This window comes from Rhea pennata, chromosome 2 (genome assembly GCF_028389875.1).
Source record: "Rhea pennata isolate bPtePen1 chromosome 2, bPtePen1.pri, whole genome shotgun sequence".
Lineage (NCBI taxonomy): Eukaryota > Metazoa > Chordata > Aves > Rheiformes > Rheidae > Rhea > Rhea pennata.
This window is the reverse complement of record NC_084664.1, coordinates 95,156,748-95,733,463: the sequence shown is the minus strand read 5'-3', so window position 1 is coordinate 95,733,463 and position 576,716 is coordinate 95,156,748. Positions and strand designations below refer to the sequence as shown.

Sequence of the window (576,716 nt, the reverse complement as noted above, 5' to 3'; positions counted from 1 at the left end):
ATGTCACTTGGTGCGAGGACACGTACAGGCAGGAAGAATTTTTTTTCATCTGATGATGGGCTTTATGCACCATGCAACATATGGCTGCCACCTTCCTCCCTAGTTTAAACAGAGTTTAGTATGTGGTGTGAATTTGGGAGGGAAAATGACCATTGGTGGGATTGGGAGGGGAAAGCATCTAGATGCATGCTACAATTAGCTGGAGCTCCCCTCAGCACTTTAAGAGGTCCAAAAGTGTAATATGAGATGGGCTTTTACATCCTTTGAGAAAACTCACTAATTAGAGGTGGGAGAAATGAGGAAAGTTGGTTTACCAGAAATCATGTTTCTGCCCAAGGACCCTGATAGCCTAAGTATCTGTAACGAGAATTAAATATATTGTAGGCTGGGTAGTGACAGATAAGAATAAGGTCACTTTCAAGAAGACTAAATTAGTAAGCTCTTGAATTTGCATGTTGTGTAACAAGTGCAGAAAAAAAGCTTTTCTCCTTGCATAAGAAGGGTAGGGGAGGACTGGACAGCCCTAGGAGAGAAGGAAGATGCAAGAGAGGCCATGAGTGAAGGTTATGCAACTTTCGCTTAATCGAGAATTGTGTTTCAAATCTGCAGAAAACAGCATGTTTCTCCCCTTGTTCCCTAGAAAGAAAGGCACAGTTTTACAATCTCCTTTTATTGTTTTGCTGATAAGCAGGCATTTCACATTTCTGACACTATACAAAATGTCCTTTAGAAAACTCTATCAGTGCCATGGCATTTTCCATCTGGAACATTAAAACCAGATCCTGGCTGAGCAGCTAAGTTTTCACCCCATAACACAGCATCTCAGCTGCGGCTGGCCAAGGTACTCAAGACAGAAAGGGGAAAAGCCTGCTAGAGAAGCAGTCACTTCTTCCCTTGCCCAAATGGGTAGCACTGCAAATCTGTCTACTTCCAGACCTTTAGGGCAAGCTCGCTTGGCATGAGCCAGAACAATCTGTTGAGTACATGACTTTGTATTACTGTACATGACTTTGTATTTCCAGTCTGCAAGCACTGAGTGCTGGCCAAAGTTTAGTCACATTCTACTTGTAAAAGACCCCTACTGTGACCCATATTGTAAACAGCTATAAAGTTAGTGGATCTTCCTTCTTTGGCAAATCTCCCAAAAGATATCTCTGTGTGACACAGACCTGCTCGGTATTCCCCAACCTCCAAGGCATGGAGAGAGGATTACCCACTTCCAGGAAAAATGCATCTCCTAGTCTGGTAGTCCTCGCGTCCTGAAATGACCCACTTGGGTTACCGGCAACTGAACACAAATCTGTCTTCGCATTACTCTAGCAAGCAACAGGACAGCTTGATTCCAGTTAGTCTCAAGACCTGAAAATAGAGCTATCAGAAATTGCTGAATCAGAGGATATGGATCTCTGACAACAATAATATTTAAAAATCCTTACCAAAAATTGCTGAAGATGTTTTTGTTTTTTCAAGAAAAAAAATGAATAGCACCTTCAGAAGCCTCCAAAATATCATGTTTGTGCTTTTTTACTCAGAGGAAACATGCTTCTCAGTCTGCATGCCACTAAATACTTTCTAACAAGGAATTTTGGCAAAGATGAAAATATCTGCACACTGATATGAGACATTTAGGCTTTATGCGTACATCTTGGAAAAAGGAATCTCAGGAAAAACATCGCTTTTTAAACATGTGCTTGTATGAAACAAAGCTTTGTTATAGGCCTAGAAAGGCTATTCACATTTGCATTCTATACAGTAGTGACAGCTATCTTTCATCCCCAGAAAGCTGCCTTGTGTTTTTCTTTTTAAAATACCCCCCCAAATAAAATAAAATAAAATCACTTAATTTCTCTCCCAACTTTTAGATGTTGGTAAAAATGAAGATTATTATTTTAGTAGGCTACTATTACTTTTTATATGTAGCTAGGTGACCTCTGCTGGTGGATTTTTACCATAACTGTAATAATTCACAAATACAGGTGCAGATACATTGATATTCTGTTAAGTGCTGCCCTACATACACAGAAGATATAATCCTTGCTCTGAAAAACAAACAACTCCCACACTGTGAAGCTGTAAAAAAGTTATATAAGCCAGCTTTCTCTCCTCACAGAAGTTTTAGAGACCTGTATGAACATCTCTGGATAGGGCCACTGGTGTTTATTCAACATATTTGTGGTCTAAATGGTACCTATTGCTCAGAAAGCCCCTAAACTTTATCCTGTGAGAAGCAGGGAGGTTATATTAAAGAAAGGATGAGTCTCCACTTGCATTCCTTTCTTGTACTCTTTCTCGTACCATTTGCTGCTAATAGCCACTGGGGGAGAAAGGACAGCAGCTGAATGGACCTCTAGTCTGACTCAGCATGGCCAGACACGCTCTGTCCACTACGACACAGTAGCACACTATGATACGATGCTTAAAAAGAAGTTGTCATTCACCTGAGGCATCACAATACAGCTTGCCATCAACAGCCTCGGTCTTTGTGATATCCAAGGTCATTTCTATTATTACAGCACAGTGCAAGGAAATACCACAAATACCGAGGGCGCCTTATCTCTTCATCATAGGTGAAGCTGGCACGCTCTGCAGCGCTGGGGCTCCACCTCTGATCGCAAGCATTGCAGCTCACTTCAGTTTCTAGTCTGTGGCAGGCTTTCTGAATTAGGAGGTCAGGAGATTTCAGACGTGTATACATTTACCATGATATTGCTCTGCTTTCTCAAATTTCCAGCATCTAGATTGACAGCAACTGTGTCTAAAGGCAAGGCAGCAAACACCAACCCACCAGAAAAGCCCAGTCCTGACCTCGCTGGAGCTAGCGGCAGAGCCAAGGTGAAGGCTCGCCACAGGTCCTCCCTCCCTCTAGCTGCACGCTTCTCCCGGATAACATGCTAGGTCCACTGCAGGTGGCCGGGACCTCAAAATACACGTTGCGGCAGAGCGCCCTGTGGACAAGGGGAGCCAAACGGGGCCTTGCTGGGCTCCCTGAACCATCGCATCGCATTGCTGCAGCCGAATCACCGGAGACACCACGGGGGCCTCCGGAGGCTGCAGCCCGCGGGGGGACGGGGCGCAGAGACGCAGCCGCTACCCGCCCTCCCCTCCCGCGGTGCCCGGCAACCCCTGCTTATTCCTAGTGCCCTGAGGGGGCCGCGGCGCGGCTGACGGGGGGGGGTCACACAGGGAGGCAAGAGCCGCCGGGGGACGGGGGGGGGGGATGGTGCGCGCGCCAACGGCGCCAACGGTCTCCCCAACGGCCGCCGCCGTGAGGCGAGGGGGGAGGGGCGCCCCCTGGCGGCGCGGCGCCGGCGGCCTCCTCCGCCCCCCGCGCCGCCGCCGCCGCCGCCGCCGCCGCCCCCTCCGCCCGCCGCCCTCCCCCCGGGCCGCCCGCCGCCGCCTGCCGCTCTGAAGTTTGCAGGCGATTTCCTTTCCAGCCCGGCCTTATCTCGGCGCGCACGTTGCCGCGCGGTGACTAATAACAGAATAACATTGTCTCGGGATAAAATAGCGCCGGGGCTGTTTACCCGCTCGATGGGGGTTCGCTATAAAAGGGCGCGGGGACCGCCGCGCCAGCCAGACGCGCCGGGGCGCACCGAGCCGCCGCGTCCCCCGCTGCCCGCCGCGCACTGCTCGCGCTGCCAGGGGAGTTTTTTACGCCTTTTTCTGCTAATTTACTTTTTCTTTTTTTTTTTTTTTGCATTTTCCTTTTTTTTTCCCCCCTCTTTTTTTTTTCTTTCTTGTTCCTCTCCTCGCTGCCTGCCGCCTCCTATCCCCGTCCCCTGCTATGGACTATTCGCACATGATCGTCTCGCTGCTCTTCGTGGTGTGCCCGGGACTGCTGCCGGCAGGTAGGTGCAGCGGCGAGGCGGGGGGAGGCACCTGGAGCAGCCCCGACGCTCCGTGCCGGGGAGGAGACGGGGGCTGCGCGGGGAGCGGAGCATCTCGTGCCGCTGCGCGGGGCTAACGCGCCCACCCGCTGCTGCCCGCAGCCCCCGGAGCCGCTGCCGCCGCCGCGCCGCCCCCCGCCGCCGCGCACCGCCGCGCCCGCCGCTGCTCCTGCTCCTCGCTGCTCGACGAGGAGTGCGTCTACTTCTGCCACCTCGACATCATCTGGATCAACACCCCCGAGTGAGTGGGCGCCCCGGCGCTCGCGGGGCCGTGCGCTTTGGTCGGAAAACTGGGCTGGGGGACGGAGGGGGCTTATAAACCACAGACTCCCGCGCAGAAGTTAGGAGGAGAGGAAGGATTTCTTTTTCCTTTCTTTTTTCTTCTTGCATCTGCGATAGCTCCTACTGTTTTCCCCATTCCTCTCCTGCTGAGTATAGACTGTTTTCCGGGAGAAAGCCGGCAGGATTTGACCAGCTAGGTTGAGCAGATAACTCCTAATACCCCTAGCACATCTGCATTCCTGAACTGCAGACAGGAGTCTTTCCTTTGCTTGCTGCTCTGCAAAGGCATACTTTTTTAAAGGATACTTTTTGCTACGAATCAGAAGCAAACAAAATGCCAAGAGCGTGATTTTGCCAGCCTGACTTTGCATAAGCATTTTTCCAACAACTCAGGAGGCTGAAGGTCTTTCTTTGGCGTGAGGTGGCTCCTTGCTACCTGTTGCTGCTGGCTGCTGCAAATTAACACGTCTCATATTTAAGCAGAGATGAGTACGGTGTCAGTGTCCATTTCTGCAGTCTCCTCGCCAAAAAGTGCAGTGGGACAGAGTCTCAACTGACACTGCCAATGCAGCCTTTGGTGATCTATTCTATTGCTGGATTTCCTCCAAGTGGAGGCGATCTATTCCTCACTTTTATTACTTTTTTTCAGTTACCAAAGTTCAAAGAGAGGAAGCTTTATGGCATTCTATTGCACATGGAGGCATAACAGGCTTTTGAAATCACAATTAAAAGGTCATTAGCCTTCTCAGTAGTCATGCTAATGAGTGTGTTGCAGGAGCATCAGAAGCATTTGCATGGAAATTATGACCCACAAGGCATTCCTGATCCCACAACCTTTACTCATGCAATCAACTCCATTGATAACGTTGCCCAAAATACCCTGCTGCTCTGAAGCCACAAGATTATTTGAATCATATTCATGTTGACTCTTTGATTGTAGGAAGACTGTTCCGTATGGACTTGGAGGCCCTTCTCGATCCAGAAGATCACTGAAGGACATGGTGCCTGAGATACTCACTGAACCTAGCAGCAGATGTCAATGTGCCAACCAGAAAGACAAGAAATGTCTGAGCTTCTGCCAGACAGGAAAAGAACTCTGGTGCGTTCATTGTTACTGCTCTTTAAAAGACAACGCCTGTGAAAGGGCCAAGTTGTGGTATGCTTACTCATTTTGGCACTTGCTGGGCAGATAATCTTCCTAAAGCCTTGCCTTCTACCTAGGTATTCATGCTATTGTGACACATACCACAGTTTGGCCTAGAAAGATTGCTTATTACATGCCTTGCAAAGTAGTAGATTAGATGAGTCTCCTGGTGGACTACAGGTTTTTTTGTTAACAGCAATGCTTTTTCACTTCTATAGGGCTCAGTCTACAATGGAGAAAAGCATGCAGCACCGGAACAAGGGTGGCAATTGCCTTGGACCCAGATGTGTGAATCAACAGTTTGTTGGCAGCAGGAAAATGAAGAGGTGAGTTTCTTCTCATCCTGCTGTCATTCCCCAGAGCAGCAATAGAAAGTACAGTTCTCCTCCCTTTGGGTCAGCATGAACTTAGCTGTGGATTCCAGCTCAAGTGTTTTGGAGGAATTGCTGAGAATTTTCCTTTTTAAAGTTGTTTGTTCATGTAATTAATTCTTTATTTGCAAGGACAAGGGTACTGAGCGCTGCCTAGCCTCATTCTTTTGCTTAGAGGAAATGGACTTAGTGTGAGGCCTAAAGGGCTACTGAGCTTAAGGGTACGAAATCATTAAATTCTGGGAGAATGGAATAGAGCCTGACATTTTAGTGTGTTCATGCATTATCTCAATTACTTAATATGTTTCAATTATTTTTCTACAACAAAATTGAGTCAGAATGCCCTTTTTAGGTACTTTACTGCATTTTTTTCTGGAAAGAAAAGTTACTGACCTATCCAGATTTTTAGATATGTGATTTCTTCTGGCTGGTTTAGCTGGCTTTTTGAATGCAGTAAGACAGATTTCTTACCTGCTTAATCCCTTACATTGCCAGATAAACCTATGTAAATAAGTACAGGAAGCAGTGGAAATAACTGCAAAAAGGTGGAGAAAAGTGAAAATGAAGATTAAATTTGAGGCTAATCTAATACTTGAGACTAAGAGTAAATTAATATCACAACTGCCATTGAGGATCTGTGTGTAATAAATTGAAAGGCTCTAGGCAGCAATATCACTTTTCAATGCTGTTCAGAGGTGTATGTGTTGGACTGAGTGCACCTAGAAACCCCCCGTGGTGAACTCTGCTTTGAAGCTAGGTGTTAGCATAACTGTCAGCTCCAGTTTCAGCTGAATGCCCATTACAAAATTTTGTACATATAAAAGTAGGCTCTTAAGTCCTACTTTCAAAAGCAAAACTGACTCTTTAGGACCAGGCAACCTGATGACTTCCAGTGAGATTTAGGCCCTGGAGGTCTTAAATAATTTTTTGAAAATGGGGCTTACTTTTTGAAAAACTACACCCATTCCTTGGGAGCAGGATGAGTTTTTACCTAAAACAAATGAAATAGCCAATGAGAGTAAGAACACAGAAGACCTCGTAGTTGGGTACTTGCCATTTAAGGAAAGCCAGAGCATCTGGTTTTGAATATTTTAACTAATTTTAAGGTTTAGTTCAGTTCAGGTTAGAGTGTGGTGCTAATAATGCCAAGGTTGTGGGTTCAGTCTCCATACAGGCCACTCGTTTGAGGGTTGGACTCGATGATCTCCAGAGGTCCCTTCCAACCTTACCGATTCTATGATTCTGTAGAAATTCTGGATTCAATATTTTGGTTGGCTTAACTAAGCATAATTCTGACTGCTGTATAGCAAAGAGCAGTTTCTGAGGCTCCTATAGCAGAAGTCTAGACTGTGAATAATTTAATCAAAGGGCTGAATGTCTGCATGCTTGAGACGCATCTTCATTATTGTAACAATAAGAGAGTATTTCTTATTTCTGCAGGCTGGAGGCCATTGGTAACAGTATCAAAGCTTCCTTCAGTATTGCAAAGCTGAAGGCTGAGCTCCAGAAGGGGAGGAAGCTGAAACATAACAGGGCGAATAAAAGACGAAGCACCTGGGAAAGCCTAAAAACATCCTAGTGGGAAGATCAACCAAATCATTCATCATCACACTTTTTGACAAAGTGTCACCAAAACTCTGTTTTGAATTTTAACATTCTACGATGGCAAAGCGCCTTTCTGTCCCAAGTGGTTGTGCAACAGAACACAACACGAAAGAAGTTCTGTATTTGGAGGTGTAAAAGCAGTACAACTCTAGGATTTCGTTCTTTTGGAATCCAGACGGATGGGTAGAGGGGGTGAAGGGAAATGCTCAGTAGCATATGTTAAACGCCCTCTTTCTGAAGAAACATTTGAATATTGTTTCTGGAATGTTACCGATCAATTCAGCAGCTTTCAGTGTCGACCTCAAAAGCATTTTGCAAGGAACACTTTACAGATGTGCTTAGAAAGGAGAGAAGGCAATATTTGAATGGACAGACTTCAAAACAAAGACTATTCTTTTGATGAAAATGCAAAATGAAAGCCACCATGCTACTTTAATCAGGACTTACTGCATATATACATGTCTACCTCGCATACTGTTTGTTGCACTTCTGCTAGAGTATTTTTACACCTTGTTATTGCCTTTACTAATCAGCTGCAACCCTTTGCCTTTTTTCAGCAGTCTAGTTTACTCTTACAACCAGAGTTATCTGAATGTGGGTTAGATGCTGTGCCTGTGCTTGTTTGGATAGTCAAAAGTTCTGAATACTAAAGGACTGTTCAACATAGAATAAAAGTTAGAGAACACAACTACACTTCACATAACAAAGAGATTTGGCTAACTGAGGTTCCAATAATAGAGGTTGTTATGTCTTGCACACCACCAGAAATGCACTGAAGCAGAGCTGCAGCAGATACTGTTGTGAGATTTATTCAGTGTCTTGTTTGGTGTAAATCTGCAGAGACAAAGGGTTGTTTTAATTTATGTCAAAAGGCTAATATTGGGTGAATGTTTATAGCAGCGAATTTGTTCACATTGTTGAATTTTCTGACAGGTTTAATTGAATTCAGTGTGCTTAATTTGTATGTGTTTTGTATTTATATTACACAAATTCTTCATTATATTTACCATGTTGAATACACATTGAAGTAGGCCATATTGGTCTATGCATGTTTTATGTATTTCTGTATGAAATTGGGAAATGCTTTATGCCTATCAAGGTAAATATCTTCAGAAATAAATATTTTTAATTACTGCATTGGCTTGATTTTTAATAAGTGCTGTTTTTATGTAGGTTGTGATTCCGTGATCATGTAGGTAGATTGCCCCATGTTCAAAGCTGACCTAGATGAGGTGTATGCACACAACTGCCTTTGTGTCAAATCAGCCAGATCACAACATACAAAGCTTATGCCAGGTCTGTGCCAGATGTGAGAGAACAGACAATACCTGTTCCAGCATAAAGCTTGCTCAGCAAAACTTCCTGAAGAAATTTGAATTGGCTAAATGAATATACACTGGAGTAGCGCTCTGTCATATAACTATTTTTGATCCAATATTAAAAATTCTAATGTTGGATTTGGCATACTGTTAAAATATGGCCAAAGATGACTAATGAGGGGCTGAATACATGTGAGAAGGTGCAGAAAATGCACACAGCAGATGCTCCATGGGCTGTATTAGACTAGGCACTGTTACGCTCTTTACTTACTGGAGATACCAGTAGAGCCTGGTGCAAACCGGAGAGAAAAACTAGAGCAAGAGTCTGCATGCTTCCAAATGGTTTGGCCTAATGTGGTTGTGGCTGGAAAGGTGCTTACAGCAAGTAAGCAGATATGCTCATCTGAGATCCTATAGGAAAAAAAAGACAAAAAAGTTAAAGAAGTTGGTCCATGCTTTTCAGTTTAAACTGAGTTTTTTTTTTTTTCCTTTTTTAAAACAAACTTTTCCAAACAGCTACAATACAAGGTGTGAGTCACTTAGAGAAACCAACTGCAGTCACAGTTAAAAATTTCTGAAGTTGTTTTCTATTTCTGTTCATGTGTCTGCAGCATTTTTCCTGCCTGAACACTGGAAGGCTAAAATATATATTGCATTTCCCTCCCACTGCTTTGTTACATTTTGGGGGTGGTAGTTCAGTCAAGAGATGGCAGTGTTGGCAGCCGAGGGCTGCGAGGAGACGCGGCCCTGCGCGGCGCGGAGGAGCGGCGGATCCTCGCGTTTTGGCGGAGGAGGATCGAGCCCCCGCTGGCGCTATCCTTTGATCTCTGCACCGTAAATACGGCAGTGCCATAACCGCTTTGGGCAGACGCGGCTTCGGTGACCTCTGTCAGGCGCGAGGAGACCTCCTCATTAAAGCTCCCTGGTTTTCTGTTTCTTCCTTCCCCGGTGATTGCCTTTAGCCGGCGGAATAAACAAACAAATACGCCTCTCCCCGAGCCGGAGTGACCGGGGAGCACGCGGCGTGCCTGGGAAAGGGGGGATGCGCATCCCATCCGCCTCTCCCGCCGCTCGGGCTTCGGCTTCCCGGGCGGCGGGAAGGACTCCGGGACCGGAGGAGCCTTGCAACAGCCGCTACGCCTTGATTGAGGCTGAACCACACAGGTGGCCGGGCTCAATGGTGTTACAGGCAGGCTTGAGCCCTTCTGCTCTTCCTCAGGCTCGGAGGAAGCATTAGTAGCCAACATTTGGGGCTATCTGATCAAAGAATTCCCGAAATAACCTCATAAAATAAACGTATTCCTTCTAGGGTTTTCTGTGCACACAGCTGGGCTCCAAAGCAGGCTTTCATCCTTCCTTCTCTTCCTCCTTCCTTCCTTCTCCTTCCCTTTCCCTCCCTCCCTCCCAAAGGAGCCCCTGCTCCTTGTACGAGACGCCCCTCTGTGCAACGAGCGGCGCTCGCTGCCCTTGCGGGGAGGCGCAGTTCCCCGCGCCCCCCGAGGTAAAATCGAGCGTGTCCCCCCCCAATCCCGGGCCACGCTGAGCCCACGCGGCGAGGCTCTGAGCGAGAAGGGGGCCAGGCTGCCGGCAGCGGGGGAGCCGGGGCGCTTTGACATGGGGGGGCCGAGGGGGGGGGTGGCGCTTGCCCCCGTTTGCATTAATGAGTTAGACTGAAAACCAGAATTTAGAAAGTCATTTTATCCAAATGAATAAGGAAAAGGGAACATACAATACTTTATCTTGTAGCTGGCTCGTGTACAAGTACCAGGTCTGTCCCGAAGGCTTGCTCCTTCTCGAAGCGCGCTCCCTGGCAGAAAGAGATTCAGTAACTCGGGCCAGGACTCCCGGCGAAAAAAAAAAGAGAGGCATGTTACGTGCTACGATTTATGGCACTGGATATAGAGCAGTATAAAAGTACATTCTTAATTGTAATAAATGACCTGAGCAAAAGAAAATTCTACCTGGAGCCAATGGAAACATTGCACGGACAGCGGAGGGAAAGGCTGCAAAGTCAAGGCTCTCATTCATTTAACCAGAACTGATCTCAGTTTCTCTCTTAAAAAGTAAACCTTTCACGGCGAGGATCTATTTTCTTTTTTTGGTGAGAAAGGCTTTTCTAATCCAGGACGAAAGGAGCAGGATGAAGGGGAGAAGAGGGCTGCCACTTTCCACTGTGGCTATGATCTGACAGTCCCAAAATACACCTGGCGCATGACGAAGAGCAAGGAGTTACCAAGCTGGCACCAAGCTGTATCTCCCTCCTCTGATTTTTCAGGGGTTCAGCATGATCATTTCTGAAACTGCAAACAGGTTCGCAGGAAAAGAAAACTATTTCTCTCCTCCCCAAATTAAACATGCTGTGTTTATTTTTATTCAATGTGATTTGTAATTCTTTCTTGCTCAGACAGTTCTTTTTCTATTTTCTCTGGAAAAAAGACTGTTTTGACTATATACCAAAACAAGGTATACAATAAAACAAAGCTTCAAAATGTGAGTCAGTTTTCAAGTCAGGAAAATAATACAATGCTGCTGAAATTCTTTCCATCTTATCTACATAATTCTGACCTATTTTTTTCCAGAAATGGCAACTCTAATCTGTACCATGTTATCATGAAACTGCCCCAAAATAATTCACACAGGATGTCCTAACGTTGCCTATAGAAATTACTCAGCCAAATACCAGTCTCTTTGTTCATATTTCCTTACATTAGGATAAATTTAGTCACTACAACACATTCCTATATTTACAAACAGCAAACGAGCGGGATAAGCCACTGTTTGAATGCTATTTGACGTTTGCTTTCTTCACACTCCACCGTTCGCCTCTGTGTATATAAAAACTGTATCAGTTTTGCCCGCAGCTGCATCATGGCACTATTATTAGGTTCCCTGTGTAGAAATCCAGCTTCCATTCTCAGCTTCTCAGCTGAGATATCTATCTTTAATTTACTGTTCTTCCTCCATGATCTAGGAAACAAAAGGACAAAAGTTTTGATTAATTAGATGAGAATGCTTGGAAACGGTGATGATAAGTTTAAGTATGTGAAGAGCTAGAACACCACAGATAAAGTACAAAGATACTGGCAGTATCATTTTTCCTGAGGTAAACATTGTGCGAACAGCATTTCAGAAACTTAACCAGAACCAGTGTTTTTTCTTTGTTTTATATCTCTGATCAGATCAGAGCTAGGTGAAAAATGATAGCGAAGCCTATTTTCCTATTTCTCAATATGGTTAAACAATCAGCTGCTATATGCCTTAGCAATGCGCCTGGGACAAGTTCCTCTATTCTGATTAGGTCAAGGAGACCTGAATTCTGTCTGAAGTCCACCGGGTCAGTCTGTCGGCCAACAATTCTTTCAGTTTTAGTGGCATCATCTATTCCAATGAAAACGAGAGCAGAATTTGACCCAGAAAGTCTTTGCTCTTCATCATGGTGATGGGGGCAAATCACTGATTTGCTGATGCTAGCACAGGACTCTGGTGTCTCTTGCTGTTGCCATCGTTCTGGGGTTTTTGCCTGCAAGTTGAATTTGATAAATATCACTTTGGTAAGCAGTGAGGCAGTTTGCCTTTGGCTCGCTAAAGCTGTGTTCGGAAAGGGACAAACCCCATGGAATTTGTGGTTTCGTTGACCTCTCCAACTATTTTGGGGTCTGTGGAACCGATCTGAGTTCACCAACTGGAATTCAGGCTTACATTGTTGTTGCTGTTTTTTCCCCCCCAAGGAAATAAAAAATACCCCTAAAAAGAACTTTTTTCTAGCTAAGGGGAAAACGTATGTTATGTACCAGTCATTAGAAAGAAATCCAACTTCTAGTCTGGCAAGAAGAAAACTGCACTCTATTTTGGTCATATATATTGGATTTACATTTTATTTTGCTGCACCTCCTCTCACAGACTCAGCCAAGCGCTTTGATAAGTATCTGTCATGTGAAGTTAGCCAACATCCTAAGGAGTTTATGCAGTTAAAGGTAGCCACATGCATTAAATGTTCTGGTGAACTAGGGATTCTCCTGGGGTCACCTTCCTCTTCTTCATTTCGGTCTTGTTGTTTCAAGACTTTTTTTTTTCTTTTCCCTCTTATTTTCATTCTCTTATTTCTAACAGGGATGTAAAGCAGTGAAATAAACAGAGAAGTAAAGTGGTCAGGAAAACTGGGCAAATGATGCCCTTCATATTCTTAGCAGAAATACAGAGACTTTAAGTTGTGTATTTGTACGTGGAGGAGAGTTTTCAGGGAGCAGACCGATTACAAGTGATTTTACCCACAACAAAGCTCAACCCTGCAAAGAGTTAAACTCGGTGACCACCAGCATCAGTGGTTCTAGTCAGTTAAAGGCAACACGCCCAGGCTGCCTGGGAGCTTGGTGGGATCCAAATCACTTGGTGCTTTGCAGGACCAAGCACCCTTCTTGAGGAAGCAGTGACTTCTTGTGCACTTTCTCATGCCCTGGACTTGCTTATCTGCTTCAGCAAGCATCACTGGAAAAGCATAAACAAGCATAAAAACAAGAACCACAGTATTACCCACAGGAGAGGCGCCTTGAGGGTGCCCTCTAGATCTTTCCCTGATGATGCTATGTCTCATCTGAACGCAGGGGAGACATCTCTTTCCTCACATGCGGGCTGCCCAATGCATCCATCAGACATCTGGCTTCACTGTGTGAGACCAAAGTGTCCGTGTGCAATTTTCACCAGGCTAGAAGGAGGGAGGCTGGCTGCACAGAGCCAACCACATGGGACCCCACTCCCTGTGCGCCCAGGGGACAAATGTGAGTGTGGGTTGCTGCAAGTCAAATCAACTGAAGGGCCCTGCTCAGCTCCCTGGCAGCATCAACCCCCTTGCTCATGCAGCCACGGGTTTGCCTTTCCTAATGCAATGGGTGTTGCTTTGCCATGGTGGTTGCAGCCTAAGTAGTCTGGAGCTACTGGAGAGAGTCCAGCGCAGGGCTATGAAGATGATCAGAGGGCTGGAGCATCTGCCCTGTGAGGAACGGCTGTAAGAGCTGGGTCTGTTTAGCCTGGGGAAGAGAAAACTGAGGGGGGATCTCATCAATGTGTGTAAGTACCTGAAGGGAGGGTGTCAAGGGGACAGGAACAAACTATTTTCAGTTGTCCCATGTGACAGGACAAGAGGCAATGGGCAGAAATTGAAGCACAGGAAGTTCCTCCTGAACGTGAGGGGGAATTTCTTCCCTGTGAGAGTGACGGAGCACTGGAACAGGTTTCCCAGAGAGGTTGTGGAGTCTCCTTCTCTGGAGATCTTCAAGGCCTGCCTGGATGCAACTCTGTCTAATATGCTCTAGGTGACCCTGCTGAGCAGGGAGGTTGGACTAGATGATTTCCAGAGGTCCCTTCCAACCTTACTGATTCTATGATTCTATGTTTCTAAATGTACAGGGGCTCAAAATGGCCACACAGATTTTATCAGTCTCTTAGAGCAGATTTTTCTGAGAAAGCTTCCCAGCTGAGGTGGGTTTGCTACAGCAGGACTAAACTGGCGTCACTTGAGTAACTTTGCAGGAGCTCTTGATCTCCACAAGCATGGAAGTTTTCCAGGGAAAGAGTCATGCAGATATAACAAATGACTCATAGCACTGTGAATCCCCCAGATACCTCTACAAGAGCTTCTTTGTCCATGTCTCCTTCATGTTCACAAGAAGAATCTTTTCTCTAAAAATTATGCTCCAATTTCTTTCTAAACTCTTACAGTTTTGGAGAGGACTTAGCCTGCTGATTTTTTCTCTGCACCTCTACTACCTGTTACGTTACACTCAGTACACATGCGGCGGGTCACTTTGCGGTTATATGCTTACCAGTGGTTTCCATACAACATGCATCAGTTTCACCATAAGCACAAGAATGTCTTGGCCCAAAGGTGAAGTGCCTGAAAGTGGTGTCCTTTGCCTTCAATTGGCAATGAATGGATTATGGCTCGCTGCTTCCGGAGCTGACCCTTTAGGCAAGTAAGAAAGTTGGCTGGCTGTTACTATCCTATAAAAATGTATTCTTTGAACTAACCACTTTCTGTTGAGGAATTATTCTTGTCCACAGACATTTCTAAAAATGTCTGTACATGCACAGGGGTCAACTTTCCAAGCAAACTACGACCTCTCCTTCCTCATCCCCATATTTTCTTCCTCTCAAGCCTTGCTGTGCTGTTGCTGTGATGAAATACAGCTTTCATGAGCTGCTTATGTTTGCATGAAGTTCTGATTGTAGCTGTTTCTCAATCTGTGATCTATGAACATCCGAAGAGCCAAGAAACATGATTAAGGGATGCAAATTGCTATGTGCTTTACAACAACATGCCCATGTGAAATTCCAGGAAGTGTTCACACTCCCAGTGTCCACACTGGAAAATTTTTAGTCATCCACATTAAAAATACATTAAACCTGTGTTATACACAGAAAGTCGGTTCGAAAGAAGGTTGCAAAACCAACCTATCAGTATAGAAAAGAGCAGAATTAAGTCCCCCCAGATAGCAGATGCTAAAGGTATCATTCTGATAAAAATGTGGTTATATAACTACATTATCAGGTATTGCGAAGTGTACGTACAGTAGGATGGGTAAATACACAGAGGGAAATTTGAAACCTTACTGGCTCTGCATGTATACATGTGAGAATCTGAGTGTGTGCACATGTAGCATAACAAATGTCTTTCTTGTACAACACATTTTGGATCTGCTTCCAGTTGTCAGAAAATTCCAGACTCAAAGGGCTCTCTGCCTTGATGTCTCTATTTTATCCCCATTTAACCTAGCAGTGGCTTGGTTGGTATTGCTAAATTATCTGGGTGCCTTCCCCAAGGATGTTTTGGCTGCCGTTTATAGCACAGTGCCCGGGCACCATTGCACAGATTAGTTGCTTTCACTGGACTTCTAATCTGCTCAAATAAGCTCATGTGTTTACATGGATTTTTTTACTATGAGGTCTACAAGGAGAGAGTATTTTTGCCCTTGATTTTCCCTCTCCGGATGGCACAGTTGCAGAACACTGAGTGGTTTACAGGCCAATTAAAATCAGAGCACAGGGTTTTTTTTTTCTTTTTGCTGCATTCCAGTGTGTGTAGCTGCTCTGTGGGGATCTGACAGGGGCATTGTTACAGCAATAAAGAACCTGTGGCTTGGGTGACATTAGCGTGCTAAGAAATGCTTCCTTTTCACATAGTAGCCTAAGAAAATTGGATCAAGTATCTAAAAAGCTGACAAAACATCTGAGGACTTGAAATGCACAGCAAAAGACTGACCCATACATCCTATCTGGCTCTAGCTACAGTAACAACTTTGGAGAGGAGCTGATGCAGAACTGCCCTTCTCTCTCCACCTGACAAGCTCAAACAGCTGATAAATTACCAGAACTAATTGCCGCCTTGACAGGCCTTTGATCCTTGGAAGAGTCAATTTATAAATGATGAGCCCCTTTTGCATGCCAGTGCTGATGGAGCTGTTGAAATAGTTATAAAATCAATAATCTCCACAGTCTGGGGACTCTATGCTTTTCTCCCATTTATTTAGGAGACAGTTCAAATTGACTGCACATGCTCGCTTCTGCCTCTTTGCAGGACACTCACCAGAGAAAGCATTGCCACAGGAGCGAGGTTTGATAAGCAGAGAGACCAAGCAACCCAAAAGCAAGCAAAATCCGCATGAACACAGAGTAGGAAGCAGGATGGTTTCCAGACCATACTCTCAGCCTCTTGGGATGGCCTTGCCAGGAAGAGAAAGCTGTTGAGAATAAGGAGAATAAGGACAGAAAGGCAAGAAGGGTACATTTTGAATGGCAAGCAGCAGCATAGGGAATACAACATCTTCAGAGCAGTTCTGAAGCAGAAATCCCATGCCCTCGTTGGCTAGTTCCCAGTTTCCAGCCTCTCCAAGGAGTTGAGCTAGTTGGCTACCCAAAACCATGCTGGTGCTCCTGGATGAAGAGCTCCCGGTTGCCTTCACCTCGGGGGAATAGTCAGGAGTATATCCTAACCATCTCATGAGGGGAAACCAAGTGAAACCCTTGGGCTATTTGAGCAGGCTGCTGTCTCTATTACAACAGATTCCTTTATGGAGCAATCAGGATACTGCAGAGGTTGTATTTCTCTTGCACAATCATTTGATGACTACCTTTTTTCCCTTTCTGGTGAAAAAATTTTACTTAAGAGATACTTAAATTAAAAAGAGATACAAGAAACCTGCATTTGCAGCTCTCACAGGTGAGCATAGCTTCAACGATCAGCATCTCCTGGGCCTCTAGGAAGAGCCAGTGTGGAAACAGAAGCAGTGCATTCATCCACAGGCCTCTCCTAGAGCAAGGGGCTCCTCAGTAGCAGGCAGGTAAGGGAAGGGCAATGGCTGTTCCCAGCAGTGGCAAGGCACAGAGAGATGCCATGCTTCATTTCAGCTGGAAAGAAAATTCATGTGAATTCTAGTGGACCTTCATGGCAACTCCTCTTGTTTTTAAACAGAAAATAGCAAGGGCAATGCTCCCTGCTCAGTATCTAGGATTACAAGCACTTGACTTTCACTAACCCAGCTCACAGAGAGCATTGGTTTCACCACTAAATGCAGTATTTGGCTTATGTTTGGCTATAAGAAGCAAAGGACAACTCAGAAGAACAGTGCAATAACAGCGCTTGGGACTGAGGGAAAATCCTTGGTCTGCTCTTGTCAGTGTTCATTTTCTATTTACGATAACAGGAGTACTCTGGCAGGGTCTGGCTTAAACAAGGGGACAAAGTTTGCAGGCCTGGACCCTGCACTGCTGCCACTCACAAATTTTTGAAAACGCAGCCTAGCAGCCATGAGTCTGCCTCGCATCTGGAAACTTTATTTGCACGCAATCCCATCTTTCAGTATTATCACTTCTCCTGTGCCTGATTATTTTGATGAGAGAGTGCTCATTAGAAAAATGGAATAATGCAACCCAAGCGCATTCAAGAGGTTGGACTGATGGGAGGTGCTGACTGATGCTTTGCTTTTCCTTCTCCTCTGAAATCTTATGTACGAATGTGAGGTTTTGTAATGTAGTTCATGAAGTTACTAGAAAGCCATCTGGGGCTTGGCCACCGAGGCTTGTCCTCACCACAGAAGAGTCTGACTCTCTCCAAGAGTGAAATTCCCTTCTTAGGCTGAGGAACACTTGGACTGAATCATGGCATCCATTATAGAAAGAAAAAACTGAGATGTGCTTAATACTTTGCCTTTTGCACACTGACTGCAGCATGCTCAGGAGTTACTTTCCCTATACAAGCTGGACTTTGTTGACTGTAAAAGCAAATAACCAGCCTAAATGAAGTTTCTGCAAACAAATAGGACATTGATAAAAATGAAGGAAATGGCACATGCACATACTCATACAGTGAAACCCTGCCTGACTCCAGTCTAGTTCTTCACTGTCTAAGCAATATTGGAAGTTTTCCAAACCATCAACCTGGGTAGTGTGCAGATGATCCCAAGGGAAATATTTTTTCAGGCCACAAGAAATTTTTATGACTGGGAAATGAACATGAAAAAGTACTTGAATTAATGCTGAATGGATTCATACACAATGTGCAGGCTTCCACTGGAGGGAGAACTGAAACTTTTTGTAATGAAAAAGGGTTTGGGGACTTTCCATTGCTAGATTGCGTGGCAAACTGACAGAAAGCTTGTGAAAATCTGCAACCCTAGCGGAGAAGGGATAACTGTGTCAAAAATGTAGTTTCTGAATCTGGGTCTCTAGAACGGCCTTAATTATTGCACCTTCTAGAAAATTATGGCTTGAAGAGGCAACAAGACAGAAGTGTCAATGAAGCAGGAGACAAACTACATGGAAAAGAGTCTGTGCAGTGTCTTGCTGCCTGTTACTTTCTTACCCTAAGAGTCCTAGGAAACTCCAGACAAAGACCACCTTATGAAACAGAATTAGAGCACCGAGAACTGCACCGAGCTGAGTAGATGATGCTGATGAACTGGAAGTCTCAAGTCTGGTATTATCTACTGGCAGCCCAGTACTGAATAATTTATTCTCGAGAAGCCATTCACCGTAAAGCACAAGTGTGCTTCCCAGCTGAATAAAGTTTTTACAGGCAGATGCATTTTCAAGTTAGTTAGCATCCACTAGGGAGGTGGTAAGTCAGGAGCAAAGGAGGGCTACAGCTGGCCTAACCTTAAGAGAAACGATTAAGCACAAAGAGTCTAGGGGATCTTCTCCAGGAAGATGACATTGGTCTTGACATGTGGTGCAAGGTGCATATGATAAGGGAGGAGCTTGTGTAGAGCAGGAGGGCAGGTTGATACGGAGACGCCAGAAAGTAGGACACTGGGGTTAATGTGGAGAAAGAGTTTACTCTCATCGTGGAAGAACAGCAGGAAAAAACATTGCAACTTAGTTTGATTCCACCCAATTTATGCAGCTGATTGAGGCACCTGAGCTGAGAGAAATGATCCTCTGGAGGCATCTGAATCTCTCCATTGACCACGTAAAGGAGCTAGGGAAACTACACGGCTAAATTAGATATTGCAGTCAGAGAGATGAACTTTGGACCACAGCCACCTTATCTTCATGAAGTAGTATTTCAAGGATGCAACTGTATTTAGCAGATGGAAATGCATTTGGGCCTACTGTATTCATTATCTAATTTGCCTATGGGAAATCTGAATTTCCCACAGAAGAATAGTAGTGTGGCTCTTCTCTTATTTTTGTCAATTGTTTTCCCATAGAAAAATAATTCTCTTCCAGTATCTTCCAAGATAAGCAAGCGCTAAGAGCAACATGCACTGTATTATGCCTATATAATAAACTGAAGGATGGTGAGGGAAATGGCATAAAGGAAACTCTTGGCAGGAGAAGCCCTCATCTTCTGAAGCTTCATTTCTAGAACAGCCTTGACTACTTCAAATTACCTCTAGGACATTACTTATTGAAGAGACCACAAGAGAGAGGGAAGAATGAAGCAAGAGTAATCTAGGCTGAGGAGAATTTGTACAGAGTTCTTGTTATTATCTACTTTTAAGATTCTTGTGAAACTTCAAATGGTACTAGCTTCTGCAGCCTAGCTTACCATCCTCACATAGCTGGACTGACTCAGATGGATGAAAAGACTAGTTTTGATCATCTTACTGAAAAAAAAATATAAGAAAATTTCTTCATGCTCTTCTCTGACTTAGTCAGCTATTTAGAGAGCCTGCCACACCCAGGGGCTGTTATTTTAAATTGTACACTTCCAGGACGATGTTTCATTGGGAAATCTTCCACCCTGAAAAATGGGGAAGGATGAAATAATGAAAGGAAGCAGTATAAAAATAAGATGATAGGAAAGTGATAAGTTCAGAGTGGTAAGGATGTAGAAACAGCATTGAAGCTATTGCTTTCGATAGTATCTGAGTGCATGCCAGGATCTCACTCAAGATCAGTTCTCACAGTTCTCACTCCCAGTTTCAAGAAACTTCATGGCATGAATTCATGCCACATGTGACTACAATCAGAAAGTCAGATCATTCAGATAGCACTGGCATTCCTTGCGAGAATCGACTGAAGCCCTATTTCTCAATGTGCATTTGACTGGTGAGAAAACTGAAGTCTGGATGGGTCAGTTGAAGTTTCCAGAGTGGTCTCAAACATGAGGCCCGAGGAGGTCAAGACCCACCGCACACTGCACTGAAATGTCTCGGTGATGTCAGTGAAACACTATGCTCACTTTGAGCCAGGTGAGCACTCAGTGAAACTTGATGAAGTGACTCTCTGTGCTGAAGGTAGAGAACAGGAGACAAAGATGTGAGATGGAGCCATCTTGATCTGAATTGATTTCTCATTGATGTTTGACAACACGGAGCACTGTCAACTGCTTCCAAAAACGCTGTTGTGGCAAAAACTCTTCTCCTCATGTCTCTGATATTCACAAACAATCATAGCTGGAATATCTGTCTATACTACTTTGGAGAAGATGAAATGCTCTTTTTTCTCTTCGCTGGATGAGACAGTTGAGATGCATAACTTCTCCTAAATAGATCTTGACCTTTCACTGCAGGTGAGAGCAAAGAAAGGGACAATAGTTTATTTATTGTGAGAGTGAGACTCGTATACACTAGTAAAGATGGATCAAACTTAGCTTATCTCCTGTTTGTTTATTAAGCAGTTTACTGGTAGAGATGCTGCTGTCTGGTTCACAAGGACCCATGCTTGAGTTTTAGAGTTGTGATGACATGAAGAGCTCTGCTGGGTTACGGGGAATTGTGCTGCTCGTTGCTGGTGGCTGTGATTGAAAAGATTAATGCAATGTCAACACACCTGAATGAAAAACAACAGTGCCACTTGTTAAAAGTGAATTTTCCAGTCAAGCATCATCTTCTAGCACCTCCTGGGTTAGTGATGGCAGGAACACTGAATGCACCAGAAGATTGACAGTGATTAAAAAAAATAGTCAGTCTTCATGTCTGACCTACCCAATTTCCTAAATGTTTACAACCACAGGAAAGAAGAGAAGTAGAAGGATAGACAGGGAGGGCCTGGGAGCGTTACATGCCGAGATACCGGAAGTGTTACAAGGAGTCCAAGGTGCTAGAGGTGTATGCTGGTTGTAGCTTGTGGGACCAGAGTCGCATTACACAGGAAAGATATCAGTCTGGAAATCTTGCGGGAACAGAATTTCTTTTGAGATTCTGAGTAACGCCTCATTCTAACCTGCTGGCAGACAATAAAAGAGTACCTGAAAGCCGTCAGGGCAAATTCTGCTAAGTCTTATGCAAACCCTTCAGTTCTTGTGCTCTTCAAGTCACACTCACTTCAGTGGGATTTCGGCATGTGCCAAGAAGCGTTAGATACGCAGAAGTCCTTCAAGAATTCATTGTGCTGGGGTGCAATAAAGTCATGAGGAGAGCTGGACATACACAGCCCCGCTGTTTCTCTCTCCTGGTGAAGTGCATGATCAGTAGTAATTTAAGCGACACTTAAAGCTGCTGATACCAACCTTTTGACACTTGTCTGAGTGATGGTGTCATTTCTTCAGTGTTGATACTTCTCTGTTTCCCACTTTACTCATTTCATTTACCTTTCAGGAGCTTAATTTTGCTAACGCATTCTTAATAGCTTGCCATTCAGTTCCAGATATTAATAATGACAGAAATGGTTAGTTAAATTGAAAGGGAGATTTTCCTCTGCAACCCCAGCAATTAAATACTTACAGTGACTCCTAAAATATATTCAATCATTTTTCTGGTAATGTTTCTACTAAAAACTCTGGTTTGGGCTAATTTTTACAGGAAATTTGGTTTGAACCTCTTTTTCTATTCCTCTAAGTTTTTATCAGGATTGCATCACAAAATCTTCATTTCATTTTATATATTTTATATAATTTTGAGTTCAAATACAGATGAAAACAAATGAAGTACATACACAAAGCTGAATGAACTGAAATGCTGCTGAGTTGCATCTCCAACACAAGATGCTATTATGAGAAACAGGAAAGTGTTGAGAAAGAGAAGCTATCATAAAAGGAAGATTTCAATACCAGAGCCCTCAATTCCCATCAAAGTAATGCTGACACAAGACTTAAAAACGTTTTCCATTGTGAATCAAGGGCCCTGGCCAAGTATGAAAGATCTGAATTCTTTTTCTCTTTGTATTTTGCACTGCAAAAATGTACTGTTATCAGGGCTCAACATAAAAATAGATGCATTTTATTTAATGTGTCAGCACCTACTTCTTTTTTATAGCTCTACAGTATTCTGAATGCATTTTTCTGTCTTGTTAACTAAGTTTCCAGTGCAAATGAGTTACAATGCAAGAACTTGGTATTCAAGGTTGCTAAATTTTTGCAATTTTGTGGTAACTGAATGCACCTTCTGTTCTTCCTAATAAATAGCTATTTTTAAATTATATTTTAACTAGGTTTCTGCTGCTCTTTAAGCAAGAGACTAGGACATATTTAGTAAAGTCTGACACCCTAGACAGAAATAAATTGAAAAGAACTTTGATGAATGTTTTTCTCCAAATACAGGAGTATTCAGTTGTGTGGAGTTATTCATAATGTATGTTGTCAAGCAGATGTATATTTGCAAGGTATTGGACTTATTTTCAGTAGGTCATTTAACAAAGCTGATTCATGATTTTCAGACAAAATCCTATTTATTAGGTACTGTATTTTTTTGGAAATAAAAAAAATGCCCCAAAGGTTGGTTTTCCAAACATTGAATGATTTTTTTGATGAAATGCAAGAAAGGGGGCTTTCAAAAAACCAAAGGAGTTTTCTGAGCCCTTCCCTTTTGTCCTTTTTCTCCTCTATATTCTTTTTTTTTCCCCATATTTTCCTGCCTTTTCAGTAACTAAACGGTTAAATGTAGGGAAAAGGAGGGGAAAGCTGAGTAAAAGTTTAAAACAGAGAGAGGAGAGAAGTTTCAGCCCTGGTTTGTTGTTAAAAATAGGCCAATCCGTTACAGAGATGCACTCCACTGTTGCAGTTAGTGGTATAGCAACAGAAAAGAAAGCTTTTAGGACACTGATAGGAAAAAGTCATTCTACTGCTACAGTGTCTCAAGAACCAGTTCCACTCCTATTTTAGGTCGTCTTGATAATTTTGCTTGAGTACACCAGAGAGACCTGGGAAGTTTAATTTGGAGCAGCTATGCAAAATTCAGCTTTCCACCCAATAGCAGAGACTCCATGCTTTTGTGAAACTGGGAAAAGTACAGTCTCAGTCTTGTCACCCCTTTTTGCAGCTGGCTGTGTATGTCTGTCTTGCAACTGCTACAGCCATTGAGACGGTAGCATCTCCACCTTGTTTAAGTCTTCATCTTGTGACTTGCCTACCAGTTTTGGAGAGAGGCAACTTGAATGCTGGTTACCATGGAATATACTCTGTCCCGAGGTGTTTGGGGATGCCCACATATGGCAGTAGCTCCAACCAGCATGCCACCCCAGCAGTGGGGTGTCCCTTTGCTCAGGGACAGCAAAGGACTGGGTGGTGTCGGGAGGAATAAATCAACAGAGCCCAGAGAACTGAGGAAGCGAGCCAGGGATGCCACGCACCCACCTGCAGAGTGAGCTGCAGCACTGGTGGGACCTGGAAAAGAGGCACACACAGAAATTAGGATATGGAGCATCTATCAGTCTTCAACTTGTCTGGAATATGCCATTTCTTACTTAGCCTCCTATTTTACAGCTTTGACTTTTTCATCATGTTCTTTTCAAAAGAAAACTGATCTGGCCCCTAATGAAGGTTTACCACAGGCCAGCTCTGAATGCCACCCTCTCGCTGGTCTTGCTCTCTTCCAGCTGTCCATCTCTTGCTTTTAATGAACTGAAGCCATAACAAAGTCTGGACAACACAGGCGCAATTCAGTACTGAATTTCTTTCAACAGTGCTAATTCCTCTGGCCTTTACAGGGGCATTGAACCAGAAACGCACCTCAAATGGATAGAGGGTAAAACAACGCAAACAAACAAGCAAAAGAAACAAACTGGAAGGTTAAAGAAAAGATAACCTGTGCCCGTTCTTGGGAAAGTAGAAGGTTTTCTTCCAGCTCAATTCACCTTGTGGCCAGGTAGGTCAGAACTGCCAGTACTGGGGAGCTCACCTATAAAAACAAACATTCCCCTACAGGATAAAGCGCCACATTGTTGGTATTTAATGCCTTTTTTTGCATTCTAAGGCTCTCCAGAACACGTTACATTCAGCCTGGCTAATTAGCACGTGCAAGCCTTTTTTCTGATTGTATTCGGTGTACAACATGCCTGTGTAAGAAATCAGGACCTCAGAGTGTATGCAAGAGCATGTAACGAAGAAGAAATGAATGTGTGAATGCACAGCAGACAAATGTGAATGTGTATGAGCAAGACAAAGAGAAATCAAGGAGCCTTTGTGTAGCATAAAAGTTAGACTACATTTCTTCTTCTTCTGGGAAGGAAGGAAGGATGGAAGGAAGGGAGGAAGGAGTCAAAACTTTTCAGCCTTGACTCAATAAGTGACTCAATAGTAAGAGAAACCTCTGTAATTTGTAGGAAATAAAGTGTGAGTTATTTTGCTGGCCTGGGATCATCAACACATTCTATGCTGTCTGACAACTAGATTTTGGCTAACAATTTTATTCTTTCTCAGTGCATTTTAGACCTGACCTAACAACCTCTGAGGAAAGTATTTCTGACTCCACAGACAGGTTTCCGTTATATTCCTTACTGCCAAAAGAGGACTCTTCTGGATCTACAAATATGGATTATTTTACAAAGATCTACTGCTTTTGGAAAACACCACAAATACTCACTGCTGATAAAAATAAGTGCACTCACCTACTAACTTTGTAGGTGGTTCATGAAATCTAGGGGGCCTGAGAGCCAGTCTACATGCAGAACTAGAGCAAAAACCAAAATCAGCTTATTGCTGTCAAGCCAACAGCTAAACAAGGACTATAGGACCACAGGCTAGAGGATTCACTTTTGTAACTTACTGCATTTCTGAAATACACCCATGGCCAAGATGAAAACCCATATAAAATAGGATGGAAGCTCTTATTCCAGAATGAAGTATACAACTTTGATATACCTGAATTTGTTATTAAAAAAGTCAAACTGAGTGTGGAGACTCACTGAGGCAAAATAATATCCATATAGATATTCAACAAAATAACCAAGATGTCATCTAGCAAGTGAGTGTATTTACATTGATAAAAACTTTAAAAAGGTGCATAGACAGGAACTGTGACTCCTGTCACATTCCAGTTTTGCACATTGCATGTTGACATATTCCTGAAAATCAACCTTTTTCACATCAGTCCCCTATGTTGCACATAGTTACCTCAGAGGTATGACACCACAAAATTGGTAAGAGCCACAGCAGTGGAGATTCAGACCAGTTCTCCTCGTTGTTTATGTCTCGAATGAGTTTGGATGGAAAATCTAAGACTGATAGCCTCACTGCTGGTTCATCTCTTGCTGTCTGAAGCAAATTACTTGGCATTCAAATTACTGAAATTACTTGGTCATACCAATCAGCTGAGCCAAGAGCCTGCTTACCATAAGGAGAGCCAAACACAGATAGGAGATCTGTCTGGAAGGCAATGCCTAATTCCTCCTATTGGAAGCCTCAAACTTGAAAATCTTCCTGCTAGGGGAAGTGAGCAGGAGTGGCTTTTGAAAGCCAATGCTGTCAGTAAGATGTGTAGAGTATGTGCTTAACCGCATACCATGCATAAATGTATTTTTATGTATTTAAGCATGCATACATGCATACATACATATATATATGTAAAAACTATTTGCATGGGAACTGACCATCAGTTCACTGAAGGAAAAAGTTCTACATTTTAAAATGTTACATGCATTTATTCTTTAGACTACACCTGGATCAAGGTTCAGGCACTTTCCCAGCTATCACATGAGCTTATCGGGGACCGGAAGGTTTTATAATATAGCTAGACAGAGGAGATGAAGCACAGATGACAGAAATATATTTAGGATCTGTATTATTAGCCTCATTTTCAAAAAGCAAATTAAGACTTCTTCATCAGAAACATTTTGCTTTCTTGCTCTTGTCAGTCAGCCCAAAAGTAATAAGGTTATATTACACTTTTCCAGTTTTGGGGTCTGCTGTTTGTCAAGGATTCAACCAGTCTCCCTGGCTTGCATATAGGAACAGTGAGGATTCACATGGGGCCTCTCAAGTGAACTGATTTCTGATTTTCTTAGCTTCTGCAGTCAGACAATATCACAAGCCACAGGTATTTATCAGGAACATTGGTTTATAGTCATTCCTCCTCTTGAAGTCCCTGCTCTATAGTCTGTCAGTCTTTAGCGAAAGTCATAATTAAATCAATGGAAGCTTTCCTGGAACAAGAAAGGAAGTAACCAAAAAAAGGGAAAAAAAGGGGGGGGGGGGAGAAAACAAAGAAAGAAGGAAAAAGGAAGGGATGGGGGGAGAATGCTACGGTTTATCTTTGCCCTGTAGGAAACTTGGCATAATTTGAGCATCAGCTAAACACATACCTAAGCCACACCATAAGAGGTTACTTGTGCCTTACAACTCAAGCATGTTATGAATGTTTATACCTTCTTCTGTTCCGAACTGGAGAAAAATAACTACATAGAAAAAATGATGGAAAGAAAAGGAGAGCTGAACTGGGTGCTAGCTGGGAGAACTGAGGTTTTATGTAGCTTATACCCTTCGTGGGCCTCCTGACTGCTTTCTTAGCTTGTTGCATTTTTTCCCAAAATTGTTGCTGTTTCAGCATGGACCCTATTAATGGCATTGTGCAATTTGGCTCTGCTTAAACTTCAAATTCTTCTTCTGAGGAATTTTGTTCACTTGCAGAAATGACAAAATGTTATCCCCGATCAAGCATACAAGTTTCAACAAATGCTGGCAGGAGTGTTATTCTGTGTGAAGGGCAAATCTGAGAACCTTGCTCACCTTTAACGTCTTGTCATTCTGCTCCACGCTGTTTCTTAGGAATCCTTTAACATTCAGTATTGAGCTCACGCACTTGGCTAGTCTCACCTACATGGCTGAAACAAATCCACTGATTTTTGCAATTTTGTCAGAAATTAAGACTTAATAACTGCTAACTTTCCTCCCAACAAACAGCAGAACAGTCTCCTTTCTGTGGATGCATGCAATCAGAGACCTAGTCAAGGCTTTCCAGTTCTCTGTTTGGTCCCCTGCCTAGAGGAAAATATCCTCGGAAATCAGACAATCCTCGGTTCTGTTCTAGATGATACCAGTTAGCAAAACACTGCTACTACGCTACTGTTTGAGCCTTCCTTCTACCACTTCCTTTTCCCATACATAAGACTCACCACACAGAAATTGCTTCCACTTTCTTTGTGGATTACCCCACTCCAGGGAGGCCCCCAAAAAACTACTTTCTTCAGCTGGTGATGCAAAAAAGCCTTGTGGGGCAAAAAGAGAGAAGCAGAGGTGGGACTCTGTGTTTCTGATTTTTGATGCAGGAAGTCATGATCAAATGACTCAGATTTCACTTTCCATAGTCTTCTTTTAGCTAACTTCTGCCTTACGGTAATTTTAAAAAAGCTCTTTGTCCAAAACACAGCAGCCTTCCACAAGAGTTGGCAATCTGGGAAATATTTGTGACTGTCGTGTATGACCTCAGCAAAAAGCCTTGGGGAAAGCTACCCAAAGTCACTGTGCCGAGGCTTGCACTGGTAAAGAAGCTGCTCTTCTGTCTGTGGGAGGTCTGAAACATGTTGGCTCACTGGCTGTGAAGCAACAGCCTCCAGAAGGCACAGAAAGCATCCTGATTGCCTGCACCTCCCCTTGCTTGCCTCCATCACATTCGACTGGGAGATCTGAATCCATCAAGGTATATACAGCAAGGTCCCTGAAGAGGAATAGGAAAAAAAAATCCTTATCTGGTAGGGCAGCATAAGTTTGAAAGGGTGTTAGCCTTTCAACATACAACCATCGTAACTGTCTGGTTCTCTGGCTTTTTCTGTGTTGCTTGTAAAATATTGCAAAATACGTGTGAACAGGGCTATTTGCCCCCTTTTGCAATTGATGCCTTATTCTGAACAGGACATGGTAACTAATCTGCTGCAGTAATCACTGTTTAGCAGAGAGACTTGCAAAGCACTTTCTCCAGTTGAAATTCTCTGGAGAAACTTGGTATATGTTGGTAAAAAGTGGTTGCTTAAGTTGAAATTTAGTTTAGATCCTAAAACTTCCAGATGGCACCCCTAAACCACTGTAGTACGGTTGACTCCATGCACACATCATCTTCAGCTCAGTTACTGAGGCACCAGCAGCAACAAGAGCCAGTCAGACTCCATCTGGGCTGTATTTTATTCGGCAATGGATATACATTATGAACATAAATTTGGTTTGTATGGTTAGTTCATCTAGTCATGTGGTCAGCAGCAGATATTCAGGGAGAGAGTATAAAACCAGTCAAGCATACAGCTATCTGCCCCATGGTAGCCTTCTACCTTCTATCAATTCACAGTTTATGGCGCAACAGCATGCGTCTTTGATGTTTCCTATCACTGAATGAATCATTCTTTGAAGTTTTTTTTTTTTAACTACTTGATAGTTTTGGCTATCACAAATTCTGGTTTGACAAGGAGCTCTACTGCTTCATTGTGTCTGTGGGAAAAAGTTTTTTCTTCTGCTTGCCCTAAAACTTCTGTGTGGTAAATTGATGTAATATTGGATAGTGTATCACATACAAGCTCACCAGGAATTCTCACTATGGTGATTTAAATATCATAGACAATTTTTACAAGTTCTACCAACCTGCAATCAAGTGAGTGCATGGCGGATGCTAGAAGTAAATTTGATTGATTGTCAGTGTGTACACGCACAACTGCGTTCTACTCTGACTCATAGGTGAAAGAACAAGCAAAACCCATTATAAACATGATGTAAACCAGAGGTGAACAATGGCCTGTCAGTTGTCCAGTGTCATTCCTTGCACGAAGCCCTGTGCAAAGATGCAGTGTCGTCATGCTTTGGAGCCTGGTTGTGATGGGATGACAAATGTTTTAGCAGGTCTGCAATAGCAGGATGTGCTGAAAGTCACATGTGAGAAGGCCAGCAAAGATCATTGATCTATTTTATCTATAAACCTCTTCTATGGCCATGGAAACCCCAAAATAATTACATATTTAAACCCGAATTTCAGCGGCAAGCTATTAAGGAAGAAGTTAGGCAGTATAAACTCGTTTTGGTGCTAAAATAGGCACACCTTGAACTATGTGAGCTTGTCAGCTTAATCACTTTGGCTTTTTAGCCACATCTCTCTGACAGCTCTTCTCAGAGCAAAAAACACTCTATTCCCTGCAGAAATCCCTTTAGCTAAGAACTGTCATAGACTCAGTTGGTTGCATTTGAAATGAGGCCTCTTGTGCTTTAGGATGTCTGTTATCCTACTTGTTGTGCAGCCCTCAAAGCCTCCCTAGCTGATAAATGCTGACTACTTAGATTTGGGCCTAAACAGGGCAAAGATGAAATCATATCTCATTTGCCTTGCCCTGCTCACTCCCATTTTTATGAGGGATAGCAACAGAATGAAAACACTGTCGTCCAGAGAAGCATCCCTGTAAGTATGTATGGAAATGAGTATTTCCCTCATAGTGCCGTTAAAACATCTTACATTCATTGCCCAGGGAGACTACTGTATCAGTTCAGAACAGACTTTTCTTCACCAGCTGGCTCAAGAGCCATCACGAACCTCACTAACTGAGAATGAGATGTACTCAAGTGCAGTGAGATATTAGGAACTGCTCTTGAAACCTCTCACTAAAGTGAGATGCCCAAACAACACTTTCTCACCAATTTCTAAGAACCAAATGTGAGCCACTGGATCACAGTGGAAAGCTCACTTTCAGACCCTCCTCCTCTGCTCCTGATTTTTTTTGCTGGATGGCCAAAAAATACCCGCCTGCAGAAGACTTTTAACAGATGGGCTCTCTGTAAACCTGCTCAGTTGGTTTCGCTGTTGTCGGGGAAGGGTACATCCATGCCTGGGACCTTCTGGAAATAAGGGCAAGCATAAGCTTGCTGACATGAGTGCTCTGCTCCATAAAAGAACTGCTTCTTGTCCATAAACATCACTTATTCCCAAACACGCTGGTAGATAACTTACCAAATACAGAAGGCATATACCTTGTTAAACATAGTTAACTACTGATCCATCTCCATTCATTGGCATGCACTGGTTATTTAGGAGTGGTAGGATGGGGAGCCCATAAAAGCCTAGGGCAACAGAAAATACCCAGGGCAGATTGAGGAGATTCTAGTGTACTTGCACAGTGTACTTGTAAAATGCCATGTTAAAAACAAATGCGGTGATGCTTGATGACTCATATACTGTCTGTCTCCACTTTGCTGCCAGTACCTCTTGTGTTTCAGCTAGGGGAGAGGGGAGACTGCTCATCTGTGTGTTCTCACCCTGCCAGAATATCCTATATTGGATTCCATCAAGCATTTCTAACTGGAGCACAAGTGCAAGATAGAAGTGCTTTGAAACACTGTGGTCTCATGGTAACCAGCTCCTCATTGCAAAGAAGGATTGATGACGATACGGCTAGTTTCCCAGTTGCTAAAATTTTGCATTCAAAGAGAGGACCAGTTAAGTCCATGCCATCAAAAACAAACCAAATAGTAAATGTTTAATCTCAGCAGGGCCCTAGAGCTTCAGTTCCATATGTCACTCATAAATAGAGCCCTCAAAATAGTTTCCTAACATCCTATGACAAATTAAGACCTGTGGTAAAGCCTGGGAGCCTGACTAAAGCATGTGGTAAGTAAAGGCAGAAGAAGGATGGCATAGGATGTCCATGTCTGGGAGGCAGTAGGAAAGTCATTACTTAAAACTCTGAAATCCTCTTGGGAAGCAGGTTGTGTCTCATGCACTGCAGAAGAAGACAACTTTCCTCTCCCTACAAGGAGAGGCCCCAAATCAAGTAATTGACTTAACCCTGTCAAGATACACTGCAAGATTTAATGTTATCAGCAATACACATTGCCATATCAGGATTGACCTCAAGACTTTATTAATTCTTTTCCAAATGCTTATTTTCAGCTCTTCTCTAGTACCATACTGACAGCTTTTATAATCTGAGATTGTGGACATACAGCTCTGCCTGGAAGGGCTCAGACTGCTTGGGCAACAGGTGAGCCAGCAACTTGGCCCTTGCACAGACACTTCTGTTAGCATTGCAAAGTCTTACCAGAACTAATTCAAACTTAAACAGAGAAATGTGTTTTCACAGCAGTGCTGGAGAACAGTATTTAGAGTCCAGTAGTGGTCTAGTGCACTCACAGGCAGATGTTCTCACTGCTGGAGAGCTCTCTTTGAAACCACTACCAGCTATTTGCCAGGTTTTTTATAATTTTCCTTGCACTCTTGGAGGTGACTTACAAAACATGTCCAGCAATAGCAAAAAAACCCCACACAGATGAATGACTTAGGTACGGGACATCATTATACATTTCCTGTCTGTCCCCCTCATCTCCTGGCTGCAAGGGCATTGCTCAGCCCTTGGAGCACAGAGCAGTGGACTGGCCAATGTATCTTGCACGTGGCTGTGGTGGGTAAATTTTTCTGTAGTGTATGATCAATACATAGTGCCTACAGAGCTGTGAAGGGGAAAACTGACAGATGCCCTATGAAGATACCCTCACCACAGGTAAGTCTGGGTGTTTCTACTCTGTTTCATCCCAGCTACCGAAAGGACTACTTCAGAAACTAAGCCTTGCAGTGTGTGTATCACAGGAAAACCTTGCAGCAAGACACTGAATCCTCAATAGCCTCCTCTCCACAGTCTGTTCTCATTGCCAACTGTATCTTCCTTGCAATCTGCAAATGTTATTGATCTTATTTTCCTTTCAGTGAATTCAGGTCTACCTAACATTACACCCAGGAAAAGCTAATACTGGGTCAGGTCTCTGTCTAACTCTGTCTCACCTGTTTTCAACACTTCTACCTTTTTTTTTTTTTTTTTTTTTTTTTTTTTTTTTTAGCATGAGAATGTGAGAATGAGGTGAATATGAGCAGAAAATCTGATGACATCTGGGAGAAGTTTGACAGCACTGTTGGATCCACATACCCTACTGGCTTGACTTCAATGAAGCCAGTATTTTCTCATGAGGCTGAAGCTAGAGCACCTATGCTTGCTTGCACTCATTGTAAAGTGGATTTATACACTGACAGTTTTTGAGCTGGCAGGTGGCTAACTTCACTGCAACTATAATTAAATCTGGAGGGAAGAATTTATTAGAATTCCAAATTATTTTGTAGATTTACTTAGGCAATTTCACTTATTTGCCTTTTAAGATAGGGGTTTTTTTTGCTGTCCATGTGTATAGTATCCTTATTTCTTCAGAGCAATATCCAAGACTCAATTTTAAGTGATTCTTAATGTGTGTGTCTGCGTGAGCAAAAGAAATAGCAAAATACCGTATTTTCACACATAATGTTCTTGGGGTTTTTTTCCATCACAGAATTTGCCCTCTAACTGTAGCATATAATCATTGTGTTGTAGTCTGCTGCTTGATGCTGGTCAGGATGTGGGGCCACTGAATTTGTCCAGTATGTTTGCATTATGCAAAACTATGCAGCATTTGAAGAGCGTAAGTTAACGGCAAACGCATTCCTGAGAAAGGCACTTAGTTACCATGACTGGAGATTTTCTGCTTAAGAAATTTCTCTCTTCAGACAGTGATCAAATGAATGACACTGAACACTTCAGCCTAGCATCTTCTGCAGTTATGGCCTCTTAGGAAGTCGACCCCTTCTTCAACTCAATCCATTTGCAGCATGCAAACCAGGAGATAGACCAGTGGGGGGTAACTCAGTTTATTTTGTGGTGAACTATGACTATTCTTGCTTTGTGCTGAACTGATAGAAGGATAGAGCAATTCACACACAGGGTCAGTAAAAGGAAAAGAGAGAGAAAATATGGCAGCATCAAAATTTTCTTTCATTTGCCTTATGTGGAACCAGTCTCAGCTGCAAAATGGTAACTGGAGACCTGCACACTGCTTGGCAGGAGATATTTCTCCATAAGGCCAATTCCAGCTTATAAAACAACTTTGTCTTGAGAGACATGGCCTACCAAGATGACTAGGAAGATCTAGCAAGGTGTAGCTGCTGCTAACGAGCTCTGTTGGCTGGCCCAATCAGAGGGAGTTGGACCTTTGTTCCAGCTGACCCTTGATTAGGGCGGATCAAGCACCTTGCTAGTCCATGCTAGGGAGAGGCCCATGTACATGCCAGGCCTTGAGTACAGCCAATAGATGCAGCAGCATGTGTAGCAGTTGATGCAGTTTAGGGGTCCTTGTCTCTGCTCACAGTAGCACACACTTCTTCAGCTATGGTTGTGACACACCACAGAATGTGTTTCCCAGTAGCCATTAGAATTGCTGTGTTGGAGGCTTCCACCCAGACAGACCTTCTGAGGATGGATACAACTCTGCAGGACACAGGCTGCAGGGATTGCCTGGGGCCTCTCTATGAGCCTGGGGCTGACAGTCAACTTTTCTGCAGAAGGTGTGCTGCTGCTGTTGAGTTGTGTTGCCAAGTCAAGGAGTTATGGGAGGAAGTTAGCAGGCTGTGTAGTATCTGAGATGATGAGCGAGAGATAGAGAGGGTATTCTCAGACACCCTTCAGCTTCAGGAGTCTCAACTGCTAACAGCAATAGAGATGCAGATAGAGTCTGTGCCTTGCGGGACAGTAAGTGACAGCTCTGAAGAAGGTGAAAGCTGGAAACTGGTCACTTCTCATATGAGAAAGGCTCCTTCTGAAGGACTCTTTTCAGTGGTGCTCAGTGATAGGCCAAGTGCCAATAGGCACAAACTAAAAGACAGGAAGGTCAGTCTGAATACAAGGAAAAACTTCTTTACTGGGAGGATAATAGAGTACTGGAATAGACTACCTGAAGAGGCTGAGGAACCTTCTTCCTTGGAGATGTTCAAAAATTGTCTAGATAGGCTGGATAGAGTCCTGGGCTACTTGCTTTAAGTGACCTTGCTTGATCGAGGGGTTAGACTAGATGATCTCCGGGGGTCCCTTCCAACCTCAACCATTCCTTGATGTTGTTTTTCTCCAGACAGTTTTAACTGTGCAAGGCTGCTGTGGAATAAGCAACACTTTCAGTATAGCATACATGGAAACCAAGGCACAGTGAAAATAGACATGTGACATTTCTTTTGATGGAAGACTGTCTGCCTATCAAAGTTATTGAAATGTAACTTAATTTGTCCAATGCTTGACCCTGACCTCTTTAAAATTCTTATTTATACTAGTCTGTCTCCATTCCTGATGCAGCTATTTCCTTTCTTATGGTCTGATGTCTGTTCTTAAGAGGGCCAGAATGATGTCTCCAGAAAAGAGGAACATATGTAATCACTGCTAATCCTATTCTTCCTTTGACTGCCACTTATTTCTTAACCTTGTTAACTTTGGCATCTACTTCCTAGAGTTTATTGTGCTTCCATGCATTGTCTTGCTTTACACTGCCTGTTGGACCTCTTGCCTACTCAGCAGCTCGCTCACTCGGGTCGCTCCTTCCATGATGGGGGACTGTCCTTCATGTATTCCTGTAGAAACTCTCTTCCCCTATTCTGCACTGAGTCACTCCCCTTACTCATCTTCTTTTAAATCCCCATCCGACTCACAGGAGAATAGGGGGAGAAAGGACTTGCACATTCTTTTCACTCTTAGGCTCTTTGTAGGAAACACGATAAACTTAATTCAACAGACCCTAGAGTGTTCAGCTAGAAGTGCAATGAACTGAACTGTTCCTAATCACAGGCTTTTTTTTTTTTTTTTTTCTCTCTCTCTCACAGAGCATCAGCCTGTTTGTTGGAGTTTTGTATACTGAGACACAGGAGAATTATTCTTCACACAGAAAGTACATAGACATTATTTAACAAACCCATTTATATAGTTACTTACCTGCTCATTGGAAATACAGTGCTGGATTTTCAAAGTATGCTGGAAACTAGAACTCACGTGGAAAAGCTGACTGCTCACAAGGCCTCAATGGGAGTAAAGCCTTCAAAAGACGCTTTTGTGTCTTTTAAGTGAACTTTGGAGTCAAAAGGATCTTCTGATTGGGACAATTTAGAGATCTTTCCTACTGCCGAGCGTCTTTGAAAGTCTGGCTCAAACCACTGGAGAAGTGACGTGCCTGTTTTAGCTGAAAAAACTATGCAGCTCTACAAACCACTGGATGCTGTAGAACAGCTCTTCACAGTGGATGGACTGAGATTAGGTATCCATTTGTTCCATACCCGTATGGGCATAAGGCTCTGTTAAATCTGCACTTTTTTTTTTTAAACCTCAATTCCTTATTCTTTCATATTTTTGTTAGCAATGATCTCCACTAAAAAAAGAAACCCACATTTACACAGAGTTGTAAATTTGTAGAATTACTAAATAAAATTACTTTGAATTACAAAATATGATCTCTAAAATTCTGAGTGTTTGATAAAATACTTTTACAGTGACTCTCTGTACTTTAACAATGACTAACGTATTTTGTAGTCCAAGTTCTCTCACATGACTTTACCAGTTCTTTTATCCTGACTTGTCATTTTTGGATAATGTACTGGTTCGTACCAACATCTTTCTTTCAGCTTCTAACATGCAGGTGAATTTCCTGGACAACAGCAAATCACTGTTGGGCCATTATATAGCTCCACATCGTGAAAGTAAATTACATGACACCACTAAGACTGCATTAGTGGTCCACAACCCATTAATACAAAGATCAATTTATTAGATTAATAGTAAAAAAAAGTACATAATAGTATTCACATAGAAAGTTTAGAAAGTGTTTTTTGCTACTTAATTTAAATCCCTTGTAGACTAAAGTGTCCGGATAAAGCCTACAGAAGATTAAATACACAGGAGGACCTGATTTTCTAACCCATTGCATTTTTTATCCCAGTGCAAATCCACTGAAATCTTTACCTCTTTGAAGTCGCTAGCAAATCTCTTGGTCTTTTCAATGGGACTTACAATTTCACTTCTGGTAATTACATCAGCCTGCCACTGTGGAACATCGCTCCTGGAAAATGTTAATAATATAAAGCTGGCCACAAGCAGGTCCTCTTTGTACCAAAGCCATTTTATTTAAATAGGTTTTTCTTTCCCTTGTTGAACACATAAGGATCAGTGAAGCCTGCATCACCAATGCACAAATCAGTTCAGAAAGGGACAGGCTGATCTTTTTAATGACCATTTGAATCCTTACAACTTGCTTTAGAGAGCATCGATAGGCACCGTCAGGTCTTCCAAGCTTTCAGTTCAGGGGTCTTCTTTCTCCAAAGCACAGCTTCCCTCCACCCAATCCTCCTGCTGCACATGCTTGCCATAAAAGCTTCTTCTGCAATTTCCTGCTATTAGCTGCATATCTCCCACCGCCTTCTCCTGAGCCTCGTGTTTCTGCCTGACCCAAAGGCCCTGGTGGCTCCCAGGACCCGCAGGTCCATGCCTTCCTGCTGCCCACCCATCTCCTTCTGCCACAGACTGGGGACATTCTTCCTGTGCCTCCTGATGGCTCAGCAAAAAAACAGATTGAAAGTATGTCTGGTTAAGTATGTAGGTCACCTTTTATCAGCAGCCTTGGCACACTGATAAGTCCTTCCTCTGGAGCCTCTCCAGGTTAATGTGCTGCTGCAGCACGTTGTGCTGGCTGAGGAACTGGTGTCTGTCCAGGGGCACTTCCCACTGCTCACTGCTCAGCAGCCGCATAATGAAAGGGTATCTTCTCACAGCAGCCCAAAGGGTGAGGAAAAGGAAACAAAAGATGCAAACTGAGGTGTGGGGAACCGAGGGAAACACTCTGTTGAGTCCCCTTGTTTTGTGGGTTAAACTGCCAGACAAAATGTTGCATTCAGCAGGAGGCTGGTGCTTTGGGGTATTTTTTGGTTTGTTCATTTTGCTATATTTCTCTACTGATTTAGATACAAACACAAATGAATGATGGAAAATCAAGCAAAATGAAACAAAATCTTTGACTAAAGTTCTGGGGTTTCTGGTGGATCAAGGGAAAGATCAACTGTAAATGCTGAGCTCAGCAACATCTGTATCACCAAACTGTTGTCTGAGGTGGAATTCACTGTAAACCTACTGCTGAACATTGCCCAGAGGCTCTCTTGTGCAGTAACAGTGCCTCTTTCCATGTAAAATTGCATGTTTTTATGGCCTGGCAGGTTGCTAAAGCAGAAAGCTTCTCCTGCGCTGCAGGCTGCTGTTAGTATTGCTGTTGCCATTTCTTCTTTCTACAGGGGAAGTGTTGACAGTGCAGATGATAAGTCAAAGCCTAGATGATGATCTGGGTGTTGACAGATAAGATCAATGGGTTTGTTGTCTCAACTCAGGCACTGTTTATCCAGTACAATGGTGGGCTAATTTCACTGGCACTCGTTCTATGCTAATGTTATTTCATAAAGGCAGACTAGCTTTATTGCAAATCCACCTGAAAGCTGCTGCTGCTCCTCCCTTTCCCCTTTGCCTCCCACCAGTCCTCCCCCGGCCCTACCAGGTAAATGTCAGCTGAAATACCAGATGAAGAGATTGCAAGCTCAATGTTTTGTTTTGACCCATGTGGATGTGCTTTGAGTATTAAAATGACGCAAATCTGCCATTATATCAGCTGCAGGTACTTCACATTGAATGAGAATCTCTGTTTATGAGATTTAATGCATATCATTCCCTAGGTATCAGGAAAAGCATACAGTGATAAGCTAGTATAATTTGAAGCTGAAATTGCTCTCAATTACATATTAAATCTTGTGTTATTCCAACACCTTTGGTGACATTACTGCAGATGTAGACTTGCGCTGTTGAAAGTAATATCTTGCCTGTTTTCTTCTGTCTAATCACAAAAACAATCTTTTGAGAGGAACAGCAAATCATTTGCATGTCTGCATGACAAAGAATTATTACATAGAAGAAAGATAATTAAAAGCATCACTTTGTAGTTCTCATTTGAGTCACTTAATTAGTTTTGTTTCCAGGTGACAAATGAGGGCTTTGCCAAGAGGGAAACAGTGTTTTCTCACTTGTCACCAGAAAGGATTTGCTGAATTCTGTCAAATCTCTTTTCCCTCTTTGCACTGTCTTTTCTTGCTAAGTACTTGTAACTTCTTTACTTTCCCGAAGATGTCTCCCTGAAATCACGTGTGAGATAAGGTCTGTCCCTCAAATGCTCTCTTCACACGTCTTGCATTCATCAAGTCACTATGAGGCTTATGCCCTTGGCAATAACCTCCAAAAGATGTTCACTTCTTAATCTCAGCGTTAGATATATGTCCAAAGTAACTTCCAGTCCCATCAGTGGTGACATTGATTAGGATATAGCTGCTGGAAAGTGATGAATATTTAGAGGTCTATTTTGTAATGATTGCAAATCATGATTAGAGCTGAATGGAAATTATAAATAGCTTGCTGAGAAGATAAATTTGCATTTTTTAATGAATTCCTTCTGATGGTATCTCTGCTTCTTTCTAATGTGTGTTGCACAAAAACATTTGAGCGATAAGAAGTTTTTTACCCACACAAGCCTAGGCTTGGCAAGCCAGACTCAGCATTGCTGTTCGAAGTGGCTGAAGGGAAAACAGGAAAAATATTTGTCTGTTGTTGAACAATCCAGCTGAAGGGGACTGAGCTTGCAGAGCAGAGACTTGCTGAGAGCACACCACGGTGGCAAGGGTCAGCCCCACAGAAGATATAGCAGCAAGTCCCATGTAATACAGCCATCCTTAGGGCCTCCTAAACTGCAGAGGAGGATTGCCTGGGTCATTGCCTTAGCAGCGGAGATGCATCTCTTCCCCATTAACTCCTGAGTTGGTTCTTGTGACCGTCACTCTTGGCAGAGCACGCTGATTTTTCAGTCAAAGGGGAGCACTGTCCTTTATCTTCTGCCATTGGGTTTTAGAGTCTGCAAGGTGTAATTGTTGCTTGTAAACTATTTTAAGCTCCTAGGAAAGAGCTGATGAATGCTTATTACTACATGTTTATCATTAATGTTTACTATTTTATTTATAGCATTATTTCACTGTAACTCCTGGTAAACCATTTCCCCTCCTTTTATGAAAAACACTGAGGCATGTCTGTCTATGCTAGACATTGTAATGGTCAGCTGTGTTGGTTTTTGTTAATAAACATTGCTAACTGGAAACTTAAACTTTTTTTTTTTTATCAGACTGAGTCAGAACTTTAAAGCAGAAACCAGCTTTGAAGATGAGGCTTGAAGTAAGAAAAAAAACAACAAAACCTTTAATGTTTTATCTACAGGTTTGCTGACCAAATCCATCTGCTTTATTTGACAACTGATAAAGACTGGCAGGTGCTCTAATGAGCCGGCTTTGGCTGCACTGGCAGCTCATCCTTTTGAAACTTGCAGTAATGCCATTCTCCAAATAGCCGAAAGACATGATTGACCCCAATGTCAGATGTCTCAGTAGACATGTGCATGACCGTTCTTGCAGGCATGGCTAAAACATCCTTCTGCACCCAAGTTGGTGCAGCTCTCTGACCCTGGCTTTTCCTTGCCCTGTACACACACATGCATAACTTGCCACTGTATTTTGTTTTCTCCTCTCCCACTTTGGCTCCTTCCTCAGGGCCGTCCTCAAAGCAGAGTCCAGTTCCCACCTATGGCCCCAGTTTGGTGTATGAAATTTGAACTCTCTAGCCTCCTCATGAGGCACAGAAAACTGTAAGTGTCCAAGGGATTTCTGCTTCTGATCAGACCAAACAATTTACAAAGAAAGATCAGAGACTTTTTGGCAGGAAAGAGAACAGGAACTCATTGGTAGTAGTCTATATTTCAAAGAAAACTAAAAAAAAAGGCCTGTGTCATATGCACACACATGCACGCACACACGCACATGCACAGGCTCATATTGTAAGGAGCTAGGCCAACAGCCTGGTCTCTGGATTCTGTACTTATTTAGGCAAAAAAGCATTACTATTAAAAAGGCAAGATTTATGGGAAGAGGTAACATAAAATTAGAGACCCCTGGAATAACTGAGGCTGCAAGGGACCCCTGTAAGTTACTTGGTCTGCCCTCCTGCTCAGAGCAGGCCTGTTTGCAAAATTAGATCCAACTTCAATGTCTTCAATACCAATATTTTCTTATGAAGCCAACTCACACATCTCCATCTCTCTGCTTGGCAGGTACCAGCTAGGAATATCTGTTCTCTCCCCTTATCTAATGGAGAGCATAAACAGGTTAAAATTAGAGCAATTGTTCCCAACTTCTATCTAGCTCTGAGAACTGCTTCTTTCTATTTTCGACTCAAAGAAGGACTTGTGTACCAGAGGCTTGTTTGCTTTTCCAGCTGTATCAGCTATTCTGATAAAAGATATTACCTCCTCCTGCAAACCTTGCTTGTATTCTTAGACTATCCCAGCAAGAACACTGTCTTCAGTGACAGTTTTGACTCAACAGTGACCAGGGAAATTTTTGTCCCTGAGATTACATGCATTTTATCTCAGACAAGCTACTGAAGCTGTTATTAGAATAAGCAGACTAATCCAGGATTCACTAACGTTATCTAAAGGTTCGAACAGGCCAAAAATTAAAAGAGAAATAGAAGTAAAATTACCACTGCTAAAACAATGATTCTTTGTTTTGAATTTAGTAGACATTTATTTATGCCAATTAACCAGCTCTTACTTGTTGATATAATGAAATTTCTTACCTTTTTGCTCCTAAAGTTGACAATGTTTGGTTTGCCATTCCAAGTGAAAAGAGAAAATATTAAGAGAGCAGACTAAAAGAAACAGGGTTGGACAAAGATCTCAGTGGTAAGATGTGTTATGCCCAAGTTCACTTATCTTAATTATGGTAAATGATTAAAGGATATCATTACTTCATTCTAATCCCTACACAGACATTTTCCTCCTAAAAGTAAAAGCTAAATAGCTGACACAAGAGTAATGCCATTATCTTTAAATTAGACTTCACAACGAATAATAAAAATAGGAAAACTTTGCTCATTTTCACTGGTAGTATTTATGGGAAGCTCAGAGGAGACATTTCTCTCTGTAGTCATGATGTTCTTGACATGACTAGTGACGCACACCAAATTTTTCACTGCAGTGTAATCTTACTGTCTTGAATCAAGTCAGAAACTTTAGAAAGCTCTAGTCCTATCTCCCTGACCCTCACAATTACATTTCCAAATGCTTGGGGAAAGGAAAAAAAAAAAGAAAAGAAAAAAAGAAAGAAAGAAAAGATGAGCTTTTCAGGCTGCCCTGAAAGGAATGCAGATTCCATCATTGTCCATTTACATCAGTCAGTGGAAATGACCCAAAAGGATGTTCTCTGATTTTAATTGCTAGAGCTTCGCTTGTTGGATTAACCATTCTTCTTTCTTGTGCCATGTTACACGTTAGTTATGATCTACAACAGCAAGTCCCTCCATAATGGGCACAGTCTGTCCTCCAAGGAGTCCATGTTCTAAACATCAGGCAAATAAAGGACAGAAAAGGGAGATTAATATTTTCAGCACAAGTTTGTGATTGATTTGAAAAGGTGCAGAATTAAATGGGCTTCTGTCACAAGCTCCTGAGCTCTGCTCTGCACCTCACATCATTGTGCATAACCAAAGGGTTATCCTTGCTTCTGGATAAAAGCTGGTATATTGGCCAGTATCACTTTTTTGCCACACGTCTTTGCTCTTTTTGAGGTAAAACTACAGACGTTTGTTACTGTCTGAGATATTCTAAAGCAGATAATTATATATATGAGTGAAAAGAGATTTGTTTTTTTAACTGAAGGGAGATGAGTTTGCAAGTGACATCTGGAAAAAGAAAACACCACACATACAGCACAATTGGTCTTGAAATATCCCATCATAAAAGCATTATCAGTAACGGGGAAAGCGGACTAGAGCCACAGCAGGTTTCCCACCCGTCATGTGCTGGGAAGCCTCTTGAGTACAGCGTTATTGCTTGTGCTGCTGGGTAGCCCCCTTGCTTTGCGGTGACTATTGCTTGTAGCCTCTCTTCCTTCCTCTTCTTTTTATGAGTAATGCTGACAGGGAGGCTGAGCCCTTCAAAATAGCAAAGGACTTGCTGCTTCCCTGAATAATGCTGGAGAACTTAGTGAGTTTCATCTTGGGCGTCAGAGTTCACAGTTTGAAATGCTGAGAAACGAGTAAGAGCAAGCAGGGAAATGGAATTTCTTCCCCTGTTTTTTCCTCTCAGATATTAAATGTGAGTGTGCCAAAAGTAAGAGTAGAAAACTGTAATGCAAGAGCAGCAAAATGTTAAAGGATGAAGCAAAACAAAACACGTTGCTGTTTCTGGAAAATTTACATCTGAAGGCTGGCCAGATAATCCTAATAACTTCCAATAAACCACATGAGCAGTCACACACAACGTCTAGCAAATTCACCAGCTGTAAAGAGAAGAGCAGTACTATCCAGGAAAAATAATCCATCTTCGGCAAACACAGCAAATAATGCATTAAATGTCTGGCTGAAATCTCACTGTAATGCTCGTGAGATTATAATGCCATGGCCATAAAATCTATGAATTTGGTCATATACATATTCACTCAGATAGTGGTTGTGTTCTTCTCTTCAGCTTTGGATTTAAAAATTCACTGCAGGCCATCACTGATTCCTGGTTGAAAGACTATAGCAACACCTTGCTTGTCGTGAGACAGGAGGCACAGGCGCGAGGTGCAGCCAGCACCCGTGTGCCGCACTTCGCTGAGCACAGCAGGCCCTGCGGCGCAGACCTCGCCGGCAGTCCTGAGCTAGGGGCAAAAAGAAGACGTTGTCTGTAATGGGTTGAGCGCTGCAGATTTCTCAACTGGACGCAGCGTACTGTAACAGGGGTTACTACCAGGAGTCACGCAAGGTTAGTGCAGCATGCGTATGTGGAAACAGCAATCTGCTCACGTCTAAAGTATTCTTCTGGAGGCATACTTCCTATAGGCTTACTCCTACAGATGCTTACTGATGCCTCAGACCGAGAGCATGTGGGATATCCCACTGAATTCAGAGGGATGGCTTATAATCCCCATTTGGTGGTAAGGCCAGAGACTATGCACACTGTGGAGACTGTTTGGTCTCTAAGCAAAATCTTCAGAAAAGGTGAATGAAATACAAGAGATACGAGTATACACAGTGAGAGTAGTTAAATCCTTTTGTAGATCACAGGCAAAAATCTCCTTCTACCCATACATTTTGGAATACACATACAATCTGCAAATGCAATGATGATATATTTCAATCTTAGATTGCAGGTGAGACCTGAAATACATCTGGATTTCCTCTTATAAACCTTTATGTCCTACCAGTTTTCCAATACTCAACGGTATATATTTCAGTAGTTTAGATATTTTGGGTTCTTGCCAACCCTGTCACAAATAGAACTTAGACTCTATAATTACTATATTACTATAATTGACAGAACTACTGAGATTGTTTTAACCTGAGGTCTCTGCTTTAGGTCTGCATTTCTCCTCTATCTGGTCCTTTACAATTCAGAGAGCAGCAGCTACCGCCCTAGAGCAATCATCTTGTATCATCTTGGTCTGAGTTTGGAAAACACAACTTGACATATAGAAACAATGCTAGAGCATAAAATGAAATATGGCAAAAGTCCTCCCAAAATCACTATGCTAATATTTGTCTTGGCTTTCTTGTTGGGTTGGTTTTGTTTTGTTTTGTTTTTTTTTTTTGAAGTTTGGGGTTGACAAGCATGCTCTATTGGAGAGCATACATAAAACAGAATACCTCCCTTAAATCTGCTAGCGGGGATTGAGATGGGTACCTAAGCACGTATTAATTTTAGGAAGCTCAGTTGCTGCAGATAGCAGAGTAGACCATATGCCACAGGGTTGTGGGCTCCTCAGGTGAAGGCAACAGCTCCTGCAAACTTCCCCAGCAGAGCAGCTGCAATAGAAAAGGAGTCCAAGTTTTCTAAGAGACAGATTTGCTTTGTCAAGTAAAAGTAATGTACCTCCACACACATACATCTCAGATCCCCTTCCCCTCTCTAAAAGTGACTGCTTTTTGAAAGGAAAACCTATAACTACCAATGGGAGGAAGGAATGCACATTCAATTATACGAGAGAGGTATAATTGAGTCCTGCAATGAGGTTAACAAATTAAAGGACGGGAGAAGGTAGAGGTTGGTGGGTGCAACATCTGGCACCAGCCCTCTCCTGTAGCTACAGCTCAGGGTCCTCTGCTGTCCTTAGGTCCCTTGCATGAGACACAGGGGTGATCTCCAGCCTTTGCCTGGATTTGTCTCCCAGCTGGGGCTTGTGCTGGGAGAGAGCCAGCAACGCTTGGCGCACAGCACATGAGTCTGCCCCTCCCTGCTCCAAGCTTCTCCATTAATGAAAAACAGGAGCAAAATGCCTACATTTATAATGGGGTACGTTGATAACTTTGGCACTAGTGGCAGCTGCACATAAGTATTTTCTTAGAAACACATATGCTTGGCTTCATGACCCTTCCTGTCCTATGTATATCAGGTGTGACAAATTGATATGGTAGTGGTAGGATCAGTGGAAGAAGCCAAACTTTTCAAACCTGAGTCTATTCACAAGCAAGAGGTTGCGGCCCCACAGCCTAACTGTCCAATAAACCAGCCTAGAAGATCCTATCACAGGCCTTACTGGAGATTTATTACATAGCTGAGCACTTTTATCCTGACAGTTAAAATGATCTTGAAGGAAGAAAACAATGACTAAGTGCAGACTTCCACAGGAAGAGATGCCCAGACCTCTGTGCAAAAGCTATGGCTCTATTTTCTTTTCTTTCTTAATAATATCTCCAAGTTAGAACAAGAAGGAAGGGCCACACACTGATGCAAACAAATACGCTCTTGGTGGTGACAGCATTGCCAGCACTGACCCCATTTAATAACGGGACTTAATGTGGCCCTCAATTAATTCTCTAGATCATGTCATGAAACTGCAGAACTCCATTACTGGCCTATTATTAGTTAGACTGAGCTTTTATTCGAAGCCAGTATTGTATGCCAAGTAGGTGAGATACTGGTACCATTTTGTTTTATGTTTATCTTCTATGCTTTAGTAGAATTAGGTGAAATTATCCAGGTGCAGCTCATGAACAAGAAAACAGTATACTATACAAACCTTTACTTGAACAAGTAGGTAGGCCAGATAAACCTACTTTTCTTTATTTGAGTAAGCAAATTGTATTAAGAACTTAGCAGTGGTAGTAGGGTAAAGGTAGCAGAAGGAAAGGTGCCTGCTAAGTAATATCTTGTCAACCAAACAAGGAGACCTGTGACTGACTGACCATTGCATGGTCAGCAACCCAGTGGAGCCTGAGTAAGTATCACATGTTAGCCGTGGACAGCCTGTCTTGATTTTTTTTAAGAATGGTACCAGTAAAGTAGAAGTTATAACTGCATACAAAATGTTTAATGACTGACAGTACAAAGACTGGATGTTACAAAGACATGTTTGCACACATGCATGGAGGAGTAATATGAAAGGTGGTGAGCGCCACTTACTTTGATGTCTGCTAGAACCTCGAGAAAAAAAGCAAAACAAACGAGAGATGCAAATCTGGACTTTTATGCTCCTAAGTAACCTGTTACTATAGTATTTGAGCCTCCTGTGGTCTAATTCTAGCTGTAATTATACAGGAACTACATTAGTGGTAGCGTCAGGACAAATAATACCTGCGTTAAGTCTTGAACAAACATGAACTGAGAAGTGTAGGTGTTCTTTCATTTAGCATGTCCACATAACGCCAGTTAATTGATTTTATTGGGTGATAGGGGCACCCAAAGGTTTTGGAAAATCGTGTTTTGGATGCCCTCTAGTGGCTATTGCCACTACACATTTCCTTCTTCAGCATCTCAATGAGCCCAGAGGTGTTTGGAGCGGGACTGTAAAAGCTGTGTAGGCTAGCAGTAGACCCTGTGAAGTTACTCATTTCACCAAAAGACTTCAGGGGGTCTCAGGCTCGATTTCATTTAAAGAAGCTGTCTACTCACTGATAATGATTTCTAATAATTTGTTTAATATTTGTAGTTGTTAAAAAGATTTTCTGAACATAATTGGTCGTAGGGGAGTATACACTCCCTAAGCATCTCCTGGAGCAAGGTGGGAGGGAGAGGAGGAACACGATATACTGTGTTTAGATACATCCAGCCACAGTATTTGCTCCTACACCCCCTTATGTCATTTGCCTTGGGGCACTTTTCTTTGGATTTTGTACAGCTCCAATTTAAAGCTTATGCCAGTAAATTAGCATTTTTGGTGCAAGAAGCATTCTCAGGGAAAATTGCTTCTCTCTGGGTTGCACTTGCATGCGAAGGCAGATACAGCCATGCTTTGTGCTTCAAGTTAGGCATCTTTGCTGCACAGGGAAACCAAACTCTGCATGGACAAACTACCTGGGGCATCTGCATTCAAAACAAGCTCAGTGCTTGAAATATTTCAGAGGTTGCTCTATCAACACCATTAGCAGCAGATGTAAAATTAGTATGTACATTTTAATAATTAACAACAGTGATAAAAGTTTACCAGGTATCTCTAAGTTAATATGCGACCTTGTCTGCTTAAATAAAGTTTGTAAAATATTCCTCTGTTTTTCCATCTGCTTTTTGATCTGAAGCCTATCTTAATAGAATAATCAGCTACGAGCAGAAGGGTGTGTTAGCATGTTCCATTTGTTAGCATTGCTACAGGCTAGAAAATACTTGAACTTCGAGAAAAGAAGCAAAACCAAAACAACACAGTAAGATCAAAGTGAAATCTCGGATAGTTTTTCTGTTACAGAGGGTTTTCTTCTTTTCCTCCTCATATTTTCAGAGATGTTTCTGCTCTTGGAGGTCATTCTCAGCTATTCTTTGGGGAAAGACAACATGGAAACATTGATACAAGCATTAAAGTTACCCCAAGAGGGAGTGAATTTAGGATCAGATCTGAGGACGAAATTTCTGCTTCAATCAAAATTAATGGTTGCACTGCACTTGTTTTATATATGGGAACTCCAGATGTGAAGCTAATGTAGATTCTGTGGCAAAATCAGCTCTGCAGATCAGGTAACTTCAATGGCACCGAAGAAGAGACTTTTACTGATGGTTTGACTTTCTTTCTTTCAGTTACCGTGTGGCGACACCAATGAACTAAAATTTAAAGGGAAGATCCTTTCTCAGCGATGCCTGTCACTGAGTAAAGTGGATTAATCCTGCAAAGCAACATTTTCCACCAAAACCAGTCATTTACATGCATCTGCACTAAGTGTGTTATCTTTCTGTACCTGAGTCCACCAGCAGAAGTGGTCAGCAACCCAGTGGAGCCTAAGTAAGTATCACATGTTAGCCGTGGACAGCCTGTCTTGATTTTTTTTTAAGAATGGTACCAGTAAAGTAGAAGTTATAACTGCATACAAAATGTTTAAGGTAGGAGTAACTAATCCTACTGTTAGCTGGGACACTGGATTGGAGGCAGGAAATTGGACTCCTTTTGGCTCTACTATCGACTCGATGCAATGTCAAGTCATCTAACTTCTTCTGTGCCTCAAAGAGGGATTCCTGTTCCTAAAACGCATATGAGGAAACTCTCTCCTTCTGGAAAGGGCATGGAAATCTGCTGAGGGGTAGTTAAATGCTAATGGATATTATGTTCATGCATTATGTTCAATGCAGGAGTTAGGCTGATGTCTTAGGAAACACTAACTATGCCATTGGTCCCAGGTTTCTGATTAGAATATTTTGATGATTAAATACCAAACACTTAAAACCAAATACTTTCCAACAAGCTACAGCCCAAGAAGTTATGAAGCAAGTAACTTCAATGAGATTATATGACAGTGCACCACTTATCCATGACAAATTAAAAAAAGAAATACCTTGCAGAATCCATCAATGTGGTCAAACCTTCATACAGGAGAGCAAGCTAAAATCAGTTAAATAGGCCATTAATTACCAGGTGCATGTTTAACTCCAGCTGCAAAATAATAACTACTGAGTAGCAAAGGTAGCCATATGTGCAGTTCACATCACAGGTGATTCACAGGTATGCTACATTATATGAGTAAGTGGTACCTGAGTGGTAAGGTTGCTAGATAGTCCCGGTCTCTGGTGGGAGATCAGTCAGCAGGGTTTGCAGAGAGCAGCATTGCTTGGAAATTTGGGACTGTTCAGCCCTGAGTGGGACTTTCTGGAAGCAATTTTTCCCTTCTATCTACCCTCAGCAATATCACAGTTTGAGCATTATATTTGGATATACAAAAGCTTTGCTGCCAGGATCCCTGCAGGATCAGAAAGGTTGGTCATGCATAGCTGATGGGTGTTAGCTGGCTTTGCCAGGGATGGATATAGGAGGCGGAGTTACTCTTCTTGGACTGTGAACGGAAAACTGAGGCTCAAGGGATGCGAGTGCAACCGAATGCAGTTGCAGAGGTGGGGATTACCCTGGTGCTCCCCTGGTGGAACTGGCTGTTGGGAGCTTTGCACTGATGTGTTGTGGGGCAGTCTGAGTGGTTTCACCAGCAAGTCTGCAGGCCTGTGCCTCCCTGCTGGAGCTGACGGCTGCAGTCAGCTCTGTTTTACAGAGATCTGAGACAGTTATTTGCCCCCTGCTAAGTTATAAATACTGATCTTTCCTGATTGAAGGTGCGAGTCCTGCGCGCTTTGCGGACAGCAAGAAACTCTTATGGATACAGGGACCATGTGGTTTAAACTTACATGTATCCCTGCTCTCTTCAGGCATTTCTTCCAGTTCTCTCATACTTAGCATAACACTTCTCTCTCTTTCTCAAAAAAAAAAAAAAAAAAAAAAAAAAAAAAAAAACTATCAATTCCAACTCTGATTCTTGTATATCTCAAGGCAAAGCCATTTCACTGAATTTAAGAATTATCTTTCCCTTCTTCTCTTTCCCCTCAGCTCCCAAAATACTCTATCACACAGTTCCTCTCAAAGTTGTTTCTAGAATCTCTCTGTCTCTGCTTACTGTGGAGAGATTTTGATTCCTTTATTATAATCTGTTCTGTTGTCAGCTGCCATTTGTCTTTTACCTTTAAAACTTCTTGTTCAGATATGCCTATTTCAGTGTTCATTTTAATTGCAGTCTGAGGTTACCCGACAGTCGTTGCTTGACTTGTCCTGGCATCTATACAAAGGCCCCACCTATGGCTGAGGTATGAGAGAAAATAAAGTATAACCTGATTCCACTGTGATGTGCTCATGTGAAAATGATACTGCTACCATTTTGCAAGCACTGGTAGAAGATGACCTACAAGAGGAGAAACGTTACGTGAGCTTTAAAATCGGGCCCTCTTGCTCTTTTTCAGGACAACACAGAGAAAGCTGAGAGACTTGGGGGATAAGGGAGGATCTGTTATACTACATTGCAGATCTTCCTCATCCGTCTTCCTACTGCGTATAGCACAAAGATGCCTATATTCTCACTCCTATCTTTGCATCCCTAAAGTCAGTTCAAAGTGAAACATTAACTGATAGATCAACCTGACTTCACAGAGCATTTTGATACAAGTATATTCTGTGACAGGTAGGCATTCTAGACTTTGGGGGCTTGGGTGTTTTTTTTTGTTTGTTTGTTTTTCCCCCTCCCATTAGCTGTAGTAAGAACTTCCTTTTTGGACTAGTGTTCCCCTGTCCAGGATCACGATAGCCCTGCTTATGTTACCTGCTGCTGCCCATCTGGTTTGCTCCAGGACTGCTCTTTTTATGAGGCTGCCTCTGTTTCTTGGAGCCTCAGTAAAGGATTCCCGATCTTCAAAACCTCTCATAGACTAAAACACATTAAAGAATAAATAGATGTGCTGTACTGAAAACGCTTGCTACAAATAGTGTTCAGGGGTTTGGGTTGTGTGGTTCCCCCTCAGTTTGAGGCATTTTATTTTTTAGTGTTTTGGGCTGTAAAACACCCCTTGGTAACATTTTCTTTTTTTCCTTTTTTTTTTTTTTTTTTTTTTTTTTTTTTTTGGGGGGGGGGTGCCTCAGTGTGAGGGCAAGATGCTCTTTTTGTGGTGTTTCAAAGTAGAATTAGCACTTTTAAAATATAACACTTGACTCCAAACTCCTCCCCCCCCCAAAAAAAAGTAAGTCCATAAACATTGTGCAATTTTGTAAAATTGTTACAGTCAGTGCTAATGATTAATGTTGTAAAGTCAAAATATCTCCAAGTGCATTTGGGTCAGATCTACCTACCACTAACCCATGGGTGATTTTCATGCTTTTTGCATTGTGTGCTGGGTAGAAGAAAGTAAGTTCAGAAAATATTATTGCTTCCTACAATATCTTAATACACATCTACCACCCTCTGTGCATATCTAATGCATTATCTACCACCTAGTAGAGCTTGATATTGCACCATAACAAAATTCAGCATTCATAAGTAGAAGAAAATAAATTCTCATCTCGTGAGTAGGCTTAGGTCTCCTTCCCCTCCTCCATCAAGCAAATTCACTGAAGTCAATAGGACCTGTCAGGTCCTAGATGTTCACTTTTTTGTTAATTATGCTTACTATTACTGGATTAAGATGTGCTGATGCTTTGTGTTCTTTGGAAAGCTAAGGCTTTGTTTTCCCCAAGCGGCTTCTCTTCCGTAGCTCTGCACTGATTCCGATAGAATAGCATCTTTGAAAAGATGCTGTACAACTGAAAAAAAAATGAAATTAGTCTGTGCAAGCTTACCTCCATGCTGTTTATGCATGTTACTGTTACTGTTTGTGCTTCAAGTTGCCATTATAAACCATAGGTGTCTGCTGTTCTAAAATTAAGCATAATACTTTGCTCCAGGTAAATTTGATGTAAAAGGCTTGGCAAGTGATTAGTAAATAATATCATCTAATCTGTTTGAGTAATTTAAATATTGTCAGCAGCTGAAAGAGTGAGGATGCTTAACCTCTTTGTAAAGTGCTTTTGAGATCTGCTGATGAAAATTATGTTAGTATTACTGTTGTTGTTGTGTCATAAAATCTGGGCGTATACTACAAAATATTTTCTGTGAATACTCATTTGAATTTGGATTTTAAACAAACTGCTGTAGCCAACTTGTATTCCTTTCAAGCTTGCCTTCACAAATTTTACTGTCTGGAAAGTTTACAGAATATGTTAAATTTGAATTCTGCAAACATTCTGTTTGTGAGTCTGATAGTGGAGATGACCGTTCACAACCAGAAAACAGCAATATTTCCATAGAAAGGATAACAGTGGAAGAAAACTGGTCTTATACCATGATGCAGTGGCTAGCAAATGGGTGTGGATAAATCCATGTGTGGTGTGTTCCAGACAGAAACAAACTCAAATTTGCCACTTGAATTAAAGGTGGATAAACTCTGCTTGTTGGCACTTCTGCAACATTGCACTGTTGATGGCCAAAGCTTGTTGCCCTTCCTGGAGCACAGCGGGGGCTCTTGTAAAATGCATCAGGTTCCCACCTCGCTGTGCTTTGCTTGACTGGGAGTGAGAATCTCTGCTCGTTCAGTGAGGGGTTTTGAGTCCTGCACATGCAAATAGGGCAAAACATTGTAATTAGTCACATATTTCAAGTCTTTTGCTCTTCATGCAACAAAGTCTGTGTAAAGAAACCACAAGGGCTTGGTCAGATCCAAATAGCTGTGTTTAAGATATACATGAACATCTACAAATGTAGGAGGCCTAGAAACCTGCACTGATGTTCTGACTGGTTTCTGCAACAGATGGAGAGGGCCCAACCAGTTGTTTAGAAGTAGAGTATATAAGTTATAATGTTATGTACAGGTCCTTTACTATGTTTTTGAAACCAATGACAGTAGAACACTAATATAGCTTAGTCCCACTTTGAAGTTTCTTTGTTTCCAGAATGATACAAATGAACCACCTTGTATGTGCCCAGAGAGTTTGACTTCTAGCTTTCACCAGAAATTGTTGCTCTGGTTATACACATGCCTGATGGTACAGATCTGCCACAGAAGACCCAGAGACTCAGTCTGCCTCTTAGACAAACTGTCTCCCTTCCCCTTATTTTCGTCATCCTGACCTGACAGCTCTGCATGGGCAAGCAACTCTGGGGACAAATAGGATACACTGTATATGCTGGTAGCCTGTATCCTGCCCTGAGAATTCCCACCTGCCTCCAGGGCTCTTCCGTTCTTTTTTCTTTTTCTTTTTTTTTCTTTTTCTTTTTTCTTTTTCTTTTTTTTTCTTTTTCTTTTTCTTTTTCTTTTTCTTTTTCTTTTTCTTTTTCTTTTTCTTTTTCTTTTTTTTCTTTTTCTTTTTCTTTTTCTTTTTCTTTTTCTTTTTCTTTTTCTTTTTCTTTTTCTTCTTCTTTTTCTTTTTCTTTTTCTTTTTCTTTTTCTTCTTCTTCTTCTTTTTCTTCTTCTTTTTCTTTTTCTTCTTCTTCTTCTTTTTCTTCTTTTTCTTCTTCTTTTTCTTCTTCTTTTTCTTCTTCTTTTTCTTCTTCTTTTCCCTTCTCCCCAACAGATGCTTCAGATGTTTTTAGAGTCTGCTGGCAATAAGAACTCAAAGTCTATCCAGTGGACACGAGAGGAACAACAAAGCGAAGACGATGCCTTCCGCTTGCTGCTCCCCCGTGGCTCCTCTGGGCTGCAGCTGACTGTGTCGAAGAGCCTCCATCATTCTAGGGAACCGAATGCTGTTTACATGAGGGGAAAGAAAAATGCATTCTGTAAAGGATTAAAGATTTCATAATTATAGAGGAAAAGATGCTCTGTAATGAAGTATCAACAGTAATTCACCAGTTTCTGCTGTTTTGACAATCCCCAGGTGTTCTGCAGTAGCATGATCTGCACCTGCCCGTGTTATTTCAGCAGCGCAGAGGCTCTCGACTCCCTACCAAGCTGTGTCTTGTGTCACAAATCTCCCGAAAAGACTGGGAGTAGTCAGTGTTTGATGTTGTCATGGATGTGGAAACCCTGCTGCGCAGATAGATGTCATATTTGCCTGTCTGGACAACACAGCAGTGGGAGCGCTCCTTGGCGGCTGCCTCCTGGGAAGTGGGACAGGGTGTTTGGAGCTGTCTGGGGGTGCATCCTGCAGCGGATCTGCGCAGGGGCATTGCAGAGGTGCCCGCGTAGCCCAAACTGCAGTCCTGAATGCACGGAGAGCTGGAGCGCATATGTGCCAGGCCTGAAGACCCGTGTGCACTGGCTGTACCTTGGCCTCGTGTAATCTTTCTCACAGGAAGCGGTGCGCTCCCTTCCAGGTTAGGGCTGGCACGCCTGCCAGGCTCACACTGGGAAGGGGAGTGCAGGAGGTCATGTGTTGGTCTCTTCAGCAGTGATATCTTGTAATAGCAGTGTAGTGTCCTGCTGTTTGTGCTATTGCCTGTATTTTAGGAGTGACCATAACTCAAGTTCAGGAGTCTGATTGTCTCTGAAAGTCCTTTACATTTTGGAAATGAGTTTTTAAATGGAAGAATCCTTTCATTCTGATTCTGACTTCTATCTACTGTGCCCTGAGCACTTCCACCACACACTTTCTATAGGGCTTTTACTACTCTATCCTTCCCTCTGCTTCTGTTCAGTATCACATCAGCTCTGTTTGTTCCAAGGTGCTGGTCACTGCTGGGACATGGATAAGAAAAAGGAGGACAGCAGCTCAGGCTGGATTTGGCTGTAAAAGTCCTGTCTTCTGGCAGATTTCATCACTTGATTTGCCTTTCTCCCTACCTAATTCTTTCTCACTTGAAGCCTTATGCTTTCCCCAAGCACAGTACCCCTCCTGAACTGCAGGATACCAACATCTAGACCTGCCACACTATCTACAGCTGGAAGATGAAATGGGAGACAGTAGCTGTCCTTCCTAATTTACAGCTCAAAGTCACTGCTCCTAGAAGCTGAGGGCGCAGTCAGCTGGCAAGGTGAGGCCAATCTCCTGCCCTGCTGATGGTATGTGGGGCTGACTTCCCCCCACATCTCCCTGCTCCCGGCAGTATAATCTCACTCTGTCCCTTGCACCAGCTCTGGAGCTGGTCTGTTTGCACAGACTTACTCAGCCCACTAAAACTGGGTTAGTTTCCAGCAAGATTACTGGCTTAAATTGGCCTGTCAGCCCACGGGATGTGCCCCAGCGCTGGCACGAGGGGAGCAGCGGCAGCGCGTGAGCAGGCGCCGGGAGGGGAGATGGGCCGGGGTGGGACCGTTCCCCTGCGGCGTCTGCGAGCCGCTGTATCGCGCTCGGCCCTATCGACTCACCCCACCCGCAGATATACAAGCGAAGGGCACTTCAGCTATTCCCAGGACAGATATCTAGGTAGATAAAAACAATAGACAATGCGGGTTGTGTACTGCACACGAGCATTTTTGGCAGACAACAGCAATTCGGATACTGGTGTCTGAAGAGCAGTGTGTGTTCTTACTGCAAACCCATTGACACAAAGTCACGCATATCTAACTGCTTTTTCTTTGCTTTCTGGCTCACTTTAACTTGCTTGATTGATAGAGATTTATCTGAATTATCCTATTTCTTATGAATTCCTTATGAATTATCCTGCATCCTATTATCATAATGGTGGCTACTTTTTAACTGCTAGTAATAACACTTCAGTAATATACTATTTAAAGATTGGTACATCTGTTAAAATCACTGCTCCTTCCATCATTGTATTTCAAAAAATGCTTGTATTGTATATATTTAAGTTTCTGGTTTTGAAATCAGACTTAGCTGCTGTGTTCTCCATCTTGGCATTAAATTCATAAAGATGCACATGAATTCAGAAATGTATGCTTAAGGAATAAGCCTTCTTATTGAATAAGTGGCCTGTTCTTTTCTCCCTTTCCTTTCTTTGGGTTGAGCTAGGCCAAATCTGGAATTTCAAAGGTGCAGGTCTAAGCAAATTTCACCTAAATTTCCATTAAATGACTGCAGAAATATTTGGGAATATGGTTATACCAGAAAATCTAAGTCTATATAGCTCTATAGAGACACTCCCACCTTGCACTGAAATTCTGGAGGAAGAACTTGAGAAGCAGAAGTCATCAGTTCCTATTGAAGACAGGTGAATTGCAGTGATTCTTTGAAAGCCCGTAAAAATCGGATCCTCTTTGATATTTACATTCACAAATTAAAGGCTTGATGTACTTTCTTGCTTAGTCCCTGGTTCAGGAAGCATTTAAACAGGCAATTCTGTTCCTATTCAGCAGGGCTTAATGTATGTAGCGAGTAGCTTAAGACCAGGTTTGATTCTCTAGTTTAATGTTAATAGTTAAAGCTAAGCTTTAAAACCAGAGATCTGCAGGATGTCCTCTCCTCATATTTTCACAGATAATTAGATGATCCAGTTTTCACAGGTGCTGAGTGTCTCTGCTCCTGGAAGAACAGAGTGGCACAGGCACCCTGCGGAAGAAGCAGAGAGGGGTTTATATCCTCCTGCTGGCAACCAGCTGCCAGCTTTTACACGCAGTCGGCCACCTCTAATACGGTGTTTCCAAAGGATTATAGGCTAACCTAATGAAACTTGTCACTCTAGGGCTAAAGTCATGTTCTGCTCTTTTTGAGAGCCTGATGGAATTGTCCATAATCTTCTGTTTATCAAATTTTGCTAAAGTTCATTTATTTATAACCATGACAAATAATCCTCATGTACATTCCTCCTGTGATTTATTGTGCAATTGTTTTGCATTCCTGAAATGTAAAATAAACCATCAAAGCAAGACACGACGCAAGACATTCATTTTTAAAGAACAAATGGAGGAGAATGATTCCTTGAAATGGACAATGCCAAATATAAATAAACCAGCTGCTCACACACTACTGATAAGGTTTGAACTAAAAAGTCACAGTTTTGATGAGGTTTCCACGAGATGTGCAAGCTGTTTTATTGTGGAATAGCTAATGATTATGGCACTTAATCACTACACCACCCTCCAGCAATTCATAGTCCAGCCTCAAAGACTGGGCTGTCGCTGGGCAGCCTTGCTCTAGAGCCTGCCTCCCTCATTGGGCTGTCAATGAAGGAAGTGGCTAGAGCAGTCTAATCCAGTTTCCATGGGCCAAAAAGAGGGCCACTTCAGGTGTTGTGTGTGTCATGTTGAAGGTTGTGCATATTTGATCTCAGTCTTGCAACAGCATGTGTACTAGGAAGAAAAGCTGCAGTTAAGGTCCCATAGGAAAGACATGTAGGTCTTGGGAGACATGTAAGATTTCTATTTACCCAGATACCAGCAGGCATCTGGTATACTCACAGGGGGATTCAGCAAAGGCAGGGTTGGGACCTTCTGCATAAATGATAGTTTTGAGAATCCGTAACACAACTCCCTCAGCCAGACCTATGTTATTTGACCAATAGGCCATAGCGACATATGTCAAATGCTGTATAAGCTGTGTTGTTACATGGCATATGGTCTCCTGGATAATCTGACCATCATGAAAAGTGCATGAGCTCAGGGTGCTGATTGCTTTACTGTTGATTTTACAGCAATTATACAGTTTGTTAAGCTCCAGCCCAAACCCATCCCTGAGCTGCAGCAGCTGCAGAGCACAGGCACACCAAGAAGCCTGCTGGGATCTGCCTATGAACTGCTCACAGGTTTGTGACTGCTCACAGTGAGCCACAAATAAAGCTCTTCTTGCTCTATCACATGCACTCTCTGGGGAATTCACTTGGCAGCTTTTTCCTGAAGTGGGCCTTTTTTGAGATCTCTCTCCTGTTTCACTGTCTGGTTTGCAGGACCTGAATTATCTTTGTAACCTATGCCCTCCTGCTAGGCTGCCTGAGACAGATCAGTTGGTTCAAGAACTAGTAGAAAAGGACACACCTATATCTCTGCAGAAAAAGAGGGATATGCCCCTGGGAAAATACAGGTGCACATGCACATTATGATCATACACACCTATTCTCCTGGAAGCCAGGTGAAACTAAGAAGCTTTTGGCCTGAGCACTGAGATCCCACTCTTGCTATTGAGAACAGTCAGTCTTGCAAGATCTGGTAAGTCTGTAGTGAAAGTAAGTTTCTCTTCATAAACCAAATTAAATGGCTGGCTAGCATTAACGTAATCAAGTTTCATCTCAGAGAGAGCTGGAACAATGTACAGAGCTCTAACATTACTGGAATTTGTGAAATAAGCATGCTGTTTCTTGGTTGTTTTGTTCTGTTTAATACCAATTGTTTAGAAAAGAAAACTTTTCTGAAAAAGGAAATCAAGAGCATTTCTCCATCCCTACCGTTGCTGCAATAACAGGAAACAAAATTCACATATACAGCGCTCAGCAGATAAGAGCTGAATTGTAGGGTTTTTTTTTTCATAGCTGGTGGCAAGTTGTCCAAGCGAAAATCATATTGCTTGTCCTTCTGATTCACAGTGAGCTCAGAACTGACTCCTGCCATGATCTTGGCAGGCGAGGAGCACCCGGGAGATGAGAGCTTTAGGAGACCTTTCTTCTAAGCCAGCAAAGCAAGAGCTGCAAGTCGACCTGTTTACAGCCACAGGTTGGCAGCAGTGTCATAGCACCATTAATGTAAGGTGATGGTGCCACTTACAGAGGGAAGCTAAGGGCAACTCTGAGCTGATTTCTCTAATTCAGGGTCTGTGTCTTTTTTGATAAAGTCACGTGATCAGACAAGGGAAATTTTTAGCTAATTGCATGCATGAAAAGTTGTAATCCATGTAGTCTGCTTGCTCCTTGTCTTGGCAGTATGGTCAGCTGGTGATCTTCTCTCCTCACATTGCAAAATTCAGCAGCATTTCAAAATCTAGACCTGGCAATGTACAAGGTGCCTTGTAAAACATCTCATCTGGGACCTGAAGGTTTTTGCTGCAGTGCAAAGAGTAGCTGAGGGCACTGCTACAGTTTTGGGTTTTGGGACAAGCCAAGCAGCAGAGTGATTCTACTAATGTTATCAGCAGTGAAACAATTAATTGACTTGACTGCTTAAATGTCTTTTTTGAGGGGTTTCAGAGTGGGTGGCCCTATTAGGAAAGCTCACATCTCTCAGATGATTCTAGGCTGTTTGCGGAGTTAAAACAAAGGTGCTCTTTTGATGTGTGCTCAGCTCACATTTTCCAGATTTTATTCATAATTCAAGACTGGAAAAATGAGGGTCTAAGATGGTAGAGCTGCATTTCAGTGGCACATCAAGGACGGTGCGCCACAGCTCTCTTTGTCAGGACCTATTCAATACTTGATATATCCCCTTTAGGCCTTTGTTGCTTCCCTTTAATCTCCTTCTAGTTTCTTATATTAGTATGGAATTTTTTGTCCCATGTTCATATTTGAAAATATCAGTGGATTTCTTTTAATCACCTATTTTCACCTAGCCTGAGAGCTAGTCCAGCTGTTCTGACAATGCATTATTGTCTATTAAAACTGGCACTGCTAAATCGTGCTTTCAGAGTTGGGGCTTGCTCTCTGGCCAGTACAATTTGAGGTATACGCATGACACTGTGTCAGTAGAAGAAATGCAAAATTACCTCTTTAGCAGTAAAATACATAGCTTTTTCAGACAACTGAAGTACACACTGACTGTTGTATCTTCTTTGAAGTGTCAGCCCAAGATGCAAGCATTTACTCATTTCCTGAGCTGTCATAGCAGGAGGAGGCCTTGATTAGGGCCAATAAAAATACAGACCCCTATGAACTCAGGATTCCTGCCAATTTACTATATAAGAAATAAAGTAGTTTTATAATCTATATGTCTCACCCAAAGGTCCAATCATACAAGTTGTTTTAGGGACCAAAATGAAGGTTAATGGGGTAGGCTTATTGAACTATTCCCATGTTGTTGCCCTTAGGCTAGGCTGCATTGCACATGTGTTTGCTGGCTCTTGCACTTTGAATCACTTTGCCTTTCTTGACATAACAGAATAAATCTGCTTTTTTTTTTTTTTTTTTTTTTTTAATGAAATACTTTGAATAACATTAGCAAGGCCAGGATTGTGCTGTTCCTTAAAATGCACACGTGTCTGGTTTTACTACTGGTTAACAGCAACTTGTCACTGGTGCTGACACTGATTTGCCCACTTGCTGAATGTATTCCAGTTTCATCCACATTTTTCCTCTCTCTGAATGTGTTTCCTACCTGGGATGCATCTTTTGCCTACTCTTCATTCCAAGCATGAGATAAAATACTTTTTTTTTCTCACTCATGAAATATAGAAACAAGGTCCACTACAACAGAGCAGAGAGTAGCTTTATTATTAATGTTATTGGTGTGGTAAATCTTTGGCCACTTGTGAAATGACGACTGATACTCTGCTTAATACCTAAGCCATTTGAATTTCAATCAGGTGAGGTGTAACTGTCAAATCTGCTTCTTACTGTGACACACAACTAAAAAATTCTCATCACATCTTATCAGGAAAATACCTATAGCCCAGCCATTTTATTGCTGTAATTTTTCAGCTTAACTGGAAATGTGTCATCTCTCACTAATCTTAGGAAGTAACTGAGTTGACAGAATCGTTTGTGGTAGGCAACCATTGAAAATATTTGGCCTCTCCAGTATCGGTGTTTATTGTTTGCATATGGATGGCGAAGCATAGCAGAGGATGACAGCAAATTGGACAACAATGATATGTATCCTAAATGGATCCTAGATGGTTTCTGAAAGCATATGGGTTTGTGAGGATTTTCATACTGTCCAATTTCCAAACATTTAAGGCAAACTCCTGAAATCAACGAGTCCAAACTTTCAGCTTAGCACATGACCTTGTGGCAATGCATCTCTACTAGTGAATAGTTCTTCTGGAATAACACATTCCTAGTCATTAGCAGGGACAATGCCTCCTCCCTGCTGTTTAGTGGCTAATTATAAGCTTGAAACAGCACCTTCACTGAGACTAGAGTACTTAATTTGTCTTCTGTGGATCTATGCAGCTAAAACTCATTGGAACTTCATCAGCACTTCTGTGGTGATGCACAAGATGGGCAAGATCCTTTGCCACTCACCACAGTGGTGAGAAACCTCAGCCAAAAAATCCAGGTGTTGACAAGGCTGGAGAACGCTTGCTGCAAGTAACAAGCAGCTCTGCAAAAACTATTCTTGATTAATAAATCATTGGAAGCTTTTGTAATGCTCTGCTTAATAGGACCTGAAGATGAGAGAGGATTAAGTGAATAACAGGAAGCATCCTGCAGGAATTTCCCCCAAAGCACTGAGGGTGAGCGAATAAAGCGAGAGGCAGAGCGCACATGTGTTTGCTGTTGGGGAATGCATGCCTCTGAGGGGTGGTGCACGCGCGCCCCGGCACAGCAAACCCGCTCCCCGTTTGTCTTGCACACAAACACTGCACTTGCCGGCCAGAGAGTGGGCAAATCCTGCCTTTACTTCTGATTTGTGAGTCACCTCCACGCGTTTGGTCTCGCACCACTCTGCTTCCCCGCCCCCCCCCCAACACACACACACTGAAGTCCTCCCCTGTAACTCCGAAAGCAATGCCACAGTTGCAAGGTAGCCACTGCAAAGGGCGTGATTTTCAGAGCCCTTGAAAGCAACAAAAGCCAGTAACAAATACATTTTATGATACGAAACACTGTCCTGATCTACTGGAAACCAGTTTAGTGACAGCATGGCTACCCAGAAAAAAAGGCTTCATCTTGCGTGAATTAGATTAGTGTTTTTATTTGAAGCATAAAACATTGATGACAAACAATAGCTGGAGACATAAAAGGTAGTTAACCAGAGAAAACAACAGTACTGTTTAAGTGGGGAAGATTGACAAAGAATAGGTTCTTAAAAGCACAATGATGTTTGAAAAATGCCGTGAAAACTGTATTGATTTTCTGCCCCGTAAGTGGAGGGATGATTCTCTTGAGCCACAGAATATAATCATGTGGAGTAAATCATTCCCTCCCTCCTTGCACAGGCACTTCTCACGGCCAAAAAGACAACCGTACTGTGCACAGGGGAAAAAAAAAATTGCTCTGTGAAACTCTGAATAGCACTTTGTCTCTAGATATCAACTTTAAACTGCTATATCAAAGAAGAGTCCCACTAATGTCTTCCTAATTAATGGCCGTTAATCTTGTTGCCCTGCTGCTGGTGCCAAAACAAACAAATAAGTGCATTTTTTTCATTCCCAATGAGAGAGTGTTGTTACAAGCGTGATGCAGCAGCTATGCAAAAGGTCCCAGAAGTACAGGAATGAACAGAATTGCCCTGTTAACTGCAGACTATAACTGGCATGTGAGTGGGAAAAGGAAGGGGGAAGTGTTTGGAATTCTCTTCCCAGCCTCAAAAATGCTCCAAAACAACGTTAATTCTCTGCCTAACATGATACGAATGCGGAGACAACTCAGCTTGCGAGCGCAGTATAGGCTCGTGGCCCCGTAAATGTGTTTGTATGCATTTGCCAAGCAGTAGCACGTTCCTGGTTTTTCTCTGTCCCTGGTACATCTGTAGCCCTTGTTGCCGAATTGAATTGAGCGTTTTGTGGGTTTTTTTAGTACTTATCCTTGAAATACCCCTTAAGATAAGAGACTGCTAGCCTCCGCAGTTAATGGAGAAAACAGAAAGTTTAGAGGACTCATCTGAGGTGAAGGAGAGGTTGTGACGGGGCACTGGTGAAGGAAAGGGGCTAATTCCTCAAACTTCCCCCCCCACCACCACCACTCCCACAAAGATTACTCTACCCACACACATTTTAATATCCACAAATTCATTCCTCACCAGTGAGTAAAACTGTTCTGAAGTTCACTGAAACATAAAAAGGAGCAAAATGTTTAGTGAAAAATCAAAACATCTGAGATCCCACAGTAGAAAAGCAAAATATCTCTGCACTGACATAATTCAGTGATGTGTGCTGTGAACCAAAGTGTGCATGTTTCACATTCCCAGTCTTTCTTAAGTGTCCCGTGATGTACACGGCACACTGCCTCAGCGGAAGCCATATGGCACCCTGGGGGGTGAACGACAACTGAAATTGTGAAAATTTTGGTATGGAGCAGAGCACTTCATAATCAAGATCCCTTTTTTCCAGGTGGGAAGAGAATGGGATAAAATATTTTGCTTTTCAACCAGAGCTCCTTTGACAGTTTTCAAGTGTACAGGTTTTCAATGGAAAAGAAAAATTTGCTATAGAAGATAGATGATTTTTGTGAAAAAAGTATCTTTCTGATAGAATCATTTTTTTTCTTTTTTGTTCAAAGAATGTGATCTCACTCAGCTGAAAGGGAACTTTCTGCGAGCAATACTCCAGCTCAAGGGCAAGTTGATATCGATGTGAGGTTTTGTTTATCCAGAGATGTCAGGATCAGGCTTTAAGTCTGTAGAGACAAGAGGCCCTATCACTGTTTTACTTGTAGATGTGCAGTCGATGGGTGTTCAGCCTCCAGGAGTTGAGATTATTGAGATAAGGTTTCAGATAAACATCCAAATGTTTAGATCTTTATCTAACCCAAAGCTCTGAACCTTTAAAGGATTACCCACCTCCAGGGATAATCCTGCAGTGATTTCAACACCTGTACTGAGTCAAAGCAAGTTCATATTCTCCTACCTACAAGGAGTCGTTCAAGCCCACCCTATCATTTGTTTTGGATGGCAAAAACAATTCGTGTCAGATCTGGACATGATTAGCTGGGCATTCCTATTTTAAATGACTCTATCACAAGATAACTCCTAATTGTCATCAGCAAGAACCTTTCTTACTAAGGAAAAACAACCTATGACATTATGCTTCTGTAGCCAACAGAGCAGATATGCCCAGGATGTTTGGATAGTGAATCATAATCTCTAAAAACCTCACAGTATTATAGATATTGGAGGGAGCTATTTTCTGACAGGATTTTGCTTTGGAAAGCATTTTGGAAGCTGCTGTCTTTTGTGCTTAAGTAAATGCGTTCCTGCCGGCATGGAGCAAAGCTCCACGGGAGGCTAGTGGAAAAATTACCATCCCCAGATACTTAGTAGGATAACTCATGAATGGCCATTTCTGTGTATCACTGCAAAAATATTAAACATATGAAGAGGGAACTTCTTTTTTTTTCCCTGTTTCAACATCAGCACAGTGCAGGACCACAGCAGGATAGCAGCTCTTCTTCTGAAGCAGCAGCTTTTGTCCATCATCAGAGACCCCCGAGATGCCATGAGAAGCAACTGAACATTGGGTTTCTGTTAGACTTGTCCTCCCAAGTGAAGCAGAATCATCTGAAAAAGTTACATCTCATCAGGGACACTACAGTTCCTCCAGTGTATCCAACAAATGATATAGTTAGTTTTGTTTTGAAATGCTACAGTTTAATGCTGCCTCAAAGGAAATTGGGAATTGGGAGGAAAAGAAAAGAGTTATGCTTAACACTTTATACACATCTATGCAAATGTATATGTACATGTATGTGTACATATATAATTTCTCCATGGATCTGGAAGTGCTTTGCATGTGTCAACTGATCATTCCACAAAAATCTCCTTTCCTTACAAAAAAAGAAAAATTCAATGGGTATTATTCTGACAACAAAATTGTAGACAGAACAAAATCTTCCCTGAGGCTTTTTGGCAAATCCTTTAGCCTTCTTTGGGCTGAGTCTCCTTTTAGTCCTAAAGGAAAGCAGAGGTTAATAGAAGGGTTGTGTGGTAGACTCAGCTGGGTTCTTCAACCTGAGCAGGAAAAAGAGGGTTTACTAGTCTTCATTTGAGAAGTCCATCTGCTGTAAACAAACATATCTCTAGAAGTAACTATCGGCTTTGATCACTCTCCTGAAGTACACCAGTATTTAAGGAAAAGCTGATCTTATTTTAATCACCGGTTCTACAGCTCACCTTTGTAATTAGAAGGAAAGTGTGCCTTAACAGTGCTCAGGTGGAATGCATGGGAAATGTGATTAAATGGTGATCTTAAGTTTAGCATTTCACCCCCAGAAAGTAACATAAGCATTGGGTACAAATTGTTTTTCATGAAGTCAAGAGATACTTGCAAGACCAAATTAATTACCAACAGCCTATGTAATACGACAAGGGATAAAATCATAGCCAATTAAGGTCAGCTGAGATCTTGCCATTGCAATCAATAGCACTAGACCTTCAACCTTCCATTTTAGCACTGGATCTCCTCTACTGATTTATTTTGGATTGATGGTGAGGTGTATTGCAGAGAACTGTATCAATAAGGGAGAGAAATGCATATTGGATTTGCTGTCTGATGCTCGCTGTATCTATGGGCCTGAACTGGAAGCTTCTCCCTGCCCTGTTGTGTGGTTTAACCATGCATCCTATTGCTTGGTAACCTCAGACAAATGTTTTTAACAGAGTTATGGTGATTAAGTTTTCCTTAATGTGTTGCAAATTGCTGGAAATGGAGGAGGATGTTTTCCTGGAGGGGACAAAATTGTTTTTCCTTTTAAATAAAACTATTCTCTAGTAACCATGTTGATATGCCTATGGCAAGTACACGTTAGCAATGTTTAGACTTAATTTTAGAAAAATGAAGGTATGTTGGAGCACAAGGTCAACATCTAACATACAAAGATGACAGGCTGGAGAATATTTTAACCCACATTATTGTAATAGGATGCCTACTGCTTGCATCCCTGATTCATTGTCTATTAGCAACCTGTTTTATCCCAGGATTTCATGACAAGTGAATGAAAATCCAACATGTATATTAATATATACCATTTGAAGAGTTCAAATGCACAGAGAACTTGATATAAAGCCATTCTCAGCTCTGTTTTGGGCAGAAATTGAAGTACAGGAAGTTCCGCCTGAACATGAGGGGGAATTTCTTCACTGTGAGAGTGACAGAGCACTGGAACAGGTTTCCCAGAGAGGTTGTGGAGTCTCCTTCTCTGGAGATCTTCAAGGCCTGCCTGGATGCAACCCTGTCTAGCATGCTCTAGGTGACCCTGCTGAGTGTGGAGGTTGGACTAGATGATCTCCAGAGGTCCCTTCCAACCTTACTGATTCTGTGATTCTATGATTCTATTTTCTGAAATGGTATTGAGGAAAAGTCTTACCTCACACTCAGAGAATCATTAGAAAAAGGCTATTTCTAGAATGGATTTTAGAGTCTATACTAGAAAACACACACAGGGTCAGAATAGGTTTTCTGGAATTTGGCAGATATTCAAGTCTGGAATATTTTATTTCCCTACTGAAAGGAATAAAATGTTAAGTTTCACTACTTACCTCTAGAAAATGATGGCTGGATCAGGATAATAGTCTCTAATAACAAACTACTGGTAGGAAATCAAATACTAGATTTTTTCCAACTCTTTTCAAAGCCAATTTAGAGTATAAAATGTTATTAACAGAAAATCTCCTAAATAATTATTTTAGACATTTGATGGATCACCAAATTTTCTAAAGAGAATTGAAGAATGTTTTAAAAGTTTCTTTAACTCAAACAGAAGTTTTGGACTGGATGCAGAAGCTACTTGATTTAGGTGGGGGAAGGGATATGTGAAAGATAGACTAGATGATCCCTTATGTTTAAACTCTCTCAGATTTAAGACTTGGCTGTGCATGACCAGCTCAGGATAGCTAAGATAGAGAAATTGAACTTGTCAGAACTCTTCTCTTGCTTGGTTGCTTGTTTTCAAAATTATATAGTGATGTGACAACTTCTTTTGAGGACAAGAATATTGATAAAGATCCACTTAATTCTATGTATTTCCATGTGCAGAAGAGCTAAGCATGGGACAAAAGGCCCCAGGAGCACCTGACACCTAGCAAAAGACAGCCAGCCTTTACTGAGCACAGCAATCATGAGATTAGAGTCTGGAAAATGCAAGGAAGAATGAAACTCCTGGGCCCACAGAAGAAGCAGAAACAACTTCACTCCTAACACTTCACTGAGTGGCAAGAAGAGATTTGTCAGTCCATTGCATTCATCCCTCCTCAACGTGACTCTCATGAAATCATCAGCCTAGTGCCATTGTAAAAGGACTAGAGATGCCTGCCCAGGTTTGCAAGGTAAGGTAGTGGGTATTTACCAGGAAATGTCATGAAACAACAGAGAGAGAGAGCACACATATCATAAATCTTATAAATCAAGCCTTGGGTTGCATAAGAAAATAGAGTAGCCTACAGTTGTTACATGGGTATTTTTCACCTGGTGAAGCCTATATACTTAATAATTATGGAAGAGAACTTATACAAAGCCTATCAATTTGCAGGGATCAACTACTTCTACCTTTCCTTTAGATAATATTGCTGCAACATGTTATTTATCTGACATTTCATTGTTTTACAATGAAGTGATAATGATTTCTCTTTCTGTGACACTCTGACCAATTACCGTGGTTGTTATGGCCTGCTGCAAACAGCAGGACTGACACAGTGTTTTAGACACTTCTACTCACCCAATAAGTGATAAAATGTACTCACTGTTGTGCATTAGTCGAGAAAATCTAAGCCTCCCAAAGCAGAAAATTAAGTTCCTTTGATGCCTGCAGTTCCCTGGCAAGCTGATTGAAATACTTGGATATATAGAACATGAAATTTTACAGATGAGTAAAAGGAGTCTCAGAGAGGCAGACTGTGGTAAAAGTCATGGTCTTGACTCCTCCTCGTCCAAACTCGAACAGTCAAAGTGAATACAAAATATCGCTTGTCAGACTAGGTGTGTTTGCAGAGGACTCACCTTGCTGACATGTCTCTTGGGCCATCTGTGTGTTAGATAACAGCTTACACTATCAGTCATACGTTTTAGGGGACATAGCAGGCACCAATAAACAAAGAAAACACTGAAAAGAGGGGAGCAACTGTAAGTCCCTCATATCTGACTAGCAGAGTCAGCAGTCCAGCCATCTCTGCACTATGACAATTTCCCGTCTTATAAATTCTCTTATTATGAATGGAGTCTAAAACGCTGACGCCTGTCAGGCAAGCAAGAAAGGAAGACAGGGAAATGGACAGGAATGCGAGGAAAAGAATAGTAACAATGTAGTATTTTGAAAAGGAGGCTTGACTGCAGCTTAACTACGAAAACGCCAAACTGCTTGATAGCTCTGCTGCTGGGAGTTATTCATAATGATATTGTGCATTGTGCTGCTGTGGCTCCTACCACTATGACTGAGCTGCACTGCTGAAGGCTCCGGGGAATTACCTTGGTATTTAATTTGTTGTTATGAAAACAGTGAGTTTGACTGCAGCAAGAATAATTTCTTCCCAAACAGTTACCAGAATCCTATTGTTGTTCTCCTTCTTGTTGACCTTTTTGCTGGTTCTGCGATTATAATAATGATTTTCCCGGCCTTGCTATCTTGAATTCATTTGATTTATATTGTGCCAGGAATTCAGAAGGGGAAAAAGCAGGCCATCTCAGGCTGTTGTCCTGCTAAATGAAGAATTTAACAAAGTAATTTTTTTTGAATGGAATTGTGATGAGGAGAACAAAATTTTCCTTCCTTTAAGCATATTAATTGTATGTGGCCATAATGTAGAAATAGAAGCCCCATTTTCAGCCCCAATATTGTGCTGCTACCACATGAGCTGTACATATGTTTTATTTTAAAGACAAATATTACCTCTTTTAGAGTGTAAACACTAAAAAAAGTCTCATAATGATATTTGCATCCATAGCTTTGCTGAGATCAGTGGTTTCTTGTTAGGTTTGTTCTTTTCTATGGTACGTAGTAGGTTTTCTATTCTAGCAATCCCTCATGTGAAGTTCTAAAATGAAGAGAAAAGCCCTGAAAGATCAGGTCACAAATCTGCTTTGGACAGCTATAAATATGCTGTACTCAGAATCCTGCTTGCAGCACCTCTGCATATGACTTCTCATTAACCTCACATGAAGGTAAGGGTCATGTAAGCCTGGTTTAATGCTTTACCAGCTAATGTCACATGGAACAACAACATGACAAGGTCTGCTCTCTTGTGTCTTCAAATACCCATGGTTAAATTTCTTAAGTTGCCCAAGATGTTATCACCTTTGGAAGGTATTGTGTTGACTGGTCTGAAGACTGAATCCTTGTAATTATCTGGCTGTGAAATATGGCACAAGAGCAATGGCAGAAGCTTCCCTTCCTCTCTGCTGATGGCCCATAACACTGGCACAAGGGAGTGGGTAATTATGCCTCCATCTCTGCTCAGCCCTTGTCACCATCAGTATTTTAACAGTTCTTGCATAATTTCCAATGTACAAACAGCAAAATGAACGATAGTGAAAGTAAGCTATCAGCTCAGACACAGACACATACACATAAACAACGTTTATGATGATATTTGGAAAGCCATTTATAGTAACTAAAGAATGTAAAATGTTTCTTACATTTCCTACCATAAGTGCTACTTATTGTAAGAGAGTTGACTACATTTTGAGGTAACATTTGCATAGAAAACTATGCGCCACTGTGATAAGATAACATAGTTATTAGCATGTTATCTGCTGTGTATATACAGTATGCTGATTCAGTTCCTGCATATTACTTTTAATTTACTACTTATTGCTGCATTAAAAAAAAAAACTAACAAACTTTGTGGAATTTATTTATGAAACTATTATCTGTGCTCTGCAAAGCTTACATTTCAATTGATATTTCTTATCCGCAATGACGAACTCATCTACAATAAAGACAATGTAACAGAAGCTATATATGAATGTCCTATTAGGACACAATTATTATAATCATTTTAGGTGTTAAGATCTGAGTATTGCTAAAATGTGCTAGCCGCCTAAGGAATACAAAGGAGACCTCTCAATCCTACACCTAGTTCTCTCAAGATATCCTGCAATCCAGAGAGACAAAACCAGCAGGGAGCAAGCGAAAGCATGCAGAAGCTGGGAGAACAATGTGGCTTTCGTGGACTTGCCACATTGTTAGTCTTGAATACATTTAGTTAGGACCTAGATGAATGAACTGTAAGACTATCCTTTCTACTATATGAATTTTGTTCTCCAAAGAGCAATATTGTAAGTGAAAACAAGCAAACATTAGGCACTGGTTTGTCATCACTATACCAGTACTTTTTTTCCACCAGTTTCTTGTATTTTGCACGTAGCAGTCATATATTCAGACAGTCCAAGAGCATTTAAGCATTGTGCCCACAGCCACAGACTACATGAAGATAGAATTTATGTGTTCCTCTACAGACTTTTTATTTTTTTATTACTCTATTGCCAAAGGTAGCAACCAGTTCACATTAGCTTTTTTTTTTTTTTTTCCTCGCGGGGCTACTTGCATTGATATTTGCAGTGGTAGATTTTAGCACAAGTGAGGAAAATGGTTCGAGAAGAACAAGGTGATACATCTTAATGAAAGAGTATAAGCTCTATGAAAATAGGCCATGCTAGTGTACTCCTCCTCATTTGTTATTTTTTTTCCATTTTTCTCAGCAACATCAGCTAATACTTGTCCTCACAGCACAGATGGAAATGACTCAACCAATCTCAACCTGGGCAATATCAAAACCTAGACAGAGTTGAAATATTGCTGAAACAGAGAGAAAGAGAGGGAGAGATTTAACATAAAATTCCAAAGCATGAAAATGAGTCCAGTTCTGGAACAGAGCTGGTATGTTGACTTCCTCCCTCTCCTTTGACCTCCCCTGAGCTGCCTTAAACCCACATGGAGCATGGGTGTTCACTTATTGCTAACTCTTGGAATTTAAGTTACTGTGTTGGAAAGTGAGAATTGGTTTATGGAGCCATGACTCATTCTAAGGCATAGAAAGAAATACTTTTACCAGCACTCTGGCCTAGCTCAAAGTGCATTTCTCAAGGGCAGTCTTGCAATCAACAGCTTTAGGAAAACACTTGGATCCCTGCTTCTGAACCCAGGTAGGTGTATACTGACCAAATCAAACCCCAAAAAGCTCAATTCTGCAAGACCACTGAGAGCTCAGATCTTGATATATGGCAAATGGTGAAACTAAACCAAGCAATACTCTTTGTTATGGCATTTTGGGTGCTGTGTTGCAGCAGCAAGAAAGGCCCCAAAATATTCTCAGAGCAAATGGCTCCTCTGTATTTGTTACCAAGCAAAATGTCAGCAGGACTCCAGCAGGATTTCTGGGAAAAGATTTTCTGTTCCACAGAAAGCTCTTAATACTTTGCAGAACAACTGTCAGGTGCGTGACTGCTTCATTTTCAGGTTTGTGTGTGTTTTCTTCGGATATGCTCCCTGGCACATAGAGAAAGCCATAGTCACTTGGACACATGATCTAGTTAAATATCAGCTGCTACTAGAGAAAAGAATCAGGAGATACAAAGTTCTTCCCGCTCCCCTTCATTGCTCTTCGGCTGGGATTTCAGCACAACAATGTCCGAGTTAAATGAGATGGAGAAAAGCTGCTTGTTTGAGACTGCACAGGTGGAGAAGGGAGGCAAGCTCCTAGCCCTTAGCCCAAACTCCAGCTGATGTTTTCCTCCTCATGTGCCAGCACTCAATTTAGCAGTGGCTTAGATCAGGGCAAGAGTTATCTTTTAATTCTGTGTTTGTACAGTACCTAACACAGTGAAGTCTTTCTCCTTGACTGAAGCTTGGAGACATTATCACAACACAAATAGTAAATAATAATCAAGTTAAAGATAGCATTGAATTAAACCAGAGCAATATGTCTATTGTAGGCCAAACAGCATATAGTGCCAGCTCAGGCAACTGGCTCTCAAAACTGAGGGAGAACATTCCTCTGCAGTAAAATAAACATTATTCATTTTCTCTCAAGCTAGATAAAGTGTTGTGTGTTTCTGATAAATCCATATGGTTTGCTTACTTGCAGAGGAAAGCATGAAGAACAACAATTACCCAGATTTCTTTTTCAGAAGTTGCATTATCAATAAATGCCTATGATATCAGTTGGGTTCTTTAGCCCACACATCCGGCTAGTATCTTAATTGCAATAACTTTGCGTCCCCAAAAGCCAATGCAGTGATATACAATGGACCTGATTCCAACCCCCAACCTCTCAGAGCCCGGAAGCCTTTCAGCATTCCTGCAAACTTACATAAGAGAGAAGGAGCAGATAACATTGTATGCTTGCAGTTAAAAATGCAGAATGTTTGTGCCCCCTTGCAGAAAGGAGTGAAAGAATGACCTTTTAGGAAGTGGTTCTGAATTAGAAAATGGTCTTACAGCTGAAGAATTTGGAGTGCAAAATCAAGGACCCCTGAGACCGCCCACTGTTTTTAATTCTGCGAAATGACTTCATTGCACTTTTTTCAACAGTCTATGACAACCCCAAACCTACTGAATAAACAGACAAAACTTGTATGTGACATTTATAGATACTGAAGTAGGCCTTACCAGCAGCATCGTATGACGTGGGCAGGGAGAAAACTCTGCTTATTCTTAAGTAAAGTATGAAAATTTTGTTTCTTAAGATATTTCCTGTAATTTAGTTTAACTTTGGAATTCACAGACTGCTGAGTAGGCTTCTGTCCCTGTGAAGGTGATAGAGCCTATGACAAGAAATAAGATCACTCTGTACACAGATAGAAGCAAACTCTTGGGAAAAAGTCAGCTTCTGGAAAGGGAACACCTTTTGTGGGTTTGTAGGAAGGTGCCAGTAGCATATGGATGAAAGGATCCCAATAGGCATAATGTATCTGAATTTTCAAAGTCTTTTACAATGTTCCACACTGAAGGATATTGAAGAAACTACCTGGTCATAGGATTGGAGTCAGTAGCAGAGAGACACCCAGGGACTGGTGTTGTGACCAGTTTTACTCAGCATCTTTATTGATGATGAAAATGATAGAAATGGGTGAATGGTAAAATCATAAAGTTTGCAGATAATACTAAGTAAATCTGCAAAGGCAAATGCTGTGTCAAATTCAAAAGGACCGCACAAGTGGACAAAAACGTGGCAGATGATCTCTGGTGTAGGTAAATGAAAGGCAATGCATCTTTGGAGAAGTAATCTAAAACATGCCTTCAAAATGCTGAACTTGGGCAGCTACAACTCAGGAAGGAGACATTAGTGTCATCAGTGACAGTTCTCTGTGATCATCAGCTCAACGTGCAGCAGTAGCCAAAATAGCCGGCAAAACACTGGGCATCAGTAGGAAGGTATTGATTACAAGAGAGAGAGTATCATTTTCCTGCTACAGAAAACCACTGCAATGCCCATAAGTTGAGTATTTTCTGCAGTTCTGCATCTCAAGAATGATATGGCAAAGCTAGATAAGATCCTGAGAAGGGCAACAAAAATGACTGAGAAGCTGCTGATTGACTGATAAGGTGGCTGTCTTATGAAGAGAGACTAAAAAGATTGATCTCTTCAATTTGTGGAGAAGAAAACTGAAGGAGGAGATGGTCAAGGTTTACGAAATCACAAAGCTGGTGAAGCAGGTAACAGCAGAATGGTTATTTAACAAATTCCACAATGCTGGAACTGGAGGACGCTTGCTGAAACTAGCAAGAAATCAGTTTAAAACAGATAAAAGAGCGTACTTTCGTTACATTGCTGGCAGTTATGTTCTGGAACGTGTCGCCACAGAAGGTTGCAGACAGACAGTATCTGCACATTCAAAACCAGATTAGACAGATTTAGGGACAACTTGTCCATGAGTAAATGTTAAAGAGAATAGGCAGCGAATGTCTCTGAACATCCCTAATAAATCAGTTGTGGATCTCAGTGGAGTATGAACAGAAGAGACCACAGGAAATGGCCAGGCCCATATGCAGACCTTAAATATTAAGACCTATTTCTTGGCACTGTCTGAGATGCAATATTGGTCTAGATGGACCACTGGTCTGATCCAGTATATCTCTTAAGTAGAGAAAAATGAGTAGTGATTTTCAAAGCTGTTGAGGATAAGTAGATAGACCTTTCATTCATCTTTTATCTACATTTCCTAGGCTGCTTTAAAAGCTCTGCTACAATCTACACACCTAGTAATTCTTCAGTACTGAATTAACTGGAAACAGCCAGTGCAATTTACTGCCAGGTGGGTATGGTTTGCTCCCCTCCTTCCTGTTCCTTCACTTCCACTCACTGGTTCGTTGGCAGTAAAAATATACAACACTATTTCTATGCTACCTTGCAGCAAATGTAGCTTTTTTGGATTACGTGTGTATGCAATGTTTCAAAATTTGACTCTTCATGTTTTCAGGTACAAGGGAAATAGAAAGATGTCAATCTGCTGGCAAGAAGCAACACTTTTGTATAAGGTATGGACTTGTATGAACAACTTTCTTTTAGGAGCAATGAGAAAGAATGCTGCCGTACCAAGCAGGCTTTCTTTCAGTTATGTTTTATTTCAAATTAGTGTTGCCTATATTGATGGCAGTGTATTTCACAGGTATGTAAAAGAACGAAGTGAGATGTCATTGTAATGAAGGTAACATGTATATAAACATTAAGGTACTTGTGTATATATAGAGGGTATAACAATGTATTTATGATAAGCTCTTTAGAAGAGGCTGCAGCAAGGGTGATTGCACAGGTTTGGTGAGCTATTGCTTCTAGAGTCTGAGGATCCTTAAATTTGGTAAAGGGGAACATTGTTTTCCTGATCCAAAATATTACCTTGGTCTTTTCTCTAGGGCCATAGCTTTGCTCTAATCTGTCACTCTCAAGATCCTTCTAACAAGGAAAAGGACTACCAGTAAAGGTGTTGCTCAGCTTCTGCTGTACTACTAGGATAGCTACCTTGATGCATGGGACAAGGTGATACCTTACAATGTAACTCCTCAGTGCTCGCACAGCCTTTGTGGAAGGGAACCAAGGGCAGAGCTATTAGAGGAACCTTGTCAAGGATGGAGGAAAATAAGTCATATTTAAATGTTATTTCAATGAAACAAAAAGTATGTGTCCACCTTTGTTCACCATTTACCCATTATGAGTAAATGAAAATACTGCTAGCTTTATAAGGCTGATCTAACCCACAAGGCAGGAACCGTGATTTGTTTTGTGAAATCTTGGTTAACAGGTGACAGCAATCCAATCAGATGGCATCTTAAAGTCAGAGTTTGTTACTCAATTTCTCCTTGGGAAAAAAATTCATATTTGATGTTTGGGCAAAACAGCTTTTATATTGAAAAAATGAACATCTGTTACAGCAGGAGAAAGCAAGCTCCTGAATTCAAGTACGCCAGAACTCTTGACTTAAGTTTAGTGTCAGAGGCTTCTCTCAAGCAGGTTGCAAGCACGTTAACAATCTCCCATTTATGTGACTTGTTACTGCTATTGTTATATGTTGAACCTTGAGTGCTATGCGCTCATTAAAAAAAAGAAAATCTTGCCCAAAATAGTTCAAAAGCATATGTGCAAGATACCTGAGCCATAGCTATGGTTATCAGGCAAACGGGAAGACTACACATGCCTGCTGCGTGACCAGTTCCAGGTGTTTTTAGGGAGTCCAGGAAAGGCAAATTTGTGGGTTGCATTAAATGTTTATTTTCTACATTTCTGAAAAATCTAAGCAATACTTTTAGTTGTTAGGAAGGAATTTGCTTCTTCCTGGCACCTATTCTGGTCTACCAGGTGTGTGTGGTCTCTTCCTTGTCTGAAGTTGCCCTTTTGTTCTGACTTCTTTAGCTAAAAACAACAAAGCAACTGGGCAGCTTTAGTCTGTTAAATAGTCCACATTACTTCCACGGCTACTCTCCTCACTGACCCTGAACAGTTTAGTAGCTATGAACTTTAAGAGGCTCAGTCCTAATCTTCTCTCTTCAAAGGAGCTGGAGAATGTGGCCTTTTGATTGTGGCTTTCCCTGAATTTTAGAAACCCACCTTTGTCAGCTGGTTGCTTCCATGCTTTTATCTAGATGTTGACAATAGTGAAGTTCTGTAAATTATATAGACTTGTCTGGCTTTCATTGCTTCTTGATACTTTGCTCTCCTTCTGGCTTGAACTATCTCTAATACTGTGTTAAATACCAAACTGTTACCTAATGGTCAAAATGTTAAGAATCCTGGAATATGAAGCCCAGGGAAAATATGCTGGCCAAAGAGCTCCCTGACTCAAGAGTACATTTTTTGTATTTTTGCTCTGAACTGAGAAATAGTGGCATGCAAGTGATGTGCTGAACTGATGACAAAACTATGTCTCAACACATAGTTTAAGGGACTGTCTGCCTGCTTGTCAAGACAGGATTCAAAGGAAGTGAGTTGGTTAGGGAAAATGGTGGTTTTCAGAAAGAAAGGAGCACTGGGGTGGTGCTCTTACCCAGTTCCCCCTTCCTCCCCCCTCCCCCCCAGCCCCTGCTAACAGAAGTGTTGCCCCTTGGTTTCACATAGGTACTATTTTCCACTTGTTATTCTCCTTGATTTCTTTGGAGCACTTTATTCTGGAAAGTATGCAAAGAGGATAACTGTGGATGTTCTAATGTACCTAGACTGATTCAAAGAGTGTGTGTGAGATTCATGTTTAAGGATTAAGAGTGAAACTGCTGTCTAAGTTGTGAATTTAAACATTTCCATATTCCTCTGATATACACATAGGTAGGTACCTCTACTGCATACAGAAATCTGTGCACCTGCTGTGTGCAAGAGCTCAGGAGTACTGAGAATAGTTTTTTCCATGGGGGAAGATGCATGCCAACTTCCTTCAAGTTTCCTTGTTCCTTCAAGTTCCGTTGAAGGACCTGTTGTTCTTTTCCCCTTCTGCTACAGACCCTGAAAGTCATCAGGCATAGGAAAAGCACAGGGATGTTTGTTCACATCACCTTCTGGGGCCAGTAGCTAAGATGTCTGTTTTGCATCTGCAGAATTCCCTCAACTTTTCTCCTTCATGACCCTTCAAGAAAGGAACTGCAAGTAGTTTCCTTGCTGTATCATTGCAAATAAAAATGTCAACCGAGGTGTTAACTTTTGGCAACAGGTATCACACTGGAGTTGCGCATGTGCACTGATGGTGCTCCAGCCCCTGCCGTATGTGGGCCTGCTGGCTTCCCCAGGCACACGCTTGCACCAACCCTGCTGCCATCGGAGAAGGCTTGCAGGATCAAGCTGTAAGGGTCTGCCTGGGGTTTCTGTACATTCGAAAGCTTTGACTTGGTTGTGTGACATTCCTTCATATCCTGTCCTCTCTTGCTGACCTTTCTTCCTTGTTTTCCATGTGACTGACAGGCTTTTAAAACACAAAGCAACAGGATGGTGTTGGATGGTGGGAGGAAACATTGTCATCGGTTTGGGATATCATTATTGAAACAGCTTCAAGTTATCAACAGCTTCTGGGGGGAAAATGCTGATATTTGTTTTTGCCTTGCACACTATTCCCCATTCATTAATCAGTTTCTTGATTCTCTGACCTACTTTCCTGTAATAATTGTTCTACGGAAAATCTAATATTTCTTATCCCAATGTCTGTATCCCTAGGCTGAAGATCTTTAATTCTCCTTGCTGGCAAATGATCCCAAGAGAAAGACATTACTAACTGTAACTAGACAAGACCTTTCCTTCCTACCAGTCTGGAAACTACATCCTAATCTTCCTTTTTCACCAGCTTTTCTTAGTTGTTTCTTCACAACTGCTGAAAAGGAATTACTGAGGAATGACTTGATTTTGCTGAAGTCTTAGGGACCCTAGGACCAAAATCTCTTCTCTCCAGAGCTGTCATACTAATTAACCTGGAAGAGCTTTGATCATAGTGATCGTAGTGTCCCAAAGCCTGCCATTTATCTGATAATCACAATTTTGCAAATATTAATTACATTCTCAGCAGACTGATCTCTGAGCCAACTGAGGACAAATTTTCACTGAAGAGGTGCTAGGAGTTGAGCTACTTAAAAAGCTGCCAAAATCACAGGAGATTAGAAGTACTTGGGAATAGTTTTTATGCTGAATGAAACTTAATTTAGAGGCATGGAGCAAAGAACCGCTCACCTGGGAGCAGGGGCCTTTCTGCGATAATCAATAAGAATGATAGGTCTAACTAGCATTTGTGGCTCTGAAATCCACTGGGCCACAGCAACGGCAGCAAGCTCAATGGTTAGGCAACTATAATGAGCAACGAGTTAAAAATAAGGCTTGAATTCTAATCGCTGATGGACAAACTTACATTGGGGTGGGGGGGGAAGTTATTTGCTAAGATGTGCTTTATATTTGAATATAAGAAATGGAAATAATACTGAAAAAAAAAGCCTTTTAAACAATAATCACTTTTGTATACTTTTTAACATGAAAACAATACCTCTCCAGGCCAAGGTAACATGAAGGAGTAGGAATGGGCAAAACTGGCTGACTAGGTACTAGCAGCTAATCACTCTTAAACCAGCTAGTGAAAAACAGAGCTAAGCTACAGTAGGAAATACTGAAAAGCTTGCGGTGCTTCCTGCAGTGGTGAATTTCAAGTGTGCTTTATATCAGATAACTTCCCATGAAGTCAACAAATGATCTGTTTACAAGAGGACAATTAAGTGTCTAAATCCTACCGAATCCAATGAAAACGTGATTTCTGTTTTTCTGTTACGCCACTGAAATATCCCTTCCTTCTCCATTCTGATTTTATCTTATCCTGTCTTTCTGTGCTTGAAAATCTGCCTAATGACTGTTTATCTCCTTCTGCCTATATTCTTGTACTATTACTAACTTTTTGGGGGTGTCTCTCCCCTATGCAAAGCCTCCTGCTGCTTGGACCCACCAGCATTTCCAGCTGCTGGATATGGCCTGGCCACATGGATCTCTGGGTGAAACCCCTGGGGCAGGGGCAGAGAGTTGCTTGTGGCTCCTGCAGGAGTTCAGTATTGTAATGGTAGAAAAGCAAATTAGGAAGCCTTGGAAAAGCTGCTGAGAAGAGCGAGTATGCTGGATGCAGAACAGAGTGTGTTTGCTGGGGGCATTTGGAAAAAATGAGGCTGGTGGGTGATGTCTTCACGCTAGCTTTATAAATAAGTGAAAGGAAATTGTATAAAAGAAAGGAAGAGGGTTATCTGAATTATCTAGAAAGTGGTTCAATGTAGTTTGGTCTAAATTAAAAATGGAAAAAGAGTCAGGCTAGACATTAGGAAAAAAATCCTTAACCTTGAGCATGATTAGGCTTGGAATATACTGTCCAACTGTAGCAGAAGCAGTGACACGGGTGGCTGAGAATAGATAGGGTAAGACAATAGCAAGAAATAAAGTAAGGAAATAATCTTTGTGATACGGGCAACTAGAGTGGGTGACCCAACCTGTGTTTTTTCCAGGCTTGACTGTCTATATATAGTTTAAGGGAAGCAGTAAGTAAAGCTTGTGCACTGTCAGTGATGGTTTGTTGGGATGGCACCCAGTGATAAGCTTCCTGTGTTTCATAGAGATGTGACCGTGAGGAAGGATCGCCAGCCTGATGGTTGAGAGGGGTTGTGCCACACAAAGCGCAATTAAATCAGAGATGAGCCTTCAGCCATAGCTATGACTCTCAAGTTTTCCAGGCTTTGAGACTTTTAAATTGCAACTAATACAATGTCCTTGGACGCTGAACTGTCCAAATTCCTGTTTTTCACAGGTTGCTCATCCTTGTTCTAACTTTATTTATATATCTGATGTCTCAAAAAAATTAATAAACTTCATTTTGCTTCATCTCTGGTGCAGTGGTACAGACTGTGCACCACCCAGATGATATTAACGGGAGCTACAAACTCCCTAGTATCAGTTTCACACGCACAAAAATCAGGTCTGCACTGATTCCTGTTTCTTTTATATTCCCTGAAGTGGAATAAGAAAGAATAATATGAAGAGTATGAGAGGCATGAATTTACCATGCAGTTTTTTGGCTTGCCCATGATGTCAGAGTTTGGGAATTATTTTTTTTTGCCAGAAATATGATAATACAATCTCAATGTACTTCAGAAGGACACTAAAGGAAAATGTCCATTTGAAGACCTCTGGGCCCTTTCTGTTTGTTTTATGTAGAAATTTGTGTTTAATTTTCTAGTGATAGGCCCATGCTAAGCTAAAACGAACCTTTAAAGGAAGCAACCCTGAACATACCCATGGTTTCATTCTTTCAGACCAGACAGGAATGGAAGGGAGATCTTTAAATTCTCCTTCTTGCAAAGAGAAGAGGGTCTGCATTTCTAAGCTAATGAGTCATTTTTTCCCATACTTGGCATTTAGTAAGCTCCTAGGAGAGGTGCAGTTATGTGCCAGAGACATACCCAAAAGGAAGAAGCAAGATTTTGAGGTACTGCCAAATACTGCACATGGTTACACACCAAACTGCTCTCCTCACACCCTTTGGGTGGTGGTGATTGGTATGCAAATATTCAGGTAGCAATCATCTTAAATTTATGTGGTTCTTCACATGGGAGAAATACTGCTTCTGTCCCCCAGTAAGTGAGATTTGTTGTTGTTGTTGTTGCCGACTTGCTTCTGAGAACAGACACTGTAGATTTAGAGTTTTTTTTCAGGAGAGAAAATAAAACTGAGAAATGTCTGCAAACCCTGAGTAGAAAAAGATTGAAAAGTGGCAACTATTTTCTTTAAATCAGAAATTAAAAGTGCTGAATATAATAACAGCAGGTGAGAAGTTTCTGTTTCTAGGTGGCAATGAAGGGAGGAAATGCTGCAGACTGTGGAGGGGGTGGGGAGCAAAACATGTTTTCCAAACTTCCTACAGAAGGGGAATGTCACAAGAATAATTACGGAACTGAAACCTGTTGTTCAGGAAGACTTTAAAATATTTGGGCTGTGAGATCTAAGCTTTGAGACATTTGAGAATAAACCGAGTTCCTAGGGCTCCTCACTGTAGTCAGCCCAGCTGATGACCTGCCTGGAGCAGGGATCCTACAAGCCCTTGGCCTCCAGCGTTATGTCGGGCAACCCAGCAGAAAAACACTCTAGGATCCAATCTTGCTTGTGCTTTGTCAAAAGACGTTCAAACAACACATTTCTGAAAAACATTTTCATTCTGAATTGCGCTTTTCCAATATATTTCATAGGAAAATTCCTGACATGCTCTTGCTACTATCCAAGGACACTGGAAAAAAACAAAACGTAGCAAGTTCAAAGGAACTATTTCCGGTGTAGTACAGTCAGACTATGAAACTCATTACTGCAGGATGTTACTAAGGCCAGGAATTAAGCAAGGTTCAGAGAGGGCTGGGAATGTACACTGATCACAAGAATATTTGGAGTGATATTAAGTCTACAAAGGTAGGTTTGGGGAGAGCTATGAAAATTATTAAGTCAGGACATAACCTAATCCCTAACTGCTAGAGGTTAGAAAGATACCTTTGGTCTCACACTATTTTAATGGTAGGAAGTGTAATTATACTGCATATAAGCATAAACCACAGGGAGAAAGTTTTCGGTGGTTTTCCCTGCTGCATTTTAGTGCTGGTCACTATCAGAAAGCCAGTGCTCAGCTGCTGGGATCTTATCCTGATTTGATGGGAGAGGTGTAAGTGGTAAGGCCTGATGCATTAATGTTGTTAAGTGTGCGGGATTATGCATAGGATGATCTGACCTTGGCTTCTCCTCGTAGGAAATTAGGATATTTGTTTCTCAATTGGTTTGGGCACATGTTGAGAGGGAGGTGGGGGTAGGGAAGGGGCAGCAAAGAGTTTTGAGGTATCAATTCTGTAAAAGGCAATTTCAGCCGATCCCAGGAGGGGAGGCCAGCCTCTAGGAGGAACTGGATGTTTAGCAGAGGATGCTTCAAATTCCTCAAGTAGAAATTTTCAGATTCCTGGAGTGTTAAGACATGGGCCAGGTTTATATCAACAAATGTTGCTGCCTCACTAATTTTGCTAGTTGAATGATGTCAGCACTTTTAGCACAGATAGTCAACTCTGGGTATGATTCACTTCATCTAATTTTAGCTGCTTAAGAGTTGTACGTCTAGTCATCCAGATTCCCTGTATTCTCAGCAGAGAGAAGCTTATCTACAGGGTGATTCACCCCCTCATGTCTCCAATAGCTGTCAAAATGAATTGAATCATCCTCAAAAGAGCTCATCTTTCTTTTTCATCATGGTGTATGGGAGCCTACATAGACCAGGTCATGCTAGATGTCTAATGCTGAGACAGCTCATGTGAGATGAATCCTCCTTGCCCTGTAGCCATGCTCATACCAGCAACACAAAAAGCACTGATTTGTTTTTTATCACTGCCTAGGCTCACTGAAATGACCAACACAATATAAATTGTACATGTACCAAGGGAGAGGAGGTTATCTTCACAATTAAGCCAGCAAAACCTACGAATTGTCAACAAGGGGTTACTCTTAAAGCTGAAGCCTGCTCCTAGCAATGTGTCTGTGAGCCTATGGCCTTCATGTTTTGCCCTTGCTGGAACCTGCATCTGTTTTCAAATTAGCTGTGCCCGATGCATGTGCTGATGTATACCAGCTTTCTGGAGTTGTGTAGATGTAATTAGCTGATCCATGACCAGTAATCCTGCTGGCTGGTTCTACAAGAGCGAAGACTGAAGCTCGGGGTTCTGCTAGTCCTTACTAAATCTAGTAGACTACTAGACACACAACACTGCTCACATCTCTTGAAATTAAAAAAATGCTTTAGCATCTCATGGAGTGAATCTGTTTTTGACTTGCAAAGTCCTAGTAAGGACTAGCTGAAGGTTAAAAGACTTTTGACACTGCAGCCTGCAATTGTAACATCTAGTGAATGCATGGAGGAATCCGACTTTCATAATGGTCATTTCTGAAGGTAGACAGAAATCCATTCTTTCCTCAGGATAACTTCACTAGCTAGAAAAGAAATATGAGGACCCATGGATACATCCCTCTTCCTTTCAGCTCTCAAACTTTAATCTGTACCTATCAAATCCTTCTCTACTTTTTATTTTGTTTTATTTTTTTGGAGAGACAAGTATCATCAGATAGAGTTGAGAAACACGGAACAACACTAGTGTGCCCAAAAGCTTTTTTTTTTGTTTGTCTACTGCTATATCTATTGATCTAATGAAAGATATTAACTCTGCTTGTAAAGCTTTGCCTGCCTCCTATACATCAAGGCAGCGACAATACCACCGCTACCTTATCCTCAGCTGATCTTTGGTGAAGAACACGTTTGTAATGAGATAAACTCATGCTTTTAACATATGCACTTGTCTGTTGGCAGCTCAAGCCAGTAGGACTACTAACATCTCTTAAAATTAAGAAAATGTTGAAGCATCTCATGGAGTGAATCTGTGTTTTACTTGCAAAGTGTAATATTTGTTGCTTCATAAGTCAGATGATGAAAACGATTTTGTATGTTTGTTCTACCTGAGAATACAAATCCATTTCCAGAGCTCTAGAAGCATCTCTGGTACAAAAATCATAGGGAGCAAAAATGAATGACAATAAAACGTATGGGACAACATTACTCATGTAACGATGCTGTCCCTTACAGGGGAGGGGGAAGAAAAACAAAACCTCAGAGCAGAAGCATGTAGGGAATTTCAGTGTTTCGCAAATGGCTTTTTTTGGGTGTACATCTAACAGAGGCTCGCCGTCTGGTAGGCTTCTTGCACAGCCCTGCTTAGGTAGATGCTCATTGTCCTTCTACGGAAATGTACAGTAAGTTGTGCAAATAGAGGCTGCAGGGAGACATCTGTCTTCCACCAGGGAAGAATGTGGGTGTGGAGGACGCTGGATTCCAGCGCGGCCCCTCTGGGGCTCCGCAATTACGCAGCCCCGAGAACAATGGCCACTGGGGCACAATTGAAAAATAATAATAATAATAAGGGGGGGGAAAGAATTCCTAGCACAGACTTTAATGTACCAGTGTGTCACACAATGCTATTTCCGGAGATGAATGACACGTGCGTATTTGGACATCTGGGCGCTGTATTTGCTCACCTATACCAGAAGCTTATTAAAGCTGGCAGCTGACGTTATGGTGCGCAATGTGCCACCTCTTGGGTCTCCTTAGGTGAATTATTCTCGGAGAAGCTGTAAGAGCCCTCTCTGTCACTAGGGGGGCCTCGCGGAGCTGTCGGAGAGCGGAGCGCTGGGAGCACTGCCTTTTCAGATGAGTGTGGTGGAGAGATTGAGAAATCGGCAGTGGCTGAAGTACAAAAACATCTTAAAATAGCTAATTATGTATTTATTGCCATCTGTCTCTATTTTGCTAGCCCACTCACTTAGACACCATGCATATCAAAGCGATTAAGTGCTGTGGTTTGTTTTCTTGTTGTGTGTGGTTTGCGTGTGTGTATCCCACACACATAGAGGTGAGCACGTATTCCCCCGTGCCGTGTTTTGGAACAAACAGCTCCTGCTAGAAGTCCTTGCATAACGCCTTCGCTCCTCACTGGCAATTTCTAAATCAAGGCTGGATGTTTTCTTAAAGCATAGGCCGCCTTCATTTGAAAATCAGTGCAAGGAAGCCCTGACAGAGAGACTGCTGTGGTAATCTGTCCTTGGGCTGCTGTAATGCATGAAACCACGTTATATTCCAGCCTGAGCAGCCACCGGGCAGAAACTATCTTCTCTGCAAGCCGTGGCCATGCCGTGGCCACTAGCAGAGGGCGTGACAACTGATCTGAGCTGTTGCAAGCAAAACAGCAAATAATTTGATTAGCGGGATCTTATTGCAGGCAGTAACAGAGGAGAAAGAGGCAAGTGGCTGGAGAAGATTTGTCAGTGTAGGAGCTGGGCGGCGAGGCTAATCAATATTTTATGAGTAGGTTGTCTGCATATAGACCCTGGCATCTCTGCTTAGTTATTAATGCAAGTAGCAGGCTCTGTGTTCAGGTATTAGTCACTGCTGACTGTAGCAACAGTTGTTGATGCCTCAATCTCTGAAAAATCAGGACAGTTACTTAGCTGTCGTTATCTGAAGTGTAACACTTGCCTGTGGGCACCCATGTTTGAAAATATCTGACTTCTGATGACTAATTCTCAGCTACTGCAAACATCCAGTTCCCTCAGAAGCAAATGCAATGGAAGTAAGCAAATTGTGATGTCCTTTAGTGCTGGTTTTGTACTTTATACTTCAGCAAATGTAGTACAATTAAGTCATTTTCCAGTGTATCTCCTTTAAGTACTAGTTCTCTGTGGTTCAAAGCAAGCTATATTACAGGTATGGTCTTTTTGAAGATGTATCTTAAAAAAGTGGAATTTTCTAATGCAGAGCCCAGCTGTACATGGTCTGAAAAACTATGATTAAAGAAAAACATTCAAAAAACAGAGACTAGACTACAGACAAAGATAATGACTTCTTACTCAGTTTATTCACAGCTGTTGGACTGTTATAAATGCAGGTTAAGGAGAGATTGAGGTAATAGAGTTAATATCTTTCATTAGACCAACAAATACATCAGGAGACAAACAAAACAAATGCAGGTAAGGGTTTTACAGCACCATGGATTGTCAGCACATCCTTTGGCACGCTGAACCTCCAACCAGTTGATTTGTTTTGAAGGGGAAGAATTACTAGTTATGCCTAAGATTAGTGCGTTTCTCTGATCATATCTGGTACATGTACTTAGTGTAGAAAGAAATAGCTAATGCTGCTCTTGGTGCATGAGACTGAATTACAAAGTCTGAGAATGGTACATTAGAGGGTTTCCTGGGGCACAGCCAAGATGCCAAGGGCCACCCGGTGCTGCTGGCAGAAGCAGAGCTCAGCTGCTTCTCCTTCTCCCAGGTGGAGGCTGGTTTGTGCTTTCAAAGCCATCTTCACTAGGTGGGGAAAAAACAAGCTGGGCTATTATAGCTAATCAGAAACCATGGGAAAACACCATCCACAGTCTTACACTTTTAAGAAAGACATGATAAGTTTCTGCCAGCTCCAGCTAGGAATTTGCTTTTTCATTTCTGACTTAGCTTTAGTTATGGAGGTGTTGGGAGTGGGCGTGCAGCGGGATCTCTCAGACCCTACCAGGGGAAAGCATCTACTCTGGGATTAGCCCAGCTGTGCAACCAGGGGCAGTTTGACTCTGCAATGTGAGGGTGGCCAAATTACACTTTTCACACCAAGGCCTGCTCCCTGCCTTTCTGCATTTCCCAGGCTCCTCGGGGTTTGGTGTTTTGACTTAGTCTATTGGATTATCTGATCTCTTTACCATAACCCCAGCCTCCATTGGTTCTGTTTTCTTTTTCCAAACTCCTCAAACCAGCAATTCAACAAACACAGTGAGAGTTTTGAGAGAAAGAGTCAGACGACAAAATGTTGCCCCCTGGACCTGCATATTTATTTAACGCTTGCTTTTTGAGGCATGCAACCTGCTGACACCCTTCAAAGTGAGTGACTGTGTTTCTCTAGTGCTGGCAGCCTGGAATGAAAAAGACATCTTGCCTCAGGGGACACCTGTGGCTCTGAGTGACAGGGCTCAGCATGGTAATTAATCTGCCAACCAGCTTTGGTGACTGCGCTGGAATTTGGGACAAACACATCAGTGCTCACTCTCAACAGAGATGGGGAGAGCAGGGGTCTCGCAAGGCGCAACATTCCTTCATATCTGCTTTGCATTTCTGAGACACGTGGGTTGAGCCCTAACCAGCAAGCCAGAGAGAGACAGCCTGGCTTAGCCGAAGAAAATCTGAGCAAATGCTGGGACTGGCTGCAAACAGCCAACAGCAGATTTCTTTTCTTATAAAATATTCAAAATCCACAGGATCCTTGCTGATCTTTGAAGCTTGGGTTAGGCATGAAAAGGTATGAAGACAAATGAAAGAACAGTCCCAATGTTGTTATACAGCTAGCACTGCTCAACTTTCTCAAATAAATGAGGCCATTTTCTTATTTGTTTGTGTGTGCGTTTGCTTGTTTGGGTTTTTTTATTCCGAAAGGAGAGGGAAGCTTCTTTGTTGTGCTCTGTAGTTGTAATTTGATTTGTCCCAGCTTTTCATGTGCTGTTGAGACAAGCTGAGTGGAAATTCCAGTTGCGTGTTTTCATTTGTTCCCCGTTGGCAAGTAGGTTACGGGAACAGAGCGATGGACCTGTTGGCCTAGGTGTCATTAATCTTCTGGGAACAATGAAAAGAGCATTTGAATGTGTCTTGTGTTTTCCGGCAGACTCTATCTGAAGGACTTTTTATGTGGAGGGTATAACAAAATAAGGGAGAAGAACAATAAAAAGAATCCTTGAGCAGTGAGCACGTGTGCCCGCGTGTCAGCTACTGTCGCTAGAAGAAGGTTGCATTTGAATGCCAGGAGTGAATGCCTGTCACTGCACCAAGGGGTGAAGGGCTTTTCCCATTTAGAGGCTCAGAATCCAAAAAGTCAAATAGACTCCACAAAAAAAAAAGTCAAATAGAATCCACAACTCCATGTTAAAAGCTGTGTAAATGAGGATGTCCCTCCCCACAGAATTTCTTGAAGGCAAGGCAGAAGGCTGGTATCTGAAAACACAGACTGTAGCTCGTTCTGCTTCTTGCTAGTGAGTAACAGTAAATTCTGCACTTTTTGTTATTCAGAAGCATCCTATTATTTTGCTATCACATATTTCTTGCACACTACCGTTCATCTGACACGCTTTCCAGTGCTCTGTGTTGCAGGATTATTGTTTACTTAAACGATTGTGCTGTACTGAATTCGCAGGGAGCCGACCAGGATGGGGCCTCTAGAACCAGTGATTGGCAGCTTCCCTGCTTGAAGTGTTACTTCCCCACAAAACTGAGTTTTAAAGTGTGCTTCTCTTTCCAGGCATGTATATTTTAGGTTGGCATTTAGCTTAAGGATTTCCAGACTTGTTGGTAAAATAGGTGTTTGAGGAAACCTCAGAGTTTTGATTATAGGGCTGGGCAGACAAAAAAGAATTTCATCTTTGCAAAATATTTCAAGGTGTCGACACTTATGTCAAAGTGGAACAAACCCAAGACTCTCCCAACTGTTTTTGCCAAAGAAAAGGGGGGAGGGGAGAAGGTGAGGAAAAATAGCATATGCACTGCACAATAGCCAAGAGCTCAGGCATGAGGCTATTCACTCGGGAAGTGGACTGTAATCTGGAGGGGAGGAGCACTCTTGCCATCAGACTATTTGCCATACTGGGGTGTGCCTCCTTAGACTAGACAACCTTTTCTGCACCCAAGGGGAAAAAAAAATCTATATTCCTCATTAAAAGCAACTAAAACAATAGGTCTCCAAGGAAAACTTCAGTTTTGATTGATGTCCTTCTTCAAGGGGGAGGGGGAACCACTTTTTATTTTCCTGCCAACTCCAATTATAGCATCCTTTTCAAGTATTCTCCACTGTCAAAAAGATCACAATAGATCTGATGTTATTGGAGCTGCTTATCTCTTTCATATTGTTCTAGTCAGGGGAAGAGGGGGACAGGGAGGAGGAATCATAATTTCAGAAACGTACTCTAGAATATTCTAGTGTTCAGCCTCCCCATAAGCAGTGTTTTGCTTTCGAATGCTGAGTTTCTGCTGATCCTTAAGTGGATGAGTACTGAGGTCCAGTGTCTTTAACTTTCTGGAAAATTGATGCCAAGAAAAAGCAAAGAAGCTCTCAAGGAAAGCATTTCCTGAAAGGGAGGTGGATGTGAGAGAAACAGCAGCTTGCTCAGATGGACAGGCTAGAGGTGGGGAAGCCGTGGTGGGAAGAGAGAAGCAATTCCCTGGGCAGGTGGTGCCACCCTTTCATGGAGGGACGCTCTCCCTGGGAGTAGATTCTGGCTGTAGCTCACGGCCAGCAGTGCTCTTCAGCGCCGTTCCTGAGTTTTTCAGTTCGTGGGGCAGGACTGCCTGCCTTACCTCTGCAATTCCCTTCCTGCCCCATCTTTTGACGCTTAAAAAACTGGACTCCCAGCATTGCCCCATCCCTATCCGGCACAGCCAAGCTGCAACACTTGCACAGCAGGAGCGCAGAGGAGTTTGGCCACGTGTGCTTGGGGCTGTGTGGGTTAGGGTGAGCTGAAGATCAACAGCCTTGTAGAAGGTCAACAGGCTGCCCAGTTGTGCAGCCATGACACACAACTCCCTTCTAAATAATGCTCCTCCGCTGACAGAAATGGCAAATGCCATTCACCAGTGCACTTAAAAGCAGCCAAGAGATTGCACTTGACTTCTCGGAAATTTTCCGAGCCACTCCTCCTCGCAGCGTGGGCAACGAGCACTCATAATGATAATTTTAGGGGTTTTTCTCAAGGTTTTGATGGGGCTTTTGGGGTAGATAAGTAAGGAAGTGACCTACAAGACGATCTCCAGCAAGCAAGCCTGCATATTATGGTCTGTGTACTTCAGTACTGTAATTACTCGAGAATAAATAGTAAATATTACTGATAAGGAAATAACTAATATGTGCCAGAGATTTAATCATATGTTATTGGAATTTTCATCAGTGAAGCAAAGAGAAGAATTGGAGCTTATAAAGTGAAACTGCTTGACTGAATGACGTGCATGAATTTGTGTTTGGAAGGGAACTGCTGTGAAAATACCAATTAACATGTCAGTGGAAAAGTAGGAAAACATAAGCAACTTTGAAATAAAAAATGAATGACTTGACAAGAAAACACATTTCCTAAGAAGTCTTTTGTATGCTCTGCAGTTTTAATAATGATAGGATTTTCAGTGTATCAGCATTAAGCACTGTAGCGTCACAAGCAGAAATCACATTAGTGAAACTGCATATCTGAACATTCGGACTGAAAGGGGAACTCCTAAGATAAATCTTGTATTTCAGTATGTTAGTGGAAAGCCAATCAAACCCAAGTATCTTGTAAATTAAGTTTGAAGATTTGCAGGAAATTAAATTAAAAACAGTTTTTAGTGCTGCTGTTAAAATGAGCTGAAGAAAAATAGTAATTTGGGGTTATAGCAAAGAAAAAATTGGGTTCCCTCTCCCCCCAAGTCTTAAGACAAAAACATTGGAAAGCAGGATGGCCATTTCCCATCCCACAAATGGCCTCGTAAGGGCTCACCTCCGTAAGCAGCAAGTGTTTCTCAGATAACAGTGCAACCTGACTCACTGCTTCCTTTTGTTCCTCCCTTTCTCTCGTCCACCTGAAGTATTTCGTCTCGCACTCACTTTGGAAAACTTTAGGCAAGGCTCCTTCCTTTGTTGTACGTTTGCACACCTAGCACAGTGTGGGAAGACCTGAACTAGCACAGTGTGGGAAGACCTGAATCATGACCAACACTCCTAGACAATGCTGCTTTATTGAGGAAAACAGTAGCAACGGAGACAAGGATTTGTTGGTATTTGAGCTGTCCTCAGCATCCTGAACCTCCATGTGCAGTTACCAGCCATATGCTCATTGGGGTTCAGTCCCACTCTGGTGGAAGAGCTTATCTAGCTTTGGAAAAGTCACTTGGATCTCAGTATGTCTCAGTTCTTCACAGGTGTTTTATGACACCCTCGTGAACTGTTCAGCTGCTTGTGGTGATGGAGGCCATCACATACTGGTGGCTAGAAAGACAAGGCATGGTGAAGTTAAAATCAGAGGTGTACTAGGAGCAAATTTAATGGTTCTGCTACTTTAAGATGAGTTTTTCCAGCCATGTCTGAAATGTAAGGCTCAGAGGAATATATTAGTGTGTATATTATATATCTTTTGAATGAATATATTCATATATGTACTTTTCATTACTATTAATACAATTCATCTCACAGTTTCAGCGGCCTCATATTTTTTTTTTTATCTACAATGCATGAGGAAATAATCTGGTTCAGTAAAGTAAGTTTCAAATACAGAACCCTTTATTTCCTCAGTGTTATCAGAGGAGGGCAGAATAGTTTGAAAGGAATGCAGCAGCTTGGAAACAGAAGAATACTGCTTTTATTTTTTTGCAGGTGTCAGTGTTCATAGGGGAATAGTTGCTAGCAAGAATTTTTGGAATAAATTAACACCTAACAGAAATATCTTGGGCCTCAGACCAGCAAAACAATTAAGCATGTGCTCAACTAGGAGCACTGCCCATTTTGCAAGTCACTTATGTGCATAATGTTAAACAGCAGCCTAATTGCTCTGCAAGATCATACAAAAGCAGAGTTGGAAGGGGCCTCAGGAGATGACCTAACACAACCCTGACAGCTGTTTCTCTAACATTTTTTCAATGATGGGGTTTGTACAACCTCCTCTTGTAGCCTGTTCCATTGCTAAACTATCCTTCAAATGAAGAGTTGAGCTCACTGCTTGGGAAAAAATCTTTCTTTGCGCAAAATGAACTTAATTCTTGATGCAGAGAACAACTAATCTCTGTTCTTTTTGTAATAGCCATTTTTAGATGCTGGAAATGCCTTTTTTTGCATGCTAGAAGACTAAATAGCATATCTCCTTTCTGTTCTTCTCAGGCTTCCTTTACTGTACTAAACAAAGAGAGTTCTTCCAACCATTGCTTGCATACCGTGTTTCTCAAATCACATATCCTTGCTGCTCTCTTCTGAACTCTCACAAGTAAATTGACTTTGTCTTTAGGGATCCAAGCTGATGCTCTACTAGTGTCACACAGAGCAAGCTGATTGCCTTGTGTCTCACAATGAGCCTTCCTATTGATATATCTTGCAAAAAGATTCTTTTTTTTTTTTTTTTTTTTTTTTTAATGCACATTGGGTTTCTGGTCTTCTGTAACCCCAAGATCACTTCTTGGCATGCAGCTGCTTATCTGGTTATTCAATCTATTTTATTGGTGCATTCAAAAATCCCTTATCTTCACTGGATTTCATGCTGCTGATTTGAAACACCTCCCCACTTTGGATCATTCACCAGCTGTGTTAGACTGCTCTCCTCACTGTCAATCCCTGTCTCTAATGAATAAAACAAATAGAGCAGAGACTGGGGTGAATGCATGAAGGACTCTCTAAAATGTCATCCCACTCTGAGAGTGAATGACTGATAAATGATCTCTAAGTGCATTTTTTCACTCAATGGTGCATTCAGCTGAATGTGACTTCACCTAGATCATATTTTCCTATTTTGCTTCTCAGAATATCATATAGGAAAATGACATTCTGCCTCTTTCTTAGTCACTGGGCTACCTACCCTATAAAAGAATTGGTCTGACTTGCCTTGCTTTTAGCAAATCGACGTTTGCCAATATTTGTCAACATATTGTTCTCTTGGGGATTATAACGTGCTTAATTATTTATTCTAGTATCTTTCCGTTTATCTAAGTTAGATTAGTTTTGAATTCCTTTTGCTCCTCCTTTTTCCTCTGTATAAAGATAGAGACTCTCTCTGCCGTTTTCCAGCCCTCTGGGACATCCTCTTTAATGCTTGAGTTTCTACAGATAATCACAAATAGTCCAGACTGATTTGATTAGTTCGTTAATTACACTAGTGTGAATTTCATCAGGCCTCATGAACTTGAAAGCATTTATCTTATCTAAATATTATTTGACCAATTCTTTTTCTACCTCGGCATTGATACTTATCACCTGTTAAATCAATTTTGTTGAGTATGTGGTCACAGTTAACCCTTTCATAAAGACTTAAACAGCCTTCTCTGGTTCAGCAGTTATTTGTCCTCCTTATCAGACAAGTAACAGCCTTTTTTTGTGTTGTCTGGTTGCGTCCAGACATTTGGGGAGCCTTTTATATTCTTTTCTTGTTGTTACGTGTTTCACATTTACATGTTTGTGCTATTCCTTAATGTTAATTCATCACCATGTGTCTGCACTTCCACTTCTATATGGATTTCTTTATTACTGAGATCTGCCAGCAGCCACCAGTGCTGTCATATTAGTCTTCATCTATCCTTCCTCTTTCCCTCTGCACCTTAGAATGCTTTTGCTCCTACTTAGCTGCTGTTCAAATATAGTCTCACATAGTAACTTTTCTACACTTCCCTCTAGAATTTCTTGTTGTGAGACCTGACTTACTACTTCCATGATGCTGCTGAAATTTGCTTTCCAGAAGTCAGTGTTTATTTTGTGGGTTTTTTGGTGCTCTTTTCATGAATGTGACCAATGTCACTGCCTTTGCCTTCCATTTTAGAGCTCTAATTCAGTTCTACCCTATTCAGCAAAGTCAAAACTAAAATACACACCCCTTCCCCAGAGAAACATTATTCTTTCTTGGACACATTTTTTCTTTTGCTGAAGTAGTCTAAGAACATGATGGACTGTGTCCTGCCCTATTCTATTAATTAGGGGGAAATTCCCCATTACCAAGCCTTTACTTGCCTGAGATTTGTAGTAACCTTGGTCTAGTTCACTCTGTGGGTGCTGCTCTTTACCCTGAGGTGAGACTTGGTGCTATTTGTTTCATTATGGGAGGCAAAAGTCTTAAAGTCTTTTATGAAGCAGTATCACTTCCAATGTGTCCTTAACGCAGCTACACCTCTGTATTAAATGGGGTATCGATGATGCTTTAGGTCACAAACATATTGGAGTCTGCAAAGCATCCATATCTGATGCCAATCAGATGCCTGGTGATCAGCACATGACATTTTTTGTTCTTTAAATGTATGACCGCATCCAGTTATTTATAAAACTTCACTGTAAAAAAATATATATATGTAGAAAGTTCAGCAGTCCTAAATAGATGAATACTCTGGGCAAATGCTGTCTTTGTATTTTCTGGGAACCTAATCCCCCCCAGGGCTCCCCAAGGAGATATTAAAAAAAAATAGTGTTTCTAATAACCTAATCCAGAGCATAAGCTGGTCATAACGTGCACCTTCAGTGTCAGAGGATGGAGAGGCAAGTGGGTACGGAGAGCAGCAGGCAGGGAGATGTGACCTCCCCCCACCCCAACCTCCCCACACACAGACCACGGCTCCTTCCCCAAACCCGCGCTCGTGCTGTGCAGACGCTGCGGCACACCTGGCTTTGTCGCAGGGCTCATGCCCTGCACCTTTGGGCTCTCCCTAACGCATGGACCATGCGGTAGGGTTTCCCAAAGGACGAGTACACTCGCATCGGGAGCTGGGGGGTGGGAGGCACCCCATGCTCCTGGCGTTTTTGCTGGCTTACTCATGCATTTGAGAGCACCTTGCCCAGCAACTATTCTTAAAGCGGTTCTTTTTGTATTTGTTGACTGTTTAACCTTTTGAAGTGCCGGCTGGCACCTCGGGCCTGCCCAGTCAAGGCTGCTGGCCTCGTGCAAGTCCTTGGAGCCCTAGATGGCTTTATCAGAAGTCTCCCCCTCTCCTGTTTAACGAGTGCCATGGTTACAAGTGCCGCTAGACTGATGATATTCACATGCAGGAAACAATGCAGGGAAAACAGGATTTGCACGGCTCCGGCTGCACTGCCCCAAGAATTCCAGGAAGCGATTGTACTTTATGAAACCGTCTGTGCTCTGCTAGATTGTCTATAGCTTTTAAGGTCAAGCCATAGCACACAGCGTTTGAAATGCCCTTTGTAATAATGAAGACTGTTTATGAACCAGAGTACAGGCTGTATTGTTTACCCTAGGCTTTGGTTAAAAGGTGCTATATTTCAGCCTGTTTTGCAGGATGGCACGGGGAATCTATCATGGGCCTTTCTGGCACAGGCTTGGGTTCAGTTCAAAGGGGGAATGTCCATCATGTCATCCGAAGCATCCCCCCGGCATGCAGAAAGTCACGCAGCAAGCGCGGTCGCTCTGTGAAGCGAACAAAAGAGCGGGAGGGGGAAGCGCGAGGGCTCGGCAGGGTCCCGGGGGTGGCTCCTGCCGCTTCCTGCGGTGGCCGAGCTGCCCTAGCGGGGCAGGGAGAGGTGCGAGCCCAGGAGCGGACGCGCTCGACCTGCAGAAGGGAGCCGAGCGCCAACCCCGCGCCTGCTCCAGGGAACAACGGCATCAGCCGCTTCGCTAGGAAAGTTCTGGGAAGCGGCTGTAAATTCAAGGTCCTTTCTCTGCCGACTCCCTGATCTCTTAAATAGCTGGGAGCCCTGGCGGGTGCCAACGCCGGTCTGTGCAGCCAGGCTGCAAACAATGCAGTACCTGAACAAGCTGCGCGTTACGGGAGCGCTCGGGCACCGATCCTAGAGCCTGGCTCCGCTTTAACAGCGCGGGCGTTAATGAGCACAGCACATCAGGCTCCGGCCACCGGCTCTGTGCAGCTTTGCTCTGAGCAAAAAGAAAGGAGGGAAACTTCCTGCCGATCTCCTGCTTTATACTGTACTGGAGTCAGCTAACTGACAACCTGGATGCTAGCTCTCTTTGGGCTAAGCCCGCCGCTTTTTGAAAGTAGGTTGCTGGTGCAACTTGCCAGTCATCCAGAAAAGCTGGGTTTGAAATGAGCTAGTGGTTCTCGTGCTTCGGCAGTGAAGAGGACGTGCGTGTGGAACCAATTACGCTCCCAACGTAAGGCGTGCAGCAGACAGGAGAGGGCTCCTCCACTGCCTTCAGGTGGCTGCTGGTCATGGTATGTCAGAAATATCATGGGTGACTAGTGACTTGCAGAGGGACACCATGGAGTTTGAAAGTTGAGAAATGGCCTTTTAAAAAAGAGTCTTAGGTTAATGATTATGCAGTGAGAGGATGCAGGCTGGTCAATAGAGGACAGCAGCCAGGGAGCCATGCCAAGATCTGCAAAGACCAGCCATGTACCGCCTCTTAAACTTAGGTTCGAGTTGATCCAGATGGGGAGATTGCTCACTGAGGACCATGCAGGGATGCGCTGAGGGGAGGCAGCATCCAGAGACACTGGGAGAGGAGGATTGGGAACTGGGCTGAAATCTCCCAAGCGGGGACAAAACCAGTCCCCCGCAACACCTGCAGGAAAGACAAGGCATGCACTCATGCTGATTCATTCCCTCCTTTCCCATTGTCACTGGCAGGGGAAAAAATTCACGCTATTCCTGAGATATGGAGGGCCCCTAAAGTAGGCAAACTATCTGAAACGTGTCCTAAGCTAAGGAATCTCCTCTTGGCTTTGTCTGTTTGCTGTTTCTGCATCACAGAAGATTTTCTGGCCTAACAACAAGCAAAATACCTTGCTTGGGAAGGCAAAGTCTCCTACCTGACCAGCACCAAGCCATGCAGAGCCAGTCAGGTAGTCTGGAGTAGAGCTTTGTTTTCTAATAAATAAGAGTTCAGAAGAGGAGTTAAATGAATGTATAATTAACATTTGCTGCAGATGCTAAGGGATGGAGCATTTGCTTTTGATGGATATCTTTTAAATCTCATTCCATCACTCTCTTGAACACTCTGAATTGTCTATTTTATCCACCTGTTGAATCTTAACATAAATTAAAACTTTGAGCAAGCCCAGAACAGAAATTCATTTTGGACTGTGTACTTGCATAGAAGTTTATTTACTGAGCTGCATGTAGGTGTCCTTGTTGTCATTGCAAAAACCACTAATAGCTACTGCTGCTGAGGGAGATATAGGTAGGGGAGGGCAACTTTCCCAGGCCCTGCAAGCTCGGATACCAGTTTGACAAAATCCTTTGATATAGGCAGAAAAAAGAAGAAAAAAGCAGTTGGCCTCAGCTGTACCCTTGCACATCTCCTCCCATCCACCCTCTCCAGGTCCTTCTGTATCAGTCCTGGTGTTCAGAAAAATTGCTCTGATTCATTCCTCTCCATCCAAATTCTTGTATCCGATGGCACTGAAACTTGCAAGTAGCCTCACCAGCTGTCCATACATAGTGAACAGAAGGAGCAACAGAGCTGGCCTCATGGAGGTGGTCACCGCCAGGTGCTGCACTATGGGAGCTCCCCAGGGATAAGGACTGACGCTACATGTTTTGGGGAGGGGACAACAGAGAGGCATAGGAGAGTCTGGAATAGGGATATAGTGCCACTTCTGATAGGTCTGGAAAAGCAAGTATTTCTGTGTGCTAGGTTCTAACCATGCAAAAATGTTCTGACCATGTACTCTCCCTTAACCCTTTTGAGTGACAACAGCTATGGCTCCTAATTGGTGCAGGAGAAAATCTTCCTGTCTTAAGAAAGTGCTTGTAGATCAAAGAGATCCTGCAGGAGTCTGGCTGCAAAATTGTAAGGGCTATAGGGCAAGGGACCAAAGTCTATGGTTTGTTTTTTTTTTTTTTTCCCCCTTGTCAAAATACTGTAATCTACTTCATACATTGAGCACATCTGAACCTAATAAAAAAGTACATAAAGAACCACTATCTCCAGCAGGGTTCTGCTGAGCCTTTCATTGTATTACATACATGCCACATAGGCAACCAAATTGCATTGTTACAAAATATTTCTTTGTGCTTGGTTTTGTCAGTCCCTGTGTGCGGAAATAAACATGTTTTCCCTGTTCAGTTCTTTAAAAAAAAAAAAAAAAACAAAAAAAAAAACTTAATCTATAAAAAAATTGTAACAGGAATTTTAATTTTTAAATCATAACTTTTAAAACTCTTATTAAAATAAACAATTTTATTATGATAGTTCAAAAAGTGATCACCCCCAAAAACATTGCCTTCTACTCTCTGAGCTTCTAGGATGTGTTTTGTAAGTGTTTTCAGACTCTCTTTTGCAGCTATGAGCTTTGGAAATGTGCTTATTTTGAAAACGAAATTCTTGGACATTCCCTTCATTCCCAAAACTGAGGTTTAGGAAATGCATCAACTGCCACAATACCTGTGATGACTTTAGTAGAGTTGGCAACATTTGCTGGCATAAAACTGTCTGCCATTTGTCACACTAATGTTTGTGCACACAGTAAAAGAACAGTATAAAATTATCACTCTATTTGAATCTGAGCATTTTCACAATCAGAAACTGAGCTTTCTCTGGTACTTTCACTCACCAACTATTTACACATTATAAATGTTATTTTTTAATTTTGAATGCCAGGTGATTTTTTTCTCTAAAGAGGACAAAAGCCCATCCTGTCAATCAAATTGAAATATATAGTGAATTAAAGAAAAAAACCCTTCAAACATTTTAAAAGGGAAAGCAGCTTCAAAATGCAGAAGACTTACTTAAAACAATGCACTGTTTCCCATTCTCCAAAATTGATTAGTGATTTGTCCAGGTTAAGACTTTAAGACTCTTCGGGATCTTTTTCCCTGCGCTGACGTGCTCAGTGAAAAGTCTAGCTCGTTAGAGGTGGCTCAAGTTAATAAAAATAAGAAATCAGAGGTTCCTCAAAGCCTTAGTCACTTTTTAAAAATTTTGGCACAAGTATATCTCTATATGAGCAAGCATAAAAATCCAAGCTTATTTTTATTGTTTAGTGGCTAATTGAGGGTGAAGTGTTAGATGCTGCTCAAACACGGCACACTATACCCTGTAGGGTATTTAATAAGCAGAAAAGTGGACAAAGCAAATCTTAAAAATAATATTGACTTTAGTGGGTCCACTCAGATATCTAAGGTTAACCAGGAGCATAAGTGCTCTGATGTATCTAGAGCAAATGCTTAGCTCTTTGCTAGGTAGATCTTTGTTTCTGTTAACCTACTGGTCATCTTCCTGCACATCCCAAAATTTTCATGCTGATGGAATTGTTCTTACAACAACGGACTGTTATTCACAGTTTATCAGATACAATCACTCGTTTAATTTCTTTTTGGTTTTCTTCCTGGAAAACTGGAAACGCGCACCCAGGAAGATGACGACTGCATTCCCAGAATGAATACCTGAAACATCGGAGGTGGAGAAATATTTCTGTGCATGCTGTACTTGTGAGTAATGAAGGAAATGACCTCACGAAAGCAGCAGAGCAACTGTCTTTGATTTGAGACTCAGTTCTCAAATCTCTTTTTCTTATTTGATCAGTGAGCGGGTCTGGTAGAGCACACAGGATACAGCCCATTCCCACCATAGGGGAAGAGGCCTTTTCCCATATACAAGATGGGAAGTTGATTTTCTGGCTCTGAGTCTGAATGTGAAATTCCTATTGATAAGAAACCTAAAGCAATGTTTAGTCGTAGGAATAATTTGAACTAGTCATACAGAGGGTTAGATGCTAAATTAACTGGAGCCTCTCAGAAGAAAAGACCGCAGCATTAGACTGGAAGAGCTGAGCTAAAAGCACAGATATGCGATCCAATAAACTAGGGATTTGCAGCTTAAGAGGAAATACAGCATAAGAAATGTAAAGAGTAAATGAGAAAAGAATGAAAATGAATAAAGGTTTATTGAAAGGAAATGAATGAAAATGAATAAAGGAGAAATTGAGACTTCCTAATTTGGGGCTAAATTAACACTCTTCGTAGGGGGAAATTCTTTCATTGACTAGGAGACAGAGGTGATAAAGCTGTCAAGGATGGGAGAAAAGGAAGAAGAGGCAGGACTAGGCCAGCACCTTACAGAGCGCTAATTCATACAGGCAGGGTTGTCAGGGGAGCTCCTAAAAGCCTTCCTCAACCCCTGCCACGGAAAAGCAGCAGAAAGGGAACGGGGCCAGCAAATGCTACGTTCAAGATAAAAAGAAAATCATTTTGTAAAGTGCATGGGACGCTTGTCCCAGCATTCAGAAGCCAGGCTTTAAAAAAGGATTCAACCTTTGCACAGATAATTGCGGCCTCTGTGATGATACTAGATACAGTCAGTATTTTTGTAATGAATCCAAGGTCTCAAATTCAGGGGCTATAGTAACTGATGAAGGTTAGGAGCAAACAAGTAGGATCATGATTGCCTCATTGCCTGCTTTGATCCTGTGCTCTCTTTCTCCCCTCGTCCTGTGCATAAGATGAAAAGATCGCTGTGCATCCCTGTCTCCACGGCGGCACTCGGCGCTTCCCGAGACTCAGGCTGTGGCTGATGAGTAGCTCCTGCAAGACAGCCTGTAGTTCCCATCCATGGCCAGAGCACGGCTCTCTAGACAGCGTAAAAAATGAACTAAAAAAATAAAAGTCATAAATTACACGGGCAACTTCTGACGAGTTTGGCTCCGTGCTTCTAACAACAGCCTTTAGGAACTCAGCTTAACTCACGATCAAGAATAATTTCAAAGGTTACCAGATCACAACCCTTTATCAAATGATAAATATTTGCCGTTATAAACCTGAGCGCAGCTTGTGTGACAGGGCCAGGAAGTTAACTTCCACCAAAAGATTTTTGCTTGTTTGTTCGCCCTTTAGTGAGTGTCTAACACTGGTACCAGAGTCATCTAATTGCCTGGCTCAGTTTTCCAGTGCACTTTGCTGTCACAGACAGAACTGGTTGCCTCTGAAAATTGGTCTACACTTATGAGTGACTTATCTAACTCAAGAGCTGCACTCTAGGCTAAAGCATTTTCAAAACTTTTTCTCTTTTCTTACAGTACTGCAAGTGTTAACTACTTAAATAACACATTTTTTATATTAAAATACAGAATTCAAAGGGTTTTAGTATGTTTACAATTTCAGTTTGTTGCCAAGTATTTCCTTCCTGTTGCTTTTAATTATCATTAGTGTTTCTTATTGTTAATTGTTTGATTCCAATCAACACCTTAAAGCCTCTAGGGCATTATGCAAATTCTTACCAACCCCAGAAGTTCACAAATCTTCAGTGGCTTAAAAACTACTTTGCCTTTATTTTAAGCATCATAAGGAATCTGATATTCTTTTTACTAGGATTCTGGCTTTTCACCCTCTTGCTGTTATTCAGGTGGCATTTTCAAACTTGTCCCTATAGCTGCACGGGTGTCCTTTTCCTTAAGGGAAGCTGAATAGCCCAGCCCCAAGACTGCAGAAGCTGAGAATTAGGAATTAGGTCCCAAAACATTTCACAACTCATGGTAAATTTGGCAATATTATAGACAATACCAAAAAAAAGGGGGGGAGGAGGGTCAGATCCAGTTACAGGGTCTGAAAGAACAGGCTGTCGAGTTGAGACACACATTTGCATTTAGACTGTTCTGCAAAGTACTTAGGTCCTCAGCACAATGCTTTAAATAAATAAATAAAAGAACAGCATATTTAAAACACAGCAGGAGTGAAAGTGCTTTTCATTATCTTTTATGTGAGAAGTTTGCACAGCAGCCAAAACAAAAGAAAAAACCCTCCCAAGAAAAGAAAAATACAACCAAACAGCTACTAAAACAGACATTTAACTAACACTCCTGCAACATGAAAGAAGCCTGTGGAGAGACTTTTGTATGCATTTTTAGATAAAGTGTGTGGACAGTTTTAAATAAAACCTGAAAGGCTGAAATCCTCTACCACCACTATATATCCACCTGGCTTAACAAGAAAATCCCTAAAGTATGTTTGTTGACAGACTAGTAACAATTGCAGAGTTAATGCTGCTATTTACCCCTCTCTCAGCTTTTCTTTTTTTTTCTCCTCTCCTCTCTTCTGCTTGATGGTCTCAGAAGCTTTGCCCACATGTGTTTTATTTGCTCATTGATTCAGCTCAACTGTGTTTTAATCCAGAAGAACAGGAGTAAATGAGGCCTGGATTTCTTTTTTATTATGATTATTCTTTTTTTTTTTTTTTTTTCAGGTATTGTTTGTTTGGAGATTAGGGAGGCCTGGGGAAAGGGGGTGTTTGAAGCATGTCTCCTAGGTTGCCTTATTAAAGGATGGCAGTTTCTTATCGCTTCTCATCACACAGCTGTGGCCTCTTAATTCCTGTTCTTTCTCAACATGCATTCTTTAAGCATTTCCATGTTGACAGTGATATAATTTGTGGCATGCCCTCCCCCCTTTCCCTTTCTGTTTTTTTCTTATCTGATTTGTTGTTTCATAATTTCTTACTTTGGGGTTTTTCTCTAAATTTGTATGGAGCTATTTTTAAGTTTCACAAAGTTTTAAAACAGAAGAGAAAATAAAAATGAGGTCTGGGTGGAAAAACCAGCTGCAGATTTTGGGAATGCTGGCAGGCAAGAACAATATGAACTCTGGCCGCTTTTCAGGAAGGATGGCCTGGTTTCATATGCTTGGTTTTTAGACCAAAAGGTGTTGCATGTAGTAGACTTGTCCTGAACAGTGCTGAAAAACAGGAATTATGAGGTTTCATTAGCTGATATTTGAAATGTATAAACTGGAGGCTTGGAGAGCAGGTGGCAGCAAGACAAATAGCGCAGCAGGGTTCAAAGCTCCTTGGAGGACAAAGCCCACTCGGATGAAGGGGTACCAAACCGTGGAAGACAACAGGCAACATGTCAGGCATGCTAACATCCTCTCACTTGAAACAAAACACAAAATATTATGTGGCTGAACCAGAGTCTTGGACTGCAGCAGTATGCTCATTTAGCTGGAAAGGATGAAACCAAAGAAGTGGAAGTAATGGCTAAAGTGTGTTCACCCTGGATTACAGCATCCTTCGGGTGCTCTTCGGTCCCCTGTACCTGTGCTTAGAATTGCCATCGTGATTTGCGCAGGAGGTTGATGGATGCATATGGAAATCATTGCTTCCTGCTCAGGTGTGGGCTCAAAGCCCATCATCAAATGTTTAGGCTAGTGGCAACTGCTGAAATCACAGCTTTGAGTTAGGGGCAGGAAGCCTCAAAAAGGACAGCAGTACTAGAAAATCTTTCAGAACAAAGTAGGAGGAGAGGCCGGGGATTGTTGCCCCTCTGGTGCTCCCATATGCCATTAAGGGGACATCTGCTCAGGGGGAAACATGCTACCACCTTGTATGGGACTTTTTCACATCATGTCCATGACTCCAGGCCACTTGCCTGTGGAGCTGAGGTCAAGTGCAGTTCTTCAAGTTCCTCATCAGCATCACAGTAACCCACCTGAGGACACAGCAAGGTCCTTGGAGCATTGTTGGACTTTGAATTTTCCTTTTCTAGTAGCTAACTGTGGAAATCCATAGGCATGAGGAAGATCTTGCCTCACCTCTTTTTTCAGCCTTTGTCCTCCCTCTTCAGTTATACAGTGTTCACCACAAGACTAGGAGAAAGGGGGGGGGGGGGGGGGAAGAGAGAGAGAATGGGAGAAAGAACCCCTCCCTAGCAAATTAGTTGCTATTAACAAAAAATTCCCTCCCCCCTCAGATTAACTGACATTCCTGTCAGCCAGCTCATATGCTGAATATAAATTAAATAACAACCTGCAACAGAGCCAGTAAAGTTGCTAAAGAAAGCACCTACAGAACATTTCAGACATAATAAGGAAGAGTTTTCAATGGCCAAGACATTACAGCACCATCTGAAATTCCCTAATGTGTGTGTCCATAGAAGGTCAAGTTGGAGAATTATCGAGCAAAGCAAAAACAGATCTACACAATAGAAAAAAAAAAGAGGCATAGGGAGTGACTTGGTGCTTTTGCATTGTGTACCCACAATGTGCCCGTTTTCCTTGGCTTCACTGCCACTTTCCTTCCTTCTAGGCATTGCTACTCAAGTTTTCTCCTCGTTGCTGTGGCAGAGGTGGAACGGTTATCCCCTTCATAGTGTGGGCTTTCTTCTCTCAGTGGAGTTTAATTCTGTTAGCTGGTTTTTATTTCTTCATTTCTAGCGAGATCTTCTCCCTCCTTAAGTTTTTGGGCTGAATTCTTTCTTTTTAACATCTCAGCATGACTGAGCTATCACTGTGTAATAGAGCTATTCTAAAGAGAGAAAATCCTGATAATCGAGGGATGGGTCAGGGTGTGTGTGTGTTGTTGCTCAGATTGGTTTTGCCTTTTCACCCCTTTAAGGGTGAAAAAGCAAACTGAAGATCAGGCTGATAACTAGTCTTATCTAGTCCTTTGGCCAGGTTGCTCATTGAAGTACTCTCCTGTTAGAGCCTCGATTTGCATTATGGAAACGGATCAGGATCTGTGGCCAAACAGAATCAGGATAGCATTGGATGGAAGAAGAGCAAATTACATCCGGTACATAGAGAATTCTGAAAGGAGAGTGACAATTCAGATGTGCTCATATATAGTCAGGCTAAAAAGGAAAATGCCTCAGTTTTCTTTGAACTCTCCGTAGGGATTTTTTCTCTGCAGGAAAATCTGCAGGTACCTCAGAATCAAGTGATTATAGATCCTTGCTTCTGGTTTCTTTGACTGTAAAAATCAAATAAAACTGTGATTGTCCCTTTATTGAATCTGAGATATCAGAGAATCATACAAAATTACCTTGGAAAGATACAATCCTCTATTGTATCCCTCCGAAATGATGTATTCTTTCATATATTTCAAGAGGACTTTTTTGATCTGTATTCAACAGGCCCTTCCTGGCCCAAATACCTCTTCAGAGGGGCCTGCAAGAGGTAGCTGAGAAAGTAGACTCCATGCCTTCACTGTGTAGCTCTCTGCAATCCTACTTCTAAATATTTAGGCACCTGGAATTCGAAAAAAGTTGAAAATAACTGTCCCAGAACTTCCATGTCTGATGTTTGTCTAACTTAGGCTTAAAATCTTCCAGTCAATATGATTTCACAGCCTTCCCACAAAATCTCCCTTGGTATTTTACAGATCTTGCAGTGATAGAGAATTTTTCTCATATCCAACCAATATCATCTTTCCTGAACATTTCTTCTTCTATTACCTGATGGATAGGCAGAGCCATCGACCACCAGCCCCTTTATGGGGATGTTTCCATATTAGAAGGTTACCACTGCTTCTCTTCAGTGTTCATTATTCGAGACTAAACACAGTATCTCCTCATAGGTCATAATTTCCCAGCCTTTTATCATTCCTGTTGCTCAATTCTGGACTCAGTCCAATCTGCCTCCTTAGAGTACAGCATCCAATACCAGACGCAGTGTTCGAGCTTAGGCCTCAGCAGCACTTGGTGCAAGCAGATCACACTCTCCTCTGCCTCACACGCAACACTTGTTGTGCAGTCCAGAGTAACTTCTGCCTTTTTATTTCAGCAGCAATGCTCTGTCGGACTGACAGCAAGACTTCTCTATGGCACCTCTGACATTCCTCTCCCTGATGTATCAGAAAAACAGCCAGCCCTGCTGTCTAGTGAAGGAATTGCATGTCTTGAGGAGAATAACGTGAGCATCCCAGGCACACAAAGCCAGGGTCTCCCCAGGAGATGGGAATTGCCAGTTTCCTCCTTGTTTCTCATGCTGACTTTGGAAGCATGATACTGGGGCTTGTTAGACATGCAGAGACTTAGGCACCAGCATGCTACTCTTTGGGCATCATATATCCAACTAGTACTCAAAAAATGCCAGCTAACCTTATAAACATCTATGTTCTTTTTGTATTTGGGCTTCCTTTGAAGAAGTCTGTTTTTAGCTGACATCCACCAGCTTTGGGATGCCAGTCTCCTCAGAGCATATCTTACACATAAGCCTTGCAAAGACTTGCAGAATGACCACTGCCCTGTCTCATTTCACATGCAGAAAAACTATTTTCATGTGCCCCCTCACCGTCTTTCTTTTTTTTACTAGATTTTTAATGTTTTTCCTCAGATTTTCCAATCCTTTTACCATCAAAATATGCAGTATGCACAAGCTCCTCTCTCCCCAGAGTACTTTTTAGACAAGAAGGAGTAGATGACAGTAGTGTTGTGCTCCTTGCTATCTCAGAAGCTGAAGGGCACTCAAATACCGTGGTTGAACCTCAGGTTCAAGCTCTGCCTCTATATGCAGTTGTTTTCCCCATGTGCCAGTTAATGCTTTAACCACCGTGTTGTGTGGTCCTTCACTGCCACCAGATTCTTTAGTCAGCCCATGCAAAGATGAGCTCTTCTATAAATCTAAAAAGCTGAAATCCAGGAGAAAGTCTTTTGCTGCAAACCTGGTTAAAACAAGATGTTTATGACCTTGAGGAGCAAAGCTAAGGCTGCATACTTTTGGATGATTAAATGGCCTTGTTATCTTGCTGGCACCCTGTTTTTAGGCACTTGGTCTTGAGCTCAGCAGTGTTTTATGTTAGAGCTGACTTTTTAGGGTTTGACATTAAAAAGTGTCCCAGGAGGCTGGATTAGTCCCAAACTGACCGAGTCTGGCTGGCTTGGGCACAGCAGTTGCTGCAACGTCCTGGGGAAGGCACTTCCCCATGGCAGCTGTCTGTGTCCCGCGTTGTTAGCAAGAGTTAGCAGGTACCAGGGGAACAACTCGAGCTAAGCGGCAGCAGCCTAGCACACCACGGTGTGTATAATGCAGCACTGTGCTTTTTGGGGGGTATGGGACTGCCAGACGGGCTTGCCAGTTCATGAGCAAAAAGCATAAACTGGCTTGTTTTCTAGGTATTAATGGAGAGGAATCTCACAGGTTTGAGAAACACTCACCTGCAATATCCTTCCAGGCTCTGTCTGGTGATCTGAGCTGTTTCCACTTGCGTCTAAAGCACTAAAGCACCTTGAAGAACAACAGTATTTATTTAGTTTATCAATCAGTATAGTTCACTTTTGTGATGCATCAAACTATGCAAGCTTATTTATAATTAGATGCTTTTACTTTTTTTTTTGAGTGACTATTTCACACAGTTTAGTTCAATTTATTTTGTCAGTGATGTTTGCAGTTGACATTAGAAAGGTTTCTAAACAGTTTTACTTGTTGAGCACAAAGTTTGAAATCCAATCTTTGACCTAAACTTTACTGGCTGTTGTGATTTAACTTTTTTTTTCTCTCTCTTATACACTAATTAGTGTCTGTAAACAGGGGAACTTTTCTTCAACGAACTCCATTTCTGATGGTCACAGAGATTTGGCACTAAGCTAAGGTGCTGGTGCCCTCTAGCGAGCAGTTTTTAATTTCAAGAAAAAAGCATGTACGGCAGCAATTAATAACCTCCTTCTGCAGTTTGCACTCTAGTTTTAAATCATTTACAATATTATCCTCTGCAACCCAAAGGGCCCCCGTTACTAAAGCAGAGTTAACAACTCGATGCTTAGGAAACATAGTTATGAGGCTTTTCTGCACTCAGATTGCCTGTAATTGCTCTTATCTCGCACTTGCATGACTGTACTCAGTGTCACCTTCTGCCGTACACCACGGCACGCAGCTACCTTTTACTGCAAGGCTGCCTCCCCTCACCGTGTGTGCAGCCCAGATGTTGTGTCCGTGCTTCCTCTTTCAGCAGAATCACCCCCTCCCAGACATTTTTTTCTTCTTGTCAACTAATACTTTTAAGCACTTTGAGGTCTGGATGTATTTTTAAATATCTGCTCATACGGCGGGGCTTTGGTCCTTGGTGCTACCATGATACAGGAGGAAGGACTGCCACAACTGGAAATGCTGGCTAGTGACCATGAGCAGTCAAACAAGTCTGTTGCAATGTTTTTCTGTTTGCTTGTTAGAAGGATGTCACCTTTATAATCAGCACATCACAAAGTTCAAGTCTCTGCGAGAGGTACAGTTATTAGAGAGGCGATGTCTTTGCTCCGTTTTCCTGATGGGCTGAGATCTCTGTGAGCTCTTTCTGTAGAAATTAAGGTACTTTTACATTTATATTCAGGCAAACTAATGGCACGCACAGCGTGCTGTTGGCCGGGAATACATTGACTGATATTCCTTGAGCCAAGGCAGCTGCAGCCAAGGCCTGGCAGGGCTTTGAGGAATTTGGCCCTCATGCTGCTTTATGCAGGGAACAGTCTAAAACATACCAAAGGGCGTCACTGCTCTGCCAAAAGGAGAGGGAGGCTGTGGTGGCATTAGGCTAGCGAACCGGTTTGCCACAATCCCGGCTGCAGCGTGATGCTGCGAAGATGGGGCAGTTTGCAGGGCGCAGTGAGGTGCCACGGGGAGTTATGGGTCTGTTTGAAGAGGGATGCACTGGCAGCAAGGGGCTGGGTGCCTCTGCATGCAGCACGGAAGCTGACTAATGGCAAGTTGGCAGAGATGATACCAGATGAGCCTAACACCAGACATTTGTGTTGCCTGGAGCAGTCACATTCCCAGGTTGTTCTGAGGCTGGCAAAGCCGGTGGCACAGCTCTCAGACCCCAGGAAATAAAAGGTTGGGGAACTGGTGGAAATAAGCCAAGCCATGCTGCCTGTGGCACGACCACTTCCTAGGGACAGTCTCTCCCATCTACCAGCAAGAGGCATAAAAATGCAAAGAGGGTTTTTTTATTTTTTCCTTTTGGTGAGGATACTATTTTTTATCAGCACTCAGTGCACCTCCTAAGCATTTTATTCTCAATTTAATGACAATATGTAGTCTCTTCTTCAATGCCCTCGAAAGATTCCTGGGCTGACAGGAGTAACAAACATAATGCAACTTTTCCTTCTGAATAAGTACATGACTGATTCTCAAGAAAATAGGGGCAATAAACAGTTGTAGCTGTTTCAGACAATTATGCTCTCCCTGTACGATTTATATTACAATGTCAGGCAGGTGTTTTTTCTACAGTATTCAGTGTTGAGCTTGGCTGATGATCATCTTTCCTTATTCATGCACACTGTTTAGATTTGACAGGGATTTCAACTACAACTACCTAAATCAGCTTGAGATTATGCCGTGACTGCTCAAGTGACATCCCTGGAAAATAGCTGACAAAGTAAACATACACAATACACTTAACCAGCAAGTTTTCTAGAATGCATTCAGGTTGACTGCATCCATAAGTTTAAAACTGCCTTTTCCAAGTATGGCTCTCCCCTACAAAACCAGTCATGATCTTGCCTGTCAAACACAGGGGAAAGCAAGCAAAATCTGCAAATGGAAGAAGAGAAGAAATTTGGCATAGCTTTGGAAGATGGTCCCCAAGCACTAAATTCAAGAATCACAGAATTGCTCTTTATGCAAGAGTTGCAACATTTTTCAAAAGTTACAGCTTGGATAGTATCTACCTAGCTCTGTGCTTTCATAGGGAGAAAGTAGGGTTTCAGTTTCCTGTTAATTTGAGGAAAACTGCAGTACATTTAGATGACTCAGTTACAGGCCTGCCTATTTTTGAGAAGTGAAGAAACTGTTTGAGCTATCTGAGAAAAGCAAGGCTATAAATAACAGTACAAGTCTACTACAGATGGACAGAAGCTCCATCCCTTAGTATGAATACTTCATGCTTTGGGGCATTTGGAATCCGAGTCTGATGTTTGCATCATCAAAATGTTTAGAGTTCGCCTACACAGGATTGTAAAACACAGTTTTCAGGAGAAATCTCACTTCAGTCAGATTCATTCTCTCCATTTTTCTATCTTTTCCTCCCCCCCCCCATCTTGTTAAGACCTAAAGATTATCACAGAAACTTATTTTCATAATTGTTTTTAAATTAGAGCACTATCGCTGCTTAACATTTCTATAGAATTTCTTCTTAGATGGTATGCACCACCAAGACCCTGTGATGGTATCCTGTGGTTTTCTCAGTCTTGATTTTATGCATTTTTTCTCACTGAGCATATTTCACACATCAAATTTTTTAACTGAAAGTCTATAATAGTACCTATGGCAATTTCACCCCCTTGCTTCCAGCTTTTGGAGAAAACTTTTTCTTTCATTTTGTGCACACAACCTCCACAAGCTGAGTCTGATGTTTCCCTTCACAGTTCACAGAGAAATTTGTCTTTAGAGAGACACAAACCATAAAAATAATTAAAAAAAAATCAGCAGGAAAGAGAGATTTAGAAAGTTACTATTATGTAAGGGAAGCAGAACGATTATGTAAAGGAGAGAGCGCTGTGGAAAGGAAGGAGCACAAAGCATTCTGCAAACTTAACTCCTCAAAGGCCTGGGGGGAAATATGGTACCCTTGAGAGCCTTGGTATTTTTCTAATAGTAGCAACTAGTCTGATCAGGAATATCGTCTCCGCCTGGAACCGTTGCAGCACTTGTTTCCCTAGACCGTCGCTAGCTGCAGCGATGCTGTCGCCGCAGCAGTAGAGCGCTACTGCTGGGTTCGGCGCTGGGGAGGTCACCCCGAGCAGGCTAGCTCGGACCGCAGAGATCAACACGCCTCCGTGTTTTTAAACAGCAGATTGATCCCATATCTACCTCCGTTTCCCCCCATACAGTTCTGTCAATTGTGTATTAGAATAGCGGTTTACAGAGATGTTTTCAAAAGCTGGAAACGCTATCTGAGACTCTTTCATTAGGACTCCTTTAGTCGCTACATTCCTCTCTGCAGGTGGATATTCCTTTAACAAAAATCAGCCGAACCAGGACTTTTGGAGAATCATTTTTTTTTTTCTGTGATAGAGGCCTCCAACCTCCCTGAGCGCAAGCAAAAGCACGGTGCTGCGATTGCCTACATTATGCATTATTGAGTGTTATATGAGTTCTGACTTTCCTTCGCTTGTTTGGCACTTATCATGTATATGTTTCAAGGCGGTGTATACTCTAGATTTACAGATCACAAGTACAGAAGAGGCAGACTGAAAGAAGCCTCACAGTTCTGTGTGTCTGAAAGAGCCAAGATAGAAAACCCTTTCGGACGTGAACCACTAGAGATTTAATAGGCTGGCTCTGCTCTTGAATAAATCATTCCCCGGTGCAATTACAGAAACACTAATTTAGGGTTCGATCCTGTTAATGTGACCACAAAAGCATTCTTATTACAATATGCAAAACACTTGGTTTATACTGCCCTCTTCTGTAGTACATTGAAAATGAAAACAGAGTTAAGGCCAGGAACCGGTTTAGGAAAAGAAAAGCTATTTACTACTATCCCTCTGTGTCAAATTCTCCCTCTGGGTCAGCTTCTGCTTCCCATTTTATTTGTGAAAATATTGCCCCTAGCCAGAATTTTACATTTCACGTTCACTTTTTCATTTCAAGTTGGCCTTCGCTAATAGCAGCTCTGCAGAGTAGGTGTTACTTCCCAAAATACTGCAGTTACGTAAAGCCTGATTGATATGAGCTAAGGTGGGCAGGGAAAAAAAAAAGATCAAAATCTGACTGTTTGAAAGAGAAGAATGTATTTTTGTTTAAAGTGGTGGGAGGCCGTAATTACCTGCACTGAGCAGAGGAGAGATCTACGCTGACGCTGCCGGGGGAAGAGCCGAGCCTCTAGGCAGCAGATCGCCTTCGTCGCGTGCTGCTCCGCTCCCCGGCCACCCTGTGCAGAAGTGTCCGGGAAAGTGGCTCTACAGCCCCGTCACAGCGGTAACGCGAGAGCCGAGTAACGCCGTGTCGTTCATGCGACAAGCATTAGGAGTCCGTGTAATTACGCGGCAGGCGCTACTGCGCTGCCTGGGGGGCAGTCACCTCTCAGGGCTTTGAAGCTGCCTAAAGCCAGAGGGGAAACAAAACCCAGGTAGGGTGAAACCTCAACACCCTGAGTTAATTCTATATTCATGCTTCTTATCGAGGGACCAGAAAGAAGCTGGACAGTAACATTTTAAATAAAGATAGGTGCAAATTTCCAGCTGCTGCCTTGTCACAGTTTGGTTTGACTCTATGTTTGAAAGGTCTCTCTTAAAACCCTCCCTCGAAATCCTTAAGCCAGCTCTTTGCAGCATTTCGTCCCTCTGAAACCCTGGGAATCCTGTTTTCTGCAGCATCTCCACCAAGCTGTCACCCCTTAGGCAGGCGTACAGAGGTTTTGCAAAGGTTTGTTTAGGCCTCAAGAGGCTGTTTTAGTACTGCGATTAGGTCTTTCCATGTAAGTTCATTAAATTCAGTCTATCAGGAAGCTGTTTTACTCGCTCAGTAAATCGTAATGGAGACAAGGAAGAACTTGCAGGTACACAGCACGCTACAGCTTTGATAAATATTAGAGCTGGCGTTCAGATAAAGAAATACAATAAAAGGGACTCGCTGCTGCACAAGCTATTTTAAGTCACATTTTCACTTCTTAATGATCCTTCAATCACCAGCTTCCTGACCAATAATGAGAATAGCTGAAGCAACTGCGTTTGCAGAGGCACAACTTGACATTTTTGTAAGTTTGTTTTATAACCAATATTCTTGCACAGAAATACCATAGCAGTGATGCTACAGCACAGCAGTTTTTACAGTTAATTTATACACGTATATAATTCTTTTGAAATAACCTATCAAAGTATTTAGCTGGAGTAACAGTACTTTTACACATTTCTTTAGTTTAATATCTCTGATACTCAAGTGGCTTTACTGATAACAGTATGTGTTCCAGTATTTCATTCCTGACAGAAGAATATATATAGCAGTTGACCAGGACACTTTTTTTTTTCCTTGAACATTAACTCATCATTTGCCTTCTCTTTTCTTCTGAGACCTGCTATCATCTTTTGTAAGTGTTATGGAAAGTTGGCAAATTCCCTTAATTCTTTGCAATGCATATTATTTGGGGGGGGCCTACTTATCTCTGCTTTTCAAGAATTCTTTTTCTGAGTGTGTATTAATCACTTGTTTTTTATAGGGACTCCCTTGCTAATTGCTCATACTCTGTCATCATACTTTTCTAGGTAAATTCAGGTTTCTCTACTGTCATTCTGGTCACGTTTCCTAGAGAATGTAAATTCCCCCTTGTGCTACTCGGAAGCCAAAAAACCCTCATAACTAGAAGTGGGTTCAAGCAACAAATTTCAGATCCAGGCACAAACTTTGTCAAAGTCTGAGTGTAGTTCAACAGGGGCACACAGGCTAGGCATATGTAATATATTGAATCAAGTGTTGCCTGGGAACTATAGAGCAGCTGGAGTGGGCCAGCTGGGGCTTCTCCTGCTTTGAGGTGATGGAAGAGCTGGAGTCCTCCTTAGTGGTGTATGGCCACGTTTTATCACCCACCTTCCCCACCTCGAGAGCAGAAGCCGTGCAGGTGGTCAGGCTGAAGGACTGCAGAGGACAGCCTGAGTTGGTTCAGAGGAACGAGCGGCTCTCTCTCATTGCATAGGCACAGCCGGCGAAGTGAGGGAGCCATCCTTGGCGCTCTCTGCCTCTGCGGTGCCAAGCCCCCGACTCGTGCAGCGCTCCAGCAGACCAGCTAAGCGAAGGCATAAACAAGTTTTCACTGCTGTTGACCGAAGCGCAGCGTTTTCCTGTGCCAGGAGCCGAGGCTCACCGAGAGTCCCAGCTCTGTTTGCAATGAAAGAAGAGCTTTAACAATAGACAGCCTCAATAGAAGCAGTTGCTACGTGGGAGGATATTGAAAACAGTGACTGGCATCACACTTTTTCTTTCTTCTGTCGTCTTTTGTGCACAAACCCCGAGAGCTGCAGGAATAAGGCTGCTCCCGCGGCCAAGTATATTACCCTCTTTCTGTTTTTTCCCCACTCCAGTCATCAGTGTTCTAAGAATAGCTTCAAACAATCATACCAGTGGCAGAAGAGTTATATTTTCCAGCCCTTTACATTGTCACAAACATACACCCACATTTTGTGGGTATAACATCTTCAGCTGTGTCTACAGCATCCAGCACTGAGGGCCACGGTCTGCTCCATCCCTGCGCCAAGACAGCCAAGGGGAAGCTGTTTTTGCTCTGGGAGCAGTGCAGCTCAGCATGCGTGCCAGGTCACCACCATGTTTAGCACCATGCTGAGCCCTCGGCAACCTCTCCCACCAGCCACAGGCAGGCCCCGCGTGGGCCCTTTTCAGTCAGTCACGCAGACATACTCGGCCACTGCCCCATCTGTAAAAGCCAGTTGACAGCGTCAAGAGGGCCATCAGGGAAGCAAACCGTGCTTGCTTTTTGGACTGGTACAGAACAAGTCCACGTTTATTTTCTAGGGGAGCCATGGGCCACCTCTATCATGTCACGGTCAAATTTTGGCCCAGCCAAAACCTTAGAAGTCCTCACTCAGAGTTTAGGGCAAAGCCACAGGTACTGCTCTAAGGACTTCCCAGTCTGAGAACTGCTCCTGTTTTACTTCACCTCTGTGAGAACAGAGTTAGAGCCCTTGTCAGCACTAACACTTTCCTGGCATTTGCTGAAAAATTGTCTAAAACTTGGCAATGGTTAAATCTCGTTAGAGTGAGAGCAAGAGAAAGCACAGCTGCAATACAGAGTCATACAGCGTCTCTCTCCCCTCTGCCAAAGTTTGGAGGATCTAGGAATTTATTCGTGGTCAACATCAGATACAGAGCCATAGTTTCTGTGCCCTTGCAAACAAAATGATTGCTAATGGATCTTACGCTTCAATGCCATCTCTCCTGCTGTTTTTTAAGTGGATAGGGAGAGGGAAACCTTTTGTACTTTCGCAAATTGAAAGAAAACAACTACCCGTTCACAAATATGAGAGCTGGAAAGTTATGAGAGAAGTGCTATTAACCACTGACTTCTGAAACCTTGATGAAAGAAATCTGATAATGAAAGTCACAATAATCAAGGAGACAATAATACAAAGAGGCTGAAACTAGGATTTTTCTAAGTTAGGCAACTACACAGGTTAGGAGCAGACCTCTCAACATATTTCTGCATGTCTGTATGTATTTACTGAGGTGAAAAGAACTATGAAACATCATCTGGGATTGCGCATTGTTCTTTATTATAATTATCAATGTTACAGCACTGCCTAGCAACTCTAATGAAGTATCAGGGCCTCATTGCTGTAGTCATTATGTGGAGGAGAAATGAACAAAAAAGTGATTTACTGCCTTTGGCATTTCAAGCAGAAACTAATAGTACAAAATGAGCACCTAGACTGGGGCTGTGTCAGGAAGTTTAAAATATGGGTTCTGTGTGAAAGGAAATTTTTGAAAACAAAGATGACTTTTTTTCTTTTTTCTTTTTTCTTTCTTTCTTTCTTTTTTTTTCTTTTTTTTTTTTTTTTTTTTTTTTTTTTTTTTTTTTTTTTGCAAATAAAAGGAGTCAAAGGGGGATCATAAGTAAAGGAGAGAAAAAAATGAAAGGAAACAGACCACTGGGGAGAAGAATGTCTGAGGATATCTTAACAAGGCTTAAAGATACCTTCCAGAAGAAACAAATTAAAGCTAATTTTATTGGAGAGAGAAAATTCCAGTATTAGGCTTTCAACATATTTTTTCAACCTCCATCCCTCATGTTCACATATTTCTAGCAGTCTGGTCATGGTGCTTCCATACCATTCTCCTTCTACTTACTATCTAATTGTTGCAGTCCTATTGATCTCCCGCCCAGCTGTGAGTGGTTTCTAAGCACAGCATACAAATCATCTAGGGGACATTACACTCTCTCCCAAGCAGTTTGGCTTCAGAGGCTCACAATGTTTCCTAATTTAGTGTCTTTTACTAGATTACTGCTTTCATTGGTTCACCATCACTCCCTCTCTGACTTTATTTTTCCCATCTCATCCAAGAAGCTTGTGCCGTGATCTGAAGTCATGTTCTCTTTTCAGTGGCTCGGCTGTTCCCCAGCCAGAGCCTGCGCTTCAGGAAATCAATACTTTTTATTTGCACTGGCCTTGCTTCCCAGACTTTGACCTTGTTGCTTTTCAGTGTACTTCCTTCCCTATTCAACACTTTGCTAAAACCTTTGTCACAGGGCTAATGTCCTGATAAATCAATAAGCAATAAGACTGAGCTAATGTCAAAACTAAGGGGGGACAACCCAGTGGGAATACTGTGCATGCTTCCTTTTAAAAGTCTGTAAGGCCCATCAGCCCCATACACTTCACAGGGCAAATTAAAGGACTCTACAGAGAGCAAATATCAGAGGACTGATTTTCTGCTCTTCATTTTAACTGAAGGTAAGAGATCTCAATTCATAGCACTATCACAACCACATGAAAAGCCCCTCCTTGCAGATACTGCTATGAGGTGAACAGGTCAGTTCCAGCGACCAAAAAATCATACAAGTAAAACGCAACCTTTGCAGAAATCTAGCAAGAAAGGTGAAGATTCATTTGAATGGTCTACATGCTTTCAGACAGGAAATGGTAGAGAGCGAGGAGACGTGGATGAGACCTAGAGATCAGAATTATTTACACTTACAGGAAGAAAATCACTGACATAAGGACATCTGTTCCCCTTCAAAACATGATACCTTAAATGGTAGCCACAAGTATGCCAAGAAAAGAGTAAGAACAGGGCAAGTGTATATAATATTGCTCTGAGCCCTATTCAAGCATCTGGCTATTTTTAGATTAAGGGGAGATTCTAAGTCTGATGCAGTTTGTCTGTTTAGAAAAACTTACAGGACCCCTGTTTCATGTACCTATGGGATCTCCCTTTGAGCTTCTTTAAGCAATTTGTATCCACAGCTTTCTCTGACAAAGAGACACATGCTGTCCTATGCATGAAGAATCATCTCCTTTTGTTTGTTTTGAACTTGATTCCTGCAAACTTCCCATGGTGGATCCTACTTCTTGTACCACAAAACAGACGAGGAATAGTTATTGAAAACCTATGCATCTGCTCTGCAAGACTCATGATTTTATAGACCAGTATTTTATGTTATCAAAATCATCTGTATTCCAGGTTGAAGAGCTTCTGCATATAAGTCAGTTCTACACCATTCTCCTTGTGCTCTTGGGCATTTCATTGAATCTTAATGCACAAGTCCCACTGTTTAATACTGATACTGCTGTCTTCATTTTCTGTCAGCATTTTTGGTCTAGTTTGCCAGGGACTGCTCAAGGCAGTAAGTGGAAGACACATCATGAAACATCAGCCATTGAAACACTGATTTTAGCTGAGTCTTTTGGGGCTGCTATTACAACAGTAGTAATGAGGCGGAGGAGGAGATTATGCACCTTAATGTTTCTGATAAAAACTTTGCTGAATATCTCAGGCAAATCTATGCTTTCAGAATAGCCAAATAATCATTCAGGAAGTTGGAAGGGTCTTCACTTGGACTGAACTTCAGTTCATGTGGTTCACTGACTGGTCTGCTTCTAGTCTTTGGCAACGAACAACCTCTGACTGCAGTCACGAAGTTATCAAATGTGTCATAGCTGTTTAGAAGTTCAGCCCTGGCTAAACTCAAGAGACAGGTGAAAGTTTTGGCAAGTTAGTGTGTTCTGAAAGTGCCTTTCCTTACCCCACCCCCACACTTAGCATGTTTTGACTGAAGAGCTCAGATCCAGCTAACAATGCTGCCTTTCTCTAGCACTACGGAAGATGCTTTGAGCTATTCCACCATGCCCCACAATAGAAAAGTACACATATACAGCTGACATCCAAACACTTACTGCCTCTGTATGCAGCGCATTCCTGCTAGTTCAATTCTATACTAAACCTTCACTTTTTTAAAAGTTCATTATGTGGGAGAAGATGAAGCAGGGACAGCACAACCTTATTCAACAGCATAAATGGGTTTCTCTGGCAACCATCATCAAACTGCATTACATAGTAACTAAGTGTAGAAGCAGCTATAAATAGGTTCTGGGTCTGCTATTGCCCTACCTTTTCTGCCGCAGAAAATTCACATGTATCTGCAGCATCAAGTTAGGGAAAAAAAATCCACCCATCCACTGCCAGTAATGTAGGTATGTGACTTTAAAATTCGGAAAGGTCTTAAATGTCCAGCTTCATGCTCCTCTTCTTTTTATGTTTGTTTTTTAGTGTATTTCCAGTTCATCACAATTTTCTTAGCTTGCTCTAGACTTAACGATTACATTTGTTCAGTTGTGTCTGCACTGGGAGAGAGATGCCATTTGTGGTGCTCCCTTGAATCCTAAAACTCAGGGGAGCCCCCTAGCCATGCCCCAGTTGAGACATAGTGGTTGAGTGACAATCATCTCCTACACATCCTACTTTGAACTGTAGCAACATGCAGGTAGGCAAGCAGAGTTGCAGTGCATTGCACTTGTCTTTTCAAGTTGGATAGTTTGGGGACCTGAGATGTAGAGCCTCTCACAGAGCACAGGAGGCATAGCATTAGAGGATCCAGAGCTGTTCACTCTACTGATAAAACAGAGAGCCAAACACTTGAAGACAGGCTCCTGATTCCCATTTAAATCATCCTGAACATCTTAAGTTCAGAGCCAGGCTTCCTCAGTGTCTGGCAGTCTAGTAACACTTCAACCAAATAGAAAAATTGAAATTTGTTTACTAAATATCTCCAGCATCACTGTCGGTGTTTTATGCATTCAGATGGGGTAACAACCCTGCTTATGATTTGAGTAGATGGGGCTCCAAGAACTAGAAGGGACGTATAACCACCATTTTCAAAATGTCCATGGAATCTGAGAGTGCAAATACCTGTTAAGAAGTGCCAAGTTGTTAAAAAGTACCTTTTGATGGCCAGGATCCATGAAAACGTCTGAAGTCAAGCACCCTAAATAGTGGCATCTAAAATCACGAGTCTCTTTTCTGAAAGTGTGCCCCTGTATGAGACATCAGCTAGAGTAACATTTAAAGGAGTTAAAAATAATTCTGAAAAATTCTGGAAGAAATGAGTTATGAATAACTTTTTAAATAGTTTTTTTAATTTTTAATTTGTATAACTTTTCTAAGTTTCACTTGACTTCCCTGGTCATCCTTTCTCTCAGCTTACCCAGGAGAGGCAATTGCAGCAGCTATTCACAGAACTGTAAGAATTAAACCAATTACTACAAATCAAAGGAAAAAGAGCCTATGTTTTCAGAAATTTAGAAATAATGCCCGAGCACTGAAGTACATTATCTACAAACAGTTACAAAAGACAACAACAATACTGCTTATATATACATTTCTTGCAGGTATATCTCAAAAAAAAAGTGATAGCTTGACATCCCAGGATTAGCTCATAGCCTTATTTTTAAATTATTATCTTTCTTAATGGGCTTAATGTTTTTAAAATTACTAGAACAAGCTTTAATCTAATACAGGTATTATATAGCTTAATAGGGAGGTATTATGTAAGTTTCCTTCCAATATTCAGTCGATGCAAGGTGCTCTCTATTTCACAATATTCTTGGGTTTCCACTTGCTATTTGGCAGATCTCTGGGCAAACCTGCAGCAATTTCATAATCTGTGAAACAAGTTTTTGGCATAAGATTCCACCATGAGTTATATTTTTGCTCATGACTCAAGTTCATAAAAATGTTTTGTTCAGAACCCAAATGGTTATTTAAAGTTCTAACTTATTCCACATTTTCCTCTGGAAATGGAATTTATAACTATATTAGTGAGAAATGGACTGAATAAATGGACAGTAGAGTGGGAGGAAAATCTTCTGGACCATCAGGGTCCAAGAAAGGTGATCAGGGCTCCAAAGTCCAACTAGTGGCCATCTACCTGTAGCATCTCTCAGAGATCAAGAGTGGAGACAATAATGTTTAGTGCCTTTACTAAGGATCTGGATGAGGGGACCAGATGTCTTTTTAGGAAACTGGGAGAGCAGCCAGTACACCAGAGGGCGTACTGCTATTCAGAGGGATGTGGACAGGCTGGAGGCATGGACTGACAAGGACATCATGAAGTTCAGCAAAGGAAAATGCCAACTCCTGCTCCTGGGGATGAATATCTCCCACACCAGGAGAAGCTGGGGGCCTACTGGCTAGAGAGCAGCTTTGCAAAAATTGCCCTGGGAGTCTTGGCAGACAGAGCTGACCACAAGCCAGCAATGTGCCCTTGAGGCAAAGGCCAACAGCATCCTGGGCTGCATTAGAAAGGATGTAGGCAGCAGGTAAAGAGAAGTGATTATTTCCCTTTATTTTGCACTTAATGAGACAATGTACAAGGTCTTGCATCCAGTTCTGTGCTCTCTGGTACAAAGAAGAGGTTGACATGCTGGAGCAAGTCTAGCAGTGGGCCACCAAGATGACTAGAGGGGCTGGAGCACATGACATATGAGGAGAGGCTGAGAGAGTTAGCTTTGTTCAGCCTGGAGGAGAGAGGGTGAAAGGGAGACCTTATTGCTCTCTTCTTCTACCAAGCCAGATTCTTCTGAGAGGTGCACACTGGAAGGACAAGAGGCAACAAACACAAGCTGAAACATGGGAAATGCAAATGCAATGTAAGAAAAACATTTTTACATGCAGGTTGCCACAGCACTGGAAGGGGTGTCAAAAGAGGTTGTGGTATTTCCATCCTTGAGACATTCAGAGCCAAACTGGACATAGCCCTGGGCAACCTGCTCCCACTAGTCCTGTTCTGAGCAGCAGGCTGGACAGGCAACCTCTGGGGTCCCACAAGCCTCCATGAGTGTGTGAGTCTATATCTGCTAATTCACATGAAAAATCCAGTGTGCTGAGAAACTAGTTCCTTCTGCTAGGCATCAGTCAGCTTTAATTATGCGAATTATAAACTTTATTTACTTACAAAATACCTTGATTCAGAAAGAACAGTGAAAACCTCTACGCTGACCAGGACAACACAACAAGGGTAAAATTCCCTCCAGACCCCAGAAGGGCTACTAGTATATTGCCCCTCTCATCCCAAAAGTGAAGGGCAAGATCTTCTCTTACTGTGAAATAGCACCCAAAGACAGGTAAAATACCAAGATGTTTTCATAGGAAAATCACGTCCCCTTCCAACCCATGTTCTTTCCCCCTTGATGGGCTTATTGAACAGGTTTATGATATAGCTGTGTGTCCAACCACTCTGCAGCCACAAGAAAGCTGAGCTCTCGAAGGAGGCAAGGGAATTGCTTAATGGAAACAAGACTTTCTTTTCTACCATTAGTCCCACAAAAATAGATCTTGATTTTTAGGGCTTTATTTTTGATTTCTAACCTAAAAGGCTAAGCCAAGAGGAGAAAGAAAGTTTTGGGCTCTTCTAAGATGTCATTAACTAAACTGGAACTTTTAAACAACCATTGCATGCAGAAAAGTAATTTTCAACTTTCCACCAACAAAAACCCAAACTGAAAAAATCAGCCGATTCTGTATTTTCTAGTTTAAGTTTAGGCTGCATTACAAGTATTTAGGTATCTGATGTTAATGAGCTAGGGAATGCTGTTACTACTATTTATAACAATGCGGGTTTTTGGGGAGAAATACCAACTATATCACAAGCAGAAAAAAATGTGTGGACTGCTGCTTGCACAGCACCAATATCTTTATGAAAGATGCATATCTTTCTCAGGCTTTACATGAATTCTGTCACAGGCTTCCAAGAATAAATCGTTCTTCCCCTGGTTTCCTAACATATCAGCCCAAGCATCAAACTGCAGCTTTATCTCACCTATATGCTGATTCCAAAAGTCTTTTCAGTTTACTAAAACAAATATTACAAACCAATTAAATGAAAGGACACGTTCAGATTATTTTTCAAAAATGTAGGCATCTAATATATGCCTCAATTTGGAGAGAGGAAAAAATAAATCAAGAGTAATTCTGCTGATTACTCTCCAAAGGCAGGCAGGTAAGGGTTGGCTAATATGTTCTTACCTGAATCAAACTAGCCTCACAGCTTTAAAAATTCTGTGCACAATAAAAGTAAGTCAAAAGAAAAGACTAATAAATGCCTTCTTTCACATGATCCTATGAATAATCTTGTGCGAGTCTTGCATAAGGATTTTTTAAAATTCTTTGCAATGTTGCAGATATTTTTTTCTCAGTCTGAGATGAATAGGCGAACCTGGGAAGAGTGCAGAGAAATTAACTAAATGTTTAGAATAATCATTACCTCTTAAGCAAATTACAGAATTTTAATAGGTTTAAAATTAAGACCTGGTCAAGAAATATAAGGTGGTAGGAAATGCCAGGCTAGATAAGAAATTACTGGAACCATTTTGTTGTTGTACCTTAGGGATTGCTAGAGTGAGACAATTCAGGAGCTGATACTACAAACATTTTCATGCCTGGCTTAAGGCATAAACTGTTTGACACTGAGCTTACAGAGTGGTTCCTTTGAGGAAACAGGGAGTAAAAGGAAAGATTTTTCTTGTGGAGAAAGTATGTTTTGATAGCAGATAGATAGGAACCATCTAGAGCTTTGAAGAGAAAGCGGGACCAGGAGTAAGGTTCTTCTGCACCTAGCTGAACACATGCGACTGGAAGATAATGTATTCCTAAGGAGTATTTCAGAAAGGTTTTGTGCTGTCTTGTAAAGACATATGTACAGAAGTGCCTGGAGGGTTTTTTCAAAGTGCAAGTAACTTCTCTTATACAGTAAACTGCTGCTTTTGATAAGTTCCTAGTCCTTCAAAACGAATGAAGAACAGAAAAATACAGACAGCACATAGTCACGTCACCTGCCTCTAAGTGGCTGCACTTGAGGCCTCTTTGCCTGTTGTTTCACGTAGAACAGAAATAAGTCAGTGTTATTGTTCCAACAGTCCTTGGAACAAAAGCCCAGCAAAAATCATTTGACACCCACAGTTCAGAGAGCACCCACCACTCTGCTCTCCTTCCCCAGCAGACCAGGAGGGGCAGGAGTCTAATTTTTTTTAATTAACTCGTTAACAGTGGGAAATTAATCACCTTTTATGTTTGACCCTGCACAGCTGATCCTGCACCCTGCTTGCCATGCTGCCCCGGCAGAGCCTGGGACTTTTCACTTATTCTCTCCTTCCTGCTTGCTGCGTTGGGGGAAACCACAGCAGGGGAAGTGGTGCAGCAGTCACTCCCTGGGGTAGGAGAGGTCATGCGTGTCATGTGTTGCACTTACAACTATTAACAAGATTTAGATTAACTGCGATTAGGTTCACCTCACGCACAGTTCAGATGATTGCAGAAGGATTACTGAGCAGCTGACAAAAGCTGTTTTCCTCGATTCTTGTCATATCTGGATCTTTAAGGAAATGCCAAGTAAGATGTGCGCTGCTCAGTAGTCTGTAGATAATGCACTATTGGACCGTTTGCAAGTATTTTTGCTGTGGTTTGCTGAAGCTTAGGCCCACCTGTACTCCCCTTCCCCCAGGAGCTCTTAAACCTGCTGGCAAGCAGCAATAGTTACAGCAGAGGGGTAGGTAGAAAACATCATGAAATCTGGCAGTCAGGCAGAAGGGGAGGTGGACGCCCATCCCCATGGCTCATCCATCGGTCAGCTGAGCCCTGCCCTGGCCCGGTGGGGTTTCAGAGTGCAGGAGGGAGCTGGAGGGCAGTGGGGAGAGGGAGTAGGGGCTGAAAAGGGCACAGGCAGTATCGGCAGCAATGGTACCAAGGGCCTGGGCGCTTTTCATCGTGCCATCATGATACAGGCTGCTTTCGTTGCAGTAGCCTCTAGAGGGCTCATTGTATTGTTGGAGAGGTAGCAGCCTTTGTTCTGGATTTACTTCGGGAGCATTGCTGCACTAAAAATACTTCCTTTGCTGCTTTGCTTTTTCCCTTTATTTCCACCTCCTGCAAATACTAAAATTTCCAATGGCTTGAGGATGCCACTAATGAAATGGGGCATGCAATGGGGATTGTATGGGTCTGCAGTCTCTCATGCTGTCACCACAGGAGTATGGGGCCCACCAGGGAGGCAGCTGCTGCCAGCCTGGCTCCTGCTCCACCTTGTCCCCTTCATGTCCTCAAAGCCTGTGACACCACATAGCCCCCCTCTTTCTTCTGACATCCAGCAGCCAGCACAGTTCCTCAGCCTGGCCTCCCCCTGTGGTGACGATTTTAAGAGATGAGCATATATTCTTTCCCTAGCTGGTATCAAGACGCCACACACACAACTCCATGAGGCCTTAAACTCTGCACTTCGGCAACTCCTTCTGCCTCACATCTGCTTGTACCTGCACATACTCTGCAGAGCTGCTCTGCGTATATGCAGTGGTTGTTCGTCCTGCTGCTCTAGGTGGGCTGCTAGGAGTCTAGAAATTCAAAACTGATGCCATAACCAGGTTTTGCATCTGAACAAAATTTCTGGTCAGAAAAAGGGCAGTCCCAGCGAGAAGATGTTATCATTAATCCTGTGCTTTCTAATGGTCTCATCAGATAGATGGACATGTATCTCCAAACACTTGCAAAAACCTTAGAAGAGATTCAGGACTGACTTGCTTCCTCAGAGCCAGTTGCTAAATACGTATAGCATGCTTCTAAAGCTCTCTCTTTTGCGGGCATTAGTTACACTTGCAACAAAAACTGTGAATATGCTGTTTTAACACTGTTAGCACTGTTTAGTCACTCTTGTGACTTTCCGTGTGAACTACACTGTATTTGTTAATATTAGATTTCATCTGTCATTGTGTTGCCCATTCATTTAGTCCTGTCCAAATTCAGGAAAACCAGTCGAGATTGCTTTGCAAAGCAAGAAGATTAAAAGTTGAAGCTGTCTTTTTTGTCTAGTGATTCTCTCATGATTTTTAAAAGCTTCAGAAACCTCTGGATTTCGTCTGCATTTGATTTAGACTACTCAGACAGGGTGAGATCATCTCGCTTGCTATACAGCACCTCCTTACATGGTGAACTCAGCCTTTTCTCTGCGGCTTATACCATCTCTCACTGAAGCCAGCAGAAAGGCTCCTGCTGGCAAGGACTGACCTGGGTCCAACCATCCAACCCAAAAGGTACACATGATTTAACAGTGGTGCATGACTCCACAGCAACTCCAGACCACCAGGGTCAAAATCTGAAATCTTATTGTGCAGAGGTTGCTAGCAGATTTTGAGCACAAATGGACCTTCACTTTGCCTGTGGAGAGATCTCCATCTGTCCTGCAACATTACAATATTATATATATCCCTTTCCCTTTTGGATGTTGCTTGTTGGGCTCATTTCTCCCAGAAGCATGGAAAGCACTACTGGCTGGGGAATACCCCTGTAGTAAAGAGTGAATCTGAAACTTTCTGGTTATTAGAGTTCAATCTTCTGGCATAAATCGGAGCACACTGTACACAGTGATAGTTTTTATTGAAACAAGAGTGTGAGTCAAAGCAATGGGCAACACACAAACGTCTAGCATCTAAAAGGGAACAAACATCCGACTCAGTAGCACTGTGTGCCAAATGCCCCAGCACACAACAGGAGACTGTTGTGTTGTTGATGGTATTTTGCCATAATTATGTGCAATTTGCTTACACATGTTGTTCAGCACAGATAAAATAATGATCAGCATCTATTTGGCTTCTCATTGAGGAGTGACTATTTCAGTCCTGAAGTGGTATTTTTAATCTGCATACCTTAGTGCCTCCATGGTGAGAGGGTGAATATTTGTACAGATGTAGGGAACTGGACAATATATTTCACAGGCTGACAGATTGATTTCATGCCCACGTGGAGGGCTCGGTCTCTGGGGACTGTTCACAATTGCTTTGGCGCCCTTTATCAATCAAGTTTGTCTTGTGGCTCCATGCATTGGCAAGTCAATTTGCATGTATATTGCTGATGATTATTCACTCATTAGTTTTATCAGGGAACCACACAGAGGCCTCTTCTGGCATGCGGTTTTATAGGTGTTATAAAGCTTTATGGAAGTTCTGCCACAGAGGCTTTTCTGGTGCCTAAAAGGTGAGTAAGAGCTCGATCACTCTCTGCATTTACAGTTGCTGCAGAGCTGAAAGGAGAAGGATCCTTTGTGCAAACAGCGCTTTTTATTTGCAGGGAGCTCATAGACAGCCAGGTCTCTTGATGAAGCAGAGGGCAACACAATGAAGTCCTTATAAGCTAGGCCATCTTCCTCCTTTGGGACCAGTTGGGACCAGCCTAGATATTTATCAAATGAGCTGTGCTCCTCTGTATCCTTTCTTTTCAGCATCTGGAGACACAGTGTTTATGTCAGTTTGTCAGGAACTTGATATTCACTGTGATTTCAGAAGTGTGCTGACCTTTGCTACTTAAAAAGCAAGCTCTGTTCAGTCATGTTGGGTCTACTTTTATAGTCTTTTTTTAATATAAATTAATTTAAAAAAGGAGAGAGAAAGCCTGATTTGGCTTCCATAGACTCATATTTATATCTGAGGGGCACAAAGAGGTCGGTTGAAATCCTCCTACTAAAAATCGTGAGTGTGTTTTGTTCTTCACTGCACTCTGCGCAGCAGCTACACGCACAGATTGGGCCAGAGTGTTGCTTTGCGGTTTGGTGTCAGCCAGAATGCGCAGAGTTTCGGCAGCTTTGCAGAGGTGCTCAGAGGACCCTGAACCAGGCTGCAGCACAGAGCCACCCCAAGAATTGTCGTAATCTGTGCTGGCAGCCAAACTGAACAGAAAAAAGGAGAGCCATCCCTGAACTGAGAAGTGTACATATCCCAGGCAGCCAAATCAGCCCGGCCAACAGTCCACCAGTGTAACTCCACCGAGCTGAAAGTTCACTGGTGTCAGATATTGCAGAATCCAGCCCAGGATATGGGCATGTCATAATAGTCAGGCTCAGATTCTAGGAACAGCCTAATATTTATTCACAATTCCTTAAGATTTAGACACTGTAACCGTATCCTATGGGTTTCAGTGGGTCTGACAGGCCTCAGTCTCCCCAGCAGGCTGAGGTTGAATTTTTTTAACACAGTTTTAGCAAAACTGGCCCAGGCATCCTTGAGAACTGGCTCGTGAGACAACAAGCTACTCCATGTTGAAAAGAATCATCCACTCACGAAGCTCATTCCTATAAGCAAATTAAAACAATCAGGTGTCTTCTCTCTGTGTTCTGTATAATTAATTGAGTATTTATTTTTCTTTCCCATTTAATTTAAATAAGATAACTAAAATACAAGTAAAAAGAATCCCAGGTGGTAATGAGACTTATGAGACTCGTGGTGTTCCTAGTTAGTGTCATGCTATGAGACCACAACCATCAACTTCTTAACAAGGTATTTTTATAGTTTTATAGTTTTATGCCCTATTTCATGATGAAAGACTAATGTATAGTGATTTATTTTATTTCTTACCCTTTATCCTATGAAAAAAACACAAATCTTTGTAAGGACTAAAGATTCCCATGATGAAATGTGTCATGTCTTGCCCATCATTTCTTAGCCTCATGAAATATAAGGTCTAAAAGCATACAAACAAATAAAATATGTCCCTCAGTTCTATAAGCCTATAAAGCTAACTAGCAGAAGAGTGGCCTTCCACAGAGAAAGGTTAGTTTAATGCCTTCAGTATAATGTGGACTACCTCATTAAAATATTACAGCAACGATTGTGTTCACTCAGCCTCTGTAATTCATTGAATCAGACTTTTAAGCTGGTATTAAAGCTATTGCTAAAATAGCGTCCTAGCTATTAAAATAGGAAATCCTACTTATTCAAAATCCATGTTTTCTGGTGGCAAATTCATAAGCTCAACCTTATAGCGTAACTGGATAAATTTCATTACTACAAATATGAACTTGGAGAAAGCAATTCAGTTGCCAAGTGGGATACAAGGCACATTATCAATACAGTTCATAACACGAATAGCTTCCAGTGATACACCAAAACTTCCTCCCGCCTCCTGGTTGCTGAAATGTTAGAGAAATACAGCGAGCAGCTGAGACACTCTCTGGTGATGCCCTGTCCTTTTGGGGTGATGGAGCTGAGCTTTTTTTAGAGAGCCCACTTTCCATTCAGCTGTTGAGAGGCCATGCTCATGCACAGAGCATCAACTTCTTCTCCCTTGCAAAAGATCTTTGGGTAATTACATCTCAGCAACTGAATGAGACTAAATTGGGACAAGCATCATTCTGAGACAAAATTAACTGATTTCTATAGAAGTATCTCAGAGTTAAATGTAGTCTGTTGGTAACTAAGATGACTGTGGGCAGAACTGGTTATATGTAGTTTTAAATGTGTATATAGAAAGGTATATTTTGTCTATATGGAGAGGTGTATTTATATATATAATGTGTATATATATTTGTACATACAACATACACTGCATATATAAATAGAATACTTACACACACATTTATTTCCTAAACACTCTTCTATCAGCTGCTAAGCTGCCACATCTGCAGGACAAAAATGCTAATAAATACTATACAGTATAAAAACCAAAATTCATTTGAATATCCCAAAGCTGAGAGATATGCTACATGTGGTGTACAAGGTTGTATACCACCTAAATTTCTCTCCATTAAGACAAGTATCCAATACGGCGGGATTACATGTGCTCATCCCAGAAGACAGCTGTTCATTTTGATGCCAAAGGTGAAGCGAAAATTTCCTGAACACTTCAAACTTTTGCTCTGAATTTCTATGAGATATCAGGATTTCAAATAGATTCAGTTAGGGAGGCTGCCACTATCTCCTACAAACTAATACAGGGGCTATTTTCAGAGGCCACCACATTTCTGTATGTGAGCACCTAGCAGGCAATACATGTTACTGCTGTGAGGCATTTGAGGTATTTTGAGAAAAAAAAAGTTAATTGCTTTCACTTCAGGGAAGAAGTCTTTCATACAAGCTTTACACTTTAGGACAAGATTTTGTCACTGGCATTGTATAACTTCTACAGAAGTGAATGGGTCAAAGACTGCACACTTAATTTGTGTAAAGGATCCAGAAGACTTAAACAGATCCACGAAATCATTACATAAGTAAAATGAACAATAACTGGACCTATTAAAGCTATTATTATCCCTTTAACTATCTAAAATATTGGAAAGGTTCTACACTGCAGTCTTAGCAACAGTAGTTTGCTTTCTTTTTCTAGCTATGTGATAACTTGGAAGTATTTCCTGCTCGTTAGACCATGGCTTTGTATGTCTATGCACATAGATACACTTATGTTAACAGCATCATGTATGAAATAGCATGTTCAAAGGTATTATCTTACACTTTGAACTGTTTCACTCATAGCCTGGCCTTAGCTCTATAATGGCTTTGAGAAGCTCCTGGTACCCAATACTTCTTTTTTGAAAATGCAGCCTGCCCAAAATACCCTTCCACTTTCTTAAGTGTGAGTTTCCCCATTCTCATCCCTGAAAAAATAACTGTGTGTCCAGAGCATACACAGGTCATATTTAGCTCTGTATCACAAATGAGAAGCTTACTGGAAAGATTATGAGCAGGATACAAACCACTCTCTTCTCAGTGTCAAACCTAAGACATTTCTACCTTACATATACAAAAGCTGTCAAAGGTCATCTGTAAGGTATCCATTTCTAATCTGTAATTTTTTTAAATGTAATTCAGGATTGACTTGTTAACGTTCTTCTTTTCCACTAATACCTATTGAAGACAGATGTGAAAAAGGCAAAGCCTTGTGCATACTTGGAAGCTCTACTCACTTATTCTGCAAGTCCTGTCCCACTGATGGCAATAGGAGTGGTTCATCCCCTGTGAAGAGGACAAAATTGCAGCAATGAAAACTGTCAGGCTGAGGTGAGAGCCAAATTTTGCAAATCTCTGTCCTTTTATTTGTTCTCCATCCTTCTCAGTACACTGCCTAACGATAATATGCACAGAACATCTACTGCACAGAAAAAAGCTAACATACAGTGTACTTTTTATAGCACTTCAATACTAATGGACTAAACAAATCAACATTTTTAACTCGGCCTTTGTAAAAGATTTTACCAACAAATATTGACTAATGAAAGATGCTTGTGTTTCTCTGTATACTCTTACCCTAACTTATGTTTACATATATTAACAGGTAATAAACCATGTTATTACTGTTTTCTCTTCAATAAATGTCCCTTAGAGCATCACTTTAGCTCTTTCATTAGAACAACTTGGAGCAGATCTCTGACAGTAACTTTCTGTATAGCTATAAAAGCTTCATTAACTAAGACTGGATTCATATGAACATTTTGCAAGGGAGTCCCTTTTCCTTTTCAAATGTTCCACCAGTCTATCACTTTTATATCACTCCTAAGGGCTGGCTGTAAATCAACAGCTTCATTTCCAAAGTCAAATAGCAGTACATGTAGCTTACTCTGCAGTATGTGGGCAGTTTGCCCTGGGAAGCCCTATAATTAAAAGAGTTTAGACAAGAATGCCACAATAAATTGTCCCTGAATACTGAAACTACATGCACACAGACAGAGAAAGCACTTTACAAATAGCTGGACTGAAAGCCCTGAACATTCACCATGTTCATGTCCATTTAAATGGACAGATGGAGCTGTTTGGGCCTATCAAGTCAATAATCCACAAACTAAGAAGGATTTATGTGATAGACTGTAATGGCTTAAATCCGCTTTAAAAAGGAGGGTTACAAAACCTTGGAACAACGTTCAGTGTATTCAGAGGATTGATGTGGTAAGTAAGTATGAACCTTTTTGAATTAGTAGGGTTATTTAAAATTTGAAAGTACAAGTGAAATAACAGGGTTTTTAAATTTCTTAAGCTTTAATACCAAGTGTCATAATAATGACTCAGAGACAGCTTGGCAGAACTGCATTTCCACTGGGAGTGGTGCAGCGCCAAACCTCCATTCTGCTCTAACTTACGGAAACAAAAAGTACAACCTTGTGATTTAGTGGGAAGATGCTTTCTGCAAGTGCAGAATAGGCTGACTTTTTCCCCTTAGTTGCTCTCTAAACTACCCCTAAACTCTTTGAAGGCCTGACCCACAGTGGAGAACAGTGAGCTCAGCCTGAATCTGGCTACCCAGGTGTGCCAAGAGCCCTAGCGATTCGCTGGGGGAGGAAGATGTGGCCTCCACCCCATCAGAGAGGGTTACCCCCAGCTTATCAGTTATGAGAGCAGGGCAGGGGCTTGAAGGTTTTTTCTATTGTGTTTGCAGTTCCCAAATAGTTTTGCGCCTCAATTTTGGACTATGGAAAGGCATGACAGAAATTCTGTATGTCCACTGCTGGCCAAGCTGGAGTAGAATTGCTTGGGTGCACCATGAAGCTGATTTAATAATATGAGTAAGTGTTTATTTTATTGCTATGTGTTCTAATAAGTCTACACATAGCAGCAAATATGAGTTCAAGCTCTAGTGTACCTCCCTGGATAGCAGTTTCTTTCCATTATTGTGTTCTCCAAATAGCCCTTCCTGTTTCCAAATTCTTGGCAGCCTCATTAGCTTTTCCTTTCCCTTCCATCATCTCTTCTTTCTCCAAGCTATTATTTTCCCTTTAACTATCTAGAATATTGGAAAGATTCTACACTGCAGTCTTAGCAACAGTAGTTTGCTTTCTTTTTCTGGATATGCAATAACTTGGAAATATTTCCTACTTGTTAGACCATTTTTTTTCACTACTCTTAGAAGATACTGCCCTTTGAAATGGAATTTCTTTTCTTGTTTGAATGGGCCCTATTTATCAAGCAATTCAGATGTCTTTTTATGGTTTACATTACCTTCATGGTTGTTTACTATTAGTGATAGTTAAGCTCTGTACCATTTCAGTGACTATATTTGTTTCCACTCTTTGAGAAAACAGTCAGCCATGGTGCTTTTCGGAGTCAGGCATGCGTTGCCTTTACAGGCAAAATCTAACCCTAAGTGACACTGTTTATAAAGACAAGTCATGTGAGAGTTCAGTTTAATAGTGTTTAGAAATCAGGCTGATGAGGAGGGTACGTGGAAGAGAATGAAGCCCTCTTTTAGGGAGGCAGCTCCCTTTGCACAAAAGGGTGGCTGAATTCTCCTGTGTCCTCCTGGTCACACCAATTCATCCCAACTTGTCACACGAGGAACAAAGCTCATGGCACTTCTTTTCCTCCTGTTAGTCATGAATGTAAACTGAGTTATGTCTCAGGTTCTCGAATATTCTGGCTACAAGTGTCCCATTAAGGGCTATAAGCAAATAAAGAGAGAAGGCCAGAGGAATGCTGTGAGCTGCTTACCAGCATGTCCTGAGATATGGCATGTTGCTCTTCTTTAAGTCGAGAGCTGTTCTGCCTGCAGCCCAGGAAAGTATATGGTTAAATGCGTTGATCTACACTTTTATCTTTGTTGCTTTCGAGAAGTTCAAAAGACTTACACCCACCAGCAGTAGAAATTTGTGGGAGCAGAACAAAGGAAGGGTACTAAGAGTTCGTTAACCTCTTGTGGCCTGTTCTATGTGGTTTTCCTCCTGATGTGTGAGATGTATGTATACATATAAAATATAAGTGGAGAGCAGCTTGAAATGTGGGGTTTTTTTTCATTGAAATGTGTGGGGTTTTTTTTTCCTTTAATACATGTATATACAAATGGAGCCTCGTCTGCTCCAAAAAATATTTGAACTACAGAGGAATGCAGAGCTGGACTTTAGTTTATTGCTTATTTGTGTGGAGTAAGGCTGGGGGTGAGGAGGAAACAAAGGTGACCTGTTTGATCAGGTACTTTCTGTAAGAATGATGTCCCTTCTTTTGTCTTTTTGGTGGTGGTGGTGGTTTTTACTCAGTCCTTGTTTCTGTGTCTTTCGATGAATAGAAGATGTCCCTTTTGGGAGGAAGGGAGAGGGAGAACCCTTCAAATGCCTAAGAAAATTCATATTATCTCCAAATAAGGAAGTTCTGTAGATCTTGCTTTATTTTTGCTCTCTGGAGAACAAAAGGTCAGGAACAGCATCTTTGCAGTTTAAGAAGATTCTTCTCATAATTTCTAATACATTGTCATTCTCTTTTCCATTGAACAATGGGGGGGGGGAACTGCTTTGAAAATCTGAAGAAGGAGAAAGGAGGGCTGGGGAGGCCTTGCTTCAGCTTGGCAGTTCCACAAAGCTGGAATTCATAGTTATTCAGTGCAAAACCTGAGCATGTACTTAACTCAGTCCCAGAATTAAGGGTATGTTTAGATAGTCCTTTAAATTGGGTCTGGGATTACAGCTGAATGTGTAAAAGGGATTTTTGATTTGCTGACAGCCACAGGAAAATAAAGAAGTGATTTCTGGATTGAGTCAATGAATATTTAAACAAAAAATCACTGAATTAAGACCTAAAAAGAATCACTTGTGGTGAAGAAGTGTCTTGATTGGCCTGAAACAGTGTTGTTTTGAATTTGAGCTTTCTGAATAGTTTTAAATACATTTTGAAAGTCATTTCAAATGGAAAAGTTGCTTTGCCCTTGAAAAGCAAAATATATCACTATCAAAAATGTCGAAGTATAATGTTTTGACTTTTTCAGGTTTGTTTGTCATGCCCGCCCCCACCAGATACAGCTATTTCTAAGGACATACACTTTGAAATCGACCTAAATTCAAAAAATATTTCTCTACCACTGAATAAAATATTTTTCCCTTGATGCTTCAGACAGAAGTGCTGTCCAGTTATGATCTGGATGTTGCAGGAAACAATAATAACACCTTAGTTCTATAACCTTCCTCCCTGCATAATCCTCCAAATGTAATGATATATCTTGGCTACAGAGGTGGTTCCCAGCAAATGGATAGCTCATGAGTGAGCAGAGCAGTAAGATGCACAGTGTGTTAGAGTAAGCAGTAACATATCAGTGTGCCATGGCATTTAAACATTATCTAATGTTTAAATGGAGCTACTTGCCAGGAAACTAATCCAGTGATGGACACAGACACCTGGATAAAGCTGCAAGCGAATTTCTGATACATACAAAGAGTCAGGATTGTATTGACCATGAGAGACACCACCATGGGAAATCCCACTGTCTTCCTCCTTATTATGGCACCCAGGGACTTGTGAGTCTGAGTTTGTATCTCAGTTACAAACTAATAGAAACTTACCCAAACATGCATTTCATTTTCCTTTTGCCTATTCCACTCCTTTGCCTCATGCACACACTGTTTAACACAGCATCTCAGAGATGAGGAATGCGAAACCTCATCATGTTCTAACAGGTTCTAGTCTGGGTGACCAGCAGACCAAAATGTTATGGTCTGCCATAGCAGGAACTCAGCTCCCCAGCGGGAAGAAGTGAATGCAACTGGAGACGCATGGATTTTCTTCTTCCTGCCCCCATGCAGGTTTCCTCAGGTGATCTATAGCTAATACTTACACAATAACAGATCAACGGCCAAGAAATCTGCTCACATTGAATGCATTTGTACAACTTGAATTAATCAAAATTTCCACATGTGATGGGCAGATTATTTTAATCATGAAACTTTTTAAGTTGCTATTTATAACAACTAGAACTAGCTACATCTGGTATGTCTGAGCTCAGCCTCCTTGTGCCAGGGTTGATGTCTTTACCCGGTGCTGAGCTGCATGATTGCCATACCCCTAGTCAGAGCCAAGAGCTGTGATACCTTGTGAAATCTTCAAGCTCATCTTTTTGACATCTGTAATTTATCCTGAGCATGCAACGGTATTAAGTAATATGAGCAGTAGAGAGTAAAGCAAGTGGGGGCGGGGGAGGAAATGACTTTGATATTTTATCTTGCCAGAATGTATTTTTCACCATGCCATGGTGACAAGGTAGTACAAATTCCCTTCAGCGTCCTCTAGTTGTATCTTTATGACAATCTGTTTGGCCTCTTAGCATCTAGCCTCTGGGCCCTCTTTGATCTTAGTCTTCAACATTGACCAAAGAAATTTTAGCAGCTTGGTTGGAGCCCAGAAATAGGATCTTCCCAGCTGACAGCTCAGGTTTTTTTATCACTAACCACTCTGAGGTGTTTATCAGCGGGTGGCTTATTTCTGCCAAATATTTCAGGTTTTGCCTGTGTCTTCCAATTAAATTAAATCAGTATGGTCATATAATCAAAATCATAAAAACTAGGTCAGCGTATACTACTCAAAAACTCTCACAAAACATCTGTCACATGCTTAATCTGCTTTGAATAGTGAGGGGCTGCCTCTGCTTAAGCCTGTGCCTTAAACTACTGCTTCAGCCCCCTGTGGTTTTACAGTTCATGATTGCAGTGCATGATTACTTGTGCTTACTGTACAACATTCAGCCTAGAAGCATGACATTCAGTATCAAGCAGTATCTCCAAATGGTTTGTTCTGAGCATTTAAGCAGGTCCTAAAAAGCCAGGATCCATGTTAGCAGCCCTTCACATTAAAATATTTTTTTTTATCCCTAAAGCTATGGAGTTCTTTGAAATTGTTTTGAAATTGAGATTGTGAAAAGGATACTTCAAGTATGAAGAGAGGAGGTTAAGTTAAAAAAAAAAACCTACACTTAAATATAAAGCAGAGGTAGGGATTATGAAATTGTTGCTTTGCTCTGTAATCTGCCACTGTCATGCTGCAGTTTAGGGCAATCATTTCTGTGTTTCTGGATTCAGCACTTCTCCCTCAATCTCTCAAATTAACTTAAACAAAACTGAAGAAGTTCCCTCTTCATTTTAGCTGTGCTGCAGTCATGGTAAAGATGGGGGGGAAGAGTTTGAGTTTTGTATTTCATGTACTGCAAAGGGAAGGAAGATGTAGCAAAACCACACATCTGTTGGCCTTCTACCTCTAATCTTGTACCTCAATTTGTATGAGCTACTAAAACTTTCGAGCTAGATGCACAAAGAATATAGTACACCAAGTCTTCCTACTCCCAGGGCAACTGAGTTAGAGGGGAGGAAAACACATAAAGCTTTCACCCCAGCCTCAAACTCACTTGCCACGTAAGTAGCTCCTGAAACAGCTACAGAAAGTAACTGTGTCTAGACACTAGTAACTGTGTCTGTCTGATAACAGGCAGAAAGAGGTTATGCTTGAAAAGGTCAGTGCCAAAAAACACCAGTGGTAACTTCTTGTTCAGAGCAGACTAGCCCAGTCTGATAACATATATGATAAAATAGTACAAGAGTACTGCATTTCATAAAGGCAGCAAGGTGAAATATACCTCAGTTAGGACTTTCCTGGTTGGATCTTCGTCACAAGCAGCTGACCAGCATCACTAACAAGCAGCTAAGAGAGTGCCATTTTCACTGACCACACTGATTTGATTGTTTGGATTTCTCCAAGGGTACTAATGGAGAACTGATTTTAATAAAAGCTATCTTTAAAGGATTCTTCTGTGGTCTCTGGAACAGTGTTCAGCAGTAGAGGATCCATTCTTCTTGGCAAACAGCAGTATTTCTTTCACTTGCTATCACCTTCATTAGAAGCAATTGCCCAGGCTCTTTTCCGGGGCCTGGACATATGTGGAACATACATTATTGTTCCACAAGGGAAAGTGATCAAGCAAAATGTTATCCATAACCACTGTGTTCAGTGTAACACTTCTTGTGCTCAGATATTGTTCCATTTTATCGGGGGAAAAGCAGACAACCCACTTCCGTTAGAATTCTAACTCAGCAAAAAGTAAATGTGTTTCTTCAGGTCTTCCAGGGCCTTTTCTCATTGTCATTTTATGTATTTGCATAGTGATTCACAGATAAGTACATGCCAATAGCCACTTGAGCGAACAGATGTTGACTCCTAGAAGTTTCAGAGTGCCATGACAGTGTGTTTATTTTCACACAGAGAAATGCATAATTTAGTAGTATGTTGAAAATTTCAGTTAGTTTTGCCTTCCAACGTGTGTATCGCATCACTGCATGCTAATCAGCCTTTGCAGCAGTATTGATGCTTCCCAGTAACATCAAGTAAGAATTTTAAATTAGAAGGGGACAACCAGAGGAGAGCTTGTGCTGCAGTAATATTGGTAATAAAGACACTGTGTGCATATATTATGACACCTCATCAAAAAAGCAACATTCAATTTAAAATGATGTTTGTCAAACAGTACAGGATTGAATATGTTCTTAGTCATTAGCATAACAGTGATGTAGCAAACATTGAAATAGTAGACATCACCTAGAACTTCAGACATGGATGATTTTAGTAAAAGTTTTTAAAGGAATCCATTCAGCTAAGCATCTCCCTTACATATTGGGGTTATCAAGATGAATCCTGTGAAACAGGGATGTTTGATAGAGGGGTCAACATGGTCTTAGACCAACATGATACTGTGAAAAAGAGAAAAGCTTTTGATTCAAGTTTCAGTATTGTTTCGTCAGATGCTTTATGAAGCAAAAATACTCATTAGCTCAAGGGATAACCTACTCTGCTGATGACAGAAACAGAGACTTTTATAAATGGTATTGTGTTTCCAGACAGTAATTTTTTCAGACCAAAGCAAAATTAAGCACTATATAAGCCAGATCAAAGTTAGGGAAATAAAATGCGTACAAATCTCTCTGGATCTGTTCTTCCTCTGTTATTCTGAGACAACTCAGCAGTGCTACTCCAGTAATAGGTGTTACTGAGATCAGTCCTTGTAACTGAATACAAAATCTGAGACATATTTAGCCTGTGGATTTCTTTCAGGTTTCTACTGTGAGTAACTTGGTATCTATCCATTCTTATTCTAGCATTCTCATTAATCTGTTCTTTCAGATTATGTGTAACTGGCACTGCCTGAACTCTGTTTTGGTTTCATCAGAATATGAAATACTGGAAACAGATTTTTCTTTTGAGTTGGAGGTGACTTTTTGGATTTATTCTGTTTCTCTCCTTTTTAATACTCTTGCTTTTGATTTGTACCCCAAAAATCCAGATTTCCATTCCTAGAAAAAGCCTAATAACTTTTTCCCTTTCTTTTTAACCTTAGCATATAACCCAAAGCGCACCCTTGCCCATACAGACTCCTTCCTTTATACAGGCAGGAAGTGGACAGCTTGATGATAGCACTCTAGAAAGGAAATTGAAGGAAAAAACAAAGGGGGGAAATAAGAATATTCAGTTTTTGAAGACTTTTTTGCTTAAAAGTCAGATCTGTAAATTCTGTCTCAGTGTTAATTCTTAGTGCATGTTTGAAGAAATTAAATTACTAGCAGATGCAAGCTTTCTCTAATGGCTTTTAAGTATACTCTTAATTCTGAAATGGGTTTCCACATTACTTTTTTGGGAATACTTGTCTGAAGTTTGCTCCCAGTTTGCCAACATTGGTATTTTTTGACTAAGGAGGAAGGAGGCATGCAGAGTCCCACAAAATTCTTAGGCTTAAAATCCCAGTATGTGTTTCATGTTACTAAAAATTGTAGGGCCCCTTACAAAATATCTTCACTGTAGCTGAACATCATCTTTCCCTACAAGTTGAGATTTGAGGGTTCTGAGTTGATGTATGGTCTGGCTAGAAGGGGGATCAGCTTGCACAAAGAAAAAGGCTTTCTGAATTCACATTGCTAACTACATATGTGTTTGAGCCTTTATCTGAAATTGTGTGTGAATGCCCTTGAAGGTCTACTAGCTTGGGAAATCTCTTGCATGTTTCCTAGTGTAGACATGAGAATAGGACTAAAGGTCTTGTTTCTAGTTTTATAGACACATTTTATAAAACACACAAACTCTGATAAACTTCGTTTTCGCCAAACCTCATTAGAAGCCACACTGCCGTTCATATAAAGTAAACCAATTTAATTGTTTCAGTGTTCTTTTCCATTTCAGCAAATTTCAGCAGGAATAATTTCTGTCCCTTGTTATGCAAGTTCCCAGATAGAATTTTTTTTTCCTAGTGATTTTGCTCTCCTTCGAGGATACAAGCAGTCTTGAGATTACTGTTGAAATATGATCATTAATGTTAGATTTTAGCCCATATCCCTCTTCTTAGTTACTTAATGATTCAATATCCTTCCTCTATCCAAAAATCACAACATTGAAATTAGATAGATTTTGTGAAATCTTTCTTTCAACATGGTAGTTCATACTAGTGAAGGTTTTGATACTCTTTACATACTTTCACCTGGCAAAATCACAAAAAAAAAAAAAAATTTGAATTTTCATAGCTAGCTGCTATTTCAGTGTTTCCTAGGAATGTCATACTGTAAATTATCCTGTTCATAGGATGCTCAGGGGTAGGTGTGCCATAGGCATTAGGCAGAATCCGTGACCATCTCTGCTGCTGCTATTGGATGATTCTACAACCACAGCAATTCCTTTCTATAAGGCTTGTTCTGCCAGCCTTCATAAGACTGATTGTCATATATATAATACAAAACACCAAACATGGTGATGGATAGATATGTTATGTCCATTAGTAAAAACAGACCAATGCTCAGCAAAACATTTGGAATTGTGATAAAAGCATTTATGTCTTCAGGTTTCCAGATCTGTAATTCCTTTCTTTGCAAAGACTCTCATAAGTGTTCTATCTTCAGCATACTCAAATGTAGCAGTCTGCATCCTTACAAAGATTCAACTATCTTTACTTTCTCCATTTCACATATGTGTACTAAGTGACAAGTCAAGTTTGTCTAAGCTTTCAGGTCTTTATAGTAGAGATTTGGGCAGCAGAATTGTGTCTAAAGAGTATTATTTCTCTGAACCATCCACAAATTCAGACCAAGTGAATTGCATTAAGAGATAGCAAAATAAGTGGCTGAGTCTCCACAATATATGAAACAGTTAGAAGGAAAACAAAAAATTCTATAGAGAAAGAGAGCTTGGGGCTTCTGCTATAACTACACTCCTTATCAAGGATTTTTGAGAAGTACAAGGACAATAATGTATCTGGAGGTTTGTCATGTCTGTAGTTTCTGGTTACCTCCTGAGCAAATACCTATGTAGGCTATGTTCTACTAAGTAGACAACTAAACAGTAAAGTATAGAACAAATGTCTTCTCAAGACTTGTCAAAGACATTAAAATATGAAACGGATACTTTGGAGAACAGTGTGTCTGCGCAGGTTGACATACAGAAGTGATATTTAACAGATTCTACTAAAAATAAGTGTATGTAGCTGTTCAATATTTTCACTGATAAAAATGCAGGTTTTTCGAAGGTCTGGTCTTTGGAACTGTTTCACTGATGAACCTCCATTCCTTTACCATAAAAATAAAATCACTTTTTGGCAGGCTACTCTGTAATCAATTCACAAGTCTATTTAAGTCTGCTTCCAAAAGTTTTATTTCTGTATCCTACTTTCCAGCAATTAATGAGCAGTGCAAAGTAACAGTAGCAGAAGCATGTGCTTTGAGCACATAGGGGGACTAGCTGGGTGTTGATAATTAAACCAGAAGTTAGCTGGTAAAATACTGGTATGCAGTTGAAACTTGTTTCTGACCACTGTTAATTAAGGTAAGTGGCAAGTGTTCCACCTCTACATGTTGATCCCTGAATCAAATGAAATATCTTTACTATGTTTTCAGTCATGTTTTTTTAAAAATAAAAATATTCTAAGACCATTACCATATGATGTGCTGAATCACAGTGAGAAATTAACAGGACAATTAAAAAATTTAATCTTCTATGCTTTGTTTTACCACAGTATCTAAAAGTCCCAGGTATGGTTATAGGGATGTACAGATACTGGAAAACACAGCCTTGCCATAGAGAGCTGACAGTCAAAGATTAGAGACAAAAGGTGAAAATAAGAAAGCAGGAAATACTTACATTTATAGGTTTGACTGGTGACTGGTTTATAGGGTTTTGGTTTGTTGGGACTAATGTTGAGGTAGCCAAGTCTTTGGGGGCAGTGGGCACTGAGGGGTCGTTGGTTGTTTTTATGGAAGCAAAAGAAAGCTTTGTAAGGAGGGATAAAAAACCAGAACAATGGGGTAACTGAAGACTTTTGAGGGGCAGACTGTTGAAAGTGGAAATTTTTGTACTTGAATAGCTTACAGTTCAATAAGAGAAGAAGAAATATGCTTCAAGGATATAAACTAGTCAAGCATCTGTTATTCTAACTACCTAAATTCAGCCTTGTTCTGCAGAGCAATAGGAGCAGATAAACTTAAAGTTATGCTTCAGTCATGAGTGAGTGCTGTATGAATAAAGGTTTTCCTAAAGTCTGTAAAAGTTTATCATGAAATCACCACCCTATCCTATGCAGTTCTCGTGTTCAAGCCTGGGACTGTTACAGAACACCCTTTAACTAAATGGAATAGCATTTTGCCTATTACAATGCCAGAAGTGCTTTAGACTAGGTAAATACTTCCTAGTTCCTAATGTGATATTTAAGACCATAATTCCCATTTCACATTCTGTAATTTAGGTATTAATCTTTGACTCATCCTTGACATTCTACTTACACCTACAAGTACTTTGGTGCACAGTGTGTTTTGGAATTTAACAAAATTAGATATACTGCACTTTGCCAAAGAATGACTAGAGAAAAAACATACTTTCTTCCCAAGTTAGTTGAGTGAAAAGCACACTTTTGCATCTTTACCAAATTCATGTGTGCTAGAACAATGTATGTGTCAAGGCAGCTATTTCTGCATTTCATATGGGGTCCATGTGTACTAGAGATGAACAAAGAGCAGAGAAAGAAATAGTTTTTAATCCATCATTTCAAAGTTTGTTTTTCATACTTGCATATGTGTGTGCACATCTGCCTCTTTGTGTATGTACGTACTCCCTGAAAAGGCTTATGCTACAAAAATTTAAGATGGAAACAGTTCTCCTTTCTCCATCTATCTCATAGATAGATGGGTCTCTCCATCTCATCTGGTTCCTAGGGGCTGCATCTCTCCAACTACTTGCTTGAACTAATATTTCAGTATCTATTCCAATATTCCCTAGCTTTATTTAGCATCTTCTAAGGTACAGATCAGAGAGGAAAATGGTCCAGCTTCTATTTTTCTTTTCCAAGTCAGATTTTTATGTGTAGTGGTGGAAACCCATGAGGCTGATATGCTGCATACCTGGTGGATGTATTTGATTTGGGAGGCAGAAGCTGATGATTGCTGCCTCCTGATGATGCCTCTCAGAGAACTGCTCCTCCTGCAGCATCTGTTTAAATACTGGTCCAGCAGCCACATTATAGCCTGCTGAGCCCTCTTCTAAGGCATAAATAGGTGCATGCCAGAGGTCAAGACTTGTAAGATATTGTCCTGCTTGAGATTAGGGTATCATTTTATTTGCTGGAATCAGAATGGTTATGTCCCAGAGGAAATAACATGTGCTGTCTATGCTGCTTGCCTTTTGTTTGATGCATTTTTTTGCCCTTTCTTGCCTTCAAAAAAGCAATTGGGTCCTGAATCTCACATGGTTGAGTCTTAGAGCATGGAGGAGAAACAGAAGCAGAAAATTTGCAGAAAGTATGAAATGTTAAAAAAAAAAATTAAGAGAACCCCAAAAGAGCAGCAGTAGTAAGGAAGGGTTGGGAAGAGGGTAAATGACACATGGCTCCCTAAGGAAGACATATGGAGAGGCTATACTTTACTGAAATCTGGGAAGGGATTGCATATTGTGCTCATGAGTTAGAACAAAGGCAAGATACAGCAGGTGATATCCCACTAATAATAATGGCCTTGTTGTTTCTTTGTGCTCCCTTTGTTGTGTTTTATTGTTTGGTTGGGGTGTTTTTTGATCTTTTTTTATCGAACAAGAGGTCCTTCTTTTGCTACTGATTTCAATGAGAAAATATTTAGATGGTAAATTCCTTGGGGCAGGGATTATACATATTACCTGCTACAATGGGGCTTCTGAGCTATGACTACAGGCATTAGGGACTCAGGAAAATTATGAAGAGGAGTAGTAGTAGTACTAGAACAGTACAAATTGTAAATCATTTATTTCTGGAAGATTGTTAAAAACAGGCATGCACAGTGCTTAGCGAAATCTCTCAGCAAAACAAAAAAATCTGCTGTGAATTGAAGAATAAAATGCAGCTGGGATGGAGTTGTCCCTTCTAATTACAGCCGAAGGAAGCCATTCAGTTAATTACATCTTGGATATATGATCTGCTGTACTCCAGGGTCAGGCCTGGGTCCCTGCAGTGCAGTACACGGCTTCTTCTCCCAGCCAGCTCTGGGTTTAGGCAAAGTCGAGTTTCATAGCAATGCAGACTGCTAAGGAAGGAGGAGAGGCTGGATAACAGCAGCAGCTCCAGCGCTCTGTTTTGGTTGTTTGTTGTGCCAAGGAGCTATTGCTGGGTGATTCCAGTCCCTCCCAGAAGCTGTAGTTGCTGCCCCAGCCCCTCTAATTGCCCCCGCAGCAGCAGAGAGGCGGGAGAGACCCCATGCCGATGGGCCTCGGGGCCGCCGTTCTCGGGAGCAGCAGAGTTTGCTGTTGCCCTCGCAAGAGGGAAGCTGGAGCCAGTCCATTCCCACTTGCCAAGTTTTAGCTTTTATCGTGCTCTATTTATTAGCCAACCCAATCTGAATACATATTGCTGTAGTTATTTAGTTATTCCTTGAGGATTAATTGATTTTTGGAGGTGGGGAGGGAGTCTTTCCACTGTGAGTGCCTGTAATCTCAGAGCCCTTTAGTCTTAAAATCCCTTTGAAGCTGGCTCATGAATCTCAGACTCACCATTGCCATAGCCCCACTTGAGTTTTTGGATAGGACTTAATAAAGGAACACATCAAAGAGATGGTAATAGAAATCCTCAGAAAAAGAGGGTGAGAATTCTGGGGATAGGTGACAGGAGTTTGTTTACTGCAGAAATATGAATGAGTTGTAAGAGTAAAGGATTCCTGCATGCGAAAACAGAAGGACATCTCACTAGAACAGTAACGGTGAGCAGGGTTTTAGGGCCCCTTTATTTTTATTTTTTAACCAATAATGATAGTGGCTCATTCTGATGTAATTCTCTATATGATCAGGAAGTTCAGTGGATTCTTAAATTACATAAATAGAATACTTTTTCAAGATGATAGGCCTCAGGGGAAAAAAAGTGCAGAATATAGACTGATCTTAAAGAGCAGAGTGCTTAAGGGCTAGGAAAACATCTATTTTATGGTATGTAGTATCCACCAGAGACATAAAATCTTTTCACCATGTCTAGTCCATAAACTAGGGCCTTACATTTCAGATTTAAAGTAGCAGAGGAGTCCAATGAATATGCTGAGCACTTTCATCTGATTTTGGGTATCTCAAATGCTCAAAATGGTCAGTTGTGTTCCTCAAAGGCTCTCATGTTTGAAAATGTCACGGTTGTTTTATAATCGCCTACAGAGGACTATAATTCTCCCTTCAATAAAGTAACCGAATACATTAAGTGAGACGTTCTAGTTACAACATGTTTTTCAACTATTCACAATGTCCACTGGAGGAAAAGGAAAAACAAGTTCAATTTGCATCAAACAAACTGGGGAATTTTAAGAAGAAAAATTATACTCCTGAAAATATTATAACACTACAAAACCTTACCATGGAGGCTATGCTGTTTCTTTCACGAGTTTTGAAGCACAGGTTAGAGAAACATCTGTGAAGAATGGGCGAGATGAATTTAATTTTGTCTCAGTACACAGGGACAAGATAATCTCTTGAGGTCACTTTCTGTCCTGTATTTCTGTGAATCTATGTTTCTGTTGTTGTTGTTTGCTATCCTTTTATTGATCTATCTCACTACAGTCTTTGTCTTTTAGGCTGCAACTCCACTCTAAGTAGCTGCCTTCGAAGACTTTTTCTTCCAGAGTAATCCTTTTCCTGGAGGGCATGCTACATCTCTCTTTTATTAAACACATACTATTTGTGTGTTCCAGTTTTTACCTCCTCAGGTTTTTACAATTGTTCCCAACAAATTGCATTTTCTCATAGGCTCCAGACATTGAAAAGAAAATTACAGCCTAGTAGCGAAAGTTCACACAACTATAAAATGTTAATGTCTCCCAATATACTTTATTCACATGGAGTCAAACATTGGGCCTACAGAAGACAGGTGTAAAGCACGCATTGATTTCAGCAGTGCCAGCATTTGGCTAAAGGAATCTGTCATATACAATGGAGAGTTGCTATAGATACTCTCCAACTAATACCCCTTTGGTTAGGGAAAGTGTTTAATTTAGTCACATACCATGTCCCATTTTTCAAACTAAACCAAGTAGAGCTTATTTCTCCTTTATTTCTATAGCTGGACAATTCATTCTCATTTGTTATGAGATCCACTGAAGTCTTGCTGTGAGTTATGAATGTGGAGCCATCACAGGAATAAGCTGAGAGCCACTTGGAGCTTATAGGAGAAGAAGGAGCTGCTTGTGTTCCTATACCTACATGAGACAAAAATACAAGCCACATAAATTCATGAAACATGTCACAGGGTTACTGTCAACCATTTTATAGCATGCTACAATATTCACTCCATATAGCAGTTACCTCCTTCCTCTACATTCTGTCCTATTCCCCTTTGGTTAATTTCTATTTCCACCTCCCTACTACTTGCAAACATTTTCAGACATATATCCCTCCTTTATGGGCCAGACCTTGCAAAGGCATGGTTGATTCCTATTAGCTTTAGTTTTAAATGCAGTTCCTTTGCTAGAAAGGTTTTGATTAAACTTCTATCTTACTGAACCATGCTAGGAGGCTATAGTTATTTGCCAGTGGTCTACATCTGTATGTGCTTTAGGACTAGCACAAGGAAGCTGCTGCAAGAGAGATTCTTCTGGGAAACCTAAGGAGCTAGCACTATCTGGTCTCAGCCACTGTAGCAATCGTGCTGTGTCCATCTATCTCTGCAGCAAAAGCTGCAATTCCTTTGTACACCCCCAAAAGAAATACCGGGGAAAAGTGTTTCCAAATTAGTTGATTCTTCCCTTTTTCTTACCCTTGCTGAGTGTGTCTGAGAGGCACAAAATTCTCTGTAATTGTTCATGTTTTATCTAAACCTGCTATAAAGGTACTCAGCCTACACTGTAGGTGCTACTTGTCCTGTTGTTGTTGTTATAGGGCCTCTCCTTTACAGAGCACCATACATTAACAAAGCATATAAGAATTCAGGCAGTGATAGAGCAACACTGTCTTTGATTTTAATGAAGTGGGCCCTTTTGATGCTTGAAAGTGCTAAATGAGGTGCCTGGGACACATTCTGAAGTGTCTGTAGACACCTTCTTTTAATGCAACAACAATGTCAAACGGGATATATGATCATGCAATACCTGTCTTCTTGCTTGTTTTATGAGCTATATTTATATCTTTATAGTTTTTATATTACAGAAATCTTTTATATATAAAAATCTTTAAATCTGTTCTACTTGAAATTAAGGTGCTTGTTGTGTATGTTTGACTGCCTCAGAGAGTGTAACTGCATTCCTAGTATGCTTTAATTTAATTATGCATTCTACTGTATGCTACTCAGGTCTGACTGAAACGCTTACTGATAAAAGCTACAAGGAATAGAGAACAGCGAGGTAGTTCACTCTGGACAGTCAAATAACAACTGTAAATATGTTCTCTGTACAGAAGCTTCATGATACAAAGCAATAAACAATGAATACTCCTCATCTCTCACTTCTGAGAAAGGAGATTAAAAAAAAATCCATTATTACTTTTATCTTTTCATTATTTTGATTTTAATATTTTAAGCCCCAAGTTCACACTTATTTCAACTTCTAAAGCTCATATGGGGCTAGGTAGAGGAAAGGTTTTCAGAGACTGCTTAGCAGCTTTATCGTTCTTTATATGACAGGGACTGCTGATTGCAGTCTGCAAAGATATTAAATACTGTCACTTGCTGGTTTGATCATCAGTGTTTAATTTCTTGTCTCCTCCTCCCCCATCTCCCCCTTTTCCAAAGATATTGTTGATTTTAATGCTGGGCCTTCTAAAAGTACAAATATGACCATTCAGACAAGATATTTTTGGCCTTTGCTAATTTCCTCAACTGCATTTTCAGAATCAATATTTTTAATTGGTCATTTGAGCTTTCTCTGGTGACGTTGAACCTCTGATGCATGTCACTTCAGGAGCATTTTCCAAACATTGTAGGCGTCATAGAGCAATTTTAGCATAAAAAGAAGAATATAACTAGAGATGGCGGGGGAGCAAATTACATTTTGTATATATAGTGTTAAATGCTTCCATTAGTTGCCATAGGGATGGGCAGAAGTTGGTCTGAAATGACAGCTTTTCTGATGCTTGATGTGTTCAAAAAGAAAACATCAGAGGGAAGGTTTTTTTTATTGTTATTATTACATAGGAAGACTCTTTTATCGGGGGGGGTATTAAAGTCATATTTCTCTGAAAAAGTGGAATGGGCTACATTAACAGCCCAGACATCACCACCTTTTCTCGGCACACACACCGACCTCTACAAAACCTGCATCCTTGTAGCTTTAGGGCTACAATTCCCCAGCTGCACTGAGCTTCACATTTCCTCTGTTGTGCAACACAAGAACAAGCACAGGAACCCCTCCTCCTGAACAGTATCTGCAAATCTCCCGCAGCAGTAACCCGAGGAAAGCTGTGTCCTGCTGTTACTCCTATGCACACTCTAATTACATTAGAAGTGGTGAGACCTGGTTTTCAGGCTGGGCTGTTCCGGTTGCTTTCTTGCTTTAACATTAACTTAGGTTGAATACAGGAAATCAGCACAAAGCAAGCCCTTGTTCCAGTTATACTATCAGCTCCACATGATCATGCCAGAGAGCTAAGAGGTGCCAGTCACATACCACTGCATGCGCTCTAGGCCTGCAGCCATCCAAAGTTACAACTATCACCATTCACGTTGAGCATAACCAAGAGCAGAGTGCCAGCTGTGCTATCCCAGTAAGGGACACTTACTGGTTGTGCTAACTGAAAAATGTAAATGTTTCAGAAACATTCATATGTAACATTCAAATGAGAGCTCACCAGGGGCTTAATGTTATAATTGTTAGGGTTTCTCAAGGTATTTCATGACAGTAGTATCTGAACCACAAGGTATGAAACTGAAGCACATAGTGAAGCACTACATGTGCTGAGTCTAATCTAAACTCACGGGGGTAAGAGAAGACTTGCCCTTGATTTTAGCAGGTTTACAAACAAGCCCCTGTGAAATGGGGAAAAAAAAATACTGAGGAAACAAAAACTACCTTCTAAGGTGGACCACAAATTCCTTTTCCTTCATTCTGTTAAAGACAATATTTTATTAAAATCACTGATTATCAGCCTGAGGGACACTGAACAAACACTGAATGTTATTTTGAAAAAACCACCTACAGACTGCAAAATGTCATTTGTCAGGACAATTATCTGCAGGCTGCCTGTACACGTCGTTCTGACAGTTCATGGGGATACACCTCACTAATGTAACTGCAGTGCCTCTAATAATTTGTGAGACTCAGGCAGCAGAATAAAGGCATCCTTTTTTTTTTCCTCAAAGAGTTTGACTGAAAATAAGTACAATCTGCATAAGACACTGGACCTATCCTTGGCTGACATGGTTCTTTAGAAATCATCCCCAGTTCAGCATTCTGTCTGAAGGCCTGCTCTTCCATCAAGTTAGAAGAACTAGAGAAGATCAGCATTAGGTGTTTCATGGTGGAATGCAAATTTGGCATTAGTCCTATAAATTCCTACTACAGGTGCAAAGTGGCTTTGCTCAAAGACATGCAGAAGTTCTTTGAAGGCACAAGCAACATGCAGAGCTTGATGTACTCTCCTGAGCCTGCAGTGTGGTTTGGGAAAAAAAAAAAAAAAAAAAAAAAAAAAAAAAGAGGAGGATGTGGGCAGAAAACAGGCATGTCTGAGGAGATGGGAAAGCTAGTGTAATCCCCTTCATGATGCTAATAGAACACTTAGCTGCAATACAGTCATCTTTGAGGCCATACTTTTGTCACTAGGCAGAAGTAACTTGACAGCTGCACATTCTCACTATCATTAACAAAGAATTAGGTTCTCCTGGCTTGTTATCTTGCTCATTATTTCTGACATTGCTTAGTCCAGCATTGTGCAGGATCAAATCCTTCTATAAATCCAGGAAAGCTGTTCAGATATACAGCAATGTGTAGTTGCATATTACAAACATATACATATTTCAAACATGGAAAAATATCCAACTTTTGCACATAAAAGTCTGTGTCCAAACGTAGGTAAAGGGGATAACTTGGGGATAACTTAGTAGTGAACTATAGTAATATATATGTTAAGGAACATTAAAGGTTTTGGGATGATCTTCTCAATTACATTTTCCTGTTTCATTAAAAGTCTTACAAATATTCCTGTTTCAAAAGTCTAGGCTCTTCAATAGCTCCAGAGCAGCACGGAGTAGAAAACATAAGCCCATGTGAATAGTTTTCCTAAAGCGCTCTTGGATCTAACTCTCTTCATAGTGAAGTTAATCATTAAAATTATGGATCAAACACTTTTGTAAACTGTGTTGGAAGTTGATGCAGTTTTTGGATGATTGCACAATGTAGACACAGGGAAAAGATAGATTTTATGTAAATTATTCAGATGTTGGCACTCATATGTATTATTTATCTATGTATGCGCTGTGCCATATGAATGTTAAATCTCATCATGTTATTTGAGGACTCTATAGCTTCATTAATACTCTGTAGTTATGTCTTTACCTTCCATAAAACCAGTCTGTGAGAAGTCGTTTTGTTTTGTTCTAACCAGACTGCAATTCCTAGATCTCTATCAGATGTAATCATGTAATGGTACTTATGTCCAGCTGCTCAGTTATTTCAGAACTGTTTATTCCATTTACAACTGGCAACCAACTCAAACTAGATTTAGGAATGATCCACTAGCAGTGCAACTTCTCAAAGGCCATCAGAAGACAGTAAGCACATACTCATTTCCAGTTTCTTTCCCTGTGTTGGATTTTTTCCCCTTTTTCAGTGAAGGTTAAGGTAGAGATCATAGTACCTGCATTAGTGTTTTTATCAGTTGAAAATACAAGACATTGTATTTTTTATTGCCTGTTTGGCCAATCATGCTGTCCACTAAGCGAGGGATAGCTCCACCTCTGGTGACTGACTGCTCAGGGCTAAGAAGACATGGGGGATGTTTTACTGGCTTCCAGTCAATGATTCTGGCTGCGCCTTTGAACCCTTTTGGAGTTTCTTTGCCAGAACTCCTTGAAGAGTGACTAGGAAGCCAACAAGGATGGTTCCACCCCTACGACTGCCGTGTGTTGATGGGGAGGAAAGCTTACCCAATATGTCTGTCTGCTCCACTGGTTTCATCCAGTTCCCCTGCTCCAGATAGTTCTGCATTTCTCCAATTCCCCCTCAAGTTATCTGTGGGAATCAATTGGGCAATATCCCTCTTTTCCGTACCTGCAGAGTTATGGAACCAAATAATCTGGTCATATATTTGAGGATGATGACAAAGGTCTATTTAATGCAGAAGAATTTCTGCCTGTATAAGAACTGAAGGAATAAGTTTTAACATACGTGCTCTCCCCAAATTTCTCTTCCCTAATATGTTTATCATATAATTATGACTTCAACCTCTCCTCCTTCAAATGAAGGCGTATGAAACTGCCATATATCATCTTAGAATAGATGCTTAGACTTCTACGCAAGATATCTAACCTTTGTTCTCCATGACAGCACTTTAAGATTTTTCTCAAATAGTAACTTCTTGTTCATTTCACAAGATGCTAGAGCTGCTCACTTCTTCTATGTTGGAAACTGTGCAACGTTCCCTCTAGAGCTAAACAATGAGGATGTGACACTGATGCTATAAAAATCTGGAGGAAACCTTCCACTGATTTCAAAAACCAGGGCTACTTTTATGTTCTTTTCAGTTTTTCTGGATATTGATACTTTCACTATCAGAAACATTTAAAAACACACACATACACACACACGGAATGCCAGTTCTTCTGGATAACTCTCTTAAAATTCGTAATTGATCTCAGTCTGGGACACCAAGATGGAGTTGTGCAAAATTTTTAGAAACTTCTGAAAACATCAGTGTTAGTAGTTTCTATTACTGTGAAGCACATGGAACTTTCATTTGAATATTTGTGTTTTATTGTATGTTCTATGTACTATACAATGTTTGTCTTGCATTACAAATAAGAAATAGAGAGCACATTTGTATCCTAATTTTGTTAGTAATCCTTTCTTTTTAATATATCTAAGCACAAAACTGATAATTATAATTTTTTAAAAAACCCTCCTTCATAGATTAGGGGCTTAAACTTTTATGTTCTTCTTTTATTCTGAATGTATCCCTCAGGAAACAACTCTCTGTAATAATCACCTTGCCTACACTTCTTCAGTCACACATTACATTCTCTCTCCCACTTTCTTTCAGGTTAATATTAGTGTTTGTCAGCAGCAGACTTTTTTTTTTTTTTTTTTTTTTTTTAGGCTCTGAGTCATTACAGTAACAGCTATGTTCTCAATAGAGAGTTCAGGGTAGGAAAAAAAACTAGCCCTGTTGCCTACATGAATCCGACTGTTAGAAAACTAGAAGGCTACTCACTCCCTTTAAATGCCAAGTGCTCAATTACTTTCCGCCTGAGGGTTCGGGGGGTTTTTTTGGTGTTCTTTTTTTAACTTGGGGAAAAATTAAAATGTGATGCAGTAGGTTCCTTAAGCTTACAATGAAGAATGCCAGTTTCTGATCTTTCCAAAGCATGATAGTTTTTCTCCAAGTACTTCTTCAAAGAGGTCAGTTGGCTGGTTTTATAGCCCAGCTCAGAAAAGGTGTAGTCTCAGCATAATCTTGTGGATATTTGTGTATATTACAAAACTATTGCACTGGTTATCCTCAGGAGTGATCTACGCTGATAAGAGGTCTAAGCAAGAGGAGATGTTTTGCAAGCTTGCCATCCGGGGGTTGGCAGAGCACAGAGAGGCATTCAGCGAGCTGGAGACTGTTGTTTCTGGTTCTGACTATTGCTGTCCTTCCCTCTCAGAAATGCCCCCTGAGGTGCAAAGCTGTTCTTGAAAACAAAGTTTCAGAATATACGCTTCAGTGCACCATGCATTGGCTCAAGTGCTGTGCAAAACTTCACAGGTGAGTTTCAAGGGTATGTTAAGCCTGACTTGGGGATCACACTCAACCTGGAATGCCTCTGTTTCACCTGATCAATTTTGTATAACATAGGCCTTTCAACTGAGCTGAAGGTAACAGGATTCCATTTTGGAGACTGATGGTCAAATCTAAGCCTACGCTACCACGCTGGTCCCTAAAGACTTTGTAACCAGGCAAACAAGGATTTCCCTCATGGTGACAAATGCCACAGAAGTATATAAATAAAAAGGTACTGTTATCTTCCTTGTTGCTAAGTACCCTCTAGTCAGACAGAGCTCTTTGCAGCTGTCAGAACTGCTGCACTGTAATTCAAAGTGAACTGTAAATCCCTGAGATGGATGAAGGTATCAAGCTGGATGATTATGCAATGGTCAGTAGAGATGCTGCTGGTGATTTTAATGACTGCGCTTGTTAGTCAAGGTAGAAAGTGACAACACAGTTTGAAAAGGTGACAACAAAGAGGATTGGAAGGGCACAGAGAAGGCTGATGAACAGGCGCTATAAAACATTCTCTAGTATGCGAGGTTGTATCTGTCTCATCCTCTTGGTGACTGGTAGATCCAGTGCCTCTAGAAAAAAAGTATTCTGTACTGACTGCAAGTAGGCAGACACGGTCAATGCAGAGAGTGAAGGATAGTCTTCTCCTGTTTTCCATTTCTCATTCTCTGCCTTTGACTGCGTGCCAGCTTTTCTTCTTCTTTTTTCTGCTTTTCTGTTGAAGAAAGTCAGCTGGGCTAAACAGGTGGCTAGCCCTTGGTCCATAGATAATGGATCCAACAATTATCAGAGGATAGCTTGGAGGGACCTACTGTTCCACAGTCATCAGGGCAAATATAAACTCTCCAAAATGCAAACAATAAGGTGTTAGTAAGCCTCCAAATTGCAAAGAGGAAGGCTTGCAGTGTTCTTGCTGTTTGTTTTTGTTTTAACTTGTGCTTAGGAATGAAAATGTTTGTCACACTTCTGAAAACACGAACAGTGTGCATAAGCCAGACCCACCACTCAAGGTGACACTGTGACATTCCTACTCAACCCAACCATATTTAGCAGCATGCTCATGTAGGAACTGCTAGGCCAGATTCTACCTGAAGCCCATATAGCTCATCCTTATCTTTGATATCATCTGGGTGCTTTGAAGAAGCATGTTAGAAACCTCAGAGTTGTAATAATCTGCTCATAGGGATTCTTTCATTCTGACCCGCACCAAAGAACCTGTTCTCTGAGGGTTTATATATCTTCTTGGGTTTCTTCTTAAAAGCTCCAAAACCTCTCATTTAATGAAGTTATCTGATAATGAAAGTCTAGCCTTACAGAACCTCTAGTTTTGATCACCAGTAATGTTTTATGGCAATACATGTTAGAGGGTATTTTTAGCTGACTTCTTAAGTAGAACATTTGCAAATATCAGAAGACTAAGTGTGATTGTCTTCCCTGACACTACTCTTGCCCAGAATTTCTGAGATAAAATTTATCAATGGATCACTTTATTGCAGCTGTCTTCAAATTCTGCTCTATTTCCAAAATCAGAGTTCAGAGAACTATCCTAAGAGCTGCTGGAAGCAGTAAATTCCTGTCTGTCTTGCGAGGGATGCCCTGTGAAGCTCCATAGCACTGTCTATGCTAGCCTCTAGTGCTTGGCTTCATTAGGCTTCCAAAACAATGTGAAACTCCAGTAACATTGAACTAGATGAATTGTAAGCCACAGTTAAAAAAAAAAAAAAAAAAAAAAAAAAAAAAAAAAAAAAAGTTGTGCTATCATTAACTATCCAAGCCCACTTTCAAATTTAGAAAAGACATATTATCTGGAAAGTCTTTCCATCACTGGAAAGACCTCCATAGAAACATATCAGGGTCATGTTTAAGCTATCATGACATGACACTGTGCTCCTTGATTTATGTTTTTACTTATAATTTGACTGAGTAGTTTGTTGCAATGTACTGCTAAATGGAGGAAAAATCAGAAACTGCATCAGACAGCCACTCTGAATTTCATTCTAGAAAATAACTGACAATTATAATTACTCACCATGTTTCTGGCTCAGAATAAAAGTGGCATTGCAAAAAACCACACTGAACATTTGTCGTGATTAGAAAATGCTCCACACCTTGGAGTGCAGTGGAGACATAAGAATAATTTTAAATGCAAATTAAATTGTGGGGGTAGCAAAGAGAACAGATAAAAGACAGTAAAACAAAGCCTTTCACATTCCTCAAATTAGCAGGCTAATGTAATATAAAAAAAAAGCAGTACTACCCAGATCTCTCCTAAGAGCTTTCATTTCATCATAATATAAAACAGCAGATCCGTCACCTTTCTCTGTTCAGTACTCTTGATTTCGAGGTTGAAGTGAAAATTAGAAGCTGCTCATTCTGGCTCAGACTGGGGTTGCATTTGCTTAGTCTTATTCCATGTCAGTAGGATGGAAAGAGGTCAGTAACACTGGTAAGTACCTATCTCCTGCATCTGCTTTTATTTTTTTAATTTTTAATCTTTTGCACAGAGCTTTTGCTTTTGATCAATGTATATTTCTTGCAAAAGCTACATCATGTATTTTGTATAAAGATATATCTTGTATAGAAATGCAATGATTCCTAGAGAATGCTTGTATCATCTAACATCATCAAATGTTAGAACACCATCAAGAATGAATGAATTACTGAAAGTAGAAATTCTGCAATAGGAAAGGTTTCTGGATAATCTATATATTTCATAACATCACTGGAACATTTTGTGTGTTGCTTTTTCTGTATGCCTCATCCAACAAGCAGTACCAGAAAAGAACTGAATCTTTTCAAGATCTCATTATTTGCATTATATTCATAATAAAATATTTAACAGTCTCATTACTTTTGTGCTTACTGATGAAGAAAGAGATTTTAGTTAGTGAAAGCAAATTATTAGACCAAACAAAATGCTATGGTTAATCATTATGAAACACTTAAAATATGAGAATATGAGATGCAATGAGGAAGGTTAGAGTGAAAAACAAATCCTTAAGGAAACTTGCTGTAGATTTTTTTTTTCCCTGGGAAAGTTTTTATCGAATCAAAAAGAGGGGCTTAATTGTTCAGTATGAAGGGTGAGGGGGAGTGGGGGAGATGATCGTAGTGTCACCTCCTGTTGCTAAGTAACAACATCTCCTGGCCATTTTTATTTGATAAAGGAGGTCCAGTTGACGTTATGCATTATTCATCAGAGTTCCAATCAAACAATCAAAATTGTTTGCTTACACTGGGGACATTTAGTAAGATCAAAGAAGCCCTCCTTGAAACTACTAGAGCTTACATCACTGCCAGGCAGCTCTTGGTATTTTGCAGTAAGTATCGTTTGTGGGTTTGGGAGTGCTACAATAAAGCGATTTGCTGAGGAATTTTAGAAGTTTGCTCATCAGAATAGGTTTCTAAATTTTAAAAAAGATTGCATGTTAACTGATGAAAACTGAACGGAAATAAAAAATAGCGTTGGAACTCTGATTTCCTGATTTTTAGCCAAAGTAGTTAAAGGAATTGCTTGAAACAAGGGGTCAGTCTTCCTGTCTAAATCTTTCTGTTAGTTTTGCTGGAAAAGGACTAAAGGTATGCCTGTCTGCCTGTCTTTAAAACAAGTGTTGTTTGTATGCTTACATTAACATGCTGTAGCTAACTGAGGTTTGGAGAAGAGATCCAGATTATGTATTTTCTGCAAATCCTAGATTTTTATGTGAGTTGTTCAGACTAGAAGAAAATGCAGGAGGTAGCAAGAACATCGGAGAAGGGTCATGATAATGTGCAGACTCCCAGGAACTCTGTGTGGCAGGGGCAAACCTGATTCAGTGTGTGTGTCTTAGATGTAAACTAGGATCTAAGGCAGATCTGAGGCTCAGGAGAATGTCAAAAAGATAAACTTTAGCTATGAAGCAGTGCTTGCAGTGTCCTACCATTTGTTAATGATTGCTCTTATTATATCTTTTGAAATTGATGGTGGCATGTTCTGCTGCAACTTGGGGTCAGTAAAAGGGGAGAGGGGAGAAAAGGCTCATTTCTTTTTATTTAGGTGGAATGAAATATGAGAAAAAGTGCAGTCTTGAGTCTTCATTTCTAGTTCAGTGTTTTGGCATAATTGGCACTAATGCTATCTTTGATGTAGTCTATTACAGTAGGATCTAGCACTGTTGCTGCCCTGCTGAATGGCTAAAGAAGGTCCGTGCCGTGAGATTTCTTGATGTTATTTTTAAGATCAAATGTAACAGGCAGGTGAATCTAAGTGTGTATTGTAAGAAATGGAGACTGAGGTGAGGATAAAGGTGAATGTACTTGAAATCTTGCTAATGCTGTAACAGCACTTTTCTCTTATGGCTATAAACAAGGATTTAAACAAAATAACCTGTCTAAAATAAAGAAGGCTATTTATCAGGTTCTACAAATAGAGATTTGAGAATGTTTTCACCATAATACGTCAAACTAAGTATTTTGATGACTCTCTACACAATTCTTTCCACAAAGAAATTTATCAGCTTTTTTGTCTGACAGCTCTATTATTTTCCCCAGCAATCTGACTGATCATCGATACAGGAGTATTGTACGCAAACACAAAGTTCCTTCAAAATGGACTACTTTTTGGATGTCGAGTCTGCTCACAGACTGTTTTACAGTCAAGGGGCTCAAGGTAAGAAACTCTGGACACTGTTTCAGAATACAACTATTATAACTGTGTAATAAGATATATGGGCCTTAACCCTGTGACTGGCTGGCACCTGTGACTGAACTACTGAAGTGTAAGGAGGCATGGGGAAAGACCTTCAAAATGCATGGGGTGTAAAGCGAATTGTAAGAACAGCAATGATAGGGCTGATTCGCTCCTTTGGAGGATAAGCAAAAGCTTATTGCTGTTGGGTGCATAGCAGGGACAAAAGGAACTCTGAGATCCAGACTCTGGCAGTGCAGAGCCAGAATGGACAAGTCAGAGGGGACGGCTATCTCCTACTGCATGCTGTGTAAATATGTGATATGCTTCCCCTTCCTCCTCACTTCTCAGTGCTGGCAGCATTGCTTAGGACATATAATGTAGTGCTGTAGCAATAACCAACTTAGGAAAACTCTGAGACACTCCAATGTGCTGTACACAAACGGCACACGCTGACAGAGTCTGTATCCTTCCCCTGTGAAATACTGGCCCCCACTGAGTAATAGCGGTGCAAGAGACAGACGGAGTAAACAAACTTCCTAACTTTAATGTAGTTGAGACTTGTTTATGACACAGAAAAATGGTATTTTTGCTATCATTGTACATCAGTGTACACATTTCTCACCAGCTCTATTTTTGCAGAAAATTTGCAACTTCAAAGAGGAAAGGTTTTTCTATTGCTTATAAAAACCTTTAAGCACCGTGATAAATTGAAGAAAAATGTAAGGACCAAGAAGCTCTGCTGACCTTTGTTTTCACCTACTGCCTGTTTTCTGAAAACCCGGTCCAGTATTCTTCATAGTTAACTTTATTCAGTTGCTAGTTAAAGTCCAGCCAGCAGACAGTTCTGCATTCTGCAGTGTCTTCTCCAAGAGCAAAACCTAATCCATGCAGGAAATGCCACCCTCTCAGGATGCACAGGGGTCAGCATCACCTTTAACTTTTGACTTGACTGTGGTGCTGCTCAATAATACATGCTGTATTGCCCAACGGTTGTCCCAGCCATCATGATGTAATTTCTTCCATATAAATCACACAGAAAAGTGTTGACAGCAAACCTTTCTTGTCACAACACAGCACTGAACTGCAACTGCAAATAGTACTTTAGGTGAAAATCCGATGAGGGCAATGACAGATCTTGCTTGCTTTTTTCCCTCTAACCGTGAAATGCAACACATACCTGAGCATTGCTACAAAAACAATATTAAAATAATAAGTTTTTAGATATTCCTATGAGAATAGACCCATTTTCAATTCCACAGAAACTAGAATGCATTGTTACGCACATCATTAGCAAGGTTTTGACCTTTAGATCTACTGCAGAGGTTTCTATCACTTTACGGAAAGAAGTAGAAACAAGCACTGGGACTTTTCGTCTCCCTGCAGGCAAACCTTCTATGAAAGATGCTAAAGACATGCTTCCACTGTGCTCAGCATGGTACAGAGGCTCCCAACCCTATTACCTGCACAACTGGGAACAGTACAGAGACAGCAGAGCCATACTGCACTTTTCACCTTTCTCTCTGCTCCCAATCCTGCACTGTTCCCAGCTCCTGTCCTTCATACTTCCCTCATACGCTCACCAGACCTCTTTACCAAAATCCTTGCACTCTTCCCCCTGCTCTTTATATCTCTGCATTTGAGACGGGCTTTCTGACAACTTGGATGCCAGCAGGGAAATTGCTATGAGCACAGAAGAGACAACGATTCTGCTCTACATTCTCAAATACTGCAACACAGCAGCCCCCGGCAAGAAGAAAAGTGCTTGAAGGAAAGAATAGATGAACAATCTGATTAGCAATAGCAGATGTGAGAGATGAAATAAGGCTAGTGCAGACAGCAGCTTCAGAGTCTTCCACTGTCTACCTCTGCTGATGTTGCACTAAGCATGAGGTGACAGAGAATGGCTTTAGTGGGTCAAGCTACAAAGCTTCTGGAAGAGTTTCACAAGCAATGTTTCTGTAGCAAATACCTTTATATTCCATCCTTACCCACAAGCCCCTTAATGGTAAGCTATCTTACCTCACATACATAAGGAACTATGCTATTCCAGCATGCTTTGGAGCTGCCTGTACAGCACTGATTACTCCTGTCATCTCTGTATGTTGTGCCAAATTTTAAGTCAGGCTTCTACAGCACAGGCATTTCTGTATAAGATAATGGCATGATTTTTCCAAACATGCGCAAAAGAACATATTTCTTTCCTTATCTGCTTTCTGAGAAACAGTTAGACTGCTTTAGCTTAACTTTCTTAAAAACCCCAAAAATACACTGAATGTGATGCACTCATTCAGCACGAATAGTGTAGCTCAACTAGCTAGTTAGGAACTGAAGAAAAGGTCTGCAGAAATCATTGTTACCAATCTGCCTAACAGGACAAGTAACTATTTGATGTTAATACAATAACATATTATTACTAGTAAATTGTGATATTAAAGAGCTTTTGTATATGCATTAAAATAGCACTATGCTAATATTGAAGGAAAGAAGACTACAGCATTCTGCGATTTAATTAAAAACAACATTGAAATGCATTGTATGTATTATTACATGTATTACTTTACTATGTGCTCTATTTACAGACCATAAAGGTGGTTTATGACCCATTTACTCTTTCTGTAAGATCTGAAGAGTTCTGCCTTTTAATCCTTTGATCCTCCAGATAAAGAAAAAATGCTTTTTCCAAAGTTTTCACGCTAATGATATGACAATGTTACAAATGACAGCTATAGAGCACTCATTGTGAACGGCACCCGCTCCCTGTGGGTGGAGGAGAAGCGAAGGAAGGAAAGGAAGATAAAATGTTGGGAAGGAGCTAAAGAGCTATGATGCTGTTGCTAGCAGGTAACAGCAAATCTCTGCTGACCTCAGGTCTTGAGTAGTCAAATGCAGGATGCCCTGACCTCAACATAGGAACTGAAACAGGGTTTTGGCAGCCAACAACTAACCGCTTCTCTAGCCTATACTGTCTGCACCAATACCCACAAATCATTCCTAATCCTGCAGAAAGCTGCAAAAAGCTGCAGAACTGCCTTTCCTGCTGTAGGGTAGGAGGAGAGGTGTGACTGAATCAGCTGCTTCCTCTCCCATCCTCTACTTCTGCAGAAGCAGCCATCACCTCACTCCTGTAGGCTGGGAGCAGGAACAGAAGATGTTTGGCCATTCAGGCTTCATGCGCTGTTCAAATAGCTGTTCCTCGTTTCCTCCAACGAAACTGAAACAGGAGGGATGGAAAAGTCACAAAAGCTGGATCTGGCAGTAGGATTATCTAGATTTAGAGCAACTTGGTAAATGAAGCCAGCTGGCTGTAGTTTTCAGATACCAGCCAAGAATATCTTAAGCCTTGTAGCCATCCCTGACTGTCTCTTCCGTGGCTGTATGCTGGGATATAGAAGATATATAGCAGTGTCCTCACCAAGCGCATAATGAGTGGTGATGCACGTGCAAGGCAGAAGCAGGGAAGAATGGATCATTGCCTCCTGGATCTGGCTCCTTGCCCTAGGAAAAATCTAAATCTTAAATCTAAACATAGACCTGGACTATAATTTTTGAAAATTGCTTCTCTCTTTGAGTACAAGTACATGTAAATAAAATACTAGGATCACCTGTGAATGTAAATGTATTCTAACTAAATATGTACCATTGCCTTCAGCCATAAGGGCTGAAGGTATGTAACAGGGTTTACAATAGGATTCAGCTCACATATCCTTAGATGTTTCCAGTGAAAATGTTTCCACCTAAAAAAATCTGACTAGCTTGACACCCTTATAATCAGTGGAGAGAAACAGTAATTTTAACAGCATGTTTCACCTAGTCTTCCTTGGGATAACCGAAATCATCTTATTCTCTCCACCGATTATAAATTCCCAGGTGGCAAACTCAGACAAAAGATGCCTGTGTTGTTGGCATTTGTTCAGGTAGAGGACTCCTATGTTGCAAAAAGGGACGTAATTCAAGAAAGGCAGTAACTTCCCTAAAATGAGTCAAGTTGTAATCCAAAGCTACAAAGGTGAAGCCCCCATCTCAGTTGTAGCCTATTTAGAAGATACAGTAGTTTTGATCTTAAAGTTCTATTTTGAGCACACACAGAAACACCTCAGATTTGACAGACTGAGCAGACTAGTGTCAAGGAGCAGCAGGAGCAGGCAGCTCCATGAGGGATGGTAAGCCAAAAGTCAGCGACACAGGCAGAGGCAGTGGCATCACTAACAAGAGGCAAGGCACCACGGTACCCGAACAAAGGGAGCAGAGCAGGTCCAGTGACAGTCATCAGGTTCAGACAAACGTCCAGACCACCTACCAAGTTCATAATGATGAGGCAGGTACAAAGCCAAGCTGGGACACCACGTCAGCAATCAGGATCTGGACCGGTGAGGGACATAGCCACCGGAGTGGTTGCAACCTAGCTAAGAAAGGGGCCAAGAGCCTCAGTGTAAATGCAGCTTCCAAGAGGAAGGAGGAGAGATGCTGTTGAGGTTTCTTCTTGCTCTTAAAGAAAGCCTTCTCAAACTGCTAGGCTTGTTCAGCAGAAGGAAACAAGGAGCCGCCCTCCTCCCTGAGTCTTGCTGTGCTCAGTGCCACAGGTGTTCTGCAAATGAAGCCAACACTGCTGGATGGGTCCTCCTACAAAACACCATTACTTCCTTTTGAAGCATAACCAAAGGAGGAGGTGATACCTGTTCTTAACATTTAATAGCTTTGTGCCGGGATTTTTTTACCAGAAAGGGTGAAACACAGGTTCAGTTCCCTCTTCTGACTGAGGGAATACAAAAACTCAGGTCTAACCCCTGCTTCCAGTGCCCTAAACAGCCAGGCTGTAGACTGTTCAAGTAGGGGAATGCTGAATCCTTCCTGTCAAAAGCCTGAAGCACAAAATTCAAGAACCATTGGAGCAGAAGGAGAACTCCATGTCTACTGGAGTAAATGCTCTCAGATGGAGTCTGGCCCCATCACTGTCTCCCTCATACCTGAACTCTTTTTTCGTATGTAACACATATTGCCCTGTGACGGCATACAGTTGCAGCAAGGAGCTTGCAGTGCCTCACTGATCTTAGCACTTAGACTGGGCCACTGTGCAAAAGGGGAGGAAATCCCTTGAATGAAAATTAAGAGAGAAAAATTACTTCTGCTCAGCATATTGAAATGAAGGGTTTAGGGACCATCACAAAAGAGGGTTGCCTGCAGCAGACTGCATGTAGCTCTTCTCCGTGGTGAGACTGAGGGAAGGGGTATAAAATCATTTCTAATTTTCTGGAAACATGAGTCCATGCTTTTCCAGTTTCATCTCCTTTTACACCAGCAGGGGGCCCAATGCTTAAAATTATCTTCATTAATCAAGTGTTTCTGAGAGGCTTCTATATACTTGAAAGTGTTTGCCAGTCTGTTTGGCAGGATACACTGTGCTTATTTAAGTAACTGCACAAAACTCTCTTGAAGACTTAGCTTAAACTATGTTTATATCCATAAACTATTTATGGATCCACTTACATTAGGTATTCTCATACTGGTTGCAACTTCCTGCAATCTACTTGATGACTTTAAAAGAGTGATTAAAAAACGTAAAGTAGAAAAAAATATGGAAATAAGCAAGAAACATAGGGCAAATGGATAATATATGCATAATATTGTAAAGACAGATGGGATGATTGCTCAAGAGATTCCACGAAATCCTTCTCCTATATCAGCTTTCCAGGTTTGATTTAATAAAATGCTCCTAGTTAATTTTAATTCCACATTTGCCTGCTTCCTGCTCTATCTCCACAATTTATTTTACTGTGCTTCACTTTCACGCATTTATTTTAATTCACGCAGTGCTGATTCATTCTAGATGCCTGACTTTAATCACTGCTGACTACTTAGTGCTATCTTCTTTCTGTTTTTATATATTAAATTACATCCAGTATTTTACCAAAGTGTATTACTACAATATCTGCAAACCCTAGTCCAGATTTTTTCCATTGCAAACTTGTTTTTTGTTTAAAGTAATATTAGGCTACTACACGCACCAAAATTTTATATGATTAATCCAGTCTGTAGATTAACATCTCTTCAGAGCTATGTTATTTTGCAAATCTCTTTTTTTTTATTCATGTGATGTCACTAGTTCTTAAATTAGCAACATTAATAACAGCAAATTTGTAACAGTAAGTGTGCATTCCTGATGTAATAGATTTCTCTTTAAATCTCAGGAAATAATGGATCAACATTTACCTCATCTTTTTAAACTTTTTTTCCCCTCCTTCTCCCATTCCATTCTGTTATGTCCCTATTACTTAGGGCTTAGAATTTAGGAACTGGCAAATTAGTGTTATGATCTGAGTCTCTGGCTTGCAGGCCAGATAGATTATCTTCACCAACTGTATAAAAATTGCTCAGATGAGTTGCTGTAACTGTGCTTCTGCTACTTTTTGTTCATTATTTCAATATATAGTCAACTAAATTAAAGGCAGAAGAAATGAGAGTGCCCTAATTCTCAGCAGGCTATCTAAATATTAAAATTCTTTTTGAGATCCAGTGCTAGATATCCCTATATATGGAAAACTTAGGCATGAATCACAGATGAAGAATTTACTTCTGAATACTAAATCTAAATACTAATTAGTTCATTTCAATCACATTGGCTTTCTTTTTAATGAGCTAGTTAGTTATTTCCGCTGGATTCACTGTCCTTCATTTATTCCTTTATTTCTTCTAGTTAAAATAACCAAGTCTCTACTTGTCCACATCTCACAAACTATCCTATTTTTTTAAAAAAGTATTAACTGTTTTCTGAAGCCCATGCCTTTTGACACAAAGGCAGAAGAACAAGTCTGCTTCCTCTAAAATGCACAAAAAAAAAAAAAAAAATGCTACATAGGCAAACTGTGCATACATTTACCCAACTACAATGTCCAGCACGAAAATGATCCTTTTGTACGTATACTATTGTATATAACCCTCAAGCCTGTGTTTTGAAACTATGTATCTAAGTCCTTTCTTTCAGATTACTGATGTCCATCAAGCCACTGTCAAAGAGCTCAACAACTTCGCTTTAGAAAAATGCAGCAATCTATTTGCACATATTTCTCTGTTTATCCAGGAGTCACAAGCCTATAAATCACTTTTCATAAATGATAAATTATGTCCTCTGCAGTGCTTGCACACATTCAACTTCTTTCGTCTCCTGCCAGTCATGCCCCATTTCACCTCTCTAATCCTTCAAATATTGTTCTTCACCACTTGAATTTAAAACAAGACAAGAAAGAAATGGCATTAAATTGCACCATGAGATTCTACTTTGTAGTAAACATCCACTTGCACATATTGCTTGGACTGTCTTTAAGGAGTATTCATAACTGATCAATTTTTTAGCACAGATAGAAAACCATGTTCTAGGTGCATCAAAACATGCATAGATTTATGTTTTTAAAGCTCCTATCTGTCCAAAACCAGATATTCTAAGGATAATATGTTGTTCAAAATTTGCCCTGAGAATTTAGTTTTTCCTCAAAAAAAAGTCTGAAAGACTTTTGATGTACAACTAACATACCTCTATGGCTTTTTCCGTATTATTTGAAGTTGCTTTAATTCTACACGTCAGAAACTTATCCCTTTCAATGCATTTAGGTCTGGACATCTCAAGCAAAACATTTTAGCACTTTCTTTGCAGTAAGATCCAAAAAATCATCATAATTAAAGAGCTTTTGCCATTAGGAAGAAAGACTCTGTTATGCAAGTTGCAGTTCCAGGCCCTACTGGTCTAACAGTGAACATCGTATCTGTATCACTAATGAGGTGTTTTAGAAGCATTATAATAAAAGTTGATGGATAAAAGTGGATGAAAAGCCTAGATGAACATCATGGATTTTTTGATCAGTTTTTAAGAGGATGACTTTTCACTTCTGAAAGTTTTCTGATTAAAAGTCCAAAATTTTTCTAAATATACAATTCTTAAAAGATCTGTATTATGACATTTAAAACAAATGTACTTTTGGCAAACAAAAATTAGCAATCATTTTTATTAAAATATGTAAAAGCTTATTTTAATGGAAAAAATGAAAATGCCAGAAGTCATTTGTAACACCCCCCCCATATTTTCTATAATTTCAAGTGGTATTCAAAAATTGGACCACTTGTGGATGTAACTAAATATACTTAAATTTCTTGTTTAAAATACCTCTGAATGAAATATAATAATTCATGTATTTCCTATTCTCCTCTTCCAAGCCCACATTTGTGTCATACTTCAATAACAAACAGTATTTTTAGACAATGAAGTTGAGATTATATATAATCAATTTTAGCATGTTAGTACACATATTACAGCATCTTTTTTAAAAATATTTTTTCCTGCATAAGCATTCTTTCCCTTTCTAACAAATACGAAGCAAGATGTTGCTAAAATGTGTTGATCCCTTTGTAACCCTATCAAAAGCAATGCAAATAGAATGAATGAATTTAACACAAATGACTGATTTGCATTCTAAGAACAATATAGCATTACACTGGCTATCTAAAAGGAGCTTCTAGATACTGCTCTCAAATCACTTTGCAGTATAAGCAGGTCCCTTAACATGTATTGCGATGTCATTCCTTTACTCCAAGACCTTCAAGAGGCCTTTCTAACTTTCCTGTAAAACTATCGCTTAAAAATGTATGCCAGAGATTGAGCTCCTTTGTGGAAAGTATCTCAAGCTAGAAAAACATGCTGGTTATCTGTGATGGATGCATCGATTACATTATCAGCTAATGCTGATAGCTTTACTAAAGGCAAATCTTTTTCTTCATAAGGAGTGTTACGAGTTGTTGTTAGGAAAGGCTATATATATACTATCTCCATCTGAAATTTTTTCAATATTTATTTAAGATTTCCAATCTTTCCATGAACATTCCTGCCAGGAAAATACTTAAAAATATACACATAAAGGGGAGACAATTATGGTTGTTGAAGTAATACATAATGATTGCTTCAGGAAACATTTTCCAACATCCACCTACTTCTGGTAAAAATAAATACATGCCAGACCTCAATAGCTTTATCTCAAAAGTAAAAATGATTTTTATATAATCACAAAGGAAAACTCACTCTTATCTTCTGCATACAATAATGGTATATTAATTTGCATGTTTTTTTCAAATGGTCTCCTGTGCTCTGATCCAGTCCCACATGAAACGCATGGGTACCCTTTCACTGACTTTAACTACCACTGGATCATGTCAGTTTTATCAGACAAATCTTGTATGTGGCTGTTTTGCAAGACGATTTTTACAACGTTGACTTCATATAAAAATAAATCATCCTTAAGTGCAAATTTGATGATGCATTAAACAAAATTTTCCATTGCAGAAATTTTCCATTTGCTTTTATCTTCGTTACTGCACATCCATTACAACAGAGAAATAGTTTACAGTCTAATGGAAATGTTTACTTTAGCATAATCTAAATAGCTGATCCTGTTAAATCAATTTTAACTCTTGCCCTTTTCTTGTATTTCAGATCCAAATGGTAGTTTAGAAATGAGCAAAATCTTGAAAGAAAACTAGTTAAAACCCAAAACAAAATAAGCTAGAGCAGAAATATCAAGGCCAATGGTTGTTTGGTAAACTATGTAATTCTGCAAATTGAAAAATACAGAGTGGCAGCTTTTGTTAAATCATATTAATTATACACTATCATGCCTAAAGCCTGACTGGTGGTAGGCATCTGAAGGCTTCTGATAGACAGATATTATTTAGAACTCTAAAAAACTCTTTAAAGAAAATCTCAGTTACAAGGCTGTAGAATTTGCCATTAGTCACTATCAGCCGTGCTCTCATCCCCAGCAGGAAAACAGACTTATTGTTAGCTATTTGAAGTGCAATAGCTAACAAAAAGCTTAAAATAAAGAATTTTTTAGGCCAGATGATGCCAAGCACCAAGAAAAATCCTGGGTTTAAATCTCTTTTGGAACGAGTGCAAAAGTGTGCCATGGCCAATCTGAGGGCACGTGAGTGTTGGGGTGTGACAGGCACAAGAATTAAACCCAGTTCTCCCAAGCCCATGTCAAAGACCTAATAAAGGGATAGCATTTGAGGGGTGGGGTGAACCTCCTAAGCTGCAAATTTTTGGGAAGCATTCTTATAAGAGAGAGTATATTTTCTTGCACAGTCCCACATTAAAGGTAATGTTAATAGTCCTTAAGAGACCCACATTAAGGATAAGGAGGGACTTTGAAGCAGGAATTCTCTTTCCAGCTACATAGGAGGTGGACAGGAGAGAAATGTACTGACAGGGTACTTACCCAGCATGATACTCATGCTTGAAGTGATCAGCCAGATGCCATCCAGCATTTGTGATAATCTTTTTCTACTCAGAGAGAGAAATGAGTGGGATATATTTATAGGGGCTCTTCTGTTTGTGATTTGTAATTTATAGGCTCAGCACTCAAAGCATTGGGCAGTGGCTCATAATTATTTTTCACGTGAAAAACACCTACATTAAAGGAACGTTATCAAGGCTGTGAGGTCAAGTGCTAAATACACAGGCAACGCCAGAATGAAAGGTGCCTCTGCAACATTAATTCACTTCCCTTATACATATGTATTATGGTACTGTTTCTAATTACATGATGACACAGTAATTTTTTACCATCTTACAACTTGTTTCATCAGTGCACAGAGTGGGCAGTGCTCACTTAATAAGCCAATATTAAATATTTTGCTTTCTCCTCCTTGAAGGCATGGCCCCAAGCCATTTAAACCCTGTTCAAAAGACAGAAATACTAATTTCGTTATGGGCTTTTCATTGGTGTATGGATTCTTCACTAAAGCGTATGGATTCTTTACAAATATTAAGGAATTTATATTTTCACAAAATCCCTACTGGAAGAGAAAATGATGATTCTCCCCACTTCACAGCTGAGAAAGTAAGGTGTAAAGAGATCAGGAACAAAAGGTGGCTGTCAATTTTTAGTGCCCAAATTAAGGTAACAAGAAACTGACTTTGGAGATAGATGTTGTATATATCACCTCATGTGTTCAAAGCACAACATACACTGAGGTTGTAAAACTACAAGAGTACTTAATACTTCCATTACTCAGACACTACAGTCTCAAATCTTCTGTTGAGAAAAGGGGGGCTGCAGGTACTGGACAGTTGTGTAAACAACACTTTAAGTGGCAAGACGAAGAACATCCGATATGAATTCTGTGGAAGAAACAGAGCAGAACCTGCATCTTCTGGGCATCCTGCTTAGCTATCTTTTTTCATCTTGTCATTGCATCATTCAGCACAGCATTTAAATTCTGCAGCACGTGAGGAAGGGACTCTAAGGACACCTCTTCTTCTGCTACATAGTACAGGCTTTCTTTTGTGATTTTCTTGAGTGATTTTCTTTTTCCTCCTTTCTTCTCCCCCCTTTCTTCCTCTTCCCCTTTCCCCTTTCTCCTTTCTTCCACTATTTTCCCCTTCATTCTTTCTTATCAGCTCGTCGGGCAACTCTCCTCACTGTGCCCACACTGATGTCAGCATCTTCTGAGGAGGACATAGACCGGAGACCCATCAGAAGACTCCGGTCTAAGAGTGATACCCCCTACCTAGAAGAGGCAAGAATCTGCTTCAACCTTGATACAGGTAAGACCATATCCCTTCCCCCTCCTTATGAACAGAGTATGATATTAATTGAAGACTTTACTGTGATACACACACACCAAAGGGTACCTTCCTGTCCACCTTGTGGTATGGTGGTTCACTGGAGATCCAAGGATGAAGCAGCTGTTTAACTACAAGCATCTGAACATGAATCCTTTTCAAAATTCTCCTGCAAGTACTAACAAAAGATGTTTCCCTGGTTTAGCCTGGGTCTTTAGCCAATGAGATCAAAAAGAGAGTAAAAAAGAATGGGTTTGCAAACAAGATCTATCTGCACCCTGTCCAGTGCAATAAGCAGGAAACCTGTTGTCTCGTGAACATTTATGAAGAGATTAGACCTAACAGCAGACTTCAGCTAACCTAACATTACAATCACTGAGAAACATCCAGGATGCCTCAAAACATCCATAGGTTTATTGGCAAAAGTGCAACACGGAATTGTTGATTTTGCAGGAATGAGTAAGAGAACTGTCTCAAAAAAATTCAGACGTGCCAACGTCTGCAGCCCTGGCACTCACAGAAACTTTTGTTACTGAGGCTGACCAAAACAAAAGGTTTCCAAGATGCTGAACAACCTGGTGACTCTAAACTGATTGCGTTCTCTTCACAAAATCTGCATTAGGCAGAAAGAACTGGTACACTCGCTGCTATACATTTTAACTGTTTAACTCTTATTTTATGCAGCACTTCTGTGCTACCTAGATTTAAAAAAAACCCAGCATTTTTAAATTATTTTTGTCACACTAACATCTGAAGGTCCCAACTGAGACTGGAGCCCCAGTATGGCATGCAGCCTGCAACCACATGAGAAATATTGTCTGCAGAAAGAGCTGTCCGTTGACTAGAGAAGGCAGAACGGTGGGGAGGAAGCAAAAATATAGTCCTCCCTCCCCCCAAACACCTGCCACAGTGAGTTATGGACGCGGGTCCCAGGCTCTAAGCGACAGAGTAGTTTTTGGAAACGGAGCACGAGCTCCTCAGCCACCTCGGCGGTTTAACGCCGCGATCGACGCGCCCCGTAACGAGCGCGTCTGCCCAGGCCGGGCCGGGCACCTCGGCTCCGCCGCGGCTCCCGCCCCGGCCCCGGCCCCCGCAGAGGCTCAAGCGGCAGCTCCGCGGAGCCCGGGGCCGCCGCCGCGCCGCGGCCTCCCCCGCGCCGCGCCGCGGGCCCGAGCGGCGGCTCCGCAGGCGCCTCGCGGGGTATCAACGGCCCCGCGGCGCCGCCGCCCCCTTGGGGCGGCCGGGCCGGGGCAGCGGCGGGCGCCGCCGCTCCCGTCCGCGGATCCTTCACGGGTTTTCCCTCTCTCCTTCCCTCTCCCTCCCTCCGCTCCTCTCTCCCTTTCCCTCTCTCTTTCCCCCCTTCCTCCCCTCCCCCTCCCCCGCGCCTCTTCCTCCTCCTCCCTCCACCCCCTCCTCCTCCTCCTCCTCCCCCGCCGCCCCTCTCCTCGCTCGCCTCTCGCCCTCGCCAGCTCGCCGGGCCACGCTGCTCACTGTGCCCACCTTAATGGCGGCATCTTCCGAGGAGGACATCGACCGGCGGCCCATCCGCAGAGTGCGCTCCAAGAGCGACACCCCCTACCTCGCCGAGGCCCGCATCTCCTTCAACCTCGACACAGGTACGGCACGGCACGGCACGGCACGGCACGGCACGGCGCGCCGCCGCCGCCTTTGTGCGGGGCCGGGCCGCCCCCCCGCCCCCCCGCCCGCGGCCGCGCTGCACCGCCGCCCGCGCCGCTTTGCCCCCCGCCCGCGGGGGCCTCGTCCACGCGGCGCCCGGCGGCTCGCACCGCCCCGAGCCCGCTGTGCCTCCCGAGGCCCCCGGCCGCCTGCCGGCCCCTCCGCGCGGCCCCGTCCCGCGGCCGCCGCCCGCCGCGTTCCTGTTTCCACGCCTGACAAAGCCCCCCGCGGGTCTGACCCTCCTGACCGCCCTGCCCCGCTGCTGCTGCGCCTTCCTCCCTGCCTCCTCTTCCTCACGGCTCCTCTGAGATTTCCGCCGTCCCCTTCAGTCCAGCCGCACGTGGTGACCAGCCTGCTTCTCTCCTGCTAGGCCTCTTGTTTTCCCTCCTTCCCTGACCTTTCCTTTCCCTGTGGGCTCTGTCCACAGTAAACTACACCAGGGCCTACGTGCTCTCCAAAACGAAGGGAAGGAAAGTACTCCCGGTGCGTCCCCCCTGTGCCAGACCAGCCTCCCTCTGCCTGCGAGGGAGCGAATGAGGATCTGCAGCCAGCAGGCTCTGCTGCAGCCTCCCTTGTGCCCCAGCGGCACACAGAATGACCCAGCTGCGTGGAGTGCTTCCACGCAACTCCTCTTCCAGCCGAGCCTGTCGACTCCTTGCCAGCTGAAAGGGGACGAGAGCTGCCTCGGCGTTGCTGCTTGCCACGCTGCAGCCTTCCCCCAGGGCTCCTCCCCGCTTTCAGCTGGCGGAAAGTTGGAGATGGCAGAGATCTGCTTTCTCCTCCCTTTGGAGATGGAACAGATTTTCCCTGCCCACCTGGTACCCTGGCTGTAATCACACCCATGCTAATGGGCAATAGGCAGTTTGGATGTGCCATTGATGGAATGGTTGGTCACGTTGCGTGGTGGGTCACTAATTTCTTCTGGTCATGACTTATAACGACCTACCGGTAAGTTGGGTGGCATTTCAGGGTGCAAGGTGGAATACAATGCCAAATCCAAGCCTCAGCTCTGTAGAACTGGGAGTGAAGAAAGAGATTGAATGGGAAGGACCATTTCCATGTATAAAAAGAGGCTATGTATGGTTAGTTAGTTGACTGCTGAGATAAACCCAGTGTTGGCTTGTGCTGTCACAGGTAATATTATGTCATGTAGTTATAAATAGATAAACCAGTTAAGAGGAAGGCACCTTCAGGTCACCTGGTGCCTCACATTACTATGCTGAGCTAGACATGCTGTCTGTACTATGACAAATCCCAGAGGTTGTGCAAGTTGCTAGATACCTCTTTCCTGCAATACACAGGAAAATTGGATAATTGTGCTTAGCTTCTTTCTCTTCCTCCCCTTTCCCTTGCTCCCTTTAATAAAAGTAGCAGAGCTTTACTTTCAAACCTGGGAATGGAATTCCTTTAAAAGAAATAATTAAATAGTTATAGTGTATCAAGAATATAAATGAAAGGTGTTTTAAGTAATGCAAGTGTATGTTTTCATTAATCCATCTGGCAATGAGTAGTTTCGAGCTTTAGAAAAAATTGCTTAGCAACCAGTACCGAGTGCACGAGCCAAAGCAAGTGAAATGTGCCGGTGGTACCCACTTAATTTTTGAGCTTTTGGGTTTACTATTCTGTTTTCTGAGAAAGCCAGGAGGCCTGAATCTGAGAACTATGTGTACCAAGCAAGTAGATGTTAGAAAATTTGTTTAGCCACTTCTGCTTGTTCTTGATGATGGTAGAGGATTTGCTTTTGAAACATCTTGGTTATGAGGCGCAATAGTCTTTATTTTTGTGTATGTGTGTAAAAAAGTATTTCTAAAGTTATTTGTTCTCATATGCAGTTTAGTTGTTGGTCATGTTATTAATGTGTTAGAGGGGATGCCAAGTAACTCTTACTATGTTAGGAAATGTTGGAGGATGGCTGCTTTTATTATGCAGCTGTCACTATCATTTTGCTTGGAAAAGTTGAAAATACAAACCACAGCACTGCCAAAGTCTATTTTCTAGCTAGTCTTCGAATTCACTTAATAGGCGTATGACTTGGGCCAGGTAAAATGCATTCACTCTGCAGTCCGTCGCTCTTCATGGGAGGGGGAAGGGGGCCTTTCCCGCGGGCGGCAATGCTCAGGGTTGGGGCGGCAGGGCCCGGGGTTGGGGGGAGCAGCAGGGCCCGGGGTTGGGGGGAGCAGCAGGGCCCGGGGCTGGGGGGCGGCAGGGCCCGGGGTTGGGGGGCGGCAGGGCCCGCGCGCGGCGCTCGCCCCGGCGCGGGCGCTGTCCGCCGCCGGCGGTGCTGAACGGCGCCCCGCGGCCCGGCTCGCTGCAGCCGCTCCTGCTCCGCCGTGGGTGGGAATTGCATTTCCCTCCCTGTCTTGTCTCTGTCCGTCAGGCGTGTGTGTGTGTGCGCAGAAGGGCATGTATATTTATCCCCCTATGCCGGCGGAGCGTGGTAGAAAGGAAGCAATGCCGTTTCCTCTACCCATTGATTCAGTCAAGAGTAAAGTGATGCTTGGGGCACAGGAAATAACCTCTTCCTTACACACTTCCCATTTAATGCATTCCATATCTACAGCTGCTGCTCAACCACTGCTTACAGAGCGGGTTTCCCACAGCTGCTACAAGTCAAGTTGGATTCCGCAGTTACTGTCTTGTTTCAGGACATGGTCAGAGTTGAGAACCAGCATGCAGCTGCTTTGCTGTATTGGAAATTAAAATCCATTTTTATTAACGAAACGTAAGCAGATGCTGTGAATATTACCCTTCTCCATTCTTAATTACAACTGCTAGTTAAGAACTAGCCGGTTTTTATCTACTTCAGCTGTAAGTTATAATTATACCATTACTGCTGTTATCTGTATTGTTGAACAACTGAGAGATTGCATACACAGAGTTAATTATACAGTTTGGGTATAGCATGAATTTGGCCTGGACTGTAAAAAAAGAATTTAAAATGATTAACAAGGCAACTTCTACCTGTTTTTTTCTTTAGATTATATTAATTATTTTTCACACTTTGTTTACTTTTCCAAAATATCCTTGTTTATTATGTTTGTTTCTAAGTCACAGTTATTATCTAGCATGAGTTAACAAATGTTGTTCAATTAGTAGAACCCAGTATATATTTTTGCTGGTTTTTCCAAACTGATTAAAATACAAAGCTGTTTTCCAAATTCAGAGTTGTTCTCCCTACTGCTATACACATGCAAATCCTATTAATCTGAGTAATATGCTCATATCAAGAGGTTAATATTTCCCAAAGGATTTAAATTACCTCTTCCACCAAGATTAATGTAGATGCATACCATCATAAAACTATAGACAGATAGGATTTTTTTTGTATATGTGACACTGAGTCAATCCACATACGGAAATTATTTTTTTAATGTTCTGAAAGGCTTTCTCCAGTGCCACACTACAGGAATCTAAAGTGTGGTCTTGCTTCTGGCTTTGGATGATGTTTTTTATTTCTCTTACCCCCTACTCTCTCTATCTCCCCCTCTTTTTTTTTTTTTTTTTTTTTTAAGGTTACTAATCTGGCATGGCTCTATCTCTTAGCATCTATCTTCAGAAAACTTAAACATGTGCAAGCTTTTAGCGCACATTTTCTCAAAAGAGTTTTAAAATTGCTTTTCTAATTTTCTTGCTTAGGCATCCAGAAATGAATCCTGATTTTGCTTCTGAAAATTTGGGCCTCCATCTGTGACAACTGTCTGATAGCATAATCTCTCTCCTGATACTGTGCCATCCTAGAAGTTCATGTATATTTACAGATTTTGACCAGTTTATACACCACTGTTTGCAAAATGTTTTACTTTTAAAATGGCAATGCCTGGTAGGTGGCTTTCAAGCTCAATAGATTAGCAGAGGTGATAACGGATAAGAAAAGAAACTACGTAGTAACTCTTACTAAATGATCCAAGATGAGTGTTTCTTCTGTCTATTCCTTTACATGGAGTCCATAGACTGCATGGAAAATCCATGTTGCAATTACATTGATTTTGTTAGAGGAGGGGGGACTAGCATGCTGAGTTGATCAAATCAGAATCTCTCTTATCCCTTCCTGTGTCAGTCACTATTACAGGCTCCTATGTATGGATAGACACTTTTTCCTAGCTGAAAAAGCATAAGCCTTATATTGCAGTTATTCACAAAGTTGATACTAGCAGAGTGATGTCTGGTTAAGCAGAGCCAGAAGCCATCTTCATCTCACCTGCCATTCTGTCTTCCTGAGATGGTTCAAGGAGTTCACCAGATGTCATTCTTTATTTGAACAAGGTTGATTTTCTGCTTAAAATTTAATCTGAGAATGAAGACTTGAGGAGAAATAAAAGCCAGGGCTTTGGAGAAGGCATATGGATGGAATGACTACAGTAGATGCACGTGGGTCAGCAAAGGGGGAGTGTTTCTTCAGAATGAATAAATTTAGCTGCTGTGGTGTAATTTAGGGGGAGGGGATTGGGTGCTGAATGTTTTTAAATATATATATGTATTTATATGTATGTATATTTATTTGTATGTATATAAATAAAAGGACTCAAAAGTATGGGCCAGTGAAGACTGTGGCCTCAGGAGTACAAGTGCTGGGTTCTGAAAGAAGGGAGAGTGGTACCAGCAGGACTGACTGGAGAGGGGTTTTTCAGACTGTGCAAACTATGGAGTGTGGCTGGATGGGTTGACCCTGAAGCACAGCACAGATGTACTTAAGTCACTCTGCAGTCTCACCTAAGTGGCTGGATCCTCAAGTGATATAAATCATTTGTTGACTTCAGCAAGGGATCTGAGCCAAATTGTAGAAATATATGTGTCTGCTTCCCTTAGATGATGAAAGATCTGTTTTATCTCTTTGTATAGAGCCACATGTTCTCCTGGAATGTGTTCTGGAAGAGCAAAGCTGAGGGGGAAAGGACTGAGTGGCACTGTAAATAATAACGTAGAGGTATAAAAAGTGTGCACAATTTTGTCATGTTTAGGGAAGAAACAGTTTGATTTCTAGAGAGATAGGGGAACTGAGTACCATTTACTGTTCTTAAGCAGTGATGATTAACTTGCATTATGGGGGGAGGGGATCAGCAGCCTGAGTAAATGCTGCTGCAAGCAGAATTCCCGGAGTGTAAAGAAGAAAGATCCTGACAGAAACTGCTGAATGGCTGAGACAAATGTTAGTGAGCGGGGAGATGGTCATAGTCGGCTGTTTCTGTGATGTAGGGGCTGGTGAGGGGAAAGCCAGGACACAGAGAACCTGAAAGAGTGACCATTAGCTTTATACACAGGAACTTTTCCAGTCTGAACTGGACGCAGAGTTGAAATCAAAAGGTTCTTCCATTTTCTCTGTCCTGTCAGTGTCCACAGTCTACTGAAGTCATACTGCTTTTCACACTTCATGATAAGCTGCTGTATTGTTGTTATTTGTATCGCTTTATTCATTCCATCATGTATCTTTAGAGGTCTGCTGAATACTTTTCAGAGGGTAAAATGATGTATGATTTGGCTTTCCAAAGGGAAGATAATGTCATGTCTTAATCTCATACGTGTTGATTTATATAGAAGGATGATATGTTTTGCTGCTGTGATCAAAGAGCAGGTTTCAGTAATTATTTGACTTGTGCACTTCATATTGCCACTGTGTAAAATAAGGAATAAAATTTATACCGAGGTGGGTAAATTCTAGAAGTATGAAAATAAAGTTAAATGATTTCACTGGATTTTTCCACAGGAAATCTCCATTCCATCCATTTTTAATTTTTTCTAAAACCTATCATTTGATTTGAAAACCTGCTCTGAAGTTTTTGAACTTGCCACTGGCCATCCTTGCTTATGATTTAGTACACTAACTCAATCATCTCCTTAGTTATTTTAAATAATATTACATTTTGGACTTGTTTTTTCATTCCTATTTATCCAACATATATTTGTGTATATCAATAATAAACTATGATTAAAATAGATAATCCCAAAATGATATAAGAATTTAAACTACTTTGGATTTATGGAGTTAATAGATTAGAAATGATGTTTAAACGGTAATCTGAAGGGCATAATTGTATTTTTTAAAATGCTTTTGAAAATATGGTAGCTTTAAGGTTTAAGGTAGAAAAGCTTGGACTCATGAGAACCAGGGAGAAATATGCAGTAGTAGGCTTTCTAACGTGTGTGGGAGGTTTTATTTCTTCCTAGAAAAAGATTAGTAAAAATGCATGCTTGGAAAAATTCTACCTACTGTCTGCTCTAATCAATCCTTCAGATTATTGTCATGGAGATCCTCTTGCATTTATGAACACAAACCACCAATTTTGGCAAAGAATTGCTTAATACCTATAAAAAAGGGGGGCCTGAACCACTGTCCTGTTTTGCCATCAGGCTTTGCATTACCAAAACTTGCGTCAGCACTTTGCCTAAATTGAATAGTGACCATTAATCTTAATGCTGCTTAGTCTGGACTGTAGCTAAAGATCATATTTGCATCTATCCCTTGTTCTGTACCTGCAGTTCAAACCCAGGAAAAAGACAGTATGGTGGTGAAAATAAGTCTCTAAATCAAACACATATCATGTGGCCATTTAGGATAATAGGCCCCTTCCAGGGTTAAGTGACGTTGCTGAAAATGCCTCAGTATCAACAGTGTATGCATCAGGTAAATGTTCTGAGGAGAGAGATCGTGACAGATGCTGAGGTTTTAGCTCTTGTGTTTGGTTTTGTAGACCTTTGACTTAAAAACGCCACTCTAAGTTTCTTAAATGAGGGCCGCATGGGAAAAGTTAGTTTAAAGGTTTTTGAAGTCATGCGAAGAGGAGAGATGTCCACGCTATCATCAAAGCAGGAATTATTAATGCAGGCTTTATTTAACAAATAGAATTGGGGACAATCTGAAGGGAAAAGCATAATTAATCAAAATCATAGAATTAACAAGAGGGAAAACGACACTAAATTTATTTCTCGGACTGCTGAATATATTATTGGAAATAGCTAAAAAATGCTTTACTATTTGATCCATTGCTTTAGCACTACACCAGGATGTCACCTTTCCCTGTCAGGGGAGCAGCTAATACCAGTGCAAGCAATGATCCTGTCATTGCTATAGCAGTGAGAGAAGGAAGGAAGGTACATATTTGCTTATGGATCAGACTGTGCAGACCTGATGTCTTTTACAGCTGACTGGATTACCTGTGACTTTAAGGCTGTTGTAGTGCTTTATTGGTAACCTCCTTCTTCATGAAAATGATGTGGCAAAATTTGCCTGAATGAAAAATTATCTGTCTTTATATTTTTGCCTTTTGCTTCCTGAACTTGTTGGGTTAACGCAATCAAGTTTATTCCTGCAAGCATACAGACTGTAAAAATCCTTTTGTTTGCTTGTTTCATTGGAAACTGTGACTTTTCTTTTTTCTTGGAACTAGGGCTTTAAGGAAACCATAGTTTCCAAAATTTCAGATGAAATTGTCAGAACTGGCAACAGTGGTCATGTATATTAGCTCCAAAATTTGGTAAAAAGAAAGAGCCTAATTCTCAGCAACAGCTGCAATTAGCCTTTATACTTAATTACTCTGAGTCAACTAATTGGTTTCATTGGGACTACTCACAGCAATACTCACAGCTAGGCATGTAAGTAAGTGCGTTCAGAATCAGTTTTAAAATTTTTAAGTTTTTGCAGTATGACTGAAAGTCATTGATGGGGAAAGACTATCCTGGGCTGTCTGCTACCAGATTGTGTAAAATTTCTATGCAAATGAAAATCTGCTATTAGCAGTTGTTTCTTTTGTTTAGAATTTAGACCATAGAATTATTGTGGAACATTACATTTCAGCAGCAAAACAGACTTGTCTGCTTTCATGTTTTCTTGATGACTAAAATTGATTGCATTGTATCTCTTATAGATAAGGTGAGCCAGTACTCAAAAAAGGGTCAGTTATAACATTTTAATTGTATTTGTTTAATGTGTTTTACATAGTAATACAATTTGTTAATGTAATCAACTAAGAATATTTTCTTTATTCAGAATACTTATAGGCTAAAATTAGTTGCAACTGATAATTTGTAATAATGCAATTCTATTGATTTCATTTAGAATTCCTTGGTTGTCTTGTTTTATTCTGATAGGCTGAGGCTAAAGCTGGACCTGCTGCAGTACATGGCTGCCTTCCCAGGGGTTCATTAAGAAATGAATGTTACTGAATATTTGAAAGAAGATTATTATTACCTTTACTGCAGGCTGTATAAATGGTGTTGTAATCATTTTCATTTCTTGAAATTACAATTTAATTTATCAAAAACAAAGTGAAGATAATATCTGAAGAAGAATTTTAGTGAGTAGCAAATACAGCAAGAAAGTTGGGAAACAAAGGTGAAAACTGAACTGACTTTGAGCAATTTCCTGTATTTCTTCTGTACTCCAGATTGTGGTTTTGTTCTGGTTTTGCAGTACAGAAGATATGAGAAGTATGTGACAAGTGTGCTTGCAAGCTGATATATACTGTATGGACACATGCCATTTTAACTATGGTGGATAAGCACTGCAGCACATATTTCAGTTAATCAGAGAATCCTTGCTATGCATAATTTATAGTGCAATATGATTTTTACGATTAGAGCTTACAGTACTTGGACAGACAGACATCTGGTTAATAGTTTATAAGCGAATTAAATGCTCAATGCATTATTAATATGGAAGAAAAATTTCATCGTGGCTAAATCTAATTCTGTGCTAGCATGTTGGAAATAGTTATTTTATAATCATACACATTACACATGCTACAACAGAAGCTGAGAATTAATATTTTAGATAATGCTATAATGGAACATAGAGGAAAAAGTATGACATTGAAATTGAACAGTATAAATAGTGTATTTTTAGTCCTACAAGCTGTACTAGGTGCTTTTAACATACCTTGAGTTTGGGATGGATTAGGATATTTGGTATTCCAGGAAGAAGAAGCCTATTTAGAAAGGTTTTAAACCTCTGTGCTAAGGGTAAACTTTAAATGGGATAAAGAAACTACGTTAGTTTTGATTGTTAAAGCAGCTTCCTTTGTATCTTGTCTTTCCTTTTGTATCCTTCTAAATCTTTTCTAGCTCTCCACGTCTTAAACACTTAAACAAGCACAGGAGAAGAAAACTACTGTGTAGGAATCTTGTCATAGCACTACTTATGCTGTTTCTTTTGTTTCTTCTTTTTCCTGATGAGCGTTTTAGCTGTGGAAATTACTTACAGATGGCCATGACAGCAAGCCCGATGCCCCACATTGGGGAGGACCTGTTTGAGTGAGACACTTTTCTGTTTGTCCATATTTCTGTTCTGTAGAAAAAAAAGTGAGAGTTGGGAAGAAGGCTGTGGATGGATAGATTTAATATCTGACTGGGGAGCATGTCCTGCTGGGAAATGTTCCTACATCCCCCAGACAGAACAGACAAAGTCAGTTAAGTGTTACACCACCATTAAGAACGGGTAAGCTGTCAGAAACAGCCTTAAAATAAGTGAGTGTGTCTGAAGCTAGTCCACTTCCTCTCCTGCCTTCGCCTGTGTTTCTGAGGGCCGCATTTGCTGGCAGCAGCGGTCAGCTGGCCTGCAGTTACCTGAAGGCTTCCACAGGGTTCCTGGACACACTGTCTCCTTCAAGTCTCTCGTGTTCGCCCTTTTTCTCTCTTCCCACTACTCTGCCTTTTTTCCCCCCTCCCCTTCTAATTGCTCCCAGTTTCAGCACAGAGGATGTGTCACAAGCTTCTGTTTCAGTGCCTTACCCCTCCCGAGAGAATCGTACTGCTCACTCCTTTTTATGCACCGCCTGGGTATGCTGTCCCTACTGGGTTGTGAGTTACCTTGTGCACACTCTCCTTGCATGGGGCTGAGGGGAACATATGGCTTTAAATGATGACCCTGTGCTCTTAGGGCCTCTGACAAAGAGCCGTATCTCGTGCAAGGTCCTTCCTTGAACCCAGGTAGGGAACAAATTCCACAAAGCGATAGCTCCTGTGCTCTGCTTTGTGACTCCTCTTTGGTTGCATGTCAGTAAAGACAGTTTATTGCAAATACTGAGGTGGAGAATTAAAAATATACTGAATTAAGCTGGTAATAAGTACTCATTGTTTATGTTTAAAACTTATTTGGCATGTTCACCCAATCATGAGCTATCACCCTGTTTGTTTACCAGTGTATTCCTTATGTCTTACATTACACATCAGGGCTCTTTTTAGATTTCACTAGTGTGATGAATGTTTTCTGAACAGTTTTAAAAGATTGTTTCAGAAGTGTCATAATTATTTACTGGGTGTAATAGTCAAAAATAAGCAGCAAGCAGCAGATCATATTAATTTTCTCTAGCTGGAAGCATGATGGGACTGGACTTTGAAGCATTCCAAAGCTAATAATAAAAATAAAATGAGGTTAAAAAATAACCCGTTAACTAATAGCCTACAACTAAAAGGCAAAAGCAAACCAATAATGGTTGATTTTAACTGAGTCTTTGCTCAAGGCTCAGAGGAGCAAACCCTTCTGTGACATGAATTTGATAAAATTATTATTTGAAGTAGTTATACGAACACATTAATTTGTAAGTGATGTTTATTTTTTTTTTAAAAAAAAAAGATAGGTATAGCCAAATAACCTTGGGGTCTAACTCTGAAAGCTTTTTCCAATGCAAGTAGTGCATGATCCAGGATGAGTAGTCCCCAGCATCTCTGTAGGTCCTTTCCAGGAAGAGAGAGATCAGAGAACCCAGAAAGTATACAGAAAGGAAGGGTGAGAGTGGTGGAGAGACAATCTATATCATGTCTTTCTCCAGCAAACTTGCTTTCTCCCAGTGAGTTTAATGTGTGAGCATAATATTTTTACCTGCTGACAGTTTTCCTTCTCCAAGTTTAGGGAGGGATGAAGCCATTTTGGGGGTGAAGATCCTGTATGTGTAGAGTGAGGGAAGAATGGCTGGAGTGGTGTATTTCTTTCTCTGAAAAGAAGATTGTCAGACTGAAGAGAGGCATTTCTTTCTAGAATTGAAGGTATTTTTTTTTCTTGTTGGTTTTCAGAGGACTATAGTTCTTATTTTACATCTCGTAATACTTCCCATAGAACATTAGCAAAATAGTTTCTATAGATCTATATGCACAGTGTATTTTATCTAATCCAAAGCTGTTCTTTGCTAGATGCTTTGTATATTTGTGACACAACTGTACAGGTATTCTTGTGTATTCTTAAATGTTTTTATTCTCCTCTATAAACTAAAATCTTGTGTGCTGACTACTTCTTATGAAGTCCTCTGTGATGTTTTTTCAATTTCTCTTAAGAATCTCCTGCTCTTTTCTGTGCCATTCTCTGTGTGGTTAGGGGATGTTCTCCATAAAGGACTCCTCCCCTCTGAAACCTGCCTCCCCTTCATCTTTCTTTTAAGAGTGGAGAAGTAGCAATTGCTTGTAATAGAGCAAAGGAATTTCTTATGACATTGCAGTATCTTGCCACTGCACTTAGTGGTTTGTCCTAGGAGGGTTATGGTGATGTGTTCATCATAATGTGCACATCGCCTTGGAAACCGTTTTTGGTAGCTTCAAAAGTATGAAGAAGCAATACCTTTGTAAAACTGTCCAGCCTTCTTTCTCCTCCCTTTTCCCTCAGACAGGGGCACAAAATATGAGCAATTAAGTTTCCTTTTAATACAATTTTAGATTAGTTCAGAGTGGCTTGAAAACAAAAGTAAACCAGTCGGAAAGATAGATCTGACTGATTTCCTGTTGAAATTTAATTTAAACCATGCATATATCCAAAGACTCTTTTATATAATACAATTTTAGTCTGCAGTGGTCAGAAGGTATTTGTCTGAAGCTCTGTGTACTTTTTGGACTTTATCAGAATGAATCTCCTAAACAACCTTTAAAGGGTTGCAGGGTAATTAAGGTTCAGTAGAATAACAGTAACTAGATGGCTGTATTTAATTAGTGTCTCGGTAGGGTAGAACTGCTGCATCCTATTGAAATGTTCTTTGAGAAACATAGTGAAATGTATCTTACAGGCGCTTTAGTGTGATGATCAATGTGGCTAGTATTTAAATTTGCTGCAAAGTGATAACACAGTCTGATAGATCACCATTAGAGCATCCTCCCAATAAATAAACACATTTTCTATTACAATTCTGTAATTAACAATGGAAAAGAAAGAAATACTGTTTCACAATGACAGTGAATTCCCTAGTCGTCTTTTGCGTTGTTTTATTACGACTTTGAAAGGACCCAATTCAGGAAAGCACTGATGCATTTAGGTTTATCATTAACAGACTTAAGTGTGTTCCTGAATCCATCTCGAAGTTGCAAATGGAAATTACTCTGTGGAGGTCATCGTCTTCTCAGCACCTTCTTTATTTGTGTTTGTTTCAGAAAAGAGATAGTACACCAGCAGCAGTCCCAAATAAAAGGGTTGATGTGAGAGGATCAGATTAATTTCTGAATCCAAATGAAGTTCTTATATTCCCATTTGTACGTTTGCATTGTCTCAGGAGGCACAGTACAGTCTCCACGGTATTAGTATACCTCTTCATAACTATTCACAGCTCTGAAAAGTATCATGTTCATAATCAGGCTGTGCCCATGAACAGAAGAGTGCAGGGAAGAGACTCTAGAGAGAAAGGGGGAGATCTCACTGCATCAGCTCAGAAGAAGTAATGGTTCCTGCTGCTCTCGCTCAGAACCGTTCCTAACAGCTTTGTGCTCTCCCTGCTCGCCTACTTATTTTCAGTTGGGCCAAAGGAAGCATTTATATTTTTTAAGGTGAAGAGCCTGCATCAGTGATAAGTAGTGTAAAATTAAATGCAGTCAGAGAAAATTGTATTGTGGAAAAAATGCCAAAGAAGCTGCTGTTACTCAGAGTTTAAAATCAGCTGAAGAGGGGAGTTGATGCTGTTTGAATGATATTTCTCACTCTAAAAAGTTGCTATTTTTTATGTTCAGATGTTTATCAAAAGCCGTTCATTCACTAAGGAAACATTTCTGCAGCTGTCTCTTTCTGCATTGCCTCCAAACCATAGTTCTCTGGGGGCTCTGCGTTGGCTAGACTAGCCCCTTGGAAACCAGGGCCTCAGGTGTGTCTGTCTGCTGTGCACTCAAACACATAGCTGGGTTGTGCCTTGGGCACACAATGAGATTTAGGATCTCGGGCGTGTTCCTTGGCTTCCCAGTCACAGCACACTGTTAGTGTCTGCACAGCCTCCCTCACCCCACTGGGGCTGCTGCCCACACTAAGACTCAGAACGTCTCCATAGTTGGACAGGCCTACGGTTGCTGGACTTCTTGTGATTTCTGCCCAAATACAATTTCTCTGTGGGAAAGAATTCAAGTCTGCTAAACATTTGCCAGGGATTTCCAGATATGAAGATATATGTTTCTATCTAGGAAAAGATGGTGTCTCAAGGTAAGCTGTCTCCCTACCTCTGGCTTTACTACTGTCCTCAAGATGCCCTCTGATAAGTAATTTGTGGCTGACCTCCCAGTCCCTGCACCAGAAGGAGTCTTTTCTGGGTTAGCATACGTTGTTGTATTAGCATTCTGGTGCAAAAACATGGGAGAAAATCTTCTCTTTGCTCTGTTTTTTATCCCATCAGTACTAGCAAATTGGTATTAATAGACTATATTGAAATATTAGTAGACACTGCCAGCTAGGCTGAAGTTCTGTTAATTAATACAGAGGAACCAATGCATTGAAGTGGGCCAGTAGTTTATGAGGTCAGAGCTCTAGTCTTGTGCAGTGTGTAAAAGACAGACAATTCAGGGGTATGTAACTTATCATTTCATTTTATTTGTTTAAAATCATTTTTAAAATCTTCTCATTGGAAGAGCAGAGAAATAATACTCTGTGATGAACATAGACTGTTTACAGAAGTCATGGAAACAGTTTTATTGTGGTCATTTGGAGTGCAGGATGATTCTTTCAGCGCTGATTCACATTCTTAAAATGTTGGGTCTTCTGCATGTGAACAGGGGAGCAAGAGATGTAGTAAAGCTAATGAGTCCATTTCACTGGAGAGTTCAAGAGCCTGGAAGTCTAAACCTGTGTGGAAGTGTGAACAGCATTTGCATTCTCCTAAACCAGGCTTACCAGATTGTGGCAGTAGTGATGGTTTTTCTATTTCCACTTGTTCTGTATTTTTCAAAATGATGCAACCAGCACACCCATGTGACATCAAAAAATGACCTCCTAGCTGGAATCATATTTGAAATAATTGCAAAGCTAGTGAATTGTTCTCTTGATAGTTGGTTTTTTGCGTCAGTTTGGGCCTGCTATCTTCTACTGAGAAACTCTGTCCTGGTCTTACTGTGGCAGAGAGCTTGCTTTGGTGTGTAGCTTGGTTTGAAAATCCTACAAAAGAGCCCATTCTACTCCCTAAATCAACGTTTTTCTCTTTACGGGGTGCCTAACTTTTGACGTGCATGTAGATTTACTGATTGCATGCTTTTACTTAAGCATACTAGCATTTCTGAGTTTTCAGTGATGACAAACCCAAGCTGTGAAATGTGGGATGTATTCTGTCTTAAACTTCTGCATTGTTCTAACCACACTTTCGAAGATTTTAGGCCCCAAACATTAATGTACTTTGAAAACTATATTTGTTGTAAAAATGAATAAATAAATAAATAAGTGGAGGTCAGGATTCCAACAGGTTTTCTTTGAAGTGCTAGTGACTGACAGAGGATGCACTGTCTGGCAGTTGACTGCCCGAAGTAGCAGAGGGCCTATTGCCAAAATCTGAAATGCCAAGAAATAAAAAAGCCAACTGTTGTCACAAATACTCTATACTCCTGAAAAAGATAAGCAGGAAACTAAAAACACCAAACTTCGCCTTTCTATTCAGGAGTACCTTTCTCACAAGCAGAGACATAGTGTTGTGATGCCAACGATAAAGTGATATTCCATCTGAAGAAGTATTACAGATTCTAAACTTAAGTAATTACTAGTAAATAAGAAATTATAATCTTGTTTTTATTCCTTTTTTCTTATCTTCTGTTTTAAAACTTTAACATGTTGCTGCTGTAGCTCCTGTGGTGTTTATAGAATAAATTATCTTCTGGAGACCCAGTACAGTAACTAAAAGAAAGAAAATCACTCATTTTCATCAAATTTGTAATTGACAGTTGGCTTGCTTTAATGCATCATGAATATTTAAAAAATAGTTTTGGGGTAGGGAGGAGGGAAGGAGAGAAAAATGACAGAATCACAGAATCACAAAACAGTCGAGGTTGGAAGGGACTTCTGGAGATCATCTAGTCCAACCCGCTTGCTCAAGCAGGATCACCAGGAGCACATTGCACAGGATTGCATCCAGGTGGATTTTGAATATCCACAGTCTCTCTGGTCAACCTGTTCCAGTGCTCACAGTAAAGAAATTATCAGTATTGTCTATCTGTAAAGCACCAATACTTCTGTTCTGGTTTACATCCGTGTAAATGAAAAGGAACTCCTCTAACCTAAGCTAGAGTAAAACCAGTGAGAGGTAAATTACGTAAGCACTGTTGTTAGTTAAAACTATTTAGTTTTTTGCCTCCCTCTATCTTGCTAATCTGTAGGTGAGATTTGTTAGTGGGTGAGATTTTCTTTAGACTTTGCTGGGATTTCACAGAGCAATCCAAATGGGGGATAGCTGTGGATCTGCTGTGTTCACAGCTGAAGGAAAATGAAGGTCATACATTTTTTAGGCTGGTGGAAATACTGTCCAGTGCATACTGGAAAACATCTGAGGCTCCTCTGAGCCCCACAGACATTAGCATCAGCAGGATCCTGCTCTGGCTTTCTTCTAAATGCAGTTCTTAAGTAGTCTCTGGTGAGCTGTTCTTCCTCTCAGTGAACAGAATGACTGAAAAACCTGTAAGTAACTTTTATGAACATCATTTTCATTCTCTGTATTGCATTTGGGCACACAGTCCCTGGCCATGTCCCGTGCCATTCTCTCTGCTTGCTAGTTCTGTTTAGTGCATATGTAGTTTCATGTTGCTCCAGTACCTTGAAACTCCTTTGCCTGGAGGCTGCAGTGTGAAGTTGAGGCCATGCAGACTCCGGTCATGGCCACTCAGGTGCTGCTGTGCTACAAGAGGTGAGTGCAGTGAGTGAGCTGGAAGAACGTATTGGTGGTTCTTACCACAGGAATCAGTGATCTTCAAGAGAAGCTTCAGTGTGCATACATAGATTTAGGTTTTGATGATTTAGCCAAGAATAATCTGAAATAAGGAGTAAAAATTGGAGTTTCAAGTCAGCGGTGGCTTGCCGTCTCTCAGGCCTGTAGGGTTGCCAATGAAGACAGCTGCCTTTATCTACATTTCAATAGCCTTGGGAAAGAACAGTAAACATTTGCTCTAAGGAACAGCCTAGAAAAAGTGAGGACAGGGGATATGGCAAGCACATTTGTAGGAAAGCAAGTGTTTGCTTGTTTGTTTTTGTCTGGAAATGATGGTTCAGCTAAAACAAGAATATTGTGCTTTTTCCTGTATCTCTGCCTTGGCTATCTGTGTAAGGTATCGCACAGTCGATTCTTGTGCTTTATAAATCTCCTGCTTTTCTTTAGCTGCAGCTTCATATGGTATCTAATGTTGGATTCCACTTGATTGCTAGAGGAAAGTTCAATCAGACAAAGGAAACATAGAAAGAATGTCTTAAAACTATGATTTAATCTACTGTTTGACAGTACAGGTATATAATGAGTATGTGAAACAGATACTCTTTCATGTATTTGCCCCCCAAACTATGACTCTAACCCCAACTTTGAAATACCTTCTTCTAACCTTAATTGTAGTTCTTAAGAAAGACAGAGTCATTGAGACAATTCTTGCTATATTCCCTGAGCTTTTCAGGGTTTCTTCTGATGTACCTTTGCTAGACAGGTTTTGCTTGCAGCTCTCTGCAGTTCAATATGTTTCATCCTTGCATCACTGCTGGAGTTTGAATTATCTGTGTGAAGTGTGTGGAGGGTTCTTCTCCCATTTTGTTGTTGTGGTTTTTTTGCCTGTTTGCTTTTCTACCTAGTACAATGTAAATATGAACTTTCAGGGAATACTTTTTTAGATGCTAGAAAATAGTACTAAAGCCGGGAACCCTCTGTATCTTAATTTTGACTGTGCAGAACTGCTCAGCCCTGTGTGTTTCTACAGTGGAAGAAAGCATCATTTTTGGAGACCTGATCAAAAGGGAAAACTTCCTTCTCTCTATTACAAAAAGTTCTTTTTATAAAAGAAACAGTTTTCTTTCATAGAGTACCAAATACAAACAATTTAGGTACCGCCATCTGTTGTAGGTGTAGCAAATTCAGTACTAAAGAATACTTGTGTGGCCATTCACTCAAATAATGAATTAATCATATACTTAATGTAATTGAATGCTTGTGGTAATGCATATTTCTGATAATTGGACCTGACAGTAAACTCTGAAAATATCAACCTGAATATTTTCTGACAAAACTTTCCATGTGGCAAAACAGTTGTAAATTTGCCTGTAGTCATTTACAATTGGATGTGATGTCCTAGTATGGCTTCCTGAAATGTAGTGCTTTTTTAGGAGACAGTCATCTAAAGAAAACAGATGTGTCTCTTGTGAAATGAAAGCTGAGTGCTTTAAGTATATTTATATTTCACTGGTGTTTATATTTTTCGTGCTTGTTGGACCTCTAAGGATATCTTTTGATTCCCACTCTCCTACTGTTCTTTCTCCTTAATCTAAAAGAATAAAGAATACAGATGGCTTCTCCCACACTTTCCTCCTTTCAAGTGATTTTTGGAGTTCAATCTTCATGGTAACTCAGCCTTCAGTAAATCTTCAGGTACGCTGCTGGCTGACATAGGGAAAGGAGGTATAGTTCCCCTGTTAAGATAGCTGATGTGGAGTGAATGTTCCTTAGGTATCCCTGATCCCTGATCCCAAATCTCACTCTACCTTCTAAGCCACTAGTGGAGCTACATCTAGGTCTGTTTTATATTTGTGAATTTCCGACAGACATGCTCTTTCCTGCCCCTTCCATAAATAAGGATGAGTTTACTGTTGTTATATTTTTGTATTATAATATATTTATATTTCAGAGTTTTTCTGGGTGAGCCGTATGTACCATGGCCCAGTTCTCACTGATGTTTGAGAAGAGATTCAGTGGAGTGTTATTAGTCTCAGTAACTTTGCTGTTCTTTCCCCATTGTCCTTTTTGGTCTCCAGTTGCTGGGCATTGATGAAAGTAGTTGTGCATTTTATACCTTTTCTGTAAAGCAGCTGATCAAGTTTCCTAGGGGCTGCCTTGTTTGGTTGTTGGAAAGCTCAAAAAAAAAAAAAAAAAAGACCTTTCGATTCTAATTCTTTTAATGTGGAAGTACAAGTAAAGAGGATTCCTGCTGATTACAGCTTAATTTCTTTACAGATTTTTAAATATTTTTCCTGTTATTTTAATTAATACAAATCAGTTGTGCTTCATTTATACATGAGTCTCTTCCTATCACGTCAGGTCCTGTCTTCCTATAAGGATGCATTTAAATCCATTCCTTTTTTTCTTGTAAGAATATATTTTAAGCATATTTCATACCACGTGCTGGAAAATTTAACTTAACCAGATAGAGTTTAACCAAGATTTTCTTTTCTGATCAACCCAAGGCGGTTGGTTTGCTTTTCCAATAATTTTGGTGTGGTTGAACTGGCATTGCTAATCCTTTTCTTTCATTCTAAGGAAGAACTCATCTTTTTTCATAGTTATTCATAATATAATAGGCCCACACAAATGTAATTTCAATACATTTCTAAGAATAAGGAAGAGCAGGATTTAATAGGATATGTTGATGGAAGATTTGAACTGGATCATAATTTAGATCTAGCACTATGTGCATTAATGTGGTATCTGCCAGGAAAGAAGTCCTGGGAAAAAAAGATGTCCCTGTGTATTAAAGAGTTGCCCTTGATGTCTTCTCTAAGAAGCATTTGTTTCTCATACAGTTGCTAGCACTGCAAACACAAATTTGGATACAAAAGTGAAAACAATTCTTCATTTAAAAGAAGAATGTGAATAAAGTAGTGTTCATGATGACTAAGGAAAGATGCAGCTATAGAAGTTGAAAAATAGCACCAGGGCTGCCTCTATAGTCTGTGCAGAGGTTACAGTTTCCCAGATGGTTCCTTGGATTTTTTGTTGCAGAACTCCCACCTCTGTGCAGAGAAACTCTTTAATCTCCTTTTGAAGTAGCAGGGGTTTTGTGCTTTGGGAATGTACTTGATCAAAGAAGTTTACTTGGACAGTTGAGGCTGTTAAATCTCTCCAGTTAACTTGTCTTTTGCAGGCCTTGAGCTGCTCCTGGATTCATCAGAAGAAGGTGCTTTGCAGTTTAATGTTATCAGTTTCTGGGCTCAAGCTCTCTCTTTTCCCTCTGCAGACTCTGGCTGACTTTCAGATATTTTGAAAGCTTCCTGGTGATGGAAGTGGCTACTCTTGCGGTATCTTTTTTCATTATAGTGTTAAGCAAGAACTTTGCTACACTCCATCACTGGGCCTGAGACATCTGCCACAACTGCAGTTATACACCAGTGAGTGAGTAATAACCCCCATACACTTTCAGCTGCCATAGAAGGCTCTGTGTTTGCTGACTTTAGAAATGATTTTCCATACTTCCAGAAGAATAATTTCTCTGAAGCTGGCTTACCCCTAGTGCTTCTAAATCTGGGAAAATAGTACTTTGCTCTTTCACAGCTTGATTAAACTTTATAACAATTTTAGAACTGCGTGACCTTTCATTACCGTGTGGAGTAAAAAACAAGAGTAGGCAAAATAGGATGAGACTTTAGTGAAAACCTTTGACTTAGAATGTCATTTGACCAAAAATGAAAGCTGTGTGTGGTTTAAGATCCACTCAAACTGAAAGCTCATATTTGATATTTGAAAGAGGGTGATTGTTCTGGAACAGAGTCCTTCTGAATGTGGAAAGGAGAAGGTTTCAGTACTGTTGTTGCCTCCTGCAGTTAAACACCATTTACTGTTTCAGGCATGAAAACCTGGGAGTTATGCTAATATATATAGTTTCATGGCAGTTTAAGCTCATTTATGTGCAAACTGCTATAATTGTCCTATCCCCAACCATGTCCATCTGTCTCCTCACTTCAACCAGAAAACTAACACTTGTCCAGAAAGAAAAAAATCTAGTAAAAGGACAGGCCCTCCTTACACACATGTGACAAAAAAAAAAAAAAAAGAGCTCTTAGTCAGATTGACTGCCTGGACCAGCTCTCCACACAACCATGATGGCCAGTTCAAGGGAGGGAACAGGCATATTTAGCTATGAGAGAACAAGCCCGTATTAGCTTGAATTTAAATTGTTTTTAGTTACTGTGGAACCATACCTAAACCCACAGTGAAAGCAGTAAAGAGGAGCAGAGCTTCCTTATTCATGCTTCATAATGTTAGTCCTTTGCTATTAATGTACATTCCTACATTAGGAAAAAAGTGACAAGATTTTGGCTTTTGGGATGAGGGGGTGATGCTGGATGTTTAAATGAATTTAGATAGCCATTACATACATTTACACTGATGCAACTCTATAAGTCAGAATCTGCCCAGGATATATAGAAAGGCAGGGCAGAAAATTATCTGCTTCCTCCTTTTGTTGGCACCAAAACTATTTGGAAATATTTATTACCCTAATTAAACTAGGTCATTTGCAGACGCCTCTTCTCTTTATCTGGCAGAATCAGACATGGGAGCTGTATTAAGAATGTGTGGTAATTTGAGTATGTTGCCACACCATTGTTTTGTTGTTGTTGTTGTTGTCGTTGTTTTTTTCCAGCTATGTTGTACATGATTACCTGAAGAGAATTGGGCAGCAATAGTGAAATGTATCCTTTGTGCAATACAATTGTTTTCAAAGAATTATGCTAAAAGGATGCAATTTGAATACTCTCTACTAAGGCAGGCAGGCCTAAAGCACAAATGGTTCCTTAGGAAGAAAGACTTAAATAAGAGTTCTATCTTTACCATTCTGTATGCAGTAATATAGCACTCTAGAAGAAAATTAAGGGTTTATGTGACAATGCTAAGCCAAACAGTAGTGCTGTGTAACTTGCACTACTAAATGTAGCTTCTGTAAACTATTGCTGATCAATGTCTTACATGTAATAGTAGAAATAGTACTGTTTGAAAATACTTGTTTTATCTTGTGGAGTTTAGTCAGTGTATCTGCGTTTCATACTCTGCAAAAATCTCAAACCTACCTGAAAACCTTCTCTATGGTTAAGCCTATGTTTAAGGATGGACTTTGTGATTGGATGAAGGGTGTTAGTAAACAGTTGTAGTATGAAAACTAAAGAGGGATTCTTAAGTCTGTCAATCATTTCTTAATGTAATTCCTTGATGAATGATGCAACGCTTCTTAATTTCCTTGCATAGGTTACTGCCTTCTCCTCTTACATCTCTGTGATTTCTTGGGTATGATGACTTGTATATTGTTAAAGAGGTGAGGGAAGAAGGCAAATGCTATTGTGCAGTCTCCCTTCCTACCATTCATAAAGGGGGATTAACAACGCTAGAAGAACTGCTCATACATCTTTTTTTCAAAGACTTGTCAGCTTGCTTCTGTGCATCAGCAAAGAATCATTAAAATGCAGGACTAGGAAGGGCTTCAAAGAGATCATCATGTCCAAGACCCTGCTCATGTAGCCTGGCTCAGGGTTGACCTATGTCTTCCCTGCCTAGTGAGAAGCTTTGAGCTCTTCCATGCTTCAGAAGTGTTGTTAGCAGCATTACGTACCAGAAGCATTACACTGGACGTATGCAAAAACCTGAATCATATGGTGGGACACTGTTACTGCTGTGAAAACATTGGTTCCCAAACTGAAACAAGCAGCACTTGTCTGAACAGCTTTTACACCAGAACAACCATATCCTCACTCAGGGAATTCTACTGCTTTTAGCTATAATAGTCCTAGTTAAAGCAACAAAACTCTAAAGTATAGACTAGCCTTTAAGCTCACGTTGAAGTATTTTAGTGAACTGAGATCCAAGAAGTGATCTTGCAGCAGTCCTAACTTCAGTTAATTATGTGGGTTGTTGCCTATAGGAGCAACTTGGTTAATGATTTCAGTTGCATGAGATCCAATCAGCTATTCCAAAAACTTCTCCTGCCCAAATACTAGTTAAAACAGCAAATGTGAACAGGAAATTCTGAAAATTAGCTGTCAAGGCATTCATTTTTTTCACGTTCTCACTAAATCATCACTTCCATATGGTTTACAGTATGCATTCAACCTTAATTTTGTCTCCTGGGTATTATTTATTGCAGCAATGTGCTGTTGAATGTATACCATTATTTTTTTTATATTACTTAAGGGATGAATTTTCAAAACTCATGTTTTTCAATGGCAGGCATGACCCTGCCATACGGAACTTTTACTAACTTGAGTACTATCAGCTGGCTCAATGATTAGTGCTTTAGAAAATCCTCAAAAAAAGGGTTAATAGGGACTCTTCCTCAGTATGTCAGAATTCTAAGGTTAAGATTATGTTTTTCTTTGTCTTTTAGTTATATTAGGGGTTTTTTGGTGTAGTTTTCCATGTGGATAGATTTATTTAAGTTTTTATTCATATATATTTGGACTCACATAATTGGAGGAATGATATTGTTTAGAAAATGTGCTGCAGATGTGCTGTTCAGAATAGGAGTAATTGGAACTGAAGAGGAGCTAGATTTTTCAGAGTAAGTTGTGTTGTTTCTCCCAATGTTTCAGAGGCTGTTTCTATGGTCATTGTTCCAGTGCTTCAGTTCAAGGTACCTTCTGAAGGCAGGTCATTTCCCTAAGTGCTGGCCTCTGTACGTATTCTCTTGCCTGCACAATGATTTAGGCTGTACTTGCTCTTGTAGTCCTATTTCAGGCCCCCTAACTAAAATGAAAACTAGTGGACAGCTTACTCCTGAGATACTAATTTGCTAAAGTGATACAGCAGCCTGAAAACGACTTCACTGAAAAAGAAATCAGTAGTCTCTGAGGACTCTGTCTCTCTAACAATGAGCACAAGATCCATTCTCGGATGTTAACAGCACTTTATTTCAGCTGGTCAACAAAAATTTCTGTTAAAGACCATGAAACAGTTAAAATGGGAAATCTCAGTTTCCAATCACCCAAAATACTATAGAAAATTGTGTAGTATAAACCTTTCTAACACATCTTTTAATAATTATTAGCAGTGCAGATGTTACTGACCTTTCTTCAAGCTTTAGGAAGTTGAGGAAAACTGTTTGCTATACTGATCTTGTCCAGATGAATCATTACAGAGAACTTAGTGCTTCAGCACTTAAAAGGTGTTGGGGGGCTTTTGTGGCTGTCACTCTTTGGAGACTGAGCAGAAGACAAAAACGTGTTTGTGTGTGTTGTGTATCATCCTACGATGCTGTATATCGCTTCCTCATCTTCTCTACTGAAGGCAAGAAAGGAAGGGGTAAGAAATGCCTATTCATTTGCTGTAGACCAAGGTTTCTAAGCTCAGTTTGTCCAGGTATTGCCAGTAATGGGAGTAATGGCTGCTGGTTCCACGTGGATGAAGCTGTATTCTGTCATTCTGGAGGTGCTGAAGTAGTCTGTGAAGTAGACAGTGCTTATGATATGTGATGTACCTGAGAAATGGAGCTATAAACCAATCCCCTCTCTTTCTTCCCCATCCTTTATCTTTTTCTTTCTCTCTTCCTCTTTCCTTCTTACAGATACGGTCTGACACAGGTTTGCCAACATTTGAAAATGATAAAAATAGACTTGGAGGGAGATTAGGTCACAAAGCCAGGTTTTGAAGTTAGTCTTGCAGATGTGTGATTGCATGTTCTTCATAGCTTGTACGTGTAAATGTTAGTCTTGCACTTTTGAGCATGTTGCACGTTGTTAAATGTCTTTCAACACTGTAGTTAAACAGCCATGAAAAGATTATGGGAGACTTTTTGGCAGTTCTCACTGGGAAAGAGGGTATAGTAATTTAAAAATAAGAAGCACTGCCTCCTCAGTCCCCAAACTTCACTATGACCTTTTAGATTTGAGCAGCAAGAGAAGAGGAGGGCTAAAGGTTACTGTGTTCCTATGACAATCTTAAGCTAGGGGGAAAATTCCTGAAAAGAATAAATAGTCCATTGAATTGCCCAAGAAGAAGGCTATCCTCTATGTACTGAAAGTCTTATCTTGATAGTCTGTTTTGCAGCATATCACAAAATATGTACAACAGCTTTTAGGAACAATACGCAGTGTCAACTAATGACTGCAATCAAATGACTCTTCGGTATTTGTTTCTGGAGTTGGAGAAATCCCGAGTTAAGCAGTGAGACTGTAAGAGCTGAAAATTCTTTTATTCAGGGCTGTCCAACTAGAAGTGACGTTGGCTATCTGTCAGGAAATGGAAGCCTCTTGCTGAGGAATCTTTTTAATTTGGAGCTGGCAATGGTCACTGTTATCTTTGATAGGTATGTACCACTTCTTAAGATTGTATAATGTGCTTTTATGGCTTATTCTGTAGTTATTGATGCACAGGAGATTATGATCTACTTATGCTGTGCTCTAAGGAAGTTACCTTCACCATCTGTGTGTTGAAATCAAGGACTTTGGTTCTGTTAATGCGTAGAGATCAGGTCACTACCACATCAGTACAGGTTTAAGCCTGCAATATTCTCTAATAACTATATTTTCCTGTTGCAAATACGAACTCCAAGTCTCTCATAACACCCCTCCCCTTAAACATCCTCCTCCTGCCATCTTCTGGAACCCCATAAGCAGACAATCATCATCCACTCATATCCGGTTTTCCCTCTCACCACTTGGTATGATGATAGAGGAAGGTGTCCATTCCCAGGATTCTTGTACCAACAGCCGAAAGGATCTTTGAAGGGAAACCTACACTATGCTGTTAATATCTCTGAGTTATGACTGAGCACATATAAGATTGTCAAGTGCATGAATATTGGTCAATGCATGCAAGGAGGTGTAGAAGTAGATTTCGGGTACACACACCTAAATATACATAGCAGCCCCTCCTACTAGTTCATTCGCTAGTTGTTACTGCATAGCTACCTTGACTGTGGCAACATACCCCTTCCCCCAAACCACCCGATCTGGTTTGAACTAAGGCCCCTTCATACCTTTCTCTTAGGTATGGGTAGGAACTGTGATGCCCTGCACTTGCACCTCCCTGGCGTGGAGAAGCAGCGGCGTTCTCCCTTCAGCCACTGCCTCGAATGGGGACAGAAGGATGCCTGGCACCAGCTACTTTAATCAGGGACTGAAAGACACATCAAAGTACTGACCTCTCTGTCATTTGGGGAAGGAGAAGAGTCCTTATTTTGCTGATCCTGGTCTCAGATAGAAGAAAAGACATGATGTTACCACAGAAAAGTCTTAGGTAGTGCTGAAAGTTGGGAAAGAGCTATCTTGTCCCCAACATGGAAGCTAAGGAGTGTAGATGCATTGTTCCATGCATTTACTTTTCTTTCCCTGTTTTACCCCCAAAATATCAAAGTGCTGAAAGTTGGGAAAGAGCTATCTTGTCCCCAACATGGAAGCTAAGGAGTGTAGATGCAATGTTCCATGCATTTACTATTCTTTCCCTGTTTTACCCCCAAAATATCAAAAAAGGAGGCAGTAAGACTTGTCATAAAAGGAGAGCTTAAAACATTTCCTTGCAATATTTTAAAGTGCCCCTACAGGGCTTAGTTATCAGTTCTTGATACTGACTGCAAGTGTCAGCTTTAAAAATTTCCCGCACATTTTATTCCTTATGATGACAACGAGAACTTTTCATGAGCATTTATGCAGTGCTTTGATACCAGGTAGAAGGGCTTTTTTTTGTTTACACATGTAAAGGATCTATATTTTTATAATGTTATTAGAAATGTTTTTTCTTAATTACCTTTGTCTCATAACAAAGACCTCTGAACACTAAGAAGTGCTAAGAAGTGAGACATAATGATGCAGAAGCCAGGAAATCATAGGGCTGCTGCTGGCTGTCACTCATACGATTTTGTGAGACTTAAACTTTAAGAGAATATATATCAAGTGGCATGAGTGAGTCACCAGAATGGAGATGACTCAAGTTGTTGTTATGAATTCTGTGAGGAATGTTAAATGATGGGCTCCCACAGCGATGGTGCTGCAAGTCTCTGGGTGGCAGGAAAAGAGTTGAAATATTAGCAGTATAATGAAGTGAAATTTAAAATTACATTAGATGCATCAGAAAGAGTAAGTACAACCTTTGCCAGCTGACCAATTTTACAGCCTTAATACATCATATAGGAATATTTTATTAAATCTTCTCACATAATACTTTCAGTATGGAGTAGGGAGAGTGATGTTTAATGCAATACTTGTGATTGTATTCATTGTTCAAAGAAATGATTCAACACTCTTCAAAACACAGGACCTAGTGGCAGCCTTGCTATGATGAAAGCTTTAATGAATATACCAGAAAAGTATCCTGGAAGCAGGGGGTACATCTGGCAAGGAATTAAAGCTGCTTGGTGGAACATCATGGGTCCTGCACCCAAAGGTCATTTTATGTTCTGGGAGCGAAAGGTCTGAGTGTTATCAGTGATGCCATCATGCTTCCAAATAACCGCAGCTCAGAGCGGAAGTCCAGCTGGAAAATCTACAGGCCTGTTCAGTTCTTTCAATAATTAGTTTCTTATGGATAGGGTGTTCAGTTGCTTAAAAAGGAAATAAAGTAAAGGTGAGGGCATTAATGGGAAAGAAAACAGCTCTTCTGATGGAGTATTTTCAGTAAAACATGAGAAGGCAATCGGACTGCTGCACAAATGCGAGACAGCAGAAAGCTGTGAGCCAGTGACCCAGGCGAAAAGGAAGGAAAGTGAAACTTCTACCTATTCCAGCTTTTGCTGGTGCTGCCAGTCTAAAATTATAATCCCCAACAAATCACCTTTCTTATGTTCTGTTGAATGGAGTGAACTGGGTCTGTTTAGCAACTGCTGTATGGCTGGTAGGATTTGGGTCCCTCAGCATGATTGCTTATTCTGAGACTGTGTGAAATAGGGAATAATGTAAAAGATACACTCGTTTGCCTTCAAGGAGTATGGCTGTTGTTGTGTGACAGTCGTAAGGTGATGAACCTTCACAAAGGTCTTCAAATAGTAGCCATAATATTATGGCATATTTAATGAGTCCAAATTTCAGCTGTGGAAAAGGATATCAGAGGAGGTTCTAGTCCAGCTGTAAATAGCTGGTGTTTAGAGCAGGGGTGCTAGTTTTAAAAGATTGCATTTTTATGCCTTTTCTAAAGTTACTGACTATTAAGCAATTACTCCTACTGACTTAAGAGCTGTTTTAGACTAAAGATCTTGATTCAGCTATGCAAACTACACTTGCAAACTTACTTGTGCAACACTTGCATGTGCAAATGTCCGTTTCTCACAAAGAGCAAGTGAATGTATTCTCACACGTGCAATTCCCATAGTTTTTCTTATCAAGTCTGCAGCTTTTTTTCTAAACCTCCTGTCACTGTGGAGTCCGAATTCCCTTTGATACATCCAAAAACAAGTATTATGCACAGGATGGCTACAAATGTGTCTTAAAAGAGTGAGGCACTAAACTTTGAGTAGTGTCAGAGTCCTGGTGGCAACAGTGTTAGTGGTAGCTTGTCTTTAAAATTACCAAGAGTATGAAGCTCTGACATGTTTTTTTCTGTCCTACCTAAATTCTTAGCGCCAGTTCTTGGGTTTTCTCACTCCAGAGTTTCATGAACAAGTTTGTGGATGACTTTCTCATGTGGAGGATTTGACTGATGGAATTAATTTATTTTCTGGAATACTTATTTATTCTTCCTGAGAACAGAGATTCAGGTTGAGCTATGCCAAAATAGGTTTTGACTCATCTAATCAAGTATTCTCTGTTTCACCTACCTTATTAAGAGTCTTTTTTGTTTGTCTGTTTGTTTAAATCCTTGTATTAGGCCCCCTATATAACTATGCATTGCTATACACGGGGAGAGAAACACTTTCTGGACATGTACAGGCCTCAGCCTTAACAGATCAGCGGTCCCCTTTTGTTAATGTAGTTGACTTAGCTAGATCAATTCTCTCACAACAAACCTAAGACAAATACTGTTCTTGTTAATGTTTTGGGTATTCCATTGAACTGCATGCAAACCAAAAATAGGTATCTTCGAGCTACCCTTTAAGACACTGAAGCTCCACTAAATATTTAACCTCACATAGCAGGTAGCCTCCAGAAGAGCTGCTCTGAAGAAATTGGCAACCAAAGCATTTCAGAAACTTTTCAGCCTTGACTACTCCTACTCATTTGCTATTCTTGGTGCATACTCTATTGCCGTCAAGAATTTAGCTCAAAGCTTTGAGATTCTTCTCGCTTCATCAGTATTGTAAGATTCCCTTTTTGCATCTTTTATTTTTAGACATACAGCTTCTGGCATTAATGCACAACCTCCTTTCCTGGAGAAAAGTGTGATTGTGAAGTGCTGTAAAAAACAGATTGTATTTCATGAATGTTTTAGGCTTGAGAATGAACTTATTCCTATTTCATTCTTACTCTGCATAGGGGGCAGATGTTGCTAGTATAGCTGATTCTGCCTCAGCTCTCCAAGAGCGAACTCTGTACTGAACTTGCTTGAATGTTTTACTGGCCTGGAGCTTAATCTGGAACAGTGACTAGAAAGCCTGTTCCAAATTAGTGAAATACTCATCAATGAGCTAGAGAGTAAACATAGCAGTTCGTAGAATAAGAAACACACTGTATAAGGAAGTGAACTTTGTTCATTTAATAAATACCATTTGTTTTTTATAACTGTTGATTATACTTATGTAAGATACTAGCACAGAGTGATCCTTTGTAGCACAGGAAAAAGGCTGCATGTTCAAGCACAAGGTGGAAGAACAAGTGAGCTGAATGGAGGAACGCCAGGGAGCCTGATCCTGTCTAAATGAAAGCATTACTGCTGGCTGCCAAGTTCCCTTCCCTTAGCATCCAGAACAGGGTGCTGAAGAGGGTCCAGTGACATTTATTATTGGTTTGTGTATGGTTGTTACTAAACAAGATATAAAGAGCTTGTGATTTAAGTAGTAGACACAAAATACTAGAGACCCTAAGAAAGGACTCACTTATTTTGTTTATATTTTACTTTTTACAGGAGCAGTATATTTTTGTACTGTTGAGAAGAGGTTATGCTTACAGAGGAAAACAGATCAGAATGTTTTTTGTTGTTGGGGACAGAAATGATGATAGCTCAATGGTTCCTGTACAAATGGTAGGGAGCTAACCAGAAGTCAGATAGCCTCTCTTTTTCTCTAACAAATAGTGGTATAACTGTTTTCTGTTGAAGGATCTGTTTATGAATATGTGCTGACTTTTGTGCCTCTGGGACAAAGAAAGAAGCAGCCAGTCTTCATAATTGCTCAGTTAAAGCTTTCACCAACAGAAAACACAGTTCTGCTATGCTAAGTCCCAGTTAGTGTGTTTTGGAGGTATTTATGCTGCTTCCTCACTGCAGGAGCAGAGCAGAACTTTGCTAAAATGACTTGCAGATTGAGGGAGCATTGCTGACCGTACATGACTATGTACAGAACAAGCCATGGCAGTCCTGAGACTGCTCTTGCTTGACCAGAGGGTAGAACCATCATTGTGGAACACAAAAGTAGAGGAGAATCACTGTCCATTTGTCAAGGAGAAAGTTGTGTGAGAGTTACCTACGTTAATTAAAAAGTAAGTAAGCAAGAGCACCAGCAGATTGCAATGATAAATGAGAAGCCATAGAACAAATTGTTGCCATGAATTTTGGTTTTTGCAAACCATTACATGGAGAACATCAGGAACGAGCATGACATCTGCTGTTCTTCTATTCCTCTGACCTCCTAAGCATTCCCTCCTAGATTACTGTTTTACTTTGAAGTGGCAGCAAATATGATTAAAAATAGCAATGAGGAAATGTGGATGTCATCCATTTGATGCTGCAGAGTAAACAGCCTGATGTGAAAATGAGCCAACTGGTAGGACAATAACCCCAGTTGTTAATGAGAATCCATAAATGTGTGGAGAGCAGAGGCCTTTGGACTGGGTAACTCCATACTGAGACCTTCAGGAAGAAATGAGGGAATTGCAGTGAGGAAAGGGGAATATCCATCCTTTGATGGATTTATTCAACATACTGCTCTAGCTTGAAATGATTGTTGAAAGTTTGGGATGTGGCTCCATTCTTTTTAAAATGGTTGGAAACCTAACCAAGGAGCTCTATCATGCATGTATTCTGTATGTAGGCCAGCCTGTCTGAAAAGCATCTTTACATCTATCTTTAACTGCTGTGCTAGGAAGCCATGCAGGAAAGCGTAGACTGATTAAAAATTGCCAGAATTAAGCTGAACAGTGAAAAGCCAGACCTAACCTGCTGGCATGCTTTGAAACTCTTACTACAAAGATACGGTGGGTGTTAATATGTTTAGCAATTTGTGTAACTGCTAAAATCAAAGCACTCAGTGCTTCAATGTAGAAACCAATTAATCGCATTGGTACTGCACAAATATTCACCATATCACTCACCAGACTTTTCAGAGTTCTAGCTTCTATGACTGTGACCAGGTCTAAAACATATGGATCGACCCATCTTATTTTTGCTATTGCTATTATGATTATCATCACATTTTTTATTTTTCTCTGGGGATATGACAGTGATAACTTAAAAATATATTTCACAGTCTTCCCCCTCAGTGCATGACTCAACAAACAGACATGGTTCACACTATCAGGAATGCTTTTGTTGTCTGCTCACATGGTCACCTCTGCTAGAAAATGTGTGTATAATCTCATTATTTAAAATGAGTATTTCTGTCACATTCTTCTCAGAAGATTTTAAAATACTCCAAATTATGTCATCTGGTCTGACTGGATGCTTTTATGCCAGGGAAAAATCAGGAAGTAATGTATAGCATGTTTTATTTAAAACAAAACAAAATCAGAGTAGTTGATCAAAACACAGTCCTGGAAGATGAGATCTTCTTGCTCAGCAAACTAGGAAAACGAGTTTAATTCCTTGCTGGAAAGCCTCAGTTCTGACCTGAAGAAATTGCCTGTAAGGTTATTTCATTCCTTAGCTCATTCATTTTATGGCATCTCTGTTGTGGTCAGTATGGGTTTCTTGATGCAGCCATCCATCATGCTTGTAGGACTGTGGTGGACCGTGGCCACCATCTCCTTTCACATAGGCTACTGTAAGCTGTTGCAAAGTAATGCCTTTTAATCACCACCACAAAAATGACCTGTGTCTGAATTAGACCCCTGGAGGTCAAAGACTCCATATAGTGTTTCCAGGCCGCTGAACAAACTATTAGTCTTGTGACACAACCATGCATTGGAGAACCCTACAAAACAGTCCTGCTAGGTTATCATCTTTAAAACAGTGAACAGTCCCTTGACTCTTTGCGCTGGGCTGGTCATGCCCTTGGTTTGACCTCATTGCGTTGATGAAATAGGAGAAATTTTGTACCTTGACCATCTATGCCTTGAGTTGTGTTTTGTCTGTGTATGATACAGTCATATACATACACACATCACATGTATACACACGTAGACACATGCACACACACTCTTATTTATATATTTATATGTGTGTAAAATGGTACCTTTCTTAGAAATGACATCTATCACAGATGTCAACCAGAGACATGCTGAATAGAAATATTTGCCCTGCTTTGCATAGTAAGTAAAATAAGAGCATGGAGTAATTCAACTCCCAATAGAAAACATAGTGCTTCTCAAGTGATGTTATTTTTTGGCTGATGATAGCTGTGTCATCATTGCTGTTCCAAATGTGAGAGCAAATCCTGACCTACCTGTGCTGCAGTTCTGTGTAAGCTTCAAGAGCTATTTCATGCAAAATTACTCTCTAATTAAGTTGCACAGTGGTAGAGCTAGCACAAGCTGTACTGAAAAGGGGATGCTGTTTTCAAGTAGGTACCAGAAGCTCAGCATGGCATTAAGCAAATGGAATAAATGCCTCTTCACAGCCCAGTGCTCTCTGTATTTGACCTTGCACTGCCTGCTATTGTGTGTTGGCTGACAGTACTCTGTCTATACTAAAAACAGGACCCTGAGAATGGTCCTAGTTACAGTGGAGTTATGCCCAAGCCAGATGACAAAGTGAGTTTTGATTTGAAAGGTAGACTGGGATATACAATTATGTTTCATAACCTGGTGCTGCTCTGTCAGCGTGTTATCACCTGAGGCACCCTGATGAGAATCAAGAAATGAGAAGTCCATAGATACAGGTGGTCTGTTGCCTTTACTATTACTAGCAGGTGTTAGATGAATAATTCCCATAAGGAAAATGTACCCTTTTGCTGCTGCTCTTGACATTCTAAAATACAGACTATTTTATGTAAATTGAAAGAATGTCTTATGAGGAATTGTGGATAATGTGTTAAATCTTATGTTAAATGAATGAAAATTTATACTAGAGAGACAGATCATCCAAGTGCAGAAACTATTGACTCCTTATTGAAGTGGAAAGAAATGGGAAGGAGAAATCAGGTATCATTAAAAGACTACACGAATTGTCTGGGCTGGTTACAGACTAAAATGTAATTAGGTATGGTTGGTTGCTTGAGGTTACTTTAGATATCAAAGATGAGGGAGGGAGAAATGCTTACCAAAGTAGGGGCAGGGAACATCTCTATTCAAGCCAATGATTATTTGGCCGTTGCCAGTCCTGTGATGTGTGCTGCCAGCTGGTTGGTTAAATACACACAAAGTCATTCCCAATTCTCTGTGCACCTGAGAGCCATTTATCTAATGCAAGCAAAATGTTTGGGGAGTTTTTCTCATATTTAAATAAATAGTGAGACACTTGCAGAAGATGTGCAAGTAAGTCCAAAAGGATTGTTGCAAGTAAAGAATATGTACTTCCGGACGGCAATGGATAGCTTGGCATTTTGATGTAGAAGGAGCTGTAGCGTTCATGGAGCTGCTGTGCAACAGTCCCTGAAGAATGACATCCTCTTTGCTTATACAGCTCACAGCAACCAAAAAATGAGCATTTCCACTTCCCTCCCAGAGAGCATTTTCTACAGCTGTTTCACATTTATTTCTTACTGGAACACTACCTGTTCACGCTGCTTCTATTGATGTGCCATTGCTTCTTAGTCTTACAGACCCTTTTGGGGAGTGCAACCCTTTTCCTGTGGCTTTAGGTACTCATCTTGCGTGTGTTTGCTTTTTCAATTTGTAAAACCCCTTGTCAAAGCAAAATAAGTTATGAACACTTTCCCTACTGTAATAATTTTTGTTCCTTATTTTAAAAGTTTGGGGAATTGATTCTCCCTTAAGTAATAATGCAGAAAATATGACTGGTGACACAAAGCTGGTATCTGAAAGTTAGGTGGGGTTGCCACTTCTCATTTTGCTCCAATGAGGACAGCATCCCACTGTGCTACATCAGGAGCAAAGTAAGCTCCCTAATCGTTGTTTTACATCTGCCATTTGTTGAACTATTTTTATCAAGCCTCATGTAGCCAGATTGTCACTTTAATTGACTGACGTGGAGCTGGGATGTCATATTCTTCCCTACACTCTCCTTTTATCCTGTTTCCCCTTCTCTGTGCACATACAAGGACAACAAATGTTCAGAGTTTTCCCATTTCTCTGTTCTTACTCTAATATTCCAGCACCGTTAATTTAATGTCTATGACAATTCAGCCTGAGGAGACATATACTGAGTGACTTTTCCAGCTCTGGGGGCCACTTCTGTAAGGTGCTGAATGCCATATGAGATATGAGCATCCTCCAGTGTGACTGTAGGAATCAATGACTGTAGGACTGTCAGTACTTCTCAAGGGACGATAAGCCTAGAGATGTTATGAAAGCAAAGAAGATCATGGTATATTCTCTGGAGGTGGGAGAAGAGGAGCATTCAGTTCTGTCCAGTTGTGCACTCACTATACTTAAAAGGATGACCTGCTTTCATATTTGCTTGCTATTTCTTAATGACTGTGATCCAGATTCCTCTCCCTCCAACCCTAATTCACATGCTGGAGGTCAGAGCCAAAAAAACTTGTTGTAAACAGAGTTTGTCTTTGAAGATCTTTTTTTTTTTTTTTCTAGATTGACATATATTTCAAGCAGAGGATGAAGGAGAAATCCATTCTTAGCCGTGAATCCATCCTGAACAACAATATTGTTTCATGTTTCTCTTTAGATTTCCATTCTCAGAACAATCATGCATGTGATAGCCACCTTTTTGTTCCTTATGTAAAAAGAAAACTTGAAATATCAGGAACCAAATCTTTTGGAATATATGAATGGGAATGAAACCTATCTCTGTAATAGATGTGATAGCTAAGATATGCAAAAACTGTAGGACTACTGTATGGATTTTGCTGGTTTAAATGTGGATTTTGGGGCTGCAGATGTCATTTTTCACATTCCCTGTTTTAATGGAATACAGAATGAAGCCCATGAGCTAGGGAAACACAGATTAAGTAAGGCAAGAATTCTAGGGCCCCATTGCAAATATCTGCTAACAGTGATGTATGTTAATATAGACAGAGTGATCCAAAATCAGGGCAGGTATTGCAAAGCTATATATGATATAAGTTATATAGGGCTTAGTATTGTGCATAGGTTTGGAAAAGCATCTAGGATTTGCATCCTTAGACTGGGAGCCAGCTCCTTCATAGAACTATCCTGTTTTGTATAGGGAATAATCTTGGATGTCACAGTCTCAACTTTACCAGTAAGACTGATCTCTTTCTTAAAAGGCCACAACTCTTAGACTACTATCCATCATCACTTTCTTCTAGGGAAGAAGAGTGATTGATGAGCTTGATGTTCTCAGCCAGCAGAATCTCCAAAGCTCCCTCAGGCTCAAGTTTTCTCTTTTTTTCCCCTTCAGGCTTGAAAGAGGGGGGAAATGGAAAGGGAATGTACCTGCAGCAGGTCTTCAGAGATCAGATTTAGATACTGTCTGTTGTCTTTGTGTTTGGACTGCCAAATAAAATAATAATTGAAAATGAAGATTAAAATTGGAAATCTTCTTTCACATCTAATGAAAATCAGTAATCTTAGCATAGCATATGGCATTACATTCAGCTTTTAATGCAATAGGAGGAGTTTGCAGATGACAGCTCATGTGTCTGTACAGTATACTTCAGAATCCCCAAATTTAGATCTTCCATTGAATTAGTAATTTTTAAAGATTGAAATGTAAGCATATTCCTCTTCCCCTTTCCTCTCCTTATCCCTCCACCCCACCCTAAAAAAACAAACCTATAAAAGTTCAGCATTTCCTAATGCTTTTGCATTATCTCCCGATCTCCTAGTCTCAGTCTGAGTGGTCCTTTCATGCTTTCAGTAGTCCTTTGCAAATTAAAAATGGTACTTGCATTTCTATTCAGGTGAACAAAGGACCCCAAGGAAAGTCAGGAGGCATCTTAAGGGCTCATATAATACCTGCCAGAAAAGCCTACCAAGTTGCTAATTTCCAATTCCAGCAAAATCTCACTGCAGCAGCCAATATGGGCTAGAGCAGAAAGGGTGTGAATTATACATGGAATGTGATACTGTGTTTCCTCCCTGACTAACATGGTAAAACTTTTAGGATGCCTGAGCTTTCCATTACTAGAGAATTAATAAAAGATTCCAGTTTCCAAAATCACATCCATACCTTCACCATGTATAAACACACTCTGACTAATTCATTAAAATGTACTGAGAACTATATTCGGTAGAAAGAAAGAATACAGACTGTAATCAGCAGTTAGGTTCTCTCACAGGAGCCTTGCTTTGCCATGGCTAGAGTTTGGATCACTTCAGTTCAAAATGTCAAACATTTGCTTCATAAGGCATTAGATTTCGTTTGTTTGATACAAGTGCTACCAGTAATGAAAATTTTGATGTATTTTATATTGCAGCATTTGTATTTCAAAGCAAGAGACCAGGTGTACATTAATTAAAATTGATAAAAATCAAAAAAATGTGGTTTAATGAACACAGAAGTAACACCTTCTTCATCTGAGTCAGAAGCTTGGGATAATGATTCCTTGGCTAATATTCCTGAATTTGCCACTGTCCTGAAGGCAAACATGTGGTAAGTACTGGGGAAAGATAGCTGTTCAGCATGGAGCTTAGGGATGAGCCCTCATAGCTCCTAAGGTGAACTGTATATGGAGAAATATCGAAAGAAAAAATACTTGGCTGCAAAGATCTGTGTGATGAGGGAGTCTATGTCACAATATATGAGTGCAAACTTGGATATATTGAAAAGGCACAGCAGTAGGTGCACTTTCCAACTTATTTATCACGATACTTTAAAATTAGGCTTTCTCTTGAAATATGCAATAAGACTTAAGGAGATTGGGATTTACTGGTTGTTTGAAATGAGTGTATGGATTCTTCCATAAGAACCAGGGTTTGCAATCTGTAGACTTCTTTGAATTCCTTAAAAGAAGACTTTGTCCATGTTCTCATGCTCATCAAGCAATCTGTAACAACTCACACTACAACATCACCATTATTGGCCTGTCCTCTTTATCCTAACACATAAGCTTTCAGCAAGCTTGTTGCCTCTTTCATAGGGGAGCGCCAAACACTCAAACTGTTTTTTCATGCAAAGGGTAAATCTCTCTTTCTCTATCCTGCCTGTCTTTCCTGAAAACTCTGTATGTATCCTTCACAGAGCTTTGGTGCTACGAACTGTTCCACCATGATACGGTTATTCTAACATTGTAGTCTTGCCTCTGGCTGCAGAGCTCTCGTTGCTCCTGTTTGTTTCCCAGGCTACATGCATTTGTGTATGGACATGTAAGGTCATGTCAGTGGCCTCTTTCAACTTCCCAAGGGCTCTCCTGCTCCCATCACCCTGCCCTGTGTACTTAACTCCCCAACCCCCATTCTCATGCTTAGCTGCAGGCTGTTATCGCCATCCTCCAATGTATCAAGTTTAAAATCCTCCTTGCCAGGTTGGCAAGCCTGTTGGCAAAGATGCTTTTATCCTACTTTGTCAAATGAATCCCAGCTCTCACTACCAGTTATTTTTGCTCAGAGAGGGACCGTTGGCCATAAAAGCCAAAGTGCTGCTTGCAACTGCAGCTGCACAGCCAGTTATTAATTCACAACGTGCATCTACTCCCTAGAGTTGATCTCTGTCCATCTTCTAGCTATTCACATGCATTTCCCTCCCCTCAAAAAAGAGACACAAAATGATTTCAGGAACCATATTTCCTTGATATTTTCCAACTTTGTAATATCTATTCTATGACTTTTTAAAAAAACAGACTGTACTATAATTCCATTTATTTCAAATAAATAACTTGAACAGTATTTCTTGTTGTATGAAATAGAGAAATGTAGAAATTCAAGCTCATTGGCTTGAATAACCCAGACTTTCTGCAACTATGAGATTTGCTTCCCCACAGAGTTGGCTCTGTACATTTTTACTTTCTTTTGAGGAAAAATTCTGTATGTTGAACAGTATGGATCCTTATTTTTCAATCAGAAAAGACTTAAGGAAAAACGAGCTGTCATTTGAAGAGAGGAAGCAAAAAATCATTTTGGAAAAGGGAATCAAAAGTTTGTTTTGATGGTGTTCATGAACCTTTTCATTCATTTTTCATGAGAAATGATAGAAGTGGTATTTGGTCTGCAAGTATATTTGCATAACTCCGCCTAACAGCAGTTTCTTCAGTAGTGTATTAAGTGCAACGGCAATTTATAATACAAATAATCCTGCTGATTTTATAAAAAGTGTCAGTGAGAGAGCAATGTAGTACTCATTACAAAATAACAAAGAAATCACTTAACTAAACGATTCCTGGGCAATTGATATGCTGAAAGTTGTTTGCACAGGGTATTTGAAAAACTTAAGGAAATTAGGAAAGTCAAAGTGTTTTGTAAAGCAACAAAATAAAATAAAATAAAGAAGAAAAAAGAAAAAAGAAAGAAAGAAAGAAACTTTGTATTTCTTGACAGTACCTTCCTCTTTGGTTTATTTCATGTTGTTCTGTTTCTGAAACTTAATGTTTTTGTTTTTCTTTTCCTGCCCTCAGGAATCACTGTTTTTGCTACCCATGGCATAGATACTTGCTCTTCATAATGTCATATGCTGTAAGAGGTGGTTGTTATAATCTATCTTCCTTCAGTGCTAGTCTGTACTTTGAGTTTGGATTCTTGTATCATATCCACCATATCAGGGTCTTAGTGCAGACCAGAAACATATGGCATATGATGAAGATACAGTTTATATTCCTGCTGCAATCTAGTAATGATGATTAAAAACTAGGTAAACCTCTGAAAATTTTTAATAACCAGGTTTATCTCTTCCGTGGCATATTCTTGCTGGCATTTAGGAGTATGTGTATGTGCTGCCCTCTAGCAGAATATCCTGTAGCATACATATTGTTTCTAATTGATGCATATGAGCACTACCTTTTGGTATCTAGAAAGTGCTTGAAGATGAGCTTTGGATGCTCGTTGCAAAGCAAGTGTCATTCAGAATCTCTCTGCCCTTCCCCACTAAGAAACTCCTGGTAGTCCCCACCTCTGCATTAGGTTGTTGGTCTTAGGTGGGTGTTGCATACACGGAAGCAGTTGAGTGGGAATTTCCGCGCACCTGTTGTCCATCAGTTGGGCATCCCCTTCTCTGGAAGTCTTTCCAGAGAAACAAAAGTCTTTTCAGAGAACAAAATATATTTGTTTTGCCATTCCTGAATAGCTCAATCACAGCTTCAGAGGTACTCCTTTTATTTGGAGGCTGAGCTTGTAAGCAAACAAACCACATTGAATCCTCCATTACTTTTAACTTGTGTTCTCTGTATTGGTGTGCCTCAACCTGCCTTGACTTCCTAACATGGAAGGCCTCTTCCCTTGTCAGGTTAATATCTTCCTTCTTTGTGGGATGTTCTTGGGATACTTAATCCACTGAAATGGAGATTGATTATGCTTTAGAGAAGCAGACTTGTTGTAAATGCTCACAACATTGGACACCAATATATCTCTCTTGGGACCAGACCTTTACTATATTCAGTCTGCTGCAGATGTGAAAAGAATCAGCTACAATATGAGAATATTGATAGGTAAATGATCATTTGAGCCAAAATGCTGGAATGAAAATATTAGCCTGTGTCTCCTAAGAGGCTGAAGGATTCTGAGCATGTCTCACACAATAGGGGAGAATTAAAAGCATCATGTGAATGAATTGAAAATGCAATGGAAATAAACAATTGTCTCTATCTAGTTTTGAAGATGATATAACCAGGATTTCGTTATGGCAAAGTTGGAGTCTCAAACACTGTCAAGGTTTTTCCCCCAGAATCTGTAATTTCATGACAAATTTTCTCACTAGCATATGAAAAAAATACTGTTTAATTACATCTGAATTTGATAGGGTACACCTCTGAAATTGAACCTGCACTTGTGAAAACCTGCAACTTGTGCCATTTATAATTGAACAGACTCAAATCTTTGTTTGTCAAAGCCTCATAGAGAGGAACCAATCACCCAATTTTCTTTTTCTGATTGGTATTTGATTTTTAGAAGTGCTTTCAAGTGAAACTTAAGAAATCAGCTGCAAGCTGTTAGCTTGAGCTCCCCCCAAATTAATATTCCTTTTAAATTTTCATTAAAATATGATAATTGTTTTAAATTAAATATCCCTTCTCTGCACTATTTTTATACTGTAAGGGTGTCTTTTTTTCTGTTTGTTTGCTTTATGCAATGCCATGCAGATGGTACAGATGTTGGAGCCAGAGAGATGAAGAGAAGAGGTTAAAATCATTCAGCAAAGAGAGAGGCCAAGTAATAGCTCCCACAGCTCATGTTTGCAGGCATGTGTAGGTGGATAGAGAAAAGCTCTTAACTGTACCTGTTTAAGGAACAACTATCATCAGGTGCTGGGTATAGAGCTAATGCTACCTTCCAGCCTTTGAGGGAGTGTGTTTGGGTCTTTAAGCTAACAGTGTTGTGTTTAAGGTGCTGCAGCTGGGCTTGTTCCTGCACATTCGGGCTTATCCTTCCTGTTGTATTTTAGGAAGGGGAAAGAGAGAAGTTCTGCAGTTCCTGCTCTGGTATCTCTTGGTTCCTGGAAAGGCTAAAAGGGTATACTGAGGCTTCAGAGGTACTGTAAATCTACCATCAAGTGTAACTGTAGTCTTTTGGCGGTTTCTTTCTATTGCTGGAAGTTGTCTTCATTTAGTGCTGTTAGTGTGTAAGTTATTTAGGGCTTTTTTTTGAGTCTTCAAGTGGGGTTTGGGGTCCCTCCCCCCGTTCTTTCTTCCCTCTAAGCTGATTTACCCTATGGGAAGAAAGGGTGAGGTAGCTGTTCACTAGGCTGTGCTTTTAGGGCCTGATACTGGGGCCTGAGGCAGGAAAAGTTGCATATTCACAGTGTTGTTACCTTCCGTTACTGTTTGCATGAATGAGGGAACCAAATGAGGCAAGTGCCAACACCTCATAAAACAAGCAAAATCAAAATGTGAGTTCTGAATGCTGTGAGGTTACTTGGTCGAAGTAATCCTTGCCTCTTGGGAGGGACAGAGTGAGGTTTATTTAGAGTGAACTTTCAGGTAAATTGTCCTGTGGCAGGACTTGGTGGTGGTTTTCCAAGTATCTTTCAAAACACTCGGAAAATGTCTTGCTAATCTGAGTGCATCTTGTATCACCAAGAGTCAACAGATTCATCTTTTCATTGTTTATTTGTTTTTCCTTCCTGAATATCTTGCTGCTACCCTGGAGCATAGGGCAGGAGGGACAGCTGGGTCGTCTTGTGAAGCAGATCACATGTTTCAAGTACCACAACAGCCACATAGTAGAGATTTAGCTTGGAGCAGACCAGAGATGATGTGCTTTAGATCTATTGAGAATCACAAAAACCTCCTCAATAACAAAATTGGGGGCTTTAGTGCAACAGCCGAAAGTCACAGAGGCTTTAACAAAGTATTGGAAAAGTTTATGGAAGTGCAAGAATAAAAATATACATATTAATAAAAAGTTGTTTATACTGCATAAGTGTTAGAATTCGTGTTGATACTTTGCAAAGGTATTATTTATCTGCTTGGAACAGGAACCCTTGTACCTCAATTTAATGCACTGCTTCCTTGTATAGCAGGTAAAATTGAGGGCCCAAGAACAAGATTCATGCAGGTCTGCAGGCAGCCTATACAAGCCAACAGGAGAGCTGAGGAAAGGAAAGGGCTGGGGTCTCATAACTAAGTGTGTGTGTTGGGGGGGGGAGGATGTGCTATTATAATCTTAAGCTTTTTTTTTTTTTTTTTTCTGTGCTGCAATTGGACTGGCTTGTCTTAAGTGCTTTTCTTAATGGAAAAACTTGTAAAAGGAACAAACTCTCTCAAGAAGAACGAGGACAAGGGCACTTGCCCAGTAAGATAAAGTTTTATTTTCAGATCCTGAAAATAAATTCTGAATGCTTTAAGCTCCAGGCTGCTAAGTTAGTAAGTATTGGGAGTGTATCTTGCTCACTGTGATTGCTGAAACTTTGTGCTGGGGGTAATTAGGTGCTTATTAGATGCTGAAGCTGACTTTCCCCTGTCCAAAGTGAGAAGGACTATTCCAGAGAGACTTGCACAGCTTCTCCCCTACCTATCTGTTATTTCTTAAGATGCTATACAATCTTTTGAAGGAGAAGGGAAGAGAGATATTCCTCGCAGAATCACATAGGGGTGAAGACACTCGTTAGTTTGATCTTGGTAGCGTCTCAATTCAGTAGATAAATGTTGAAGTTTAACATGCAATTGAGAGTAGATCTTTTAATTCAAGATTTCATAAGTCTGCATCTAAATGTGAATTTTCTTGGGCAACCATACTCAACGCTTAAATCCCTAGTTTAAATGTTGCATAGTTCTTTCAGTAATACTAGAAAAGCTGTAAGCATCCTTACAATAAAATCCATTATTGAACAATTCCAGGAACTGTCAGTTTGTTGATAGAAATGATATTATGCTTGCTGTTGATCAAGCTGTGTGATTGTCAGTCACATAATAGCATTTTCGTGTGCAGATGCTATTGTGGTGTACAGGCTCTATTGAGCTCAAGTACTGAGATCAGTGATCTCAGTTTAAATAGCTGATTCTATGAATTTAGTATGAAACTTTTCCTGAAACACAGTACATGCCTTAAATAACTTATTTTAAGACTTTAGCATATTTGTGTTCTTTTTTCCAAGACTACACTGTGATGTTACCATAATCCCTACTAGTTAGGGCAATTTTTATATACTGGCAGCAAGCTGCGGCTGTAAGCTTTTTCTGCCTGATGCAAGGAGATGTACTTGGCTCTGCAGAGGTCTCTGTTTATCTTCTCAGGCATTAGCACTGAAATACTTGCTCCTTGTTGTGCATCTTATGCTCATGGTCATATCAAAAGCATCTTCACTGTGCTGTACAGTGAAGTAAAGAGGAGATACAGTTCCTCTGCTTGCAAAAATGCACCTTCTGGCAGAAACACCCAGAGTGGTGGTACTTACATTTCTTCTGCTTGGGGACCTCCTATGCCAGATGTAGCTAGAGTGTGAGAAAACTGTGGAGATGCATTCTGAACATGTGAGATACAGCAAAGGAAGGCCAAAACAGGAAATGTCACCCTTTGGGCATGAGACAAAGCTAATGTTCAAAGAAGTAAACGTCCCCTTGCCTTTCTCTCTTCTGCCTAATACCTTGAAAGAGAAGGAAGAGAGGAAGTAATTTTTGAGCTCATCCCTGTGCTCCTCCCCATGGTATAGGTGAGCAGAAAGGAATGTTGGCCTCTTCATTTTCTGGTCAGAATGAGAAAACTGGGTATCATCTTGCTTTGTGATTCCACATCATGCCAATTAAGTTATTAGCTGGCTTAAAAAGAAATAATTTCTGTGTTAGTAGGTGTATCTGTTCTCCAGGGAATCTTCTATGGATATCTTCTGGCTCAGCCTAGCAGTATCTCTGGCCTGTGGTCATTGGGTAGGCAGGTTTAGAAAGTACAACTTGATATCCAGTAGCTACCTTTCTTGATCCTCCTCTTTGCCAATGCAATAGGCTTTATTTGCCTTTATTTTAATAGAGAAAACAGAGATAAACATGGAGAGATAAACAGGGAAAAATCTTATGCATTTCTGCTCTTTGGGTTCTTCCAGTGTTTCTGTGAATGGCTACTGATTATGGGCTATTTTCAGCCTGCCCAAGTGGGCCTTAAAGCAAATTTTTTACATGCTCATTATCTCCCTCTCTATCCCTTTTTGGGAACACAAACTTTATGTTCGATTTTTGGTTGGTTTGTTTTCACCAATACGTAGGACAAAAATGCTGAACTTAATTTACAGTAGTGGAAAGCACAACCCCATAAGTCATTCACCAAATGGGGTAGTGGAAGGGTTAGTTATAGGATAAGGTTTGGAAAGTTGTCAGAGTTGCACTGTGTAAGTGCAGAGATTGACCTCTCTGCATTTCCACTTCTGAAAGCCTGGTTTTGCTCAATGAAAAGAGCATTTTCTTTTTAATTAGTGATCAACAATCTTGCACATAAATTCCTTCTACCCACCTCTCCTCAAATCATGAATAAGCTTAACTGAGTAGATTTACAAGCCTGTTTCTTAGTCTTCAGTGTTGGATGCATTTAAGTTATTAAGCATTCAAATGTATACTTTGCTATGTTTTCACTGTTAGCATAGCTTGGGAACAGAGGCTTGGGAGGCATTAAAAAAAAAGAAAAACCTGCTCATTCTGTAGTTCAAAAACATTGCCATTAGCTCTAAATCAGCTGCTATCCTTTTGAGACTCTGAAGGAGAAGCTGGCATACTTTTTTTTTTTTTTTTTTTTCATTGCTGCTTGATACTCTACAGATGATAAAACTGAATTCCGACAATTCTATACCCAGGAGCTTAACATTGATCCATGTTTCTGTGTGCTGAGACTCGAATGTTTTGGCCCACACTTCAGAGAGCTGTTGATGCTCTGCCTGGAAGACCTTTCACAGGAAGGAGATCTATGTGATGCAACTGAAATTTGAGTGAAATGAAGAGTCCTCCCCATTTGCATGGATATAGCTGTCTAGACTGACCCCAGAGGCAGCCAGACTGTGTTGGTGGTAACTTGCACCTGCTCTGCCCCTTGTGTGTGGGTGTGGGGTTTTTCTGTTTGCTTGTTTGTTTTGTTTTTGTTCCTGCAAATACGCATTTCCTGGAGTGTTTCTAATTCATACATGCATATGTATTGAATAAGGAGAAAATATGACAGACGCTTAAAACAAAAAACTCTGCCTAATTCTTAGATAATAGTTTAGAAGATGCCATAGAAATTAGTTACAAAAGCTAAATATAATCTAATGTAGTCCTCTGTAAAGTAATTACGTAAGTGTTGCTATGGTTTACATTGTAAGTGGAACTATGGAGGAACTTAAAGTATTTAAGTCAACAGAAGATATAGAGCAGTTTCCTTTTAAACTGGAAAAACAAGAAATTGCACCACTGTGCACTCACATAGTAATGAATCATACCATATTAAGTGTTCCAAGTCTGTGAGGTGACATTGAGCACTGGAGACTTTCCAGGAATCAGCAGTAGCTAAATGTTGTAAATGGGCAAGAGATCAGTCTTTCGTTCTTTGCCCAGCTTTAGGGTAGTCCCTTGGAGATAAGAAAATGATAATAGGATTTCCCTGGAATATGATGAATCTCTAGCCTTGATCTAAACACAAAGAAAACAATGATACTTTTCAACCAAAAGGGGGGTGGGGGGAAGGAAGCATCTGGAAACTGTATCTCAAATTCTGCCTATTTTAATTCTAGGGAAAAAGGCCAAATTTGAAGTAGTATCATGTGAAGCAGATGTATGAGCTCAGTGAATCTGAAGGCATTTAGTCTGCAGTCTTTGAAGCATATGGTTACTGCTGCTGTATTTCACCTTCTACTTTGTGCCATCTGTCATGTGAGTTTTGCACCTTTTGTAAATCAATTGTTGTTTCCTATTCCTTCTTCCAGTGCAAGAGGATGGTCATCAACTTCTCATAGGTCACTCCTCCTTAGAGACTCCCACACGTTTGTCCTCTCACATGTGTTTGTCCTCTCATTTCTCCTGATTACTGTGCTCTTGCAAGCACGTGGGAAGCTCTTGCAGTGCTCACGCCAAGGTGGAAGTTGTGTGGTTCAGAGTTGGCAACGCTCAGTGTTGCTTTCATGAACCTGCTTTTTCCTGTTTCTTTATGTCACAGAAACCACGTATCCAGTCATGAGTTCTGTTTCAGCAGTGTTTGCAGCCCCCTCTTGGGACATCCCAGCTAAGGGTTTGTAAGGTGCTGCTCCAAGTCCTGCCTGTCTGGGGAAGCAGGAATACTTCTGGAAGTGTTGGCATAGCACAAAACATGTAAAATACCATAAGTGGTATTTTAATCTATATACTATTTAGGCTTCTTACAGAAAGAATCAAAAGGTAGTTGAAGTGTCAGCAAGTGCCTGAAACCTTATCTTTATTAATACTAGCACAGAGCTGCACTGCTGGAAAAAGTGTGGATTTTACCAATACATCCAGATACATCTATGTTAAAGTTTAGAACAAGCCATATTCTGCAAAAATGTCTTGCATGATAAAAGTATGTTTATTCAGTGGACAAATTACTGCAGAAGGTTTTTTTATATAACGTAGCATGAGGGATATACATAAATAACAATTTTGCTGTTATCCAATATTAAGTCAAAAAAGCTGGTTTTTTTTTCCCTAGAGTACTCCTCAGGTTAAAGAAAAAAGTAGCAATATTTAACTATGTTTAAAACTCCCTGTATGAATATACTATTTCATTTTAAAACAGACTGTATCCTGTAAACCAGCAAGCATGGGCTAGTCTGACAGAATATGCACCTGAACTCAGTGGGTGTCCTTTTAGGATCTTGAACAAGTTTAATTATACTGGAGTAAAATTACACCATTTAGTTACTCCAGTATAGTGTCTATCCAGGTGCAAACTTGCACCCATAGTCAGTCCACAGCAAGTTTATCAACATTAGTGTAGCTTGGGAAGGCTGTTTTGAAATGGATCTCCTCCTGGTTCCCACTCCTCATGCCCAGGAGGAAGTTACTGGCAAGGCAGAGCCAGGCCTTGTATGGAGGTACGCGGTTGGGGAACGAGAGGCGATAGTCATAAACTGAAACAGGGAAGGCTTGAACTTACCAAGAAGATCTATCTCCACAGGGCAGTTGAGGTTTGGACCGGGTTGTCCAGAGAAGTTGTGCAGCCTCCGTTCTTGGAGGCTTTCTAGACCCATTTGGGAAAAAGCCCTGAGCTACTTGGTTTGATCCCATAGCTGGCCTGGCAGAGATCCCTTTCACACTGAATGACCCTGCGTAGGGGACTTAGAGGTCTAGTCTAACCCCAGACTAAAGAAAATGGGAAGACGTACTGTAGGAATGCCTAAGGTGCTCATCCGCTGGGGACCATTCATACCCAGGAGCCAGATGGGAGCTATTCTGGAGCAAATATTTAGCTCAGTTGGTTAGAGTGTGGTGCTGCTAATGCCAAGGTCACAGGTTCAATCCCTATATGGGCTATGTTGAGGGTTGGACTAGATGATCTCCAGAGGTCCCTTCCAACCTTACCATTCTATGAACCCCCCTCAATCAAACATAGCGTGAATAGTGCATACCTAAAACCAGCTACCTTTTTTCCCCCCCGCTACAAATCTGCTTATGTTAGTCTTCACTATTTCATGATTTAGACATGGGCTTTGTATGTAGATTAGGCTGAATCCTGAGAGGAGATTTGAAAGATGTAAGAGTAAGATGGATAAGGTATAAGAGAATAGAAAGTATTTGTTTTGTAGCTATGGAGAGCAGAACCAGAGATAGCGTTGGCCTTTCACAACAGGTCAGCGCTAAAAGTATTGTAGCATATCACAGTGGAGGACATGGTACAGTTCATGACTATAGCATCAGTTGTTTCCCAGGACACAGATTTGCTAAGTTGGTCTGTTGTTTTGAAATGCAGATTAATACATTAATATTAATTATTAAAGTATCCTTTTATCACCTTCCTTCCCCAATCCCACTTAAATATGTTGGTCACCTGCCACAATACAGAAAAATCATAATCTTATATGATCTTTCTTTCTTAAAGGGAAACATCTGAGTGTATGAACTGCTTACTCGGTGAGCAGTGCTTCAGAACTAAAACATACTTACTGATGATTTAGCTGACTCTTCTGGGCCCAGATAGTTGTGTTCACAGGTGTGTTCTGTACCTGTCATGTTCCTGTCCTGGATCTAGTCTTAATGGTTACAAAAAGTAATAGTATACATATTTCTGCCATACAGAGTTCTGTGGTGTTTATGTTAGAGTTTCTCCACTGGTATAAATCAAACCCGCATCAGGAAGACTGTGCATACAGAGCATCTGTAAAATCATGCTGGCTCTTAGATCTTTATGATATGTAGCACATGTCACAGAACTGGCAGCATCTTTGCTATATTCTCTTGTATTGTTAAGCTTGTTCAAGAATTGCAGATATCTGTGCATTTTTATTTCATTTAAAAATACAAATACCCTTTTAATATCTCTCCACTCCAACATTCTTTGGAGCAGACAACTGTTGAAGACTAAATAATTAATGCTGTTGATGGAGGATCGGAATTGGTGTCAGGAAAACTTCTGTTTTTTCCCTAAAAACTATATGGCATATGTTTTGGAAGGAACATAGTGGAGCTCTGCTCTTCTCAAAATGGCTGTCCTAGATACAAGATACCTAGCCCAAGATGCAGTTAACAAATCTCGCCTTTCAGGTTCCCAAATTGGATTTAAGGTACACATCATTACTTGCCTGAAATTCTTTCAAATTACTGTGATTACAGAATACTTCTTGTAATCAGATCAAGTTGAACAGGAAATCCCAAGTAAGTGCTGTATCTTGTGAAATAATTGCTGTACAAATACTTTGAATAAATTGTGAGCAATTTCTTATGCCATGGCTATGGCTAATGTTAAGGTGCTTAAATGACTTTTCAGTGTATCAGATTTAGCTACAGTACTGAACTCTGAAGGGAAAAAACATCTGTACTGAAATGAGTGCTTCATTTGCATCAAGGCGTGAGTGAAAATTTTCCTTTCGTAAGTCTATAAGCCTTGATAAAGAGGCGGGTAGGAGATAAAAACATTTAACTTTCAGACTCATGTATTGAAATATCTGTTTTGGTATGTGAAGAAAATCTCTCATGGGCAAAGGAAGGGGGTTGTCTGTGGACACAAAATATTCCCCAGATCATATGGGGAAAACCATGGCTAAAACCGTCTTGAGATACGGAGACATGCATTCAAGCCAGTCTGAATGTGCGGGAATAATTTCTTAAACGAAGGTTTCTATCCCAGTAGGAAGAAAATGCTATTATATAAGGAGCAGCATGACTGTCCGCCTCTCACCTCCCCCGACCCCCAAAAAATGCACAATTTCAGAAGTCCTGAATTTGTCTTCACAAGGCAGAAGCACATCTTTTCTTTCCTTCCCTTCTTTTTAACAAATTTGGGTCTGGCTCACTGTGAGAATGGCTGGTAGATGGGGCATTTGCCACTAGTTCGTCAGAGAAGTAAGAATTCTTAAGCACAGCACTGTCAGCCCCTAGAGACAATCTTATCCCCTCAGAAGCTGATGTAATATCAGTGCGCTTTCCTCCATAGGTGGTGTTGCATTCACATCCAGCTCATCATTTGAATATTTAGTTACACAGAGTGATTTATCTCCAGGTTATATATTTTGTTAACAAACCAAATTGCTTTGGTGTTTTTGCAGACCAAAGCAATTTGCCTAAAGGTAAGGACAAAAACATAAGCTACTATATGTATGGTAAAGCTGTGCAAAAATTATATACTTGTATGAGATCAAAGTGAAACCAACAGTGTCATTCTAGATAGCTTTGCAGCCTTTTAACATCAGTTGAATGAAAGACTCTTCTAGAATTTAAAACCATGTAATATAGCCACCTGAAAAGAGCCTCTTTAATTCAAATTATGTTGTTTAGGCTTTCTTCTCTCCTTTGCCTTATAGAATTTTGCAGGATATTCATTGAATTGAACCAGTTTTGTGAAATAAAACATCAGAATTTGAAGGGGTTCTTAATCATTGCAGTGTGAATATTTCGCATAGCATTAACATGCACTGCAACTTGTTCTACAAGATAGCACAGCAAATACTTGTAAAAGAAGTCTCATTTTTATCTTAATGTTTTATGCATTTGCTTTGCTCTTTTAAATTTCAAGAACAAAAGCAAAATACATGTTGATTTATTGTAGGTGAGGAAAAACCTTTTAAGTTACTCTTTATTAAGACTATTGATGGAAAAACTATTTGGAATATGCATGGCCATTGTTGAGGAACTGCAGTAGAGACAGATTTAATAATTAATGCACTGGAATTATTTATTTCCCTAATATATTGTAAAGATTCATCATGGCAGTAAAAGACCAGCTTGATGGTGCTGGAGCACGGAGAACACAAAACAAGGTTAAAAACGAAGTTGCTAAGACATGTTTATCACTTGAGTAGGTGGTTTTAATATTTGAAATTTAATTGTTAAACTTGACTATATTAAATACCTACATGTTACTTATTAGTGGAATTTTAAGTCAGATTTTGGTGGGACCTTACAGAAATATTGATAAGAGTGAGATTTTTCTTTTCCTTTTGTCACGGGATGCTTCCTATCATAAAAGGTATCTTTTAGAGAATACTGTCCCTGACTTGACGTGAACTGTTGTTGTTCATGCATATATAATTTGTTCCAGTAGAAATAGCACTTTAAATACCTATTAGATTTTTAGTTTCCACAGCTTAGCCAGTTACTCCAGTACTCATGTTCTGCTTTTGGTTTTCTCCTTCCGCAGTATAGTGCTTTTGCTTGTCTTGATTTTTTTTTTTTTTTGATTTAGGACTGTTCCACAGATTGCTCATCTTGAATTCTGATCTTGTTCTGCAAACTGCTTGCCACTCCTCCAGTATAAAATCATCCACAAATTTCAGCTATATACTGATTCTACCAGACAGAGTACCTGCTCAAAATATTGAATACACTCAAGCCCAGGAAAGACTTCCACAGGGATCCTACTTAAAATACTATCTGAGTTTGTATTGAATGATTAACAGCTACCTTTTAAGATATATGTTCTCAACCAATTGATCAACTATCCCATGGTGATTAAGGGAGCAATGTGAACAAGGTTGTATGTTTTTAAGTACCTCTTCTGCTACCAGTCTCCTCTCCTTCTGTTTCCCTCCCCCCCATGAGGACAGGAAGGAAATTAAATTAGTGTGATTTACTTTGTTCTCAACAAGTCTGTGCTATTTGAGAGTGGTGGGGGAAGTGGAGAGAAGGTGAAAGATGGCAGTTAGTTTCTTACAATAGTATCCTGTAGTACTTACTAAGTTGATTGCTTTAATAATATTTTTATATCTTTCCAGGAAATCAAGTTGACTTGTCTGTAGGCCTATGTGTGTGCACATGCACACACTTTTTTTAAATAAGACACTTTTTGTCCTTTTCCAGGGATTAAACAATTCTCACACTTTTTTTTCCCAACTTCTTAAAGAAGGCTGGAGTGAATACAATTGTCCCGTTGATTTGAGTAAAACTAACTTAAATATTATTTGACCTGTTCTTTCTATATTTTTGACCTGTATTCCTTTTCCCTTATTAAAACTAATTTTAGGTACTTAATTATTTTTGATGAAGATTAAGGCAAAGGAGGCACTGATTACTTCAGTTTCTCTGCAGACTCTCCTCCCCCCTTGAGTAATAGACCTCTTAATTAACTGAGATGATGGTTGTCTTATCATTCCTGATATCTAGAAAATCCGTCTTAGTTTTAGCTTACTTTACCTCTTACCTTTCTAATTTTGCTACTTTTGACTTCTGAACTTTTTTTGAGGAACAAAGTGTCTTTGTTCGTCATCAGGATAGTTGTTTTTCTATGCCTTTATTACACTCTCTTCCAATAAATGTGGTTCTGCTCAATTCTCTTATTCTTGAGGCTGTCTTTCCAAGAAACTTATGCCAGTTTGTTCTAGCCTCTTGTTTGGTTTTAATCATCACCAGGAAAAAAAAAATCATCTCTCTGTAGTTTGAGTTTGGGCTCAACTTATCTGGTCTTTTTCTAGAATTCTTTCAGGAACACAGGCTTGAGAAGAAACTTTGATCGTTGAGTCCAACCACTGTCATAAACATCACACAAGATCCTTCCTCGTAAGCAGTCATCTTCTCCCCATATAACTTCAGCTGGAGTGGGAAGGAGCAGGTATCTATTTTAGTGACCACTGTTAGTTCCAAATATGCACAGAAAATCTTTCTTATCTTAATTTCAGTTATTTGTAGGGAATACACACCATTCCGAAAAACTAATTCCCTATTTGTATCAAACTCTGGTTCTGTCATTACCAAGAATTTTTGTGTAACACTATTCCAAAATCTTTTTTTTTTTCCCCCCTCTACTGCTGATTGTATGTGGTGGCGCACTGGGTATAATACTTCTTGCTGAGGTCATTGCTAAATATAGCATATTGACAAGCAATTGTCAGTCTCCTACCTTGGAAATCCTGGAAATTCATTTGGTATACTTTTTTTTTGTCTGTCCAATTGACAGTCAGTCAAAACAGCTATAATATAAGAGCCAGAAGACTGAACTCCTTGACTACTACAAGCTAATGTTGCTGAGTGGACTACTTATTTTGTTTTCTAACTGAATGGTAACAAATCCACTTGGAAGGATTAAGTTGGATCAACATCTAATTCCAATTCCGTTAATCTGATTTTTAAGACTGATCATACATACACATTAGATATTTTTTTTGTTAGTATTTTGGATAGCCTGTTTTTATTTTCAGAGCACCTCTTTAATGGTCACGATTTTATAGTTCTCTTTATCATGTGTTTGCAGAAACTAAGCTCATTTAGGCTTCAAATAACTTTTTTTTTTTTTTTTTTTTTTAGCTTTGAATTTTCTTTCTTAGGCAGTCTATGATGTTCTCAAATATAAGATTTGGGAAACTGATAATGAAAGTTGTGCCTTGTGTCACTGCAAGAATTCCAGTGGTACTTTAACTTTGTCCTGTTTTGAATGAAGCAGTATTGGGATGAGGAAGAAACTCCTTTCCCAGCATAGCAGCACAAACACTTTCAGGTCAGCTGCTCATGCCCCCAGCCAGATCAGAAAGCAGGAGGCATTCAGCTGATCGGGCTAGGTTTCCACTTCAGACTAGGTTGTCCCATTGCTTTTACAGATAAGGCAGTGAACTGGGTGGAAGCAACCTACCAGCTCTGGTGCTGCCTGCTGAACTACAAAATATGGATAAACTTGCTGGTTTAATCTAGAAGTAAATTTGCATATTTGGAGTCCATGCTTTGTATGCAAGTGGTTTTGTTTTCTTTTCCACCATAATGTATGTGTAGAGTCACTTCTGCAGGCAGTTCCAAGCACCTAGCATGTACTAGCCCAGCTAAGGACTTCAGGCATTTGTCTTAAAATTTTAGGTGATCATCCTTGCTCAGAAATAGCTTACTTCATCTTATAGTCTGTTAGTATCTGAAGATTTTCATGCTTTCAAAGCTTGACTATCATGGTCTACTGACCTAGTTGTTACATGGAAGCACAGCCCACACCACTCAGAGTCAGGTGTTCTGTTTTGACAGTGTAGCACGTTTGCCTGGGCTTCATGGTACTACTGAAGGATTTACTGATGACTAAGCAAGCCTAAAACTTTATACTTCTCAGCCATTTTTCCTGAAAAGTTTACTCTTCCATTCCTTAACTTCTGGATAGATAACAAGATATTTCCAGCTTATCTGTTTCTCAAGCTTTTCACTTCTCAGCTGAAAATGTGAAAATGTCCATTCTGGAGCAGAATTTTTTGAAATGGCTTTAAACATTTATGAATTTGTGCTTCAACAGAAGTCTTAAATCATAACAGGAGGCCTTTATAATCCAACTCCCTTTCCTGCTTCTCTTTAATAGATTTATGTGGAGCAGACTTTTATTAACACTTTCTTACCTTGTATAGTGGCCAAATGATATCGTCTCCACAGTAGAAAGCAACACTGAAATAAAATCTGTTCCTAAATGAGCAAAACTTCTGTCAAAGCCAATAGGGAAGATCCCCATTTTAGGAAAAGCATTTACTTTTTATCTTAATCATCTTACTGATTTGTCATCTTTAATTTTAAAAGTATTACTCCCCCACTCTTGTTCCTGAGGTAAGTAAGGTCCAGAGAAGCAACATGACTTGCCAAGATTGCACAATGGAGTAACAGCAGAGCAAGAAATAGAAACCACATCTGGCTCACATCCTGGTTATATGATGCTTTGAACCTTATTGTCCTGAGTGACTTCTTGGAGGCCATCAAGAAAGTATTCTGCAGAGCAAGAAATAGATCTCATTTCTCCATATTCTTAGGAGCATTTTCTTAGCAGTGTTTTCTTATCCTCTCTTATTCTATAATATCATTTATTTTCCACTGGCTTTAATGGGTTTTTATCTTTTCCTTAACACAAATCATGTGCCTGCTTGTTCTCCTGGCTAGGGAAGGTTTCTGACAATAATCAAACGGGATCTTTGCTCTTAATTCCTACTTCCATGACTTCTTAGGATTACCTTGTTTTTCTAACTTCTAAAAGCTGTTCTCCTAGATGTATTGAAAAGGCTGTGTAATAGAAAAGGTGAGTTTCTTCACAATTATGATAAATTTCTTAAGCTTTAATCTTGATGTAGACTGCAGAACATATTTCCATCAACCAAGAGAAATATGTTTTTTGGTTTTTACAATGCCACAATTTCACCATAGAAAACATAAGTGAGGGTCAGCTTTCTGAATCCTTGTGTTTTCCTTAGAACTAGAAAATGTCTTAATTTCCTGCAATTTCATTTTTGAACAAATGAATGCAGATCCAGTTCTGTTACCCTTAATTGCAAAGGTATTTTGTTGATTTCAAGGATAACACCAAACTGCTTCAGTCTTTATGAAACAGCAGAACTAATGCCCTCTTTTCACTTTGCTCTTTGACAGTATTCAAGATCTATGTGATAGATGTGAATAAAATTCATTCTCTGTTCTATGGTTCCTGAGGCATATTGTAAGAATAAAAATCATTTTTCATTCGTCAAGTTCTGTTGTTATAATTGTTAGTATCCTAGATAGTTCACGTTATTCCAGTAATAAGATGTTGAAAGGTTACTCCTATGCAAGGATATATCTATTTACATCCCCCCTGACTCAGTAATAGTGAAAGTGATACCTGCCTCTCTATGAGCGCATATTTGTTCTGTGATGACAACAATTTCAAGATGGGCACTAAGGTTTTCTTGCGAAATAAGGACTTTTCATATAAAGATGTGAAAGTGTCATTTGTTATGAGTACTTACTATTCTTGAAGTTCTATAATCAGTGTCTCTAACTTTTTTCATTTAGAAATAAAGTAGAAGAGCTGAAATACTTTAAGAAAAGACATCCTCATGAAGAGCCTGCGTTTATAATGCATCCAGCTTATAGATGGGAGGCTTAAAAACTTGCTTCTTCATGAAATTGTCTTGCATTTTGTAGCTAATATATTAGCCAAGTTATGGTAGTATAGCAGATAAAGGACTGGTTTGCACTGTGTTTGTGTGATGTGTGATTCTGGATCCATTTAAGTGCTTAGCCTTTTAACAGAAAGTTTGGGGCCTAAACACAAGTGATAAACATATGTTTTACTCATAGGGCATGGCAAAATACCACTACCGCCCTTGAGCTTTATCTGTGTTTCTTAAAACAAGTGGTAGACGTGGACAGAAATTTTTCAAAGGAGCAGGAGGGAATCTTCTCTGCTTTTTTTTTTTTTTTTTTTTTTTTTTTTTTTTTTTTTTAATTAATAGAAGTATTCATATGAGTCTTAAGAGGGAAAATCTAGAGTCACATTCTTAGATTTTGAAGGGAACTTGCAAAGCTCTAATGTTTGCCTAGTGACAATGAGTTATTTAATCTGATAAATGACTGATGCAGTGACAAAAAGAAGAAAGAGCTTTTGCTATTCACAAAGCTTCAGGGAAAGGAAATTAAACAGCCACAGGGAAGACACCCAATTAAAACTATCTACCAGCTGTTTCTTTTTTCTAATTTAAATAGCTGCATTTAACATATAACAAGAAGCAATTTTGAGTCTGAACACATACAGTCCAGCTCATTATTGGCCATCAAATTTTAGTATCTTGTATAACAGTGGGTGGGAACTGTTTAACAACTCCTTAATGTGCCAATATCTTGTTCTCATTTATTTCTACATTTGTGGTGTCTTCGCCACATTTTGTTATGGGTGTCTGTGTAAATGGCTTTTCCAGGTCTATGAGAAACCTAAACCACCAAAAACTAGGTGTACTCTATAGAGAAGAATGAGGAAGTGGAGTTTAACTTTTCTGATTTCTTATTTAAGCCAAAGCTCTCCTGGAGAAACTGCACAACAAAATGATCTCCTTGCTTGTGAAATACAGAATCCAGGTACTAGGCATGATCTGTGGTTTGTGGGGTGTGTGTGTGTGTGTGTGTTTTTAAAAAAAAACTTTTTTCAGAACTGTGATCTCTGTGCTTTCTCCCTCTGCTGCATTTCTGGCAAACAGTCTCATAGGGCATGGCAAAACTATTTATAACTTAAAATGTATCTGTGGATCTGCCATGCAACCCTGTGCATGTGTGTGTATATATAATACAGAAATAAGTGTGTTTTCAGTTTTATTAGCTTGGAAGTCATTTTAAAAGTTCCTGTGATTAGCAGTATACAGAGAAGCTCCCTTCTCAGCATATTATTGCAGTAAGAGCTATTAAATAGCAGCAAAAGATGCATAGTGCATATACCCACAAACATTCATACTCTGGCCAAGTAGTTAATGAAAAATAATTATGTGAACAATCTCAGTTAATGCATTAAGCTCATTTATCTGTATTCGTATTTTCCTCTTCTGATGGTCCTTCAGCCCTGTATACTGCTGCACCCTATTTTGGGAGACAGAAGTTTCTAATACAGCGTTCCCTTTAAGAAGGGAAGAACATTGCCAGCTAAGACACCACAGAATCAGGGTATGGGTTCATCTCTAAAGGAAAAAGCTATGGAGAAGTACTAGCACAGTGGAAAAAGTCAAGACACTTTCACTCTACCCTGAATTGTCCTACAATCTTGGAAAAAGAGTGTAGCTAGGTGGTAGTTCAGCATTGGTAACACCATTGATGGTTTTTTGACTCCTGTAGGAGACATCCAGCAAGTTCCAACTGCCAGAACTGATTTTCCAGAATCATCAGGATGGATGGTGCTTGCCTGGTGTCTGCTTCATTTCAGATAATCCTTTTGTGGAATCACTGTTCCATCAGGCAAGTGCAGTCTCTCCTGAGCGTGAGGAATTTGCCAAGATGCTGCAGGTGCCAGACTGGTAACTTTACAACTGCTAGGAAGCATGCTGCTTGTGACAGTTTAATAGACATACTGCTTGGGCTTTCTAGGTTTCCCAAATCACAGGCTTAACTCCTATATGGATCCAAAGAAACTCCCATTGAAATCTTCGGAAGTTTCTTTTATCTCACGGATCATAACCTGATAATGTTTCTACTGTTTACAGTGGACTCAGTCATGTCATCACAAGATATTGTACACTAAGTCTGTGTTCTTGTCATTTGTTTGTCATATGTCACAAATAAGTGTTGGTCTTTCCCTTTCTACTGCAACCTTCTGCAGAACTTTAAGGCTGATAGTGATTATCAGTCAAGGAGAAGCAGAAAGGGAGTAGGACAGGACAGCCTCAGAGATTCCTGTCAATGGGAAAATGAGTCAACATTGAAGCTGAAATTTCAAGATTTGTGTTTATGTTTAGGCTTCTTAAGAGTAGCCAGGACTGTAAGAAGTATCATTAGGGCAAAACTAAGCCACATAGGCAGCAAAATTACAGATGAAGGTGAAGTACTCCTACATTTCATAGCTTTGTTCAAACCTAGTTCTGTCTACTCAAGATAGACAGTCAATGCATTGGGGAACTAGTGATAAGCAACTCTAGCTTGGTTAAACAGGCTCCAGAAACAGTTTTTGAAGGAGATTTTTATAAGCTGGCACCGACCTAGGTTTTGTTATAGAGGATGTGTTGCTAATCTCTAACTTTCAGAAGCTAAATGTTAAAATAAAGCAACAGCTTAAAAGCCCAACTAATACAGGCTTTTCAGAGCACTCTTCTCAGCTCTTGGTTATATCTGGTATTGAATCCTCTGGTGGCAAGATTGTCTCAACTTGCATAGTTTATATAGAAATGCTTATACTGAGAGAGTTTATACAGTTCTTTCAGTCCTTTCATTGTCTTGAACAATTGTAGTTCCATTGTAGTGGAACTGATGTGGAGGTGGATAGGGTCCCCTGGGTCACCAACTCTAGTCCTTTGCTACTGCAGGCATCATATCATAAGGCTATTAAAAGAAATTGCTAAACTTCCTTTAAGATACTTGCTGCTTATTCAACTAATTGCGAAATGGCCTAACATGATATTGGTTTAGGGACTAGTTGGTCAGACAGCTGTCAAAGAAAATCCTGTTTTATTAGGCTTCAGAGGGTTTCCCACCCTACTGCCACCAACTAGCCCCAGGAGGAGTTCCTGTGGCTGTGGTTAGATCAGAGCATCCAAACAACTGACTTGGCAGGAAACCCTGCAGGGCCACCACGAACTGAGACCAGGTGGGAGCCAGAACCCTGCAATCCAGCTGAAATATCAATACAAGAGAGGATTTCTCTGCTGTAGGAGACAGCTTTCTCTTAGCTGTCCCTCCACCTCTTCCCCATGCTGTTGAACTGATTACTTGTGTGGCCTCTCTGACTGAAAGGTGAAAATCACTAGTAAGGAAAGAACAGCCAAAATGTCTGGATTTTTATCATGTTTGGTTTTCTCTTCCAGATGCAACATTTGTTATGTTTTTCTTAAAGTTAAGAAGTATCCTAACTCAAAGGAAGCATCTCCTATTACAACTCATACAGTAGTATTTCTCTAGCTGTTAATGTTACAGGGATCTCTCACTCTGTCTGACCTGGGTCTGTAGCTGACCCTGAGAGTGCCTGTACTAGTTTCACTGATTCTCACTTAGAAAATGATATTATAACATAATCTACTTAGGGTTTTTTGGTTTTTTAACCATTTAATTGCAGCATGGTAATAACAAACTCCATCACCTTTTATTTTATTTTTTGAACTTCTCCAGTGCTTTTATACCCTCATTACAGTTTTGAGCGTCACATCTGCGTTTGTTATCGTGGTATCTAAATTTGTATCCCATACTAGTAGTTGAAGTTCTTAAATATATTTGAGTTAACAATATAATATAGACCCTACACCGCATGCTGATAGTTCTCAGTCTATATTCTGGTCATATTAATCAGTGTATTGCTTACTATATTGCCTATCTGACTACTCATTAATTTTAGATTTCTTTTCCATTTTGAAGAGGTGGAACTTCTATCTACATTGTATTGCTGTGTTCTTAGTTAATTGAATTTTCTCTCTCTAGGTGCTAAAACAAGTTGTGAAGGTTGATTTCTCTTGTGTGTGGGGTTTTTTTTTTTTTTTGTTTGTTTTGTTTTTTTTCCCCCTACTTCTTTTTTCTCAGTTCAATTTTCTTCATAGTCAGGCCATGCTCAGTCCATGATGCCAAATTCAAAGAATCAGAACCTGAGTTTTGAATAACCTAGAGATTGTCATTTGATGAAAGATGAAAAGGATAGTCGTATTTAACATCTGTGTTAATGCCCTAGAACTGGGGGTAACCTAAATAAATGATTAAGCTGAACTGTTTAAAAAAAAAAAAAGCAGATAACTAATATGAAGGAAGCTGAAGCGGTAGAAATAGTCTTAAACATTAATTTTGCTTTGATCACTGTGTGGATTAGTTAATAAAGTGGCTGTTGGGTTCTCAGTCCAGAACAAGATTTTCCTTAGATCAGCGTTTATTTTGGAAAGAGTGAATATTCAAGTCTCAGCTGCTGTTTTTTCTTCAAAATTGGATGTTACTTTGTATAATAGAACTTTCATGACAGATCGTTTCCTAAAAAACGTGTTATTAAGTATTATTAGGTATCCACAATGAAACTGATATCTCTTCAAGTGCTATGTAATTTGAAGTTGCATAATGAAAGCAATACACTTTATAACTAAATCCAGTAATCTAAACACTTCAAGGATATCTTTCGTTTTTTAATTCACAAACACCTCTAGTATGAACACATTTTTCTCACGAGCATTTAAATACTATGTTCTCGTTCCTGCAGACACTACCAGTTTTTTGCAAGCTGTTTAGCACAACCACTAGCCTTTATATAATACAACATTGAATTGTTGTGTCACTGTTTTCCAAGGTTTCGAAGCTTTCTTAAAAGAACTGGATTTCCCAGTGCAGTTAGAGATGTTTGAGCCCCTTGAGGTTATAAAGGCAGCTATTGAAAAACTTGAGCGGTAGCTTAGGTCAGGCACCAAGTCAGTGGAAGTCTTTAGTTCCTGGATAGGCTGTTTCAATGCACCTAATCCCCCCATATGGAAGCTGCAAATGCAAATCCAGCCCTAGACTTAAAGCTGTTAAACTGAGAATTAGTATCAAGGAAGAAAGGCTGTAAGGGGGTTTTTCATTCATGTGAAATAAATCCTCCACACAATGGCTGATCCAGCTTGATATGCTTAGCAGAGGGGCTGCTGAACAAGCGTGCTCACTGTTGAGGCATTTCTGAAGCTGCTTAATTTTATTGCTGTGTCTGTGGAATTAGAGGCCAGAAGACAACTGTCAGCTATTTGTTGTCTGAGTGGGAGCAGTTTCAAGAATTGTATCTCCCTGTAGCCTGTATGAGCGCAGTAAAGACATGTCAGCTTACAGGTGAAAATAAATTTAGCCTAAAAGGATGTGTGATGGTATAGGCCTTGGAGATGTTTTTCTAGAGCTTCATGAACAGGAAGGGGAGAAGTCTGTAAATGATGTCATCAGGGCATTGATAACCCATCTCCAACAGTAACAGTAATGATGCTTAGCACCTATGCAAACTTTTCAGCATTAAAGTGATTTGCACGCATCAGTTAATGTTGTTCACCCCTCTTGATTCAGCAACCGTTAATTTTTCTCTTTTTCAGCAAGAGGAACAATTGCCTAATGTGATTGACAGTTTATGCAGAGCTAGAATTATCTGTACAAAGACAGAGCTGTAGGGTCTGGTTACTTAACTAAACCTCTCCAATCACAGTGGACTGAGTGGGTTGACAGTGCCAGGGCGGCTCTGTGGCAAGTACAACTAGACGTGACGGTACTGCAGCAAAGACACAGGCAGAAGTTTATTTAGCTGTGGCTGCTGTGGGAAGATTAATGCTTTGCCTGACTTTACAAGGTTCTAACAGAAATTGTTACGGATTTTCACAATTAACCATTGCAGTTCTGTTTTGTAGAGGTGATGTAAGTATGAGGCCACATGTCTTTACACACTGAACTCATCTCTAAATACGAGCTGATTTCGGACACGACATTTCTGGAGGTAATTGTGAGTTGACAGGATTTAACTGCTCTTCAGAGGCCAAGTGCACATATACCAAACTGTAAAAGGAGTGAAGGAGGGGGAGCACTGCATGTCTGAATGGTGATGTCTGATGTTCTTTATTTGTAAAAGTCCTAGAGATTTCAACAGAGTGAAAAAAATTCATAGCTTTGTACTTTTCTGATTTTGGAGTTCTTGGTGGTGGTGGTGGTTGGTTTTAATTTTTTTTAAGCCGTTTTATACAGCCGAGTATAGAATGGTAGTCCTGCTGTCAAGTATAGGAAGTTCACAACTGAACAGTGTCTCTTTGTATTAAGCTGAGTGAGTACCTGGTTGACTTAAAAAGGTGGAGAAGGCATATAAACAGAATTTATACTGAATTATACCAGTTGACCATCAGTTGCCATTCAATCCAGTAATTTTATTTTTAGAGTAACTTCTGTCTATTTCTCTGGGCTAATTTGGCTATTCCTCTTTTTAATTTTCTCCATGGGCCTTATTCATAAAGGCATATAGGGGAAAATGATGAAGAGTATAGCTGAAGTGCTTCTTGGCAGCGTCCCTTCTGCTCCCCCTCCACCCCCCAATTCTGCAAGAGGCGTGCGGGTTTTGGGGTTTTTTTTTTTTTTTTTTTTGTTTTTGTTTTGTTGTTGTGTCCTGAAAATTCAGGTCAACTGGCTGATTACGTCTTTGAAAGAACTTGAATTCTGTTTGATCAGCATGAAGAAGAGAAGATTGTATGGCAGAACATTTACTTGTGCATATTCTAAGTTCCTAACAGAAATAGAAGTTAACTTGATGTGGCACAATTCTTTGCTCTAGTGGAAGTTCTCCTGCCTGAAGGTTTGGCTTGGCTCAAAGGTGGGGCTCGACTCTTGGGATTTATGGAGCTCATAATTGCCAGAGAGGAGAGAAGGAAACGTTTGCAGTGTAAGAACAGCTATGTAACCAAGAAAAATCAATTTTACTCTCAATGTTTAGTATGTAATTGGAAAGAAGTTCTGCCTTGTAGAGAAAGGCTCTGGTTCCCAAGTGGATAAACTGTAACTATGAAGACTAATCAGTTTATTCCAGTAAGAAATTCAAGGTATTTTGCAGAGCAAAATGGAACGTGTTTCCTGAAATAGCAATAACTAATTAATATTTCACACCTTTTTTTTTTCCTCTGCACTTAAATTTTTCACTCACATTGCTAGTCATTTTAATGAATGGAAATATCTGATACACGTCAGTCACTCATTGGTATTACTGATCTTACTTTGCAATAAGAAAATTGAGATTGACAGAAATATCCAGTTACTAGCCAGAATCTCAGTATCAATTCTGTTTGGTCACACAAACAACAATTCTGTCATTGCCCCAGTTCACTACTTTCTCAGCCTCCTTAAGATTACTTAGTAGGGTTATTACAAGCAAGTAGATGTGAGTGGGGTTGACTCCCTCAAGAGTGCTGAACTGTTAAGTTTTTTCTTTTTATTTTGCAGTGAAACCTACTCACTGAAAGGCTTTTTTATCAAAAAATATCAGTAACAAAATATCCTGCCATCTATTTTAATACTAGTTTAGAAAACTTTGTGCTGCCATTTTCTGTTACTAGCTGTACGTTGCGTTCCGTTCACCTTTGCTTCATCCCCGAGTAGCTCGGAATAATGCCAGTAAATAATGTTGTCAGTAAAATAGCAGTGACACCGGTTAGTTTTTGAATCTTTCAGTGGCAGTAGAGCCTTTTGAAATAAAGGGCGGTGGGGAAGACTGCCTTCACCGTTCTCTTAGATGTCTTGCTTTCCAGAATTTAGAATTTAGCTATACTAGATTGAGGTTTCTCTTCTCCTTGACCTCTGAAGTCTGAGGTGAATCCTATCCAGCCAGTGTGCCCTGCGTTCCCTCAGAAAATGTACAGACTTGGCATTCACTTGCTCTGGCTTGTTTCCAATATCCTTCAGCATCCCTTCTCCTCCTGGGAGCTGTCAGTCTGCTTCTGGCATCTGTCCCCTTTTCATTTATGGAACAGTAAAGCAAAATAACTTTTTTTTATTATTTTATCGGTGTCTGCTTTTTCTGTCAATAAATGGTCCTTACTGTGTTTTAAAGGTATTGCAGTCTTGAAATCTTAAGGAATCCTAAAGAAGTGCATTTCCTTTATAGGTCCTAATGCTGTTCTGTAAAATTCATGTGCAGTGCAGTTAATTGCCCTTCTGAGGAGGATTTTTTTCACATTGTAGAACCTGTGCTGTCACTTTCAGCAATTGCTCTTTATCTCTGCATCTGGTAAAGTTCCTCCATGAACAAGATAGGAACCATACCTTATGTCCAAAACCAAAAAGTGGCAGTAATAAGTTAATACCACTTAGCACAACAGTCTGGCTTTGCCAATAAGGTGACCGTGTTAACACTCAGTCTTTCTGCTTGTCTAACTTAAATCTAGAGTTAGATAGACCAACCTAATAGAAGACAGTCTTTATTTTCTTTCATTACTACTTCAAACTCTGTGCTTAACTGGTTTTGGCTTTGCAACAGTAACACAGTGCTCACTATGACAATGCTTTAACCGTGTCTTTCTATTTTACTCTTTTTGCTTAACTCTATGTCACTTGAAGATTGTTAACATAGTGGCTTGGTTACTTGTTGGTTGGAACAGCCTATTGTCTGTTTGTAAAACTGAAAACTGATCTTTTCTAGTACAGTTGCTTTTTCAAAAATTAGGTTCTGGAACTATTTTTGTTTTAGAGATGGACTCCTCTCTCCTCTCCTCTGCTGTGAATCTCATTCCGAAGATTTTCTGGAGATGAGGCCTCCTGTTGTTTTGCAGATGCAGGGAACATCAGTATGCCAATGGATAAGCAAATATTGCACCTGAATTATGAATACTGTATGTAGTTCCGATTGGCTTCTGTCAGAAGGAATATAGTGGAACAGAAATGGCATGAGGTGATGAAAATCATAGTGAGGATGAGAAGTATGGAAATTATTTTATAGGAACAACTGCTCGGCTAGGACTCTTTAGCCTGCAAAAGATACAACTGAGAGGAAGTATAATGGAAGTCTACAAAATTAGACGTGGTGTGGAAAAGGTGAATACAGATCAATTGTTCACTGCCTCTTCCAGTACAAGAGGTAGGGGGAGTCAAATGAGCAGAAGAGGTGGGAATGAGAAATATGAAAATAATTTTATAGGAACAACTAATTGAGCTAGGACTCTTCTGCCTGCAAAAAATGCAACTGAGAGGAGGTATAATAGAAGTCTATAAAATCAGATATCGTGAGGAAAGGTGAACAGAGTTCAATTGCTCACTGGCTTTCCAGTACAAGAGCTGGCAGAGTCAAACAAAACGGAACAGGTACAGGTTTAAAGCAGACAAAGAGAGATGGTTCTTCACATAGTGTGTTGAGTTGTGAAATTCTTCAACATAGGATGTTGTGGATGCTAAAAGTGTATGCACTTTCAAAGTAAGACTGGAGAAGCTCATGGAAAAGAAATCTATTGAAGGCTGTAAAATAAAGAACATTTCCTTTTAGGTCAGGTAGTCCCTGAGCCACTATGTATTGAAGTCTGGAATAGTCTAGGGAAAGGGTTGTTTCTTGCTTCTCCTCTGCTTAAACTGTCCCGTAGGCCTGTCTTTTTGGCTAATGTCAAAGAGGATGCTGGGCTAGATATTTTCTTTTGAAAAGTGTGTGTGTTTTTATGTTCTTGCACATCTCTGAAATGACCCTCAGGAATAGAAAGCAGAGGAAAATGTGGCATCTTTACCTGAGATCATGGCAAATGCACAATGAGTCCAGTTAGTTTTACACTATTACATTATTAAATGAAGGGTTGCTTCATTTAATAATGTAAAACTAAGGGCAAATGGCATGGCTTATGTTTGCTTGCTTAAATTCTCCTCCTGCTACTCCTAACCCTCTGGTAAGGTTCACGTTACCTGTTGTTGGCCAAGGAATGTGCTGTACTTAGGCCATGTCCAGGAAATATCTAGGGAAGAGCTGGTTGGCATGGGACAAAACAGTGCCAAGCAGTGTGCTATAACACACACTATAACTGTGTTATAACGCTTAAGCATGAAGTGTTTTTTCTTGATGGTTTAGGGGCAGACTTACCTCCATGAGAACGTAGGAGTTAAGAGATCTCCTTGTTGTCCTAGAAATTGTGCACCTACAAGACTTTAACTGTGATGGGGAGAGAGTAAGAGGTTTTCCAGGACTATTACAGTCTCTTTCTATGCCTGCCATTTGCTTGGAAATCAAGGGAGCACACATTACCAGTTAAGCTAGATTTATGATTGTATGCTTGTATATGCAAGACTTCGTAGATTGTTGCAGTCAAGGGGAAAAAGAACTGTGAAACCAGAAGCAAAACTGATGGTGGAGGATAGGGAGCAATGAGAAATTGTTGCCATTCCCAAGGGTGACCCAGTGCTTGGACTTAGGGATTTCCTGCCAAACTGTTGAATCACACTTTGTGTTATGCTCACTTCTTCTAGCCTATTGAGTCTTGAATTGTCTGTAACAAACAGTGTTTCAAGCAAAAATCTACTATTTGAGATGCTACCCTGTTAGATGAGAGAGATGTGGCTGAAATCCCTCAGATAAGGGAAATGAGCACAAATCTCTTGGTGCTCTTCCTATTTCTGTACAAGAAAAGATGGGCAGCACCATCCCCTTTCCTGAAGAGGTCAACTCTGATAGTATTTGATTAGCTAGTTCAGCAAGACCCTGCCAGCTCAGAGACTTTGGGAAGATGCTAATAAGCAAAGTGTCAGGCCAGTAAGAGTGGAAAATTGCAGCATCCCTGGGTACGCAATTTTAGCTCACCAGAAAGCTAAGGTTAAAAACAAACCTAAGGGCTTACGTAAGTTAGGTGGCAGCCAAGTCTATTCAAATTTTTTATTTTCTTCATATATTTTTGTTTAAATGCTTAATCTCTGTCCATACTTAGCTTTCATCATTCAATTATTTTACCTAGCCATTGTTCTCTTAACCTCTTTTCAATTGTACACACATATGTGCATCATAGGACAATTTTATCATAACAGCAGTTTGTAGAACTGCTTTGAAATCTGATGAAAATGGTAGAGGTTTTCTACTTGTACATAGATAATGATTTTTAGGTGCTCTATATGTTATGATCGTATTTTTGAATATCAGCCACCCCCCCCTGCAAGCTCAAGAGATCAATATTAACCAAGTATGGAGAAAATAAAGCAAGAAGTTGCCCCATAAGAAAATCCGAATCAGTGAATATTCAAAATACTTGCATGTGGATTGTCTCCACTTAAAATAAGTTTCTGGTGATGAAAATAATGTTAGCACCCTGCTTCTCATTTTACACTGTTCCTTATGACAAGTTAGAGAAACCATTAGAATTGTCTCAAATTATTATTTTATTGCTAGCAATTCTACTATTCATTAATAATCTGGAACTTCCTGTCATAAAGAAATACTTTAATTTTAGAAAATGTCAAAGGAGTGAAATTTGAAGCAATTCTTTTACAGGAGTTGGCTTTCCATGGCAGATAACAAATGATACTGTGGGATTTTTTTTTAATATTCATAGAAGTTGAAGGCATTCATGAATATCTGAGGAGATTCTCATTTAGGACACTTTATTTCTCCAGTTAGATTATGGAGCAAGTTATCATTTTTAAAGAGTGCTTAGAATTTATCTGAGGTTTGAAATAGTGTATGCATGCATGCACTTTACATGCATTTGCTCTTTCTGTGTTTAGCATTTAAAAACTACGAACACAGAATAAGATTGTAAAGGTCATTTATGTATAATCTCATCATAATACACCGTGCAACACTCTGTCAGTCGGAAATTCTGCCTCCACAGTTTCAGCTGTCACAATTATGAGGAGTCATTTGTCTGCCACTGTCGTGGGTGCTAAACTAAGATCACAGCATGATTGTGTTTGCTTCCAACTAAGCATAGATGCTAGGAATAAGTTCTGCCTGGAGGAAAAAAAAAAGTAGCTATTATTATTGCCTAAATGACATAACCTTGTGGCTATGCTTGAACTAAAATCAAGGCTTCTTGAATCTCTTTTTCTTCCTTTCCCTCTGAGTCCATAGAACTGTCCAGGTCTGAACACAGGTCTCTCAGGATCTCATGCTGATCCTGCCCCTTGTCTCTGCCAAGGGGGATTATGGACTAGTCTGTAGCCTCTGGGGTTTGCTGCTTTCTAACAGCAATCAGTATGTTTTTATACAGATAATGACTGCACTTTATTAAGATGTAAACTTTCTTGATTTTAAAATATAGTCTGAAAATATTAATGGAAAGGGTGAGAATTGCTTCTTTTGATGCTAATGACAAAGCTTGTATCTACTTAAGTAAGACTTTAATCAAAGATCTTCTATGGAGCTGGTTGGAGGACAGCAATTCTGTTCCATGGCTCCTTCTGAGACTTCAGAATTTGGGTTTTTTGTTTTGTTTCTTCTGCAGTGAGAAGTCTGTTTAAAGCATGTTTGTCTAGACTGAAAGTGTCAGTTACTTCTCATCCTCCAGAAAATTCAGCTGGGAAGAGGAAATACCTAGTTTTAAAACTAGTCTGTCTTTACTGCATGAGTCAATGGCAAAGAGTCATTTCACCTAAAGTTTGATGGTCTCTAGTCTAACACTACAAAAAGCTACATATAAAGGAAAGGAAATAAACATTACACACAAAAACCACTGGAAAGAGTTGTAGTTTTGCCATCTGTTATTAACAGATATATGACAGTGCTGAGGCTGGCACTTTCTCTTCTTTTACTGTATTTCATAAAATAACTCACTGATTTCAATCACTGTAATTTAGTGCTTAAGGTAAGTGTCTAATGACGCTGGAAAATAAAGCTATGCATCTATAGAATAGACTCAATAACAGAACTCTAGTTCCATACTAAAATCCTATAGTTCTGAGATTGGATTAGAATAAAACATAGTTCAAAATCTAGTGCACAGAACTCTAGTCTTTTAGAAAATTTCTTAGGATTTCTACCAGTAAATCTGTTCTGGGCTTACTACAACTGGGAGCACAAATGTTGATCATACAAATAGACAAATGATTTTTTTTTGGATCTTCTTATTCAGGAGAGGTATGTGAAATTGAGCTATGATGACAAGAAGAATTAAATTGTTTTATTTCTGCAATGGTAGCCAAAATAGACATGACCTTAATCACCGTAATTTAGCTTGAGAGTATGAAAGAGTGCAGATCACTGCAAATTGTAGTTTTGGTATTTTGAAATAGTAGTTACAGATATAAAATCTGAAAAATAAGTAACTTATTTTCTACTGCCCTGTTATACCAAAATCGTAAGTTTACTTATTTCTGATATATTCTATTTTCTACTTTGCTTTATTAAAATAAAAGGTAGCAGAGAAGAAGCAAAAAAAAAAAAAATGTTCATGTGTCTTTCCAAGTAAAAATTTCCATGTCCAAAACCTAACAACTTTAGTTCAACTATCTAGAACTCCATGCAAGAACAGTTTTGTCTCCTCAGATAATTCCAAATAATACATTTGCAGCACAACAACCACTTATCTTCTGAATTCAAGTTCAAAGCCAAACCAAGGTGTGGCAGAAGAAATCAGCAAGTACCAAGCCTACACACCGCACCTACTCAACTAGACAACACTTGATGCGTCATTTAGTGGAAAATTAATGCAGATGGCCATACCATATGAGTAGATTATTTGGGACATTTACAATCAAAGCTTGTAAGAAAGTATTTCATATTTATTTTACACTTCTATTCCATATTGATGATAACAGTCGGAACATGAAAGAAAATTTTGGGTTGCACTGATGAAAATTATTACATAGCTGTGCAGTAGAACAGTTAATGGATTGTCTTTAATCTTTTTACGTTTTTTAGTATCTGTAATAGTTTAACCAGTTCAGCGGATAACCCATAAAACTTCAAAGGATCAGACAAGGTGCTTCACATGGTGTGTTACTGTTTTTGCTGTTTAATTATGACATGAGAATGAGGGAGGCTGCATGCTCTTCACAGAGCTGAAAAACCACTGGGGTTTCAGCTAAACTTTAGAGAAATAGCTTATTCCCAATAGGCTTATAGTTATCTAACATCATTGACAGACAGCTCTGTCTGGAGCCATATTGAGAGCTTATAATAAATGCAGCATTTTCTGAACTTCAGATCAGGGTAGATTTCTACTTCAGGGCATTGCTCAACGTGAGCAGAAGGAAATGTAATGCTAAACAGGGAAGTCAAACCAAGAAAAAGCAACAAGCTATATTACAGGTAAATTGTCAGCACGTCGACTTAGTTCCCTTATTTCTTGCATGCTGCTTCAAGAAAATACCACAGCCATGATGTCAGGACCTCTTGAGTTGTGTACAGCTGAAGGCAGATGAATGTTTTGTTTAGGGGGTTGGGTTTTTTGAAATAAAAAGCAATATTTTCATTGGCATTTATATTTTTATAATAATGGCTTCTGGAAATAGTTCTCTTCTAGTTTTAAGGTGGTTTTAGTTTGAAATCATTCCAGACTTTAAGTATGACCAGCTCAAGTAGAATATATTGCTGTTCATCTTGCCCGGTGTGCTAGAGCCTATTATATTCTTTCTTTATGTATTTCTAAGTAGCCGTCCTCTCTAGTTGTGTTCACCCACACACTTCTTGTATGCTGCTTATGGGGAGAGTTGCTGGAGGATTTTAGGGTTTTTATATATGTGTGTGTGTGTATATATATATAAAATTTTGTTATGAGTAATAAATCTTTGTACAAACACAGCTATATGGGACTAGGAAGTGAAATCTTTTAATACTAAATATTTGCTAACTTAAATGAATACAAGAATTTCCTATTTCTCTAATTTTGAAAACTTAGAAATGCTATAATTTCCCCCATATCCTGATTCTTAAAAATAGCATTACATATCCCAGGGAACTGAAGTCCTTGACAGTTGAGAATATACTGCCTCCCTGACAGGTTGGAAGGAAGCTGTCAAGTACCTTTCCAATATGCAGAATCCTGTGTGGAACCTCTCAAAGGGACTGCTTCTTTCCTGGCTGAGTTGGTGTCTGAGTTTATTTGAAGCCTCCTCTTTGACTGAGGGTAGGAGAGGACTAGGACACATGGTTAGAAAGAGCAAATGAGCAAAGTTCTCCGCAGCATTTATTATAATTACAGAAAAATAAAAAATGTGACTTGTATCTCTGCCTACTCTAACTTTTATCTGTGAAACGCAAAATACCAAGTGACAGGAAGACATCATAAAATATGAATTACAAAATAACTCAAGAAGAACAAAGCATTTATATACCTTAGAAATAGCCCCAAGTGTGGTATCTGTCTTTATAAATAAAACAGTTTTTTTTTTTTTTTGAAACAAAAACTTAAAGAAAACAAAATGAGATGGGGGATAATCTAGCCAAAATTTTCAAGTCAAGTTACCTGAAGTTAGATGCTTAAAACCCTACTTAGTGGACTTTTTTCTGGAGATGTTAAGCTTTACAGCTTTCATCAAATTGGTCAAAGGTACAACTTGCACACTCGGTGCCACCTAAAACTTGCTCTGCTCAAATACTTGATTTGAAAACAACGCCACTTCATACAGAGAGAAAACCTAAAACTGAAGAGAACTGAGATGTGATTTGAAAATAATACTTCTGCATATGTCTGCATGATTATAATTAATTGTGCATTCGTATTTGCATGATCTTGTAATGTGCGGTCTTCCAAACCCTACTCCTGCTTCCTGTGTATTTGTATGTCTTCTGTAAATGTTTGTGATCAGGGAGGCAGAAGGGAAGCAGCAGGACTGGATTTGTAAGTGTGATCCTTGTAGAATCTGGCCCAGAAAAACAAAGAAAAGGCTTCAGCTTTGTTTGAAAATACGTAATATGTACTCATTAATTACTTACGAGTTTAGTTACGTGTTGCTGAAGTATATGGTCTCAGACCAGGGCTCCATTGTGTTTTGCTACTACATATATACAGAGCAATAAATTGGCATAGTTGTCTTTTGCAAGAAATCTTATGTTTCCACTTAAGCAACCCTTTTAAGTCAAGTTCAGCTTCAGGTTGTTCCTTGCCACTTAGGCTAAAGAGATGGGAGGAACTCTAAAAGTGCAAGGAAACTGCTCAAAGGAAATGCAGTAACTTGATTACCTCATTTTTTTTGCTTATTAATAAATTTTTGCTAAGACTTTGGTCTTCCCTTTTCAGTAACTTTTTTGTAGAAAATGTTGCTTTGACATACTGGATCTCTTTGGGATAAAAATCTGTGATATCCAGAGCTCTAGAGTCATTGAATACTACCTTGAGGGGAGGGAATATATTTATCAGGAATACCTCTGAATGTAAAGTAAAACATCTCATTTTTTGCATTGATGTTTCATTTAATGAATGATCTACTTATCTCCCAATTTTGCTATTGGTAGGGAATTATCTCATGTGAATGTGGTCTTCTGCTGATATGGCTTAGTAGGCCAGAGTTCGTTTCAGATGGCTGTATCTTTTATTGTTTTCATTACAGAAGTGAAAGAACTCAAAACAAGTTCTGTTGCTGAGATGCAGCTGAAGCACCAGCCAATGGAAGGAGATTGTCTTAAACTACTCTTGAATCATTTAATCTGGATTTTTTTTTCTCTTACTTCTTTTGTAATTCTTCATATTTAAAATATTAAAAACTGTTGGACTTGCTTCACACCAGAGGTCCCCCTTCGCATGTATCCTGACTGACAGGGGCTTTATCACGTGCTTAGTGAAGCTTTTGTAGAGTGATCCTCCCCTACTATAATTCCCTGCAGTCCCACAGGATAAGAAAACTGCTGCTTAGCAGAATGGCATGCTCTGTATGGTATCAGTGTAGACTGTGCTAAGAAAACAACTTTAATAATGTTTCAAAATGTAAATGTAAATGAAAAAACTGATATATTTAAACATATCTATGTGTGTGCGCGCATGTACATGTAAAATACGACCTACCTGTAGCCCTGCACAGGTAGAAAGCCTATGCTGTGGATTATCAAGGCTCTTATTCCCCAAGACCATAGCTGCGGTTAATAAGACTTCATTGTAGTTGCTAGTTTCACTGGCTCACTTGAGCATATCATGTTTTATCAGGACCATGTCTGTTGTATGTTCTTCAAAACATGGTTTTACATTTTCAGCGTGACTGACTGAAACTTGCTCAGTTGGTCATATGAAATTCCAAAAGTATCCTTTGGAGGAGAAGAGCTTTAAATCATAGCTTTAAGGAAGTACCTAAATCCCGCCCTGAAGAGGGATAAGCACGTATCTGTTTTTTAAACTCAACTTTTTACTAGGAAGAATCTTTACTTATTTTCAGACTGAAGTAAATAGCATAATGTTACTTGCAGTATTCGTATCAGAGTGATATTTAATAAGGGGCTGATTTTTAATATCAATCAAATGTACTGAACATAGTTAACTTCCTGTATTACTGCAGTAGTGTAAGCTTAGAATAGTGATATTTTCTTTAGGCTGTTTCATATTTTGGGTCCTGTTCCCTGACTTTCCTCTAAACTAATTGCAAGTTAATCACATGTATTAATTTCTGAAGTCTATACTTTAATATTAACCTACTTTACTGGGTTTATTTGTCAGTTCTGAGTCTCATCATGAGATAATCTTGCAATATTTCTGTTTAGAACGGATGTGAGATTTATTTTTACATTTCCATATGGGCTCCTTGATATATCCACTCATTTATAGTTTTGTTTGAATTGAGTGTTTTCCTTCCCATGTAACAGCCAGAAATTCTTTTGTTCAAGAAATAAACATTATTAGTGCTTATCTGTAGATACAATGCTAAGAAGCGTGAGATGCTAGTTGGATATAAAAGAATTTTAGCAAAATGTTAGACCCAAAAGCGCAGACTCCTTCCTTTTTATGCAAGACAAGTACAAGGCTACACTCCAGCCCTTCCTGCTTTTAAGCTGAAGTATTAGTTTTCCCTAAAAATTATAACTGTGTAGTTGTATTTAAGCAATATAAATGCTTGAATAGGTAAGACCTAATTTCAGCATATGCCCCTGGAGACAAGCTATGCTTTCTGCCCAGCTTTGCCAGCTGTACAAATGCATAGATTGTTTGGGCAACAGAGAAATGAGTCTTCAGTAGATCTAATAAAAATTAATTTCAGTACCTTCAAGTTGAATTCAGGCATTCTGTTTGATCATGCCAAGTTGATTCCCCTGACAACGCCTGGAAAGGTGGCATTTGTTAACAAAGCTACATTTTCTGTTCAGCCACAGAGGAATTCCAAAGATGATGGTGATACAAAGGTTTTTGTTCATTCTACCCAAGTTATAGATTGTGCTTAAAAATACTAGGAGAAGGCGAAAGATACTTTACCTTGCAAAGAGGGGGAGAAAAAGTATTTGTTTGGGCTGGTGAGGGGCATGGGAATAGCTGCTTTAAGTTCTTTACACTTAGTGCCACATTGAAATAATAAATTATAGGTGAGAGGAGAAGTTTAGCCCCAGCCATACCTGGAGATACACCTTAAACCACTCTTGTTCATGTTCTTTATTGCATGCTAACTGTTGTGCGCATACATAGGTCCCTGGCACACTTATGGGTGGAGTTTTAGAGTTTGGGCTTCGCTGTCTGGGAATCTCACTCTAGTGATCAAGAGCAGAGTCCTGACTCTTGCCACAGTGCAGCATAGTGGTATAGAGTAGCCAGGTGTCACGTCACGTCCTGAGTAGGACATCATACCCTCTATATGGGAAATCAAATTGAGAGAGCAAGAGAGAGCAAGTGATGTAAAGAAACTATTCCCTCAGTCATTCGCCCATCCTATTCTTTTTTTTTTTTTTTTTTTTTTTTTTTGGTTCGTTGGTTGTTCTGGTTGATTGGTTGGTTTTGTTGTTCTGCTAATTCATTTTAGCTTTTTTTTCTCCATCTCCAGCATTACACTTATTGACAGCTATTTCCTTCCTAATCCACGTGTTCAAAATAGTGTCCAAACATGCAAAGAGTTTCAGCTTTCAAAACCTTCTTCCTATCAGTGGACCCATAAAATTTCAGGTGGGCAGACTACTGTTCTTTCTCTGTACTCTGCCATGTAAATTCACTATGTACGATGAGGAGAAAAATAGGAATTTACCATTTACCAGAGGCACAGCATGCTGCCTAATATTTGTCTATCTCTATAAAACAGTAATGTAATGGCTGTCAGAAGTAATAAAGGGAGGGATGTATTTTATATGCCTTTAGTTTAAAAAAAAAAAAAAAAAGAAAGAAAAAAGTATTAGAATAAATTGCTTGAAGGGTTGGGAAAACGAACGGGGGGAATTTTTTTGTGGAGAAAAAAAATTCCCACTTTAATGCAGAAACAAGGCTGGCAGATAGGGCCTAATCTAATATTGTCTGTATCAGTTGAGTACAGAGGCTTTTTTAATACGTGCTGTAGGGATGAATTGAACACACAAATGAGACAGATGCAAAGCACCTAGATTTTTCTAAGTATGTGCAGTAAATATACTGTCTGCTGTTCAGTGGTTCTGCAAAAACTCATCTTAAATGGTTAAAAAAGTGGAATGAGAAAGGGGAGGCATATCGGGAAATCAAAAGCAGAAAACGACATGACCGACTGGCTTTACCTTGAGTTACTGTGAGACTCCTATGGTACTTTTTAGAGTTTCAAAATTACTGAAATATAAATCATGTACTGTTATTGATATTTCAGTTATTTTCCCAGACAAAAAGATAGTCTTAATTTTTCAGTGCTGTACTGGTAAAATAGCAAAATCTATTAAACCCTCATTTCCTTCAAATCCTGCCAAACAAAACCCAAAACACTCTGGAGAAATTGGACTCTTAAATTTATAGTAAAAACCAATCACAGGAAATTGGCCTCCCTACTACCGTGCACATTAAATGTGTCATGAATCAAAGTCATTAGTGGTTTCTTTTTGAAATGGGGAAAAATGCTACTATAATGTATATATAAAAAAAAAAAAAAACTATAAAGGATCCTACTATGTGGAAGAGCTATCCAGGTGAATGCCTGGCTTAGCCAGATTTTAGATTTCCCCCCAGGGTGATAATATGATGGAATGGACCCTTGAGGACTCTTGGGAATCCCTTACCAAATGCCACCATTATTATTTAAAAAAAAAAAAAAAAAAAAGAGGAATACTTTCCCTGGCTCTGATGGACTTCACTTTAGTAGCTGGAAACTGCTGGTTGATCCTGAACAGAGGTTACATCCCTCAACTTCAGAGGAATTTTTGTGGAGCAGTTGTATCCTGCCCATGGGTTGCACTCAGATGCTAGGTATTGCAGTGAAAACTAATGCAAATGGTGAACCCTCCAGATTCCTGTCTAATGAGACTATCTCGGAGAAAGGATGACAATCTAAGCCATGGTTGATATTATGGTCATGTGTTTTAAAGGTTTAACCCAGACGAGCATCTCATTGTGCTGATGCACAGACAAGCAAAATTAAGAATAATCCCAGCCTTCTCTTTCTGTCCTTCTCATGCTTGATACCTGGGCAGTTCTTGACATTTTGATTGCATAAAGTATGGAACAGGGGGAGGAGGGTTGCAGCAAAAGGGGAACAGAGGAGGAGAGGTTTGGTAGCTTTTCTCATGTCTGCTTTTATCCTGAATAAGGTAGAGTATTCCTGTGATTCTTGATCAGTGGTCAAGATTTTTTGGTAGTCTTTTTTCCCCCACTCTGAAAATATTTACCGGTTACTGTAGAGTCCGTCACTGGTACAAAGCCTGTAATTATCAAAATTTGTTTTCTTTTCTAATGAAGAGTGCCCTTTTCCAGTTCCTGTTTCTCTATGTAATTTTTCACTGCATAATTTCTCCCCAAAAGGAGAATCAAAGAATTAAGTTCACCACCTCAGTGGTGACTGCAGAAAACTTCTCTAGGCTGAGGAGGAATGGGCTGGTTTTTCTCTTAAAGCTACTACATAGTTTTAGGCGTACCTGCGCTACAGCTACTAAGCTGAAACAGACTTTTGAGAAGTAAACATTAGGGCTAAATATCCGTGCATCCCAAAGTACTTGAGATGATGTATCAAGGCTTTCTCTATGCTGAGAAAAGCTTGAAAAGTTTCCTCTTCCCTTTAAACCAAAGACCAGAAAAGTAAAGTCCAGATGATATGGGCACCTCTTTATGGCCTGAATCCTTTTTTTTTTTGTTGTTGTTTTTTTTTTTTTGTTTGTTTGTTTGTTTTTTTTTTGTTGTTTTTTTTTTGGGGGGGGGGTTGTTTGTTTTTTGTTTTTGTGTTTTTTTGTTTGTTTTTAATGCATTGGATTTATAATCCCAGGAGTTACTATAACTGGGGCTGGCGTGAAGTTCTCAGGATCAAAATTCCCGTTAATTAGACTAGTGGAGACACAGAGTTGTTGCTTTTGTTCATTAGGATTTGTATTTGTTTTGTGGCAGCTCCTGGGGTAATATGGGAAGGCCCTGCAGAGTTAAATACATAACAAAAGGACAGTTTGGATAGATGTCCCCTAACAAGGAGTGTGTTCATGGGAGGTATCTAAATCTGAGCTAATCCTCTTAAGCCCCATTTGCAGAGAAAAGAACTTGAGACACTTCCAAGTGAGCAATTCATTTTCCATATTGTGATGATTACTTTAGGGGGAGATGAGCTGCTGTCGTCTTTCTCGCCTTTGACTGTAGAGGAAACCTACAGTGACTACCTCAGATATAAATGTCTATAATGCAATGTGTTCATGTGGTTAAATGAATACATGCAAAAGAACATATTCATGCTTCAGGTTCATAGTATTGGAAGGGAGAACATGATACGATCTTCAAGCATAAACTCTTACTTTAACAGTGCTCTGCCCTTACACAGGGGTACAAAGTTGTGTATTGAATATTTAGTCATTCAGTGGTCTACTAATAATAAGTAGCCTTCCAAAAATCAGATAGTGGCAAATGCTTACACTGGACTAGTTTTGTATGGAGTATCCTAAGTGTTTGTTTCTCTTCTTTGAAACAAACAAAACTTTTTTTTTAAGTTGAATAAGATGTTTGAATGATTTTCAGAATAAAAGACTATGCGGCTAGACGGCTTTCTCTCTTTTTTAAAGTTAAAACTAACTACTTCAAGAAACTATCTCGGATTTTTCTTAGCTATTTGTTTTGAATCAAACCATAACCTTTTTTTTTTTTTCAAAAGTAATAAAATAAAAAGAAGAGACTGTGCCTGTCAAAAGTTCAAGCTTCTATGCAGAGCTTGATTAAAGTATCACATTTTTCTCCAGTCTTACGCCCACACAATTCCATATGTCCTTGTGACGACACTACCAGCACTCAGCCAGATTGCGTAGGGAACTTCTTCACCTTGGAACCTTTAAAATCAGAAGACTGAAAACAAAAAGAAAAATGCTTTCTGGTGGCTTTGTTTTTCTTCTGTACTTCAGAATGACTGTTTAGTGAGTGTACTGGCAGAGTTACTATACATGCCATGTCTGTCTTTGTTCTTTAGTGTTGCTTGTACTGTAGGCTTCATTTAATTAAAAAGTGTGAATGTTTATTTGACATCACATTTAAAAGCAATTGATTGTTTCAAGGTAGGGAATAACATGCTGTTTCACTGCATTCTTTAAAATGTTCTCAGAAGGAAGTGTCCTTTTGCTTTGGCAGTTACTGAGACTAATGTTTTGGGTTCTCCAAGATGGGAACCTATGAAACACCAGTGCAATTCTAAGTCAAAGCTCTCCTGAGTAAATAAGTAAATTAATCTCATGATTGCTGCAGGGATAGAAGATCCCAGCAGGTTCTTAGTGGCTAAATATCTTGCATGTTTTGTTTGACAGTTGAAGAATGGTATAGTTCATAACCTGCAGGAACAGGAAGGTAAAAATCACCCTTTCTTTGAATACCCCAAGGCACTTTTTTCATTTCACTAAAATTTCATCAAATACACTGAAGCAGCAGATGCTAAAGAACAGACCTTTAGCTATTGTATTTACATGCTGGAAATTATCTGTTTGTGTATATAGAGAGTGACAATTTAATGAATGCCCAACTGTGCATGTTAAAGGCAAAGATGTACATCGCAGGTCAGATTCATTTTTCAATAGAAATTTATTTCACCCATTCGTAGATTATGTTGGGTAAGGTTTTGTTTTGAGGCGTTATATACACATATTAAGCCTAGGCCTTTTTAACAAAGGGAGCAGATGATGATACTGGTAGGTAGATGAATGTTTTTCCAATTTATGGTCATCTTTAAGCTATGCAGGTTAGCAGAGAAGAGATGCTGCAATCACCTGGTACTTGGTGCATTCAGTCATGCTTAAGTCCTTCCAGCTCTCTAAGTGTCTATTGTGTGGGTGCACAACAGTTTCAGGAGAGCCTCTTCAGTGCAACTACTTAGGCACTTAGGCTGTGGATTTATTCATGTTACTCTAGTATAGCAGTAAATCAGATACTGTAATGGTAATTATACCTCCCATGCATCTCCCCCTCAAACTCTATTTTCCACTTCATCAATACACATCAGTAATGATATCTCAAGTAACTGTTTCTTCAGCCTCTCAGCCTGTTCAGCATGCCTGGGTTCAGTGTCCTGCATTCAAAAACCTACCGAGAGAAATTGTTCCGTTTTCTTCTGAAAGAAGTTTCATTTGCATTATTGAATCACAAGGCACTTGCAAGCTATTCTTTTTCAATATAATGAAACTTCACTTAAGTACCACTCTTATTAGCAAACTGTTATCTGAAGGACAATTTCAAACTACTTCCCTACACTCCTGTAAAAATCTGCTTGACCTTTCAAGATGTCCCTTACCATGTGACCCAGTGCAGTGGGGGGAGGCTTCAAGAACTTGCATGTTTCACAGTGTGCATCTGCAATGATCAAATACTTCACAACCTGTTCTCAGCAGCAAATCAGTTGATGTTTAATGTGCCAGACCTATCCTGAGATTTTGGGTGAAATCCTAGACATATTGAAATTGAGGGCTAAACGTCTTCCACTGGCTTCTGTAAGTACAGATTTCTATCCTTGATGTTCTTGCTGGAGCACTTTTTTTAGATATGTGATGACAGTGACATTTAAACACCTGATCTTCAGATTGTGTTGTGATTTCCCTAGCCCAACCAATCCTTTTCCCTCAGCCAAAAATGCCTGTCAGAGAAGTTAATAAAATGTTTGAAGAACATTTGTTGCCCAATCATAAATTTTCCTCTGAAGTAAGTTTTGGAGAGATTATGAATTCTGTTTTATAATCTGGGATGTTGCTGTTGTTTCTGTTTTTTAAATGGAAGATAATTAGCTTATGTGGTTGTTGGCTGCAGTGAGAAAACCTGAAGAGTCTGACTGAATGAATGAAGAGAGTACTAAAATATTCTACTGCAATCATTATTCAGGTGTAACTCAAAAGCAACTCAATTGTTTTGTTTCTTTGCTCCAGGAAGGGAGAATATGAAGTTATTGCTTATACATCAGATGCTGCTGTTGTTGAAGTGGGTGATCTTTCTTTGGTAGACATCAGAAGACAGTATAGAGGTACTGAGGTTTAGCTGAGTCATCATGGCAAGCATAACTTCTTGGCTCTCCTAAAATACGGATAGAGAAATGGGAAGAGGCTTTAATGGGGGGTGAGAGGATGATAAAAGGGATTAGGCAGAGCCTACAGATAAGTTACAGGGGGAAACAAACCTCTGGAGGTAGCTTTGGCAGAGTTTATGCTCTAGGGTGTTGATGCAGGTGTTTATAAAGCCAGCAGTGAGATTATTTAGGGCTCTATGCTTATCAAGGGAAGGATGCCTTCTAAAAAATAAAAATATGTTGCTAAAAACATTAACTGAAAACCCAATGGATGTATTTTTTTTGTTTGCTCTATTCTTTTCCTGACTGGACTATTATATTTTTTGAGAGCAGTTTTCATGATACATTGCAATTTCTAATAAACTGTGATATTCAAATTTCTGCCCTGATAGTACCAAGGTTTTCTTTTTTCCTCATGGCAGTTATTCTTAATTAAAAGTAATCAGCACAGTCAATGAGTACAGCATATTCCAGTCCATTTTTTTCAGAAACTCAAAAGCATATTTTTTCATATGAGCAAAAGGCACATTGAGCTGCAATTTTTTAAAGAAGTATTAAAATTATCACTACTATTTGTTAATGCACTTGAGCTGGCATCAAATCCAGAATAATGGGAAGGGTCAGTTAGAAATCTTCTAATGATGAAGTAACCTTTGCTCAGCTCAGCAAGAAGTCTTACTCCAGTTAAAGGCAAAATCTTTCAAGAGAGTTGATTCTTTTATGAAATTCAATCAAGTTTAGGTATACTTATCAGGGAAGGTAATTGGGCACTTTTCTTTTTGTCGCACACTACTGTATAAAGATACATTATCTGATGATTTCTTTTATTCTACAAGAGAAATGCTGCTGCTGTCAAATGTGAACTTGGTTGCATTATGATCTGCTGAAGATAAAAGGTGGGGTGCATCACTGTTTTAGATCAACTATTTTTCTAAATTTGTGCAAAACAAAGGTCTAATCAAAGCATTTGCTTGCCAGATGAGAATTCCTTCATCAGGACACGTACAAATAGTTTTTAAATACTTTTCAGTTACAAATGCAGAGAATAAAATAAACATTACATGTTCTTCTGCATTCTATCTTAACTACAATGAAGTGAGTGACTGGAAAGGCCATGAACTGTAAAACCAAACAACAATAATGAGCGAGGTGAAGGCATTATTAGGTGCTACTCTTTAGCTGACTAGCTCCTGAGGAAATGTAGTCATGGGGTGCCTTGGCTTAGTGTTACCCCGATGCCAGGCTTATCTTGTACTTCTGCAACAGTAGCAGATATAAATATAACTTATGCCAGTCTGTCAGTTTGCTGCTTTATTTGGTAAATAGTAGGTACTAATTTACTTGCATGGCTTGTTTTCCCCCGAGTTGAAATAAGCTTTATATACTGCATCAGAAATCATTTTTTGCTGGCACAGCGGAGAGTCAGGAGAGCACAAATAAAATCAGTAATTTCAGGATTTTTGAATTTTTTTAAAAATTTTCGTATGATGACATTTTAACTGGGGATCTGTAGATGAAGGAGAACTAAAGAAGATCTGCTTATTTGCCACTAAGGATGCCTGCTATGAGGCTGTATGAGAGGCAGATTTCTCATCTTCTAACCTTTTGCTGTTACAAAAGCTGGTTAAATTCAGTGGTTTTAAATAGCTGCAGTAGATTGGCTCAGGGCATTTTATTGACCAGGTTTTAGAAGGTTGATTGACGCCCTGCTGTGAATATGAGCCAGTACAAAGGGCTAGAGGCTTTGATGTAGCCAGCTAAAATAGACTTTCACAGTCCTGCATGTAACCAGTCATTGAGTTGCGCGAGCTAAGGAGTCACCAAAGGAAATCCAGGTGTCTCCACCTGTCTGTGGAGGAAGCCTTAGAGGGAAGTGTGGCATCCTAGCATCACAAGTGCCTTCTGCTTTTGTGTACAGCGAGGCTGTACTTCATCAAGGTTTTGAAAAGCAAACAGCTGCTTTGAGAGGGAAACATGGAGGGGGATAATAGCTGTTTGAGGAGACAAGCTCTTTGCTAGTGCAAACTTGTGCAGTTTCACTGAAGTAGAGGAGGGTGTACTAGCATACTCTGTCAACATAAGAACCCAGGTGCACCAAAAACCATCACTGTATGGTGATTTAGTATAAAATGCATTTCCTTGTCTGTGCAAAGCTCCCTGGCATATTTCCCTTAACACAGTAGTCTCCTTTGAGAACAAAATGTAGTCTTCCAGAAAAGGACCAAGAAAACAGATATACTCCTGGATTTTTCTCTTCTTCTCTTCTTCTTCAGCAAATGTCCAACTCTGGAGCACAGTAAAAAGTAACTATTCATTTTTATTTGATGTTTTATCTTGATACTTCGTCACTCAGTGTTTGACCTCTCCCTCACTCAAAAAAAAAAAAATTTTCACACTGACATATCCCTTTCTACTTTCTATATCATATTACTCAGCAGCTGGCTAACACTACTCTGAATCTTCCTTCTCATGTCTCTCACTGACTTCCACAGTGGAGGAAAAGTGACGTGTAGGGGGTTTTGTTGCCCTTTTGTGCCCTTTTTTTTTTCACAGTTCAAAATCTTTGTGACTGTGTTTATGCTTGCTCAGCTGTGCTCCCACTTAGTGCAAATGTTGCCACCCTCAAGTACATGGGCCAATGCCTTTGTGTCTAATGATTAGCACAGCCATAAAATAATTTCCTCCTGGTAGAGCTGTACACGTGCAGAATGCCAGCTTGGAAAACTGGGCTTAACAGCACACATGCACACAAAAAGCAGGGGGCAGCAGGCTTGGTTATGTTCTTGTGATCATGTGCAATGGCTGCTCCAAACAATGCTATGTTGTGAGTAGCACAAAAATAATGGTGTTAACTAGAAATACAGGACCTGTCTCTTGTGTGCTAATCAAAGTAATGTTCTTAACAGGGTCCCACAGGGTCAGTCCCCTTTCTATGCAGTCTGCTCAAAGGAAAGGAAAAGTGGTTTGTCACTGCTTGTTCATCTAGCAGGCATGCCAGCTATGTTTGCCTCTTCTCTCCGATAAATGCTGTCCACAGGGGAATTCACTACTGCCTGTTTTAGGGGCAGGGGCTTGGTGGTTAGGTCAAAATCTCCAGTGAGACTGAGGGTCTCAGTTCTTAACAAACATCAGCAAGAGCTGCGCACCCGCTGCCTCTTTTGCCCTTGTGGATATTCGCTCTAGCTGAGTGATCTCAGCTAGGCAGTGGTACTTCAGCAGGAAGCGGACAAGAGTGGAGCAAGAAGGACAGAGGATCTGAAGTTAGGAACTGCAGACAGTACCACAGCAGGAGAAGAGAGAAGGCAGATCCCACCCGTGGGGTGACTCGCTGCTACGCATCCCCGCACCAGGTGAGGCGAGGGAGCATAAAAGTGCGAGTTTTACCATGGTAGGTAGACCTCAGCCTGGTAGGTTGTCTAGTGCTATGGGCATCACAGCTCGTAGTCGTGACACATGGTGAGGTTGATGCCACTGCTTTGTTTCTAAAATCTTTAAGAACAGTAGCTTAAACTGGTATTGAAGAAAACATGCCAACATGGAGTTTTGCCCAATATTTCCTAAAAATAGTGTTGTTTCTGACAGTCCACTGAAGTTATTGAATCAATGTTTCCTGAAAATAGCTCCAGATGAAAGGAATATATTTACAGTCACAGTTGATGGATTTGAAATCGTGATTAAAATAGATTATTTAATCTCATTTTCATCGCTGTTTCATTTCAGCTTGCTCTATTTTTCCTAAAATTCATTCTTATGAGCACAAATGACCATTTAAAACATGTTGCTTTACAATTAAATATAGCTTTTGAACTAAAAGCAAGGATTACTTTGCTAAACTGGCAGATGCCCATTATGTAATTACCTACATATTTTCACTCCAAATGAATATATATTAAGCATTCTGAGCTTTTCCTATTTAATTGGTGAGAAGATTTACTAGATATCATTAATTTTTTTTTTTAACCTTTGTCTTATGTCAGGCAATCTATGAATGGGAACTGATGAAAGGACAGTTGAGATTCGTGTCAGCATTTTGAATTGTTTTTATTTTTTAAACTTAGTAACATGTATACTGCTGCAGATAAAAGGTCCATTTAGCCCAGTCTCTTATTAATACCTACTAATAGCAGATGCCTAAGAAAGAATGTAATAATGAGGTAAGCATATAGTAATACTTTCCCAGTGTACTCTGCTGGTCTCTGGAGATTTGTGGCTTATGGACTAGCTGAGCCAAATATGATTTTCTATGTTTAGTAGCCTCTGATAACTTTTCCCCCCTTCCATTTATTTGTCTGGATGCTTTATGAACACAGGAAGATTTTTAACGTCTATTCTATAGCAAGTATTTCCAGCGCTGAACTGCATGTTGTATGCCTCACTCCCCCCCCCCAAAAAAACCCTTTTCCTGTTTTAATCTCTCCACATATATGCTGGTTTCATTGACTTCATTTTATTTCTGTTAGAAGAAATGATGAATAGTCATTTCCTATTCACTTCCCCAATCTACTGAGAATTTTCTGAATTCCCACCCTCTCCCTCAGTCACCTCTTTAGATGCTGAAGACTTCTGGTCTGTGTAATTGTGCCTCATAAAGAACACGTTCTGTGTCTTCGATCACCCTTTTCTGATGGTAGTACATCTGTTATGATACAGAGGGACCTCATTTGACTGGTGCTCAAGATGAGGGCATAGCATGCATTTATGCAGAAAACATTCTCTTGTTTTCTCTTCTTTACTAATTCCTAACACTCTAATATTAAATAAAGCCATTTGTAAAATGCAGACAGAGGGGAAAACTGTGTTCGCCAAAGCACCATTTGCTTTCAAAACTAGCTGATCAAGTAGAAACAAGCTGGTGAATTTAACTAACAGTTTCTGGTCATGTGCCATTCGTTTTCAGAACAAAAAGATCCCATTCTCTTCCACTTGGCTTATATGACTGGAAAAGAAACTTTTACTGTGTTGGTTTGATTTTTTTTTTTTTTTTTTTAATTTCCTCAAATCCTGGTTGATTTTTCAAAGTAGAATGAGTTAGCTGGACACCAGTAGAGACACACATGTTTTTATTACTGGAATTTGTGTCAGGATCATAGAATCATAGAATCACTAAGGTTGGAAGGGACCTCTGGAGATCATCTAGTCCAACCTCCCCGCTGAGCAGGGTTACCTAGAGCATGGTAGACAGGCAGGCCTTGAAGATCTCCAGAGAAGGAGACTCCACAGCCTCTCTGGGCAACCTGTTCCAGTGCTCTGTCACTCTCACAGTGAAGAAATTCCCCCTCACAGTCAGGCAGAACTTCCTGTACTTCAATTTCTGCCCATTACCTCTTGTCCTGTCACACGGGTCAACTGAAAAGAGTTTGTTACCATCCCCTTGACACCCTTCCTTAAGGTATTTGTAGGCACATTGATCAGATCCCCCCTCAGTCTTCTCCTCCCCAGGCTGAAGAGGCCCAGCTCTCGCAGCCTTTCCTCATAGGGCAGGTGCTCCAGTCCTCTGATCATCTTTGTAGCCCTACACTGGACTCTCTCCAGTAGCTCCATGTTTCTCTTGTACTGGGGAGCCCAGAACTGGACACAGTACTTGAGATGAATCCTCACCAGGGCTGAGTAGAGGGGCAGGATCACCTCCTTCGACCTGCTGGCAACACTCTTCCCAATGCACCCCTGGAGACCATTGGCCTTCTTAGCCACAAGGGCACCTTGCTGGCTCGTGGTCAATCTGTCATCCACCAGCACTCCCAGGTCTTTCTCTTCAGAGCTGCTCTCCAGAAGGTCAGCCCCCACCTTGTACTGGTGCCTAGGGTTATTTTTCCCTAGGTGCAGGACCCTGCATTTGCCCTTGTTGAACCTCATGAGTTTCCTCTCTGCCCAGCTCTCCAGCCTGTCCAGGTCTCTCTGAATGGCAGCACAGCCCTCTGGTGTATCAGCCACTCCTCCCAGCTTGGTATCATCAGCAAACTTGCTGAGGAGGCGCTCCGTCCCCTCATCCAGGTCATTGAAAACCTGGTCAATAAAATGCCCTGAGCCAATCTACTGCAGCTATTTAAAACCACTGAATTTAACCAGCTTTTGTAACAGCAAAAGGTTAGAAGATGAGAAAAAGTTGAACAGGATGGGACCAGTACTGAGCCCTGGGAGACGCCACTAACCACAGGCCTCCAACTGGACTCCACGCCACTGATGACGACCCTCTGAGCTCTGCCTTTCAGCCAGTTCTCAATACACCTCATTGTCCACTTGTCTAACCCACACTTCCTGAGCTTATCTAGGAGGATGTTATGGGAGACAGCATCAAAAGCCTTGCTGAAGTCAAGGTACACAACGTCCACTGCTCTCCCCTCATCTCCCCAGCCAGTCATTCAATCATAGAAGGCTATCAGATTGGTTAAGCAGGATCTCCCATTGGTGAATCCATGCTGGCTACTACTGATCACCTTCTTTTCCTCCATATGCCTGGAGATGACATCCAGAATGAGCTGTTCCATCACCTTTCCAGGGATGGAGGTGAGGCTGACCAGCCTAGAGTTGCCTGGGTCCTCCTTCTTGCCTTTCTTGAAGACTGGAGTGACATTGGCTTTCTTCTAGTCCTCAGGCACCTCTCCAGTTCTCCACAACCTTTCAAAGACGATGGATAGCAGCTTGGCAACAACATCCGCCAGCTCCCTCAGTACCCGTGGGTGCATCCCATCCAGGCCCATGGATTTCTGGATGTCTAGCCTGCCCAGAAGGTCTCTAATCCTATCCTCCTCAACCAAATGAAAGTCTTCCCTTCTCCAGACTTTTTCCCTCACATCCAGGCTATGGGATTCTTGAGGGCTGCCCTTAGCAGTGAAGACTGAAGCAAAGAAGGTATTCAGTAATTCTGCCTTCTCTGTATCCCTTGCCACCAGTGCCCTCGCCCCATTCAGTAGCGGGCCCACATTTTTCCTAGTCCTCATCTTGCTGTTGATGTATTTGAAGAAGGATGGTTTTCTATTTTTTTAATCAGATCTTTCTGTGAAATAAATGATATCACGTGCCCTTGGAAAGAATATGCTAGACTAGTGGAAATCATACTATTAACTAAAATGACAGTTTTCTTACTCCTGATCTACAGGCCTGTGTGCACACATTTTTCATTTAAAGGTTAATAGTATTAGAATTTCTTCCAGCTCAAACTTAATGGCACTGTGTAGTCTCACATAACAGAACAATGTTAACGTATTTTTATTAATTTTCCTCCATTTAATATCTCCGTACCATTAAAATTTGATATATGTAACTATCAGTATTCATAAAATGTTGCATGTCACTATTTTAACTATTACAAAAGTTATCATTGCCTGGACACAATTTAAATATTTAATAATAATAGTCAAGTGAAGTCTTTCGGGATTGAATATTCAGGCATATTAAAATGAAAAAGAAATGATAGCACAATTCAGTGTTCTCCTTGGCAAGGAAGTTTGATTCATTTGTGACTTCCAATAGCCTAAGAGATTTTGCAAAGCTTCATGATCTGCTCTCTGGTAACCAGTGGAGTCTGATTTTCTTAAGAGCAAACGTCACTGGTTTTGATAGAGCTTCTGACTGATACAGTATGATCCATAATTAACAGTATAAGATCTCTTGAGGGCTGAGGTGTCCAGTGTTTATGGTTCTAACTGCTTTCCACTGCGGTTCCTCAAGATAGCCTTTGCCTGTAGTGTGATCAGTGAGAGTACATTTGCCTTGGCACCTAACGAAAGGAAAATGACAGCTATTACTGTGGTTAACCAGTGATAAACATGGCAAAGCCACCAGATTTTATTGCTCCATAACCCTTCAGTTATAGTTTAGTGGCACCAATATATAGATAGGTATCAACTAAGCCCTAGGCAGCCAGGTCCTAGATGCAATAGTTTATTTCAGTGGAACTGTGTAATTTGCCATGTTCCTGTACCTTTTGCATTGTGTGATATACAGTGAATAGAGCAGCTCTGTGGGCTCTTAGGAATACATCTTTTCCTCTAAACGCGATAGCACAAATAATGAATTTGCCAGTAGCAGACAGTAGAAGGCATAAAATTCACACTATGATTTGTTTGACAATAAGCACGGCAAGATTTGCACAGAGAGAAAGTTTTTCTGTTTTTGTTTTTTTATTAGGTGAACAGAAATAGTTGGAAAAAACAGGAAAGCTTTCAGGCGTACAAGCCTACTCTGTCAAAATAGGAACCTACTGCCAACAATCTCATCCAAAAAGACTTATTACAAGCTAAGTGACCTATAGACTTCTCTAAACTGTAAAAGCCCCAGACATTTTTTTTTTTTTTTAAGAAAATTTTAGCTATGTTCTTCCTTTCCAAGGAGCTTTGGCTTCCTTCAGCAGAAACTTTGCAACCTCTCAGCATGAATTTTTATCTCTGGGGCAAATCTGTACCATACAGTATTTAACTGACACATTTTCTTCTAATGCTTGCCTTTAGTACTCTTTAGGCTGTGTTGTGCATGTTTGCCTCAGCTGGAGATTCAAGCTTTCATTGTAACTGTGGAGTGAACTTAGATCTACATTTCATCAACTCTAGGTCACCCTGTGTAATGAGGGTTTCTAGCTAGAGGGTGAATAGACAAGGGAAATAATGGAAAGAGACTTTACTAACCTATTGAATCAGACCTGCAAATGAATATAAAATGTTTTGGGATTGTTTTCCTAAATACTGTGATTATAAGAACATGTAGTCTTTTATATCCTGATAAAAAGGTTTTTCAAAGATTCTTTCTTTTTTTTTAAGACAAAGACAGCTGCCATACGGTGCACAAAGTACCAGAAGAAATACCTGTTTCTGTTGTAGTCTTTTCTCATTGTTAGTCTTTGTAGATGTCCGTGCATTGTGTAAATAAGCTGCCTATTTTTGAAACTAGGTATCTTTTTAAGCTGATCCATCTTATTAAGCATATTAGAGAAACTTGGTATAACAGCTAGATAGTAATAACAACAGAGCTAAGTGTTATTAACAATATGACTGTTTACCTTTGTGAAGAATGACTGGCCAGCAAAGGTTGCAAAGAAAGGCATAACCACTTGCTTCTGAAATCTGTATACATCTACTTGAAAGCACTGATCTCTTGCAGGAGCATCTCAGTGTTGTCATACATTCTCTCCCACTAATGAAGCACACTTCAGGAATATTCTGCTGTTAAACTAAGGGTCTGATCACTGAGGACAGTAACATGACTTCTGTTGGTCTGAATAAATGTGGCTTGCAGTATTGCCCAGACCTACTGCCTAAAATACAAGTATCTCCCTTCTCTGAATTTGTCCTTCCTCATAATGTTTTCCCCAGTTTTGTTTTACTCCAGCCTTGGGAGCATAAACAGCAGGATGGTAGAGAGTGTAGTTACGTCCTTAAGATCTAAGTTGGGTTGTTTTGCTTCATGTTAGCCATGCTGCCCTTCCCATTTGCACATCAAACAGTATTTCCCAAACAGTGTGAGCAGTCCTCACTAGTTTGGGATCCTGGCCCACATTTAGATGTTGCTCTTGCCCAGTAGGTTAACCCACATGCTACACAGTGGGAAAACAGGCAGTGACATACTCAGTGGGCTGGATTTATCCCTGATATTTCTCTCAATTCAGAGGGAAGGCTTCAGCCTTTCCATGTAAAGTTATCAGCTGTTGAACAGTGGCTTTTAATATATCCAGTCCTAATCATTTCAGTGGTATTTTCTTCCCAGATGTCAGTTAAAGAATCATTGGCAAGTGCTAAAGAGCCTGATTCTGTGTCCCAAGCAGAGGATGTCAATAATTAATGAGCTGTGCATTCAAAGGAATGTGAAAAGAAAAATGTGAGGGAAGGGACACAGTAGCTACCTGAATGATCACTGTTGTTGCAAAGCTGGATACTAAGGACTTACAATTTTGCTTGTCAAAATTGTTCAAAACACAACGATGATAAAAAATGAGATAATCTGCTATGAGGTACAATTAAATGTATATAGAAGAGTTGTGTTAAGTTTATGAGGACATAATATAAATTAATTTGAGTTGTGATGCTATAACAAGTCTCCATGTGGATGCAGGTCTTTGTGCAGATGGAGTTCCTTTTAAGTCAAGCTTTTTGGAGAAAAATCTATAACGGGAGCTCAGACTCACTACTGCAGCATTTTGTGCCATGTTGCCAGGTGGAAATCATAGCCCTGGCTTAAGTATCTCATTTCCTTCTGTGCACAAAGACCTTCTGGCACCTGAAAATGAGACATACCAGAGTCCCTGCTTTACTAAATTTTTCACATAAAATACTTAAAAGTTGGTTCTGAGGCAGGAACGGGATCCCATGTTGCTGTTGCCTGAAGTGAGTGCTGTGGCTGCTTGGTGACATGTTTCCTCTGGTGTTCCCACAATGATTATCTAATGAAGCCATTGAAGTAGAGCAGCTTCAACAGCAGCAGTTCAGTAATCCTATTACAGAATACTCTACAGAATGCTCTTTTTCCAAGACAGTTCACATGCTGTTATTTCCTATCTGTATTTCTATCTGCTATAGGTTCTGTTGAATGATTTTCTATCTTCATTGCCATTTTCAGCAAATCTCAATTTCATAATGTACACAGTTTTAATTGATATGTCATTTCACTCCATTTTCCAGACCATTACAACAGTGATGGCATGTTCCAGGTGATCTCATACAGATTATATAAATTAGCTGGGAAAAATGTTAGTCTGCTCAATGTTGATGTATTCAATTCAGTATATTAAAATTGTATTTTCTATTGCAGAAGGTATATTACTGAAGTCTAAATTTGACTTTCATTGTCTAGCCAAGCGGTATTCTTCTATTGCAGGCAGTAAGTCATGCCAGATCTCAGGAGTTCACTGGCAATAGATTTTGATTAAAATATATTTTCGTACATCTGCTTCACAGAGGTATGTGAAGAAAAGTACCCACACCCATTAGAGGCCTGAATCTGAGGGTATTACCAGATAATAGGCTGTGGCCTGCAAGAGAGAGGATTACTGGAAGAATTATGGGGTTATGTATATACATTAAATTGTTTCAGCTTCATTGGAGACTGTGGCCATTCTGGGCCTTTCATAGTCTTGAAAAAGCAATACCACAGGATATAAGGAACCTTCAGGCTAAAGACAAAAGATCACACGTACAATTTCCCACATCCTGAAGAACCTCATAAAGCTTACATTCTTTGTTTTTTTTTTCTTTTTTCCCCTCACCCTCAAGGCAGTTCTCGTACAGCCATGGGGAATAATTAGGCTACTGTAAAACTCAATAAAACAGGGATGTAACAGAATCAGAGAAGTCAAGCAATCTGCAGGCATAAAGAATACACCTAGGATCACCTCTTGCTGGTGATGGGGTTTCTTATTTACATTGAAGGCATTTGCCTGATCTTAGCTATGACAATATCTCACAGAGAGAAGCCATCTCTCAGACTGACTGCCACGTGGGAATTTTGGGGCTCAGCACAGACCCATCTATGGAGCATCAGCAAAATGTCATGGTACATAGTCCTGTTCCATAAGTCTTTGGTGCTGGTTTCAGATGCATATTTTACCATGTGTCTTTAGGCTGTTCTGAGTCTGAACAAATGTTGCATTGAGTTGCATGTCACTTGCCATCTCTGTGTCGGTTTCTGCTCCATTTGTTAGTGCAGGATCCCTTTTCTGTTGCCAGACAAGGGCAATTCTCTCCTCTCAAACAACTAATGTTTTGAAGACATTCTTTGGCAATTAATTTTATCCTTTTTTTTTCTTCAAGTTAGAGTGCAAATGTATGAGCATGTCCTGAGAAAAAAACTATTTTTGTGTTATTTCACACCCAAGTAAAACTAGAGAGAACTAGCAATCTTTCTCACACACACACACACACACCCACATCCACTCTTTCCCCTCTCCTCCCTGTGCACACACTCTTTTATTCTTGCATAATGCTCTTGAATGAAGAAGAGTAGGTGTACTGAAATAAATTGCTAGATGCTCATCTGGCCTACACAGATAAATCTTTCAAGATTTCCCGGCCTCCGCTGTTGTCAGTACCACAGTTGAAAATTATGTATGTGTCTATTCTTTCCAAATTGCCCATTTCTGAAAGGTTAGAGCAAATAACAAGCTTTATCTATTTTTAAAGAATTGCAAAAGTCTTTATATTTATCTGGTTTCTTTGTATTATGAAGCTTTTCAAACTCTTCTTAATACTGCTAAGGTGTGGAAATTTTCTGTCGATTAATAAGTTTGCTCTTAGGCAATGAAAACTTCAGCTGCATTAAAATTTGGTAATATAGAAAGATAAGTGTTAGAAAATTATCAAAATTTTCAGTGCATAATATTAAGGGCTTATTTTAGAAGACCGTCAGCACAGGACGTGACCTCAGGGCTAAGAACTTTGCTCATACTGTTTGTTAGTGCTGTTATGAGGAACTAGTGCACCTGGAAGGCATCAAAACTGATGTTTTGCAGAACAGCTTATTTTGTAGAATTTCAAAAACTTTTTCCTCGGTGATGGATTCCCAAATTAATGTGCTAAATAGCTTCCCTCATCCATAGCAGTCCCTTGCTCTCTGTGTAATCTGGTGCTAGGTTGGGTCCAAAGTTGATGGGCTGTGTGGAGGCTCACAGAGCGCTGTAGAGTGTCATTACAGGTTCATTCGTCCATTCTTCTTGCAATCAGTCTTTGAGTGACAGGAGGAGGAAACATCACTTGTTGGTGGCCGCTGTATCCAAACACATTGCTGTGTCCTCCTTGCAGCAACCAGTGAGCAATAGAAGCAAAAAACGTAATCACCCAGAAGCACTTCCCAGATTCCAAGGAGGTTACCAGTGTGGAAAAAGTGGTTTGCTCACTCTCTCAATGGCTTCAGTGGGCACTTTGAGAAGACTGCTGTCTTCTCTCCTCAGAGAAGGTGAGATATGGAGGGGGCTGGGCTTGGTGAGCCTGAGCAACAGTGTCAGGAAGGGAGGAAAGGTTGGAACTAACTTGCAAAGTCTTGAGGTTGGTTAGTTTTGGCAATCATTTTGTGTATCATGATGAAACTTGAAACTGGGCATGTTCTATAACCTTCAGAAGCGATGATGAAAGGCTTGGTAACTTTGTTGAACTTGGCATTTTACTAACTGCGCAGGCCCTTTAGCCAAGCCCGGTTTACTTAGCATTTAACCCAGGACGCATGCAGTTCAAGAGCTCAAGCGCTAGCATAATCTCTTCCATGCTGACATTACCTACAAGCATCCACTATATTCATTGTCATCACTCTCTGCAGCTTAGCCTGGTTTGACTTTGCATTACGAATGCCAGGTACATTTATAGTTTTAGCTTGCCAGTTGCTAGAAAATGAAGTCAACTAAACATATATTTGATTGTCAGTTTTTTGTGCCAACCAAGGGGGGGGGGGAAAGTATGAATGAGCAGTCTGCACATATATAAGCAGCTTTGAAGGCACTATTTTCACAGAAGACATCATTTTGGGTAATTGTGTGACTTCTGCAGCCTCCCAGCTCTAAAATACACTGTGAAAATGTTTGTTTTCTTCCTCCTACATATTCCTATTTTTCAGTAGGGAGTCAAATTTGTACGATACCTGTAACATCTCACAGCTCATTTCATCTTCCTTATTACGCCCACTCTTCGTCATTCATAGGGGCTTCAATTATTCTGTTCTCTAGCTTATTACTGAACACAGTGTCAAATTTAAGGATACCTGATTAAATAAAGCCGGCAAATGCAGTGGAACTTCACTAAGCCTTGACAAGTAAAATGAATGCTTTTCTTTCTAATTAAAAATATATATATATCACCTGCATAGCATCCTCAAAATGTATTGAGGCCTGTAATGCAGGCTTCTCCTGCCTTAGCAAAAGAGAATGTTTTTATCAAAAGTGTTAACCATTTCTGAGTGAGCATAATGCACGCAAAAGCTAATGGCTTCTCAGCTCTGGAAATCAAAAGTCTCTCTGAGAAACAGCAGCACAGGCTGGCTGTTTGCTGAGGAGCTCAAAGGAAGGACTCTATAAAGTTGAAAGGAAGGTTTATTCTCCAGGCTTTTTCTGGGTTTAACTTCCTCCACTGAAACTGCCACTAAAATGTGGTAAAACCATCAGCTGTGTTTGTGGCTGGAGTTTTTCACACTTGTGGGAAGAGGAGAGGGTAGGGAGGAGACTCTGGCACTTCTGCAGCAGGTACCTGAGTGATTTATCTGCATGTACATTTGTATTTATAAATGAGGATGATCTGCAGCCCACAATTGAAATATTAGTGGAGAATAGATTAGAGAGTCCCTGGTTTATAGGCAAAGGGTGGAGGTCAAAAGGCTTAGTTAAAACTGATTGACACCCATAACTACACATTGTCTATGCTCTTACAGTTCAGAGTATTGACATCTTGCAAGCTAGTAATGCCTTATTAAAATTCGTTGTTAAAGTCTTTTCAACTGTCATCTTTGTAAGCTTTATGTCTTGAAGCAATTATCGGGGATTTGTGTGTATGAAAAATTTGCTCACAAAACTGAAAAAGGTAATGATTAGATCATGTGTGTTTGTCATAGGAAGACCTGTATTTCAGAATGATTTTTTATAAGAATTGGAATCAGGTAAAAATGGGATGTATTTTAAGTGTGAGAGATTGTTATTTTTACTTCCTATGCTTAATATTCAAAAAACCCCTCTGATTTTCCTCCCTGCAACACCAGCAGGGGACAACTTGCCTCAGGCTGGTGCTGGGAGAGTCTGGTTATTGGCATCAGCCTTTTGGGTTTAAGTGCAGAGCTGCTAGTGTTTTTCCTCTGTAAACGTTACAGATCTTTATGAAAAACAGTTTACAGAAGGAGAAGGTGAAGCACAGTATCTTCCTTAAAGCTGAACCAGTAGCAGGTCTCTGTCTTCCTGATTCTGTGTTTGCAATACTACTCCCTTGTTTGCCCTGCTGCCCTCCATAAATTAGTAATCATGGCTCAGAAAGAAGAGTAACCACTGTTACATCTGTTAACTCAATCAAATGTTTTCACTCTGTCATTTTAACTGTTTTTATTGTATTGTTAATTCATTAGGTTCCGCTGAATATATTTAGTAGAGGAAGCTTCAGCTCAGACCAAGTTAAGGTAACCATACGGAAATTCTGCTATGTCACCAAAAAAATACATCTTTAAAAAAGTGATTTAAAGGATAAAGTTGGCCAGCACCAGTGTAAGGAGCTCTCCTAGACATGGACAGCCTGCCAAGTGCTGCAATTGCACCTCAGCGGTTTCCCCTCATGAGTCACTACTGGTTTACCCTGTAAGTAGAATATGACCACAGCTTGATAGGCTCACTCCAGTGAGGTCTCTGCTTTATTCTTTCTCTTCTTTTATTTTCTTCCCAGTCTGGAAAAGGGGAACAGACCAGCAAGTTTCCATATAATTTAGTGTATTCAAAGAGATTGCATTTTCTTGAAAGAAAAAGAAAAAAACAAAAATCCATCGATTAATCTGCCATTAACTTCCATCAAGGCTGCTACAGGTCTACTCTTCTTTCTCATACCTCATCTCTAGGTGAGCTTGTCAGAGAATATGGCTTTTGCTTTCGCAATTGTGCTTTATGTGCATGTCTCAAGTATTTTCCAGCACTTTGGTCCATACCCCCATCTCTACTTCTCCTACAAGCTCTTGACTTGTATCTTGCCTTTAGGCTTACGCAGGCTATCTCCAGTTCTTGTTATTACTCTTTTTGGAAGAACATCTTCCTCACTGGGGCTTTTTTCATTTTCACAGAATTAAAATTCCCTGTCCCGTGTTCTCTCATACTTTTACTACTGCACCTTTATCTTTTAAAATGCTATCTTAGCTATTTACTTCCTCTCTTTTATAACAAAGAAATAAGGCATCTTTCCTAGCTCCAGTTTCTGACTGTCACCACTCTCTATGGATCCTTTCTTCTCAGCAAGTGATCTGTCTCATGTATTAACTACTTTTTACATAGTATGAAGCCATTGACCTCTGTCAGATTTTCCTTATTTTTGGTGTCATTAGCATATTTGCTACATGTGCTTAAGAGCCATGAAAAAAGAGTCTTCTGCATGGTCAAGACTTGCAAAACAGGATAACCTAGGAGCAACCAATCTAAGCAGAGAAAAAGATACAGGGAGGAGGAACAGGCATAAATATGCAAGCATAATGAACAAACATGATGGTACTAATGGGTACGGCTTTTAGATATTTTGTGTTAAGTGGGTTTACTTAGATTTGACAATCAGCTCCCCTGCCACTCCTGTGAAGTAAGGAAAAGTGGGTACAATGAGGATTTCCAGGTAACTGAGATGAAGAGAGACAAGAAGTGAAGGAGCCAGCTCTAGTCAGACCCCCAGACTGAGCAGGGGATAACTGAATTTCCACCCTCCTCATCTGGCTGCTTTTGCAGCTCTTCTTCCTATTGCTGCAGTCTCCAACCAGACTTTCTCACTCATCTGTCCCATCTTCTATGAAATGCCTCTGTGCTTTCTCCTCAACTCCCTGTTCTGCATAGGAGGGCTTTCTGCAAAGCTTCACTTACTTTTCCCTTAAACTTACTTATTTGCTTGTGGCCCATGAAATTCTCACCAATTGTTAGGTGGCTGGGGAGAGGAGGTGCACACATGTGTGTGTAGGGCAACCAGAGACTCTCCTTAGCATGAAATTCATAATGTTTAACATGGGCACATGTGATCCTCAATTTCTTTTTGCACCCATATGTTGTATCTCATCTTTTACAGTCATATTGCAACTACTGGGGTACAAAGTGTTTTAAAATGTCTCTGCAATGATGCATGGCACAGAGTCTCTTAAGGGATCAACATACTAGAGTACTTAAGAGCTAAAAATGAGTATGTATTTTTTTGTCCCAAATAAAATAACTAGTAAAGAGCTGCAGTGCTTGCTCTGATAGTCATATTATGCAGTATAGCTAATCCCTGTGAGATGTGGATTTAGCTCTTTATTTAGGCTCTGCAGAGGAAAATAGTCCTTCACTTTCCTGTTTTTAATTCACTGCTTTTTATTTTTCCTCCTCCTTATTTTCTCTCTTAGTTTTCCTATTCTGTGCTTTGGCTTTCTCTTTCTTCATTGCAATGTTCTGCAACATTGGGAGAGAACTTTTTTTAGAGTATTGAGAAGCTCTACTGAGATAAATCTATCTTGTATTTTTTTCTACTTTAAGTCATCTATTCACTCCAGTCCTCTGGCTGCAGCCCCACAAGTCTCTTTCACCACTTGAGGCCTGTTTTGATGGTCCCATCATGGCAGAGATGCAGCAATCATTCACACACTGCTTACCTGCACGGCCTGTACTCACTAAAGCTCCGATGGTGCTCATCCACACTATCCCTTACATCCAAAGAGGGAGGATAAGAGAGTAATCCTTTCAACCGTCTCTAGCAGGGCCTTTCAGATGTGTGTTGGATTTAAAAGGCTTTATATAAGAACTACCCTATGGGGTTTTCTTCCTATATAATGAAAATCTCTTGCAAATCCCTCAATTGTTAATGACTGTATTTGCTTAGGCTGTCATTCTGTGTTATATTTTCATTTTACCTAAATGCCTTTCTTAGTGTTAGTCCATGTATCTTTTTGTAATGAAAGAACTTGTAACATATAGCAACTTGCTTTTAAATTACATTTTTTTGCACTTGAAACCATATTGATTCTATACATCTGTCTTCCCTCTTTGTATGGCATCTTACAAAGAGTAAGTAAATGAGATTTCTCAGCTTTTTGTGAGAAGCAAGGAAAATCAGTGATGACTCTCAAATTCCTCTAATGCTAGGTCTCACCTAATTTCAGCCCCAATGGTATGGTGACGTTATCCATACCTGCAGAGCTCAGCCATCTTCACAGTGTTTGCTTAGGGTCCTGGAGTTTGTGCCTGCAATCATGATGCAAGAATCAGGGCCTTTTATATATATATATATATGTATGTAACAGTAGCATACCCTGCACTGCTGGAGGGTCAGCTGTCTTGCTCACAGAGTAGTCTAACAAATTGTTTTTCAGAAACACAGCATGAAGTAGTAAATGTCAGTGTTTTTTTTTTTTTTTAAAAAAGTATTTTTATTTAAACGTTGATATGCAAAGTGCCACAAGCATGGTTAGGCTGAACAAACTAAGAAGGGGCAAAAAACAAATATTTTGAAACAACTGAAGTCATGGATCCCTTGTTTCATTCACTTCTGGACAGGAATGGTGTGTTATAAGCATCACATCCACATGCACATGGCTTGGCAGTGGAAATTCACAAAATACAAGGGCAGTGGGTACTTTAAGCCTTTGTATAAGTCCAGGTACTCTATTCTTTGAGTCTATATAAAAGCAATGGGTTCTTGTAGATGAGATCTTGATTTTTAGGGGGCTTTTCCCCAAGCTCCTAGACAAAGCCAGATTTTCCCCTCATGCAGATCTACACCACCGTAATTCTGTTACTTTCACAGGATGTGACAATTCACAGGAGAAGAGAATGAAAAGTAACTACATCTATTAGAATGTGTTCTTAACCAAGTGCAATAAACTACCAATTTCAGGTAATCATGTCTATTCCTGGTGCTTAAATCCTCCTCAGCTTATTAATATTTAATATTGGCATTGAGGACAACTTCATTTTTATTTATTTTGAAAACAGTATACAGCAATGTGCTCATTTTTTTTTACTGGGAAATAAAAACAGAAAAAAAACAGTAAAAAGGTTCTGTCAAAACTGATAGATTTAGAATTGAATCTCCCTATACAAATTCTCTCTCTAGCTTCAGATATCCTCACAAAAGAAAAATATTAGCCTTCCCTAGCACAAGGGCTTATATCAGCACTGAAATTGCAGCTTCAGGGCTAGGCAGCCTATCAACAAATAGACCCAGGGCACTAAGCTTAAATATAATGAGCTATGACATCTATATCTAATAAGCACTCTATATTTGTTATATATTGGATGGAAGGGAAAGGCAGTCAAAGCTGACCAAGGTGTGTTTTGTATACACTTCATTAGTACTCATATGCAGTCACTGAGAGTTCACATAAAGTCACGCTGTTCATCCTGTTACTGAGTTACAATAAATATTACTGGGAGGATTATACTAAATAATAGGAGCATTAACTTAAACAACTTAAGACTTTGATTTCCATATTTAAAAGTTGACAGCACGTTTTGATCAGATTAACTTTGCTTTAACTACTTTCCCATAAAGGTTTTTCTTTCCTTGCAGTGATCTGTCCTGTGAAACTAAAGCTGTATTTTTGTGAAATCAAAGTGATAAAACAGATCTGAAATTTCTTGAAATTTGAAGACAATCCCAGCTAAATGGGAACTTCCTAGCTTCGGATCCTTGCCCACTAAATTAGGTCTCATGCTAATTTTGCAGGTATGCAACATTTTGTAGTAGTGAGATATTTTTATCAAACTTGGATCACTCTATTTACATTGTCCAACATTTTGCCATCGGTTTTAAAAAAATCTATAAAAGCCTTATTGTTTTAATAGTTTCATGAATTTGTTGTCCCTGTTTTGCCTGAATATGGGCTGTTACTGATACACTTTTTTCCCCCCTCTCTATTCTTTGAGTTCATTAGTGACTCAGTTCCACTTCGTTTCATCCACAGCAAAATCTCCATTGCCGTTGCATAAGTGTGAGCAGGCCTTGTCTTTCATAGAGAAACTCAGCTTCCGTGCAAAACATGAGCTGTGCCTGGTGGGGAGACAGGCTGCAATGCAAACAGACTTCTGATGACTTTGATTCTCCATAAAACTTTTCAATCAAATCCATCATAATTTTCACAGTCATGTTCCTCAAACTTTGGCTTTGGGGTTAAAAAATGTTAACTTTCCCTTCTGCTTCCCTTCCTTCCCTGCCACCCTTCCACTCCCATTTTGTCTGGCTTCCCACCTGGCTCTTAAATGCAATATATCAAACAGCTTTGAAGGGATGGGAGATTAAAGATTCTAAGTTGTAGTTTTAACAGCTATAATGATGATTAACTCTTACTTCCTGCATAATGAATGGGAAAAATGAATTATAGAAGACTGAGCTCAAAGCTTTATCTAAGTCTTGAACAGAATCTTGAGAGAGTCACTTTTTTGTTGCTGTTAGCCTTGTGTGTTGCAATGTCTTTGGTAAAAGAAGCCCTGGAAATAGGCTGAAGGTCCTTCTTCTTTGCACTTGAGAGGTTCCTATCATTGGCATAGCAGGCTAAAACTTGCTGTGCTTACTTGGCATGGAGTATTTTAGAGTTTGGGACTTTATTACCTGAGACATCTTCAAGCTTAAAACCTTCTGTCAAAACATAGTTATATTCTCTATAGCCTGGGAGACTGAAGTGCATTCACTAGGGATTAGACTGGGAGACTGATACTTTTTTTTTGCCTCCCCCCTCCTGTGAGTGATGGCTGATTCAGAGCATGTCAGGCAAAGGGTTATTGTGAAGTATGATCTTGGTCTGTGTTATTATCCACACTTACGTGCAAAAACATGTATTTTGCCTTAAATGTCAAAGGAGAAGCAGCATTGTCACAATAAACAGGACTCTAACAGGCAATGGAGCTACGTGAGCCTTTAAAAATATTTTCTTGTTGAGAAAGGGACTATGTGTTAGTGTTTCAAGTGGTTACATTTAGCAGCCGGTGGATTCCTTAGGGAGAACTTCACCAGGTATCCGTGTTATGGTAAACCTCCTCTACTGCAAGGAAGGCCACGCAGTTACCCTTAAGGCAAATAAGCTTGCAGACAGTTCAAGTGCAGCTCCCGCATGTGCCTAGCAGTAAGGTAATGCTTGCCAAAGAGTTATAGAGAAGTCTATGTCTGGCTCTGGAAGAAGGTGAGTCAGCACAGTGTTCTGAGGATAACGGGGCCAGTTAATCCGTGTTTAATTAAGCTAATCCACTACAGCCCCGCTTGTAGTGGAAGTAACCAGAGAGATGTTGTCATCTCTCATCAGAAAAAAGAGCACCCCTTGCTCTCTAAGGTGTAGTGTGTGCATTTTGTGTCTCAGCCACATGAGGGTTTGCGAGTCCCCTGATTTAGGAATCCCATTTCTATTCTAGTTGCATGCATAATCAGTGGTGCCACCTAGGAAAGCAGAAATTATATCCAACCTGCCTAAAGGTAAAATGACATTCCCACCCTGCCCCCAGGGCATTTCAGAGCATTCTCTGTGTGCTCTGTTTCTTGTCTTGGTAGACTTCTCATCTCATGGTTACTGGGGGGAAAATGCATACCAAGTATTTAATATGAGAAAGAATTGTCTTCCTTTATGACTCTTTACATTTATTTTCAGATATAGTAAGAGTAAAATTATGTGAGGAGATGATTTGCCAACTTTCTGCTATATGCTAGCATCTGTATCACCTGTCAGTTTAGAGAAGCCTTTAGAATTACAACTTGGCAATCTCGAGAGGGAAAACTAAGAGTGACCAGAAACAACTTTCTCTGATTGCTGTGCCACTCAATTTCACCTGAAATGAAAAAAAAAAAAATTATTTCTCTGCTCAGTTTCCAAAGTGTTTTGCAGTTTCTGGGGTGTCTGCATTACAATGTACGCAACCAGGTATCATGTACTGATATTTCAAAATGTGAGCAGCATTCTTGTGGATCCATGTCCTGCTTTGTGCCCAGCCTTCTATATTTACACACAGGAAACCAGCATATTTTTGAGCTTATGAAGTGGTTATAAAGAATGACTTTTACTGGTACGGGCTTCCATACTGGGGGGGAGAAGACTTTTTCCTGTACCTGTTTATTAAAGAGGATTTTTCTTGTCCCCTGTCTACAGGAAATTCTAATGAAATTTCCCAGTCTACAGGAAACATCCACCTAGTTTCAGAGCATTCTCCATGATAGAGTCCATATCTACATGCACACATCTGAGTTTTGGCACGTCTGAACGATAGCTAGCAGGAAGGTAAATGAGCTAACACAAAAATGGCGTTCCTAGAGGAACGCCTCTGAGAAGCGGTTCGGGCACACCTGTGAAGCGTGTAATGGATCCGTATGCGATCCTGCAGCTGCACGCAGAGTTCCGAGTAGGTTATTGTTCTGCCTGAGCATCCCATGAGCAACTTAAGGCAGTTCAACACTTTGATCTTTCTCTCCTTTGACGCATATATTCTTTCACATAGTAATGTGTCTCATGTAGCTTCTTTATGAAGAATAAAAAGGCACTGAATAATGCTGATTGCATATTATTCAACCTGACCTCTGGACAATGAAATAATTTATTTATTTAAACGTTACTATAGTAGTAAATAGAGGTTTTTCAGATTCAGGGTCCCACATTAGTACTTGTAATTACCAAGAGTTCAAGGATAGGTCAGTGCCTAGAAAAGGCCTTGAAATCATCACTTAGTTCTTTATGCTATCCTTGATGTTGGTGCTAAACTGCATGGTAGGATCCTACCACATTCAACACATGCCAGAGCCCTGTTTCCCTCAGGGGATGTGGCTGGGTTTTACCAGAGCCTGTAAGCATGGATTTACTTCTCATGGAAATAGAGGGAGGTAAGGGGCAAGGAAATCACTCCTAACCATGTCTCTTCCTGCCATGGAATTAGGATACACGTAGGTATATGTCCAGACACCAAGGAAGCTCTTGCAAGTTGTGTGGTTTTAGACACAGCCGGGATGCCCTTGGGAAATCATCCAACTGCATTAGAGAATTAATCTTTCCATACCTCAGTTTCCCCATCTGCTCAGTATGTGCACCTCTTTCCTAGATGTGTGAGGGAATCTCACTTTTTAAATTGTAAAATCCTTCGAGATCTCCAGCTAAAAGTCTTACAGTGCTTGTGAAAGAACTGCTCACAGCACTGTGGGCTGTTCCTGCACTACGGCTCTAACACTAAGCTTTTAAACTTTCATCTACACAAAAAGGATACAAAAAAAAGGGGGGAACCTGGAGATCCTTCTGTCTGTTAAAGGTGCATCAGCATTCACAGCTCTGCAGGGTTGCACACAGTAATGGTATTCAGTTTGTTCAGCTTGGACAAAGTTGAGTACAAGTTGGTAACTTGTTGACTAATTACTCCCAAACTAGTCTGACATTTCCAGTGCACAGATTTAAATTGTTCAGAAATGAGAAGGAAGCTTTTCCTTTTTTTGCCTACCAACCAATTAATTATTTCAAGAATAATCATCCCCCAGAGCCAGGATGGGAAAAACATAACTGAGCACAGCTTGTTATCTTGCATCAGTCCTGAATCCAAGGCAGGAATCAAAGCCTGCTCCTGACACAGCATTGTAGTCCTTTATTCCACCCAAAATGAAATCCCACTGTGATAAGTCAGTACAATATTTACTTTGTACTGATTGCATCCCCAGCTGCTAAGCAGAGAGCCAAAAACTAAGAAATCCCCATGATGATGATAACCCTCTGTTGTCAAGTAATTAGATGGTATTAACAATGACTGCACGTTCATATGGCCCCTCTCTGGTCAGATTTTAAAAACTGAAGTTTTTAAACTTCACCTCCATCTTGTGGTCATGCTAGACATTGCCTCTAAATCAGATTATTCAAGATCTTGAACAGTTCTCAAGTCCACAGCTTCTCAGGCCTTCTCACTAGCCAGCTTGTGTCATGGTATAACCATATCTAACCACGTCTATTGTAGATGGGGAGGGGGATGTTGTTGGGTGGGAGTTTTTTTGTTTGTTAGCTGGTGGTTGGATTATTTTTAGCCAGGTGCTTGTCCCCTTGTCATATAGCGGGTTGTAACGATGATGTTATTTTTTTTGCAAGTAAAGTGAGCTGGGCCTTCACACAGCAGAGGGAAGTCTCCTGATGCAACTGAGCTGATATAACGGCTCTGTCCCACCAAAGTGGCAGTCCCACTCGTCCGTTTTGCTAGCTCAGTCACCAGGGCCTGCCCCCTTCCTTTTGAACCACCTCAGCTATTCTTAAGCTACTTGTTGTTTTCATTGTTGCAGCACTGATTTTTTCCAGATTAATGAGCTATACTTGTTCACCAAGGTGTCTTTCTAGCACAACCAAACTCTGAGAGGTACTCACTGTAACAAATTGTGTTTTTCATGAATTTACAGCTTGCGCAAGTTTGGGTAGATTTTCAGCAGTGCCATAAAGCACACCTCCAGCGCACTGCTTGTTTGGTGCCTAACCATCCCCGGTGGTGGTGGAATCTCCCCTGGAAAACTCTGCTTGCCTTGAAGTTGCATCTGGAGGCACTTGACAGTATATATAGCTGCTTCCTGTAACATTATACAAACATGTCTCCTACCTAGCTGGCCTAATGAGAGCTAGGAGAGGCAAATGCCTGTTTGGCATCTTCTCTTTCAGTAAGTCTCTCCTTGGGTTGCCACTGCACAATTTTTGCTTTTTTTCCAGCACAGCTCCCCGCTGCTTTAGAAGCCATGAGCCCTCTGAGGGTGTTTTTTTGTGGCAGAGACAGGCTGTCCCTGACGTGGGGACTTTCAGCCCCGTCCCTGAATATTTAACAACTGCTGTATGGGTAAGGAAATTGCTTTTCAAAAATTCAGGGGAAAAAGAAGCAGCTAAAAATGAAATATAACTTGTGAACACAGAGCCTTCATTTTAAGGAATTACCTACATGGCAACCATGAAAAGCTGCAAATAAGTACATTTTTTCCCCCATTAGCAGATTTGATAAAGCTAATATGAATCTAATTTCTGCTGCCATTCTGTTTGGATAAAAGAAAATCATGCCTGTCTCTATGGTAAGACAGTGTAATCAGTAATTTTAAACTGCATACTCAAGTTTAGAAAACATTTTTTTCCCCTTCAGAAAGCTTGATAATGTAGGAAAAGATCAGTTAGCTTCCTGATGCTTTAATGATCCAGAAAATAAGATTTAATCAAGACAATTTATCTTATCCATGGGCTCTGATTCTACACCATTAAAGTCAATAGGAGTTTTGGTATTGACTTAAACAGGTGCAAACTAAAATTTGAAGTTATTAAATGTGAAAGAATGCTGTATAAAAGGATATTAATGTTGTGGGGGACTCACTAAACTCATACCAAGTCTTATTAATCAAATCACAAATGTTAAACCTTTCTATTAGGACTGTTTTCTTCCTCAGAGTATTGCAAGTCATGGCCCAATAACTCAGTCTATATCCTAGAAAATAAATTATATTAAAGAAACAACCAGTATAAGGTTATGTGTAATGGGTTATATTGAACTTGGATTTGTCTTCTTCTAATGTTCTGTGACTTTATCCTTCTAGTATTGTTTACATGTATCTATTTCAGTGCCTGTTCTGAACTTTTAGTTGTCATGATTCTTAGTGCCTTTAATGTTATCTCATTTTATTGTGAGTTTGACTGTCCAGTGTAAGAATCAGCTGTATTTCTGAGGAGCACAACGTAGTATTTGGTTCATCCTTTGGATCTTTGTTAGTGCAAAAGCAGTCATTTCTCTATCAGTTGGTAAAATGCACAAAATAGGCAGAAAAAGTCTGAAATGGGTTTCTCAGAATGATTATGTATAGTGTAGAAACTGAGTAGTCACTTCTGTTGGTACTATTTGGCACATCATTTTTGTCACAGTATTTTTACCCATACTCTAAGGAAGAAACCACTGTGCAGCTTTTCAATATTCTCAGCTTTTGAAATTCTTAGGGGCTCCTTCACCATAGCGTACCAAAAGATTGCTCAAAAGTGAGCTCCAGTGCCCACATCATGGCTTAATTATCCTGAAATAACAGCCCTCATACTAATTACATAATAGTACCATCTACTCTTTACTACAATTTAATTTGCAGTGCCTTGCTATTAGAAACTGTGTTGTCATAATAAGGATGGTTTCCTTTATTTGCTTATGCTGAGTTGCAGATTCTATAATTATATGTACGGATCATCAATTTTAGACTTGTTTGTATAATTATAAGTAATTGAACATGAAAGCAATTTAGGAATATCAGACTATAAAATACTCTGTCTATTGTAGAGTTGGAATAATTAGTAGATTAGAGGGTTGATTATCAGTTAAGAAAAAGCTTTGTAATTTTGTAGTAATTCAAAGATAAACAAAAAACCCTACTTCATGAGTTGAACAGTAGTTTTTCATCCTTCAAGCAGAGATGGTCAGGTTTTCAAAGTTATTCAGCTACCTGTATACCCAGAAAGATTTTGGTAGTGTGTTGGTATATTAGCACAGTAATTTCTTCCAGTAATATATTTCATGTGCACTATTCATCCTTGTGAATATTTACTAGCATTATTAAAGTTATTAATACATTTTATTGCTACAAAACTGAATGAGAGGAACATTACATATAAAGCAAGGCTATATATAATGTCTTGATATTAAAGGGTAAACAGAAAAGAGCTTCTCTGTTGAAGGAAACACTTTATTTGGAAGAGATAGCTGACAAATGTGACAGAAATTGGTGCAGTGGAAAACTGAGATGTTCTTCTATACATCAAAAACATGTATCACAAAAATTTATGTATATGAAAGTAGCTACTTAAATGGGCTCAAATGAAACATTTGGACTAGTTTGTCCATTGCATTAGAGAACAGATTCTTGGAACTTTGAGCATGGTTCAGACCAGACAGAGCAGTGGGTTTTGCTGGGTCGTGCTGGTTGGTCTCGTTTCACTGCTCTCCATTGGAGATACCTGCCTGGAACCATTAGAGTCCAGCTACTGCAAATGCTTCTCCTGGCTACAGAAGGAGGTTTCCCATATACTCCTTTCCTTGGAGCTGGCTGAAGGGAGAGGCAGTGTTCTCTGCAGAAGTGTTAAAGACAGTTATCATCTCTGCCAGCATCGCCATGGGCAGATGGTTTGAATGCTCAGATGTTTTAATTCACTGCCTCACAAGGACACTGCTACTCCAAGGGTTAAGTCCCTCAATGTTGGTGACAGTAGTTGGCTTGTTCTTCCTGCTGAGGAGCCGCAAAGAGGCCTTTCAGGGTGCTTTGGGTCCAGGAGGAAAAATTAACTCAGAATTCAGGAACTGAGCATATTTGTTTTGCTTTGTTTTTTTCCCTCGTTCTTCCTGTGAAGATTGGGGACTGACATAGTTTGCAGCATCTGTGCAGGCACAGGCTGGAAATTAATAGTTGAGTGCACTGCAAAATCTCATCCTTGCTCTAGAAGGGGGAAGGAGTTTCCTGTTTGCTATGAATTCGAATAGACCGTGCAAGGGAGGTTAGAATGGCCATCGTGGCATAGCTTGATGCTATCTCGGCCATGTGGGGGTCAGTTTTCAGGGGGAGAGAGGAAAAACAGGAGGCTGCGTGTGAGGATCAAAGCAACTGAACACCTGAAACTGAACATCTGAGGAATGCTGATTCAGTTTGTACTCAGTTAAGTTGGAGGTCGGTTGTTACGAGGTCACATAAATGGGTCTGATCTCAAAAGACAAGTATTTGGGATCAAATTAAAAAAAATGATCTAAGCAGAAGGATGGTTTCTTTAATTTTCATTTCTTGGGGCTAGAGACCAAATTTGAGCAACATTTCATGGTTTCCCCCACCATCACCGAAAGGGGAAAAAACAGCTTCATTTTGCCTGTGTGTTGTTTCTCATGCCTAAAATGCAGAAAAGCTATAAATGTTAAAAAGATAGGCACATTTCCATATTTTCTTATATCAGCTTTGAAACTGAACTCAAATTCAAAGGAGCAAAATGATCTAAACTCAGCAAAAAACATAATGGCAAAAATAGCATAGTTTCCACAATAAATTGAAGGAGGTTTGCTTGCAGTGTGATCCAGGGCTATGTTTTGTGTTGATGGTGACATTTTAAACCTAAAATGTTATTAACTAGCACTGTGTGATTTAGAAGCTATGTGCCAGTGCTCCATATAGTTTATGTAGTCCTGACACCTTGTGGCAAAAGGCAATATAAGCGTTTAAAATGCAGTCCAACAAATACAGCTGTAACAGTCTGCACACTCCTCTCAGTATTGTCTCATGTTATTTTCCAATAAATGCAGCATAGTGGAAAACTGAACAATCATTGAAAATTTGGGACTCATCAGTGTTGCCATAGGATAAATATTAAGTAATATCTGAAAGTTGATAATAACAACAACTAGGTAACTGCAAAAATTGAAAAAAAAATAAGATGAAGATGAAAATTCAAGGCATTGTGTTCCTTCTAGCTATGGCATCTTTCCAGAGTCATTTTCAAGAAGTAAATGTGTGTTTGTGCAAATAAAGATATGAAACACTCATTGAAATGCAACTTTTGGAAGATATTAAAAGAGATAATTCTGTCCTCCTCTTTCCCTCTTCTGATTAGGAGTCAAAAACATTAAGGGGTTCATCTTCTTTCCTTGCTACCCCTGTTTTCTCTCCTTCTCTTTTCTGTCACACTGGCTCCAGTGAGAGTTTCAGGCTTGCAGCTGGCTGTCATCAGAGAGCTCAGAAGATTCCAATAGCAGCACCAAAACCAAGAGCTTAAATCATAGGACATACCCCAAAACAGTGAGGTATTTTAAAATTAAATTTGTAGTGCTCTTTATTTGCCTTCTGGAGTTGGAGATGTTAGGGTTCACATTTTCAGGATGATTCATACGGTTCTGAGGTTTAAGCACTTGCTTTCTGTCCTTTCTTTTTTCTTAATAAAACCTGGTTCTGATATAAACACCTGATTACATGGTTGCAGTTGCAAATTGCAATCAGGACTTGCAGAAAACTGCCAGCTCTTGGGAAATTCATAACAGAGCTGTGACCTGGCAACACCAAGAATCAGAAACTGCACAAATCTGCCTACAGCCTCCCCTTGTTCATGTGTGCAACTAGGAGTTTAACTAGACCCTTGCGTTTCTCTAAAGACTGCCCCATCACTTACAGGTCCTGCTTGAAGTGGTTGTGACAGTTATCAGCTTCTCCATTTTCATGAGAGTATGCCTTAAGAACTTTAGGGAAATTATTCACGGTATAATGTTTCTTATTATTAGTCTCCGCAAGTGATAGCTTAACTCTCTGTGAAGCTGCCAGATTTTTATAAGGCAAAAACCATTTCTTGAGGGGCAGAACTTGTAATTCTATGATATCTGCTAGGGGGCAACATCTGTTCAATAATACCATGCTTTTTCGTGCAAATAATGAATAAAGAAAAATCTGAAACAGGGATATAGTGAGGAGGAAGCATGTAATAATGATACAGATTTTTTTTTGCTTGTAATAATTCAATAATAAATAACACTGGAATTCCTAGAAAGCCAAAGAACAGCAATGGCCAGAGATCCTAAATGTATTTGCCTGAGCAGATGCTAGTTCATAGCTTCAGATATGCCACTATTCATCTTGTCGATATATGCTTAAGGGTTAAACTTGGTCATACAGATTGCACAGGGACTACACATGAGTCAAATTATGCACAAATGTAGCTTCACTGCCACAGACACTGCAGTAAACACTGCAGTACCGCTGCTACGTTGTGACGTCTAACGACCAATTATCTTGCAGTCTACTGCTTGTATTAAGTCTCTTTACACTGGGTCTCTTAAGTCTTTAGACTGCATTAAAACACTCACTGTAAAAGGCTCTACTGATTATAGCAGGATGACAGAAAATCTGCTTTGTGCAAAAAAAAAAAGATTCCTTCACGTTTTTAGGTCAAGCTGTATAGAGAGAGATGATTTGTACCCAGTTGTAACACCGGTATAGATCTGATCATGAATCAGGATCAGAGAAATAAAACTGGAGGTTTCTCCACAGTTCATACATTTTATACATAACAGAATGCTAGAAATGAATGTTAAGTAATGTAATTTGTTTTCTATCTTCATTAGCATCTTTGAGTATACACAAATGTTGTGCCAAGACTATTCTTCTATTCTGGTGATTATAACAGAGTTATAGCATGTTGTATACACCTCTACTCATTTTGAACTCCAGTGTGTTTCACTCTAGGAGAAATATGTTTAAAGTAGTTAGCCTGCATTGCATTTGTAATATTTGATCATTTATGAAATTCAGCAATGAAGTATTTGTTCTAGGACATGCTTACATGCTGGCAGATGGTTAGTATACCCAGTGGGAACATATATTTTACAAGCACTGTACTGGATTTGCAAGAAGGAAGGAAATTCACTGTGGAAATAATTCAAGAGAGAAATGGTACAAATAATTCAGTTTCTTTTATTAAAAAATATTTATCATCACCATCTCCTTTTAAAACTAATACACAAGTGTGGATGCATTTAGCAGAGCATGAATTTTAGAAAAGGCAAAACAGACAAGGATGTAAGCCAATGAGTTATTTTACTTACCTGAGTAGTCCAATTGAATTCTTTACAAGCTACAAGCCCTGGGGAGTATAATGAGTGGTTTAATTAGTTTTGAGCTATCATATTTAATCATGCACTATGCATTTTTTAAGTGCTACATTCATTCCACTTCTAGAAAGGCTGTTCCAAATCTTTTTATCATTAGTAGTTTATGAGACTTTGGGGCTCCAGATTCAGTGTGAAGCAAATCTCTTTAACTGGCTCACAACATACTTAAACTAAATGATTATTCTCAATGTCAGACCTTAGACTTAAATCAAACTCAGCTGGCAAGAAGGAAGTGCCAACAGATATTTCTGAGCTACAGATTTAATTGAGATGTTCATCAGCAAAGCAGTCAGTGAGTTCCTTGAATTTATCGCCATGATAAGAAGTTCTAAAAGGAGTACATAATAGCACAATAGGCAAAGAAAATAAAACATATCTGTAACAGTTAATTTTATTTTGATAAACACATTTCTGAGCCAGAGCTGCTACAGGCAACAGTTCTTTCTCAGACTTTTTTCAAGGTTAACGGAAATGTTTGGTTTCCATTTTTATAACTTTAATCACTGACCATATCTTAATCATAGAAAAATAATGACATCTTAACTTCTTACAAACTCCATTTTTACAAAATGAACTTAGATCAATTTAAAAGGAAGGAGAAAGAGAGAGGAAAGACTCTTGCTATGTTGTGATTCTTGATTAGATGCAAAGGAAAGGAAGATGTAAATCTTTCTTGGTCGTTCACATGGAAGCAGCACCCTTGCAACCAAGTGACTCATTCTGGCCAGTTTTTTTGCTGCATTAAGCAGCTTTGAGTTGTGCTGATGATATAAAGCTAGCGGGGTAGAGTCTGACTAGTATTTGGGCATAGGGAACCTGCTAAAGGTTACCCCTGGGGAGGCTTGGAGGACCCAGAGAAGACCTGTTATCCAAGTAAGACTCAGACTGCACCTGCAAGGATGAGTAGACCAGACCTGCTAGAGCCGTCTTTGCTAGGGGTTTGCCTTTCTTCGACTGTCTGCTGTGGGATCCCATAGGGCAGATCATGAGTCCTGGAAATAATCGCTTATTGAAATGATTTGGGCAAGTCTCACTTCTTAGTGCTACTATTGCACTGTGTACAGATTTGGGAAAACTTGAAGGTCATTTGAGGTCAGTTTTGATATCTGCCTCTGAAATTGCACAGATGAAATGTATACTTTTTAATAGCATTGAGGTTATCTTAAAAATCACTTTATCTAGCCTTTTTCATAAAAGGTTCGCCTAGTGAATTTCAGGAAATGTCTTCAGAGAAGTGTCTTCCTATTAATGATTGCTGTAAAATTTGAAGCATGAGGTCTTGCCTTAAAAAAGGGGGGGGGGGGGGGAGGAAGAGACTGATAGCTGAATTCCAAATAGCAAATTAGTTCCACAAAGTCTGCAAGAGAAAACAAGAAAAAAAAAAGGTTTTCTTTACCCAATAGATGGCATTGCCATGCAAAAGTACTTTGGGATGCCGGCTGGTTATCAGCTTTCAGTCCTTATTCATTGCAGTGCTAACATTATGATAGAATGTAGAAGTTGTGGCAAACTGCAGCCTTCACAGTTTTTGCCCAGAAAAGCTTTCAATCTAGATAGACAAGGTGATGAAAGGAAATACATGCTGAGGGTAAGTTAGTGACTCACACAAAGTAATTTTTATAGAGCTAAAAATGTACTGCTCAGTGCCCTAACAACTAGGTGGAGATATTCTTGCCAGTGATAGATTTAAGGTTTGCTATCTCACAGTCCTTCTGATCTAGTCTCAGGATTCACAACTTTACAGTAAAATTTATAGTTATTGCTTCTAACCCTGGAAGGACTTAAGATATCAGATCTGAAACCTGCAGCAGTCATATATATGAGAAAGCTGTATTTGGTCACTTTTAGATGCTTCTAAAATTGTATCAGACAGTTCTCCTCCCACCTAGACAAAGGACATGCATAAGATAAGTAATTTTATTTTTACAAAATCTTTAAACTACTTCAGTTTTTTTTTTTTGTATAAGTGGACTATCCACTACATGACAGTATGACTATGGCCCAAATGTTTTACTGATTTTTGTTTATTAAAAAAAATCAAGTGAAAGCATCCCAGATTTGTGACTTCTTGACAGAACCTTGAGAAGCGCTCAAAAAAAAAAAAAAAAAAAAAAAAAAAAAAAAAAGTTTTCTCTACCTGTAAATGTTGATTCAGCAAAATGACAATGTTCTTTGGAAACTATTCAAAACAGACAGGAAAACAAGCAGACTTTTGCTAGAAACCTATCTGCTTTCCTTTGCCTGATTCCTCAGCATCCTGTGCTCTTAGCAGGCTGAGAGTGCACCGGCCTGCCTCTGCTGGCATCTCTTGCTCAGGCAACAGGTCTCATCTTGGGGCATGAGGAGCGCATGGGAGAGGGTGGACTTCCTGCCACATCTGACCAAGAGAAGAGGAACTGGTCCTTGCACATATGTCTAGGGAAAAGGCAATGCAGATGTGAGCAGCAAAAGTTTGATCCATGATCCTTTTTTTTCCTCCCAAGCCTGTATTTACTAATGCAGAGGGTCTGTCTCTTTGATTATTCTTTTCTTTTCTTTTTTCTTTTTCTGTTTTCTTTTCTTTTTGGAGCGTTGGATTTTTGGAGAATGGAATACTTTTTCTTTCATGGAACAACGAAAGTGTTCAATTCACAAATTGAAATTACCTTTTTTTCCCCCCACAGGGCTCGGTAGTTATATAGCCACATTCTAGGTAAAGGAAGAGTTGATACTCCAATAATCTTCGCTTAGATATAGTCCTGATAAGTGTTGGCTTGGGCAGGGCGGGGAGGGGACTTTCGGCTTTAAAGATATTACAGAGGTCTGGGATTTGCTGTCAAGCACAAAACAGCGCACGCTTCCGAAGAAGCCTAAGTCTTCAGGGGAAGGCCACGATGCTTTACACTAGCTACTTAAGGAGGCTTTCCTGAAATACAGGCACTGTGGAACATGGCCATAAAGCGCTATCTCCTAACCATGCTGCTTGAAGTCCTGACGGAAGGCCCGCAAAGGCTTGCTGAGAGCAAGGCTGCAGCCTGCAGTGCTGCAGAGATTCCGAGATAAATCCAACCTCTGCTGCTGTGAGCTCTCCGCCCCTGCTACAGAAGTGCTTTAACTTCCTTTCTTTCTTAACTGGACAAGCTACCCCGTGCCTTTTGGAGGCACAATACAGAACCTGAAATCTTTCTGATGTGGTTTGCTTTGTAGTCCCTTAACTTTTTTGCTCTCTGAATGAAAAGACAGAGGTAATTAGTTTCTTTATACATTTTTATTCCTACAGTTACTGTGGTATGATGATTTTCTTGTCTGTTATGCCACAGTTTTGATAACCAGCTTGGAATCTGTATCACTTCTGCCGTTTAAAAAAAAATGTTCAGTTAGTAAAAAAGTGATCTTGTGGCAATGACATGACTACTGGATTTCATAAACCTGAAGTTTTGTTGCCAGGGAAGGGAGGAGACTCTTTGAGTTGGCATGGCTCTGGAGACAATCTAACCAAGTAAAAAGCTGCAGGTTCTCTGCAATGAATGTATATGAAAGGATTAGGTTGGGATCAAGAGGTATAAAATAATTCATATTTTGCCAAAAGCACAAATAATCCACTATTCTTCTTCAACTTTCAGGTGTTCCTGAGGGGCTTTTCTAAAGGGTTTTTGAGTCCATTGTCCTGTTGTGGCTGGATATGTCAAGGTTGCAAGGCAAGATCCCTTTCTAGGAAAAGACCTCATAGGCCATATTTCGGTCCTTGTCTTTGTGGCCAGAAATGTCACTAGTACTCTATGAGATGTTGTTTCTTAGGTAGCTGAACTCTCCTAGCCCTGCTTTTCAAAAGAGAACAACAAATATAGAGGGATGCACAGACTGCATAGTGGAGGTGTGAAACACAACTCTCAGTACTGCTTTGGCTTGCCCTAACATACCCAGTTAGGGTTCTTCTCATTGGAAAGAGGCTCCTCCCTGTTTGACATTTGGCAAAATTAGGAGAATGCTCAAAAAATTGTTGATTACACATAAGCAACCTGTGGGAAATATTAAAAAAAGAAAACAGCATTTTTTCAGCAGAGATTAGAAAAATAGGAATTCTGTACAATTCAGATTCTTGCTTTGGCTTTGGCTTTTGCAGTGTTCACTTTGTCTCCCCCTTTTGCCTTGATAATTGTGACTTCTTTCTTTGCCCACTGATTGGGATCTAACCTGGGAGGGTTGGTACACAAAGAGCTTTAGTCTGTTCCGTAACACCTACTGGTACAGCTCACAACTCTACATCATGTGAAACTCCCCTTCAGAGTAGAATCAAATCCCACAGAGATCCCTGCAGGGAGAATGCTGTAGCGTGTCCTTTCACCTTCTGTGGAGGTGCAACTTTTTTTTTCCGCTAACATTTTGGGGAATTGTCCATTTGTGTTGTCCTTGATTTGTGATATAGTAGACATCAGCTCTGCTGTTGAATTTAGCTGAGTGGCTTATTTTATGAGAGAGCTCAATTTAGATTTGGGAAGGGGGGAGTTGTTTGGTTTATTTGTATAAACTTTAAAAAAATGTGATGCCAATATGAGAATACTTCCTTTTCTTAGGAGTGGAATCATTATTTCTTTACATTTAAGATCAGAGAAGCAAAAAGATTGCTCATTAGAAACAGGCTGCTGGATATGGAAAACAAGATGGTCCCACTACATTGCAAGGTAGCTTTATGGACAAATTGGTGAAGTCGGAGCGATAGATAAGTTGCTGAGCTCTGGCATTTTCCAAAGGGCTGTGCTAATCCTGAGGTGATCCTTGATGCGAGGAGTACAAGCCAATGATGCCAGAGCAATGAGTGCTTTCTGCCCTCGCATTTCGAAAGAATCACAGCAGCAGGCTGTGGACTGTGCACTCTGCAAGTGCACGCAGCAGGTAGGTGAAGTTGGATGGCTTCTAACACCTGCAGAATGGTGCACGCAGCTGCAGATTGAGGCTACCAGTCTCAAAAGGCTACGGACCAAAGGAGCTAGAGCAGGACAAGAGGAAACTCATTCTATTACTTCAGCGTGGTTCCCCAAAACTCTGGCCTTCAGCCTCCTTGAGAAGGTCCACAAATTCAAGGAAGGTACTGGAGAAAGAGATTCCTTTCTAAAGAAGTTGATTCCCCCAGCATGGATTGAATCATCTGTATTGCATTAATCTTAAGTGAGCTCTTGATACTGTGTCAGAGTTTTGTAGTTACTGGGGAGGGAGATTTGTGTGGGTTCTTTTGAACATTGTTCTTGAAGCATGCAAATGGGTTTTCTCATTAGCTCTGCTCAAGTACCGCAGTCTGTGCTCTCTTAAACGTTAAACAAGAGAATTAAAGTATTTCCCTCAAAAGTTTGAAAGCAAAGATGTACTAAAAATGCAGTAATTGGAATTCAGTTTGGATTTTATTTTTAAAAGCAAAAAATTCATTTTCCCCTCACTACTGGCAATTGCTGGTTCGATCTCTTCTACCTATTTTCTCTGGGTAGAGAAAATACCCTTTTTTCACACTTTTTTCCACATTTTTGACAACTTGTGACCACAGAGCTGAGCAGGGGGCTTTGCATGATTATTAGTTTTGATCTCCTTACAGCAATTAAGAGAGTCTTAATAGTTTCCTACTTTTTTTCTTCTCTGTTCCTATGGTAACTTATTGCAAATAGCAGTGATTGTTCATTTCATAGATTAGAAAAAGACTTAAGGTGAGCTTTTAATTTGGTGCTCCTTTGAGGGGTATATGCCAGAAAGTGTTACTGGTTCTGCTTGATGCTAGGTTGACTATAGTGGAGATTACTTGTGAGTGTTTCATTGGGCTTTTTTATAAAGTCCCTCCATGCTCTTGAAAGTAAATCCAAAACGCTTGAGAGTTTGAGAGAGACATAAAGTGAAAACAGCAAGAAGTGTACTATGCAGGAGATTTCATTCACTTGAAGAAAGTCAAGCCAGATGAGCAAGGTAGAAGACTGGCCTACAGGCTTATTTCAGAACCCCACCTACATATCCTTCCTTCCCCTTTTAGTTACGGATTTACAGCTGGGATTAGACCCAAGCTCTGGAATTAGAGTATGAGTCAGATCCAAACCTCCTGAAACTAGAGTTCAGATCCAGCCATTCTGGTTTTATTTGTGACAACAAATTCAGCCAGTGCAGCACTTCATTATGTTTTCATGGATTTCATGGCCTACAAAGGCAGGATACTCCCACAGGCTGGCTTTCCAAAATCTCCATTTTGTAATGCTCAGATGCATATTTTTCTACAGTTAATGGCTGCTGGCTTTTTGTACTGGAAAAAAGAAGCTTTTGTTTGTGACTTTGCGAGAAGGAATAAAAAAAAAGATGTTTACACAAATATTTCTAGCTAACAATATGGATGTCCCTGGGTAACTTTCCTTGTTTTAGAAACTTGGAGTGGTTGGAATGAGGCACCTTCTGTGCATCTTCTCTGTCACTTAATCTTTTTAAACAAGGAGCCAGAAAACATTATTTCTTCAGTCTCTTTCAGTCCTTAATAAATATAAGTATTGATCATTTTTAAGGCACTTTTTTTTTTCTCCTGCACCCACTTAAACTCCAGCTCTGTGAAAAACTAATCTCCTCAATGCTCAGAGTTCTTTCACAGGTCTCTGAAGCCACAGTTCACAAACACTTAATTCTCCTTAAGGGCACAAGGTGTATATGGGGACTGAATATTAAGGGTTTGCCTGAGTGCCATACTGAGCATAGTACTTAAAATGTGGGTTTGGGGACTTACTTGTCTCTGCAGTTTCCCAAGCCCTCAGGAGCAAGCTCTTTCTCTAACATACAAGGTCACTTTACAAGCATGTTTCATGCAACTCTTTGCCTCCCTGGTCTGACCTGGTACAGAATTTGCCCTATTAGATGTCACTGGAGTTGTAGTAGGCAAGTTGTGGGCCCTGCGAGATATTCTGTCACTTTTTCTCATCTTTATCAGCCATTTCATTTCCCTTTCTCACCTGTTCCCAGGACTTTGCATGCTGAAATATACCATTATCACCTCTATTGCATTACCAAAATGAAAAGTGTGAGCAGCTCTCGTGAGCTGCTTCATTTTAGCTTCAATCCCATTTGAAACCTGCCTTGCTAAACATGCAGCAAGTTCTAAAAACATATGTATAGCTCATGTTTTAATCTCTTTTTCTCTCTTCCCTGTGTTTTCCCCTTTGTGCTGTCCTTTGGTCTCCCAGCTGTTTGATTCCACCTTGATCCTTGTCTCTCACAGAGGAGCAGATGTTGAGTTCCAGCTGCTTTTGTTAAATAGAAGCCTCTCTTTTTCTGTTAGCCTTGCAAAGCTGCTATTTAGCTTATATTTCTTTATGGAAAACTCCATGTCCTGTTGTGTGTATCCTAATGAAACCTTTTCAAGTGTGACTGTGACAGCTTATTTTGAAAGGATATGAGAGATCTCTTTCACTCACTCTGTGAAAGCCACCAGTACAGGAGTTTAAGACACTTGAAATACCCCTGGATCCAATATCCATGTCAAAGCCAGAAAATAGCTTAGTCTGAATAATCCTGCTTTGCTGTCCATCACCATTCTGTCGGGCCTTGCCAGACGCCATATCTCACTTACCATACTACCTTGACAGCCCCAAAATTCCATGGAACTACTTGCAGACCGAGGCAAGAAGAATTTGATCCTTATTATTTTTTGCGTAGGCAATCCCATAAAAATTAGTCTGATCTATATTAAAATTCACTATTAGTGTAATGCGGATTTTCTTTAACTTCTTCTTATTACAAAGAGCTTCAGTTAAGCAGTCCAGAGCTTTTAAAGAACCTTATTCAGTAAAGATACCTCACAAGTCACTTGATCTACAAAGGGTTAAATATGGTTTCTAGGTGCTGACCAGAATTCTTAGCTAAGGGTGGGTGCAGACAGCAACAGAATAAGAAATTCTTTTTATACCTTGAGTTGCTTTTATACAATTATGCATTTAGATTTGAGGTTGCAGCTAAGCCAAGTCATATTTGCTTCTTCCTCTTGTCCTCTCTGAATGCTACTTGGTTGGCCTTTGTGACCCCATGGCCTACCTCCCCACCGCAGTCAGCAGAACTTAGGTGTGTTTGGTCCCATCTGACATGCGATTCCCAAAGGATACTGAGAACCGGCAATTTTCACTGTCCCGCTTTTGTTACGTCTCTGGCTACAGCCTCCCAGTTGACTGGACTAGGGAAATCATACACTGCTGAACCAAGCAACTCTGTGTGCCTTAGTATAGCTAGCTATCTACTACAAAGAGGCATATCACGTGCCATTTATGGTTAAACAGTATATTTATTTTTCATATAGATGTCTAGGTGCTTCCCTTCCCCCAGAATAGTGTGATTCTCAACACAGCGAGAACTATTGCCCTCCTCAATGGGAAGGATTTTGGACAGACTTGCATATTTAAGTACTGGTGGGATATGTTTTAATGAAAATAACTGTTCTGAAAATAAGACTGCGCATGTGATGTGTGTCTGAGATACAGAACCACACTTTATGTGATCCAGTGTGATACAGTATCGGAATTCCTTTTATATGGTATTTTGTCTCTGAATGAATAGCCAAAACCATATATGGTGCAAGACAGTGGTAACTTTCAGTTACTCTACACATAGCATGAAGATCTTTGCTAAAGTAGTTGTATTAAGACATTGTCTAACAGGTAGGAAAAGGGATGCACTATGCTAGCTGCTGTACAGAGAATCAGGGAGAAGGGAACACCATAAAAAACTGTTCAAGTTACTAAATCTGTAATAGGCTTTGAGTACACGCTTCTTTTGAATGATGGGTTACTCAGTAAGATTGATCTAAGATGTGAGGCTAGAAACACTTCAGCTGTATCCACTCCCTTGATTTTTAGCTTTAGCTTTCCCTGTGGAAAGCTTGCCTTAAAAGAATAGTCGGAGATTACTATTCTCCTCTTCCAGATTTAGCTCGTTCTCCTGTCTGGAAGAGGAGAATAGTAATCTCTGACTATATTTAAAAGCAAGTTGTAAGGATTAATTGGTTACTCTTCCTGATGAATGTTTTAGAAAATGAAAGAAGATGTATTACTATTGTTTCCAAGGCATTTTTCTGTGGTGAATTTTCTCAGAAATATGGTGGGTTTATTCTAGGAATATTTATATTCCAGATTTTTTATTACTGCATTTAAGTTTCATGTATGAAACACTTCATAATATGAGCTGTATTAGTAAATTACTCAAAGAATTACCGATGAAGGACTGAATTCAGAACTCCCTCACTATCATACAGTCCCCTGAAATGCCTCATTACTTAGTGATATTTAATCAAATGTAATCTGCAGTAAATCTCTATGTGTCATTAAAATTCTGCTAGGCATTACTTTCACTTATTATTTCTCTGGAGTTTGAAGTAGATCAGGTTTGATTTTTATCTTGAAGAAAAAAATAGTGGAGGGAAAGGTGTTACATGGAGTAAAGAAGAAAAATATTTGTTTCCACTTAGATACAGCATTAAAATAAGTCTGTCTAGTAAAACTAAGATAAAATATCTCTGTCTCTTTTTCACACATAAGTTCTGCCTGACACCAGATTTTTTTTGCCCATTTCCCACTTTGATCTGTTTAAAGAATTTTACATTTCTGATGAAATGGGTTTTACTTTTTGTATTTATCTTTATCGTGCAGAAAGAAAAGACAGTTGATTTGAACACACAGTACTGAGTTCAGTGAGCCCAATGGAGCTACACCAGGGATGACAGCTACCCAGAGCGTTCAGCCTTTCTATGTGCCACACAACTCATGATTTCACTCTAGGGTGCAGTTTCTTGTAGCACCCCAGCTTCTGGAATTATGTGATTATGTCCACTTTTTGATGAAGTTTATTTTTAAAGCCTAGAAAGTCAAAAAGTAGACCACCTACACATAGGGAATTGAAATGCAGTCAAACAGAACGATCTTCTATATTTATTACTGTTTTAAAAATATTAAGATTTTAGGGTCAGTATTTTTTTAGACTGCCTGTGATGAAACTGGAAAGCGGAAACATCTGATTCTTCAGTAAATGTTGATTACGTTAATGGGAACATGCCTTGCATTTCTAAGCAGCTGTTCTGAGCAACAACCTTGAGTCACAACATGGACGCAACTGAAGAACAGGGTTGAGGGGAGAACTTCTCAGCTCTGAGGAGCTGCTGCCCTCTTGACTGTAGCAGTCAAGCGTAGGCCTCTGAAGATGACCCTGGACAGTGTTGTGGCAGAGCACCAGAAATGTCCATGAGACAGCCATCAGGCAGTGCTTTCCCAGGGGTTTGGAGAGCGCTCTGTAGAGCTAGGCCGTTTGACTTGCTGCTTCTTGCTCAGCTAGTGGTCTATACAGGGGGAAACTGGTATATACTACTGTCTTTTTCAACAAGAAGTGTAATAGATTTTGATTTGTATCCCCACTGTGTGGACTTCACTGTTTTTAAGTTCCCCTTTTCTCCTTATTTTGTGGGTTTCTGTGGTAAAGGAAGATACAAAGTTAAGCAAGTTTAGATGTCAATAGAAGTCAAAGCTTGTCTCCCTGCTCAGCCAATAGAAAGACAGAGATGGGCTTCTCCTGCAGGCCAGAAGAGAAGCCAAATGTAGATGGTTTTCCCCTGGAGGGATCTCTCCCTCTTTCCTGACTGTAGGGAGAAGACAGCAGCAAATGCCCCAGCATGGGTGATTCATTCTTTGTTTCCTCTGCAGCTGAAAGATTTCATATTTCCATCCCTCACTGGAAGATCTAGAGAGAAGTGAGCACAATAGCAGCAAACTGAATGGACTTTAATGGCATTTCCTTTTTTTTTTTTTTTTTTTTGGTTGTTGGTTTGTTATTTGTTATAGAGACGAGGTTTTCAATTGTTATTGAGAAGGTAAAATTCCTGTTGTTTCTTTCTTTGTGTGCTTTTGGGATGAGGCAGTGGAGAATAGGAACGGGTAAGGAAAGGGCAGTTTTCTGGGAAGAAAAGAGTGTCTTGGTGGTGTCATACTCCAAATGGAAAGTTTTTCAAGGACAAATATGTGCAGGAATCCTGAGAGACAGCCAGGCTCTAGGATCAAGTGCTTTCTGCCAGGAGATCAATCCAGATTTGTATCACTCTGACTAAAAATGTCACCAGATCAGAATGAATGAAAAAAGATCACATAAATGGCAAGGAATGCGCCACTTTGACCAGTACTGCTTCTTTTTCTTTTGCTCATTTTCCAGAGCACTGACTTCTGCAATCACAGCTGTCATTCACCCCTCAGTGGAGGATGAAGGTACATAGTGATCAGTGGACATTTTGGAAAGGCTGCACCATCATAAAAGATGTGTATTAGAAAGAGTGCTCCAGGCTGCTTGGGGTCAGAACTAAAGTTTCAGAGGGACAAAAATCGCAGACCAAGGGAGAGGAAAGGCACTGAGGAGTTATCCTCCCCCTGTGGGTTCATGTACCACGGTCAGCACCTTTCTAACAGATACCTGATCTTTTGCTGGAGCCTAGGTGCGTTCTGACAGCATAAGTAATGTCATGGGTAATAAGGAGGATTATAAATAAAGAACTGCTTTGTGCAGGGGCTTAAATGCAAAGACAAGGCTGCTAGTAGGAGTGCATATTTAGCATAGGGAATGAGGGGGGGAGGGAGGCTGTAAGAATCCTGGGAAAAGCAAATGAACAATTACATTAAGTAATCTGTAAAATCAGTGAATCGGTAAAATGAAACTGGCTACCTCATTAAACAACCTAAATAGAAAGAAATCAGTAAATTAATAATAATAATAAAAAAATGTGGGCAGGGGAGAAATACTACCAGCAGCTTGGTTTAAAATAAAATAAAAAAAAAAAAAAGTTGAAAATAAGCTTGAAGCAGTCTATCAGCTGAAATAAACAGAACATTGCATGTCCTGGGGAATTAGGAGGAACATAAGGTATATTCCAAATCATGTGTGGAAAGAGAGACAGGACAGCATGCACCAGAGCCCCAGATGTTTTCACTGGGGCTCATGTCCTAACACAGTTCCTGGCCATTCTGATGGGAGGTCCAACCCACAGATGCGGGAGTCTGTTGTTACAGTGAGATGCATCAGTGATGAATCCCAAAGTTCCCCAAGTTTGGGCAGGAAGGGGCAAGAAATGATTTTGACTAGATCTTAAATCAGACACTAACTCTGTATGTGATTCTATCTTGAGAAAGGACAGGAGGTCTCAGTGCTGTGCTTGCATTTATAAACAGCTCTGTGCCAAATTTACCATGTTCTGCATGATATTTTCCTGAACATTATTATGGAGATGATCTAACCCAAAATCTCAGATAAAAATACTTTTTATTGGATCATTTTAACCTTTTTAAAACCTAAAATGAGTTCTTGGTTGTGAACACCTCCAAACCATGCAGAAGACTTCTATTTGAGTTTAATAGATTGGGCTATCTGCATACTACTGAAATCTCCTGTCCCTAAATCTAATAAATTCAAACATGTACCTAACCTCTTTTACCTGTTAGCCATTCCCATATCAAGAACTTGTTGCAGTCTGTTTGCCTCCTTATTTTCAACTTCATGTACTAATGGATTCCTTCCAAACTTAGGTGAGGTTGTTTAAACTACTGCATAACTCCGAGTTTTTCTATGACAGCAAGCACTGGATAAGCATAGGCTGGTAGAGATACAAGCTGCTAATTGTACAAAGATAGTTTTCCTTACAATCAGTTGGTTTTATTTACCATCTCTCCTCTCCCCCTCAGCCCGTGTATGATTTTCAGATCAAAACCCTGAAGAGCCTTAGCACACTTTGAATTACAGAATTGTGCTGCTGCAGGTCATGTGACTGGCTGGCTGAGTAATTCCCTGCAGAAGGAGACAAACTGCATGTTAAAAAGCTCAACAAATAGTGTTTAAAATACAAACGTGTGGCAGTAGCGTACGATAGCCATGTCGCTTTCTCTGGAATCCCCAACTGCTGCTGCAGCTGCATGGAGGCGCAATTCTTGGTTCCAAGCTCAGTGATTTGATGGGAAGAGCACGGGTGGGGAGGGAGGACTAGTTGGTCCTTTGGCTTGTTTCTTTTTTGGAGACTCCCAAAACTCCGAAACTGGTTTCATCTAACATTTATCAGAATGAATGGCTCCTTGGAGATCTGAACAAGAAGCTAGGAATCCTCCTCGAGGAGGTAAGAAGCAATCACATTCCCTGTCGCCCGTGAGCCTAAATCCATTATTACTTTCCTGCAGGTGTAAGGCTGAAGGAGAGAGAGCAGCTGCCATAAAATATTTGAGGTCTGCTCTAATCACTGTTCATTAATGTGCAGCAGGGGAGGAGGTGGATTAGAAATGGAATATGCCCATTTTACAAAAAGCCCCGTTTGGTTTTCAAGACAGTTAACTGGGTTGATTGTTCTGACCTCTGCATCTTCCTTTCACATGGGAGCTGGTCATTGAATTGTAACTTGTTTTTCAACTGGCTGAAGCTGGAGAAGAAGGGGCTGCCTGGCACTGTGAGGCTGGATGGGTGTGTGTAGCGTGTGTATTTTCAGTTTTGGCAAGCCCAGCTGTTGCAGAGCGAGGGAGAGTGTGTGGAAGCAGCTTTGTGATCTCTATCAGGTAGGCAAAAGCACAAATCCTATGCTTATTCCTGCCGACTGTTATTCCTCCGAGTGCTGATATTATTAGCAGATAGCATTTGAGTTTATTAAATCCTCTTTTCTGCTTGCGGTAGTTAGGCGGAGTTCATAGAGCAGCTGGGTGTGTTTGCCCAGAAGCCAGTATGTATGAATGAAGAGATCAATAGCTGCACTAAAAATCACTGAGGCATCTGGGATTCGCGGTCAGGAGGATTTGCTTGCAAATCCGACTTCAATTGAGAGCTGCGGTAACTGCTGAATAACAGCACATGCAGTTGAGGTGGTGTAGAAAGTTATGTAGAAAACCTGAACGGGCCTCGTGATACTTTTCTTAGCCTTGTCTTGCAAGGAAGCACTGGAAGGGGTGGGAAGGTGCTGAGGTGGGAGAAATAGTGTTCTTGTGCTGTTTTTCTTAAATCCATGTGAAATGAATGTACTACAAGAATGTAGAAAATGCAGCTGTGTTTTGCTGCTACCTGATAGCTACCAAAATCAGTTTCTTTACATCTACATATAAATTTGGTAAGCCTGTAACCAAGAGGGTGATGTGGGAGGACATAGGAGGAAAAAAGGCTTCTTCAGAAAGAAGGCAAAGAATTCACTTAGAAATGGAGTTTCATATGAATTTTATGTTTATTATGTGCTCTGTGATTATGTGGAGCTACAACATCTATCCAACTGAAAGAAGGAGCTAGGGAAGAATCAAGATCCAAGATTAGGAAGAAAAAGCACAGAAACAGTCTTCTACTGAGGTGAAGAAGGTAGTGCATTTAGACAGAGGCTGGTCATCTCTGTAGTACCCCTCATCCTGGATTTTAAGTACAGAGTTAGCCTGCCTGTTCAGAGACAGAATGGCTCTGAGATAAGCAACAATATTTGTCTGTGCTATTTCATATGAAGAAACTGAAGCATGGGAAAGTTGTGAGATGTCATGTGGGTTTCTGGTCAAGCTGTTTTGAAACATGGCAAAGAATGGAGATGTTAGTAGCTGGCACAGGGCACCATGATTACAGAGTTGCATGACAGATATACGTGCATAGTACAGAGCAAGATAGGAATTTTGCTCTACGTACCTCATATTGTCTTCCATCATGGACAAATACCCTGATGTTTTACCCAATAACCCATTTCAGAGAAGAAAAATAAGAGATTTTTTTTTCTTTTAATTTTTCCATTCTTTCTCTGGTAGAGCATGACTGGACCTTATGATAGGTTGGATATTTACATTGTCCTTCTGTGCTATTCCAGCTTGTAGTTTTAAGTGGTGAGTCTAAATTTATTTTATGAAGTTGCTGTGTGGAAATTTTTCACATTAGAGTAGGATAGATTTTGATGGTGGCTGGTGTCACCCCTGAACTTATCTATCGGCTATTTTGTAAATGAAAGTTATAGCAATATAAAATAAAAAGTGATGTGGCCTAACTCTGCTGCCCCTGCTGTGTTCATCAGAGCTACAGTTGGTACACTGCTGCTCCTAAGAAGCAGAGCTGGGCCTTTGTAAAGCTCATCCCTTTTATTCTGGTGCTGCAACCTTAGTTCTTCTGCTCCAAATATGTAGATCATGGTCAATTGAAACTGAGAAGCAGTTGGTCTTGTCTTGTCTTTTGTCTACTTAGGCTATGGCTCCTGTGACCGAGACCAGAGAGTGGCTTCACGCCACAGTGGAGTCTCACCAGATAGACACTTAGGGATATATTCGTGTCTTACATAATGCCATTGATTTGGGTGAAGATACAAGGAACATCTGTGTAGTCAAATAGGTGTCAAGGAACTTCTAGAGATAGTCCTTACAGGTAGCTAACAGTGTATTAGTACAGTGTCTTTGGAAGAAGAAAATAATAAGTTGACTGTCTTCTTACAAAATCTTTCTGCCTGCTCCTTTCCCCCAGGAGATCAGGAGTTGAGTGATCTGGTATTATTTTCAGCGTAGTCACTCTTATTACCATAGATTATTTCCACTGAAGACAGTAAGCTAAGGAAAGCCTGGATCCATTGATTTTCATAAGTGGTACTCAGTCGAACTGAAGATTAGATCATCAATATCTCTGAAGGAACCATCATGCTTTATTGGATGAATGATCTGCAAATGAGAACTTTTCCAAGGAGATTGCATGGGATACATGATGAAGGAGGAGAACGATGCCAATACGATCTTTCGTATGTTGATTAGGTGAAAAATTCTGGCCCAGCAGATTAGTTGTGCTCTCAAAGTGAACTGAGAAACAAACTAGAACTTGCTCATTTTTACTTTGATCTTGAAGCAATAAATTGCCAGAGGTATGAGAGTAAAGTCCAGATTTCTCAAACTTTCTACTGCTGCCATTTTCAGATAGTGGAACATAAGATATCTTCAGAGTTTTTAATGTCAAGCTAATAAAGGAACAAATACATTTGTCGTAAAGTCTGTGTTTAATATTAACCTGAAAGGGGAAAATAAAAAGAAACAATTGTGTAGGATTGCATTTATTAAACAGAGCAAGTAGAGAAGCTACAAAATCTGTACACAGATGAAACACAAAGGAAACTCTGTAGTTGTTAACTTTGAGTCTGACTGGCACTGCAGCATCTTCTATCTCTCAATAACTCTTGTTTCACCCAGTCTTGGTATGATAGAGCTATGAAAAATGTTTATAAAAATGACAAAACGTATCTGGTTTTCTAGTTCTCTTACCGATTTTTAGATCACCATAGATTCACAATGTTGTTGACAATTTAAGAAAACTCTAGGGACTTTCTGAGTGCAGCTATGGTGAAAAATAACTGTTTTTCATTGCAGGAAGGGAGAACAATTTTTGAGAGATAAGTGTTTTCATAGAATTTTTTTTCCCTGAAGACAAGTGCAATTGTAAAGAATATGAATGATGAGAGTAAGTCTGTGTTACGGAAGAAGTAATATTCTTGCTTGAAAATAATTTTTGTTACACTTTGAGGTGTTTCAGGACAATAAAATTGGAAAAAAATATCCCTTGTGATTACCCAGGATTTACTCTATACCAAAACAAATTTCAGTACAGCTCTCAAATTCTTCATACTCTTTTCTTTAATCTAGATTTTTAGGAGCCTTCTATTTGAGTTAAACAAGTTTTCCTAAGGTTATTTTCCAACAAACCAAAAGTCATTTTTGAATAAACCAACAGTACCTAGCATCACAGAATAACTTAGGCTGGAAGGGACTTAAACTCAATTTAGTGGTTTAATGTTAAAATTGTGCTCAATTTTGTAGCATTTCAGTATAAAAGTAAGAAAGACTAAAGTCTGGAAACTTTTTTGTTATTCTTTAAAGCTATTGAAGCAATTTGGGGAATTCTCTGTGAAGAGTGACTTTATAAAAACATATTTCTTTTTCTTGTTCTTTTTTTTTTTTTTTTTTTCTTATGCAATGGTCAGCTGAGTGTTGCTGATCATTGCAGGACCAGACATTCCTAGAGAAATGTTGTATTTTCAGAAATACTCCACCTTTTTTAGATGTAAGGGCAGGCTGAGCTGCAACTTTTCTCTCTGGGATATATTTTGTCCCCAGACACTCAAATCTGACTGTTCAGGTGTGAATCCATCCCAGAGTGGTTTGAAACATGGAACATTTGTCTTTTTCATGTTAATAGTTTATATACACTTAGAACTGTAGTGCGAAACACACACACACACACACACACAAACATATATATATGTAGTAAGTACTTTCAGTATCCTGGAAAATGGTGGTCTGGAGGAGTCTGCATGTATTTGACATCAACTCAGAACCTTTTGGAGAAGGAAGAGGATCAGCTTTTGGATTCAGTAGAACTACACAGGCAGTGAATCTGTCTCTCCTTTCACCTTTCCCACCTTTTGCTTAATGTAGTGCAATGAACTAAAACTTTAGACTTGTAGAGCATAGTTCCTAATAACAGAAATATCTGCAGGTTAGTCAGGCTGCAGTACTTAATGTTAAATCTTGCTTATTATAAATGACTGTTATGTCATGGTAATGAGATTTCTTTCAGCTTTACTGTCTGAGCGCTACTGATCCAGACAGCTAAGAGTTTGGGTATCATTTTATGCTCAACTATGCCTTACAAACTTGGGGGTGGGGGGGCAGGAAGGGTGGAGGGCAGAATGAATGACTTCTCTGTTGAACTTTTGATCTGTGGTAAACATATTGGAAACGAATAGGACAGAAAGGATGAATAAGAAAGAAATGTTTAAGCTTATGAAGCATTTAATTTTAATTAATGAAAAACAAACAGATCCTGACAATATTATTGTATCTTTGATAAACATCCAAAACAGAAAACGAGTGAGCATAAGAATTATATAGGAAAAACAAGGATCACATTTTTAGAGAGGGGGGAAAAACAAAGAAGTGATTTTCTCCTTATGTTTTTGTTATTGTAGGCAGAATATGTAGAGTTGAGTGAAAAGACCCAAATGATACAAGTAGCCAAATTCGTTTCCCAAGGCCAACCTAATTACTCACTGGAGACCTGATCCACATGAGAGTTTATTCTCTTGGAGGATACTTCAGGCCTTGGAAGGAACGTTATAGGATGTTGGTGGGACCATCAGACTCTCTGTTGCTGCTCCCAAGCTGTGGCCGTTGAGGCTTTGAACTTACATATTTCATTCAAGTTGTTCATGGATATAATCTAACTGCTCACCTCACAAGAAAATGACCTGGAGAGATTTCATCTGTACAGTGTTGTTTGTGCTTAAGGGGTGAAGCAAGCATAGTTACTTGAGGAAAGTATGCGCTTAGCTGTTGTTCAGATGACTTTTATTTATTACTCTTATTTTAATACAGATCCTAGGTAAGAGTGAATGGTATAACCATGCTGAACTCGACAGAGTTTATGCTGTCTTAGACTAGCGGCGTACCTAGCTAATTTAAACAGTGTTCTACATATTTACACATCTCAATGTGAAAGGAACTTTGTCCAGATCACAGGCCATGTAGATACAGTAGCTCCAAGGCCTAAGCAGCAGGAGTGACTACCCTAAGGCTTAAGAGACCTCTTGCACTGAGGCTGTCATTTCCCCCCTTCTGCCCAGACTGAAACCACCTGCAGAAACAAATAAGTGGTGGCACTCTTACCATTTATTTATGGATGCCTCAGCTAGTAGAAGCAGTTAGAGAAGTTCAATCTGGATGCCTTGGTGCTGATCAGTTGTTTGTTTAGGGGGTTAGTAGGTGGGAGGGGTTGTTTGTTTTTTGAAGAACAAAAAAACAATCACCACCAACAACAGCAACTTAGACTGGGCCCTAGAAGGCCCCAGAGAAATGGCAGGATAGGATGATGATGAGATACCACCCAAAAAAGACCCAAACTAGTAATGCTAATAGTTACATTGTAGAAGTTGAACTAAGACATTTCTTGCAGGAACCAAACTAGTTGGAAGGAGCCACATTTTGAATCACCGCTATCCTTCATCACAGGCATCAAAACTACTTAACAAGTCCACAAACTAATAAGGGCTGTCTTAAGACATTGACTGCAAACTGTAGGCAACAAATTCATGCTCTGATGGTGGGCTGCTTCTTATTTAGATCAAGATTGCATCCATCCCTCACGTACACTGCACAGGAACTTGATTTGAAGGAGATGTGATTCACTGGTAATCAGCCCTGCATGTGTTCAGCTTTTTAATTCTGAGGCATGACTTTCTAGAACGATTTGTTTTTACTTTCAATATATGCAAGGCTGTGTTGGTCTGAATCAGGCAGGTCTACTGAAGGTAACTGAACCAGCACAAATCTTTTGCTTTATTTTTTCAAACCAAAAATCAAATACGACCTTGGAAGCATGCATCTGGATGGAATCTTTCCTTTCCGTTGGGCAGTCATATCTGCTTTCTTTGTAAATAAGGAAGACTTAATCTTTACAATAGAAAATACAGTTTTGCTTTGAGTGGTCTTGTAGGAGCATTCAATGCAAGATTAAAACTGGCAGTATTTCTGTAGTTGGAAATATTCAGATGGCATATTCTTACAGACATTAAATTCACCTGTTGTTTTCAAGTCTCTGGGGCCTCTGTATCATTTTGACATGGTTATGGCTTGTTTTGCATCTGAACTTGCTTGCTCACAAAATGCTTTTCCCTGAAGAAGTGTTGTTATAATTGCTGCACTTGCAACCTTGCTTCTGTCACTTACAAGTCTCTATGTCTCCTGCAGTCTTGTTCTGATGAAACAAAGATGTTTCTTTGATGTTAAGTGTGTGGTTTGAAATTTCCTGGCTTTGTTTGAGGAACTATATTTAAAGATGACATTAAAATTGATGGGTTTTAGGCCTGTATTTTCCAAATAATTGGTGGGGGCTTGTGTTTGTTAATTTGGTCAGCTGGACACATCTTAAAGCAGTCTGTTTTTTAGAAAACTCTGTTGGCTTGCTTTGGAAAAATCTTTCATGGACTTGATGTTAGGTCCTTGTAGTTGTTGATCATATTTGAAAGCTTGGGCCTTCAGATTTGCTTTATTTGTTTATTTATTTATTTTTAATAGTCTGTCTTTGTGAAGGGAAAGGGAAATTAATCGTAATATGGGAGACATTTCATTGGGGAAACAAAATTCCTTTGTAGCGTCAATGCAGTTGTTACAGGGAAGCTTTCATCATGTCAGAACTTCAGAGATTAAGTATGATAAGACAGTAAGAACTTACATCTATGTAAAAAAACAACAGAATGTTAATTTGTGTTACAAACTAGTTTGTGATATACTTTTTTATCCTTAAACAAACAAATTATCTAACACTTGGTTTTGCATCAGTAAACAAAAGGTGTGTCTCATGTGTTTCTCATGCCAGCTTTCTGTGCTGCAATGTCCATGTTTACTTAAGAACATAGGTGTCTTTCTTGTGCTTCCAACATCTGCACTGTATGATGGGCAGATCACTGGAGAAGGTAACTAATCACAACTGGGGCTGGAAAATGAAAGAGTAGCTCGGAGGAGCGGGATGCTCAGCTCTACACTGAGCTTGGCACTGATGGATTCTCTGAGGCAGAGAATAGATGCAGCTTGCCATTTGGGGGTGCCCAAACAGAGCATGTTCCCTGCCACCCAGTGGGGCCTCCTCTGTGAAGACCCTTGCTCCAACCAGCCTGAAAAAGAAGAATCCAGAATACCTGCATGCTAGCACATATTATCAAAGAAGTGATGGCTTCCTGCTAGCCAGAGGCTGATGTTCTGAAACCTTGCCAGGAGCACACATCTCTGTCTCTTGTAATGAAATGCCCAGCTGCCAGGGGGAAAAGGGACTTGAGCGTGGATTGAAATCAAACAGGAATATTTTCATTGGCTTTGTTGGGCGGGATCGAGAAGTCTGCACCCATTACTTCAAACTGAACGTGCATTCTGGCAACGTCTAATTAAGTGTAGACTTCAGCACTCTTGAGATTATAATGAACCACAAAAGCTCAAGGTACTAGATTATGTTGTCAGGTTTTATGATAAGCAGTGATTTATCAATTGTCTTGCTATAAATTGCATATACCATACTGCTAAAACAGTGTTTCTGCAGGAAATCAAAACTAAGCAGTAGAATTCCTGAGTATAACGCTGCAGATAAATACACTCACATTGTAGCAGCGCTTAGCAATGTCCCCCCATATTTCCCATCCTCCTCTTTTGTTTCATGGAGATATAATTACCAAAGTCATTAATTTGTATTAGTAAAAGGCTTTAAAAGTGGACCAAAAAAAGCTAAGGGAAGTAAGTATCTGCAGTTCAGTGTTCAAAGTCAGAAGTGGTCACTGGTGGGAAGTGTGTGTTATTTAAGCCACTTGAAAACATGTTATCCAGAGTAAGAGAGAAGTGGCAGTTGTACTGCTAAGTTTTGTTGCCGTATCTCAGGGCATGCTTTTTGGAGCTGCTTGGTAGTTTAGATGAGATTTTGCATGGGGATAGAAATACATTTCAAGCCCAAGTGTGCATTTCCCAAGGGAAACTGCTCTTCTCAAGACGCTTTCTGGGCCATCAACCTTCCTCGAAGCGCTGGGTCCTGCAGGGTAGATGGCTGCCGGGGTGGGAGTGCAGGGCTCCAGGCACATGCTGCTTCCTGGGTATTGTTTCTGCTTGCCTCTTACCCAAGACACTGCTCTCTGGTTTCTGCTGGTTTCCACCACATAATGTATTCCCTGTGAAATATAATGGAAAGTTACTGCTGTAATTAACTCATTGATTGTTTATAACAGTTGCTAATTGTACCTGGCTGGGAAACTGGGAGGATCTCACTGCCGTTAATGTGACTGAATAATTATAGATTTTTCTTCTCATATTTTTCTGTAAAGCATGCTTTCTTTGCAGGAGCCTTTATTTCTGGCCAGCTAACTTTCAGTTCCCATGAACTGAAAATGCAGGCTAGCAATCATCAGCCCTGGGGGACCAAATGGAATGAAGATATTTCAAACCTCAATAACTCTTCTTCTTTAGGGATACATGTAATGCATGGAGGCTACTACAAAGCTGAATAGAAAAGGTCTATGCGAAAGCAAAAAGATCTATATACCACAAAAATCATCTTTGGGGAGCCTCTTCTCAGTGCTAGAATATGGTTCAGTTCTCTTTTTAAAAAAGAAAAAAAAAGAAAAAGAAAGAGAACAAATATCTTGGAAAGCCACCTTTGAGATGCTACTTTGGCATCTTGGCATAAAAGCCTCTAGACAGCCTGCCCCAGCCCACGCATATTCAGGATTTCTTTTCAATAGGCAGCACAATTGCTAGCCACTGCCACAAATGCTGGGGAAGCTGGCAAATGTCAGATTTTCTGTCTTTTGCTTCTCACAGCCAGTTATCAGTGTGTCTGCATGGCACAGCACGTTAGCACAGCACTTCTTCCAGATAGCATTCATTGTTCTGTGTGGATGCTTCTTTTGAAGCAAATTCAGGTCCCTGTAACTGTGTCTTCCACAAGACTTGACTGCAACCATCACAAGGAGCAAGCCATTCTCTGCTGCTGTTTATTTTAAAGCTCTCAGACATCCAGTGAATTTGTACAAACCATTTCTGTATCTCAGTTCCCTGTCCACAAAGTAAGTACCCTTTTGTCTCTCTGGAATGAGGCAGAGACTGAGGTTTTATTGTAGTGAATAGCCTTTTATTGTAGTGAATAGCCTTTATACCTTTTCTGGGGCCTCCAGCAGGTGTTTTGATACAATTATAAGTAGTAATAAGAGACAGGAGATTTTCTTTGGAGGCTCCAAGTTTGTTTATAAAGTTTAGCTATACTTTTGGTATTTGTGTACCTTGAAAGATTTTGCCATTTCAATGATGCTGTAATAATCACTCCTGTAATGGGCTCATACAACATAACAACTGAATTCTGCCATCCTTGCTAGACTCAAGTAGTACTTTATCATGACTGTGCATCTGCAAAATAGTATTTATGTCTATAGCAAGACCTAGCAGGCCTTTTTAATGCAATATGTTTTTCAAGGAAATCAAACGTTCCCTTTGAATTGAACCTAGCATAAGAAAGGCTGTCAGTTGTCTTCTTTAAAAATCACTTCTGTAGTCATGTTTTCACTTGCCCCACACTGAGCAATAGAAAAGACATTGTACAGCAATATTTGCATGTATTTTTATCTAGCTTATTGTGTCAGGGAAGTTTAATCCACCATTAATCTGGGTATTAACTTTATAGTAGTTATTTCATAGCTTTATTGGGGAAAACAAAGCTGCTTAAATAAGAGGTGAAACAAATTTAATAGGATGCTCTTAACTATAAGAGAAGACCAAAGTGGAAGATAGTTACTGAAAATAAATTGGTTTGGGACATCCATCTCAGGAAAGGCCTCAAAGTATTGTAGTAAAGGAACTCATTTTTGAGGTATGAAATGTGCCTGATTTATGTTTGTTTTTCACAGTAAATGGATTAGCAGCATGGCCTTGGAGCTATTGCCATTCTAGGCCTTGAGATTCAGAGTGCAGAGACACACACTAGGCATATTGAGCATAGGAGAAATCTTTTTTTGGTTGCATTTTTTTTTAATGAGAGAAAGTGAGGGGAGTTGTCTGTATAGTATCTTATCACCAGAACCTGGTAATGTCAGATGTTTGCCAAGAAAGCATATTCTTCAAGAATTCATGGTTTGACTTAGTTGAATGTACCTAATAGGCAAAATGTATTGAATGCTTATTTAAATAACTGTTCACTGGCTTACCTAGTTAGAAGTGCTCTCCCAGTTTCCATTTCAATTCTGATATGAATGACTCCTTTTAAAAAGCCTAGGGAGCAACGGAGATTCACTTCCTTATAGTAGTTCCGAATCTAGCCATATGTAGTGTAAATGAAAGTTTGCTTCAATCCATCTCTGAGAATGAAAAAGCAGAGCAAGATATGAATAAATTCTAAAACTTTCTGACCATGTATCAAGGTTAAAATTCCATATTTGAATCAAAAATCCAATTTGGATTACCAAAGATCAGGTTTTTAATGCCCTCCCATGAGAAACTACTTTGGGTAGAGGAGAGAGAAAAAGGAGGAAGTCTTAGCTGTTAGCAGGAGAAATAGAATAAGACTTGTTTTTACAAAATGGCATTGACTAGGACTATAATTATATGGACTCTTAAAAGAAGGGAACATCTTCATAGATTTAAGTTTTTTAAGAAAGCTGGATTTACAGAACTCCAGATCTTTCACTTAGAATAAGCTTCATTGACCTGGGATATGAAAACATGCCAAAATACTTACTGAGAGCATAGTTAATGCCTCTGGTTAGGTTTGTTTTGGGGTCCTTGGTTAGTATTTCAGTGTATTACTTCTTGTGAGCGCAGTGACCTACAGAGAACATTTTAAAGATTAAAATTTTAAAGCTATATTAAACATCCAACAACAAAGCTTTGGATGGTGACTTTTTCATTCTGCTTTGTTTTTAACCAAGTCATCTCAAGCATGTAGAACCCTAATTTCCTGAAAATATATTTCTTGTAAGGTTTGCATTATCAAAAACCTTTATTAGGACTAGTATGTTTAAAGGATGTTTTGACATTTTAGAAGGCCTGTATATTTTCCAGCCTGTGCCACAGGCAACTTTTGCAGCTAAAATTGTATGAAAACAAAACATGAAATAATAGAAAAAATGCAAAAATTCTCTGTACTCATCTCTAAAATGTTAGCTTTTATTTACAATAGTAAAACAATATTTTGTTTGTATTGACCCTAAGTACTTTTGGTTGGTTGGTTTTTACTCCCCATCTTCCCAAATGGAGGTCGTTCAGTTACAGAATATTGACAGTCATTTAGACCCCTTGGACAGAATGGGCAAGATTGTAGATATCGTCTTCCACTTCCAAGGACCCTCAAGACCATAAGGCTTCCCTCCTGCAAAAAGCCAGTGTCTCTTGGTGATTGTTCATCACTGAATGGCACGTCATCTTCTCAAACCTGGCACCGCCAGCAGTAACCCTTTGGCTGCCCTGCGGTAATGCATTAGGAACTGGATTTTTGTAGAGGGTTCCAATGTCATCATTAGTGTGCAGCACAAATGCATGTTTTCCTGTTCAGAGAAAAGTATAGTAATAGACAGAATGTAAAGATAAAAGAATGGATTTATTCAATGCATAGGCTCTTAACAATGGAACAGAACGTATGAAAGGTAAGGTAACAGAACACACCGTTAAACCTAACAATGAAAATATTCCTTGGCTGCTTTAGTGTCTCGGATAGCTCCAAACTCTTTTTCTCCTGAATCAAGCTGGAATTGTTCCCCCTTGCTCTTTTATCCAAAATATCTGCTTTCCTTTGTCCTCCTCAGAGAATGGGGAGAAGAAGCAGAAAGAAATGGAAGAAGAGAGACCTTCTCCTGTGCCACCCCAAGCTAGATCCCTTTGTCTCTATGCCGCTTACAAAACTGTGTTCCCTCCTTTCTAGATATGGGGACATTTCCTTACACCTCTTCCCTCAGCTGCTTAGATTAATATTTCTTGGGCACACCTTAGTTAGCACATTCTGGCCCTCAAGACAGTTTCTTGTTTACAGGCCCTGAAGACCTATTGCTAAACTCCATCCTTCTTTTTATAATCCTAACTATTTTTTCCCTGGGAGAATTATCAGAACAAAAAATCTGGTAGTATGGACTGCATCGTCCAGAATGGGGGACTTGTGACTGACTAACCTTCACCCTTTGCACCTCCACATTGTTGGTTCTGTGACAGTCATTCTAGGAACCCAAGGAAATCCATGTTAAAAAAAGGTTGCAAAGTTCAATTGCTCGACATGGTCACACTGCAGCAAATGTCTAATGTAGTTCCATTGCACAAAATCAAAGTAGAGCGTACAGCAGAGTGGTATTGCCTAGTAATGTTTACCTATATGCTATATGCATTAGTTCCCTGCTTCTTGTCTTTGTTTTATTTCTTTCTTTCTCCCAAGTCCAGTTCTGTTCCTGTCTTCCTCTTCTCCCACAGTTTTCCTACCTATTTTCACTCCCTTAACTCTCCGCTACCTCTAACACCTTCTCTTCCTCAGGTACTTCATTTACTCTTCTCTCCTCTCTCCCGCTCCCCCCCCCCCCCCCAAAAAAAAAGGAGGGTTCTTAATTCTGAATTGCTGAAATTTGGGGGAAGGAACTGACCTACAATTGTGACTCGCAAATCCGAGTGCTTCCCTGACACTAACCCTGTTGAGGAGGCAGAGCAGGACTGACATGTGCTCCCTTTTCTGAAGAGCTGTCCGTTGTGTGAAAACAATGTTGTTTATAGCTCTTGTTAGTGAGCCAGAAGCTGCTGCCTCTCCTTGGTACTAGCTAACATGCCTTCTCTTTCTCACTGGGAGGACCTGTGAGTGCAGAAACAGTCTTCCTGAAAGATGCTGATAAGCACAGTGGCTAGTTAAAGATACCTTCTGTTCTTTGCTCCTCTGTGTAGACTGCAGTTGTGCTGCACATGCACTGTGTAATTGCTAAATGCCCAGGCAGGCCAGGAAGGATTGGCTTGTTCAGTTGAATGTCGGTTCAAAATACAGCTCTGGCACACACTTTGTGTAAGACTTCAGACAAGCTATGTCATCTTTCATCATTTAAATGAAGGTGATACTTTTACAGTTGTATCTGCTTGGACTGTAACCTTTTCAAGGCTGAGCAGTTTGAACAGTACCTTCTATAACATAGCTCCTCATGCAAGTGGAGGCCCTTATTACGGATAATTACTTATGAATAAGCCATTGTCCCAAAGAGCTTACAAGAAACCACACAGCCTGATGAAATATGTCAAATGGCATTCAAGTTCAGTTAGTACTGACTTGACCTGAATTCAGTATATCTGATATAAAGATGAAAATCTTTCCATATCGTTACAAACCCCTTCAACCATTCATTGTCTCTAATTGCTAACTTCGTTATCCCCTAGCTAAGCAGGAAGCCACTATTCAGAACAGCGTTGTAATAAGCTGTTTCTTCCTCTACAACCCATATTCCTGTTTTGTCACTTTCTTTGCTTTTAAATCCTGCTTGGACATGCAGAAGAGTTAGGAGATAAGAAGAGTTAAGAGAAAGAGCACAGCAAGCAATTGTTCCCTGTTGTTGGTCTCTGCACCTCCACTTTCAAGCCAGATTGAGCTCCTCTCCCATGTTCAGCTGATGGTGATCTCTATAGCTAGTGCCCTGTGTGACCAGGGCACTGGCAATACTCTTGTGCTGACATCAAATGAGCAGTGCCTCAGCAAGGTTTTCCTCAGGCAGCTAGAGCAGCCCACTATTGTGAGATACTGTTTGCCAGAATACTTGTCCTCTGATGACCAGCACGTGGAGGGGAGATTCCTTCAGATGGAGACAGTTAGGAAGTGATTGAGGAGCCTCTATCAGGAAAGGTTATAGGGCAAAATTGCAAAATGTGCATACTACAGGATTTCTCAAGGTAGCTAGAAAAATGGAGAAATACGGCCGTTGGAAAAGTAGAGCCTTGACGTGTAAAACTTGATTGTGGCTTTTAGTATGCGAGATGTCTCAAGAAGAGAAGCTGTGCTTCCCAAGAGGAAGAAAGCCAAAAAGCTTCCCTAGAGAAAAGTTCGAGAAGCCGTATGTACTCCCATAAGTGCAACTGTCTAGCTTCTTTCTGAAGGGCTGTAGCATGGTCACACCCCAGTCAAGTATTACACACCCAGTTAAGTGATTAAAAGCAGTTACTGAGACTAGCAACCTTAGTAACTTTGCAGTTGCGGAGTGCAGGAATACATATGTATTCCTCTTGCAGTTTTCTCTTGAGATACATCTTGATAATCTATAGACACCTTGGTGAGCTAGACTTTGTTTCTGTACTGCCTTTGATAATTGGCACAAAGATGTAAGAGTCAGATAAACAATCAAACACTGACTGTTTTATAATCATAGAATAATTTAGGTTGGAAGGGACCCCCAGAGTCATCTAGTCCAATCTCCTGCTTAAGCAAGTCTAACTAGATCAGATTGCTCAGGGACTTGTCCAGCTGAGTCTGGAAAATCTCCAGGGATGGCAGTTTACAACTTCCCTGGGCAACTAAATCTGATAGTTGAACATGAGTAATTAGTAGTTTCAATTTAAATTTTAAACCTGTGGAAGGGAAAATATCTTTTCATGCAAAAGTATCTATGACAATGCAGACATTGCAAGAAAACGGCAAGCTGCAGCCTTTCCCAAATCTTCTCTCAGTGTGATCTTTAAATATTACTCTTAAACAATAAAAGTAGTTAGTTGTTCATAATGATGTAAGGAAGGTAGATATGTTTGGCCTCTCAGTGTAAACTTTGTAACTCTAATAAAGTCCAGTCATATTCCATAAAGTGCCTGAAAGCTTCCATCTGCTATTGGCCTCATGGTGCATTTAGTGCCTTACCAGAGTCTTGAAGCTGGCATGCTTTAAGTTTAGAGGATTACTATGCTAGAGAAGACATGAAGAAAAAAATCATTTTCTGAAGCAATGTTGCAGAACATGTAAAATGTTGTTTCTGAAGAATATCTGTAGAAATGTTTACTCGGAGTGCATTGCACAGTGCAGCCCTGAGCTCTGCTGGAGCCCCTTGGAATTTCTGTAAGACAGACAGTAATAACAAAGATCTGCAATGGATATTGCCAGTACTTTTATGCATTTCCTCCACTGTGAATGAAATGCATATTGTACTGCAGACTTTCTGTTTCAGCCTTCTGTCGTACATTCTTCCTCTCTTCAAACCTTTCGTAAAAGCAAAATCTTGCTTATTGTGCTACTTCTCTCTTTAGTCACCTGAAGACTCAGGCTTTGACAGATGGGCTCTAGGATCACTGTTGGATCATGCACTTTTGGAGCAGCTGGATTTGTAAAACTTCAAAGAAATAAACAATAAATGTTACTCTTAGCTTTTCATTTCTTATGCGTAATTTACACACATGGCTAAGATTTCTAAGATTATTATGGGTATGTAGTGATATATTCTGAAAATGTATCATTGAGAAAAATGATTAAGATTTAAGCTAAGGTAGTTGTTAATGTTTCTTTCTGCTATAAAAGACCTTTAAAAATTACTGAAATCCAGTAATTATCCAATGGGCAGATGATAAAGAGCTCAGCAAATTTTGCTTTAGAATATGTCCCAGGATTTCAGGAAGATACAGCTGTTTTTACAGATCCTTCAGTGTACTCCAGCTTCTTTTGTTGATTGCTATTCAGGATTTTAGAGAGACAAACAAAACTTGGTATTCCTTTTGTCAGAAAGACCTTGTGATGGCACATTTATCGTCTGTTGGTGTTCTAGAGGACTAGCCTGGCTGTATTGAACTCTGGGGATGCTACGGGAATGATGATATGGGCTGACTCAAAGCCAGACTTTTCCATACGTGCCTTGTGCTTCATACAAATCCACAGTGAGAGTACAAAAAGCAACAAAAAGGTAGGAATCTAAAACTGAAAAATAACTGATCTGCAATAAAGATAGTAAGGGGATAAAAACAGAAGAGAAAGAGTCATTTTCTGCTGCTTTTCTTTGGAGAAAGTGAAAGGCTCCTCACACAGATTTCTGTGCTGTTCAGAAGAGCCTGTGTTTATGCTGAAGGAGGACAAAATCGAAAAAGATGCTCATTATATTGTCAGAAGCTTCTTGCTTTATTTCAGTACTGTGAGCTGATAGCTCACTGGGAGATATGTATAGAAACTGCATGCTATTTCTAGGGATTTGTTTTGTCCTTTTTTCTAATTTGAGAAAAATGTGAATGCTTATTGAAGAGAGGTGATTGACTGTGTGTGCTGCTGTCAGGCACAGTGGAGGCAGATGCTATGAAAGCTTCCACCTACAGCTTTGCCAGCATACCTTAATCTTTCTTTGCAGCCGCCCTGCTATTCCTGATTCCCACACTGTTCATGTATAATTACAAAGTGCTTTTCAGTGATGGGGAAGCCTTAGAAGGTTGGAACGGTCTGTCAGTTCAAAGGCACCCTGAAAGTTTGAATGTCTGTTCGCAGCTTTTCTAATCTTTCGCTTCCTCTCTCTTGCCTTTCTCTGCTTTCACTTCCTACTAAATCTTACTTCCATTCACCTCATGCTCCCTCCTGGATTTCTGCCTGCCTCCTCATCTGAATTTCCCTTCATCTGTACTTCTGTTAGACCTCGCAAATATTTAGCTTACTCTCTCAGCTCAGCCTCTTATCCTGTATCTAGGCTTATGCGGAGTTTGACTTCACTGGGTTAGCAGTCTGGATTTCCTCACAAATATGTCTTCGGAAGCTTTTACGTTTTTATGACTTTCTCAGATTACCTCAAATGTAACTGCACTGGAAACTGCAGAAACCATACTGAGCAGTTAAAGTGAAATGAGAACTCGTTAGATCTGGGTGGCTGACCAAGTGGCCCACAAGAGACATGAGAAGTCCCAGGCCACTGGCCTGGAAAGTCTGGAAACATGGGAAAGTTTGTAAAACTATTACAAATTAGTTCTTTGAGGCTAAGGCTAGAAAACTACTTCTTCTCTGCAGGCCTTTTCTTTTTTTGTGAAAGTGCCCCCTAAACAAGTATGGTTCATACCCAGTCATATTCCTGACTTTCGTGTAAACTGTTAGAACTATGAGCAAGTAACTTAATACGATTCATTTATAAAGGCAAAAAAAGTCTAGTCATCCCTATTATCTTCCCATTATGACTTTTGTTTCCTTTGGGCTGGTGACCTCAGTAGCCAGTAGAGAGTTTCTGAGATAATAGCTATCCATTTTTTTTTACTTCGAAATAGTTCTTTTGATCTGTCTAGCAATTTTAAGCTTAACTCTTGTTTATTTTGTATGTATTACTCCATTAGAGATTCCTGCAGGCTGATCCTTTGCTGTAATTTTGGCCTGAGAAGAGACAATAAAAATACGGATTAACAGCAGGGATTGTTAGTCTGTGTATATTTTTCAGGAAGCCATGCTTCTTGATATCATAAGAAATTAATTTGATTAGTCAGGTAGACAGAAGTGTGGGAGCAATTTGTGCTGAGAGCAATGCTTGTGCAAGGTGATTTACTTCATTACAATTGCCTGTGATGAAAAGTTCAGTTTGATCTATTTTCTTGAATTTTCCTTCAAGCCAGATGACTCAGACCTTTCTGCAGATAAGGCAGACAGAGCACTGTGCGTAGCTTACTTCTTAAGTACCTGTGAGAGGGAAAGGAAAGTCTTAGGCCTTTGGGATTTTGTGATATTAATATCTATGCAACACACTCTAAAGGGGATAGAGTTTCAGGAAGTGCCAAGTGCCAGATCTGGAAAGACTGAGTTTTTTTTCAGGGGCCTAAAGTTGATCACCCAAGATTTTTAGGTGCTAGTAATAGCAAATAGCTTTTCTATCCTCAGCAGTGTTTCTTTTACTCCCATCTTGAGATGTATGCAATTCTTAAAAAAAAGAAAGAAAAAAGAAAAAGAACTGTCATCTTGAAAGATGATGATGATGACCTGTTTTAATAAGCTTTCTTTGCATGCCTCAGTGTCTCAAGCAAGGATTTTTCCGAGTTGTCAGTCTGTAATACACAGAAGGCCCCAGGAATTGCACCAAGTTTCAATTTTCTCCATTGTATGTTGTAAATTCACAGCTTCTGCAGTATTACTTTAAGTCAAACATTTTGTTCAAATTGATAGGCTTGTTATGCAATGATTGTAATGCACATTTCCGGCATCCTCCAATTGGCCTATTTGCTTTCTTTTTCAGAGGGAGTTTTACTTGGAGCCAACAAAAATACACCAGATTTCTATATCCATGGGAAAAGTGTAAAACTAAACCATAATGTAGAGCAGTTCTGCCTGTTTACCACACTGAGCTGCCCAGTACTTGTTTTGATTTACTCCAGAGGTTTGAACTACTCATCTGGACCCTCTCCCTTCACTTTTTATGGCATTTCTGAATAAATCTCATCCATTTTTTCCCCGAGGGGCTTATAGACATATGTATGAATGCATGCAGACACACTCTGCCTTACCCCACTCACTGAGTCTTTTTTTTTTTTTATTATTATTTTTATTTAGCTTTCTAGGGGGCAGACAGCTACATTGCTGTTGGTTTAGTTGGTTTGTTTTTTTTTCTCTTCCATTTTCTGCTTTTATCTATTAGGAGTGTCTGGTTTTAATAGGATCAAAGCAGAATGTGCAGAGCTGTTTCTGAGCAGAACGAAAGAGGTATTGGGGAGACTAAAAAAAAAATCTAAAGTGCGTACTGGACTTTGTGTTCTTTCAGTGTCAAGCAGGGAGTAACCATCTAGGAAGCTGCTGCATGCTTTTAAGTCTTCAGGTCACCAGCGCTATTTGTTTTGTTGTATGTTTATGATGTACAGCCACATGAACTTCTGAATTGGCCAGGCAGAACTTGATTCAGATTTCTCCTCAGCTTCAATCCTGTAATTACACTAGGTTTTTTTGGAACTATTTCTTGTTAACTTTGGGATTGCAGTTACATCTAAACAGAGGATGCAGGAGAGCTCTTGAGTCCAAATTCATGCTTCTGTATCTCATGCCTATGGCAGGGTAAAAGTGATGTATGCCTTCATCCTGCTGGAAATGCAGCTATGCAGGAGCTGCAAAATGTTTCAAACAAACCCCTGAAGCTCCAGGGCATGCCACTTTGCATACCTGCTTGTTGGTTTAAATACAACCACTGACATCTAAATCAGACACAAAAATACAGGGTGGATTTACTGAGATGGGAGCAAGGGTCCTTCCTAGGACCTTTGTAACCGATTGCTTTAGTGCTAAGACTTTTAGTGACTTTGCTAGGGTTAGAACTTCACCTATACTTTCAGCATAATGATTTTCTCTTCCCTTGGGTGTCATCTAATGCTGATGATTGCCCTGCCATTTTACAAATCCAGCCTCCACATTGGTTCATTCCTTGTGTTTACCCGTGACTCCATCAAGCCCTTGTGCATTAATTCCCCGTATATGTTTTGTGGAGTTTTGTGTGTGCACTGTTTGACATTCAAATGGCAGCTCAGCAACTTTCTGCCTCTCTGCTGGATGACATATACATCTTCCCTTTTATCCTTAGAAGTCCTTCACCATCAGCAGTTCTTCACACTTGCAGCAAACAGGTGTTTCTAAGCTTTTTCTTTTTGTGTGTGTGTAACCTTTTCTGTTCGTTTTTATCGCACCATATGGTGTCACACTGAAATAAAGCAGGGTTTCTGCAATGAGGAGAGGACTCCATTATGGCAAAGTGGCAAAGTGTGTACAGAGAAAATGGAGAGCCCCACAAGAAGAGCAAGAATGAACCACATGATTCTTCAGCAATACTGCTGAACACAGGGAGGCCAAGAAATTTTCTTTCTTCTCCCTTTGGTTTGTTTTTGTTTCGGCAGCACTCATCACCTGGCTCTCTTGGGCTCATGACTGTGAGTAGTAGCTAGGATTGTTGCTTAAGAATGTGTTTATAGCTGCAGAACTAAAAAGGTCATCTTCTATTTTGGCCTGCAGAAGTCTCAGGCTGATTCCCTCTCGTCCTTGCCCTCCAGGTTTTGCTGATGCTCCCTGCAGTAAGCAGAAATACATAGAAATACTGTCAGCCTATCACCCTGGAGCCCTTGTCGTGGACCAGAGTCCTGCTACACTAATTGCTCGGCAAACATAAAATACAAGCACCTTACGTATCCAGTTTTGAGTTGTTGTTTGTATGTAGAAGGTTTCTCCACCTGGCAACAAACTCCTTTGGCAAACATCAGCTGTCCTGAGGTGGCCTTTGGGTCTTTTCTCAGCAGAGAGTGGAAGTTGCTGCAAAATAGGGTATTGTGTTAGAAGCTGATTCCCCTTTTGTTGTCAGTGGATCAAACTGTACATATTTTCCTCTTTATTCCAATATGCTCAGTGTGTTTCAGTACGTGTAATGCAACATAGATATATGCATTAATCACCAGAGCAGCTGGTAATTAGTTATTTTTTTTTCTTTTTTATTCTCGATGGGATTCATAGTACAATGAGCAGAGGAAATAGGAAGGAAAGGGAAATATTTAGAAAAAAATTTCAAGTACAGGGGCCTCCCTGCAAAAAAAACAGTGTCTGAATAGACTGTAAAACAAGTGAATCACAGTGTTTTGGTTAGAAAGACTAAAACGCTTGGAGAAAGTGATCCTGCCTTGTTAGACTTATATTTGTTTATGTTTTAACCTGCAGCCACCAGGACAGCTTCAGTCTGTTAGCTGCAGCTTTTTCAGGGATCCCGTTTAACACTCCCAGATAATCTTTTCATTGCTATGGTGGTGCAAAGGAAATGTAGCTGAGAACTCCTGCATGGTTTGTGATATGCATTCACACTGGAAGCAGGAAAGGAGAAGTCCAACACTGGGGTTGGGTATTTGTGCAATGCCACAGCTTGGAGGCTTAAATGGCAGTGGAAGGGGCATTTTTCCTATAGGAAAAGCTAGGGTAGGTAGTACTGAAAGTACTAATGTTTTCCCAAGGTTATATAAGAAGTGAATGTTAGGACTGGGAATACAACCCAAATTTGTTGATTTACCAACAGATAACCAACTATCCCTCATGCTCTTCATGGATTTTGGTGTCCACAATGCAATAAAATTGTACCAGGGTTTGCAGCCACATAATGAGGCAGTGAACAGAAAGGGTGATTGTGGGTTTTTTTGTCTTAACTTGGCTTGTGTTGTTCTTAAAGATATTTCCTGCAGGAATACTGTAGTATGTTCATCTTACATTATTTGTCCTGGAACTGATTAGCAGCAGCAGCTTTTACCATAATTACACAGATCATAATTAAGCATATTTTTGTCGTATGAGCTATGGCAAATTCAGACTCTCTATAAGGCAGCTCTTAAGAGTGAAGGTAATTTGCATGTTATAGTGAAGTGTGTGTTACAAGAGAGACACTAGCAGATGGCTTCAGGACTTGTTTGCATCCAGAGTATCTAGCACCTGCAAGTTAAAGTGCACTAGGCTTTCTCCTTGATATTTTTGGGTATATTTTCAAGCAGAATCTGTGTTACCCTTTGGGCCAGTTATTTAATTCTAGACTTCCCCTAATGTGGCTGTTTCTACAGCTGGGTTTCTACAGTCTACTGGGATCCACTTGCTAAAGCTGTGTGCACTCCAGCAACGTTTTGGTGGTTCTTTCACAGTGCTGAATACATCTGAAGCTGGATCGAGCCACTGAAGAGCTTTAGGCTATCGGAATAACTGTGCTGATAGTCTCATTCAAGTCTCTGCCTCGGAAGGGGGCTGTTCCAGCTTCCATTACTCCTGTCTCTCTTTAAAAGCAGTTTGGGTTTGAGAGGTAATAGCTGAGTAGCTGAAAAATGCATGTTTTTGGAAATCCAAGCTGTTTTCAAATCTGAGTTGAATTTCACAGTTTTAGATACAAAAGAATCGGAAGGGAAGGGATAAACATTGTTACCAAAAAAAAACCCAGTAAAACAAAAGCTTAGGTTTGGACTGAGTGAACCATTTGGACTAAGCTTAGTAGAATTTGTTTTTCCTTCTCCTTCTCATTTTGCTATATTTGCTGTATTTGAACAATCTGTGTAAGTGCTCCCTGTCTGTGGTATACAGACGCCTTCAGAGCACCTTGCAATATCTTTTTATAAAATTTGTCTAAACAACAAAAACATCATCATCATTGTTCTTTAGCCAAGCAGCTGAGATATCAAGACATTGTAAGAAATTTGTCCAAGGTTATGGAGGACATCTGCAAAGATTGATAACTTTTTTTTTTTTTTTTTTTTAATATCCTGAGTCTTACTCAATTCCTTCACTACAGGACCATTTGCCCTACTGCACCAGCCCTCATAAAAGCTCTGCTAACATACCATGCTTGTTTCCCTTTCTAAAGCAGCTGAAGTACAGCCACCCCAATACTGCCCAGAGACAGCAGATATGGTATTCCAGTCTTGATTTTGTCCAGTATTTCACTAACACCTCTATTTCCCAAATTTGGAGTTTGAATTTGCTTTCCTTTCCTGACCCATTTCTATAATGCGGCAATGCTGGACACCAGTGATAGACAGCACTGAGCTTTAAGGAAGTTCAGGAGGTCGACTACGGCCATCTTTTCTGAATACCTAATTATTTTCTGAATCACTGCCAAACTGAGGTGTTCTCAAAGACAGTGAGTACGTTAGAGGGAAATCCACTGTGAGTGTCTGAACTCCTGTGTGACGGGTAGGAGATCAAATAATTCTAAGTTTTCACATTCCTAGTGCGTCGTAATGTAGTAAACACAGTCTTAGCATCAGGCATCTGAAGAAGTAGGTTAACTTTTAACTACACTATGCACATTTTAGGAAATCTTCTGCTTGTTACCAAATAATCCTGCATTCCCCCTTTCCTAAGACTTCTGCTGAAACTGGTGAGAATATAAAATGAGCAACATATGTAAAATCAAGACCTTTATGGTGCTGAGCCTGAGGCGACTGACCCCATTCAGCACAAACCCGTACACAGTGCAATGTGCAGGATGCTTTGCACGGCTTAGTAAATGGCACAGTTCTGCTGAGGGTATGCTTCAGCCCTTATTTCAGGGAGATCTATCAGCATCTAGTCTGATTTGTGAACACTGCTGAGAAAAGTAAAGCCTTGCAATTTCTGCCATATGTGACATCTCAAGGTTTCAGCTCCCAGTAGTGCCAGGTGAGGAGTCATACCTGCATCAGAATGACGTCGAACAAGTAGGTCAGCAGTTTCATTGCATGCATCTTTTGTGTGTGTGTGTGTTTGAGGAAAAAGATGGAAAATCATGGTACTGAATCTTTATATTTCATCTTTACTTAGGCAAAAATGTCTCAAGTATAGCTGAAGAGAATCAGGCCCTTTTGGCCACCCCTTGCTGTAAAACATGTGGCACCAGTGTGTGAAAACTGGTAAAGAATTGCAGAATAACTTGGTTTCGTCCAACAGTGAATAAAGGATTTGGCTAAAACAGGGGGAATGGCATTATTCCCTACCACGTTTTGTCTGCCCCAGTTGCACTTCATCTGCTTAGTGCCTGCCAAGCAGGCAGCTCGCTGGGGATTTAAAGAAACAACACTCGCTGCTAGCATAAGACCACCGCTGTGGCTGTGGCTATCGCCTCCTCCCGAGGCCGTGCCCCCACCTTCCCTCCCCAGCACCTGCGAGGAGCGAGCGTCCCCTCTCCATCCTCCTCCTCCCGCTCCGCTGTGGCCGTGTGCGCGGGCAGCGCCGCGGGCCGGTCCCCGAGCCGCCGTGGGGTGCGTGGCTCGGGGCAGCGCGGGACGGCCGAAGCGCCCCATCCGCGAGGGGGTTCGGGAGCCTCGGGGGCGTCCCGGGGCGCAGCTGCCCACGGGGGCGAAGGAGGGGGGGTCTCCACCCCCGGCTTAGCCGCCGGAGCAAGTTCAGCCCGTGCGGGGGGCAGCGCTGCCGCCGCCGCCTGCCCGCGGCCCTCCCCTTCGTCGCGGTCGCGCGTGTGGCGGACGCGCGCCTCGGCGAGCGGGGGCGGCCCGGGATGCTCGCCTTTCCACCCGCGGGCGCCCGCGCGGAGAAGCCCGGAAAGAAAGCTTTCCGCCTGGCGAGGATGAAGCCCCCGAAGGAGCCCGCCGCTACCGGCAGCGTCTCGTTCGCGCTGCACTGCCACATAGGCAAGGAGATCAAGCACATATGCAGCAACTGCAGTCGCGGGGAGGAAGCCCGTGACGGTGAGCGCCGAGGTGCTGCGGGTGCGAGGGGGCGCGGGGGAGGGCGGCTGCTCGCCCCGTGGGCGCGCGTGTGCATGTGCGTGTGTGTGTGTGTGTGTGTGTACACGGGCGCGCTGCTGGCGCCGGCGCCTGGCTTTGCCCCTCCACCGATCCCAGGGAAACTGGAGAGGGAGCTCGGGGTGGATGCACGGGGCGTCGATGCAGCGCCTCTATCCGAGAGGTGCCAAGGGGGACCGGTCCCCTGATTTGCCACAGAAGCTTTGGGCTAACAGTTAAGGAAACAACTCTTTTTTTTCTTTCTTCTTCTCTCTTTTTTCCCCTAGTTGCTATAGAAATTGCTGTGTGTATTGATCGTGTTTTGCTACCGTTCCCGTGAATTTTAAGTCAGGGTTTCTGCCTTGGTACTTTAACTTTTTCCTCGTCGTGCTGCAGTAGAGTTTGCTTGAGTCTGCACGGTATTTGGAAGGACTGGGGTACGCAGAGTCCAGCGAGAGTGATTCTGCCACCTGCGTGGGGGGAATTGTGTTCTTATCGAAATTAATGTAGTATTCTTCATCAGAGAAGTGTTTTCCTCCCTCCCCCTCTCCTTTTGGGACTCAGCAAAACCTCCAAAGGGTGTTCAGAGAGCGGCGGTGTAATCAGTCACAGGGGCTGCTACAGGTAAGTATGTGCTTTCTGCGTTTCCGTAAATGCAGATGTTTTGAAGAGAACAATGGCAAAGTGTTTGCATTTCGCCAAAGTCGGCAATTAGGAGAAGCTGAGAACTAAGAGGAGCTTAAAACCATTCAGCCAAAAAAAAGCCTCGCAGATGTTACCCCCGCCCTCCCCCCTCCCCAGTCTTATTCTGTGTTGTATTACTTGGTTTTGCTGTGTGGTTTTACATGTTACCTCGGGTTTGAAGCACTTGACTTCGAACTCCCTATTAGCTAATATAGTAGGCAGCTCTCATTTTCTGAAGGTCAGGGAAAGGTTTTATTTACGGTGAGTGTGAACGTGCAATTGTTATTTTCTGAGCTGAGGGTTCTCAGTAGCTGTAGGTGCTTCGTTTTCCAGTTTTTGACACTGATGCTGATTATTATTATTTTTTCATTAACCAAAGCTGACTTAGTTTCTTCTGTGCAGAAGAGCAAAGTATTAGATGGGATCTGATGGTTGTTTGTCAGCCATAGGTCTGCAGTTTAATGAAGTAACTACGGTTTTGCGAATGTCCCTTCAGAATTAGAGTGCTGCTAGTGTAATTATAGTTTTCTTTGATTAAACTGCAGCTAAAGCTAAATAGACTTGCCTCAGTGTAAAGGATGGAGATGGCCTGAGAAGCCTGGAAACCCACAGTGGGTTAAACTCTCTTGCTGCTTATGCCACTACAGCCAAGGGAAAAATCTGAATGCTATACAATATATTGAGTGCTTTATTTCCTCTTACATGCTGCTGGTGACAGCAAGCCCCATAGATATTAAATGAAGGGATATGCGCAGCAGCAGGTACTTTACACTATTAGCATGGTTTATTTATCCTTAAAGGAAATGAAGCTACTTGTTAAAATACATTTTCCTAGATTAATTGAATTGACCTGAGATTTGACTACATCAACATCTTTTGCTATTTTCGTGCAACCTTGTACTTCAAATCTTACCACAGCAAGAAAAGAACACTGCTTCCCTCCCTCTTTTAATGTGCATGTGTGCATGCAGAATACTTACAAACATATGACTTCAATTACTTGTATCTCTTAGCAGACTAATAAGTATATATCAAAGTACTTGGCTTCCTTTTATGTTTGGTGGGTTAGCTTCAAACTGTTAGATGCCCTGAGAGGGGCATGACTCTTGACAGAAGATAATCTAGTAACCCTAGAAGAGCGAATAATAGGCACAGGTGCTTCCAGCCAACAGACTTCCAGAACATCCCATCATTTGTCTTTCACCTTTAGTACCAAAGGGTAGGAGTTCATTCCGCTTCATACAAGTAATTTTTTATGGTTATCATTTTAAAAAGACACAATACTGGTGCGACTTTAATTCTTTCTTTGCTGCCAGCACAGGCAGCCATGAGTTTCTTACAGAATGTTAGAAAGTAATGAAACTGTAGTCCCAGCTGTGCTGGCTGAGCTGGTTCACTGGCTTGGTTCTGATACATAATTCAGAATTGAAAAATGCCAATATTTTAATTGGTTAATACCAATTCTAGACCTTTGGGGATTTGGAGGGAAAGACTATTATGAACTGAAGTTGTCATGTGAGCATAATATCAGCAGAAAAGATAAAGGCTTACCAGGTACCTTTAAAGATGAAAGGTAACAGGTAGAAATCTGTAACCAGACCAGATGCAGAGAAGTCTAGGAGGATCTCAAGAGGTCTGTGCATCCTCACAGTGGCGCAACCTGAAGAGCATCCGAAGAAAGGACCAGTTAGCACTTTCTGTCATGGAAATACACATCATTTTCCACGGTGGACTGCCCTACATGGCTATCCAGACGTATATGTATATGTATATATGTGTATGTGTGTGTGTGTGTGTGTACATATATATATATATATATATGTATATACATAAATATTTATGAAACTATATACAGAGACCAGGATTCATTCCTTATAGCATAGGCAAGTAAGTGGGACACCATTGAAATAATGTCCTCCAACTCCAATTATGACTCTCCTGTTTCCTACAGTCTTGATCTTTCTGTGCATGTTCTCATTGTACTACTCCACTGGCAGGACTGGAGAAAATTCATGCTGAAACAGAGGGGAATCATTCTAAACCACTAGCTGATCTAGCAAAAGGCTTGACTAGGAGAACAGCAGAAAAGATAGAAGTGTAATCTAAGGAAAAGATGAAGGGAGGTGCTGAGTTGTTACTATCTCTTGTAAGGAAGGTCCTGTAATCTGGAGAGAAGTAAGTGAAGGAATTTGGACATGAAGATGGATTCACTGAAGTAAGTGTAAAGGGAATTGATGCTGATGCAACGTTTTGACGAGGTAGAAAGTGAGCAGTGAGAAGCTGAGAGAAGGGCAAGAGGTTACAGTGAGGCAAATGAAAGTGGGAGATATTATAGCCATCAGAGAGAAGGGAAAGGATGCATTTAATGCTGTGTTAGTCAGAAAATAGAAAGCAGAAGAAGGGTGCATAAAACACCTTAAGCAATATTGAGATTCTAGGTGACAGAATAGCAGAAAGGTGTTGAAAATGGAAAAGAAAGAAAAAGAATGTGTGTGAGGAGAAAATGAGGTTCTTGATTTCATCCTGTGGAGTTTGGGTGGCCTAGGACATCCAGGACAATGTCAGGAAAGCAATTGGACATGGAAGACCAAACAGAGAGGGAGCGGTCAAGTGTGGAAAGCTCTGAGTCACTGCAAGGAATAAAAGAACCATGGAAGATCAGGACAGAGCACTGATTGCCACCAGAGGCATGCATGGGGGAAATGCTGGGAGAGGCAGAGTAATAAAGAGTTACAAAAGCCCCCCGAAAAGATAGACAAGAAGTGGAGAGAGAATAAAAGTTGGAGGTATTTTGAAAGTGCCAAAAGATGAAGGGGAATGCCACTACCTTCTGAACTTGAACATAAGAAAGTGGCTGACAATCTTCGAGAGAACAGGGAAATAGTGGTACAAGAGATCCAAGCGTGTGGGGACAGCACCATGCTGAACATCTGCTGGTAGGTACAGAGCCCTTCTAAATGTACTGATTTCAGTGGTATAAGGGGAGGTTGGTGGCATTCCTGGGTCATAGTTGGTGATGCGCTTGATGAGCAAGGGAGCACTGGTTAGAGGGACAAATATAGAGAGAAAAGATTAATTGGGTTTTATTTAATGTGTTCATACAGTGAACACTGAATCCAAATCACTTCAGCCTCTTGCAGAAGTCTGAGGCTAGGCCTGAATCATGGTTTAGATATGTCGATTCTTTACTGTGGTTAGAGAAAACAGTAGAGGTTTCAAAGCACCCCAGAAATGATCTGAGAGAAAGAGAGGTTTGGGGCAAGTGAACTGGGATGATACTGATTTTTATGCAGAGAATCTGACAAGAAAAATAAAGGGGAGAACATCTATCTAAATATGTACTGAAAGAGAGAGTCTGCATAGAGAAAGGTGTTTTTCATTACAGTGATAGATTAAAACTCCTGAGTTCTCCATTCAATTCCCACCTCGGCAAAGGAGCCCTGCAAGGCTTTGGACAAGTCTGTCTTTGTGTCTCTCAGTACCTAAGTTCCATGTCTGTAAAATGGAGATAATAGGATTTCCTTTTACCTGCCTGCTGATCTATAAATAGACTATGAATCCTTTAGAGAGAAAAAAAAAAAAAGGCTGTCTCTTGCTGCTTGCATTCCCACTGCCTCAAACTGTGGGGCTCTGGTTTTATTGGGTCTCTAGGTACAAGTGTAATAGCAACATAAATAATATTAAGAATAAATATACCTTAAAGGTTTCATCCAGAACTCATATCCAGTCTGCTTATAACATACTGTTATACTTCAGTTTTTGCTATTTAAGCATAGATGATCGATTATCTTGTATATGTATGAAAGTCAGAGTGGACTGAGATACTGCCACCACAGGAACTCTAGCACTCATTTTTCTGCTGTCATCGTTTTCCCAGAGATTCTAGATAGATATTGTTTCAAAATGGAAAGTGGTTTTTTTTTGTTTTGTTTTGTTTTGATTTGTGTTTTTTGGTATGATTCCCACCTGAAACTCTAGGTTCTGTCATATGTTTCAGTTACAAACTTCTGAAAACATTTACTTTATCATCACTTAGGAGATTGTCTCTGGGGTGATTTTTTTGCTACCCACCAAAGTAATTATTAAATGAAATCGTTATCTTCAGACAAGCCATGAGCCCTGCAAGAGCTGTGTATAAAAATAAGTTTTCCTCCACTAATTCTCACAGTATTTCAAGCAGTAGCTGCTCTTCCATTACCATCTCCAGAGTGAGCACAGTATGTGGCTATGAGACATTGCAGTCATTTACAGTTGTACCTGTTCAAAATCCTAAAATATATTAGAGAAAAAAAATATAGACTACACAGAATGGAAGAGCAGAAAAAAAGCCAGCACACCTGATCCTGCTGTGAGGCGTAGGAAGCAGAAAAACACACTTGATGTTTCAAAAGACAATATAATTATGCAATGTGAAGCTTTAGTCTCTGAGAGACAGTTACCTTAAAAAAAGAAATAAAGGCATGGGCAAACATGGGCAGAGTGAAATACGTTTCATTGAGTCATTGGATGGTAAGGTTGGAAGTCATCTGGTCCAACCCTCAGCATAGCCTGTACAGGGACTGAACCTCTGACCTTGGCATTAGTAGTACCATGCTCCAACCAGCTGAGCTAAATCTGCCCGTTTCCTTGATTGTGCAGGCCAAAATATAAAACTGGTTTATTTTTGTCACTTGAGGTCTATATTGTTTGATTTTGGGGTGAATATAATGGCATTCTAAGGAAAGTTAATGAGGTCACGCAAAGATATCCTGTATCCCAAATAGGCCACTGGAAGGCGAGAAGTCCCCTTAGCTGCCGTTGGAGTCACTTCTGCTCTGGAAGATAGAAACTCTCAGCATTTTGCAGGATGAGAATAAATATTCCTTTCTAAGAAAAATGAGGGAGGATTTTGCTTTTTCTCTTTTTTTTAACAAATGGTAATTTACACATGGCAAATGCCCAGGAAAAGCAGGCTCTTTTGTGACCCACTAGTGTCACTGCCCTGCCTTAGTGGGATCCATTGGTCCTGTGCTTGCTGCAGTGCCGTCCCCCGGGGCAGTTTCTCAGAGCTGCGGGTTTCTGCTGGCTGCAGAGCAGGAATGGCAGTGGCCCAGCACTCCGCTCCCTTCTGCGCGTCTTGCACATTAACGACCAAAAAAAATTGATCAGTTCCTTGTCATTTTGTTGCTCTGATCAGTGACTAACAAAACCGCATTGTGCTAGTGCAGTTGTACATGGCCTGCATGCAGGAAGGAGAGGAGGGAGAAAGAGAAGAGGAAGAAAAAGATCATTTAGGGTTATGTGACAGGGTACATCAGGCTTATGTGTTTAAGAGTAGCAACTGCAAAGGGCTGGCCACTGATATGTGATGCTTTCCTTAATCATTAGAAATGGAAATTATTTCAGTTAGTTGGTCTGCAGGCAAAGAAAAGAAAAGAGTTGAGGGGAAAAAAGGAGGGGTTATGTTTTCTACCTTTATGTCCCAAAATAAAGCTAAAGGAACACCACCAAGCCTGGGGCAAGCCATTAATTACTCCTGTGCATCTCTGTAATAAATAATTCATATCCTTGCTAATTGCCTGTAGCAAAAACTTCTAGCCCCAAAATAAGTCAACTGTGTACAATTCCAGGCAATTCTATGCTGTGGCTGACAACAGGAAGTTCACTGGCAAGGCTGGACAGAGTATCTCCCAGCAGAGCTCTAGGCCCGTTTTGAAGATCTTTGGAAGATTCCATGGCCAAAATGGCAACAGAATTTACATAATTTGACTAAAACTGTGGGAAAAATGTGGATTACAACTGGGGTCTTCATTTGGGTAAATTTGATAGCATGGGAAAAAAAAAGTGTAACTGAGGCTTGGTCGAGCTTACACAAACACAAGTCTAAGCCCCATATTTTCCAGTGAAAATTCCTGTGCCCCTATGGAAGAAATGTTAGCAAATTTTTCTAGGAATTCTGCATATGTGCCACTGATTTGAGTTTTTGAAAATGGCAAAAAATTATGGAATTGCTCAGACCCCATCTCATTTTTATTACACAGCGTTGACATAAAGATACTGATAGAGAAAATGCTCCAATTCTTAGCATCTTTAGAGAGCAGTTGGCTGGCTTGTCTCAGTCTCATCTCTTCCCATTGACATCTCTCTTTTCAAAGCTGTAACTCAGATGTCATCTTTTCATTGCGTCTTACTATCCTGCTCTCTATTCTGAGAGCAAAGTTTAAAGTATTGCGATATGTAAGCCACTTAAATGCCAAGATCAGGGCACTGAACACTGAAAAATCAGTGTGGGGAGTTTAAAACAGCACACAAAATGCCATCAAGTGTGATGAAAGCAACAGAACATATTTCCTGTGTTTAATAATAATGCTATTCTTTAACTATTTGTCATCATCTTGAGCAGTGTGCCTAGTTTTCGTTGTTCAGTGTCAAGTTAATTCTGTCTTGTATTTCTGGCATGTTGTATTTCATATGTAATTGCTAAATATTGTTACATATGTAATTGCTAAATTATGGAAGTCCACAAGTTTTCCAGAAGTAAAGGGATACAGTGAGAAAAAAGGGCCAAGGTACAGCTATAGGAATAGATAATGGCAGAGTATGTTCTCTTCTCACCATATTACAGGGCACTGAAAGAAAAAGCAAAAGTGTACATGTGATGAAAGAAAACTGTTCTTTCATAAAGTTAAGTATTTCCAGTGCCATTCATTTTCAGCAGACGTGACCAGGGGAAAAGAATGTAGTAAGATTTATGAAGAGATTAGATGTTTGCTTGTCTTCAGTATCTGTCATAAGATATAGATGTGTTTATAAAGGCTGTATCATTAGTTCTCACGCTTCAAAACAATACCTTATCATTCGCTGATGGAGCTTGAAAAGATACTTTCCTTGGGGTATGTTATTCTCTAATTACCTATGTGCCTTACTTCCTCAAACCACCTGATACTGACACCTTGGAGACAGGCTATCAGATCAACCTGACAGACCAGGCTGAAAAGCTTTGCTTTCCATATTTTTTTGCAACATCCCTATGTCCTGTCATCTTACTTTCATGCTCTGATCCCTGCCAAGATTTGCAGTTAGCTTACTTTTCTGTGTTTTGTCTTTTCTGAGTGTTTCCCTTACTTGCTAAAAAGTTTTCATCAGAGGATGTTTTGTACGTGGAAGAGGGGACAGGCCACTTGAGAGGATTGTAAGAATATTATCAGAGTATGCCTGGATGTGACTAGGAAGGCTAAGGGCCATTTGGAATTAAATCTGTCAAGGGATGCCAAGGACAACAAGAAGGGCTTCTTCAAATACATTGGTAGTAAGAGGGGGATTAGGAAAAATGTGGGGCTGCTACTGAATGGGGTGGGTTCCTTGGTGATGGTGGATACGGAGATGGTAGAGTTATTGAATGCCATCTTTGCTTCAGTCTTTACTGCTAAGGCCAGTCCTCAGGAATCCCAGAGCCGGGAGATGAGAGAGAAGGTCTGGAGAAAGGAAGATTTTCCTTTGGTCGAGGAGGACAGGATTAGAGATCTCTTAGGCAAACTTGACATTCATGGGCCCTGATGGGATGCATCCATGAGTACTGAGGGAGCTGGTGGATGTTGTTGCCAGGCCATACTCCATCACCTTTGAAGGATCATGGAGAACAGGAGAAGTGCCTGAGGACTGGAAGAAAGCCAGTCTTCAGTCTTCAAAAAGGGCAAGAAGGAGGACCCAGGAGATTACAGGCCAGTCAGCCTCACCTCCACCTCTGGAAAGGTGAATGTCTGGATGTCATCTCTAAGCATATGGAGGAAAAGAAGGGGATCAGGAGTAGCCAGCATGGATTCACCAATGGGAGATCATGCTTAACCAATCTGATAGCCTTCTATGATGGAATGACTGGCTGGAGAGCAGTGGATGTTATCTCCCTTGACTTCAGGAAGGCTTTTGATGCTGTCTCCCATAACATCCTCATAGATAAGCTCAGGAGGTGTGGGCTACGTGAGTGGACAGTGAGGTGTATTGAGAACTGGCTGAAAGGCAGAGCTCAGAGGGTTGTCATCAGTGGCACAGAGTCTAGTTGGAGGCCTGCAGCTAGCAGAATTCCCCAGGGCTCAGTGGTGGGTCCAGTCTTGTTCAACTTATTCATCGATGACCTGGATGAAGTGACAGAGTGCCAGCAAGTTTGCTGATGATACCCACCTGGGAGGAGCAGCTGATACACCAGAAGCCTCTGCTGCTATTCAGAGTGATTTGGACAGGCCAGATTGCTGGGCAGAGAGGAACTTCATGAAGTTCGACAGAGGCAAGTGCAGGGTCCTGCACCTAGGGAGAAATAACCCTGTGCACCAGTACAGGCTGGGGGCTGATATATCAGAAATCAGCTCTGCAGAGAAGGACCTAGGAATTTGGTGGACAACATGTTGACCATGAGCCAGCAAAGTGCTCTTGTAGCCAGGAAGGCCAGTGCTATCCTGGGGTGCCTTAGGAAGAGTGTTGCCAGCAGGTCGAGGGAAGTGATCCTGCCCCTCTACTCAGCCCTGGTGAGGCCACATCTAGAGTACTGTGTCCAGTCCTGGACACTCCAGTACAAGAGAGACATGGAGCTACTGGAGAGAGGCCAGCGTAGGGCTATGAAGATGATTAGGGGACTGGAGCATCTCTTATGAAGAAAGGTTGTGAGAACTGGCCTGTTTAGTCTGAAGAAGAGAAGACTGAGGGGGGATCTCTTCAGTGCCTACAAATACCTTAAGGAAGGGTGTCAAGAGGATGGGGCTGGACTCTTTTCAGTGGTGCCAAGCAACAGGACAAGAGGCAATGGGCACTGAAACGCAGGAAGTTCTATCTGAATATAAGGAAGAACTTCCCTGTGAGAGTGACGGAGCACTGGAACAGGTTGCCCAGAGAGGTTGTAGAGTCTCCTTCTCAGGAGATATTCAAAGCCTACCTGGATGCAACCCTGTCTAACATGCTCTGGGAGACCCTGCTTGGGCAGGGGGGTTGGGCTAGATGATCTTCAGAGGTCCCTTCGAACCTCAGCCATTCTGTGATTCTGTGTAGTTGGGCTGTTTCTTTCTTAAAACTTGAAATTCTTTAATGAAAAAATGTGATACATGGAAGTAGTTCACTTTAAATCAATTATTGGAGAGTTATTCATCAATAACATCACTACCAGTCTGAGCTAAGCAACAAATAAATACTGGATATGTAGGGAAGAGATCAGAAGAGATAATCCAATTTGGTATTCTGGCATGTGACTTCTCTTTCTTTCTTCTTTTTGTTTCTTTCTTTTAATGTGTAAACAGTACTACTTGCATCAGCTTGTCTGTGCCATTATGATGCCTTCTGCCTGTGTTTAGAAACAGTTAATGTCAGTAAAAGCATCAGAATTCATTTTATGGGCTCCTTGACGGACAGACAAAGCCTATCCTTCTAAATATACTGATGGTGTATATACTGATGTATATATAACAGTATCATTTGTGACTCTTTCCTCAGCAAAAGGGGTAGATATTCTACACTAATTTTTGAATTGTAAGAATTTATTTCTTGATCCATTTTAGTATCTTGTAGTAAACATACAGCTATTCCTTTGTATTTTGTTTCCTCAGATTGTCTTGTTAGTAGTCAGACAGCATAAAACTTGATTTCGTGTTTTTTGTCACCTTAATCAACCACCTTGCTACCAGTCTGCCATGATAGCTAGGAATAACTGAATGAATTCGTAAAAATCTAAATGATAAATCTTTGATGTCAGATCTCACATAACTTTCCAAACACATTAGCCAAAACCCAGCATCAGAGCACTGGGACACCTGAAGGGCAATACCAGAATGTACAGAGGTTAGGACAGCCCTGGCTAGATGTTACCATCACTTTCTCAGAAACTGAAGGGTGCTGTGATATTTGCCATTATCCAGACAGATGAAGCAAAATTGCAAAGCGATGAAGTTAGGATGTGCTTGGAAGCTCTATCTTTACTTTGTGATTTGGTTAGCACATTTCCAGGGGCAGGGGGAAGATGGCCTTTCCATCCCTATGTGCTTGGAAGTTGTCCTCTTACTGTCTTTTGGCTCTTCTGAAGTGGCATGGATCTTCACTGTTCTCTTGCTTTTGGTCTCCTTGTCTTAGGAAGAAGGATAAGGCAGAGAAGAATAAAATAATGCCTGATCTTGTCGCTGTCATCTCTTGCTGATTTTGGTTCCATCTTAAACAAGAGGAGGCAGTTCTAGTACAGCCTCTGCTGTTGGAAGAGGATGAGGTTTTAAAAAAACGAATTATGCTGTTGCTCTGAGAAACAATGAACACAGAGTATAATTTAAATAAAAGATAAAAGTGCTAATCTGGAAACCACCTACTGTGACTTCCTTGGAACCATTAGACATACCATTCTAGCTTATTTCTGCCCTGCCACCCTTTCTAAAAAATGCTCCCAAAACACAGTGCCCATCAGCCATCATGAAGATACACCATTGAGAGAGAACACATGATTGCATGGGCAGATGCAATGGACAAGCACCGGTCCTCTGTGATGTAAAGCTCCTCACCCGAAGTGGGGGAAAAACACAAAACTATTAATACACAAAACTATTAATAATCGGAGCTGACCACACCTGACAGACAGTCTTTGGAAAAGTTCTCTGCATGGATACTAAATATTTTTAAGGTTTCAAAATATGCTTTAATCCAGAAAGGAATAAAAGCCAAATATTTCCTAGGTTTGAGTGATGGTGTTTTTCTCCAGAAAAATAAAAATGTTTTAAAAAATGTCCGAAGAGAAAGGGATGGGAGGAGTATCTGTGCATGCGTATGTTTTTATAGGTTAGTCAGGGGCACTGACCAAGGATGAGAGAGACAGGCTTCGAGACCCTATTCTGCATAACTGAGCTTATTATCTTATTCATTTCTTTGTCAATAACTAGGAGGAGTGTCCAGTCTAAGCTACTTACCAGCTCTCCGTAGCCCAGGGGTTGCAATTTGACGTATGCATCCCTTTGTGCAAGGCTCAACATATCTATTAGGTGGGACATTTTGGAATAGAGGTAAAGTGTACTACAGATACTCTCTTTCCTTCCGCCTACTCTGAGGTGTCCAGCTCGAGACTCGGATGATGGGTTTAGTGCTGCCATCCAGGACCTGCCTTCCCCTATCGCCACTTAAGAGAAGGATCTTGCCCTCTGTCATCTTTTGTCTGACATTTTTCAGACCATTAGTCTAATGGCTTTGTGCAGTATGAGTGGAGGGAATAAAATTAAAACATCCAGTTATTTAATTTATTTCGGGTAGCTGAGAATAATTTCTGTTTCACTCTACCTCCTAGGAGAAGTTTATTATCTGCTTGAAAAATCCAAGTGATGATATTCTAAATCCTTTCTTGGTCTGGAAGCACAGAAGTGCAATGACAATAAAACTGAGAAAACTGAGTCATTTCAAGAAAGATGTGCCTCGTTTTTGTTAGAAATCACTGAAAACAATGTTCCTTACCTTCAGCAATGGGCTGAAGAATGTACAGCTGCAACACAGATACCATACTGTTGAATGTTACCTATCTTTTTAATACAGATTCAAGAATCAGTAGATTGAAATGCTGCTAAGCAGACTTGAGTGCTTTGGAGGTGTTAAAATAAATAATTAGCATAGCACATAGTAATTAACTGCATCCTTAGGATGTGAGTGGGCTTGATAGTCTTTTGCATCACAGTTCATGTATTAGAAAGCTTCTCTGAGCTATCTGTGGTCCATATATTCACAATGATATGGACCATATCCCTGTCAGCAGTCCATGTCGTAAGGGTTATACTACTGGCTCCTCGCCGTTGTCTCTTTGCACAAACTTTAGGAGCAGCTGCTTTGACGTTTCTAATTTTTAGATACTGTCTGGTCTGGCATGAGCATAGCACCAATGCGATTTTCAACATGGAGACTTAGTCAGCCTGCTTTGCTTTTGTTAAATAAAGAAAGAAAGAAATAATCAGCACAAATGCTGTTTGTTATGCCTCAGCTGAAATTGAGCTGATATAAAAGGGACGTGTTTCAGGCTGCAGTTGGGCTTTAGAGCTTCTTATTTTTGTCATTTGACTTTCCTATCTGCTTAAAATATGAATACTACTAAAAATGCTCAGCCTAAACAGCCAGCAGTGCAAATGCACGGACGTGTGGATGGACGGATGGATGAAGCTATTTGAACCAGAAGTTTATAGAAAGACACATCCCCCCCTTCCCATGCAGTAGCAAAATAGGATGTTCATACACTCGCACACCAGGTTTAATTGTTAAGTGTCTTTGGAAGTCTTTAGGATGTTTGAATCTGAATCTTACAATCTTACTCTCTTGAGAAATAAAGAGTAAGATGACTAAAGCCTTCATTAATATTTACAACCCCAAAGCAATTATCGCTGGTTTATAGCCATAAGGGTGAGGGGTTGTCTTCCAGCAGCCTGCTGTGGCACCTACGGTGGAATTTGCTGTCTCCTCTGGCATCTGAATTGAGAAGAGCAGATTTTGACTGTCTACTCTCTATGGCTGGTAGTCTTTGACTTCTTTAGTAGCCACTGGAGAGAAGCAGGCTGGATACCAAAATGGGAGAGTAGAGAGGGACTGATGAGACTCAGTTATGTTGTTTCCCTTACCTCAAAGTCCCTCCCTAGGTGGTGTGTATAAACAAGTTAAAACTCAAGGAAGTACTTGCTTTTCTCTTTCTTGTATGCTTTGTTAAAATCAGGACAGCGTCTTTGTCTGCGTTCTTTAATTTTAGAAAAGTATTCAGGGATACTAATGTGGGGCTCACTTTCTATGCATTTCTGATCGTCTGAGTCAAATGCCATTTTCTTTGTGAACACCAGGAGCTTTTGCAGTGCATTCAAACCCATAAGCTTGAAAGAAAATAAGTTGGCAGAATAGCAAATTCAGTAGGTGGTAAGACTTTGTGTCAAGTCACTAATACCTACTCTGATATTGCATATGGGCTCAAAAAGGCACTTTTTCTAGATTTTTTTTTTCTCTTTTTTCTTTCCCTCAGTCATTTTTGGGCAGTGAGTCCTTGTGTGATAAATACAATAAAAAATGCAGGCCCTTATTGTGGATGGATGCTAATTTTAGAAGTCAGCTGCTCTGAGCTGTTCCCTGTGTTTAGTGGAGAAATGAAGATGCTGTTCTTTACCTGCTCTGATCATTCATTTCAGATTTTTATATTATCATTGTTGTTATTGTATACCAGTCTCCATTCGTATGTGTTTGTGCTCTCAATACCTCGGCTCCTCAGTTTTGTTTTAACTTGTTTCCTCCCTTGTAGAAAATGCTGGGGAAGTTAATCATTCGGAGCACCGTCACAAATTTTGTGAAGTTGGAGGTCCTTGTGCAGATATCATGGTTCAGGCCAATCTCTGAACTGTAAATTCAAAACAAGTGTGTAAAGAGATTTTTAAAAATCATGGTTGTGGGGCAAAGACTGTGGTTTGGTTGGAAGACTATATGTGTAGGTTTGTGCTTTCACTATGATTTGACAGAAGAGAGTCTGTGATACTCTGAGAATGCTGTGCAGATATTTTGTCCAAAAGAATTCAGTACTTAAAATTGAGAACAGTGTTTCCCATTGGTTGTGTGGAGACAGGCAATTTATATTGCCAAAAACACTCAGAAAGGCTTGGCTTTTGTCTGGTTTTTGTTTTTGTTTTTGTTTTTTTAATCTGCATGGTAGCAGATAATCTTGATAACTTTGTGATAAGAAATTTTATGGTTCAGGAAAGTCAGATTTCATCAGTTAGTTGCTTAGACTTTGTCTAGTGCCAGCTATGAAGAAGTGAGAAAGGATAGTTTTGTTTTCTTGTAAGGAATGTCTATTTTCTGTTGGGGCTTTATCTTATTTCTGTATTGAAATGAAATCTTCTGGGAGCCTCTATCAGAGCTACCCTTGCAATGTTGTGAAATGAACTGAGCTGTCAAATTTCACGGACAAGTGGCTCTGTATAGGGACGCCCTGGCATGCCACTGGTGCGCCCCGCTCACATTCACGGCGCACAGCACGCCGTTGCTCGCTCTCTCAAACGCCGCAGAAAGGGGTCATTCCCAGAAACACAAAGAAAAGCATTCGTTAAGATCACACTATAATGCCTTCTCTGCCAATTTGTTTTTCTGTAGGTGAATTTTAGCCGTGCGGGAAGGTCCCTTTTTACAGCTTTGACCAACAAACTCCTCTGGCAGAAGCAGTCAGAAGGAGGCATGTTTCAGCACCCTATCAGCCTGAGGGACCATGTGCAATGTATTCATCTTCCTTGCCCCCTCCTGCTAACCTCATTAATGGGCTCATCTCATGTGAAAAGCAGAAGGCCATGTTTTGTCTTAATTTATGATGCTGTTTTGATAGACCTGAGGACAAAATATATCCCTAATTCCCAAGACTGTAGTCCAGTCACTAGATAGCTCGGGAAGATAATCCTACTCTTTGTGACCTCTGGTATTCACTTTGGTATGGTCAGGATTTAGTCTGTTAACTCTCTGCTAACATTATTTCCATGCATAAAAGTGATGGAACTGTTTCAGTAGCTTTTTCAATTATACTGTTTTCTTGGCTCCCTGTAGTATTTTTTTCCCCTTAGCTCTTATCTAATCATTTTCTCGTTTTCTGAGCTATTTCTGGTTGCTAGATTTGGAATTATTCATGAACTTAAAGCTATGAGCATAGATTCTTTCTTCGACTGTAATGTCTCTTAGGTAGATATAGCAATTTGATTACCTGGTATCTATTCTGCCAGAGTAACCAGAATACTGTCCAGAGTAGCCAGAATGAACTAAAACCAGAGGCTTTCATCTGTATAATGAGCAAGAACAACAACCTACAGAGCTCAGCAACCATGAGGCATCCTAGAACTTAATGCTAAAAAGAGTGGGTGAAAAAAGTGAAATCACAGCTGTGAAAACCATACAGAAATACTCCGGGTATTTTAGCCAACAGCCCGTCATGCTTTATTCATGATTTTAAAGGAGCTGTGGGCATTTTTACTCCCTCTGAGTATTCAGCTCTGAAATTTCAGGCTCTTGCATAAGGACCGAAACTGAAATTCCACCACAGTTAAGGGCCTAACTAACCTTCATTTGAATCAACAAAAGAATTCCCACCAGCTGTAGTGACAATTTTAACAGACCGCATATATCTACATTTAGGTACTCAAAGTACAAATATATGGTCCTTCCTTTTAGTTCCTGAACAGACTGTCTCTTTTCAGAGTTCAGTGAAACATTCTTTGTTAGGTTGTTAGTGATTTTTTTAACTCGTGTTCAGCCTCATTATAAATGTACCATTTGGTATAATTACTCTTTTCCTCTTGGCCAACTTCCTATCAAATTCTTTAAAGAACAGAAATAGAATTTTATTTTTCCCAAGAGAAGCAATGTAGAGATTACAAGGGAATGGTTTGAACTTCTTAGCTCTTCTACTAGTTACTTTGTTCTTTTTCTTCTGGCCATGATGATAATTAAAAAAAATATTTTTTTATGCTTATAATGATAGTGGTGTGATATCGTTGTGTTCAGAAGGTAACAATTACTTTTAATAAAAGTTCTCTTATTACTCCTCTCAGGTTTCTGAATAATCTAAAGATGTGTCTTCTAAAGCTCACATTTTTAGTAAAATAAAAGTATTGGCTATTTCTGCTTATGAGAACTTCAGAAGATAAAATTGCTCAGTTGTTTAAAAGTCCCCTAAGAAATTATATGTATGTAAATATTTATTTCCAGGCTTTCTAAAAATAAACAGCATTTAGAGTTAGCTGTCCATTTTCTCAAGGGCTGAACATTTTAGTCAGGGAGAACTTCCCATTGATTCCCATTCAGGGACCTGAAGAGCAGGGTACTAATCAGTGTGAGCAAGTGTGTCTGCATCCATCCAAATGGCAGTTAGGAAAATTATCAGCTGGTAGCAGAAACCTAGTAAAATATGTTTGATCAGCAAGCCTGTAGACCAGATTCTGTTCTTGGATCACTTTTATATTTTGTAACTGAGTAGAATTTCCAGTTCAGGCAGGTATAAGAGACAAATCCAGCCATGACAATATAATCAGTACCAGCCCCCTCAAAAAGACACTTTAAGGTAGCAAGTCCTTCACCGAAACAAAACTTAGCAAAAAAATGTAATGAACCAGCTCTTCATCAGAAGAAATTTAGGAGTTGAATATACATGGGCTTTAGTTCTGTTTTTCTTAATGAGTTTGATTTTTCGTATTGAATGCCCAACATTTGAAGACTTGCCTTGAGGAAGATACTCTGTAGCCTTGGGTTTCACAAAGGATTTGTGGTATGGTGAGGCTTAAATCCAGATTTGATCAGTCAGGGAATGACTCAAAGACAATTAGGATTGTGTCTGTCTCTTAACAACATAAACATGTACAGATACAGCTGGAAGCCCTGTACTGTGGTGGTTAGTTCTGCCTACATTTGTTGGGCCAATTATCGGTGTTGGTGGGAGCTGCCCACTTATGAAGTGATGGTCACAAACACCGCTCAAGCTGTTTTGCCTTGCAGCATTTCTTTTATGGCCCATAATCTAAGAGCCTTCAATTACAAATAGTCCTGTGGCTATGACTCATGTTCAGCTTCCTCCTCTGAATTCTTGGGAGTTGTGAAATTTAATCTTATTCTTGTAGACTCTACAGAATACGTTTTAAGGAGGTTTAGAGAGGCTTATTTTTCTAATGCTGTGTGCTAGGGAACATAGCTAAGTGTCAGTAGGCAGGTCAATGCTGTCTTCTTGAGGGTTTGTTTTCGGTCTCAGAAGTTGAATGGGCAGCACTGCAGGTTCATCCAGCTCTTGACATGTTTGTGCTTCGAGGCTGTTTCACTACAGGTTACACATGATGGTCTGAGGCTTTCCAAGAACCTATTTCTGTCATGGTTACTTAGAAAGGGCCAGATTTGTTCTGTAATAGTTTTTAGTATAGGAGCTGTGATTACAGTGCCTTAGAGACTATGGGATTGCCTAGATAGGAAATTCTGATTGGAGCCTGCCTTCACCGTAGGACATGAGTTATTTATGCCAGTCCTTCACAGGCTGCAGCACAGCTTCCTCTTGCTGTGTGACCAGGCAGCTCTGCTAGGTGGGCTCCACCTATCCATCCATTCCCTCTACTTTCCGGGGAGACGATCTAGCCGTAGTGCCTCACTTCCTCTCTCCCCTCGTGACACAGATATCCAATACCAGAAGTAAAAGCAAGTGACAGTGAGAGGAAGCAACTTCCCCTCCCCCCTTATTCTCCTTTGTGCACAAGCAGACAGGATCAGGCTCTCAATATATCAGAGCTGTGACCAGAAGTGTGTTTTTTTAATCCGTGAGTGGAGGAGGAGAAGGAGATACGGGTTACTTAATCCAGGCTAAAGCCCAGAAATATTCTTGCAAGGAGCACTTTTGTGCTCACAGATGCGTGCCCTAACTCTTGAAACCATGCTTCCGCTTGTGTTTTCTTTCAGACAGTAGATTTTGAATTCTTCTTTAACACAAAACAATTTTAGTAGGAGAGATGGAGCGCATTCTCCCAACAATCATCACATGAAATGTGCTAGTGTTCCCAAGGCAGTTGGGAGATGTGGGCTTGAACTTTCTCAAGCAGAGGATAAAAGTGACCATGTGATTCACCCTTCTCCTAAACAATCACCCTAGCTCTAAGGCTGCAACAGAAAAGTTCCCCTGCTATTCCCTTCCATCCTACTTCCTCTGCTTTCTTGAAAGCATGAGCTCTGCACCTCTGCCCTTTAGGAAAGGAAAGAATTCCTTTCCTTTCAAGCAAGGATTCCTACCTAAAGCAAGGATTCCTTTTATGTGTGTAATTGCCTTCCCATATCCCCAAGAAAAGTAAGATCTCTGATTTGCCTCTGCCCTCGCTGTTTTTCTCCTGTCTGCCTTTTGGTTGCACTCCACTCCTAGTGGCTGTTCTGGATCCCATTCTGGAGCAGCTGAGTCTCCATATATTGATGCCTGAAGCAGATCTGTGGATTCTATCCGCATGTCCAGGCACCCAAAATGTAGGAGCTGTAGCATGGCTTAGTGGATTTAGCCCAAAATCTATATGCAGTAAACAGTTCAGAGATGGAACACAGGGAGTAATGAGAGCAATAAGGGGCAGACAAAACAGCTGATATTGGTCAAACCTAATAATACTTATTTTCTATAATTTCAATTATAGAAACCCTGCTAAAATGTTTGTAGGAAGAGATTATGTAGCTATTAATGACATAACCTAATAAGGCTCTCTTGTTGCAAGTAATAATCTTATGGACTGTTAAAATACAGAAAATACTTAGCATTTTGAGAAATTTTGTATCAATAAAGATACAGGAATGCATGCAATACAGTATAGCTTTCAGAGGTTAAAATACGGCTTTCAGATTGCAGTCAGCATGAATAATTAACCTTTTACGTCAAAATGTGGAGGAAGTCAAAAGCAGGGACTAGATCCTAAAGGAATTAGACCTCTAAAGCTAGTCTTTGCACTTCTTTTCTAGCAGGGGAAACATGTATGCTGTGAAAGAGAGAACACGGCAGAATGCAGCACGAAAGCATGATCTAATATCTGTACCAAAATGTGCAAATGTAAGTGATATAAAATTCAGTTTACATATATGATGTAAAGCGATATACACCTGGGGAGCAGTAATAACCATCAGAGATTTGGAACGTGAGTGCTGCTTAGAATACTAAGACAAGATACTGACAGTCTCTTCATGGCTCGTAAACCGGCTGTACCAGCCCATTCAGTGCCATTGCTGCAGTGGCAAACACATCCATCCTGTGGGAGCTGTTGTCAGCCGAAGAGGTAATCATCCCTATTTGGCAAGGCAGCATTTAGACTGCTGCATTTCATGCCTTGTCTTTCAGTGGAAACAGACTTTGAGAAGTTAGGGAAAGTTTAAATGGGCAATTCAAGTGGTAGAGAGAGGGCTGATGAAAATTAATTCCAGGTGGAAAGGGAAATTAAAGGGAGATAACACTACAGATGATAATGGAAGAGCAGAAAATGAAGCATTTTCCTGAAAGGAAAATAAGGGTTTTTTTTAAATTGAAAATGTTTCAGTTCAGGTAAAGAGAAGACATAAGTGCTCAGCAATTAGTGTAGCTGTTCAGGTTTACTGTCATGTCAAAAAGACACATGGCCCTTCTACTGCTTGGTTTTACTGAGCAGAGGTTTTAGAATAAGATCTGTGTGCAGTCTGAAGTCAGGGATATTCGTGGTGCAGAGTTCAAAGGAAACTTTGCATCGGGAGATCAATAGAAACTAATCTGAAAAATAAAGACTGGTTGGATGTGGATTGGGGATAAGGAGCATTATGTTGTTATTTTTTTCATTTATTCAAAGGTGTTATCATTAAATAAAATGATATGTTCAGTTGATTAGATCTTCAGGGCTAAAATCATTTCCAGCCTGTTGCTACAGATTTGCACAAATGTAGCAGAAAGCTCAATTTAGCTATTGGTGTTTCCAAAGAAAGCTTAAAATCAAACCTTGTGAAATAAACTGCCTGTTAAGATAATCATGTATCTGAATATGAGCAATGAACTTTCAAAAATAATCCAAGATAAAACCTAGTGGTATTACCAGTGAAGAAGTTAATATTAGAGACTGTGAATGGGTGGGTTTCAGCCCACAGCTATGAAATAGCTCTGTGTCTTCCTGAATGCAGTAACCATGATTTTCTGATATAGAACCTGGGTGATATTATATGTTAGCAACATTAATAGCTGCTGTGGTGCCCATACAGACAAGGAACAAAACTGGTTATTGTTCCCCAGTAAAATCCAGAACATTATATTGCCTCTGGGAGTACCTTTGATCAGCCTACTATGCTTCTCAAATCCAAAAAGTAGATGACTCCAATGCTGGCTCTTACTGGACCTTCTGAAAGTCAACATCATACTGAAAAATGTGGGAAAGTCATAAAAGCATATAGAACATGTCCAAGATGGCCTGTCCTGTTTTGCTCTGGACTGTTACATTGGCTGTTTTGAAGAATGGCCTTTTTCACTGCTTTTCCAGGCTTACTGTCTGTGTGGTGTATTATGTCCCACAAAACTCAAAATTACTTTGACCAAAAAAAAACCCAAAACCCAGGCGTACCTTCAAAATTCTGGGCTAAAGCCAAAAAAAAAAAAAAAAAAAGAAGAAGAAGAAGAAGAGAATAAATTAGCTTTTAGACTTTCTAGTTTTTAAAGTCTTTGCAGCATGTTGTAACAATGTTTGCAAAAATTCTTTTAAATTACTTGAATGCAAAATATGATTTATGATTTGCAGTGCTTTTTCTAATGAAAAATGTAAGCCTTGCTTAATCACTTCAGTCTGTATGAACTTCAAATACTTTGAGGTTTACAGTAAAATCTTGAGAGATGTCTCATAACAAAACAGCCTGTGAAAAGCTGTTATGTTTAGTTTTGCCAGTGCAAAACTGTTATGTTTAGTTTTGCCAGTGTCCGAATCGTCTGGGATAACGATTCGGACAGACAAAAGCGAGGGGGAAGCACGTCTCCCTCTTGCCATGAGTGCAGATCTTTTTGGAACTATGCAGTATCTCTCCATTGCAAGATCTCTCAGGTCCTGGAATAAAATCAGAACAACTTCCCAAAAGCAGAGAGAGTCAACAGTGATGGTGACCCATAAACATCGTCTTGGATTTGAGACACCAGTCTAAAGACGAGACCTCAACAGTGTGACGGCAGGCACTGATGCACATGGACATTTGCCTTTCCCAGTTCAGCAAACTGATCCAGCTAGGACTGCTTTTCTCTTTGAAAGCAAAAAATGTGCAGGTCTGGATTGGTTTGCGTTCTTGCAAGTACCACCTTTTTTGGGAACAGCAAGGGTGTGAAACCAGCCCACAGAGCCTGCTGTCAGCAGTGGATGTCGCAGCCCACAGCTAGTCAATAATCATTAGGAGCCAAAAAGGAACCTGGCCAACTCAAGCAAAAGATGCAGCAGAAAACAAGAGTGCAGAAATACGGCTTTTACTTCTTGCGTCACGATCTGTTTTTATTCTTGCTTTATTAAAACTGTCGTGGCTTTATGTTAATGTAGTTCATTCCTAGCCAGTGATTATTATGCTTTGAATTAGCAGTGCTTTTGAAAGTATTTTTCATGAAAAATGAGATAGTCCTTCTAAAAAATAGGAGCAGAAAGGAAAAAAGAGCTGTGATTTGCATTAGCTCAGAGCTGTGTGCGTTTTGGAGAGGATGAAGAAGAGCCACATCATCTCTTCATGGCTGATGGAGAGCACAGCAGGACTCCTGGAATGCAGGAGAGCTCTGTATGAGACAAGATACTGAAATTCAAGGAAGAATAGTCAAAATATGGAAATGGTTTTGACACTGTGTTTGGCTCTTAATGAACCCACCCTTTGGGTAAATTGCTTTCAACTCCAGTGTTAGTTTTGCCTGACCGTGAATCCATGCTAGCTTGCTGTGAATGAGTGAACCCTCTTGGGGGCAGGGAGAGCACAGCTGGTGTGAAATAAGGCAGCTGTGCTCTCTTATGAAGGGAGAGAATTTTTAAGGAATTTCAGTTAATTTGGGACTGGCCTTAGCAGTACCAATTAGGACCAGCTCTCAAGGAACAGTCATGGCGGCTCTGAGGTTTAGTCACTGTAAGAGTCCTCCCTAGCAGCACTGGTGGTTCAGAGAGGAGCACAGGAGAGTGGGTGAGCAGGCCAGAGGGGTTTCATGGTGTTTTGATTGAGGGTTTATGAATCAGAAAACCTTATTTGGCAGCAGTAGCATGTCATTCCCAGTTTGTTTGTTGGGCTGCTCGTATCCCCCCAGCAAGTAAGCAGAGAGAAGAAAGACCAGCTTGTTGCCTCTGACAGCATCTCTGAAAAATCACAGCAGTGGAATGCAGTGTGCTCTTACATGCTTTAACTAGAGGCACCTTAAAAAGGAAGGAGGGGGAAGGTATGGTCTCCTTGCATGTAGAGTCGGGTGGTCTCTATGCCCTTTGGTTTTTAAAGCCCAGCACTTTCAGTGAAAAAAGAAGGTATAAGGAAACTCCTGATTTCCTCTGCTTTGTACCCTCACGGTTTGTTCAGGAAGTTTTCAGTCTTGCTGCAGCATGTCCCAGCCCCTGTCTAGGATGTTGTCTTGTGCTGGGTGCTGTGTGGAAGAAAGGCCATCAGGCACCATGTGAGCAGTTGCAACAGAATGAAATGCTTTGATGAGACCACCTTTTCTTTCTTTGCTTTTAGCACAAATAAAATGTTCTCAGAATTGTCTATCTCCCCATTATCCCAAAGAATTGTTGCTATTAACCCTTTCCTATGAAATGTCCATGATGGCTCTCTGTTGCCAGCTGGCTTTTTACTTTGGAAAGTTTTAGGCAGCTGTATCTGGCAGTGATATTTTAGAGGAAACAGGATTGTGTTGCCTTTTTTTTTATATAAACAATAATACAAAAACAGTTTTCTTGCAAAAACATGAGGAGCTCAAATAATTTTCTAGTTTAGAGCTCTGATAATGGAATTGCCTTTGTGCAGAAGATGTGGCTGTGGCTTTTTCATGAAAACCAAATTAAATTCAGCACACTTAAAGCCTCTGAAAATTTTCCATTGAAATACACAAGAATTTGCCAACGAAATCTCTGATGATTCTGACAGTGTGGAGTAGATGTGTTGATCCCTTCATAGCTGTAATGTTCTTAATAGGGTTCCCAATCTCATGCTCATGACACAGGTCTAGATTTAATATACTACAGGTGAACTGGAAACACTGGACTCCAGTCTTCAGACTGGAGGTGATGAATATCTGTGTCCTGTCTTTATGAACCAGACGAAGTTTGTGCAAACCATTCAAATTAGTTTTACTGGCAGTGTTGCATTACAACACCAGCCCGGGAAGTTACATGATATTCCCTCAAAAAAACCCTCCTGTAAGCTGATTGAATTGTGCAGATGCTCTTCTCAGGAGAAGACAGTGCATGCTTCAGCCTAGCGCTAGGAGAGCTATAGTGCAGCTGTGTCATGGAGAGCCCACTCTCTTGTGCTACTCATGCCTTCCCACTGTAAGTTTTGTCCGTTGTAGTCCCAACTTACCTCTGTCTGTGCCTCTAATCACAGATACATTAATTCTCAAAAATACCAGCATGCATGTTCCCTGTAAATGTGAGGGGGAGACCCTGCTATGTAATTTTGGCAAGTACCTACCTCAGATTTCTCTTACTTACTTGGGGAAGGAAGGATAATTTAAATCTTTCTGTTTTGTTTTAATACTGAGAATATCATGGTATATTGCAGTGTAAAGATTTGTGCAATCTAAATTTTTTAACTGTGGGGGAAACTGTAACTTCTGCAGGAAATTCATCCTTATGTGTGGACACTGTTAAAATTCCTCATGTCCTTAGATTAGAAGAAGGAGGGGAAGGAGAGGCCAGAAAAGGGGGGCTAGATCTTCTGCGTTTTTAAGTTCCTAAGAAGTTAATTTGAGGTCACATTATGTCACCAAGAAAACCAGGAGGTAGTCCATTTTGTAATCAAGGTAGTTTTTAACAGACACAATAATAATAAAAGAGGGTCTTTAGTTCTTGCTCCTGGTAAATATTAGTTCACACAAATTTGTCTTTCCCTTGCAAAAAAAGAATTACAGTATTTCCCGTAAACAGTATGCATCATTTCTTTGCAACTTTCTCTTCCCCAATCTATATCACACCCTTTCAAAAGAATGGCTGGCAGATGGCTACCAGCTAGAGCTGGTGACTAGAGCTATGCAGAGCAATTTGTTAAAGATCATAACTTTACTAGTGTAATAATCCATATTTATGTTCAATCTGATTGCTAACACTGAGGCTTACAGCAGAGCATGAATTCCACTGAATTTCCACTGGAAAGGAAAGACAATAACATTTAAATAATGACTACTTCTCACTCCTCTTTTATTTTTTTCTGTAGCCATGGAAAATTTTGACTATCTGTGTGCTTCTTGGATAATTTATTAAAATATCTATTCTCTTCCTTTTTCTTCCCTTTTTTTTTTTTTTTTTTTTTTTTTTTTTTTTTGTGTGTGTGTGTGTGTGTATGTGTGGAAACTACAGCTGAGGAAGTGGAAAGACTGGCTGCAATGCGTTCAGATTCTCTAGTACCTGGAACTCACACACCTCCGATCAGAAGAAGAAGCAAATTTGCCACTCTTGGAAGACTTTTTAAGCCATGGAAATGGAGGAAGAAGAAGAGTGAAAAATTTAAGCACACTTCTGCAGGTAATAATTGCAGTTGGATTGGTTCATATATCTTGAACTATTTGCTCAACAAGGCTAAGCATCAGTAGTGCAACCCCAATTTGTAAGTGCTTTTAAGGTTATTGTAACCTGGCTGGCAGGGATGCCTCAGATTCTAAAACATCTTTAATTTTATTACCAGCTGTTTCTTAAAAAGCTAATCTAAAACTAAAACTAAAGAAGCAGCTTGCGAAAGCCACATTTTCAGGTTCTGGTATTAGAATGATGACATCACCCAGAAAAAAATTTGTTAAATTGATTTAGCAGATTAGAGGTAAAGGAAATGTCAATATAAAAAGACAGAGTAGTGGAGGATGTAGCCACATTCAATGTCTGTAAGTGCTAACAGAGGACCAAGAAAAACACATGACAAAGGACTTGACGTTTTGCAAAGTAACTTGTGTAACTGTAAATTATCTGATCCATTAGACAGTAATGATATTTCATTTGTTTTCTGAGGAGAAACAAATTTCTTTCCATTTCCTGCCCCATCTCTATTTAATACTCTTAACTTAAGACTTAAAAAAAGAAAAAGAAAAAAAAAAAAACACCCAGGATGGAAAACTGCAAAAGCATGTGTTTTATTGTAAATTGGTCTGAGTCAGAATCACAGATCCAGGCATTTTTTTACTTGGTGGAAGTTTGTACCTGGCTTCTGGATTTGGGTTTTTTGGGGGGCAAAGGGGGATTTTGTTATTTATTTATTTATTTAGAAGGCTTCTTTTCTTTGTTCCTCCATGATGACTTACAATTAGTGTATGGGTTTCTGCAAGTCTCGAGTCCGGGTTGACTGTGAGAAAACATGAGTTTTCTTCTGATTTCTAATTGTTCTTACTAAACTAAAAACAAAGCACTGAGAATCTTGCATCTTTAAGTGCCAGCAGAGGCTAGAGATACACCAAGTTGCTCTTTGATTTGCTTATTGCACAGTGGAAGCTTTTAGGGAGGACTTGCATTTAGCTTCTGACATCCTATGTTTTCCTGCAAATGGCCCATAATCGCACAAGAAGCCTCATTTACCTAAGGGCAAATTTTTGCATGAGCATGTGATTGAATGGAGAAATAAGAATTTTCAAGGTTCATACCTACGGGCACTCTTTACTGTATAAGCTGCTCCTTGATTTGTCAGGCAAAGGCTAACGAACTGGAATTGGAATAGATGGCTGTATTACTCTGAGTGGTGATCTTATTTGTTGACTTGACAGTTGAGAAGCTATTGTCACCAGAATGACATGTTGCAGCAAAGCAAAAGTCTTTCATGTGCTGTATCGGTTAAAACCATAGTGCAGCATAGCAAGGTTTCTGTGAAAATCGTACCTCTCTTTGGCACTTTTGCATATATGGACACTGGTGGCAACTAGTTTGAAATTAGTTCTCGGTTAGTTACAGCTCGTAGCATAATCACAGAAGTACAGAACTTGCATGGATTGCAAAAGCCTCTCTACTTTTTATTTGTATGGCTTATCCAGCTCCAGGAAATGGGGTTGAGCTGCAAACTGTGGTGATTAGGCTGATTAGTTGGAAGCTTGCTCAGAAATGCCTGCAAAGTCTGCCGTGGGCATTACAATACCTGTTATGTAGATTTGCACCAATTTCCAAAACATTTGAAAGTACACAGTGATTAAAACCAGAGTAAAAACATATATCTTCTTTTCTCAGAGTAGAAGGAAGGTTTATCAGAAAAGCCAGCGTATGTTCTCCTCCCCTGGTAAGAGGGACTTCGATAACTGGAGAACTAATTTAAAAACAGGGTCTGTGGTTTGCAGGAAATGTTTCTTGATTGTAGTATGGGGTTTGATCTGAGTTGAATCCAAAAACAACTTCTTTTTTTTTTAATCTTCATTTCTAGTAAAACAGCAGTATCCTGCAGCTGTTCTACAAAATTGGTATTCTTGTCAGCTCCCCTGCTAATAGCTGCAGCAAAATTGACAAGGATGTCAAATGTGCTGAGCACTCCACAGGAGCCATTGGGAGAGATGTGCTCCTAGATTGTACCAGAGCTAGGGACCCATGGTTTCCGTCATCCCCACCCCGAGGGAAAAGGAAGCATCCTACCAGCCCCCGGGGACCTCCGGAGATCATCTAGTCCAACCCCCCTGCTCAAGCAGGGTCACCTAGAGCATGTTAGACAGGGTTGCATCCAGGCGGGTTTTGAGTATCTCCAGAGGAGACTCCACAACCTCTCTGGGCGACCTGTTCCAGTGCTCTGTCACTCTCACAGCGAAGAAATTCCTCCTCACATTCAGATGGAACTTCCTGGGTTTCTGTTTGTGTCTGTTGCCTCTTGTGCTGTCACATGACACTGCTGAAAAGAGTTTGGCCCCATTGCCTTGACACCCTCCCTTCAGGTACTTGTAAACATAGATAAGATCCCTCCTCAGTCTTTTCTTCTCCAGGCTAAACAGGCCCAGCTCTCACAGACGTTCATCTTAGGGCGGATGCTCCAGTCCTCTGATCATCTTTGTAGATGGACTCTGTCCAGTAGCTTCATGTCTCTCTTGTACTGGGGAGCCCAGAACTGGACGCAGTATTCAAGATGAGGCCTCACCAGGGCTGAGTAGAGCAATACCTCCAATCTCACTGAGAAAATGTCTTTAATTTTTGTAATAAATCAAAGGACAAGCCTATGAGATGGCATAATGAGAGCCAGCATGAGACTTTGTAATACGGGCTTATTTTCCTTTAGTGCACTGATGAATGTGACACTTCAAAAAAACCTCACTTTAGCATCCTACAGGCATGCACCCAAGCTTTCCCACCTGTATAGAACATTACTAATTATTAAAAATAAATATTCATGTATTTTATTAGCCTCTTATTTGCTGCAACAATAGATCAGTTATTTTAAATGTCAAAAGTAACATATCGTTGAGATCAAAATCCATGATCTTACCTTTTGAAACTTCCATTGAAATTAATGGGCATTTTTTTCTGGTGAAGAGTGGAAGAAAGAGAGAGACAGGCTGATGGTTAAGGGTGAAAGGTTGCTTTTTTTCAGATTTCAAAATGCTAACATATCTATACCTTTACATACTAGACTAAAAACTCTGTTTTAAGGATTATTTTTTCAGAGATGAGCTGCTTTAAAATATACTAAAAGGCTCACTGGGCAAAAAACCATCAAGGTAATAAGAAAAGTTGTTTACTGATACCTGACATCTGCATAAGATGAGTTGGAAAATCTGTAGTTTGGTTGACAGAGAACCTGAACATTATGCTTGTGTATGGTTCCTCTCAACAAAGCAACGTTCATGTTGTGGTATTTGAACAAGTCAAGGCCTCCATCCTCCATCGTCATTACTGTATTGTCACTGACTAGCAGAAAGGTAGAAAAGTCTGTATACATTTTCAAACACTTTATATATTTGTAAGTTACCACCATGGTAACTTGTGGTTTGATATCCCTATAGTGACGATGTAGGAAGGTTTATGGTTTGATACTGCCTTGGTGTGGACTTAGTCATGAAGCTGAAAGTCATGTTTTCTGAAGCAGACATCTAATGTCTTTGACTTGCAGTTGGTCTGTCTGTGGGCATCATCGTAATGTGGCTTGCAGAGCAACAAGAGCAGGTAGAAAAGATCGCACCATGGAATACTCTGCTGTTGTGAATCAGACTGGAGAGATCAGGCCAGATCTCTCTTACCAGCTGCCTAAATCTGGGGTTTGGTTTAAGAGAGCTCTTCTTCTATAAGGTACAGTATAAGGAGGTTGTTCAGAGCTTTTTCCGGGAGTGACAGACGGGCTCAATCTGTGTGGACAGACTCAATCGCCAAGTGAACAGGAAGGGAAATTATACCATGTGATGTACACCAGTGTGCCCCAGCAGGGGCTAGAGCCCAATTAATGCTCACAGTAATTCTCCTCCTGGGCAGAAATGAAGTTCTTGCCAGCACAAAGTGTTTTTCAGTGCCAGGATTACAAATTCTTTTACCACAGAAGCTCCTAATGGCAATTCTTTGATGGACACTGAAACTCCCACCATACAATAGAAATGCTCTTGAAAATGAAGTTATGTAGGGAATTATACAAAGAAATTAAACTCAGCTACAATGTTATTCATGCTATAGTCAAAGGTGTTTTTTTAAAACTCATCTAACATTTCATCTTGCACAGAAAGCATGAAAACCTTAATTACCATAAGGGGCTGAGTGTCCCTGGCAGCGATGAGCAGTATGATAAAGCTGATAGCAAAAGCTTTGGGAGTACAGTGAGACTTATAAATGGCAAGATTATATCACTTAATGAGACTGTTTCTTTTATATGACGAGTAGCAGTCTAACTTAAGGCAGAAGAAGCTGGGAGGAAACAGTGAATTTTCTCTGCCTGGACAAGATTCCTTAGCTGGATGCGTCTGGGATGGCTCCAGCAGGCTGCACAATGATTTTAAAACCACACCAGGTTTTCTTGTAATCAGTAAAGCAGATAGCAAGAAAGTAAACTGGCTGATGTCCTCAACAACCCCTTTTCATCAGTTTTAATACCTAGATCTTGTTCTGCTTGCCTTGATATGAATTTGAAAGTAGTTCCTCGGTGTGCTCTTGTTTTGTTGTACTGCTGTGCATGTGCTGGTGAAGTATTATTTCTGGCTGCATTTTGGAGAAGGACGTGCACATTGTCTTCTGAAATAGAGGAGCTTGAGAGTAGATAGAGTTCTGGGTTTGGCTGAAATATTATTGAAGTTTGCTGGGTTTTTAAATCACTATATTCATAGAGAGCAAACTGCTTGGTCCAGACCATTACTGACTTTCAACCAAGACAGGCAATAATTGGTCCCTACAAAAGAAAGAAATGGTATATCTCTTTCCAGGATTGTTTTCTGTTGCTTGTGTCTTTGCCAAATTAACCATCTGTACTGGAATCTTCTATATCAGGTATCAACACATGACTGATTTTTTAGAACCTTTTAGAAAAACATTTCAGCTGCTTTCAGAAGTCTGAATAGGAAAAAAATGTCCTGCTTTGCCGTTTCACGTTTCTGATGAAATTGGTGAATTGGTGCCTCTCTCTTCCCCTCACCTTTGCTCCCTGAGTTGCAGTGTCTAGACAAAGATGAAGAGAAAGCATGTAATGTGTACATGGAGGAAACAATGACTGGACTGAGAAAAGGGAACGAGAAAAAGGTGGGGAAATAAGGGGTCTGGAGAGCTCAGTAGTTTTTAGTCAAAGCAAGGGATTCAGCAGTGTTTGGGTTGGGTACCTACGTGCCCCGTATGAAGAACAGAGAAAGTCCAGCACCTGAAGAAAGAGCTCCACAGAAGCAGTAGAAGATTGTCTAAGGTGGCCAGTCTGCAATGTGAGAGAGAAGAAAGGAGGTCTGGTAAACCCAGCTTTTCTGCTCCTCCTGGGAACTTGCCTTCATTCACATCCTAGATCTCCCTCCTAGAAATAACCACTTAAAACTCCTTTAACAGGGTAATGAGTCAGTCCTCTGGTGCAGCAAGTCCCATATCCAAAACCTAGTGGGTGAGCTAGCAGGCCACAGGCTGTCCAGTGACAGCGATTCCCCTGCCTGGTGCTTGGAGTGCTGTCCTGAGAAGAGGAAATTTCAGCTTCTGCTTCACCGAATACTTGATGTGTTTAAACTGATGTTTAAAACTGTCGTAGATGTTGATGTTTAGGAACCCTCTCAAAGGGACAGAGACTAGGCCTGAAAGTAGCAGAACAGGATACAGGAAGAGCCAAAAGGCAAATCAGCATGAACTTGATCAGCCAGGTTCAGTTGGCATGCTAAGGCTTTCAAGGCAAGCTGGTAGGGGGACCTGCAGCCCAAGGACCTTAGGACTCTCTAATCCTTGTTCAGACAGAGGATGACAGTCTTCTCTTGCCTCTATTCACTGTAATAGCAAAAGTGTGTGCGCTAGATTTGGAGATTGAAGCCTGATGATGTGGATAGTTCCACAAAATGGAGCATAGGGGTTTTTTGGTTTTGTCTTTTATGGCATGCATACATAATTCTTCTCTTTACTTTGACTCTTGCTCATACTCTTTAAAGACTAAAAATCAAGTGTGTCAGAACTAAATTCCCTCAGGCAGCCATTAACTGCCCCTGTCCCAGAGTCTGTATTAAAATAGCCATTCATTTGATGCCCAAGTACATTTTTTTTCCCTTGCTAAGCCTTGGTGTTGTTCCAGTCAGAGTAAAAGAAGTGATCTATAAAATTCTTCTGTCAATATATTTTTGTAAGTCGAGTCTCCTAGTCAGCAGAGGGAATGCTTAAATTTAGTAACACTTACATGCAAGGACTTCGGATGTTTCTGATTAATAACAAGAAGAAAATAAAAAGAAGTGATAAATTCGTGCAATTAGAGGAACTGCTATTCATAAACCATCTCCAGATTATTTTATGCCTACTACTGATTGATTATTTCTCCCTACAATAGGTAAATATTTTGAATTTTGCTTTCCAGAATATTCCAAATGTTAGAAATCTGGTAATTTGTTGCCAGTGCTGCTCTTAAACATTCCTACTACTTCTGTTTTTAAAATGATTGCCTCTTGTTTTTTTTCATGTGAAACTGTCTGACTAGCTGTTAAAATATTTGTACTATTCATGTTATACATCTGCGTGATAATCCAAAGGGGAAATGTAGGTTAAAGACTCTCTGCCACTGATCCCTCATACTTTTCCTCCTTCCCTTCCTCCAGCACCCGGTTTTCTCCCTGCTAAGCCTTTGATTTTAGGCAGGTGAGCTGGGAGAAATTTTCTCATGTGGAATTTTTGGATCTCATGTCAATTTTTTTTTTTAGGTTTTTCCAAGTGCTTGTCAGGTTATAGATGTCTATCCAAAAAATTCCTTCTCTACATTTTCAGACTCTACTTTGAAAATAGTATTTTTGTTTGCATTGCTAGCTAGCAAGGATAATGACTGCCTTTTAAAACACTTAATGATTTCATTCTCTTCTCCTGAACTTTTGTCTAATAACAGCTGGCCAACAGAATACTTGTTTTTCCATGTTTTGCAATCCTATGCGAAAGAGATATATTGGAATTACAATGCTTCTTGTACTTTCAAATCAGACTTTCTAGATCTGGATGTAGATTTCTGCGATAATTACGTTTTCTTTTTCCTTTATCCTCTTACACTGATGACCTGTAAATGTAAAGCTGAACTGGTGTTGAGCAAGAGAGTGGCGAGGCATCTCCCTTGTAGTGCAGCTGAGTCTATGTTTACGCTGAAGTTTGATGTGCTTCAAAGTCCTGTTCTCACTTTTTGAGTAAATCTATTAAGGAGATTGTGTGAAATTTTCCATAACCCTTTTGATGTGAGTTAGCAGCCAGATAGCATAGACACCGGTTGAAGTCAGGTATTTTTGGATAATTTCCAAGATTTGGGGAGCATAGAAAGAAATGGTAATGATGTAAATCATAGTGCATGCTTCCAAAAATGTTCTCCGATTTTTGAAAGCCCAGCAATACAACCCCTTTTCAGAGGTACTCCGTAGTCCTTTGTTCATTGTTTTGTGTTTGTTTTTGACAGAGGGCAAGCTCATTTTCTGAAGGAAAAGCTGGCATTTTACAGAAACTTAATGTTCCTATATGTTCACAAACATGCACTGACTTAGGCAAATATTTTTATCTGAAGAAAATTCCAGAAAATAAACACAATATAGTTCAGTATTTCTTAGATGGATCTTAGAAGGTTTTTATTCAAATTTATATTTCTGTTTCGAATTTGAACTAGATATTAACAAGGATAACTAAGAGGTTAAATTCCAAATATGAAATGGTCTGACACAGATGAAAACATTTTTAATTTGAGTTTGCTGAAATATTACACCAGCTCCAGGACTGAATAAACAATAAAAATATGTTTTAAATTTTATTTTTGCATTAATTAAAAACTTTGCATTTTATATATTCTTGAATTATGAAGGGGGGAAAAATTCACCATCTGAATCTAAATGTGGGTTACCATCTCTGCATGCAGTACCATTTTCATAGTATCTTCTTAAAAGCTAGCCAGGAGTTTTGTGAGGGTTTGTGCAAAACTATAGAGGATTTTTAAACATTTGGTCTATTGTCTTTCTACAGAGTGAACAAGACTAGACTGTGTATTTGCTTAGTGCTGTGAAACCAAAGATCCGCAGAGATATTTAAACCCAGTGGTCGTTTTCAACTATGCAATTAGACTAAGAGCCCAAAGCTTATGGTAGGAGAAGACACTTCACAACAAGTCCAAGCCCATGGTGACCCCAGCTTCTTAACTGCTTGATTTATACCTCATCATCATTTTCAGAATTTGCATTTTAAATGCAAAATTCAGGTGCTTAGTTATATTCAGAAGATGCAGATATGATTTTTACACAGAAGACAGTTGTAGTATCTGTCTATTTTTGTACTTGAATTGCCAAGTGGAAGCTTCTGGTTCAAAAACGGGGGGAGGGAGGAAGGGAGCATTTTTATTCCACTCTAGATCAGCGTCTTTCTGCCTTCTTGAAATCTGCTGCATAACATATTTCCAGGCTTTAAGAAGAGGACTTTGCTTGGCTGAACTGAAAATGCATTTGGAGACTGTTCTAACCCCTTGCCAGCTCTTCACACTGCTTTAATGGAACATTTGAGATGAGGCCCTTCAGTGTGTCCCATCTTACCAAAAAGGGACGTGTAATGAGGCTGTTTGGGTTTTATGCTAATTACATTTCCAGCTGCTATGAAGATTATATGAGGCCGCCCAAGCTGTAATACTGCAGCATAATTCTATAACAATGCATTTCTGTTAAAATGATATAATGATGCAATTAATCTATTAGAGAATTTACAACACATTTTGAGGCTTGAATACGTGCCATGCACACGCTGTTAATATCCTAAGCTTCTGCTTGTTGTGCAGATTACAGAATAACATTAACTGGAAATATTTCAAGAAGTGTTTTACCAACAAATTAGCAATAATAGAATATTTGGTTTGGGGGAGAGAGAATCAGAGTGTCTGGAAGCAGTTCATTCTCCTGTAAAAAACTGTTGTATATCCTCAGCTGCTATTTCAGTGACTCATGAATGTACAGTCCTCATCAAACTAAACTGTTACAGATTACTTTAGAATGTTTTCATTTAATAACAAAATATATCAAAGCTTCTTTTTATTTTTAGATTGCATTTGAAGCATGGAAATTAATTACCATCTCTCAGACTGTTGGTCTTTGTTCTTCAGGTTTTTAATGCCCTTTTTAAAGATGTGGGGGGAAATAGGAGCATTTTAAAGGGAAACAGAATTACAAAGCATTTGATCGGTGGTAAGAAAAAAGACATAACAGTAGTGGGCAGTTCTAAAGCCAGGTTATCTACATAACCAAAAAACACTACTGTCTTTTTCTCTCTCTTTCTTATTAGGAAAGAAATGGGGATTAAGCTGGCTGGTCTCAGGGTAACAGAGCACTGGAACAGGTTGCCCAGAGAGGTTGTGGAGTCTCCATCCATGGAGATATTCAAAAGCATCTGGACATGGTCCTGGGCAAGCTGCTCTAGGTAACCCTGCTTGAGCAGGAGGATTGGACTAGATGATCTCCAGAGGTCCCTTCTAACCTCAACCATCCTGTGATTCTGTAATTCTACTATTAAAAAACTCATACCCTCAGTCATTTCCATACTTCCATCAAAGAAACGGTTGCTGAAAATTACCATGCAAATTTGTCATCAGTAAATAGTCTGTATTGCTCAGGGACAAGCCCTGAGATTCTGAGGAGCCTGTCTTTGGCATGGCGGATTTCACCAAATCTTCTTTGTAACTTCACTGGTTCCGTAGTGGTTTTGTTAGAGGTGAACCTGGCCCTTCTGCTCCAACAGGAATGAAATGGAAAACCTAGTGTGCTTTTCACATAGTGCTGTTGGGTGATTTCCAAACGGGAAATTTTTTAGATGCCTTCACCACAAACTGCTGTTGAGGAAGTTTTATTCCTAGAATACTGTTTTACTTTTGCTCAGTGTTTCCCGCAGCAGAGTAAATGAAGCAGGAACCCCTGGGGCAAGAGTGGTAGTACATCGATTGGCTGCTATTGTATCGGTGACTTGACTGACATCTGACCCAATTTTTGACTGGGAAATGAGTTCTTGCAGTAATTTGAACATGCAGGCCTGTGGCTCTAATCTCATTAGCTTTTTTTAATGACATAGTAGCTGCCCAATATATGGTTGTTTATGAACTGCAGTAAAAAAGCACACACAGATAAATGAGGAGAAATTGGCAATAGGGATGAGAATCCCAGAGTTGAAGACTGGAAGGGATGGCAGTCACCTAGACAAAGCCATGGGCTTCATGAGCTCTTTCTAGGGTTGCTGGAGCTAATATGTTGAAAATAGTAAGTTGTTGCTAGAAGGAGAATGTGAATTGCCCTTCATGCAAAGGTTTAACAAGAAAAAAAAAAAAAAAAAAAAAGATTATGATTTGGGATAGAAACATAGCTTGATAAAGAACTTTCTTTTTTTCCTGGAAATCTTGGTCTAGGTCTGGCTTATATTAGGGCTTGTTTATAAATCGCCTCTTGGAAAAGTTACTCTGAGTTATTTAAACCATAAATATAAAACAGATTAGTTATATCACCATAAACCCTTGGGTGGATGTTTATTTAGTTCATAAACTCATTCACTTAATTTGTTAAGACCAATTCAGTTTTGAATTAAAGCGTCCGCATAAGAGTTTAATGTGGCATTACTGATCCTCCTCGGATTATTTAATTCAGATTACTTTTCCTGAATCTTGTAAGCAGCCAGCTAGTGTGCAGGAAAGAGTAGAACAAATAACTACCTTACCTGCAACAAGAGATGAGATCTAGAGGCTACATTTGGTGAGAGTTATACCTAGCTACTCCTGGAGTGAATTAGTGGACTAGACCAAAGAAGCATGAGGTGATAAGAGCTTTTGGTGAAGAGATAAAACTGCTAACCTGCATCCCAGTCTTGTCCCTTGAGAAGTCTACAGATAATTACACTGCAGATATTGCCAGACTTAACTGCGGTTTGCCAGATTTGATTGCAGTTTCACCAGGTCTCATCTCTTTTTTCTCGATCAGTCTGTCAGTGTGTGAGTTAGAACTCCAACTCACAAAGGCAAGTAATTCAGAGAGCACCTTGCATCCCATTAGTAAAAAAAAGATTTCTCATGCATGTGACTGCAGGAGACTGAAACCAAAAGCACAGGGAAAAAATTCTCAAATTCTAATCAGCATTTAATCTCACCTGATGATTGATTTTTAGCCTGGGGAAGAGAAGGCTGCGGGGGGGGGGGGGAGCTTATCAATGTCTATAAGTACCTGAAGGGAGGGTGTCAAGGGGACGGGAACAAACTCTTTTCAGTTGTCCCATGCAACAGGACAAGAGGCAATGGACAAAAGCTGAACCACACAAAGTTCCGCCTGAATGTGAGGGGGAATTTCTTCACTGTGAGAGTGACGGAGCACTGGAGCAGGTTGCCCAGAGAGGTTGTTGAGTCTCCTCTTCTGGAAATACTCAAGGCCCGCCTGGATGCAACCCTGTCTAACATGCTGTAGGTGACCCTGCTTAAGCAGGGGGTTTGGACTAGATGATCTGCAGAGGTCCCTTCCAACCTTACCGATTCTGTGATTCTATGAATGTTTATAGTTGACTTTACTGAAACCAGTTAGATTTTCAGATAAATATTTCAGTTCTATAATACAGTCTGAGTAAAGAAGACTGGAGATAGTTAAAAATAAGACTTATTTTGGTTTCCATTGATTTATTTAAGCCAAAAATATAATGCTACCTATTGTTAACTGCATTTGAATTGTTTATTATCTGCTGGATGTTCCTTTCATGACATCAAGTTTAATTTGCCTTTCTGTCCCCCTTGCACACTTTTACTAAACAGTGAAGGTAGAATAGATCTATGACAGCTGAACATCACTCACTATTCCTTTCATTCTTGCTAGAGTTGCAGGTATACATTGTCAGGCTGAAAATTTGGTTTTCTTAGAAAGTCTCCTATTTTGCAGCTGGATGTGTGCATGCAGATGTTTTAAGGAGCAGACCTTAGTTTCCCTTTCATTTAAGGTTTTAATTTAGTAATTAACACCCTTTGTCCTTTGTATCTTCCAGAGCTCTATGTATACCTCTCAGAGTTAACCAGGCAATTGCAAACAATTCTGCTTACCAAAAGAAGCAGTAAAAATCAGCCTTTTGCTGTAGTGAATCACCCTTCTTTGACTTATCCAACAGCATTATTTGCCTAGGTAAAAGAGAAATTACTAAGGAATTTACATTTGCCACTAGCTAATGCTTGAGCCTGAAAACACAAATCCATCACAGACCTTGGTCTGTATGTGCTCTTCACTAATTCCTTACTTAAAAGTAGCATGGGGCTGACAGCTGAAGACTGCATAGATAAGCAGTACTCTATGTTAGGTCTGAATAGTGCCCAGAAATGCTGCTGCCTGAAGGTGGCATGTATTTGTGCTGAAAATAGTTCACGATAGGTTTGATTTCCTTCCTGCTGAAGTGGATGAATTCTCCCCCTGTCTTCTTCACTGGGTGCAGGGTGCTTGGCAGGTAGTTGATGGATGCCAGAAGCCTTTGCTCTTACAGACAGCCCACAAAGGCTTCTGCCAACTGTGCTATCTCCCTTTTCAGGTGTTTTGTAGCTAAAAGAAGATACTGGGGCTCGGTAGGTGCTCAGCTCTTTGCAGTAGTAAGCTTTGTGTCTACAAGCCAAAATGTTTCCAGGATGTACATGTATGCTCAAAATGCACCCTTGTCACCCTTTATATTAAAGTTCTGCCTGAAAACACTTTGATGCCCATGAACTTTCTATCACCATTATCAGGAATCAATGCTACATTTACACTTGCATGCTGGCACTTACATTTTCAAAAATATCCTTAACATCCTGTGTGCTTTATAAACCTGATCGAAAACTCTGTAAAAAATGATCTTTGGATTCTCTCTGGTTTTCATGGACCTAGAATCAAGCCTATATTAAGTAGCCATATTAGCATTCTTCACAACTTCATATCTAATGAGAAAAATATGCTACAGGCAGAATAAACGTCAGTTAAAAGATGTAGTTGGCTGTAATGAAAATACTCGGGTGGCATTTGGACTGAAGTTTAGATATGACTGAGTGTTGGGGTTTTTTTGTTGTTTGTTTTTTACCCCTCACTAGCTAGTGGCTTTTGGGCACATCATCTCTTCTGGAGAATTTCAGTTTATATTTGGGGAGGAAAAAGAACTATAGTTTAATCAGCAACAGAACTTATGAAACTTGATTTCACGTGGGTTGCTCCCTTCAGGATCTGGTGTTTAATTGTGATGCTAGGAATGGCGTTTTGGGTCTCTCTCCGCTACCCAGCTTCCTACTTTCATTAAACTTTAGGAATGTAAAAGGTCTTCTTTTTCTGTTGCAAATTTGGCTGAAGTTGGAAACAGATGGTGAAACTGTCAGCTGGAGGAGAGATAGGCAAGAGAGCCACTGGTGCTACTAGAAGTATGCAGGAGTAAATGGGAGGAAACAGGCATTGTTTGTCAGGTACAGAAAAGGTTACCTTGGCTATTCTAGTTTTAGACTGGGAGGTGAGTTTGGGAGAGTGGCAGTGTACCTGGGATCCTTTTACAACTTCAGTCTTTACCCCAAAAATATCTGGAACACCTGACTTCAAATTTATATATCTAAGGAAGGCAAGGATAAGAACAAGAAACTTCTGTGAAAATTCTTTATGGAAATAATTTGGGATTGTATGATCTTTGGAGGATCGTTGTGTGTTCCTATCCCTCCATTTGCCTTGAAAAGAAGCTGGTCAGGGGGAGAAGATACTAACAGTTCCTAGGGGAACAAAATCACCGGAAGAGAGAAGTGTTCCTAAAGGGAAACAGGAAGGAACAGGAGAAGAACCCAAGGATTTCTGAGGCAATCAGTCTCCTGGAATGAAACATGATTTTGCTGGTTGGAGGAGCTCACTTCAGAGAGGTTCTCAAAAGGCAAGAACCAAGGGACATGAAGCTGCTCTCACGTAGAAAAAAATCCCAAATTAATCCATGGAGTTCTTTGACATGGCACTACTTAAAGGTAAAATATTTAAAAGATTATACTTGTCTGTAACTAGTTATATAACAGTTACAGTCTTTCTATAGAATGGCTAAGAAGGCAAGAAGCTTTCTCTCCCCATTTTGAAACTGGAAGAAGGCTTTCCAGCCCTGGTAAGCCGTAGTTAGCTGCACTGCAAAGATAACCAGTACCACAAGCTTCATGGGATATAGGAGAGGGCAATATACATCAAAGCAAGGAGGGAAGAGAAAAAGAAAGACAGTTCTAGTAGCAGTTTCTGGAGATGCAGTGATGATCCCAAGTGCACTTGCATTTTTCTGCAGAGCTCATCGGTGCTCCTAGAAGTGTGGTGGAGCCCTGAGCTTCCGCTTTGCCTGACTCTGGTTGTAAATGAGTGGGGACATCACTTCCCAAGCTGAAGGAACATGAATGGCAGTCCACAGGCATGTGTGGGTTTTGGATCAGACCTCTCTCAGCCTGAGAGAAGGAATGAAGTTTCTTTACGGACAAATCAGTATGGGACTGTTGTGGGAGTTTCGTGTGTTCCTCATGAAGCATGGTGAGAGAGCAGATAGCACATAGATGGAGCAAAGGCACAACAGCATTTTTGTTTCTTGCAATTTTCCAGCTGGTTTTGAGATTTTTACAGAGGTTGGGCAACCACATCCAGAACTGTTTATATGATAACCCTCAGTGATTAGTGAAAATGTATTTCCTTTGCCTTCTCATTAGCTTTGATAAGGGGTCAGCCTTTGGCTGTCCTCATCCTCATTACATGGGACAGTATCCTGGAAGCTCTAGGAAAATGATTATATTTTTATTATTTTATGATGTATTTTTAAGAGCTTACACCTGTGCCATTAGCTATAAAGAGCACAAAGTCAGTCAAGATCTAAGGTTCTGAATTCTACAACTAGATGTAATTTTGCAGTATTTGATTCTAGCAAAGCATAGAGCTCAGTAATTGCTCTTTGGACCATGTCTCATTCAGCCCTTGAATTAATTGTATTGAAAGTTTTGCCTGGGTTCCTTAACTAGCTTGGAATAAACAACAGCAGAAGAAAAAAAAAAGAAAGTATATTGATTATAGAATGAATAACTGGTCTACTTGTTTTTACAAGGCAGATGAATGCCTGCTGTAACCCCTACCAGTTGTAAATCTGCTTCTGCTGTACAGATGTGTTCTCTGATGATCTGATAATTGAAAGATTCTCTAAATCTTTACTGGCTTTTATTTACTTATTAACTAGAAGATAATTCTGAAGCCGTATCTCTGTAATGTCACTGAGTTTTTGCTACAGTTTCTTGTTTCCTCTGGCTGAGGGTAATTCATGTATGAAGAAGCTCTTAGACCACCAGCATAGCCAGGAATGGGTGTACTGTAATGGTCTCACTCCCTCCTAGAAAGGGAGCTCAAAATGAGTAAGGAGAATGGTTTTCTCCTTCCATGGTAGGATAATTCAGTGCAGTATTCACTGGCCTGTGTCAGGATCTGTTCCCAGTTGTATCAGACTCTCAGCAGATTTGTAGGAAGAGGTGGAATCTGAGCCACTACTACCTGGGGGTACAGTATTTCTGGGTGTATATATGAACCAATATGCAGCCTATAGTCCAGATGAATGCTCTGATAGGTTCACAGAACGGAACCACTCAGGTTTTCTGCTCAGGGCAAAAGTGAAGGTGATTACAGGAATTTCTTGCATATTGGTTTGTAAATTAAAAGAATGCAATCAGTGATGGATTCTCTTAATTAATGATGAATCTAAACTCTCCCTACTGTCAGGCAAACATCATATGCTTATATATCTATATACACCTTTCCTAGCATAGGAGCATATCATGTAGGCAACCACTAATACACGAGCTCAAGCACATGTACCCTTGCAGTAAACTCATGCCCATAGATGCGATATTTACGCCCCAGAAAGCCTCTAGTTTAGAATGACTATTTCTAAATATCGATGTTGACTTTTTGCATCTGAAACTATAAAGATATGCTGAAATGAGAGGCCAGTGACGCTGTGGTGTTTCTGGCATTAGCGTGCAGGCTACATTCCTGTAGGCTAAAATGCACTGCAAGTAGCTGACAAAACCAATAAAAATCCTCCTACTTGTTAGTCTAGCAGATTAGTTCATTTTCTGATTTCACTGCAAGGGTTGTGAGACTGGCTAACCTTAACTGTCCTCATTGGAGTGACTGGATTTAGACCAATTTGTCTCAGCTGTGTGATAGTGGCCCACGTTCTGAACTCACACAGCTGAGACTAGAATTGGTACCACTGAATTAACAAATACAACACTAGTTCACACTTTTGGTCAAGATATTTTGGTTAGGATTTTTGCATCTATTGAGAGGGAGTTAGTTGAACTCCTTTTGCAAAGGGTCATGAGCACCCCACTACCTCCTCCCAGTTGGGAATTGCTGACAACATCCCATGGGTTATTCTGCACACTGGAATCTAAACCTAGGTTTTCCGAAGACCTGAGCTTGCTGCCAGTGAAGCAGGTAGCAATTTTGCAATCTCTTCTTTGTCTTCTAGCACTGGATCATTTACTGAATTGAGCTGGCACTGAGCAGTTCAGGGTAGTCATGTCCTCTTCCTCTCAGGGTCCTCATCATCAAAATGACCGCTGAGGAAAAGAAATTTCATCTGACCAGAATCTACTGGACTTTTCTCTTTGGATTACATACCTTCAGGGAGAGAATGGCTTTTTGGCTTTTCTGTATGGTATCTGTTTCATCCAGGAAGTACAGTGTGTGTTTGGGCACCCTTGATACCTTGCACTGCAATAGGGGTTATATTGGTCTGTTTTATTTCCTTGCATTCCTAGAAAGAAGGACCATAAAAATGAGCACTGGGAGTACTCAGTTTAAAAAACTACAGAGTAAGATATCTGAGATGTTCTTCTTCTGCACTAGTTGAAAATACGCCAGATCAGTTCACTGCATAGATAAGCTAACTGGAGAAACAGAAGAGGGGTTCTGAGGATTGAGCTATTAAAAAAATCCAGCATTATCTCCAGAAGAGCAGTGCTCTCTCTTAGCTAGTATTAAAGCAAATACAGTACTGTTATGCATATTATGAATAAGTTGGTGTGCATACTTGGTCTGATACTCCCTGAAGATTAAGGTGAACCAAGGGATGGCTAGCACAAGCACGTGTGCAAAGCTATGAGCAAAGTTGAACAGTCTTTCTGCTGGCTGGAACTTCAGGTGGACTCCAGCAAAGACAGTTGAACTTCTATGAGAGTGTCTCTCCTGCTGCAAAGAAGCTGGACAAAAAGAGGGCTAACACTCAGGAGCTCTAGATCCATGTTATACTTGGTTTGTAGCTAGCATGGTAAAGAGTTGCTCTATTGCCCTAATGACTAGTTCTGTACAGCCTTTATGTTGTACAGCTTATGTTCTGCTGTTTTCCCTAGAACCTGTATGTGTGTTTGAGCACTACATTTCCTCCTTGCAGCAGATGAAAGGCACTTTTTAGTCTGTTAAACTTGATGGTAAAATCTCAATGACAGCAGGGCTGACTCTGTGTAAAAATCACAGTAGAGGCAGGTAGCTTTCTTTTGATTACATAGGATGTTCAAGGTAGTGAAAAGACCATTTTAAACAATGCTGCCAAGTAAAGAAGAAGAAAAACAAGATTTCTGTGCTAGAAATAATGTCTTAGAATAAAAAAGTGGAAATTGTTTACAGAATACTAATTTATGGGTCATCATTTGCTTAATTTTTTTTCTTTCGCTTTGCTTGGATAATGAAAATGGGTTGATCCAGACAATCTTTAGTCAGTCTCATTTGTAGCTGCTCATGGGAGAGTTTCTCAAAGTCTTTTGAAGCAAGGGTACCTCTGTCGAAGAAAGAGTCTCAAGAGCCATCTCTTGTCCCGTTCCTGACTCTGTGACATCCCCATGGTAATTGAATTGATTGCTTACGTGGAAATGTAATACAAGGAAATTGTTGAGGCAATTTTAGCTGTCTCTTAATGAAATGCAACAGCTGGAAACTAGGAAGAGCATGAGCATCATGGGACCAGTCAGCCCTCTGTAGAGAAGCAGCAAGTGCTGTGTAAACCACAATCAGTAAGTCTCTGAATGAGAGCAGCTTTTACTGAGTGGGTGGCTAATATTTTGGTGGAATGCTTAAATCCAAACATCACTCTAATTTAATTTCACAAAGTATTAGGTCTAGGGAATATAAATTAAGCAGTAGCTATGGTTTTAAAAAAATAGAACCAATCCTGAGCCAATGTGAGCACACTGACCTGTGTCATCTTGCCATCTGCCTGAGATCATTTAAATGTCATGAGCTATCCTTTTCAGCCCTGGGTGCACTGTATTTTATTAAAATGTGAGCTATTTTTCATTCTTTCAATACTGTCTGCCTTGTCATTGCTGGCAGTGTACCTCTGGAAGATTTTTTTCATTTTTATGTACTCTATATCATGGGAGATTTCTTAATGTACATAGCAGCTTCCTCAACACAAGTATGGTCACCAGTTCTTCCTACTAGAGATGTCATAGGCAGATATTGATGTTATCATGTTCAGTGCAAAAAGAGACAAAGAAGAAGACCTTATCCATGTCAGGAAAAGAGCATGTGCAAGAGGCTTGAGGTGGTTCATTACTCATTTTTCAGCATTTTTACATCAAGTAAAATGCCCGTATCTGTCTGGATCTGCCTGCAGAATAACTCCCATGGTAAAGAAACCATAAAAAACAACCAGCAAGTCTTCTGCTAAAACTGCACATACAGTTATGTGCCTTTGAGTATTTCTGGCAGGCAGCTAAGCCAGGGCTTCTAGCTTTTTATTGGGTTTTCTTCTGCTCTGTTTTCAAGCAGGCAAGCTAGGAAAGAAAGCACAGACTTGGCTTAAAATCATACTAGACTACGATTTCATTACTGTGTCTTTTAGAAGAGCTATGTGTGATCTTTCCCATTTTATTTTTTAATAGTTAACTCTTGTATCGATAAGACAAAACAGCAAAAAAATACTGATTTTTGCTTACATTAGAGCAAGTTCTTCTTTGCTTTACACCTTCATTCCAAATGTCTCAGGCTAAATTATGCTTGCATTTGTGCCCAGGTAGTTCCTGTTGCTTCCGTCAAGTTGGGTAACGCAGGCACTATAAACAGAAAGCACAAACTGGCTCCACACTGCACTGTTCTTTCAGTCTGATTTAATCTATTCAGTTACATTTAACTAATTTAGGAGCTAATTCCTAAACACAAACTGAACCTCCTGTGGTCAGTGTTTTAAGATAAGAACAATGGGGCAGATTGCGGAGGCTTGTACTGCGATGCCTTATCACTGTACCTGGGTTTTACTGTAAACTATCACTGCTTATAAATGAGTAATAGGTAGGGAATGTAGAGAGCAGGAACCCAAACAAGGCAGGAGTAGTTATCTAATGTGTATTTGTATGGTTATCACATACTCATGCTTGCTCATGTGTACTGACACTTGCCTTCTTCTTTCTAGTTTTAAAATTCTAGTCAAAATCCATGCATTGAAAACTTGTAGCTCATAATTTATATTTCAGTGGCACATGCTTGGTGTGAATTGATGTGAACAATTACTCTGTGAGGTTAAATGCATTTAAAAACATTTAATAACTCAACTTAGGGAGTGAGTCATCCAGAGCAGCTTGCTCAAGGGCAGTACATAGAGATATATAGATACATAAGCAAAGATAGACATTGCATGGCTCAGTGAGCTGGAACAAGTTGGACAGGCATAAAAACATTGTATGCCCAGGTTATTAGCATCCATATTTTATTTTAATTTGCGAATTTAACTATGTAATTTGGAATCATCTCAGTCCTTGGCCATTCTACAACAATTTTTCCTTTGGTTATGTAAACATACATATATATTATTTTTAAATTGAATTTATGTATTAGATGCCACTGAGCAGGAGTAAAGGCAATGGAGCACATCAGTAATGGTAGGTTTCTGTTACTAGCTTCTTCTAGCCTTGGAATGAGACATGAGAAATTATAGACTCTCTTTTCTTTCTTATTTGATTATTGCACCTCAAAAAAATAGATGATGAGAAGACTCTAACAAGTAAAAGGTTTTGCTAGATTTACAAGACTGCTAATGATACAGAAATAGCTATAATAACAGTGGTGAGATGCAAAGTGAGTGTATAGTATCTTGACCTTTTTAAGAAGGTGCCAGATTCTTACTGCCTCTTGTTGCAGTATGTGATTCCACATCCAATTAATTGCAATTGAAATGCTTCATTCCAAATGTCTTTGCTCCGTCAAAAATTCATCTTATTTTTCCTGAGTTGAGTTTATCACAATAGTAGCAAAACATCCTTTAGAATTTCAAATATTTTAACAGGGATCTACACTTTTCATGACCTTCCCCTACTCTGTTCTACTTAATTATGGGAGAAAAAAAGTGGAAACACTGACTTTGTTTACATCTCTGTTTCTGCTTAAGAATGAAGAAATTGCTTTAGTGTATGGAGAGCAGTATCTGACCCACAGTGGCTGTAATACCATCTGCTAATTAGAGGATTTGGCAAAATGATTACAATTCTCTATTTAAATTAGAAAATTCTATTTAGAATTGGAAGAATTGCGGATTCTTCTTCTGCTTTTGGGATATGCAGAAGGCTCATCAGGACAGGCAGACTGCATGTGTTTTTGTTTGGCACTCAACAAACAATGGCTTAACAAAACAGGACTTGGCTCAGGTATCAGAAGGACAAAACTCACAGTTCTTTAAAAGAAAAAAATTATGTTTTTCTCACCTGTCAGGTGTCATTCTCTCTACCTGTCTCTCTCTACCTATCTGAGTATGCACACAACTCATAACTCTTGCCTTTTAACTATGTTATATTAATATTAGTCCATAGTATTCCAAAGGCAGTAGCAATTGAGTTGCTTGAGAAAAAGGTATAATATGCAGCATTTTATGATGAACAGCATGAGATTACAAACCACTTACATTTCCATATGACAGAAGGATTATTACGTATTTATGAAGATTAAGTTTTAATAATGCTGTTAGCTACAGCTACAGGCATACATGGGCCTAGGTCACATGTTTGGATACAAATATTCCTTGAACTCTGTTGAAGTTCAGATCTAAATTTAGAATGATGAATTATGTATAATTTTTTAGCTAGGTCTTGGGATGGGAATATAGAAAAATGCTGACTATTCAGCTACTATGAAGCTATCATACCTGGCTGAATATTACTGGAACTTAAGATGCTTGCATTGCAACTATAGCCATAGTTCATTTCCATTGATGTATAGTCAGAATAATGCTGATATTGCAGAGAAATTGGTAATCCTATCATTTTCTTTAAATGTATAACTCATGACAGTGCAGAAATGGTATGGAGCAAACCAGAAAAATACCCATAAACTCGTATTGGGCATTAGTCATCTAAGCACATTTTTACATTAAAACGTTATAATCTGGGGACTGAAAACCTAACTGCAGTACCAGGATGAGGATTTTGTAACACCTTCACCTAAGCTTCTCGAAGAGATGTGCATTTGTATATTAAAAATGCTCCAGAACTTGTGTGAAGGAACTTTACAGAGGACATCCATAAAATATGGAGTCGAGCAGAATTTGCCTCTCTCTAAGAATAAATTAGCTGGAAAAATTGTTAGAATCAGTGGATATTCCTCCTTCTTGCTGTTCATTTTTAAGGAAAGTCCCCTATAGAAGCTTTGTGTTAAAGCAGTCATCTATTACAGATGTCTTTTCTGTATATAAGCCTTACTCTGGAAGGCACCTGGCTCGATTCACTGTTTCTCCACAGAGCCCTGGTGAGACCTTACACAAGTATCAGCTGTCCCCACACAGGTGCTGGAGTTGAAGCCATAAATATGGATGTTAAAGTTCTGTGTTTGTCTATTGGTTAGTATTTTCTATTTTCCATATTTTTCAACATTTTTGTAGATACTGAGCAGATGCTGCATAATAGTAGGTGTTTCTCAAATGAGAGTAGTTCAAAGCAGAGGTGTTGGGAGAGCTCAGAGACAAACATAGAGAAAAGTTGGAGGGTGAGGGAGAAGCATTCCTGTACTGAGGAGTGACTTTGAATCCAATCTTATCAAAAGGTTATAACATTGTTTTGGTACTACATGTGGCATAGGAACTTACTTGGCATGTAGGTTTTACATTGTTGACACAGAAAACAGTCTGCAAACTTGAAAGCAACAGTTGTGCACAAAATATGTTCTCCGTTGGCTGCCATTTCCTAGGCTATTTGCACAATGTGGTTGTGACCTGGAGGAAAAAGCCTAAGGTGATGTCTGTGTTTTAAGCTGTATTGTGTAAGGTAGGCAGGACTCATAACAACATGGGGATGAAGAACGTTCAGAGATTCTAATACAAGATTTCATTTCTTCCTTGTTCTTGCCAGGTTTGTCACGTCTGATCTTTACAGGATATGCCTCAGTTGGCAATGTCAGCCTCTGTGTTAGGTAGAAACACTTGCTCTTAATGTTTTAGTTCAGCTCTAATAATCAGGTTATTGTTTGGCAGCAAGCATGTGCCAAATCAGAATATGTAATATCCTGTTCATTGTGAGAATAAATTTTGTTTCTGCAGTCAATTTGCTGGACTTCAGTAAATCCAATACTTAAAAAAAAAAAAAAAAAAAAACTTACTGCCATTTAGTGTTGTTTTCAAAGCCCCAGCTCTGCTCTACTGCTTCTTTAGTACGTTTGGTCAGACTCTTAGGGGACCTGTGAGACGCTCCCTGCGTCTGCCCATCTGTCATTATATTCTGCTATGTAAAAGATCTGAAAAACTCACAATGTCCAGAGTCCTCCATTATGATTCCTCTTAGGAAGCCAGAGCATCAAACTGCTTATTGCAATTACTATCTAAGTCTGCTTTGTTCAACTCACTTGTATCTTTAAGTAATTTGTAGTCAGCAAAGAGTAAAGAACACCTTGTGTCAAGGAGTGCCCATCCTTTAGCATATGTTCCTACTAGCATATTTTCCCAATGCAGGATCACAGATATGTTGCTTTAACCATTAAAATTTGACATATCAAACTTTCTAAAAGATTAGTTTTGAAAAACCACTAAATTTAAATTTCAACTTATTTCAGTCATGCATGCCTACCTGTTGGCATTTTCTTTTCATAAATACTTCTACATTCAAGTTTCATCCACATGATTACCTATATAAAGCACAGTGCAAGTTTGTTGGCTGCAAGATGCACCCATGCTTTTACATGGGAAGAGATGTTTGCAGTTACTTAAAGGGTCAGGGTGTACCAAATGTTGTCACCAGAGCCTCATCCTAGTGAAAAATCTGATCATTACCTGTCATAATTCTGACCACTGGAAAGAAAATTAAGTCTTAAGAGTATTACCCATGTTATTTGTAACTTGTCCTCATTTTTGTAATGGCTCTTTTGCGCATGATTTTGGGTCTCAATAGCATTTGGCATGTGAGACCAATCACAGCTAACTGTTTCAGCATTTGCTATCAAATACAAGTATATACTGCTCAGAGTGAACTCTTCTGTGATTTAGCTGAAGAATAAAGACAGTGTTGGAAGAGGAATTGTTGACTGAGTTCAAATAACATAAATTCAAGGATGTTAGACTGCTTCTGAATGTTACATGAGCAGAAAAAACATCTATATTATGGATATCTTGTTTGCCATATTTGAATAAATAGGAAATATGCTTTTATGTGAGCTTTAGAAATAGTCATAAAGGTGACAAGCAAAACTTTCTCAATCACTGGAGATACTTTTATTGCCATTTTTCAGATATATTTTTTTCTATAGGTTTTAGCTGGGTAATAAGCAATATGATGAGTATGCAGCTTTCTGTGTTTAAGAAGTGGCTATTTAAGAAGTTCTGGAGAGCATGTTCATCTCAACCAGTTTTATTTTATGTAGCTAAAATTCAGCAAGGAAATCTCTCTCTAGTGACTATGCCAGACACTAACATCACAAGTTCCTGACAGAGCCCGGAAGAAATGGACCAGACAAGTGGTCAGACTAAGACTGAGACTTGGGACCCCACCAGTGCCAAATCCAGGGTAGACACTCTTTTTACACTGTCTGAAAGTTGTTTTTCCTCTTATGCTGTGGTCAGTTATTCCAAAATAGGAATATTAAAGGTGGGGCTCTCAAGTACATGTTTGCTCCCACACTGGGGCTTTGACACACAGACACACACGCACACCCACACCCTGTGGAAGGTTTTCACTGTGCACACCGATGGTTTTTCTGACAGACATTCAACTAGCTGGGTTGCTAATGTGCGGTGTAATGCAGAGCACCTCTCCGTTTCTGCAGACCTGTGCGTATGTGAAGTGCGTGGCTCAGGCTGCAGCTTTACCGTATCGTCTTTACCATACCGGCAGTAAGGTACCGCGCTGGGGCTCCACGCGTGAGGCTGCTGTTATCGTATATCTGTTCTTGGCTGCAGAACGGTGTATCTGTCTACAAAGCAGGTTCCCACTCCTCAGCCTTGTTGCCCTGAACATTAATGTAAGCCTTCGCTCAGTGATTTCAACATGACGTATCACGAAAAACATCCAGCTAACCTTTGCTGTCACAAAACGTGCTCAGGCTTTGGACCTGGCCCAGCAACTTCTGCTGCCTTTGACTGCAGCCTCCATCCCTTTTGAACTGGAAAATTATCTCAGAATATGAGTGAGTATAAAATAAGTTAAAACTAGGATGTTTGGCGTGACCATATTCAGAGCTTCATCTACAAGGGAAGAAGAGAAGCCTGCGGGCTGAGGGAGCTTGTCAGCAAAATCTCGGTTCATTTCCCTTCTCCCAGTATTATTAATAGGGTATGTGAAAAGTTAAGTAGGTTTCTTGTAACAGCCTAGTTAAGCTATTTATTTTAAGAGGTCTATTACTACCTTTACTACTGCTTAACTTTAGTACTATTAGCCCTACCTTTAAAGTAGTTTTAATGCCATGTTAAGACAATTACCTACTACCTGCTTTCAGCTTCTCATAAGCCTGCAAAGTCTTGCAAAGAGGGGACCTATATTGGCTATGAACCTGTGGCAGCAACATACACTGCCAGAGCATTCTCAGGTAGTCACAAAAGATAAATTAAAATATCATGATGAAATAAAGCCCACTGTTCATACCATAAAATAGACTTGGCTTTCAAGTTCAGCCTTTCAGACTCTATTCTTGTCTCACATCTAAGAAGAATCAGACTCTAATTTTATTTTGACTTTGAGTTTGAGCCAGGCCATTGCTTTCCCCTCTTTTGTGGCTGGCAACAAGGGAGAGTCATGCAGAAAATGACCAGGTGAAAGAGTAAAAGCACAGAAAAAAAATGAACCTTTTATTTTCTTAGTGTTGATCTTAAGCAAGGAGGTTGTATTTACTGTAACTTGAGGCTTTCCTTTCTTTGAAAATAACATTAATATCATAGGCATTGGCTGTGACAGCAGGGATTGGAATACCTACAGGAAAGTGACCTTTAGAAATGTATGGTAAAAAATGACATTTTGAAATACCTTACTTTATTCACTGCAGTAACTCAGATTCCTTAGCTGCCTGACTGGAGAACTAGGTAAAGCTCGTGACTGATTTTTTACAGGCACCTCACCACTGTCCACCACTTTGTTCATTACCTATTGGGGAAATCCACTGCCTGGCAGCTCTGTGTTCTTCCTTTAATGTAAAATGTGGGCATATTAGGATTACAAATTTATAAAAAGAAAAACTGTTTATGTTACTAAAACTAACCAGGAAAACTTTTTTTTTTTTTCATTTCATACTTAACACTTCAATACAGCGTTGTGCCAGCAAAGGAGTTAATTGCATATTGCCTTACCATGTCAAATTGGGCTGTGATTTTCCCTTCGGCTCTTGCTTTCTTCTCCTCTTTACGTCCTCCTGTACACACTTCCTCCTTCCATTTCTCTTTCTTCATCAGTCTTCACACCTTCCACTGCTTCCTCTTTCTGATCAGCTTTCTTCAGCTGTGCTGCAAGACGAGGCCTTTTCTCCCTCCCGAGCTGTCCTTTGAGTCCACGGAAGTGCCTGTAAGTCTCCCATCTCCGGCACTGCAGAAAGCACGAAAGCAGCGGCAGCACCTAGTGCCTGCGGGATCTTGGGGTGAGACCGGATCACCCCTGCCTGCCTCTGGGGCACGTGCCAGTCCGGTGCCTCTCGCGGCTCAGCCCTGAACATACCTGGAGCGAATACGATAACCTCCGGAGGAGTCAAGTTTAGAGAGCAGGAAACTTGCCTGCTTTAGACATGCTCTTAGCAAGACCGTTGGCTGCATCCGTGGAAGGGCAGAGTCAATTCAGGATGACGATTTGGTGCTCCCACAGTACTTTCCCCTCATCTGCCAGTAACTCTTACACTTTATGCTCAAAGGGCTGTGTGCAGCCCCACAATGACCTTTCCAGGCAGCAGTGCACTCACCACACTGGACTGTAAGGATGGGTAAAGTCCACTCCTCTTATTCCCTCCTGAACCTCTCCTGCTAAATCCATAGCTGTGGTTATGACTATTGTATATAGAATAATAATATCTAGTTCAGTTTCTTTCATACCTTTTTGTTTTAATTCATATTTGATCTGTAAAAAAATGATATACTGAAAGAGAAATAATACATCTCCTCTGGCTTTAGACCACACCGTTTCTAGGTCTTCCTGAGTGACCTGAGACACTTGTACGTGTCTCAGTTGTCTCCCTGACAGTTGTAATAGTTATGTCACTGTTACCAAAATTACAGTTTCCAAAATTACAGTTTCTGCAGCACTGCAGAGTGTGAAAGTGGTGTCAAGAGTTGGCTCTGAATGTAATACCATGACGTTTTTCTTCACTCCCTAGACGTTAAACTGAAATGTGTTTTCTCTGGAGTGTTGTGGTTAGGTTTTTAGAAATAGCTGGTGGTTTTGAGCACTGATATTTTCGGAGATTGCTAATCAGTATAACCTTTATAAGACTCTGTGTAGATATTTAATATTTTCCTGAAACTCGAGTGCTTTTAAGATGGTTTCATTTGATCATTGGAACCAAGAGGCACAGAGTAAATGTTCTGTCTTTAAAAAACAACTGTATTTTAATGTACTGAAAGCAAGGAAGTAATCCTTGATTTTAGGTGGTAGCATTCAATATACAAGCACACAGTGACAGTACTACAATAGCAAATATAAAAATGAGAGATTATTTCTGAGGGAATACTTATACATAGAAAACTCTTAGCTAAAAATAAAGCTTTAATAGGCCCACAAGGACACTGTGTATTTTTTTTTCTCTCATTAAAATGAAACCTTTTCCGTTGTCTAAAATTATCTTTAATTAGGATTGCATAACCTAACAATAAAACTGCTGATGATTAAAACCAGCAGATACATTCAGCTCACAGCTTTAATTAGATTAAGCCTTTCTTTGCCAGAAGTAAGAGATGGAGCATTAGGCCTCTTTAACATTTAATCTGGAGAATGCTTTATAATTGTTTTTAATACTGTGAGACAAAACTTTGAAGAAAAAAAAGCAATCTGCCAGCATCTTTTTATGTAATGCTTGCATAGCTGTTTGTCATATTTGCTTCAGGAAGATGTAGCGGGGGGGGTGGGTCTCACATGTGTATGTAGTCTTGTGAAAGTCCAAATCACCTCTAAAGTAGCTTTGCCAGTAACACCTTCCTTTCAGCCCTATTTTGTTCTGCTGTCTTCAAGACTGCTGGAAAACACTTAAAAAGTAATAAGCCTAGTGGTTTTTCTAGTCCATCATCAAATCTGTGATCAGTCACTCCCATGGGCGGGATCACACGTGCAGTGTGCTTTATGTTGACATGCATTCCTATTCAATATATGACGATAGGTCACTAATAAGCAAATTTATCAGCCTTTTCAGGGCTTCAGATGCTTCAGATTCTGAGTGCAAGATTTGGAATCTCAACATTATTGCTGTCCTGTATGCACTGGGTACCAGCCATCACTCTACAATGGGGAGAAAAGAGCTTATTGAACTTTATTGCAGTTGGTATGATTCACCTTTTAGCTATTTCTCTGAGACCCCTAAAAACATGAGTACCAGCTCAGCTCCACTGTCTTAATAACAAATTCTTGACATGGAGTGCAGAAAAGATTGGTTGAATTTATTTGCTTCTCCAGTACAACTGTGCAAGATGTGGATAGGTCTTCTTTCCTCTCTGAGTTCATACTGTACCAAAGCCCTAGAGTGAAATTGGGTGTGTAGCCTCCTTCTTCCAGGTAGCTCACATGTTGTTTCTTTTCTCCTAATCCATAAAGCGTAAGTGTCTAGAGATGAGGACACAGCTGGACATATGTACTCCAGCAGTCCCTTGCCAACAGGGAAGCATCATGGTCAAAAAGAGCATGTTTATATAATAGGCTTCAAGCTTTTCCACTTAAGATAGGTCCAACCTGGCTGCCGAAGTTCCAAGTTACTCTTGCTTTCTTCATTGCCCTCTCTGAGTTTTCCAAAATTTAGTTCTGACTTGCATGGCTTAACTCAGAAAATACATGCTATGGCCTTTAGCTAAAAGATGTGGTTTATTTCTAAAATGTGAAACTATGTTCTTTCTTGAATTTTAACAAAGCAGTTCTATTTACCAGAATTCGTTTGTTTCAACAGAACAAAGTGATTGGATCAGTTGTGTTGATGTGAAATAAATGACTCCACTCCATCAGAAAGTATAATAATAAGTAACTGAAGACAGAATTGATTTAAAGTTGATAATAAATGTAAGGCAATATAACTAATAGATACTAAAATAAGTTGAGGGGCTACAACTAATAATTAGCAAGTTCAGCTGTTCCTCCTAAGCGAACAAAATTGTAGGTGAGGTCAGCTGGAAGCTGGACTCCCTTACTCTTGTTTTGGTACGCTCAGATTCTGATCCTATTGAACTCAAATCTAATGCTACTGAAGTATTTCAGGTGACCATGGCTGATAATAACACTACAGCCAACAAAATAATCTCTGCTGTTTTTTCAGTGAAAAGAAGTTTCCTATAAGAAATTTGAGCTTTTCACCAGATTAAAAGATGCCCTTGATGAACAGAGTTCACATGACTACACCTATTTAAAGGTTGTTCTGCTGTGCTAGTGAAATCAGTCATTATTCCGTTCCTTAAATTTAGTGGTGAATTACATTGTGGGGGTGTTTACCCTGAACAGTAACGGGGAGGCAGAGATCATGGCATGATCTTTTAAAATAAAAACGTTATGTAAAAGTAGTCTAATGTTAAGGAAAAATAATCAGTGTTAGGACAATACTCCATTTTATTGCTTATTTCATTTAAACTGAATTCCTCTCAACCGAACCTTTCTGAGGTTCCTGCCTGAGCTAATCACTATGTGTGAGCTTATTTCCAGACTGAAAAGTTAGTATTTCTAATCAGAGAGAGAGACTTGCTAAGGTATTTTTAAATCAAATGTCTTTGATCATAGAGGCTTCTTAGACATTTTAAACTTTGTATTTATTTTTAGTGAAATGATTTATTCCTTATTTAAATTCTAGTGAAAGAAACAGAGCAGCCTGCTGAGGTATCACAAATGTTACAGTGTGTAAGAAAGATAGTAGTTTTCAGCTAGCTGAAAACTTGCAAACAAAACTTGTCATCAAATAACAGGCTTGTTTTTTCCCCTTAGATGTCTATTCATAAGGAAAACATAGCGCTTCAGTTTTCCCAGCAAACTTTGTCCTATTGTGTGTACATTTAAAGGTGACATTTAGAATGTTTTCAAAGTGATCTTGTTACTTTTACCCACTGAAATTGGATTAATTTTGAAGACAACAAAGAGATTTTCCCCTTGGAAGATTGAATCTTGCAATCACAAAGTTTCTGGGATTTGTATGGAACTCATTTTGCTGGAGATGTAGGAGTAGTAATAAAAACAGGAGTTGCGCTCCCACTTTCCAAGGCCATGGAGTGCCTTTAGTTTGGGGGAGTGTTGTGTAGCGATTGGATTTTGGATCTGGTCTCCACATCTGCAGGGCTGAAAGGCAGCATTGCTCCATCCGCCCCGAGTTGCTGGGAGACCTTGTCCACGGGTTGAGCATCCTGCTCAGATGTGTGGTTCCCCTTCTCCCCTGCTGCAGAGTGGCAGCGTCACACTGCAGAGGGCAGCTGGGATTTGCCGTGGATTTGCAATCAGAATGGTACCTGGGAGGTGGGCTGTTAAGAGACTGCTCTAATAGTGGAGCTCTTTGATCTGCTTCGACAGAAGCTGCTGTAGAAATGCAAATAGCTTATTAATTACAGTGCATCACCTCATGGGGTAGGAGAACTGGGTTGGGTTGTGGTTTATGAGTCTACAAAAGCAACCTTATGAAATGCTCTAGAAACTGTGGAGTTTGGAAGAAAAGTGAGACTCGACTAGAATTAGTAAAGCAATTAGACACCTGCTTCATCAGCTTGGCAAAGCAATTGTCCCTCCCTGACCTCCAGTCTCTCTCAGCACTGTTACTTCATGTTTCCAAGGGCTGAGGGAGAGGAAGAGAGTCAAAAGAATGAGAAAAGAAAATCTTCCTGAAAAAGAACAAATTCAGCAAAGAAAGAACAGTGATTCTGCTTCCCTAGGGTTGTTTTCCTGGTGAAAAAGGTATTAGCTCAATCGGGATTTGATAATTTTGTGTGGATGCAATTAACCTTTGAGCCAGACTCATCCCCCTACCAAGTTCCAGAGCTGCGGGATTTTGTGATTTAAAGGAAATATTTTATTACATTCATAAAGACTGGCTTGAGGAAGTGTATTTCAGCCAGATGCTGGAAGACTATTAACCCGCCACAAACACATACAAAGCTTTGGTGGTGTTATAGAAAGCATCGCATCTCCATCTTAGGAAGCATAGTTAAAAGGCTGCTAGTTGATGGTGTAAGGAAGGCTATCCCTATACCACACCTTTGTGGTTAAGTTAATATGACATGAAAAAGTCTTTCATATTCTTTTTGCACCACTTTTCACATATGTGAAATAAGCAAGTTACTGTTCCTCTTCTCTCTATAAAAAAAAAAAATCAGAGTTACCAAAAATCCGCAGTGGATGAATACTCATTCATACCAACCGGATGGAGCAATACTCACTCGTAGCAGTACTTCTTGCTTATTCCTGTGTGTGATCCTACAGCACACAATTCCACGTGAATATGAAATGGGAAGGCAAAGTCGGATGGGGAAAACACTACTATTAGCAAAATTGGCCAGAAATAACATTGCCATATTTATATATTTATTTATTCATAGTTTCTAGAAAGCTAAATTATATCTTATTTTCCCTCATGCTTTGTGGAAAGGCTAGGAGAACTTCCTTGTATTATCATGCTATTTGCATTGCAAATGTGGTAAACTAATGAATTCCCATCAAGGGCAAATTCATAAATATTCAAGAATTCACCAGTTTAATTCTTCCTTTTTCTCCATGAAAATTCATATTCAACTTCTATTTTAGAAAGCTTCTAGATACATCTAAGCCAGCACTGGTCTTTCTTCCCAACTTCTGAAGTCTACTCTGTGCATTTACTTTTTTGTGTCATGAAAGTCCTGCAGAAGACTTCCCTTGCATCTGCTCTGAATACGCATGCCAAGTCCTACAACCGTTTTGCAGGGCCAAACTCTTGGCCCGTTACTGGGGCAAATTGTTGGATATACTGGGTTAGGTCTGGTGGCCGGGAGGGCAGATTTCCTCCTCATGAGCTTTGGAATAGGATTATGTGCCATGTACTGCCGAGGTGGCAGGGATGCTCCTGCGCTTGAGGGCCTGGCAGAGGGCTTGCTGCACACTTCTGATGGCATGTGGAAATTCCCAGCAGAATATATTAGAAAAAATATATTAGCAAAGGATATTCACTCGTTCCCAGTGATTCAACCCCCCATCACAAGGGTTCCTGCAACTTGGACGGTGTCAACTGAGGTCTGCTGTCACTATGAAGCCAAAGCCGTAGGGAAGAGTTTAACCTGAGGGAATAAGAACATGGCACCTACTTGCACACCACTATGTTATACTGTGGGATTGGTGCTTCTCAAAAAGAACATCTGGCTTTTGCACTTATTGCATAGTGAGGGCTAGGTTCTTCATTTTTATTGTTCCTGTGTGCTTTACATCCTTTTTTAGGAAACCAACAGAGCTGTGCAAAGCATTACTAATTTGCTGCAGGATCCACTCTGTTCTCTGAATTTGAACTATTGCTTCACTGCATAATAAGGGAAGTCATGCTGCTAAAGATTACATGTTTCAGAGGAGGGCAGGCATTAACAGTTACTTGTAGTCACTCAGGATACTCTAGAAATTTTCACAAGAACAAGGACACTAACTTTCATCTTTGGATCAAGTTCCACCTTGGGCAATTATTTTAGCCTTCCCCTTTCATACCTTCTGTGTGCAATTTCAAATGATCATAGTTTTTTTGCATCCCCTCAAGAGCTGCAAGGCTGTGTTGCTAGTACATCTCAATTATTACTTCCCACCCCAGTACTGGCTGCATTTCAGGGATGACTGAGTAATCTGTTTATGTAGTCTAAGAATGTATTATCCTCTTTCTGACAAAAGATGTAATACCAAAAGTAATTTTAATGTGACAATTGATACTTTTTTTTTAACCTTGATTTAGTTGTCAGAGCCAGTGCCTACTATTCTTGTTACTGTGATTGTTCTTCTTACAACATGCCGAGCCAAAATAAAGGAATAGAGCAGAACACAATCAAAAAGTCACTTGAAAAAAAATTGCCTCTTCTTTGTAAAGAATGTTGAAAATCAAATGCATCATAGATTTTCCTTTCAGTTCTTGCATCTGATCTTTGGTAAAAGTGACCTATGGTAGGAGGAGGACTTCTGTTTCCTTTTGCTTCCATTTACAGGGAAGATGGAGATAATTATGCACTTATATTTGCATTTTCTCCTGTATTAAGAATGTAGATCATATCTGTCCTGGAAGAAGCTTTTCGTAAGTAATTCAAATTATATCCTTTCAAGAACAGAGTGGCAAAAAAAAATACCATGTCTTCCAATTCTATTCAAAAGTTTGTTCTTATTAGTGTCAGTTAAAATATATAAGACTAATTAACTCTTTGGTGAAAGTTAACAGTTTTACAAAGTCAGGTAGCATTACACAATAAGTATAATTTCAGTCCCTCCAAAGTTCATCAACTGGAGATAATCACACATATTTCTGATATTTCTGGAAAAATAACTGCATGGAAAGAATGTTTACCTCTCTCTCTTTCTCAGGCCTTTTTATGCACCAAGAAGAAATGCAAATGGGCAAGGTACAGCACTTGTTAAAAAGTCTCCCCTTTAAATTCTTTTCAAAAGTGTCAGCTTCCACTGTTGTTTAGAATAATGTAAGTAATGTAAAAGTATATACTCTCTGCTGCTTCAGATTATGTCCATAATAAGCACATAAGCTCTACTGAAATTTTATCTAACATTTAAAAATGTGTTAGTGGGAGCAAGATTTGGTTTTGTGATTTTAATAATTAGTTACTTAAATTGCGCTTTTATTCTTGAAAAAGTCAGAACTCTGTATAATATGTTGAGATGGAGGGAAGCCAGCTGGCATATCCATATCAATCCATTGACTAAATAAATATGAAGTGTCATGAAATGATTCTCTGCAAATATAAAATTATAAGTATCTCCCGCACTTTGCCAAGGCAGTAAGCCTGTTGTGAATATGGCTCATTCCACTCTACACAATACTGGCTGAATATTATGTAATAGTCACACCTGCCTAACTCCCCCGTGATGCATAAAGGACAAGATAAAAGGCTATTTGATCTCCAAAATATTCAAGATAATGCTAAGCATATTTTAAGTCCTTCAGGGTTGCACTTCTTAAGCAACACAAGAGATGCTCGCAAAAAGTACCCACCCAATAATTGCTCACTGATTTTCATGCATTCATCTCCATCATGGTTAGCCCTGGGCTTTTTCTCAGATACAGCCTTCAAAATTCCTAACATGTCATCCAAATTCCAGGCAAAAAAATCTTTTTAAAATTTTCTTCCCTTTTTTTGATAGGTTTTAATTCTGTGTCATTTTATTTCTTGGCTTCCTGGATAATGATGTGTTTCTGTGCTCAGTGTCATTTTGCATAATTTTATAAATTATAGCAGATATCACAAAGCATTCTGGAAGTGCTCATATTTATGGGCACGTCTGAACTCTTTAGCCACACTAAGGTATTTGAAGCTTAGAAATACTGTGGCACGGGCATCCTCTCTTTTGTGTTCAACCACTATCTTCTGTTAAATCAACAACAAAACAGGAGAAATGGTGACAATTGTGTCTCATTTCAGCTACCCTTCCACTACCGTCTAGCAAATAAATCCCACCCCAAAAGCAAGAGAGAGTCCCTGAAAGTCAGATCCTGTTGAGCAACAGGATTTGGGAGGGATTGATACTAGTTGACCCGAGAGTTGATGGGCAGTCTGTAGCTTGAAAGATCAAATAATGAAAGAGTTTCTTAAAGATTGCAATTACATCTGAAGGCTTTGGGGAACGAAAAAACAATAGTTTACATAGCCTAGGGACCTACACTTATAGGTCTCTGGGCCTCAAAACTTCAATAGATGTCAGTTGTAGAACTCTCTAAAAAAGTATTCCAGAACTGAGACATACGTTTGTAGTAAGTTCCCATTCATCGACATCACTTACACTGTGAAGGAGTATACAGTTTCCAGTAAAAACCAAGTTTGCCTGAACCTTTCTCTAAGCTTAAAGCCCAACACACCTTGGCATTTTGTGTAAATAAGATCTAATAATCTATGTCTTTGGTTGTTTTTCATTTGGAAAGTCTTTATGCCTCCTGGTCCCATTCCCTTGTCCTGCTATGTAAGGATGCCTCAAATCTTAAGACAGGCTGAAGTCTTTTTCTTCTCCTTTTTTTAGTTCTAGCACTGATCATTTCTCAGTTCTGTTAAGTACTTTATTGACTTGGTGAGATAAGAATTATCTAAACTTTTGAATTTATGATTCTGCAAAATATATGGTTATTGATTATGGTTATTCCTTTGACCTAGAAGTATCTAAACTATTGATTCTGAAGCAATTGTTTTTCACATTCAGTGTGACTAAGCATTATGTTCTTCACAGTACATGATTTTCAGTGTTGATCCTGAAGGCTTTTACTGGTGAGTTTACAACTCCCGGCTGCATGACCTCCCTTATTGTTAGAACAGTAGCTGGAGTCTCATACTAATGGACCAGGCTTAAACCTGACTTAATTAAAATTTAGTGACTGAAACGAAAGATATTTTCATTTCTAATCATTATGTGTATTTTGCTCTAAAATTTATTAACTTGGGCTTTTTCTAAAATGGAGCACCCCAAGAAATCTTTCACTGCCTGTTCCACAGGGCTGGGTGAAGAGAGAAAGGTCACGTGTGGTACAGTGCCTTCAGGAGGCATATGGTATCCTTCAGGGATAGCTACAGTGCAAGGAAAGGCCCAAACCTGAAACAAATTATAAATTCAGTTGATTTCAGTTGGGATTAAGTGGTGTGGTTTAGCATGTAAACACAGAAACCTAAGGTTAGCATCATGGCTTTTTTAACCTTTTACCATATTAGTGCAAAAGCTGTGGAGTCTGTTGGGTTTCATAAAATATATGACAAAAATCTGTGATATCAGCATAATCCATCAGTGTGAAATGTCCTGCATGCTCAAGCATTTTTGATGCTTTGTCACCCAAAAATCACCAACTAATTTAAGCTGGAAGGAACATCTGGAGGTTACCTGATCCAAGCTTTGCTCAAAGCAAGACCACCTCTGGAGCTACATTAGGTTTCCCAGTCAAGTTTTAAATAGGACAAAGGCTGGAGACTCCACAGCCACTCTGGGAAACCAGGTCCACTATTTGACCACACGCACAGTAAAGATTTTTTTCTTTGTAGCTGATCAGAATTTCCCGTGCTGCAGCTTATCTGCTGCCTCTTGCCCTTTCTCTGGGCACCGCTGGTTCTCAGCTATAACCACACATTAGACAGTTGCAGGCATCAGTTAGGTCCCTCCTTAGTCTTCTCTTCTTAAGGCTGAGCAAACCCAGCATTTTCAGACCACCTCATACTTCACGTGCAACTACCTGGACTGGGCTCACTCCAGTTTATCACTGTCTTTCTTGTACCAGCGAGCCCAAAACTGAACACAATGTTGCACTGGTACTTTCTCTACTGATCTATAACAGTAGGAGACCTTTAATTTTTAATGGAATCAGGGGTAGAAAAAAGAAACCCTCAGTAAAAGTTGGTCTTCTCTCTGCATTATTTAAGCATCTCTCGGACCTGTGTTGATGTGCCATGCTGTAGTATGCAGCTGTACCTCATAGTTTTATTTAGCATGCAGCTGTAAAAGGACAGCTCTTCCTGCCCTGCCTTTCTGAGAGGATGAGAGATGTACAGTCTCTAGTTTGAGCAACGTAATGAAGAAAATTTCCAAACTAGATGCATTTCCAGTTTTGTATTTTTTTAATTATCTAACAAAGCAAAACTGCATAACACATACAAGCAAATGAGTTTAAAAGCAAGAGGGCTGATGTCAAATTAGCTTTATTATCAGGTTACCACCTCAGCAACAGTAGCTTAAAAAGTTGCAATAAGTGTGTAAGACCGCAGGAGAGCATTCTTCCTTTCTTTATCTTGCTCGTAGGCTGATTTGAGCTCTTCTCAAAAGGTTGTGGTGGGTCGCAGTGGTGTGCACTGGTTTAAACGTTGCACAAATGAAAGATGTCTCCATTACAGTACCTTTGAACTCTGAAGGTTTGTTGATACCAAAAACAGTCAGTGTTTGGTCAATCAATCAATCAGTATAAACTGACTAATATTTTGAGACTCTACCATCCGTTGGTCAGTTTACCTGAACTGTTTTAGTCATCGTTTCAATCATTTTTTTAATTGTGCTTTTAATCACCTAACACTTCACTTGTTTGGTGTTCAAAAAAGCTATCCAAATAATGGAATGGAAATTGTAGGAATATAACACTGGTATCACTCACTCAGCTATGCTCAATGAGGGGAAGAAATCTTGTTTTACGAACAGATGCTTCACTTCCCCTTTGGGTTTTGAAATTCAGCATCTTAGCTCTAAACAACAACACCTGAGAGAGCAAAGTTAGTATTTAGCTCAGTCAAGCTTTAAAAAGTCTGTTTCTTCATAAAAGCCTAATCTGTGGGATTTTTTTTTTTTTTAATGAAGGCCAATTGCTTCATACTGCTGAGGCAGAAGAAGTCGAAGAGCCTGTCCAAGTGCTGTCCTGTTGGAAATGCCCACAGTGGCTGTGTGAGAGCCGCAGCATTGCACACGATCAGTTGGGCTGTTCTCGTTACCCGCTGCAGAGGCACACTGAAGCATTAGCCAGCCCTACAGCAAAATACTACCTCCTGCAAAGGAGCTCTGTTGTAAAACTGTACGTTAGGAATTACATTATTTTTGTCGACTTTGTCCTTTCTCCCTCGGAGGTTCATTAGTCTCTAGTGAAAGATGCAGTTTGATGCTTGTCTTTTAAAGAACTGTGTCAAGGGGATAGTTCTAGCCACTTTTCATGCTGCCATTTGAACACCTGTTTTTCCTTCATTTCCTTCTGGCTTTATAGACCGCCGCTATTTTTTTTAATTTGTAGTGCTGAAGATGAATACCATACGTGGCTTTTGTGCCTTAAGCACAATTATCTATAACAAAATTTTGTAAGGTAGTTGGATGATAATTTTACTTCAACACTAAAGTCAATGTAAGATGCCATAACATCCAACTGTCACGTTTCTTCACTGCTTGCAGTGTACAACAACACTCATCTTCTGTGAACATGCTCTTTACTAGAGCAAATTCAAAAATCTCTTAGTTAACTGGTTTCAAGTAATCTTGCAGTATTCACAGATTATCAGTGTCATCTTTTCCTGCTGCTTATTTCTCATTTGCAATTATAATGCTCTGTGATATTTCAACTATCTCCACAGCAACTAATTATGATGGCAGAAATAGACTGACATCTTTTGCTATTATGCAACAGAAACAAGTGAACTTTTACTAAAATAAATCATCCAAATATGTCCAATATAAAAAAAGCAGGAGAAAGTAAGGATGGAAGAATATTTACATAGATGTAATCGTTATTATCACTATTTCTTCACTTATCTGGATTTTGAAGCTACTTCATGAATATGTTAATATAGTTATAACAAAATAATGGCATTTTGATAATGTGCAGAGAAACATTTCAAGTAGGTGTCTGCGTTCGTCGAATTTATAATTGTATATACAACAGTGATTTTCAGTCTCTGTAACTCAACTCTGAAGCATTAGTCATTAGTCAAAATCTGCACAACAGCTGGACTTCATTCTCTTAGCTAAGAAAAGCATCTGCAGTTAGGACATCATTTTTCCACACTGGCAGAATATCAGATTTCAGGTTCTTATTCCACTGGCTCTTCAAGTACTGCACTATCAGAAAGCAATCAATAATAATTAGAATTTGTCCAAAGTGAAATACCATGTGCACTTGTGTTTCCTAGGTCTGAAAGGAAAAAATGGCTTAGCTTTCTCCAGAATTAATGAATGAAAAATCCCAAAGCCTGCAAGGCCTATGATGAAAAAGCTTTCTAAGCCTGGATGACACAATAGCTAGTGAAGTGATAAACTACTTCTGTAACTAATGCTACATAGGCAAACCTTCCCCTCGGTTTTTTTAATTCTAGCTGCAAATACGGTGAACTCTATTACTTTCCAGGTCTGATTTAATCATGTAAGATAAATCCCAAGATATGCATGGTAAGGAGATAAAACTCAGGTTCCTTTCACAGGCAAATTAGATGCCTTTGCACATTTCTTAACAATTAAATAACAGATTAGAATACACTATACATTTTTGTGTTGGGACTGAGGGTATTTTCTTCCTAGTTTATTAAGCATAACCTTTAAATAAAAATATACTAAAAGCCAGCCATAGCAGATCAAACCAAACTCCATATAGCCCAGGTTCTTTTCTCCCACAATCTACAGTTAAGTTTTGTAAAAGCATATGCAAGAAACAGGTTAAGCATGGAGTTACTTGTCCACTCACATGCCAAGCAGATTTCAGGACTCAGAAATCCCTAAGCCAAAAGTTGCTTCTGGACCACCATCACTTTTTGTCATATGAACCCATTTATACTTCTGGCCTTCATATATTTTTCTCACAGTTTATTTCACAATGTATAAAGACATTATACATTAAAGCACCTTCATCATTTTGTTGAGTGCTCTTTAGTTCTTGCACTTTACGAATGAGGACTGACTGTTCCTGATTTTGTATACCTCTGCTGTATTCCCCATGAGTTGTCTGCTTCCCAAGGTGAAGACTTCTGTTTTGCAGGAGCTGCAGCATGGGCTGTGGCTAGGTCTCCCTGTGTTGTTAGGGATCCAGCCTGGAGCAATAGGTCATTATCACGCTGCAGGAGAGCAGAAGCTCACAGTGCTTCCAAAGGTTACCCATGCAGAAAGACCAGAAACCCTTTGGGCACGTGTCCTCCCTCATAACTGGATCTGGAAGAGCACAAGGCCTGCAGGGATGCTTTGGAGGACAAGTGCAGGCCAAGGTAGCCCTCTGTGCTGCAGCTCACACATAGTGGTAGGTGCTGGTGTTGGCTCTCCTCTTTTGTACCTTGATTTCTGCACCAAGGGCAATATATGGTTCACACGGAGCAGAGCCTAGGTGACAGTTACTATGCAAGTTTTGTGAATGTCAGGACACCCAGAACCATTGTATAAAAGAGGGGGCACCTTGAAAGCACAGCATCACCATTAATCTTTACTCCTGTACAAAATATCTAATCCTTTTAATGATTCTTCTTGCCTTTCTCCATACTTTCTACAGTTCTGTCGTATCCTTTTTGAGATGATTAACCAGACTCGCATTAGCTATAGATTTATAGACTGACATAAAGTTGCCATGTTCATTTCCTAATAATTCCTATTTCCTTTTCTTTATTGCCCTCAGCATTAAGCTGATGTTTTTAAAGAAATCTCTGCAGAGTTTCCAAACATTATCTCCTGAGTGGGAATGACTAATTTAGAGTCTGTTACTGTGTGTGTTGTGCTACCATTTCCCAGATGTCTTTTTGCCTTCATCTATGCTGAATTTTGTCACTCTTCATTTAGTATCATAAGGTCTTTCAGTATCTCTTTGCAGTCAGCCTTAGTTTTGACTGCAGTCAGCAAATTCTATCTTCTCTCAATTGACACCCCTTTTCAGAATATATCTTTATAATGAAGCGAGCTGGTCCTACCACATTTCCTAAACAGAACATCGTCATTCATTGACTCCTTTTATGAACTTCCCACTTCAAAAGCCAAGATAATTCTTCTCCAATCTCTATTCTGTTCTAGGTCTCCTATCTCTAAATCTATTCTATGTAGCTTTTCCTAGACTGGTGGTATGGAAGCCACATTTACTTGTCTGTGATTTCCTGGTGACTCTTGGACTCTTAAAATTACCATCTTTGTATTTGTCACTTCCCACTTTTCTATCTTTAAGTGATAGGGTCTACGCCACACTTACTAGTTCATTTTTTGTGTTCTGAGGAACTCTGTGAAAAACACTGTCTGGTTTTGACAGTTTGTTGCCGTTTGATTTATTGATTTATTTTAAAAGTTCTCCAAGGGACACTTCACTTGGAGAGATTTCCGCAATTCCTTGTAAAGAGGAGTTCCATACTGGGAGACAGCTGAAGCTCTTCAGGGCTGACATTAGCACAAAAAAAATTTGCTTCTTTACCATGGAATAAACTCCACTTTTACTGGAGTGTCTATGAGTCTACCACTTCTCAGGTTGGTTTTCTGTATTTTTAACAGATAAACTTTATGAAGTTCTGGACAATGGGAACATTTACACTGGAATGATGTGATATCACACTGCAATTATATAGAATATTATCTACATTTGTAATATGATTATATTAAAAGAAATATCTAGGCTATATCATATCTCCTTCACTTCATTTCCTTCCTGCCTATCCTTTTCCAAACTTTCTTCATAGATCAGTAGTACCAACTTCTGTTCAAATGAGTTATTGTCTAAACTGTTTTTGGTATCTTCAGCTCTATCTCAGCATCCCAGACAAGAATCGTAACTGTGTTTTGCACTCTTAATAAACACTAAAATAACATCTAATTAAAAAGCTGTATTTTCTCAGATAACTTTAGCATCATATTTGCAGAAGAGGAGAGTAAATCTTTTTTGTCATCCTTGGGTTTTAAAAAATCAAATTGCTATGGAAATAACGGGACAATTCATATTACTGAGCAGGATAGTGCATGGTGGGCCATTAGGTGAAATTCTCATGAAGCTATTCTGGTTTTATGTTCCTGTAACTGAGATCTCAGTCTCATCCTTATTGATCTGTTGATTCCAGAAGATCGTCATGCATCAGGGAAGGTTTCACTGGGAAAGTTATCTTTTCAGCCAAGAAAAGCAAAAAAAAAAAAAAAAAAAAAAAAAAAAAAAAAAAAAAAAAAAAAAAATCAGACCAAGACTCTAAATCCATAAAACATTACTAAAACTCCACAGGCACAGCATTACTGTAGTTTGAACTGTCATCAGCTTCCAAAACAGAAAGCAGACTGCACTATTTTGGATGATAAGACAATGGTGTTAAAGATGCTTTTGTTTTATTTTACCGTTATCTTACCGTTTATTTTACCGTTTTACCGTGCTTGTTGCTTGATGTGACAGCTGCAATTTGGGAATCTTCTTATTTTGGAGTAAGCGTCTTTTGCTCTGTAGTTCAATCATTCCCATAATCAACTTTTAAATGAATGATTTCCCATTTGTCTCCTTACAGAGGTCTGTACTGAAGGGATAATGCCAGTACATTCTCATAAAAAATACATTTTTAATTTGTGGATGCTTAGTTGAGATTTTCTGGATGTGCATATGTAGTAACATTTCCAAGTAGTATTTGAAATCCTGACAGTTTCTCTCTCAAAAAGGTGCTCAGCCAGTTTTGGAGTTATGTCAGTACTTCTTAGTTGCAAGCTATACTTTGTAGCTTTTGTTTTAAAGAGCATACAGATACATACCTACCCCTCTGCTTTGTCTCTCTATTAGAGAGGCTGCTACATACTAATTATTGCAGGTAATAAGTGGAGTAACTTTTCCTAAGGTGAATCATAGCAGTGTTTTATGTTTAAAAACACACTTTGGGGCATCGTTTTGTGTTAAGTGTGCAGAGATATTTTTAGGTAAAACAAAATTCTTTATTTGGTAAGATAGAAGCATCCAGCAGATTCATTTCTTCATGGTAGCCAAAGTAGGATTTCATTACATAGTAATGCACTGTTTTTACCCATAGTCTGGTTGTGGGCACCAGATTATATACATTTATAAAGTTATAGCTGTAAAGTAAATTCAAGCAAACACTATAGCAATTCACTACTACTATACCAAAGGCTGTGGTGCTGCTCATCTTACTGAGTAAAGCAGTATTTTCTGTCATCAGATGGTGATCATCCCAGGCAAGCAAGGAGACCAAATACTGGCCAGTAATTTGGTTGTCATCTCCTGGTTCTCTGTCCAAGCATTCCTTCCCACAGTACATCATCTGCCTGCTGTTGTTTTGCTTTTATCTGGGTATTTTCCTCCTTTTTCTGTTCCAAGAAAACTGACTCCTTCTCCTTCTAAAAGTTGTCCTGAAGAATCCAGTTTCCTGACATCCGTTAGACTTGTTTCTGTAAACTGTGCTCTGTATTTTGCCATCTGGGTGTGTTGTCTGATGAGGAGCACATCCAAAAGTGGCAGTGTGCCTGGTTATTTATATCGTATGTGTAAACGCTATTCTGGAGAGAATTTTGTTTAGCTACATGGAGTCATAAGAGTTGTTATCTCATCCTAGTGATGCTGACCATGTCGATGTTTGGTGTTTGCTTTAAAGACAGTCTCTTGCACTATTATGTACCAGAACATTGCAGATATACATTTGTGCTATTACAAATGACACTGCAGGGGCCTACTGCAGTATCATCTGTGTGGGTGCCATCTTCTCAGAATAAGGGAAATACTGCAGATATTTCACCAAGCTGTTCGCTGATATGCTTTTAGCATAGTTGTTGTTTCTTGCATGTACAACATACATGCAAGAAACGTTGAGTAACTGACATTGGAGTCAGTTACAAAAAGCAATATTTCTTTTGGCTGTAAAGCTGATGATGTTCCTACAAATATACTTCTTTGTAGTAATATCAGATGATGTCACTAGTCTTGTCTAGTTGTGAAGGCTTGATGGATAGAAGCCATATTCTTAGTGTTTCTTTGATGCTGTAGAACTTCTGCATGTTGTTAGACCAAATTGTAGATGAAGTCAATGCTTCACCTACTCACTAGTGACCCGTCTGAAAAGATGGATGGACCTTCTATCATGAGGATTATGTCAGCTGCCTTCTGCTGGCGCTTACAACAGCTTCATTGCAGTAAGAAATGCATTGGTAATAACCATATTCAGGTTGGCTTTAATCTAGTTGATTGGGATTGTGGTAGCAGCATTGACTTCATCAAAGGGTGTTCAAGCCTGCCAGTTCAATACTTCCCCCTCTTTACTGTTTTTGATGCCTTATGTATATGCATAATGCTCAGGGTATGGCTTTCTGTGCTGCAGTCACACTGTAATTGTAGGGCAGGTGTACTCTAAGATATGCTTTGTTATTGTGTTGAAATGTTCTTTATTTAAACCACCATCCTCATTTTTCTTTAAGCTGTGTGGAAAGCAATGCATACCAGTGGCTCAGCTTTCCAGTCCTTGACCTATTACACCTAGGAATTCTTATATATGCTGTGTTGCAGCTCAGAGGAAAAGATTGGAGGACTGTCTTTTATTCACTTTTTTTCCATATTCTCGTCAGCTTTCTGAGTCACTTCCTAATCTGCTATAAAGAACTTCTCAGGCATGATAAAAAAAGCAATTATGTAGAAAGCGGATGAGAGTGCAAGTCTTTCCAAAATATTGTTTGACCATACTATGACCATCACATTTAATTGACATGCTGGAGTTCTGCCCTGCTCTTCATTAGCTGGATGGTTGAGGATGGCACTATTTTTTTCTAGAGTGTCCAGAGACTTGTTTTCTTTTCACTTATATTCTTTTTGTCTTTTCCCAAACACATCTTTTGCTATATTTGTCAAGATTTCATATTTTATTTCTGCCTTCACATATTCGTCTTCTGCCAGGCTTGCTCTGTTTGGCCTGTGAAATCCATTACACTGAATTTCTTTGGAGCTAGCTTGAAATTTAGTCATTTTCCTAGGAAAGCAGCTTCTTTGATTGTTTTTTCTCAAACCTTCTATTTGAAAAACTTACAGTCCATCTGGTCCTGGTTTAGATTTCTGATTTCTTCAATTTGGTTCCTTCTGCTAATTATGTTAGAGGGAGTTGTTCAAATTTTATTTCTCTGGGTTTCTTTGTGTTCGCTGAATTCTTGGTTGTAACGGTGTTTCTGAGTTCTGTTACTTTATCAAAATCCTATCTGTTTAATATGGTTTGTAGTATTTTGATTAGCTTATGCAATTCTATGATTATGCATTTGACTTTGTATCTATTTTCCTCCTAATTCTTCCCGCTGGCAGTTTACTTTACATGTAGTAATGATCAGTATAAATCAACTGTTTTCTTAAGGCTGATTTCAGCTTCTTCCCCATTTTTCCTTTCTTTTCCTTTCTCTCTCTTTTTTTTTTTTTTTTTTTTTTTTAACCAAATTGCAAAATTGTATGAGTAAGGAAGAAAGACTTCAATTTACACCTATAGTTAACAGTTAGCTATCTTCTAGTTAGTGACTAGGGATTTTGTGGTTTGATCTTGTGTTAATATTGCAAATAAAAGAGAATGAATGGAGTTTGTTCTGATTTCTTTTTTTCTTGCTATTTTATTTATTGTAATTATAGATTAACAAATTTTAAGTCTGGAAGGATCATTTCGTAGTCTAGTGCATTGGCCGCTGGCCACAGGATGGTCGCTGTCACTGTTTTGCTGTTGATCTACTGGGTGACAAAAGCCAAGATGTTTTGACTTCTTTGTGCCTCACTTTGTACCTTTATAATGATGATAATGATACTGATTTGCTTCTAAAGTGTTTTGAGTTACTCATCCAGTGTTGCATCAGTGTTGTATTTTTGTTCCTGTTGTCATATTAGTTTGTCTTGTAACACATGTCATGGAAGTTTTCCCAGCAGTTCCTGTACTGAAGAGAATTGATGTAGGCAATCATTGAAACAGCAATTGATTTGGAGATGCAGTGCCCAATTTTGTCATTTGTATGTTCCCAACTATTTTTAAAAAGTCAAGCTTAACTTTTAATGCCCTCATATCTTTTCCCCACTGCAGTTCGCTTACTTTGCAGTCTTACAGAACACGAATGGAAGGCTACAATCAGGACAAGAAATGTTGTATGTAGGCACCACAAAAAAAAAAAATGCTAATAATCCTTTGTAGGTAGTAATCTGTCTGAGTCATATTTTGTAGACACTACTGTGACAGGTAAACCCAGGGCGAGATTACAGAAGTCAAAAACTTTTGTAAGAAACTTTAAATTTCAAAGATTCAGGAACCTTTTGAAATACTCTTCCTTCCCTCAGGTTATAAGAGATTTATGAGCCTATGAAGCCAAGCAAAATTCATATTTTGCACTAAGTGAAGCACCGCAGTTATTTGGCTGAACTACATTCTGGCATTATTCAAACCCCAAGCTCTCAGCAGAGATGCTAGGTGTCATGCCTCGGGTATTGAAACAAACCCAAAATGAATGGAGCTGTGTGTGAACTGACACACCTACGTTTTCCTCAACTCTGAGTCTTTCATCTACAGCAGCATTTCTTTCCTTAAAACTATCCTCTTAATCAATTTTGATTTCAGGAGTAGATTCAGCTCTAATTTCGGGCATCTTTTATCTCAGCTCCTCACCTACAGTTTCCCTTAAGGTTGATACGATTATCAGGCACTTCCTGGTACAATTCTTCCCATCAGTTTTGGATGCCTACGTTAGGCTGAGGTCAATCATGCCCTAGAATGGCTTTTACTATAAAGGGAAACCAACTCAGAGGCTAAGGCCCACACTGTAAAGATTTATCAGTTGGATTGCATTCAATTTGGTTATGAAGATATTCTGCCTAATTGAAGAAGAAGTTTCCACATATTGTAACAAGTTATGACACGTAGTCCATCAAATCTGAAGATCTCTCCTTCTATTCAGACCTAAAAGAAATGTTGGTGGTTGTTTATCTGCAGGTTATGCAATGTTGTTCATTTGTTTCTAATTATTCATATTAGAAATATTAGCAAAGCAAATTTCTATTGAGTTTGAATATAATCGACACACTAGAAAGCTCTTGCTCTAAGCTCCATTCCTGTAATGACCTTTGCTTCTTAAAATCATCATGAAAGTTATAATGGCCTTTAAAAGGAAGAATTCATGCGAAGCATCCCACAGTGTTCTTTTAAGACAAAGGCCAAGGGCAGCCCAAGAAAAAAATCAAGGTTAAGATTCGACTGGCTAGCATAGATTGGATTTTAGTTTTTATTGTCAGATGAGAAGAAAGGGCAGGACTTGTTTATTTAGTCCATCCCTTGGTTTAATGAGCAATATGACAAGTTATGTAAAGGGGAACAGGTCATTCTCATATAGATGCAGCTTGGGAGAGCTCATCTGTGACATTTGGGTCTTGGAGGGAAGGGTAGGAGGGCCAGAAAGGTTACATGTCCTGACTACGTAAGTGCCTCTTTGGTTGTTTAATGGAGCAGCAGAAGTGCTTGGCAGAAAGACAACTGTATACTTCACCTTCTCAGCTGGAGGAACAGCCCACGGTCACTGTCATCATGGAGCACAACAGCTTATTAAAGGAATAAACGCAAAATTGTACAAGATTTCCAGAATGAAGGGGCAGGAAATCCTCGTGACCTTGTCAAGGCATTACTAATCTTAATGGGCCTGCCACAGAGAAAACTCTGCTTGAAAAGCAGAGGGGTGCTGCTCCTGAGGGAAGAGTTCAAAAACACTAGCTCAGAAACATTAATACAAATATTTCCCACTGTTTCTTCATTGGAGCTTAAAAGTAACAGCTTATTGCAAAGCACAGTAGCAAAATCTCTATGTTGAGATCATAAAATAGACATATGTTCACCTCTAAAAACTAATAACTGAAAATTTATTTTAGAATGAATGAATTTGTTAAGATATTCTGTTACTGGTATGAGTTGTCCCCATAAAGATGGCTCAATGCTCATTTCTAATCAATTGGAATACTGTACAGATAAACAAAACTAGGTTAATCACCAAGGAAAATTGCCAAGAAAGGAATGAATCTTTTGTTAAATATTAATTATATTGAATTTTTCCCTATTGCAGAATTTACAAGGTTCTCATGAATCAGATTAATTCTGAGGTTTTTATTTATTGTCTGCTGTGAATGGATCTCTTCTCAGTGAAGAGTGAATGAATTTATTCCATATCAGCTTTCTGCTTGAAGAGAAAGCCCTTCATAAAAGAAATAGCAGTCTTTGTCAGAGAAATCCAGGCAGAATGAAACATTTCATTGTGCAAGCTGTTAGATGATAATGAGTTCTGCATCAAGATATTTGTGGGGTTTTTTTTACCTTATCCGGCAGTAGCGTTGCAGTTTATGCATTTAAATGTGCAGGACTTGTTTGGGAAGAAGATTTGTATTAAAGGAAAGCAGCATGTTCCTCGTTTTAGTATAACATCTGTTACTATCATTCAGTCCTCCTCTTAGCCCAGCAAGCCCTTCCTCTAAATATCTTATTAATTAAACTGTCTTAGTAAGGAAAATAATTAATACTTCAAGTCCTGTACTTAGAAAGGATTTGGAAAATGAAAAAATTGTTTCAGCCTGAGCTTCAAATAGGAGCATTTTTTTGGTCATTCTTGAAGCTGCTTACAACTCAACAGTAGTATATGAAGAAACCTACGTATATACATTCTTCCAAAAATACACATTCTATCTTCAAAATTCTGTTAGACTGCAAAAATAGCCTGCGAATTTGAGAGCTCTTGCTCTGTACTTGAGTGTCTTTCTCCGTGCTGTTTTGGGGAAGGTCCTCCTATCGTTCTTCAGAATATCCCGCTAGCCCTGTCTGGCGCTCAGCCCCCAGAAGTTAACTTCAGCCCACAGGACCACAGTATTTCTTACCGCTACTTTAATAGCGTGGTGGGAATTGCTAGCCATGAAGTGGGCAGCTGTCCTTGTGCCGTTGACTAGGTAAGAGGGTGAGACAGTGAACCCGTGTGGCTGTCAGCAGCTGCGTAAAGACACGGTCATACTCGCAGCGTTGCCTTGCATGAGTCAAGCCGCACACCTAATGGGAGCGGACAATTTTTTAAGCCGTTGTCTCTCTGTTAACCTGCGTACGGTATATGAAAGGCCAAGGTGTTGTATGGAAATCTAGCTATCCGTGCACAGCTGAAGGTTCCTTCCTGTGTCCAGGTGGTTGGATTTGTGTACAAAATGTGGGACTGTTACTTAGCTGCTTCAGGTGAGGCACAGAAGTAGCCATATTTGACCTTTTTTTGTGAACAGTGCCACTGCCTACAAGCAGAAGCTGTTGCTTTGCTGCTGTTTCATCCAGCTTGGCTCCCCACTGAACAGCGTTCGGATAGACTGAATGCTGTTCACTGTTTACACTAATGGAAATTACAGTTTCTCAGATCTATTGCGAAAGCTGTTCAGCAAGGCCAAATTGCTGTTTAAAGTCGGGCAGGGTTTTAACAGTTTCTGTGATGGGAGAAAGCTCAGCAGTTAACTGCAGATGGTTAAAGCTGCATGAAAAGCCTGCGAGGTGCCTGGCACACTCCTTAAAATGGGGGCGAAGGCACTTTTGAAAAGTGCTGTGCCTGCCCACGGCAAAGGCTGGTGCGTTAAGGGCCACGGAAGTAAAACTGTACGGTGTGAGGGGCTATCAAGTGTCAGACCCTTTACCTCTGCAAAGAGACCAGCAGCAGAGTTACGCAGGCTTGTTCACGCTAAGCAGGGGGTATCTGAGAGCAGGTAAGCTGCGACGAGCGCAGTGTCTCTGTATGAACGCAGCTGGTTCACCGAGTGCCTTGTGACCCAGAGGGAAGCGTGGACGCGCAGCCGTGCCAGGAGCGGTTGCATCCTCGTGTTTTCGGGGGAGGACAAAGCGTTTTGGAGCCCCTTTCGCTTTCAAGGTGCCTCAGGCAGGCCGGAGGTGCTGAGCCCCGTCCGGCCGCCCGCACGCGCCCGCTGCGAGCGTAGGGCAGAAGCGGCTTGCCCTGCGCTGCGCCCCTCTCCTGGCAGGCGCAGGCTCGCTTCTCGCTGCGGGCACGTCGCTGCCCGTGCCCCTCGCCTGCTGCCTTGCAGAGATTTGCCTGAAGTGCCTCTCCTTCGTGGTGTTTTGGTTAATTGGGCGTTGTTTTAATTACTGCTGACCTAAGCGAGCGTGAAATCTCTGCCTGTCGTTTGGCCGCCCCAGCGACCCCGGTCTCCAGGCAGCCAGCGCACGGCTCAGGCGGTCGGGACCTGGTGTCAATTGCAGAGGCCCTCGTGGCATTTCCCTCACTCAGCTCATCACCTGCCTCTAGGGAGGCAGCCCACGGGGAGGAGAAGACTCTGGTAAACAGATATTTTTCACACTGTCCCGGACATCTTGCTCTGCTCTTGCTGAATTGAGTGGCAAACAACCGTTGTCTTCAGGCCCAACCGAAATGCCGGTCATCTGCTGTGGCCTGGGGACAATTCGTGGCCCTGTCTTGCAAGGGCAATGATCTTTCACATCACCACCTTTCTTACCTTTTCCTCTCCAGCTCATACATTAACTACTTTTTCTCCCTTCGTTGTCTCTAATTCTTCACAGAAATTCTTGGGTCATGCATGCAAATTAAGCAATGGGAATATAGACGTGCTCAAATAGGGCAGCCTATATTCTGTCGTGATGACCTATCTAGTAACCACCAAGCTGTAACAGCAAGCAGAATTGTACAGAGCACCAGTAGCCTTTAGTTTCAGACACTAATTTGCTGCTGAGGGTAATAAGAGAAAAAACTTGTTTTAAATGCTTTTAAAAGGTTTTTAAAAATGCTTTAAAAGGCATACAGCCTTTTAAAAATGATCACTTCTCTTACTTTGCATTTATATTGACCCTTCTCCTTTACTTATAGCTTTGGAAAGAAAGATATCAATGAGGCAAAGCAGAGAGGAGCTTATAAAACGAGGAGTGTTGAAGGAAATCTTTGACAAAGGTAAGCATTCTTCTTTTTGCAACATTAAATTTGAAGCCCATGTAGTTTTATGGCCAGATCTTACACTAGTGTAAAGTTAAGAACTTGGGGTACACACCTGAATTGCAGGACCATACAGAGTAAGGTCTCCAAACATCTCTTTTGATTTTACCTTGGGTTGGCCCTTGCATTTGGGTAAATGTGATTGTTGCGTAGTAAACAAAACTTGAGAGCTAAACAGAAATGTGAAGCAGTAGAGATATAAATCAAAGCAGTGTGCAGGAGTCAATTGCTACAAAACAACAAATCATCCAGACTGCAGGAAAACGGAGTGGGTCTCTACCTGCCTTTGCTGTCGTTCTTTTGGTTGAGTCACTGTGGGATTAACTATTGTGGAAAAAGGATTCTGACAGATTAGATATTGTGATGAGCACAGAGGACATTCCGTGGAAACAGCTCAAAACCCATAAAAAAGATTTCTTATTCAAGATAAATAATTTGTTGAGTTTCTAATGTATCATTTATGCAAAACATCATTGTTTTGCATCTGTAAAGCAGTAAATATTTGACATCTGTTATGTGTGTGTCCATCTTTACCATAGCTTTTATTTGTTTTGCTGTTTCCTTTATCAATAACAAAGGCAGTGAACTTAGCAAATTATATATAAAGTTATGCTGAACTTGTCTTTTAATTTCAGAACTTAGGCATGTGCTTAAGTGCCTCATTAATTCAAAGTCTAAAAGTCTTTAACAACATAACATGTATAAAACCTGTTATAAGTCAAAAGAAGTTATGCACTTGCACAGACTGTAGAAGTAGAGCCTGCCTCATAAAGTCTGGACTCTTTAAATCTACTGCATACTTTTTTAGTCTCATTCATTGGGAAAGGAGAGTTGATTAAAAAACTTACTCACCTAAACTGTTTGTTTTTTTAATTGCAAAAAAAATTAAGAAACATTGCAAAACAGAGAAATTGCTGCTTGTCATTATATTGTATGGTTTTTACTCTTCACATATTTTAGATGCTTCTTTATATCTAGCACTACTTGTTCTCTCACTATGACCTTCTGCCTTTGGAGGCATGCAGTAGAAACAACTACTGACAAAAGGTTTGCCATTCTTATTCTCACTGCTTCAGATGTTACATGTTCTCATCTGTGACTTGTATCAAACATGCAGCTATGAAATAGGCATCCCTGTGGTGGGTGACAGATAGCACAGGCTGTCACAGCATGTGAGTCACTGCCCAGGGGAGCCCTCGGGGTAGCTTGCAACTCAGTCACCTTTTTAGATGCCAAGGTCCCCTGTGGCGCTCTGAAGCCAGCTTCATCCCACAGGAGCACGACCACCGTCTGCGAGCCCTGGCATCCTGGCCATGCGTCCCAAAGGGATCTGCTTCAGACTTGTCCCTATGCACGCATAAAAGCAGCATCAGGCAAAATCCCTCCCAGGCAGCCCCTGCCCCTGCCCTTTGTCATGAAACTTGGGGAAATTCTCCAATACCAAAGTGCTGCAGACTAGTCCCATTAGTCCCAGAGAATGAACTGCCAACAACTCCACTGTGCGCACCTGTGGAATGGTGAGTGTGGCAGAGCTCGGAGATATCCAAGGTTTGCACAGTCCGCTTCTTGACTTTTTTCTTTTGGCTATGATCCTCTTTCCCAGCAACTCTGAGCAGTTGACTTTTTAAAAAGTTGATCTTTGTGTGGATTCCTAGCTGAGCTTTTCTTTTGCTCCAAAATTAAGGAGTAGGTCTCAAATAAAAGCACTATCCTTTCATCTTACAGAAAGTCTTCTGAGAATATAACGTGGGATTTGACAAAAAAGACTGAACAGTTGCCTGAATGGAGCTTTCTAATATCTCAGCTGATGCACTCATTCTCTATTTTCCGATTTTCTTTTTTTTCATTTGGTGAGGAGACATTGAGGAAGAAAAACAAGTACAGTCTACATCTAAGTAATGTGACTGGATTTGGGTGTTCTTAATCATAAGATCTTTCAGGTAAGGGGCCCTGCCAGGATGATATTGCTGATCCCTTCCATCCTGCACATTCTGATTTCCATCACTTTTGGAAATTTTTAAGCAGAAGAGCAAGAAATAAATATCTGTGGTATTCAAGCATCTCAAGGCTTTCAGCTAGATGCTTTTTTTCTTGGCTGCTTGCATCCTCCATCTGTCAAATAATGCTATAGTTTGTAATCTTTTGTGTCACCTTGTGAAGTAGATGCTAAGTTGTCTGGAAATCCTCATCTAAAACAAATCTTTTAAAAATCTATTCCTTCTTTGTAGTTATTTTTCACCTTTTCATATCAGAAAGAGTTAGCATGGAATACTTCCTTCTTCTCCCCATTTCCAGTGCAAAAAGCAAAGACATTGGGCTTTATTATTGTCAAGTGCCATTAAAAGGAAAACTATGACCAAGACTAGCTGGACTTCTTTTCCAGTATCCTCACATCATTTCCTGATGGTTGCAAAAACAGGAAACTAAGAATTGGAATCTCTACTTGAAAAAAAGAAGTAGAGCAGAAGAGAAAGTGATAGTACATAGGTAGTGATGATGTATCTTTGATATCTAAGGCTGTAAGGAAGGCAAGATTTCTAAAGCAAAAGCAGTAGTTCCTTCAGTGGTCCAGTTAGCAAAATAATCCAAGATTAGTTCTAATAAAGGATATTACATCTCACAGCAAACCTTAAATGGAAGTAGCGTTTTCCATGTAATTCTCCTTATTAAATAACTCTAATCCTATGAGGAATCATAGTAGATGTTAACACTTCATGGAAGAAGACTTTATTTGATGAGGATAGCACCTTCCATGCCAAGAGGCATCTTGCACAGAAAACATGGAGAAAATGTGTCCCTCTTTCACAAGAGGAGGAAAAAGCAGACAGAATCAGTCTATGAGGGAGTAATTTTGACTTCTTCTTTCTTAAAAAATCTATCCAAATCAAAGTAAAATTAATATGGACAGATAGACCAAGAAACAAAAGTTCTAGCGCTGTAGTGTGCATAGTATTCTTTTTTTACACTAATATCCAAGAAAAACAAGGTTAGAGAGCTAGTTCCTGCCTCTAGCATGTTCGCTTCAGTATTTGCTGACTTCTTAGATGCCTTTGTCTTGTCCTGCAGGTGAAAGTTAGCAGAGCACTGTAAGTCTCAGTGTTCACACACATGAGAGTTACTGAAGTCCAGCTGCTATATTTGGGAAACAAGGAACACTTTTATCACCTCCCATTGCTTAAACTATTCAGGTGAAATCATTCCAGACTGAGCTGCAGAGAGCTCACTTCTTGGCAAGGACCAGACTCATGGCCTAATAAGTTTTTATCATTTTCCTTTTCAAGAGTTCTCTGATTTGAGTCTTAAGAAAATATAAGCAACAGTTATATTTTTTCCAAATAGTGAATACTTTTAGAAAAACAGTATGTTGAAAAAGTATTGATTAGATGCCTGCTGCTCTAGTAATTTTTGAGCAGGCATTGCCAAGAGGTTAAAAATGTAACTTCCATCCGCAATGCAGAACATATACCACAGCACTTTGAAGAATTCACTCTTCTCCTAACCGGTTGTGCTGCAGCACAGTAATATGCTGTACTATTTTGAACTCCTCCAGAAGCAGGGAAGACATCCATAGGCCAGCCTATCTGAAAGTCCACAGGACACCACAAAATCAGGAGGTCTGCTTAGAGATTGAAATAGTGGAGAAGCCTAGCCACTATGCTAACATAGCCATCAGGGCTAGGAAACAGCCCTGGGCACAGGTATCCCCACATTCAAGAGCACTCTGTTTTCCATCTGTCAGCCTGTGAGGGCCATAACTGAGAAGCATGTGTATGTACCCTGCCCTTCCTCTCCTTTGCCACTGAGAATACTTGCTTGGGCATTACATGGGAACAGGTAAATACTGAGGAAGACAACCTAAAACAGAAAAGAAAACAGGACTGAGAATTTTCTTTATAATTTTGATTTCCTTAGCCATTTGTCTATGAGAGGAGAGCATGAGCTTGAAAGTCTCCAAACATACTAGAAGTTGCCTACTCCAAGATGTTCAAAGGACACTGTTAGGGGGTAGGCAGAGCTCTAAGGTAAAGGAAAAACAAAAGGGCTGGTCTGTCAACCGATAGGCCAGTCAACATGATGCACTTACAGACTGCACCACAGGAGTGCATTTTCAAAAAATACCTGAAAGTGGAAATGGCAGGCACATGGCAGATCTGTTTGGGAGTACAAACCAGGCTTAGGGGCCACATCTTTTGAACATCTACTTATTTCTGGGCTTTCACACTGTGCTGTTATTTTCACATGCTAAGGTCAGAGTGTCTAGGTAGTGCCCTCTGTATTAAAGAATTTCCTCTGAATTTCTGTTTCTTTATATGCGGTGCCTCCTGATTAGCAGAACAACAGCTCCATGTGCTCTTCTTGTTGCAGAGTTCTAGTTACTCTCTTTACTCTCATCCAGATCAAGACGATTCACACTCAGCTTGCATTATCAAAGCTCATACAATTAGGGAAAGTCATTCTCTACGAAGTTAACAGCAGGCTCTGTGAAAACACAGCAAGGGATTTAGCAAATGTGAGAACAGAAGATTATATATATTATCATTATGCCAAAATTAACTTTAACATCCTACTCAGTTCCTGAAGACTGATCAATTCATCCATGTATAATTCATAACTGCATTACTAAGGTATTTTCATTTGTATTTCAGCTAACCAGAATAGCTTTTTGTAGTTTGAAAATAATAATTAATTTGTCTTTTATGTCTGGTTGTTAACCATGCCTGTGAGCCAGGATTAATTCACACTAAGAGATTCTTCACTCTGCCACTTCTTTGATTTGTTTGCTGTGCTCCAGCAGCTCCTTACATTGCTCTTCTTTAAATAAGATCAGATTTAGGGTATATATTTTGGTCATGAATGTGTGTCATGTCTGATGATTTCAGTCAAATCCAAGGATGAGCCTTAGGGTCTAAATGAAGATTAGAGCTATTTAGAGGGAAGATTAAAAGAGGTTGCACTGTCAGTGCAGAGAGCTATCGTGCTTGTTATTATGACAAACAGTAAAAGCCAAATTTTTATCCCAAATTTTACTTTTTCGCAATAACACACTATTAACAGAGTGTGTAAATGCTATCTTCTTAAGACATGCCGAATATACCTTGAGAATTGCAAAGCCATTTAAGACAGTAGGATTTCAAGGTGCTCAGCATCTTGGGATTGGCATCCCACTTCATTAAAAATGTGTAAATATCCCTCAAACAAATCAGTGTTACTGGTTTTATCATGCATACTTCTTGTCCACTCAGTTACGGTCAATTTTAGTCCTACATTGAATTACTGGACTATGCAGCCTTCATTCAAGGCAACTTTGTAAGAAACAGTTATGCTCTTTTCTGAAACCAGGTAATTGAGACAACAGCAGCCTCTATCCCAAAGCCAGGTAAAGGTGTGTGTTTGTAAAAGGAAGACAGAACCAGCACAGGGATACATAGCTTTTCTGCCAAAAGAGTTAACCCAAAAAACATTCAGCTTAAATGCTGGCTGAACTGGTGTTTGATTTTTGCTGCCGAGGGAAATGCACTGGTTTGCATCGAATGACTGCTGCAATTAGAATGAGGCTGTGCTGTTAACAATTGCCTGAAACCTTCAACTTTAATTAATGTTGCCACCTTTTGCCAGCTCAGTTGATTGCTGTGAAACTGCAGTTTGCATTTCAATCTATTATGATACAACTGTGCACCATAACAGCTCTTTAGTTCTCCAAAAACCCGCTAACAAAAACAGGAAAGTCAAGACCTTCGTATTTCTGATAATTCCAAATTAAACAGAAGACCATCTTTACTCATTGTAAAGGAGCATTAAACAGCAGAAATATAATACTTGTTAGCTATTGTACCTTCAGACTTGCTAATTGCCTTGTCCTGAGGCTTACATGAGACATACATTTTTTTTTCTTTTCAGTATTGTATTCCAAAGTGTTATGTACCTCTTAGCCTTGTGAGAGAAAAATATTCACTCACTGGAATGATGTATGCCTCTGCTTGGTACATTGAGCAGTAATATGGCTAATCACAGATACCCAAAAATCAAGAGCCAGATCCTGAAATCCTGAATTTGACTGAAAACAATACTTTAAATGCATAATAAGGCTCTCCTCATTTGCCTACTGTTTTTAGTGCTACAGGTCACATTCCAGTTACATTTTCAGGCTTTTCATCCAACAAAACACTTTGTTTTATAAAACTGTAATTAAGATGTCCATGTTGTCATTGCCTCCAGGTAGCAGTTACGTGCATGACAAGTTTTGAGATAAAAATCATGAGGTTTGACACCATGGAGAATGATAGGAGCTCTCTCATCTGTTCTTGATTATATCTAATGTGAAGTAGTGTTTGATAGGAAAGAAACTAACAGGTGCTCTTGCAGAATTTTTTGCTCAGATAGAAGAGATATTTTTAAGATTTTACAGACAGACTTTCTGAGTGGAAACTAGTATATACTAATATTGAGACCTTATACTGGTTGATTATAAAAGTTATTCGCTCCCTTTACTTAAACTCTAGGTCGTACCAGAAGCTGTAATGATTTTACTGATGTATAAAACAGAGATATTCTTCTGTGACTTTACTTACATCTCATAGCATAAAAATTGGTGTAAGGGAAGAGAATAATTCAGATGTTCCGTGGCTTCAGCTTCAGCTTGTTCTTATTCCCGACCTCCCAAGTTTAGAAAAGGCAGGAAGCAAATAGGTTCCATGGCCCTATGAGATGGAGGAAGGTCAGGAATCTTTCAATTAGATCATGGATCATAATGTCTATCCTAGGATAGGCCAAAGATCAATAACAACTTTTAGCAGAACTTTTTCAAAGTCTCAATAACCCTTTTAAAGGAAGTGAAATGCCATCAGACTTCTGTGATGTTGTTAGGGAGAGAACATCAGAATCAGGCATCTCTAGAAGTTGCTCTGCCTAAGTTCTGTTGGTGAGATATAAACCACGTAGTTTTGATCCTTATCACTGCATCTTCTGCATATGGATATGTGGTCTTCGATCGGGTTCCTGGTTCACGAGTAAACCTAAGAAAGATATCAGATTTCATATTAATATCTTGCTACATCTTATTTATGTGTCTTCTGTTGTCATTGTGCTTTCCTCCAAATATGAACAGATGGGGAACTTTCCATACCAAATGAAGAAGGAGCTTTGGAGAATGGGCAGCCTCTGGGCTCTGGGCAAGTGCTGAGCTCCAGCCAGGTATCCCTGCCAACCCTAGCAGAACTGGAGTCTGGTTCAGGATCTGGGGAACCCTGCTCATATGAAATGCTCCCAACCACAGAGATCATGGATGGGACAGGTAACGTCTTGTTTTCATGATGATGTAGATACTTCATGCTGTTTGAAAACAAGTTTTTGACCTCTAGCATTTGATGTCTGTTCCTGAGAAATCCATGTTGAAGAACAGGGTCTTCTGATGGAGAAGGAGATGACAGCATATAAATTACCTCTGGATCCTCCATAAGAAATTTTGACTGCCTCGACATAGGAATAACCTCCAGGCCCAGGGGATAAAGCAAAGTCCCTGCACTTTCTGAACATTTCAGAACAGATTTCTATCCTGTTACTTCTCAGATGTGCCAATGAGTTCTAGAGCAGGGTGCTGGCAATATTTTTAAAGTCTTAGTACAAAATCAAGCTCTTTACCTACTGGCACAGGGAACATTCACACTGCACAACTTTCAATAGCTAACATAGCCAGCTAGCTGCACTACCCTAGGCAAGGCTCCCTGTGCATCCTCTCCAACCAGTGCACAGAGAGAAGGGCACTGCTCTCTGCAGTAATGCTGATTGTCTAGGCTAGCTTCCATTCTGCATCACTTAAAGCTGAGAGTTGTGGAGGAGGGTCCAGTGTGGAAAAGCAAAAAGAGAGTTGATGGGTAGGTCTGCTCATTCACAATCCTGCACAGTTATGCAGCCTGTAGGAAATGGAATAGACCCCATGAAGTGCTGTCACAGTTATGGAAGGATAAATTTAGAGACCACCTGCTAATAGATCTGATCCTGAGCAAGCTGTGGTGACAGACAGTCTGAGATGTGACATTTTAAGGCTCTTGATCTGTGTTCAAGATATGGGAATACATCCCAACCTGGCATAAGCAAGCTGAGTTTTATCAGAGATAATGGGAAATCTGGCCTGTTGTGTAGGTGTGTGTTACTTTCTCTCTTTTTCTCTCTTTTTTTTTTTTCTCCTTTTTTCTATGTTTAATGAATTTTGAGTGAAATCTATTAGTTGTTCTTAATCTGCATTGTTGTGCTGCTTTTTGTGTCTTGCTATGGCTGTATCCGCTGCTGCTTTGCTTGTAACGTTGTTGCGTCTATGATGTGGTTGTGTCCTCCAGTGTCTGAAGAGAGCCCCACATCCAATGAACCTGGAGTCCTCCTGTCCCAGGATCCTACAACTAAACCAGTCCTGCTACTTCCCCCCAAAAAATCTGCTGCTTTCCCTGGAGACCATGAGGACACCCCAGTGAAACAGTTGTCCCTCCTCAAACAGCCCCCTGCCCTGCCTCCTAAACCCATTGCCAGGATTGCCAGCCACTTAACTGGTAAGTAGGTGTTCCTGGACCCTCGGCACCACCGTTTCCCTTATAGGAAAAATTTGCCCTTATAGCAAAATTTTCAGTGTCCTTCTTTTGTAAAGTTGTTTGCACTTGTCATTGTGTGTACTGGTAGTGTGTATGTGTTGTACCTAGGGCAGGGATTACAAAGCATTTTCAGCCTATATCTGTGGTTGCTTCAAGGCACCTCCCCTCTCCATGGTAATTGCCTGATACTGCCACTGCCTTTCCTAATCCTCCTCACTCTTTTTCATCAAGATGTACCGTCCCTGCAAAAGTTGCAGGACGTGCTTTGATAGGAAAGGAAACAGCAGCAAAATCTTAGGGTATCTTTAACCACATTTAATAAGAAGAGGAAAGGGAGCTGTTGAAGGAAAGAATTTGGCTCATTTATTTTGCTCTTTGTTGCTTCTGCACAGATCCCCCTGCACATACCGCGTATCTTTCAACATCTGTCTCTTTTACTGATCCTTATACAGACTATTCTGTCTTAGGGCTTCTTGCCTTTCTGCTTCCCTGCTTGTACTGCTTGCCAGTCTGCTCCCCCTTTCCACCCATTTTCTGGGTGTTCCCCACCCACTGATCTTGAGCAGGCTGCCCCATCACCCTGCTGATGACAGGCAGCTCCACTTCCCCTCATGATGGGGATTTGGCATCCCTGAGAAATGCTACAGTTTTTGTCTCTCACTCTATGGCAGCTAGCAACAGTAGATAATACAGACTCCTTGTTCTTGTCACACCATTTTTTACAAGTGTCTAGGCTCTTCTTTGGGATTCAAAGCACAAGATACCTATGGAAGGAGGACTAGTGACTCTTCTCTCTCCAGTCTGTCACCAAGGCCACTGAAGCAAAGGATAATTGCATTTTTTGTCCAAAAAGAGTTCCCCGTATACTTTATCTACACCTTTTGGGTGGTCTACTCATAATTGCAGCTGCTGCCCAGGAGACAGCACCTCAGGCTCCCAGTTTCAAGACCAGCTGTGGTGCCGCTCTTCCTGTACTAGCGCAGCTCACCATCTTCTCACTGGGTTGCTTTTCTGATGTTAATGCTGCCCTGGTCTCTTCAGCACTGATGTGAGAAATGTTCAGTCCTTGTTAACACATGGTAGATATTACTCTTTTGCTGTCAGTTAATACCTGTTTTACTTAAGATATAAAATCAAGAGAGTGCTCATTAAGAAAGTGTATGTCCTGGTTTTCTCTCCTATCTCTCTTAGTGTTTTCATGTTTCTGTTTGGATTGCCACAGATTTCTGTTCTGTGTAGTTTTGTTCATTTTATGTGGAATCTCTTTACTTTCTTGCCTGCCAAAATCTACACATAACAGTTAATTTTTCCTGCCTTTACTACAAAGCAAATGGGCAATTCTGCAGCCTGGAAAAGCAGGCAACAGTATTACTGGCTTGAGGTGGGGACAGTGCCAGCTTCCTATGAGCTTCCATAACTCTCTGCCCAAGCTGCAAGAAGCGGTTCCAAGGTGAAGTCACAGAAGAGAAAATATAACAAATTGTATTTGAATAGGAAAACAACCCTCCAGTACTTAGTAGCCATCATTCACAAGCCTTCCTTTTGTATGAGATAGCAAAGAGGTCAAAGGATGGGTGCTTCTGGTGTTTTTTTGCAGCCCAATTTTTTTTTGTGAATTGGTCTCACACTATTAGCATAAATTAATTGTTTGACAGTGATGACTTTACGGTAAGAATGAAACAGAAGTATGACTTGTCTTACTTTGGGATGGCCTTTAATGGTCTCTCATCTGATCCTAAGGAAACTCTTATATGTGCATATACACAAATTTGTACATGCATACTTACAAGCTTCAGGAAAAAGAATCAGGATTTAGCCATAGGACCCTAACATAATTGATGATTGTCTCTGGTAGCTCTGAAAACCTCATTTATACATACCCTTATAAATAAAAGCATTCAGCTTATTCTTAAGGGCCCCTTTACTTCAGTGGTCCAGGGATATGTTTATTGCTGAGTGCCTTATGTTCTCCACTAGTAATTATATTAGCCTTCTATAATCTTCAGAAATGAGCAATATCAGTCCTGCTAAAGCACCCTCATCAGTGCTTAATTCTGAAGCAGAATTAATGCTATTCTTTTACTAATTACTCCAGAGACATCCTCAGGTTGTGTGTGAGAAAACAAGTAAAATCAGAATTCTTTTGTTCAAGATGAAGACTTTTGTGTTCTCCTTGCATTTACACTGAAGATTTTATGAGAAGATTGAAGGACAAATTAAGGCATACAAAGCATGACTAATGGAGGCTGGCAGTGGTAAATGGTCTGGTAGGTCTTTGCAAGAAGACTGTGAGAGGAGATGTGATCTTGTGATGGGTTCAGATACACATCTGAATGGGAAGACGCAGTAGTGCCTCTGAACTTCAGTCTTATGTAAGATAGATATAGATATAGATACAGATATAGATATATATTTGTGTGTATATATATGTGTGTGTGTGTGTACATATAGATTTATATGTAATAGAAGCAGATTTATTTTATACCAATATAACTGAAAACATAATATTATAAAATTACTGTAGGCATAGTCAGCCAAGGGGAAAAAAAAAAGGAGAAATATTTTAAATGAAAAAACTTGTGGAAAGATAAGTTTTCTTTGAGTCTGACCACATTGGTGAGAACTTATCCCAAAGTTCTTCAGTACAGGCATAAAGACTGACCTGAGGAGTTTGCCAAAGGATTTAAAGCAAGTTATAGCAATGGAAAAGAAAAAAAATCTTCATCTCTGAAAGTGTTTGAGAACCATCTCAAACATTCATCTGCCTGTGTGAAGGCGAAGATTGACTTTCTCCTCAGTAAGAAATGCACGTAAGAGTAGGCCCAAAATAAACAAGTAAGAGGAAATTTAATTTTGGGGAGAGTAAGGGGGGAAAAAAGAGTTTTAACGATTACATGAAAAGAGAATTGCCTCTAGCAAGTATAAATCACATAACCTTGGCATGCTTCTTTTCAAGGCTCCAGTACTGTGGGGACAGTGCAGGCACATGCACAAAGTCATGAGCAGACTGCAGAGTAGCCACTGGGAGTGATGCTGCTGCCACTGCAGAAATGTGCTTGATACCTTTGCCCCACACCATCCTCCCTGCTCTTGATGAAGTTACCACCATGAGGAATTTTCCTAACATAGGCAGAGCATACAGAAATGCCTATGCAGGCTCTCCAGCTTTTCCCTTGTTAGAGTGAAGCAGTATGTCTCTCTTAATGATTAAGTGATTTCTTCATAGCACAAAACAGGCAGATCTAGATGCAAAATGTTATTCTTAGCTGTTTCGATAAAGTTATTTCACTGCTCTGCATTTCTTCTTGGCCAGTTATCTCCTGGCCATCCTTCTACTGGTTTTCAAATAGGGTTATTATTAGACAGCCTTCATGGACAGAATTTCTTTCATCTTTTGAATTTGCCAGGATCCACACACAGACATTTAAGGACAATAGTTGCAGCTCTCTTATTTGGTTGAAACTGAAGAAGTAACTGAGTGCTTATCACCTGAGACCAAATTTAGCTGGACCATCGGGCTTAAGTCCTCACATTATTATAAGACCTTTAATGGCCAAAAGTGAAAAGAAGACTAGTCAAATTTGACTTAATAGAAAATGGTCCCCAGTAATAGTAAGCTCCTGATTCAATAAGCTCTTACCTCTCACCAATGCAGATGATGTTTTCTAGAATTAATTAGAAATTTGCCATTCAACGAACTGAACCATCAGTCATCCATAAAATTCTCTAAAATGTCTGAGAACAAAATGTATGTGACCAAACTGGGATCTCAGCAACACCTTAGTTCTTAGACTGAAGTTAACCTAATTTTTCGCTGAGATGCAGTCTTGGTCTTATCTGGCCACACAGCTATTGTGTTTAATCTTTGAAAAACTTTTTCCATTTGCTTACTTTCTTCATTCAACACTCTGAGAAGAAACATGGCACATTTTTGCATCTGAGATTATGCCTTCTAGTTATGTTGCCGTACAATGAGAACTAATTCATAATTAAAAGCAAACATTTAATGGGGTAGGAAATGTTGCAAATCCCTAAAAGTAATTTCTGATAATGTGGACATGCCAAGGACAAGGTTTGAGAACAGGGGTGCCTATCATCTTGCTGCATTCAGGGCACAGCACTGTTGATTATAAGTTGCAACATTATAAAAGTATTTACAACTACAGTTTATCCAAGAAATATTCTCTGCAATATTTTAAAACCCAGCAGTCACATACATCTGAGAAGGCTCTTTTATCGATGAGCCGTGACATTATCTGTAGGTTTCCTACTACATCACATTACCCTCTGCTTTCTGCTCTGACACACTACACTCATGAAGACAAGTTACGTTCCCATGGGTACAAATTCTCCTTACACTATGTACTTGCAGGAGAGGCAGCAGGGCAAAAGCAGCTCCTCTTCCCCAGCACACAGAGTACCTAGCACACAGAGGTAGCAGGAAATCTTTCCATCTTTAAAGCCAACTTCAAGGCTATGCAGAGAGAGTTCATGCAGAGCCATATCTTTCAAAGCTAAGCATGCTTTGCCTATGTTCTCCAAACTCAACCTCAACCTTGGGTGCATGCATGGTGCAGAAGAACAGCAAAGGATTTCAGAGTCTTCAGTGAAATTTTCACTGAAGACATGCCTGCAGATCTTCCTGCAGCCAATGGGGAATGCTTTGCAAGTCTCTGAGAACATAGTTTAAATCTGTCTTCATGAATCTACTCAAAACTCCATTGAAATAAGAGAAGAGACTCCTAATGTTCAGTCACAAATGATTCCCAGAAAGAAGTGGAAAGGTAAAGGCTATTTGTCCAAAATTTCAGTGAACATCAGTCACATCACCTCATTTCCACTGTGCCCCCCACAACAGGCCATGCTGTTTATTGCATATGTAAACTGTGCAATACAAACATTCCCTCATGCAAAACTCTGCAGAATTCCTGAGATGGGATTTAAAAAGGAACTGCATTCATGACAGGTTGTAACACCTGTTCTTGCATATGCTACATCAAACGTCATAGGATCATAAGACAGTTCAGTGGGAAGGGATCTCGGGATCCTACCTACCTACCCTAATCCAACCTCCTGCTCAAAGCAGAAAGCAGGCCACCAAGTTGCTGAAGGCTTTATCCAGTCAGGTCTTGAAAACCTCCAAGGGTGCAGACTGCACAGCCTCTGAGAACCACCTCTTCCACTGCTTGCCTGTCCTCATGAGGAAAAAAGGTTTCCTTATACCCCATCTGAACCCTTAATTTCAACCTATGCCATTTGCCTCTTGTCTTCCCACTGTGCACCTCTGTGAAGTGCCTGGCCCTGTCATCTTCTTGATAACTTCCTCATAGGTGCTGGGAGGCTGCTGTTAGGTCGCCCTGAAGCTGTCTCTTCTCCAAGCTGAACAAGCCCAGCCCAGAAGTAGCCCAGCCCTCAGCCTCTCCTCACAGGGCAAGTGCTCCAGCCGCAACCATCTTTGGGGCCCTTTGCTGAACTTGCTTCAGGTTGTCAATGTCTTTCCTGTACTGAGAGAGGCGAAACTGGACACAGAAATCCGAATGTGTTCTAAGTAAGGGGGATAATTCCTTGTTGGCAGGGCACGCTGCTGGCTCAAATTTAGCATCATAAGAAGTCAAGAAATAACTTTTCTCCTGGTGGCAGCATAGTAACTTAGCCAGTTCTGCCGCCAGCCTAGGGTTCCCAGGCATGCCCTCTTCCTCCATGCAGTAATTGTACTGGGGCAGGATTTGAGGATTTTAATGAGCATTTCTAGGAGCCCTTCTGGAACAGTATTTGCTGCTGTACATGCAGGATTTTCTAGCACCCCATCTTCAACATGTGCTGACCAACTCTCTAGCCACATTCAGTGGCTGGAGAATACTAGATTTGGTGTAAATGCTGTAGCTGTCATGTAACACAAACACTTCAGAAATACTACATATGGTCAGGCTTTCTGTGCTGTGACTGAAAGTATATTTGTTTTCTCAAAATCAAAAAGGAAATATAGCAACTCTACATGTAGCAAAATGATTTATATGGAAGACATAAGGGCTAACCTACTAGTCATATATCTGATGTACAGCAAATGTTGTAACATCCACAACTATCTTTTTAAGTAATTTATTGTCATCAACAATGGGAAAGCTTCTTTGTCTAACATCTCTTTCATTGATTCTAGCATAGTTAGACTTGACTATGCAGAGTACTGAGTGGTCACGACCCTATTGGGAACTAACATCTTGCAAGATTGCATGTTATTCTCTTGAGTATGAGGAACCTCATCCAAAAGAGATTAATCAGACTTGCACACTTGGCTTCACACAGCTTGCTCCCCTTCTCTCATATCAGTGCTTTGTGCAATGTTTTAAGACTGCACTACATATTCCACTGAGACGACACCTATCACTGATTCCTTGTTTATCTTTCCCCTGTCCAGCTTCCTATTCATCTACAGGTGTCTACGTCTGATGGATATTCCATGCTGGAGAGAATAAGTATTTTGACCCATAGTTCATGTATCGCATACATTGTGAAGTAAAAATAAACACATAAAACTCTAAAATTCAGTCATCTCACACTCTTACACACAGGGATCAGTTTGTTCTCTCATTTACAGTAGATGACAATAATGCAGTTTCCAGCAGTGTGACTGGAGCCCATTTGAGCAAAGATTTGAGCAAGGCTCCATTTGCTCAGAATACCCACTGATCTGACAGCTCAGTAAAACTCGCAGTACAAGGCTTGTTGTCTCCATTACTGATGTCATTGAAGATATACTGATACGCTTTCAAGTGAATTGATCGAACTCTCCTGTTATTGCAGTTACTCTCCTTTTAGTCATTTTTTTTAATCAGACAAGTAGAATTCTCATGAAGGTGAAGGGCAGACAAGGAGATTTAATGCCTCGGGTTCATTTTCAAGGCTTTATCAGACATGAGGGGACATATTCAGACAGGTTCAAGAACTTAAGTTAGAGAAAGTCTGTCTGAATAAAGGCTTACGTTGAAAATGACAGACTAGATTTTTAACAGATGTCCAATAGAGTCACCCCAGCACCCATACCAGTGCAAACAAGTGGACATGAAAGATTTCTTAAATTTAAGCAGAAACTACAGCCCCATACCTGTATTGTGAGCGGTGGAAATCAGACTGTGCTCATCTAACTCATGATAGAGTTTGTGGTTACTCTACATGCATTTCAGTGAGGACGATTAAGCTAGGCTTGTTCTCCTACGCTACTCCAGAGCTGCAGTGCCTGTGTCACAACCCTACCTGGTGAATGCTTGCACCAGAAAGGAAAGGAATTTTTTCATTCTAGTTAAAAAAAAGATTAAATGATTCCTGTTTGCTCTGTGCTTGAATCAGTTGGCTTATTTTACTCACTCTGAACATAAAATACACTCTACTGTTCAGGATCACAGAAAGTGGCAAACCTGGTTCATAATTCCTGTTATTCTTAGTCAGAAACAAGAGATACCTGCAGTTGGGATCTGTTTGAAGGATGACTCTCCCTATATCATACACAGAATGGAGGGATTTCCAGTCACCAGCCCTGTGAGATGACGGTGTTAATTGAAATACATCAGTAAAGGATTCAAAACCAACACAGGCAAATCTACACATTTCAACATGGAGAAGTGCAGATCAGCTCAACCTACTCTTTGTAGATCAGAGCCAGCATTAGAAGTAAGATTGCCTATAGCACAAGCATATGGAAACATTTTGTTACTACAAATCCCATAGGAACCTTATTCTTTACTATTTGTTTCATTTACCTTTTACTGAAGGTGGTTTGTTCTTTTGTGCAGCATACAAAGAGAAGATAAACACAGCTAAAGTGTATGAAAGAAAATAAAGCAGTAACTTGGAGACCTTTCTGTGCTTGAACAGAAAATCCTAAAAATCTTCTTTTCCAGAAGGCAGCCTGGTTTAAAAGACAGGGCAGTACCCTGTAGCTTGACAACCCTATGAGTTAGATTTCAGCCTCGGTAGAGCCGTCATAAGAATTTCTGCTTTCAGGAGAGACAAGGTGTCTAGTGGATGTGATATTACACTGAAAGCGAAAAGGCTTAGGTTCTGCTCTCTGTAACTCTCCTGTTCTACGACATGGACAGACCACTTTCTTCTGTGCCTCTTTTTCACCCTTGCCTCACTCATCTGGAGCAAGGGAAAACTGACTGTCTTTGTACTGGCACACTCTGTGTACTGTGTTTCCAGTGTGCCAGAAACTCTGGTATCAAGCGGATGCTGTGGATGAAATGAAGCTGTGATGGGTACTGAAAAAAGATCAGTGTCAGACCTGAGCTTGGCCCCATTTCTGACCTTTTTCTACCTAACCGTCCTTAATCATTTTCAAGAGGCATTAGCACGTGGAAGTCCTAGTATAGCCTTCTGCACTGTAGCTAGCAGATATGGATACTAGTTCAAGTGATAGCCAGAAGAGACCAGGTGGGAGGGAGGAGTAATGGGGGCAAGGAGAGAGACAGTTAAATGCTAACAAGAACCTGTTGGAAAAGGGCTTTAAAAATCTGATGCAGCTCAGGAGAGTGGTAACTTTGGAAATTTGGAGAGCAACATTTTACCTGGTAAGTGTTCCTCAGGTCAAGAGAAGCTTCTTGCCGTCAGTTCATTTACCATGTTGCAGCAAGAAGTGTGAACTGAAGTAACAAGAGGCCAAACTGTGCATGAGCTCTGCCTGCAGAACTGTTACAGAGCTGAATGTCAGGGATATTCCAGCCTGGAAAGAGCTTTTTCTAGTAGGACAATATATATTTCCTCTCATTTTCTTTGTTCTTAGCATACACAGTGGCTGTTCCCCACCACTATTCCTACCTTGGGAACTTCAGGTCCTCCCACTACTTCTACTCCCTTCTGAAAACATTTCATAATGTAACTCCAGAAATCACCACCTGTTGAGTCCTGGCAGTACAATGAGGTGCCTTTTGCTTGTGGACCTCTCATTAATTTCCTGTAATAACCAGAGGAGTCTTTGCTTGACAGGTGAACTATGTGATTCAAGGAACAAGCCTAGAGTGAAAAAGGTTAAAATTCAATGTGTGAGTCCAGAAAAAAGTATCTGCTAAGTCTTCTGTAGAAGAATACATTAATCCTAACAATCTTCTGCCCTTTATCATTTTTTCCTCCTGGACCCTTTGTTTTTCCAGACCACTCCTGTGTATTATTCAGACCCTATATCTTTCTCACTCTCCCTTTAATGCAATTTTTAGCACCAAATGTTTTGCACATTACAAAGCTGTAAGAAATATGGCACATAGTAATTGCACTGCAGTAACTGAGAAAGATCAGGAATCACTGAGTTTTCATTCTAGCAGTAATGGTGGTGAGTCATTCTGTAGCTTCAGACACCGAATTGCTCTCCCCTGCTTGCATGCCTGTTGAGTGGGAGATATTGCGCTTACCTCACGGGGCAGTTTTGGAGAATTAGGTCTTTAAAGCTTTGAAGTATGACACAAGCCTCGTTAAGCATTGCTTAATGTATTTATTAAGGGGCGTGCACAGCCCTGGGATATTTTTGTGAGGCTCAGAAGTGTTGCAAAACAACAATTCTTTTTCTGAAGACAGTGCTGATGCAAACTATGTAAAACTGTTCATCACGTCAGGAAAAGGGTAAATCCAGTGCACACTCCTCTCCTGTGTTCACTAGCAACCTCAGTACTTGCTCACTCAGGCAGATACTGTGATCTTCATCTCACTGCCATGAAAATTAACACCAGGATCTCTCTTTCTTCTGTTGTAGATCCTGGCGCTCCTGTGAAACTGCCTTGTATGCCAGTTAAACTGTCACCTCCACTACCTCCAAAGAAAGTCATGATTTGCATGCCTTTAGGGGGGCCAGACCTCTCTCTCGCGTCCTATTCCACACAGAAGAGCTCCCAGCAGCCTTTGACTCAGCACCATCACACTGTCCTGCCATCCCAGTTAGCAGCTCACCAGCACCAGCTCCAGTACGGCAGCCACAGCCAGCACCTGCCTTCTGGGTCCAGCACGTTACCCATTCACCCTTCGGGGTGCCGGATGATAGAGGAATTGAACAAAACGCTAGCGATGACCATGCAAAGGCTAGAAAGGTAACGGATGAACTTTAAAATTAAGTATCAATGTACACTGTTTCTTACTAGCCTCAGTATCGATAGCAGCACTTGAGTTATGTTGATGATAATTGGCACTTAAACTGGGCTTCTCTCTGGAGGTCTAAAAACTTATGTAGAGTCACTACTGGAGAAAAAGTGTTATCCAGGCTTGTTCAGCAAGTTTGTAGCAGAACTGAGAAGATCAAATTTCCTGAATCCCATTGTCCTGTTTAAGGAGCTGGGTAATACCACGGGTGGAGATGATAGTAGGATGTGCCCAACTTGCAGTATGTAGTGCAAGGTGTATAGCTGCAGAGCTCAAGTTGCATGGAGGACCCCCTTTCCCCCCCAAAAAAAGGGAGAGAAAATGAGAGATATAGAAGAAGAACAATAAAAGCCCAGAGTGCTGTACTACCATGGCATATGATTAGCATTACTGATTAGCTCATAACAGCTTTTTAGAAATCCTGCAAGTACCTTAGAGAAGTTTTAATGTACCCTTTAATTATTTCAGTTAAGTTAAATGATATGTTTGATTGTTTTAAAATAAAGATAAAGAACAGATAAATAATTACACTGAATCTATAAATGAAAAGTCTGGATATGCTTATAAATATATATAAATATATGTAAATAGACACACCCCAGTATAGTCAGACTGCCTTTGCTGCTTAGTAATAATTTCACTTTACTTTCCACAAAGATTGCACTGAACCTTAGACATTCCACAGCAGCTACCTTCTTATCCAGTCACATCTAGAGGAAGGTTATATGTTTAATCAGAAGTGCCTTACCTTGGGACTGTTTTTTATAACTATCTCTTGTGAATATTTCTTGCTGTGAATATTTCAGATAATCTGAATAAGTGAAGCATGTTGTATAAATGCAAACTGTCCTCATAAACTGCAAGATCAGCAAGCTTTGGAAAATTTATTTTGACTTGTAGGCTGCAATTGAGCAAGTCTAAGGGTAGGGAAATTAGTCAAAAATGACACATGCTATTTAGGACCAAGGGCAGCTTTGTAACCAGTTTGCTTTAGGAGCATCAGATCATCCTTCTTTTAGACAGGAGGTTAAAATATTTGTTCTAATAGAAAAAATGCCTTATGATTTGCCCCAATACTTCTTTGTGATAATGTTGCCTTCATTATATTGCACAGTTTAAAAAAAAATAAAAATCTCATGGGTATGGCAGGTTCTCTTTACTGCCACTAAAGACAGTTAGGTGGCCAGAGGCTGTCCCACCCTGCTAGCATATTTTATTAGCAGAGTATCAATAAAAACCTCAGGAGTTATATCAGGTGGCCTTACTTTTCTGCGGCGTTGGGGAATCCTCTGCTGGGGGAAGACTGGCTGAACTGTGAGGGAAGGAAGTTTCTATTGCCATCAATAAAAGGGCTGTAGCAGTAGGATTGGAAGGAGCTTCCGCAATCCCTCCAGCATGCCCTGTGCCCGAGGACTGCCCAGTTCCTTTTGCATTGCTGGCAGGACTGGTCGGATCTGTCTGTATCGCCCTGAGGCTTGGTTCCCTGAGTGCAGAGAATAGCCTGTGGCTCCAAAAGGCTCCCTGGGGGCAGCACCTCTCATGCCAGCCCCAGGGCAGGTGGAGACATTAGCCCTAGAGTCTGGCTTCCGCTGCATGCAAAAGGCACTTTGTTAATCTGAGCCTAGTGATATGTCTCAGAGTATGACTTCATTGTGGCATCTGTTGCCCCACAGTGATGAATGCTCCATTTTCTAGGTTTCCATCAAGTTTATGCCTACAAATATGTTTAACTAATTTAAAGAAGATGATGCTGTTTGATTTTAATGATTAATTTGAAGCTGAGGTTATATTGATTTTAAAAGCTCAATAAGGAAGGGTTCATTTCCCAATATGAAGCAAGACATTCTTCCTTTGCAAAGAAGAATAAGAAAAGTCTGTGGCACTGATACTTCACATTTAATATGAAAATGAATCCTAGTGCACAGTATTGCACAGCTGATTTTTCGTTACCTTTTTTGGGTTGACTAACTATTATTTCAATCATGAAATAAAGTATTGAGTACTTCAGTTATTCTCCTTGTCAGAATAAATCAATAACATTTACAGTTACAAGAGAGAAAATAGTTGATGACTATTTGTTCTGCAAAAGCAATTGATATTTTCATAGTACGTACAGACAAAAGAGTCTGTGGAGCTGATACTTTCTGTTAAATTCTTAAACTGATTTTCCAAGCCACATTGTGATCTTAGTAAATTTGCTAGCTTCTCTTGGAGATTTGTGCAAATTTTTAAAATATGTTACTTAATTTGAGAGGGGTTTAATGGTGCCAAATACTACAATTTTCTAGTATTTTTGAGAGTGATTATTTTTCCTTAATTGTAAAAAATCTAGTTTAAACCCAGAGGAAATCAGACTGCAGTATTTGTCACTGGACGTTTCAATTTAGAAGTCTTGAAGGCCTTTAAAAGCTGCACTAATTTCCTCTACCTGATCTACTAGATCTGTTTTCTTCTACTTGAAATTTGACAATATGGTCATGTCCCTCACATGCATAGGATACGCAGTGATGTCCTGAGCTTTACTGTTTCTTCCCAGATGACATGTTACTTGGTCGATGCTGTTGGGTCAATAACCTTGAGGAGATGAAAGATCCTGATGTGTCTCTGAGGCATCTTCCGGGGAATTCTAAATTCATTGGCATCATTCACTTCTGCTGATCTCAGTCCTTATCTCAAGGAAATCCTATAATATTCTAGAATAATTGCCTCAATACAGCAGTAGTAATGCTACCAAGCATTATTTAGAATAACAGAAAGTTATTTAGAATAGTATTTTGTTTTTAATAATACAGGATGGTGTAGACAAACACAGATGAATTTTCTGCTGTCAATTTCTTTTTTTTTTCCCAGAGGAATTTTTTTTTTTTTCTTTCCAGTGTCTAATCTCTTTGCTCCTGATGCGGTGGAATCTCTCATAGTCTGTTAGACTCCACTGGTGTGTGTTGGATCCATAACCACTCTGTATTGATTCCATATTTATCCCAGTAAACCTTTCTTAGACCTCAAAACTCATCCTTCCACCAGGTTCATAAGGGTGGAAAGGAACAAGGAATAAAAGAAGAAAATAACTCCTCCTTGCAGCAGTCTGGATTTTTTGCTTTAGCAGATCTGGTTTCTGATACTCTAACAACATCTGAAGACTGATACATGAAATCAATGCTTTGCCAATGAGCCAGAAGCTTTCCAAAGAAAAATGAGCTGTCCCTCTGTACCAGAATGGAAGCCAGAAGTTATTTTGCTGTGTGTGACCTTGAGAAAACACTAAACTTCTCTATCTCTGTTTTCTCCTCTGTAGGAGTACTGTCTCACATAGATCTAATAAATATTAATAAGTTATTGTTTTAAGATATATTAAAAGTATATAATTGCTCTTCAAGTCCCAATTGTTCTTGTCACTGAAACTGAGTTAATTCCTGGATCTTTTACTCAGTTATATTATAGACACTATAGATCATTAAGTTAATTTACACACTTTACACTTAATTGCAAAAAATTTCTGGCACTCACAACCTCTGTTTATTACTTGTTCTCAGAAGGATATCTTTATCTCTTACCATAATATGACTGCGATGACTTGTCACTTGTCCTTCTAGTTTGCCTTCATTTTCCCTGAGAAATCACCAGTTTTATGATAGATTAAGTTGCAACAGAGAGGAGTGTATTTTCCACATTACCTTTCTTCTGGAAACCTCTGTTGCTAATTTGAGTTCAAACTGCAAACAACTTTCAACTTTTACCCAAAGGATATGGGTCAAGCATGAATAAAATAAAACTCTAGATTCTGGAATCTTTTTTCTTTTTTTTCCTTTTTTTTTTTTTTTTTACCATTTTAGAATACGTTTTAAAGGCTAGTGAAAATCTTATAATCCCTGCCATCAAAATCCAGGAGGGCTTGATTCTTCTCATTTAATTAAACTTGAGAGGATTGAAGCCTGCCAGACCATGCCCAAAAGCAGTGCGTCACAAGCTGCAGAAAAAGAAGCTTCAGAAAACATTCTTGTATCCTGTAATATATCTTTAATTTTGATCTGATATAGTCTTATTTTCTGCCTTGCCCATGCAGTTCTTGGTCTGTCTGGTAAGAAGACAATTAATTTCAATTATTCTGTGGACACTTGTGCACTAGCAGCTGAATCAAGGCCACAGTTTATTTAGTGTGTAATATTAAAGAACTGTTAAGTGGCAATATCTCACTCTGGGCTGGAATTAAATCTATGACAGAACAGTGAAAAACCTGTGTCCAAAGGACAGTTTGTGAGACCAGTTCCTCTGGGACATCCAGTGGCTTCAAACTATAGATTCATAAAATGAAATGCATTAGACAGTCTTGCCATTGTGTTGCAAATCTTATGAAACATATTTGAGTCAGAAGACATTTATCTTGCATAAAACTTGTCAGGAGAATTACTTTTTTATCTAAACTTTAGCATTGCCTAAGAAGAGAACCATTCAATATTTACAGCTCTCTCGCTCTCTCGCTCTCTCTTTCTCCCTCTCTCTCTTACTCACACGCGTGCACATTTGCACACATTGTATAAATGTATATACAATGGTTTGAAGTGTTTCCAATTTTTGCTTTAACTGATAAGCACAAAAGAGTGTACTGTGGATCTGAAAACTTGCTGATAAAAATTAAACCTTTTATTCCAAGATCAGAGAGGCTGGGATGACAGATGAGAAGTTTGTGGTTTTTTCCGCTCAATTTTATAGGTGGGATTTCACTTTTTTATTTTAGATTCCAACAGTAGCATGAGTATTAATATATTTAAATTCTGATTTCTCATTAAAATCTTTTCTCACTAGAAATGTTTTAGGCCGTAGTGGTGTAACTTCTTTGCTCTTCTGATCACATAAAGATGATATCACAGTAAGTGCAGGTGCTTGTGCTAGTCAGCTATGTATTATTCAAAAGTATGTGTTAAGATAAATTTGTTTTCTTAAAACAACTATTTGCTTAGCTATGGCTTTAATCTCTAATTCTGTTGCAAAACATAAAGCTGATTTAAAATGGATTGTTTGAAACAATAATATGTTTTTGGTGAATAATACTAAAAAAAATCTGTGGTGTATACCACCTTACAAAGTGGGATTTTTACTAATTGCATAGAGGAATTTATACACAATGGAAATAGCCAGTGACCTTGATTTGTCTTTCATAAGTATACTGCAATATTGCAAGTATTTCACAAGTATTATGCTTAGACAGCTGACTTAGTCAAAAATGATGCAGAGAAGGCTGATTTCAATCAAGAAAAACACAAAACATGAGGAAAAATGAGGGACTTAAAATAGAAAGTAATATTGCGAAGAGAGTGGATGATTCAGAAAAATTATGATGAGATGAGATGCCTTTTACTTCTAAATCACTAGTTCAAATGAAGATCTAGTATGGTAATTTGTAAATTTTGTCCTGCTTAGTAAGCTAAATTAGTGAACCACTTTAGTATCTGATACCCTCTGTGCAGTCATATATGGATGTATCTGTAACCCACACGCATCCTTCACAGAACAGTGAAGCACCAAATGGTCTTGGATGCTGAACTACTTTTTGCTCAACTATTTTAGGGGTTAAAATACTTTTAGGTCAAACTCATTGAGATGTAATATAGAAATTTGCAAGTCAATTTTTCATGAATCATTCATATGTTGTGATACAAAACGTGAGCCATCACTGAGCAAATTGAGTTCCTCCCTTCACGGAGATCCAGAGCATCTCACTGTTTGTTAATCTGCAATAGTAAATGTTGCAATTAAGAAAATGATTTCGTTGAAGCTGGAGCCTTTTATTCTTCTTAATCCCTAAGCACCATATGGACAGGCATTATATGCCCACAACTACATTTAAAAGAGTCTTTCTGAGATGTCATGTGGCAGCCATTTAGGAGTCCACATCAACTTTAGATTTAGAAGGAAATGTTTCAAGTTGATTCAGCAGAAAATGATCTAAGGGGAAAAATAAAACATTCTTTCAAAATGTGGAATGCCTCCAGGGTTCTGAGCAGGCTAAAATACTAAGGGAGCTAAGGGTCAGGTCATACCCAAATTTGACAAGTGCTTCAAGTGCAACTTGGCCAGGTCATCTGTTTTCACAGCTACATTCTTGTGGAAAGTAAATTGGGAGTTTGACATAGAGATGTCTGCCAGGCAGATACTCCCTGGCTTTTATACAGCTGTTGTCTCAGTTGGGGCTTAGGAGGGAGAACAGTTTCTGCTGACTCGCAAATAATCTTCAGCAGCCATCACTTTTGCCTAGCAGTCTCTTATTTTCATTTCATACAGGGGAAGCAACATGAGCTGTTAGATAAAACTTGGCTGTGAAATCAGGTTATATTCTTGGCGTTGCCTTTCACCTGCTGCTTGACTTTGGTCTTCAACTTTTCATGTTCCAGTTTCCCTATTTATATTGATATCTTCCTTGGTAAAGTAGTTTGAGATCAACACATAAACAGAGCTAAATAGTAGCAGTACTAATGCTGCTCTGAATCCAGTAAGCAGTGTGAAATTATCAGACTGTGGTTTATGTGACAAAGGTTTTTGTCACATAAAAGCCAGGCTTTTTTTGGCATGTCATACATGTCTTAGGATAATGGAGAATAAAAAACAGGTTATGACCTCTGTGCTTCCCAAATCTGTATGTAGATAGATGATACCAGGGTGCATCTGCATTTCCTTCTGACTACTCTAAGACATCATCCCAAGTCCAGCAAAGTGAACATGACCTTGGTTGCACTTCTCTTCAGAGGCACAGCGTGTGCAAATCATATATCCTCTCCCTGATCTTTTGCCATGTTCTAGCAGAGGGGAGGTAAAAGGGAAATAATCAGTTTAAGTTGATGTGTTCCCAAGGAGGATGATACAGATGCAAATATAAGAAAGAAAAATTTCAGACCATCTGTCAGTTCACGTTTTCTGGGAAACGTGGAATTATTTTATTAATGTCGTCTGACTCAATGAGTATTCCAGTGTGGATAGGTAGATTTCCCAAGGTTTTAATATACTGGCACAGAAGTTAGGTACAGGGGTGCTCTTGAAGTTGTGAAGCACTGAATGTTTAGAAGATACACTCCTGGTTCCCTCATGGCAGTGGCATAGTCCCAGTCTCCTTTTCAGCTGGTCTCTGCCTCCTCCTTCCTCTGCATTCTGCCCAGTCTCAGGACACAATTTCATGATCTGCCACAGCAATGCTAAGTGGAGGCTGGTCCTATTTCTTCTTGCCTTTTGTGCTGCCAGTTCAGCTGTGCTGCTTCACCTGTTTCTATAGCTGTGTTGCAAAACACAGGTTAAAAAAGGCCTGATCAGGTTCACCACAAGCAGTACTACAGACATGCCAAAGTGTGCTGGGAGCAGAGGTGGTGGGAACGGGTAGCTGGGCACGGGAAAAGGGATATTGTCGCTGCAGCCCACATAACATATAACTGTTAGGTCTCCCTCATTACTCTTAGCAGCTCTCAAAGTCTATTTTTGCAAAATCCAGTTTCACATGCTTGTTTTTGCCCCTTCACACAGTCCCACCCTTCCCTTCTCCCCAAGTCAATCAACACCTTGCCCAAACAGCCCAAATCATAGATTCCTGTTGCCTTTCTACACTCTTTTCTCTAAATCCACTGCTTTCCTTCTTCCTGCAGTCATACTGCATTTTCTCAATTCGAGTCAAGTATTTTCTGTGCCTGTAGAGGTCACACAGCTCAGGTCACCAAGCCTATAGAGAGGTCACACAGATATCAGATTGAAAACATATTTGTCTCTATAAGTGGATGATGGAGAATTCCATTAAGCCTCGAAGCTGTATTTACCACAGATCTTTAGTTCTGAGTCCTGGCTGCCTGTATTTTTCTCTATGTGCTGTCTTACCTCTCCCTAACAAGTGTTGTAGTTTAATTCTGATGTGTACTGAATGAACCCATTAGATGTCTTGCTGGTCATGAAGATTTTTCTGTCCTCATTTCTTTTCAAAAAGGCATGAAAGACCACTACTTCCCTAAATACAGCAAGAGAAGCAACCCTGACTTCCATTGTGCTATTTCTTGTAGTTTATTTATTTGGTTTTCTTTCCCAACAGCTCTGGCTTACATGCAGGTGACAATGTTACAAAAACAGGACCTGGAGGCCTTCCAGACATGAGACAAGTGCCAACTGTTGTGATCGAATGCGATGACAATAAAGAAAATGTGCCTCATGAACCTGACTATGAAGATTCTTCCTGCCTTTACACAAGACAGGAAGCAGAAGAGGAGGAAGATGAAGATGAGGATAACTCATTATTTACAAGTAAGGCTTATTCCATTTTTCCCTTTCATTTATTTAATTTTTCCTCTGAACTCTCAGTGCAAAAGGAAAACACAAAACCTATGGATTTTCTTTCTTGCACATGCTTTTGCATCTCTCAAGGCTTGACTACCTGGGCACACTTGGTAAATTAATCAAAAATAACCAACAGTATGAATATAAAGTGATTTTCCTAATCCGCATCAACCTCTATGGGGTTGCTGTCATACAGACAACAAATGCCATTTATTTGACTTTGAAACACATGTGACTTTTGGATTTGCTTTCCTAAGTGTCCCTGGTATAGACAAGTCCTTCCTTTGGCTTAGATCAGAATCAACTCAGTAGAGTTGAAATAGATGCTGACGATAGAGAATCAGACCTTTTATACATAGTAAATATTAAATCATATCAGAAGCGTAGGCTTGCACATGCTTTGAAATGGGTCATGATCAGTAAAAGAAACCCTTAAATGTCATCTTTTTTTTCAAGCTAGATTTTCAAAAGCACTAGTAAGCACTGGCTTGTATTGCCACTGAGGATAGGGGGGTCGTACCTATGATTTCAGTGGGATCAAAATTAAACCAGCACTCAGCAACTTTGAAATGACAGCCTCAAATGCTGTAGTTATACTTCAAGGAGTTCCTCAGCTTTTTACTCCAGTCTTCCTTAAGTGCTACCTCAATTTATGCTGGTAAACATTTGCCAGAGTAAAGAATAGAGAAAATACCTTTGAAATTTCTGTGCAAGAAAAAAAATGAATTAATAGAGGGGTTTTTTTTTAATTCCTAATAGCCTACCTACTGGGAAGACACTATGTGTTTATAAAAGCCTGTAGTGTATAATTTAGATTACAATGATAGAAGTAATTATGCAGATGAAATCAAATGAGATGAATATACAGGCACACAGTTCTGCTCAGGATTGCTTTCCACTCTGCTACTTCTTACTTTATGAATGCCCTGGGAATACAGGTGAGAGTAAGTTGGTCTGTGCTTCAATACTAGGGTTTTGTTCTGTTCTAGTACTGTTCTACGTACTTTTTATCCATAATCCTGGAACTCCTGACTTGATCTTATTCAAACAAAGGTATGAATTTGATTTTTCTATATAGTGTTCTTACATGAGTGTAACTCTTATTTATTTTTCTGGACTCACTTCTGATTTACACCATTATCACCCAAAATAAGAATCAGATTCGTAGACCCTGTGCTAACTATCTGAAGAACGGTTACGGTGTGCAGTTTGAACCTGGCTGTGTACTGGCTTACACTTTACAGAGATGCTTTTCTCAGCACAAAATGTATGTAAAACCATACCGCTGGATCATCTGTCATTTTATTCCAGCTTGATGTGGTTGATCATAGTGGCAAATTGGGCTTAGATATGAAGAGGTTAATTGATAGCTCTTCTGCAGTTTGAGTCTGCAGGGACCTCTGGCCTGTTCTGACCTCTCAGAAAACCCATCTCCTGCCTCATTGTGGCATCTTAGGACTCTCTCAGGAAGACGATACCCTACTCAGTGCACAACTGCCTGTTATCCTGCAGGTCTAGCAGAAGTTTCAGGCCCTGGAATTTATTTTCTTCTGAAACCTGGGAGCAGTACAATCAACCAACAGCCTTTCTAAAATGCACACAGACAGATTTCTAAAACAATAAACAGACATATTTCATTGCCTCAGAATATTCCCTTTCCCTGCAAGTGAATTTAGGCAGTCTTTGCTCTTAAATTAAGAAGCAGAGCAGAATAGCAATATGTCTTGCATTCTGCTACTGAAGCCCAAAACCTCTCATGGGTTTATCTCTCTCTCTGCTTCTTCCTCTCTACCCTGCCCAAACTGCTGTGAATGCAGGTCAAGGAAAGCAAGCATGAGCCATGAAAGGCCACTGGTTTTCACAGTCTTTGCCACTGTCACTGCCTAAGAAGCAGTGTCAATTAATGTACATAGAGATCTGTACTGCTTCCTTGTACAGACTTTTGGTTCCTTTTAATGCTAGCTTGGGTATCTTGATACTACATTGCAAGACAGAGAGACCCCTCTTTTTCCAGATTTGGTAGGCTCTGCTACCCACTCAGATTCTACAGCTGAATTATTCATCCCACTGTATAGTACAGAAACACCACACTAGAGAAAACTACAGATACTGATAGTGATTATGAAACAAACCCTTCTTCTCCAGTCCTTTCTATGAAGCAAATTTTTTTTCTTTATCCTGTATATGAAATTCAGCCTTTCTTTATTATGATAGGAATTGAGGCTTATTGAACAACTGAAGTTAACTGTCCCGCAGTTCCTACCAGTGTAAGTGAGAGGTCGGTATCCTCCCCTGGCCAGTACTGCTTTGCTGGCCACATAGTGTAATGAAATGATGACACCTTCTTTGGCAGAGCTTCTCCTCTCTCCTGCAGGTTCCCTGGCAAGGAAAGTCTGCAGGAAGGATTCTTTAGCAATCAAACTGAGCAACAGGCCATCCAAACGAGAGCTGGAGGAAAAGAACATCCTCCCCATGCAGACTGATGAAGAGAGACTCGAACTCAGGCAGCAGATTGGGACAAAGTTAACACGGTAAGAGAGAAATGTTTTCCTAACTCTTGCTGTTAAAAGTATGTGGTAGGGCACAGCTATAGCTTTTATCCTTGGTCTAATGAGTTTGTTCACAATGTTCAGATTAGGAAAAGTGATGAAAAAAAAAATAAAATAAATATTACTTGTGCTCCAGTATCATTTCCTGTACACAGGTCCCTTTTCTGTTTCCTGGAGTATTTTAAGAGATCTTTGGTCATGTGACTACTAGAATGAATTATACAGATTTAATTGTTTCCAGTGTACCCTTGGGAAAAGTTCAGCTTTGATCTTCTGGATTGTAGCTGCAGGTGTGCTATTTGACAGGCCATTGGCTTGGCCAAAAGACAGGGGAGTAACTTTCTCTCCTGGCTGTGTCTCCATTGAGTGGCTGAGCCTTTTCCTGTTCCAAAATAGGAATCATATCCTTCGGGACCTGTTTTTGGTAGGTCAAGCTTGGGCCAATTCCCCCTGCCTAGACTCTTTCCTCTTCGTAATAGTGTAACTTGACAACTGTTCTTTTTTTCTGTATTGTATGGTGTATAGAGGGGTGGCTGTCAAACATGGAAGATTTCTGTCAGGAATTAGTAAACTGAGGCCATATAGGAGTGTTTATCTGTAATTTCTATAGTCAATTTAATACTGTTATCAGCTCAGTGGAGTTGGCAGAGCTGACGAATACTTCTAGTTGCCCTCCAGTATGACTGTGAGAGGACCACAAGGAGATGACTAGTCAGTGAGTAGGGGTTGTTTTTTTTCTGGGGTGAGGGGGGCAGTGACGCTAATGTGCTGTGAAGACAGGAAGAATAGGAGCTTGTGATAAATACCTCATTCATTATTTTACTTACTTCTTCTGTCATGACCTGTCTCAACTACTGCCTTTTCGGGATAAACTAACCACATCTTTCCAAACCATCTTTGAAGATATTTCCTGGTGCCTAACTACGTTTACTCTTCCCCAAAACCTGTCTAATTCTGCAGTGTTCTTGTTGAGAGGACCTGAGCCATTATGCACTCAGGATGCTAGATGGTGCTGCGCTCTTGATGGTAGTGTAGTTGTTATTCTTCAGCCTGCTCTTGATTCAGCCTAGGACCTTGTTAGACTGCAGCTGCGCGTGGAGCTCCATGTCCCAAAGACTAGGGTATGACAGCAGGGTCCCACGCCTGACCTTGTAGGACTAAATTTGAGCCCTTTGAAGTGTATGAGGAGGTAAATTTTTGTCCCTCAGTGTATCTTACTCTGCAGTGCTTGACCTTGCAATGACATTGAACTGTGTTTCCACTGTGTGGCCTGTTTGCCCAAATTAACTCAGTCTTTCAGAAGTTTTATAGCTCTGTCTGATGAAGGTACATAATAGTGTCATTTGCAAACACTGACTCTGCACAGCTCATGGTGCCCCAGGTGATTTTTATTATAAATATTTTACATCTCCACTCTCACAAGTAATGCTTTTTCCCCCATCAAAGAATTTTTCTTCAGTATGTCTCCTCTTAACAAGGAAAACATATTTTGGCAATACTTAGAACCCTTCCTGCCTAAGCCCCATATTCTCATAATGGCATTGTGTGCTTTCCCAAATGCGCTTGTCCTGTTATCTATGCTCATTCGCTGTCTGACTAATACTGCTTGAGCTTGTCTTCTAATATAGCTAGGGCTTAGATAGGGACAATCGTGAATGGTTCAAATAATTTTAAAAGAGTATATACTAATTCAAAAAATAGCTGAGCCACTACTGTTTCATTCCCCTTTCATAGTAGTGTAACATAAATGAAACTGATAGAGTTTCACAAGCCTTATTTGGCATAAGATAGTGACCAATCTGACTTGTAATTAGTAATATTTACAGTTTAGTATGTCATCCTTTAAAGTAGTTAAAAGCAATCAAGAAATATGGGGAAAAAACTAATATCCTCATCTCTAATATGCAATAAGCCACAGACATTTCAGCACCAGACAGGAGGTCACATGTCTTACCAATGCTTTATCTAAATATGATGTATCGGTGGATACAAACTGATATTATATTGAAATAGCGAGAATATTTCAATTTGGATAGTATTTCTTTTACTGTCCAGACTTCATTACTGAATCCATCTTCTGCCATTGCTCAGTAATTGTCATATAGTGATGCAAATGCCAAGTAAAATTAAAGTAGTGAAACATTTATAGTCCATAGAGAAGATGTGAGATGCAGACTGTAATTGCAACTGGCAATTTTTGATTTCAGAGGAACGTGTACTGTTCCATGAATGGTCCCTTAAGGTTTAAAATAGCCAGCCAGTGAAGTCACAAACACTACTTACTGAAATAAAAAATGCAGAATTAAAACTTTAACAGATAGTTATTGTTGTCTGTAATGGATCAATTAATTTTCACCAAGAGGCTGATTAGGATGCTTCAGTATTTATGCACACTCCTCACAGTATTAAGCTTGAGAGAGCTCATTATTTGTAGCATTTGACAGATCGGAATTTAGGACTATAAAGACAATGTTATTTTTAATGAAGCTTATGGACAAGCGTATTGAGGGATTGACCACTGAAATATTGTATGGAAGCAAGTCTATTCCAAGTATAGTTCCACCAGCCTTATTAGAGTTGCACCAGGAATTCATTTGGCTCAGATCTGTTCATTCATACCCTGTTTAAGTGTATTTAAATGCAGCTTGGAACCTCTGAATCTGCAGTTAGTTGCAGAAAATTGTTATGATTTTACTATTGCATCCACCAACTGGTGGGCAGACTCCAAAGCAGACTTAACAATTTGCTTGTTTCCCAGATTACCATGCTGGGACTATAGTACTCTGACTTACACCATACCAGTTGCAGAGGTAAGGCTGCAGAGAGAATATCTTACAGCAGAATCTGGCTCACTATGCAGCTTCTGAATATTAGCTTGGCCATGAGGTAAATTACGACCTTTGTGGCCCATCATAGTAATACTTTACTTGAATGTGGGTCTTGTATCTTCCTTCACTCACACGTGTCCTATATCAAGGCTCAACAAATGAAGGCCCTAGCAGAAATGGAGTTATTTGTCCAAGACCACAAAATATGTCCTGGTAAAGGCAGAAGGAGAGCCCAAGTCACATGAATTCCAGCCACATGAACTGGCCACTGTACCATAGACTATTTCCTGGTAGTCTTTGTGCAGCAATTGCAGCAACTTCAGAGTTCTGCAACTTCAAAGACCTTTTACAGACAACTGAAAGTAACTTCACAATCACATGCTCTAGTTCTCATGGGGGTCTTCAGCCACCCTGGTATCTTCTGCAAAGACAACACAGCTAGGCACAAACACTCCAGGAAACTCCTGCAGAGGATTGATAACTTTTTGACACAGGTGGTGAAGGAGCCAATGAGGAGAGGTGTGTTGCTGGACCTTGTACTAACAAACAAAATAGGACTAGTCGGAGATGTGAAGGCTGCAGTCAGTCTTGGCTGCAGTGACCATGAGATGGTGGAGTTCAGGATCCTGCGTGGAGGAAGCAAGGCAGTAAGTAGGAACGCAACCCTGGACTTTGTGAGAGCAAAGTTTGGCCTCTTCAGGGAACTAATTGGAGGAATCCCATGGGTTAGGGCCTTAGAAAGAAGCAGAGGCAAGGGGTCCAAGATAGCTGGTTAATATTCAAGCATTACTTCCTCCAAGCTCAAGAGCAGTGCATCCCTATGAATAAAAAGTCAAGCACAGGAGGGAGGAGACCTGCATGTATGAGCAAGGAGCTCCTGGCAAAACTCAAGCAGAAGAAGAACATATACAGAATATGGAGAAAGGGACAGACCACTTGGGAGGAATATAGAAATGTTGTCAGAGCATGCAGGGATGCAATGAGAAAGGCTAAGGCCCATTTGGAATTAAATCTGGCAGGGGAGGTCAAGGACAACAAGTAAGGCTTCTTCAGATATAGCAGTAGCAAAAAGAAGACTAGGGAAAATGTGGGTCTGTTGCTGAATGGGGTGGGGGCCCTGGTAACAAAGGATACAGAGAAGACAGAGTTACTAAATGCCACCATTGCTTCAGTCTTTACTGCTAAGGCCAGCCCTCAGGAATCCCAGAGTCTGGAGACAAGAGAGAGAGTCTAGAGAGGGAGGAGCTTTCCCTTGGTCGAGGAGGATCAGGTTAGAGATCATTTAGGCAAACCTGACATCCGCAAATCCATGGGCCCAGATAGGATGAACCTATGAGCACTGAGGGAGCTGGTAGATGTTTATTGGTAGGCCACTGTCCATCATCCATGAAAGGAGAACAGGAGAAGTGCCTGAGGACTGGAAGAAAGCCAGTGTCATTCCTGTCTTCAAAAAGGGCAAGAAGGAGGATCCAGGAAATTACAAGACAGTCAGCCTCACCTCCATCTCTGGAAAGGTGATGGAACAGCTCATCCTGAATGTCATCTCTAAGCATATGGAGGAAAAGATGATGATCAGGAGTAGCTAGCATGGATTCACCATGGGGAAACCATGCTTAACCAATCTGACCACCATCTGTGATGGAATGATTGGTTGGGTAGATGTTTAGCCTGGAGAAGAGAAGACTGAGAGGAGACCTTATCAGTGTCTATAAATACCTTAAAGGAGGGTGTCAAGAGGATGGAGCTAGACTCTTTTCAGTGGTGCCAAGCAATAGGACAAGAGGCAACAGGCACAACCTAAAACACAGGAAGTTCCACCTGAATATGAGGGAAAAAACTTCTTTACTGTGAGAGCAACAGAGCACTGGAACAGGTTACCCAAAGAGTCTCCTTCTCTGAAGGTATTCAAAACCCGCCTGGATGCAATCCTGTGCAATGTGCTCTAGGTGACCCTGCTTGAGTAGGGGGATTGGACTAGATAATCCCCAGAGGTCCCTTCCAACCTGAACAATTCTGTGTGATTCCGTGTGAAATAATTAGCAGACCTCCTCTAACCAGACCAGAATAGACTACACCAAAATGTGGTACCTACTATGAACCAAGGAGCAAAAATACTGAATTAAGATGCAGTTCTTAGCTTATAACCACATGCAACTTGAGAATAGGAAACGGATGCTACATGCCAGGTTCTTGGCTAATAAAAATCCTTATAAATCCAGTAATTTCCATTCAGCAATTCTGGATTTGAACACTAAGTAAGTCTTTCTTTGTAAGGGCATATGTTTTTCTTTTTTGTCTGCACACAGCTTCTTGCAAATTCCTCCTCTCTTTTATCCCTCTCCTGCCTGACAACTGCACAGGTGCATTTAGGTCATGTAAAGGTAGAAAGAGGACAACAGAAGGAAAGACAGTATTCTGAAATGGGCAAAGGGAGAAGACAGAAGTCTGCCTTCTGCCTTTCTGTCTGGCTGTGTCTGATCTGCTGAGAAGCACTGATCCCTCAGTCCTTCAGACCAGAGTCCCACTGGAGCAGGTACCTTCTGTGGAGCTGCGCAGATTTTGCTTTCATTCAGTTTCAGGGTGAGAGGACTAGGATGTATCTAGATTCTTACAGTGAAGTGAGGACACAGACAGGATCTGGATCTGAGAAGTAGGAGGTGCTCCCAGGAGCGATAGTAAAGGCATAGCCTGTCAGGAACCCCTGGCAAGGAATGGGGCCAGGAGCTGTCATCAATTCAAGCCAGAACTGCGTCTCTCAGACACAATGTGACTGTCCCCCAGTACTGAGATGAGCATTTCAGTGTCAGTCCTTGGCACTTCTTTTTCTTCGGGGAATCATAAGGCATGTCATAAAAGACCACATGGACAACCTCAATCCAAGTGTTGTTTAGTAACACAAAAGCACTTGAGAGAAAGTATGTATTTCGTATAGCTATACACTACACCAGAACTTTCTAAGGATTTGCCACTTCCTTGAACTAGGTAGGCCTGGTTTCTCTGCATGTCTTTCACAAAGTCTCTGCCATACCTTGAGACATTTGTGTGTCTTTAGATAGCGAAGGACTGAAACTAGATCACTGAGACACTGCATGTGTATGCATGTGGCTGTAAACACATACATGTGAGATAATGGGCATACACGTTTGCCAAATAGGTTTATAATCCCACTGATGCTTTGGAAATGCACTAAGGTGCCTGATTTAGAAATGTAATGTAAAAAGTAATGTATCAAATCATTGTAATGGAATGGAAAATTAGACAGATGGTGGTCACCTACTATCTCGATCTAAAAGGTAATCTGCTTTACACATTCCCCCAATCGATACTATGTCTTCCTCAGCTACACTGGAAAATACTGCCTGGAAACAGAAGTCCTATGATGAAATGAACTCGGTGAGTTCCCACAAAAATAAAAAATTGCCAGTGATTTTAAAACACCATGCATCTGCTATGGAATATTTGGACTTGCTCACATCAGGTGCTAGTTATCTATGTGTATTAGAGCATTAGAGTTTGTAATCAGTAGAAGAAGAGATATGGGGCAGAAAAGGAGTAGAAGAAAAAGATAACATTTTCAGATCAACCATGAAGTTGGCAGAAACATCACAGTTCCTGAGAAAGAGTCTGCAAGGTTTGTGCAGTAGTTGTTTGGACGGTTGAACCGCTTTCTTGACTTGTCTCTGAAGTTTGCTTCCCTCTTAAACGTAACGCCAGTGGAAGACATGGCAGTGGTGTCAGTCAGCTGAGCTTTTCAGATAAAAAAGCTTTTTTTTCACATAAAGAGCTAGAGGCTGTATCGTTGTGTTGATAGGTCTCCTACAGTTGGATTGTTGGAAAGTTGTACAAAAGAAATTGCTTTTAAAGATAGCATTTGGCAGCTGTTTCAGTCTGATACGCTAAGTGTTCGCTTGCTCCTGTAAAACAGTCCTTCCACTGTTGAACACACCAGCTACTTGATAGCTTGCTGGCGCTGCGGGTGGCACTGCCCCAGCCATGGTCAGTGCCAGGGCGCTGGCAGACAAAGCAGGACCTTCGTGTGCGCCCTCTCTTCCCAAGGCCGCACTAATGGTGCAAACCCACCAACACCCAGCTGCTGCGAGTTGCCTCCGGGCTGCCGTTTCTCCCATCCACGGGCTTTTTGTTCCAAGAGAAAGAAAAAAAAATGAACTTTGAGAGAAAGTCCTGTCTTGTCATTTGGGAGAAATGCTTCACATCACGGTGACTCACTGCCAGGGCCACACAGACGCGAAACACGAAAGCAAGCGGCTGTGGCCGCACGGGGTGCACTCCTTCCCCCACCCGCGCCTGCATTTTACCTGCAATTACCCTGCCTTTTAAAATGCACGAAGGCTCCCTCAGAGGCCTGAAGGGACTGAACAGTCAAAAGAGATCGTTTTTACTTACTAAAAAAGTTCTGCTGTGAAGCTCTTTGAAATGATTAATTATTTAAACAACATTACAATCCCATTGAGAGCAGAGGCTTTGTTCAGTCAGAGCACGGCGACAAGATGGCCCCTGTCGAACAAGAGTGAGTCTTAATGACTGTTCTTTATCCAGCCCTGTGGAGAATATGTTATTCCCTCCCCATCTCATTTAGGGATAAAAAGAGTGGACAGACAGTAGGATTAGGCTTTATTCACAGGCCTTAGTTTTGTTGGGTAACGTGAAATAATTTCTTCCTAATTACCTCTGACGTCTGCAGCTCTAACGTTTATTGTTAGCTTTCACTCATGAGAGAAAGGCGAGTGCCTGAAGCAAGAGCTCATCCGTAACGGCAGCATGCGTGTGGAGCCTGCCTCCTCGCATGTCGGGTGTTGGGAATAAATCACACGGAAAATGGGATTGTAGTAAACGAGCTCATCTAAACCCTGGATTAGAGGGGTGGTTCCGACCAGGCTAGATGCCTGAATGGGGGGTTATTGAAAAAAGCTGCAAAGAGCTGAGCCTGGCTTTTAGCAATGATGGTAGCTGGGAAGAATGGCATGTTTTTGCCTTTCGTTAAGCTTGATGAGGAAGCCATACTTTTCTGAGAAACCCCAAGGAAGTTATATAAATTCCCCTTTCCATCAGGAGGAAGGAAGCAAGGAAGCAGGTGATTTTCCATGGGTGACAAATTGAAACCAAGTCGTCATTGCACAACCGCCAAGAATAGTCCGGGCAGAGCTGCTGTCACTTCTGGGCAGGGATGTGCTTGAGATGGCCTCTCAAGGCAAAGGCCTGTTTTATGTGATTGGTGTCCTGATGAGCTCTGTCGCGCTGAAAGGAAAGGTGGCCTTGTGGTTAAAACTCTCTGGGAAGGCTGCATCTTTCACCAACTGTCTGACCTTGGGCAAACCACTGAAAGAAATGCACACACACACACACGCACAATTTCATATATATATTATGGGTATTTGGGAGTCTCCAGAGTTACATATGTTTCTGTAAAGTTTTGAAATTTCCACTAGCTGACAAACTCTCTTGTGCAGCAAAGTGTGCATGCTTTTAGAAACCACCCAAATACTGAAATCTCTTTAGACATGTAACACTCTGTTTCAGGAGAACAAGGATGCTCATTTCTGAACGTGATTTGGACGTGTCTCTTCGTATCAGGAATTTTAGTAGTAGCATGCTTCCTCACAGACAGGGGCAAGTCTAACGTCAGGAATGCTGCTACTGCTATTATTGTGATATATGAGTTTCAGTCACTACCAATATGGATTCACTTCATCTGGCTAATTTGATATGGCTAGGATTTGCAAGGGAAAGTCAATGGAGAAATCCAGGGAGGGGGAGGTGGCCTTGAATAAAGTCTCCACTACAGAACTCATCACCTCTACACACTCCCTTGCTTATGGGAAGAACAGTGTCCTTGACCTGCTATCTGGATGGCCCCCAGCAGTGTGAACTCCCTTCTGTAGCAGGTCAGGGTGGAACGAATCCCTCCTGCCACCGGTGTCCCTTAGCTGTGGCCAGCAGCTATTTTGCTGTGTGTGAAGGCAAAGCCTCATGAAGTGGATATAATCTAGTTGGCTGCTGTCTGTCCCCAGGCAGATGTGTCTCTCCATGTTAGAAGGTGGAGCTCCAGATGTGCTGAGACTATTTATTTGTGCTACTATAAAAGAGGAGAAAATTCTCTTAATGGTAGGCAACAGGTGGCAGGAAGTGGGATTTGAGGACAGGGTCTTCCCAAAAGCAGCGGTGCTGCCATACCTTAGACAGAAAGCGTTTGCATCGTGTTAAAAGTTCTCATTTTGGTCAGTAATGTTGCCAGTCAGTGCAGGTATTTTTTACCCTTGGGATCTCTCATTGCTCCTGCTGCCTGCTCTCATGCACTTTTTTGTTAGAGCATCTGTTTCTCCCATCCTTTCTCTGTAGAAACCAAGCCAGAATACATTACAGGGTTACAATTTCTCCTTCATCCCTCCCCTCCACTTCAGCCCCCTCATCCTCTACTCTGTGTTTGAAGTCTAGCTTATTTTATCAACACAGCAGAGACAAATACATTTTGTCTACCTTATTCTTCTCTGCTCTCTCAATGGGGTGTGGTGCCCTTCATTTCTTGCCCTGAATTGATTGTAGTGTTGCATTTAGTTGTCAAAATACTGTCAGCTTTTACCTCAGAGGAAGCTACATTTCTGTGCCAGGCAAAGTAATTCTTGGTGATATATAGTATGCATAATAATATACAAGCTTGTGCCAGTAACAATAAAATAGCATATGTCAGTCATAGAGAGAGTCCTGTATTTCTCCAGTAAACAAGAGGCCACATGGAGTCCACGCAGTGTTTTGGCTGGAAGAATGTCAGGTATTAAAAAAAAAAAAAAAAAAAAAAGTGAAACAGTCATAAGCAGGGAAGAACCTGCTTCAAAATAATACATATTCTGGCTTTAAAGGAAAATAAAGATTTTTTTTTCTTTTGCTACTTAATGCTAACAAATATAGGGCAGCTTCACTAAGAACCAGCTCATAAATTTCCTCCTTGAAAAATATGACCATAATTCTTCACATTTTGTGTCTGCTGATTGTGGGGAGTTAATCACAAGAACAACAGTTGTTCAGATTGGATGACCTTGTAATTTCTGCAAAGGAAGCAAATCAGATGGCAGTGCAAGTAGATTATGGAAGCAGGCTGGCAGGAGTAAATTTCACTTTATAGGTTAATGATTGTAAAATGGGAAAATTGCATTTTGAGCAAAGGATTTAACATCTCAGAAATTACAGTTTCTGTTTTTCCCCCTCAGTGTATTATGGCATATTTGACAACACATGTGCAGGAGATTAGCACAGGTAATTACTGTGAAAGTGTCAGACACATAAGACTTATTTTTCATTTTGTCTCAAATCAGCTTTTAAATATACTGTGCACATATAAGTGCACCATGACTGCTTCTGGGAGTGTGAGGAGGACTGTTAGAGAGGGAACAACTTAACTTGTGTGCATGGTCATCTATTTATGTCCAGAAACAGGAATTTCATATGTAGGCTATTGTATATGAATAAAGAGGTGACTTTTTGAACAGTTGGCCCTGTAGTAAATAGGGTTTCGTAGCCTTGTTTTATATGGGATTAAATGTGCTTAGGACAGATGCATCAGAATCAAGAAAGTGACTTCACTTGCCATTATACCTCATACAATTATATAAGGCTGGACTTTTGCATATTTTCCCTACGACATAGAATAAACACCAGGCTCACTTGGAGATAGAGAGATATGTTTCATTTGCACACATGCAGAAGAGTTACAACTATGACTTTTAGGGGAAAGCATGGCTGAGAATTATGCTCTCATTTCAGTGCACTGGGATTCATAAGCACTGCTCAAACCATATGTGGGAATTAACTTCTTTAGCCTCAGACCTGACCATGTAAAATTACAATTTATGTTAATAACATAACATTTATGTTAATAACATTAATGAAGAGGAAGTGTTCTCATATGCAGTAGATCACATTAATGTGTCCCAGCTTGTATTATTCATTGCTGGCCTCTCTGATGGATAAATAATCTTCAAAATAGCAAACAACAGGAAGAGTACATGTTAACAACACAGTAAATTCAGTAGCCCAGCTCTTCACTGATATCACTGAATTCCAGAGGCAGTGACACCAATGATTATTAAGTAATTAATAAAATAAACATTCAGTTTATTGCATTTGCTAAAAAAGCAAACATCTGGACTCTCAGGCTGGACTATTAATCCAGATGTAACATGACAGCTGAAAAGAGGCAGGTGAGATCTGGTTTTGCCTTCAAAATCCACCACAGTGGCTGTGATACATTTTTGAGGAAGTACTTTTTGTTCCTCTTTCTCCTGACTCTAATTCTCTCCAGAGTCTTTATTGCCTCTTATTTCACCTTGTAATTTTTGTAGTGCTAGTGGCCCAACACCCTGGTTCAAGGTACTGTACAACATTCAGCCACTGCCTGAAGGGCTTTGGAGTAGATACAAAGAGAGCGATGGGAAAATGCATCAGTGAGGGAACAGTATGCCTAACAGCTCACTTGTCTCGGCATACTCCCTGATCGCTGTGCACTTGGCCAGCTCAGACTGGATTCTCCTACCTGCCCTTCACTGTGGGGCACTTGCCTTTCTCTTAGCTTTGTGCACTCATCACTAGATGGATCACAATCTGACATGTCACATTTTAATAATTAGGGCCAGCATTAAAATTGTCAAGATGGAACAATGCTGCCTCACTATTCAGTGTAAATGTATATCTTAAAAGATGAATTTACCCATCAGAATTAAAGATCTAGTACTATCTTTATTTTCTTTAATGTTTCTTTCTAATGTTAACCATACAATTATAGATCAAGACATCCGGAATAATTGACAAAATCCACAAGTATTACAACATCTCAGGACCTTTTGGAGTGCCTCAGGTTGTTGGCTGAGCTTTGTGTGCCTTTGGCAGTGCAAAGAGACCAAAGTCTGCCCAAGACCTTCCCAGATCCTGACTCCTTTCGCACCCCTCAGTCTAAGGTTACTGTGAATGTGTCTTGTAAAGCTATTCTGATACAATTCTGGCAAATTTCTGCCTTGGGTTATTGCATAATGGCTATGCCAACACAGACAGGTCACACGTTCCAGTAATTGCTTTGCTCTGACATGTGGTCACCATGTAAAAGTCTGTAGCTCACTTCACTTCCAAGAGAGTATTGGGTCTGCCCTTGAGACTGAAGTCCTGGTGCTCTGCTCCATGGAAAAAAATACCAGGCTTCAAGTTCTAAATAAGGCCATCTTCCAGGCAAATTGTATTCACATGGAAATCAACTCCAGACACCCAGTTTCTGTTAACAAGTGTTTCTCTCAGCCCCTCTCACCTCCCTGTTCCCTCAGTCTACCTCTGCCAATGCAAAAAAGGCCAAGTCCCAGCTTCATTTTTAAAGGTTTTTCAGGTTCTTTTCATCCTTTTACAGCTCTTTTCTGTCCAAAGTAGAACCTTAAAACAATAAGGTAATCTGATTGCAAAGCTTTCTTTCTCTGGGTGGACCCAAAGGCAACAAATAGTGATTTATTGTTCTTTCTCAATTTGGGAACCTGGGACTTTGCTGCTCTCAGAACCATCCCAGACAGCCTGTGAGAGTGCTATCTGGTATATGTACACCAGCAGTGATCTGCAGTGGTGAAAATAAAGTGATATGCTAATGTGTACAAAAATAGATAGAATGGAAGCATGTATTTTTTGCACATTTTCTCAAAAATACTGCTCAAAGCAATTTGAAAAGCTGATGAGCGCAGTAGTTGCAAAGACTTTTTTTTTTTCCCCACTTTTCCTTAGCAGCTGGTGTTGATTAGCTGCGCTTGGTAGAGCAACACTGCTGTTGAGCAGAACAGAGTTGTTTGCAATAGAAAATCTCCAGTCAGAAGAGTGGGCTTAACACTCAATAAACTGCATGGCGCAGGTAAAAATTTAGCATGCTTGTAAAGCAAAAAGGAGATCTACATGGCTGTGGCCGCTGGGGGCTGGATGAGGGTATTCTTTTACTTCGGCTCAGTGCTTATGCATGAGATATTGCAGGTTTTAAAGTAATGATGAAGCCAAGTGAATCTAGGAAACGGACACTGTAAACATTTCCCCAGGCCATCCTAGCCTGCATATTTTAATACCAATCTACAACATCTCATAGCAGTAGGCTGCAATTTCCAGTTTTACAAATACTTTATGAGTCATCAATATATGTCCAGAAAGGATTTTGTGTTGGACTGTGCTGCTTTCCTTTAATACCTCTCTCCAAGCCCCCTCGCCTTGCCTGTGCTATAGTTGGATACACAGGAAGCAGCAAAATGTCACAAAAACAGAGCATTGAAAGGCCAGGAAAGAAGTATTTTAGTCCTGGCATCTCTAGACATATGTAGGGGGAAATCCAGACCTGTCCTATGGCATGTCAGCAGCCATGAACAGACGTAGTTTGCTTGTTTTGCATACAAAACATTTGTAATAATAACTCTCTTCAGCCTCTCTGCCTGAATATTAGTTCCAGTGAGGAATTCAGAAAACAATCACTATTTTAGGGTACGATCTCTTTGGAGGACAATCACAAAAATGTTATTTTTAATAGCAGCCTCATTTGAAATGTTCTGGGGAAGACGTTTACAACACAGACCCAGTGGGGTTTAAGTAGTGGAGTACCTGAAGGGTCAAGGGGGAATGGCTCTTCTGCTGAGCTGGGCCAGGAACAGGTTTCCGTTCCATTTTGTGCAAGGAGAAGGTTGTTGGGTCATTCCCCCCTCTCCTCTTTGTTCAACATCACCTCTAATTGAGGGAAAAAAGTGACGAGAAGGCTCTCCTCTTTCCCCACAGTTAGACTGTGATAATGAAGCAGATTTTTTAACCTTTATAAAGTGTCTTTAACATCTGAAATATAAGAGGGGCTGGGAAATGTGCATGCAAGTACACATGCACCTGATATTAGTCAGAAAACTAGTACTGGAGAAACTTCAGTAAACATTAATCTGAGCCCTCAACATTTCAGGAGAAATGTAAAAAACTGATGTCAAAAATGTGCCTAAAGAGGAAAGGGAGTTCGGTCTGTTCAGTATATCACATAGGTTTTGTATATTCCTCTGCAAATGTTTTGCTTCATGGGTTTGATTTTGTTTTGTTTTGAAGTTAAGAGTATTTGCCTGGAAATAGGATCTTTTATCTGGAGATTATTGATTCCTGCTGCTAATTCCTTACTCAATGTAATAAGCCTCTTTGCAAATGCCATTTGTTTTGCTATGGAAATACTTACGAAGCAACAAAAATAAAAGGATTATTGCTTTGTGGTTCAGGTTTAGCCTCCAGGTAATTATGTGCATCTCCATAGCCTAAAGAGAAGAAAATGCAGATGGGACATAACTTCTCTTGAGGAAAAAATATCTTGTCATGCATTAGGGCCACTGCACTGAAAACTAAAGGGATATAACTGAGAGCTAATTGTATCTAATGTTTTCTTGAAATAATCACCACGCAGTTTCCTATTAGATGTTTTCTTTAATTGCAGCCAGGTGAACAACTTCCTCTTTTTTAAACTAACCATTCTCGGTGTTGTCTGTTTCTGGTGCAGCATGTTTTTGCTGATGTTCCAGGAGATGCTACATTTTTAAAAATTATTTCTGGGCTTTGTGATGCCTAGAAGAAGAAGTAGGCCCTGGTGGTGAAGATGTTAAATATACACCAGCTGGAAGGGGACGGGTTGTGTCCTTGAATGAGCTGGGAATTTGGACAGTGGGCAAATTTCTGGGTAAGCCGGTGAAACATGAAATTCCCTAGAAAAGTAATGGTTGAATTCACAGGCAGTCGTACCTATAAAATTAGCATTATAAAAAATATGCAAAGATCCAGTCTGATTAGCAGGTACCTCAGATCTAGATGTGACTACTAAGTGGGCAGAAATGACCCAGGCACCTACAAGGCAGCTGCTAAAACCAGTACTGAGGAGAGCCATCTTTATAACCTGCTTCAGTAAGCCTGTGCTTATAGTTACTGAAGCAGTTACAGCAATAGGAGTTGGGTCTACTAGAGTTGACTGAATAAAGAGTCTTTTTTGGTTGTTACCCATGGTGTGGATCAAAATAATTAACAAGTGAAGGAGGGAAGACTGAATAAAAGTAGCAAATTGAGGAGGGTTTTTTTAATAGCAAAAGTGAAAAATTGTATTTCAGATCTGTCCTAAATATTTTGTTCAATGAATTTTTGAATACTTTTTTAAACCCTTCTTTTTAAAAGAGAAGTGTGTCTATTTTTAAATGAAAAGTGAATTGTTTTCTCAACTGAAACTGTTCACCAGATCTGACCTCATTTCACAAATAGTTTCTGACCTTCTAGAACTCAGTTTTTCAGCAATTTTACTGTTTTACCCAGCCCTAATTCCTAACCTGCATGGGAAAATTTTAGGCCATGATCCCTTCTGATCATTCAGACTGGGAGTCTGAAATACCCCTAGCATGAAATGGTTAATCACTCTTAAAGCTCTCAAAATTGCTCACTTCCAGGAATTTTCCACTTCAGTAGCAACACAAAGCATGAACCTTGAGCTGTTTCCTATACATCCTTTCTCCCAGAAACTGAGTTATCATGTTTTTGAACTGCTCACACTGCCAACTTCTATTTTAAAAGTATTTATTTGGAAATTCCTGTATTGTGGATGTTGTGAGTCAGTGAATATTTTCGCTTTTGGCTCATTTCTGAGAAAGTGGATAGGTTGCTGGGTTTTGCTCCAAAAAAGCACTTACCATATGTGAAGTGCCTTTTTGGAGATGAATTTGATTGGTGTCTTTATCTCTGGTCTTTATAGTCTGTAGTTGCAGTAATAACAGTGGAGACTTCACGTTAACCATACTAGTGTTGAACCAGTGGTTAGAGAACTGGTAGGATTCCCCAGCCCAGCTCCTTCGCTGGAAGGAACATGCTATCCTCCTGTTCACATATGCACTAGCACAACTGTAATCCTAAAATATCAAGCCAGAGACAAAAAAAAAAAGGAGTATAGGATGTTTTTCCTTTTTTAATTAGGCAAATTTTACCCTGAGAGCACTAGAAGTGTAAGATACCCATTTACGCACAGACCAGGTCCAGTATATCACTATGGCCCATCATGAGATCTTGTCTGCACACTAGCTAAATCAGGTATGCAGGGGAGACGATGCTTGTGTTGATGCACTTCAGCCTTTAACCCTTCCTTGGAGCTGGCAAGTGCCTCTCGTTGTAAGAAAAATTTAAGTTTGTGGCAGCTGCAGATTTCTTAAAGAATGATCCCAGGAGGAAGAGGAGTGCCAGGAAAGATCAGTGGGATTTTAGAGGGAGACCAGGGCAGAAAAAGGGAAGAGCTTTCCTGTTACCCCTTCGACATCCTGATCCCTCCATGAACTTTGGGAGCAGGGGGAACATGCAAAGAGGGGATGGGCCGCTGCTGTTCAGGTTCTGACTTGCAGATGGCTCTGCTTTTAAAAGGGTAATTTTTATGGTAAGAAGCAGCCTTGTACTGGAGACTACAGCAAGATCACAAATTCATTTAATCCAGGTTAGTAGAAAGTCTAAAGGATTGTCAGGACTCCTTTTGCAGTCCTGTTGTTCAGCAGAAATGTACTATAGACAGTTCAAGAGCCTCTTCAGCAGCATAAACTGGGGGACACCATTGCAGATACATTAGCAGTGACTGCAGATACATTAGTGGTGATCTGGTCTCCTACAGACCTCCAAATACAAGGTTACAGTTCACAACCGCATAAGCACAGAAGATGAAGAAGAAGCCTCCAAAGACTAGTCTTGGGGCCGGGGCAGGGCGAGGAGGAGGGAGAGGAAGAAAGATTATTGTATTTAAACCAAAAAAATAACTTACTATGAGGAGTAAAGCAAATCATTTGATGTTTCTGATGTTTAGTCTCTAAATCTTTCCTTCAAAAGCACATCTTTAATGACTCATTGCTGTAAGTGTGTTTGTTCACAGACATAAAACCACATAGCTAGTTATAGAGAGGCTATTCTAATCCAAACCAGTCACAAGAGCACTTATAGATAGCAAGCATATATATGCAGCTCAGGTTAATTTTCATGGTACCATTTTATTCCTTAAGTTATTTGTGGATTCACCTTAGACTGTGAGTTACAATCCTTTTCGCTTTGTAAAATCTTTTTATGGATCAATATTAGTCCTTTTGGAAAAGCAATATCCTATCACAGTACTATACAGACAACAGAAGGGCAATCACTAACATTTTAGAACATTTTTGCTTTATTACAATGGGTCCTAATAGCCATCTGTATTTTTCTGACATGCTTTATTTTTCCAGTCAGCATTTAGTACATTTATCCCTCTGGATTCTTACTGCTCAAAACTATCCAACTTTTACTGTTCCTAAAATACATTCTTGAATCAGATACATAATAAGTTCTCTCTTCTAAAAAAGAAAGATTGTTCTTTCTTTCATGATGCAGTTGTTGGATGTTTGGTTGCTGGGATTAGGGATAAGAGATTTCAGAATTAATGCTGGAGAGTTCATATAGTGTAGCTATTTTAGTTCTGCCATGCTCTTTTTAAAAACTATTTAACCTTTTGTGATTGTATTTTATGTGAATAGCTGGCACTTGGCTTAAATATTTGATTTTAATGAAACAGTAAAGTAATGAAACAGTAGAGTAATGAAACAGACAGGGCTCCATTGCAGATCTTGAGGTGTGAGACATAAGCTTGCATGATCTTGTACAGTGCTGCACACATCAGTAAGAGTTTTGCAGTTAATAATATTAAAAAGGGTGTGGAATCTTAGTTTGTGAGTCTAGCACTGGAAATATGTGGTTTTGTCTTTCGAAAATAATAAGAAATTAGGTAATCTGTCAGGAAAATACAGGTGCCTGTGTTCTGATCCTGCTATTACAAATGAGATAAATTTTAAAGGAGATTCTCTGGGCTATCTTGCCGTGGTTTTTTTGAAAGTTTGTTGACTTGGATATGTCATTATTCAGATAGCTATAAAAATCCATTCCTACCCAGAGTTATAGGGCTGTTTAGTCATTCCTTTATATTTTTTAAAACAAAATTCACAGGTTATGGGCCAAGATGATTCTGTTTCATTTAGGTGTTTTAAAGAAATATATTCTGTATGTGATAGGCAAGATTTAACTTTATGCATAGTGAACTGATGAAATCTATATTCTGAATATGATTCTTTTTCCCCAGGAGACCTAATATGATCTACTCTGGGCAGCCTATTCTTTCTTGGGGAACTTGTAACTTTCCCAAGAGTAAACCAGAATCATCATAAATCAATCTCTCAGTGAGCTGAAATAGAAAAGACTGCATTTTTGGAGCTATCAGTCACAAAGAACAAATTGGTCACGTTTAGATTTTTAAAGAAAAGACCAGCTTGGTTATATTTTTCACCATCCACAGATGTTTGAACAAACAGAAAACTCATTGATTAGTCTTCTGCAGCAGTCTAAACTAGGTGAAGCTTTAAAGTTTCTGTCAAAGCTGGATTTTGCACAAAACAGAAATTCGTGATATGCAGAAGTTTGGGGTGTAGTAAGAGACTACTTAGAGCCAGAATCAAAATCTGATTTCCATGCAGAGCCCAGCTATATACAGGACTGCAGGTGTGTTAGGGGAGCTGCCGTTTGGGTGGTTCATGTGGCAGGCTGATCTGTGTTTCTTGTGGTGCACTAGGAAGAAGTACCGAGCAGAAACGCTGCCTCTCCTCTCCAGGACATGGGACTGTTGTCCCAAGAGCTACAGATGGACCAGGAGGTCCAGCCCTGGGAAGAAACTGGGATGCTGAGGCTGCAGAAGTGCCCTGCCAGGGAGCTACCATCAGAAAGTCCTTAGACCTTCAACTGATACTTAACAATTTTTAAATTTTTGCCAAAAGCCAGCACCTACCAAAATTCTCCAGCTAGTTCTGATCTAAGCTCTGTTTGAGTGATGCTTCACTCATTTCCCTGGGGCTGGACTGGGGTGTCTGGCTGCTTTGGTTTTCTGTAGTCGTTGCCATAGGCTTATTTTTTAGCTGCACAAGTGCCATGGTCTCTTAAGGGCTGAATGTTTTAAATCAGCAGGGAAGCAGACAGTAGTCATTATGTGGTAACTGAATCATGGCAAACTCTCCTCATGGTTTTATTGCCTTAATTTCTCAGGAAAAGGAGTGTTATCATGACAGATACCAGGAGACTTGTCGCACAAGGGAAGAGAGCTTAAAGGAAGAGATAATGTATCTTACAAATTAACATCTTAGTGCAGTTTCGTACAGGAATTTTAATGGTATAAAATTGTTACATTTGCTTCTTTAGATAGGGATTCTCTATTTAATGTGCCTTCTGTCTACACATGCATTGATAAAACTATATTTGATCTCATTTAGTAATTCCTGCTAGGAGAAAACTATAGAACTAGAGTTCTCTGTAGACTCTAAAGTCTGGCTGGCAATATCTGGGCTGATGCTTCAGGAGGTGGTGAACTGCCCAGAATATAAGTATTTTTTGAATACTGCACAAGGAAAGGAGGTAGTTCTTTCCTGCCTTCTGCCAGCAGTTAACTGACACAAGCAAATACAAGATTTGCTACTCCTCCGTTTTTCTTATTTTCTTTACTTCACATGGGACTGCAGAGAGCCGTGGTAACCCATGCTTCATCAATATTGCTTTACTATCAGCATTACTATTGAGAAGGCAAGCTAAATTAAGCAACAGTAAGACCTTTTACTGCTACTGAATTTTCCTCATGTCAAATTATAGAGCTGATGTAAATCAGAGCAATTTTATTGGCTTCAGTCATGCTCATTTATGCCAACTAACTATCTATCTGACAAGTGTGCTCTTTGTGGCAGGCAGCTTCTCAAGTGCCTAACTCAGCTTCTCAAGTGCCTAACTACTCCTTATTTAGAGTCTCTTGTCTCTAGAGCAGTATGAACCCCATTGCAATGAAATAAAAAGATTTGCATTTTCAAAATTAATTTAAAAATTGCTCCAGAGGTTATGCCCCATGGTGTTCAGAAGTTATTTTACATCAGGGTAACTTGTATCATAGTAACTCTTGTGTGAGTATAGCTGGGCTCCAAAATATTTCAGTGATGTTTTGGATGCCCAGCTGTACTTCTGCCTGCCCCGTTGTGCCCGTCTGTGATCTCTTTGCCTTTCGGTACTGCTCTTGGGTCACACACACCAGACGTCTCCGTGTATGTGAGAGCTGGAGAGTCACTGGGTTGCCCAGGTGCCCAGGGGCACCTTCCTTCAGGGGCGCTACCAGGCAAATATGCTGGAAAAATCTAACTCTCATCCCCCTGGCTAGTCAGCCGTGATCCCAAGAGCCCTCTGGATACAGACACTCTGCAGAGCAGGGTGAACATCACTGTGGGAGCTCTTGATTTCAGTGTTTTATGTTGTCTGGGGAGACCTACAGCTAGTTTTTCCTTTTACTGCTCATGCTGGACACTGCCCATTGAGCAGGAACTTTCCTTTCTAAGTTTGCTCTCCACATGCAAAACGTGGAGCTCCATGAAGCAGCCAGTGGTACCATTCTGATCAGCAATAGCAATGTACATTACACTTGATTCTTACAGTTTTCATAAGCAGGTCTTTCCTTTGGTGTTGCCTCACCAGCCAGGCTCTGCCAGTACATCTGTCCTCACCTCCTTTTTCTCCTGTTTATTCTGATTATGATGCTAATTAGAAACTTGTCTTATGACCTCTGGCCTCTTGACACCTTCACGCAGCCCCTCAGAGGTTAAATGAAATAAAGCACAGCAGCAATCTGGCAAGCAAACCACTGAAATCAACCTCTGTAAACTAGGTGGGCTTCATTAATATTTTTTTAATGAGTCGCACAGGAGGGAAGGTAGAACAGGCTCTGTCACCTCTAGTGTATGCCAAAATCACAACAGTGCATTGAAGATGATACACTAAAATGTGGTGTGAAAAGTCCTGTATCTTTGCAGCCATGGTAATGAAGCAATAACTACTCATGCTTCTTGATTTACAGGATCACTACCTAGTATCAAGTTTTTTAAAGATGGTAATGTTAACAACTGCTCATCATCTAGCAAACCTGAAAGTTAAGAGGCAAGAAAATGAATTAGAAGGAAGCTGTTCTGAGGTGTTGGTGGAGTTTTTTTAAAGCACAAAGAGAGACCTTGGGTGGAGGTCACTGTGGAAGCAAGAGAAGAAAGGAAAGGAAAAGGCCAAGAGACCAAGAAAAGAAATAGTTATGAGTACTTGGAAGGCAATGGGCAAGATGCTGGGTGTGATTGAGGAGCTGGTCAAGGAGGAATTCACAATGAGGGAGCAGGAGGAGGCTCAGGCCAAAAAGATGATGGAAATGGAGACGCAGCAGCAGTTCATGGAGGAGAAAAGCAGATATTGATAGTGGAGACTGGGCCCTTCCAGAGCTTCCATTCATTACCTCCCTCATCCTCCAGCTGTGCTTCACACTTGCGCTGTAAGGACTAGTCGTGCTTTTGTTAAACTGCAAGGGTGCATTATCCTTTACTTTTGCCTAAGTACCACTGTTTTTAAAATTCTGAGGTTTCTAAGAGTTTAGAAGGAATCCACACCCCATGAAGACAAATAGCTTTAGATCTCCAGGATTTATTTGTCAAAAGTATCATGATTTTTTTCTGCCATGTAAGTGCATCCCTTGAAATGATGGTCATTATTTGTGCAGGAGCACACTGCAGCCTGAAAAAAAGGCAATCAACTGCATTAAATAATTTAAATCTCAGTGAGGAACACAGGGATCTCTGGCTCGCTTTCGCTAGGGGCTCTGCCACACAGCTTAGGGAAGAAGCCTACAATCCGTAAGTGTCTGGGCAGCTCAGCAGTGTGGGATACATATAACGCTGAGGGCATACTTGGAGGAGATACCTCTTCTCATGAGCAGAGGCAGTGACACACCATCAACTAAAGGCTTTGTTTAAATGCATCTGAACTAAGAGCTTTGTTTAAATGCATCTATTTCATGGCAGTTACTGAGAAGTAATTTTTCTTCTTTTAGGTAAAATCATTTATGTAGATAAACAAAACCAGACATTTATTTGAAATTCTCCAGCATAAACTGTTTTTGACAGAACTGTTAACTGAGTCTTTTTAATCCTTACTTTACTGAGAAAGAGGACTTTGGGGAAAGCAGTCTTTTTAATTGATTTCTCCTTTTACTTAATGTTTGATGTTTGTTCCTATGAAAATGGTCAGTGACTGAATGGCTGGAATCTATCCTTAACATTCCTGTGATGCATCCTCTTGAAAAGCATCACAGTGTGATAGATTAGAAACTTTATATAACTCAATTGCTGCAGACACACATGGTGGGGCTAAACTTGGCAACTTTTTCTCTTTAATTCTCAAGCGTTGATAAAAATAAAATAAGTTTAATTTCTTCATAGTACTAAGGTGAAGTATCCAATTAGCAACAGCTGCTGTATGTTAAAGATGATGGTAATAATAATGGCAGCACTTGGAGAGCACTTTCTGTCTTCAAAGTACTTTGCATTCGTTGCCTCTGAACTAAGGATGAGTTTTGTCCCTTTCGGTGTTTTTCCAGTGAGGCAAATGTTCAATCTGCCATGGGTAAGAGACAAAGCTAATGAGTCCAATTTCTCTGCTGGGAGTAAGGCCATATTTTGTTGTTTTGTGTTAGTGGTGCAAAGTGGCCACAGAGGCAGTAAGGTTCGTATCACCTCAGCTAGTGGAAATCTTCAGGTTGTGTAAAATCAGGTAAATCCAGAGCCCCCAGGCTTCATACATCTGGAGTAGGGGACGAGGCTTCTGTCTGTCCCATGTGCTCCAGCACACGCAGAGGAGCTGATGAGCCAACTCACAAAGCAGCTGATAACTAGAGAGCAAAGAGTGAGGCCCCCGAGTCAGGAATGTCTCTGAACGACCACATCCGAACGATGAGGAAGGCTCTATTCTGTCACTGAAGTCGTCAACAAAACTCCCATTGACTTAGAGGAAAGTATGAGCAGGCCCAACAGCGTTGACTTCTGATGTCATCTCACTGGTTTTCTTTGTTTCCCTAATACCCCTTTGTGCCTCTCTCCCTCGCTTTGTATTCTGACTATTCTGATTGTTTCCATGCTCAGGGCCCCGTTTGTAATTCGATTGCATTTGTTGTGACTCTGTTATGTACAGGTTGACTAGCAAGTCGTGCTAATATACCATGATAAAATTTAATTAAAGTAGCGTGGGGAGGAGGGAAGCGAGGGTGTGGAGGAGGAGGGCTGCTATTGTGCTACAGTCAGTGCTGCCAAACCGTCCCTTGTTTTTTCTGTGGCCTGTCTGTCTGTTCAGGCAGAGTTTGAACAAACTGGGCAGAGTCAGGAGGCTCGCGGGAGGGCGGGGAGAGGGGCAGCCGGGTCTTCGCTTGAAATTCTTGTGAAAGTCGGGAAGCAGACATGGGAGGAAGGAAACTAAGTGAAGACATCTGTGTAGCCTAGCTTTCAGCGGCTGTGCCTGGGGCAGGCGTGGGAGTGTCATGCCTACGATGACATAACATATTTGGTCTTTCATGGGTTGAAAACGGAGGAAACAGTGAAAGCAGAGCATGGTCTGTGTCATCCATGGCACAGGCATAGCAAGTACCTAATGGAGCAGTGTCTGTGCTCGCCTCTCGGCCTTTTACACCACAAAGTAACTCTTAAAGACTCTGAGCTGAAGAGGATGTGATATGGTCCAAAAACTGATCTTGGACTTTTTTCGCAGACGACTGAGCCAGAGGCCGACTGCTGAGGAATTGGAGCAGAGGAACATTCTGAAACGTAAGTCGTGATCCTAATGAGACTTAATCCAGAGCCAGCTACTTTGGGTTAGTTTAGGTATATGCTGTGTGTTTTTTATAAAACATAACTCTTCTGTTATGTGCATCGTAAATAATAATAAACTCCATCATAAGTGCATAAATGCAAATAACTTTAGACTCACTAAAGATCTATTTTGACCTTCAGAACTGTAGAAACATTCATTAACATTACAGATAGTAAGTTCACAAGTATGAACAGTCTCTGAAAAAAAAATCCAGACATTGAATCTCTTTTGCAAGTCCTGTTCCAGAGGGGCATTTTGAAAAGCTTTTATGCTGCTCTCATGCAGATGAGCATTCCATTATAATTCAGTAAAGATTTTAGGATGTGGCTTGAATTTCCTAACCTTTAAACTTAACTGTTCCTTTAAATAACCCCAAAATTCAGTTGTAGATCTCCAAAACATTAAACGATACTTTAAAGGGGCAAAACACCATTTACAGAGCCTGGTCTGAGTCAAGTTAGTAGATGTATTGCCATCAGCTTCAATGGAAGCAGAACTGATTCAGACTGAATCTCATGATGTCATGAATGAATCGGACATACAGAAAAAAATGAATGTTTCTTTACTCACATCAAAGTGGTTTGTATATTAAAAAAGTCAAAACTGTTAGCCAAAACATTCTGTAGTTTGAAAACAGGAACAGAGGAAGCAAGTTCTTCCCTTTTTTAGTAATTCATCATTTCAGGGAAATTTAAAAAAGGAATACAGGAAAAAGTATTCCTAAAAAATACTTAAAAATACCATAGTGTCTGCTTAGTTAGGATCATAATATGCCTTTCATTGTTGTTTACATAGCTGCATTGCACAGAATCATAAAAGTTTGGTAGATTAATTCTCTGGGAGTTAGTAAAATTGATTGATTAAATACTACAAAATCAATTTCCTAAGATATCTGTGATAGTGTTATGGAATAAAACAGCATTTTTTTTTTCCATTTGTTCATGTTACTATGCATACCAGCCACAGAGAAATATAGAGACACCACTGCCAAGGTAAAGATGAGAGAAGGTTGGACACCAGAGCCTGTCTGAGTGACCACAAGGCCACCAGGAGAGCTATTTGATTGGGTCAATCCACTTTTGATAACAGTGTGCCTACCAGCTACTCCACACTCCCATGCCAGACAGCTGCAGGAAGACAGCCTTCAAGAGAGCAAAAACTGGAGAGATGGAGGCTTATCCAGCTGTGTCGTTGTCCTTGGCAGGGAGCAGAACAGCTGGAGGAGAGGGGACCTGCAGCGTGACCAAAACAGGGCTTGGGTGAAGGGGAACAGATGCCGATTCTTTAGGCAGCTCGTGTTATCATCCCGGGACTTGCAGCCAACATGAGCTGCCATGTGTCATGCACCACCTGGCACAGCTACGTGACCAGTTAACACCAGCCTGGCTCTGATGAGGGTGGCAGCTGAGGGGCTGGGGGGGAGTGGGGATCTCAGGCAAGTGCTCTGGCAGCAGTATTGGAACTGGCATGAAAAGAGAAGCAGTATCTTCAAACCTGGGTGCTTTACACAGATATTCTTAAAGGTCACCTTGTCAGGCGTCACTGTCACATAGCAACCTGACTTATCTAGTATTTCGCCAGAATTATCCCCTGAGTCAAATCGATTTCTTTTTGAGTTGAATATAGGCTCCGAAGTGATAGAGGCGTATTTGAATATTATCCTGAACGTGGAACGATATTTTATTCCCTAAATGAAAATTTTGTAGCTTGGTTCCTAAGCACAGATCTACCCCAAAACATATGTGTCTTTGTAGACAAATAACTTCATAATTACAGGAAAAATAGTACGGTATTTCCAAGGCATTCCAACTTTTGGTGAAGCACAGCAGGACAAGGAACAAACAATTAAAATAGAACATAATTTAAAAAAGCTTAAAATGCCATAGTGCTAGAAAAGTAACGTATCTGCTCTGTACAGCATTGTTTTATGCTCTTTCTCTAGACAGCTGAGAAATAGAGTTATGATAAGTATAATAGAGCATGTAGGAAGCAATAATGAAAAGAGGAGTATTAAAGTCTTTGCCTAACCAGGTCAAACTATTTTCAAAAGCCCAATTCAGAGCATACCAAAAAAGAAAACACAGCAATTCCCAATTGAGTAAGTAAGATTTCCTCCATAGTTAAACCTGAAATTTCCTTGATGTAAATGTCTTGTTTGGTACCATGATGTTCCTGTGACGTTAACTGCATTATTGTGAGATCTGATGGCAATAAATGAGGCAAAAGGCAGTTCTACATCCAGTCTTTATACATGAAGTAATCACTTCCTAGCTCCATGGTGCTGGGATAATTAGGAGACAGCCTTCTTCACTGAATTATAATGGTCAAAAGTCATAAATCCATAGATTTACATAAATCCAATTGCTTGCTAGTAGCAACAGTAAAATTACAGCAGCCAGAGCAAAGAAACTAAGAACTGTGGAACTGATGGTTGAAGGATCCTTCCCTGAAGTATACCCAAGTTTCCAATTGATTCTTATTTAAGTTAAAGGTATGTAGTGCGAGTATGTCCAGAGCTGCAAGGTTAATGTGAAGACTAAACAGCTCTTTTTGCAGTTAATACACCGAGACCATACTAGTTTAAGAGGAAGGATGTCTGAATCCTTCTCACTCACCACCGGCAGTGCCATTTCTGTGATGGACAGAAGTCTTCAGCTACTTCAGTTGTCAGCTCTGACACATTCAACTTGCATAAATTTCTCATAAAACAAGAGTTAGCTGAGTTCTCAGGGTCTCGTGCCATTCTGGTCGACATTTCACACTGGCACAAAAATCAGGCCCCAGAACCACACCCCCATCGCACACACAGAGGTCTAGAGGGACAGGGCATCTCCTGAGCACTTCAGATAAAATAAAGCAACATTTTTTTAGCTTCATGAGATTTACAAGATTTAAATAGTCTTAAAAAATGGCTAGTACGAAGTCACTTTCTGTTTTCAAAGGAGAATGGATTCCTAATTCCTAACTTTGACTTGGCAGAGGTTTCTGAGCACAAAAATGAACCACCAAAACTAAGTTTTTTTATGCAACTCCTCAGCTGCTTTCAGTTCTGCCCCATCTCTATGCAGACTCTGTTTATCTCTCTCGGTTTGCAGCTTAATCCTACAAAGGTTTATTCAGTGTCCCTGTTACTGCAAGTAAGCATTTGCAATTCCAGCTCCTCTGATTTTGAGAAACAGAAGAAAGACAGATTTACTTGAAGGGGATTGGGGACAGAAAGGAAAAGGAAACATGAAAAATATATTTATTAGTGTAGGTGTACTAATGATCATTTTAAAAGCCCTTAGTAACTTTCTCGGCTATCTTCAAATCTTTTTTTGCTATAGCATTAGATTTTCTCCTCCAGAAAAGGTAAGCAGTATTTTTGGAAATAAAACATATAAAAATCAGAGATGTATTATAAAATTTCATAACATTGACTCTTTGTCCACTCTGGTGGAGAATTTCTCATCCTGCTGAAGTCAGTGAGCAATTGCTATAGACCTCAGAGAGAGTGTCACCTCTGCCATCCTGTGCAGCAAGAAATCTGGCTTCTCACCTCACCCTCCTTCCCATTTGCTCTGTGACTTTGCCCACATTCTCTGTACCTTAGGTCTTATTTCTGGCAGTGAAAGCACCAGTTTAAATATACTGTTTGGAATCACTGCATCGCCTCCACTGTGGACAGACTTCCACTCAGTAAGCACCACCTTATGTTGTATTTGTCTCGGTTAGTGGACATGTGAGTGCTGACCTGTGCTCACTTAGTGAACAGCTGGGAAGCTGAAGAAGTTACCATCTTTAGCAATTTATTATTGCCACTCTACCAGAGGTCCCTGTCTCTCCACCAGAATCAGCAGAGTGGAAAGTAGGTTTCCGCCTTGGTTTTAGTTCAGTGCGAAGTTGGGCAATTCTGCTCAAAACACCTGTGCTGAAGGAATTGAGGAGCATTTTCATGTTCCATTTCACTGAGTCTAGCAAAGGGGCACTAACATCTTAAATTGTCTCAGGTATCTGCTAAAAGTGAATATAAGTCAGTGCCCCTTTATTCATCTACAGCTGTGCTAAACTTGTGCTCCTATCACGTAGAGAACATCCCATAGCTTCCTTACAAAACAAGGGAAGCGTTTCAGGTGTTTTGAAAGCCTTCAGTGAAAGGCATTATGTACAGTATGTTCTGCATGTGTAAAATGACCTAATGATGGAAAGGACTTGGCCTCGGAGTTCACTCCGGCAGCTGTAGTAAAACTGCAGCCAAAGCTCACATCATCAGCTGCTTTGCTTTGGCCCACTAGCTAAGCAGCATGGGTGGGACAGTTATGCATAGTCAAGGACTAACGTTTTCAGAGTGGCCTAGGAGATGTGTATCTCCCCCTGCAGACAGTTATCTACAGAGCTACTCCTATCATAGTGGGACCAGGATCATGTAAGGGGCACAGTATAGTTGCATGTGAAGCTGATGGGTACTGTTTGCCTGAACCCATCAGCTAGGCTCACGTAAAAGTAGTTTTTAGTGTGGGCATGATTTGAATAAGGAGCAATTCAGACATCAGGGAAGCAAAAAAAACATGTCCTAACTGACTTGGGAGCCGAGTACGTGGGAACTCAGACTTTTAGTACAGTGCAGAGAGATGTTTAAGTTCGTAAGCTGAAGAAGAGGTACAGCAGTCACACGTTAGATATTGTCCTCCTGAGTGATACTAGTTGATGCTTACCCTAGTAAGAACTTATCACACATGATCATCTGTTCTAATTTTTTTTAATTGTTTTAATTTTGGAAGCAGATTGCCCTAGGATATGCTTTTATACTCCACTGCGATGTTGTGAAGGCTCGTGATGGAAGGATAGTCTCTCCTTACTCTGCTTAGATCATGGGAAGTGGACAATTTTACTTGGCATCCCTAGTCTTGAGTTTTCTTTCCATTCTCTCTAAAGAGTAGCAGTACAGATTACTCTGTATCTGGAGAAAAACGCATCTTTTTCTTTTCCAACTGTTGACCTTGCAGCCTGCTTTCCTCAAAACCCAGCCATATCATACCTGCACCTCCTGAGGCCACAAGGCTAGTGGGCATAGCGATAATGGTTTCTGGAAAGCTAGCTCATTGCCTGGTCCCTCTAGAAAGCAAGACATATGAAGAGGTGCCAACACAGAGAAAAGGAGGAGGCTGTAGATATTTCATGAAGTGTATGAGGAAGCATAGTAGCTAGGGATCGAGGAAGTTCACTAGTCCCAGAGGGACATGCTGTGCATCAGAGAAGTCCTGAAACATTACTATACTGATGGCAAGGCTTATTTGTTGCATACTGTGCATGCCTGATCACTCCACAGTCTGAGAGCTTTGTAAATTTTTTACAGCTCGGAATGAGCAAGAGGAGCAGGAGGAAAAACGGGAGATAAAGAGAAGATTAACACGCAAGGTGAGAAGCAACTTTTATCCTATTACAGCACTACCATAACTTTCCCTGTAATGCAGTTGTTTGCCTTTTTCCTTTCCACAGCACCATTTTTTAAAAAAGCAGCTTGAAACAATTCTTAAAAGAAACCTTTAAAAGAAATCAGCTCTGTTGTGGAGTGTAAGTAAGTCCCTGTAAGTGACAGTGAAGGGTAGAGCTTTGTGGGCTACTGCCAGAAACATCTGAAGCTGGGCAAAGATCTAATTTCTGTAACAGAAAGAACTTTGAACAGCGAAGGATACACAGGCTTAGCATTAGTCAAACTCTGCTCCCTATAAATGTAATGGCTTCGAAGGATTGCAGGGAGAGCGAAGTCCAAGCAGTTCTGATTGCATTTGAAAATTCCACTAGAAAGCATTAAACTGGGAAATAGACTTTCTCTGCAAGGAAAGGTTGTCACTGGAGTTATTTAACCTAAATAGAAATAAATACTTAGAAAATGGTGTATGGTGCAGAAAACAATCTTGTATTGGCAGAGACTAAACAGCATATTGTTTTGTTTTTTTTTCACATTTGAAAATCATTTACTTTTAAAACCAAGAACAGTAATTTCAGATACACATGCTTAGTTTCTCCACTGGTGTAAATGTCTGTAGATGTCCCAATATATGTAGCCAACAAGCTATCTTGTTATTGTAGATAAACTTTATTTTGGCACTCACTTATTTCCCATCTACGGAGACAGAGAAAGTTCCCCGTAAACTCATGCTTGCACCAATCCATTCCTGTACTTTTTAATCTTTTTGACCCATGTGATTGTAAATTTTCAGGGTATAAATAATCACAAAGGGCTGTGATCACTAGCTTTTTCAGAATTAGAAATCTCAGACTTTCTTCTGAGCTCATGTGAGTCAGCAAAGCTCTCTGCCATCAACTGGTTGATTCTGCTTTTGTCTGCAGAAGCTAAAAATGTGGCCCAAAGAGCTATAATATTATTTTTAAAATTCTTATATTCCTGACAGCAATGGCAAGGATGTTCTCACATCCCCTGATAGCATTGTCTGAAAGAAAAGAACCTAACTAACTGCATTGCAGATATTTCTTGGGCCTTCAGCTCTGCATAGAAACGAGAAATACTGTTTTACCAGTCTTTCAGTTTCACTGTACATAGAAGAGTAAACATGTACAAGAATCCAATCCAAACATGAGTGCCATCTGATGAACAGCTGCGATAGATAAAATGCAAAACTACTCAGACACAATCTGCTGCCTGAGATGTGAGGGGTTGCTAACCCAGCCTGCATGATCACCATACACATCCCATCCCATCCTCTGCTGTTTTGTAGGAAAGCTGCATAGTGTATGAGTTATCCATTGCAGGTGGAGGTCTCAGCTCTGTGGTAATCTAAAATGCCCAAACTGCTGTAGCATTGCAGCTGTGTCTACTCCTTGAAATTTCAGTAGCTGTTTTCTAAGATTTTTTTGGTATTTGTCTTGTTCTCGCTTTTAAGTAGGAACAATGGCAAGAAGAGTGTCAGTCCGATCCCCTGGCAGTCTGCTCTTTAATGTTCATATCCACATTCCAGGTCACATTCCTTTTAGCCTTTTTTGGCTTCTTCCCAAACAAGAATTCCCTCCCCGCCACCTCACACCCCTGGCATGTTTGTGAGGTTGGTAGCAGCATGACTCAGCGTTGATTGATTTTGATTATTTTTTAAACTGTAGTTAATTGTTGTAGTGACACCTTGTGTTTTTAATGAAAGAACAACAAATTTTAATCTTGCCTACCAAACGTACTGTCAGAAAATCTCAGAAATCACCAGAGGAAAGAAGCAAATAAAGTGTGCAAGTGGATATGTAACACCTAGAAATGCTAAGCACTGAGTGAATCCTGCAAAAGCTGTTGTTGTTCCCCACTTCTGCCTTTCATGAATATAGCTCAGATGCATCTCTGTGTTTACAGAAGAGTGGCCAACTCCTTCTGTCCATCTATATTTAAGTCTTATTACCAACGGATTTTAAACCTGAGATCAAGGAGAAGTTTAATTGAGCATATCAAATGTTTTTCCCAGCAGACCTCTCTCTTTTCACTGGGTTTTAGTGCACACAAATGCCTACAGGGTAAATTCGGCATAAGGAAAGTATGCCAGGTTGCTTTCTTGTAACCGTGTATAGTTGATAATAAGAAGGAAATGGGTCCTGGAGAAGCTACTGAAAAGATTTTTGATCTTACACTGTAAAAATTGCTACTGTCCCTGATTTTTGATAGCATCATTCCAACTCTAGGGGAACAACCTACTTCATCCGTTAAAAAGCTGTTCTTAAAATTCCTTCAGAACTGACGTTTTGTTGCAGTATTATGATGATGAGCTATTGCACGACATACTGTGATAAGTAGAATACCTAGACCCAGACCTTGCTGGGTCTAGATGCCTTACTAAAGTCATCAATAAATATCTTCTTGAATTTATCATCTAGACAGGCAACGTCCAAAAAAAAATTTTTTTAATCAGGTGACATATAACAAGCTGCCCCTTTAAGCACTTACCATCCTCTCAGCCTCATCTAACTCCAAATTAACCAGTGGTAGGGAATATCTGCTGTTCAAAGAACTAAAAGGAGGCAAACTCAATTTCGTACCGTCTCTTTTAAACTCATTTCCCTTCACCCATAGGAAGGAAAGATGGGTTCTGCATACCCATAGTATAACCTCTGCATAAACTCGTTGCTCTCTCTTCTTTCTGCTTGAGGTCCAGCTAGCTACTTTGGACATATGGACTTCTGATTTGATAGGAGGGACATGTGAATATGAGGGGACTTCTCTGAGCGCTGGTCTAGGCCATCCCACAAGCCCATTCCCATAACGTGAATGTGCAAAGGCCTTCTTGGGGAACTGTTGGATCCGAGTCCCCTCCATGAGGAGTTTTGTGCCCTCAGGAAATACTACAATGAATTTGTCCTCTCTTAACCTCAGTGAATTGGGCTGTATGCCAAGGCAATTAACACAAGCCTGAACTCCCGATGAGGACTCCCATTCCAGAGATACAGTCCTACCTCAGATTAACAGAACATGTTACAAACTGTTTGCAAAGAAGAATAAAACTCTTCTTTTCCTATCTTCTCTCAAATGGCATCATGCTCCCTGTTTCCAGAGCTGTTAACTGCTTCCTATCCCCCACAGTCAATAGTTAATTTTTCACAAAGGCCTACCTCCAAAACTAAAAATCTCATAGCAGTAATAATGACAACTTGAATGATGATGTGTGGCTCTTGCTTAAAGGCTATGCGTTAACGCCTGTGAAATCTTTGCTCCCATTAAATTCTTGCCCCAAAAGAACTTTAACTCTGTTCACAGGTGAGCAAGCGGATGCCTCGCTAGGAAATGTCTTGCTGTTCAATCATTTATTTAATTGACCTCCCTTGGCTTGGATCTGTGCAGGGTGTTTGAAATAATGAACTCTTGAGGGAGGTGTGACTAGTTAGAGGCAGGTGAGAAGAAGAGGAAAAAAAAGGTTAGAATATAAAAACAGTTAGCTGCTAATTTGGATAAATTGCATTTCTCCTAAAAGAGGGAAAAGGGCTTGGGGCAATTTTCATCACATGCTGCTCATTTGTTAAAGCTGTGCAGACCCACATCTTTCCACAAAAGGTGGGGTGCAAAGGAGAATGGGAGCTGTGTACGCTGCCACTTGGGATCTGTGATTTTTCACCTTGATTTCATCATTAAACAACCATAACATTTTAATGAAGTAACGAAGCAGGCAACAACGAAGTGACAAAACAGCAAGCTCATTATGACTGAAGAGGGGCAAACTCAGCATCTCAGATTTGGCTAAATCCCAAAAGCAGGTTGGCAAGAGCACGTTTCTCTCCACTTTACCTGGTGACTGTACTTTGGTTTGCTTGATTTCCTAGGCTGAGAAGTCAGGGATTTGTTTTAAACCTTCTCTTGCATATTGGCTTAGTATCAAAGCTTGAAATGTGGCCTTTTTATATTCAGTGATCCAGAATAACCAAGGACAACTTTACCTCCCATGACCAGACAATAGTTCTGTCCTCATTTACACTGCTTTTATACTAATACAAATCCACTTATTTCAAAATGCATAATGCCCTGATTTTCGCTAAAATAATGGGGAATCCCCCCCCCCCAAAAAAAAAAAAAAAAAAAAGTCGTCCTTCTCCCTCAGCTCACAAATCTTCATAAACAGGTAAGTAGAAATGCATATGCCAAGGTACATATAATGCCAGGTACATATATCCCTCTGGCATTAACAGAAGTTTTTTTTAAAAAAAAAAAAAAAAAAAAAAAAAAAAAAAAAAACCTTTGTCATGCTTAAAAAAATGTCTGTACTCATGCCAAATTTTTATAGTGAAATTCTTATCATAGGCTACTTGTTCTTTGAGGAAACTTCTCCTTGAATTTTCTCCCTAAACTACCCCTGAAAAATTCACCAGTGTCAATAATGCCTGACAAAATGTGTAGGGAACTGGGGGTCCAGGTCAGTGCCTAGGATCCCTTCCTTCCTGCTTGCAGCACCATCACCTTACACAGGCAACTTCATCATGTCCTTGAATGTTTCCTTTCGCTGTGTGTTTCAAGGGTTCCCCATTCTTTCTGTCTGATAGGAGAAGCAGAGCTCATTTTCAGTGTGAAGTGCTGTGTAGCATTAAGTAAGTTTGACCTGAGACACTGCAGCTCACATGTTACAAAAATAAATCCCGAGGTGAGATCTCACAGACACTGAACTGATGCCTGCCCTGGAGCCACTTACGGAGTTTGCTCTGCAAAGCCCTCTTCCCAGCTCTCACAGTCATTAAGATTATTAAGATACAAGGGTGCTCTGCGTAGTCCACACCTACTGCGAGATCTCAGTGCTTAGCAGCTCAAGGGAAGTCTCTGCAATTATATGAAAAAGAAGCAGGTCAGTTTGTTAATAGGGGATATAGTGGCACTTTTATTAATTACTTTTAAAAATACCCATTCAGTGTGGTTGTCCTTTTCATTTATTATGATCATATAATAAATAATAAATAAATACAAATTTTTAAAAAAGTTAAAACTTTGGTTTAATGTAATGAATATTTTGTGTGTGTATGTATGTAAATATATGTAGGTTTGAGGCCATACATCAATTCTGTGGTATAAGCTGTGGATTTGAGGACCTTTTCATAGACAGAACACTGGCACAAGACCCGATACATCTTTCGTCCCTAGCTCTGTCCCAGGCCTCCTGGGTCACCTAAAGCAGGTGCCCATCCCTCTGCATCACTTGCCAAGATACTTGATTTGAGAGGAAGGTAGAATTGTTCTTCAGGATCAGAGAGATCCTGAAGATCTTTTGCAGAAAGTCTCAAGCATTTTATGAAATGTTGAGATCTTTCACTATTCACAAGAGTGAAGTATTGCAAAACACACCTGTAACATTGACACATTTCACATGTTGACACTTAACACACATTCTACTTTTTCTAATGAGTAGGAATAGCATGATATGGTGGCTGGTTAATTGTTAGTGGGGAAAGAGTATTTTTCCAGATGTATCAGGATTGTAAATATTCCACTCTAATGCAGGATTAGCACAAACTTTTGCCACTAGCAATATCCGCATGCACACATATGTATAGTACCTTCTTCAGAAACAGTCATGAGATCTCCAAAAGCCAATGTCTGTCCTTAGCTATGTAACTGGCTGTACAGTACGTGGACTGATAGGTCACTACTGTTTCTAATTTGAGAGGAGATTTTTAACTGTGGCTCCCTATTCTGCTATGGAATTTGGAAGAAATGCTTTTGAACAATGAACATATTTTCTTGATGTGATACAATCCACCCTTGAAGATTTGGGGTTTTTTTGTTGTTGTTTTTTGTTTTTTGGCTTGTAATATGCAATGTAAACTGTTAAAAAGCAAATATGCTCTGGCATAAAATTGAGCTGCAGTATATAGCAAAAAGCTCAATAAGCAATAGTCATCATCCTGCCTGCCTTTTCTGGAGGTAAGGACAAGTCTGCAGATTATCAGAATGGTAAGAAATGTTTTTCACCCTTTGCACCTAATTCAGAATAGGATGTGCTCAGTTCCTTTGCCTTTTCCTTCACAGGCAGCTCTAAAACACACACGGCAGCTCAAGATGGGGGGAATACAGCCTGCGTAGGTAGTTTTAAGTTGTGTTGTGGTCCATGTCTCTTTCTGGGATATCTGTGCACTTCCTTGCATTGCATTTAAATTCTGCGAGGGATTATCAAACACAGCTTGGTATTGAGGTCTCCAGCCGCAGCCACTTCCCAAGCAGTAATCTGCTGCTCTGGCAGCAAGGTGGGATGATATACAAGGTGCTGTAGCAAACAGCAGGTTATCAGCCACATAGCAAGGCTGTGGAAGGTCATAAAACTCAATGGTACTGGGAATGTCTGAGCCCTCTTATTATTATGTTGAAGGTTGTGATAAAATAAATCCTCAGTCAGCACTGTGTGAATTAAAAATGAAGTTCTGATGTCCTTTTCCACTCCTTTTGCAAACTCTCAGCTGAGTCAAAGGCCCACAGTAGAAGAGCTACGTGAGAGAAAGATCCTCATTCGCTTCAGTGACTATGTGGAAGTCGCAGACGCACAAGACTATGACAGGCGGGCGGACAAACCCTGGACACGACTCACAGCCGCCGACAAAGTAAGTAGATTTCAAAGTAGCTTGCAGAAGGTTGCAAAAGTACCTCCATTCCCCTGAAGCTAGCTAACTTCTTCATAGTATTAAGACAGGAGGGTTCAACCCTCACTCAGAGAGGGGCACGATGACTCAGAGGGTCATCCCTCACTCAGGATATCAGCCTTTTTCCACAAAGTATTTTAACCATTAAAATGAAATCTCATGAGATGGATACAAGCTGCATCCTTGGTATCAAGTGCCCTGTCTTTTGAGCATTAGTGGGACCTCCTGTTCTCTCACCAAGTGGTGTCTGTGGCATGGGCATTGGTGGCAAGGAGGTTAAATCTCTGCCCAATAATAATATCAGTCACATCCTAGGAGGCTTAATGGTACCTCAGGAAAAAGATAGACTTTACTGATAGTTCAAGCATGTTCTGTTTTGCCTTTTTGCCAGGCTGGGTATCACTTTTTGTATGTGCAACATGTCATACCGCCAGCAGAGAGGTGACAGTCACCACATAAAAAGATGGAAATCTTTAAATTTTTTACAGCATCTCATATGACAACAGGACTGTGAGTCTGATAAGTGCTTTACAGTCGCCTTTCACTGCCCATGTGATTTTAAAGACTTTCAGGTTCCTGCATTCAAGACCTGAATATTTCTTTGCTATGCACCTCATGCAGCGAAGAGAATCACATCTGATAGAGAAATAAGCAGGAGTCCTGACCATGCCACTCGTTTGTGTGTTCTTGGTTTTATCTACAGAGGAAAGGGTGGCCAGTTTTACTTGTAAAATTTAACCAGTGCACTTCTACAGTTTTGAAATCACTGATTTTCTCCTTGACAGAGGCCTTTTTCAGCTTAGCTTTTGGATAAGTTAAAATGATGTAAACTGATCTGAAAAAAAGCAAAACCTTCTGGACTACCCCCAGAGCATAATGTATTGGGTTAAATTCCCATTTTACCTCACCGTGTTGGACATGATCTTAGTCAAGTGACCTAACCAATCTATCAGTTACATTATCCAATTTGGTAGGTGAGGGAGGAGTAGTTCTGTGGTCTTTGAGAGATCTCTGTCTAGGATGAAATATAGGGAGAGACCTTAGCTGGGAAAGTGGAATATTTCCTGTCCATAGAGGTGGTTCTTCATCCTGAGTCTGTGAAAAGGAGAAGTGTTAAGTGCCGTTATTAAAAGTAGCCTAGTAAAGAATTCAGTATTAAGGAAGAGCACTGGACAGAGCACTGGAACAGGTTGCTCAGAGAGATTGTGGAGTCTCCTTCTCTAGAGATATTCAAAACCCACCTGGATGCAACCCTGTCTAACATGCTCTAGGTGATCCTGCTTGAGCAAGGTGGTTGGACTAGATGATCTCCAGAGGTCCCTTCCAACCTTACTGATTCTGTGATTCTGTGAAAAGTACTTTTGAAGTTATCTTTACTTTTTTATAATACATATGCACGGACAATTCACAAAGCAAAAGGCTTGAAGTTCTCCAAATGAACCTTGTCTCAGTAAAGCAGAAGAAAATACAGTTTGACATTCTAATATTAATGCTTCTTACATGCGTAAGGAAGCAGATACATCTTTTTTCAGGCTGAGGTCATGTGGCAATATTCTGATTTGTGCTGTTCAGATCACCTGCTTTTCCCCATCACTGTATCCACTGTTAGGAAACATAGTCAGACAAACTGGAATCAACAAGCTGCAACACCCTATGAAAGATTATTTTATTCCAAAGCTGTGATTCAGTAACTGTCTTCATTGGTCAGCATAGACTAGAATTATTGCAAAAACTGATTTTAGTAATGGGCTTTCCTGTTTGTCGGTAAATCTTGCTCCGTGTGCTGGATGTAGGGAATTGGGTTCAATCTCACTTCATCTTTACCAAATTTGCCTGTTAGGGAAATAAAAAGGGTGCATTAAACCTCACGAAGACATCAGAGATGCTGGGGGGCAGTAGATTGCAGGTCCTGCGAGAGTCAGCAGCCTGTGTGGCCTCCTTCACAGCCACTTAAGCAGCAAATTGTCTGCTGAAGGTAGGCCCCTGATCTGCTGCATAACCAACTCTCTACACTGGTAGATGGAAGCAGAGCCTGACGGATGTTTCTAAAGTAAATTAAAAAAACAAGGTTGTATAGAAACGAAAAGGCCTTTTCTACAGCTCGCATTCAAAATCTATCACATGGGGCTTGTCATGGTAGTTGGTGATTGGATCAGTGACTGTTACATAAGTAACAAAATGCTCTTTATAGTAGTTTAGATTTCCTTAATAGAGACAAATTCCTGACTGACACAAGTGATGCTGAGTGGAGAGGCCACTTCCAGTTCTCAGGATCACATGGAAAGAGAGCGGCACACACCTTGGACCTTCAGGAGCATTCGGCCACAGCAGCAACCTTGCTTGGGCTTGTGGTACATCCACCGTGAGGCCAACTTGCAAGCTGCAAGTTTCACAGTACTCAAAAAAAGTCAGGCTAACTTGGCCTGGGGCCAGTTCTGCTCAGCACCCTCTGCAGCAAGCATTCGCGTCCCTCTAAGTCACCCTCTGCAAAGACTGTAGGTAACCGGCTATCCTGTTGGTGCTAAATATAACCACCTGTGGCTAATTTTCTGCTGGAGCTGAAGCAGTTCAGCAAATAGCACAAATGAGCCAGAAGGAAGAGAGGCAGAGGAGCACAGCCAGAGGCACAGGGAAGGGCAGGGGAGCCAGACCTCCCTCTAGGGGGGCAGGTTTCGCTCAGTTGGTTAGAGCATGGTGCTGCTAATGCCAAGGTCATGGGTTCAATCCCCGTATGGGTCATGCTGAGGGTTGGACTAGATGACCTGCAGAGGTCCCTTCCAGGCTTTTCATTCTATGATTCATTCCATGGTCAACGAGCTGGCGAGGCAGCCTGGTTTGTTTTAGATCATTTCACCCTAGGAAATTCACATAAAGGTGGGAGGCATCACAAATATGAGACTTTGATGAGATCCAGACCACATTTACTCACAGCCCAGCTTTGAAACAGAAGGCACTGTTCGAGAAACTCAATTGCATTTTTTTCCCTCATACATATGCTAATTTGAATTTTGTACATGAAAGTGTTTACATAATAAGCCAAAATTGAGTTTTCTGTATTGTCTACAATATATTTTCAAATTGATGTATTCCAGTGAAGCATTTGTCTCTTCCCTTTATGTGATTTGGAACATGTTTATCTCTTTTCTTTTTCACATTTTAAAGCCTTTTATATGCTTTTCTCTTTCTCTGATAATGTTATGTAAGATTTCTTCACTTTTAATATACTGTTTAGAGAACAAAGTGAACCTACTTTGATCTTGCTGATTTATACATTTATGAGTTTACTTGTCCTTTGCAGGCAGCCATTCGAAAAGAGCTTAATGAATTTAAAAGCACGGAAATGGAAGTTCATGAATTAAGTAGGCATCTTACAAGGTAAGTTGAGATTAATTTTTTTAAGACAAGCAATGAATACTGTTGTTTTCCAAAAAATCCCAGCAGCATTTCTCAAACACCCAGTGAGCACACTACCAGGTCTAGACAACATTTAGAATTACAGGCTGTAAAAAAAGCACAGACAAGCTCATGCTGCCATTACATGTGTCATCTCTTTAGGAAAGTGCATCTCTTTAGGAAAGTGTGTTTTTTTTTTTTTTTTTTTTTTTTTGAATGTCAAGTTCTAGTTGCATAGTTGCAATAAATATTTTTGGTGTCTGAAGATGGGAAGGACACAGAAAACTCCCTTTCTAGAGCAAGTCCACAGCAAGGTGTAACTGTACTGCAGAGAGAGTGCAAATGAAATCATGCTGAATGTACAGCTATTTCATGCTACGCACTTGCTGTGCATAGATTACTCAGCCCCGTACTCCAAGTCTTGCCATAGGCAATGCAGTGGTGAAACAGTAAAATCAGCAATGTGTAAAGAGAGACACTATCTTTTATACTCTCAGGCATTTTTGTTTAAAAAAGTAAAGTCTGAATTATCCCAGACCCCACAGTAACAACTGTTCTTTCTGACAGCATGGGGTCTGAGCTCCCTGGGAGGTCAGGACACTTCCCCTAGCACAGTCTGTGCTGAGTCTGCTCTGGCTTTAAGTCTGAGATGAGCTAAATTCTTGGCACTTCAGCTGAAGTCAGACCTTTGCAAATCAACATTAGTTTACGGTCATTGTTATACATTAAAAACAATTTTAGGTATTCAAGACTAAAGAGAGTAAGATGTAGTGGATCTGTGGAAACTGGCATTGCCCTTGCATTTATACAGTCATCAGATACGTACTCATAAAAAAATGAAGCTAATACTTTTAAGAAAAATACAGAAAAGCTTAAGGCAAAATTAAATTTGTATTAGGGGACTTCTATGTATATAAATTAATAATTGCATTAACTGCATGTATTATGCATACATTCCCCTGCAGAAATGATATCCCTTCTACTTCCTGTCATGTGCTAGGATGTTTTCATTGGAGTTTGCAGTAGCAAAGTGTTGCTAGAGTCAAGCAAGCTGCCTTTGAGCCATGAAGTCTGGACGAAGCTTTAGGGTGTGCAGTGAACTACATAGCTTTAGGTTTGCGTGAGTCTTGATCTATTGACCCCAGTGGCTGAAATGTTGAAGGGTATTTGATTCACGAAACCCACCCTCCAGTAGGGGAGTATCACTGACTAACATAGGAATGGTGTTAGGCTGTTTTGAAGGTGTTTTGCTAGAAGGAGCTGAGGTTCTTTGGCTTCCGTGAGACACTTAGCATCCCACAAAAATAAAGACTGCTTTAGTTTTAAGAGGTCTGTCCAGCTGTTTGGCTTTTGTAGCTTTGTGGGCAGTATTTTGTTTCTCTTTCAGTGTTGGGGTGAGCAGTCGCCCTTTGAAGCTCACTCACTTTCTGTTTGAAAGCCGTCAAGTAGCTTTGACTCACTCAGATCTTGGCCAGGAGTACCCAGAGCTGTGACCATTATAATAGAAATTGGAATAAAGGTTTGTCTAAAGTTCAGCAGGACTTATTGGTTAGACAAGTGGCCTCAGGAAACAGTCACTTGAACAAATCACATTTAAATAAAATTGAGCAATTTCCTTAAACAAACTTAGATAAATCACCATTATAAAATCATTAGCAAGGTAATGAGCTATTCATGTCATTAGGCAGTGACACGAGCTGAGCAAAGAAAGTGAGTGTTGCTTTACTAGTGGGATGGATTAATTAATTCATGATGAAGTGAAAAATCAAAGCTTAAAAAACACTTACGCACCACTGACACAGGCGGGCCTCCTGACACCTGGTGTACATGCAGAAAGGGAGGCAGTAGGGGAGCCCTACATGTATCTTTACACTCAGATGTTAAGGAATAATCATATTTGAACTGCTTGTAAAATTTTCTAGCTGAGGAGCAAAAAAGATTTATCCAAACCACACAGTTATCTTGGAATCTGGCGTGGTGTGGTCTGAAAAAGCAATAGCTAACCTGAAATAACTCTCACAGGGGTCTGATAAGGTGGATCCACAGCTTCTTAGTGTCTTCGGTAGATTTTGGTGCAAACTGCTAATGACTCTGAGCTATGAGTCCGGCAAGGACTGAGGAAGTTTGAATGTCTATTCTGGGTCCACAGTGCCTACAGGACTGTTATCAGTACTGCAGGAATCTAGCTGCCCAATTTTGTCACTGTAGCACTGTAGCAATTAGTTTTGTAGTCTTTTTATATACAACATGCACATGAGGATGTTCTCTCTTTCTCATAATTTTGTGCTCTCTCCTTTTTTTTTTTTTCTGGTCTTTTAGGTTTCATAGACCGTAGCAGTTCAACTCTACCTGACTACTATGCCATCTTCAAAACATTACTAAAAGGAACCATAAGTGCTGGTATTATTCACTTCCCTGTTATGTACAATGTAAATCTTCTGAACTGCCTTTTTAAAAAAGAGTAACAAATAAATATTAAAAAAAAAAAAAGAAAGAAAATTGTATTTACATGTGATGGGTACTGCAGCATCATCAGACCTGCTGGTTCAAGCTTCACTAACAGAAAATACCCCTGGTGGGAATCATGCGAAGACTTGGCATCTGTGTATAAGACTTTCCTGGCATGTGGATTTGCCATACATATTCAAGCCCAGCTGGTGGTGCATCCATTTCATCTTCAGGCACCCTCATCCTGACAAGCCTCTGTCATCCACTCTAGAGAGCCCTGAGATGCTGTTCAGGGAGTCACTGGCCTGGGTGAAGTCTCCGATGGACCTGCAGCTATGACGCTAAGCACTTAGACCAAACACTCCTTTCAGTCTGTGAGCACCTTATGAGGACAGTGGAGAACTACCCTACGGACCAGCCCATCTGTGAACGTCATCTGACTAGAAAGGCATTTGCTTTCCCTGGAGAAGCTTATGGCCAGTTCTTGGGCACTGTTTGGCTTCCAAGAAGTAAGAGGTATTACCTTAAAAGAACAGGACTCCTTACTGAAGGCTGATTCAGTTCTAGCAACTGTTTATTTTTCATCTCTTTCAAATATAATTTTCTAACTCCAGTTATGAACCCATTAGCAGTAAGTGGCAGGAATGCTGACAACAAGCAAAACCATCTCTTCATGGTCACTGCATGGCATTCACTTAGCTCGTAGTTTGTCTTACGCCCAAGCCTCGTGATTGTATGAGAGCCGACGCACATCCCGCAGTTAGACAAGCTTGGATTCCCACCCGCTTTACAGAGTGATATGTGACTTGCGGAACTGGGGCTCGATTAGGGATATTCATCCTCTCTGTATCAGGTGTGTAAAGAACTGACTCTAAACCCGCACTGAGAAAAAGGTGCTTTTTCTCATTTCCTGCGTGACAAGTTGTTTTCTGGCTTAGCAAAAGGAGTCTGCTGCATTGTCATGGATGGTGAGACTTGACATTGGTGTCTACAGCTGAGGCATAAGGACAGAAATCCAGGGGTGTTCTGTTTTGGTTTTAATTTATTTTTATTACAGTAGTTTAACACACAAACTGACCAAGTACAGCTCAGAGAGCTGGTCACTCTGAGCCTGATTTACCTGCCAACTTAAGTGTGTGCTTAACACTAAGTAAGCATGTAAATAGTCTCACCAAATTCAACAGCATCTCACAGGCTTAACTGAAGCTGAACACATACAAGTGCTTTTCTGAACTTAGGCCAGCGCCTTCCAGAATCAAGTCCTTAACCAGTATAATGCCAGCAAGCTCCAGCAAATGTTGTCTAGGATTCCTTTCCAGCTCTTACAAGAAACTATTATGCCATGTTTTGGATCAATGGTCCAAAGCACTGTAGCAACATTACTGTAAGAAATTCGAGATTATGACTTCAGGATATCTTTTTTCTTCCACAATAGCTATTTTACTTCGAAAATTTGAACAGAGAGGCCAAAGTTTTTTACTACAGTATTGTTATTTCTGTTATTATTTTATTATTTTTTCCTTTCTCACTGTCTTCCATGTAACTATCCACTCTTCTGTGCTCCCTCTCTACCTCCCCGATGCCATGCGAAAGTTGTCCTTTACCGATTGCAGGCCAGGAGGCTTCTCACAAGTGAGAATTTTGTGGCCAGTTCTGCATAGTGCCAAGCACTTCTGCCCCTTCTCAGGCCTCGGTCTCATTCCTCTGCTTGTGGGAGTAAAGCAAAAGGACTTGTGGGTAGCCCATGGAGTTGCTGTCGCATTCAGCTTGCCTAAACGGCATGGGAAGTGAGGCTTGCTGACTCCATTTAGGCTTAGCAGTACTCAATACCTCACAGATTTGCACTCCATCAGAGACGAGCGGAAGCAATTCATGCTCAACTGTGGCCATCCACGCAGCACTGTGGAGTATTAGCTATTAAACAACACTTGGCTGTTGTAGAATGGAAGATGCTACAAAGGAGAGTAAAAACCAGCTGGTTTCTGGTGCCTCTGATATGCTATTCTTCCGAGACCAGGTAATGATTTCCGGATAAGCATCCCTGTATCACCAGCTCACAACTGCTTTAGATACTAGTTCATCAGCAGAGGAAGCCTTTAATGTGAAATGTTTTCAGCTCCGTGCAACAAAGAAAGACAGAGCACTTCTTAGCTAGGAATACAGTGTTTTGGGGGTTGTTTTCCTGTAAGCCTGGGGTTTGTGTTTTTAAATGCATTCACATATGCCTGCACACATACCAAGACTGCATTACAGCTTTAAAAAGGGAAAATAAAGCTCTTGACTGCTGACCACACGCACTGCGCGCTAGGAAGGGGCTCCGCGGCATTGCTGCGCTAAGCAGCAGCCAGCCCTCGCATCCCAGCCAGCCCTCGCATCCCCGGCATGGCTTCCGGGAGGCCCCAGCATCACTAGCCATGGCAGTTCGGTGTGACAGGGAGTGAGGCTGAAGGAACCAGAGAGACAGAAATTGCAGGGCGCAGGAAGCTGGTGGGAGGAACAAGGGAGATTTGGGGATTGTGATTAATGTGAAGAAACACGAGGTAGAAGGAGCAGGCTGCTGTTGTCAGCCCATCGTGAGTACTGATGCCGCTGGGGGCTCGTGGCCAGCGTCACTTTTCCCTTGTGGCATGGGTCCTGGAGGTGCCTGCACCTGCCAGACTGGTAGCCTAAATAAGCCCCTGCCCTGCAAGTTTGCCACTGAAAAGGAGGACGGGGAGGGGGGCAAGAAGCCATATAAAGTGTTCAATGCTGTGGCAAGCATTGCAGAGCAGAACTGGCACTTCGCTTAGTTATAGCTTCAGTTGGCTTGGGTATTTTGCAAAGTTATGCCTTGGCAAGGTGTTCTTTGGAGATGTAACAACCTTTCAGTGCCTGACCACTGCTGTGTGTCCCCAGTTTGCATACCCATACTCAGCTCCTTCGGGCATTCATGGGAAGCTGAGAGCAGACTGGGGAACCACTAGTCTTTGGTTTTTAATCTGTTTTTGTGAGCTTGAAAAAGCAAGTGTAGAACATTTTGCTTGGCTGCAAAAAGTGACATCAAGGGTAACATGATGGTGGCATCTCCCTCCCACCTACAGTTTTGCCAGGAGAGGGTGACAGGGACCTGGTGACATACTTAGGACTAGTGGAAGGTCAGCGCCGTGGCCTTTTCCCATCCCAACCCCCATTGGTTATGCACTTGCAAGTCAAAAAAACATTTTAGGTTGCATGTGCTTTGGGACAGGGCTCAAGCCGGCTTTTGCATTGAGGCAATTTCTAGTCCATGCTCTAGGAAGGAAGAAGAGAAGGAAGGGGAAAAAGAAGAATATAATAAATAGCCTTTTTTTTTTAACCACTTTATGGTCATTGAAACTGGGTAGTAAGTTCATTACAGGAACATATTTCAGCCCAAGGCTTACATGTAACCCCAGCACTTTTTCAGCACCGTGACCAGTCACCAAACTCACCATTCATTATTTCTACAGTGCCATCTGTACAGTGGAAACACTATAAACCAACAGAGTGAAAGCACTTCCACCACCCAGTGAAGGCTTGCACTCACAGAAAACCGGGTGAGATGGAGACCCAAAGTCATATGTGAACAGGGACTCCCTAATGTGCCTGCAAATAAAAACCACTTTGTATAAATAGCCATGGGAGATGACTAGGCTAGTAAAAATCAGGAAAGCAAAGGGGAGGGGGGAGGACAAATGATTTTTTTTCCAGGTGTTCAGTCTGCTCAAGCTTGGAACAACTTCTGCAAAGAAAGAGGAGGTGACGGGCAGATGACCTGCTTTCCCATGTGTCCCAGGTACTCCAGCACCAGTTGCATTTTCCAGTTGATATCCAAGTATATGTATATAGTTTGTCTTTGTATAGGAGTGAGTGTGGTGACTGTCAATCATGTGCTCTTCCAGTATTGTAATTTAACAGATTATGGCTGTATGAAAACTATGTAAATAACTAGAAAGAAATTAAACTGGATCTCTATGTCCTAGTTTTTGTACATACTGAAACTGCATGGTATTTAAATTATTGTTTGTCTCTGATGTATGCAGTTTCTTAAAAAAAATTCCTTAAAAAAAAAAAAAAGAAAAAAATCATTCCCGTGCCTGTGTATTTTATTACCTTCCATCCCTGTGACTGATGCTGTAGCAGATGCTTGTAACTGAAGGTCCCAGCTCTCCCGCAGCCCTGGGGCACCACATGCCCGGCTCCAGGGCTGCAGCATGCCCGCGCCTGCTCCCCAGCTGCTTTCATGTCACAGGCCTCCTCCTCCTCCTCCTCCTCCGCTTTTGGTCTAGGTTTTTTGGTTTTTTTGTTTTTCCCTCCCCCCTCCTTCTTTCTCCTTTGAGTAGCTTTAGCAGTTGCAGAGCATTTCGAGCCGGGGCAAGCTGCTCCCTTCAGTGAGAAGGGGCAGGGTTTTTTTTTTGGGGGGGGGGGGGGGAGAGACTTCCTTTACGAGCGTAGGCATTTGCCTTTTAACATCCTTCCTGGTCATCTGCAGAAAGTGCGGAAGGTAACGGCTCTCCTTGGGCTATTTATTCCTCATAATTCATGATGCAGATAACGCTGATGCCCAAGAAACGGTTTGTCCTGAAGCAGCTCACTGCAGCCCGCAGGTGCAGGCGGCTGCCTGCGCTGAGGCCCCTGGAAGCCGCCGGTGTTACACAAAAGCGGAAGGGCCGCGTGCTCGAACCGACCAGATTCTGCTCCTTCTCATTGCTGAGACTGTTGAAGGGCACAAAACATAGTCCTAACTTTGTTACTGGGCTTTTTTCTGTTTGTGTGTCTGCATTTGGGTAGATTTTCACTGCCCCCTAAGCCACGCAGGCCGCTAGCCGCGGCAGGAGCGTACGGCCGTCTCGGGCAGGCCCGGCTTGCAGCATGGGTGGCAGCGGGCTGGGGCTTGTTTCCTTCAAAAACGTGGCTGGAAGGGAAGAGGGGGCCTGGTGCTACCGTGCGCCCCGGAAGTTGGGCACCGCAGCTTGCACCGTGCGACTCCGGCGGGGCCGGGCTGGGAGGAGGAGGTTGGTCAGCACCCAGGAAACACAAACCTGAAGCCACTGTCGTCGTGTGTCCCTCCCCCCCCCCCCCGCCATCCTCGGAGATCCATGCATCATTTTGCTTTGATTTAGCTGCCTTGGAGTTAGGGCATCTCAGCCACCTCTCGCCGCACTCCCCGGGGGGAGGAGGGGAGGGAAACCCGCAACATGGGTCGCCGCGCGGCTGGGAAACTCTGCCCGGTTAAGCACTGAGCTGGCTTTCGTGGCGCCCATCCCTCGGGCCCAGCAGCAGGGCAGCACGCGTGGGCACAGCAGACGAGGGGCAGCTGCGTGCAGGTGGCAGCAGGAGACCCGCGAGGCGCCGCGCCACCACGGCGCCGGGGCTCTGCGCAGCTTTCATGCACGGTAAAGGCGTTTCTCCCCCCCACACACACTGATCGCAAGCTGTGGCATTTACTGTTTACCAAACTGCCCCCCTCAATCCCTAAAACCTGCTCTGTATCACGGTTACAGTAACTCTGAAGTTGCTAAACTGAAGTATCTCAGCCACTTTTCTCACCATGCTCTGCGACTTTCCTTTCCGTACCCTGAAGGCTGTTATTGGAATTCAAACTCACCATGTTTCAAGCACCCTCCTCTGTCACCCACGGTTATTTTTCTCAGCTGCCATCGCACTGTCGGCCCCAGCATGGCAAGAGCTGGAGCATGCAACAAGAGAGGGCAGACACACGGCAGCATCCTAAACTGCTCTGGAGGAAAAGTACTGCCTGAGGGGACAACTGGATCAAATTAGGCTTATTTTTCCTATTTCCCAAGCCTGTTTTTTTTGGGGGGGGGGGGAGGGCGGGGGTGGAGGAGGGCAGCATTCATTCTCTCAAGTGGATGCTTCAATGTTATTTCTATTGTCTCAGGAATAATAATAATAATAATAATAAAGACTAGCAGCTAGCTGTATATGAACAAACCAGCCCGCAGCAAGCAGCTACATACACAACCAGTCAAGGAGAAATAACCTAAATAAAAACAAGAATTCTGCTTTGAAGCTTGTCAAGGAAGAGAAAAAGAACGGCCATCAGCTCGCCTGTCGCTGCGGCCTTTCTGCAACGACCCAGGGCTGGCCTAGCACAAACGACGATGCCAGCCCTGTCCCTGCACCACACGGGCAGGGATTTCAGCAGGAGGCTTTAAAGGGGCCTGTTTGAGGAGCTGCTGGTCCGTCGTAGCTAAGGGACCAAGTTCGGACTGCCTGCTAAAAACCTCCTCTACGGATGACTGTGGTGTTTTCATTCAGGAGGACAAAGATCAGCTCTTATCCACGCATGCCAAACTCCAGGTTGATGGCAACCATCGAGGGCGCCGACCACAGCTTCCCTAGCGGTGGACTCTGGTCCTCCCCCTGCTCCTCGGCTGGTGCTGGGGCAGCGAACGCTTCCGCAGCTTGCGGCTCTCCTGCTCTCCCCGGGAGCAGGTCTCGGAGCTGGAGCGCCATGTCCAGCCGAGCTGACGTCCCCGAAAACTCACCGAGCGTAAAGGCGGCTAATTCCTAACTTCAGTCTTTGGGGAATTCAGATTGGAGAATTTTCTGTACAAGTTGTATCCCTCATTAATCCAGAGTGAAAGGCTGGAAACAGATTTGTTAAGATGTACGCGAATGTCTTTTAGCAGATCAGTGAAAGAAGAGAGCTAAACTTCTCTTCAGCCTCTGCAAGAACTCCCTTCCTTCAGCACGGAGGAAAACCAAACAGCTGAGGAGCTCGGCCCAGGAAAAACGTGTTCGGCTAAAGAAACGTTCCTTCTCTTTCTTCATATATCATACTGAAAAAAGCTGCAGACGAACTTCAGCTGACATGTAAGTGGAGCAGCAAGTGAGGACCCAGCCCAGAGATGCTGAAATGCTTACAGAAAATCACAGCTGCTCACAGAAAGAGGGCACCTCTCTGGTGTCCGAACAGCTCAGGGACTTGTCGGTCACTAGAGAAAGGCTTTTATAAACTTTTTTAAAAAGGAAAAGAAGAAAGTTTGGTGCCTTCAGTCACTCTGCGCTTGGCGGCGTGCTCGCTGGCCCGTCCGGAGGCTGTGACACCAGCCGGCGCCCCGAAGCCTGGTTTGGTGAACTCTCGTCGCAGAATTTGAGTTACTGTTCCCTCTCCTAACTGTGTCCACCAGCCACAGCTTTGACCTGAATTCTCGATACCTAACTTATCGTCCTTTTGTGCTTAAGCTGTGCAGGCCGAAGGAAAAAGTAATTCAAACGGGCAATTTCTCAAACTGTAGCTGAACGCTACTTGAAAAACGTGTTTGTTGAATGTTATAAAATGCAGGGCTGTTTTTTTGCAGAGTATGTATGTTCTCTGCTGTCTATATGCTCTTCAATTAACTGCCGTGCCCAGAGCAGAAGAACAGGCTCCCTTCCGAAGCAGATCCCACAGAGCACCTTGGCCACGACGTGGCATCGCAGTGGCTTTCAGAGCGGCTACAGCCCCGCTTTTTCCGAACCCAGTGAACGAGGTACCACAGGAGCACTATGAGCAGCATCTCAGCCTGCGGCATAGGTAATCGCCTCAGGTTTGCAGGTGGATTCTGCAACCTGAGCCAAACTCCAGGCTTTGCTAGACAACCTGTTAGTAGACAAACCTGTTTAAAACAAAACTCTTAAAGCTAAAGAGTTTGAAGGCCGCACTACGCCTAACACAAGCTAAGCGCACCCTTTCAAGCAGAAATTTCCCTCGACATGCAATGAGCATACATAGCACTAAGCACCTCTTTGAGTCAAATCACAACTAGGCAACACGTTTTTATATATATTTCACTGCTACTCCTTCCACACAAGGTATAGAAACAGAATTTTACACTTTTACAGGAAAAGAAGAGTCGTTCTTTAGTAAACCTGTATCTATAGTTAATCACTTTCTTGCTCCCACTGCTATCCTTTCCACTTATACCAGTTACTTTTCTTGTGAAAACTGTATTACACTTATTTCAAAATCTAAACCAAACAAGAATTGAATGATAACGACATTCAGCCATAACAAGCAAGGGCTAGTAATGCAATGAATAAGTAATTTCGTAAATTTTGTAATAAGGTAATCATGTGGTCCCTGAGCCAAGCGTTCAACACTGGCAGTGTTTATTATTTGCCTATAGTGCTGTATTATATTTACTTTTTTCACTGAATGTCTTCACACTTGACAGAAGTTACATTTTAGCATAGGATCCATTCATAGGACAATTCAGGATGCAAGGGGCACTGGAAGGTCTCTAATCCAACCTCCTGCTCAAAGCAGAAACAGCTGTGGGGTTACACCAGGTGGCTCAGAGCTTTATCCAGTCAGGTCTTGAAAACCTCCAAGGGTGCAGACTGCACAGCCTCTGGGAACCACCTCTTCCACTGCTTGCCTGTCCTCATGAGGAAAAAAGGGTTTCCTCATACCCCATCTGAACCTTTAATTTCAACCTATGCCCTTTGCCTCTCATCCTCGCACCGTGCACCACTGTGAAGAGCCTGGCCCTTGATAACTTCCTCATAGGCACTGGAGGGGCTGCTGTTAGGTCCCCCTGAAGTTGTGTCTCTTCTCCAGGCTGAACAAACCCAGATTCCTCAGCCTCTCCTCACAGGGCAAGTGCTCCAGTATCCAACCACCCCAATGGCCCTCTGCTGACCTCACTCCAGGTTATGAACATCTTTCCTGTACTGAGGGGCCCAAAACCCAACACAGTATCTAGATGTGGTCCAGCAAGTGCTGAGGAGGGAAGATAACCCCTTCCCTCAGTCTGCTTGCTGTGGATGCTGCGACCTTCCTTGCCATGGGCAGGCTGCTGGCTCCTGCTGCGCTCGCTGCCACCACCCCTGGGGCCTTTTCTGCAGAGCCGCTCCTGGCTGTCAGCCCCTCCGTCCTGCTGCGGGGGCTCTTCCCGCCCAGGCGTGAGGCTTTGCTCTTGTACCTACCAAATGTCGTAAGGTTCCTGCAGGGCCTCTCTAGGTCCTTTTGGGCAGTGGCTCTGCCCCCTGTATTGATCAGCCTCCCCCTACTTTGGCAACAGCTGCAAATGTTAGGAGTGACCGATCTGTCACCTCCTCCAGGTCACTGTAAAGAACACTTCTTTTTTCGCTTGCCTGTATTGGCTCTGTACCAGAACAGCCCTATGAGGAAACCAACCCCAAAGCCTAGAGTAATACATTTGCATGCAGCTTCTCACAAATGACATTTTGCTTCATGCCACAGCAGATTGATCATAAAAATTTAGAGGGAGAAAAAGAAAAAAAAGAGAGAGAGAGTGTCATTCTCTCAAGCCCAGCATAGGATTAAAGGAGAATTCACTCTACTGGCAACCACATAATTCCACACCCCAGTGGCTTCGCGTATGGAGCCAAAGGGCTCCGACAGACAGAGTGTACCAGATTCAGCGGGTTATGGTATCACTGACTCCCACCTGTTAACTCTACTTTTGTGCCAGACTTTAGGGCTCTCCATAGCAAGGGTAACAGAACAGGTATGTGCCAACATCAGCTATTCCACAACCCAAAGAGTAACTTTTTAAAAATAGAATTCATGTGTATATGCAAGTTCATCATCAAGTTGATATTTTAAACAAATTCAAATTCAGAGTAGTTCAGCTACTCCTCTTTGTCACAGCTTTTCTGGCAGTGTATTTGGTACCATAAATCTCTCTCTGCCAACCTTTCCCTTCCCCTGCTGCTGGATTAACGCTTTGAGAATCTGGCTGCAAGGCAGAGAGCAACTGAAAACTCACAGTGCCAGTTTAACAAAAAAAGCAAGTAATAAAGATGCTTCACGATCCTGGTTTCAGTTAGCATGACCACTGTAAAGCCAGAATGACAGATGTTTTCAGAAAGAAGCATAATTTTAGAAAAAGACATAGTCCTTATAAACATTCCAAATCAAGAACCCAAGGGAGATGTGGACTTCTCCTTGATAACGTTAATTTTCCCATTATATGATGGGAGAAGGTTACAGGTTTTGTGAGCGGCTGAGACCTACTTTAGAAACAGAAATAACAGGGTTCTTCCCCCCCCTCCACCCCCAAACAGTAATTCTTCAGTGCATCCATTGTCCAAACATCTAGTCATCCCAAAGACTCCTCCTTCACTAAAGCCTATGACCTTAGCATTAACTACATACTAAAGAGCAGGAAGAACTCTTTTCACCATTTGTGAAGACCAGATTCAATTTGTAGTTCAGTGAAATTAAATACTATCCATCACTCTAGAGCAGCTTCCAGCTTCCTCAGAGTGCAAAGAACAAGGTGCAGCTATAGAGAGCTATACTAGCTAGTGGATAGACAGGAAAAAAGTATTTCTGAAGCACTTCAGAAAAGCATGTCACCCTGGTCACTGTAGTATCTTTTCTCTACCTCAAGCTCATGATGCATCTTCAAGAATGTTTCCCTGAAACTTTACAGTATTAAAGTACCTTTATACTTCTAGTAAAAGAATACTTATTGTTCACTAGAGTTCCAGCAGATCAACAGCTATTTAGAAATTCACCTTAAAAACACCTCCAGTTAGTAACTAACTATATTGTGTGTGAGCTGGCACCTAAAACTGTTCCTATATTATAAACCAGTCCATTTACCATGCTTTGCAATTATATTTACTTCCCTAAAAGCCTTAAAGCACACTGTGCAAACAGAATACTATAACTGGGTTGCAAATAAAAAATCTGGACATAACACTACTATTAGATAATCTTCCTTTCATCTGTATTTATTGCAAAATATTTATACATTGATTACTATGCCATGAAATGCTTTAATGGCATCTTAACAGAGAACAGAAAATTACGAACATGAGATCAGGATGGCAGCCAAGAGGTCAAAGGAGACCTTTCCAAAGTCTTCTTTTCCCAAGCTGTCAGGAGCAAGCAGGTTTTTCAGACCGAGTGTGCTGGAGTGCCACAGTGCATGCGCCACAGGTCAACAGCTTTGCTGACAATGGCATCGGTGTTATCTTGAGGAATCTACAAAAGAGGAGGACAAGCTGTCTTGTCAGAGTACTTTATCTGAACTGTTCCATTTCAAAACAAGATTTTAAAGTTTCAGTTTGAGTTTTCTCTTCATACTAAACAAACAAAAATCTAAATCCCATCTCTGCCCTACCATCCCACCATCACTCAGTCCTACACAGTCCATTCTGACTCTAGGTTTTAGGCTGGTGTAGCACTTTCCTTCCCTCCACACAAAACTTTTATTTAAAAAATGGGGTAAAATGAGCACCAAATGTCTCACACTTCACATATGAGTTCTGTCAGATGACAGGTTAGATATGGGTCATCAGTGACCACAGATATATCTAATCTAACTTACCTAAGCCACATTAGTCTCCTAAAACCCTGCTGCTATGCTCATTATTATCCACAGAAGGAAAGTTCAAGGTCAGAATCACAGTCTCATCCTACATCAAGACAGAGACCATGTGTAGAGTCTCAAGATCCTTGCACAAGAAAGGAGCAAAAAAGATGACAGAAACCAACTTTGTAAGGAGCTTTGGAAAAAAAAAAAGAATCTAACTTCACTTGAACTCACTTTCCTAGAAAAAAATTTAGTATCCTGAGGAAATACTGTCAGATCTGTAAACACATAGTTATATATTGCCTAAATCCTAAAACCTTCCAGTAGACAAAATGTACTTTTATAAACCATAAGAGACGATGCAAAGCATGAAAGAGTACTTACATTTTCCAAAAACTGTGTGATCTTTTCTGCAGTACTCAGTGCCATTATCTTCATTTTAAAAGTTAATAATATCTCCACTGCAACAAAAACAAGAATCTTGCAGGACCCACTAATAACTTTGTCCCAAACTCTAAAAAAAAAAAAAAAAAAATAGAAAAAAAGTTATTGGATACTAAACATTATTGAACTGCTTATCTGCTTATTTGCTAGAATAGTCTTCGCAAGAATAGTCTTCACACAATCACCTTCTTCCAAGTTATTTTTCTGAACAACAGGCAATGTATTGAACCTGAACTATTCAGGTTACTGTAAATAAAAAACATTATCAACTTCTAAATCTGTACAGAGTGGTATGATGGCAAGCAGAAATGTATTGATACCTACAGATTTGGTACTTCTAACACAAAAGTCTTGCTTAGAAATGGAATTGTTTACAAGTTCAATACATAAAGCAACTTTTGTTTTAATAACCTGAATTGTGATAACTATTCTATATATTATGGTAAAAATGAGAATTTTCCTAGTGCAAAAAGGGAAACAAGTTTTATTTGCATGCCTAACAAAAACACTCTTCAAATGGCTAAGCAGCTGAAAATTCAAAAGGTTGAGTTACTAAACAACTACATTTGAAGCGGCTAAATATTCCAGATCATTAGTATATGAGACACAAATATGACATATCTACAGAATGTAATCTATGGTGTTTACATTAGACAGAAGGAACTATTCATCCTTCCAATCCATTCCACTATGCACAGTCTCTCTCAGAATTACCTAAGTATTCCTAATGACTTGCATGAAACCATAACTGGACCTGACAGTTTTAATCAAAACTGAGGGGTAAGCCTCAGTTAGTATTTTAGCAACAGAACGTCTATGAATATTAAAAGGGATATACTCTGCTAGAACAGCCTGCAACAATCTGAAATCATCATTCAGCCAGTAGCTCCATCTCAGGCCCAGCTGAACAGACTTAGGCTGAAATATTATCCAAAACCAGGGTGAAACCATCTGTCAGATGGCAGCTTTGTGATTTTGCATTATTTTTAGTTCTTGAATTTTAAGAGCTGTGTCAGAAAGACTTTGAGAGGAATATTTTTCATGCTTTTTCTGGGCATATCTTAGAAGCATTTTTCCTTTCAAAGAAAAACACAGGGGCAAAGATCACATAGTATCTTCCCTATTCTCTGACTACAGTAATACTAACTGAAAAGTTTCTGCAGCCCATCTATAAACTTGGATCTATGAATGCGTTTCTTGAAAAGAAAGCTTAATTTTTCTAAAATCTTCACTCTTAAAAGAACTTGTTCCTCTGCCACTCCAGGCTGAAGTGCACAAGGCAGGCGTAACATGAACTTTGACAGTTTAATTGGAATAGGTATCACACCTTAAACAAGGCTTTTATATCTCCTAATGTCAACTGGTTGCTGCAGTTATACAATGGCCATTTTTTAAACTGTGACAAAAATCTATTCTTTCCTTTGTCAGTTTCTTAACCTTCCATTCACTTAGCTCTTTTGACAGTATTTTCACAACCTCTCTATTCATCAAAAAATTTAGACCAGAATTTATAATGAAGAAACAAGGAAAAGGATATGTAAAATCCTCAGAAGTATTCTTAAAAATAAACATACATAAAACAACATAAGCAGACAGCAGAAAAAAGAGCACAACTGATCTCTCTCCTGCTTACAATTTAATTCGTAATTCCCCATCTCAGTGTGATTAAAAACGAACGTAATCTCCACAAGGAAGGGAACAACAAACAAACCAAGATGGAAATCTTACTGCTCTCTCTGTTATTGAAGCACCCCAGCATAAGTGACCACTATAAATGTAATACTGATGTTGAAGTCAGGTCTAGATGTTTGAAGTAAGGTTATGAAAAAAATGAGATCACAGTTTCTGTTCCATAGTGTGCAAGTCTTCTCCATTCATTTCCAATAAATTTTCCTTTAAAAGCTCATCCAGAAATAGTTCCCCATGTGTTTCATGGACATCAGAAGTGTAACTACACATGACAACACAGACTAAGAGGCCTCAAAAACAGGAAAGATTTTTTAAAGTTCATATTTGATAATCTGAATACAAATTTACTTATCCTAACAAGAGATACTCATCCTTCTTTCATTATTTTGCTTTCAAGTCTCCATAACTGTATTACAGTAGGTTAAATTTCATGCTTAGAAAACATTCTAATCTTTTCTTGTATTATTTAGCCTGATCTCTGAACAAGTATTTCAACAAAGGCAAATCAGATGCAGTAACATTTAAATCCCCGGCTTCTAACAAGTTTTGGAAGAGGGTGCATAACAAAGCGGATGCTATGTTACCACTAATCACCTGTGTCTGCTTTCCCTCCTCCCCCTTTTAACATTTCCAGCTATTGTTATTGCCAATACAACTCCACTAGTGGCAGCAATAGGGGCATGACTGTGACACTGTGATACACAGATTGGCAGTCAGTAGTATCTCATCTATACCAGCAAAACTAGTAAGAAATGGAAACATTAACTGTGTCAGAAAAAAAGTACATAAAATGGAAAAAATACAGTAGTTCAACAAACCCTGTATTTAGATGATTCTATTCTATTGTACTTCCACTATTTAAATAATGGCAAACATTCAAGATCAAACATACTGTCAGAGACTGTAACCTTTAACAGCTTTTGATATTCTTAGAGATGGGGAAATTATTACACAAATGTCAGCCAACTGTGCTAGCAGCCCTACTGAGGACTGCTGAAAAAGAATGATAGAATGGTAAGGTTGGAAAAGACCTCTGGAGATCATCTAGTCCAATGCTCAGCGTAGCCCCATACAGGGATTGAACCCACAACCTTGGCATTAGCAACACCACGCTTTAATCAACTGAGCTAAACCTGCCCCCCAGCACACACTAAATTAACTATTAGCTTTTTTGCAACTACTATCCTTTGTGAAATAAAACAGTATTTAATTAGTCACAGGAACACTCCTGTAGTTCCTTGAACAGTGAAATAGTAATAAGAGATACAAAGAAAAATACAATGAAATAGGAAGCTAAGAGGTAAACAGCATGCCAAAGTTCACACAAATGAAGCCACTTATTTTTCACCGATCTTCCAGCAAAAGGAGCTTTTCTGCAAACAATAAGGTGTTCTCAAAGGAGCTTTTCAGGCTCCTCACTGGAACAGTGCACTACCATAACAAAAAAGCGTAAAGGTTACTGCTCTCTCTCTTTCTGAAATAACAGAATAATTCTCAGAGCTTGGCACACAAAGGCTACACCTAGGTTGCAAGGTAAAGCACATTCCACTTTGTTCCCTGGTTCTGGTCTTCCAATCATTCAGGCCTGGGATGCTTAAAGACAGCCGCTGCTCACTCTTCTGCCACACATCTCAGTGTCCTCCCAGTGGCAACTGGGCATGGAAGGATGTGATGGGACTCACACAAGTGCCATCCTGATGCGGAGTCAAGACCTTGCGCCTCTCTGGTCCCCAGAGTCAGGAAGTAGTTCCATTACTTAGACACGGGCAAACAACTGACTGAAAGGAAGACTCACATGTATAAGCTTCTTCGTAGTAGCAGTCCACAGGCACACGTGTCCTCGCACTCCATCTTTCATATTTCTGTTAATTCTAACAATAGTCTCATTTTTACAAATGGATGTAATTCATGCAGGACATGGAGGTCACAGTTATACAACTACACCAGCTATACATTAATATATAAGGTAGTGCCAGTTTTGAGAGGCAGTCACACGATTTCAGGAGCACTATTGAATACTTCGTCACAAACAAGATACCAGAGGCTAAAAACCTAGCTCCATCCCATCAGCTACTGCAGTCCTGCTACTGCCAAGTCTACACAGTGAACTACAAATAACATTAGTCAGGGACATGATGTGTGACTGGCAACATTGGGCCATTAAAAAAAAAAAATCCGTAGCTTATCCACAGTTATAACTATGAAGTTGCACTACTTTTGCTGTAGCTGGATCATCTGGGGTGACAGGGGTGGAACAAACTGGCCACAAAAGCACAATTTTGACTGTACAGTTGAAGCCACAAAAGCGAAACCACGGTTGAACAGCAGAGCTCTCAGGGTGAGGGTCCACACAGTGCCATTGGACAGCCCTCCACACATGGGGCTTACTGAACAGAGAGCAGAATACGAGCAGAGAGCGCAATGGTGAGTGCAAACAAGAGGTGCGATCCAATTCTCTCCCTTTTTCAGAGATGAGTAAGCCTTTCTGTCTCTCACAAGCATGTGCTGCAGGAAGGTCAACATTCCAGGAAGCACCACGTCTATATTCCAGGTTGGATATAGAGCTTTGAGGAACTATTTTCTTAAGCCAAAGGAAGTGGTTGGTGTGTTCCTCACTTTACCAATGTGGCAGCTTTAAAAAGTTTGCTGAAGAACCTTGTTGCATGATACTCTAAGTGTATTACAGCCAGCAAAACAGAGACATTGCATAAAGTCAAAAGGAATGTTTCTACATGAAATTGGTCTACCTAAGTTTTCAAAATGCATTTAGGTTAAACAGACGCACAAATTTTATCTCGGTTACAACTAGAAGTGCAATATAAAACAGTATTTGTACTGAATGACAATGCGTATCAGGAATAAAATTGACACTATGCATACTTCGTCTCACCATTATAGGATAAAACTTCCACATAGCCTGCACAAAGCAGGAAAGAAGCAGGAAAGAAGTGATTTAAATTTAGCTGCTTGGCAGAGAAAACTACAATTTAGAGAAAGCAATAACCTGTCTAAGAAAGGCAGTATTAAATCATAAGTTAAACTAAATCATAAGAGACTGAGCTCAAATCATCTCTCACTTGACCAAAAAAAAGTAAAACTCACAGGAGAACTGGAGAGCTGTTTTTAACTCTCAGCAGTTCCAACACTGCTATTTGGCTAAATTTCAGATAAGCATTCAGGCTTCTAGATTCTAATCCAAGCAATCTCCAAGCATTAATTAAGTTCATGTGTCACATGCTGTCCATAAAGTATGTTACTTCCCTAGCAAATGAGTCATTATGATTACAATTGAATAATTCAGAAATCTGAATGCACAAGGAAGAGTGCACTTTTATCATATTCCCATAAAAACTGTTTGGAATTGGGATTACTGTGCCATCTGAAGTTCCACCACACTGAAATTTTTCTCCAGTGATACAAAAAGTCAGTATTTTGACATTTGTTGTGCAAAATTTTTTAACATTCAAAATATTCTAAAATACTCTATTTCAATATGGTAAAACAGAGCACACAAGAATGTTAAGCTGTATGCTAGATAAAATACATTGATTCAATATACTGATTCAATACGATAGAAGTAGAAACAAAGATTCTGAGAAGATGAAATATGAAAATTAAAATTCCCCATCTAGATTTTTTCCTTTTACATTATCAAAAGGATATATCTCCACTAAATACTGAATTTTCAACAGAAATTTCAACAAACATGAATCTTTCAACAGAAGAACTGTTCTGTTGGAAATTTCTCATTCTGCTTTAGTTCTCAGTCATAAGCCTACTATCAAAATTAAGTCACATAAGCTCAAAAAAAAAAAGGAAAATCATTGTGCAGCAGTTCGCAAGAAGTCTATGAAAAAGAAGGCTTGAAGAAGGCCCACACAGAGCAGTCACTTCTGCTAACAAACTGCATCAACAGTTCTTACATAGAGAGAAAGCACAATGAAGCAAGATCAATCATTACATATGAAAATTAACCTTTAAATATAAATACGAAACAGAGGTGCAGGCAAATCCTAAGTCATTCAATTGCTTTTAAGAATGTAACAAACACATTTTATACATGGTTACCGTACCCGCAAAACTAAGGATTAGAAACTGCCCATCATTCACAATCACTACATACCTACACTTGATTATTGTGTAGCCATGCAGGTGCTTGACAAGAACAACTTGCTATATAGCAATTAAGTGCCAAAGGGTAATGTCAAAAGGTCTACTACCAATTCCTTCAGTTTTGATTCAAAAACTGTATTATTTACATTCATTGCCAGTATTAGAACATATACAACCTAAAGGACCACTGTACCACATGACTGTAGAGCATGAATGCTAATCTTACCGCTTGTTCTCTAAAAACATTGTATCTTCGTAAGGGCAAACAAAACATTTTAAAAGGCAGCTGAAACTTCCCCTGAATCTTCTTGCTCCTTCTCAAATTTTTAACAGGTGGCTGAAAACAAAATCATCCTTTCCTTCATACTAACTCCTGCTCTGCTATTAGCAACTCCCTTGTTAATGCAGAAAGGACACTCTTCACATAGCTTGAATTTTGCATTATCCAAGAGTTCTGAGATGGCAGAATTAGAGAAATCATACAAGTATTATTTCAAAGGCCCTGCACTGAGAATTTCCCTTCTTTAAAAACCCAGAGAGCCTATTTTCATCTGTAGAATTCTGCCATAATGCACTATCATTTCATAAACATTGTAATACTGAACCAGCCTTAATACTTTTTAAAATAAACATTCCCAAATCTTTTTAAATCTGATAAAATATAATGACTCCCTAAGAAAGAATTTCAGTTAAAAAGCTTGAAAACTGATGACATTCAGCTTTCTATTCCTAAATGCAAATTTGGAGCGTTAAATCCTAGGAGGACAGAATGTTTAACAGAATCATCTGCTATACTTAACCCGTGTGTCATCGTTCCTCGTATTGGAATTAAAAAAGGATGGAGTTATCTTGCATCAGTAAGAAGTGGAATTGAATCAAATTTTATCATTTCCAAATCAGTATTACTTTTGAGCCAACTCCATAACATTGCAGATGAAGTAAGGGAAGCTCATCTCCTGGTGGCAACAACAATTTGGTACTACAAATGTACTACTATTTGCTACTAAGCAAATACAAATCGAAGAGGGGAAAAAAAAAAGAAAAAAAAAGAAAAAAAAAGAACTTGCCTCTGCAAACTGGACTCAGGTAAACAGCCTGCAAAACACTTTTTAAACCAAAGATTGTAAGGAAGTTTGCTCATTGCAGAACATGCTTTCAGATGCATCAGGAGTCTGTTATCTTCAACATGCAAATACTGCTCCAGAATTTTTGGCTGAGAAAGGAATTAGAAAATTTTAGATAACTCATATCAGAGTATACTCTGCAATTAATGCACACTGTAAAAGTGTATTTAAAAAATTGAATTTACATATAAACAAATGCCAAAATACTGAACTTGCATTATTTTAACAAAAAACATGATCCAAGATACAAGCGTTGGTGATTTTGTTTAGATACTTTACTAAACCAGCACTGCTTATGTTCCCTAAGTTGTTGACCACTAGCATGACTTCTAATATTTGCAGAATTCCCTAGGCAAAAAGGTGTTCAAGAGTATAGGGCAATTTTAATGCAGAGATTAAACCTGCACTAAATTACCGCTACCATCAGAAGTAAAATTGAGTTCATTCACTACAAACCTAATCCCCTTAGCACTCATCAAAAAAAAAAAAAACCTACGTACAATGCAGCAAAAACACGGAAAGCAATTCTCAGAGTAAATCCCTGTGCATTACGTTAAAGGCTGGGCATTGATTTCTTCTTTAAAAACTCCAAGTATTTAGAAAGGCCAATAGAACCACGTAAGATAAGGCTTCTAAACAAAAGTGAACAATTTTTATTATGTGCTTACAGTTACGCAACACACTTTCATAAATTTAAGAATATCTTTATTCTTTTGTCATAATTAGAGAAACAGCTAATTACTTCATCTGCCAAAGGAAAAAAAAAATTCCTTTGTCGATATTCTAACATCCATGATACAATGTATGTATTATAACATAAAACTAGAGAGGGAGACACTTGGCACTCCCTTTGTAATGACAGTACATTCTTTCTTTAAAAGTACTCCTCTGTCCTTCAAAAGGAATTACAGAAATTGGTATAGTTGAATTTAACAGCTCCAGCAATAGGAGGCAGGTTTAAAAAAAACATTTCTTAGTTCCAAAGGAATAACAAAGGACGTATCCTTAATATGCCAAAAAGAATTTTTCATTCAATGATTGCTAGTGCAGACATCCTCAAGTATGTTCGTCTCAGTGGATGTTGCTAACTAAAAGATTTCTCGCCTTTAAGAGTATTTGAAGAATTACAAAAGCTTTTATATAAATGAAGCAGATTTTATATGTACGCATTTTCTTAAAAAAAAAATACAAAACAGTAAGAAATTCAAAATTAACAGTCTATAAGAACATTTAAAGGATCAGTCTTGGAAGAACTCTGTGATACCTTGATTTGCAAAATACTATTTTTCTGAAGATGCAAAGTACCCCGCTTCATTTATAAAGTGACACAATTGTGCTGTGTCTCACTATAATACAATGAGCATATGGAAGCCAGGGATGTATCCTAAAAAGTAGTACAAACAAGTCAAAATGTTCTTAACCTTCTGACATCTTTAATTGTTTAATTAAAGAAAACAGTTAAACTTAAAGACGTAATTGCAACCCACCGTGTAGCAAATAAAAACCATTTCTAATGTTATGCTAGACAAATTATCCTACAAGACAGTACAAATTACCCTACAAGACAGTACAAATTACAATGCAAGAGCATTACTCTCATTTTCTCAGAACTGTTAGCAAAGCAGAATCCTGGAGGTACCACTTCTGACACTCCACTAGCCCTGATGCACTGTAACTTTCCAAAATGCTCAACAAGCATAGTTTCCATGCCTTCTTCCTCCCCATGTTTATCTCCCTTCTCAAAAAAAAAAAAAAAAAAAAAAAAAAAATCTTACTAGTTGTTGTAATGAATCTTTGTGCTTGCTGTTTAGCTGATTCACAAAGCAACTAACAAGCCAGTAGCATTCTATAGGATCCTCCACCATTTCCTCCATTGCTTTAGCAATAGCAAGAAACATTTCATCTTCTGGTTCCTGGAAAAGCAAAAAAGTGAATGTAGAAGTATTGGACTGTGTGATTTAAATTATTGTTATATTTCTTTTCCATTCTATTTGGGAAAACATGACCAGATCAATGTACTCAAAGAGAAATATTAGCCATTCTAATATTCATAAATGAAGCACTGAGCAATAGAGACCTGTTAAAGCAGAATGAGACATGTCTTACTTTTTAAGTCAAAATATCCAACCGCAGTTCGAAGAAGCTCTGATTCAAAGTTCTCAAGTATTCTCAGAGATAACATTACCTCCTAACAAAGTTGCAATATTTCTACTTCTGTACACCATGCTCCTTAGTATACTACATAGCAGCAGATATTTTCCTCCTTCTCCTTGCTGAGGGCCAACTAGGCCCCTCAAAAACCTTTGCCATAGACCTCAGCTATTGGGGGAGTAGAGGGGGAGTGGCCATGAACTGTATCCCCAGCTTCAACATACAGAAAATGATCCAGTTTGAGATAAACATCTTCCTGGAGACAAATGAATACTGATCCCAAGTGATGACTGTCTTATTCTCACAATAAAATACTACATATTTGTGAGTCACGCTATCTTCTTTTCACCAGTTGGTGTAATTTCCTACCACAGCATCAGCATGCCTAAACAAGAGTTAGTTACTATGATTACTGCAAACAGGGTAGATGCATGCAAGCCAACCCTAAACTAACTAGGTTTAAGGCAACAGCTAGCTCAGCAAGTCTTTAAATTGGGAAGATGCATAAGGAGAAGACTGTATTTGCCTCATTTATTACAGTCTTCCTTAAGCAGGCAGCACTGGCTACTTCAGGAGGTAAGATAAGCTGTATGTGTCCTTACAATTTGATCTAATGTAATCATCAGTAGAAGTTAGCTACAGCACCACAGGCTTTTGCACAGATTACAATTCATGCAAAACATCTGGATAGTCTAAACACTACTGGGACATGTCGCTGTTACGTAGGCTGCTGCAATGCATACATATCCCTAATTAAGATCTCTGCTTTCATACACAGAAAACATGCAAGGCTGCTAAAATGACCAAATTTCATTTCATTTTAAAACATTTAGATCAATCCAACATCGCTTTTACCCCCCCCTCTGCCTCCACAGAAATAAATCTACATAACTATCAAGCAGTCTCCAAGTTTAAGGGGACTGACTGCATTGAAAACTGGCTGGTGTAACAGGAAAACAAGCACTTCCTGCAGCCAAACAAGCATAACTCACAGTGACAATGACAGTGTATGAAGTCTTCCGGTCAAAAACATGCCTGGAGTTTCCATTATAACTTTATCCAGGATACACTCTTTACAACAGTAAATTAGCTCATTAGAAAATTAAGCGAGTCTGTGAGCTAGCATAGCCAACTGCACAAAAAAGGATGCCATGGCCCATCACTAGTCAAAACAAAAGTATTATGCAAGTTCTTATATCAGATTTAGTTATTATAGAAGAAAAGATAAGCAGGCTTAGATATAACATAAATGAATTAACATTAAATAAGGGGTGAGTAAAACCTATGTCAAGAATTCCCATGGCTCCTTTCATCACCTCTTCTTTCATAGATGCTTATACATGAGGGCCACACATTGTTCTTATTATCATGCTATAGACTTGTTTACCTGTATGTGAGTGTATTGTAAACTATAAAGTACATGCTGTACTTGACACAAGCCTAAATCAGTCAGACTAACAGAAAAAGATCACTTCATTAAAGTCTATATTTAAAAACAAATAATTCAAAAAAAATGTAATTTCCATTAAATTGCTGCTTCTACTAGCTCTGAATTATCCTTCCTCCAGGACATTTAAGAATCTACGAGCTTCAGTAAGATTGTGTCATTTTCATTTCAGTGTAATGAAGAAATTAAGGTGAAAGCTAGAGCACAAAGGGCTTGAAGCCCAGCAGGAAAAACACACAAAAGATATTTTAAAGCATAAAATCTTATCTAAGTATCAAGGGAACAAAAAGACTTTGACTAAAGACAACGACACTTTGACTAAAAACATGTATTTCATATTAGTATTCATCTGTTTTCCAGCCACCTCACTTTATTTACCTGCATGCATCTATTGGGCTATTTACAGCTCAGTTTCTCAAATGGTTCAGGTATGACACTACCTAAAACTAAACTTATTTTAAAATTACTTAATAGACAAATAAAGTGACAACTGACCAAAGGAAAAGCCAAGTTTCGAGGCAACTTCCCTGATTCCAGTTGATATATCCGGAGGAAAACATCTACCTGTGGAGTAGAATCATTGATAAAACGAATTATACGGAGAGCATGGTGTATATCCCAGTACTGCTCCCTCCGGTAATTCATCACCAAAGCATGAGAATCATGGTGAGGAGGAATGATCCCTAAAAAACACAAAAGAAAAGAAAAAATAGTGAAGAGAAAAAACAGAGTAATCAAGCTCCCTTTCTGAAAAATCTGCCTGAATTCAATTCCTAGTACAATTCCAGTATACAAAAATGCAGGTCCTGACACTGCGTTTCTTGTATAAGTTTTCTCAAAAAATACAGAGGAAAAATCCTACAATATAAGAACTCAGTGGACCAAGAAAGCACTTTAGTGTTAGATTCATAAAAACAAACATGACATGTTAAATAAGGATACGCAAAACCTACCTTTGGACTTTTGTTTTTCAAGCTTTTCTACAATTTCAGTTTCAGCAACTGAACACTCATTTTTTCATCTATTATGTTAGTGCACTAGTAAGAAATGTCATTGTTGGAATAGAAGGAAAATAATTTATTTTATTTTCCCTCTTGAACATATTTACTTTATTCTTAAATTGTGAATCTTACCTGCCACTTGTTTATACTTACCTGTAGTTTTAAACATAGTATTACTTGTGTATTTATGCCTAGCTTCCTTTTATTTTGAAAATAAGGTGGATATATAATAATTTTCGGGTACCTTAGCTGTATGTTCTCAGATTTTATATTTCCAATGAGATGTCCAGGGAACATACACATGCAATTTACTGATGCAAAGGTACTGGACATCTCACTCTTATTATTTATTATCAGATCTCTGCTGCAATGTTCCTTGCATACTATCAGAGAGATCAACCCTCTGAGAAAACATTCAGAAGAAAATCAATTATATTGGTTAAATCAATTATAGATTAAAACTTAAGATTATCACCCAAACACTTTGCAAGCTAAGGTTTTTGACTTTCTCAGCACAACACAAATATGTCAAATGCCTGTCATCTTTCTACTTTCCTATGAGAAAAAAAGGATAAAACTCAATCTAAGTAAAGTCGTAGAGAAAATGTAACCGTTTATGATATTCAGAAAAGAAGCTGAACATTTCATGCAATACTTCCTCTCATTCAAGACTCAATTTCATTATGCACTGATGTTCACAACAAAACTGTCACTGGCTTCAACAAAAGGAAGATTTTGTAGACATCAAGAAAAAAACCTCTGTCATATCACTAGTGGAGCAGAAATTTTTCTGTTGTAGAAACAGATGAGAACAAAGCGTTCTTCAGAAATTAGCCTTGAAACAGGCTACCTGCTGCTTTCATTTTTCATTAAAAGAAAAAATTATTGCTGCCAAGTGCTAAACCATGAAATTGCTCAGTTTTAGTAACAAGCACAACAGGCAGAAACTTATCTTTCATTTGCCCACTGCAAACCTGGCTACATGGCAAAAGCCAGAGCAGATTTTTGATATGATGCAAAAAGAGCCAACGTAACTACGTACTTACATATTACCAACCGCACTGCTTAAATATAGAAGGCTACCTTAGGCAGACAAAAAGAAGCTTAAACAACAGCCCATTTATGGTTTTGGGGGATACTGTATTTATCTCCGGTTTCTTCTTTAAGGGCAAATAACATTTAAAATTTTATAAGCAAAATCAAAACAAATTCTCAAATCAAAATCTTTTGGCACACAAGCTTCTCCTGAGAACAAATATTTATTTCCATACTAATGCCCAGTTTCTTAGGTTTAATCGTAGATTCATTTCAATTTAGTTGTCCTTTATTTAGGAACAAAAGAAAGTACGCACAGTATATTAAGTTTTATAATCACTGTTGTGCAAATTCAGTGGATGCAAAAGTAGGCTAAATATGTATCATTAGGCAAATGATTACAAATAATACGTATCTTTGACACTCAAAAAAAAAAAGAAGAATCTTACATATTAGTATCTACACAGAGAGTCACAGATACTACGTTTCATACCTAAAAGCACCTTCCACACCAATATACGATACATGGATGGGAGAGGAAACCTTTGACTAAACGTGCAAAGCTTCTCAATATCTGCAGAGAAATAAGAGAAAACAAATAAAATCTTAAAGTAAATTTGAAATAGTTATAAATAGTTGTGAGACTCTGATTGACAAGTATGAAAAAATCCTTATCTGCAGAGAGATACTTCCACTTTGATCATATACTATCAATAAATGCCTTTATCATTTCAGTTCAGAATAAAACGTGGCATATAAACGGCAACAATACTTCTCTTGAGAACTACATATAATGGCTTGATTTACAGTAAAACTATAACTATCCTATATGCTCTCTCTTATCTTTTATGCTTTCCTGGCATAAAGAATGAGAGAAGAAAAAAAAAGAAACAAACAAGCAGACAGATCTAAATTACTTTTTAAAAATCAGATTCTCAAGTTTTTGGAGCTCAAAGGACCAACTAAGACTAATCTAAAAATATCTTACAGGTGTGACAAGCAGTATTAACAAAGAAACTAGTGATAAAAGATGCCAAACTTCAACGAGTACTAAGCACAGCAGTTACAAATCATTTATTATTTCCAAGAAAACAGTGAAAAAACTCTCCAAAATAATACAAGAAATAATAAAATCAACTTGCCCAAACGATCATCTTTTAAGAGAATTTCCAATGACTTCTTTTCTTCAACTCCACGAAATCCCACTTTTTCATAATACACTGACCGGAAGTTTCTCTGAGAGTCATCAGCCATGACAGATACCTTTTGGGGAAACAGTAATTCCCCGTAAGAGTTACAAGAACACATTTGCATTATACTGAATTCAAGTACTTTTGCACACTAGTAAGAGTTGACTCCTTATGTCTCTATGGTATTAATAAAATCTATAGATTTTGAAAATATTCCCAGTTTTTTTGCAGCATATGCTAACATATACAACCATAAAGAATTGAAACTAAACAGGATCTAAAGATACCAAATTTCCAAACAAAATATATGATTTTTTTCTTTCTGTAGTACATTACACTCAATTTTAAAAAAAAAAGTTTTTTAAATGCTGGAGGAAGACTTGGTTTTATGCAGGGTCACATATTTCAAAAACAATATAAAAAACCCATAGTTAAGAATCTGAGAAAAATCTGGCCACAGCAAACCTAGTCAAGCACAACTGTTAACCAGACACGTAAAGTCACTGGATTTCACACTCACCAGGCAAGTTGAACAGAGGCCAGGGCAAGCCAATGTTACCTTAGTAGCAGAGAGATGACAGGAAGGAATAAGGCTAGGTATGCAGTTTTGTTCTTAAGTTGTAGGCTTGAATTAAACATTCATGCTATTGTCACGTCATGTCAGCCAGTCTTGAGCTTGTCATTCTAATGCTAGAAGATGACATCTCATCTCTATACTGGAAACAACAGTAAATCGCAGTAAGAACTTTGTTTTTCATAACATGCAATTTCTACTTCAATTCAGTACAACCTTCTAAATACCAAATCTCTCTCATTCCCTTCAGGCTTGAAATATGAGAAAGTCCTATTTTGTAACTCAAAGTGCTAAAACCAATCTTAATGACAAAAGTAACAGAAGCAAAACATGGAAAAATAATCTTTTTTGCATTTTGGGTGATGAGCAATTATGCACTGAAAAGCTTTGTGAAAGCTAGTGAAATTATTCTGTTCCTTGCTGAACTGAAGCAAACAGGAATAATGCATCTGTAGATAAAAATAAAGGCCATAACTTTTCAAAGAATACACATACTCAACTTTGGGCATCCCTTAGGCCTATTTGTGTTTCAAATTAAGTCCATTTTTAGAACTTGGTAGGATCAGGGCCAGCATCAGCCAGAAAAATACAGAGCAACAGAGGACTGAACTAACACTTCCTGAGTTTGCTCAAATACTAACATAAAACCAAGAAAAAAAAATACTTATATTACTTTTAAAACATTTCACTTATGCACTTATGAAAATGATTGTGAAAAAGCAGGTATCATGTATTTACAGTTCCAGCTACCAAACTGCTCATTATTTATACTGCAGCAATGCTTGTAAGCAGAACTCAGATGCTAGACATTCAACTATTTTGAAATATTTAAAAATTTTTCAACTTGAATTTAATAGGCGCTGTTTAGACAGCATTTAGCATTTGCTGTTTGTAGAAGGAAAGCTGACCGCAGAGTCACAAAACAGGCATGAACAAGTGGCATTTGAAAAACAACAGCATACAGTATGACAAAGGAAACCTATTTTAATCATTTTAAACTATCACTGGATCAGCATTATACTTGATCTAGTGAATAGTAAAAACGTAAGAAAACTGTTTTCTCTTTCTCTCCAAATTCAGAAATGCTTTTTCTTGTCAGGCAAAGAACCAATACTGCAATCCGCACACATCTTGTCAACGAACCAGAAAAAGCAAAGGGGGAAATAAATCCCCAGACAGCTCATTGAAAGTACCCGGGTTAAAAGAGTGACGTTAACTCATGCTACTTGCGGAGTATTTTTTAAGAACGACAGGGAAATGAGAATATGTAACAAAGAAACACCAGGACCCTTCCTTCCTTCCCTCCCTGTTCACACACACACACGTCCCACCCCCTGCACGTCCCATCCCCTGCCCCCGAGCAGCCGCCGCCGGCCCGGGACCCCCCCCCCCCCCCCCATCACTCCCCCGGCACCTCGTGCAGGCGGTCGCAGCCCGCGGACGCGGCCCCACGGCGCGCGGGGGCGGAGCGTGGCGCGGCGCAGGCGCAGCCCCGCCCCGCCCGAGCGTGCGGCCGTTGCAGCCGTTGGGGGTTAACGGTCACGCGGCCAACGGAGGGCTGCGGAGCCGCCGGACTCGCTCCTCAGAGAGGCGCGGGCAGCTGCTAGGTTTGCGGTCCTGTCGTCCCACCCCGCCGCCGGTCTGTCACACAGAGCTGGCTCTTCCTTCCTCGTATTAAACCGATGTCGGGGTGTGTCTGGGCCCTGATAGCTGGTGCCACCTTCGTGATCTTCCCTGTAATACAGCTTGAGGTGTGCCCAGAGCTACGTGCACACAGACGAAAGAGTAGCATCTCTCGTACTTGTGCCCCATGGTGATGTGTGAAGTTCGAGAATTTCATTAGGAGAACAGACTGTCCAGTATGGAAATATTTAGAGCAGTGATCCCTGAAGGACAGTGCTGTGCAAGACCAATAGGGAATTATTTAAAGCAGTCACCTTCAAATAGTAGGGCTGTGCAAGGCTGCTTGGAGTTGCTCAATAATGCAGGAAAAAGTTAAACAGAGCCAGGAGGAATAGCAAAGAATGACACTGTCTGCACTGTAGTATTTACTATTAGTAGTATTACGCATAGCATCACTACCTGTCCACTGGGACCATTTATTTAGAATAATCTCTAGCAAGTTAAGTGGATTTTCCAAATGCAAGGTTTACTCTGACATATGTGAGCGAAATACCTGTCCCATAAAACTGATGAAGGGCCACAACCTCACTGTTGCAAGACCAAGCGCTCGAAAAGTCAAACCATGCTGCCGAAATCATGGGATGTCAAACTAAGAATGTATTTTTACTTGTTTTTCCTGTCCCGAGCTTTGAGATTCTGCCAGCATTAAGCTGTACAATTACCAGGGCCAGGCAACTTTCAACAGGAAAATTGTCCCTTTCCAGGCACAGAACCTTTAACAAGGCCATCAGACACCTGGATTAGCAACACTGAAAATTGAAAATACTCGTGCCCTTTGTGTAAGCTTCTTAAATTCATATTTTGTGGGCTGTTTTCGAAACAACAGAAAATCTCCTTTTTAAAATCTTGACCAATGCTTTTTAAAAGACAAGAGGAAAGCATGCTGTTGCAAAATGGACGTGCTTTTGCTGAACGCAGTGCACAGGCGATTATTTTTGTTGAGTCAGTAGAAGGCCTAGCAAGTACGTCTCTCGAAGTAATTCTGTACAGCAGCAGATGGCAGACCAGTGCCATTTTTGTAATATTTGTCTCATTCAGGTCAAATGCATCTTTCATCGATAGATGGCACTTGTTCATGAGATCTGTTTGGTGCTGTTAGGCACTAACCAGATTCAAAAAATAGCTACTGCAATTCAATCAAGTCTCTATCATTTTTAATTATTTATATTAGGCTTTGTTGGTATGTATTACAAAATTGTAGTTGTGTTCTAACAATTTATGTTAGTACCAGTTCATTATACGACAGATAAAGTTTTTTTTAAGCAGTTGAGCTAACAGACTCTGGGCTATGATTTTGCAATGTATTAATATCATTAATTTACCATTGCTGAAAACTCTTAATCAAAACTAGGTTCTGAAGGATTTACTTACATTAAAATACAGCATAAAAATAATTCCTGGCCCGAAAAAAATTAATGCATCCTGCTAGTAAAGTTTCTGAACTGCACATATGGAAAGCTTCTCAGTCATCTTGCTTATACACAGAAATTTTCCTAATGGTGTCTATGTACAGTTTCAAAGATGTAGATAATAGATTCTAGTGGAATCTCAACCCATATCAGCAGGAAGTATGAATATCATCATTTTATTTAGGCTAATAGGAAATCAATTAAAGCATTTAATTCAAGATTTTTTAAAACATAAATTAAAAGCATAGGCTTAACATGAAATGATAATGACTACAATGGTCACACGACAACCATGTATACAGTGAAAAAAGCTGTCTAATCCAAATTTTTAAAAAGACAACTCTATACTGAATTGGCCGTTCTTGCTTTAACAACAGCCTTATTGCTTCATAACTGCCTTTTTACAACTACCTAAATTGAAAATGGCTAAGTGACTGTATATGATGTAAATCAGTGTTGCAAAGCACACAAGTGATTGCATTATTTAAATCAACATATTAAATTGCATGCATTTTCATAAACCAGATAATCTCCTTATTTACCTTTCTTTAGGGATACAAAGTATCTTCATTCATATTGATGGAGCCTGTTGGTTGCCATTGTGTATGAAAGCAGACTCACCTCATCCTGAATACCTGCAGGGATCAACCAGCCAAGTGGAGAACTAGGTTTACAGTAAAATTGATTAATACGTCACTAATCAATAATATCTTCCTAGGCATCTGTTCAAATCATGAAAGTCTCAGCAGTGATATTCTTACAAGTCCAATAACAACATCAGAAAGGGTGGCACAGCTACAAAATCAAAGAGGAATAGGTTTGAAGTTAGTCTGGGATTGCCTTACGTAGGCAAACCAAAATAATTAGTATCCTGCTAGCATACTGCAGCTCTTTTTTTCTTTCTTATTTTTTTTTTTGTTACTCTAAGTATTGATGTGTTTATGTTTTGTAGTGAAATGTTTATATTGCTGAAGTGAATTACTCACATCAAGTCACATGAGAAGGAAGCCAAGTAGATGTTAACAATTTTTTACTGCAAAATATGAACTGCATTGTGTCCATGGTTCTTCATGAAAAGCCTTCTTTTGATATTAAAGTTGGAACAATTTTATGGGAGTGATGTCTTTCTAAATATTACAACTCTTGGAAAGGCAACCTAACAGTGGAACTACAAGAGATCATTGGCAGTAGCAAGGACACATTGTAATGTGAATTTATCAAAAGAAAGTGAAAATGCAAAGCAGTGGAATAAAAGTTCATTTCACACAGCATGATGTCCATATGTGCATGGTTTTATAATGCATGTTGTAACATACAAAAAGTATAGTTTTCCGGAGGGTTCCATTTGCCCTGAGCTGACTTACTGGAGGTGTACTTTTTTTTTTTTAACTTGTCTGATAATATCCCTACAGTGTACTAGAACCAATGTATACTGTCAGCCTCCCTGATTCCCATTGCTATGGGAAATGATTAATACTCAGGAAAGGAGATGTAAGTTTTGTCATTTCACATCTATAGATATGATCTCCTATTTCTTTAGAGGCATGAACAGTTCCAGGTTGTGAGTTTGAGTGTGTCAGTGGAAATGACAATTTACTACTACATTCATATCACATTTTCATTATGAACATTGGCAGAAATAGAAAGGTCTGATTCAATTTCCTAGCAACACTGTGGCAAAAAAAAAGCATCATTCTGCTGTTTGCATTCTACCTGCAAGAAGAATGCAGATGTTGGAGCTATAAATGTTCACAACTTAATCTCTCGTTGAAGTGAGATGGAAAAAAAAACAACACTTTAGGTAATAGAACAGCCATAATACTGTTTGGCAGCAAAAGGGAATTTAGCCTTTAATTTTAGCATGGCAGCACAATAAGCAGGTCTGTCTCCAAGCAGACCAAACAGGCTCTGTAATCATGAATACACGTCCCCAGATGGCAGCAAAGAAAAAGCCCACAGGGCTGAAAACACTGTGATGAGTGGCTGAACCTGGAAAGCTGAGTTCAGATGTGTCCTGCTTCTGTTTTCTCATCCTACTAGAGAATGAGAGCACTTCAGAAGTGACATGCTTTTGTCTGCAGAGACATATGGAAGCTGCAAGGCAGTGACTGAGAAAATAACAAAATGTAGTTGCTTGCTCCAAAAGTAAGTAAGTTAGTAGATTTGCTTTAAGGTTATGTTAGTGATTTTTTTAGGGTAATACCTCCTGGATTATAGTCATTACTTTGATTTTTGCTTAACCTCAAATATCAACTGTACATGCCCTAATTCTTCCTCTACCTACCTGATCAAAGCTGTATTAAAGATATGATTGTTATTTTTAATTGAAAAAGGATAGCAAGTTTTAAATAACACCAAAAGCATGCTTTGTACTGTCAGTGAGTGTGGCACATTTGCGGCACTGCGCAATAGTAAATAAATAGTCCTGAATTATCCTTTCTCTCTCTTGTTACTCTTCAGTTGGGATGTGACAATGGGATGGTGACAGAGACAAAGGTTGATCAGTTTAGGTATTTGCCCATGGTAGGGAGAACTAAATAATACCTTAAGAATCCTAGTCAAAAAACAGTGTGTATGGATCATGTATAGTTACGCTTATTATATACAGTTAGAGATGGAGCAAAACTTGTGGCTGCATGCAGATATCGGCCACAAAATGAGAAAGTGCTGGAGTGAGGAACAGGTTTCATTCTTACTGTGTTTCTGCTTATACGGAAGCCACAAAAGTGCCCAGTGGCTAAATCAGGACCGTAGGCTGGATATAGATTCAGTATTTCTCTCTCAACCAAGTATCTCCCAGATTTTAAATCCTGCACAAACTGCACAGTGCAGCAGACTGAAGGAGGAATTACAACTGATTTTAGGCAACTTCTAGAGTCCTCCAATGCTGGATAAAGATGGGAAGAGTTAGTCCACTCCCTGCATATTTGAACTAAACATTCTCTAAGGCGAACCTAGCCCAGCCAGAGCTTTAAGGTGTCATTTTAACAGCCAGCCTCACAGAAGTGGATCAGCGTCACCCTAGACAAGTTCCTTGCCAGGACTTGCACTGAGATGCTGGGCTAGCTACTTGAGGATTTGGCCATGGGAACAAATCCATAGCATCAATGTGCTCCACAGGCTCAAAGGCAAGCATCTACTCAGTGACACTTCCTGGGGTGGCTAATGTAAAGGGTGAAAAGATCAGATCCAACTAAATCAATACAGCATACATAGGAGTCGTGTCTGCAAGCACGATTTGTCACTTCATCAGCTTCTTTCAGAAAGACTGCCTACAAGGGGAGTGGAGCGGGAGGATCTGGTACACAGCAGGCTTTTGATCTCCATGAAGCTCAGAGCACTTCGTTAGCGGATTCATTTGAAGGATTGTGCAGCAACTAATTAATTATATCAGTCGTGGTTTTGAGGCTTGTTTTAATATATGAAGACAAGCTGTTAAACTGGAAAGGTTGACTGATGTTTGTTTTGTGACAGGGCGAAGTAGTCTCCACCTCTTTCGTGATCCTGATTTTCTGTGCGAGCCTTTGTTTTAGGTCTGTGTTCCCAAAGTCATTAAAAGTGCTGCCGATGTCTTGCTTTCTGGTTGTTACCATGTAGAATAATGGAAAGCTATAAAAATCACAGAACAGTTTAGCTGAGAGATTACGCTGAGGTGGTTGTCATCTGCCCCTCCAAGTAATGGTTTGCTGCCCTTACCATTGAGAACTTGCCAAAGGGAAAGAACATGAGTGTTCTGTGAAGGGTTTCTGACCAAAACTCCTTGCCAAAAAGAGCAGTGTGAACTGTAGGGTGCAGGCAAACGTGCTCCTCTAAGATCCGTTCTTGCAGCACACACAGGAGCTGCAGTGTCTTGCTAACTAACTTGGATTTTTCCAGTTTCATTGATTATTGAAGTGATTTGCTAGTGAGCACAAAGATTTGCTCCTAATTTCACCCAGTTGGTCTTAAAATCGATGTATGGAGAATGCAGTGCCTCTCAGCTTTCTCTGCATACATCTGTGCGTTGTGCAAAATGTATTCACTCGGACAGTGTGGTGTTGCTAGCATTTTTCTAAACTCGTGAATTTGAAGTGATACTTAGACTGTGCAGGCAACACAAACTTACTGGGCATTCACAAACAGTAGCAGTATACTAGAAATTAATCAAATATGGCTACTTATATTAATTACAATGAAGGAGAATTATATTAGATTTGGGAGCCGTTTTAAGGGAGGTAGAAATCAGGGCAGCAGGATTTGGTCTCTGACTGCATGGCTTTGGACAGTCCAGTTTGCCATTCTGTCTTTAGTTTTCCAAAAGACAAAATGAAGGTGATAATATGTACCTACCTTTATAAAGCTGGGGAGACCCCTTATAAAAACTGCTGGAAAATGGTAATTTTCCTGAGTGAGATACTAGTTTGAGGGGAAGGATCTCTGAAGAGATTGGAAATCATTTGTTCTTAATAGTCAGTGATTACTCATGTGTTTGGGCTGTGAGATATGGCTGTGTGAGTTCTGGGTGGGGTATTTTTATTTTTGTGGGTTTGTTTGTTTTTTTCCTAGAAATTCTTAATGAAAAATAAACCTCTGCTATCCCTAGGGAGCATGGGAAAGCAAGGTGTGATGCACACTGTTAATGGTATTTCTAACATAGTGCATCACAAATAGCACAATACGTATTTTAAAATAACAGCATGTAATTTCAAATCCTCCAGCACTACGTTTAAAAAAAATGCTTTTTATGCTGAATTGTTCAGACCACTTAGCCCATAAAAGAAAAAAAATCCTACAAAAAATTGCCTTCTAAAAAAATAGGAGCTATGACATAATAAAAGATAGTTTTAAAAAAAAAAAAAAAGATTACTATTTGTAAGAGCATTTCCAAGTCAGCTGAAATTCCATAAAGACCTGAGCTTGTATCTAGTCTCGAATGAGAAATTTCAGCCTTTGGCATTTGGAGGGCTCCCGGACAGTGATATTTCACGTCATGGGTTCAGCTACTGTAAGAAGGCAAATCTAATACTCCTAGAAGAAAATTCAAAGACAAGAGAAATTCGTTAGAGAGTGGTTTCACCCCCTTTCCCTTCTTCCTCCACCTTGCCAGCTGCACAACAGGAATAATCACAACAACTCATTTTCTGAGGATTTGTTAATGCTTATAAGGCACTTTGAATGTGTGAAACGCTACGGACAGAGCTTGCCAAATGGGAGGGGGCGGCTGGGAGCTTGGTATAGTCTGCAAGTGACTTAGTCCCCTCTTTTCTGTAGAGGCTCTGTTTCTCCTCTGGTCCTGAACTACAGGAATTATTCCTAGCTAGCGACGCCTGTAGCCTGTGTCCCACATGATGTTGTTTCTGCTATTAGAAAGCTTCAAGCAAAAAGCCTAAAAAGTGGATAGAAAAATAGCCCATTTTAACTAAAAATGTACTGAAACAGCTCAGCACAGTTTATACCTGAATATCCTAGCAGTGGGACAGAGACAAACAGCAGTTTAGTAGTATCAACATCATGCAATTCTGGACTCTTCAGCTGCATCCATAGCAGCAGATAAAGTGCCTGGGACCACTCAGGCCAATTGGCACAGAATGGTGCATGTCTCTGTTATTAATTTCTTATTTTCCCAAAGACAGTGGTTGGAAGCAACTTGTCTACTGTCTCAGTTGCATGCTAGCTCCTAAGCTGTGCCACAGAAATTGTATAGGAGAATGTAAGTTGATCCAAGCCAAAATCATGCTTGGGGCATTTCTAACAATTTGAAAGGAGAGAGGATCAGTTTTCAGTGCCCAGGAACACTCATGGGCACTGCTTACGTAGCTTTAGGAATTTTTGGGTAGGACACAGTATTTGGTATTCATTCAATACTGTCATTTTTAAATGTTTCACGTAAAATATTAAGTCAGCAGTCAGAAGTTACTGCTTGTAGCTGAAGCACAAGAAAATCAAGGGATCTGTTAACTTGCTAACAATTTGTATTTGTCTTCCGTATAAAGTTAAATCAAGTTCTCTTAACTCAAATTACTCCTCTTGCCTTAACCTAGGTCAGAAGAAGCCACACCGCCTGTGTTTACATTTCTATGGGGAGCTTCCCTAGGACAAGTTCAAGCTTAAAGTTACTGCCCGCCTACATTAATCAGCTGCAGGAACAACCCTCTGGAGCAGCTCATGCTGTTGCACAGAAGGCATTCTAAATATTGACCATATCAGAAAAAAAAATCTGAGATAAAAAAACTCCATGTTCAAAATGTACAGTACCTCCATGCAATACCTAGCCATTCTCTTCTGCCCTTCTGATGACAGTATCAAGCAGAAAAGATGACGTAGAGTCCTTGTTTGCAGGCAGTTGGCTTCCATAAGCTCTTTTTTTCATCACAGACACTCCTGGAATTTACTACCACCACTGAAAAGAAATATATAAAAAAAATCTAGGGATTTAGAGACAGCCATGGGGAAAAAAGGCAGCAAACCAAACGCATTATCCTAAAAGTCAAATTCCATTTCCAACTGCGCTGCCATACTCATAGTCTGAAATGTAAGTCTGAGTTTTCCCAGTTCTGACTGAAATGCTGTGTAAAATATTTTTGCATGAATTATAAAGCCAGATGTGTTCACAGGCTGTCATCATGGCCCAGGTGTGATATGATAATTTTTGCAAATGCTTTTGGTCTGCAGGATGTGATTAACTGCAAAAGGCAGAGTTATTAAAACAGAGTGGAGCAGACTCAGAGGCTTCTCTGAGGATCTGTATGTATCCTGCTTCTGCAGCACACGTTTTTTGGGCATCGATATCTGAAGGAAACTGCCTCCAGTTTCTTAGGAAGCGTTTGCTTACACGTATACCCTCCTTTACGGAACTATAAAACTTTAAATTGTTTTCCAGCATTCATTCTGTTTTCTTTTGGGCCTGTTTATGTCTCTACAGTTACTATACTAACTCTTTGATCTGATGACAAAAGCACATTTCTGGCACTTGGGAGACCTGCAGTCTGTTTACATCCTAATATTAGTATGATCTGCATAAACTGCTGTTCACGATGAATCAGATCAGGAAACTGATCTGCCCGGGAACTAATCCGCTAAGGAAACATGGTCAGTTTTCAGCTGTGTCACTTCAGGCTAACCGTATGGGCACCCGCCCTGCCCAGCGCTGTGCAGGACGAGGGCAGAGGCAAACGGCTCTGGGCGAGAGTAAGGTGGTGACCGGCACAGGCGCGTGGGCCGAGGTGCGGTGGGGCTTTGGTGGCCGATCCCCAGCCTCCAGCGCCAGCGTGAGGCACAGTCGGAAGAGCTCTGCAGTCTGGCCTCCATCTGAGCCGCTCTGGAGTATTACGTGGGGCAAAAAAATTGTATTGTTCTGTGCATCACACATGGCCACACTGAAACGTGATATTCCACCGGTGCAGCAGCGTTGTAAGTGCTCTGCGGCTTCCCCCCGCTGGCAGGAGTCACTGATGAAGGCATTAAGTGCTGCCTCTCTTTGGCACAGCAACACTTTTTAATAACCCCTGCCCCAGCAAATTCTTCATCCCAAAGGAGAACAATACAGTGCATTTAACATTTTTCTGATTAATATTTATGGCTACGAGCCACCCATTGCTTTTACTCCATAGCTGCTAATCAATAGAGACTCCAGAAAGCAGCAGAACAAGCTAGTTAAACTTTAAAAGCTTTGATTCTTCAAAAATCACAGAAAACGGCAGGAGGTTTCCCTCTCACCTACATTTCTGCAGTTTTAAAAGAGAACTCTTTCTTGAGCTCCTAAATACGCACTTCAGTACCTGTCTATATATTGACCCACATTTGAAAATGTTTACCTTAGCATTTATATAGGCACATTAGTGTAGCATTTTACATCCAGCATTGCATTTGCACTTGTGCATTTGTTCAATATTGTGTACCATTAATTCTAATGTATCTCTGGCTTTCTTTTACAGTAATGTTTCCTCTAGATGCTGCTTTACAAAGGATTCCATATTTTAACTTTTGAAATGGAAGTATGCCTAGTTTTACTATGAAGTTGATGGCAAGGATATACCAAAAATATGGCCCTATTTTTATTACACTAATTCATTAGTTGCATATACTGATCTGGAAGCTTAACTGAACAAGGTTGCCATACATTGCTCATGAGAAGGTAACCATTAAAATGCAATTATCAAAGACCTATGAACTGTTTCTTCCTTGCCTTGTGCATTTGCCCTCTGTGGTCTAAGAAAATAAGGAGAATTAAAACTGATAAAAATGTGTTTTGGTCTTTATAAACATTGGCACATCTTTAAAATATGCTAGCTGCTGTGGTATTTTAATCAAGAGCAGTAGAAATTATTCACATACTGCATTTCTGTGATGAAGTGAACGCTATGCCCACTTAGCAGGTAGATTTTTTATCTATATAAAAATACAAAGGTCACTTTAGATGGTCCCATGAGCTAAGGGTGTCTGTGCACTGTAGGTGGTTGGGATTTCCCATCCTTTCACAGGTTTGTGCCTCAGGTCCCCTGTACTCTGTTAGTGCCTGGGAAACAAGTGAGGACTAGCAGTGTATAATTCAACATATTTCTGTGTGCTCTGTTGTGAAATAGAAAAAGAAGCCTAGGAAAGGCTCTATCCTTCCTATAAACCAATCCTAAAGGCAGTAAATCTTCCGTCAAAGCCTGAAATTTCCCACTGCTTCATATAATCTTCTGTTTTGTATGCTGTGAGGTTTCATCCAGAGTCGGAGGGACTGGCATAACAAGCTGCTTAGGAGGCTGATGGGCCCCTGTACAAGGGAGAAGATGAGTTCTGGGCTAAGCGGGAAGGACTTCACAGCTCGCTCAGTGCGTAGGAGTAGGGCTCCAGTAGGCAGCTTTGTGGGGAAGTCACTGGAGGGAGCTGAGGATGAGGAAGGCAGAGGCATCCCAGGATAGTGGTGGAGAGTGAGGAGGAGGGTCAGGAAAGGATCTCTAGTTTGTGCTCAGAGGGCACGGTCTATGCCCCTATTTTGCCATGCCAGCAGACATACGGCCTTCGACAGCATCACTATACTGCAATAAAATCAAACCATCTCCTCATGACACATCACTCCAGCAGGCTCTAGTTCAGGCCTTGCCGTAAAGTTAAACCTTCAAACAGCTTAGTGCTGAACCTTTGTTTTCTTTCTCCTTCCATCACAATCCTGTCACACAAGCATAAAGGCTGTGGATTTTAGTCAGATGTGTTGAACTTAACAGGCAGGCCGGAAAACAGGAAAAAGTGATTGCTATTACATCGCACAAAATGCAAGTGTGAGGAAAAATGACTGACAGCTGGGATCACATACTTTTATATCTTTATTTGCCATTTAAGATCCTTTTATTCCATCAATGCAAATATGCAGAACAGCAGGAAACCATGTTTTAAGCAGCACATACCAGTTGGCTGAGAATAAACTAACTACATTCCTCAAGCAATGTAAAAGTAACAATGCACATCATCTTCCAGGAGAAGAAACAAATAGATATTGCAGCCGAGAGGCACAGCAGGCAGCTTCCGTACAAAGTAGTTTGGCTATTTAAAATGCTAGAACCAGTCCCTATCCGTGTCTCCAAACCCCAACCCCCATCCCTAAAAGTCCTACTATAATTTAAACACTTTTTTTGCTATCTACATTATATATAAAATATAAACTCTGTTTACTTATAACACTTATTTTTCTTGATAAATAGCTCTTTAAAATATCTACTGTACATATGTCCATGCGTTGACATTATATATATATATATAGCATTTATATATATGTATGTATGTATGAAAAACAATAAATATATACTTAATATTGACACAGCAACAAACTGAACATATTCTCATTTTCAAAATCAAAAATAAAAGAAAACCAGTACAGAGAGAAACAATGAGTGTCATTTGTGAAACAAAGCATAGCAGGGAGCTTTGATTCCTGCCCTAGCTGGGCTTTAGGTATGCCATATACTTGAGTAGTTGTGCTGTTAACGTATTCTTTAATGAATTTGTATTAAAAGTAACTTCAAGTCAAACATCAGCCACCCTGTATGCCACACGTAACACAGACGGATAGCAAACGTAATAGGAAACAGCAGAGACCTGCCTCATGACTTGCAATGGAATGAAACAGAAGGGGAGGCAAGCGAGTCTGACGGACGGTGTAAACAGAAAAGGAAGTTATGGATAGGACATGGCTGGAAGGTCATAAATAACCACGGTAAACATGTTACTAAATTTAAGTGCTTTTAAAGACCATGGCCAGCACTGCTGCAAAAAGTATCTTGATTATCTGTAGCTAACTCCATTTAATGAACCAATTTTCCCTATGCCATAAGACAGAAATGAAATCCAGATGGCCGAATTCAGATGCTAAACTGGGCTCACTGAACGACACCGTGAGGCCCTGTTCTGAACCTGCCCAAGGGCAGCTGAATTCACTGAGTATGTTTGAACCTAATGATAGAATTTTTTAAAGTGTGAACTTCAACAACAACAAAAAATCCCAGCTCATTTCATAAATACCAAAACATGTCAAGAGGGGAAAATTTTCAACTTTCATTTCAAAATAGCATTCTCTAAAAATGTAAAAATGCAACTTAATTCAAGAAGTTTTTTCCATCAATTGAAAATCTGAATAAAATCTGTTGCAGTTTGACCTAAGCTGATACCCTTCATTCCTCCACCCCAATGTTGTGGTTTGACAGCTTCCAAGAAGTCATTACTTGCCTTGGCTCTGGTTTCCTACACTCAGTAGGAGCAACAGTCATGAGGTTATGACATCGGTTCATGAATGCAGCATTATGTACAGTCCTGTCTACTTAAAATTCCTTCTTTTCATGAGCAAATGGAATTGGGCAGTTGTTGTTAGAGGAAATTATATTTATTGGATGGACTTCACCCAGCAACTCAAAAAAGAGGAAGTTACAAAGTTGACAGGACTGACAGTTATTACTCAGTCATACTTAATCACTAAAATTTACAAACTTTGCTTCCCAAAAGTAATTTCAACAACGACGACAACGACAACGATAAGAAGAAACTGCTGTCCTGACTAAGCCTGCCATTTCACAACTAGTCCTAAATACCTAGAGAGCATTGCAGAGGTCAGGTAGTCCAGTGTTGAGTTTCATACCACTTGCCCACTGGAAATCAAGCCAACATGTTGAATATCTGCACAAATCCAAAAGGTGCTTTTAAACCTTGTAGAAATTTCTGTAGAAACAGAAATTAACAGTGATAAGACTGTATAATTTGTGATACTTTATACCGAGGATAACAGATAAAAACTAAATTTCCAGAAACAAGAACTTCTGTCATTAGCAATTTCTAGATCTCCATAAAGACACCATCAGGCTACTAAATTTGTCTTTACCTGCAAAACAAAAACTGCTAATAATAACTTTTTGAGGGGAGAGAAATGAGTAATTTTGAACTGTCAGAGCCTTTTTTGTATTTGTGCAGACATAGAAATAAACAAGGTAACACAGAAACTGCAGAGTCTGTGTGCCGTGAGCACAGGCAGCAGAAGAGCCTCCTTTTTTGAATGACTGCTCTCCCAAGACAGCTGTTCCCTTGTGCTGTCGCTCTGATTCAAAAGCTGTCCAAAAGAAGGAAATATTAAGTATAAAGTGGAGACTGCCTCTGATTGCCCTATGCCGGCTGGGCAGGAATTTCTCATGCTTTCAGCCAAAGCAAGGGATGAACTTTACAGCAGTCCGTCCTGCACCTAAAGGTCTACACATGCCCTGATTCTCTGCTGCACTGGCTGCAAGGGTAAGGACGTATCACCTCTACTAGGTATTTTCTAACTACATAGCTAAAATACTACTAATCTAGTCCATGCATGATATTAGATATAGGAAACCCTGCAGCTCTTACAGAGTTTTTAGGCCTCTATGTAGGACTTCAGTGAGTTCAGCTTTGAAGACCCACACGGATCTAGTGGGAGTACAGATGCTGCTCCTCCAAGGGCAGGGTCGCCCCTTGGGCTCCCAAACACGGAGGTGGAGCAAGGCGGCAGCTGTCTCCTCTGGCTGGGACAGCCTTTCCTCTCTGGGCAACCAGTTTGTTCTCCCTGTTGGTGTGGGCATACAGACAAGCCTGCAGACATACCTTCTCCTCCCCCCCCACCCCCGCAGCTACCGTTCTCGTTTGGGCACATGGAAGGACCACAGTTGCGCAGTTGTGCCCTGCTGTGGCAGAGGGCCATGGTGAAGGGTTGTCCTCTCCTTGGACTGGAGCCCAGTCTGATTCCTATTGAAAACCAAAGTCTCTCTCAGATAAATGCCCCAGTGTTAGAACAGCCCCTGTGGAGCAGCAGAGCATTTCACTGGGGCTCTTCCTTTGGCTCTTTTTGTCTTTGGCAACAGACCAAAATGTTTAGTATCCTAGATGCAGAGGTATATGTCAAAGGAAAGAGCCTCTCCAGCAGCAGCCCTGGGAAGAGGAATGAACATTTCTTATCTAGTGTATGAACTGTTTGTTTTGGGGACTACTGTAAATTCTTGCATTAGCCTCTGCTTGGCTGTTAGGACTGCACCAATTCTAACAGTATTCATCTCAAATCTTGTGGCACAGCATTAAAATGCAGTTCCAAATGTGTGTTGCCTAGTATGGTACTGCTTTTGAATTCAGTCAGGTACACCTCTTTTAACTACTGCCCAAATTCTTAAACCCAGCGTGAACTCCAGAGGCTACTGAGAGTAATTCAACGTACTTTCAACTGTACCAAAAGAGCAGAGGCCTTGAAGATCCTAGAGCATAGAGTAACATTTTATCAGAATAGTAATACGCATTCTATAAATAAACCAATTCCTTGCTCTTCTACGCCAGGTGGAAGTTTAGTGTCTTTACACTTGACACTTCAGCACCTTTACCTCCTAGAGAATGGAAAAACTGTCATGCAATCCTGAATGTATGCAGTTACTGTTGCTGTCCCAATTAGGTCACACGTTCTCCTGAAGCCAGCGTAACGTCTACATTGCTGTCAAAAGAGGCAGTCCCACCCTGCCCCTTCTCATTGTGGCTGTCTCTCTGGGGCCAGCACTGTGCTCACCCAGGGAGCTATATGGGGTTCAAGCCATTTGGAAGTCGGTATTTACACTAGCATCAGATGGCTATGTAATCAGAGCGTTAGATTCTCTTTCCACTAAGCAGCAAAATCTGCATCAGTAAGTTTGCACAGGGGCTGGATGATGCCTGTCACCTAAACCTTCTGGATCAGGGGCAGAAAGGTTGATCTCAGTAGCACTATTCCTTTATGCTGTGTTTCATCCAAGGCAATGTGCACTGCAGGAGGGGGTTTAGGTTCCACCACATCTTCTGCCAGCTGGCATCACAATAAAACAGGAAGGTACAGGAAGAAAATGAAAGTACACATGGGGAAAACCGTCAACATTTGTGAACCAAAACGAGGTCCGAAGGCATGAATAGCAATACCTGGCACAGTGGCCAAATTGCTAATCAGCAAGACACTTAGAAACACTTTGGTCCACATTTAGTTCCAGTTTTGAATGATGTTTAACTAGACATTGTTAATTATCCACTGGGCTTGCATTCATGATTTGAACTTGCCACTGTTGTCAATAAAGGGCTTTTGCTTTACTATATGGAAACTCTCTTGATCCGCCTGGGGCTAATATGTCAGGAGAGATGTATGATTTCTTGATCAAATTCTCTGTTCTTTATTGCTCTGTATATTTTTCACAGCAGAAACTGGATCTCATGGTATACCATGGTAATTTTAACAATGGAAAATTCCTGTTGGCACAGCTACTGCTATGGGAATTGTTCTCAGAGAAATCATTTATAGGAAAAAAGATCCAAACCTGTCAAGAGCTGCTTCCAGAAGGAATTAAGAATGCTTGCCGGAGGCCTAGCAGAAGCAGTCAACCACACACACAATTGCTAGAACTGGCAGAACAATGTGGACAGAAAAATTCCTCTGCTTGGCTGGGGTTTTGCAGTATTATGCTGTTCCTTCACCAGTCACACTCTTACACTTTGGGGAATGTTTTATCAAAGGTCACAAATATTCACTTTAAAAATAAAGCACATGCACATAATTTGGGGGTGTGATTCAATTTTCCCAATTTTAGCCACCTAAAAATTTAAAAGCCATCTCATACAAGCACCCAAGATTCTTTGTACAACCAAAAGAAAAAGGTTGAAATTTCCAATGGACATTTACTTCTATATTAGTCTTAGGAGGAACTGAATCAATCCTTGAAGATTTCTCCCTATATTGACTAGTGTGTCATCACACAAATACCGGGGACAAGATACCTGACTTTCAGCTGGCTCAAGCCATATGAGATGAACCACACTATTGATGCCCTCCTGTTCAAAAACACGCAGCACTAAAATTGGGAGTGCGACAGACAGGAGCACACAGCAATCAGATGGAATCATTTGCAGGAGCTCTACAGAAGCCCTTAGCACTCCTAAAAATAGCAGAACTAAAAGTGCCATACAAAAAATCTGAAATATCTGCTTGTTTTCTTTCTAACCTAAAATGACCACAATAATCTGATGACCTTGAGAAAGAAGGTCTTATTTTCTCTCCTAATAGCTACTGCTCAGCCAAATGTTCTCTTCTTTCCCCTAGTCAAAATTAACAACAGCAACAAAAAAATGAAAAAGCTTTGCTCAAGTATAATACAATTTAGTGCTATATGCTTGATATACTATTTTCTGTGTGATTTTTGTATCTGAGGACCTAGTGCTGTAAACATTTAAGCACAGGAGCAGCTTTATGCAGAAAAGCAGTATCCCAGTTTACTGGGATAATTCATATGACTTTCAATATATTCTTTCAAGATTGCAATCTAAAATATTAGAAAGAAGGACAGGGAAAACATCAAAAGAATTTTTCCATCTCTGCACTGATGACAGGGAACAATAACTACAGTACCAGTAGTTAGCCACTTTAAGCAGGCGGGGATCTTTTTTAGTTTTTTTCCCTGGAAATGGATAGGAAGTTTTCTCATCCCTTGCATTTTTTTCACTCATGCTCACCACTTGTTGGAGGTGAAAACTTCTGGGTTGAGCAATACGAAATTAGTTGTTGGTGTGTATCTCTTAAGTGTAAGTTCACAGAGATTTAAAAGAACATCAGCTCACTAAACCTCATATTGTTTGATGAGCTTTTTACTGAGTTTTCTGTTTTCCACTGAAAACCAAAATGGGAGATGAATTCACTCAAAAGTCAGGCCCAGACACATAGGAAATTGTGTCTTTCAGAAGACTAGCCTTAGTTCAGCTGGGTAATAAAAACCCACCGTTGCTACTGTGTCATGCCACCTGCTGTTTGAGAAGGTTTTATACAACTGATTTTAATCAGCAAATCTGTACATTTAACATTGAAGCTTACCATGAGAAGACCCTCCCTCTCCCAATAAAAGGGCATATGTGCTGTGGTTGAAGGCTGCTTTGTTTGTAAAAGCCACATATTTTCCTATGTAAATGTGCTTTAAAAAAATAACAAACCACAAACTAACACAAAGAAGTCCCTAACAAGCTATATGAAAAGTGAGCTGCCAAGATTTTCTGTATCACACCACAATGTTACACCAAGTCCTATCACTCTGTGTGTTGGTTAAAGATGCAGTAGCACAGCATGGTGGTGTAAGCTGTCATGGTAGGAACCATTCATGTCAGACACTACAGAAAACCTGATGACATGACAGTACCTTCACAGCCCTCTGGTAGGTAAGGAAGATCTAAAAGGATCTTCCCAACCTTTCACCGTAAACACAATTGGATAATCTAAAGCACCTGCAAGCAGGAGACAAGTCCATGATATATCTTGCTAATCAGCCAGCTAATACCATAATTAAAACAGTTAAGTTAATGTTAGCTCTTAACTCTCCTATCTATTTTGGGCATTTCTTAGAACGTCATCACTTTGGTATTTAGCCGTCAACAAATTTAGTTGATCCAAACACCGCATTTCCTCCTCTTGTATCCTCAGCTGATTTTAAGATGCCCAAGCCCTTCACAAGGGCTGCGTTACCATTTATTTTAAGAGCTATCCTGTTCCTATTCTTTCCTAGGAGCTGAGTGGAGCTAGCAGTACAGAGACATCCTGCTCTTACGCATGGCTTCACTGATTAAGTATGCAGGGCTCAGTTCTGGCTCCTCAGTCATGATTGAAATGTTCTGCCATTCCCCCAGCTGATTTGACTTTTTAATGGTGTCTACCACACACAGGGCATACAGACAGTCGTCAAAGGTGGCAGCCATCGTGAGGGGCCTTCCGTCCCAGGTCCTTCTGTCGTCCTGGTCCTCAAATGCCTGCCGGACAGCTTGAACCATCTTAATGGTGCCTCGCAGGTATGGCGATGGGATGTCACTGAAGGCCTTCTCCGGAAGTAAAGAGTTGCTGACTGGCGTGGAGTCCTTCAGCAGGAGCTCCCTCTGAGGAGAGCTGTTGCTCTGTCCATAGAGATCAGTGCCTATTACAGTAAGCCGGCCCACTGAACCGACCACAATAATGTCTTGCTTGAACTCTCCGGGGACATTGAAATTGAGCGTCACTGTGCAGCACACACCGCCTTCCAGAACCATCTGAAACGTACAGAAGTCGTCGCTGGTGATCTGCCGTATCCCCTTGATATGGTCCGTCTGCTTGACGAAAGTCTTGAGCAACCCATGCACTTTCACGGCCTTCTGGCTAGTGAGGAAGGTCAAGAGGTCGATGATATAGGTACCAACCGAGTGCAAGCCCCCACCCCCCATCAGGTCATCACAGCTCCAGTTGTACTTCTTGCCTAGGAGGCTTCCGCTGTGAACCTGCACCTCGCACACCAGGAGCTCCCCCACGTAGCCCTCCTGGATCAGCTGCTTCATCTTCACAAAGGCAGGCAGGAAGCGCAAGACGTTCCCCATGATGCTCATGAGCTTTGGGTAATAATGAGCTGCGGTCATCATCCTAAAGGCATCCAGGGGAGTCGCTGTTCGGTCACAGATGACATTTTTTCCAATGCCTGAGAAACAATTAAAATAAGATTCAACAACAAAAATACATTGATTGAGTAAGCACAAAGCCTCAAGGCTGTTCTTAAAGACTAAAAGGAGAAAGGTCGCTGAAAAAAGAAAATATTTCAATATGGTATTAAAGGCACAAAGATGCCCTCTAGCATGTTTCCAAAATGCGTATTACCATTCTTTGAGGACTTCAATAAAACAGTATCCCTCCTTATTCGCAAAATGCACTTAGGCCTAAAAATTAGCATGAAAGTGAGGGCCTGGACAGATGAGAAAGCAAGTTGAGATGGGGTAAATTACCCCACATTTGCCCTCTTCTGCAAAGAGGTACTCAGCCATCTTGCAGTAATTTTCTGTGATTACCTGTCTATGTGGGGGCTTTCAGGAGTTGAAGCTCAGCTTCAGATTCAACTTCCTGAAGCATATGAATAACACAACCTCCCATCTGCAGTAATTTCATTAAGTGCACTGAAAAACCTGGGATTCTCTTCTCAGTGGTCTTGTTCTTTCACCCTTCTCATTCAGACCTTTTTTCTCATTCAGACTTTTTAACAGGTTCTGACTAGGGACAGGGAGAAGCACTGGATCTGTTGCATGATTCAAAATGTAGGAACTGTTTTTTACTCTTAAAATGTCATGTTATTCTCACAGAGGCAGAAATTGCATTTGAAGGAGCTCTGCTGAAATGTCAATAGCACATCCAGAGTATCAAGGGAAGGCCATGATTGCTTTTAAACACATCAAACATGCAGCTATGACAATCGGTCCCCTGCACAGTATTGACCACGTGTGCACACTGTTTACCAAAGCTGCACGATAGTCCTGTTTTATCAGGCCATCCAGGTGTGCAACCAAATGCAGTACAGGCTGCAATACCTAAATAATGGTTTTAATATTGATTTTTCTTTGACAAATACTTTCATTCTCACACATATAGTGACAGAAAAGCAAAGTAATGGGCACAGACCTATAATAACCACCAGTTTGCACACAGCAACAGAGTGTGACAACAAGGCAAATTATTTTACACCTTTGAAGTTCAGCATTAGTTACCAGAGGCATCTGTCACCAGCACAAAGGAGCAGTGACTGTACACAAGACCATACCTAAGCTTTTGACACAGGATAAAAAAGACGACTTTTAAAATGTTTTCAGTTCCCTTTATAGTTGCATAGATTTTTTACGCCTGCTGAGCAGTATCAGGTGACCTATTCAGCACTCTGTGGTACTAAATATGACCTTTGCTTGAGAGCCCAGGACTATAGCTGGGCATAGCACTCAAAGGATCTGAATGTGGATCCTGTCTCTGCTGGAGTCTAGATGAATAAATCCAGTTAACTCACTAAATCTCTCTGGGTTTTAATTCCTTGTCCCTTAAGATAGGTGACTAATTCCTTTTTCCTTAAAAGGCTGTTGTGAGGATAAAATTGTACATGTTTTGGAGCGCTCAGATAAAGTCAAATAAATACAGACAGATGGCAGGGATCTGCCTGAAACCACTTACATGAATATTTAACAGTCTGTCTGCGGGAAGAAGGAGGTCACAGTCCAAACATTCAGTAACAAGTTTATACACACTTCCTATTCATAGTCTTTGCTACTATTTGAGTAGCTGAAACTGGAGGGAGGGCTGGCACATTAAAAAGGCGGTCGCAACTAGTACCAGGCTAGAAGGGAAAGATCTTCCTTCAGCTTGTTCCTATTCACTTTCTATATAATCACTTAGGTAGAGGCACACTCACTTCCCTCATATATTAGGCAGGCATCCTCTGTTCAATAGTCACAGTTTTCCTTTCTGTCTTTTCTCTCTCATCTTTACAGACTGCTACCGGTGACTGAGCTGACATTTTTGACCTCATAGCCCTTCTTTTTCTGCTCCGCAGTAATTTTATGGCAATTGTTTGATATCAGAGAATGTATTCATCCACCTGCCCTATATTCTTTTAACTGATAGCTCCAGCTATGCCACTTGATACAGATCACTAATACAATCATCCTTTTAGAGTTATATGGATGCTTTGCAGAGAGATTTCAGTTTAGCACATTAGCTCTCAACATAAAAGAAACGTCATTGAGGACAAACACCCAAATAGCCAGACACAACATGAACTTTTTTAGGACAATTATATCCTTGAGCTGCACTACAACAATGAGAATGTGAAAAGAGGAAATTCTAGACATTTCTCCAGTTGGATGTACTTCTTTTGGTTATGTTTTCTTTAATCTTTTCTGGATGTTAAGGATGTACAGAACTCATCCTTTTACACACTCAGAGTTTTGCTTTTCTCCTCATTTGTGCCTGTGGTCAAATCTCCCCCGAAATAGCCACTTCCACCCAAATAATCCATATGTACTATGTCATGATCCGCTCTGCTCACCGTTGAGCCAGAACGGGAAGTTTCTGCTCCAGTTCAGCTTTTATCTCTCCGCCTCACAGATGCCTTTTTCATTTTAGCTGGGGTCCATGCAGGCACTAATCTTTCAAGATACACAGCTCTACATATGTGCATGTAAGGGAAAAGTTTGCTTTTCCTGGGAAATCTCTGGAGCCTGGGATGGCCTTTCTGCTGTGTGTACAGCACCATGCACAGTGGGGGCTCCGCCACTGACTGGAAGGCAGCCGGGAACACTTGGTCCTGTCATAACCATGATTGTAAATACGAAAGAAAGCCTGTGGGTGTTCACATTGCTTATACTCAAGAAAAAGTGCCATTAGGATGAGCGTGAGTCAGGCACACGTGCAGAGAAAAGGGAAGAGCCCTAAATATTTGTATGCAGATGGCGAAAAGGCCGAGTCTTATATTTACTCCTTCCACCATTTCAACCTTTTCAGAAACATTGTAACCTTTTAATTACAGCAAATCCAAAATGCAAATGTTCTGAGAGCCTTCCCGTCTCTGTGCATATGCTGATAATGCATGATGTGCTCTCATCTCTGTCAGGGATTTAAACAGATTTTTGCTTAGTGCCCTAAAAGCTTTTATACTCTATTAGAGCTTGTGCAGGTTCTTTCAGCATGACACTATTCAGCGCTTGAGTCTGTGCACACTGCAGATCTTTGTCCTCTCTGTAGCTGCAAATCTGCAAGCAGCCACATTAGCTTTCTTGAAATAGAGAGAGAACATGAAAGGTTTGCATAATTTAATTTAGAGAAATACTCTGGCATGTTTATGCAACTAGAATAAAAAACAGGAGAATCAAAATATCATTTTTTGCTCTCCTCCCTGTGCTCCCTTCTCAAGGAAGAAAACAAAAAAGCCCTTTCCCTTTGAGCCATTCAACCAAAGCAGCTCCATGCAGACCAGACTGCCGTGTGAAAGGAGAATTGCCTTTTTCAATACTGGCAGTCTCATACAAGCATGTGTTTCTGACTGCAAGTTCTGAAACAGGATTCCTTGAGAATTAACCTACACACAATATCTACTTCCTCTTCCCCTAGCCTAGTGTTAAGGTCTAATCCTGTCCAATTTTAGACAGAATCTCTGCTAAAGGAGCAATTGCTACTGCTTGTCATTCTGTCAGTGTGCTGCTGAACCGATATCAGTTTGATCCACACACCTTTGAAAATCACACCACAGCAGATAACAAGAACTTCATTGATTATATAAAAGCAGAAAAATGCAGTCAGCTTGTTTTAGCAAACAGTGAAGATTTTTTTCATGGTGATAAGCAACAGATTCAAATACATCTCATTATATGAAATGATACTTATCCCTTCCATATTCATCAAGAAATCTAGTCTAAGATGCTATAGATCTCAGCTGGACAAGTTCTGAGTATTGACTTCTCGAATCTTTAAGTAAAATGAAGAACAATAAATTTTAAATTTAAATAAACTTTGCTCTTTTTGAGTGCTCAGCAGAGCCTTCACCCTAATCTCTCTGCTTGGCTGTGCTTCAAATCAAGAGACATGCTAGGTAATGTGGCACAGGATTTCTCTGCTGTGGCATAGACTAGGGGAGGGCTCACTCCAGGCCAGCCCAAATCCGAAGCTGAAGCTGGGGAACATGTCCCCTAGCAAAACTCCTTGGAGTGCAATTTAACTCTTTGTAGTCCACCCACAGCTGCATATAGGGCTTCAGCCTCATACCTGCCCCGTGACACAGTGCTTCAGGCACAGGTCGCTGGAGATGCAAAGGATCTGCATTAACAGGCAAAGTGCTGTGGTACGAATGAGCCAAGTGTGGCCACAACTGTGGGGCCATGAGGTGGGAACTACATTAGACCTGACAGGTCTGCTTCACTGAACCTCCATATCTTCTTCCTTCAACAAGAAAAACAAAATAGTGGTAGAGCCGGAAAGAGTCCCTCCATGAGATAGGCCAATGACTTGGATGTAACTGCTCTAGTAGTCCTCCGAAATGCAGAAGGACGTGAGGTTGAGCAAAATGAAACAAGAGGTTTTGACTTTTAGGTTTGGATGCCAAAGACTGACAGCTGACAACAAGTGACCACTGTTTGGTTCCTTTCTAGAGTGAACTGAAGCTTCCAGAGCAGGTCCACATTACAAAACCACTGCAAACATCAGTGTTTTCCAACTTCTCAGTGCCTCATAAAGGCTGTTAAAGTCTGAATGGTCCATCCTGACTAATCTTTATCTATCAGAGTGTACGTATTCCCAAGCCAAACCTCAACAATCTAGATCCCAATGTACACTTATTTTAAGAAAGTTGTAATGTAAGAATACAGATCTTGTCTAAAGAAGAACATATCTAATCAGCTCTCTAGAAGTGAGAAAACAGAAGAAAATAGTCTATGCTGGTTTTGGTTTAAGGAAAGATTTCTCAGGCATCTTGTACTGAAAAGTCAAATTGTCAATGGTCAGTGATCAATGATCTACACTTATGGTTCACCACCTACATCACAGTAATTACTATTTTTGTCAGGAACTTTTTTCCAGGCAATAACTTTGTCCAGATTATATGCAAACCTCAGCCTTCATTTTAGAAAAAGAAAGCCATTACAATGTGGAGATAATTTGGAAAGCACAAGCCAAACAGCCCAGAAGTAAGTGGCAAGTAGACACTGTCCAGGGCTGTAGCATTTAAATGTTTAATATATAAATAAAGGAGAAGAATGAGGAGCTAGAGAAAGGGTTAAACTCATGATTTTCATCTGCCTAATGTTGGCAGTCCTTCATTTTACAGAAGGCTCTAGCTTCTTGGCTACCTGTTGCCCAGGTTCCTCTGCCCCTATAATGTCCTTGTGCAGCATGGCCTAAATAATAAGCATAATTCCTGGGCCTACAACTCTGGCAATGTACTGCTGTTGTAAGGGGCAGAAGCTTCAACACTTCTGAAGTGTATAGTGTCACCTTTTTTCATATGCTCTGATTGCTTCAAGTAAGGACAGCCCCATTTTAATTGAAATAATAATAATATAAAAAAGACCCTCAAACTGGAGCAAGACTAGTCCACTATCTGTTCAGCTCAGGACATGAGGGCCTGATATAGTAACTTCTCCTCCTTCTATTCACAAGAAAATCAAAAAGGGATTTATTTGGAGTTTGGGCATATAATCAAAAACTTCACTGACACCATAAAGATTCCTTAGTTAGCAGTCACTACTTATCACTCTTGCTCAGAATGGGAAAGCGAGAAAGAGGAAAATAAGATTTTGATGGAAAGAGTTAAATTAGTCAGTAGAAAAACACATTTTTAAAGCTAATGAGGATCTGTTAACACTCAAAGAATACTCTGAGAGTTTCATCAATTACAGGAATGGTAGAAGAAAATGCATACCAGGTTATTCAAAATGGATGATTTTAGACATTTATATCAGATGATAGTATCTTTTTAAAACTTATTTTTTATTTAAAAAAAGAAGCTAATATATTTACATTCCAAATGTGACAATTCACATTATGGTTATTATGACCTGTTAATACAATTTCAATAAATATATACAAAGATTCCTTCTTAAGATTACAATCATTGCAGCAGTTTTCGTTGCCTTTGGATCCTAAGCAGAACCAGTGAGAAAATCATCCTTGACACTGAGTTCTGTTCAAGGCTTGTAAGATGTGCTGCATTATTAGTATACATATTATTAGCTGTAATCAGATATGTACTGTATGCAATCAGATCACAGTTTCCATCCTAATACAATTTGACATGAATTGCAAATAAAACCAGTATCATATACTACATGAATGAGAAGTAGCTCATTCATTTTTTTTCCAGAATTACAAAACTGAAAAAAGTAAGCACAGATATACAACTGCTTTACAAATGTGCACAAGTCAGCAGTCAAAAATTGACAAATTTAGTTAAAAGGCTATACCTCACTGCAAATCAGTGGTTTTGGCTATATTGATAAAAGACCCTTCTTTGGCAAATATCAAAATAAATGGTCAAAATAAATGGCTTATATCAAAATTCACTATTTGCTGTTTTAATGGTATTCAAAATCATTTAAATAGTTAATTTACAACAATTTGCCTTCCTACATGAATGTACACACATTATCAAGCTCTTTGGTGTTGCACAGAAACCATCTTCAGAAACTATGTAAGGCAACAGGCACCAGTCTAAGGTTCCTTGCAGTTAAATGAATGATATAACTTGAGTATCAGTAGAACTCTGTATTTTGCAACAGCAAGAGCCTCTTCTGCTCAGCTGTTTCAGGACTAAACTACTGCAGGGCCTAGAGGGATCCTGTGCTCGCCAGCACGGAGCTCCCAGCTCTGGAAACACACAAGGATTTCCAGACAGGGACAACAGGACAGACAGGTGACCTCTTTGGGCTTCAGGAGGGCCCAGGCAAAGCCCCAAATCCTCTTTCCCTCCTCAGATTCACAGAAGAGCACGACAAGGCCAAAGCAGTTTCTGGAGCTGACTGAGAAATGCCAGCAGCAGGGTAGGGGCAACATGCTAAAGAGGGAAGTGGCTGAGAGATGGAGAAGGTGGGGAAAGGACGGGAAGGGAGACCACAACACAGCAGAAAGGGCAACATTGTGGAAGGGGCGGGTGCAAACAGCCCGAAGGAGCTCCTGCCACTCCAGGAGCTGTATAGTGTGCCCTCGGGATCCCAGCAACACCCTCAGTCCTTGGAGGCCCATCCTAAAAAGTTCTCCTTCAAGTGCAATATGCTTGTGTGTCCTGGTAGCATCTTTTCTGCTGAAAAAATAAGACCAGAGGAGAGAAAAAATAACTTTCAGAGAAAACAAGGCAGCGTTCCTGTACCCAGGGTCTTGCAAGGAGGTAAGGATGATGATAAAGAAGTATCAGCACTAAAATGGTGATATGTAGGTTGATTAAGCTGCTGCCCAATAAGCATATCAGGCAAGAGAGCTGTAATACTGGCACAGGTTATTCTATGAGGCTAGTATTTTTTTCTGATGTATTAAATACAGAGATGCATGAATCACATATTGCATACTGATGAAAAACTTGTGATGAAAAGATTCTGAATAAATATTAGTATGTACATTTCTAGGGTTAAATAGAATGCTGACCTGCTCTTGGAAGTGAAGAGCATATTTTGAAATATCTCATAAAAACAAGACAGAAAAGTTACTGTATATGTTATTTGAAAACCTCTTCACACAGGACTAAAGTTTTTGTTTAGTATGTAGAGAATATTTCTACTATCATTCAGTGTTGCTGCTGTTACTGTGATATAGTAAAAATTATAGTACCAGTAACAACAGTGGCTGTATTTACCCTTTTCAGTGCATGATCCCTGTCAGTCTGAGTGGCTTGAAAAACATATTTATTTCAGGCAACAGATCTTCCAGGAGAAAATTCATGGTAAGACAATATTTCCTTGAAGAAACCTTATTTAACTAAACTGTTGATAAGGAGATAAGTCTCTATGATGAATGACTAACAAAACGGTTATTAGTCATGGCTCTAGCACTGAGCTAGGACAATCTTTGTTAGCACCAGTGCATCTTAAAATGGTAAATCACAAATATAGCTATTGCAAAAAATCAAGTGACCGTAGCTTATTGAGTAACAGCTCATGAGCTGATTCCTGTTAGAAAGGCATGTGTATATTCCTAGCTTATTACAAGTGTTAGGTAAAATAATAAAGTGTCCTAAGGAGTATATTTTACTTTGCAATTGATATAGACTGTGAGTGCACACAGGAAGAAATACACCTCCCTGTTGACAAGCAATAGCTTGCTTAGCCACAGAAAATCAATTGCTTATGCAGATTTTACAAACCCTGAATCTCTTCCTCTGCATCAAAATATTATGAAGTAAATAAATGTGTGTACTTTTACATTTTATATTCAGCTGAGACGAGACACACTTCACAAATATTACATGAAAAAATGGATATAAGAAATACACACCTGTGAAAATACAATACCACCAAAGCAAGGGTTTCAGTTCATGCCTTTGCTTCTGGGCCTGGGGTACCATGCTGTGACACCAGTTTTTAGCCTAGTGTATCCACGCTGATGTAACGTTTTTCCACAGAACTGCTTTGAAAATAAATACATAAACATTCAAATAAACAGAAAAATACCTGTTCCTGACTACTTCAGCTTTGCCTGCTCTTTAACCACAAGTTAAACAAAAGTTCACTCAAGTGACTACATGCGTGATGAAAAGAGACGCCCTACAAAGCGGAACATGTGTTGCTGCTAGTGCCACATGCCTGGCATCTCAGCTGTCACTCTGGGTGTCACCTAGCTAACATGACACACACAACTCACACAGGCAGTGCCAGAGCTGCAAAAAGTAATCCTCTGCTAGTCCTGCCGGAGTCCCAACAAGAAAGAAGGTCACCTTGAGTTGTGAGCTTAAAGAAATGATTTCAGCTGGCCCAGGCAAAGTTGTGGTCTCACAGCTTTGACAGCAACTGGTTCTTACCCAAATAAAGAGGAGGCTCTATGTTCTTTGTAGATAGCTGCTGAGGAAAGATGGGGTACTTAGGCTGCAAAAATGCACCCAGTTAGCACCTGCTGGAACCAGAAGATTACAATGACGCCAGCAGGTAAACAAGTATCATCTAAGCAGAACCAGGATGGTTCAGCAGTACAAGGAAAGAATATAATGATGAAAACAGTTTTCATTACATATTAATATTGGTTCTGGCTTTTATTTGCACTGAGGTAGTATTCAGGGTTATGGATTGGGGCCATGTCTGCGAATATGTTACTATTGCTGTTGTTAAAAATGCTGCTGTAGCAGTATTTAAGGCACTTTGACATAGGTGCAGCCCTTTCTGTGCTTCTTCTTGTACAAGCACAACACAGATTTGTGCCTTCTGCTCCAAATAACTTACGTGTCAAAATGATTTTTACAAGAAGATTACTTTTCTACTAAATCCATACTAATTATCGATTTCTTGCTTTGCTTGTTTGATTAGTCAAGGGCTTTTCAAACTGCAGTCTTTGATTCGGATGTATAAAGCATGTGCATCACTGAACCCATAGGCAATGTGCTTGGGAGGGAGGAAAGCAACAAAGTCTTCCATTACTGCACATCCCAGCACGCTTTGCCTGGCAAAGCAAAATTCCCCAGCTCTTCTGTAACACAGGCTAGAGTTTCGTGCTTGGTTTGTGGCCTCCTACCTGGCATGTCATTCAGATTCCTTCCCTGTAGTCACTTACACAAATAACTACACAGAGAACTGAAACAGATGAAGTACTGGTACGGTTTAACTATATATAAAAACTTGAACTGCTGGGAAATCTAGAGAAGGTGTGAATACCCCCTCACAAGCTAGCTAGCTGCACACCACAAGGAAATGATCCAGGGGTCCGAGCTTGAGAATATCTGTTCAGGCATCTGAAATATGTTCAGACTTGCATTTTCTGAGCCCTCCTTGGGTCCTTTCGTAGTCTCATGTGCACCTGGGAAAAACCACGCTGCCTTTCCCAAACTTTTGTTCAGTCTTTATGTATTCAAATACCCACTGAAATTACAGGGTCACATCCTTGCTGATTGTTCCCCCATGCAAAAAACAACCAAATAAACAAACAAACAAAAGAATCTCTTATGTACTGAGATAACTAAGAAAGAAAAATCATTTTACTTGGACCTTACTCAAGCAAACACTCATTAATTTCAATGGGACTTTAATTGTCTAAGGACTAAATAAAAACTCAGTGAAGACCTCTGTATTTCATCCTTTATTTGTTCCAATTACTCTCAATTCCTCTATTCACCTTCTAGAGCAAAATACATGCCATCAGTCCAGTACATTACAATACCCTTCTTTTCCTTAGTAATGAAATCACATGGCAATCACAGCCTATAGTCAATCTCTATTCTCCTGAGGCATTATTAACTGCCTTTAAATAGGCTTCTTTTTTTATTAGCTGACAACAACCAAATGCCCAGCTGTTGTAAAGGCTTTGGGGGGATTAGGAAATCAGGCAGCTGAGTTGTTTTTCAGCTTGCCTTTCCATCACAGAATTGTTTATGCTTATTGAGTCAGATAAATTTATGGCTGATAATTAGAGTCAATTTGCTTTATGTTTCTCTTGCCTACCCTTTCTACCTCCATTAAAACTAGCAAGTTGTAATCTGGTACTAAGTAAGAACCTGGCAAAGGAGAAACATCAGACTAATGTTTCTGAGTAATTAACGTAGCCAATATTTTGGCAGATTTGTACAGAATTCATAAAGCTCTATAAACATAAAAAAAACCTCGCCAGCCAAGTAAAAGGGAAAGTGACAGGAAAAAATAAAATCCTACAAGCTGCACTGTCAGGTCACTATCTGTATCTCACATAACTTGCATTGCTATGCAGCACAGCAAGCCCTGTATTCTTCTTGTGCTTTGTATTTTAGGATTGTTTTTCTTTAGTAAACATTCAGTGCTACCATCTGTTTCCACAAGATGCACCGCAGTTTCTAGTATGATCCTTGCTACATGATGATTATATGAAGCATCAGCTCTATTGCCAACTTGACCCAGACTCCACTCCAAAATTTTGCCTAACCTTAATTCACTCCAATAGTTTTAACTGGGGGATTTCTCCTTCTTTCCTAGAAGTTCAAAGGATCTCTGTGCTGAAGCAAATGTGTGTCAATCCTGCAGTACTGGATGGATGGAGCATGCATATGACCTGATTTTATGCTTTGAGTGGCTAAAAAAAATCTAAAATCAGTACTTACATTCTCAAATACAGTACTATGGAAACCAAAGTACGCAGCTGGAGACTAGGGCATCCTAACTTAACTGGACACATTTAAAAACTGCACCCACTTATACCCTTTAGACTTTACTATAAAAACATATAGAGACAGAAACAGACCCCCACATGTAAAGGACAGAATGGGAGAGAGCTCTGTTTTGCGTACCTACAAGTACATGGCAAGTGGAGGCGTGCAATGTTATTTCACTCATTCAGTAATGACTGCGTATACACTCTGTGTGGTCCTGTGTGCATCTGCAGATAAACGCTCACACAGCAAAAAAAGTCTTTTCTTTCCAATATAAAACTACAGACAATGAAAATGACAATTTATAATTACTGGCCAAACCCTATTAGAATCCAGATTCAGTCAGCCCCAGATTCAGTGAGACGGTAAGACTGCACCTAATCGTGGAACCGGACTTTCTGGAGTGATCTCAAGTTAGGCAGGGAGGGACATAAGCCAGGTTGCACAACATGTCTTAGGGAGAAGAATGCTCTGTCATTCATTTCATACTTCTTGCATCAGCAGTTCCTCTCGCTGCTTGCTGAGCGGCATCAGCATCGGGCCTGGGAAAGCTGGCAGGAGTGCTCCACTGGCAAGAAATAAAATCTCTTGGTTGCAATGCCCTCAAGCCAAAACAAGTGCTCACAGAGGACACTTCCATTGTGAAGTTAATGACAATTCTGACAATGGAGTTTTCAGTGGAGTTAGCATCAGCCCTTAGCAAGCTTTGCGGCAAATTTACACCAGCTTTAATCCCATTAATTTAAACAGTGACACAAACCATAGGTTTGGCTCTTCAAGCAACACAATCAATGGAATAATTAATAGATTGCAAGCAACCTGTAGCTTAAACCGAACACACCTTGATTAACTTTGCAGCCAAAACTACTTCATAATTTAATAGTCAAGTTCTCTGAGAAACTTCTAAATAAATTAAAAGCCAAAAAATAGGCAGTAGCCTTAGAGCTGTGTATTTTCTTGGTTACTATTTTATTCCTGTCAGAGACAGCTATGTGCCATTAAACAAGAGCCATAAACCCATTTGGAAAAGTAGTGTCGAGAATGGATCAAAGTGAATCAGCAATTCTAAATATATAAGACGCTGACATTGTGTTTCCTTGGCTCCAACCCTGGATCCATAAGAAAGATTGATGCTTGATTAATTAGTCTCCAGACTGCAGAGCTTACACTAGAGCCAAGGACTCAGCCGCAGCCCAACCAGCTGACTCAAATAGAAATAACTCATCAGGTTCAATCTGCCTGGATTCCGGATTGCCCTGTCTGCAGTCAATCCGCACACTAATCCTCTGAAAGAGTTTCTTGGAAAATGCCATTCATGCTCACACTGGCTAAGTGTGCCCTAGATAAGACACAGCTAAGCTACAGTAGCAGCTGAAGCCACATTTGGCTACTGTTTCCCATGCCTTGCTCTAACAGCAACTGAGAGCTCCTTGCCATCACTGAAAATCTGCTGAAAACAACATAGCTCAACACGGGAGCATTTCCCTGTTATATTCAGTAGGCTGGATGTAGTCATGTAGGGTAGCCCTCCTTGCTTTATTATTATTATGTTCATCATCAGTCAGTCTGATCATTATCTTCATTACCTCTTTTTACTGTTGTAATCCCAGGACTTTCTTGTGCTAGAAGCTCTACAAACACACCAGGGAAAAAGGACTCCTATTTACAAGGCGCTTTGTTTTACCACATGCATGATGCTGGCTACCTTGCCAAAAAGAAAGGTCAGTGCAAGTAGTTCCTATTGCTGTACCATGTTCAGACAGACTTTCCAATACAGGAGAAATGCAATCCGGTATCTTGTCCTGTATCTTATGCTGCTCTTTGAGCATGCCACAGAGGAAACCATTCAGCTCATACCCCAGGCACTGCCTTTCAAGCCCCAGGAGAATTTAAAGTAACATTTCCTGGATAGAAACTTAAAGAGAAGAGCACTCCTGCACTTGACCTGTGCCACTGTCGGTGAAAGAAGTGTAATTAGTATCCACCTATGCTCTTGCAGGTGCATATCTGAAACAATGGTGAGTAAAATACCTATAAACTCAGTCAGTAATTCTTAAAAAGCATTCGTACTTACATTTCTCTGTAGAACTTACGTAACACCATGATCTCCAAGCAAAAGGAAGGAAGGACAATTCCTTTTCAAGCAGATTAAAATCACTTATTTCTGAAGGATAGTATGCATTTAGAAACCTAAAGCCCTTCAGCTACTGCATTTCTATTCCAAGATTTTGGCAGTTTGGCTTAGATTCCTATGAAAGCCAGCCCTGGAATGATTTTCAACCTAATGATATTGTTTTCTCTAAATACATGCTGTTTTCTAGCTGTAGACCCTACAGCGTAAAAATGCTTATGAAGTCATAAGGACAGTCTTCACAGTGGACAAAAAGAGTTTTCATTATTAGTCCTATTGACTAATTGATTAATCTTTTCACAGAGCATCTCTCCACTCAAACATGACAACCTACCTTGACTAGGAAGCCCAGGGTTAGGAAACTAGAAAGAAACTTAGGCTAATTAATTGCATTTCTTTTTCTCATTGCAATGTTTATCTGTACTGCTGGATACTCCGAGCCCAGCACTGGCTCCTCTGATTAAGAGTACCTCATAAGCAAATCAAAATAAAAGCTGCAGGCTAAAACAAGGTAGATTTCTGTTAGCACAGATTTGCTCTTGGCAAATAATTATAATTAATAATGTTAAAGGGAGATTGTGAATTAGCTACAACAGACATAAAAAATAAATTTGAAAAAAAGCTTTCAATAATTACAGTGCATGTATCAAATGGAAATGACTCCAATTTGCATAGTTTTGGAGTCGCATCATACAATATCTTAAGTGGCTTCATAATAATATGCTTGTATCTTTAAAATCATTTATTATAACCCAAGGTTTTAATAACGCAAACAACACTTCAGTAAGTGCAGACTGAAAGCTAGCCCAGGATTCTTCATTTTGGCAGATCTACACACAGTTCATTATCACTTCATAATGACGCACTAGAAAACATACCATCCCTACCCCCACATAATTTTACTGATATAAAGGGTTTTAAGGTGGTTTGGCTCACTTCTATACGTCATCTCTGGATCAGTATAACCAGTCACATTAGAAGCCATACCACTGTAATTTTGTATGGAAAATATCCTACCCCACATCTTACACCAGGACACACATGCAGGGTCAGACAGCTAGCTCCTCTGGGAGATGTGTATTATCTGCAATGTGCTTCTGTTTAGATGAAGCTTCCAGTTGGAAATACAAATAACTGTGTGTGGGTAGATTCAGTCGAGAGCTTTGCCTACAACTCCAGCAGAGGAGCATGAGCTCATGGGGAATCACAGAGGGCTGCTCTGTGGCCAGGGGTCCCACTTACGTTTTGTGTGTTGAGGGGCTGATTCTAAATTCACATATTTGTTGCTGCTTACAAAGAGGGAAATGCATTGAAAACACCCTTTTACTATTCTCTTCAATTTATGACTCTAGCCTATTTAAACTTGAACTGGGAATCCACAGATTTCAAACAGCAGATTCAAACAGTGGAGTGCTTTGGCCTTCTAGTGTCATCAGCAACTTCCACCTTCAGTGACAGTTTGTACCCATACCTGTCACAAAAAAATCTGGTGACAAATTATCCTTGTGAAGGAACAAGAATAACCAACAAGGAGCCTCAACACTATTGAAAATAAAAAAATAACGGATGATTGTTCATCCACAGATCTCAAAGCATTTTACAAAGCTTAGCAGACACCATTCCCTCCATTGGAAAGACAGTGGAAAGAGTAATCAAGAAATCTGATTTCTCATGGCAAAGCTACTGTGACAGTGGCAAAAGTAGCAATCTTATTCAATGTCTTCCTCCTCTGGTAAACCTTCTGCATCTGCAGGTATCGTGCTGTTCTACCCAGTCTCACAATTTTGTCATCTTACCTGCTTCTCTTTTTAAAAAACCCAGAATCTACATTTAGAAGATTGTTTGAGTATCTCAACTTTTTGTATTAGAAGTTAGTTTCTAGACTTTGTGGTTGTGAAAAAAAAATTATAATGTGAAGCTAACACATTAAGGAAACTCAAAACACAGACAGTACTTTTTAAAGGGGAACCTTAAATGATTTTTTAATCATTTCAGTTAATCTATTTTGAACATCTGGGACTCAGATTACTGCAGTAGTAATAGGAGGAGGTAGTAGTATCATTAGTCACATTAATAGAAAACATTGCATTGAAAATATGCTGGCCAATAAACTAGTCCACCCTACTCATTCCTTATACAAACTGTTCTTGATTGCAGATGCTACACAAGAAGAGAAAAATATCAACTTTACACTATCCACATCCCCAGTTATTTTCCTGTATGCACAAGTAAGGGAGAGGCAGGAAGGGATCAGAGAGGGGGCGGACAGGCTCTCATAGCAGCAAGTCTCGATGCAGGAAGCTGTAGGAAGCTGGCAAGCTGATATGAGCTCTTTTTTAGTGAGGCAAGGCTGGCAGGAAAGGTGGTGTAGCCCAACCCAAAAAGAGAAGGGACAACTCTGTCCTGCAACAACAGGTCTCCCATCACATTTCAGAGCAAAATTATTTCTTATGCTGCTGTAGAAAAGCCCCTCTCAAAGTGAAGCGACAAAAACTCTCTAAAAACGTAGTGGAAACACCATCTGTTTAAGGTTATTCGCACTGGCAACAACAGGCCTTGACTGCAGGCAACCCTGGACACTGCAATAAATAATCCCACACTTAGTTTACTCTTGTTTGTTTTCAACCCTGGGAAAGGTGGCAAAAGAGGCTGCTCATGACTAGATGGACCCACTGCAAAAAGAGTAGAAGAAGCATCTGAGAAGCTCTCTGCAGAGCCCACTGGCCAGGCACTGCAGCCTCCTGCTGCTGCCACAGGCTTTGCAGACAGGCCTGGCCAAGACAGGTAAGCACTTTAGAAAGCTAGGCATAGGGTGCAAGAAGTTATTTGCAACACATCTTCTATTCTTCTATCTTCTATTCCTAGCTAAGGAGTTAATATTTACCCTGCCTAAGTAGAAGCAAAGAGTGCCAAATGCAAGAGAGGCTGATTTCTGTAAGTGGAGCTCACTGCAGGCAAAAGTTCACCCAGTTACTGAGGGCACCAAGAGCCAGATGCCAAAACAACTATTTGTACTTTCTCATTAGGTAAGCTTCATTCAAAAAGCAAGACTGTAGGGAGCTAAGAGTGTGGTAATGCTTTTCCCCTCTGAGCCAAAATTTAGCTCAGCTCAGTAATACGTGACTGAGTGTTGCTAAGTCTGACGCAAGCTTGGTGGCCTGACTGAAATGCAAAGCTCACCTTTCCTCCAGCTGCCAGTGAGGAATTATCCCCACCATAAAAATTGCCACCCACTATTGACCATGCTAGTTAGTCATACTGGTGCCATCCTGGTGGGTAGGCCAGGGCCAAAGGAGAGTCAAGCAGCCTCCCCAGAGTTGAGGCACACTGATGAAAATGCACATTTTGGATGCTTGCACTGCCATGCCTTACACCACACAGGCTGTCCTGACCAATAGTATTTTGGTTTCTCAGGTTTATCAGCCTGCAAGCAAACTTTTTACAAATAAAGAAGTGTTTCTATTACAGCAATAAATACCTCTTACCAAATGGTGCATTGCCTCTGCAAACCCATGCATTTCTGTCAGAGACACTACAAGAGCTGGCTTTGCCCCCAAGATTATACATACTAGAAGTAAATAGAAACACCCAAAAAAGTCAAAGTTAGTTCTCCAAGGCATGGACCACCTGAGCTATTAACTGAGTGTATCCTTACCATCCAACCTGCATATCAACACAAAACAACACATATGCATCCCTTTTCTTCCCTTCTTTGGAGAAATATCTGCACATAGATCTCTATTTTCTTAAAGATGATTTAAGAATGAATCAGCAAAATCAGATACAGTAGACTAATGATCATTTGCCCATGTTATCTGTGCACTGAGTGCTGTTTGCATAGTTTGTACCACTACTTTGGAAGGGACCTAACTTAGTGGAGCTGAACAGAGTCACTGGCCTGCTGCAGGGGTTTGGTGGAGAATGGAGACTACAGCAAGCTGCTTCCATCTTCAAAAGTTTGGAGTACCAGGAGCTGGCAGGCTGCTGAATCTTCAGGGACTTCATATACAAGGTCCTGCTTAAGTGCTGCATACCTTCTCTATGCTGAGGGGATATATAGATTCCTTAAGTGAGTTTTTGATCATTCACTGTAAATATATTGAGTTTCAAAAATGCTCTTCTCCACCTAAAACTCTACAGCTATTATTTGCTCTTAAGGTGTGACAGGACAGAAGACATGGCAACGTGCTGGAATAGCCTTTTTCTTGCAGGCTCCATTTTGCACTATAGCAGTGCATTTAACAGAGGAGCTTTCCATTTCTATAGGATGTCATCACACTAATATAAATTTCTTTAGCCTGGACAAGCCCTAACTTTACCATTATGTTATAGGTGTGGCTTCCCTTTAAAAAAAAGCTTGAGGGTGAACAAAACACATGCCTGTGCTGATGCCAATTTTTTTACAACAGCAGGTTTCAGTTGGCGCTGTGACACTGAAAAGAAGCTGGGGCTTCAGAGAAATTTGGATGGTTCCCTTCTGAGTCACATCCAGTTGGGCTATCCTTTGGAAAAGAAAAAATGTGTTGTTCGTTCTCAACAAAACTGGCCCTCTCCTTAGTCTGTAGAGTATATTTTGTTCTCTGACCGTATGGTGTCAGGGCTTCTGTTGTTGTCATTGTTTTGGCTCATCTAAAATTGTCCTTTCCAGAGAATGCATCAACAAACAGAGACATCTGGTCACCTGGTCACAATATTCTGCTGATGGGAGGCGATGCCAGCTCCAGCTCATCACTTGCTGTTCTGCTTCTATTTCAGAAAAAACTCTAACACCGTCCCTTCATTTGCAGAGAGAAAACGTTCCCAGCATGTGTGTTCACTGCATTACTGAAGAATTTTGGTTGCCATACAAATAACCTTCCAAAGCACAAGCAGTGAACATATCCAGGCGAAATATCAGCTGCAACATGTCTTCATTCATTCATCCACATCTGCTTCCCTAGTTAATTGAGTCACTTGCCCAAGAAAATTTGAGGGTAGGCAGTGGAACAGTGATTTCAGAGAGGGAAGAAAGCTGATTCATAGGCTTCTGGCATTACTGTACAAAGCCAGCAAAAGCTGATGGTATTACATAGTATAAAGAAAATGAAAAAGGATCTACTGGAGGAAAGGAAGAGTTTAATTCCATACAATCTGTAACTTAAGGGGATACTATTTTTTCCAAAAAGCCTTTGACAATATCACTAATCACTGAAAAAAGCTAAAATCAAGAGACACGTAAAGCAAGACCTATCACGCTCTGCAAGAATTTATCACAGACTTAGCAGTCCACCATGTCATTTCCCATTAACAAATACAGAGCAGTGCACCACCAGGTTTCATATGGAAATAATTATTACTGTGAAAACAGCTTATCCTAGGAGGAAACAAATAAGCCTCATGCACAGTCTGATTAATGACCACTCCCATGTAGATATGTAAACAACCATGTTGTTGCTACCTTAGCTTAGCAAAATTTTGAAGTTACTTATCTTTATTCATTTGTTTTTGATTTTCTGACAAGCACTGGAATTATGGAGGGGATCTGGCCATTTAGAGGACTGAGGGTGGCTGGAGAAGTGCAGAGTGCAGAGCTCTGCTTCCAGTTCCCCATCTAGCTGTATTAAAATGTCAGTATCTTTCAGGTTTCTTCTCTACTTGCAATACGTAATCTATTTATTCTCTCCCGCCCAAACAGTATCTAAAAGAATGCTACTGCCTTCTATACAGAAAACATACGAGATGGTTTCCACCTCAAAATATCCCCAATGCGCTTAAGAAAAATCACCTCGTATTGATTATAGCTACAGGAGAGATTTCTGCAAGGACTTTGTGTCCTGCTGACTCTGGACTGGCTTTACACAGAGAAATTTTTGTGCACGCAAAGAGAAAATGTAATTTGTGCTCCCCTGAAGTACAACAGATAAAGCCTTAGGTACTTAGTCATCTCTCTTTTAACTCAAATTTAGAAATGTTTGGTGGGAAGTATGGGTGGTGACACCAGTTAGTCTCAATTCCACTTTTCTCTGAGCCAGAATAGCAAAGACATTGGATCATCCTCAACACCCTTCTCTGAAGTGCCCCCAAAGGACACACAAATTCTCCCTCAGTTGGCAGTTATGACAATCTCGGCGTACACCAGCACAAGGAGCATGGGATATGGACATGTTACAAAGGGGTGAGCATATTAACAAGGCAGGCACAAGCAGCTAGTTTTGCTGTGGGAACATTTCCACTCAGGTTAACTCAGCAACTTGGGTCTGAGTGCCAAATATCTGGGTTTGCTGTAAAATACTGACACAATCTCAGTCAGTTTGAAAATGCAGGAGCCCCCTGATGCTTGTTATAAAAGGAAGGGAAGAGAAATATCATATCCAATTAAAACTAAAACAACTAAAACTAAAACAACTAAAAAAAAACTAAAACTAAAACAACTCCCTAAATGACCACAGATGACTTCCTACTGATTCAGCTAAGGCTTCTCAGTCATTAATCTGCATTCTCTTAAGGTCCCACTAGATCTATAGTGGGAGTGCTTTGTATTTTGCCTCCCCCTCCCCCCAAGGAATTACACAAATAAGTCTTATCTTTAATTCAGGGCTTTTTCTCTCCCTCAAACATTTCAGTAGGATCAGGCATTTTTAGCAGAGAGAGGCTCAGCAGCCCTTATCTAGACTGTGGCTATTTATTTATCACAAACAGCTTTTGTAACTTATCTGACATTTTCACTGAAGCTCACAAGGAAGACCACCTAGTGTAACGCACTCCAAATGTCCTCGAAGAGAAAATGAGTCACAGAGTCACAGAGCAGGGGAATAGGAGGAGCTGGCTTGCCACTCCTTGGGCAAGACCCTGCTCCAGTTGCCTCTCTAGGGTTTATTTTGATTTTCCACAAAAAATCATCCACAGCTTCTTCTCTTCACTTGCCTGGGGAGGCACTGCTTGTCCCCATTTGTCCCTCTGCTGTCACTCCAGAGTGGGACTAAAAAGCAGTGACAACAGGAGAAATCTGACACATACAAATGTGAAGCAATCAACAGAATAGTATATGAGAGGGGGATAAATCTCTTAATTCTTAACATCTTGCAAAAAGCCTGAAAACTAGCTTGATTACAAGGAATTTTTTTTTTAAGACAGAGTAAGATGAGACTGGCCACAGCATCATTTTTAAGCTAATTTCATAAAGAAACAAAGCTCAAGAGTTCCCACTTTGTATGAGTATGTTAGCAGGTATGTTGATATGTTTGTCCAATTCCTAATGACTTTCTAACATGCTCGATAATTCCACATAGAAAAGAAATAAAAATCGGGTTTCGTTAGTTCTACTGTTCACAAAACTGTTTAAATACAGCTCCAAGATACACCAAAATTGCCCACAGCTAAAAGGCTATGACTGTTCAGTAAAGCATGCCTTTACCTCTGCAGGTAAAAAGTATCCTGGAGAAAGGGAAAGGGAAAGGGAAAAGGAAAGGGAAAGGGAAAGGGAAAGGAGAAAAGCCCCTGATGTTCTACCTTCCTCTACAAAATGCAGTTGTTGTGACTTTTTTGGGGGGAGGGGGGTTAGATTCAGATTGCAGAGTGTCAGTCCATAAACAAGGTGCCAAGCAGAGAAAAGCAGGAAACAGAAAATTATGCTAACACGTGGTCCTCCCTGATCCATCCTGAGTAATGCCAGCAAAGAAGATTTTGTTAGGGCAAGTCAGTGAGCAGTGTCTAGCTGCAGGGAGCTGGACCATGCATCTGGATACAACACTAAAACACTGCTTACAGGCATGGTGGAAAGCCAAACTTGGTAAGATGAAAAGAAATAGTTGGCAACCTCTGTATCCTGGCAGGGGAACTCATATAATCAGCCAATACAAGATACTGACCCTTGAGTTAAAGAAGAAAAAGTGTCACTAAATATTTAAAGAAGAACTTTTAAAAAAGAGTCCAAGTTATATAAAACTAATTCAATGACATTTAATAGTAATTCCTTTCAGCTTGTCCTAAATTCTCTTTCAGAATTGCTTGTCTCCTTATATAAGGAATACAATAAACAGTAAAAAAATGTTAATCAGAAGCCATATTCTAGAACTGATTTATTCAGTCATAGAGCCACAGTGGACCTCAGAAGTTTTTGGACTATGGCCAAACTCCAAAACACATTATGCTGTGAGCAGTCAGTCCAGTAAAGTCAGAGAAAAAGAAGGAAATCTCAGAGCTCAGAGTTCATGTTCACCAGCTCCCTACCCAAGATAAAGACCCACTTCTGTTAAACCACAGCAAAATACATAACAGAAAAACAGATAAGCATATATCATAAAGGTATGGTATGTGAGAGCAAATCAGGTCATAACCTACAACTTTAATGAATAAAGAGGTCTAAGGTTCATTCTAAAAATGAATGTATGTGAGATACATGAGTGAATGAGTTTAAAAATATAATACTGCCTACCTCCCCCACATGCAATGGGGTTTGTTCTATGAGATGGAGTTCTCTAGAGGTAGGTACTGGACTGCAAAACAGCTAACGGTAAGACACCAGGAGAAAGTCTCACATGCACTATATGTACCTTCAAAGTAATCCCAGATGTGCCAAAAACATAAAATCAGTCAGCCTCTTTAAAGGCAGCTGCTACAGCACAAGCACAATATGCACCAAGAGGAAAAACGTTCTTCCATTCTGGTCATGTAGCATATGGTGGAGATGCGTCACCAGAAACATACATCGGAGTAAATGAGAATGGTCATATCTCCCATTTACTGCAAGGAAGGCAATACTGTTAATGGGATAACGGACAGCGCCGTGTACAAAACGCCTGTTGGAAAGTAACGTATTTCGACCCCGACTGAAAGCCAGTGTGGCAGCTTTCCATGGGGAAGCACTAGGAGGTGTAACTTTCTTCCCTGGTTCCCTCAGCAGGCACAGGCACAAAGGAGGGGGAGAGTGTTCCCAGCAGTTCCTATCACCCAGGAATCAGGCGCTACTGGGTTTACCACTGTGCAAATAAACAAGTCAGAGTCCTTGGGTGGCTCTTACCACCAATTAAAAATTTTTAACATAATAAAATTCCTGATGAAAGCAGAGCAGGATAGGGTGAGCAAAAAGACTATTCTCCCTGCCACACTGTGTCTCAGAAAAATGAATGGACAGCTCCTCCTCAGGCTGGTGAAATTGCTTTCAAAGAGTCCCTCAGAATGTGAGTGAATACAGTATCCGCCTCTGGTGGGCCAGATTCTGTTAAACCAACATGAATCTGAAGTAAAAATCCCATTTCAGCTAAGCAGGTCTTATCTGCCATGCAAGGCATCACACGATGCAACTTCCTTGAAGCCTTTCCACACTGTCAGGTGGCATGAAATACAGAGCCAAAACCCTTCAGGCAGTGAGGTAATACCTTCATACTCCTTCCAGCTTTGGGTACTGAGCTAAGCTGTCTGGTGGTATGTCTTCATCGCTGCTTTGCTGGGTTAAATGAGATCAAACTCCTATGCACCTCCCATGAGTCGTGCCGAGAGAACCAAGCGCTCAGGGTCCTGCCCAGTGCTTTTCCCTCTATTCATGCAGTCAGCTCCAGCCAAGGAGACACCCGGCTCTCCAACGGGTTAGGCTCGATGAACTTGATCACACTTCCCAAAGACAGACAGACATCAGTGCCTTTTTCACACACTCCCAGAAGGAGGCGGAGTGAGAGCCTCTCACAAGAAGGACTATTATGGTCCTTAAAGAGTAGGAAGCACGTAGAACTTCTGCCTAACATTTTTTCTACTCTATGAGTATACAATGACTGCTCCAGCCACAAAAACAGCCTCTGCCCTCTTTCAGCCTGGATAGTGATTCTAAGGCCAAAAAAATAATAACTATAAGGCCAAAAAAGATGACCATAAAGCCAAAAGTCACAGGCAAAGCAACTCATGAATATATACAGAGCATTCCATGTGACCATAGAGAAAAACTAGCAAAAAATGATGAGAAAAAAAAAAAGAAAATGGTAGCTAAAGTCCATCCAGTCCATCTGCACTTATATTGCCTGTGAGAAAATCAAGAGACGTCTGTCATAATTTAACCCCTTTGTCCACTAGGACAGTGCTCAAATCAGAGAAGGGAAAGAATCACAGAAGGAAAAAAAAGAGAGAGAGAGAGAGAGAATTCATTTGCTCTCAAAACTTGGAGACAGAAGATTTGTGATCACTCAATATGCATACAGAAATGTGTATATCTGTGAAAGACTTCAACTAGGGAAGCAGAAATTGCCACATTGCCACAAAACCTGCCTATGCTTTTGACTTTTAAAAATTTTATAAACCTAAACTGTTTGGGAGGAGGGTGAAAGTTCTGTTTTTTATTTCCTACTTAAGGAAGACACTGTCACTTTATTTGGGTCACCTCTGCATAGCTAACTTAGGTATTTATAAAATCTCTGAGCACTTTCATCATTACCAACCACAATATCCTGCAAAACAGCAGGTGATCATTAATGATTCGTGTAGCCAATAAAAAGAAGCACAGAGAGACAACAAGCCCTGGATTCATTTCTGCTACTTTCTGCCATCACAAAATTAAGCACCTTGTCTAAATTAATCATCTGGGATTCCTCTGCACTCAACAGAAAGAAATACACACTTCCAAAAGGCTATTCACTTTAGCTAATTTAGATACCCATTTTAGGATGGTGCCTGTCTTTATACTGTCCTTCTACAGTGAGAGCTTTGGTAACTAGTCAAAAACTAAATATCTAACTTTTAGACGAGATGCCTCAACAGAGCCTGCCTAAAGTTAATGGAAATAGGCTTAGCTTAGGGAAGGACACAGAAAATCAGTAACAGGATAGAAAAGTTAATTTCCCAGATCTCAGGCTAGTGAGCAAACTATTAGAATGGCCCTTCCCAAGCTGCATTATCCCATGATGCCAGTTTGGCACATCTGTGCCTGGTAACAGAGGACATCTGTGAAGAAAAGCATGGCTGAAAGTAACTCACTCACACTGGGTCTGTTTTTAAAATGCAGGCTTTTCACTTGGGCTGAAAGAGCTGAGGTAACCCCAGTAACTGAATGTCTACTTCCCAAAGCACACAGCACTAGTTCTACTCCCTCACACCCCATGGGGCTCCATACAGTCGGAGTGCTACAAGCTGGACAGCTCAGACTTGCGATGCTGCAATAGATACTCTCACTTGGACACCTGAAAAGCAGATGTCTGGCTAGTAGTACCAGTGATTATCAGTTCAAATTCAAGCCTAGAAGATTGGATTGCAGAACTGCTAATCCATGTGAAATGGTAAATTCACATGTCTTTCTCACTATTTTAATCTGAATTAGCAAAGCTAAAATGAGATCGCATCGTAGCAGGCACAGAAAGATGCTCACTGTTAGTGGAGGCCAGGAAACAAGCATCTGATCTGAGCTGTCGAATGACCTGCCTTTCTGGCCAGAAATTGTTCAAGCAGCAATCTGAAGGGTGGATCAGGCAGAGAGTGCAATGGTGATTTCATTAATTGGGGAGATGATGTACAGGCAGAGTTAGCTGAAGCCAATGACAGCACAGCAGTCAGGCTTCACTATTCTCCTTCACCACATCCATGTCTGACTTATTAGCATAGGGCAGCTGGTGCAAAAATTGAAGCTATGCTGAAATGACAACCCTGCTAAAGGGGCAGATGGTCCTGTATAGATATCATCAAACTCATTTCTCAATGACTCAAATATGACAGCTTATGTCCCAAGAGGTGAAATTTCAGAGCGTTACTGTACTACATAGCCAGTGGGCCAGGAACATTCCTGAAAATGACTTGTCTTAAAAATATAATGAAGATGGTTGAAATGCAAGTCTGTCAGTAAAGTTAGAATACTTGATAGCAGCTTTTGTGACAGTCATGGATGAAATGTGCCATTTTTGGAAGGCAGCCAAACTGCTTATACATGGAGTACAGCTGCACAGTAGAGCCACTGCAGCTTTTTGGGTGGATTATCATTCTTAATGAAGTGACAAAAGGCAGAAAAATAAAATGAAGAAAGTGACAAAGTAGACCATATTTATACAAGAAAATGTGCTGCTGTTTTTAAAACACTGGAAATCAGATTCATAAGACAAAGTTTACTGGACAGTGTTGACTGTAAATTAGATCTCCTGTTATCTTGATAGAAAAATTGGAAATTCAAACTAAATATTGATTTATATTGTCATTTCTCCCTTCTCACAAAGGACAGAGAATGCCTATAAGTGATGTGATACCTTTCACAGTGCTTTTCTCAGTTTTCTTCTTTCCGATTAGTAGATCAAACTTGGTACACTCAATTATTTATATTTTCCAATAAGAAAGGTGGAAATTCTTGAAGCACAGGTTAAGAGGGTAAAACTTCGCAGCTGATCTCTGTCTGAGTCTGGTCTCAAAGGCTTTCAAAAAAACATCTACCAAATCCAGGATACAACTAACCTGGTTCAAAGTGTGTAAACAACATTCAGAGGACACAGGGATTAAAATTCACATATAGATGAACACACACTGAAAACATCGAGTATTCCTTTACTGTTCCAACCAGCAATGCCAAAGTCGGCAGTAGCATTGATTACTGTGCAACACTGACTGTTCCCTTTATCAACAGGGAACAATAGCACAAATACCTAAACCAAAGAAGTTTAGTAAAAGTAATTCCCACTACAAAACTGATCACTAAATTTAAAAAAATTTACCCATACAGTTAAGTTTAAGGACCTTCAGATCCATTTCTAATCATAAACTGTATAAAACATTACCTCTTTCTGGCTTCTTTGTACACAAAGAAGAAACTCCTGCAGTCCTCCCAAAGGGGTAAGCCAGCCTTTACATAGCCTTTTTAAGGCACCATTTACACTAGCAAAATACAAAAAGCTTAAAGAAAAAAAAAGTATATGTACATGCACATATGTATGGTCCAGATGCAACACTGCTGCTTACTGCCATGAATAGCTGCTGTAAATACACAGGATTGTTCTTGGCAATACTACAGCTGGAAGCGTTTGCAGGGTTGGGACCATGTGTTAAACCATTTTGTTCAGAAACCGTGAGGCAGTGCTGGGTTACTTTGACCCACCCTATCTTTGTTCTTTCTGTAATGCACAGTTCGTTTTCACAGTATAGCAAATATACTATCAACAACTGTTATTATTTTTGTGTTTTAAAACTATATTTCCATCTCTATGCCTGGTGAACATTCAAACTGGCAGCTTGGAAGGTTCTTCCATGAATAAAGTTCTGCAGTGTTTTGGTTCCATTCCAAAGTTCAATCTTCATTAAACCTACAGGTCTCTTGTGTGTATTTCTGTTTTCTCCATTGAAAGAAGGATGGAGGGGAGTCAGAAAAGGTACAGAGAAGGGCAACTACAATGACTCAGGGGACTGAGGAGTTGCTTTATAAGGCGAGACTAAAAAGACTCTTCACCTTAGGGAGGAAAACATTGAGGGGGGGATATAATCAAAGTTTACAAAATCGTGAAGACAGCGGAAAAGTACCTGTAAAACTGTTTTACTCTAAATTCAGTAACATTAGATCAAGGAGGCATTCATTAAAACCAGCCAGAAAACATTTAAAACTGATAAAAGAATGTACATTTTTACTAAGAGGGTAGTGAACTGGAATTTGTTGCCAGAGAGATGGCCTGTAACGTCTGCCACAGGCAGACAGTATCAGAAGGTCCAAAAAGGGATTAGACAAACCCAGGGGCAATGCATCCATAAACAAACATTAAAGGGAACATGCAGGTATGAATCCACTAATATCCCTAACGAAATAGTTGTAGATGCAGGAGACTACAAGGGAGCAGACTGCAGGTATCAGCCAGCTAGCGGCCTAGCTCACACTCTCCCTATACAGCATGTCCTTTTGCCACTGCTGCAGAAAGATCTGGGCCAGATATGAACACTGATGTGACCCAGTTGGGCATTATTTATCTTTTTATGCCTGACTGCTAAGTAGCTGCTCATTTAGGGTACTTAATCTGGGACTGATTTCCACACTATTGACCTCACTTGCAGCTGTGGGTGCTTTAAAAGTCTCTGGTAACGGGCATCCAAAAAAAGCAGCAGCCAATACCCATGAACCCTACTGAAAAATGAGGCTATAAAGCCTTGTTTCCCTTCACCTTGTCCTAGGGGAAGGAATTCACTAACAGCTGAGCACTCGTTTATATGACCTCGTATTTGTAGTTATTCCACTTTCACGGCATTAAGAATCCTGACACTCCCTTTGTGTATCTCTCTAACAGACTGACGTCCTTCCCGCTTCCAACCTGCTTTTCCTCTAAGCATCCCAGCTGCCCCTCTTTTTCGCAAAGGCTTGTTTCTATTATTCAGCATGAAGACAGGCTTATAATGGAACAGCCTGATGAAAGTTCAGTGCTGCCCTTGAGCAGTCCACATGACAGCTCGGCTTTGCTGGAACACATGTTCTCCATAGTGTAGCAAACTGCACCAGGATGACACTGGAAATAGTAATTACAAGCATGCCTGCCATGTCTGCAAGTCACACACTCTAAACAGTAAGAGCAGAAGTACACTGAGAAGGGACTTCGACAGATGTCAGATGATGTGGAGAAGCACGTCCCTTGCCGACTCCTTCACCATTGTTTCTCTATGTGTAACAATAATCTGACATGCACAGCCTTCGTAAACGCAATATATAAATCTAACATTTTCCATCCTATAAAGGAACTGTTCTATGTTTAATGGCTGTCGAGTGATGACTCTGACATCAGTGACTGGAACAAGAATTAAATGTGGCTCTCTATTTTAATTTTAGCTGTCTTTGACCTGCATCTAATCTTTTAGCATATAAATTATATCATCATGCTGTCCCTTCTCTTTACACAATATTAGGGGCACAGAAATAGATCAGTGGGAGTCTAACTGATTGCAAAAGACATTGAGTCAAGCAACCTTCAACTTAAATTTTACTAAAATCATCTCTGAATGTGACCTCTTGCTTTCTGTCTACATATTAAATAGATTTTAAAACTTCTGTTCCATGTGTAATTTGAACATATGACTGTTCATGTGAAGCCAATTTGTTAGCACTGAAGAACTTCATTGTCAAATCCAGTAAGATCTCAAGCCTCAACAAAAGACAAGACTGACTTCTGAGTCATCTGTGAAAAGTGTGACCTACATAACTTGGAAACTCTGATTCATCCTATTTTGGACCATCTTAAACCTCAGTGGTTTACTGGGCCATACTTGTTTTCATGTGTCTCAGAAGAATTAATAAACAAACATCTTACAGTTTAGGAAGATAGAGATTATTTAATCAGTAGCCTTGGTCTGTAATTTAGGAACATTCTCCAAGTCAATTTGGAGTTCTTGGCTGAAGTTAGGAAGGTTCGTTAGGTTAGAAACTTGCCACATAGCTAAAACACACTGTGACCTTCAAATCCACTTGCAAAGCCAGTATGATTCATACAATGGGACTGATATTTCAAGAAGTTTAGAACTTTCAGTACCCAAACCAACGTCAAATCCCTCTCATTTACTCTCTCCTTGTTCACAGAACTGTATCCTCACTGGTGTCCCAAGCAAAGACAACAAGAATGAGGCCATTCTCTCCAAGATTAAGTTACAGATACACAGCACTTTTTATATTTAGTCCCTTACATGCTCGAGCTGCTTGGACACCAGGGAAATACAAATGACTTCCATGGAATTACTACTGATTTGCATCGAAGAATCAGAGATGATTGTATCTTTGTATTGTCAGTAATAAAATTAGCCCACTATTACAGGAGAATAAAATGAAGAGAGGGAACGTGGCTTGTTTACATTAGAAGCTTTTTTACTTTGTTTTAGGCACATGAATGTCAGTTTCCACCATATATCCATGGGAGGTCTGTTTGCAGCAAACATCATCGTTCCTAAGTTAGTTTTAACCTACCTAGTAAATGAGGTAGAGTAGTGAAAAGATTTACCATAGTCTCTCCAATTATTACTGTTGTAGCCTCTCTCTACCACCATTCATTCTTCTGGGCAGGCACCATCCTTACAGTGTGCCGACACAGCATTCAAAAGCCTAACAAACCTCATGCAGCCACCTCCACCCAGGCTTTGAACTAGCTAGCTGAGGAAGTCACAACAGGCTTCAGCAAGGCTATCAGCAGAGGGACAAATCTACTAGGTGCCTGGGTATATCTACGGTTACCCTGTGCCAAATGAAGTCAATGCTGCTGTGTCTTTATTGATGTTATTGTCTGTACTAAATTAGATTATAGCTAGAACAGATCCATCCACCAGTCATGCAGTACAATCACACCCTATTCAGAGCTGCAGCATTGCGTGCGCTAGGCTTACCTATGGAATCCTGTCTTCACAGGTTTCCTCTAACAGGGGTCCTGGGCACGGTTGTTTCAAAATGTCAGATTTTAAAAAATTCTGTCAGATGAAAAGTTACAGTTCTGTCTGAAGAAGTGGTGACCCGCTACTGTAATTATCACTGATACTTGAAACATTCTGTGCAATAGTTGGGGGGAAAAAAAGTAAAAAAAGATGAGAAGAAAGTGAAAAAAGTTTTCTTTTATCTTTTTTTTTTCTCCCACGTGCTCAGTTTCTGCATCTGAGGCCCACTGTATGCATCATCAGCCTATCTCACAGAAGCTTGTGCTGGATTTTCTGGCAGGAGAGGCATCTTAAGAGCAGAAAAGTGTGACAAATAACATGGTGAGCTGTCTGAGGAAGGAGTTGTTTTCTTGTTCTGCGTTTGTGGAGTACATAGAGTTCACGCTGACTTCCCATGTTCTAACACAGTGCAAATATAATAGTTGGAAACTCAAAAGCACCAGCCAAGGGTAATGCTTTTAACTTCTTTTTTTTTCAAATTGACTCCATTCCAGGGCACTCATGCCCTTTAATAACAGAGTGAGACCTTTCTCCTTCCCTTCAGAGCACTGTCGGGGTATAAAAAGGCTTGCCATCCACTCATACCATGTGATGATTGTCACCACCCACTCTACCCATCTCACAGCTCCTCAAGCCGCTCATTTCTGCTCCCAGAATATATCTTCCAGACAGAGTCAAAAGTGATTTACATCTCAGCAGGAAGTCTACATCTTTCCAGACACTACTGGCTTAGTTGCTTTTGTTTAAACAAAACATTTTCCACAAAAGCTGCATGGAGAAAGGGACTCTTTAGCTGTTTTGTTCTGTGGCTAGCTTGTAGAAACCTCTCTTGCTGAAAACATGCAAGGTTCACACTGAGGCACTTTAGTTGAAAATGCAGTCAGAAAGTATCTCCTGACAATTTAGCATGTATTGTTTGAAAGGATATGAGGTGATAGATAATTTAGTTCTAGATTGTTTTGCATAATCTTCCTAATGCAATGCCCCCCAAAAATATGGTAATGATAAACTATGCTACTGGAATACCTGGAAAGTTTCCTATTTCATTCTCCCAGTATCAGAATATGTGTTTCTGCACTGAGATTTAATTGATTTTGTTTAATTTACAACTTCTTCCTGGCCTGTCTTTGTGCCTAGTCAGATCATAAGTTCTCAGAAAAAAGAGAATATATATTTTACATACTTCAAATACAGTTGTTTTGGCCTTGAAAAGAACCCACAGATGCTATAGAAACATAAATAACAAAATTGTTTAGACCACTGACCCTCTGAATTTGATCTGGTCTGGTCCGCAGCAAATGCCCCTGTGCCTTACAACAAGGAAAAGCAAAAGAATGAATGCTACTCAAGGCTAAAATGCCTTACAAAAGAGACCATAACCAGCAGCTGGCTACATCATATGCTTCTACATCCTCCTAGTCTTTGCACTATAGAAAATGCTTCCAAAGAACAAACAAACAACAAAAGAAACAGGGCCAAATATGACAGTCTGACAAATTCAAGTTCCCTATGTTTATTTAAGAGTGATGTCCTGGAAACAGAGAAAGTATGCACCAGAGAAGAATTCAACACACTGAAACGTGAAGGATCCGAGTGCAGCATCATCTGCCTTAACACAATGAAAGAAATTAATGCCAACCCCCTCACTCCCACCCCCAGCTCCAATACTCTTCTAGACACAACTAGAACTGCAGACATCGATGTAAGCCTCAGATCAGTAAGCCCCTCCAGTCACTTACTGTGTTACCTGGGTCAGAGGGCTGGTCACTCAAAAGGAAACAGAATAAAAATTTCTTCGTTGTGAGAGAGAGCATGGCTCTTCAAGCTGAACATATTGATGCCTAATTTACACTAAAATGAACTCCTTTATTTAATGACTACAGCAAAGTATTTCCTGCAAGTCTCAAGAAGCTCATTTATGTTTTCTGCTCCCAGAAGTTTTTGTTGTCTATTTTCAAGGCTCTCTACACCTAAAGAAGTGATAAGCTGATTCTTCACACAGTAACACGTAAAGAGAATGAAGTACAGAGAGCAATTACTACTAGAGACAGGACAACCTGAAGAGGACATTTTCATTCCAACACCTAGATGACACACAGATACTAGTAAGAGTATCAGGAAGTGAAAAGCAGGAACTGCAGCAAAGACACTGCAGTGTTTTCTTTTTCCCACCTCGTTCCCTGATGGATCTCTGAGAGATCAAAGCACTATGCTTGATAAAAACTCTGCAGTCTTTTTGTTCAAAAGGAATAATAACTTAGTTTACTATGACAAATTTTTGTTTGGAAAATTATCATTTACCTACCCATGAATTTCCCCATAATGACAGACAGTGTGCTACTCTCCTCCTTGGCTTAACTACAGGATAACATTTCTTTGTGCCATTCGACAAGTGGCACCTTTCAGTTCTGAAAAGCCAGCATTTCAGAAATTGGTGAATGCACTCCTGCTGTCTGTGAAAAAATCAAAGATCAGAAATGCCCCTATAAATCAAATTATGCTTTACTAAATATGTGTTTGAAAGATCCAAATGAATTACGGTAATGATGCATACTGAAAGCAATTTACAGAACTGTGAATTGTAACTGCAGGATGTATTCATTTTGTGCTGTAGAGACTTTAGTGTCACCTGACAGCTCCTTTTCCCACAAAGGTTTGCCCTTAACTGTGTGTGCTAAAGTGCAAAACTTCAGAAGTGGCCTCTAATGCTGGAGACTTACATTTCTGGAAGAAATATCTAATTAAAAGAGTGTAACTCTCTGGTATAGAAAAGGGCAGTGGTTTTCCCAAATTCTGATTAGATGCTTCTGCTGACATACCTCTGTCAGCCTCGCTATCCCAAACATTAGTGTATGCTGCTGAACTCCTGATAGACTCCCAACTCCATTCCTCTCAGCCACAACTCATTTGGGCCTCTGCCTTCATTTGGGAATTGCTGCCTGGGGGAACTGTAAATAGCAGCGGATGGAAAAATTACTTCCTCTGAGGCCCCAGGTAGTCATAGGGCCCATTTGCACCAGCGCTCACGTGAGCCGCACGTACTTCCCCAGGAGAGCCGCAGATGCAGCCAGCTACGTCAACCGACACAATTGTGGGCTGCAGCCACTCCAGTTCCCTTTCCTCTCTCTTCGAATCATGGCACTTTGAAAGCCCATTAGAGAAGTTGGTTTGAGGTGTGAAACCAGCTAAGCTAGTGAGCGTAGGTACAGTTTTGCATTCCTTTAATGCTTCACACCATTACCAGAAAGCCTGCTTCAGCACAGATACTTCTGAATTGCACAGCAGTTTGCTGGGCCAGTACCACCACGCTCTCCTCCCACTATTTTCTTGACAGTAAAGACTGAACGTGTGAAAGAAAATCACCAGAATTCCACTACACAGAAAAAAAAATAGGAAAAAGGGATCTGACAGAAGAAATAAAAGCAGACTGAGTGGTAGGCTTACAGGTGAATTGAGAGAGTTTTTTTTTTTTTTTTTTTTTAATAGTTTTCTTCTTAAAGCTTCAGACTTCTTCTAGGCATTTTTTTCAAAGACAGTTATTATTTTAAAATATCAGCCAAAAATCATGTAGTTAATTACTATTTAGAAATCTGTGAAAGCTGGATATCAAGTCAGGTCTCAACATTCTAATCTGTGAAGCATATGACAAACAAATTTGCTCTCTGTTCACCTAATACACCTTTTTCTACCTACAGCTCAAACACCAGTATTTCTATCAAAATGCAGCAGAACAGAAAGGTATTCTGGGTATCAGTAGGTAAATCAACACACTAATCAGTTCAGTCTGTTGATTCTGGGTCAGGATTGGAAGTTCCTTCTTACCCTCTCCTCCTTTTATAGCTGAAAAATAGCTTTCACAGCCTTCCACGTGACAGTAGACATGGTGGTGGTGGTGTTGGAGGGGGGGGGTGTTAGAAAGTCAAATGTGGTACAAGGCAAATGTCCCCAGGTTATGGCACTGCTCACAGCATTGTGGAGTTCTGCCGTCTCTGTATTATCAGCTCCTTTAGCCATCTAGCAAAGTACAGGCCTAAACAGTGGTTTTCTCTCTGTATTTCTACATCTAAAGCTTGGAAGAGAACCATCCTTACATTTTAAAGTGATGTCCACATAGTGGTTACTGTTTGGCCTCTAAGATTGGTTTGAACTATAAAAACAGCTAGCTCTTTTGAGAGCTAGCACGACTCCAAAATGGTTAGTAAGGATGGAGCAGTTAAGGTAAGGGAATGTGCACTTATAATGGATGGAAGGATAGTTGTTAGGAAAAGTCATTATTGAGATGACCCCCTTATTAGTTCTTTTGACCTAATGAATGCTACTGACTTCTGTACAAGGTCCAAAGACTTGATCATATCTTACTAATTCTATCTTGAATACCCCTTGCTGCTACACCATGCCTATTTCTAATGAATGGGAAATTGTAATGTTAAAATCAACACTTTCAGGAGTAGCCACCGATTTTGGATGATTCTGAATTTTGAGGGGCCACCATGGAGCTCTGCAGTGCTGTTTTTCTGGGTGTTTTGAATGACAAAATGAGTAAGAATTGTGTGTACTCATTAACATCAAACCCAATGGATTCTTCTTCTAACATACTACTCTCTTTAAAGGAGAACCCTACTGCCAGTGGAGCTCTAGCTTATAAAGAACTCACTTGTGAAGAAGTTACCAGAAATGTCATGAAGCTGCCTAGGGATTGCAACTTCCTCCTTGTAGAAAGTACTCAGAAGCTCCAGTGAAGGGCAGCAGTATGCAAGCCTAAGTATCAAAAGACAGACAGACACAGTCATCTGTGCAAGGCTAGTCTATGTGTAACGGAATTACTGACCCCAAGCTTACACTTTAACCACAAGACTGTATCTTCCTTTTTGTTGATTAATTATAATTAAGTCATCCTATATTATTATCAGTGACATATAAGAGAGCATATTCTCACTGATTCACCAAGGTCTTAAATGACTCAATTGCTTTAGTTTATACATGCAGGGACAATTTCTATGACTATATTTAGTTTTAGAGAGGGTCTGGAAAAGTGATATCACCACTGGAATGAGGAAGTATTTAACCCCTGCTGGAAACACATGATGATGATATAAAGTTGCTATTTGAAGAAATCTATTTATATTGTTGTTTCCTGAACCTACCGTGACTCAGAGAATCTCAGGACATAACGTGGTGTCACTACTGTATTCTGCAGGAATCACTGCCAGAGTTTCACAAAAGCTTGACTAACAGCAACTTACCACTGCACAAAAAACCAAGGCAGAGGAATACTGAAATTTAGAGGAAGCCTAATCCCCTCTGAGAAAATATGGTTTCTGGGCAAAAAAATAGCATTTGATTTGGTTGGGTTTTTTCTCTTTTGACTAAAAGTCTCCTGATACACAGGTCAAATACCTTCTGTGGAAAGAAACAACGCAAAGCTTGTAGACATAAACAGAAGGTAAAACACCTTTGAAAGAAGGGTTATACCATTTGAAAGGAGGATTCCTATAGTCAATTCTCTATCAGTGACCTGACCAGTTGGACTTAATACCACTAGATTTAAACTCTATGTTGTTAATGGTGGACCAGTGACAGTATTACATGGGAAACAGCCAACAATCGCAATATAATAAATATGTGAGGACAGATAGTGCAGAGTGGAATTTGATTTTACTAACTACTGCTTGTTGTGATTACTCTGTTTTTACAGATGACTACCTGCTTTCTCAAAACCATTTTCTCTTACTTCTTGACAAGTCAGTAATTTCAATGACAGTCAACTGTTTAGAAATACTTTCTACAGAGTTTACTAAGGCAGAGGAGATGCAGCTGCAGAGCAAGTTCCCAGGCACAAATCCTGTGGTTTCAGTCTGAGTATTTTTCAGAAAGACTGAAAGCTTTTCACTTGGACAATAACATGTCTCCAGTAAAAGGAATGGCATTCAGTCACTTCGCTTTCTTTTTGCCCTTACAAAAAATTAAGCTACAACACAACCCTCTGCACTCTGAGAGAAAATAGCTGGAAGCTCTATGACTACGACCAGTTGGTTTGGTGTAGAAGACTGAGAAAGAACAGTCAAAAAGTTTTTAGAAAGAAGGAGAACAATAGGAACCAAAACTGCAGACCTGTGAGTGCCAGTGATCTGCAATGAATTATGCCAAGGCAGTTAGAAACAATAGTAAGATAAACTGGCATTAGCATTCCTAGTTTGGTATTAATATACCTGACAGACCTTAATCATTCTTGCAAAATCAAGGAAAATTCATCCATGAACACAGGATCATCTAAGACACGAGGTTACTGAGGAACTGATAATCCAAATTTGGTAGGCCATGTGGCTCTCTTTCTAAGTATGATCTTTTTTTTTTTTTTTTTTTTTTTTTTTTTTTTTTTTTTGTATGCCTGTCTTGTTTCTGGAACTCATCTGTATCTGTCTTTAACAACTGGATTGCACTTCATACAATATAGTTCTTTGTACCAGCCTATGTATCAAGCAGATCACAAATTGATAGCCTGTCAAAATGGTAGTAGTTTTACACATGCTTCGTACAAAACTACCAAACAGAGTAGTGAAGCAAGTTATATTTATAGCTCGCATTTGATTAACAGATTATTCACTTTTTCCAAAGTTTAATACATAATGACATCAGAGGGTAACTCAACAATGCATATTGTTCAGTTCTTAATGGCCCAAACTTCCATTGATTACGGAAGTAGGTAAGATGCCTAAATGCAAAATGGTAGAAAATGTACAGAAAATGAGAAGCTCAGAAAGGAGATGATCGCAGCAGTTATCTTCATTGATAGTTTTTCGCAGTCATTCCAGCATGAAGTGGATTTGCTTCCAACACAAAGAGCTGGAATTAAAACCCTACAGACCTCCCTGAAAATTGTGTTAACTTTGGGAGGAATGGGAAATAGGGACCACCTACATAAAAATCCTTATGTTGCCATACCAGTGAGAGGTTCTCAGCGATCACACACTGCCAACTGAGGCACCATGAATATACAGGGAAACTGTCATAGCCCAGAACAGTCTTACATTTCTGCTGTCACACAATAGTTCCCATGCCAACCCCCTACTCCTTTGCTGGGCTACCTATTATCTTTCATACCCTTTAAAGACCCCAAGCATCAAGAAAAATCCAGGGTAAATGTTGCTGTTGTACACTGCTTGGTATCTTTCTAAGGGAGTCCCATTTAAAGATACAAGTCCCAGCAGGCAGTGTCAGCGGTACAGCCAGTACGTGAGTAAGCACCTTATGGCACAGCCTGATAGGAGAAATAAATCTAAGATTGTACTTTAATAGGGTGTAGGCTGATTGAAAAAATGTTTTTGAAACATCTGCTTATTTGCTTCTTCAGTATGAAATATGGCTTTTCCATTAAAATTGAATTTCCTCAGCATAAGACTGCTTTCAGCAAAAATGTTCAGGGTTTTACACTGAAGAAAGAAGCTGCATATGTTTCAGTCTCCAGCAAACAGCTTGCCTTGCTCCTACTCTCCTTATTTGACTTTTTTTAAAAAAAAAAAAAAAAAGTTTCCATTTATGCAACCAAAAACTTCAGCTAGTTACAAGATTGTATCTGCAATACAATCAGAACCTGAAGTGCCCCATTAGCCATATTTTGGCTGCTGCAAAGCAAAGAAAAATTTAGTTTGCAGGCTAGAAAATCAAAAACTATATCTACAAGATCATATGCATTTTTATTGTTGAAATCTTTCACAGAAGAAAAAAATATTGCACTTTGCTGTAACTGAGCAGCAGTGTTGGCAGGGAGCAATTAATCATCATATGATAGTCTTGCCTTGTTATTATTTCATGCAGTATTAATTCAATTCTTTGCCACAATTAGAATGCTGATATAAGCACTGATTGCTTATATTCCATATTACACAAACAATGTAATAGTATTGATCATGTAACATCCAGCATCACTCACATAACCTTATTATACTACATCAGTATTAATGCAGTTGTTCGGGTTTGCAAAGTTGTGCAAAAGCCATGATTTTAATAACTCTGTCCAAATCTCATTTCTCCTGCTTCCTTATACTCTCTCTAATGTTCTGTGGCCCCGTTATGTACAAGATTCAAACCCACTTTTCTCCCTGCTCTGCTTCTTATCTCTCAGTAATCTTATCAGCAGACACAGTTTTAGCTGTGTGTAAACTGATGACTCTGATGTACGACTGTTCCAGACTTCTCACTTTCAGTACAAAGTACATTTGTGGTTTGTCTTTTTGACAGCTCATCCAGAACACCCTGGAGACAACACAGCTCAGCCCTGCATCACAATCTGCCACCTTAGATAGGCATTTCTTCTAGGTCTACACATCCAGATAATGCAGAAGGGCTTCCTTAGACAAAGCTGCTCCTAATAAATGCTCCTGATATTCCTTAACTCCATAAGGGGACACTTTTCTTCCCAGATCAAAAACATGCCTCTTTGCCATTTCACTTAAAGTGGTTAAAGCTACATCAAAAAACTAAACTATTGTTCCTGGACAGAGCTATTCTCGAGTAGTCAGTAACAGAAAATGCACCTTAAATTCACAACTTATTATAGCCTATGTTAACATGCAGAGATAGACAAGACATCCTGCAGGTTTGTTTTACATAGCATCTGTGCAACACTTCCTTTCTAAGGCTTCCAGCATCTAGTATCTCAATTACTCCAGCATTCTTTCTCAAGCCTTCATATAGAAAAATTTGTTCTCTCCCACCCTGCATGCTTCTGCAAAGATCATTTTCTAAGCCTGTTAGTCTACTCACCTCACTCACTGCTGTCTTCAACAGCTCCCTCTCCACATTCTTGCATCAAATATAAGCTACTTATCTTTGGTTTCAAGGCTTTCCATCACTTATCTTCACTCTATCTATCATTTCTCACTTGCTACTGAGGTATTGATTTCTGCTTCTAATCATCCCACGAAGCCTTCTGCTATTACCCAGCTATTAGATTTTCCAACAAGCATTTTCATGCTTTCCTCCATCCTGCCTTCCTTACCACTACCATTTTGTATCTAGCTTTTTTCTGTGTCAACTTATCAGTGCCATCTACCTAAGAACTGATGTCTGGCATGTGATGTCACTTCTTGCAAACTGCTGTTGTCTTCTCTGCACTCCCTTATGTATCTGTCTATACCCATCTGCTATGTCTAGGTTTCTATTAAGATTAAAAGCTCTTCAGACAAAATCACCTTTCTGCTCTGTGCTGGTAGAGTGCCTAGCACTGTGGAGTCATGGTCCAGTGCCAGGGATGGCCGGTCGATGGTATAGTAATGCATAGTATAGTGATGTGTGGTAATGTATGATAATACAGTACAGGTCTAATTTCCCACTAGGTGTTTCTTTTGTTTGTTCTGGATATAAGGAGTCCGAGTACCAAAACCACAACTCTGCTCATTATCTGTGCACTCCTTGCAAGCAGAAAATGATTTCAGAATTATATGTGTATCATAGGAAGAACTGATATGATCAACTTAACAGAATAAACACTGCAGCTAACACTAAACTCAGTAACTTCCCACTCCCCCCTTTTTAATAGAGCAGTCCCTACCCCTTTGCATGTAAAGGCTCTGCATTTGTGTCAAGTCCAAATCTATTGTATAAAATCTAAAGTCACTTCTACCCTTTACCTTTAAAGTGGAAGAAGATTTGAGAAGTAGAAATAAGCAAACCAAATACGTCACTATGATTATTTTTGGCCTTTTGAGTGTAAGCTTGCATTTTTAACATAAATATTTTAGAATGAAAGTGATCTAATTTAATTAACTTATTAGCAGACACCTACAAAAATGGGAAAAAAATCACAGTCTAAACTCTGGAGTCATTCCAAACACCCAGAGATTTCCCCAACTCCTTTACTATGAAAACAGTTACACTGGAATCAATGCTCTGTTTTAGTATAGCTTATTCCACTCTTCTAAGAGAAGCAAAGCACACTAGTGCAAACTATCTTTGTAACCAGACAGCTGCATCAGTATTTGTGCTACTGTTAGTATAACTATTTCAGGTGTCTTTTAAAATCATTATTCCTAATAGCTTAACCACTAAAGCACTGAAGTAAAGCCAAGTCTAACTGCAGCCCATCAAGTCACAAGCTTATACACATCATATAGACTCATCACCCTGAATCCCTACCAGTCTGGAAGAAAATAATCCATAAAGCCTGCTTGGGGATTTCCACCTTTAATCTACATACAGCAGGGGCTTGTCCCCATTTCAAAGGTGAGCTGCCTGGCAGAAAGCAGTGAGGTGAGGTGAGGGCTGCCTAGGCAGAAAGCTTGAAATATGTCAGGCATTTTTTCCAGATGGAAATATAAAGAAAATCTTCTTGGTCTTCTGCTTGTGCTGAGAGGAGATGACCAGATTTGAATGTGGTTACACTTACAGTACAAGAAGGTCCTAAAACAAGGCAATGGCAGACATGTCAAAGGCTTAACCAGTCACCAATGAAGACTTTTTGCTTTTCCAGACATACAAACCAAGAACAGATTAACCAGCTCTGACTGTGCAAGGTATTTTAAATCCAGGCTGTTAGGTGACTTAGAGGCTTTGGTAAAAACCTGAATGGGAAAAAGGTTCAGAAAGGAATAATTGCAGTGTTTGCTCAAAACCTCATAAGCTCTCAGTCACACTTTTCCAGCGTGCACCAGTGAAGTGGAAAGAGTTTTAACATGGTTCATTGACCAGAATGTAAAACAAAACGGAAGAACAGAAAGTCTATTGAGATTTCAACATGTCTGTGTCTCAGCCACTAAGGCTCCTACAATAATCAAATAATAAAAGAAAACAAACTTGAAGAAAGCCTTGGGTGCTTGAAAGCTTGCTTTTCCCAACTTCATCAGTTGTTCAAATAGATGATACTATGTCTTTCTATAATAAACCTTAGGTCACCATGGACCACTATAACTGCCAATAAAACTATTTTCATTAAAACACTGCCATTCCAGACCTTTTTTGGCACAATATATTCAAAAGTGACATGGGATTTGTGAAGACTGATTCACTTTCTGTGGACACACACACACACAAACATATATATGTGCATATCTTTATTTTCTAGAGAAAGATCAGAAAGTTACTGCTTTTGTGAAATACATTTTTGCAGCCAAATTAGCTACTCTGTAGCTGAAAGTCACTCCTTTGATTTCAGCATGAAGCCCTTATGAATCTATGTGTGAAAAGAAACTGTCAATATACATAATTTTAAGATCATGATGAAACACATGCTGGCAACAGATGAGAATATTAAACATTAGCTTAACTGATTTCCTGAAAAATATAGGTAAGTTCCTTTTGAGCAGCAATGGTATGCAAGCAAGGCACCATGCAAAGATTCGTATGCAATACATCCTACCTCCTTTTATTAATCAACTAATCCTTGTATTCAACCATGAAACAGTTATTTGCTGCAACCACGAAACAATAACCATTTATTTGCTGCAGTCCGCTAGCGTGTGGGTGAGGTCACATACGTGGCTGAGTCCACACACAGTAGGAAAACAACTGGATTGCATGTTGCACTTGAACTAAGCAACAATGGAAAGGGCAATAAAAGCCAAAATGATCTAAAAATTAACTCAAAAAGCTGGGCTTTGCCAAGGTCTCTCATGATTCTCCTGGACAGTAAAGACCGCAGAAGGGGGGAGAAGGCTACAAGTACTGAACGTGGATCTTGTTCCTGTAAAAGTTCACCTAACTGACAGTTTAACTTGTAAGCTAACTGAATAACAGATTTCCTATAAATGGGAAATTATTATCAGATGCCAATAAAATAATCCCCTTCACAGATACTGAATATTCTGAGCTTGATTCTTATTTACACAAAGATCCCTTCACTCTATTCTGTTAGTCTAAGGTAGCTTTAAGGTGTTTGTGTATTTACTAGAGCATTTTAAAGCATTTTGACAAGAGGAAGTACAGTAGTATAGCTGAGAATCATGTCCTCACATTTTACCTCAGTTTCAGGCAGATAATCATCAACAAAAATCATGGGGCATTTTGTGCAAAAATCACTAACAAGTAGAGTCTAAAACTAAAATATTCAATCACAATTCCCCATATAGAGCTCAGTAGTGGCGCTGACAGAGACTTCAAACAGGGACCAAGAATTTCACGTTATATTGTTGCTACAGTTTGTGTACTCTACTAAAGACCCAACAGAAGGAAATAATAGCATGTCTGTCTGTCTCTGACAGGAAATAAGTGTGCAGATCTCCACAACGAGAAAACGTGTATGGGCAAGAGGAATATACACAGGCATCGAGAGGTGAGTTGGGTGTTTAGTAAAATGCAGTAAGCCTAAGCTTGCAAACCTAAAATTTCAAAGTCAAAAATATAACCTTTCCATTTTGTCAAATGCTTACAAAGCTTGGATTACTCTGATTTCATGAAACTGTGGAGTGCTTTCACACGATGTTTTTGACCAGCCACTTGGCTATACATAGCCACATGTCCAGGCTCAAAGTTAGAAATGGAAATGTTTTGTCCAGTTCTGATTTCCCTCTGTGATTTTTCTGCTTGCCATTTATTATCAGTATTTCTTCATTAGGTTCACATGCTGCTTTCAGTGATTATTTTGCAGCAGCCAATATAAATGGTAAGATCTCATTATCCACAGTATTTGCCATGCATATTTGGACCTCTGGTTAGTACTGTCTGCCAGGACTACCCCTGATACGCCAAACACTCACTTTTTCTGGGTTTTCAGTGGCACTTATTTCAACTTGCCTTGAGGTCAGGAGTTAATGTCAAACACTCTGAGCAACAAATCCATATAAAAGTTACAACTACCAATTGCTCAAAACGAAGCAGAAGTTACCATTTAGGCCCAGGCTCCATATACTACACAGGTGTTTTAAGCTCCATAGGCACATAGCTTGAAAGGACTATCAAAAGAATTGAGGCAGGAATGGGAATAGTTGTAATATCCTGCCACCACCATCCCCAGTTTATAACTCAAAACAGCGTGCACAGCAAGCCTAGCTGTATTCACTATTTTTCAGGATATGCTAATTAGCACAGTAACACCCTCTCTTTCATCTCTGCCTTTACAGGTCCTAACACATTTTAACTGAGACGTTAATTATACTGCAACCTAAGTGGTTATGTCTAAACAGGAGGAGGTGTTTCCACACACTGATGAACACATGGTAATAACCTAGCACAGACAGAGACAAGCTGTAGTTTTAGCATATGCAGATTAGGGTAAAACCTAGCAAATTGTCTCAGGTAAGCCTGAGAACTTGTACTCATTACCAAGTTTCTTTTTTTAAAAAAAAAAAAAAAAAAAAAAAAAAAAGTATTAATTATTTTAGGTATTGTTTTCTAGCCTGATACATTTCCATGGCTGGGACCACGGCAGGTCCTGATGAGAAAAATCAGTGATTTATCTCAGAACAAAAGGTCACTTTTTACCACCTCATGAAGATAATGTACTTACTTTCATCCCAGACCAAACTAGTTTGCTCCAAGGCAAATGCACTTCTGCAAATTAGGTCATTTTTTGCGGTCCATCAAGTCCATTGTTTCCACAAGTAAATAGCCATTATTCTTAATGATTGTATAATCATTCTCTTTCCTTAAATCAACAACTTTAAAGATGAAAGGGGAAAGGCTGTCTAGTTCAGATAGGCTCAGTGAGAAAGAACAGCCAGTTTTCATGCTCTTGTATTTGCAGGAAGAGTTGCTCTTGTTTTTGTTATTATTGAAAGCTTTTGTTTGGTTTCCTAATAAGAAAAATTCTAAGAATTCCAGAAGAGAATGAAGAACTACCATGCAGCCCTAAAGCGTGAGGGCCACACTGATCAGAATAGAAAGGCTGGTTTAAAAAAAAAATAAATAAAAATAAATAAATAAAAAAAGACAAACATCTTTTCTATACAAGAATACCCATTCTTACTACATTTCATGGAGCTATTTGCTAGAGACTCAGCCGTATTTTTGCCTAAGAGTAGCAGCACCTACTTTTTTGCCTAAGAGTAAAGGCAGGAATCTCAGTATGCTCATGATTCAGCACAAGGCAGAGCAGAGGCAGAGCAGGTACACTCCGTGGAGTCATTACATTTAAGAAGGACGCATGGAGGCACACAGGGCAGCAGCGAGTGCATGTAGAGAGATTCTGGCGTCAAGACAAGTAAGAGCCATTAGAAGATGCCCAAGTAGAGTTTAAGGAGAAAGGTGCTCTGGGATGTTAAGATCTCTTTTGATAGCTCCTTCCTCATAGACTACCACTATACTTTCCCAAAAGGGCTGCAAGCGCCAGCCAAAAGTATGTTCAGTAATGTTGACTCACCTTTCACTGTTAACAGTTTGGCACGTCTCTGTGGAGAAAAATAATTCACATTGATCATGTGGTAAAGAAAAATAGTTTTATAGCTAAGTTTCTCAAGTCATTTGTACAAACAGTTCTAGAGAGAAACATATATTGTATCTGACTTGTAGATGTAGATTTTTCTCCTTTCAGTGCTTTGAAATCACTCAAAAAAATGTGGTAAGTCCAGCAGGCCAAGAAAGCTCAGCCACTGGTTTCTCTCTTTTTCCACTGGAGTCAGAGTTAATGAAGCTGAGCACTGCGGAGTGCATCCAAAAATCTCACCCAAAGACCAAGTCAAAAGCAAGCCAAATTCCCTAGAAAACTCCTTTAAACTTCCATGGACTTTGGCTCCATCCCAGGCTACATTAGCATCCCATGGACCAGTGTGCTTTAGTAATTTAATGCCTAACAAATCCCAAAGTTTTCAGCATCTCTGCCTGAGCCAGAGTCAAATGTGTTTTGTTTAACATTATTTTCATAGTACCTATGGTAAATTCGGGACTTAGGCTTTGGAATTTTTTCGTCTCCAAGTAGTAGTGACTGAAACAGGTTGCTGCTTTCTCTGGACCACTTCAAAGAACAGTTCATGAGCTTTCACAGGTATGACACCATGCGCAGCTCAATTTCTCCAGAGAATTCAGGAAATTCAGTTAACGAAAAGTAAACATATATTGTTCTAGCTTCCAAGAGCCTCGTGTCAAGGCAAATTTCTATGACTTGTACAACGTCATGTATTAGCATGTGACTCCTATTCAGAAGCATGCGTGTAAGCTACAGTCTAAAGGAAAATTTCATACATATTAATTAAACCAGAAATAAATACCTGGAAGAACTATCAGATGGCTAACAACTTCAGCCCACCAAAGCCCAGAAATGCCATGTAATGTGTTTCACGGAAGGATAATCAAAGCCTGGTGCCAGTGTACACAGCTAGATGTGACTCTACTCTACTGAAAAAGTAGAGGTTTTGCTTCATAACGAGGCTGTAAATTTAAAACTGTACAAAGGGAAAAGTGCAGAACTTCAAAAAAAGGTTTTGATAATGATTTTTTTTTCTAAAATGAAAATTAATTCTTAGTCACTAATGTTCCTCAGAGTTCAGCACCATTTGTCACACAGTTCAGGGTGTGGTTTCAGAAGCTTTCAGGTTTGACTAACCTAAGGGAGATGGAGCCTTGGTGATAGGTGCCAGAGAGGTATTAAACTGACTTATTTACGAAGGTTGTGAATCATACATGAGTTTCTGTATGAACAGATGGGTATAATGTGCCAAGCATTCTTCATGTACTACATTTGGGTCTTATAATACAACAACTGCACTTTAGTGTTCTGTGAATTTAAGGCTGGTGGAAGCGCAGATTGACTTCCCTGGAGACTTACATTCTGTGCTCCTGAAGAGAACAGCTACAATTTCTTCTGCAGCACTCTAACATCAGTGTGGCCTATCCAGAAAGAGTCAAAGACCTGAAAGTACAGGGATTTCTACTTCCATATTCATTCAACCCTCAACCACCCTTCTGAAGAGTAGAACAGTTGCCAGCTAAGGTTACTGACATGGGCTGGGTAGCCTAACTGTTAACAAAGTTATGAGATCAGTCTTCCACAGCATCTTACAGAGACAAAAGAGAGACTCTCCCCAAAGTTCAACAGAGCATTCAAGGAAGACTCTTCTGAGGGAACCTCTCTCCCCCCACTGGCAGTCAGGGAGCCAAGGGAGACCAGCCTCCTCACTTGGACACCTGAGTGGAGGGCCCAACATTAAGACTATCATTCCTAATGGCAATGCTGGTGAGAAGTCTTACAGGGAGACCCTTTCTCCTTGATGAAATGAATAAAGACCACTAGCTGGATTCACACAAGCACAGTGACGTTCAGAAACTCAGACATAGCAATACAGCTGTAGCTGTACAGTTCCAGCAGTACCACCTCCTCAGTTGCAACTTTCCACATATTTTATAATGTACAATATAACTTGGAGTACACTTACACACTCTCAGTGTGCAATACTACCATACTAACACATTTAACAATTCCATCTACTGTAGCTATATTTCTGCAACACCCTCGAAGTGTTCACTAACACAATCTCAGTATTCAAAATACCATATCCACCCCTGGGAATCCTATTTAGCAACACACGAGTTTCTTAATGCACAGCTTACAGGCCCTCTCTGTGTGTCTAACATGTAAGCAAGCTTTACAAAAAGGGCAGTATCCACCCTGTGAGACCGTTCTGCCATGATGTTATAAAATTTCAGCTTCAGTTCAGGATACAGAACAAATGTTCCTCTAAAGCATATGCTAATTTTTAACTGGTTGCATCTCATCAGTATCCTTTTCTCTTAGCTCTCAGACACTGCTAGAACATCACCCACATGAATGACAGGATTTGCTGCCAGACTTGCAAAGAACAGAAAGAACTGCTCACCGAGGAGTCAAAAAATCACAGCTACTGTCCACCCATCCAGCACGGCTATCTATGATCAATGGGCATAGCGGGCTCCAGCAGCATCCTGCAGATCGGCTTCATTCAGTACACTGTGAAAACACTTCATATCCTGCAGACAGCTTATAGCAGTAAGGAGTAAAAACACAACCCCTCACAATGCAGTCGTTCCAAAAGTTTTGAGCAAACATATGCAGTTTTCTTGTGCATGCTTCTGATACTCCAGACAGCTCTGCAATAGTAAGTAATTGCTGATATTTTCAACACTGTTTTTGCAGGCTTTAGAACAATTTAAATCCTCTGACAGATCTCCATCTTCATCACATACGAGAATATGGTCTGTGACCACAAGCTCAGTCTTGAAGAAGTCTCACTGAATTATGCAGGCAGCTTTTCTGCTTTATAATATGCCATTTGGATATGATTTAAATTGGAATTCAGTCTGAAGGATTGTGTAACTCAGCTTTTCTATTCTGATGGCCTGACTCCCAGCCCATTTTAACGTCATCTGAATGCAGTTCAAAGGATGACATGAGTAGACTGACAGAGAGTATGTAGACGGACATAACTTCAACTAGGCTGAAAGACAGGTATGACACACTGATGCAGAAATCTCTACTAAAAAGGAACAATAACTGATAGATTTCAATGTCAATCCAAAAATGAAGCATTGAGGATGGAAGGAAACTGATTAAAGTATTAAAAGTTAGAGTTACATAGAAACAATGTGATTGAACTAAGAAAGGACAATACAGCCTGACTACAAAGGTACCTCTTTCAGCAGAAACCAATCTGAACTTCAGTCTTCTAAGGAAGGTAGTGGAATCCCTGCTAGTGAGAATTTTTTAAAATATAAAAATACATTGTAGGGAAAACTCTGTTCTCTACAGGAAAATGCCTAGATGACTTCAACAGTTTTGTCTATCTCAAATGGCTATGAATTTATGAAGCAATAAAAGTTTATGGGAGAAATATCACTGCGGTTTGTTCGTGAGAGACAAATCCAAACCTGAATAGCTGTTGTCATCATGAATGCATAGTAGCTTATTCCAAAGATGTAATACAACCAGTTCTTCCAGTGTGCCTGATTAGGTCAGCTCTCCAAACACACTTATTTCTTTGTAATGAACAGTGATTATTACAAGAACAGAGCAGTCCTGGGACCAAGAGTGTTACTGTACATCTGTGCCTGCTAACATATCCATTACTACATACATAACATTACATACAGCTGAGTAGAATACATTCAAATGACAATGTTAATCTGATCTCTGTCTCAGAGTAGTTTAGAAGTTTTGCTGTACTACATCATAAATTAAAAGCCTCACTGCTTAGATGGTAAAATGGACACTGGGAAAGGAAGAGATTGTCATTTTAGCATTGTTGCTAGCTTAAAGGAAGACAGTAGGGCAACTATCAAGGAAGAAAGTAGAAGAGGAGTTCGCAGCAATGATGAACACAGGATGAGGAAAGTGCAATGGTGCACTGACCAGTTTTTCTTTGTGGCCACCTCAGCTGCTGTCCACATTTTTGTATATGCTTCGCTCCTTTGTGATGCCTCAAAAAGAAATTGTGCATAGCACCGAGTTCTTCCACAAACATTTTCCATGCTAATGTCTTGGCTATCAGTATGAATAAGAGCAATCCTCTGCTCTCAGGCCAGGTTATGGTCAGCTGAGCTGAAACATCTCACACTAGATCAGGCTTCATACACCTGTAACTGGATTTGTTGAATTCCTGCCACGTGAGGTATGCTTTCTGCAAGGGTATGATTCAGAAACACACAAAAGCAGGTCACAAACAACAGCTTCTCATGAAAATTAATATTACTCTCATTTTCCACAAGTGAGATACAGGAGGTACAAGGATAAGATGTGTTCAAAAACATGGGGTTAGCACACAGGTACACTTCTGTGCCTAGGCAGTCCTTCCTTTCTGCATTGCTTTTGTGTGCTTCAAACTGAAGGTCCCCGTTGATTATTGTCCTACAAAAACAGCATTAACAAGTCATTAGTGAATTCATATGGGCTTCTCTTGTCTGCTCCTAAGTCATAGCACAAACAAGGGGTAGAGTCTAATTACATCAACAGCCTTCCCTGCTCTCCTTTGGGCTCTGCAAAAAGTAAACCCTTAGCCAGTCAACCAGGTGAAGTAAGCAAGTACATTTCTGTGCGTCCCAGCCAGCTGGAGGAGGGTAAACGATCAGCAAGTTCACGAATAATGCACTGTCTGTGCATGCAGCCAGGGACCCAGTTCAAATCAGCTTGTGGTCTCTGAAATTATTTTCAATACACTAGGTCAGTCTCTTTGGCAGGCAAATCAAAAAAGCTGCTTTCAAAATTCTCTGTGCTTACTTGAGGTTTTCAGTGCTATACATAATCTAGAAGAAAGGAGACTTGATTTTCTGGTCACTCCAGTTTCACGCTGGTATTACTTAACTGACTTCAGTAGATGTACTCCTGATGTATACTGCTGTGACACAATGAGGTTCAAAGATGGATTAACACCATACAGGGATATACTAGCAATTCAAAAATGAGTCAAGAGGAGATCAAGCTGCATATAATATCATCAATGCCTTCTAGGCAGATGATTAAGCATGAAGTATTATAATAAGGGTTAAAACTGCCTTTTATTTTATGTTGTAGATGTGGAATGTTAAACAATGGGCAAGAGGGAGATGGGGAAGGAAACTCATAGGAGGTAAAATTACAAAATATTCCTCCACCCTGCAAAAAAATCTTTTTTCAATGCTGGCACTCAGCCCAGAAGGTTTGACCCCAGGGAATATGATGTCAGTAAGCCAACGCAATAGTAGAAGCAAACCTTGAAATGTAATGTCAACTCCTCCTTGTAAATCTTATCTAATCCAAAATACTTCACATGAGAAAATTTTGGATAAAAAGAAACTAAGAGAAAAAAAACATAGTTCAACTACACAAAGTCATGCAAACCCTAGAAATAGCCATGTTAGAAAAAAGGTTAAGCTATTCGTTGGGCCAAGTTAAGCAAGTCACAGTGACAATTCCCTTGATTCTCGGATTCAAGCCCAAGGCTCAGAAATGAGACAACATGAGCTCTGAAAAGGGAAACGGACAGCAGTCAGTTAGCCTTAACTTCCAAGCAAAAGTTCTCAAGAATTTTTAATCCAAAGACCACCAAGCTTTTCTGAAAAACATATGGAGTCATCTTGTATCTTTTTCCCCCATTTGTGTCATTTGTAACCATATAAATATCAAGCTATACATAGAATATTTATTTATTGCATTCTATCTCCCCCCTTTTGGATTGCCTGTACTTGCAGGAGGGTATGTATATGCTGACTACGCTTTGATATTTCACATACCTCAGGTTGAGTAACACTGCTATCCTGCATCTTTAATTCTTTTTTAAGACGAAACATCAGTCATCTTCACAGTTCTCTTTTTGCTGCTATTTTTTGGCTCAAGTTATGGCCTGTAATTCACAAAGCAGAAAAACTGCCCCAAGAAAAGAGAAAGCAAAGGAGTTCTGTCATGCATTCCTACTCTGGAAACTGATAATAAACAAGAGCTTCAAGAAGGATTCATTAGGACCTAAACATCCTTCTTCCTTCCCTTTCCTCCCCTTCCAGCAACAAAGCCCTGTGCAAGCAGCCAGGGAATAAACTTAAGCCTTGTTTGACCCAGAAGAAATAGCACTGAGCAAATAGAGCATCACTTATTTTGCTCTCCCTCTCCAACTGGGCCCTGGCAGAACAGCACATAACTCTGAAGACTCTCAGAAGCGATTTGTTGCCTACAAGCCATAGGCTGAGGACTACTGTGACTCCAGGAATATACCCAACTATTGTACATGCTAAGAAATATTAGCCAATGCCTCAACAATAAAGAAGACTGCAGAGATGCTATTAACAGCATTTTTAGCATTGGGGTATTTATCTCTACTCAGATAGCATGGCAAAGAAGTGCGTGTCCATCTAACTGTGGCATTTGCTGCACAACTGAAATATACTGCAGGTGGACCAGTGCCAAAACCAGGCAGCATCATATCAGGCTGCCTAATACATCTTTGTGGGTGCCCTTGCTGACAAGAGTTCAGTGACACCAGCAAACCAAGCCCGAAGGCAGGGTCGCGACACAGAGCTGAGTTCAGCAACCAAGATCAAGCCCTGAAAGGGCTCTAACCAACAATGTTCTCTTCTCAGAGTGTAGGAGGAAAGCTTTGTCCCAAAGGCCTCCAAACCAAAGTCTTGATTTTTAAGGAGAATTTTAACCAATTTTCTAAATGCAACCTGAATTCTGGTTAGGTGACACTGGCTGGCTGTCTATAGTGTGCTTCAGCAACCTACTCAGGAAGAAGACAGCTCACATATGCAAAAGTATGCGAGTCCATGACACATGCAGATAGACTACAGGTCACTTAGTACCAAATGGTCCCTACTGTGCTTGGCAAAAACTTCTGACGTTACTCCACAAGGCTCTTCTCAAATGTCTCGTGGTTTATTGATGTTGAAGCAGATATTAACTGTCTCTGTTAAAAAAAAAAAAACAGAAAAACCCACAACTCTAACTATGCTTAACTTCTTTATCTTCCTTTTCTTCTGAGAAAGGCAAACTTTTCATGCTTTACCATTAAAACAACAGTCTCAGCTGCATTTGGTCCCAAAGCATTTTCTGTCTGACCAGAATACCGCTTGTCATGTTCTGCGCGTAGTAATACAATGTGGAATCAGTGGTGCCAGAGAGATACTTTCTTTCTGTACTCAGAGTCTTGATCTAGGAAGTTCATCTCCACAGGAAGAGAGACTTTACATTGACTTTCTCTAGGAAGTTCAAGCTAGTAAAGGGAAGCTTACCTAGTAAAGAGAATACACTTCTTTGCTTAGTCTTTTTCAACCCCAAAGTCCTTGACCAGCATTTTCATTTTGAGGGAGGGTTCATTAATTCACTGCATCTTGGTGTTTGCGATGCTATAGCTCCCACCGAAGTCATGAATGTCTTCCCCCAGCATCCCTCCTGGTTCACCCTTTCCCAATGCAATTCAAACTATTCAGGCTCCTGCCCTAGTCACCTCCTGCCACCTGCATCTCACTGCCAGGTGCTTCTAGGCACCCTCCATCACTGCAGCCCCCACAACGCATCCTGAGGCAACTAATGCCTGATCCTCTGGCGGAAGCAGTTTGCAAACTGGCCACAGGAGGGGTGAAAGACACTGGTGAGAGGGAGAGTGAACAAAGAGTTTCAGAAATTCTGGCACAATCCACATGCTCACAGATGCAACCACCCAACTACACCTTGCATTTTCCTTTCTGTTTTCTGTAAGCTCGGTCACAGCAACACAGCCTGCTACTTTAAATACTCCTTCTCCCCCACTCCGGGTGCTTGCATTTTCTCTCATCCCCTCCCCTGTCAGCCTTTATTCAGATGGCTTCCTCTGGCCAAATTTGTCAGTATCGGCAAATTCAGTTCCCTTTCAACTTTCTTCACTCATCTGTTTTTCCGTTTCTAACAAGGGAGGTGTCTCATGCTCAGGCCCTCAAGAACAGCCCCTCCCCTCTTATCGCTTTGCTGAAACACATCCTCTTCTCCCAGGCAAATCTTATCTGATGTTTTCTAGCTCTGGGCAAGCATGTGTTTTCAAAGACAAGAAACACCAAAGAGTGTTACGCCTTTTTAAAACAAGGCTTTACACAAAGATGGATACAGCTTTTCTGCCCTTGCTTTCCATGCAAGGAAGCTGCAGCAAGGACCTTGCTCCTGCAAAAGGGGACAAAAGGTGGACTAGAATCTACATGTTTTTACTCCTAACCCAAGCCTTTGACCACTGAACAGACCACATTATTTCCCCTTAAGTTTCCCTTTTTTTGCATTGCTTCCAAATGAAGGTAATAAGCCAAACACAAGTCACTTAATATTACAGTCAGTCACAAAGAAAGCATTACAATAATCTCTGATTTGTCTAAAGCTTGCTACTGTGCAAACTGTATTAGCAGTATGGCACAGGTACATCCTGCTACACATTTCCATTATGAATTCCACTCTCTTTATCCTATTTCCAGTGTTTACACTTTGACCATAAAAACTGCTCTGGACATGAAACTTAGCAACAAGGTATCAGTCATAAAGCAAACACTGCACTACCAAAAAAAAAAAAAAAAAAGAAGAAGAAGAAGAAAAAAGAAATGTTGGTGGTCTGGCCGTTTTTTATCTCACAGAAGTGCTAAAACAATGCAAATGAATGGTTTTGGCTTTCCATTTTATGTAATGCTGTGTTCAGTAGAAGACTGGTTTCTCTGGGAGTTTTGGATAAAACAGTAACTGCTGGAAAGAAAGCAACTTCAAACAAAGGACTTTCAGTCAATAACAAATTACAAGTCTTTTAGATGTCAGGCATGTAGAAGTTCATTTAGGGTCATGCCTGGGAATCCTGATATGCTTGTACTATTGATCAAACTGTAAGTTGGCCAAATTTGGAAGATCTGAAGTGATTAAATTTCAGTAGAGACAATGAGTTCCTCAGGGCTCTGTATATTTCAGGATTTGACTTTGAAAGAAAATCTGATAGGATCTTCCTGGATGCCTCTTACCTAAAAATCACCTTTGCACTGATGGCTAATGTGAGGTCTATATACCACTTTCATTCTCTTTAAATTCTATTTAAACAGCTGAACTGACTGCCTACAGGACAACTATATCCATCCTACTGCTTTTCACCAAAAGAGATATTAAAGAGCTGTCTAAGGCTCCTACTGTGACCACATAAACACCCAAAGCCTCCTTCCTATACACAGCCAGAAATTCCCACTGTTGCACTGAGACAGTTGGCAAGAGGGGCCACAAAGCCACCAAGGTTAGATCCAGGGCATGACAAACCACAGCTGCTAAGTAGTTCTCAGGGCTGTGCACAGAAGTACGTAAAACGTCTTCCATTCTGTACACAGGAGTGATTTTCACACACTGAGCTGAATAAATTTGTAATCTGAACACAACACTGAGCCTCCGTATGGGTTGAATATAGGCTCACTAACACAGGATCAAGCAGAGAGAGAAGTGCAGAGCATGGGTGAGGTGAGGACTAGCTCTACCTTCTGACATAGCCACTTCCCCATCATTCCCTAAGCCAGCTATAGCTCACTTTCTGGAGGAGTCCTGTAGACTAATGCTGCCTTGCTCCAGTCACTACTGTTGGATGTGCTTGGAGTCAGTGGACTATTTGACATTAGCAGCCCTTGACAGTATTGCAAGTTTTGCAGTCACTGTGAAACTTCTTGTCAGAGCTGTGAAAAAGCACAGGAGAAAAGTATTTTCATGGTTCTACACTAAGGATTAGAGGTTCTATACAGCCAGGAAGCAAACACTAGGCGATTCCTGTCCCCAGCTGCCCAAAGTGTTCTTCACCTACTCCATCTCACTGCAATTTAATCCCAAACACAGGAGGAATGAAAAAGACCAACTGCATCCCCATTTTCATGGGTAGGAGTTTGAGATTTGTTGGCACACAAGGACATACAAGCATGAATACTAATAATTAAAATCTTCTGTGAAATCTACAGGTAAATCTCAGACTCTTCCAAAAAGTTCTTGTTTCTGGCTTGTGTGCCTGAAAAGCAACAGGCCACTGAAACCTACCGAAATGAGCACTGGCCTATAGATACCTAATTTTGAATTATCGCACAGAATGTCCACTATCTTGCACTCTGCAAAGCAATCTACAGCTGCTTAAAGGTTCAAAAAAAGAGGAAACAAGATCCAGGATCAACATCTCATGGCATTTGAATGGATTATTCTCCAGTTTCTTTAAATAAAACATATGAGTCATACTATTCCCCACATCATCCATGGTATTTTCATTAATATCTTAGCTACCGTCCACATCAATCCATCCCTGGTAGTCTTTAATTACAGGTTTAGAGCCTGAGATAAGATAACCGGATTATTAAACTGGAGCTGAGGCCTGTGGTAAACAACTTCCCAACCAGAGGTAAAAAGACTCTGTCTTAGTATGAAGCTAATTTTCTGACTTTTTATTTTCTGTGGCCATGCTTTTTCAAGACACTATGCCTGCAGTTGGTTGCCAGCAAATCAAAGTAGCAAAATTATCCACAACTTTAAATTTCCCTAGTGTTAATTTTAGGCCCCGGCAGGCTTTACAATACCAGATGAGACCAGGAAAAGAATACAGCAAGTGACAGAAACACAGAGAGAAAGACAGAAAGACAGAAAACAGAAAAGTTGTATTTTTGCATATTATTAGAGATACGTATTTTCTGACAACACATAACTGCAAATTCAAGTATTTTTATTTGCTGGAAGGACTTGCAGAATATAATACTCTCATAGTTTTTCCTGCAGTAATAGTCCTAGGGACTTCACAAGCCTACTAATGCAGCGCAAGCCCATCCAAAGTCTGTTGTAAACATAAATTTGTAATACACACAGTAAGAGTATGCATATATATTTATGTGCATTATAATCATAGTATTATAATCCTCATGCTGAGATAGGTTCTCACAGTCAGAATTTCCCGCTTAAATCACCACATGGTCTACCTACAAGTTAGGCTAGCATATTTAGATCAGAAAGATAGCTCTTAAAACACAGAAATATCTGTCATTATTGCACTTGTCCAGAACTGTGGTGTGAACATCTGAGCTTCCAAACGGCATACTTCATCAGTCTAGGTACCTTAGGATGATTCTGAAAATATGCAGCCCTTTTGAATAGAAGGTGAAAGCAAATTACAACTAGTGCGTCGATAAAACATATTAATTAGTGATTAAAAAAAACACAGTTTCTACTATTTTTATGTACTGAATTAGCACAACAGCTTAAGCAATTCCCGCACTACTCATTCTTCTGAGTGTCCTTCTTTTCAGTGAAATGATACGTGAGAGTAATTCCTTCACAAAGTAAGCAAAAGCCTCAAAATCCGCTCCTTTCCCTTGTTCATTACGATGAAATGGTCGCACAGTCAGTTCAGACTGCACTGTTGCACTACGCTTCAGACACATGAAGAGAATCTTTAATGATTTGCCAAAATCAGATTCAGAAGTTAGAGCATCACCCCACAATTCTCCTTTGAGTATCAAGCAAAGTGAGTATTTTTAAACATTCTGCCTATTTACTGACTTAGTGAAATACACTACAATGCAAATGCAATCAGAAAGGGAAAGTGATTACGTGTGGCTCTTTACAGCACAATCCCATCTGGTGTAAATTCTCAGTAAGCACAGTTATGACACAGTGGGACTGCACATGCCAGCTACAGCAACTACAAGCACTCTACCTGCTTTCATACAACTCATTCTGATTATTCTGCCCAATGCAGAATGTGCTAGGCAAGTGGTCTGCAGCATTAAAAAATGGCCTGACCTTATGTTAGATATCTTTTTTACACTTGAGCACCTCTTAACAGCAGCTGTAAATCTGAAATCACTTGCATTGGCTTAAACTTGTTCTCAAAGTTGTATTTGCAACCAACCTTACACACATGTATACTATTATCTGTCTTCAAAAAAAGCAATTGCTCTAGTTAGCCCCCAAAGGCCCTACCTCTTTTGCTAAAGAAAAGGTTTTCCTGGTGTGCAGAGGGCCATAACAGAAAAGAAACTTTATATTTCATTAAAAATAAACACAAAAATCTCCCAGCTGCTGAACCATCACTGCTCACAGCAAACTGACTTAATAACATCTTTGTTAAACATATTCTATCAAATAGAACTTCAACATTGAAAAGATGATCACTTGCAATAGTAACCCAAAGCATATTCAGTGGCAGACATAATTCTAAAACTCAACGCAGCCTCAGGTCACTCTAAATTTTATTTTGAGGTTCCTGCTCACCCCAAAAGTGGGCATCCTTCATTCTTGAGAATCTTTCTCCATCTCTTCTACATTCCAGCCATGAATCTCTTCTGAAGAAAAATTCCTTGCAATTCCTTCAAAAACTGTCCCACAAGCACTATAAAGGGACATCAACAAGAAAAGTCCAGAGCTTATTTTCAACTATCAGAAAAAAAAGGAATCAGATTTCCCTGCTCTATCCCCACTTCTGTTTTCCAGCACTAGTTTTCTCCCATTGGCAAAACTATCCAGGGAAAAAGACTTAAAAGTAACACAAAAACCTGCCTCTTTTCAGCAGCTTGAATGTGTTTGTAATCATCACTTTCTACTGAAACAGTGTTCAGCCACAGAGCAAAGTGGGTCCTGTAGTTAAATAAAAGCATAGAAGCCAAAAGCCCTGGATTCTACTTCTGTCTGTACTACCAATTTCTTGTACAACCTTCAACAAGAATCTTGATTTCCCTCTGCTCCAATATCCAGTCTTACATCGGGAGTCCTGAAAGACAAAATCAGACCAGCTTCAGGTAGACAAGTAATTCCAACTAGTTAAAATATACAACTTACATTATGAACAATGAAAGCTCTGGGCAATGACAGAAGGCCCGATGCCTATTCTCATCATGCCATTTTTACCAAGAGTAGTGAGGAGCAGTTTTTAAGAGTCTCATCGAATACCCAGCAAGAGTACAATGCAATGATTGTGTGCACATCTGACACACAAAAGCTCAGGTATCTACATAAAGACTATAGCAAGGTGCAGTTTCAGCAGCTGCTGAAATGTCTCTGCACATCAGGCCTTATGGAAGATCACCTGACATCTGTGAACAGATCTGTAATGCCAAACAGTCTCAAGCACAATTAAATTTATATGAAGAGTCATGAGACAGACAACCCTATAATCAAAGGCATAAATAAATCTGCTAGCTAAATCTGAATCTCTGAATCTCACAGACAAACATATCACTTTCTGAAATACAAGTGAGGTGGCTTGTGTGTAGCATTTTCTCTTACTTTTGACAAACAACACATCAAAAGATTTTCTCCAAATGGTTAGAAGATGGAGTCTCTAAAATTATGTCCAGTCTTACACTTCAGGTTCACAATTATCAAGCTATGTTTCAAGCTATGCCAAAAACAATGTATAATATCCAAATGCACTTTGGTAAGGATAACATCTTACTTTGTCAGACCAGCCAACAGGCCATCTCGTAACACTGATTTTTAAGCAGCAGTGCTCACCAACATCAATAATGAATTCTGCCTGTTGATCAAGGATACAATATTCAGGACATCTTCTCATGTACTAGAATAATGTTGTATCTTGTTTCCACAAACTAATCTTAGTGAGAAGGGCTTAGCCCTCTGCCTTACAAATGAATATTTATCCAGATATCTCATATTACTTAATCACAAACTATCTTTCACAACACTAAATTTCCAAATTCCTCCAAAGAATGTAACAAGTCACAAAAGACTTCTGCAAGTTCTGTCATGCTCATGTACTAAATGACTTTCATAGGCTATGGCCAAAGTTTCTAAGCAACTCCACTCTAAATATTTTCCATCTAGTTTTATACTCCTACAGACATGCTGACATAACATGTTATACCAGCACAACCACCTCCAAGCTGTGGAGTTGCACAGATATAACACTATCTTCGTTACTCATTGAAGTGGTGCAAAAGCAGTTTGCAGGCAAATTCCCACTTAAATGAGTAGTTATAATGCCTGACAAATATTCTCTGTAAGGAATCAGGAATTTTGTCTTCAAGGAGACTACTGAAGAAAATAAGATTTGCAGAACCATGTCCCAAGACTCCCACCAGTCATTTTATAAATTGAAACAAATGTCTTTGCTCAGAAGACCCATTTCTACAAGGCCAATCTCTTCTCCCTGTTGTGTGTCAGACCATAATTTGTTCCCAGTAAAACCTCAAATATTTCCTTTGATCCAGTAGAGTTTTACTTGCATTTCCAGAGCAGTAAATAAGATCAGAATCTGACCTTTTAAATATATCTTTCACAGTCGTGTTTCTGGAATGTATTTGAATGCACACTAGCTTGGCTGGAGTTGTTGATGACAGCTAAGCACTTTCCAGATGTTCCCTACACTATTCTCTCTTCCCTTTCCTATCCTCACATAAAACAGCAACAATTGCATTGTCTTTTATGGACTAAGGAAGTGAAGGAAGGGGAGGGATTTCCAGGAATTTTTAATAAATATATTTTCTCCTTAATGTTATTTAATTTTTATACACACAGACATACAGAGCAACATATATAAAGTGCATATGCATAGATACAAAAATAAAGAATTTTTAATATTTAGCCTAGCCTTTTGTTTCATATTTTTAAGCAATGTCACTTCAGCACAGCAAGGGTAACTTCTATTTCATGGTTGTTTGTCCTTGCTTGACTCCATTCTAATTTTGAAAAGCTCTCTCTATTAAGGGCTTCTCATTAGCCATGTGAAGCCCAGTACCCCAGAGACAGTTAATTCACCCATGACCTCCCTTCTGGGCATTTCCTGGCAAATAATGACCAGATGGCTAAAGACTGCCAAACATTCACTGCAAGGAAGTGCCAAAACAAGGGTCTTTATTGCTGATAAAAGCCAGGGAAACTTAAGAATGCAAAACAAAGTTACTACCTCTCCCTGCCAGACATCTGCTTCATTAAAGCTGTGACTGCTGCTGCTACAGTGTTGCAGGCACCAGCTTTCACCTTGCCATTAAACATTGGCACAATAGCAAATGACAAAAATAATTCTACTCCCTGTATTAAATGATTATGTTTATTCTTATATTGCTACCAATCATTACTTCCATTTGCTTGCCTCATTTGCAAGTTCCTCACATCACGTTTTCATTTTCTATGCTGAACACCATGCTTGGACCTAGGAGTTAGGTCTGATGAATAACAACTTTCGTCACTAGCCTTGGTTGTGCTAAAATGAAGGATGGTATTATCTTCTTCCAACGAAAACAGTAGGTAAGAATCCCATTCTCTACCTAGATCTTGTCCCTGACATTTCCATATAATCACTTTAATCCCCCAGATCAGGCTGCAGATGTGTATTAGTAAAATATGGTATTTATGCTATCCTGGATGCCAATTCTACCATCCAGAAGTGCAGCTACATAAGGTATTTGTTGTGTTCAAGGAGAAAGAGTAACTATTAGCTTCATTATGCTTACAATTACCAAGTGCACTAGTCTTGTCTGGCTTGGCGGGGGGAGGGTGTCCAGCTCCAGTTTTGCAGACCAGCCTCCTCCGCTCTTGAGCATCACATTAATTCATACAAAATCATCAGCCTTTATACAAATTAATAGTACAGCTACATCAGTACAGCTAGAACTGGACTACACCCATAACATAGTTACATTTATAGCAGCTGAATGCTCTAAATGTATATGCAAATAACCTATTTCTGCATGGGAGAAGGAATAACCTGTACCAGTATAGACGCCATTATTGCTTTAGAACAGCATTCAGTATCAGGAGTCACACCAGCTGGACTTATAATGGCTATACAGCAATTATTCCATTAAAGAAATCATACCCCTCACAGTCATAATTATACTGTTACAAAATATACATGCAGACCAGGCCTTAAATCAATTTAGAGAATCTACACAGGGGATTTCTCCAGTTTAATTACATGTCCATTTAAATCAATTCATTTAAATCAAGACTTAAGACCTGAAACCATTTTGCACATGGACTGTGTTTCTGTTGCATGCATGCACAACAACCTTGTAAATTAAGTCTCTGACTTTGACAGTTGACTCATATGAGCTACTATAATATGAATAATAAGTAAAAAGTAGTAGAGTACATGCTTCTACTTTTGTCATTTGAAGAAACCATAACAATTCTTAGCAACTCCGGATAATGCTGTTGCAAACTGATATTAACAGTTAAGGGTGTTGTTGCATCACACTGGCCAGTGGAAAATACCAGCCTTCGCTGTCTTAGAAATTTAACTCCACTTCAGTCATTTGTGTTTTGCCACCACTATTGCTAAATGTGCAAAATCTCTAGCGTACACACCAACAAAAGTGCAAAAAGTTGTAACATGCCTCAGCACAAAATTGCCTACTTTTCAAAAAGAGGCAGATAGCACAGTCTATTTTGCATCTTAGAGAGTTTTTATCCTGTCTGTCTCAGGGGCTGTACATGGTTATCCATGCTCAGAGTCAGACAGCAAATTTTCTGTATCTGTTATGTAGGGCCCCAGTACCAATTTTAAACATTAGAGAATTTATAAAAGAAAGCGATAGAAGAGACAACAGCAGGATACTTGAAAATCTTGAAATTGTATTTGCCCAAAATATTTTCTTTTTCTGTATTTATCTATACATTCTTCCTTAATTCCTCTATTATTTATTATTCTTCCAAAATCTGAAATAACAGACAGGACACAAGTGCTTCATCTGCAGAGTTCTCACTGAAACATACTCACTCAAAAGACAACTCATTCATAGGCATTTATCTGCACCACAGAGCACCCAGCAGCGAAAGTTCCCAAACCTAGCAACATGAAAGAAAGAGGGATCAGACAATTCCGTATCGCAGCAGGTGATACGGTGACCACTACAAGTCAGAATAAAGGCAGAAAGCTATGCAAACAAGAAAATTGATAATGATAGATCTGTTTTCCACTGTTTTCCCTGTTGGCAAAGCCAAATTAGTTAGGGATACAAAATATTACTCTGGCAGTTAAATAATCACAATACCTAGCCTGGACACAGTTCTGCTAGTATAAATAGGCTTTTTATCAGGACTTTCTTTCATCTTTCTATGGAACAAAACTATGCTAAGCATTGTTCTGTTTGTGTAACAGCATCCACTGTAGAATTGTTGCTCCATTTTAACAATACCACTGTGTTTTGTGCAAAGACATGGTTTTAGGATCTTCTTTTAACATAAATGAAAGCAGCTTTTCTGTGATCTGACTTAATTAACTGAAACATTTTGAGCTATCACTCGAATAAAAAGGTATTTTATGACCTAATTGTTTGTTTCCTACTTGCTTAGCACGGACTCTTTATTGGAGCGACTAAACTAAGCTAACTAGACTCTTCAGTACTGTGAAATGAAGGATGGTCCACCCCAAAAACGAACAGTCTGAGATCCCGTCTAAATTGCCCCCTACCAGCCATGCCAGTAAGAGAAATAAAAAAGATGATCCCCATTCGCACAGCCATGCTGACGGGGGTGTATGTTTACACCAGGAAAATTAGAGCTTTAGCAGTATTGCCTGTTTTGTTGGTGAGAGATGATTTTACTAGTCCCAGCCTTTCCCAGTTAGCACTGCTTGAATCATATCTTTGTCAGCAAAGCAAAAGCCATGCCTGAAAGAGTTACTTAGCTCTTTCAGCCATTTTCAACACCAAATCAAGACATCATAGCATTGCTAATGCTAGTGCACTATTGTTAACACTGCAAGGATGCCCTGGAAAATCTGTGATGGAAACAGCACTAGTGATCTTCGACCAGCAGAGTTTTTCCAGTATCACCCATGGTGGGGAAAATGCCTCATACTATTACTCATAACAGAAAGACCAGAATAGTGCGAGAAGAATGATGTAGAGAGTGCTGAGGCACATACAGAGGCCTTAAAATCTTGCCTACATGAAGATTTTGTTTAAAAAAGATAAAATTTGCTGGCCCATCAGCACCTGTAGTAGCACAGGTGGGTGCCCCACAGAGAAAAGTCCTGTTCCACCAGCTCACATTCAGTTATACCAGTTGTGCATTTCAGGTCTGATGTTCCAGTACCTCATACAACCTTTTATACTAGGATAAAGCAACAGCAAACTGCTACCAGTAGAACCAGACACCAATTTGAATGGTCTATACAAAGGGCAATAAGTCAGCAAAAACCTGACTGTATCCAGGCAGTCCCTAAGCTTCCCTAAGCTCTGCCAGAGGCACCCAAAAACAAGTATTTTAAGTGCGTTGCTACTATGTATCTGCATTATAATTTCATGGAGTATTCCCATCTGATATAAGGGACACTTTTACCCAATTAACCTCAACTCCACTAACAGACTAGTTAAGTATATGGCATAATCTATTTCAGTCTTAAAAAAAAAAAAAAAAAAAAATCAGATTTCTCATCAAACTACTACTGCACTGACTACAGGCTTTGCCTAACAAAGCCAACACTAGCAATTTCAGACGTTACCAAAGCTCTCTTCTTTGCCACTCCTCTGCAGGTCCTGGTAGCAGAGCTGATGAAGGGAGCACGTGTCCACACTTCAGCATCCCATTTTGCTGTTTAAATCACAGGGCAAAGTATGACAGCCAAGGGCCTGAGCATGCATTCATTTCAGCCAGCTTGGCTACTGGGCATGGTAAGCACTGACAGAGGACTGAGGCAGAAAGCTGGAGAACAGTTACACCTTAAACTGTGTCAGCTGCTAATTTTCCCACCTCCAAAGCCTCCAGTTTAGTGGGAGCAGACTAGACCTGCAGCAGGCCTCAAGAGCTTCTGTCTGTACTGCTTCACCCATCCACACTGGTTTGGAGATGGCATGGCTGTGGGACAGTTGAAACAGAGCAATCAGTCTTTAAACTATTACAATGGCAGCCTTTTAGGATCCCCAAATTATAGAAGATATACTAGGTACTTTGATTTAAAACAGGATAGACTCTGTGCTACAACACAAACACATCAATCTGAATATGGGATCACAATGAACTACTTTCTTAATGTTGTTTAATACAACCACTTTGAACATAACTGGTTGTTCCTTAGTCTAGGCAAATGCAGGTACTTCACTGCAGTGTAAGTTCGGTGCCAGACTACCCAAAGTCTGGTCCATACAAGCATTCAACCAACATTACCACTGCAAGAAGTGACCTAGTATTTATTTTCATCAAATACAGACAGAAAAGGCCAGCTGAAAAAACTACCTTTGATTTGTTGATGGTGTAAAATTCATGACTATAGATTCTAATTTTTACAGTACTTAAACAGTGCTCTTCACCTGAACTAAAAGGCCCAATCCCACAACAAGTCAGTAAGAATTTTAAAGGAACAGTGCTGGCAGTAAAGGCCTGCACAGCTAGGCAGAAAGTCAATGGAAGATCCAAGGGTCATTTTCTGTGGTATACCATCATTACTCAGGTGGGATGTGGGGCTTCAGCTGGTTGCTAGTACGCTGTTGAGATGACTTCCTAGTATGTGTTAGGAGTAAAAAAAAAAAAAATGTATCACACACTTACCCAGCTCTGCTGATTTAAGACAGCGTTTCATCTGACTTGCAATAAGATGGCCATAAAATCACATACGCAAAGTCACCTGCCTTCCAAGCACAAGAGCTTGTTCTGCTCAATGTCACTGCCGTTAGGCCAAATTTAAACTCAATATTGCAGGAGAACTATTATATTGCTATTAATAATAAATAGTCATGACAATATTTTACCTTAAAAAAAAATCTCATCCCAGAGGATTCTAAACTACTTTACAAACTCTGGACTAAATTCTACCCCCCCCACAACCTTGTAGCCTCTTAATGGTTTGCATGGGTGCAAGAGAAGGCACACATTAGTTATAGATTACATCCAATGCATGAACCACTTCCCTGCCGCTCCCTCCCACTTCAGGGGTAGATCCAGTGTTGCCAGTGCTTTAGCAAGGGACTCTTAAAATCATCTTCCTTAGAACAGGCCTGTATCACAAGTCTGTGTGATTCCAGTGCTTCCTGACAAGATGTGGGAAGGTGAGAATCTCAGCAGTACAATTTTTTGTGTTCCTCCCTAAATAAAGATGTTGTCCCATGACCACAATCAAGTGTAGAAGAAGCACCAGTCAGCAAACAAATTTAAGTGCTCCTTAGAAGAAACAAACTCTGAAGAGATAGGAAAGACGTATTCTATCTGCATAGTCCCCAAGCAGAATGAACTCCTACCACGTGCTACTACAATATAAACTTTTAAAAACAATATTACTGTGTAAACATGGTTGTGAATATGTACTGTGAATATTCAGTGCATAGCTCAATATTTACTGTCTATTACTTGAGAGAGTAAGTAAAGACACTGTAAATAGCACTGAAGGCAACTTCTCCAGAGTCATGTTTTAAAAACATCTGCCACTGATTTTGCTCAAAAGCAAAATGTTTGCTCCTCAGAAACATTTATGTGAACTTCATGAACAAGTTCTCTTTAGTTGATTTGACTAAAGCACGAACAGAGCCAGAAACATGGAAATGGCCGCAACTTTCCCTTCAACTTAGATGAAATATCATCAATGTTTTCTCAGCATTACCTGCAGTAAATTACTTCATGTTATGTGGCAACTACTTAGTCACACAGGGCAACAGTTTCAGTCAGAATCTGAAGAACGTCAAATTTAATTGAACTGAAGGAGAAATTATATAGTGCAAATTCATGGGTTGAAAATTTTGAACTAGGTAGAGGGTCACATTCTGCTGTCTGTACTAGTAATTCTTCTGATGCTAAAGACAAATAAGAATCCTGGGGACGTATTTTGTCTCTGCATGCAAACATCCCTCCTGATGAGGCTTGGGATACAATTGTATTGCCGATATGGGTGGAGAGTCGAAAAGCAGACAACTTCTAGCAAGAATAACAAACTTTTCAGCTCAGTAAGAAGAGAAAGCACTCGTATTCAACACCATATCTGCTTTTTATGCTTGCCTAAATATTCTGCCATTGATTTTTCTCGACCACCAACCAGCAAGTCAGTTGGGACATTAATTCTGTATTATCCAAGCATCCAGCAGCCACAACTGTAGCAGCAATGAACAAAAGAACTCCTAAGCAGGCTGGATAGACCAAGGGTGGGAAAGAGAAAGGGTTGATTAGCCATATTTTCTAAATGTAAATAGAGAATTTGATTCCTTTCACGCAGAAAGTGACGGAGACCACCAGTGCATCTCACAGACATCTCTAAACAGCTACAGGTTTCATATGGCTTTTGGTCATTGACCAAGCCAATCTGGCTTCAAATTCTCCCTTGAACATGGTCTGTTCCAGATGTTTGCCCAAGATCGGTGCAGCTCATAAGAACTGTTTTACTGAGTCTGATACAACTCAGGACTGTTTCTAACAGAGACAAGTAACAGATGCTCAGGGGAAAAGTTAACAGGGCAAGTTTAAAGCCTTACTTCTCACATTTTCTCCCTCCCAGCTTCCAGAAAACTACAGTTTGGGGACTTTCCAAGCTGAGGATGGCATTCATACATTTGTATTTTAATCTGTTGATGGGCCATGGTGCAAAAAAAAATATGTTTAAAAAAGTAATACATCTACATGTTGGACATACTAGTGAAAACAAAGCAACTGAATTTTCCCTATCGCAGTGTCTGAGTTAAACACAGCTGCAAGGACACCTGTTTCACCCCATCTCTATGTCCACAGTCTGCATCAGAAATAGGCCAGTGTGTAAAGTGCTGCAAATTCACTGTGTAAACACAACTCTGGATGAGAGATGGAAATACTGCCAACTACTTCCTTGTGATTTTACTTTTTAAGAATGAAATACTCCCAAATGAAAACAAAATATTTGGCAACAAAACAATTTTAAATATAATACAGATAAGAATAAAAGTTTGGTCCTGACTCTTCCCAGATCAGGTATACCTCTCTTCATAGGGAAACCAGACCAGAGTTTACTAACGAATGACCTATGTCTTTCTCAACCTCTCCTGCTGCAATGCAGCATAACACCATTTTTAGTTCTCCTGAAGACTCATTTTATGAGTAAAACCTCTACTATCACTGTCCATGTCCTACCATTAGATGCCATACAGTGCTTCTTGTACAAAACCTAAAGAGAAAACAAATCAAAAGTAAAAAAAAAAAATCCTTTCCTTATCACAGAAACCAATGATTTTCCAGTTCTTTGGTGCTGGAGGACACAAGCTGACCGTGAGCTCCTCAGCTCAAGACGGCTACAAGTTGTGTAGCTTTTCTCAACCTACACAACACTGCCAGAGCTTACCAGAGGATTTTGAAATCCCCACTAATTAATCTGATTACATTCCTCCCCTCAAAACAGAAAATCTAGTGACTGAAACAAAATAATCACTCCCTGGCACACCAGCCCCTAGGGTATGAGGCACCAGAAGGACTAGAAGTTGACAGCTCTGAGGCATTCTTTTTGAAAGCATGGGAACTGCTGCTCTAGCATCTTGTTTGCATTTGTTCGAATGCACATAAACTTTTATTTTCATAGATCTAATGCTTGAACACAAAAAATCAAACAGTAAATTTTGACTCTTAAATAACTAGAAGAGTTGTTTACAGTCCAAAAAATATTCATGTAAATAACTATTTTTAAAATAATATTCTTAAAAGAAACATCACATGTTGTTATCATGTGTTTAATCCCTATTTAATGATCATCGTGTAAACACATGGGTGTTTTCTTACATATTTTATTACAATTGCAACATATTGATACCTTAACATTGGGGAATGGGAGGAAAACAAACTAACTAGGGGTAAAAGGAAACTGAGAATGGTACAGCATCAATCAGTAAGGAAAGAACACTTTTTTTTTTTTTTTTTTTAAGTCTGTTGCTAGCAAATTGCATCAGCAACTTAGAAGTAACACATCAGCTAAATCAATTTGTTATCATCATTCATAAATTCAGCACAGGTTTGGGAAATATTTTTTTTTCCTTATTTGTAAAAATTCAGAGAGGGACAAATCATGATAATAAGTCCTTCAAAAATCACACCAATTGTGTTTCTTTTTTGTTTCAGAAGTTTTGTTCTTGCAAGAGATGTTTAGCATCTGCCTGAAATCTCAAGGGATGCTACCTCCAAGAGCAGAAGTGAGCTGGGGCTTACAAGAGCAGCACCTGCAGGAAAATGTGTCTCATGAAAGAGAAGTAACTAAATACTAAAAGTCTGCAGAACTTTCACAACTATTACCACACAAACTCATATGTGTCCAATGTGAAACCCAATAACTTTGATACTGTCTTTTAACTCCCTGTTAATTTACATTTTATAAGACACACATTTCTGCATTACTAATCTATTGACACACCATTTTTGTAAGCGAGGCAACTTTCTGGCATAAATGCAGCATCTTGCAAAAAAAGTCTAAAATATATATAAAAAAAAGAGCAAAGTCTCTTAATTCGAGGACAAACATTTCCAGATACAGAAATTAGCATTGTGTATGGTTTCTAGACAGATGCTTACATTACACCTAGGTCATTAATATAGAATATAGAATTTAGGGGGGTTTAGGTTCTCCCTTAGTTGTCCTTTCAAAGACTGAAAACACTAACTGGCTGTGACACTACCAGTGTGAGAATGGTAACTAAATCTAATGAGTGCTCTAGTAGCAATGCAACACTACTATACGCCACCTCGCACATGTCTGAGGCTGCAAGCAGCGATAACAATCAGCCTACACAACTGCAGCCTCAGCGCCAAACTAGTCACTCTTGGACTTCACCTGAACCTATCTGAAGTTGGCTGCAAAGACGACTCACTACACTGTCCCTTCCCTTTCATATTTTGCCATTTACATGTGTAGGGTCAAATCAAGATCTTCCTTACACTCACACAAACCTGGCAGGTACCCCTGAACTCCATCAGAAAAAAATGTTTAAACACTAGAGATCACAAAGGTGAAAGAGCAAAGCCTACACACATGTGCATTGCAGTGAAAACAGAATATGGCCCAGTTCTCTCCATATTAAAACCAAAGAATCTCTTTAACTACCTTTGCATACTTTTTTAGTCCTTTCCTTTCCTTTGTATGTGATGCTAATTAAGCCTCCCGTGTAAAATATTTCCTCTTCTGTCACCGTTTCCTGCCTCAGGCTCTGGTTTGCACCTGGTCGTGTGGGAAAGGCAGATGGAGTAAGACCCCAGCCTCCTGAGCACACAAACTCCCCTGCCCACATATTCTTCAGTTAGCGAGCAAGGAACAATTCCCCTGCTTCAACATCACACGCAGGAGAAAACTGCTGGCCAAATGCACTCAGGATTATTTTCTCTCTCTTTTTTTTTTTTTTTTTTTAAAGGAAACAGATGGCATTTGTCCCCTTCACTCAGGCCCTCCCCTCCTGTTTAGGCGAAATGTCTGGCCTAGTGCTGGCGATGCTGCCTGAGCATCCAGGAGCAGCGGCAGCAGCAGCGGAGAAGCCCCGATGGGACAGCAGAGCGGGATTTCACAGCGGGCTGCCGCAGAGGCATTCATCTCCGCATCAGGCGTCGCAAAAAAAAAAAAAAAAAAAAAAAAAAAAAAAAGCATACACAAGGGAGATGAGGGAAAAAAAATAAAATCGCCACCTCCGAGGTGGGGAGGTACCGTGGTACAAAGGAGCTCCAGGCACCCAAAGCTCAGCCTGCCACAGCTCCGGCAAGCCCGAACCCTGCCTTCAAATCAAGGCTCCGTCAATGCAAAAATAAATAAGTAAATGAATGAATGAGTGAACGAGCGAGCTCCCGGGCGGCCCCCGCCGCGGGGCCTCCCCCCGCCACCGCCCCGCACTCACCCAGGGTCTTGACGGCGACCTGGCGGGTAAGCGGCGGCGGCAAGTTGATGCAGACCAAGTCCACGTCCTGGTGCAGCAGCACCTCGTCGATGCGGCTGGTGTAGAAGGGGACGCTCATCTCCTTGGCCAGCTCCTCCGCCTCCTCGGGCGTGCGGCCCCACAGCGCCTTCACGGCGAAGCCCTCGGCCTTCAGCAGGGGCACGATGACCCGCGCAGTCAGCCCGGTGCCGAACACCCCCACGCCGGGCAGCATGGCGGCGGGGGTCCCTCCTCCCTCCCTCCGTACCTCTCTCCCTGCCTTCCCTCCTCCCCTCCCTCAGCGCCGGCCGCCGCGGGAGGCGGCTGCGGCGCCGGCGGGGGGGGCGCGGAGCCGCCGGGCGCTGCCGCCGCCGCCGCCGGCGGCCGCCCCCCGCCTCAGCAGCGCCGCGGCCGCCCGCTGCCCCGCCATGGGCGCACCATCACACGCGGCGCCGCCGCCGCCGCCGCCACCGCCGCCGCCGGGAGCCCTCGCGGCTAACGGCCAACAAGTGGGGGCGGCACGGAGGAGGCGGCGGCGGCGCGGCGCTCCGTCCCCGCGCTCCGCCGTGTCGCCACCCGGCAGCCCGCTCCCGGCGGCGGGGGAGGGGTTTCGCCGCCACCGGCGCCCGGTTCCTGCAACGCCCTCGCCAGCTCGCGCCGCGCCATTGGCCACCGCCGCCCGCCCGCCCGGCCCCGGCGGCCGTTGGCGGGCGGTTGGGGGGCGCGCGCCGCTCGCGCCGCGCCGCGCCGAGGCCTGGCGGCGCCCGTCGCCGTCGGGCTGTTCCCGAGGAAGGTCGGCCCACGGCGGCGTGCGCCCCGCTCGCCTGACTGAAAGACTGGTCTCCTCAGGGGTTCCCGCTCAACGACATCCAGCCTGGGCGCGTAGCGAGCGCGTAGCGAGCGCGGGTGGCCCTTGGCCTTGCCATTTGTCAGCACCTGCACAGCTTCCTGCAGCAAGGCCTTTTCTTTTTATTTCATTTTTTCATTTTTTTCTTTCTTTTCTTTCTCTCTCTCTCGTGTTTTTTTTGTTTTTTTTTTTTTTTTTTTTTTTTTTAACGGAGACAAAGCCCTGCTCCGACTCTGTACTTGGGTTAAGTTGGTCTGAATGCAGAGAGCTCTGTGAGTAGCACATAGTTACACTGGTGTCTGTCTTACCCTTAAAATGAGAGGGAAAAATATGAATATGAAAATATGAATATGAAATATGAAGCTTTCTGATTCCAATTAAAGGGTGAAAGTAAAGATTTTGGTCTTCTACATACTGATTTTTTTCTACCAATTTCTTGGAGAGAGGAAGAGCAGGGAAGGGAAGGAGAAAAGAAATTAAAAACCTTTTCTATGTTAGGTTCCTGGAAATACACCAGGCAGGGTTTTGCAAACCTGCAAAACCTGCAATTGCTTGAAAATTAAAGTCAGAACTAGAAGCCATCACTCTTTCCCTATATTTTATAAAGAGGTGGGTTTTTTTTTTCCTGCCACTGTTTTGCAACATAAGCTTCTTCATTCAAAGGATCACCACAAGTTAAACATGTTTTGCTTTCCATGCGCTATAAGCGCTGAACCAAGGGAGGTGGATACTCTTTGGCTTCTGACCACTGAAACACAATCTAGATCCATTTGTCAAATAACAACAGCAGTATTATCTTTCTGTAGAATACCAAGGTTGCAATGGGGCTCTCAATCACATTCACAGCTATTTTCAAGTGATACTCCCAGTATGGGTTATCTTTCTTATTTG

At 40.4% G+C, this 576,716-nt stretch overlaps 4 protein-coding genes across 7 annotated transcripts; 2 read left to right on the top strand and 2 right to left on the bottom strand.

Moving 5' to 3' along the window:
- The first annotated feature begins 3,549 nt into the window (after nt 1–3,549).
- On the top strand, nt 3,550–8,413 carry EDN1 (endothelin 1). The gene is made up of 5 exons (XM_062568047.1): nt 3,550–3,848; nt 3,990–4,128; nt 5,110–5,268; nt 5,532–5,639; nt 7,125–8,413. Exons 1-5 carry the CDS (start codon nt 3,785–3,787, stop codon nt 7,261–7,263), a joined length of 609 nt encoding a protein of 202 aa, XP_062424031.1. The 5' UTR covers nt 3,550–3,784; the 3' UTR covers nt 7,264–8,413.
- A 145,471-nt stretch (nt 8,414–153,884) lies between these two features.
- Nucleotides 153,885–460,521, top strand: PHACTR1 (phosphatase and actin regulator 1). Its single transcript, XM_062568046.1, has 14 exons — nt 153,885–153,945; nt 165,407–165,553; nt 167,041–167,187; nt 338,737–338,901; nt 389,021–389,101; nt 396,249–396,434; nt 407,459–407,789; nt 415,898–416,106; nt 418,514–418,670; nt 442,175–442,230; nt 447,612–447,673; nt 454,178–454,318; nt 457,656–457,732; nt 460,070–460,521. The coding sequence occupies exons 1-14, from the start codon at nt 153,885–153,887 to the stop codon at nt 460,083–460,085; spliced, it is 1,836 nt and encodes a 611-aa protein (XP_062424030.1). The 3' UTR covers nt 460,086–460,521.
- Nucleotides 460,522–470,880: 10,359 nt separating this feature from the next.
- TBC1D7 (TBC1 domain family member 7) lies at nt 470,881–487,731 on the bottom strand. 4 transcript variants are annotated; one of them, XM_062569968.1, is made up of 9 exons: nt 487,678–487,731; nt 486,210–486,405; nt 485,642–485,762; nt 484,993–485,073; nt 482,959–483,146; nt 480,641–480,778; nt 478,809–478,954; nt 471,880–472,009; nt 470,881–471,164 (listed from the first exon to the last, which is right to left on the bottom strand). In XM_062569968.1, the coding sequence occupies exons 3-9, from the start codon at nt 485,751–485,753 to the stop codon at nt 471,078–471,080; spliced, it is 882 nt and encodes a 293-aa protein (XP_062425952.1). In that variant the 5' UTR covers nt 485,754–485,762; nt 486,210–486,405; nt 487,678–487,731; the 3' UTR covers nt 470,881–471,077. The 4 variants fall into 4 exon arrangements, with proteins under 4 accessions (XP_062425952.1, XP_062425955.1, XP_062425954.1 ...); XM_062569971.1 differs by having other exon boundaries at nt 483,028–483,146; XM_062569970.1 differs by having other exon boundaries at nt 486,249–486,405.
- Nucleotides 487,732–498,627: 10,896 nt separating this feature from the next.
- GFOD1 (Gfo/Idh/MocA-like oxidoreductase domain containing 1) lies at nt 498,628–575,228 on the bottom strand. Its single transcript, XM_062569967.1, has 2 exons — nt 574,961–575,228; nt 498,628–506,301 (listed from the first exon to the last, which is right to left on the bottom strand). The coding sequence occupies exons 1-2, from the start codon at nt 575,211–575,213 to the stop codon at nt 505,382–505,384; spliced, it is 1,173 nt and encodes a 390-aa protein (XP_062425951.1). The 5' UTR covers nt 575,214–575,228; the 3' UTR covers nt 498,628–505,381.
- Between the last annotated feature and the right edge of the window lie 1,488 nt (nt 575,229–576,716).

What these genes read in the sequence shown, in the direction of transcription:
- EDN1 (XM_062568047.1), top strand. Translation starts at nt 3,785, where the DNA reads ATGGACTATTCGCACATGATCGTCTCGCTGCTCTTCGTGGTGTGCCCG. An exon ending in CCCGGGACTGCTGCCGGCAG is followed by an intron (nt 3,849 to 3,989) that starts GTAGGTGCAGCG and finishes TGCTGCCCGCAG; the next exon opens with CCCCCGGAGCCGCTGCCGCC. An exon ending in ATCTGGATCAACACCCCCGA is followed by an intron (nt 4,129 to 5,109) that starts GTGAGTGGGCGC and finishes CTTTGATTGTAG; the next exon opens with GAAGACTGTTCCGTATGGAC.
- PHACTR1 (XM_062568046.1), top strand. Translation starts at nt 153,885, where the DNA reads ATGGACTACTTTTTGGATGTCGAGTCTGCTCACAGACTGTTTTACAGT. An exon ending in CTCCTTCAACCTCGACACAG is followed by an intron (nt 167,188 to 338,736) that starts GTACGGCACGGC and finishes TGGAAACTACAG; the next exon opens with CTGAGGAAGTGGAAAGACTG. An exon ending in ACCATGCAAAGGCTAGAAAG is followed by an intron (nt 407,790 to 415,897) that starts GTAACGGATGAA and finishes CTTTCCCAACAG; the next exon opens with CTCTGGCTTACATGCAGGTG.
- TBC1D7 (XM_062569968.1), bottom strand. Translation starts at nt 485,753, where the DNA reads ATGGCTGATGACTCTCAGAGAAACTTCCGGTCAGTGTATTATGAAAAA. An exon ending in GGTGTGGAAGGTGCTTTTAG is followed by an intron (nt 483,147 to 484,992) that starts GTATGAAACGTA and finishes TGTGTTTTTTAG; the next exon opens with GGATCATTCCTCCTCACCAT. An exon ending in TCACACAGTTTTTGGAAAAT is followed by an intron (nt 471,165 to 471,879) that starts GTAAGTACTCTT and finishes CCTCTTTTGTAG; the next exon opens with ATTCCTCAAGATAACACCGA.
- GFOD1 (XM_062569967.1), bottom strand. Translation starts at nt 575,213, where the DNA reads ATGCTGCCCGGCGTGGGGGTGTTCGGCACCGGGCTGACTGCGCGGGTC. An exon ending in GGTCGCCGTCAAGACCCTGG is followed by an intron (nt 506,302 to 574,960) that starts GTGAGTGCGGGG and finishes ATTGTTTCTCAG; the next exon opens with GCATTGGAAAAAATGTCATC.